Genomic DNA, 536279 nt, shown 5'->3' on the forward strand with positions numbered 1-536279 from the left:
TGTTTAGGTAATAAGAATGCATGAATGAATGTGACTTCTTTCATTTTCAAATACAACAAATAACATTTAAATTATACTGGTATGCAACGAAAATTGCCTTCGAATCTATAGTCCAAATAGCTGTGGCACGTCACGTTTTGGAGATATTTAAAAAGGTCAAAAACGTGACTTGATGTCAAACTACATCATCTATATATAACTATACTATAACGCAATATTTTATTTTCTAAAATAGCTCAATAAAATTAGCTTTTTTTTCAATCAAAAAAATTGTCGCAAGGTGATTTGTACATATATAATTCAAGTTAGCGTTGAGGTGGTTTGAAAACTTTTAAAAGTCCTGAAATTTTCCAGTATAAAAGGTATGAAAGAAAATGGAATTTTAAAATCATTTTTGAATTTGGGGTTTGTTTTGCCCCAAGGTTTTTGAACGTTTTTTACCAGTTTTTATTTTAATCTTTTGAATGAAATTTATGCTGTAGATAGATAAATAAGCAGGACTATATTTGTACAAAATTTCAATCAATTTCGTATTCACAATTTTGAGATAACGGTAAAATAATTTTTAACTTTACTGAGCATGCTGATAATATTACCTTCCACTTGATATGTATCACACATAACGGTACATTCACTGCAATATTAAATTGAAAAACTACAAAAATACCACAAAACAACTGCCGAGATCTGTTGCCGATGACCAGCCAACAGTGTAGGAAGTACCGTAATCTCAGTTTAAAACTTCCACATGGTTAGCTTTAAAAAATTCTTACTTTTTTTATTTATCGTACAGAAATGATTGAAGCATCATATAAAAGTTGAATTAATAAGCTTTTAGGTGATACAAAATTAACTACAGGTTGTCATATAAAAAAATGAACTTTAAGGTAATGGAAGAAAAACAATTTGATTTTTTTTTGCTTTTTTTGATGAAAATAATTGTTTCGTTTAAAAACGTCTATCTCTTTTTGTAGATTTCGTACGGACATGATTGATGTGAATATTTTAAACTGAAACAATGGGCTTTCAGATATAGTAGGTATACAACTTATTATAGGTTGTCATATAAAATAAAATGCACGACTGGGGTCGCACGTACTTGCTCTTGCAGTTCAAAGCACTTTTATGTTAGTCTACTTGTAGATTTAAAAAGCTGGATCTAAATTTAAAAACAAATTGATATTGGGGAAGAGCCGACATTTATAGCAAAATTTTGTTAAATGAAAAATTTTTTTTTTTGTTATTTAACTTTTTTAAGAAAAAATAAAAATGCAGTTTTATTGCCACTGCTTTAAATATTACGTATACAAAGTTTAATTAAAATCGTTAGAGCCGTTTTCGAGAAATTCGTAATATCGTATTTTTTCGTATGGGAGGTATACGTTCTAAACGAGATATAAAAAAACAAAAAAAAACCAACTTTCAGAATTCCATAAAAATCATCTGTACCAAATTTGAAGAAAATCCATCCACCCGTTTAGGCTGTGGAAATGTGTACAGATGGACGCACAGACGCACAGACGCACAGACGCACAGACGCACAGACGCACGGACGGAATAGCGGGACCCACTTTTTCGGAATTCTCCATTATCGTAATGTTGGTTTTGATTAAAACCTCAATTTTTTTTTTCGACACGAAACCAATACTTGCCCTATAGAGCAAGTAAAAATTGATTTTTGCGTGATGGAAGTGATTTTTTCACTTTTTTTCATATAAAAATTATTGTTTTCAAATAAGGTAATTTTTGTACCTAGCTTTTTTTTGCAAATTATGATTTTATCAAAAAAAAAAAGTTATCACGTTAAATAATAGTCCGTAAACCGAATTTACAGACAACCACTTTTTTGTTTTATTAGTTTTTTTTTTTTTACACAAAATCAATATTCTTTTTGTAAATTTGAATGAAGATGTTTATAGTTTCTTTTTTTTTTTAAATTTAGAATAAAACAACTCAAACCATTAGTGGAAAAAGCTTTTTTATTTCAATACTTCATCACTGTAAGCAAACTTTTGTAGATTACTGTAAAAATTAACAAGACTTTGGGAGAATACAGATAAAAAAAGACAAATTTCCGATACTTTCATGTCATCTATATAATATCGAATTGTACAATATCTATATGTATTTTCTTTTTTTTAACCTTAACTAAATAAGATGATAGCCCATAAAAAGGTGAAGATATAACAAGAGTCCTGATGCGCTGTGTGCATAAGTGGCAAGTAGCCATGTAAGGGTTAAAATTGCATAGCAAACATATTTGCTCCTTGCAAATATTTTACCACTCTTTGCTATTTGGCATTCCACACAGTTCCATGTTGTTTCAACATCTCGGGACTATTTTTTCTCCTTTTATTTTTGTTGTTGGTTGCATAATAAATGACCACCACCCAACACGACCATACCATCACACCGCCTAATAGGAGTGGATATACCATACCATACCTATACGTGCGATGCCACAACTTTACTGACTTTGGACCAAAGTATCTCTATAGGAAACAATGAAACCATCATGTTAATCAGGTGCACCCCATGTTTGTTAAATGCTCCTCGTCCTGCTGTACTTTCCACCTCCGCTTGTCTCTAGAGACTGGACAAATGATGATACAACTGATAGAATACTTAAACCAAGAATAAGATACATATACAATACAACAAATAAAAACCAATATACAATCTACACACTGTGCAAATAAGCAACAAGTGTGCTCCTCTTGCCAAGTATTGTATAGCTAAGACGGCTGATGCAGCAGCTCTACTGCTACTTTGGCGAGCGCTCTTCCTGGAAATCTCGACTTCGGCATTGCCATATAACAAATGTTTTAACTAAATTCCACGGGATTATATTATACAACACATCATGAAGCGCGTGAAGAGTCTAGCTCCAGACCATCACCATTCCCACCAGCTCCGCAATGGTCATCATCATCATGAAACCACCAGAAAAAAAAACTTATGCTCTTCCTTATGGGTGGCAGGCTCATTGAATGGTGGCGGCGATGGCGACACCACTTCGTGTATCACCAACTCTCTCGATGTGAATCTGCCTCGTTCCGGGATAGGAATATGATGGGCAGAAGACATATTTTGATCCTTCTGTGTGCCCATGATGAATGATGCAACATGGCGTGCACGCCAGTCGCGCTCACTTCAATGTGGCTGACACCGAAGCGTGTTCTTGGGGCGCAACAGCATCGGATACGGATTGTTCTCCCGCTCGCTCTAGCCAGACACTGGACATTGAAGACTGGGCTGCTGCTGCTGATGCTGTTACTAGTGTTGCAGTACTCTTGTAAATATTTGTCTTAGCATTTAGATACCAATGGAGAAATCCAGGAAGAGCGGCGCGGCCGGCGTTTAGCATTTAAGCACATGTGTGTGTGTTTGTGTGTGTGCGTGACAAGAGGTTATGTGCACTCTTGCGGGATGCTTTTGTTTAATTTATTAGATTGGTTTGGCTTTGGTCTGGGATACTCTTGTAAATCATACTTGACTTCGTTGGAATTGGTCTAATTGTGTTAATTGGAGCATCACATCACAGAGCCATGTGGTTTTCATATCAATTTGTCGTTGAAGATTTGAACTTGTTGTTCATGGTTATATCTGTTTTAATAAAAAATTTTAGAATTTTTAGAAAAAAACTATAGGCGTGTTTTTTTGGCATCGCTATCTGCAGCCAAATTCGATTCCCAAAAAAACGTATCCGCAGTTGCCCATCCGCAGCTGTCAGATAATAATACAAAAACAAAAAAATCGAATTTTTTTCAAGATTATTTTTGAGTAGTTTTTACGCATAATTAATGTATTTTTGAAACGTTTGAAATAAAACAGACCAAATTAAATTGCTAAAAATGGATTTTCCTGATTTTATATTTGTACATCCATCTGCATTTGTCCAAAGTTTGATTTTTTATTTTGGTTTTGCTTTCGGATAAGTTTTTGACATATTGGGGTATGTTCGTAGATTTGGGGCCAGTCGTCGTTCATGAAATTGAAGTTTTTATAGGTGGCCCGTTTATATGCAGTGTCGAAAGATCGAAATTAAAATTCGTATGTGAAATGTAGAAGACTTGTTTTAATTTTAACAATATTTGTAAAAATAACTTTGACTTAACTACAATGGCCATTTTTTGAAGAAAGTGGGAAATTTACATAATAAAATTTTCTTCTCTGCGTAGTGAAAAAGAACTAAAAAAATTTTTTTGACATCAAGAAACAAGTTTTCTGAATCATTGTTTTTAATTTAATATATAAATATTTAACTTATGTCGTTTTTCAATTATTGCTTTTGAAATTTGTGTGAAAAGTCTCAGATTTTTTCTGGTAAATAGTAGATGAAATCTAGTATTGTATCTAATTGTTTGCGAAATGTGTTTATATAAACTTAACTTTTTAAAATAAAACAATAACTGCACGGAGAAAAAATAAGGTATGAGCTACCTTATTTCTGGTATATTTAACTTTAATGTAAAGTTTAAATAGGGATGACTCCCCAATAAAATGGAATTCACCTTACTTTTCTAGTAAATTTATAGCTTAGGATTAACTTTACAGTAAAGCCTTTTTTTGTATGACTTTCTAATAGAAATTACTAGAAAGTTAGGTACATATTTTACCTTACTATAAGGCTGAAAATACTGATTTTTAAAGTAAATTGAACTTCTCTATGGAAGGTATATAATTTAGTTCCAGATTGGATCAAATAAAGTCAATTTCATTTTTATTGATGACATTTTTCTAAATAAAATTGTGTGCATTTATCTTACAAAAATTAAAATAAAAAAGTTGAATTTTGTAATTATTGAAAAGCATAACTAGGTAACACGTACTTAATCCTCAAAGCTATTTAGAAGTAAGTAACGTATGACCCTGTTATGTTTTTCAATAATTACATAAATTACCTAGTTTATTATAATTTTGTAAGGTGCAAACAAACAATTTTATTTAGGAAAATATCATCAATAAAAATGGAATTGACTTTATTTGATCCAATTTTTATCTAATTCTTCATGAATTAATTAGATTGAATGATGTTAATCCATATGGATACCTATATATTTTTCTAACACAAGAAAAAAATATGCTATCCGTAATTACGGAGCCAATAACAACGCCTAAAAGAACACAAAAAGTAATGAAAACATTACACTTCCAAAAGAAAAACACAAATGAGAAAATAATTTTTTTAGATTTTATTTCTTTATTAATTATTCCGCACCCGCACACCTAAAAGCTTTGACAAAAAAAAAATTTCCAAAACACATGGAAGACAAAATGGCAGACTTTTCAATGACAGCAATTAAGAGTTATTACTATGTATAGGGGAAAATTCCTAGAATTAGGTAATATTATTACCTTAGTGTAAGGTAAAACTTATTCACAGAATAGTTAAATTTGTAAAATATGTTTTACTAGAATCTTAAAGTGAAAAGAGTCATACACTTTTTTGGATGAAGGTTTATTTTACTCTACGTAAAGAAAATATTGCTACTCGTAAGGTATATACTACTTTATTTTGTTCACCATAATTTTCTTGTAAAAATTACTTTACGGAACCAAGAAATGTTCAATACGTAAGGTAAATTTTACTTAAAATCTAGGGCTTTTTACTTTAATTTCCTTACTAGTCATATGGAGTATAAAATACTAGATTCATTTTTCTCCGTGTGATGATCAGCAAATGTCAAACAGAGAAGTGTGTTTGAAGTGCTTGTACCTATGAGTGAATCTTGATAAAAATCGAGATTCAGATTTTTTAATTTCAAATCCATATTTTTGAATCTCAAGCCTCAAATAGATCATGAAATCTGAGATTTTCCACTTTTTCCTCACTTTACCACCTCTTTTAGCTGTCAGATTTACAAATTTGAAAAAAGTGAACATTTTCAAGCTCATTTTGTGTCAGTTTCTGCACACCAAAATTAAAAGCAATGATGCAGACAACTTATTTCTTGATGTCAAAAACACTTTTTTTTAGTTTTTTTCAAAAATAAATGGCGCTAGAAAAAAAAATTACTTTCCCACTTTTTGCAAAAAGTGGCAGTTGTAGTTATACCTTAAATCTCGAAAATAGAAAACGATATTACAGAAGAAAAATATTTAACACCGTACAACAATTATGTGCGACCTGTTCCTTGATTTTATTTCACTAAAAAGCATTTAAAGATTAGAGTAGGTTATGTTTCCATCAACGGTAAGTAGGTATATAAATGAAATGTAGAAATAATTTTATGTGTGCGTTCCAATATTAATTCAAAATAAACTTAAATAAAAGAACGCACTTTAAGTGCATTGCAGATTGCACTCTGCGAACATACTATAGCTTCGAGACTTGATTTATCCGATTATCCGAAATTTTCTCCGATCGAGTATCGATACTCGAAAAAATTTCAATTTCTTATCCGCAGCCAGTTTTAAGTTTTAGTTTTATCCGCAGCTGGGTGTTGTATTTGTAATACATGGAAGCTCCCACTGCAGATACGGATAGTTGTGCCAAAAAAACCCGCCTTATGATTTAATAAATACATACTTCAAGCTTTCAGGAATTTGTACTGGAATGTTGTATATGATATTGCCTCTTTGACAGAGTTACATTTTTTAGCTTCTTTAGGAGTCTGGCCACCCTGGAAGACTGAGAAATGCAATTTTTTGTTTTTAATTCATAAATCCAAAGCCTTGGGCCGGAATATTTTTATTTGTTAATTCAATATCAAGAATTTCAAGAGTAACCTGGTAATTTGGTTTGAAAATATTGATAAATGGTGCCGTTATAATGGTCGCCACGGAGGGCCTACACACGAAACGCGGTCCTGGACCTTAAGAAAAATTATATGAGGCGTCAAACATTTTTCAAGCAAAAACATTAATTAAAAACAAAATTAATCCAGCTATCAATAGGATCCTACGCTACATCATAGATATTATATTCAAGAATATTCAGTAAAAAATTTGAAAGCAATTGCATGAGTAGTTTCCGAGATCTTGAAGGTACCAGGTCAAAAAATTTAGTTTCGGGATATTCGCAAAAGAAAGTAAGTCAACCGACCGCAGTGGGTCAATCTTCCTTTTGATAACTGCCCGTAACTTGGCCAATTTTGAATGTTTCGATACGCAATTGGTCTTAATTTGTTCATTACAATAATAAAGGGGATAATTAAAAAAAATAAAAAAAAAAAATGAACAAATAAAATGTCAGGGATCAGGGTGGCGAAACATCTTAAACTGTGCAAAGAAATATATGCCCTACTTAGTTACCTTTGAAAATAAACATGGGAAAAAAAGAGATGGGTGGGCACATTTTTTTCATTAAAATGATTGTTTATGTTAAAAAAAAAGTGAGTTATCAATGTCACGGGTTGCGAAACTTTTTGACACATACGAATTGCTCCGTAAAAGAAGAACTTTTTAAAGTCTATTCGAAACAAAATCTAATAACCTCGTTAATGGTTCAGTTTTAAAAAATATTTTTTGATCATGGAGCGGCTGTGGTTCGGCTAAAAAGAAATTTTTTTTATCGTAGTACGGCTGTGAATCTTAGGTGGCTATCAAAAAGCTGTGCGATGGTGGTTTGGCGAGAATCCATTTTTAGCCGTGAAGTAGTCATCATTCCAGTGCAGTAGTAGGTAGGTAATTAGGTAGAGTTGGCGATCAAAGCAACCAAGCTTCAGGACATCTTCTTTTTGTTCTTAGTAGCTTTGATCTTAAACATTTTTATGACTTTTGCATTGGATCATGCCATGTAATTCCACATGCTAATTTTCTGAAATTCTTGTTGCCCATATCAAATATCGTAGCATTCTAAGTTTTCAAAATCAATCATTTTTTTCTGATTCTTATACTCCTTTCATTTGAGAATGATTTTCCCTTGATGGAAATACAATACCCGCTCAAAAACCTTCATGTTGTTTCACCATCAATTAATCGAATGGTAGTTTTCCCAATTTCGTTCTCCTTGCTGATTCAGAGAAGGTAACTTCTTCTCCACGTTCAATACTATCGAAGAAACACTTGGATATGAAAATCGTAAGCTATCTTTCTCAAAAAGTATTCTGTTTGAACCATTTGCTTTTTCATTCGTAGATTTTTTGTTTTTGTCAAATAGAATTTGTTTAATCCTATACAAAATATAATTTCACGTTATTATTTACCATCACACAACTTCTTTTCTTCCTCATCACCCATTGTTTTAAACAAAAATATAAACACTATCCTCAAATTGTCTATAAGCAGCATTTCTCAACCTCAGACACTATTGTGTCTTTGCAAGTAAGTCATCATCTACTCCGACAATTTTTACCTCTTACAAAGCAATGCCAACAACTTCAGACATAATTTCTCACAATATAATAAAACAATATAAAAATTACACACACAAAAAAAGAAGAAATTCTCTGAATATAGTTATTAGGTCTAAGCGAATTATAATATCTCCAGACTCATCCGACATAAAAGCCGGAAAAAAAGGTCCTTTTTCATTTTTTATTTGTTTGTGGGAATCATTAAATTACTTCTTTGGCACTGGACAGAGAAAAATAAAAGAATCTGCACACCATATTACAATGTTGAACGTCGTCATCGGTCGGTCGGTTAAAACACGAAAATGTTTAAACCACTTTGACTAGGACTGAGTTATTCCCTTTTTTTTACAACTCTGGTGAATGGATGAGGACGATGGTCCATTATTGCTTGGGCTTCTGTGGATATCTTGAGCTAATACTCTCTTGTGCTAGGGTTTTGTCGACAAGTTATGGACTCACTATACCAGACAACACTTTGTTGATGACGACGACGACCTCGTTTGTCATCCTTGTCGTACTTTGTCCTTGAAATAATTCTTTACCCTCTTAATTCATCATAATTCCATCTGCGTGATGAGTTGGACAACACAAACAAAAAATAAGATGAAAACGACAACAGCTAGCAGAAGCACTGTATAAGTGTATACTAACAAAAAAAAAAAGAGTTAAATGAACATGAAAAGAACGGAATTTTGCACAAGTGTCCACAAAGGACGACACAAAATTCAAAGACATGCATGCATACGTAATAAGTATCTTAAAGAACATTATTCTCGCTCCTCTGTGCTGGGCTCTCTATTTTTTTTTTTGTTCTTTGTGCATTGCAAATTGATGCACAACTGAGAAGAATCTGAGTGCGGGATGAAAGCAGATACAGTGAGTCTGATAAAATTTATATTTTATCTCAATGAAATTCTTAATTATTTTTTTTTAAATTAATTTCATCTTAAAGCTCAAAACACTTTCTGATCTCGTACTTGGTAATTTTTCTTTAAGTTACCAATTTTAAAAGTTATTTGAAAACCTGCAAAGTTAACAATCAAAATTTAATTGATACAAATTTAAAACCAAACTTTAGAACTTGGTACACTTTGGTGCCGTGAAATAACGCCGAGCGAAATAACGCCGAATTCCAATATTCGGCGTTATTTCACTTTACAAGAGCGAAATAACGCCGAATTTCAACATTCGGCTTTATTTCACAATGACAAAGTGAAATTACGCCGATTCGGCATTATTTTAATTTTTTAGTGGGGCAAATCCTGCTAAGTGGACAAATTTCAATGTAACCACGTGTAGTCAGTTTGGTATTGATATGCCATATTCTTGGCAAAGGGACATAAGGACCATGGACATAACAGCCGCTTTTTATTTGTGGGACTTAAGTCCGAATTGAGTAAGACATAAGTTCCAAATTAATTGTGGGCCTTATGTCAAAATCAGGTTGGACATAAGACCCACAAATAAAAGATGGGCGTTATGTCCCACTAACGAACAATTCACAAATTATAAAATTATCTCCCAACTGGATTTGGGATAGTTACAAAATTCGATTTTGCACTTATGTCCCACCCTATTGGCACATACGCCTATCCAATATTGTATCCAAAGCAGGACAGCATGTCCCCAGCCTCTAAACATACTTCACTGTTTATACGCCTAAGTCCTGGGTATTATTATTGTATTTATGTGTATACCAAACAACAAAGATATGTTTGTGTTATAATTTAGCAAACGCGAAGCGGAAAAAAATTTGCGCGAATTTTTATTTTCACACCTCAAAATTGATTCTCCCGTGGGCAAAATTTTTTTCCGCTTCGCGTTTGGGTTCTGAAAATTAAATAGATTCTCATGTAAGCAAATTTTTTTCCGCTTTGCCTTCCACCAATTAAAACAGGTGGGATTTATTTGTTTCTTATCTTTGTATTGTGATTAATTTGACCGCTCTATTCGTGAGATAATTTTTTTATGTCCCACTCAAGTGGGATTTAATTCTTAAATATAAATGCATAAATAAAAAGTGCGCGTTATGTCCTTGGGCCTTATGTCCCTGCGCCACGTTTTTATCACATCTTGAAACTAATCTAGAAAAAAGAATAATTAAGACGCACATAAGAGCCAAAACTTTTTGGGAACCTATACCTCGATGGGATGGACATAAGTCCCAAATTGGTATTGGAGCCATTGTGCCCTAATAAATTTGGGCCTTATATGCCTTTGAAAATAAGAAAAAGGGGAACATACCCTTTAACTTGCGTTTGCTTTTATGCTCACTTTTCTAACATTCGGCCTTATTTCTCAGTTGGGACTCGGCGTTATTTCACTTTGACTAAGTGCAATAAGGCCGAATGTTGAAATTCGGCGTTATTTCTCTTTTGTAAAGTGAAATAACGCCGAATTTTGGAATTCGGCGTTATTTCGCTCGGCGTTATTTCACGGCACCGTACACTTTTATATCTCAGTGCTATTTGTGCTTGCATATAAGCACAATTTCAACATGGGAGAACTTGTTTTTTTTTTAACAGTTTTGTTTTTATTGTGATTTCACTACTTTTTTTATGTATGTTTGTAACCTCATAACTTTGGACTGTGTGAATCAGTAATTCTTTTTGTATTGGAAAGCTGGTGCCTGCAGTGTGGTCCCATTTCAATTTCGATCAGTTCTGGCTATAGAAACTATATGAGAAAAACCATAAAACTCAGTTTTTATCCATGGAAGTCGGTTTTGATTTTTTGATAAAAATGATTATCTTTGAAAATCTCAAGTTTTCGATATTTTTTATGTTTTTAAGACAGTTGTGTAATCCTATTAGGTACCAGTCTTTTATATATTTCGAAAATCAAAGGGTAGGGGACACGTCCCCTGATTAGAGAATCTCTTATTTTAAAATATTTCTTCCTGCATAAGATTCTACCAAAGTTTCATGATTATATGATAATCAGAAGGGATCTTTAATATTTGATGATTATTCGGTGAAAATTGGCGGATACCCTGCACACTGGCTCAAATTCTAAAATTTTAAATTTTTTCCCTTGTATAAACTATACGTATATCAGCTCTACCCATCTGACAAGTTTAAAGATTTTACGATGATCAAAAGTGCTGTACAATAATTGATGATAATATGGTGAAAATAGGCGGCTTCCACGTCCCCTGAATTTCTATGTATGTAATAAACAAATTTTAGAAATGTTCACTCTTTTCTAAAAAAAATTTATAATAAAATCCGTTTAAATCCAGAAAAAAAAATTCCAGACTTCAAGAAAATGGTTCTATGGCAAAAATATTTTTTTTATTTAAAAAGTTACTTGTCGTATTGCATGTATTTTTGTTATCAAAATCGTTAGAGCCGTTTTTAGACAAACAACCTTTTCCATTTTGGTCATATGGCAAGTACCGTTAGTTTTGGTCCTAATAAAAATTTCAATTTCTCCTCTAGGGAATCACAAAAAATCCTTAACTACCAAGTTTGAAACAAATCGCCTCAGTGGTTTAATCTGTAACTTAAGATAGAGACAGACAGATAGAATTGCGGAACCATTTTTTTGTTTGCATTCTTGATCATCGTAATGTAAAGTCTGTTGTTATCTCTAGTTCGATTTTTTTTACGAATCTTTAACTTGGTTATCGTGATCGTTTTAAATCAAAACAAAAGAGTTGAAACTCACAAATTATTAAAATTCCCAACTAAACTTTTAATCATTTGGATTCATTAATAGAATAATTTTTGCCTCAATGTACATTGCAAATTTTTATTCATGTGCCCTACAATTCCTTTGTGTGTGTGTGTGTTTGAAAAAAAAAAATTCGCCTGGAAATGACAGGAAGAACTCTTACCCCTCAACTGTTCCACCTCTTCCATCATCTTTCCAAAAAAAAAAAGAAAAAAAAAACCCGAGCTCGATCCGTGGCATTTTGGGTTTTCTCTGTTGTGCACCCTATGGCATCGCGCACAAGAACCCAAAGAGGGCGGTGAAGTTGGTAGTGAATGAATTACGCACAAGTTCCTTGAATCTTAATTACAAAATAATCGTCGGACATGACATATAAGTTATGATCATACCTTACAGCCTCTCACCGAAAAATCGCCTCACAATACCCTTTGGTAAAATGTAATACTACTGAAAAGAACGAACATACAGAGTTTTATGCAGACAAACAAAAAAGAAATATGTTGAAAAAAAAATGACGGTTCATTCAATTTCCGTGGGAAATTTTCACGTTTAATTGTTTCATGGCTGAGTGTTGCTATATCGCAACAACTCACTTTTTCGTATATGTTTGCAGCGTTTAGAGAATATGCGGGCTGTTTTGTTTTTTTTTTTCTGTCAGACAGAAAGTTAAAATTTACCTTGTGTGTGCTAACGAATATTAAGTGCATTGCGTTCTTTTATAAATAGCCCAAGCCTAACAAACATCCACAGAAAGAGGACAATACTGGATTAAAAATAAGAAAAGGATGAAAGTACGGTACATGCGCTTGCGCTGATTAATACAATCGACTAAAAGTCCAGCTAGACATCAGACAGAGAAAACAAAATAAAGAGATAGAGAGAAAGAGAGAAAATTAATCTGCAACTGGTTAATGGCGTTGCAGAGATTCGGCTTCAATATTATGTTGAAGTCATTAATATCATGAATCAAGGAGGAGGAATTTAATTAGTTCCCTGTGCGTGGATTTATATTTTCGAAGAAAACAAATGGCTGCTGGATGTTGTGTCCTCACTCGAAGTTTTTTGTTTTTTTAATTTAATTTTTTTTTTAAGTGAAAGAAGGAGGCAAGCCAAGCGTGTGGCAACATTCCACACACTCTGGAATTCCATTAAAAGTAATTGCATATCAACATTATTAGCATGTGTTTCGAATAAATTAGAGAGGCTGACTCGCTGCACGCTGCGCTCAATGGAGAAGAAGAAAGCAGCACGAGTGCATGTATAGCAATTTGTCTTTTTGTGAAGAAACAGATTTACACAAAAAATGGGTCAACGGGGATAATATTTTCTCAGTTGTACAAAAACTTTCCATTATTTGGACGGGTTCTTGATGTTTGATTTTTTGAAATATATTTCCTGGATTTAAAATGGTTTAGTATAGGTATTTATTTCAAACGTATCTACGAGTAGGTATATCAAAATAAAAGAAAATTATTATGTCGATGAGATGATTCCTTGCATTTTTTCGAAAGCTTAAAGTAGAGCCCATTTTTTAATTTATGTCCAATTTGGCAGGACTGTTGAAACTAATACACTCCATTGTTTATTATGTGGCGATGAAGTACCGGTGGTATCTGTTGATAAAAAATGTTCCTTCTTCAACGGGAAGATCTAGTACCTATGTACGTTGCTGTGAAATCTACAGAGCACCTCTTGTAGAAATGTCTTTAAGATATCCATTTAAGATATCTTAAATGGAAACGGTGATATACTTGGCTAGTCTGTGAAAGAATCGTTTGGAACTCTTCAGTTTAAAAATTTTAAACTCTTAAAATTCAAGATAACTTTTTAAGAGAACGAAATCCATGCGTTTTGTGGGCTGCTGAAGTGCTGATGCTGAATATCTTGTATACTCTTAATTGGAGCACCTAGCCTGAGCAGTAAAAAAAGATTTTTCTGTAAAGTTGAAACTCGGAATAATTTATAGAAAAAAGTGAATGAGAAGAAGGAGATATTTCAAAAGAATTGACACCACCTCGCTATAAATGACTTATCAAAAATAACCACTATATGGGTACATAAGATGTTGGTGAGAAATTGTCACAATGGCTATCTATAATTGGTCAAGTGCGACCGTTTTAAGGATTATGTCCTACTAATTTTTAAGATCCTAACCACTTAATTAACATACCTAAAATTCAGTCATCAAACAAATCTATTTTTTTTTCTTATTTATTAACGCTCGTGCTATGCTCATCATATAATAAGCGCAGATTAATTCCTTGTATGCGCGTGCGCGCTTATTATATAAAAAAAAATTATTTCAGAAGAACATTGCCAAATTATGAAATGTTCGTCCTTTTGAAATGTTGTAAGACTCAAATTGGTGAACATGATCGAAATTTCTTTTTTTTTTCTTTCGATTGGCATTAATAAATTCTAATTCAAACTAATTCAAGATGTCTCATTTTAAAGTTCCCTGTTTATTCCCAAAAGCAGAATATTATACCTACCTGCTTGAATATTTATTGACTTCAATCACAAAACCGTTATAATTCCTGTGATGTTGTCCATGCCTCATTGGCAATTCGTCTTCACTGCAGATCAATCACCTTCCATAATGACCTTAAAGAATATATTCTGCACTGTCAGGCTTCATGCCAGAGCCAGTGTCAGATAGCGCCACAACGATTCCATGTCACAATCAATTACAATCCCATTTGGAAGGCATTTCCAGCCAACTATTCTGCCACCAACAACAACTACTGTGACATGGACACCTATAATTTAATTCATTTGCGCGCAATTAAAATCAAATTCATCTCTGCCCGGCGGAGAACACTCAATGAGGAGTCCCAGTTTTCAGTCCCAGTCCCAGGCGTTAGAAAGATACCTTGCCAATCCTCATCTTTCACTATTTATATGTTGGTACCTCTGTGTGTGCCAGAAGCTAGAAAAAGATGAGAGTGTTCATCATTGTACTTCAACCAAAGCAACTTCTTCCTTCTATACTTCTCTCTCTCTCTCTCTCTCTCTCTTTTACCTAGTATATGATCAGCTTGTTCCTCTCAGATACTTATTCAATTACGCGCAGCTGACTGAGCAAATCTATCGCCATGGATGGAGTGCTCTGTAGCTAAAGAACTCCAGAGATCTCCGAAAAGACACGATACGATAGATTCCATGTGACACGAGTTGGCAGCAATTTGTGGCCATGCCATGCCACAGCACAAACTCTGTTTCTCTATAGAAAGACACAAAAAAAAAAACGACAAAAACAAAAACAGGTGCAGGAATTATAATGTCATTGAAATGCACCAGCAGCATCAGCAGAAGATCATTGGTGAATGATGATGGTTCTTGTGGCAGGGAATCGAAATCAGAATCGGATTTGGATGCAGTGCACAGTGTCATAGTTAATCTATGTGCTAAACTGATGTGCAGAGAGTAGCGGTCTCATGTCTTATACACTGCACACATGACTTGAAACGTGGCGCAAACGTTTCAACACTCTTAGTCTTAAGTTGCTGCAATGTCAAAATGTAGATAATTGTTTGTGAAGATGTCATGACGAACTCGCAGCTGAATATGTATATACAAAAACAACAAAAGCAGAAAAAATCATGAAAATAGAACGGGCTGACTATTACTGGTTCAATGGGAACTTTGAATTGAAGTTATTTACTCTAGACTTTAGGTGAAGAGAAGTATTGGGCAAGTGCTGGCTGGGTACTCTGACAAAAAGAACAACAAAAAGTTGGCCTTTTCCGTTTGGCAGCTTGAGGCACTGAAGCAGATGGCATTTACAAAAATGCAGGTCAGGCTTTGAGACTTTTGATTGTTGTTCTAATAGTTTGAAAGTTACGGTTGCTTTTTATGCCGATAGATCATTTGACCGTTTGTTTGTGTTACTAAGAACAGAACTATGTATACGTTAAAAAAATATGAAATAGTTCGTTCAGGTGGCAAATATGCTTATCAATCACCATTAAACTGCAGTCTAGAATACATTGTTCAGTTCGCAATTTACACGAAAGATCATTATCTGCGAAATTAGTTCTTTTATGAATCAACGTGATCTTAACTTTACAAGTTTCATCTTTTACTTGTTTACAATTATTCCATCATACTCTTAAACAAATAAATCAAAATATTTTCGTATCCCTTTTCTACTTGTCCAGTTTAAACTTTGTAAAATAAGATTTTTGTATCGACATAAAATAAAACAAAGTAAAATATTTTTATCAATTTGCAATGTAACCACCTTAGACTATTTTACTTGGTGTTGCTCGTGGTTTTTTTTTAAAGACTTCTTGTATACTCTCCGATATTGTGCACCGAATCGATAAACGTCCATTCGGACGACATTAGTTTCGTGTTTTGGTAACTCGATATGACGCAAATAAGATCGTGTTACGGGACTTGTTTATAAGTTTTAGTTTTTTTTTTTTTTTTTTTTGTTTTTGTTGGACTTCTGTTGGTGGTTTAAATCTTTTTTTTTTCTGCTTGCAAGGTAAATGGATAATGTTGCAGAAGACTGGAAAGTTAAGCGATGTGCACTTCTGTACAAATTATGGCGTTTTGATCTGGAATCAAATTGCAAGTTCTTTTTTTTTTTTTTGTTCCTTTGAGATAAAGTTTCAATGACAAAATATTTCAAAACTTGTGAAAACCGTGGGAGAAATGGTGTTGTTTGTTTAGTTATTTTGTAATTTTTTATTGGAGAAAAAACAATATTAGGTCTAAAGACCTTTGATTTTTTTGATAGACTGTTAAAATTGCTTCTGTATATTTTTTAAAAATTATTCTCTCAGAATTAAAAATATCTAGCAGACTGTGAAGGATTTGGTTTCAATTTGACTAAGATTATACAAACTGTTGAGCTTTTTTCACATTAAATCATATGGGTGTTACCATACCACGCCAATTTCTTCGAAAATATCAGACTTTCGATAATTCCAATGTTTTTAAAGTTAAACGACGTGACTTTTTCTAATTTTTCAAAAAAGTTTTTATTGCTACAACCCTTCACATTTGAATCGACACTTTAAGCTGCTCACAATCTTTTCACCTATCGCAAATCAAGAATGTAAGTTTTAATTTTGTACCGTTTTCTGTGTCAATTTTTTCTAGAATCATGTTCCACAAGTTCCATCAGCATTGCTGCATTGCTAGCACTTTTATATGCAATAAATAAAATGCGCCGTTGTGTGATGAAATTCCTTTCAGCTAACATCGCGTCGCCTTTAAATAACAGAATAGACATGAAGGCACATTTAATGCTATAATTTACAAACCTAACGATTATGTATGAACTAATACCCGGTTTTGCATTTTCACCAGTGATCCTAATCACCATAAAACTGTCTTACATGAAAGTCGTTTATGACTTCCCTTCTTAACATATTTTACTCAAAAACTGTCTAATCACATTTTATTCAATCCCACACATATACCTTTGCTATACGCCATACTTTCATATAAAAAAATCTAGAGACAGCAACCTGTCCTGCTGTTTAGCGGCTCTTTGAAATACTTCAATTTTCAATGATATCCCAGAGCTGTCAACTACTAAGCTCTCGTCCACATCCTGATTCAAATCAGAGAGATCCAAATGAAGTCATTAACATAACACACACATACACAAATATATACAAGTATCCAAAGTATAGCGATACACCACAAAAAGCCCATAACGTATTATAAAATATCTCTTAGAATGACACATACGTCTCTTGCATATGCATCTACGCATACACCATCTACCGTCAGTATGCAGAACAGCAGCCATGTCAATGCATAAGCAGCATCACTGTGACTTTATTGGTGGCCACTCAATTTGTATATTGACCAAGAAGTAGGAGATGCCACATAAAATCTGGCCAAATGTTATTTTGGGATTTTTTTTTTTGCTTTTATTCTGTGCAAAGCCAAAGTGTGTCTGTATGATGTTGCTCGAGCGACTGCGGTGCGACCGCCTGTGAGGAGCATCAGTTAACCCTTCCACCGCTGATGTCGCTGCCAATATCTTGCCGGTTATGTCTGCATCCATAATGGCAATAATATAAACATTCAATATAAACATTGTTTTTAATTGGCCCATTAACATTGAAAACTAAGAATGCATTTTGAACGAAGTGCCACAAGGTAGAAAAGGAGGCCCCAACTCTTCTCTCTGTTCGTTCTCTGCTCTCTGAAAAGAAGCTTCCTGTTGATGTTGTTGTGTTAGTTGGGCCTGGGATTCTTTTTATAATTTTCTGATGATGCGTGGTCCTGGTGATAAGTTGTGGCTGTCGATTGAGCTGTTAGATTGTTTAAGGCGCTTGTTGTGGCGTGAAATTTTTTTCGTATTTCGTTTTTGTTCTTTGTAGTTTTTTATTTTTTTTTGAAAATTATTCCGTTTGGTATTTTTATGATAATTTACTCTAGAAAAATAAGAAAAAAAAAATCTGATATCAATAAGAATTAGAAGCAGAAGCAAGTTGATTGTGACGCAACATTTTTCGATGCGTAAACTATTTTTTTTATGCACAACAACACCAAAAAGATTCTGTTAGATAATTTTTTTTAATAAAATATTGTTAAATAGTGCGAATTGGTTTTTGCACTTAATTAATGGCCATGGTGATGATTGTTCGATGTGGTTGGTGATGCTATGGTATGGACACGAAGATGAGGACGAAAAAGAAAACCGAAGTCAAGAGGAGTGCATCACAGGGACACGGTCAATGTCTTAGTTTGTGGAACAACCGGATTTCGTAGGTGGGAATAACGAATTTGTGTATAGTGTTGCGGCGATCTGGCCAGCCGATGTGGTGGTGGTCTGGCTGACTAGCTGGCCGGTCGTGAGCTTGTGCTAATGAAATGTCGAATTGATTGGTTTTTCAAGAAAAGGAATTAAATAGTTTAAAGGAATGATTAAACAGAAATAGTTGAAAAGATGAAAACAGGGAAATAGTGCAAGGGGAATTCAGAAAAAAAACTAAGGAATTCGATAGAAACTAATGGAGACCACCTGAAATGAAGATATTTGCCTCTTCCTTTTTTTGCTTTAGACAGACGTGGACAGATCAAATAAATTTGTGGATTTGTTTGCGTTTGAACTAATCGAATAAAAGATGATGTGGAAATCTGCCAGCTTTATTCAAGAACCAGGAAATCAATGATGTGACTAGATAGCTTTGAAATATGTACATATATACCAAAGCAGCGTATTAAGATTCTTTCGCAAAGAAGGACTTAGTAAGTGGAATATTTTGGCAATTTTAATTTAGTAAGTTTAAGGTCTTGCATAAAATTTCTTTTATATTCTCTTACGTACACTGCCAAATTGTTATTTCATTTCGTCACACTCCCTGCATAATTATGTTTGACTATTTATTGATTTTCATTATGATTTTCCCGTGGAACAACTCTGCAAAATAGAAAAAGTTCTAGCTAGCAAATTAAGATTCAATAAAACAAAAGAGAGCAGCGAACTTTTTATCAATTTCATAGGTGTCTTGAAATAAGTAAAATCTGATCGAGAATTAACCTAAATTCTCTGCTGCTATAAAATATATCATTTTAGATACATGCGGCCTGTAACAAATAAACTGAAAGTTCGACTTAGAGGGAGTCGACTGTATATTCTGATTTCAAAACAAGATAATTTTCTCAAATTTTCTCAAATTAAATGTTTATATACCTACATACAAAATTTAAAACTTAGAGTATCGCCCAGTAAGAATAGACTTTTCCAAGGAAAACATTTGTAACAGGCTTGTTTTTGGTTTACACAGGTTGGCATTTAAATGGTTCACAACCTGTGAAAAGTCCTGAAAGTTCCTTTGTCCGCTAGAGCCGTTATAGTGGGTCAAATTAAAAAAAAATGGGTTTATCGTACCTATCTCAAAGACAGTACGATTTAGAAAAAAACATGTTCTACAAACATGTAGTTGAGTACATTTTACATAAGTTTTCTTTTATTACTTGCCGTGTAGAAATTACAGTACATTAAATGTTTGTATCTACCCCAAAAGTATGCAATTTTTTTTTAATTGGTTTAGATTCAGCACAAATTTTATATCAAAGCTAGTAAAATCAATGCTTTTTGAACTTTTATTATTTTTTGATTAGTTTTACATCTAGTTTTTTTTCACTGACTAATTTTTTTTATTTGTAGGTAATGAAAATGATTTTTTTGCTAGAATTAATTATATTTGTTGACTGGTTATAAAAGCTTATGTCATGTTTTCTATTGATCAGATATTCAAGACTTCAGACTCAGGAAGAATTACAGAGCACCAGTTTAAGTCATTTAACTCCAAACCATCTCTTGATTGTGAGAACCTTGATTTTTTTTTTTTAAATAAGAAATAATCATAAGTGCAATAGTACGCAATACAATAATATTAATTTTTCTTACTGAATTCCGCATAAAAATACCCCATTAGATTATTTCAGAAAAAAGAACTCCGTTTTAAAAAAAAGTCATTTCCAGTGAATTTTTAATTTGAAATATTTCAAAAATGGTCCTCTTATCCTTTCCACACACCATAAAAACCCGACCACAAGATATCTGTCACGGACAACCACGACGACGACGACGGCGCGACGGCGAAGATGCAAACAAAAATAATAGCATATAAAAGATTCCGCAATTAAAAAGAAATCAAAGCTACGCCAATCTTATACGTCGTCGCACATCTAAAGAACGCTCGCAGCACAACATAAATCTCATATATATCTTTCATGTCAGATGGACATCATTGCACATAGATAGATCGACAAAAGCGATCGATGACGCGACGAAGGCGAAGCAACGCACCGACTACGACAGATGGATGGGATGGGATGGATATCTGTGCAACACAATTCGCAGAATCTTTGATCCGCACTTGCAATCCTATGTGAGCTATGCCTATTTCGCACGAAACTTCATAGAACCTCGCAGCAATGCCCGGAATTTCATCATTGTCATATCGTTTATGCGAGACAAATATCCATCCGCTCCGATTGTCGACTGTCCAGTTCGAACGAAATGCGCCTGCTCCGCGATGCGACTATAGTGCTGATAGAAATGTAGCCGCCATTGTACAACTGCTACGATCATCATTATCGATGCGGTAGACTTATGTACATAGAGAGAAAATAGATGGGGGCATACAACAAGGAAGTTTTCTCACAAAGAACCTAACAAATTCCCCTAAGATGATGATGGCAATCATAAAACCAGATCCTTGCAGGTTGATCGTTAATCGTCTTTGTTCTTAAGATGGCAAGTTGATCTAGATACATTTTTGCGAGTAATCGCTTTACTTTTCATTATAATTTTTCTTCATTATTAATTCCTCGCTTTGGCTCGCATCTTGAGTTACGGCAAAAAAAAGGCAATCAAATTGTCGTGATGAAATCTATAGCCACAATGGTGAGACGGATGATGGAAGACATCATGTTAACTATGAAAATATTGTAAATTTGTATCTCACCTCAGAAAATAAGGATGCAACTGCAACTACTGCAATAGATGCTTGATTTTGTTGTCGGGAGTGACAAAAGTGTTTGAAATTTTTCGAATTAATTTTGCGATTTTAGTTATTATTGAGTAAAAAAAAAACAGGTTAAGAGATTTTTTGACATCTTGTTAGAAACGCTTCATTTGAATTTGAAACAAAAACTTTTATGAAAGCCATACTAGGGATCTAGGGGAGAGGTCTTAAAGGTCATGAACTTACGCTAGTCTTTGTGTGCAGGATATTGATTTCTTCCGACACATAATTTTAAATTTGTAAAATTTTTTTGTTCAAGCTAACATTTGCTTTCAAAGTTGTCAAGTTCTGCATACGTAAAAACACCAAAATTCAAATAGCAGTCAAACATAACACTACGATTTATCAGTTTAGAACGGTTCATAACTTATGGCTTTGTCCAAAACGACAAACTCAATTTCAAAAGACTTTTTTAAACTAAAGTTTTTATTGTTTTAATCAAAAATTAGATTTTTAGTAATTATTTTTTTTGGATTCAAACAATTTTTTTTTTAATATCAATTTTTCGAAAAGGGGACATTTGATTCTATTCAAATTTTGTATTTAGTGTTGATTAAATATAAATATGTGTTTTCAATTGCAACTGGACGAAAAAACGCAGTCGGACCTAAACAATTTACAAGTTAAATACAACAACACCTTAGCCCCTCGGTTTATATTTTGATTTTCAATTTCTAAAAAATCTACTCAAAAGATGTTGAAAATTTTCTTTTCTTAAAATGCTTCTCCCATAAAAATTTCTCTCGAAAATATATTTGATCTAATAATAATAAGATTTTGTAAAGCATTTTGTAAGGTAGCTAAAGTTAATCTTTTTACATAATGGACTTTAAACATAACAAAAATCATTTCTTGATAGTTTTCTCTTAATAAAAATATTATGTGCGTCTGACCATTTTTACGTTCATTTTGGGCAGCAAGTTTTGTGAATCCTGTGACCCTTCCAAACCGAATTCCTTGATCCGCTACTGAAATGGCACAGCTTTGGACACCATTGGGGCAGTTTTGAGCATGCAATAATATAATATTATATTGATTTTATAATTTTTAACTAACTTATTTTTACTTAACTATTCCATGACATAGGTAACTTCAAATAAGTCAAATTAAAGTGTCTTTTAGAATTAATTTTCTAGTTTTCAATCTTAATCGACAAATACTTAAAGTTCGACGTATATACATATGTATACAGACACACAGAAGTGCAGACAGGATTGCTGTACCCAGTTTTTGAGCATTCATTTAAAGTCATGTCTGGTTGGTATTTCGAGGTCTGTAAAATTACTGCAGTATCAAAAACAATTCGTTTTTACACTTTTTGCTCTGTCCCAACTCCCAACTGCTCTCCTCTTCCCTACTAAGTTGAGGATTCGTATATTAATATACCGATGCCATGATTACAATGAGCCATAATTAAAGACGCTGCCTAAGTTGCTACTAAGAAAGACTGGAGTTTATCCTATTCAAATAACATTGTATAAAGTATATCCAATTATAAGTTCATCCAATGTTATTTGAATAGGATAAACTCCAGTCTTTCTTTGTAGCAGCTTAGGCAGCGTCTTTGAATATGGCCCTTTTTTGTTGTTGGAACTTGCATCATGGTAATGCCATGTATGATTATTAGGGCATATTCATAGTCGTTTTTAGAACCCAGTTTATCTTAGACTGGGGTTTACCCGATACTCTACAGTCCGAATGTTTCTATCTAGAGCTACAACCCAAAACAATTAATCTGATCGGAAAATAGTACACGTTGTTTTTGTGTACACGTACACGATAAAAACCTGAAGTAAGATTTGCAAAAATGGTTGCGGTAAGTATTCTCCATAAAAATAAATGCTTGTGTTATCTGTTTATTAATACATTTTCTTACAACTGAATTTATTCTCGAGGCCCTAGTGACTTTTGGAGTAGAAGACTACATCAGAAGTTGGATTATTTCAATGCTAAAAGAGAGAAGAATTCAAGCAAGTTTAGGAAATTCAAACTGTTTTAAGTGCGTCAACAGGGGTACGCCTCAGGGTGGCGTTCTTTCCCCCCTTTTATGGCTCCTTGTTATGAACAATATCCTCGTGAAGCTTGAGAGAAGTGGAGTGAAGGCAGTGGATGATCTGGTTGTACTTGTACCTATCAGGAAAATTTTTACCCGTGATCAGCGAGATCACTGACACGGCTTTGAGAAAAGTTGCAACTGGGCTACAAGCTGTGGCCTAGGAGTTAATCAAAGTAAAACGGAACTGATGCTTTTTACAACTAAAACCAAAATCCCTGCCTTCCCTCTACCTCAGATTAACGGCCAAATCTTATCACTTTCTTCTAGCGCAAAATATTTAGGTGTAATTTTGGACACTAAACTGAGCTGGAAGCTAAATATAGAAGAGTGGGTTAAGAAGGCGAGCATTGCTTTCTATGCCTGCAGTAAAACCTTTGGGAAAAAATGGGGTCTTAAATCAAAAATGATTCTATGGACTTACACAGCGGTGGTACGACCCATTCTTACTTACGGCGCCATTGTTTGGTGGCCTGCACTGAATAAAGCATATAACATCAACAAACTTAAGAAAATCCAAAGAACAGCAAGCGTATAGGGACGACTGGAGCCCTCCGGTCGTGCCCTACTGAGGCTCTAAACGTTCTCTTGCACCTTTTACTCATAGACCTTCATATAAAATACCAGGTCTCTTGTAGCGTTTTAAGGCTAAAAGAAACAGGCTGTTGGAAGGCAAAACCTTTTGGTCACAGTGACACAGCAAATTTAATACCATCGGATATGCTTCTGACACTCACGGACTACTGCACTCCTATTTTGAATACTGTAATGAATTGCAAGGTCAGCTTCCCGTCTAGATCAGACTGGGAAGAGGGCATTGTGGCGACTCAAGTAGCACAAAAGTCTAAAATACACCAAAATATTTGGAGTATTTTTTGCACTTTCGTGATATGCATTTTGAATATAAAAAATATACCATTTTCTCGTATATAATAAACTCCGCTGGTTAAAAAATTAAACCGATTTTGGTATATAAATAGAGCTAGTGGTATAAAAAACGAACTGGTTTTTGGTGAAAAATTATTCCTTTGAAATTGAAAAATACACAATAAATCTATGGATAAAATACACCATTTAAATTATTCTGATTTATAATTTGAACCAAATTTTATTTTTTAACCTTAAATAATTTCATGAATTAAAATGTACACTATTTTTTATGAAATAAATGAAAATAAATTATTCTCTATCACAATACAATTAACTAATGATTAAGTATGAATTTGAGTGGCTAATTTAAGAACGAAACAAATTCCATCTACTGATTTTAGATACTACCCCGTCTAAAAATCGAGCGCCTCAAAAATTTCAATGAATCAATGATTTTTTTTTCGATTTTAAAAATCAGTTTTTCAAAAATAATAATTTTTTTGTTGTTTTCACATTTTTTTTAGAAGCGTTCTCTTATTATAATATAAACGAATCGAAAAGAGTAAGAATGCGGGATAATTAGGCCGATATAGTACTATTATAGTAAAATAATTAATCGCTATCTTCATTATTTAAATGGCGGCCATGGTAAAATATGACGTCTCCCACTTTTGCAGTCTGGTGAATTTTATGTCCAGAGGGTGTACTTCCTACACCAAAGAGAGTGTAAACAATATACCGTTTCGGTTCATTTGAGAATCGAATAATCTTATGCACCAATAATGGTGTATTATAAAAACAATTGAATATCGGCGTATTTTTTGCACGGAATCTTAAAAGAAATGTTGAAATTTTGCACAGAAAAGATGATGGTATAATTTTTATACCATCTTTTTTGATAAATACACCATTTTATTCAAATTTCTCAATTTTACACCAAAATTAATGAATTTACACTAATTTATACACCAGTGTGCTACTTAGGGAGAGACTTCGACACCTGCATTTTCACTGATGGCTCAAAAATGGATTGTGGGGTCCAGTGAGGGTGTCTACTATGAATCCCTCAATATCTCAAAATCTTTCGACTAACAAACTTTGCCAGTGTATTCCAAGCGGAATTGCTGGCAATTAAAGAAGCTTGCAAATTACTTAGCCTATATCCAAATCAAAACCAAAGCATAGCTAAGCTATACTAACAGATAGTCAGGCAGCTTTAAAAGCAATTGCTTCGGTCACGACATTCTCCAAATTAGTTCAGCAGTGCAGAGAGGAACTCTCATTTCTGAGTGGAAGCCTCACAATCACTCTCATCTGGATCCCAGGTCACAGTGGTTTTGAAGGCAATGAAAAGGCGGATGAACTGGCCAGGCAAGGATCGGCCCTTCATGAGTCACTAGCAGAAATAGTTAACATCCCCATGGGAGTCATGAAGGGCGATATCTTCTTAAAATACCTAACAAAAGCTAACAATAGGTGGCACAACTTGACTAGCTGCGTCATGTCCAGAAAAATCTGGCCCACCTATGATAAATCCAAAACATATGATCTAATCTCTAGACCCAGAAAATAAATTAGCAGGATCGTTGCGGTATGTACGGGGCATGGGCCGATAGTAACCCACGCAGCAAAGCTAGGTATACCTTACAACACCTTTTGTCGCAGTTGTTTGAATCAGCAGGAAAAAGAAACTGTATTCCACTTCCTATGCCAATGTCCTGCCCTTGCTAGAAGTAGAGTGCTCTCTCTGGGCAGTGAATTTTTCAACGATATAAATAACATCTCAGAATTAAAGATCAAAGACTTGATCTCATTCCTCAATGCAACGAAGTGGTTTTAGGCTAGCCTAAATACTCGTATGAATTGAAATCACATTATTCCAATTAATCCATTTATAACTCATAGGTTTCACAAGTTTTGGTATCAAAACGGCGCATTCTGCGCTAATTGGTTCATCAAGCTAGGCTGCTTATAACCTCCATCTCTACCTACCTACCTTCTTACAACTGATGCCATTTTCCACCCCCTTCTTATTTACTCCTATCCCAAAGATGCCAGAAATAATATTTGTAGAGCTAATCTTAAGTAACCAGTTCAGAAATTTTCAGCTTCTTAGAATGGGTAGATTCTGAGATAGGGCTTCAAAAATAACAAAAACCTCAAAGATCATCCCATAATCGAAGAAACTTGAAATTTTCACAGTGATTTACATATCTTGTAAAATAAACAAAGAGAAAAAAATCGAAAATATTTAAGAACACTTCTGATTTATTGTAAAGTCTTGAAACTTAGTCGAACGGTAGAACTGGTAGTTAGGATAGGGAAAAATTCCGAGACTTAAAATTTTCTTCCCAAGGGGAGTGGTAATACGCCCATTTTCGCTGAATTATTATTATTATCAAATAATGCAGGAATAAAGATTTCTTACTCAGGGGCGTGATTCCTCCCTTGATATATATGAAATATACATACAAAAAACCATTAGGATACTTGTGCCCTTAATTATGAAAGTGGACTAAGTCACTCCTAAAAATGGCCTCAAATCTGGCCTTAAAATAATTATTATTTAAGGGGTAAAGTTTATTTGAAAGCGAAATCGTAGTAAATAAACTTCTTTATTGCTCCTCTAGTGATTTCATAAAAGAAATATAATTAAATCGTTATAAGAAAATTATTATGTAAGTTTTTCTTTAAACGATGCAAAAAGTGACTTAGTCCACTTTCATAATCATGGGCACACTTAACAACTGCTTTAAAAAGCATAGGAAACATCGAAAAATTGAGATTGAGAGAATAACAACATACATAACTTATAGATAATCTAAAGTTGAAAAATTCTAAACTCGAAAATTCAAAGTTGAAAATGTCAAATTTTAGTGAATAACACTAAATTCCCAAATTGAAACTAAATATCCTTAAGTCAAACTAATTTTTGAGTGTAGTATAAAATCGGTATCCTTCAGTAGCTTCTCTTAAATTCAAGTTTGCTATTTAACGTTTGTTCAAACGAATCTTAAGAATTTAGGTAAGTTATGTATAATAAATTATGTTACAGTTAATGCAGAAAGTAGAGAACAAGAGTTTATGTTTAACTTGAATTTCAGCGAATGGACCTGAACATTAATGTTCAAAACTTCAACTTCGCTTTTCATAGAAATTTTTAATTATATTTGCCAACACCTACACTTCTGGGTCACATTCATTTGTCGTTTATTTTTTACAATTCTACTTCTATGTTACTTTTTTTTAACATTCAAAAATTTCTAAGTTTATTGTTTTAATTGGTACCTACATATATGGGTCTATGTCGGAAGATAATAAATCCGATACAAGTGCACAGTATGTAGTCCTATCTGGAGTGACTCCGTGATATTTATGGTCACACCCTTGCACCCCTTCTCTACTCCATGTAGCCTGTTATCTGACAAATAGTGTATGAGCTATAAATTTTACTACGGTAGAAGTGCGAGTATATAATCGAGCTTATAGGTCACACGTATATCAAAATGAAACTGACTTTTAAATCAGAACCAAAATCGCTATTGCAGACAATCGGGGAAGCCAACAGCAGCAGAAACAACAACATAACAGACAGACAGCTCAAGAGCAGCAATGAAACGTCCAACTCCTACCGACACATCTCAAAGCCAACACGCTGGCTTTGGTGTCGTGGTAAACACAATCTGTGTAAAAATCTGTAAAAATCAATTGAAAGCGGCTGAGAGAACGCGAACAGTAGACTTCAATTATCGATCACGATCTTATGGATGCGAGTTCTTTTTGCTTTTTGTATCTTTAGATTTTTTTGTCCGTTGATCAATTTTTTTCGTATTCAATCACGCTCGCGTAGAGATAATTTGGTCACTCCTCTGGGGCGCAAGCGCTCAAGCACCACAAAAAACTGACTGACTGGTCCGTCGCGGCCGCTGCTGCTTAAATTGATCAAGGCTGCTGCGGTATCCATTTACAAGATCGCTATGTCTGTAAGTTGAAAGTGCGTGCCATATTGTTTAAAGACCAACGAATGGTTGGCATAACACAAGTTTACGGTGCAAGCTTCATTGATAAAACGAAAAACTGATCACGAATTTGTTCCAACTAAAAGTGTAATTACTTCATCAGGCAGGCGCGCATCAGTGGTACGCGTGTGCACGCGTTTGCCATAATTTCAATTTATCCGCGCGCAGATATGATGGAATATCTCGCTCTCGATTTAAGATGAGGAGCTGTCGAGGTGAAAAATGGATAATGGGTGGCGTTTTGAATTTTGATTGAATAGGCGCAACCGAAACGAACAACGAATTTGGATTATGAATGAAAAGAAAATTAGGTAGGTACAATATTTTTTCTTTTCTACAGTATGAAACAAAATTGTTAAGAATGTTTCATTAATTTGGAAAAAGCCTGGTCTTTCAGATTCAGATTTTATTAATCAGTTGTTCAGTTAGATATTTAAGCTTTGTGGTAACGGTACTAGGAATATGTTATGCTTTTGTTCGAAAATCGAACTAAAAATTAAAATCAAATATCACATTGCGAAGAAAAACAATGTCTACCTGTAGGTGGATGGGTCGATTTATCGAGAATCTTAAATTGAAAACCTACTAAATCAACGTTTAAAAAAATAAAATTAACTGAAACTTAAAAAAAAAGTTTTTGGAATTTCATAAAAATCATAATCACCCTTATTGCAATTGTGAACTATCAATTGATGATTGATAAATACTGAAATTCCATGTCTTATAACTCAATTACTTAAAGTTTTGACATTCTTATTAATGCTTACCATCTAGAATTGAAATAAAATTGAAAAATATTTTTGAAAAGTTGACTGATTTAGAAACAAATAAGGTTTTAAGATAATGAATTTCAATATTTATCGACTATCAATTGATAGTTGACAATCGCAATAGGGGTGAATATTTTTTGGTTTTTGAAAGAGGTTAAATATTTGTTGAAATTTTGTTTATGTTCTAGAATAAATTTGTTTTTATATTTAAAATTTGATTTTATTAGAATATCATGATTAAACTTTTTGACTATTGCTGTCTCTATTTAATCAGTAGAAAAAGATGGGGACATATAGAGATCATACGTTAACCAACGTATGCCGTAGTTTGAACCCAGACTTGAAATAAAAAAATTGAAACTTCAAGGATTCGAGGCAAAGGAAGAAATCTAAGTAACTGGCAATACCGCCATCTACCTACACTGTTAAAAATTTTGGCGTAGATTGTATGAAAATTTGGGTTACATATGAGGCAACACCAAAATTTTATTTAAATTTAATACTTTGAATATATTACATTTTTAAGTTAGTAAGGTAAATTAGGCAATTAAAAATTGTTACACTCATGAAACTTGGCAAAAAGTTTGATTTTGGGATTTTTTTTTTTAAATATTCCCACGCCTCTTTCCCGCACTGATGAAATTCGGGTTGAAGGTCTTAGATAAAGCAAGGACAAAGGATTCAAAAATTTCTTAAAAATATTTTTTGGTGAAAGGGTGTTTTTTTGATAGCTTGAGTTATGTGCCAGAAACAGAAAGGTATCATAACAGCTGACTTAAATATTATTAATTTTTAAAACTTGGTAAAAAAGTTTTAGTTGGTATAAGAATTAAGAATCTATAAAGTGTACAAAATTATCTTATAAAGTGTATGAAATTCGGAATTAGTACCACAAAACTGGAAAAAAAATGTTATAAAAGTTTCATTTATAACAGAAACCAATAACCCAAACAGACTATACAAATATTTTAGGTGAAAGAGTGTTCTTTTTGGGAAATAGGGAAAATCCGCGATAACTCTGATAAATACAATGGTATAAAAGGTACCCTTACGAAATTCATTGAATATATTCTGTTTCCCATGGAAAAGAGTTTTCATAAAAAAATTTTTGGTGAAAGGGTGTTTTTTTCGAAGAAATTAAATAAAATCTGTAATTGGTCCCAAAAAGCCAATGATTCGTGTAAAACGTCTAAGAACCTAAGTATAAACGTTTAATTTGTCATCAAACCCAAAAATAAAAAGAATCATTGGCTTTTGGGACCAATTAAAAATCAAATTTTGTCAGTAATTCATACATTTTACTTCGAAAACACACAAAGTGCCTTTATATTAGTACGGATTCAAGAATTTTATTTTTTATCAGAAAAAATGCATTTTTCTGAACCAAAATAGTTTTATATAGAATATATAAAATCGCAATATTAATATTTTTTTTTTTTTGTATTGAAAAAGGCCTAATTCCAAATTCACCGGATCGAGAAATGTTAATATGTCAAAATACTTATTCCGACTATTGTATGTTGACTTAATCCAATCAATTTCCCCACATCTAATCTAAACTTGAAATCATTTTACCAAAATAAAAAGAAGAAAGTTTTGCAAAATCCATTTTTCAGTTTCTAACAGCTTTTCACTCGCGAAAGTCACACTTTTCCACTTGTCACTGTATTTCATGAATAACCAACACACTACAATCAACAGAGACTTTTTATTTTTGCGATCCAGTTTTGAACACACATATTTATTACAGGAATCCAGTTAACTAAATTCACATCTAGGAACTGCTCCGTGACTAAAAACTCACCAAACGGTTACCAATAGTTACCTTCACTCTGCAGATTTTCACTTAAATTAGCATTTTCCTTTGAACCCAAATCAGATGTGGAATGTTGTGAAGAGCAAAGTAGTTTATCTTCTTTGTTAAAAGAATTTCACTTAACCATCTCGATCTCCAAAGATTGCACACATATTTGAACTGGAATGAAAATTAACTGCAATTTGGGTTTGATTTCGACGCAAAATGTGTAAACAAAATTCAAAATGCAAATCGATTGGAAATTCAATAAACCGCCCACAAATAATGAAGTGGGCGTTAAATGATCACTTAATCATTGAAAATTCTCCTGATATGTAAAGTCACTTTGTAGTAGCAACAACAGCAGCAACACTAACTATCAACTTTCATGAGCAATTGAGATTACAATTTTTGAAAAATTTATCGAAAAATCATAAGCGCTCCATGCCACCATCGTAATCATCATCATCATCATACGCCACCGCACCAACCAACAAAACCAGAAGGCGATCGATGGAAAGGTGGTGGTGGTAGAGTAATCAGCAGCAACAACAAAAACAAAAACAGTAACCAACTAAGCAATCAATGGATCAATAAGCCCGAGGAGTCTAATTCTCTTTTTTTTGTTCGTTTCCATTAGAGAAATCCAGCTTCAATTTCGATACTCCTTTAAGGCATAAAAACGACTGGCCCAAGCCGATTGTGGTGGTGGTGGTGGTGGTGTTGATGGTGGTGGAAGCCGAGTCGGTGCGCGATGCAGTATTAGAGTAGGAGGTGATGAAGTTAAGCAGAATCTAGTGATGCAGAATTGCTGCTGTTGCTGCAGCAACCAACAACTCCACGCGGCCAATTTGAATGAAAGTAAATTAAGTTTGATTTAGAGCGCGAGAGGGTGATTGCTATGAACCGATTACCATATGGAAATGGAAGCAAATAGATATACAATACATAATACAAACAATCTATATCTACTAATCTTTGTAAGTCTTGTGGCACAATCAACTGAGAAGCAATTGTGCCGTAATGAATAGTAATTAGATTGAGTGAATAATATTTGTTAACTTTGTTGAGATATTAATTTTGTCAGTGGTTGTTGGTCCAATGGCTGTGGGCAGTTAGGTTCACTTTTGGTTTGCAAGTGACATGCGGTTTTGTGTGTCACTCGGCATAGTTTTGCTTCAAATTAGAAGGAATTCTGATGATAGCAGATCAACTGTCAAGTCATCTGTACAAACATTTTTTTCTTTGATTTTTTCTTAAAATGACGCATGTTTTTAATAATGTTAAGTCTTGTACGCATTGAGCACTTATCGATAATACCCCATTACACTCATCCATTCTGCAAAAGTAGCCTGTTACACCCATTGATGTTCTTTTATTTGTTGCTCTCATTGTTTTACCAATCAAAGTGTTCTTACAATGAAAATAATAAAATTTCGTAAAACTACGAAAATCGTTTCATACACTACATTTTCTTTGGCCCAACGAAATTTTCGTTGGCTCAACGAAAATATGTAATTTTTCGTAATATGAAAACCTTCATCAATTAATGAAAACGTTTCATACACTTTTTCTCCCTATCTAGTGCCAAAAAATCCAATTTAATGAAAAGATTCATCACTTAACGAAAAATTTCATACTCATTTTAAAGAATAAAAATAAGAATTTTTAGCTTACTTTATCAAAGTTTTAATTAAGTAACGAAAAAATTCATTAACTTATGAAATTCAACATTAACTAACGAAAATCTTCATAAGTTTATGAAAATAAATAATTGTCTTATGAAAATTCTTCATCGGCTTATGAAAAAATACATCAGTTAACGAAAAAAAATCGTTGCCTTACCAAAAAAAAAAAAAAAAAACGTAGGGTTCATTTCTGTTTTAATGATGAAAAACTTAATCTTGCTGGATATAGTTCACATTAGGTTTTTGTTTAAAAATATATGTAAGTTGAGCTGAATATTAACAATATTTGCGTATTTACAAGGTGTCTTACGATAAGTCAGTCAACTGATGAGTCCAAGTGAGTTCCACCGGGACCTACGCCAATTTTTTGTTTAGACTAAAGGCCATAAAAAGCTATATTAAATCAATGATTTAACAAGCCCAATTAAATATAAGAAGAAAAATGAATGAAAAAATTCGTAATTCTACGAAAAGAATGTAAGAATAATCTACTAAAAAAATAATTAATACAACAAAAAGTTTCGTTAGCTAACGAATATTTTTTGGTACTTTAATTAAAATATTCATAAAATTTACGAAAAACTTGTTTAGCTTACGAAAGTTTTAATTAAATTTTACGTTAATTGATGAAAAAATTTCGTAAAGTGATGTATAGGTAAATTCATTAATTCTCGATCAAAAATTTGTATGAAAAATTTCATTAAAATACGAAAGTTTTCGTTAATTGATGAAGTTCTTCATTAACGTATGAAAGCCATTTCGTTGAGCCAATTACATTTTTCATCAATTAATTAAATTTTCGTTGGCTCAACGAATTTTTTCGTTGTATTTACGTAAGGATTTGGTTCAGTGTAGATTAATTAATTTTCAAATGATTACCATAAGATTTAAGCAACAGACAAAAGTTTTTCCGTTTTAATTTATTTATAACATATTTAACAACTAATGTTTTATGGTTTAAAAATTCCTTTTATCTGATAAGCAAATATGAATTCTTCTCATTATAAACAATGAATACCAAGCAAATAATTAGTTTAATGATTAAAAAAAACTGAATGTAAAAGAAAGAAATTTAAAAAATCTTTATGTCATACTAAATGCAATAACATAAAATAATGCAAATCAACATGAGGAAACAATAATAACACTGGTCAACAAAGTTTTTGCCACAAGAACCAAAATATACTTTTCTAGTAGTTTTTAGGGTGCTGAATCCGAATCTGAAGTCAGAAAAATTTGATTGGCCTTTGTTTTTGAAATATTACCGTTAGAAAATGTCAAAAAACGTAATTTTGGCTGTTTTCGAGGTTATGTTTTTATGTAGAGTAATTAATTGTGAATAAATTTGTAACGGTGCCTATAAGAGCTTGTTTTATTCTTTCAAAAAATGTTTAAATCTTTCCGATATCTCTTTTATTGCCCGAGATATTTAAAATTAAAGTAGCGGTCTTTGAATCAGAAACAACACTGGCCAACCAAATTACACTTTTTTTGCCACAAGAATCAAAATATACTTTTCTGAAGGTTTTTGGGTTGCTGAACTCGAATCCACAATCAGAAAAATTTTATTAGCCTTCGTTCTTAAAATATTACCGTTATAAAATGCAAAAAAGGTTTTTTTTTATAACGGTTATATTTCAAGAACGGAGGCTAATAGAATTTTTTCGATTCAGCAACTCTAAAACCTTCAGAAAAGTAAATTTTGGTTCTTGTGGCAAAAATTCTGTGACCAGTGACTTAAACTTTAGATTAAGTTTAGTTTCTCTTTGACTTATTAAATGAAACTTAAGATATCTCGAGCAATAAAAGAGATATCGGGAAAATTTTAAAAGTTTTTGAAAGAAGAATATCTGTTCTTATAATAACCGTTACAAATTTGTTAATAATGAATTACCCCACATAAAAATAGAACCTCGAAAACAGCCAAAATTAGGTTTTTTTACTTTTTCTAACGGTAATAATTCAAAAACGAAGGCCAATCAAATTTTTCTGACTTCAGATTCGGATTCAGCACCCCAAAAACTACTAGAAAAGTATATTTTGGTTCTTGTGGCAAAAAAAAAAGTTAAATTTTGTTGACCAGTGTAATTAGATAAACGAGTTAATATGTACCTCTATCATCCTACTAAAAAAAAGTCGAACAAGTTATAAAATATTTATGATGTGATAAATGATGTCTTAAATAACAGTATCTCCCTAGCCATAAAGAATAAATACCAACACAAAAATAATTTAAATCCATTAAAATGTGAAATAAAACTAAAAAAAACAGATAAAAGTAGATTTACACACAATTTGGTATGGCATTGGTTCTTGAGGAACTAAATCAACAAACTTATGTATATAAATTAAGAAAAACTCATAAAACAATAGAATTTTTATGATGACCAGCTAATTTCAGATGCAGGAACATGAATTTGTATTGTTATTGTTAAAACCCTAAACAGATTGGTTAAAAATAAAAATTTTACTAGATCCGTGATAATTGCGAATGCAGGCGTCTCGCTTTAAACGGGTTGGGATTTTTTTTTATATATATTTCTCTTCAACATTAAATGAATTTCAATTTTGACAAAAAAAAACTGCCGACTAAAAACTTTTTTAGCATTTTTTATTTAATTCAATAAAAATATTGAAATTATGAAAAAAATAAATAAATAACAAAATAAAGAGAAGTTGATGCTTGAAGTCCTAGCATAAGGGTGAGCTTATATTGGTTTTCCAAAACTGTTCCGTTATTTTTTCTCAACAATATTAGTTCATCAGAATTGACATATTTTTCAAACTTCGAGTTCGCTGCTCAGCTCTTGCTTTTCTTCCGTTATCAAAAAAAAGCATAATATTGGATGAGTTTTTTTCGTATGGTATTTAGTAAATGAATTCACATATAGAGCAATGCGATGAATTCTATTTTTTCAAATCTTGTTAAATCACTTTTAAAATCATTTAAATGTAGAATCATGAGAGGTTAGCACTTCGAGTCTAAATTAAATTTTGTATTGCATATCGTTTTCTTATAAAAGCAAAACTGACAAACTGCAAAAACATAATTTGCTTAATTTGGTCACTTTTTTCTTTATTTCTTGTTCATGAAACCAAGTTAACCACAATTTTAACTAATCGTAGTTTGCATTTTTCTGCGCAAATTTTATAGAAAATACCCTTAAGAATTTGTTAAAGATGATTTATTGACCAATTTGGAGTTTATATTCGAATAGGTGGAGAAGATTAAAATCTTGTTTTCATTTGGTTTTTTTTTAATCTTACTCATACAATTTTGATAACAAAAACTTAAAAAGGTGTTTTCGTAATTTAGGGCCAATTTATTGAGCCTCCATTAAATTTTTAAATTTATCGCTTTAGTTAACGGCCTCGTTAAACTATTGTCGCCTTTAAGTATACATCATTAAAAATTCATTTAATTCACTCTTCTTTAGTTAAAGTCCTTACTTTTAGGCCCAATTTATTGACTCTCCATTAAACTTAAATCGCCATTAAAAAAAGGAATTTTAAAATTAAAAACCAATTTCGTTTAATTCAGTCTCTTTTAAGGATTTTTTTGAAGTTTGGCATCATTAACTAATTGAGCATTAAATTTAAAAGTAGTTTCAGTTAAAACACCAAATTCGACCTTTAAGAGGGATTTTTAGAGCTAATGGAGGTTTTAAACAGAATTTCTATTTATTCACTCTCCATTAGTGTCAAATGTCATTTCATTTATTTTTTTTATTTGAATTATTATTTTATTTGAAAAATGTCAAATGAGCTAAAGAATTATTAAAAAAACATCACAATTATGAAAAAAGTCCAGACTAGAATTTTTTGTAGGTATACACATATGCATTTGTACCATAAAAAAGAACAAAATTCAAAGAAATTAATGCATTTCTTGTCTACTTCGCACAGAAAATACTAGATCTACTAGATTATATTCTCCACTTCAAAACTAATCATTTTTGAGATGCTGCATAATACAAACATAACATACATAACATTGCAATTGAAGCCATGAGAAGAAGAGATATAAAGCTTACTTCTAAACCAATGACACGAGATGAATGCCGATAAATTTAAGTTGTTATTTGACACCGATGGAAAAAATTCAAAATTTCACTTAACTCCTTCTTCTTCTCATGGTTTCAATTGTAGGTTGTAGCATTCTTTGGTTACCACTGGTATATCGTTAATCTCTTGCATTTTCTGGCGTTTTCAGCTGCAAAATACTTACGGGTCATAGTTTTTTGGTTTTTCTTCCAATTCAAATCTATTTGATTTGACAAAATTGTAGCTTTTGACAGATTATTTTTCAAACAAAATAAAAAATCCCTAGGATATTTTTAACAGAGTTTTAAATTTAAAGTTTCCATTAAAAGTAATGACTTTAACTAAAGAAGAGTGAATTAAATGAATTTTTAATGATGTATACTTAAAGGCGACAATAGTTTAACGAGGCCGTTAACTAAAGCGATAAATTTCAAAATTTAATGGAGGCTCAATAAATTGGCCCTTAATGGAAACTTTAAATTTAAAACTCTGTTAAAAATATCCTAGGGATTTTTTATTTTGTTTGAAAAATAATCTGTCAAAAGCTACAATATTGTCAAATCAAATAGATTTGAATTGGAAGAAAAACCAAAAAACTATTACCCGTAAGTATTTTGCAGCTGAAAACGCCAGAAAATGCAAGAGAATAACGATATACCAGTGGTAACCAAAGAATGCTACAACCTACAATTGAAACCATGAGAAGAAGGAGTTAAGTGAAATTTTTAATTTTTTCCATCGGTGTCAATATAACAACTTAAATTTAAGTGTTATCGGCATTCATCTCGTGTCATTGGTTTAGAAGTAAGCTTTATATCTCTTCTTCTCATGGCTTCAATTGCAATGTTATGTATGTATTATGCAGCATCTCAAAAATGATTAGCTTTGAAGTTTAGAATATAATCTAGTAGATCTGGTATTATCTGTGCGAAGTAGACAAGAAATGCATTAATTTCTTTGAATGTTGTTCTTTTTTATGGTACAAATGCATGTGTGTATACCTACAAAAAATTCTAGTCTGGACTTTTTTCATAATTGTGATGTTTTTTTAATAATTCTTTAGCTCATTTGACATTTTTCAAATAAAATAATAATTCAAATAAAAAAAATAAATGAAATGACATTTGACACTAATGGAGAGTGAATAAATAGAAATTCTGTTTAAAACCTCCATGAGCTCTAAAAATCCCTCTTAGGTCCAATTTATTCACACTCCATTAAATTTAAAATCGCCATTAAAAAAGGGAAATTTTAAAATTTGTATGCGATTTGACAGTTTTATAATTTTTAATGGAGCCTTTAAAAATAATGGAGAGTGAATAAATTGGGCCTTAAAAGGGCGAATTTGGTGTTTTAACTAAAACTACTTTTAAATTTAATGCTCAATTAGTTAATGATGCCAAACTTCAAAAAAATCCTTAAAAGAGACTGAATTAAACGAAATTGGTTTTTAATTTTAAAATTCCCTTTTTTAATGGCGATTTAAGTTTAATGGAGAGTCAATAAATTGGGCCTTAATTAAGTAAAGTAGGTAATTTTTGTCAATAATTCTTAAGATTAGACTTTCAATTATTCAGTATTTTCACAATGTCCAACACATATAATACCCAGTAGCTAACAGAAAAAAAGTAGGGACAGAGTACAGTTATGAACAAAATATTGTTTGGATATAATAGGTACTAATAGTGGAATAACTAAAGCTAAAAAAATGGACATATTAGGGAACCCGGCCGAACAGCTCTGATTTTGATGATCTTTTTTTCAATCATCAGTAATTAAAAATACTTTAATCTCTATAAGTGAAAAATTGCCGATGTTGTCGTAGTGTTTTTTTAAATTTAATTGAAGATTTTTGGGAACAAAAAAATTTGTTCTCAAAAATTTACTCAAATTTCATAAATTAATTGATGCCAAAAGATTATCTAGAAAATAAAAGGAAAAAATGTATGGGAGTGAGTGAGAATCTTCCATCGTTTAAGAAGCGATAGATGCAATTTTCTCGCAAATTGTCTTCAAACACACAAAAAAAAATTTGAACAAAATTTGGAGTTTTTGAACACAACGGCAACACCTACAATATTTAAACATACATTTTTAAAAAGCTAGGTCTCTGTTTCTATTTTTGAAATTAAAATTAAGTTCATTAAATGCATTGTTTTTGAAAAACTAATCCTCAAACTCAGAATTTTGAAGAAAATGTATTGACAAAATTTTAACATGTCGTTATTGAAACTTTTCCGTAATAAGATGCATTTTATTTTTAAAAATTCAAATATAAAGAAAATATCAATATGTATCACAGTTTATGAAAAAAATTGAGAAGTATTTCACTTTCGAAAAACTTTTTTTTAATAGAAGTTTTTGAAAAAAAATTAATTTGTTTTTTTTTCACAGTTCAACATTTAAATATTAATTTATTTTAACTACATTCAATAACCCTTATTGTTGAAGATTAAATAGCAAAAGTGTTAACGTCTTCTTTGTCAAAGTCTTAGAAAACATCAATTATTTCGATACAGAAATTCAGTTTTTATCAAAAAAAATGCAATGAAATTGAATTAATTTTTAATTTTTGCTTCAAAACTGTTGTATATAGGTATTACCTTTTCATTTTCGGAATTTAAATAATAATATCTATGGCCAAAAAAATTTTATTACGAAACAGTTTGTCGTTTTAAATTTTTTTAATAACCTTTTTTTAAATTCTGAGTTTGAAGACCATATTTTCAAAACCTCTTCATTAAATTTAGTGAATTTATATTTTAGAGATAAAAATGATCTTCTGGCATTTTAAAAATGCATTTTTAAATATTGAAGGTGTTGCCGTTGTGTTCGAAATATTTTTGTTTTAGTATTTGAAGTCAGTTTGTGAGAAAATTGCACCTATCGCTTAAACGATTGAAGACTCTCCCTAACTTCCATTTACTTGTTTCCCTTAAATTACACAAAAATTACACAATACGACAACATCGGCAATTTTTAAACTAAAGAGGTTAAAGTAGTTTTAATTACCGACGCACATTTAAAAAAAAAAGATCATCGAAATCAGAGCTGTTCGGCCGGGCTTACTAATAATTTGCTTCGTTACTCCACTATAAGTTGTTTTGTAAATACAAATTCATTAATAAAATAATGCCAACTCTCTAATATTCACTCTGTATTCAAAATATATCGCAAATTTTAAATATGCTGGGTTCATCCAGTTGTCCTATTTGTACAACAGCCTGATATGATACTCTTCATGCAATGGTCCTATTATGGAGTTTTCTAAAGCGCTCATTACCCCAAATAACCTTTGTATACTTCGTAATTAAAGCAAAACAATGTAAACGCTTAGAATTTGACAGTCTACATAGAAATATACTTTTTAAATATAATTCATGACAAAAACAGAATCTAAAAAATATTTTATTTCTTTTCATTTCAGGTACGTAACAGATTATTTCATATTTCCAACTTCAAGAGAAATCATATCTTATTGTAAGTCTTATGAGAATTAATTAATTAAAAAAAAAAAACAATTGTAGGGGAAAGTGGCCTAAAATGGCACCCCAAGGTAAAATGGCCCCCTTGCTAGAAATCGTAGAATCGAAAATAGTTAGAAAGTTTTATGAACGCGATTCTTAAGTTTATCTGGCAAAACCAACATATACGAAATTTCAGCAACTTCAAGCCATTATTTGAAATTTGACAGGTGAAATTGTCTCTACCCACCTCAAAAAGTACACTCGTTAAAATTTTGTGAATTTTTTGTTTGCAAAAAAAAAGTATAAAAAACATTGTATTTTGGAAAAAGAAGTTAATGTATGTACGCATGAAGTATTTCTTATTAATATACTGAAAGAAGTTGGTTTAAAACGATTTTAAATTTTTTGGTGTAAAAATAAGATTGAAAAAACTCAAAATGGGCAAAATGGCCTACTTAGTGCTCGGGTAAAATGGCATACCTATTTCACATGTCATTTTAAATTTTTTTTTCACATTTTCATTTTTTTAAGTGAAAATAGTTGCTATTTATGAACGATGTACAGAGAGGAATATTTGGGTCACTGGGCGAGTGCTTAACAATCAGGCTGAAGTCCGATAATAATTTGTTTAAGTTGTTATAACTTTAACTTAAAGGTGTTTCGTGTAATTAATTTCATACAAGTGTCACAAAGTAGTCTTCTGTTTGACCCCATCTTACGATATAAAACCGTCTTTAACACTTAGTTTTTTTTAAAGACTCATTTTTATAATATAGCAACTCTGTTTGATGATACAGTCATTTCTAACCTCTATTTAATCACAAATAAAACAACAAGAGAAAATACATTCCCATAACTTCTTTAATGTCTTCTGCCGCTTGATGTACCTCAAGAACTGTCTCCTCGTATCTCGATTTAAATAAGTAATTTGTTTTTTTGTTTTTTTTGTTCTTTTCTTCTGACCAAATCAAAGAACAGAGAACGATAAGCCACTCTCTTCTTCACTCCAAAAAATAACACGATACTCAAGTTATTTAAAAATTATAAAATAAACAAAACAACAGTACCTATAATAGAATCATAAAATCAATAAATTTAAATAAATGCTGAATAAAAGGCCAATAATATCATTCCCAAGTGTGATATAAAATCCTCTTTTATCACCAAATTGAATCTTCAAATAACGAATAACGAACAAAACTTGAAAGAAAAAAAAATTAAGAAAGCCAATACAAAAAGAAAAATATAAAAAATACCGTCTGAATAAGAGATACGAATAAAAAGACTGCGAGAAAAGAGAAGACGATAGATAGTTAGAAGAAAAAAAAAGAAGGAAATTATGTACTTGAAAGAAGTTTACTCAGGATGAATTTGTTAGATTATTTTATCACACACTAGTGACTGAGAGAGCTAACAATAACAAGTTAAAATGATGCACTTAGTCTGCTTAAAGCTCACGATCGGAGTTTTTATTTCGAAAACTTGTTACTTGATGATGAGAGTAAACAGTATATTTAATGTTTTTTAATTGTTGTTCCTGTAAATTAAGGTTTATATCAAAAAATATTGACAAGAATCGTATCAAATAAATAACGAAACACTTTTGCCGGGTAGTCACACACGTAAATAAACCAGCTTTCCAGCGGAGGTTGCATAAAACATGTTTTCGATGCCTCTCTTGGGTTCTTTCATCTTACAGCAAGATTAATGTGGTTGAGAAGAAATTTGCACATTTAGGAGTTCCCACTTTAATTTAAGATTATTTGATTTAAATAAGTAGGCTTAAAAAAAAAGAGTCCTAAAATGTATGTATTTTTTGCAAAATATAAATTATTGCCGTTAAGTCAGAAATGCTTAACCTCTGGTTTGTTCTGTATAAGAATTAATCTGATTAATCTGGGGACTAATGTTTTTGAACTCATTATAAATAACACTTTTTTACAGCCAAAATGGACACCTAATATACCACTATTCGATATTTTCAAGAAAATTGTTCACAAAAACAATTTCTTACTGAAAGAAAAAATCAAAGTCTATCGAATCCTTGTGGTTTTAGATTTGTGTGTATTTTGTATAACTAGCAAAGATAACAAGATACTTTTTCCAAAATCTGAGGATAAGTTTTAAAGATATCGTGAGCACAAAGCCAAAACCACGAATCAGCAAAATTGAAGTTTTGAGAAAAACGGCTTTAAAGTTTTGGATACTTATGTATTCTTATGGAAGCTCGTGCAATGGAAATTGAAAGTTTAGGCTTCTAGGCAACAGATGGAGGATTGGGACCGACGCATTTAATAGAGGGACCGATAGCAAATAAAATGTCGCATTAAAGTGAAAATGTCCAAAAATGCAGATTCGTGGTTTTGGTGATGTGCCGACGATATGATCATTTTCATAATGATCAAAATTTTCGACTCTTTTTGTTACTTTACGAGTTTTTGTCTATAACTTGAAAAGCAAGCTAAATTTCTACTTTTGAAAAAAATAATTTTCTGACTGAATTTATTTAATTCATTTTTTTTCTGCTTCGTGGAATTAGTGTCTTTTCCACAAAATGTGCTTTTTTGTACCAAAGCTTAATTTACATTTGAAAATGTTCAAATTTTAATGGGATTCCATTTATACTGTCTGAATATCGTCGGTGACGCGCGCAAAGTGTGTAACTCCACTTTTTTTGTCGAAAATAATATTTTGATGGATCTGTTAGTTTTAAGCGAATACTACAATTTCTCAGACCAGAAATTTCCATTTAGTTCATAGTGAAAACTTAATTCATAATAAAAATTGTTCATGATTAAAATTTAAAAATTTTGTTTTTTCCTCTCCTGTAAAAATTGGTATAGCGAACGGGAGAACCGGTTCCATTGAATAATGGATATTCTATAAACACCAATTTTTATTGAGTTACAAAAATACTTTTTCTTAAATTTGTTTCAGCGATTTTGTGAGATATTTATCATGTACATATGACTTCGGAGAAAAATTTTTATTACAGAATGGCTTAAACTTCTTGGAAAAAATGCTCATTTTTATAAAAAATATCAATTAATGTCTGTAAACATCAAAATGTCTGTCCGGAAAATGTTTTTGTTCTATTGATCTTGATGAATTTCACTCACTCTCTTTTCTGTTGTTAATATGTTTTTTAGGAAATTTCTCTTTTAATCTATTATATTTTTGGTTTTAAATTACTTTTCCATCAGCACTTTCTAAAAAAAAAAAAAAAAATCAAGTTCGCACCTCAACTCTTTTGTTTTGCTTTTCTTTCCTAACAGCGCTAAGTGCACTTAAATGTATTTCAATTTGATACACCAACTCAAGTCATGTTCTGAAGTTAACGCCTTCAATACCGCTTGGCTCTTTTTTTTTTTTTTAATTAATAAACAATGTTCCCTTGCCAAAAAAGTTCCAATTTTTCTCCTCCTTCCCTCCAATCTTCTTTGAATTGAATATCAAAAGCACATTCACCTTTAAAACATCATACACAAAAAGCAGATACATTGAGTCTCTATACTGCACTAAATATATCAGAACAAAAAAAAGGAACCACCTTTTACCTCACTCAATACTCCGTTATCAACAATTTTTTGATTACTTTTAATTTCGTTCCGTTGTTCCTCCTTAAAAAAGGCAGGAGAAAAAAAACGAAAAGAAAATATTGTTCCAACACGAGATATCAAACTCTTATCTGAGTACCGACAGTTTTTCGTTGTGTGTAGACACTCTCAAATGAAATGTATACAAAAAATATGGAATGAACAAAAAATATAAAACACAAAAAAATATAATCGACAACAAGAGCAGTTAAAAAAAAAAAACTTTAAAAAAACATCGAAGAGATCATACCAAAACCGTTCAAGAGAGAAAAAAGACATACAACAGGTACCTTCCTCTCTTATAGGATATATAACTTGAAGCAATAAAAAAAAAAAACTGAAAAAACACACACAAAACAAAACAGAAGAAAATAACAACATAAGAAAGAAACATCATATAAAAAAAACATTAAAGGTTCGATTTTCCTTCTCTTCTTTACTTGAGAGATTTTGATTGCTGCAGGCCCATCAAGGCAAAGGCAAGTTTTTGGTTGAAGGTAACTTTTTCTCCTCAATTTTAATGTGGTACCTACCTGTATGCAGGAACAACATTAACCATTAAACAATCAAAAACATAACACCCTGGCAACCCATAACATCTAGTTTAGTGTGCTTAGTGTGTGTACCTGAGAAATGGTTAAAACTCTCTCCCTTTAGTCTTACATATGTGTCGAACGTGTGTTGACGTGAATTTTGTGTAATTTAAGCGTGCAATTCGTTTGGATCTCAATATAATAAAAAGATATAAATCAAATTGAATAATTTAATTTTATAAAAAATCTTTAATTTGGAGTTTTTATTGATCAATTTTTGAAAAAAATAAAAAAGTAAAAATAGTAATCTTTTCATATTCGTAAATCAAGTGTATTAGTGTAAAGAATATTTTTTTTTTTTCTGTTTTGCTATTTTTTTTGTTTTGTATTCTTTGTCGGCTACCATTTGTGGCTTTCCTTTGTGTGGTTATTTTTAGTTTTTAACTTGTTTTGGTTTGTTTGTTATTTTTTATTGTTAAACAAAAGAAACAAAACAATATAATTTTAGGGCTATTTCATAAAATTATGGTTTTTATTATTTTTTTGTCTAAAAAAAAAACAATTGAATATTTAATTGAGAGTTCATAATATAATTTATGTAAAAAATTAACTCAAAAATGTTTTTTGTAATATAAGTACTTATTCGAAAATAAAAAACGTTTAAGTTCATAATTTTTGAAAAGATGTTTTTTAGCGTATCAAAGCACTGTACACTCTTACTTGACCGTGCAAATATAAGTTTATAAGCTCAAATTTTAAGCTTTGACCATCGTTATCTCTGTTTAAAAAATAAAACTGATATTTCCTTGATTTTGTGCATTTTTCAAAAGAAATCTGTTAGAAAATGAAAGCAAATTTATGTCAAAAGATTAAAAGATTTGAGTTAATTTAAAGTAAGTTATTTTTCTGTAATTGAATTAAAACCCGTTTAGGAAGATTATTTAGAATTACTTCACAAACTCTAGTGCTAATTCATCTAATTTTTTTGCCAGGCCTAACTTTAATTTCGGACTCAACTACTAGACATATATCGATCAAGTAATTTAATACTTGCAATTAGAAAACAAAATTCAGTTTTGAAGGTTTTGACGTCAACTCTTTTGTTTCATATTTTCATTTTTTTCAACATTTAAGTATCGGCTTCAAATTTGTAAAAACGGTTCATAATCTCTTTAGAAAAAGGTTCATACTCTTGCCTACTAACTTGAATTTATTTATTAAACCATAAATCTTTTGTTTTCAACGAGGAAACTATAGCTTTTATATAAAGGCTTTATGATTAAGTCTTTGTTTATCATTTGATCTGCTTACTGTGGAACAATACAGTTGAGAAATAAATACTTAAAAGAACTCTGGCCTCAATTTTTTTTTCATATCGTATTTTCTAAAGACACATTTTAGTTAATCAAATCTTATTCAAAAATTCAAAATTTCAACTTAAATTCTATGAAATATTAATCCAGCAACAATCTTGAAATGGAAACATGTTTTAGATACATGTTGATTTTGATATTACAAATTGTTATATCATTATTACAAATTGTTCTGTGATAGATTCTCGTCTGTTAAAGCGATTCGCCAAAAAATTAAGTTTCGTGTCCAGATAATTTTGTAAAGTTCTTTCATTTTCAAATTTATAAAACAAAACTACCTTATTTCCTTTCCATTTATTTAAATATCGACAATTAAAATGATGAATCTTTCAAATCTCTTAAAAAATTTTTAAATTTCATTTTTCATACGAGTTTGGTTACGTATTTTTAAGAATGAGAAATTGAAAATCATTTATAAATGTAAAGTTTAAACAGTTCGCATTTAATGCGTTTATGTTATGTAAAATGTCATAGGTACATGTATAATTTGATTTTGGTGCTGTGATCATAAATCATGTTGTATTGATATCATAGTTTAATATATTTAAGTCAACAAAAAACACTGAAATAAACTCCTTAAAAACATAAATCTTTGAACGATATAAATTCATTTCAGAAGCAATGTGTACGTATCCATATAGAAGGTTCTTTTCCTCATACAAGTAGATTCTTGTCCAGTTTCACAAATATACCTGCAATAAATATATGTAATTCTCCTACACTACATATATCTACTACAAATTCCCTGCAACATTGAGCTGCATCATCAGCAAATAGCCCCTCCAACATGTACTGCGCACTTACTGCATCATTTTTTTTTCTTTTTTTTTTTTATTTCTGCCTTATATCTTATGCCGCTACCACACTGCTGTACTCTCTGCTTTACCCTGAGTCTACCACCATCTTCCTCTTACCATCGTCTTATTTTCAGTCGCAGTTTATTAAAAAGACACACAAAACTAAAGTTAAAATAAAAAAAAAATAAATAAATAAATAAAACACCACCAAACAAATAAAACTAAGCAAAAACCTCAACACAAAAATATTCGCGCATCCATCCAACAGAGCAACCAACAACTAACAATAAAATAAAAAATAAAAACAAAAATATAAAAATAAAATTATCTACAACAAACCACCTCGCACAGAGAGTTGTAGTTTATCCCACAGATTCTTCATCTTTTAAAACTTTAGTTTGGTGTGAGAGACTCCGTGGATTTAAGATTTTTGTTTTATTTATTTTTGTTTTTCTGTTATCTTTTATTTTTGCTTATTCTGTGTACAGTTTTATTTTTTTTTGTATTGCTGTTGCGCTGCTGCTGCTGCTGTTGATGCACTTCGATTTATTTTTGCGAAAAGTTGAGTTATTTTTGAGATCCTTGTGTGTTTTTCTTTGCCTTCTTATTATTTATATGCTCCCCATACATCTATGTTTGAATAACGAGACAACTGCAGGACGACTTTTGTTCCATGCTATAAAATTTAAAAATAATAAAAAAAAAAAACATTGCATACATAGCTCTGTATTTCTATATGTCTTATGACTCGGACTCGAGAGGGATATAACATACAAACGATCGTATGCTGCAGCATGAGGTTGGAGACTGTGTGTGCATAGAGTACCTAAAAGACTAACATTGGAACTATTTATACTTCAATGGATGTTGTTCATGCCTCCTGTTGCTTGGTAACTGCATTGCTGAATTGTCAGGGGTGGATTTTAAAACCATTGCCGCCCCCTGATTCAGGGGCGTATACAGGTTTTCTTCTTGGGTAGGCATAAACTTGAAAATGTGCTATTTAAATTAAAAATATTAAAATTTGTTTGTTTTGCATTTCGAATCGAACAGTTCCGAAGAGTTCTAAGAATAACCAAACAAAAACGTTGTGTGATTCGTTTGCTTTTATTTGTTTAGCCGTAAATCTTCACCAATTAAGACCATCCTGTCCTTAAAATACAGTGTAATGTACAAGTACTTCGATTGAATAATTTGCCTTTAAACAACTCTGCATTGTTTTCCGATAGTCCAGAATTATTTTACAAGTTTAAATAAAATCTTTTTAGTTTAATAACACTGATAACTTTCGAATTAATTGTCTTCCTAACCTCAGGCAAACGAATCGCAAGGTTTTGCAAAAAAAAAATTGCATTTGAAAATACATTTTTTTTTTTAATTTTGTTTTTTTTGTTTTCTTTTAAGACGATACAGGATTCAAGTACCTCTGTCAAAATAGTAAGGACAAAAAAATATTTTTGGCGTAACAGAAAATATTAAACAAAATTATGCTATACTCTGTCCGATAAAAATTGGCAGTACAGGGAAGGTAGGGCATTTGCATCTCACTCTGCTTCACGCCTTCTGGATATGTCTATCACATAAAAAAGCTCACTTAGCGATGCCGTATTATGAAAAAAAAAATGTTTCGAAAAGGTACCAGCGTTACCATTTTGTCAGTAAAATTTCACAAAAACGAAAAAAAAAATAAATTTTTCGTTTAACACCAAAATAACAAATAAAAAATTCACTCATTTAAGACGCAGGCCGACCCCACGCATGGGTACAAAATTTTGCCTGTTGAAATCTTAAAATGCATGTTAAAATGTTGACATTAACTGTTTTCCTACATACACAAAATAAAAATCAAATAGCCACCAACACCACGACAACACATATGCTTTTTTTCGTTCAAAAAGCTTGAAAAAAGCATTAATCCTGAAAGCTCTTTCAGAAAAATAATAGAAAAAGGAGTAGTTTATGAAGGAAGTTTACCAATGGTAACTCTTATGTATTGTGTATACTTTTAATAAACAGCTTTTATGATTGAGTTTCATTCTGCCACAGATCGTGAGGCAGATCGGTCATAGGAGGGTGTACTTCGCTTAATAAAGAAATAACAACAACAATGCCTTGGCACGTCTGTGGTGTTCTTGTATGTTTCAGGGGCATATTTTTCGTAAATTGCTTTTTAGCAATCGTTAGGTCCCATTGTTTTTGAAAAAGCTCTCCCATAAGGCCTGTACTGCCAATATTTATCGGACAGAGTATAGTTAAGATATTTTTTCGAAATTTCAAACGGCATTACTAATTAAAGAAATGCTTTAGATCACTTACGAAGGATTTCATAATATTCGGCTCTCATTTAATCAGCTTTCAGGTATTTATCAGCGGTTTAAAATATAAAACATATTCAGTTATATTTATTAGTTTTTCTTAAATCGATTTTCGAGATTATTTTAAGTGACCTAAGCTTGCTTAAATATTTAATTTGCCTTTAGAAGAGGTTTGCCTATATTCTTATCTATTCTCGGTTTAGTCAAAATTAAAAAAATTATTTGGATTTTAAATCCATACAAAGCTCTACAGCACAGCTTAACTTGTAGCCTATCAATGCCTTATATTATCAAACGAATCAAAATAATCCTAATCCAGCATAGCGTTCGCTAAAAATATGACCACATCCCCAGATATGGCAAAAATATTTGGTTGAATACCAACAAATTTTTTGACTTTTCATTTTCGTTCTTGTTCTAAAACTTCGACATTTTGAAAATCATCGTACTCAAAAGAATTTAGTAGAACACAACAATTTCTTGTTTAAGTTTTGAGTGCTTGGGGGGGGTCATGACCCCGTGACCCCCCCCCCCCCCCCCTGTATACGCCGTTGCCCTGATTGACGTATAATTTTAGAAATAATCCTATTTCATTTCAATAATCCTATTTCATTTACTAAAATATTTTCTTTTGAAGAGTTTCCAAAGTTTTTTAGACCCCAGGCATCCCAAAATTAGTGGTGCATCCTCAGTCTTCAAGTTCAAGAACAAAGTTAGTTTGGCAAAGCCCCTTTAACATTTCGTCTAAATTTCAATTAATAAAGCAGGGTGTATTAACTATTTCACAAAATTTCGTGAGGTATTCAAAATTGGTTACCAGTAAGTACAGCCAAGGTAATTCAAACCTAGTGCTAAAAACAAAAGTGATATAAAATAAAATACAAACAAAATACCTATGACTAAAATACTTTATTTTATATCGCAAGAAAACCATAATCCCATTCGAAACAAAGCCAAAACAAAACTTTATCAAGTTCGTTTATCAACTCTTTGGTTTAACTTTCCTAATAGAATTGAAAGCACTTACATGTATCTCAATTTGGCACTTCAACTCAAGTCAAGTGTTTTTGTTTCACGTATCTTATTGTTAAATACATTACTTATACGTTATTACACAGCTTCCTAGTTGCTCGATATTTTTAACAAGTTCAGTGCTTATATATTACTTGATATCCACATATTTTAACCACCTCTGCCGCCTCCTAAACTCTCCGCCTTAAGCAACACACCATGTTGCTCAATTGGATATTCCTCTTATGTGCAGCAGCACTGTGCAACAACTTTCCCGGTAAGTTTGTGTTTATAGTACTACGCGGGGATACAAATCGCTAGGGAGTTAGATAGGGTGATTTTTCCTAACTGAAACGACACTCAATTTTGTGGGTAATAAAACACATACTCATCGGCTTAGTAGTATAGTTTTATGTAACCAACCGAGTTTGTATCTTTTTTTGTGTTAGTTTCGTTTCGTTTTTTGTTTGTTTTTTTTTTTGTCTATTTATGTATTTAACCAAGGATACAAAACAAGCAAACTTAAAACATCGCACAACGCAAATCAAGTTGGCTAAAAGCCCCATCCAAAACATTGAAGACGGCTTACACTGCGAGGGTTGCAGAAAGAAGAACACAAATCTCTGGTGTTCTGGATTTAACATATTGTGCCGGTGTTGGTGGTGATGACGATAGTGGTAGTGGAAAATGAAGAAGGAGGAAGTAAAGTTCTGCAAATTTAATCCAATGCAGCAGGAGGTATCATTGGGCAACAGTTTTATACCAAAGACCGAAACAAAAACCTATAGAGTGGGTGCTAGTGGACAGTTTTAATGATCGACAATAAAAAAAAAATAGAAAACTTAAATTGAAATTGTGTAGTTAGAGGGCATTTTGTGAGAGCACACACGTTGCTCTCATGAACTCTTTGTGTTTGTTCCTAAAACCCAAAAAAATGTTGTAACTAATTTAAGAAAAAAAAAAGAGGACTACAGTACGGGTCGTTTGATTTGACATATTTATTATTTCTTTTTTATTGTTCAAGAATTCAGTGAGATGCGATATATTTTTAAATTAATTATTACTATTGTGTTATAATTGTATTTTGTTTCAACTTAGTTTTGTCACAAACGATTAAATTTCACATAATTTTTAGAAAGCATCCTATTTTAAATCGATTGTATATCTCTTTCAAATCTATTTCAAATCGATTGTATATCTCTTTCAAATCTGGACACCTTTTCACAATTCTTATAAATAGTCCTTATAAACAGCTCCAAATGAATTCGTAATTCTTCTGCAAAACTTATAAGTAAATGAATTTTCTAGATCTAGCAAATCATTTGAACCATTTGTAAGAAATTGTTTAGTGAAAAATCACGCTTTCAGTTTTCCTGTACAAACTATAAATTTTACAATTCGTAAATCTGCAAATGTTTGCTTGTTATTTCTTAAACACATTTTACAAAAAAAAACTGCCAAATTTGTTTGCGAATGGCTTGACGGCAATTGAAGTTGCGAGTCTGGTGATAAAAATCGCAAATCGTTTGAACGTGCGAGAATTTTCGAACATGTCAAAAAATATATATACATGTTTGCGAACTTCCTCTTCAGTTTTGGCATGGAGTTAACACTTTTGTAAGCCCTTTAAATATTTGTATATTACAAATTGTTAGCGGAATTTCGCAGGATTATTGGACTATGTAAACACCATTCACTCAATTTGGGAAAGGAGCTATATGAGGGTTTGCATGCAGAGTTTTTTGAAGTCCAAAGCATTAATAACATTGTAATGTTCAAAGATTCTTCAGTCACTTTCGATCTTAGGGCCGGTTTGTTCACACTCGGTTATCTTTTAATCTAGGATTATTCCATACAAAAATCCTTGATTAAAAGATAATCGAGTGTGAACAAATCGGGGCTTACTCTATAAGACTTTTGCAATTTACTGATATTGATATAAGAAGTTTAATAACATTCAAAATCAATCTTTAAACAAAAAATAAAACATTTATAATACATCATCTTCCTTCCCAGATTTTCGTGTCAGTAGCTATATACCTTCATTATACATTCAAATTCCAAACTTAAGACAAAAATCTTGTGATGCCACTTTTTCTTGACAATCCTTATCAAACTGGTTCTTAATTTGTTCTTATTTTATTTTTTAGCAAAAAACGAAAAAAAAAACCAAAAGCACTATCTTTCCAATATCTGAACCACTTTATATTGCTCTTGGTCCGCGGGTAGTACTTAAAACATACGTTCATTTATGGTGTAGTAGTCGGACCGTTTCTCATTTTAATAACACTCGCATGACTTGAAACCAATTTATAACCTACTTACTGGACACAAGGCATCACAGGCCTGTCGCTTCGATAAATTTATGTACATTGGTTCAAAAATTAAAAAAAAAAAAATAATAATAATAATACAAAAAAGTGCAACAAAAAAGAAATGAAGAAGACGAACACCACAAAACGTTCCCCAAAGGAGACAGTGCGCAAATATATTACTTATAATTGTTATCATAAAACTTCTGGGTACCCGGTTTTTTATTCTTCCATTTCCCGAAGAGTGTTTTTGGGTATTTTTTTTTTTTTGTTTGTTTGTTGTTTTTATGGAGCTTTGTTTCTTTGTTTTCAGGGAAGATGAACGGACAAAAAAAATCGGGTGTGGAATAAAGTAAGCAATTGCTTTATCGACCGTATTTTATATTAAAGTTTATGTACGTTAATTGACCTTAAACTGTTGCGGTATGTTATCCATCTTTGTACGGTTTTTTTTTTTGTGTGTTTGCTATGAAGAAAATCGAGTGTGATGTGGAAAGAAAATAAATTGATTCTAACACAATGGAAGTGTTTAGTTGGAAAAGAGATTGAGTGACATTTTCACTAACAAAAAAGGTCTTATATTTGGTTTTGTTTTAGCAGGAATAAAACAATAAAATAGAAAAAAAATATTTTGAAATGTTTTTTTTTTTTTTTGTAATTTCTTGTCTTCTTTGGATTCAATATATTACAAAATGCCCATAAGCCATAAAAACAATATCATATCAACAAATCCGAAACAAAAATGTTCAAGGATGTGAGTTACCTGAACTCGGTAAAAAGGCAGTTTGTACCGAAGATATGGCTTATTTTAAATATCCGGTCAGTAGTGAACTTTTCAGGTCTGGGGAATCATTGTCATGATCATGATCTACCCAAATAACAAATTAGTCTTTGCACTTTGTGCGAATGTCTCTAATGACTAATTTGTGATTTGGGTAGATCATAATGAGGTTCAATCACATTTTGTATAGATGAGATGAATGCTTTTCATCAGATCTTCTCCACTGTGCTTGAAAAGCTCTGCTTCACTTCAGCACAATCTTTGTTGGACTTGAGTATCGAATATACATATTTAATCTCATTTTGATAAGATGGTAGTGAAATTTTGGACTTAAGCACCATTTCGCAGCTACTGAAAAGTTTCATATAGTTTTTTAAGGTAGGATGTAGCTTCTCTTCAAATTGCAATTTTCAACATAGGTACATATATAATTTTCCTCGTAGGTTTTGTCTGTTTTAAATAATTCGTTGGAATTATTATAGCGATTTGAGTTATATGACCTGTATGTAGAGCCGAGGCTGCTATTGCTATAGCTGCTTTTAATAACTCTGCTCTTCCACTGAGTAGAGAGAGAACAATTGCGATTGCTCTTCAATATAACTGCTCACTGCTCGATCCTCAGCCTTACATAGATCTAATCCAATTCGCTGTATCATTTTTTTTTATATGGCCATGGACCTATCAAGTGAACAATGAAAATGTTCAATGCACTTAAAGACTGTTTTCATAATAAAAATGCTGTCTATTTTTTGTAACTTCGCTGCTTTTTTTCTCGGCTCTTTAAAAATTCATTACTTATTTGTTCGTCATATTTATAATGATTTGATAAACGATAAAAAAAGCAAACATGTAGGAAAATTTTAACTTGATGATGACGAAACAGAGAAGTGCTATTTGAATTATCATTGCTTCACTGCAGGCATTTAAGGAGTTATTTCTTATTACAAAATTCGAAAATGCTAACTTACTTCTTATTTATCTTTAATTCCATATTTTCAATCATATTTCAAGAAAATGTAAAGGGTAATTTGCGGCATTAACTTCTATTTAGAGAGTGATTTAATAGCAGCTATTAATCGCTGCTTTTTTGTATCCTGCTCACTCCTATCACTGCTCTTAAAAAATCGCTCTTTAACATATCCCTACCTATCCTCGATTTGGATGAAATTTCGAACATCATGAAATCTTGTACTCGCATGTTTTTTTTTTCCAAGAATCTTACTGAAAATATTTTAGAAAAACTCGTTTTCCTATGACATGCGTTCAAAATAGCATAAAAATTGGTGTTAGAAATATTTGTTGAATGCATTGTATAATGTTAAATCTGAAAAATAGTCCCCTGTACAAAAAAGTCTGTACATTTCAGGATAAAACCATCATTGTAAAACCTATTTTTGCATGTAGTTTTAAACATTGAGCTAATATTAAGAACTTCTTATTATGAAATTTAAGGAAATCTAGCCAAATTGTTGCCATATTTCCGATGGATTATTTTCAATTGAAAGTGCAGTATTGCATTCGATTGGAGTTCAAGTTTTTCTTTTTAAAGTCAATAACTAGAGGCGTTTAGTAAACATCCATTCGTCCATTCGTATACCTTCAATTTTCCAAGCAATACGAGTCAGCAAAAATAAAAATTAAAGAAAAAAACATCAATTCAATGCTCACTATCAAACTTATTTCAAGGCTCTATCCTCTATATGCATGTCAATCAAATAAGACATGAAAATCGCAGGTAATGCTGCATTGGCAGACCCATCTTACTTTATGGCTGAAGCAGATATTGCATTTTCTTATACCGTGTGACTTGCCGCCGCCGCCATGCCACTTATCGATAGTAATGACAGTTTAATTGAAAAGCGTATTTTAATCGCCATAAGCAGCTATGTGGCGCAGAGCACTTAAGTGCAAGAGCAGGCCTTATGGCATTTTGAATTGAGTTTTTTTTAGTTTCTTCTTAAGAACTCCTTGTTTTGCAATTCCACTTTCAATTAAGTTATTTAATTAGCTATTTAGGTTTATTCTTCTACTATACTAAGTTTTAACTTAAAGGATAAGAATAAAGTTAAGCTTACTTTTTGGTTTGCAGACACTACAAGGTCAAATGGCTAGACGAAGAGTAGGTACCTATTTTCAAACATTTTGTTTTTTTTTTTTGTTTAATTTGCCTTAAAAATGGTTAAAACTCTAGACTTAACATTTTTTTTTGATTTTTGAGGAAAAGAAATTGGATGTTAGCCGAAATTAATTAGTAGGGATGTCTACTAAGCTTCAATGGAGTCGAATTCAAATGCATTCAAACTCATGGGAGGTAGTCCCTTTTGAAGTCTGAATATAAGCTTTTATGTTAACTCAAATCTCATTAGAATAAAGATGCAAATCACTAGCTGAACATGATCATTCAGCTTGTTCCTAAACTTTTAAAAATAATGCACAATAAAAGGATTTTAATTTTTATTTAAATTCAACTTTACGAAAATCAATAAACAGCTGAGAAACTAAAAATACCCACAAAGAAATTTGTGAGTAAAAATTGTTCAAAATTTAAACTAAACTTTGAAAATTTATACTCGCAGCATCAAACAATAATTATTACAAAATCGTCAAAAGTTCTTGTTTGATTAAAAAGCACACTGAATATCTCAATGATGATGGTTTATCCAGAAGAGCCCTTTTGGGCATTACCCACCGTTCCAGGATTGTACGATGAAAGTGACTATCGTGGTAAGTTTTTTTTCTTTTTTTTTAAGTAACACCAGTTTGGAAAGTTTTTAAAAACAGAATATTGGAGAGTTAAGTATTTTTTTAGTCTGATCTTCTTACTAATGAAACATAAGTTCAAATGTCAAAAAAGTCAAAGAATTTTAGATCTTCTATACAGCTTATCTAATGTTCCATAAAAGCATCTTATTAGATTTTGTATCAAAGTAAGTTATCACAACATGCTTAAAACTATTAATTCAAATAAATAGGCTTATGCAAATTTTTAGATTTTAAGTACTTTCAGCATCACTGGAACAAAAACATTTTTGTAGGATGTTAGATTTTTGATATTTCAAAAACCTTACCAAAAAAATATGAGGAAAAATTAACGAAACCCAAACTAAAAACTGAAAAGATCTTTACACTTTTTAATTTTTATTTGTATAGTAATTAAAGCTCAAAAAATTGCAATATTAGTTAACCCGGCCGAACAGCTCTGATTCTAATGATCTTTTTTTTTTCAAACGTCGGTAATTATAAATAATTTAATTTCTATAGGTTAAAAATTGCTGGTGTTGTCGTATTTTTTTTATTTAATTGAAGATTTTTGTGAACAAACAAATTTTCTTTTTAAAAATTTCATAAATTAAATGAACAATCTTTTAATGTCTAGGCAATTTAAGAAAAAAATATATGAGAGTGAGGAACAATCTTCCATCGTTTAACTGATGGTTGCAATTTTCTCACAAATTGACTTCAAACACAAAGAAAAATATTTGAACACAATGGTAACACTTACAATATTTAAATATACATTTTTAAACAGCTAGAAGCTTATTACTATTTGTAGAATTAAAATTAAGTACATTAAATGAAGTGTTCTTGAAAAACTAGTCCTCAAACTCAGCGTTTTGAAAAAATAAATTATTGAAAACATTTTAACATTGATTTTTAAAAATTTTTTTGTCATAAAATATGCATTTATCTGTCAAAATTTTTAGCCATACATATTGTTATTATAATTCAAAAAAAAGGGAATGACAATATGTATTATAGTTTATATAAAAAATTAAAAAGTGTTACATTTTCAAAGAACTTTTTTTAATAGAAGTTTTTGAAAAAAATTTAACTTATTTTTTTTTTTCAAAGTTCAACATTTAAATAAAAAGTAATTTTTCGTCATTCAATTGCCTCTATTGTTGAAGGTTAAACAGAGAAAGTTTGAAGGTCTTGTTTGCCAAAGTCTTAGAGAAAATGAGTTATTTCAATACAAAAATTCAGTTTTTTTTTCAAAAAAAATCCAATGAAATTTAAGTAATTTAAAATTTATTGTTTCAAAACTGTGATTATACCTTTTCCTCTTCTGAATTCAACTTACAATATTTATGACCAAAAATTTGTTTAGGATCTATTCAAATTTTACTGCGAAAAAGTTTGAAAAAATTCATTTAAATTGTTTTTTATTAAATTTTTTTTCCAAAATTCTGACTTTGAGGGCCATTTTTTTCAAAAATTTTTTGATAAAATTTATTTGGTTTAAATTCAGCAGATAGGAATAAAATACTAGCCTTCTAAAAATGTGCGTTTTAATATTGTACGTGTTGCCACTGTGTTCAAAATATTTTGTTTTGTGTCAATTTATGAGAAAATTGCATCTATTGCTCAAACAATGGAAGATTGTCCCTAACTCCAATATATTTTTTTTTTTCATAAATTACCAGGGGTGGAATCGGCTAAAATGATATTTGACTATCATATTTTTTACTATCAAATTTGATAGTCAACTATTTTTTATCTGTGTAAGGTGATCGTCTTTAGATCATTTTTAATTTTGGTTTAGTTGGTATCACTTCGGTTTGACATCTGTCAAACGTCATTAAATTAAAAAAAAAAACAATGCAGAGTTTCAGTTTTTCACTTCCATAGCTACAATAATTGAGAAGACAATTATTAAAAACGTGAGTTAATATTTTTTAAAACGCTTAAAATAATAATTTATAACTTTAATATCTATCCAGCAAACACAACTCGAAAAGGATCGCTTGCAAAGAATCCCACAAAATATTGTGTAAACTTTGAATTCAGAAGGCAGATCCAAAATGTGTATTATACTCATAAAAAGTATCTTATGTTATTCGAAAATTTTGTACGAGTCTATAAAAAGCACTAAATATTATTTCAAATTATTTTTTTTTGTGTACAAAGGTGTGATTGCACATTACTTTGAGTCGGGGATGTAAAATATAATTTAATTTGTTCCTCAAGTCTGACTCTTCTATTTTCTATTTCATATTCAGTTACTTTATTTTAATTTTGTAGTCTTAAAATAATTGCACAGGCACAAAAATATTCATTTTTCCCAAACAAAGTAAAAACACCACGAAAACCATGAAAAAAATATGCTACAAATGTTAAATTGTATCAAATTGACACCTAAATAGGTGTCAGCTGAAAAAGTCAAAAAAATATGATAGTCACTTTTGACTATCATCTTACACAGACGAATTTTCTTGAATTTGACAGTCAACTATCAAAAATCATCTTACACGATTCCACCCCAGGACAATCTTTTGATATTATTGAATTTAAAATATTTAAACAAAAAAATAATTTTTGTTCACAAGAAACTTAAATTTCATTTAAAAACAAACAACACGGCAACATCGGCAATATTTAATGGTTAAAGTACTTTTTACTACCGACGTTACTAAACATTTAGTTAAATATTTGTAATACCTTTAGCGCAAGTAAAATGACAAAAGATTCCCTAGAGGCGAAATTGAATTTTTTTTCAGGATCAAAATCAACTGTAGGTACTTTCTATTTGACCTAACCAAAAATTATTTTTTTTTATCAAAAACGGCTTTAACAATTTTTGGTAAAAAAAATAAGTGCACTGCCAAAGGTATTACAGTGGGCCTACCATGCTGTCATACCTTACCAAGACGCAAAATTTTGGTCTTGGATTGTGATTTTAATATTTTAGGGGAATATTAACTTTTACAGTTTTGCATCTAAAAACATATACCCGTAGTCAGGCAATTTTATTTAAATTTTATTAAGGGATTTTTAGATATCTATTTCCAAAATTGTTTTTTTTTTTTAAGACCAAAAACATCTATGGAACAAAGGCACAAAAGCATTGCATTTTTTAAGTGAATTGACATGAATCCATTTAGGGAGTTTGAAAATTTGTTTCTGAATCTTTTCGGACCATTTTATTTATTTAATTTCGACATTAAGAGAACATTTTTATCAGAATGATTGGATTAAACATCTTAAAACAGAAAGGTGTCGGAAAATTCAAAACAAAAATAGTTAATATCTACTTAAAAATAAAACATAAATAGCAAAATTTTAATTTTAAATTCTCGCAAGAGACAGCTATATTATTTCCTCAAACATGTTTTAACATAGGTAGGTATATAAATATATCTCCGTATCGAAGTGCTTTTTTGTCTTGTAGTAAATGACTCAATTACAATCGCTGAGTAGTCGGTTGATTTGAGATAAAATTCTTGCAATTAGTTTATAAATTTTCCTGGTTTTGATGGAAATTTACAAAAACAAACCCATTGACTTGTTGAATAATCATGTTGGACAAAATTAAAATCTTGAACATGAACAACACATACGTACATTACATATACATAATTGTAACTGTTGCTAAGTATCCACCACAAAGTACGTAGTTTGAAACATATTGTGATATGTATTTAAATTTTGTGAATGACTTAATTTTTATTACTTAATTATAATCTCGAAGTTTTGTCTATAGATTAAAAGTCAGATTCATTAATTAATTTATGAGATCTTGTAAATATTGATGGAAAAATTATCTTCTACAAAAATCTTTAGTTTAAACCTGTATTTAACTTGAAAATTGTTAACGCACAAATTAGGCGTTCAAAAAAGTTAGCACTCAGTACCTAGAGTTGGCAGCTTCAAACGAAATTTATGATTATTTCTACTGACTAATAGATTGTGAAAAACAAGATACCAAGATAATTGGATTTTGATAATTTTTAGTATAGTATAGAAAACAAGCTAGCATGTCTTATGCAGAAATGTTTATTAAATGACTACTTACCATTTAGACAACATTGACTTCCCCGGGGGAATTATAAAGCTTCCAATTCAAGTTCAGCAAGGTTTCACAATGATTGCTACAAGCTCTCCCTTTCCATCAGTTCAAGGCTGGAAATGTAAGACCCCTTTAAAAATAAATATTGCAGTCACATTTTTTGTGCATGTTTTTATCCATAAACTAAAATTAGTAAAACAAACAATTGGAATATATTAACATCTATTCATTATCTTCAACAATTGGAAGAGTTGCATTTCCATCTGCCCATTCAGGATATTTCAGCAAATCAGGATAAATCAATAATGCCCAGCTTTGTGAAAAAATATAAATTGTTATTACTGACGCAATAGATGGTCCGATTCCAGCTAAAACCTACAAAAATCTATATATTAGAAAAGAAAAATTCAAAAAAAAAAGTAATTGTAAAACTTCTTACCATGTCACAGGGCTTAATATTGGCATATGCTGCCATTAATGCATTTGGAGCTGTTGCTGATGGCATTAAAAATGCCATGCTTCCAGCTAAACCAACGGGAAACATAAAGTACAAAGGATGAGCTTTTGACTCTGCAGCCTGTTTTCAATTTAAAAATATCTCTTTTTTTAATATTACTCACAAAAATTCCATATATTTACCAATTGTAAAACTCCTGGTGCGATTACACTAATCACTGCTGCATTAACTGTTAAGTTTGTACATATTTCCATAAATATGATTGCAATTAATAAGCTCAAAGGAGCTGGCAGATGTTTTAAGCATGAAAGTGAGTCTCCAAGAAGTGATTGAAATCCACTGGTTTTGCAGCCTTCAGCAATCGCTCCTCCGCAACCTTTGAAAATATTACTATTTCAGTTTTATTTCAATTTTATACAAAGAATATTACAAATTATACCAATGATAAAAACTAAATTCCAAGGAAGAACTGAATTCACAAATTTCCAATTCAACAATGCAGGTGTTGTTCCAACTGAGCTTACTAAAGGTAAATCGATTTTTTAAGATAAATTTGATGAATAAAAAAAGTTAAAAATGAAATTTTAACTTACCATCCCAACATTTCAGAAATGTTATCTTTGCTGGCAAACTGAATATCAAAAATATGATAATTGTGGTAACAGAGGCGTTTAAAACTTCTCTACAAAAAAAAGAAAGTTTTTATAATGAAAAATATTCAAAAGTAGGTACGAGTTTAAGAATAAAGAGACTAGTATTTTCGGTTACAAAATTAAATTGTTAGTCTTTTAAAAAATTGTATAGGTACCTATAAGCAAATTCAGAAATGTTTCTAAACAAAATTTTGTATGCGAGTAAATAAGAAATGCATATTAATCAATTAAAGCCTAGTACGTTGAAGCATGAATCAAATCCTTCGAGGTCATTTCTCTGTTGTCATTATTATTATCAGGTTTGTACCTCAACTCTTTTGTTTGAAATTAAAATTTCAACTAACACAAATTTCACAAATTCAGAATTCAATATAATACTCTGTTATATCTATTTGTTTTATTTTTACTTGCATTACATGAATGTGCGTTTCATTTCAATGAAATATTGCTCCAAAGTGTCATTTGGAACGAATATCTCAAATATTTGGAACAAATTGGAAAAAAAATTCGAATTTCCTTCGAAATAATACCTCTTATAAATTAATAATCAAATTTTATTCAGAAATGGTACTTACTTTCCGTTTACAAGTTCTCCCCATCCCTCAGAAAATTCAGGTTCCCTGGTAAAAATCATGCATATCATAGCAATGATAAGTGTTGCCGTAATGCACTGGCTCACATTAATGGAACCATTTTCTTCGTACTTATCATTTGCCATTCGTTGCGCAGCTAATTTTTCCTCACTACTAAACCGCAAAGCCATTGCTTCTGGGCTTTTGGATCTTTATGAAAAAATTAGTTTTCAAAACTTATTAAAAATTTAAATAAAAGCTAAGAAGAAAAACATTTATACCGAAACAGTCCCATGTGCGTAAATTCCATAACTAAATACATCAAACCTGTGTAAACAATCATTTGTGGCAAGGCATATGATAAAAAATTCCCAAAGTCAATGTCATCGGGGCTATCAGGGAATTTACTTAAATTGCAAATAGTCAAGTTAAAATACTTTTTATTTGAGTCAATAAAACACCTTACTCTTCATAAACTTCGATGAATTCGAGATTTGCTGGAGTTCCCATTAAATTTGCACTACCGCCCATTGAAGATGCATAAGCAACACTTAAATAAAAACAAATTGCTAATTTGGAAGGTTTTTTTCTAGAAATTAAATTTTGAAAAATTTGTTTTTTAGTCTTTCATAATAAAAAAGTTAAATTAGTAGCATACTCTGTTTTGGGGGTATCTGCGCTATCATCTTCATATAGTTTACACATTCCTTGCTGAAAAAATGAAGATATGTAAGTGATAGTTTAATATATAATGTCAGAACTTTTGTATTTCTTTTATTATGATAAAAGCAATTAAACTAATATCTGGTAGTGAAACTTTTGATTTCCAAACCTACACTTGAAAGTCTATCCAAAATAGCGTTCGTCAAAGGATACATCAAAGCTACACAGGCAGCATTTGGTATAAGCATTGAAAGAAAAGCTGTAACCACAACTAAAAGAAGGTGCAACCTGTAGAATATAGAAAATTTATGAATTTGTTTTTATTTTTTATTTTAAACTATTTATACCTCCTTGGACAAGACCCATAAAACTTAATGATATTAATAGCCAATCGAGTGTGTAGATTTGTAAATTCCATTGTTAAGGCTATCATAATACTTATTATAAACATTACCAAAGTTTCTTTGAAATATAATGAACATGTTTTATCGGAGCTCTAAAAATTAAAAAATAAAACAATATTTTGTCAGCATTTGTAATATTTTTTAAATTTAACCCACTAGTATGTTCATCAATGGAAATGCAACAATTGGGAACATTGCAGTTATTGCAAACGGAAATATTTCTGTCAACCAACAAATAAACATGGAAATTATGACATATAGACAGCGAAATGGCTAAAACAAGAAATAATAGAAATTATTTATTTGTTAAAGAAATACATACATATATTCAAATTTACCAGAGTATCATTGATAAACGTAGCGATTAAAAATATTAAAGGCAAGACAGATATGATGACGCCTCGCCAGTGAACTAGTAAACATTGCCTAATGCCCGGTTTATCATCTTGCGATCTTAAAGAGAAGAATCAATGTAAAGTTATTCAAGCAAATAAAAATGTTAAACTAACTCCATAATTGAAAGCTGAATTTCTATTAAAATTAAAATAAAAGTGAATCCGATTTGACAAGTATTTCGAAGCTTAAGTTTTATCTTCGAAAAAAAAACTTCAGTGAGTCAAATTTATAAAAGTGTTGAATCCATTTTTTTTTAAATATGACACTATGCGTTGCTATTCATTGAAGTTTGGCTTATTCCAGCAAAAAAATGAGATACTTTATATCAAACGATGTTAACAATTCAGACAAGTACCTACAATATACAGGGTGATTCAGGAGTAATGTGCCAAAAAGCTAGAGCGTGTAGGTTAGGTCGAGACAAGAAACAAATCGTATGGGATGGGGGGGGTCTATTCCCCCTCGTTTAACCGGGAGGGACAATTTAAAAAAAAAAAGACTTATTTTAGAAAAAAAATTATTAAAAATCAACGGTTGTACTAACAATAAAGTGCTATACCTTTTTGTAAAGCAAAAACCCTAGTCTCTTACAAATATTGTAAACAAAGCCATTTTATAGCACAGTTTTTGAAAAATTAATGTTTAAAATCAAAATTTTGAAAAAAAAATAAAAAAAAAATTTCAAACATTTTTTTTCAAAACTTTATGTAATTAAGTACTAATTTAGTTTTTAATATTCAATGCTCTTATTTATTTTTGAACAAAAACAGAAAACCAAATTCAAAAATATCTTGCCATTTTCGAGATATTAACAAAAAACCGAAACTACTTTTTTCTAAAAACCCTCTTTATTTTCTGTTTTTACGTGGCTGGACTTGTTGATAAATTAATTTATGAAACACTAACCATTCGCCAATTATTTTTTAAACATTCAGACTTAAATAAGGATACAATAAAATAATACAGTATACAGATATTAACCCTGAATTGATCAACTTTTTTCATTGATAACACCCGTAAACTTACCTGAGAATTTTTCTTACTATATCTGGGGTGCTCGCCGCCCATTGATTCTAGCTTTAAGGCAATATAGTCCGGTCAAATTAGACCAAAATAAGGGGGTGAGGTTACATTAATTCCCACCATGCTAAAAATTAGTAGTATTGTTGGAAACACCATCATAAACTAAATCTAAAAAGTCCTCATCGATCCGTGACCTGGAAAAAATTTTACTTGGGTTCAAAGGTCACAAAAAATGGTTTTTCACGATTTTCAGCAATTTTCACGATTTTCACGATTTTCAAAAAAATTTCAATGCAAGAATTGTAGACCAGGTTATTATATATAAAAAGTGTCATGACACTTTTTTTCCTAAGACCCACTGTTTCTTAGGTAGGTATAACGATTCAAAAAGTTGAAGTTGAGTTGTAATCGTCATAATCAGGCCTATTCTGAATAAAAAAACTCCCAACTGAAAATCTCTTGAAATTTCATTATTTTTTTAGTTTGAATTTTGTTCTTCAATGGTTAAGAATATGGGGAAAGCAAAAAAAAAAATGTATTTTAAATTGCCCCTCCCGGCTAAACGAGGGGGAATAGACCCCCCCCCCTCCCATACGATTTTTTTCTTGTCTGGAACTAACCTACACGCTCTACCTTTTTAGCACATTACTCCTGAATCACCCTGTATATCGTTTATTTGATACCAAAAAATCTAAGGGATTTGCATGTGCTTATTCCGAATCGAAGACAAATTTTCACATTTTTATTTTGAAAAGTAATATTTTATTTATTTTTAAAATTAATATTAAAATATATATTTAAGATCAAACATCAAAACAAAAAGCATTTCATTCAAAATTAGTTTTTGAGACTTTATGTCGAAAAAAGTGATTAGTAAAGCTCAAAAACTAAACGTGATGGAATAATTCTGTAAACAGTTTTGAAAGCAGCACACTCAAGTTAACTTAAATCACCTTATACAGTTCTTGTTCCCGACTTTTTTTTTTTTTGCCAACCAGTGTTATGTTTGATATTCAAAAATAAAAACATATAGGAATATCGGAATTTATATTAACTATGCATAACAATATAAAGGTATTCCTTCTTGGTCTCAATTAAATTAGACTGCGAATTTCTCTAAATCATTAAGATAATATTCTGGAATAAAATAGTAAGGTCGTTAGATATGTTAGATAGCAGATTAGATACTTGTACAATCTACAATTTTTTGCGTAGTTATTTCAAACCTACACAATTAATCCAATTCAGACAAGTAGACTTGTTTTAATCTAATCTGAAATCTTTGTAAAATTAATGAGGTTCCTTAGATCTTTAAAAATTAAGTTGTGCTACAACACTCTATTAGTTGTCTTTTTATTACTTCTATTTATGTAGAAAGAATACAGATGAGTAGGCTGAAATGAAGAAATGTAAAGTGGGAAAAGATTTTATGTATGCCATGCCTCCTCTTTTACATTCAGCGAACAGTTTTTCTTTCCCGATTTTGAATTGTTGTTGGCTAATCAGACAGCATTTTGGTCATGGCAATTTTACAGAGATTTAATCTGATATTTGGCTCAGAGGACATTCTAGACTTAATCGTGATTTATACATATAAACAAAAAAAAAAAAAAAAACGAACACAATTTTTGTCATAATTTTGATTGTTTTGAATTCAGAAAGAACAAGGTTGAAGTAACATAAAGAAAGCAAGTTTAGAGGTTATCAACAAGATTATTTATCTATTAATTTAATTTTTTTTTTCTCTAATTATGTGGCTGATGGGTTTGCCTTCACAAAGAATATCGTCATCATAATGTTAACAACAATTGTATCTTACTAAAATTAATTTCATTTCTTTCTTAATAACCCATCACCATTAATGTCATCTTTTTTGACATCACTATAATTCATACAAAAATGTGAAAAGGGCACAAAATCAAAATATTCACTAAATCAATATTAATAATCTTCTCATATTTCAAAATTTGAATTAATCTACCAATCAATATTAATATTGACCAAATCAAATAAACTTATAATGACATCATTTTAAAAGAAAACAAAAACAAAACAACAAACTTCGATTGGCCCTTTCGAGTATAAGAATATAAATAAAGTTATCATCTTGGATTTGCCCTATCACCTAATATTTTTGTTAATTTTCATACATAAATTCATTATTACCTTTAACCAAATGATTATTATTTAACTAATTAAACAATTTATATTCAAATCTAAACAAATATCGTCCCAAATTGAAATGAAATTCACATTTAAAATGAAATTTCTTAATAGAATTTTATTTAAGAAAAACATCCAGAAGCTGATACCTTCAAAACGCGCATCGTCTTCATCCTACACATTCTCACATTCGACAGCAATATTTTGTTTTATTTTTTTTTTTTTTAGTTCTGCTTAACTTGGTGATAATTTATATTTCCTGTTAACTATATTGGTGTCTTGAAATTGTACACTTGTGTGGTTCGGGTTAAAAGAAATGAAAGATCTTAATTAACTCCACCCACTAAACGGTATCCAATATCATTTATAAAACTATCAGTCATTCTATTTTCCCTTCAATGTTGCATGAATTTTGGAACTCGGAAACCATGTTGCTTCAATGTCAATATAATTATCTCAGTCTAAAAGAAGAGATTACGTAAGCGGAAGTGGTTTTTACTGTTGTTACAAAGAAATATCTTATTTGAATAGTTAATAAAGGTTGCTAACTGAATGCATAAACTAAACCCATAAACTACAACTATAAATATAAGATTGTTATGCCTTCTTGGATTTTTGTCAATAGTGGAGTAACTAATGTCCCTAAGATGGCATTATCTCGGAACTGGTTCAAAGAGATAAAAGAGATACGATTGTTTTTCTTTGTCTGCAGTAAAAATCACGGTTCTAAACGCTCAATTAAGAACCGAAATTTTGCAGAGAAACCCTCAAATTTTCCTCAAATTTGCGTAAAACTGTCATATTTACGAAATCTGAACCCTTGATTGAGGATAACGAAAATAGTGACTTTAGCGCCACCTAGTTCTCAGAATTGTAAAATCTTTATTTTTTGTTTGAATTAAAAATAAAATGCACGACTGGGTCGCACGAACTTGCTCTTAGAGTTAAAGTTGCTTAATTTTTTAAGACTTTTTATATAGAAATTTGGAAAAAAAAAATAAAATTCGTTTTTTAAAAAAATAAAATAAAATCTAAAATTGAATTGTCCTCCAAAACAAGTATGCAGTTTTGTTTGATATATTAACATGCATTTTTAGAAAAAAAAAATTTCAAAATCGTTAGAGCCGTTTTTAAAAAAACTAATTTTTTATAAATAATTTTTTGGAAAAAAAGTTTTAAAATAAAATTGGTATGCCATTTTGTAGAAATCTTTAATCAACATCTAAAAGCAAAATTTCAAAAAAATTCAATGTCCCGTTTTCGAAAATTTGATTTTTCAAAAACAAATTTTCAAAATTTTTTTAAAAATCCAAAAATTATTTTTTTGGAAATTTTATTTTTGGTTTATATTTAAATGATATAAATGCTTCTTCACAAAAAGTTTTGTTGAAATCGAAAAAGTAGTTTCGGAGATAATCGGATTTGAAAAAAAAACCGTTCTATGGCAGGTACCGTTAATAATGATTTTCAAAAAAAAATTTTTTTCATTGAAAGATAGGCCTTAGCTTAAAACTTACATTTGAATTTTTTAAACAAAATCGTTGGAGCCGTTTTTGAGACATTTCAATTTTACTAAAATCGGTATATGACATGTACCGTTTTTTTGGTCCAAAAAAATTAATTCCAAAAACCACTCTGGAGAGTCGCTAAATAACGCTACATACCAAGTTTGACATTAATCGGTCCATCAGTTTAGGCTGTAGCTCCTTATACAGACAGACAGACAGACAGACTGACAGACAGACAGACGGACTTCCGGGACCCACTTTTTTGGCATTCTCTACCATCGTAATGTCATGGAAAAATGTTATCTCAACTTTTTTTTTTGTACGAATGCATAACTTGATAATATAGTACCTATATCGCAAGTAAAAAGGTGGTTATGAGATAAAAAAAAATTTAAGGACCTCGATGGCTAAAATTTTTCAAAATTTCAGGAAAGAAAATAACCCATTGTGTTATTATTTCTAAAGATGTGAGGATGGAATGACGTTTTGGGGAACAATCTTATTATTTTAAGCATAAGAACTAGATTCGCAACTGCCGCGGTATCAGATGTGTCAATAATACGTGGCCTTCGAGACATAGATGTCCCGAGATATAGGGTTATCCTGGATATATACCTATAAATAATCGAAGATATAAAGGTCATTTAGTGTAAACAGAAAAAAAAACCAACGATAACAATACAAAATTTTAGAGACCCACATTTTTATTGTGTAGGCTTCATTTTTGTCCCTATTTTAAATTTAAAAGTCAGTCCCCAAAGCCCCTTAGCATGAACTAATGATTGACAGAGGTTAAGTTACTAAGCAATCTTTTGAATGGACTCCAAGAAATATGAAATCAAAATTCAAAAGGATAAAGTTGAATATTATGTCTTGAAAAATCTGCTAAACTTTTAAAAAGGACTGGACATATTCAAGCGACCGACATCGACAGTGTAATTTAGAAAAAAAAATATCGAACTCATATTTTTGAAAATTGAGTAGGTAGCCCCTAGATAGATATGCTAGAAGATACAATCCAATTGGCACAACCGTTGTTTTTAGCTAAAGAAAACTTACTAACAATCTACTTAGAATTTTTTATATGGAAAAAATGCGAGCATGATTCGATCGAATTCAACCAAAATTGAAAATTGCTTTTCCTTTTGCGAGTTACTTAAATATGGAACAATTTTTTAAAACTTAAAATTCTTTCATCAGGAGCTGCTTAAATCGATATCATGCGAGTAAGAAAAAAAAATACCAAAAACCTTAAAACTTTTAAACCATCATCTTTATTTCTTAAAAGTATGTTTTATTGTTTATTTTGTTTTCCAAAATTTTCTTCAACTGGCAACTATTCGAATGCACTATCTTTTGAAAAAAAAAAAAAACATGCTCACATATCAACGTTTTAGATATACCTACACTCGTATTACAGTTAGGATGCAAATTAAATCTAAAGATCAATTAAAAGTGAAAGAAAAGTTGAAAAGTGCCTTATACCTTAAAGTAGGTTAATTTGTGCGAATGAGTTGTATTTGTAATGTGGCTGATACTATTTTTCTCTTAAACAACGCTCCGCATCATTAGATTGTAGCATTATTTTTTTTTTTTTATTTTCGTGAAAGATGCTTTTAAGAAAACATTTCCTTTTTTGTAATTTGAAACATTTCTGAGATTATCAAATCGTTAAGAAATGAGTAAGTTATTTATCGAAGTAGATTTTGAAATAATCCTTTGTTAAAAACTTGTTGAGCTTAGTTTGCCAATGCGATATGTCATTTCTTTGTACAAAAATCATCTAATCATTGAAGTCTACCACCAGAGCCACAGGACCATTTCAGCATCTGTGGTTTTTAAAATTTATAAGCAAGTAAAGTGTCTTAAAATAAGTTCTTTCTTAATACCTAAAAGATTTTGTTTTGACATCGTAATTACAAGTTTTAAAAAACTGCAAAACAGCTACTATGTACTTTTAAAAAAATTGCACATCTCATACATGGCTATACAAAAATCTTTCCAAAAATACCAATCATTTTATTTTCTAAAACTTTGATTTTTGTATTTCTCAAGCTTCAGAAAACAAACATTAAGACCGTATTCATGTGAATTAGAGTGTTTATATCCTCAACGCCAATAAAACTGGTTCATTAATAGAAATTTGCATGGTTTAACAAATTTAATTCGTTTCACTCAATCTCGAAAATCTTTAGAGAAGCATCGAAGTGGGATTGGCGAGTATTGGAGGTTGGCTATTCATTATAACATTAGATGGGTTTTTCGCTGTGTGTTGTTGTCGTGGTCGTCCAACACTATTTCAAGTTCTAGCTTTACTAGATATGTAGCACAACATTGTATGTGAAGATTGTGTTGTGTATCTTGTGAATTTCATGTTTGAAGTTAATAAATTTAAAATAAAAAAAAGACGCATTTAAAATTCATTACATATGTTATGTATGTATGTTTGTATATGTACGTCCTAGAAGAGGGAACAACAGAGATTAAAGGTATAAAATTTATTGTTTAGCAATTTGACAAATTCTTTAATTTATTACACAAAATAAACATATGTAAGTGTTATGTGCTGGGAATATAATGGCCAGAGATACAATATGGACCTGTTAAGGTGTCAGTAACAATTAAAATTTATGATAACGAATAATGAGTGTTTAACCTACTTTTACCAGCACACATCACTAACCCATTCCTATAGTCAATGGTGATAGGAAGTGACGACTGAAGCCGTGCTGATGAAGTTATGGGTTAAAAATATGATTTAAAGTGTATGTAGAAATTCTAGTGTTTGAGATAATAACAGCCTTGGTTCTTTTTTTTCAGCTCATAAAAATATATTTTTAGTGATGGGAGTTAAAGAGTAACTGGCTGATTATACATTGTAGACATTGGTTTTTATAACTTGAGCAAGTTAAACCAAGAAATTACCTAATTCTGAATCTTTCTATATTTCCATAACTTTGCGTTTTTACAATGGTTGGAATATTTAGATTCACGGTTAAAAATCAGTCGTAGTTTTAAAGACAACCTTTGGAATTAGGCCTTTTTCAATACTAAACAAATTAGTTTTCAATATTTCGATTTCATAACACAGTTTTTAAATAAATGTTTAATTAATTTTAAATATTTTTGTATTTACAACCTTATTTTGAATACAAAAACATTAAAATGTAATCAAAATTAATAAAATAAAATCATTTTTAATTAAAAACTAATTCCTAGGCACCTTAATTACAACTTTATCTTGGTCTTCTTTTCATTTAATACAAGAATATTAAATTTAAATCAAACAGTATTGAAAACGTAAACGAAGAGGGGCACCATTTCAAAAAAGAGATTAAATTTCTTTTGTATGGATTCAAGGTTACCATAACCTGAAAAAAAAACCTTTGGTAATATTATTTTTCTGATGAAAAATATAAAATAAAAAAATCTAATTAAAAGGCGCTTTGTGGTTTTTCGAAGTAAAATATATGAATTTAAAAAAAAAAAATTTTTCTTCACATACCTAGTATGTGAAAAAAAATAATAAATCAATTATTATATCACATAATAGAGGCAACACCATTATTAAATTTATAAAAAATATTCACTTTGAGTACTGTTTTGTTTTATTTTAAGGAAAAAAAATACTTAAAATAACGGACATTCCATTTGCATTTTAGGACATTTTCACGCTTATTATTTAGTTTATCTCGTTGAAGAGGCAATATTTTTTCTTGAAACTTGGTGGGTCTTAAGGGCTCATGATAATAGTCCAAGCGGCGACCGTCGAGTTACTTAGCTCATAAGGTTAGAGGTTAAAATTGGTGTCAAATGAAAGATAAGTTGATACTGAAAATAAAAAAATAGGGTTGCCACTTCTAAAATGGGAACTTCCATGTGGCAACCCTATTTTAAAGGAAAAATTGTCACATAACTAATACATTCATATCTTTGTTATTTGGCCAGATAAATTTTTTTTTTAAATGCCAAACGAAAGTCAAAATATTAAAAAAAAATAATAAAATAATATAAAGAACGTAACCCTACAAATGTGGCAACCCCATTCAAATGAATACAACACTGACAAAAATCTTCTTTAAACAAAACAGTATAACTTTTTATGCACTAGAAAGCTAAACTATACGCCATATTTTAGATAATACTCCCTTCTATCTAAAAAATGTCGGGTGCCACCTCGCAAATGCAGGCAAGTACTCGGCAACCTTATCCAAATGCTAAAAAACGCAAAAATCACTTGTTTTTTGGCCAAAGTGTATAATATTTGATAGAGTTAAAGGCTATAAAATACATCCTGTTTAGCTTAGACTCTCTTCTATCTAAAAAATGTCGGGTGCCACCTCGCAAATGCAGACAAGTACTCGGCAACCCTATCCAAATGCTAAAAAACGCAAAAATCACTTGTTTTTTGGCATTTGGATAGGGTTGCCGAGTACTTGTCTGCATTTGCGAGGTGGCACCCGACATTTTTTAGATAGAAGGGAGTATTATCTAAAATATGGCGTATAGTTTAGCTTTCTAGTGCATAAAAAGTTATACTGTTTTGTTCAAAGAAGATTTTTGTCAGTGTTGTATTCATTTGAATGGGGTTGCCACATTTGTAGGGTTACGTTCTTTATATTATTTTATTATTTTTTTTTAATATTTTGACTTTCGTTTGGCATTTAAAAAAAAATTTTTATCTGGCCAAATAACAAAGATATGAATGTATTAGTTATGTAACAATTTTTCCTTTCAAATAGGGTTGCCACATGGAAGTTCCCATTTTAGAAGTGGCAACCCTATTTTTGTATTTTCAGTATCAACTTATCTTTCATTTGACACCAATTTTAACCTCTAACTTAATGAGCTAAGTAACTCGACGGTCGCCTCTCCGACTATAAAGTTGAAGTTCTATAAGTTTCAAAAAAAAAAAAACTAATTCAAAATAACTAAATTAATAACAGACAAAGACGGTAACGGAGAAGACTTTGTACGCGTCTTTTCCATTACCGCTTTGTCTGTGAATAAGTAATTCGTGAAACTTCTAGAACATCAACTTTATCATGAGCCCTTAAGACCTACCAAGTTTCAAGAAAAAAGATTGCTTCTTCAACGAGAAAAACATCATTAAAAACACTTCGATAAACATGGGGAAAATATAAAATAATACCATTAATTATGAAAAAAAAATTCAAAAACATTGCTAACGTTTGTGCAGTATGCCAATGAAACACTTTCAGAAGACTTCTGCATGCTTTCGGACACTTCTGAACGTCCAATCGGAAACGACATAAGTTCTTAGTGAGTTTGAAGTAATATTTGTAGTTAGGCTTTGCGCCAGCAAAATTGTTGAAATAAAATACCACGATAAATCATAACTTTAGCTAAAAAATACAAAAACTTTTTAAGTTGGGCATTTTATAAAATTTTTCATATAGAATCGTTACTATACATATATACCTAAGATAACACAATCTAGACGCCGAATTCTTATTTCAAATACCAATACAAATATCCATAAACTTTACCATGGCTTTAACTTTCGATTCGTCTTTCGTAACTAAATTTTAGTCATTGGTGCAAAGTAATTAAGGTCCAATCAACCCAATCCAAGTTGTATGCCATCAATTTGCTGTCAAATAATGTCTCCAAACCAAATAACATATTATACAACAAATACTATGACAATTTTGCGTTCAATTAGCTGCCACCTAGCCATAAATAATCAACTTTATTTCGCATAACTGCACTTAAGTCAAGCTCATAAAGTCAACAAATTTACTTCTCCAAAACTGGACCAGAACTTCATGCATTTTAATTGGTTTTCCATACAATTTTTCCACTCATTATTATGCAATTATTTTTGCGTTACATTTTGCAATTTTTATACAACTGTCATATACGAGTTGTATAGAGTTGTACTTTGTATAAAACTTGCTCTCAGATCGAATAGATTTTTCATGCAATTTCCCACTGTGGAGTCGGAGTGGTGTGTCGGTTAAATGTATTCGATACAAGACAAGATACCCATCCATATATGCAACAACAGTAGTTTGGACATCAACACTTTTCATTCTTTATTTCGCTTAGCATTCAAATTAAAGTCAAAAATGTCGCCGTAAATAAAATACATACTGTCCCACCTTCCCCACTTGGAACAGTTTAGGTTGAGATTGCGTGCGTTTTCGAACTCGAAAGTGTCAATGGAATTATTCTTAAATCATATTATGCTTTTCTTCCACCTGATGATGATAATGGTTTGTAGCAAATGACAACAGGAGGCGGTTGGGTACTTTATTACTAAAACAGAATAGATAGCCTCTGGCTTTTAATACTGAACTGTGTGTGTGTGTTAGTTAGCGTGCAAAAAACCATAATTTCATCGTTTGATCGACTTCAATTGATCTTTTGTTGTCCATAAATGAATAGATACAGAGTTGGTCATTTTCATATACGTATATAAGCAGATACGGAGGGTGGGGAAAACCAGGGGAAACTCAATAATCATGATACGAGTCAAGTGAACTCCCCTGAAGCTATTTGTCACTTTGTAGGGAGATTGTTTTTTTTTTGTATTGTTTTTTGTGAACATTATACCAATGGCGATTCCGTTGGTGTAATTTTGTTGATTGCGAATTTCTGGATATGTCGTTCAGAAAAATGATTTATTACAATTTAAAGTAGGGCTGTCCGGCCTTGTTTGTTGGATATCTATACCCTATGTTGCATGTAGATTTGTTTTGAGACGCTTAAGTTTGAAAAGTCGTGTTTTATAGACTTTGATTTGAATGACATTGGCTTTTAAGAATCGAATTACACAATATTAGCTTCAATATGGAAGGTAAAATGTTTCAATTTCTATTTTAAATTTATAAAATCATAAAACTCTAAAGTTCTGAGAGACCTGTACTTCAGACGCTGGCAACTTATTTTTTATATTATTTTCTATTAACTCTCACCACTGATAATAGTGTTTACATTCGGCAGGATCAAAAACGTTAGTAGAAAAAAATTAGTCAAGTTTAAGATATCTTTTTGGTTAGCTTTACATACAAATCTTTCCTTATAAATTTTACCAAACTTAAAAAGTGCAAACATGTTTTCTTTTGTAAAATTCAATTTAAAGTAGAAAAAACTATCGTTTAAGAAAACTATTCGAATAAAAAAACTATCGTTTAAGAAAACTATTCGAATGAAAAAACTATCGTTTAAGAAAACTATTCGAATAAAAAAACTATAGTTTAAAAAAACTATTCGAATAAAAAAACTATCGAATGAAAAAACTATTCGAATGAAAATAGTATCTAACTGAAAGAATGATTTAAAACTATCGAATGAATGAATATTTTACAACTATCGATAGTTTGATAGTTTTTATTCGATAGTTCCCATCACTCTCTCTACCCCAAGACGTATTATGATGAAAATGTATAAGACCACCAGTCAAGCCTATTTTCATTGACAAAATACTATAAGTCTAAACTAAATATATATGCATATATCAAAAAAAAAAAAATTGTTATAGAAAAAAAAAAAGATATGTTATTCAAAACTCAATAACTTCACTTTACTCCTAATTTCTAGAAACTTTTCTATTTTTACACAACGACGAGAGCAACGCGACACGTCACGTTGTATCTACTCCTCATTAATTTCATTTAAATGCCTACACTCTGTTTCAATCTTGTAATCTTCTCAAATGTTGGCCTAAATTAATGTTTATTTATTCAGGAAATAAATAAACAAAATGCATTTGGTGTGATGCTAAAAGCAGCGTAAATTCTAAGCAACAGGATTCGATGTTTTTTTTTTTTTTTTTTTTTGAACAAAAAAAAGGACAAACGATTTCAAATAATATAAACCGCTCATGAACTTCAAATGGCGGACAACTCGAACGATGAAGATAACCAAATTCTGATAGCGATTAAATGTGCGATCGTAAATTAATTTGCGTGCTTGCTGCACGGAAAAACTGTTTTAATTAACACAAACATCTACGAAGAATAAATTAAACAAACAAAAAAAAACAACAAAACAACAACAAAACAAAAACTAAAACTAAAGAAGGATACCTACCTACCTACCTTTTGAATCCAATAAACTATATTTCTGTCTTTAACCAGAGAGCCATGCACATGAATCTGAATCTGAATTGAACTGGACGCTTATGTTCTAATTAAATGGATGCGCGCAAACATCAAGGTACGAATACATATTCACGCCACGGCATCATCGACATAAAGGTTTAAAAACAACGGTCCTAGTGGTGCATAGTGTTAACTGGAAATTGCAGTTTGATTGATAAAATTTAAAGATAAAAGACGATGTTCAGTACACTCTAAGATGGTGGATGTGTGTGGATTTGTATATATCTTAAAAGGAAAAGAAATTCAAACCACGTTGAAACTAAATCACTGCTCAATTTTTTGTACTGAAATCTCTCTGGGTAAATGTTTAAGAAGGCGGTAAAGTCAGACCAATTGCTAGAAAATGAGATAAAAAAAGAATACTTTTATCTGGGTGAAGACGCAAAGTTGATAAGTGCGATTGTTCTTCGTGAATATTAAATTGAAGCTGGAATACCAGAAAGTTGTCAATTAGGACCTCTTTTTTACATTGATTTCACTATGAATGTTTAAAAAAAAAAAAACGTTTTCTTTAAGTCACGTTAAAAAGACAAATTAAGATATACATACATATGCCGGTAATAAGGCCTTCCTAAGGCAGATTTGAAACCTTTTTAAACTTTGGCAGGGTAATAGGCCTTAAGCTATTTAGAGAGCTCAGTCAATAATATTTATTGCAGAATTTATAAAATTGCCTCTTGTTAGCAATTTTATCTTTGTCACATTGCAACTGTTATAAGTCACCTGCTTGTTTTTAATACACTTTTACCTTTGCAAGTTGCCATCATTTAAAATTATGTAGGCCCTATTTACCACCGCACACAAAATTAGTGAGTAATCTTTAACGTTGCAACCATTTTGAATCGTAATTAACTGTGTATCTAAGTATCTATATAGAAGTCTGAACTCAAGCCCTTATGCGATCCTTTTAAATTGCATTACTGTAACCTTACTAAACTGAAAACTTTTAATTATTCCACAAATTAAAATCTTCAGCCTTAGCTAACAAATTTTTAATTTCTCTTATTTCAGTTAACGTGGTGGAAGCTCTTCAAGAGTTCTGGCAAATGAAGCAGGCACGTGGAGCTGATCTTAAAAATGGAGCTCTGGTAATCTATGAATCAGTTCCATCAAATAGTCAGCCATATGTCTGCTATGTAACCCTGCCCGGTGGAAGTTGTTTTGGAAGTTTTCAAGTAACGAAAAAAAAAACTTTGTCTAAAATAACAAAATCTAATTAAAATATTTCCAGAATTGTCCAACTAAAGCTGAAGCCCGTCGAAGTTCAGCGAAAATTGCTCTAATGAATTCGGTATTCAATGAACATCCATCAAGAAGAATAAGCGATGAATTCATTGAAAAAGCTGTACAAGAAGCTAGAGCATCATTTAAAGGTGATGCTCAAGAAGGTGATGGCCCCGATACTGGCATTGGTGCCTTTAGGTAGGTCCAATATTAAAAATAACCAGAAAATGATGATATTTATTTGTATTTATATGTTACAGATTCATGTTAGAGGCCAATAAAGGTCGAACAATGTTAGAATTTCAAGAACTTATGACAGTATTTCAACTATTACATTGGAATGGCTCTCTTAAAGCAATGCGTGAACGTCAATGCTCTCGGCAAGAGGTTGTTGCACATTATTCAAATCGCAGTTTAGACGATGATATGCGTGCCCAAATGGCTTTGGATTGGATTGCTCGTGAACAAGAAAATCCTGGCGTATTAGGTAGGGAGCTGGCACAAGCTGAGAGAGAATTAGAGACTGCACGTTTGGCTGGACGTGAGCTGAGATTTCCAAAGGAAAAGAAGGACATACTTATGTTGGCGCATACTCAATTAGGTGGAGGGAATGCTATGAATAGCTAAAGTTAAAAAAGTTTCAAAAACAAAACAAAATGTAGAAGAGAAAAACACATCAACGGTAACCCTGAATAATGAATTTATTAATTATATAATTTTTTTTACAGCAGTCTTATTGATTTTTAAAGGGTTAATTAATGTGTTTTTTTTTATTTATATATTATTCTTTCATTTACTTTTAAAGTGCCTAGAGACTTTTCCATAAAAAGATGATCTCATTGACAGATATTAACAGGCACGTGAGCCAAATTTTTGAATGTACGAATGGGAAGAAAAGGCTTAAAGATAATAACCTGTTTTCACGAGAGCCAAAAATTTTGCCAAAATATGTCATTTTGATTGTCAAATCGGTAATTATTTAATTTAAAATTCGAACTGACCTTATTTGCGAAATTATATCATTCAGGCTGCAGTAAAAACAGGCTTTTTTGTATTTTTTTTTTTTAATTGTTGACGCTTTTCCGCATTAGTGATAATCAAAGAAATTATGTCACAATAGACATAGGTAATGTCGAAATATCAAATTCCGTTATTTTTTTTCTTCTTTTTCAAAAGTGATTAGATATTCATCCTTTTTCTTACATGGAAGACAATGTCTGAATTTCCGGGTTTTATCTCTATCACAATTCACATACATATTCCATTGATTCAGCTGATTTCTACTGAATTGTCCCAAATTAATTATTTTGAACTTTATTGATAGTTCTTTTATTCTATCGCTGTGTTCTACTATCATTCAATCCCTTAGATAAGTTTTTGTAAGATTCAACAATCTATCAGTTTTTCTGAGCCAAATTATTATTATCTTGTATAATACAAGTTATAGCTGCTTAGAGTTGTTAATTTTTTTTTTTTCAAAATATGTATGTAAAATGATAGCCAAAACAAATTATCACCCCTGTTCTGATTTTCGCTCCGAATTGAATTCGTTACCGAAATTGATTTTCGCAGTGATATAAAAACGGTATACCAAAACCTAAACGAATTGAAAACATCAAAAAAATAAAATTTTAGGACCTCGATAGGCTTAAGAACACCATAGTTCGCAAGAATTAAAAACGAAATGAAATACTGGGAACACTTCTTTTTTAAAAACGCAAGTATTGCTTTCGTAAACTTCGTAAACGAAAATCAGAACAGGGGTTAACATCTTCTCTAACAGAAACTTCGTTTCAAAAAGCCCATTGGCAACTTTTCGTGCATGACAGAAATGTCTCAGATTTGACTTCATAAAGTTGAAAAAAAAAATAAATTAAACAGAAATGATTTTTTAATTATTCAAAGATTTATTGAAATCAATAAATTGTATATTTCAAAGTATAAAACAATTCAAAGTATTGCATTAATTCACAATTGAAGCTGAATTGAATGTTTCGATGACTTTTTGAAATTCTTCATCAGTTTTCGTTAGATCCTCGGTAGTTAATTCCAATCCCTCTTTATCGGTTTCTTTATTAAATAGCTCTTCAACTTCTTTATTTGGATTTTTCTGCTGGACGACAGTTTGAAGCAACATCTCATCTTCCATTGAGTCGGAGGACAGTCCAAAGTGTTTCTTTCTGTAGTTTGCTTGATATCTACGAACTACTTCCGGCACTTCTTCGTTATAATCCGTCCACGAATTAAATTCTTGGGGTATACTCCAATGATTTTGCACTCCGTCATCTGAGTTAAGACTTCTAGTTAAATCGGTTAATGAAACCGATAAATGTGAAATACACATCTCGAGCTGGGATATGCAGGAACAATCGCTTGAACAAGATGAAGAAGACGATGTACATGAACACTCGCTTGCTTCGTAATCGACCGAATTAAGTTCATCATTAGTCGAAGAAATTACTGAATGATTTGAGTGGTCAGTAAAAGTGGCAGTACTTTCCACATAGTCTTGTATATATGATTGTTTCTCCAAATCGGGGAGTAAAAAGTTTTTGACGAACTCCAATGCCATATTAACTTTGTTGTCAAAGAAAAATAATCAATTTTAATATATGTAAATATACAAGTAAATTCGTATCTTTCTTTTTAAATTATTTTAAATTAAACTAACGTTTTAACAATAGGAATTAATAGTCCACACTTGATGCTCGTTACAAACCGAGTGATGATTTGTTGAGTAATCGAAGGATATTTATTGCATTCGAAAAATTATTTACCTGGATTTAAGTGAACCTTTCACAGATCCAGTAGTAATTAGGATGATTTTAAGTAAATGGATTTAAGTGCTGCCAAAAATGGATTATTTCTTATACCTGGATATATTTATTTTGTACAATGGGAATTTGTGATCCATTTTTAGCTTGTGATTACATATTTCGGTCGAAAGCTGAATTTGTTTGCCTCCAGGTACCAGGATCGTATTGAGCTCTTGTGAAATGATAAAATGAACGAATTGCACATACTTAATTTCTGATTATGAAAACTTAAGACACAAAATCTAAGAATAAAACACTTGACTTTTAACTAAGAATTTCCTTCAAATCGAAAAAAAGAAGCAATCAAGGCAGGCAGTTTTGTGTGAAAATTCCTTTTTTACTCGTTTTGAGTATTACATTTTGCGGTGATAATGTGTATCGCAAAAAGAAAAGATTGTTTTTTTTTTCATTTAATTTTAACTTTGAATTTTGGCACCACTTTTTGAGGATTTGATTTAGTTTTATATATTGGGCACGAGTATTTCTAATAATTTAAGCTCCATTTACATTTCTGATGTTTCGATTCGCCTAACTTTAGACATTATTTCCTGCAATTTTAGAATCACTTCATTACCATAAAGCCTTCCCAAGTACACAAGAACCTTTGATGGATGAAATTATTTTGAAAATATTTCGTTTCTATAAATTTTTTCTTTTGATTAGTACATATCAGAATAAAAAAAAGCTACTTTAACAAAAAAAAAAGAGTTATCAAAATATTTGGCGAATATAAAATCGTAAATCTAAGACCTCCCGCACACTTAAGACTTTCTGTCGGCTGATAGTTTTTTTCGGGATGGGATGCTAGTTTGCGCACAGTCAGCCTACTAAAGAGTCGCCTCGGTAAGAAATATTTCAGTTTCAAGGCAATTATTGAGAAGCACAACAAACTTTTTTTTTCTACTGCTAAATTTTATAATCAGCGTTTACTTAATCGTTCTAGTGTTCTTACTTTCATAGATTTTTCTTTAATGAATTAGAAGAACTATCGGAACTCTCAGGCAATAGCCTACTGAACTTTGTTAAGTCCTCCAAATGGCTCGAACAACTATAGCATTCATAGGTTAACACTTTTTCATGAAGTTACAATACTTCAGGGTATCACAAGGGATCTACATTGATCTAAGTGTGACGGTAACAAATTCAACTGTCAGCCCATATAACCTAACCTAACCTACTTTCATAGATTAAAAGACCGACAAAACTTTCGGCCGATAAAAATTCTGTAGCATGCGGAGGATCTAATTTGTATTAAAATTAATTTTCAACACACAAGTTTTTTTATAATAAAATTTAAAATAAATATCTTAAGGGTGAACGAAGTTCACCTCAATTTAATATTTAATGTTTAGAATTAATTTTCTTAATTAAATAACATTATTCAGAAATAAAATTAATATGTTCATTAGGTTTTTTTTTCTTACATTATTTATAAGTAACACGAAGAGAATTTCAAGCTCAAGTGAATGTGATTTAATTTTTACAATTATATATTTTATAATAAAATAAAATACAAAAAAAAAATAGTTAAAATATTTCATAATTAGATGTAATACAAGAAAAAAAATAAAAATTGAAAAAATATACCCTATTTGCTTTTACTCATACATATATATAAAATAAACTAAAAAAAAATATTTTGATTCAGTTAAAATAAAATAAAGACAAACATTTTCTGGTGCAGGCAATTCAAAAGACACATCATCTTAATTTCTCCAATAGAATTCTTACATTTGTAAATTTATTTTATTTCCTAAATAATTAATCTTATGCAACAAAAAAATAAAACATATAATATAAAATATGATTTTTAGAACTAAGTTAAAACTATTATTAAGATGTTTTTCAATTTCCAAATCACTTTGCTACTGTCTTGAACTTCTTTTCATTTATTTTTTTTTTAAAGCTAAACCAAAATTTAAAATAAAACAAAATTGTTTATGTAAATTTTTTGTAACTTAATTATCTTGAGGCATTTTAACTTGTTTGTTTTTGTATGTATATTAAAAGACACAATGTTTTTTTGTTTTAGTTTTATTTAAGATCAAAATTTTGACCAATGCCATTGTTGATTTGTGATTCATCTGTTTCCTTATTTTTTAATTTTTTTTTTAAATTTTTTATTTTGTTAATTTTATTTAGGAAAATTGAAGAAAACAAAATTTTTATTGTACTGTTTTTAATAATACGTATAACAACTTTTAGAACAATTATATTTTTAGCTCGGTTGAAAAAGAAAGACGAGTTATGTTGAATTAATATAAATCAAGCATTTTTTAAGATTTTTCAATTTCATTTTATGTATGTTTTTTTTTCCATTAGTATTTCTGATTTATTTCCTTGTTTTATTTTATAAATATAACTAATTTGTACCATGCATTTAACAAATAAATATGAATTTGAAAACCTTTCAGCCTATGTAAAATATGTTAAAAATAAATCAAATATTTTCTTAAATTAAAAAAACAAATGGTATTTTTGTTTCTTTTGGAATATACAAATGTGATTATATATTTTTATGACGCAGAGGATTAAGCTTCAAGAATTTCAAGAAAACCTCCAGGTAAGCTAAAATTGTAAGGAAGATCACTTCAGGTGGCTGGTTTACAATCGTCAATAAAAATTATTGATTTAATCTGAATTATCGCGAAGGATAGCACTAATTTAATAAGTATACAAAATATAAACATAAGCATTACTCTTTTCGAGGTTCTTTCTTTAATCCCAAGCAGCAAAGTCTCGTAAAATTACCAAATCGGCTTTTTATAGAAAGATTTAGAATGGGGGCGTGAAGATGAAGAAATTGTTGTTTTTCTGTCATTGAAGTGAAAAATATATTTTGATACAATTTAAGCACATGATTTAAGAATATTTTTTTATGGAGGTTTTGGGTTCAATATTATAGTTGAAATAGTTAATGTTTGGTCAAATCTCCAAAATTGTAAGAAATTCGAAGAATATAAAAAAAAAGTATTTAATGCACATATTTTCCATTGAATTTTTTTTCAATGCTGAAAATTTTTTATTTGCAATACATTTTTTTTTTTGTATGCTTTTTTATTTGCAATAATAATTGTATGTTCAATGCAAATATTTTTCAGTTGCAATAAAATTTTTTTTAATGCAAATTGTTTTCAGTTGCAACAACTATTTTTTTTTAATGCCATTTTTTTTTATTTGCAATGAAATTTTTTTTTGTTTCAAGGGCATTTTTTTTTTCAATTGATAATTTTACTACCCTTAGAATTTATATTTCCCTGCGGTTTTGATTTAAATTTAATAATTATCAATTAGAATCTTATTGTCTAAAACCATTTCAGAGTGGATACTATTATTATTATTTTTTACTCGACCACTTATATTAAGTCCCTTTTATTAGAACTGTGACAGCTACTTTAGCTTAAAGAAGAACATTATCTGGGTCCTATTTCACCAACTTACAAATTTGTTATTACAATTAATTTTCACAATATTTGTGAAAAAACCGATAAATTTTGTTTCACCAGTTTCTTGTGATCACAAAATTGTACTTGTAATCTACAATTTTAAATTTGTGAAAAAATCCATTTTCTGTTTCACCGAAACTTGTATTTTACAAGTAACAAATTTATTAACTTTCAAGTTTCTTGTGGGTTTCTGTTTCACCAAACAAAAAAAATTACAAGTTTGTATTTAATTGGGAAAATTTTTGATACAAATTTGTATATACCGTGTTTAGAGTTTTTAAAGTGTTTAAAATAACCTAACGCAGAAGTCCATTATTATTAATATCAATTGAAAACAAAAAATACATTTGAAATAAAAAAAAAAAAACATTTACATTTAAAAAATATTTATTGCAATTGAAAACTAAATTGCATCAAAAAAAAATAAATTTGTATTGCAACTGAAAAATATTTGCACAAGAAAAAAAATATTTAATGCTCATAAAAAAAATGTAATTGCAGCTGAAAAGTATTTGCATTGAAAATAAAATTTTGATCGCAAATAAAAATGTTTGCATTAAAAAAGAAATGTATTGCATATTTTTTATTAATAACTTTAATAATTATAGCGATACAAAAAAAAGTTGTATGGCAGAGTTGTAGAAAATTTTAAGGTGAATAACCTTTTCTCGGAACGTTTTTTAATAATTTTGATAAAAAGTGCTCAAAACTTTAAAATTGTCATTTTTTTGTTTTTTTTTTTTTTACTTTTTTTGGCTTGTAACTTTTTTAATATTCAGAATATCAAAAAAGTGTTTCTAGCATAAAACACGCGAATTTCAATTGCCTACGTTTTCTGTATATAAAACTTTTATGTAGGATAAATAGAAATCGAGATATTCAACAAAAACTAAAATCCAAGATAGCGGCCGAAAGGTGAATTTCGCGAGTGCGAAAAATCAGGGTAATGATTTTCAGCCAATTCTCTATCGAATGAGCAAAAAAAATTTGGTTGTGGTACAAACTGCTGGGTCGCCCATATATGAACATAATAAATGCACTGGACTATATAAGGTTGGCATATTTGTAGTCCTTCATTCCTTATATTATTTTATTAATTTTTCTCAGTATTTAGAATTTTGTTTGGCAATTAAAAAAATTTCTTATTTGATCAAAATACAAAGATATCCCATTATTAGTTATTTGACAATTTTTCGTTTTAAATAGTTTTGTCATATAGGAGTTTCAGTTTTAAAAGTGGCAATCCTATTTTTATATTTTCAATATCAACTTTCTATCTTTTATTTGAAACTAATTTTAACCTCTATCCTTATGAGTTAAGTAACTTGACGGTCACCACTTACACTATATTTAAAGTTTGTGAGAAAAACTTGTTATTTACAAGAAAAAATATAATTGGTGAAACGGTAATTCTATAAACTTGTTGTTTCCAAAAGTTAGTTGTAGTTTTTTTTTTTGTTTCAATAATCACAAATTTGTGAATTACTTATTTGTAATTTGTGAAACAGAATTCCATTACACAAATTTGTACTTGTGTAGATCACAAGTTACAAATTTGTGCTTGTAACTTGTAGTTGGTGAAATAGGGCCCTGGAACCCCTTTAACTCTCTGCCAATATTGATTTTTTTTTTTTATTGTAGTTATTCATGTAGGTATTTAAATATATTTGAATTTTCTTCTTATTTTAAATGGCTTCAAAATTCTAGTTCGCATTTTTGTGCTTTGTTTACTTCATTTCAAGTTTAAAAAATGCAACAATATTATCAACCAAAAAAAAGATAAACAAAATTTGACAACTCAAATTCTGAAAACCGATTATTAAGAATTTTTTTTAAGAATAAAAAAGAAAAAAATTAGAAACAAAAGACAGTTCTTTCCAATAATTTACAATACAATACTTAGTATCGCCTCCTTTAACGCTCTTGCGCATATGATAAATTGAAGCCATCATTCCACGAATTGAGTTTTAGAGATCTTGTTGTAATACTCCGACTCTTCTTTCACTGCAGTTATCAGCTGGGAAATGGATTTCGGTCACGAACTTGTCTCTTCAGTATTTCTCTATTCAATTTAAATGCAGATTTCTAGATGGTCAAAGTTGGTCTTGAAGATATTCGGAAACCAGGCAGGTAGCCAGGGGGGGCTTGGGGGGCTGAAGCCCCCCCCCCCCCCAAATGATTTTCACTATACAATTTTTAATAAAAATGTTCTACGTAATTAAAGAACTAAAAATTACATTTAGCAATTTCGTTTAGAATTTTGTTTTAATAGGTGTGTTTTTTACTACGACTAAGCTAAATTGGACAAAAAACACAGTCAGGGCTATGCAATTTAAATTTTAAATACTTACAACAACGCCTTAGCCCCTCGGCCTTGTTTAAGCCGAGGGGCTAAGCTGGGCTTGACTTATCCCCTCCGCTAAGGTGTCCTTGTATTTAACAAGTAAATTGCTTAGCCCCGACTGCGTTTTTTGTCCAATTAAGCCCAGTCGTAATAAAAAATACACCTTACATATGTCTAAAACATTGCAGGTACAACTACAACTACCTAATATTACTTCATATAAGTTGGCAGGGGCTCGTTCCAAATTTCAATTTTTAAAAATTTATTTTGATACATTATGTAGTTAGTATACCTATATTTGGTTGGAAGCTAAAATTTATGTCAGTTGGAGCTGCTGTGGGGCTTTTAGAGAGAACAAATTTCAAAATAGATAGAAATAAGAAAACCAGCTAAAACCCGTATCATTTAGGCAGACCAAAGCTTTATTTGGCCTGAATTGTTTTTACCATTTTATTAAAGGAACTCGGAGAATTTTTTGTTCGTATATGTTTTCAACTTTATGAATTATGAGCCTATGGCACGGTAATGATTTGAAATGGTCTTTTATGTATTTTACTTACTTAAGGTATCCTATTTTAGAAACATTGGTGAAAACAAAACATATCCTAATGTTTATTTTTAATTTTGGTTTACCATTATACTAAGACTTTGCTTTTAATGTCTAAAAAATGGTTCTCTGAAAAGCATATATCTACTATTAATAAATGGCTAAAAAATTATTGACCAGTAGATTCTAAATTTTCCAAATATTTAAAGGGTGTCAAAAAAGAGCAAGAAATTTGGTTCACTTAATAAAGACAGAAGACAGTTTTAAAATTAATATAAAAAAAATAAAAAGAAATTCATTAAAAATGTTGGCTAAGAAAGTTCAGTTGAAATAGATTCATTGAGAAAACGAAACATTTTAACCGAAAAGGAAAAAAACGTTTACCAGTTCTGAAGGTCATTGCATGTGGGCTTGAGTGGTGTAAAATTTCTATTCTAAAATTATTTTACATATTCCCAAAGACAACAATACGAAGGCAGGATATTTCATAAAAATTTATCAAGTGAAATCCGTTAAATAATCATCCTTCGGGTTTCCAGCTGCGGCCAATCCCCAATACTTACCTAATTATTGTTTTAGCCTTTTTTCATGTGAACCGACTTTATTGCTTACAAAATTTAATTGTTTTACAAAATTTAGGAAAAAAAATATGAATATAAACTAATAAATAAAGTTGCTTATAAAAGAGAATGCCAAAAAAAAAAAACCGGCGATTAAAATGAGACCTATATATGGTTTGAAAGACCATCAATCGTAAATAACAAATGAAGAATTGAGAATGAAAGGCGTTAAATGTGAAAATGACAACTTAAATTTTGGTATTATTGCCTTTCATCTAGTGTCATTATCCTTAGTTTATAAGTTAGCTAAATCTCTCTCATTTTTCATATAAAAAATTATTAAATAAAAACTTCAAACGACGATTACCTACAACTCGAGGCTCGAAATGTTCCACTTAACTTCTCCTCATCGCCAACGCTTCAAATATTTAATTTTATTCCCATAAATCCATCTCAGGAAGTTGCAATGACAAATGTTTTTTCATGCAAAATTCTGTATTTGCAGGGAAGTTAAATTGTCTTGATTTTAGTTCCATCAGATTCAGCATCGACATTATAGCTACCCTACGATGATTTCCCACAACCTAAGATTATTTTTTAAATGCTTCAGTTTGCTTGTTTTTATACAAAATGAACATGATGGACTAAGGATCCACAGCCATTAGGTGGATCTATTGATAACATAAAATAATTGCCATTTTGGATGACCCAATTAGATTTGGATGAATAAGATGGGAAACTCTTGCAGAGCCATGTGTGCTAATTCCAAAATAAAGTGCACTAAAAATGTATTTTCTTAAATAAGGATGATACCTAGAAAAAATTGTTGCCACATGACAGATCTTCCTTAACTTTTACTAAAATTTCTGGTGTATGAATGTTTTTTCTGAATCCATCTTACCACAATATGCTTTTAAAGTATGAGTTTTCAAGTACATTTTACTTACAGAAGGCAATATTTAAACCGTTTTGAACATAACTTTTACGTATTGTGGAAGAAAATTAAATCAATATAATAATTCATATACCGCGTATTATGGTATCGTTTTACTTATCATCCTTATTTCGGAAAGGCATTGTTAATGCACTTTATTTTGGAATTAGTTGACTAGACTCTACAAGTATATCACATCTTATACTTACATCCAAATCAAAGAGCCATCCAAGATGGAAATTATTTTATGTTATCAACAGATCCCCATGTGTAATTAGTCCATTGAAATGTTACAAAATTTTGACCGAACCTTGCATTTTGGGTAGGACAAGATTTTTTTGTTTTGATGTGTAGAGGAGGTTAATGTGAGGTTGAAAGCCCCCCCATTTGGCCGTCATCTTGATAAAAGTGATGAAAACAGTTTTTTACCGATATCTTGCGAACCGTATGTCACACAAAAAAATTGTTAATATCGTTTTTGTAGATAATTTATTTTTCTACAATTTTGATTAAGGTACTTTTTTCTGTAAAACTGAAAATAAGAAAGTTATACTTGAAAATAGATGTACATTTTCAAGAAAAAAATCTTTAAGATGCTTTAACTTTTTTTCTACAACTTTTATTGAAAAAATACTCATGACAGTTTTTAAAGATCATTCAATTTGCAACAATTTGATGTGCTCATTTTGCTGATTGCGTTTATATAAAGCTGCTGCAATGGTTTCACAAAAAAAAGGGTAACAATTTTTTCGTACTTTTATACAGGGTGATTAAGGAGCAATGTGCCAAAAAGCTAGAGCGTTTAGGTTGGGTCGAGACAAGAAAATATCGTACGAGAGGGGGTACTATTCCCCTCCGTTTAGCGGGGAGGGGCAATTTAATTTTACATACATATTTTTACTATAAATGCTTGTATAGGTACTAAGTAATCCATAAGATTATTTTTTGGTGCCATGAAAAAGGTACGCCCAAGTGTAATAAGGAAGTCTTTCGAAAATTGGCATAATTTTAATTTTCAAAAGAGAAATAAAGCCATTTTTCAACATTTGGCTTTATTTCTTTTTCACGTCAATATATTTTCAGAAAAAAAAAACCAATGTGCCTCGTTTCGGTTTATTAAAGCGAAATAATACCAATATGATTTTTATATCATTCCAACTTTTCAAAGAATAAGTTTTATTTAAAATTTGTCTTACTTCAGTTCGATAAGGAAAAAAATAGAACTCAAACTTCAAAAACAATATTTTGTTTGTTCCAAAGATATGCTTGTGTTATAACTCGATAAACGCGAAGCGGAAAAAAATTTCTCACATTCGAATCTCTTTAATTTGCACAACCCAAACGCGAAGCGGAAAAAAATTTTGCCCACAGGAGAATCCATTTTGAGGTGTGGAAATAAAAATTCGCGCGAATTTTTATTTCCACACTGAAAAAAAAATTCGGGACTTATGTCCCGGGGACTTATGTCCCTGCGTCAATTATTTCAATGCGTGTGTTTCATTTTCTCGACTAAATGATAGTGCGACCAAAATCGCTTGTGCTCCTAGTCTAAATTTAATAAAAAAAAACTTTCACGGTATTATAACATGACATAATGCAACGCATTAAAATATGACAGCTATGACACATACTCACAGTGGATAGAGTTGACAGCGCCAATTGTTGCCAACTAAATTTTTTAATTGAAAATACAGTAGTCCCTCGATAATGTGAATTACCGATAATGCGAATTTCTCTAAAATGTGAATCGCCAAAAAATTTCATTGTCATCTCTGTAATGTGAATTTCGAAAATTTTTAGACTCTATAATGTGAATTTCCTTTCCAAAAGTTTGCATGTTTTTCTCGTTCGTGCACGCAATCTTTGTATAGGTTTGAAAAGTGGATAACTTTTATTTGTCTTGACATTTCTTAAGATATTGAATGCAGCTGCAGGCTGGAGATTTTTGTGCATCTTTTTATACGAAGTTTTTTAACGTTTTTTTTATGAAGAATTGATTTTAAGGATTCTTATGATGGATATGGATTCTTATTTTTTTTTTTTCAGTTTTTGAAATGGAGTTTACCTCTTATTACTTGTATTTTATTGATTTTTTTCTTTATTCAGTAAAGGCTTAAACTGAGATAAAAATAACTGTAATATTCATTGGTTTTAAGAATGTTTTAATCAGTTAAATGGCAATTGGAAAAAGTTCCAGTAATGTGAATCCCTCTAAAATCCGAAAACGCCTTGTTTTAATTAGTTCACATTATCGAGGGACTACTGTATATCGTAAAAATTATACAACTTTCTATATGTTTAAGGCTAGGAACACATATGCGATTTTGATCGCGCGATTATTCAGTCGCAAAAATGGATCATAAGAGTTTTAATAAATGTGAACACACATGCTTTCCGCGATTAAAAATTTGAAAACTGTGTCTACAGTCATTGAAATCGTTGTCATCTAATTTGCGAATAATCGCGCGACCAAAATCGCATATGTGTTTCTAGCCTAACTTACTATTCATCAAAAAATATCGGTTAAACTTAATATTAGAGCAAATAGTCCTATTCGGAACATTCTGCTTGTTCAAATTTTAGAATTCTTGAAAAATAATATTAACTTTAACATGACATAACTTTGGATAAAGTTTTTTTCCTCGACAATGGAATTTTCAATCAAAAAAAGGAAACAAGGACGAAGTTCTATACTAAAAGAACCTGTCTATCCTAAATGTTATTATTTCTTTCATCAAAAAATGAGAAAGAAGCCCCATTATGATTGCAGCACCACATTGTTTTCATTTCTTTCCATAACATGATAAAAGAACCAATCTGATGCAATACCAGGAAGCCTAATCTAAACCGAAAATCTTTCACATCGTGCGCAGTCTTGTGCAATGTCTTTGGAAAGAAGAAACTTAAAAAAATTCAAAAAATTATAATAAAAAAAGACGTCCCGAATCACACATATTTATGGATACGGTGTCAGGTTCGGTTTTCATTCTGGTTTGCTTCATGCATTTGTAAGATTTTGATTTGAGTTTATTTTTATTTTTTTGCTTTCTGTTATATTATTTGAAGCTATTTTGTTTTCGTTCTGTTTCTACCTTTGATGAGGTCGGGCACTCGACTGTTGAAAAAAAAAAAAACTCACTCTTCTGTACTCTCTTTCGTTTCCAATCGCGCTCTCTGTCCATCGCCATCGAAAATGTGCAACCAGCACAAATATTTTGTTATCATTTGACAAAAGACATAAATCATGCTGTGACACACAAGATCCTAAAATGGGACATACAAATAAAATCAAAAAGATGCGATGATGAAAATAAAATAAAGACTACCGTTGGGTTTGACGTACCTAGATGAATTGATATATTTTGCGGACCGCAGAATTCAAGTTCTTCGAGCCCTGAGCCAAACATTTTCATGGGGTAGCTTTTAACATTTTCCTTATATCGGGGCCCTATTTCACCAACTTTGTAATTACATGTAATTTTCACAATATTTGTGAAAAAATCGATAAATTTTCACCTATGAGGATGTTTATAACGATGCACAGAAAGCAATTTAAATGAAACTTTGTGAAATTTGTGATTATTAGATGGGTCATGTACATCATAGGTGGCCCAATATATGAGGGTTACATATTGTACTAACAATCCTATTAATTTGATCCTTTTATCACAAACTGCACAATTATTTTTCATACTTTTACTTTTGCACCTCACTACTTCAAAACATTAATTTTTATGAAAATTTAATAAAAAATAAAAGCAAGCAATTTAAGTTTTGCATGAAAATTCAATATTCCATGATAAGTATAATTCATTTTTTGATTATTTTTGATTCTCATACGATGTGTAAAATATATTTGCGGTTCAAAAAAATGCAAAAATTTTCCATGTGGTGCAATGGTACCATTTCAAAGTGTTCTTTCTCACTAAAAAAAACACCCTTTAACCCGAAATATTTTGATGAGCATATTTTATTATTTTGTCTATGGTATAGTTAACGTGCACACAAAATTTCATCAGCCTACCACTTACATATTTTCAAGGAGTACTTGGTAATATTTTGGCTCTTGTTCTTTAAGTAAATGACTATTTATAAAGAGTGCAATAACTTTTTACATGACGGTCCAGGCATATTGCTATTGGTTTTATTCGATCCGGCGATAAAAATTACCTCGAAATCATGTATTATATTAATAAAAAAGTTTCATTAGCTATACTATGTATGATATGAAACAATGCGGGTGCAACACAGAAAAGCCCTCCTGGATGGAATACAAGGTGGCCCAGTATCTCAAAACAACTCTTATATTGAGTACTACCAATGATATAAATTTCATTCTTTTATCACAAAGTGCACAATGGAGCTCTTTTTTAATGCTAAGTCGCCTCACTATGATACAAATTTGTAAAAACCGTATTTAGAATTATTAAAGTGTTTAAAATGGCCTTAAGCCGAAGGCCATTATTATTATTTTTAGAAAAGCTGTTATTATTATTATTCAAGGTTGTAAAAATACATTTAAAATTTTAAAAAAAGTCATTTATTGCAAGTTAAAAAAAATTTAATTAAAAAAAAGTTATAGGTATTGCAACTGAAAAAAAAAATTGCATTAAAAAAATTTTTTATTGCAACTGATAAATATTTTCATTAAAAAAAATATTTGTTGCAAATAAAAAAAAATTTGCTTTAAAAAAAATTTTATTGCAAATGAAAATAAAATTTTTATTGTAAATAAAAATATTTTGCATTTAAAAAAATTGTATTGCTAATAAAAAATTTCTGCATACAAATACAAATATGTAGATTCTTCGGAAATAGTCAAAATTGTAAGAAATTCGAGGAATTTTAAGAAAAAATATTTAATGCACACATTCTGCATTGATTTTTTTTTTTCTATAGAGAAAATTTTATATTTGCCATAGTTTTTTGTTAATGCAAAATATTTTAATTTTGCACTTGCAATAACATTTTTTTTAATGCAAATTTTTTTTTTTTTTTTTTCTTTTGCAATACCTAAATATTTTATTAAGGCAAATATTTTGCAGTTGCAATACTTTTTTTTTAATGCTAATTTTTTTCAGTTGCAATAAATATTTTCCTTAATGCAATATTTTTTATTTGAAACAAAATTTTGTTTTAAATTTGTAATGGAATACAAAAGCTTTAAAAATTGGAATAGCATTTGTGTTTCAGATCGAATTTAAACATCACAAAATATCTATTTACAAATTTTTCCTGCCACTTAAGTGTGTAAAAATTCGTTCTCTTTTGATCAAAGAAGCTTTAATAGTGTTTTTATTTATCACATTTGTAGTTCTTCATTCCTTATATTATTTTATTAATTTAATTAATTATTTTAAGTTTAATTGTAAACAGTTTTCTAAAATGCTAGCGCAAGCTTTAGATTGCCTCGTCACCCAGAGGCGTACGTTGAGTTGCTTTGATACTTAGGGCCCCTTTAATATAGAAAATAAAACCAAATAAAAAAAAAACGTATACGCCCTACTTTGTTTTTGGGGCCCATTATGCATTAACATTGTCTCTCTTGTGTCCGAACTGATTCATGTCAAATATCTTATCTTTTTGCTTACTTTTTTAATATGCTGCCTTCTCTGCATTTTCTCTAGACGGGCCCCTGCGTGTCGGGGGCCCCGGGGCATCGCCCCGCTTGCCCCAATGGTGTGCACGCCCCTGTCGGCACCACTGCCTTACAAACACGGTCAAGATAGTTTTTTTTTCGATAAAAAAAATAAAACAGTTCAGACTTAAGCCCATATGATACTTCTTTTGTTTATTTTTTTAATACAAAAAATATGACGTTTGTACGAAAAAGACAGAACGTTTTTTATCGAAACAGATACACTTGCGCACTCTTAAATTTCAATTTTTGAAAAACAAAACAACAGAAAAAATGTCAAAGAAAAAAAGCATGTTGGCTCTTACACAAATTTAGATTAGGTAACTTCTTTTTTTCTACGGCTAATGGATAACTCGTATTAATTCGTTCTTGAAATGAGCTGAACATTAAAATGTTTACAAATAAGTACTGTCATACATCGATCTTAAAAAATAGAACACCGTCAACCTCACCCTCACAAACATAATATCAGAAACATTATTTAAAATAATAAAAAGAATCAAAAAGGAAGAAATGAAAAATATAATAATATGAGATACTATATATTTTTTATTTGCATTTTTTTTTATGTCATTTTTTAGGTGGATAAATGTTAAACAAAATTCAATAACAATATTATAAACAAATCTTTTGTAGTTCGAGAAAAATAAATTTAAACGTTTAAAAACGGCAAAAATTTGAAATAAAAATATAAAAAAATTAAAAAGTTTTGATTTATACACAGATTTTTGAATGCAATATTTGAAAAGAATTAAAAACCAATAAAACTGCATCAAAAATTGTGTGATAGGAGGTGTACTTTGAGAATAATAAAATAAAATGTAAAAGCAAAAACTATGAAAACAGCTAATAATTTCAAAAACCGAAATAAAATATAAAAAAATGTTTAACGGGAAATTTTGAATGTGATATTTTAAAGTAACTGTTTTCCAACCAGAATTATCAAACATTTAAAAAAAAAAGATTATTTAACTCGAGAGAAAAAAAAATTATGTATGAGTTAAAAATTTCCCATACAAATTTGTATGGGGAAAGTATGACCCTAGAGGCACGGGTTAATGACCTCCATAAATTTTTTTTTGCTAAATTCAACTTAATTAGACCCTAAACTTTCGATCTAGGGGGTGTCTCTCCCGAAAACATCACTTTGGGAAATAACAGACACCTTAATGTATATGGTACGACTGTACTAAGAAATAAAATGCACGACTGGGTCGCACGAACTTGCTCTTGGAGTTAAAGTTGCTTAAATTTTTAAGACTTTTTATGTAGAAATTTGGAAAAAAAAATAAAATTCGTTTAAAAAAAAAATAAAATAAAATCTGAAATTAAATTGCCCTCCAAAACAAGTATGCAGTTTTGATTGATGTATTAACGTGGATTTTTAGAAAAAAAATTTTCAAAATCGTTAGAGCCGTTTTTTAAAAAAACAATTTTTTATAAATAATTTTTTGGAAAAAAAGTTTAAAAATAAAATTGTAATGCCATTTTGTAGAAATCACTAATCAACATCTAAAAACAAAATTTCAAAAAAATTCAATGTCCCGTTTTCGAAAATTTCATTTTTCAAAAAAAAATTTTCAAAATTTTTTTAAAAATCCAAAAATTATTTTTTTGGAAATTTTATTTTTGGTTTATATTTAAATTATATAAATGCTTCTTCACAAAAAGTTTCGTTGAAATCGAATAAGAAGTTTCGGAGATATTCGAATTTTAAAAAAACGGTTCTATGGCAGGTACCGTTAATAATGATTTTCAAATAAAAAATTTTTCATTGAAATATAGACCTTAGCGTAAAACTAACATTTGAATTTTTTAAACAAAATCGTTGGAGCCGTTTTCGAGCTATTTTAATTTTACTAAAATCGGTATATGACAAGTACCGTTATTTTTGGTCCAAAAAAATTAATTGCAAAAACCCCTCTGGAAAGTCGCCAAATAACGCTACATACCAAGTTTGACATTAATCGGTCCATCCGTTTAGGCTGTAGCTCCTTATACAGACAGACAGACAGACAGACTGACAGACTGACAGACAGACTGACAGACAGACAGACAGACAGACAGACGGACTTCCGGGACCCACTTTTTTGGCATTGTCTACCATCGTAATGTCATGGAAAAATGTTATCTCAACTTTTTTTTTTTGTACGAATGCATAACTTGATATATAGTACCTATATCGCAAGTAAAAATAACACATAAAAACAAGTGGATTCTACATTTAATAAAGCAGATTTTTGCTTGTTTTTTTGCCAAGATGACCTCCGTCTTAAATTAAGCGGACAAATCTTCTTAATTTCTTGAATGAGCAAATTTAAAAGAAATCCATTCATTTAAGTAGAAAATCATCTCATTTAATTAAAAAAAAAAAACTGACAGCCACTGGGGATCGAACCTACAACTATTGGGTCACTATAGACGAGTGCTGTACCATCAGCCTATCTCACTGTTGGAAATCTTTACCTTATAATTCGTCTAGAATTCGTTTCTGTCAAAAATTAACTAACTAAAAAAATGCACAAACAAACAGTAATGTGCGGAGATATTATTTTCACACGTAGAATTAAAATATTGTGTTTACTATAAAAATAACACTCATACGCCAGAGTGTACTTGAATTTAAATAATGGAATTAAGATACCTACTACATAGATTCATTTCTCAAGACATTAAACAATATTCAAAGCACATACATTAATTTATTTAGATAAGTAAATCATTTTACTCAAAAAACCCTCAGTAATATTGCCTGTCAAATTAGAGGATCGAGTTACGGTTAACATTTTCAACAAACCTTCTTAATTTACTTGCACCTTAAGCTATCCGCAGTAGGATTTCTCAACCCAAATATCAAAATTGAACAAAAATTGATGTATGAACGCACCAAGATAAATGAGAGAATAAACTAATATAATTTGTAAAAATTCTATTTTCAGCTGGATTTGGATTCTATTTTTATCGGCAGCTACGTGTTGTTTTTGTAATTCATGTAAACTTCAACTTTGGATATGGATAGCAATGCCAAAAAACACCTCTAATGTCTCTTCCCTATAACATAAGTAATTAACTGGATTAAACTGCATAGAGAATAGCAACGTCTGACTTAGTTTCAAGTTAGCAAATTCATTTTTTCAGACATTGAGAGATATGCATTAAAAGAAGAAAATGCGTTTAATCAAAAAAATTTTTAAATATGAACTTTTTCGATTCAAATTTTGTGCATAGGTATCAAAACTAGTTTATACTAATTTATTTCTTAATTAAAGCATTTACTATTTTTTATGCATATGGGCCATTGTGAAACGAACCCTAGAAAATCTGTTAAAAACAAGAGGTCATGTACTTTTGATGTTTAAAACCAATACAATCAATACAAAAAGGATAAATTAAAAATATATTTATATTTCGTTTTTTCTTGTAGAATGTTTATATAATTATTTTTATTTGTTTTTGTTGTGTTTGGTCGTTACTTCAAGAGTCTAAAAGAACAAGAAACTCTGAACTTTCGCAAGAGGTCATTATTCCTTATTCCTAATTCTTAAGTTAAAATAATAACGAGAATGACGATGATGAAGAATCCCGAATGTAAGACCAAACAAAAAAGAGAAGATTCCCCAAGACCCATTTCATTTTATCATCGCGTCGTTCTCGCTATGTGTGCAAGTACAGTTCAAGCTAACTTTATAAAAATACTGACGATTTTTTTTTTTAGATATAAGAATTATTTCTTCATTTGTCTCCATGGTCCCGTATGACTGGCCGTAGCTGGACATTATTATTCACGCACTGTAAATAAAATTTATTCAGTTGCAAGTTGAATACTTTTTCCACCTTTTTTTTTGTGTGTGGATATTTTGAAATTGCTTATAAAACGCGTTCAAAATTGTAGCAGCGAGAATTTTTTGGCAGCGACGTACGGACGTAAGTTGCGTTTTGTTGCATCGAAAACGAATGATAGAACTTTTGTGAATCTTTCCTGAAACCTTTTTTGACCCTTTTTGCTTGTTTTTTTTTTTTTTTTTTGTTTTCTTTCCTCGTCTTGAATTTATTTAAGCTTCGTTTGACAAAAAGAAGAGTGGTCATGCCCCTCACCTCGGTAGCTCGAGGTTTATGCAATGCAGGAATATAATTTGAAATGTATGGTGTGCACAACATTTTTTAATTTATCCGAATTTTTTTTCGCAACTTCTTTTCTTCAAAAAGAGACAATTTTTGTTTGGAGGCATTGCTCGGTGTCCTTTGATATACGTAAAGTCGTTTTTGGACGATTTGCAAAAGATGCTTTACGACGGTTATGTGCGTGGTAATTGTTTTTGTTTATAAAAGTATTCTTCCTCATTTGGTCAGAATGCATTTGTTATTTTTTGTTTGGCAATGTTGCACGTATGAATACTAATGGAAATGCCTCTTTCTTGTGTACATACGCCACGGTTTTCGATGACAATAATGAAGAATGACGAGTGAATTTGATGTAAATAGTTGCCGAAATAAATATTACAAGGAAATGATTTTTTTTAATACATGTTCTTTTTTTCAAAGAAATGCGTGTTTTTTTTTGTTAAAAAAGACGTTAAACTTACCGTAATTGGAAAAAGGAATTTTTAAATGGATGTTATATTCTGTAGGATACATATGGGGAAATATTTTTAAAAATATGGAAGCCAATTTTTTAATGCTGGCATTTGAAAACAAGATGATGCTCTTTTTAAATCATATCTACCTACTTAAAAAAAAAAACGGTTTCTAATACAAATGAAATACGTTTAAACTCCGTTGAAATCAATATGAATTCATAAGAATTTCGTTCTTAAAGAAAATATTTTTCAAAATTCCTAAAAGAAGTTTTTTAAGAAATAAGAAAACTTCCAAAAATAATATAAAATTTGGGTTTAAGTTAAATGTCTCTTCAAGTGGAAGTGCTCATGGCAAACCAAAAAAAATCAATGATTTTTACACTTAAAAAAATTGTTGTATTTTGTTGTTTTTAAGGTGAAATTAAAAAAATCAACAATGGTCAGAAAAAGTATTTTGACAAAATGAACATTTTTCTTACCGATGAGAAAAACTGTAACGGTTAAACATAAAATGAGGAAGTTGACGGTTATTGAAAGTTTAGTTCCGCCGTTTTGCCCAATTTTTTACAATTCGGAGCCTTAACAAGTCAGACAGTTTTATACGTGCTAGAAACACGTAAAATGCATCCCTTTACCTTACCAACGTTGAAAAAGAACGTTTGTCAAAATACTTTTTCCCTCAAAAATTAGTACTTTTAAGGGGTAATAACACCTTGTGAACCACGAAATCGAGCGTCATTTTCATCAGCGTATAAAACAAAGAAGAAATATTATTTTCTTTTGGTGTTTGTTTAGTTTAATTAAGTATATTAATAGGTAACAGAATAGGCTAATGTTAAATTTTGTAATGATGTGAAATTTTTTAAATGGCGGTGTAGTTCAGGATGATAGTAAAATCCTGTGCTCCCATCGGGCGACCAACTAACTCCTACAGTTCTTAACCGATTGGGCTGAACCAATTAACTCCTACAGTTTTTAACCGATCGGGCTGAAATTTTGTGTGGAGCTTAAAAATACTATTCTTTAGTGAAGTACGTAGGATTTTTTTGAAATATTAATATTTAACGATTTTATGGTCTTTTTTTCAACGAATTTTGTTTTTGGAATGAAATAATTTTTTCAAACTAATGCCATTTCTTTAAAAATTAATATTTCAAAAAAATCCTACGTACTTCACTAGAGAAAAGTATTTTCAATCTCCACACAAAATTTCAGCCCGATCGGTTAAAAACTGTAGGAGTTAATTGGTCGCCCGATGGGAGCAGAGGATTTTACTATCATCCTGAAATACACCGCCATTTAAAAAATGTCACATCATTAAAAAATTTAACATTAGCCTATTCTGTTACCTATTAATATACTTAATTAAACTAAACAAACACCAAAAGAAAATAATATTTCTTCTTTGTTTTATACGCTGATGAAAATGACGCTCGATTTCGTGGTTTACAAGGTGTTATTACCCCTTAATACAAAAAATGCAGCCTCGAAGCATAATACCAACTATATGACTGACATTGACCATCATGAGATTCACCATAATATATTTACTAAATAACCGTCAACTTCCTCATGTTATGTTTAACCGTTACAGATTATTCTCATCAGGAAGAAAAATGTTCATTTTGTCAAAATACTTTTTTCGACCATTGTAAGTTTCTTTACAGGAATGTTCTATGGACTACATTCAATCAAGTAAGAATTTTAAGTCAAATAAATAACATTTGAGGCGCAATGCCCACACCAGTGGATTTACTCTTTCTAAATTTGTAAATTAAAAAAGGTCACTGTGGTGTATGCGTACTATTTTTGAAGTTATACTTCTTATGGGAGGGTGGGTATGAAAATTTACTTTTTGACAAGAATGTCAAAGGGATTATGACGCGATCACCCTGGGTAGCAGGGCTGTCGTTTCACCTTTAGAGTAGGCAGTACTTTAGTATTTAAAAATGCAGTACGCCGCAGAACGGCAAACATAAAACACTCAACACGTTGCAAGTTACATGTTTCATGTGGCAAGTTGCATGTGGCAAGTTGCATGTGGCAAGTTGTATGTGGCAAACTGCATGTGGCAAGTTGCGTGTGGTAAGTTGCATGTGGCAAGTTGCGTGTGGCAAGTTGCATGTGGGAAGTTGCATGTGACAAGTTGCACGTGGTAATTTCCATGTGGCAAGTTGCCAGGGTTGCAAAAAGCTCACATTTCAGCTCAGCTCACAGCTCAGCTCAAATTTGAGCTAGCTCACTTTTGAGCTAGGTACCATAGCTCAGCTCATTTGAGCTGAGCTGAAAGTGAGCTGAGCTGAAAGTGAGCGCCCCCAACTTCCAACGCCTATATCTCGGAATTTTTAAGAAAATGAAAAAAAATTGTTTGATGCCAAAAGGTAGCGGGGACTCTAACCTACATTTGGGTACAACTCTCATCCCTGTAGGTCCACGCGTTCTCAAACCGGGAGAACTTAAAAGTAAAAAAAAAATAGGCACGATTCTGAAAAAATAGGCATGATGTGGCGGTTTAACATGGAAGGCGATTTTTTAAAAATCTGATAATGTGCAAAGCGTAGGCCCATGACACAAGCTATCATTTGGCATCATTTTCAAAAATTGCTCTCAAGCGGTTTAGCCTCTACGAGCGTGCAAAGATTCGGGGATTTTTCGAAAAAAAATTTAACCCCAACTTTCAAAGGCGATTTTCTCGGAATTTTGAAAAAAATCGAAAAACCGGATTATACCACTATCGGGTAGCTGAGAATATAAGCATTCATATGGCACCACTCGCCTGTCTCTAGATCAAAGCGTTCGAACGCCTATATCGCGGAATTTTGAAGAAAATGAAAACAATTTTTTTGATGCCAAAAGGTAGCGGGGACTCTAACCTACATTTTGGTACAACTCCCATCCCTGTAGGTCCACGCGTTCTCAAACCGGGAGAACTTAAAAGTAAAAAAAAATTAGGCACGATTCTGATAAAATAGGCATGATGTGGCGGTTTAACATGGAAGGCGATTTTTTAAAAATCTGATAATGTGCAAAGCGTAGGCCCATGACACAAGCTATCATTTGGCATCACTCCCAAAAATTGCTCTCAAGCGGTTTAGCTTCTAGGAGCGTTCAAAGATTCGGGGATTTTTCGAAAAAAAATTGTACCCCAACTTTCAAAGGCGATTTTCTCGGAATTTTGAAAAATATCGAAAAACCGGATTATACCACTATCGGGTAGCTGAGAATATAAGCATTCATATGGCACCACTCGCCTGTCTCTAGATCAAAGCGTTCGAACGCCTATATCGCGGAATTTTGAAGAAAATGAAAACAATTTTTTTGATGCCAAAAGGTAGCGGGGACTCTAACCTACATTTTGGTACAACTCCCATCCCTGTAGGTCCACGCGTTCTCAAACCGGGAGAACTTAAAAGTAAAAAAAAATTAGGCACGATTCTGATAAAATAGGCATGATGTGGCGGTTTAACATGGAAGGCGATTTTTTAAAAATCTGATAATGTGCAAAGCGTAGGCCCATGACACAAGCTATCATTTGGCATCACTCCCAAAAATTGCTCTCAAGCGGTTTAGCTTCTAGGAGCGTTCAAAGATTCGGGGATTTTTCGAAAAAAAATTGTACCCCAACTTTCAAAGGCGATTTTCTCGGAATTTTGAAAAATATCGAAAAACCGGATTATACCACTATCGGGTAGCTGAGAATATAAGCTTTCATATGGTACCACTCCCCTGTCGCTAGATGAAAGCTTTCAGCTTCCAGAAGTTTTTTCGCGCCCCCAACTTCCAACGCCTATATTGCGGAATTTTGAAGAAAATTAAAATACAATTTTTGATGACAAAAGGAAGCGGGGACTCTAACCTACATTTGGGTACAACTCCCATCTTTGTAGGTCCACGCGTTCTCAAACCGGGAGAACTTAAAAGTAAAAAAAAAATAGGTACGATTCTGAAAAAAAAGGCATGATGTGGCGGTTTAACATGGAAGGCGATTTTTTAAAAATCTGATAATGTGCAAAGAGTAGGCCCATGACACAAGCGATCATTTGGCATCACTCCCAAAAATTGCTCTCAAGCGGTTTAGCTTCCAGGAGCGTTCAAAGATTCGGGGATTTTTCGAAAAAAAAATTTTACCCCAACTTTCAAACGCGATTTTCTCGAAATTTTGAAAAAAGTCGAAAAACCGGATTGTACCGGAATTTTTTTTTATGATAAAAAAAGAAATATTTTACTAAAAAAATAGAAATATATTTACTATTAAAAAAACCAAGAAAAAAGATCACGAAAAATTATCTGTCTTATATATAAAAATATCCATGTGTTAAAATAATTCCATTAATAACTAGAACCAAACATCTTAAGCTATAGTGTTTTATAAAAGTTTAAAATATCTTCATATTTCATTATACTTTCCAAATAAAAATCAATGTATCCCCTCACCCATCACAGCTCAGCTCACTTTACTTTAGCTCACCCAACAGCTCAGCTCAACCATCAGCTCAGCTCACTTTCAGCTCAGCTCAAATGAGCTGAGCTATGGAACATAGCTCAAAAGTGAGCTAGCTCAAAATTTGAGCTGAGCTGTGAGCTGAGCTCAGCTAACTTTTGAGCTTTGTAGCAACCCTGCAAGTTCCATATTGCTACTACTAGTGCTGAAGCACACACAATTCTCATAAAATTACCATATCGCACATTTTATGCGCAATTCATTTACTTTCGTTAACCATATACCGTACGTTCTGAACCGCACAACATGAGTAAATTTCACAGAATAAATTGAAAACTACATGGACGCAAGGAGGATGAAAGAATTAATTTATTGTTCACTTGATAAAAATGTAAAAAAAAACTAAGTGTGGATTAATTACTTCATAATAGAAATTAAAAATATCAAATGAAATTCATTTACAATGAGAAGTATAACTTCAGTCGCGTGTACATGTGTACACACACTCTTTTTTTTGTGAGGTGAATAAAGAATAATGCTTCTATAATTTTTAACCTAAGGGTATGATAGCGAAAATAAAAGTTGTTCTATCCTGGGCTAGCATTGGGCAAACAAACCACGGTTTTAAACTAACGATTTTTTTACAGGAATAAAACACAATTTTTTTCGGTTTCTGATATGAAAAAAAATTTTTTGTTGTATCTTTTGAAAAAATAGTGGAATAAAGATAGAAATAAAGTTGGGCTATCCTGGGCTTACTTTGGGCAATCAAACAGGCAGGTTTGAAAAAAAAAATTAGCATTTGGGGGTGCCCATTTTATAGTATAAACGATTTTATTTTACCCCTGAATACAAATACAAATACAAATACAAATACAAATACAAATACACAAACACAAAAACTCCTTGGAAGACTTTAATTTTTAACTATTTTATTCAAAATAAACTATCTAAAACAATAAACTTATCACTTTACAAATGCTATTTATTAATTTATCTTGTAAAAAAAATTAATATCCAAAAGTGATGATTGCACCCGGATTCTAAGTAGTATAACTATAAATGTGTCACACTTAAAGAAAGCGACTATTTCCCCATTAACCTGACTTAAACCACAAGACGTTATTACGCTTTACGCATCATCACCACTTTTCATTTTTTTTAAATAGACTCAGGTCCAACAAAAATGCAAAACTCTCGCTTCTCATGCATTATGTATCTATGCAATACACATATTAGCGTACTCGTGTGTCGCTCGTGCTTGAAGCTTATTTAGGGCGTATACCCTACATAAACTGCATAAAAACCCGCCAATATACTTAATAATATTTAATTATGCATTAAATCAGAAACTATCCATCGTTAAGATTGTAGTTATAAAGATCAATCAATATGATGAGCCATAATTTTCCTATAAATAAACCCTGCGCAACAACTAAACGAAAATAGTACCAGAGCTTGGTTAAAGTTTCAGTGCGTTTGAGATCATGGTTTTTTGATTAAAACTAGTAGCAGTCTATAGTTTGATTTTGATTAAAATACAAAATATATACCTAAGTGAACCTTTTTGGTCACCTGTACTTGCCCTTAGAGATGGATGGTTAAAATAGTGTCAATGCTTTTGGCGATACAATTTTAAGTTGTAAACCTTAGTAAAAGATCTGACTTCAATACATTTCTAACTTTCGATTTAACATCAAAGTATCACATCAGCAAATAGAACACGTATTTTTATAAATTAGGTACCTACATATGTTTTTACTGAAAAAATCTTCTACATTCAATAATGTATTATTAATAAATACTTTCTTTACCTAATCGAAAATTGAGAAACTAAATTTTTGATCAAGATTTTTTTTCTTCACAGTTTAATGATCTACAACAATTGGATTTTGGAGCTTTTCAAAAATTTTAATTTTAATCTTGACTGAGAACTTGATTTTTTTTACGATAACACAATCATACCCTTGCGGAACCTTCTCAATGCCATGAAAATAATTTCGTTGGCAATCTATTGCAGAAGAGAACTGCATCAAGAATTGACTAAAAACATCATCATCATCACGGCTATGGCTTTTATGAAACATGTAAATTTTGTCGATGGCCAATCGATGAAGCAACAGCGACAAGTAGGTATCTATTTTGAACGACCCACAGGGGCAGGATGGTAATTCAAATTCTGAATGTAATTAGACCGGCTGAAGCTAAGTTGAGTCGTGCATTTCGCGTCGTAGGGGAGAGTGGGGCTAAATGTAACAGGGGTAAGAATTAACAGCTAAAAAAAGCGATGTTCCTTTCAATATTAAGAAACGCGTAAAGGAGAAAAATGCTCAATTTTTGCATATCTACCGGCACATTTTCTTCAGATGAAGATTAGACTACAGGGTGAGAAGTTACACTAGTGGTGCCCAAAAAATGCATGTTTGTAACTTTTTTTTTAAATTTTATTTTTGGTCTACCTCTTTACCCGAAAAAGATAGAGTGCTAAGTGTTTTTTTGTTATATGCAACTGTGTTTTGGCTCGAATTGCGTGTATATGTTATGTCTATATCAGTTTCGCTTTTTTTTTAAATTGATTTTATGTGCCAAATTTCATGCTGGGGCTAGTTGTAACATTTTTCCGGGGCAAGTTGTACCATGTAAAAACCTAGCTATACTGAAAAATTGTTTACCTAATATAATTAACAACCCTGAATATGAATGCTTGTAATAGAATTTGTATTTATTTTGAAATTGGAAACACATTTTTGAACCACCACTTGAATTCATAAAGCTTATAAAACAATTTATGAATTCGAATAACTTTTATTTAAGACTACTGTCAAATTTTCTCTGGAAATCTTGGATTTGCTCCACTTTTTACAAATTTGCACCAAAATTTCATGACTGAGGTTTGTTTTTATTGTTATTAATTAAAAATAAATAAATATAAACAAATAAAGATATTTTTCTCTTATTTTTAGTTCTTGGTACAACCTACCCCGGTATGTGTTACACTTTGCCCCGTATGTGGGGTAAGTTGAAACAACAAGATTTTTTTTTTGGAAGCTTTATTTTTCAACATTACCGTTATGTTTTGCTAAATTTTTATGATGAATCTTGGAGCTAAAACATGGGTCTTTAATTTAAAAAAGGTCTGGTTGACCCACTTTCAAATTTGTAGGAGAACCATCGATTTTAGAAAAAAGTGTTACATTTGGCCCCACTCTCCCCTACTTACTTTTATAGTAAAGTAATTATTATTATAATGTTTCAAGTAAAATGTCTTTAAACATTATATAAAACACTGGTGGAATGCGGTGATGGTGGTTATAGGATAAGTTGATGGTTCCCAGTGTATGACAGGTTTATGGTAGTGGGTTTTTGATGCAAAACAGACGTGAGAAGAAACTTTAAGTTAATACCTTTTTGTCACAGTAAAGATAATTAAAAACAGGATGTAAAGAAAAAATAGCTGGGATGAATTGGATTTAGAAAAACATGTTGTTACTGAGTTCACAAGATAACTTTCTTAAAATTTTTTTTAATATTAGTTCTAAAAATCATGTGATTAAGTTATAGACCAAAATGTTTTCATTGAAGATTTTGAATGAACAACAACAACTTGTGTGTGTTACCACTAAGTTCATAGGCTGGAGTTATAGCTATTTCACGGGGACCAACATGATCATCAGACTCCTTTCACTTGAGAATTCATAACCCCGAACAGGTTTTTCCAATTAACAAGTTTACTTGAACCGACTAGCATTTTTATTAACTCACACAAGTCTGTTGAAATCTGTTTTTTATTTGTATTAAAGCTCTAGTTAGTATAAAATTTCAATTCAATTTGGTTGAAATTGTAAAAAAAATCTTGTATGAAAAGATCATAAATAATAATTGTTATTGCAGAAAAAAAAACTTTTTTACTATTTTCGCCATGTGATAGATAGACCTTGTTTAAAAAAACATGGAACAAAAAACCACGTAACGGAAATTTGAGATACAGTTCAACATTGTAGGACCATAGGGACAGACTAACAGACTGACAGACTGACAGACTCACAGACTCACAGACTGACAGACTGACAGACTGACAGACTGACAGACTGACAGACTGACAGACTGACAGACTGACAGACTGACAGACTGACAGACTGACAGACTGACAGACTGACAGACTGACAGACTGACAGACTGACAGACTAACAGACTAACAGACTGACAGACTGACAGACTGACAGACTGACAGACTGACAGACTGACAGACTGACAGACTGACAGACTGACAGACTGACAGACTGACAGACTGACAGACTGACAGACTGACAGACTGACAGACTGACAGACTGACAGACTGACAGACTGACAGACTGACAGACTGACAGACTGACAGACTGACAGACTGACAGACTGACAGACTGACAGACTGACAGACTGACAGACTGACAGACTGACAGACTGACAGACTGACAGACTGACAGACTGACAGACTGACAGACTGACAGACTGACAGACTGACAGACTGACAGACTGACAGACTGACAGACTGACAGACTGACAGACTGACAGACTGACAGACTGACAGACTGACAGACTGACAGACTGACAGACTGACAGACTGACAGACTGACAGACTGACAGACTGACAGACTGACAGACTGACAGACTGACAGACTGACAGACTGACAGACTGACAGACTGACAGACTGACAGACTGACAGACTGACAGACTGACAGACTGACAGACTGACAGACTGACAGACTGACAGACTGACAGACTGACAGACTGACAGACTGACAGACTGACAGACTGACAGACTGACAGACTGACAGACTGACAGACTGACAGACTGACAGACTGACAGACTGACAGACTGACAGACTGACAGACTGACAGACTGACAGACTGACAGACTGACAGACTGACAGACTGACAGACTGACAGACTGACAGACTGACAGACTGACAGACTGACAGACTGACAGACTGACAGACTGACAGACTGACAGACTGACAGACTGACAGACTGACAGACTGACAGACTGACAGACTGACAGACTGACAGACTGACAGACTGACAGACTGACAGACTGACAGACTGACAGACTGACAGACTGACAGACTGACAGACTGACAGACTGACAGACTGACAGACTGACAGACTGACAGACTGACAGACTGACAGACTGACAGACTGACAGACTGACAGACTGACAGACTGACAGACTGACAGACTGACAGACTGACAGACTGACAGACTGACAGACTGACAGACTGACAGACTGACAGACTGACAGACTGACAGACTGACAGACTGACAGACTGACAGACTGACAGACTGACAGACTGACAGACTGACAGACTGACAGACTGACAGACTGACAGACTGACAGACTGACAGACTGACAGACTGACAGACTGACAGACTGACAGACTGACAGACTGACAGACTGACAGACTGACAGACTGACAGACTGACAGACTGACAGACTGACAGACTGACAGACTGACAGACTGACAGACTGACAGACTGACAGACTGACAGACTGACAGACTGACAGACTGACAGACTGACAGCCTGACAGCCTGACAGACTGACAGCCTGACAGCCTGACAGACTGACTGAAAAAAACCTATTAATTTAATAAATTATTTTATTATTAATTTAATACATTATTTTAACTGTATAATCTTAAGTTTTTTCACATTGTTGCGACAAATGCATGGATTTCATCAGTTTTATTGATCAGTCACATTTTAAAATAATTCTTCTAATACATTGCATTGCATTGTATCGCATTGCCCGTCGTACACTAAGCTCTTCAACGCATCAATTTCGATATCAACGCATTCAACTCTAGTGAACGGTGTTCTCAATTATATTCAACGATCGAGTTGGAGATCGTTGCTCAACGAGTTTCTCAGCAAGTATACGAATAGTGTACGAGCTCGAGTTGCTCGTTGGAAATCCTCAATCAACGCGTTGAGCAACATTTTCACGATAATGTGTTGCACATTGTTGTTTCAACTCGTTGGCCAACTTCAGGATTTTTTTACCGTTTGTTGTGGTAAATGCGGAACTATATGTTGTGCGTTGCGTTGGATGCGATGAAATTTGAGTGCGTTGTTCGAGTTGATCAATTCAAATCATACAAATCAAAGTTTTTGGACAGGTATTAAAGGTACCTACTTGCCATAGAACCATTTTCTTGATGTCTGACTTTCTCCTAAGCGACACCACCGATGTGAATGAAAATTTTTGTACAGAAAAGTTTAAGTAATTCTAATATTAAAAAAATAATTTTTTGAATTAAAAAAAAGTTCAATATTTATTTGAATTTAAAAAAAATTTAATTTTTTTTATCATTTTTACTATTCCAAGCAACTTTAAGCATTAGAGCAAGTACGTGCGACCCAGTTGTGCATTTTATTTATTTTTGAGAGGAAATACTTAAAGTATAATAAAATATATGTATATAGAAATCAGGTGCGTGGACGCAAAAAATGTGTACAACAGAACTATCGACACCGACTATATTCAACGCGTTGTCCAACAAGCAATTTTTGATTATGTGTACGAGGGTATAAACTCGTCTATCAACTCCTTCAGCAGCTACATCGAGAACGCAGTTGGTAAACTCGAGGAACGTGAGTTTGTGCACTAATGTACGAGGTTATAAAATTGTTTGGCCAATCGATGAGTTGAATAAGAAGTTGGTTGAACTAGTTGCGCACGTAGTGTACGACGGGCATAAAGCCTTCGAAGTAGCCACTAACCAGAGACACTCTTGCGTTCATTAACATTAATAAGAGTATCAAAAAAATTTTTTGCATACTCTTTATCCTTGAAATATTCAAGTTGAAAATCTCCATTACATTGAACTAGAACTGCCTTGCATTTCTTCTCTTTCAATTTCAAAGAATTTTTCACATTTTCATTTTGTTCAGCCTCCAACAACGAGTTCAATATAGTCTTCAAAAATTTTTTCCACAGATTTTTCTTCTAGTAAAATCTGAAGTGGATATTTCCAATTTGAGAAATTCGTTCCATCGAAAGGCTTTACGTTTTGCAAAATACTTGACATATTCTCTTTAATGAACAAAATCTTCTTTGGACTTTGATAGAGTTTAGCATCAAACTCTTCTTTCGAAAATGCGTGCTTTTGGCGTCGATGAATCTCTTCTTCGTTAGATTAAAAATTACCTTTCGAACCTTATTTCAATACAAGTCGTATTGGATGGATTCAAGTCTGAAACCCACAAAATAAATGCTGGTGTGCCACAGGGCTCCGTTCTGTCTCCGACACTCTTTCTCATTTTTATAAATGATATCCTGTCTGAAACTTCTAATCCACTCAACTGTTTTGCTGATGATAGTACCCTCAGTTTTTCATATTCGTTTCCTGATTCTCGCCCATGTTTTTCGGATGTGGATCTCGAACGGCTTAATATGATTAACTCATTAAATTCTGATCTTGATAGCATTGTCGAATGGGGAGTAAAAAATCGCGTAGAATTTAATACGTCAAAAACACAATGCTGTTTACTTTCATTAAAGCGAAACCTTCCTCCCATGCCACTTTCCATGAGAGGTACTTGCATCGAGGAAACCGACCAGCTCTCAGTTCTCGGTATCCCAACAAACATTATCCCTTCTATAAAGCTTTACACGAACTACATTTACACCTGTAAAGCTTTATAGGAGCAAATTTGTTAGTCGGGATGTGCATTACAATTTACAAACCACCTCCTGTGGAATGAACACATATTTGATACCGCTAAATCCGCTGCGAAATGCTTAGGTTTCCTCCGAAGATGCAAGAAATTTTTCTCCCCGTCTGATCTAGCTGTTATTTATAAGGCATATATCCGTCCAAAGCTAGATTATAACTTCCACATATGGGCAGGTGCTCCAATAACCTCGTTGAGTTTCTTGGATAGAATACAAAGTAGAGCTATAAAAATGATATATGATAGATCAATAACAGATACAATTACGTCTCTCGAGCACCGTCGTAACGTCTCATGTCTCACGTTGTTCTATCGTTATTTTTATAAGCAATGCTCAGAAGAAATAGCTAGTTGCATTCCTCCCCTCAAACAGTTCACCCGTGATACTCGCGCTTCAAGGAATGCTCATCAGTTTACCCTAGAGTCCAATTTCGGACGTACCGTCAAATACAGAGATTCTTTCTTCAGCCGCACTACACGAATGTGGAACGCATTACCCGCTTCTGTTTTTCCATCGCATTTCAAAACTCAGGACTTCAAAACTAATGTTCATCGGTATCTCCTTTCAAACCCCTCCCTATTTTCCTAATGCTCGTACTGTGTTCACCATATTAAGGGTAGACTAATCCCTTTAAAAAAAAAAAAAAAATTGAAATTGAAATTATTATCAAAGATCAAATAAATTTAAACATTACAGTATTAAAAAGCAAAGTGAATAAAACAAATTAGTATTCTATAACATACATGATGCTTTCTGGGTAAGGAACTGTTTTCTTTCCGTACAAAAAGATGTGACGGAAAAATCTGGCAGGAATGCAAGCTTTCACTTCAGCGAAGTTAAAATGATAAAAAAAAATCATTTAAAAAGTTCATTCTTGGGACACCCTATTCAATCGATTCAGATCAGAACTCTTTTATCTAGGCTTTTGGTATTTGTGTCATTCCACTATTCCATCCGTCAACACAAATGTCATAACAAAAAATTCATTCAGCCAGCCCCAGCTGAGAGCTGTGACGTGCCTTGCAAGTTGCAAAATAAATAAACAATTAGCCAACAGCCAGGCACATTTTGTGTTTTGTCAAGGCTTTTAATACCGGTAATTTGATTGATAAGTGCCAACTTCAACCTAAACCACCAAAATGTTACTTATTAATCCATTTAAACAATCATTTCGAAATCCTTCTACTCGATCCATCTTTAATCTACGCAAAAAAAAGTAAGTCATCATCTAGATTTCTTAAAACCTCCAACACTGCCCTTATTTTGTAGGGATTTTGGAATTTGCAATCCTGTCACTGTAGGCTGTGTTTCCCCTGAAAGACCAGTACCTGAATCCGTTCGAAAACCTCCTTACTACTTCAAATACATGCCACCAGGCAACACCATTGGAGAAGTTGAAATCAAATCCAGCGAACAAATCTATCGTCTTCGAGCCAGTTGCAAACTTGCCGCCAAAATCCTTCACTCTTGCGAAGACATCGTTAAGGTAAGTCTAATACTCGAGAAACTTATTCATTTAGCAGGGTATTTTAGGTAGGAAATACAACAGACGACATCGACGCCTTTGTCCATGAGAAAATCATTGCCGCTAATGCCTATCCATCGCCACTACGCTACGCTGGCTTCCCAAAATCCATATGCACATCGGTAAACAACGTCGCCTGCCATGGCATCCCCGACAATCGACCGCTCATGGACGGTGATATAGTCAATGTCGACATAACAACCTATTACAATGGTTACCACGGCGATTGCTCCAAGACATTCATGGTTGGGGATGTAGACGAGAGGGGCCGTTACTTAGTCGAATCCACCCAAGAATGTCTGATGGAATCGATCAAACTCTGCAGCCCTGGGAAACCATTCAATACAATTGGCAAATTCATAAGTACTTTTGTAAAAAAGAAAAACTTGGGATTGATTCCGGCCTTCATTGGTCATGGCATCGGGAGCTATTTCCATGGGCCACCTGAGATCCTTCATTATAAAAACAGTATGCCTGGAATCATGGAACCAGGTATGACGTTCACAATCGAACCGATTCTCACTCTTGGTGGCCCCGATATTGAAATCCAGGAAGATGGATGGACGGCCTTAAGTGTCGATGGTGCTAGAAGTGCTCAGTTCGAGCACACTGTACTCATCACCCAGAAAGGCTATGAGGTTCTAACCGCATTAGATTAAGAAAAAAAAACCAATAAAATTCCTGTGCAAATGTGCATTTTATTTTAAAAAAAACTTAAGTGATTCATTGTCCTAGATAAAATATAATCTTTCTCTTTTCTAAACTAAGGCCTGTTGAGTAACTGTCTTGGCGACAGGCTTTTGAATAGGCAGGAAGAGCTTGAATTCTGGTGGGAGCTCATCTTCAGAGTAGAGCCTGTCGGAAAAGTAGACTCTTCGAATGCGACAGTTGGCATGAATCTGCACTCGGAGGGTTTCTACATAATTAGTGCCATATGCGCGTCTGGTAAAGTCAGACAAGTTGAATTGAATTTGATTCCAGCCTTCATCCAATCGCATCGGCATTGTGCAAATGAAAGGCTTTACTCTCGTCGTTGATTGATAGTTACTTGCTCTGAATCTTCTTCTTACGTTCTTATCATCCAAGACCTATAAAAAACCCCTTAATCATTACCTCTTAAATTTGAATCTAAAGTTCTACCAACCTGTACTTCAAATGTGAAATACTTTTTCTGATTCTTGATGATCATTACCAGAAAGGGTAATTTTATGCCAAGCGTTGTCTTCGGATCAGCTGGACAGGTTATGAATGTTGTGCTTACATTTGTTCCAACAATTTCGAGAACTAAACTTTGGATGTCGTTGTCGGTGATTCGTTTGATGTGACCATTTCGGACTTTTTTGTCCCAAATTTGTAGTGGTTTACTGCCAATGCTGTAGAGAATCGAGAGGAATCCCGATTGAAAAGTGTTTTTGAACATTTGGTTTTTGAGCTTATTAACGACGACTAGAATTTTGAGGAGGATTTGTGATCAAATAACTTGAATTTTGGAGAAAAAATTCTAAACTATCTATAACCTAGAAGTGTTTTGTTTATGTCGATTGTTTTTCTGTTGCCAAAGTGATGGGTAATGGCTGATGTGGGAAATTTTTGTTGAAATGTCAAAAATAAAAGGGGAATTTTTTAAAGGCGTGTTGGTCGAATAGGCATGTTCCACAAAAGGCGTTTATCTTTTTTTAGATTAGAAAATATTTCTGAACAGAGTCCGATCCATATAGAGTACGTTTTTAATATTCTCTGAACAAGAGAGCCCGCTAACAATTATTTATCTATCGTCTTCGAGCCAGTTGCAAACCTGTCGCCAAAATCTTTCACTCTTGCGAAGACAATTTTAAGGTAAAGTCTGATACTTGAGAAACTTATAGCCTACAGCAGAAATGAGATAATTCGCAAATTAGGTCAGTTCAAATTTAATTTTTTTTTATCGATTTGACATTCGAAATGAGATAATTTGCGTAGTTATCTCATTTGGGCTTTAGTGAAAACAGGCTATTATTTATTTAATAGGGTATTTTAGGTAAGAAATAAGCAATAACTACTATGACCTAAAAAGTGTAATCGTGGGAATTTTGCAAAAGTAAAAAATTTGTATTTCTTTCTAGCGCTATTTGTTTTTGGAAAAAACTACAAAAAAGTTTTTTAAACCAAAAAATAAGCTTTTTGCATCATTATTTTTAATTTTGTGTTCAGAAAAACTGTCACAAAATAAGTTTGAAAACTTTCACTTTTTGACTTTTTGCAAAAAGTGGCCGTTGTAGTTATACCTAATATACCTATCCCTTCAAGCAAGAAAACTGAGTTCAACAAAGAAACTCCGACCTCAGACCGCGAAAATCGGGCTTGCACTCACACACTTGCAACTTTTTGTGTATGAACACAAAGTCGAACGAGAATCGAGGTGAAAAATGAGAAAAGGAAAAGAAAGACAAGGCCAACAAGAGCCAAAGCGTCATTTTGTTATTTTTTGTTGAAGTGTTTGGTCGCGTGTGTCTCGTGTCTCGTGTCGTTGTTTGTATAATGTTAGTTTATTAATTATAAACAATTTTATTAAATTATAAACAATATGGAAAACAAAAAAGGTATGTTTTATATATCGCTCAAAGTGTTTGGGTTAAAATGTTTTTTCTTCTTGTGTTGTAGATGTAATCTCTAATGATGAAGAAAAATCTAGAAGGTGAAACATGCGATTGGGTATCTAAAAAAACGCCAACAACAGCAGCAGCATCAAATGAAACAAAATGAAAAAAAAAATGTATTGTATTTATTGTGAAAATTTCGTTTGCCAAAATAAAATAAAAAATAAAACAGTTTCAGTGAAAAAAAAAATAAATCTTGTTCTTTTTTTGGTCGCAAATGCGAAATGTCATCCCTTTCTTATTCCTCTTTCTGGTAGGTTTTCGCTGCTCTGGCTCAGGTCCGCCTTCGGCTCCGTTTTCTCGGAATGGAGATTTTCACCACACCAATACATATGCAATCGACTTCGCGGTGATTATAATTTCCATACTAATTTGAGCCGCCTTCGGACCAGTTTCTGATCCGAAGTCGGACTCAGCTCCGCCTCAGGCGGAGTGGATTCGGACCGAGGTCGGACCTGTTTGCTTGAAGGGATACAACAGACGACATCGACGCCTTTGTCCACGAGAAAATCATTGCCAAATCGCCATTTTGAAGAGGACTAAAAACGGAATAATATAAAAGTTATTCTATAAAATACTGAAACAAAAGTTAAACTGATATTACATTGCCCAAACTCGATTTTGGACTTTTTTGCCAGTAATTTTGTGGTTTGATAGACTGCGTTTTACAATTATTACTTTTAGGAAAAAATGTATTTTGTTTGATTTTTCTTGTCGAACCAATGGTTTGAAAAATATCTATGCATTTTGCAAAAGATTTTATATATTCCTTCTTAATTTTGATCGACATTTAACTCAAGACAAAAATTTGGCCCAATAATTTCGTGAGTAACTGTATTAAGGACTCTATCACCTGTACTGGACCAAGTCACAAAAAGTGCATCCGGAGAAATGAAGAGTCAAAGTTAAAGCTTGAATTTAATTACAGTAGAAATGACTTTATACCTTTGTGGTTAGATATCTAAGAAATGGATCACTTTTTGATTCAGCTTTATGCTACTAGACTTGGAAAAAAAGTTTATTGACTTGTTCGATTGCAGCTTTTCTCCATATCGTCTGCGTAAAGCAAAATATTTCTAAATCAACTCTTTACCAAAAATGAGATAATAGGCGTGTTTTTTTGGCATCGCTATCTGCAGCCAAATTTGATTTCCCAAAAAAACGTATCCGCAGTTGCCCATCCGCAGCTGTCTAGCTGTCAGATAATAATACAAAAACAAAAAACTCGAATTTTTTTCAAGATTACTTTTTGAGTAGTTTTTACGCATAAATAATTTATTTTTGAAACGTTAGAAATAAAACAGACCAAAATAAATTGCTAAAAATGGAATTTCCTGATTTTCTATTTGTACATCTGCATTTGTTCAAAGTTTGATTTTTTATTTTGATTTTGCTTTCGGATAAGTTTTTGACATATTGGGGTATGTTCGTAGATTTGGGGCCAGTCGTCGTTCATGAAATTGAAGTTATATAAGTGGTCCGTTTATATGCAGGGTCGAAAGATCGAAATTGAAATTCGTATGTGAAATGTGGAAGACAATAACAATATTTGTATAAATAACTTTTACTTTTTTTTTTTACAAAAAGTGGGAAATTTTCAAAATACATTTTTTTTCTTTCTAGCGCCATTTATATGTGAAAAAAAAACTAAAATAGATCATGAACTCTGAGATTTTCCACTTTTTCCTCACTTTACCACCTCTTCTAGCTGTCAGATTCACAAATTTGAAAAAAGTGAACATTTTCAAGCTCATTTTGTGCCAGTTTCTACACACCAAAAATAAAAGCAATGATGCAGACAACCTTTTTCTTGATGTCAAAAACAATTTTTTTATTTTTTTTTTTTTTCAAATATAAATGGCGCTAGAAAGAAAAAAAATTACTTTTATAAATCTCACTTTTTGCAAAAAGTGGCCGTTGTAGTTATACCTTAAATCTCGCAAATAGAAAACGACATTACAGAAGAAAAATATTAAACACCGTACAACAATTATGTGCGACTTGTTCCTTGATTTTATTTCACTAAAAAGCATTTAAAGATTAGAGTAGGTTAAGTTTCCATCAACGGTAAATATGTATATAAATGAAATGTAGAAATAATTTTATTTGATTTGATTTGATTTGATTTGATTTGATTTGATTTGATTTGATTTGATTTGATTTGATTTGATTTGATTTGATTTGATTTGATTTGATTTGATTTGATTTGATTTGATTTGATTTGATTTGATTTGATTTGATTTGATTTGATTTGATTTGATTTGATTTGATTTGATTTGATTTGATTTGATTTGATTTGATTTGATTTGATTTGATTTGATTTGATTTGATTTGATTTGATTTGATTTGATTTGATTTGATTTGATTTGATTTGATTTGATTTGATTTGATTTGATTTGATTTGATTTGATTTGATTTGATTTGATTTGTTTATTTCATCAAGCAGAGTAACATCTCTTATAGACTAATTTTTAACAGATTAATGTAAATAATATTAAATAATATAAGTAAATAATGATAATATATACAACTATAAATATAATTTAAAATTTAAAAATACAAATACATACAATTATTAGAAAACTGAGGTGGAGTAGATAAATAACAATAAATATTACATTAATTTAAAGAAAACTATTGATAATATTGTAAGACCATCATCAAATTCTTTTTGAAAAATTCCCTGGATATGTTTCCAAAAATATCAATATTATCAATTGCAATTGGCGCCCAACTAATTGGAAGGTCTACCTACAAAAATCAAAGAAAAATCAGTTGAAAATGGCTACTTTCACCGATAGACAGCTTCAGACTTTTATCGAAGCAATGAAAACATCAACAATCATCAAAGGAAGTTTCAGCCACTGCACGGCTCGCTTCAAAGGTGTAAGAGATGCTAGTATCGTTGAAGGCTTCATCGCAACAATCACTGTTTACAAAGATGTCGAACGAATATCTGATGACGATGCAATTGCAGGATTTCCTTTACTGCTGGAAGAGGGTGCAAGCGTCTGGTGGCAAGGTGTCAAAGACGAGGCGTTCACTTTTAATGATATCGTATCAATGCTGCGTAATGCATACGCTCCATCCAAACCTAACTTTCGCATATATATGGAAATCTTCGAAAAAAAGCAAAAAGCAACTGAAACAACCGATGAGTTTGTTTGTGAAAAACGAGCACTTTTTTCAAAGCTCAAAGACACAAAGCTAAAGGAGAAATGGATGGTGGATATCGTCGGTGAAACCAGAAAAGTGTGTAACTCCATTTTAGCAAATTTTATAGGAGAGCAAAAAAACAAAATCGTTTTGAAGGCATTTGTATGAGTTTTCATTTTATAATTTGCTTATTAAATAAAAACTATGAACTTTAAGAGGATTCTGAGTTTAAGGAACGGTAGATATTAGGTTTGTCGAGCAGATGCCATTCAAATCTAATTTTCAGAAAATTTGGAGTTACACACTTTTCTGGTTTCACCGACGATATGGTGTTTTCACTAATGCACATTCGCATACGAGATAGTATCTCAACCGATAGCATCAAAAATTTCTCAGAATTATTGACCAAGGCTCGTGCTGTGGAAACATCTTTAGAAGAAAAGAGCAATCTGAAAGTAGTTAAAACAGAAGCTGCACCAATAAAAATCCGATGTAGTTTTTGCAAGCATGCTGGCCATACAGTGAGTGAATGTCGAAAGAAGGAAAAATACGATGCTAAAAAGAACCCCAACACATCCACAAATGACACCCAACTAACCGAAACGAAGATCCATTGCTATAAGTGCAAATTACCTGGAGTAGTGCGATCAACATGCCCTAACTGCAAAGAACTACCAAAAGGCCCATCGACCGTTTCTTTTAATTGTATAAGAACGACAATCGGAACAGAACTGCCTACAATCCCGATAGCAGCACATGGTGAAACAGGTATTGCATATTTAGATACAGCGGCACGAACAAGCGTTTGTGGAAGAGAACTTTGGATTCACCTCGTGAAGAACGGTACCAAATTCACCCAAGTTCCAGCCAACGTTACGCTTGCCGACGGTAACACGAATAAGGATGATATTTTTATGGGGGAAACCAATATTATAATTGGAAATCGTTTGAGGCCCATAAAGTTCATCGCTCTACCAAAAGCCGTCGATAATCGAACACTTATTGGAATCGATTTTATGGAAGAAAATGGAATGATCCTTGACCTAGGTCAACGGATGTGGTATTTTGCCGATCAGCCTGCGAAAAAGTTCGATTTCTAAGATACAAACCACACCCAGCTTGTAAAAAACAAGACTCCAATCTCAGCCAATGCTATTCAAAATTTAAATATTGATACTATCCCAGAATACGAGACAGCTATCAAAGAAGCAAATGCTTTCTTGAATTGGTTTGAAGCCATTGAAGTAGTTTCGCCATTAGCAGCAACTCCTAAGCCAGAAATAAACATTTTCAAACCACCAAATCGAGAAAAACAAGGAACAAGTAACTCAACTCACTCTGCAATGAAACGACAATTCGGAGCAGTGGCGAATGCAAGAAACGAATATTCACCCCACTCCATCCAAAACATTTTTAAAGATTCGTTGAGAAATGAAATAACTCCAGAACGAAAGCGTGGGAAAGAGTATTTATTCCCAGCGTTAATACGGACCGAAGAAGAGGTGTATTTTGAACCGATCTTCACCGAAATCCTTGCTTTTGACGTCCAACTACGTGATAATGAGGCTATTGAACTAAATGAAGTACACAAAAATAAGTTAAACGAGCTATTGCTAACTGCAGAATCATTATTCGACCCGCCAATGGAACCAACGCCATACACAGAACACAAAATCAATACAGACTCTCGCCTATCCGGAAGCAACAACTCAAGGAAGAGATGCATAAACTGCTTGAGGTAGGCATAATTGAGGAAAGTGAATCTCCTTGGGCAGCGCCAGTGGTATTGGTACCTAAAAAGGATAAGGGTGTACGTGTCTGCATAGATTACAGAAAGCTTAACAGCGTCACTGTCCCTGACAAATATCCCTTACCTAGGATAGACGATTTGCTTCACTCGACTTGGAAAACGAAGTTCATGAGCACACTTGATCTTCAAACGGGTTATTACCAAATACAAATAAATAAAAACGATGTTGAAAAGACGGCATTTATTACACCCTTTGGGCTTTACCAATTCACAAGAATGCCCTTCGGACTTCGAAATGCTCCTGCGACGTTTCAGAGGTTAATGGACAAATTCCGAAAAGGGATTCCTGGAACATCCATCCTCATTTATATTGACGACATAATCATATGCTCAGATAGCTTCGAAGAACATTATGAAGATTTGAAAAAAGTTTTCCAGCATCTAAGAATTTTCAATCTAAAAGTTAAAAGAGAGAAATCGAATTTTTGCTGTCCAAAAGTTGCATATCTTGGGCACATTATAACTTCTCAAGGCATTCAAGTCGATCCGGAAAAAGTATCACCAATTGCCAATCGACCAGAACCAAGAAATGTTAAACAAATTCTGTCATTCTTGCAAACATGCTCATGGTATCGCCGTTTTATCAAAAATTTTGCTGATATTTCTAAACCTTTGAGCAGTCTCACGAAAAAAGATGCCGTTTGGAAGTGGGATTCAGATGAAAAAACCGCCTTCAACACTTTGAAAACCCTACTAACCTCAGCACCTATACTTCAACAAGCACAGGAAGACCAACCCTTCACGTTAAAAACAGACGCCAGCAATTATGCTCTTGGAGCTGTTCTTTGCCAGGGGGAGAAGGAGAATGAGCATCCGATTGAATACGCATCGAGACTTCTCACCGACGCGGAAAGAAACTATTCAACAACAGAACGCGAAGCCTTAGCCATTGTATGGGCAGTCAACAAATTCCGAGGTTACATAGAAGGTGGTGATATAAACCTCAAAACAGATCACCAACCTCTCAAGTGGCTGATGAGCCTTAAATCACCCTCAGGACGACTTGCTCGATGGGCACTACAGCTCCAGCCTTATAATTTTCAAATTGAATACACTCCTGGAAAATTGAATTGTGTTGCCGATATGCTGTCTAGACCACCTTGCGAAAGCACTAATCATAATGATTCCGAATGCCGCATCTGCAGTTTCCAGATAGACATGCCAACACGAAATGCAAAAGAAATACGTGACGCTCAATTAGAAGATGCCGAGATCAAAACCATCACTGAATCATTTGAAAAGAATGATGAAAATGTGCCTAGATGGACATCCCGAGGATATCTTTTAAATGACGGTATCTTATACAGGTATTCTCCAGAATCTGATGCTGAAAATGCGCAGCTTGTTATCCCTGCCCAGGAACGAGAAGCGATTTTGAAGCATTACCATGATGAAACAACTCCCGGTCATTACGGCGTCGATCGCACGATAGCTCGCATCGCAACTCGCTACTATTGGCCCAGAATGAGGGAAACAATAACAAAATACATTGGGAACTGTCTCGCTTGCCAACGCTATAAACCTAGCAATATGAAACCGTGTGGGTTACTTCAAACTGTATCGAGCAACCAACGTTTCGAAGTTGTAGCAGCTGACCTGTTTGGACCATTGCCAATTACGAATGAAGGGTTCCAATGGATCTTAATAGCCGAAGACCTAGCAAGTAGATGGGTCGAAATTTTTCCTCTCAAGGAAGCAACAGCAGAAAACTGTGCCATGACCCTTCTCCGAGAAGTATTTTTCCGCTACGGAGTACCGAGACGCCTAGTGACAGACAATGGACCCCAGTTCATATCCGTTCTGATGCAGCAACTGGCTGATTTCTTTGGAATCCAACAGACTCTAACTCCTGTTTACCATCCAGAAGCCAATCCTGTGGAGCGAAAGAAAAGAGACCTAAAGACGCAACTAGGAATTATGGTAGGCAATAACCATACTTCCTGGTCCGATGACCTACCAGCAATAAGATTTGCAATGAACACTGCAAAATGTCAGAGCACCGGCCATTCAGCTTCATTTCTTACGTTCTGACGAGAACTGAGAACAATCGACGATGTAAATCACGATCTAAGGCCTATTGACACAGATAAAAATTTCACGCCACAAATCCTTCCAAGATTGCAGAATCTTTTACAAACAATTAAAAATGCTCAAGCAACCACTGAAAAAACACAAGACCGCAACAAAAACTATGTTGATAAGAAACGAATACAACAGCCTACGTTGAAGATAGGTGACCTTGTTCTTATCAAAACACATACACTTAGTAACGCCTCTAAGGGTATTTCTTCGAAATTTACACCGAAACGTGATGGTCCATATGTAATCATCAAGCAAATTGGTGCATCAACCTATCAAGTTGCATCAAGAGACGATCTCAGTATTCCATTGGGGACATACCATGTCTCTTCTATATCGAAGTACAGATCCGACATATCGCAACCTGATGAAGACCCTATACAGCCATTACGAAGACGAGGACGCCCTAAAAGAAAACCAACATCTAGTCCTGCCGCATCATCGAGACGATCTCAGCGCCAGAGGGGGAGACTGTAACACTTCAATCAACATTTAATTTATTTATTTTTTTTTTTTCAAATACAAAAGTAGCATGGGTGGTAACCATAAAACCAACATTTTATGTAAAAGAACTAGGGTGGCAACCATACAAAATTTTAAATTCAGCTGTGTATCCCACAGCCAAAAAAGTATAAAAGCCGAGCTTATTGGCATACAAAGTCATTCTTGTTTGGTGCTTAGCTGTCAATGGTCGGGTTTATTCCACTATTGTTTGAAAAACACCACACTGGAAGCTTGAGTTATTATAAATTAATTGCACAGTGCACACACGTCGGACGGGTTCTCCTCCGCCTTGTTTAGTAGCTGCCTTTGTTTTTTCTTTGAACAGTCGGGTAATAACCACTGTTATTTAAATTTTTTTTCTTAATTTCTTTTCTTTGCTTAATTTTTGAATTGTAATTTTTTTTTCTTTGAACAGTCGGGTAATAACCACTGTTATTTAATTTTTTTTTTTTTTTTCTTAATATTATTATTTTCTTTTCTTTGCTTAATTTATGAATTGTTATTATTTCTTTGAATAAATTTTTTAATTGAATATTGTTAATTTTTAACATTCAAAAACACGATATTTTATTTAATTTTTTTTTGACATTTGTTTTGTTGCCTGTTCAGCGTCTGTGGGAAGTTTTTTCGAACGACACAGGAGGCGGCAGAGAACCAAACAAAGCGGCGTTATATGTCATTTGAAGACAGATTTTATTTGTAACCTGTAAGATTTGGACCCCACTGAACCTACAACCCTGTGAGTTGATATCTCCCGCTACAATTGGCGCCCAACGTTTCTCTTATACATAATTGGTTCTGTAAAAATTTTCACAAAAATGAAAGTTAACTCGGAGATTTCTAGATGGAAAATAGAAATTTATACGCTCCAACAACTGAGGACAATTAGAATGGAAGTTGATTAAATCTTTGATAAACATTATGCAAAAATATTTTCTTCTTAAATCAAGCGTTTGAACATTGAAAAGCAAGCATCTTGTTGAATATGATGGTGTTTCAATATTCCAGTTCAATTTAAAGAACAATAAATTTGTAAGTCTTCGTTGGACTCTCTCAATTCTTAAAGAATGGGTTTCATAATAGGGATTCCAAATTACACAACAGTATTCTAGTAACGATCTTACGAGTGAGATATAAAGAGTTTTTATCGTGAATGGGTCTGAAAAATCAAGAGTATTTCTTCGAATAAACCCCAGCATTCTGTTAGCTTTATTAACTATGTAGTCAATATGATCGGCGAATGAGAAACGTACGTCCAAAAACACACCCAAATCTTTTTTGACCGTTACCCTTTCTAATATGATATAGTTGATATTGTATTCAAAAACTATTGGATTCAGTTTTCTGTGGCAAGTAAAACTTACACATTTTTTAACATTTAAAAGCAATTGATTCTCATTGCACCAATTAACAAGACTTTGAAGGTCTTGCTGAAGAAGAAGACAATCATTAGTTGATTCAATTGATCGAAAGATTTTAAGATCATCAGCATACATAAGATATTTAGAAAATCTGAAGTTGGAAGGGATATCATTTATAAAAAGAATGAAAAACAATGGACCTATATGGCTTCCTTGTGGGGCACCAGAGGTAACTGTTATTTTCTTTGATCTTAAGGACCCAATTTTTACAAACTGAGTTCGGTTACACAAATAGGAATAAATCCATTTGATAAAGCTAGAAAGAAATCCTAGCCTAGAAAGCTTAAAAATCAGGATTTCATGGTTAACTTTGTCAAAGGCCTTAGCAAAATCAGTGAAAATAATGTCCGTCTGCAAACCATCACTGAAACCATTTATGACGGAGTCGGACAACATAGCAAGATTTGTAGCGGTCGATCGACCCTTAACAAATCCATGTTGTGATTCAGATATTATATTTTTAATCATGAAATTTAATTTGTTACATACCAACATTTCGAACATTTTTGGAATCACCGAAAGCTTGCAAATTGGTCTATAATTTATCACATCCTGCTTTGATCCTGATTTATGTACCGGAGTTATATAAGAGATCTTCCAAGTATCTAAAAACTCACCGATATTAAGTGATTTGCTGAATATCAGAAAAAGAGGTAGAGCTAAGGAATCGGCACATTTATTTAATGCAATGGGAGGGATACCATCAGGACCACCACCTTTATTAATATCAAGCTTATTTAAGGCTTCAAAGATATCAGAAATATCCAAACTTATGCTTGATATATCCACAACTTCAACAGGAGAGAAATTTTATGTGTGCGTTCCAATATTAATTCAAAATAAACTTAAATAAAAGAACGCACTTTAAGTGCGTTGCAGATTGCACTCTGCGAATATAGCTTCGAGACTCTTGATTTATCCGATTATCCGAAATTTTCTCCGATCGAGTATCGATTGTTGCGAGGCAAGAGGAGCGGAGGAGGTGTAGGTAGGTCGGTAAGGTAGGAAATAGGATGAGGTAGGAAATAAGAAAAGGAAGTGCTTGGAAAGGAAAGGAAGGAATGCTAAGTTCCGGAGGACGTGGCCTGCTTGCGATGCACGGCATAAGCTCGCCGGATGGGGGGGATCTTGCCCCCGAAACTTAACCTCACCTGCAAACAAAAACATAAATCAGGCCGAGAACAAAAATCGAAAAAAAACCGTTTTTGAAAGATGTGACAGCAGACGGACTATCATCATCTCAAGGGCACTGCGGATGTTGGTGCAGTGTGGCCTATTCCCTCCCAACCATGGAAATCCGCGGCCATGTTTGGATTCCCCCAAGATGGTGGATGATCGGTTTCAGATCATACAATCTTCACCGAAACTCAGCTACCGTGGCACCCCTGAAAATTGTCTTCAATTAATCATGTTCTCACTCAGAGAACAGTGAAACAAACTCAAAATTTCTTTTTCTCATGGGCGTTTTCGAAGTTTATTATACTAAAAAAAAACATTTGGCAAGCAATGGAAACATTTAAATAGTAGAAAATTTATAAATTTGAATAACTTTAAAATTTAATAATGGAATAATTTAACAAAAAAAAAACAAAATGTAATAAATTAACGAAATAATAAATAAGAACAAAATCCATAAAAAAAAAACTGAAAAGAAAAATCAAAAGCTGACAGGGTGACCTAGAAACACTTTCACGGTGTCGATAAACTTAATAAAACAAAAAAGTTAGAATGACCAATCTTTGCGGGTCTTATTACACTGAAAACAAGGAAAAACGACGAAAAAGCAAAAGTTCTTCCTACCCCTATAGAGCTCTTTGGAGGTAGCTAAACACTAATGCACAAAAGAATCTTTTAAATATTCCGACGACACTGAGAAAAATTTCCTAATCACTCACAAACAATATTGAGAATAAAAAAAAATAACCAAATTTAATAACAAATATTTTTAAACTTCACGCCGTTTAACAAAATTTTATATAATTTATAGGACAAACACAAACACAAAAATCTCCTCCTTGTTCCTCGGATAGGGGTTGATTTTATTTTGACTCAAAAAAAATTTTCTTTCCAAAATCTTATTTTTAAAGACTCACTGTGACCTTTCTATTTATTTTTATTTTTCCCTTTCTTTCTAGGCGGATCCTTACTGGGGCTAATTGGCGGCAGCCAACCAGGACTATCTGAGATCGGGGTGCTCCGGTGGACGGGCGACTTCGATGGCTGTGTCCGACAACCGACCACTTTTGTTGGAGCTTCTAACCTCTCTTTTTTTTGTCGTCCAGATCCAGAAAGCGAGTAGATAAATTTGGGTGCAGGAGTCACGGTTCGGGCAGTATGGATTATCTCGTAAAAATAATCCTCAAAATTTGTATAATAAATAAAAACGTGCGGCGGCCCAGTTCTAAAACGGGTACCTGGGACCGCCGAAAATCGACCACTTTATTCCTATTATAATTTTTTTTTTTTTTTCCGTTAGGATTCTAATTCGTCGTGGAGACGAGTGATGAGAGTTCGGAGATACTTCACAATTATTTAAGAAAAATTTCCAATTTTCGTTTCTTTTTATATGGCGTTTTGCGCCTTTAAATTTTGAAAAAAAAATCACCACTTGTTATAGGGGTATTTTCTTTAAAAAAAATTATTTAAAATTTTCACCACTTGTGTCTTGGATATGTACTCCTATTCCATAGAATGACTTTCGATAAATGTCAAATGAACTGACTTTAATGATTTTACTCTTTTGAGAAAGTAAGAAAGAGACGAGTATGTTTGTATAAAAGCTATTTGCTAAGATAAAAAAAACATTAATCGTATGACTTCCTTAACTGCATAATATCATCCGATGTCCATATATTTCATTAAAACATACCTATACAATCATAAAAAAAATATATTCTAATTGCGATATATAACTGTCCCTCTCTGTTTTAATTTTAATATTTTTTTATATTCAGCGGGGGTGTGTTCAGAAATACTGGCAGTGTAGTTCAGACGCTGGGTTTGTTTTCACTCCCGAGTGAAGATGGCGTTGGGATCAAAAAATATTTTTTTCCACCAGTATTTTTGGTTAAATACAATTTACTGAGCCTAGAGATTAATAAAAACTAGGTATTCAACTATTTCTATCTTTACCGTGCGTAATTTTAAGATTTTCCAAAAACATTTAAAACACGATGGCACTTTGACATGAACCATAGTGGAGACTCGAAATTGCAATTATTATAAGAAAAACACCGAAAGAAACGTGAAAACACATAAAACGGAGTTATATTTAGGCTGACAATACAAAACGTCACGTGTAAACAGCAAAAATGACGCGTGTAAACGTAAAATGACTTGGACCGAATGATGAAATAGTTTACCAGAAGAACGATTTATATAAATAAACAAAACAAGACGTACAAAACCGGGTGAGCATAAAAGTTATAACAAAAAATGTAACACGTATAACAAACGAATTTCTGTTCCCATTCTATTGGTGTAAAAATGGTTTGTATGTAATGGTTGATGACAGAAATAGTTGTAACTTTTAATTTAAATATTAAATACTTTAACCATAGATTTCCTAACTCATTTTGCTCTAGTACAATTTTCACCGAGTTAGCTTTCCAACCAATCATATTCCAGTACTGGAAAGCCAATCTTCTCGGTTATTATTATCTATGGGTAACCAATCTATGTAATAAATTGTCAAAGGTCTATACATTCATGATTGACATTCTACATTCTGAAAACAACACGAAGAAGGAGAACAAGATGGCAGCAACTTGGTGAGTATTAAATTTATTTAATCTTTTCAAGGTATTTCCTTTTTTTTTTTTTCTTTTATATTTTTTTTTCAGGTACTTCTAACAGAATAACCGGATTCTTTATTTGAGGTAAGTTTGTTCAGTTTCGCTGTATATTATTTGCATTTTATTAAGGTTTGTTTACATTTTTTTTCAGCATCAACAGGCGTCCGCAACAAATTTTCTTATGAGAATATTCCCCGGAATATTCGAGTAAGAAACAAAAAGGTCGCCTGTGGTTGTATTTCTACTAAATCTTTGAACCAGTGGGAAGGATGGAGTTTTCTATAGCTTAAGGTAAATAAAATTCAAATGAATATTCCATCGATTAACCTTATTTTATTTTCAGGCATAGAATGATGACATGGATGGGCCACACGATTTCCGGTACACGTGTTTGAATTTTGCAACATGAAACCAGCAAGAACCATCATTTAGTTGCTGAAAGATGTCGGTGTTCAAACTGAGCACCGACTTCTAAATGTTCTTGCCTGGTGAAAATGGGAATTCTTGCCTGGTGAAAAATGATTTTCACTAAAATGAAATTCCAACCCAGGCGGAATAGTTTTGGTGCCAAAAAAAAATTGTTTAGCTACCATTTTGATCTTGGTTGCACTAAGTTTTTGTCCGTGGGGAGCAACCCATGTTAAAAGCCGGGCTTAACTTAGGCTTGGTAGTTTCATTCATGAAAAAAACTCATTTGACGCAGACCTAACTGTTCAGGTAAGTGTTATTATTTCTTTCTATTGGCTTTCATTATAATAATTTTTCTATTTGCAGACAACTTTATACAGGATCCAGAATTCAATGGCAACTTATTTCAACGTTAGACAACATAATTCCAGAACATACAACTACTTCCTATCTATGTCGCAGAAGTGGAGAGGAAACCCGGTGAGTGATTAATAATAAGTTTTATTTTAAGTAATTATACGAACTGGCCTGGCATTTAAAGGTCATGTATTTGATACATAATTTAAGGTTCCAAAGTAGCTAACTAAAAAAAATTAAAAACAATTAACACAAATCATGCTCAAATACAATGGTACCAGAAAATAAATAATAAAACACAGTGGACTTGTACCATAGTTAAAAAAAAACAAATAAATTAAATAAATAAGTAAAAATCAATAAATTAACTAAAAGTAAATATCACAGATTATACTTTTTGTAAAACTATTAAAATAAATTATACTAATTAAGATAAAAAATAAAAAAAATATCACAGTATGTAAGTTAGTACCTAAGCTATCAGTCAATTATAAAAAAAAATTTAAAAATATCACAGGGCAAGTGGTTAGTAACTTATCTCTAGAAATCACAGATGCTCATACTAATTACTATTACTAAGCTAATATCACAGTTAGTTAAAAATAAGTTAAAAGTTAATAAATAAATAACATTCAACAGTAAACATAAAATAACACATAACATATAAAATAATTTAAAGGCATGCAATAAACATATTAATTTAATACCACAAACATTTTTTTAATCTTTTATATCAACATCGTTGGGAAATTATTTCGACACAGGGTGTTTCCAACATGAGGTTTATTTTGTTTTGTTTTATTTTGTTTTTTCCTCACTTATTACAAAATTGTCTACGAATCGTGAAAACTTTTTCGAGTATTTTAAACGGCATTTTCGGATAAATATATAAAATTTGTTTATTGTTTGAGGTCTTTCGCGTGGAATATACCGATTCGTTTACCATTAAGATTTTCAAGTTCGTACATGTGATTGCCAACTTGTTTTACTACTCGGCACTTTATGTATTTTGGTGACAGTTTCGCCGAAAGATATTTTGATGAGTCACTTAGTACAAAATTCCTCCGGTACACCTCTTGTCCAGGGATATAACGAACATTCTTAGTTCGGACATTATATGTTCTCGCGGATTTGTCATTAGCCTTCATAATGTTTTCTCGAATCTGATTCCTTATGCACTGCAATCGATTTTGTCGGGGAAGAGTTAACAACTCATTGTCGTCCATCGCGTTCAACTTTCTAGCAAGCTCATAACTACTACCGTGCATCATCATATTAGTACCAAATAAAGCATAATAAGGTGATACACCAATAGAGCTATGAACTGCACTCCTTAATGCACAAGCAATATCTCCAAGGTGGGAATCCCAATCTTTTTGATCACTTTTGAGGTATGATCGGATAGCTGCTAGCAATGAGCGGTTAACCCTCTCTGACGCATTCGATTGCGGTGCATAGTTCGCAGTTCTGAAGTGTCTAATGCCATATTTTGAAACAAAATTTTGAAACTCTTTGGCCGCAAATTGTTTCCCGTTATCAGAGTGTATTATGTTTGGAACCCCAAACATATTAATCACATCTTCTTTTAAAAATTTCAACACACTCATAGTGTCTGCTTTACGGAACGCTTTCAACAAAACAAATTTGGACAAATGGTCTAAAACAACAAACACATATACATTTCCTAATTTTGACCTCGGATAAGGTCCTAAAAAGTCTATATATAGTTTTTCAAATGGACGATTACTACAATAAGAAGTCACAATAGGGGGACGAGATAATTGGTTAGACGCTTTACATTGTTTACACACACTACAATTAGAAACATAATCACGCACATGCACAGTCATATTAGGCCAGAAGAAAAACTGCCTAATACGATTCAAAGTTTTCGAAATCCCACCATGCGCAGATTTCGGTGGATCATGTGCCCTATACAAGATCCCTTCAGTCAATTCGGTTGGAACCCAAAGCAACCACGAATGCTCTACCATTTCTTCTTCACCGAACCTTCTAAACGCTTTCTTGTAGACATATCCGTCTTGAATTTTTAAATCGGGAAGTTCATTTTTACGCTCGTTTATAGTAGCAATTAGCTTCAAATATTCTTCCGACTGAAATTCTTCGGACTCTAAGTCGATCCACGGAGCAACATCTTCCAAGTCCAGAGAATCCACGTGTACCCGAGAAAGAGTATCCGGTACTACATTCTGGCTACCTTTACGGTGCTGTATGTCGAAGACATAGGTCTGCAATGACAAACTCCACCTTGCGAGTTTTCCACTCAAATCCTTCATGCTCATCAGCCATTGAAGGCTGGAGTGGTCAGTAATGACAGTGAAGTCCATGCCCTCGACATACGGCCTGAATTTCTTCACAGCCATCACAGCGGCCATGCACTCCTTCTCGGTCACACTGTAGTTTCTCTGGCTTTTATTAAATTTTTGAGACATGTAAGCTATAGGGACTTCACCGTCCTCCTCGTCTCTTTGGAACAATACGGCTCCGATCCCCGCATCCGAAGCATCACATTGGATATAAAATCTTTTTGTGAAGTCCGGGTGCGAAAGAACTGGAGCAGAAGTCAAAGCACTTTTCAATTCCTCAAACGCCTTCAGTGCTTCCTCCGTCATTTTGAATTTTACGTTTTTCTTGCCCAGCAGATCCGTCAGGGGTGCAGTCAGGCTAGAGAAATTCTTTATGAATTTCCGATACCAGCCTGCTAAACCAAGTAACCGCCGAACCTGTTTTTGGGTTTTGGGAAGTGGAAAATCCACTATCGCCTCCACCTTGCCAGGGTCGGTTTTAAGCCGTCCACCACCAACTATGAAGCCCAAGTATTTCAACTCCTTGAAGCAAAACTTGGATTTCTTCATGTTGATGGTTAGATTCGCTTTGCGTAAGCAGTCGGCTACTTCGCTTAACAGGGCGATATGCGTCTCGAAATCCGGCGCCATGATAAGCAAATCGTCCAGATACACGAATACACGATCCCTAAGTCGTGCAGGAATCACCTTGTCCATCAACTGGCATAATCTTTGGGCTGCATTGCACAATCCAAAGGGCATAACAGTAAATTGATACAAGGGTCTTCCCGGTACCGCAAAGGCAGTCTTTTCTCTACTCTGTTTCTCCAAAGGTATTTGCCAGAATGCTTCCTTTAGATCAATACTACTAATGTAGTATGTATCCGGTAGTCGGCTGAGAAGTCCCTCGATATGTGGAAGTGGATTAGCATTTTTCTTCGTCAGTGAGTTCACCTTACGAGAATCCAGGCAAAGTCTATTTTTGCCTGGTTTCCGCAAGAGAACTACTGGCGAACACCATGGGCTTTCACTCACTTCTATAACGCCGAGACTCAACATCCGATCTAACTCTTCATACAAAATGGCTTGTATCGCTGGAGAGACAGGGTAGTGACGCTGCTTCACAGGGAGCGCATCACCCGTATCTATGACGTGCTCCATCAACGTCGTCTTTCCAAGACCATCCCGGTCGAAACATAAAAACTTCTGCCTGACTGTATCCAATCTGGCCTGCTGATCGATACTTAACTGGTGAGCGTTCAGCACTTCCGAATTTTCTTCTAGAGAAACACTACTAACTATTCCTGGTGCTAACTTGAACGCTTTCCAAAAGTCAACACCTAGGTAGATCTCTTGATCCAAGTTAGGAACGAGGAAAAACGTGAGCTCCTCTTCTTGGTCATTATGACGAACTTTAATCTCAATTTTGCCCTCTATCGACTGACTTTTACCGTCAGCCGTTTTTACCCCGGATTTAAATGGAGTTACTCGACATCCTAGCTCTTCGACTAGCAGCATACAATTTTTTCCTAATATGCTGACGCTGGCTCCACTGTCGAGCAAACCAAAAACTTCTTTTTCTCCCAATTTAATCCGGGCATAGGGTCGAGGATCTGAGGATAAATTTAAAATCGAAGACATTTTTATTTTATTTGCTCTTCGCGCTCGGTATCTTTCCCTACATTTAAAAATTTCTTTAGATGGTATACTAATCTCACTATTAAAAATTCTCTCTTTCGCGCGTTCGTATTCTTGGAGACGGATATGTAACGGCCTTATTTGGAATAAGTTCTTCTCTTTTTCTTCAAAATCTACATTTTTACATTTAACTTCACGTTTTAAAATTTTAATTTTTTTGCTCTTCCCCCGGTGGAAGAGTTTTTAAACAAGATTCTTTTTCATTGCTATTTACTATCGGGGGTTCTATTTTTGGGTCGAACGCGATTCCCCCGAAGCCTTCGCGTCCCTCACTCTGTTTTCCGAAAGACATCTCGTACAATTAGTCGTATAGAAACCTTCTAGACCACAGTTATAGCAATGGACTCGTCTTTCGGAAGGGCAGTTGAACCAAGTGTGGCCCGGCTCCTTGCAGTTCCAACACTCAAGAGTGGAAGCATCAGCCTGTTTCCGAGGAAGGTTTTTCGAACGTGTCTGACCAAACTGATAAGCCGCTAGTCGTTCCTCCGAAGGCTGGTATTCATCTTCATACTCCATCTCGTTCACACCATACCTAGCTGAAGGCCTACCAGTTGGCTTCGGCAGTTCACTATCCTTTTTCGGAAACGCAGCTTCTACTTCCTTGCAAACATGTCTCAGCTGATCAAGGGAAAAGATTGCTTGAGGGAAAACCAAATTTCTTAATTTGTCGTTGAGGTTTCGTTTTAATACCTTTACTATATCAGCTTCTGGAATTGCCATTCGCAACTGGTACCTCATTTTATTTATCGCTACGAAGAATTCCTCACTACTTTCGTTCGGATTTTGTTTCCGTTTTATAATATTCCGTACGATTTCTATATCAGTAAGGGGGTTTTGGTATCGGCTTAGCAAAGCTTCTTTTAAGGTTGGCCAATCTAAATCTTTGTCTCCTTGGTACTGCCAGAACCAATCTAATGCCGGACCCGAGAGCAATTGGTGGAAGTCTCTCAGTACCTCCTTCCACGGAGACGCATGCCGCTTCTGCTGCTGCTCTACCCTAACCACGAAGTTTTCGACTGTCAGGTGGTCTGACAGGCCGTCGAACTTCCCTATACCCCACTTATCTAACCTTGTTGGAGCTCGATATCCAGAAGTCATAAATGGACTTATAACTGGAGGTGGATAAGGGAAAGGTGTAAATGGAGTTTGATAACTCCCAAAAACTGGAGGATTGTACTGCGGTTGGAAAGGTATTTCCGGCGCAGTCGACTGAATTGGATTATTTATAACTTGACGCCCTACTGGTACAAACGCACTTCTACCTTGATCAGCTAAAGGATTTGCATACACTGGTGGTGGCCCTGCAGGAGCAGGGTTATAACTAGCAATCGGTGGTGGAACTACATGTACTTGATTGGACGTTGGAGGTTGTACAGTGGTAACTGGTGGTTGACTGGGAGTCGGAACACTAACTGGTGGAACTGGCATCGCCAAAGTTAGCTGTTCTAGAAAACCACTTAATTGACTCTGTATACCTTCGCTAATGGCTCTCTCCACATTCTGCTGCAACACTTCCTGACAGGTAGATATGCTTCTTGCTATTTGTGTTTCTATAAACGAAGTAACATTATTTGGTAAAACTTTCTTTTGTCTTGTTTTCTGCAGGGTTTGACTAATGCTATCGAGGATACCTCTCGAACCTTCGTTGTTATGGATACCTGGAGCCCTATCAATATCTACTTGACCTTGAGCTTGCCTGACAGTGTTGTCTGCCCCCGCCCCACTAAGATCACTGTAAGTTGGGGTGGTTATCGAGTTAGTATTACGACTAACATTTGGATTGTTGGTACTTTGACCACTTGGATTCGTACCATTACTATTAAGTACGTTGGGATTTGGAACATTTGGAACTACACCGCCAGCACTGCCTATGTTTTGAGAGGAGGACCTAGTTTGCCTATCAGTAGGTGGAGGTGAGTGTAGGACTTTGGGCCTCGCACCTGTGTTATTATTTTGCATAACTGATCTTGTAATTCTCCTCTCTTCTCTTTCAGCCTCTTGGAGCATTCGCTGTATGCGTTCCTCTTCTTCTTTATTAGCGTGTGCCATTTTGGATTTTTATTTCAACGGACTCAACAAGGATATCGAAATTCAAAAGTGAAAGTGGTGAGTTTTTGAAACTAATTAATCCTAATTTTACCTTGTATTATTTTATTATTTTCAAAAACCAAGAAAAAAACGAATGTATTATAATAAATAAATCTAAATAAGATATTGTAACAAAAAAATAAATTAATTAACAAAAACTGTAACCTTTTACCAAAAAAAAATAAAAAAATGTTCTTACTGTTCAAAAAAACAAACTCTAAATTTTGAAAAATGAACAAAAAAATTAAATTTATGTAACTGTAACAAGAAAATAATTACCAAAAAAAATGAATATGTAATAAATTAACAAAAAAAACGAAAAATGTTTGAATAAACGAAATAATGAATAAATAACGAAAAAAAATTGTGAAAATAATAAATATTGAAAACCAAGTAATGATTTTTTTAAGAATTTGTTTTAATAACTGAAGAAAGATTTTAAAAAATCAACTGAACAAAAAAAAATGATTAAATAATGAAAAAAAACTTAAACTACAAAAAAAATTAAAGTATTTTCAAAACCAAAAATGAAATTTGAAAAAAAAATCAAAGAAAACGAAATTTTTAAATAAATAAATAAGTATTTTCAAAAAAACTTGAAAAACAAACAGAAAATTGTACCTAAAACTAAACGAAAAATAAATAACAATTATTTTCTAAATTTTATGTTTTTAAATCTTAAAGTACCTTTTCCTTACAAAAAGGCTTAAGTTCGCTAAACTAATTAGAAAATTTTAATTTCTTCAATTCCAAAATTTTATCATAAAAAAAATTGAATTGAAGATTTCGAAACAAAAGTAACTTGAAAAATGAAAACAAAACTTAACTAACAAAACAAAAAAAATCAACAAAACTAAACTATTAGAAAGTTTTTTCCAAAAATTTCTATTTTCAAAAAAAAATTCAAAATTTCTCTTTTTTTCAAAAAAAAACAAAAAAAGAAAACGATTTCAATTAGAAATGAACGAAAAACATGAAATTTTCTTAATATTAGTTTAAAATTCTTTTCTATTTTCAAAAAAAATTTAAACTATTAAGAATTTTTTTCTAACAAAACGAAAATCGGTACTTGAAAGAAAAACGAAAAACAGTAACGAATATCTTATTCAAAATTTTGTAATTTTTGAAAACTAGATTTATATTTTTGTATAAGGTATTGTATTATTGTATACTTTGTGTTTTTATTACTTATTATTAAGGATCTTTTGTATTTTTGTATATTTGTATATTTTGTGTTTGTGTATGTACTAGTAGTTCTAGGTTTAATTCACCGTAGACACTTATTATTTTTTTCTTCAAAGTATTTTTACTTTAAAAAAACGATATTCCTTGACGAGGTTATAATTTTCAAAAATAACTTTTTAAGTTTTAGTACTTTTCAAAAAAAATTATTAGTTTGTAGGGTTTGTTTCTTACGAATACGGGGTGCTTCAGGTAGCTTTGTAGCGAATCCGATGATACGATCCTACTTACGACCATACTAAAAAAAAAGACTTCAGACAGACGAACTAAACTCCCTTGAGATGACAATAATATGGGACCAGAACTCTATCAGAAACACTAACAAATCACATTACAAAGTTTTCCTAATCGTTCCCGCAATCCTAGACTGTCTCAGGGACCTTGTCTAGAAGACATGAAACGACTAGTAAAACTCGACAAACAATGTTGAAAGGATGACGTCAGACTAAAATTCAAAACAATCATCACTTTCAAGTAGGAATTCACAAGACTATAGGATAAGAAAATTGAAAATTAGAAATTGAAAAGTAAAATGTATTAGGATAGGATTAGGGAAAAACGATACAAAATTACGTTATCTGTTGCTACTGCAAGTTCATGAAAAACAACGCCGCGATACACCTAGGTACATCTCTGGGATCTTCCTGGTGCAGACTTGCGTGTTTTCAGAGACTTTACAGTAACAAGAGATAAACGCAAACAAACACTAACCGCAGTCACTGTGAATTTTCAAGTACTCGTCGCGATACACCTAGGTATGTCTCTGGGACTTTCCTGGTGCAGACTTACGAGCTTAAAAATTCACAGTAAGTTTGGTTGAAACTTCACGACATAAACGAACTGAAACTAAGACTACAAATTGCAAAACGTTGGGCGCCATTTTGTTGCGAGGCAAGAGGAGCGGAGGAGGTGTAGGTAGGTCGGTAAGGTAGGAAATAGGATGAGGTAGGAAATAAGAAAAGGAAGTGCTTGGAAAGGAAAGGAAGGAATGCTAAGTTCCGGAGGACGTGGCCTGCTTGCGATGCACGGCATAAGCTCGCCGGATGGGGGGGATCTTGCCCCCGAAACTTAACCTCACCTGCAAACAAAAACATAAATCAGGCCGAGAACAAAAATCGAAAAAAAACCGTTTTTGAAAGATGTGACAGCAGACGGACTATCATCATCTCAAGGGCACTGCGGATGTTGGTGCAGTGTGGCCTATTCCCTCCCAACCATGGAAATCCGCGGCCATGTTTGGATTCCCCCAAGATGGTGGATGATCGGTTTCAGATCATACAATCTTCACCGAAACTCAGCTACCGTGGCACCCCTGAAAATTGTCTTCAATTAATCATGTTCTCACTCAGAGAACAGTGAAACAAACTCAAAATTTCTTTTTCTCATGGGCGTTTTCGAAGTTTATTATACTAAAAAAAAACATTTGGCAAGCAATGGAAACATTTAAATAGTAGAAAATTTATAAATTTGAATAACTTTAAAATTTAATAATGGAATAATTTAACAAAAAAAAAACAAAATGTAATAAATTAACGAAATAATAAATAAGAACAAAATCCATAAAAAAAAAACTGAAAAGAAAAATCAAAAGCTGACAGGGTGACCTAGAAACACTTTCACGGTGTCGATAAACTTAATAAAACAAAAAAGTTAGAATGACCAATCTTTGCGGGTCTTATTACACTGAAAACAAGGAAAAACGACGAAAAAGCAAAAGTTCTTCCTACCCCTATAGAGCTCTTTGGAGGTAGCTAAACACTAATGCACAAAAGAATCTTTTAAATATTCCGACGACACTGAGAAAAATTTCCTAATCACTCACAAACAATATTGAGAATAAAAAAAAATAACCAAATTTAATAACAAATATTTTTAAACTTCACGCCGTTTAACAAAATTTTATATAATTTATAGGACAAACACAAACACAAAAATCTCCTCCTTGTTCCTCGGATAGGGGTTGATTTTATTTTGACTCAAAAAAAATTTTCTTTCCAAAATCTTATTTTTAAAGACTCACTGTGACCTTTCTATTTATTTTTATTTTTCCCTTTCTTTCTAGGCGGATCCTTACTGGGGCTAATTGGCGGCAGCCAACCAGGACTATCTGAGATCGGGGTGCTCCGGTGGACGGGCGACTTCGATGGCTGTGTCCGACAACCGACCACTTTTGTTGGAGCTTCTAACCTCTCTTTTTTTTGTCGTCCAGATCCAGAAAGCGAGTAGATAAATTTGGGTGCAGGAGTCACGGTTCGGGCAGTATGGATTATCTCGTAAAAATAATCCTCAAAATTTGTATAATAAATAAAAACGTGCGGCGGCCCAGTTCTAAAACGGGTACCTGGGACCGCCGAAAATCGACCACTTTATTCCTATTATAATTTTTTTTTTTTTTTTCCGTTAGGATTCTAATTCGTCGTGGAGACGAGTGATGAGAGTTCGGAGATACTTCACAATTATTTAAGAAAAATTTCCAATTTTCGTTTCTTTTTATATGGCGTTTTGCGCCTTTAAATTTTGAAAAAAAAATCACCACTTGTTATAGGGGTATTTTCTTTAAAAAAAATTATTTAAAATTTTCACCACTTGTGTCTTGGATATGTACTCCTATTCCATAGAATGACTTTCGATAAATGTCAAATGAACTGACTTTAATGATTTTACTCTTTTGAGAAAGTAAGAAAGAGACGAGTATGTTTGTATAAAAGCTATTTGCTAAGATAAAAAAAACATTAATCGTATGACTTCCTTAACTGCATAATATCATCCGATGTCCATATATTTCATTAAAACATACCTATACAATCATAAAAAAAATATATTCTAATTGCGATATATAACTGTCCCTCTCTGTTTTAATTTTAATATTTTTTTATATTCAGCGGGGGTGTGTTCAGAAATACTGGCAGTGTAGTTCAGACGCTGGGTTTGTTTTCACTCCCGAGTGAAGATGGCGTTGGGATCAAAAAATATTTTTTTCCACCAGTATTTTTGGTTAAATACAATTTACTGAGCCTAGAGATTAATAAAAACTAGGTATTCAACTATTTCTATCTTTACCGTGCGTAATTTTAAGATTTTCCAAAAACATTTAAAACACGATGGCACTTTGACATGAACCATAGTGGAGACTCGAAATTGCAATTATTATAAGAAAAAACACCGAAAGAAACGTGAAAACACATAAAACGGAGTTATATTTAGGCTGACAATACAAAACGTCACGTGTAAACAGCAAAAATGACGCGTGTAAACGTAAAATGACTTGGACCGAATGATGAAATAGTTTACCAGAAGAACGATTTATATAAATAAACAAAACAAGACGTACAAAACCGGGTGAGCATAAAAGTTATAACAAAAAATGTAACACGTATAACAAACGAATTTCTGTTCCCATTCTATTGGTGTAAAAATGGTTTGTATGTAATGGTTGATGACAGAAATAGTTGTAACTTTTAATTTAAATATTGATTCTACTTTAACCATAGATTTCCTAACGCATTTTGCTCTAGTACAATTTTCACCGAGTTAGCTTTCCAACCAATCATATTCCAGTACTGGAAAGCCAATCTTCTCGGTTATTATTATCTATGGGTAACCAATCTATGTAATAAATTGTCAAAGGTCTATACATTCATGATTGACATTCTACATTCTGAAAACAACACGAAGAAGGAGAACAAGATGGCAGCAACTTGGTGAGTATTAAATTTATTTAATCTTTTCAAGGTATTTCCTTTTTTTTTTTTTCTTTTATATTTTTTTTTCAGGTACTTCTAACAGAATAACCGGATTCTTTATTTGAGGTAAGTTTGTTCAGTTTCGCTGTATATTATTTGCATTTTATTAAGGTTTGTTTACATTTTTTTTCAGCATCAACAGGCGTCCGCAACACGATACTCGAAAAAAATGTCAATTTCTTACCCGCAGCCAGATTTAAGTTTTAGTTTTATCCGCAGCTGGGTGTTGTATTTGTAATACATGGAAGCTCCCACTGCAGATACGGATAGTTGTGCCAAAAAAACACGCCTAATACTTTCTTCAAGGAAATGAGCCATTTTTGTTGTGACACACACACAATTACAAATACAAAATTACTCTCATTTATGTTCCTTCGCTCCACAAAAAGGAGTAAATCGGGAGTATACTCCAAGTGGAGTGAATGAAAACCACATATGTTTTTCCAAAATTCAGATACCGTTATTTTTAGTCATAAAAAAGCGAAAAAGGTTAAGTACAAAGTTTGATGTAAATCGTCCATCCGTTAAGGCTGTATCTTCTTATCCAGATAGACTGATGAAATTGCACGGCCCTTTTATGTTCTATGTATACCTAATAAAGAGACTTACACTACGTTTCCACCTACCCTAAATCCGAGATTTAGCTAAGTAGATTTAGCATAAATCTCGAGTTTTATTCTAAATCTCGGATTGAAAGTAGGTGAAAATCTTAGATTTAGGGTAGCTGAACCCAAATCTGAGATTTAGCGAAGTAGATTAAAAATAAATCTCGAGATTTATTCTAAATCTACTTAGCTAAATCTCGGATTTAGCGTAGGTGGAAACATAGTATTAAATCAAAATAAGAAGCCTATTTCCTTAATTATGAAAGTGGACTAAGGCCCAATTTATTCACTTACCATTACATTTAAAGTCTCCATTAAAAATAAAATATCTGTCATAGATTTTTTTTTCTACTTTGAATTAAAAAAAAAGTTAAATTATTTTTTTATAGCCATTGTTCAACGGTTATAACACTTTTTTTTTAGTAGTTATGTGTAAGAAGAGTTATTGTAAAATATGACTGATTAAAAAAACTGATGGAATCCATGCATTTGAGGCAGCAATGTGAAAAACTTAAGATTTTACAGTTAAAATAATTTATTAAATTAATAGGCTTTTTTTGCACTTTGGTACCAATAACTTCCTAGTAACTCTAGATTTGATAAAAACTTTTACCATTCTGCAATCCCCTTTGGACGCGCATATTTTTAAAAAAGTTGGCCACCTACGTTCCTATGGATTTTTTTTTATACTACAGGTGTTTGAAAATTTTCATAAAATATTTTTTTTACATTTTGCATCGAAAAACTAATTTCAAAATTTTTTTAAAGAAAAGATGCAACAGTTGTAAAAACTTTTAACTTCTTATGTAGTGAGCCAATTATTGTAGAAAATTATAAAAATAAGAAATTTAAAAAATTCATTCATTCGTGGTTGTTGTTAAAGAAAACGTAAGATGATGTACACTGAACGAAAAAAAGCTAATATTTTCTAAACTGGTTGCGATAGAAACTTTTTCTATTCGGTTTCAGAACAGTCAAAAGTGCACCTATCAGCCATTTTAAACTTATCCATTTTCTACCGGACACCCTGTATATTAAATTGTACGAACTAATTTTTTGTATAAAGCATAAGAATGGTTCAAATTTATTTCTTCAAAAAAATGTCTTCCTCGCTAACGCTCGCAATTTATATCAAACAACTTAACTTATCACTCTTTGTATCAATTTAAACTGCCGCCGAATATTCGGCCAATTTATATTCAGTACATTTATAAATTCTACGGTAAGCAGAGCTATTTTAAGCTTTTGACTTGGAATTTCTTTCCTAAAAAATACTTAAAAAGGAAATTGGCAAGTTTTCGCTTCGACACAGTTGTAATGACCATTTGCTTTAGCGGAATTAAGAATCGACTGCAGTTACATATAGTTGATAAAAAAGTTTTATAGTTATGGGCGCATATGTATTTTCATATACTTTTTCTAAAATATTCCATAAAATAAAATGCCACGTATTTAAGTAATTTCCACATTTTGAACATGATTTAAATTTTTAAAAACTAAAACGACCACAAAAAAAAACTATTATTAGTATAACCAAACAAATGACGACACTACCCCCAATCTCGTCTGTACCTAATCTACATAGGCCAACGACCTTAAAAATGATTTCGAACAGAAGATTTAAAAACAAAATTCAACTCCTTTCTCATTAAGTTTATTTTATTGGTATTTTATCGCTAAGATTTTAATATTATAACTTCTTTTATTACAAATGGTTTTTCGGTTTCTGTTTATTTTTTTGTTTTATCCTTAGATCTTCTTTAATATAATTTTTCAGTTCCACCAAAGGGAATCTCAAAATTCTTAAATAAAAAAAGAACTTTAAAAATATTTTATGAAACAAATAGGTTTTTTTTTTTTAAATAAAAATACAAATTACAGCACAAAAGAGAGAAGAAAGAGGATGCAAATATCATCATCATCATTGAATTCAATCTTAAGTCTGCCCCTCTACCATAAGAAGCGGCAAAAAAAGAAAAAAAAAACCTAACCATGTCCTCGGGAGTCTTAAATATTAGTTTGTGAGGTTTTTTTTCATTTTTTTTTCAAGATTATTTATATATATACTGCTTCGGCAGAGGGAAAGAGATTAAATTGTGAAACAGATACATAGAACTACTAATATAATTACGAACAATTACAAATGGGATGCGCGCGCTCGCTCTCCTCCTCCAGCTCCAGTTGTAGGTAAGATAGAACTCGTAACTTAGGCTTTTTAGGCAGGAAGTTGAAGTTTTTTGCCCTTCAACACTTTGGTGATATACAAATAGAAGAAGTCGCAATACAAAATCGTCTGCACGACACCAGCAAAGATTGGAATCAAATCATAATGCGTCTCGATGACGTACCGATAAACCCAGTTGAGCAAATACAAGGCCCGATACGATCCCAGTGCAAACAAGTAATGACTGGTGATGGATTCTGCTTCGCCAGTCTTACTCACCAGGAAGAGTTGCGGCAGAATAGCCACCGACTCGAGGTAAATCGAAAATGTCCACAACACCTCCATAAAAGTGAATTCATGATTGAGGACCAGTGACAGCAGGGCACACGGAATCAGAAGAAACTCAATACGGAAGGAGTCGTGATTGGTGTCGTTGGTGGCTTTGAATTTGACATACATAAAGTAGATCGTCGCTCCGGAGGCTCCAATAAAGACAACCTTCATGACGGAGTTGTAGAGTGACACATAGGTGGTGAAGAAGTCCAGATACCGGGTGATATAAACGATACAGAAGAGAATTTGTGACTTGCCAGATATACCCGCGCACGAACGCGTCTTCCAGATCTTCAGCAGCAGAATGATTATCGCAAGTAAATGGGACAAGTCCCCGGCCAATCGAAAGATATTCATGGTTGAGTGTGTGATATACTCTTTGGATTCAAGTTGTCAAAACTATGTGAATAGAAAAATTGAGAAAAAACGCATTAATTGTGGAGAATTTTACGGAAGAATAATTAAAAATTAAATAGAATTGATGGACCGCATACACGATTCGCTCCTTCTCAAATGACGTGGCCGACGTGGCTGGGTAAGATGGTTCTCTCGTTCGCACTTGTTCTATTTGAATGGTATTGTCGAAATAAAAGAGGGTCAGGTTCTTGTGTGTTCTTTTGTTAATTAATTTTTTTGACAGATTGCAGAATTTTGTGTTTTGACGACGACGCCGGATTTGCGTTTATAAAGATATAATTTTAATCGGTTATCAACTGTAAATGGGAAATTGATGATTATTTGATGATAAGGTGAAGGAATTTATTTACTTTGGTGAGGCGGCGAATTCTTTTGTCTCAAAAAATAATTCTTGTATTGAGAAAAATTTTTTATTGTTGGTCGATAAGCACACAAACACAAACGTCGACGTCGAAAAATCTGACACTTGGAATTGGGGAAAAAAAATGGAAGCTCACATTCGAGTGAAGTTGGCTAGGGTTGGTCGTAAGAGTTGCCAGCAGGGATAATTTTTTGCTGTTGACGTTCATGTGTGAAAAGTTTTAAGGAAAGACCACACCGGGAAGTATGCGTAAGCGGCACAAGTATATAATTTTCCGTTACCGCGGTTACAACTTTAAAGGCTTGGCCACACCGGAGGGTACGCGGTAGCGGTACGGGTAACGGTACGGGTATTTGTATGGAAAAAATTCCAAACTGACACATCAACGTTCGGGTGTGGAATTTTTTTAATACAAATATCGTTGCCGCTACCCGTACCGCTACCGCGTACCCTCCGGTGTGGCCAAGCCTTAAAATAAAATAATCAGTAAAATTCGTATTAAAGGCTTGGCCACACTGGAGGGTATGCGGTAGCGGTACGGGTAGCGGTGAGGGTACTTGTATGAAAAAAATTCCAAACTGACACATCAACGTTCAGGTGTGAAATTTTTTTAGTACAAATATCGTTACCGCTATACCGCATACCCTCCGGTGTGGCCAAGCCTTAAGGCTTGGCCACACCGGAGGGTATGCGGTAGCGGTACGGGTAGAGGTAACGGTACTTGTATGAAAAAAATTCCAAACTGACATATCAACGTTCAGATGTGGAATTTTTTTCATACAAATATCTTTACCGCTACCCGTACCTCGACCGCATACCCTCCGGTGTGGCCAAGCCTTTAAAATTCATATTAAAGCCTTGGCCACACCGGAGGGTACATGCGGTAGCGGTACGGGTAATTGTATGAACAAAATTCCAAACTGACACATCAACGTTCAGATGTGGAATTTTTTTCATACAATTACCCGTACCGCTACCGCATGTACCCTCCGGTGTGGCCAAGCCTTAAGGCTTGGCCACACCGGAGGGTATGCGGTATAGCGGTAACGATATTTGTACTAAAAAAATTAAACACCTGAACGTTGATGTGTCAGTTTGGAATTTTGTTCATACAAGTACCCTCACCGCTACCCGTACCGCTACCGCATACCCTCCAGTGTGGCCAAGCCTTTACTTTTAAAGTTTTGACCACACCAGAAGTTATGCGGTACCGGTGCTGGTATGAACAAAATTCCAAACTGACACATCAACGTTCAGATGTGGAATTTTTTTAAAGGCTTGACCACACCCAAGGGTACATGCGGTAGCGGTACGGGTAATTGTATGAACAAAATTCTACATCTGAACGTTGATGTGTCAGTTTGGAATTTTTTTCATACAAGTACCTGTACCGCTACCGCATATGTACAATTCGGTGTGGTGATAATCTATTGATTCACATATGTTGAAGCTTGGCCACACCGGAGGGTATGCGGTAGAGGTACGGGTAGCGGTAACGATATTTGTATGAAAAAATTTCCACATCTGAACGTTGATATTTTAGTTTGGAATTTTTTTGATACAAGTACCGTTACCTCTACCCGTACCGCTACTGCATACCCTCCGGTGTGGCCAAGCCTTTAATATTTCTTTTTTGATGTTGAATCTTTTTAATTAACTTTTTTCTGTTTTGACATAGAACATTTGTTCTATGTTCGACATGCAACATTACCCGGTCCGGTGATCTATATGGATCAAGTGGGATAATAAAAAACGTCCATTATAGTAATGAGTACGGTATATGAAAAGAACCAGTTTACAGTCAAGACAAAGTAATTACTTTAAAAAAGTCATAATCGAACTGCAACATAGCTATATGCTGGATTGTAACCGTTTTAGGCCCAGGTGTACAAATATTTGATTCGTGGATCAGCAACTTTTATTTTCTGAATTCAGTGGTAAAATTGATTTTTAGCACTGGTTCTAGGTCCATATAGGTTGAAATAGCTAAATCCACCCTTGAACCAAAGTTGATCCACTGCTAATCCGCCGAAATCGGTGGGTTAAATTCCTGATCCGAGGCTGAACCACGTTTGTACAACTGGCACTTAGTATTGTATCTAATAATTGTATCTTTTATAAATATGAAGGCATTTAGTTTGAAAAGATTCGATACAAATCGAATTTTGTATCCATGTTGCAGTCGCTACTGCAACCATGTTGTAGTCGACAGTGAAACAATGTCCCTTCAAGCAAGAAAACTGAGTTCAGAAAAGACACTCCGGCCTCAAAACGAGAAAAACGGGGTTGCACTCACACACTTGCAACTTTTTGTGTATGAACACAAAGTCGAAGGAGAAATCGTGGTGAAAAAAACAATATATAAAATCGGCTCCGCGGTGATTATAATTTCCATACTAATTTGAGCCGGAGCGGATTCGGACCGAGGTCGGACTTGTTTGCTTGAAGGGGTAGCAATAAATATGCAACCATGTTGCTATATGTGAAGTTGCTGCAACAACTGTTGCGACAAATGCCGAAAGAGAAGGTTGCTACGCTCAGGTCCAATGACTTTCGGTAAAAGCTTTCTTTTATTTGAAAAATTTTGAACGCTATCTTACGGTAGGACAAAATCATTCGACAACTTACCGTCATTGCGTTCGTTTTAAGTAATTCTTGAGTGCAAAAAGAAAGAAAGTCTATAATTATTACCTATAAGATAGTCAAACTATACTTTTTTTGAAATAGTTGTGAACTTACATTTTAAGGTAAACTTATTGACCCTTAGTTGTGATTTGTTTGTTAATTAATTTTTTTTAATTATAGGCGATTCTTGAATATAAGAGCCGTCACATCTGTACTGCCCCGGTACTAAACGGGAAAATTCAATTTGGAAAATTGCTTCCGGAAAACTAATAAAAGTAACACCATCATATATCCCTAGAAATACCAGGCCAACAGGAAATTCAGTCGTGGTCTTAAAAAGAAATTAAACTAAAATCAACTAAATTTAAGGCGACTGAACAATATACCTGTCGACTAAAAATAGTCCAGCAATCCTTCAGAGGGTACATAGTTTAGAGGTCTAACGCTTCGATATATGGGAACTAGCTTGTAGGGTTCGACGTTCAAATCCCAAACCGAACTAATTCAAAGAATATTTTTTTAATTTTTTTATATATTTTTTTATTTTTTTTAAATAAGATTTTTTTTTGTTAAATAAGTGTTTCTGTTAATTTTGCCATAATTTTGCTCACCGCGTTGCTTCGACAAAAAAAAGTGTTAGAACAATTTTATTGGTACGCAATTCGTAGGTACTTAAAGTAATGTAACTCACGAAATTAGAAGTGTTATATATATAGTATTAAAAGTTAAAATCTGTGAGTCGACGAGAGTTGAAGTCCTCAAAAAAAATCAACACTTACCATACTTCAGCAGTGGCCACTAAAGAAGGATATAAAGGGTGAGTTGTCTTTGTAAAATTGTTATTTACTTATATATACATACTTATCATATTAATTGCGAGAGTTAAAGGGGTATTTTTAGTGGGGATCAATGTTAAATTAATCATTATTAAAATTGAATTAAAGAGGATTTTGTATCCCAAACCTTACAAATAAATCGAAGACGTATCAATAAATTTGCGAAGATACATTATTTTAAGAAAGTAATTCAGAGACTAAATAAGGCAAATTAATACATAAAAATACTTAAACTTAACATTCTAATTATATACTAAAAATCTTAAATTAATTGTTTTTTTTTACTATAAGTAATAATTTGTAGTTGAATTTTTAAACAAATTAAAAACATAATACTTAAAACATAAACTTAAAGAATAAAGTATAAAAACACTAAGTAATAAAGATATTGCAGTTTAAAACCAACATGAATTTAGTATCTTTAATTTCATGAAGATTTTAATGATCTCACTATGAGAAGTGAATAAATTATTTTTATAAAGAGATGAGGAGGGCAGTATGAAGGAATGAGGTTCTGAGAGTGAGAAGATACCTAGTTAAGGGATCGTCTAAGCTAGTATGACGACAAAGGTAGGGAGGGCAGGAAAGATTCTAGCGCATCTTTGAACACCTATGGATGCATAAGTCTGATATGATTTTTTTTTTTTGTAATGTTTAATAAGGTCAAATGACCCACCCCACCGACGAGCTAAAAATGGGTACCAGCATATCAGCACTGACCTATAGCCTAAAAATTACGTTACAGGATTTACATACGTCTGCATGCAGAAAAGTAAAGGGGATAGATACAATACGAGCAATCCGTACGTATGAAGGAGAGGCATTGATGAAGACGAACACGTTCGTCTTAGCCATAATCTTCCTATAATCTGCATTTGTGAAGATGTCTGTATTTTCATCTACTCTCTCTATCCAACATCTGTGGTTCTTAAACGCTGTGTCTCCTTTCAATGCACATCTGGAAATGCAGACGTATGTAAATCCAGCATTAAAGGATTTTATTTTGGGATTTGGCAGCCTGTTTTAAAAATGTAAAATGTTCTATGTAACTTAAAAGTAGGCGTTTTTATATGGAATTTGAATGAGGCATATAATAATAATAAGGAGAAAAAAGGGGTAAATCTCGGAATGAATGTTAGTAGAATTTTTTTTGCTCAATATCTTCCTTTTGCCATTCTATTTAAAATCTGCACCTTATTTTCAAACCAAGAAAATTAGGACTTGCGGACATGAGATTTTTTTAGATTTTTGAGGGTAGTTAAAGAATATCCAAACAAAGATTAAAATGAAAAAATTAGCCTATTAGCACTTATTCCTAAGATGAACAAGAATCTTCTTTAGTGCATATCCTAAAATTTGCCCCTCCATCAAAAAATACCATTATTTCGTAGGTATATATATTTTTTGTAATGGATTGTTTTGATTTTTAATAATGATGGATTCTAAAATCTTCATGCAAAATTTGGTTCATCTACCATAACTTTTAAGGGTTTTTCGGCAGTAAGTTTGCAACTGTTATAATAATATGAGTTGACAGATGAAAAACAGGTATAACTCTTTTCAGAGACGTCAGATTGTCTTGATTTTAGATTTTTTGGAATCAGCATTAAAAAATACCTTGAAATCATGTATCATATGTGTATATAATACCATAGCCTATTTTTGCTAATTTTGAAAATCTCCATTTCACGATTTGACCTTGAAATCGCGACAAGCGGACATGAGATTTTTCTAGACTTTTGAGATATGTTATAGAATGGCAAAAGGAAGATATTGAGCAAAAAAAATTTCTACTAACATTCATTCAGAGGTTAAACCCTTATTTGACTGGATTAATATTGTTCTATGGCAACTTAGAACTGTATATTTAATTTTTTTTTTCAGGTGAGCAACTTATAAGAGAACGCCAATACTTACCCGCCCGCGGTAATATTTATTAAAGTATTGTTTTCATATTTTAGAAATTTGTGAAAAGAATTTCTTTTTTGAGGAGAATCCTAGCTCTGAAATGAAATGAGATTATTTTGATATACTTAGGGCTTGTTTGTTTACAGTCGATTATCTTTTAATCAAGGATTATTCCATAGAAAAATCCTTGATTAAAAGATAATCGAGTGTGAATTAACCGGCCCTTACTAGCACACGAACTTTCAAAAATAAACTTACATCTACTAGAGTCATAATTTACAGTGCAGTGCAATAACACGCACGATAATATTTAACCATTGCAGGGGTTATCAGCCAAACTAATGAAGAAAACCTAGACGGGCTTTCTTTCCTTTTAAAAGTGAGAGAGACAACGACTCTAAAGAGGCATTTTACCATGATTTAATTATTATATACAAAAAATCAATTATATTTTTGTTCTAACAAAAACAAAAAAGAAAATACGGGGAAAATAGTATCTCAATTTCTATTTGATAAAAAAAAAATCGTTTCGCTGCGTCGATTGAAAGGAAAAACTCGCTAACTACATTAGGTTTAAATAGCAGTTTGTGAGTTTTTCCACAGCTATATCAAAGACTTCCAAAGAGTCCGTCCCATTGGATTTCACTGAAAACATTTAAGCATTTCTGAATTATTTCAACCAAAACCAACGTTTCCCTAGATTCAACGAGGCTTATCTATTGGTTTTGGGTTTCGTTGGTATGGTAAATGTTGCTGATGTAGCGTAAGCATGACAATTACGAATTATACAAAATCTCTTGGCAATATCCATTTGACACGAGAGTTCATTGGATCTGATACAAAAATCCCTGCTTCCAACGGAAATTAACATAAATATCAGATGTTTTTAACTAATTATGTTATGATCTATGATATTGTGATCTTCATGTCGAGATTATAACTCGCCCATGTATCTGCTTCATACAAATGATACCTAACGTAATGGTATGTATATATGATATTGCTTTTAGAAGGGATTATCATGGTATTTCCTTTGCACACAAAAATACTAAGTGCTCTATCTGTAGGTTTTCTCGGATCTTCGTTATTCTAATTCAACAAAGTTATCCTACAAATGTGGTGAAGTATGTAAACTTTTAACACCGGAAGCACTACTCCGTTATGATGGCTCGTTAACAAAGTTACTTTCGGTTTAGATACAGGGGCCCTATTTTGTAAAACGATTATCGTTGAAACTACTTCGTTTTCTTTGCAATGCGACTAGGTATTACGATAATCGTTTTACTTCAACGATAATCGCTAATCTTTACGACTGCCATTTACCTATCATTTAACTTTCGTTTTTGTTTAGCTGTCATAATATTATTGCGTTTGCTGGTAGAATTCATGAGAGCCTCAAAAAAAATATTTGTTTGGGTTTAGTTTGGCCAAACGAATTTCTCGTATTACATAATCGCTCTTTGTCGTGAATATCGTTTACTTCATTATCGTCGACTTGCCGTTCGTTTCGTATTACGTAATAGACCCCTAGATCAGAAATACAGGGAGTTTGAGGATTTTTTTTAACATACCTCCACACGAGGGTTATATAAGGGTTTCAAAATAATATTTTAAGTTGACCCAGTTGGCATCGAGACCCTACCACCAAGGCCAACAAACTTTATTAAACAAAACAAAGACGTTTATTTATTTAAAAATAAATAAAATGTTAGTTTTTTTTATTGCTTTCGAGATGCTTATTATATTTTGTTCAATTTAAAATTAACTCGCACCTTTTTATGGTTTATTCTGCCAACACTTTTGTGTAACAAAGTGCCTCTGTCGATATAATTTCCATGTTATGGGTGGGTTTTTGCTTGGTAAAGTATATTTTGTATTGGTTGTGATGCCTCAAAAGTTTTATTAATTGGTTTTTACTTAATCTATTTTGGTTTTATCTTAAAATAATAGCGGACATATAATCAAAACTTCAAACCAACGATTGAAGCTAAGGCTTACGATTGCGAAAATCATCTGATTCATCAAATAACACAGACTCACCATAAGCAATGTTACGATCGGATTTTGTTGACTGAAAGGAAAAACTAGCAGAACAATTCGTTTAGTTAATTCAATTGAAAATAGGTACCTCTCTAAATTTATGCAGATACAACGACAATGGCTCAACATAGTTGTCAAAGCCCAAGGTGGCAAAAGCGTAGATCAAATCGTCTCCATTGACAGTCTTACGATTCTCCGAGATACTCCTTTCGATGGCTTCGGAAGTGATGAATGATATGAACTCGGAAACACATTCCTGAATGCATTCGCGTGCATCTTTAGCGATTTTTCCATTCGATGGGACGGGCATTTTCATGATTTTGATGATGTTACAAATTGGAAGAAACCTATCTTGCTCACGGAGCATAAAGGGGTTTGAATGTTTTCCAGAGTCATCTTGAAATTAAATTAATTAAAAATAATTAACAAACTAATTATTATCAAGTATATTTTACCAGATCCATCTTCATCTTCATCCTTGACCATATAATCCCCGATGTAGGGTACATTGTTCAATGAGTCTCCACTTGTGCTCATTGCTTTTGTTTAATTGAAATGATATTTTTTTAAATGAATCTAACTGAAAATATGGCCGGCGTTTAAAAATTTCTTTTTTAATTTCGAAACAATTTGTTATCCAAAGATAAATACGAAATTAAAACACAAGTGAAAATTATATTTTTCTTGATTCTTTTTTGTGTGTGTTTTTTTCTCTTTTTAAACGTCAGAGTGTTTCAATTCAAAATTAAATTTTTTTGAGTGGAGTGGAACAGAGGAATTGGAGAATGAATTTTGATTAGATGTGTCCCACAAAGAAAAAAATATCTGAGAGCAAAATAAGGCCGTGTGTGAATTGGGTTAAATATAAAGCCGAGGATACATTTTTGACACCCTTAGAGCATGGTATAAAAAGAGAAGGTATGATTATTAGAAAAAACTCAGTATCAAGAACTGTCAAAACTTATGGCTACTTAAGGTTTTGACAGCCCAGCCCATTGAAATTGTTGTTGTAAACAAATTTGTCTTGGAAGTTGTTGTTGCTTTTGACTTTGCCAAATGCCAAACGTCAAAACCTTATTACCCCATTTTGTAAGATGGCGGCTCTAATGATCATACCTTGTCTTTTTATACCATGCCCTTAGAGGATATAATAGGTGTGTTTTTTTGTTTATCTATATAGATTTTGTGCAAAAAAACGACGTCGAGATTTTTGAAATCGAAACAATTTACGTGTTAAAAACAACAAAAACTTTATCTGTATAGATTTTTGAAAAATCCAGATAATTATCCAGATTTTACTTTCTCTCGATAAAAACAGTAGTGCCAAGGTAGTTTAATTGTTGTGTTCATACAGAAATATCTGAAAATATTAACAAAAAAAAAAAAAAAAAAGCGGAGAAAACGAGGTTTGAAAAAAACTATCATAGAAGAAAATAATCAAAAATTTGTTTGACATGGTTGCATTGAAATGTTAATATCTCGAGATATACGCAATGCACTTTTCAGATAAAAGTCTTAAATGGATCCTGACAAGATTGTTGAACAGACATGTATATAAAATTACATATGTATATAAAATTAAAAAATTAGAAATAAAAATAACACATTTGATTTTTAAAAAATCGAAAAAAAATTCAATATGGCTACCTTCAAACGCTTATAACACAAGAACGACGCAACTAATGTGCCTGGCTACACAGTGATTTTTCAATCGACTGAAAAATCACATGCGGTGGCTACACACTGTTGTGCCTAGTCACGTTCCACTTTTACATTTTCTAGGAACAAACGTCAAAAAGAGGAAAAAATTAGCAATGGAACTGTACTGCCCTCAGAAAATTCAGTTCCCTTCGTGAGCATCTTCCCCCTTCACTCCTCATCCCTCTTGCCAACAAACTCACTGCTTAAACGATTGAAAAATCACCGTGTAGCCAGGCACAATGTTAATGGTCATGGTTTTAAAATGTAGCTAAGAATATACAGATCATTTTTGGTTTTTTGTGAAAAAAAAATTTTTTTGAATCCAACATGGATGCCATGGCCATATGAAAATTTTTGTTTGCATCCAACATGGATGTAATGGCCTTTCCACTTCGGAGTTAAAATAAAAAAAAAAACAAAAGCAACATTTTTGACAGACAGCTGCCAAAGTATATGTACAGTGGTGCCAAATGTTTGCATGGATTTCAAAAATCTCGATGACGTTCTTTTGCAAAAAATCTATATAAGTAAAAAAAACACAGCTAATATATGGAGTGCTTGTGCTGTTAGTTCCGTGAAGCTTTTATAGAGGGCTCTAGTTTCTTAAAGTTTTTCGATGAGTGCATGCCTCCATTTTATTTTCATTTGATGGCTGTCATCAACAAGCGTGTTTATTTACAGCTGTGGAACCGGACTCGCACTGAAAAAACGAAGGCAGCGACCCCTATCCATGCATATGGCGTTACAATGTATTAGGTATAGGAACAAGCACTCCATATATTATATCCTCTAAGATCCCACCTGATCCATATAGATCATTAACAGGGCAAGGATTTTTATTTATACTTAAAAAACCAAAATATGTGCATAAAATATGCACCTTAAATCTGAAAATATACTATGTTTCCACCTACGCTAAATCCGAGATTTAGCAAAGTAGATTTAAAATAAATTCCGAGATTTATTCTAAATCTACTTAGCTAAATCTAGGCACAGTGCCTATGTTCTGTAACTTAGTCGAGAACTTCTCGCATCGAAAAATTTTGAAACAAGCATTCAATACGTTTCTCTATTTGGAAAAATATCCTGTGTCTGTATCTCGATGTGAGAAGCAACCCTGTACATTTTTTATTCCATTGGAATTATTGGAAACTGTAAAAAAAAGGGAAAATATTTGTACCTTTGGCCATCAAAGGTCATGGTATAAAAAGAGAAGGTATGATCATTAGAAAAAACTTAGTATCAAGAACTGTCAAAACTTATGGCTACTTAAGGTTTTGACAGCCCAGCCCATTGAAATTGTTGTTGTAAACAAATTTGTCTTGGAAGGTGTTGTTGCTTTTGACTTTGCCAAATGCCAAACGTCAAAACCTTATTACCCCATTTTGTAAGATGGCGGCTCTAATGATCATACCTTGTCTTTTTATACCATGATCAAAGGTCATATAGACATAGTTTTACAATAAATATTCTAAGGCTCGGTAGTCCGAAGGTAAAGCAGTCGGTCAGCGAGTGGAGGGTACCGAGTTCAAGTCACAGTTGTGGCATGTAATTTTTTCTTTTTTTTTTCTTTAATATTCTTTTTTTTTATTTTAAAAATTTAAGTGATACAAAAATAAATTACCGTGAACACTATTTCAGAAGTAACATATTTTATTTAATGTAAGATTATCAAATTTTTTTCAAATATCTTACTTTCTCGCATCCTTTTTGATTGTGAGTAATTTTGGCAGTTCAATCGAGAAATTATCTCGATATTTTTCTTACAGACAAAGTTTTATTCACATTTTTCCAGTCTGTCAAGCATTTTGATTCAGAAATGTTTCAAGGCGAGAAAATTTTGTTTATAGAAACAAACGAATGTGAGAAAATGATTTTTGTGTCGATTCACATTATTTTTGTTCCGATTTGCGTGTTTCATGCGAGAAATTTCTCGATGCGAGAGTTACAGAACGTTGGCACTGATTTAGATATAAACAAATATTATTATCATTTTACAATAATAAAATTGATACTCCTTCATATAAAATTAATTCGTAAAATAAATGTTTTTCGAGGTATTTTTTGTTTTTTTCTTATGGAAACTACATTGAACGGCAAATCGGAAAATAATCTATATCACTTTGAGGTTTTGGCGCTATCCACCAGTTGCCGTGATTCCAAGTGTCAATAGGGGGGTTCACATTGACCAACTTACCGGACAGACCCATTGTCATTTGGCCTGATGGCTGAATTATATTTTTCGTTCACACTCATCAGACAATTTTCATCAAAACCCATTTTTCATCTTATTTTTAATGTATCTTTCACCTATTCTGCTCTCAAATTCAAGAGAATGGATTATCACTGTCTGCCGGACAGACATGTCGTTCAATTGACTAACATGTCCGTCCGACCACCAAAAAATCAAAATTTTTTGAAAACCATCCGGCAAACCGGACAGGTCGTCGGATGGGTGTTCACACTATCAAAACAGCATCAGATCAGACCAAACGGCGGCTGGTCTGTCCGGTAAGTTAGTCAATGTGAACCCCCCTAATACGGCACTTTTCCTCAAAATTGAAATGTCAAATGTTATTCTTTCTTCTACACTGACGTTTGGCTTAAAAGCCCAATTCCCACCCCACCCTGTACCTAAAATCTCATTTTCATCCATTCCGCAAAAGCATTTTAAAAATGAACAATTTTTCACATCCATTTCATTTCATTTAAAATTAAAAATTCATCCGATGTTTTGTGTCAAAAAACTGGAATTGGATCCTATCCATTAAAAAAACCGTGTGGTTTTTCTCCTCCATTATTTGTGCAACATTTCATTTCAATTTTTTATATGTGAATTTATTTACTCCAAATAAAATAAAACGCAAATTAAAAATCAAAATTTATTAAAATGTCTGCCGTAGAAACGAAAATTGAAGAACCCGTTGCCGCTGTGCCAGAAACAGCCCCAGCCGATGGTGAAGTAAAAAAACAAAAGAAACCCAAACCCAATAACAAGAAACTTCGACAAGGTACGTTTTGGGGTTGGGGGTTTGCGATGCGAATCTTTCATTTATTAGGGTTGCTTTTGTACAAAATTGAGGTCGTCTTTCTTAGTTTTTTTGTCTGCTTTTAAATATTTTCCACGGAGGATGGTTATCTATATTGTTGACATCTTGCTTTGCTAATAGAAAGCACAAATAATTCTTTCAAGTGTAAATAAAATTCTCAGGTTATGTTGAATTGCAAATCTAGAATGTGGCCATTTGGTGCAGTCATCCGCTTCACGTGAACTGCATTCTTTCCCAATCACGTGTCACTAATTTATTTAAGTTGATGCAATCTCTTCTCCAATTAACTTAAAAATCTTATTTCATTTAGCTGAAGCAGCTGCAAAAGCAGCGGAAGGTGGAGCAGATAACGAAGAAACGCCCAAGCAGCAAAATGGCAATGCTGCCAGCGAAGAAGGCGATGCCGACAAGAAGAAGAAAAAGAAGCAAAACAAAGCCAAACCCAAAGGAGCACCCATGACTCCTATCGCCGAACAATTCCCCGACGGAAACTTCCCTGAGGGAGAAGTTGTCAAACATCCCATTCCCAAGGATGTCGATGAGCGAACAGCCAAAGATCGCTTCACCAACGAGGAGAAGCGTGCTCTCGATCGCATGCACACAGACATTTACAACGAGCTTCGTCATGCAGCTGAAGCCCATCGCCAGACTCGGCAGTACATGCAGAGCTACATCAAACCCGGAATGAGTATGATTCAGATTTGTGAGGAGTTGGAGACTACTGCCAGAAGGTTGATTGGAGAAAATGGTCTCGAAGCTGGGTTGGCCTTTCCGACGGGATGTTCTCTAAATCACTGTGCCGCACATTACACACCGAATGCTGGGGACACCACAGTCTTGGGTTATGATGATGTGTGCAAGATCGATTTTGGAACTCATATCAAGGGACGCATCATTGATTGCGCTTTTACTTTGGCATTTAACAACAAATACGACAAATTGTTGGAGGCGGTAAAAGATGCTACAAACACTGGCATCAGAGAGGCTGGTATCGATGTCAGGTTGTGCGATATCGGAGCAGCCATCCAAGAAGTTATGGAATCGTATGAGATCGAGTTGGATGGAAAGACTTACCAGGTGAAGAGCATTCGGAATTTGAATGGGCACTCGATCAGCCCATATCGTAAGTATTTTTCTCATTGAATATCATTATTTATAGTTACATTTATATTGTTGAAAATGACGATACATATACTGTTGGAAATGTCAAAAAAAAAATCCTGTAAAAGTTACAGCTCTTAATATTAATATTAAGTACTGCCGCATCGCAAATGTCTATTTCCCATATGATTTACATGGGAAAGATTGTGTTTTTGACTTTGGAATTTTAAAACTTTTTAATGGTTCATCAAAAAACTAGATTTAAGCATCTTCTTGTATAAAATTGAACGCTCTATAAAAAAGATTCAATTTGTTTTGATAAACCGCCCCGTTTCGAAGTTATTCAACTTTAAAATATAAAATATAAACTCCTGCTCAAAATTAGCGCACACTTTTTTCTTCTTTAGATATAGCCCTGCATCTTATTTCAAATGGCTTTAAAATTCTTTGGTGTATTTTTTTTTTGTGTTTGCTTATTGTTTAGCAAGTCTAAAAAATGGTAAACTGCAACAGTATTATCAATCAAAAAAAAGATATATCAATTTTAAGGATTCAAGGTCTGAAAACTGATTTTAAATACAGTTGAAACTCGATTATCCGGGATTCGATTAACCGGGACGCTCTATTATCCGTGATGAAAATATTTGAAATTTGTTCTCGCAAATAAAGACAACGTATTAATTTAAACTCTGTTAACCGTAATAAACTCTACTATCCGTAATATATGAAAAGCACCTAACAAATTCCTTCACTTCAAATCAGTCCTATGCAAAAAGAAGTTGCGGGATATGTGTAGTATTTTGTTTTTTTACGAGTATCTTATTTTTGTTTTCGTTTTTTTTCATAAGTTTTTTAATAAATACTTAAATATATATAACTTTTTGTTTGAGAAAACAAAGTTCTATTATTCGGGATTTTCGATTATCCGTAATGGGCTCGGTCCCGACCATCCCGGTTAATCGAGTTTCAACTGTAATAATTTTTGTTGTTTAAGAAAACAAAATTTTTAAATTAAAGCAGGTTACAGTTCTTTCCAATAATTTTATGCAATCTTTGTATTGTCTTCTCTAGCGCATATGACAACTTGGAGTCTTGTTCATTCCACGAACTAACTTTTGAAGGTTTTGTTGTAACTCTTCTTTCACTGCAGTTTTCAGTTGATCAAGACTGCTTGGAGGTGGATTTCGGTAGCGAATGCATTTCTGTGATATTTCCTAGACGTCTTCTATTGAATTTAAACCCGGACTTCTGTGTGATAAATCCGAAGCTGGCATATTTAAATCTCGAAAATATTCTCAAATCACTCTAGCATGTATTATCGTTCATCAGAGTAAACTGTGGACAAAATCTAGAGGTGATTGGAAGTGCATGCTGTTCGAGGATATCAGTCAAGTATCTTTGGTACTTAACGTAGGTCTAGGAGAGCTCATCCATTCCCATTACTCCATAAAAATTTATAACTCTTCTCTAAAAGATTCGCGGGTTGACAGATAGACTTCAGCAAATCTCTCCCCACATCTTCCCACAAACTTTTTTTTCCATACCTTGAAAATAAGATCATTCCTGTGTCATTTGAGAAAATTACCATGACTGTGACATAAAGTAAAAATAGGACTTTTCAGAAAAATTAATAGGATGTTCGTTAAATTTGAGCAGGAGTTTAATTTTTTCTTCATTTTTTTTTTCCAATTTTTGACGAAATTATTAGGTTTTTCAAAAAATTTGGCAAACTTTTCGAATTTTGTATGGTCTATGTTTAGTCTAGGAGTCGGCAGCAGATTTCTTGCGCGAGAGATAATCGATTTATATTAATAGAGCAAGGAGGTGCATTTATAGCGATAACAAACATGTAAGTCTGCCGACTGCAGTTTTTTTATGATTAAATGATTATGGAACCAAAAAAAGAAAAGTTTCGAATTACAACAGATTATAATTCCCTAAAACCAAAAAAATTGGTTAAAGTGAGAATACACATTACCTTCTGTCCGAAAAATGCAATTGAAATGTAAAAATTCAAGAGAATTTAAATGCATATTGTGGGCAGACTGATTCGTTTAAACTCTGATAAATTATATTTTTGGTATCACGTATGCTTGAGCTATTAGAGAGACAGTAATTTTGTTGGTATCATAACATATCAGAAACGTTAGGGACTAAATATTTAGGTAATTTCTCGGTCTCTGATTGGTCAACTGTCAAAAAAAATCCTTCCAATTTATGTAATTTTATTCGAAAGCTGACTGGAAAGTTAGGCAAGAAAATTTTCCCTAAAAATTTAGGAAAGTTTTTTTTGTCAACATGACAACAGATTGTTTTTAATTAAAGAATTAATTTAGCAAAATTAAATTTATTTGTGTGAAAACAACTAAAAAGTGCATTATCGGTTATAATTAATTTAATTTATTCATTACAGTTAAGTGAAATTTGGTGTCTTACCCATGCGACCGGTAAAATTCTTAAATAAATTTCGAAATTTGACAATAGCATCACATCCAAACTAATTAAGTCAATTTACTCAAATTTCCGTTCAGAAAATTACGTTGCCTAAATATCTAGTTCCTAATATTTCCTGAACGTTTCCGTTGAAAAGCTTACTGGAAAGTTAGGCAAGAAATTTTTGCCTAAACATTTAGGAAAGTTTTTTTTGTCAACATGACAGCTGATTGTTTTAAATTATTGAATTTCGTTAACTGAATTAAATTTATTTGTGTGAAAAACTAGTAAAATGTGCATTATCGGTTATAATTAATGTTCTTTATTTATTAAAATGAAGTGAAATTTGCCATGCGATCTATAAATTGTTAAGTAGATTTCGAAAGTTGACAATAACATCACATCCAAACTAATTTAGGGAATTTACTCAAATTTCCGTTCAGAAAATGACGTTGCCTAAATATCTAATCCCTAATATTTCCTGAACGTGCCCATTTTTATTAATTTTCGCGTCGTTTTTTTTTTAATTTTATAAAAGCATTTTTGTAGAGCGTTGAATTTTATACAAGAAAATGACTTTTTGATAAACCATTAAAAAGTTATAAAATTCCAAAGTCAAAAACGCAATCTTTCCCATGTAAATCATATAGAAAATAGAAATTTGCGATGCGGCAGTACTTAATATTAATATTAAGGGCTGGAAGTTTTACAGGTTTTTTTTTCGTCATTTCCAACAATATTTTCGATATAACTATGAACAAAAAAAAATTTTTTTTTTAATCAAACTAATATCATAGTTAATATTATTTTTGAATATCAACTCGTCTTTTAGGTATTCATTCGGGTAAGACAGTGCCCATCGTCAAAGGTGGAGAATCCACTCGCATGGAAGAGAATGAATTTTATGCTATCGAAACTTTCGGTTCGACTGGACGTGGTTTGGTCCATGATGACATGGATTGCTCGCATTACATGAAGAACTTTGATGCTCCTTACGTCCCGTTGCGTCTGCAATCATCTAAACAATTGCTAGGAACTATCAACAAGCATTTCAGTACTTTGGCTTTCTGTAAGAGATGGCTGGATCGTGCTGGAGCTACCAAGTATCAAATGGCATTGAAGGATCTGTGTGACAAGGGTGTTGTTGAAGCTTACCCTCCACTTTGTGACATCAAGGGATGCTATACGGCTCAGTATGAACACACAATCATGCTGCGACCGACTTGTAAGGAGATTGTATCCCGTGGATCGGATTATTGATTGTCCGAGTTATATAAGATAACAGGCTGGACCGATGGGACTCTTCGACGATTGACAACATTGTTTCTTATTTCTATATTTTGTTCTGCTTTCAAATTTTATTGTGTTTGGAATTGGAAATAATTGCATATTATTGGATTTTGTTGAAGAGGAAGAAATACATCTGAGATGAAATTAAAGTTTAGAAATGATCAGTCGATCATTTATACAAATAATAATCTTGGGAGTAATTTTTTTTTTAAATGTTTTCTACAGATCATACCTTCCAATGTGTTCGATGTTCAGTGTATAAAACAAAATCTATGATTAGGTTAGGAGTTTGCACTGCTTGACAAACCGAGTAATTCAAAAATATCATTTTTGACCTCTGGCTAAAGCCTTAAGTACATTGGCCTATTTTTGCAAAAGTACAAAAGTAAAATTTTTTTTTTCCTACTAGCGCTGTTAGTTTGTAAAAATGAGTACATAAATTGATTTTTAGAGCAAAAAAAACAAGCTTTCTGCATCATTTGTTTTAATTTTCCTTTTGAAAAACTATATAAAAATGAGTTTGAAAATTTTAACATAAGTACTTTTTCACTTTTCGAGCCAATGTAGTTAAGGCTTAATTCGGTGATATTTGATTTTCTGATTATTGACCCAGTTGATTGAATATTGGGCCCCTAGCATTTAACTGCATACGATCGAGTGATCTGTCTCTCTACAATCGAGTGTCGGCTACATTTGTTTTGGTTCATTTGAAGGTTTTTAAAAGAGAACGCGTGATTTAACCAAATTAGATACTGCCACTACAGTCGAGTTACCTCAATTGTGACAAGATACGTGATGACATCTACATAATGCCGGCCTAGTGTAACACAGAACATCAAAATTTTGGATGATGTACCTTTAGTTGAATGAGATAAAATCGGTGGATGTTTATTATCAATTTGGCTTGCTCTTATTTTTATCTGAAATTTTCAAGAAAAGCTACTGGTTTATTTTTAATTTTTTTTTACCACGATTTTAATATTTCTTCATCGAGTCTTTCAAGTGAACCGGATAGTTGATAAGTCTGAAAAGGCGCATTTAGGTATACCAAAACCGAACTATCGGCCGCGGATCGGAGCTGTTTGGCCGAATGTCTCTACTTCAGAGACGCGAAACTTGACTAAATGTTTAGTCCTTAACTTTTCTGAACAATTGAGGTATATGTACATGTACGTGAGCTATTACGTCGACGAGTAAATTGATTTGTAAAGATACATCAGTTTGAGTAGGAATAACCTCAAGATATTTACAGGTTTCGGGTGCTTTCATAAATGCATGGTTGCGCAAGTCTAACGAATGCAAAGCTTTCATTAATGCAAATGACAAATGTCAGGTGTTCATAAATGTAAAACGCAAATATTTGCAACGCAAAAAAAGTTTTTTTTTTCTTCTTAAAGAAGATATGTTTGTTTTGGAGAAGAGGGTGAATTGAAACTTAAAAATTTTTCCAAATGACGCAAATCAGAAAAAGTGTTCATAAATTCAAAGTAAAATACATGCGCAAATAGTTTTTCTGACATTAGTCTGATCGCAAATGACCGCATGTAAACAAAGCAACCATGCAATTATGAAAGCACCCTTCATGGTCTACTGCAAACTAAGAAGGTAGCGTGGGCTATAAAATAATTAAAAATAGGTCAAACTACTTGGTGAGCACTTAACATGGGTTACTCCGAATATAATAGAATATAAAAGGGTACAGAAGGAGGACATTTACTATAAGCCAACAAAATGCAAAGATCAATCCAAGAATCCCTCTTACTAACTGCTGGATCAATGGTCTCAGAAGGCATTTAATAACCAAAGAAACACTGTACAAGAGCTTCACTATCCCATACCTGATGTATGGGACAGATGACACTGGTCAACAAGGTTTTTGCCACAAGAACCAAAATATACTTTTCTAGTAGTTTTCGGGGTGCTGAATCCGAATCTGAAGTCAGAAAAATTTGATTTGCCTTCGTTTTTGAACGGTGCCAATAAGAGCTAGTTTTATTCATTCAAAAAATGTTTAAATCTTTCCGATATCTCTTTTATTGCCCGAGATATTTAAAATTTAAGTAGCGGTATTTGAATCAGAAACAACACTGGCCAACCAAATTACACTTTTTTTGCCACAAGAATCAAAATATACTTTTCTGAATTCTATTAGCCTTCGTTCTTAAAATCTTACCGTTATAATATGCAAAAAAGGGTTTTTTTTTATAATGGTTATATTTCAAGAATGGAGGCTAATAGAATTTTTCCGATTGCGATCAGCAACTCAAAAACCTTCAGAAAAGTATATTTTGGTTCTTGTGGCAAAAATTCTGTGGCCAGTGACTTAAACTTTAGATTGAGTTTAGTTTCTCTTTGACTTATTAAATGAAACTAAAGATATCTCGAGCAATAAAAGAGATATCCGGAAAATTTAAACAGTTTATGAAAGAAGAATATCTGTTCTTTTAATAACCATTTCAAATTTGTTTATAATGAATTACCTCACATAAAAACAGAACCCCGAAAACAGCCAAAATTACGTTTTTTGACATTTTCTAACGGTAATATTTCAAAAACGAAAGCCAATCAAATTTTTCTGACTTCAGATTCGGATTCAGTACCCCAAAAACTACTAGAAAAGTATATTTGGGTTCTTGTGGCAAAAAAAAAGTTAAATTTTGTTGACCAGTGTGATTGGAGGGAAGGATTAAACGACGAGCTATAAAGAATTCCATCGACATCGACTTGGTGAGAAAGCCAAAATAAAGCGTCTAAGATGACTGAGACAGGTGAGGCGTATGTACTTAGACTTGGTGTGTTCGTTCTCCACTTGAGCACACGGGGACAACCTTAACTTGATGATGAGCTGACTGGATTCTTCGATGATGGTGAAACATGAGTGCATTTAGCTTGCATACAGAACGAAGAATTAAGATGATGCTGAAATGCCAAGTATAAAACTGGAAAAGCTATAGGTATTATAAAACAGTATACTCTCGCTAACTTGAACATACGAAAACTTGAACATGTTGTTTTCTTGAACTATTTTATTGCTGACTCCATAAGTTGAATAATTAAAGTATTTGAAGCTCTATAACTTGAACAAATAAATTGTATTTCAACAGAAGTTTGAATTTCCTAAATATAGGTTACTACACGTTTGTAATTGGGTTTTGTGTCAATTACATTAATTTACAATAACAAATTGAATTCATGCGAAAACTTTTTTTTATGTTCCAGTAACTTGAACAATCCAATAACTTGAACAGGCCTGGTTTCGTATCTTTTCAAGTTAGCGAGATTCCACTGTATTTGATGAGTTGAAATTGTTTCACAACCTTAGATAAAGGAATGAAACTTAACTTTTTCTTCTAAATATTTTTTTGTTTTTCAACTAAATATTAATTACAATAAAAAAGATTGCATCTTACTTAATAGTCAATGTGTAAAAAATAAACTTTATTTGTGGACGGAATATTTTATCTTATTTTCTATATAATTGATTTGTATATAATTATTTACCAAAAGCTATCTTACTTTCCATTATGGCATAAGAAGTTCAATATTTGGATTTTGATACTTCAAAAAGATTTGATACTGCGAGAATACGCAAAGCCAGCAGTAACCCTGAAATAGTATTTTATTATGTATTTAGTAAATTTCTTAATAAATAAAATTTCAATCTTACGTTATAGAACATCCAAACAAAGTTGAATAAAGCTGATAAGGTTTGTTCAAGCTGTAGAAAAAATGGTCAAAAAGTTTCGTAAGAAGATAAAACTTTATAAGAAAATTGTTTAATTTACATATATATAGTATCCTGCAATAAGCCAAATCCCAAACAGCAGTTGATAGACGATTCCAAGTCCAGCAAGAACTAGCCAAGGGATCAGCCATCCGCGTGTGCTAGACAGATTTAGAAATAAACATGAGTTTATGGATTTCTTCCCACTAAAATTTAACTTACTTGATTTTAATTGCAACATAAATTAAATATGATGCAATGATAAACAGGCAAAAGTAAAATATATACAATCCTCCATAAACTAGCATTGAATGTCTTATATCGGTTTCGAAGAGCGGCGAATACAATTGTGAAGATTCTCCGCCCAGAAGCATATATGCAATCTAAAAGCATTCGTAGTTGCATTTATATTTGTATGTTGATTTTGTTTGGAATTTAAGGAACCTTACCAATGTGATGCTGACGATGGACAATGCAGCTGTATAAACGGCCACAGCCAAGCTACCGGATTTAACATTATTGGACCAAATGAATGGTGACCAGCATGAACTTAATACCACCATCGCTAGAAAGTACTAATTAATGAGTCGTTGTTTGTTTTCTTGAGAGTGTTTAAGCTAGTACACGCCCAATGATTCAGTAGTCAAAATGCCACGATTATTGAATGATGGTTAATATATTTTTCTATGTTTTTATAATGTATGCGAAGGGCAATTAAATACGGAAATAAAAATTTTAAAATAATAACTAATTTTATTAAAAAAGTTGTAAACAAAAAAGGGCTTGGTCTTCAACCAACTAGTAGTTTCTTTTTTTTTTTAAATAAAAAATAAAGCAAGCAAATTGACATTACGAGGTTTACACCATCAAAATTAAACTAGCAAACATGCGGTTTGATACCGCGAACATTCCACATTTGTCAGACATGTTGATTATTTCCTTAGGGCACCTACACACCATGAATGTTTGATGGCACAGTACCACAGATCCATGGTATAGCCTGGTACGCTGCTCGCGCTAAAATTTAGCTGAGATAAAATTCCCATACAAGTTATCGATAACTTGTATGGGATCCATTTTATCTCGGCTAAAAATTTTCGATAATTTGTATGGGAGCTAAAATTTAGCGCGAGCAGCGTACCAGGCTTATAAGAAGACAAGAGGTGTGTTTTTTATTACCACCGGTCTTAACTGGACAAAAAAAAAACACAGTCGGGGCTAAGAAATTTACATGTTAAAGCCTGGTACGCTGCTCGCGCTAAATTTTAGCTGAGATAAAATTCCCATACAAGTTATCGATAACTTGTATGGGATCCATTTTATCTCGGCTAAAAATTTTCGATAATTTGTATGGGAGCTAAAATTTACCGCGAGCAGCGTACCAGGCTTAAGCCTGGTACGCTGCTCGCGCTAAATTTTAGCCAAGATAAAATTCCCATACAAGTTATCGATAATTTGTATGGGATCCATTTTAGCTCAGATAAAAATTTTCGATAATTTGTATGGGAGCTAAAATTTAGCGCGAGCAGCGTACCAGGCTTTAATTGTTAAATACAACAACACTTTAGCCCCTTGGGCTTAGTTGTTTAGCATAGAGAATTCTCTGGGCTTAACTTTTTCAACAGATTTAAATCTGTGCTACCAAATCAACCTGTTCGTAAATTGTTTAGAATTTGTTTAAAAACATCAAAACTAATGTTTGGAATGACAATTATTATTTTAAATATTTATATAATAGTTAGTTAAACTTTTTTTTTTCAAAAACACACAAAAAAACCGAAAAGCGAAAAATATTACAACTTTATATTTTTTTTGTGTCAGCTGATTTCGGAACATTTAATATGCAGTGCTGCCAATTTTTCTCGGTAAGCCCCGAGGCGTTTTTTTTATCCAGTTAAGACCGGTGGTAATAAAAAACACACCTATTGTATACAGTAGACTGATTCAAAAAAATTTTTTTTTTCTTTTGTTCAAAGCATTGTTGAAAATATTGTTGGAAATGACGAAAAAAAAATACTGTAAAAGTTTCAGCCCTTAATGTTAACATTTAGTACCGCCGCATCGCAAATTTCTATTTCCCATACGATTTGTATGGGAAAGATTGTGTATTTGTGTTTAGAATTTTTTATCTTTTTAATGGGTCATCAAAAAGGCTAGATTTAATCATTTTCTTGTATAAAATTGAACGCTCTACAAAATTGCATTTATGAAATTTAAAAAAAACGGACGCGAAAAATTAATTAAAATAATTTTTAGTTGAAAAAATGAATAATTCGAATTTATTGAAGAAATCTAAAATGGTAGTATTAGGGGTTTGAGAGTTATATAAAAGGATCTGTGAAACCAAAACACAACATAGAATACAAATATTCGAAAATTTTGCCAAATTTTTTGAAAAACCTAATAATTTCGTCAAAAAATCGGAAAAAAATGAGAAAAAATTACTTTTTATATTTTAAAGTTGAATAACTTCGAAACGCGGGGGTTAATCGAAAAAATTATTAAGAGCTTTTTTGTAGAGCGGACAATTTTATAAAAGAAAATGATTTTGCCAAGCCTTTCAGATGAACCATTAAAAAGATAAAAAATTCTAAACACAAATACACAATCTTTCCCATACAAATCGTATGGGAAATAGAAATTTGCGATGCGGCGGTACTAAATGTTAACATTAAGGGCTGAAACTTTTACAGTATTTTTTTTCGTCATTTCCAATAATATTTTCAACAATGCTTTGAACAAAAAAAAAATTTTTTTTTTGAATCAGTCTAGTATACAGGGTGTCCCAAAAGTTAACGTCGAAACGAAAACGGTAGATAGGGTAGGTGGTGACAGTGTTATCAGAAAAATAATAAAAAAAATCGCAGCCATATATTTTGGGAGTTATGGGCATTTGAAAAAAAGTAGAAAAAATGGTCACCCTGTCACTACAAATCTTAATTTGTCTCACTTTTTTCTGTTGTTACGGAACCTTGAATAACCCTACTATCAAATGCATTTAAAAATTTTAACTCAGCTGCATCAGTTTTAAAGAAAATATTACATTTTAGCCCAACTTAGTACTAAAAAATTTTACATGACTCTAATTCAATGAGCCATAGTGTAAAAAAAAATGCACTACGATGTTTCGGCAAGTTACCTTAAAAGTTGGTGTGTTCAATTCTCTTTTCAAAATGGTATAACATTGTTGAGAAATGAGAATATTCCATAAATAACCGAGATAAAATTTTGTTTCTTAAGAAATCCGACTTTTTTATGAGGTAATTTTTCCATATTATTCAAGTTTTGTACCCTTCCAGAACCTTTCAGAATACAAAAACTTAAATAATATGGAAATTACTTAAAAAAAAGTCGGATTTCTTAAGAAAAAAAATTTTATCTCGGTTATTTATAGAATATTCTCAACAATGTTATACCATTTTGAAAAGAGAATTGAACACACCAACTTTTAAGGCAACTTGCCGAAACATCGTAGTGCATTTTTTTTACACTACGGCTCATTGAATTAGAGTCATGTAAAATTTTTTAGTACTAAGTTGGGTAAAAAAGTAATATTTTCTTTAAAACTGATGCAGCTGAGTTGAAATTTTTAAATGCATTTGATAGCAGGGTTATTCAAGGTTCCGTAACAACAGAAAAAACTGAGAAAAATTAAGATTTGTAGTCACGGCGCATGAAAAACCGTCACAGGGTGATCATTTTTTCTACTTTTTTTCAAATGCCCATAACTCCCAAAATATATGGCTGCTATTTTTTTTATTATTTTTCCGATAACTGTCACCACCTACCCTATCTACCGTTTTCGTTTCGACGTTAACTTTTGGGACACCCTGTATATATTTCTATACTTTTACTTTTACAAAAGTTATATAAATAACGAAGTCTTTCCAATAGATGTTTTATTTATTTTTACTTTCACAAAGGCGCCCCAATTTTTTTCTATTTTACATTTTCAACAGCGCTCGTAGATATTGTTTGTCATAAACTTTTTGAAGAATGAAGGCACCCCCCCAATTTTGGGTTAATTTGTTTGGATTCCGGAAGGACAATGGTGTCCAAAATCTTCGTTCATCTTTGAAGAACAAGGCACCCCAATTTCTTTTAAAAGACTAAAGCAATCTTAATATTCCTCCAACCAATTTAATTTTTGCAAAGGCGCCCCTATATATAAACAACTGTACCAACTCTTTAAATGTGTTTAAACAAAAAAGTCAGAGATAAAGGTAAACTTGTCAATTGAGACTAAATGACATGAATATTTAATTTTTTTAAGTTAACCTTATGTACTTTAATAAACTGCAGATTGTTAATAATTGCATTAACAAGTATATGAGAAATAAGACATAATCTGCTATTGCTTTTCTTCGTGATTTTAAAAAATTGTTTTAAAATGAATTTTTTTTTTGAGAGGCGCCACTTGCAATCTTGCCCAGGGGCGCCGCCGGTAGTGCTTAAACCGGCACTGTTTAAACGTGCTAGTCTAATGAAGCGAAATCCCACACGAAATTCACTCCATCGGGGTCATGACCCCGTGACCCCCCTTGTATACGCCGTTGATTTACATGTTAAACTTGCCAACTTTTCCAGAAAGTGGAAAAAACACAAAAGGAAAGACATCTTACACCATACGAAAATTGATAAAAGTTTATATAGAAGACCTGACCTAAATCTAACAAATTTTTGGTTAGTGTTGCGAAAACGCAACGTTGTGAAGCTTAAAACATGTTTAGTTTTTATAACGTTAAAATAGATTCTTGTAATAAAAGTGATTATAGAATCGATCTATTTTCTTAAATATCTGAAATTTTTTCCAAAAAACTGAAATTATGAAAAACCATGAAGTCGAATTTAGTATTAGTTCGAGTCACCGAGTTACCACCAGAGTTCCTGAGATCGTTTCACTTCATGATAGTACTATGGAAACTAATATACAATGATGATCATTAGAGTCGTCATTTTACAAAATGGAGTAATAAATTTGACGTTTAATTTGGCAAAGTCAAAAGCAACAACAATTTCCATTGTTGTTAACAAATGGGGCAGCTGTCAAAAACTTAGGGCCAGTTGTACAAACGTGGTTCAGCCTCGGATCAGGAATTTAACCCACCGATTTCGGCGGATTAGCTGCGGGTCAACATCGGCGTCGGTTTAAGCATGAATGTGGCTATTTCTACATAATATTAACCTTGAACCAGTGCTAAACTTCAGAATTGCTACCGATTTCAGAAAATAAAAGTTGCTGATCCACGGATTAAACATTTGTACAACTGGCCCTTAGGAAGCCATCTTTTTTCTTTCACCTGACAGTTTTCGATACCTTCTCTTTTTATACCATGCCACAGATCAGAAAAACTCAACTAATGGTTATTCCAAAGCAGTGAAGCTTTTTTTTTATTAGAGTGAATTGAATAGATGTCAGTCAGATTGTTAATTCCAGGGGTTTGTTTAAGTCTTGAAGCTGCGAAACGAAATTTTCCATACAATATACAAAAATAGCATAACGAAATCTTGAACGAAAAATTTCATTTTGCTTTTCGTTTTTCAGTATACGCAGCTCTAGCGAAAAATTTGAGAGTTCTCACTCATTTGTCACTGTCGATGATAGTTTTTCTTGTGCCCCCCCCAGAACTGGCTCATACTTAAAGCAAATCAAATTATAAGAGTTGTTAAAATATATGAATAATAACACAAAGAACTTGAGTGAAACTCTTGTCTATTTCTGGCTGAAAATGCGAATTTTATTGTTTGTTGCTCCACCTCACAGATAAATAAACCACTATTTGTTGGGTAAACACGAATTTTTTTTCCATTTAAAAAAAGTGAATTTTCTAAGTGTTTTTTTTAACTTCAAAGTGATTTTGTTGAAAAATTTTGATATGGACATTGACAATTCAGGTATAAATTGTATTCTAAAAAAAAATTTTAGTGTATAAGTATGCAACTCTATTTTTTCATACGGCGAGGGGTTGAAATACACACTTAAAAAATTTGCACTTTTTTCGTTATTTTTTTCTTACATTAGTGTTTTTAAAATAGCGCAACCCGCCACAACATTGCATAACCTATATATTATTGAACTGCTGGATATGTAGAACAATCTTGCATTTCAAGAGTTTGCCCAAGTTTGCACCCCTGAAAATAAAGACCCCTTGAAAAAAAAGCGACCCCTACTTATAGACTTTTATAAATATTATGTTATTAAGAAAATTTCTCCAGGGATACCTTTAAAAATATGTAAAGAAATAGTAGGTGTGTTTTTTATTACCACCGGTCTTAACTGGACAAAAAAAACGCCTCGGGGCTTAACCTGAAATCTTGGCAGCACTGTATATTGAATGTTCCGAAAACAGCAGACACAACAAAAATTTAGAGTTGTCACATTTTTCACTTTAGTCATTTTCTTGTATTTTTCATGTATGTTTTACAAAGAGATACAAAAATGTATGCTAGCAAAACTATTTTAATACAACTTGTCCTTCCAAACGTGAGTTTTCACGTTTTTTAACAAATTCTAAACAATTTATGAAAAAATTAGTTTGGTAGCACAGATTTAAAACTCTTCAAAAAGTTAAGCCCAGAGAAATCTCCGGGCTAAACAACTAAGCCCAAGGGGCTAAGGTGTTGTTGTATTTAACATGTAAATTGCTTAGCCCAGACTGCGTTTTTTTTGTCCAGTTAAGACCGGTTGTAATAAAAAACACACCTAGTGTTTCAAATTTCAAAAGAATCGGTGCAGTAGTTTTGAAGTTATGAGGGGCACCGGCTTGAAAACATTAGTTGTGGGGAGAACGATTTAAAGTTTTGAACCCTGGACTAAAACGTATTAAAATACTGATAACTTAATGAATTTGGCTCCAATAGACGTACAATTTGAAAACAATATTCTTGAGATATAAAAAATTTTTATTGCAAATAAAAACAACAAAACTGGGTTTCCCAGGAAAAATGTACCTATGTTTCAGTTATTTTTTACTCTTAGGAACTTCAATATTTTTTATTAGAATGAAGTCTTTAGTATTTGACTAAAAACTACGAGGTCATTAAAAAATGGTACAAATATGTCCATAATATTGCAAAATTTTATACAAAATCAATTAAAAAACGAAAACATTTTTTTTCTACATTTCATCTTTAAAACTTAATTTCTCAAAAACTGTTTAATGAAACAACTTGACTCAAAAATAAAATAAATAACTAAGTTTAAGAAAAGTTATAGCACAGGGTTGTACGTGCATTTTATGATTTTTAATATTTTTTCTCTCCCGTCTAATCGGGAGGTGAGTGGGTAAGCACTTAAGTGGCTTTTACTGTACCAAGAAAAATTTTCCTTCCGAATAACTTTTTTGTCATTTGGTACCTATTTGATGTGGAAAATGTGCCCAAATATTTTTGGCCAGGTTTTAGACTAAAATACCGCACTCTGCGTCGTTAAAATTCGCTGCTTATCAGTCAATCGTATGATACTTCACTTTATTTCTAACTCTTATTGCTGATGTTTTTGCCAATCCGTCCCTTGTGCCCCCCCAGAAAAAAATCCTGGATCCGCCCATGAGAGGGATGATAATACAGTTTACCCGATGGATAGCAGAATGGCAAGGTAGCGTTAAAGTGAATCGAATTTGATAATCGGATCTTTGATTCACGTGAACATCAGAATAGGGCTGTTGATAATTTTTCGTTTTGCTTCAGCTGGTACGCCTATCCTAGGCCTTAGTAGATACGCAGATCGGGAAAAAAACAAATTTTATCTCTACAATTTTAATCTCTACAAAACATTTTTTATTATTTTTTTCCTTCTCACAATTTTGGCGGCAGAATAATGCTGCGAATATTATTTGTCCGCGCAAAATTAATTGGATACTTTTTCTTAACAGTGCTGCAGTAGCTTCGTGTAGACAATTCAACGTAGACAATTCTACATGTCAATGTCGACAATGTATACAATCAATTTTATTTTAACTTTTCAACTTTTTTTTGCATTCTAAACACTCACAGATTCAGTTGCTGTAGGTCATTGGGATGGTTTGCAGGCATTCCTATTGAATCATAAAGTATATGTGACCAACTAAAATGAATTTATAGTTTATTTAATACATTTTTTAATTTGACCTGTGGCTGCAGCCGTCTGCGCGGCAACATAAAATTGTTGTTGCACATGGTAATTTATTTTTGAGCCAATCAGACATATTTGAACAACAAAGGACTGAATTATATCTACCTATATTGAACTTAACACATGTTTTATTAAATGAAATAAACCACGCGAAATAACCATCAGATTGGAACGAATTGTCTTCATTGTCTACATTTTCGACATCATTGTTTACATTGTCGACATTCTCCACACAATTGTCTACTTAAAAATGTAGACAATCAAAGTCGACGCGTAGAGGAACAACACTGCTTATGAGGTCATTTTTTAAGATACAGCTTTGAAGGAAAGACGTTTGATGAGGTTCTTGTCTTCATTAAACAAACATCGTTTTCAAAAAGGTACACCCAGGGAAATAAATAGTTATTTTGTAACTATTTGCCTAGTCACTTTATAGAAATCAATAAAATTTAGCAAATAACTATTTTTTGACAGAAAATAGTTACAAAATTGTTAAAAATGACTTTATTATAATAGTCACATGCCATAACAAAATAGTTAAAAATAACTACTAAAATAGTTAAAATTGACTATTCTGTAGTAGTTACGTAACTATTAAAATACTCATTTTTAACTATACGTTGATAGTTATAGAAATAACTATAATTATAATAGTTACACGACACAGCAAAATAGTTAAAAGAAACTATTTTGTATAGTTACTAATAACTATTTTGTAGAAGCAAATCTGTCAGTGCGAGCACAAGTTTGAAGTCGTGTAGTACAAAAATGGAGTGTTTTGTTAAAAAAGAATAAAACTGTATTTTTTATAATTTCCTCTCCCGCATTTCAGCCAATCTAAAGTTAAGCTGAGATTTTTATATACTATCAAATTTAGGTAAATTCACAGATACAATTTTGTAAATTCAATAGGGGTATTCAGGGCACATTTTTCATCTCAGAAATGTAGGATAAAAAATTCTAGTATTCTTCAAAAATGTTTTAGGTATGTCAGAATCTAGCTAAGATTTAAGCTAATGTTAAGAGAGAAAAGGTTCAGCTAAAATTAAGCACGATCTGCTTCAATTGAAAATAAAAACACACTTTTTATTTAGAATGGAATAAATTATATATATTTTAATCTTCGTTTTGGGTTCTTTTTTTTCTGAATTTTATTAGTTTTATATGTATTTATTATATAATTCCTTTTATAAATTTTACATAATTCATTTTATTTAAAATTTTTCTATTTTTTTGTCTTTCTTTGAGTTTTTATTCTTTTAAGTCAACAAAACAACACACAGTCTAAGTTTTTTTTTTTTAAGTTGATCTTTATTTATCATTCTTAATCAAGTTATAAAGATAACTATTATTTTATTTCAATAAGCAAACAAATCGAATTCTTTTTGTTGTTTGAATTTCTGTTGTCTTAAATAAAATATCATACTTAATTGGTTGTTGGTTGTTGGTTGTTGTTTGTTTTTTTTTTCTTTTTTTAATTTATTAATTTGTTTTTCAAAAACTCTCTTCTTCCTTCTAATCAAGCTTGATTTTTTATTTTTGTTTTATTTTCTTATAACTTTTAACTGTTTTGGTTTACTTTATTTGCTTGTTTAAGCTGCTAATTAGTTGTTCTCAGTTAATTTTGTTTGTTATTCGTTATAATAATCGTAATAATAATAATTTAATAATTAATAATAATAATAAATATTATTTAACTGACCTACATAACTAGTTAACATTATAATATAATTCTTCTTCATTTTTTGTTCCGTTTTGTTTTTTATCTTCATTTTCTCTATATATATATTTTTTTTAGTTTTAATATTATTTTTCTTTTTATAATGTATAATATGATTTTTTTGTGGGATTATAATTCAGCTTTTATATGTATGTAAATTTTTTTTCTTTCATAAAAAACCATGATTTCGATTTATATATATTATATATGTATGCTTGTTTTTAATTTAATTCGAAAATTAAATAAAATAAAGTAAAACAAAAATTACCTAGTTCTTTTTTTTTTGTTTTTATTGAATCGTTGTTTTGCTTTTTAATTATTCTGGTATGTAAAAACGGGTTCATTTAATAAAAATTAAAATGATAAAAAAGCTGAATCAAACTCTAGCCACAAAAGATTAAAAATGAAAATGCTATAACTGAAATAATTAATTAAATTATTATAAACTAAATAACAAACAATTTCATTAATTATAATATAATATACGAACATGAAAACGATTTCTACATCAAAACTTCTATAAAACTATAGTTTAACATTTTTGTTTATTATTTTGTTTTGCGAATGAATAAATGCAATAAAGTTTTTCTGTTTTTAATTATAGTTTATTGTTTTATGTAATTTTATTTAAGTTTTTTTTTATTAACATTCCGTCTAAATATTTTTTAAATGTTTTATTCTTTATAAATTTTAATAGAAGCGTGAACTTTTTTATTATGTATATAATATATGAAGTAATTTTTTTTTTGTTTCTATAAACTTAATTCTTAAGTGTTTTATGTCTTTTTTATTTAAATGTATTTATTATTATTTCAATAACTAATAACTCCTAATTGTGTGTTTCATTTTGTTTTGAATTTATACAGTCCTTATGAAGTAAAAGCGTATTTTATTACTTATACACAATTGTGTAATAATATATAACTATATGTATTTCTCCTTTTTTTAATTAACTATGTTGTCTTTATAATTTATTTTTATCTCTTCATATAAACTATTTTTTGTTCAGGTTACAAACAGAGATATGATTTAATTAAAAACAATAAAATAATCATAAGAAGTAAGATTCGTTTAATTCAAAAAAACTTAAGACTTTTGTGGTAAGCTATTAGAATCAAAAACGAGAAAAATTAAACATGGTTATTATATGAGTTTACCAGAAATGTGCTATTTTTGTATAAATAGAACTTTTTAAAGTTATACCTCTTTTGGTGCGTTATGTACCCACGAGTAAAACTCATTTTCCCGAGCGGCCGTTTTGGCCATTTATATTCGGATTTTATTTTGACGCCGAGCTCTATTTATTTATAGGAATCCTCATCTTTTTTGTCAATTGTAGTTGTAGTAGCAGTAGTGTTACTGTACATGAGTACACACTATTTTTTAATTCTATTTCAAGTCGATGCGAGAAGTCAAAATAGGGGTTGAGAAGAGCTTAGCTCAACTCAACTCAACTCAACTCACCTCGGAACAGGTCACCTCAACGAACTCGACCCGAAACTAGTTTTTTTAATCTGGAATATCAACTTTGTCTCAGAATCCTTTGGGCTGTTGGGGACAGTAATGTTACTAGGAATGGTTGTCCCCACATCAGTTGTTATCCCAAATGTTTTCCTTTTGTGAATCATGACTCTAGATTAAAAAATCGTGGTACGAATGTCAGCTATAAGTTGTTGATAAAAATTAAGGCTGAAATTTGCTATTTTTAAATCTACATAATTTATTAAAAATTGATCAACCTTGAAATAGATTTTTTAAAAACTTTGTTCCTCCCGATTAAAAAGGATTGGCATGTTTTTATATTTTCAAAACATTTTTTTAACTAATTAATAAGATATCAAATTAAAATTTTTATCATTTCATAGCTGACTATCGCAATATTTGCACTTAATGTACGTTTTGTTTATATATGTACATTTTTTTTTCTCTAATGACTGCTAAAATATACATAAATATATCAAAGTAACAATTAAATCTTAAATAGTATACCAAGAAAAATTATATTTAAAAATAAAAAGTTAATTCATCACAATGAGTAAGTACATAGAAAAATAAAATTTCAATGCAATTTGATATGTTGAAGATATGTTATACGAAAATTTTTCAAGAAATTTCTTTTCTTCTTCAAAGATCCTACCACAAAAATTTTAAGTTTTAAAAAAACGCTTCACTAAGAAACATAAAGTAAAAATTAAAATAAATCAAGGGAAAAATTCTAATACTATTCGGAGGAACATATTATTATTATTTTTTATTTATATTTTATTTGTTGAATATTTTTTTTTTTTAATCTACAATGTTAACTATTTTTTTCTCTTCCTCCGCTGTATTGATTTTTGTATAATCGAATAAAAAAAATGTTTTTTTTTCTTTTATCTTTAAATAAATAAATGAAAGTAAAAACAAACAAAATATCCCATTTTGTATTCAATTTTTAAATATTTCTTTTTATGCCTTTGTTTTATTTTTTAAAAATATAAATATATATGTTTACTTTTTATAACAACATTTATTTATGTTGTTTATTGTATTTTATTTTATATAATTTCATTTTATAAAAAAGGCTTTCATTGTTGTCTTGTATTTATTTAAAAATTCATGTATGTAGGTATAGTAAAACTCAAGAACCAAATTAAAAATAAAATTAATTTATATTAACTCCTTATGGTAGAAGTCATGACTGAATTTATTTTTTCGCGGCCTTGAATAATGAAACTCTTTTTTTCTCTTTTTCTTTAATATAATAACTGCATACAACACCTTTTTTAACATTAAGGACGCAATGGATTGATTTTTTTTGTCAATTTTTTTTACCGCATTAATTTTAAAATTTGTTTGAAATTTTTTAATATTTTGATTTTATAAAGAATTTGTTGAAGTGAGAAAATTTGGTTGCCTAAGCAAAATTATGTATGGAGTAAAAGGCAAATATACATACATATGTATAAAGAAATTTACTTTTAAGTTTGGTTTAGAGTGTATACATTAATTAAAGAACATTCTTTAATATTAAAGCTGAAGTGTTTTATATTTGTGTATGTGTGTTACGAAATGCTTGTTAGATCAGATTTAAAGATTGAGTATTTTTGTATTAATACGAGATGGTTTTTATGCTGAGGAAGTTTATTCAGCAAAAAAAAAAAAAAAAAAATAATAAGTCAAAATTTAAAGACATTTTTGGAGTTTTTCAAACAATTCATTTAAATGTTCATAAGATTTTTTTTCTTACAAAAAAACTTTTTCTTTACTACAAGAAGTTACTGCCCATTTTGTTCACTATGCAAATGTCTTGTAATGCAGCAAAGTACATTTAGTCTTGAAAGTATATTTATTTTAAACTAGATTTCATGTTCCGATCTTAACTTTAATCCGGTATAATTTGTTTTCAATCAATTCCAATGGATCGATAGAAATAAATGCTTCGATTGCTATAGAGCACAATAAATACGATTACATATGCAAAATTACTATTTCACCTTTAGAGTAGGTACCTACATTATAATCCAAGCAGTAATTTCTATGAAAACGAGCTTTAGAATACCTACGTACAAAATTCAAGGCAACACTTAAGAAACCGGACATATTTTTGAAGATCGTAATAGGAATCGATGATTTACCTATAATATTGAAGTTCAGTTGCCTTCCTTATTAAAGTTGCATTAAAGCATTTCAATAGGCCTTTTAGTATGCAGAAATATATAACAAAAAAACTCTCTACTTTGCTGAGTCTGATACATTTTTTCATTTTACAATTTACAATTGATTAAAAGTCCGTATTTCATTTACTTAACATCTATCACCTTCATCTATGTAATGGTTTTTAATTTTATCATTGACGGTTTCAAAAATTTCCCATATTGAAACATCTTGATTTTTACGAGACATGAAAAATACTTTAAGTGAGTTGGTTTCACCAAAAAATCATATCTTGTTTTTATAGATTTTTTTCCCGCGATATAAATTGAAATTATTGAACCGTATAAAGATACAGTCCAACTGATGCTTTATCGATTTCATGTGAAGGAAAATAAATCACCTAGTCTGAAAATAACTTTCAACGACATTCCTATACTCCCTCTACACTTTTGTTGTACCGATAGACAAAATCTCTGTGTAAAATATCTGACTTTCCGAGGAAAATTTAGTTTACATACTCCTGCCAAACTCGAATTTCCATCATTTGTTCTTGTCTTTCTATATAATTTGATTCTCAACTGACCCCGAAAACAATAACATAAATGCCATGATGCTAACACCTATCCGTCACACGTTGCATGGAGTAATTGCTCCTATGGTTCTGAAAGTGCGAAAATAGCTCTGCAGTAAGGCTAGGCGCACACATGCGATTTTGATCGCGCGATTATTCAGTCGCAAAGTAGATGACAACAATTTCAATGACTGTAGACACGATTTTCAAATTTTTAATCGCGGGAAACATGTGTGTTCATAGGCATTGAAATCCTTGTGATCCATTTTTGCGACTGAATAATCGCTCTACTAAAATCGCATGTTTGCGCCTAGCCTAATAGAAAAACATGAACATGCCTATAAAAAGCATTTGGGACTATTGTGTCTTGTGTGATTTTAATGCGTTTTTCTTTGAACTTTGACAGATAATCAAGAAATTATCCCCGACAAAATGAAGCTCTTAGAAATTCATCAATGCCTTTTATTTCTTCGAATGACATTATATAGATGTCATAATCTCAACTCTAAGGTCTAAGTCATCCTCATCACTCTAAGTACGGAGCACAATCGATTTAACAGTATGTCAAACAACCTAACCTTACCTCAACTAGATCTGATGAAAATGTTCTATAGAAAGAATCCTTACTGCAGAATCAACATATAACTTCAGTGCAGTTTTTCCGTTTCTTAATTGTAGGAATGAAAAAAACTTAGAAGATAATTTTGTTGAAAAAATCCCCATTATAAGATAATGTTAAGTATAACTTTAATAAAACAAAATTCATTTTTAAACTCAAAATAATAAGTAAACTTTAATTGCTGTTTAGTTATGAAAACATATGAAAGGATTAAATATTTCAGGAGAGCAATATTTTTGTTTAAAACTTTAACAATTTCAATTTATTTTTAGTTTAATAAGAATTTTTAGTTAAATTTTTATATCATTAAATTATTTAATTTTATTATATTTTTTGGGTGCATAAACTTCGCATTATAATAAACCTATATATATTTTTTTAAATGTTTTGTATATAGGATAAATAAATTAATCTTTTATTTTTTAAATATAGTTTAAAGCAAGTTGTTTTTTTTTTGTTTAAAAAGATATGTTTTCATTGCTTGAAAGACATATTAAGAAATGAAATTAAAACAAAAATTAAAATAAATAGGAAAAAGTGTAACATTTTTACCAATTTATACCTACGATTTAGTACATTCTATATGTTTATTTATTTTTTTTTTTATATTTTTTTTTCGTTTATTTTGTTCTTAAAAAAACTCCAAATAACTTGTTTCTTTCTTTTTTTTTTATATATATAATTTATGTAAACACTTTATAATTAATTATTGCTTTCATATTATAAAATATGTATTTTCTTTGTATTTTCCGTATTTTTCTTGTTTTATATATATATTTTGCTTTGAAGTTAATTTTTTTTTATGTTTGATTTTATTTGTTGTTTGTGTTTTTGCGTTGAAAGTACTATGTTTCATTATAGAAAAATTGGCAGAGAAGTATTTTATTTTCGTATTTTTATTTAATATTTTTTGCAAGAAAACTGCAGATTTTTACTGGTTATTTTTTTTTTTTTTTTGTTTAATTTATAATATTGCAAACTTGAAAGAGTTTTCAAATATTGTTGTTGTTTTTTTTTAAGAGAGAAGATATTGAAAGTAAAATAAATAAAGGGATTTAAATATAAAATAGTAAATGCTCGAATTTATGGTTTTGGGTGAACAAAATCTAATTTGTCACAAACGGTTCAGAGAGAAGAAAAGGATTTATCACAATTTATATTTATTTAAAACAAAATTTCTTTCTATCTTTCGTATCCTAGAAAAATCTGAGTAAATGAGAATAGAGCAACCACAAAACAAGATAAATGAAGTTAAAACATTTTGACAATATTCATATTAGTTAATCTGCTAGAGAAAATAAAAATTTAAGCGCATTTAAAATGAGGCTGTAAGTTAAAAAGTTGATTTAAGTTAAAATCCTATTCAAATTTTCTTTTTTTTAAAGTTTAGTGTGAAGTAGAGTATATTTAATGATTTTTGTCTTTATAAATTTTATCTATACATAGTTGAGGCATTGTTATCTTTTTAAAGTTATGATAAATTTTACTATATAGATTTTTGTTAAGCTTAAAAATAATTCAGATTTTATATTATTAAAATTAACAAATGTAAATTTAGAAAAATTGGATTCAATAATTTTTGGAAAAACAAATATAATAAATTAAAATGTTTATACATAATTTTGGTTTGAAATATTTATAGGAACAAAAAAAAAATAATAATAATTATAATAACCGTATCTTGTGCTGGTTGATATTGATTTTAAGTTCTAATTTACTTTCTTTCATATGAAAATTTTATATTTTCTTCTTCTATTTTTTGCTTTTTATTGTTTTCGTTTCAATGAAAAATTGTGCTGTTTCTTTTTTTTGTATATATATATTTTTTATTTAATTTTTTTTTCTGTTCATATTGAAAATAAACTAAAATATGAATCGATTTGAAATGTTTGTTTTAGTATATAACAGTAATAATCTATATATATATACATATATATAATATTTAAATCTCTTATCTATATAAATTACTTAAAATAAAATTTTTAAAAGTCAATCAATAAAACGATGGTATTGTTCATTTTTTTTGTTAAGAAGATAATTGTTGTTTTTTTTTTAAATTTTTTTCTGATAAGATTTTTTGTATTTATATATACATAATATATATGTATACATACACAAATATATATATAAATAAAATTAATCTTTAACATTAATATAATCAATATAATTAATGAGTGAAGTAATTTAACAAACAAAAAATTAAACTCACCTAACATGAGAAATATATATGTATATAAATAGTTTAATGTAAGAGGAAATTAGTGTTTTTTTGTTTTAATTTTAGGATTTTTCGTTTAATTTTTTTAATTTAAAATTTTATTTTGGGTTGGGTTTTTATACATATGTATATATATAAATATTTAAATAGATATATATTTATATATATAAATATATATTTGAAAGTGTCTGTGTGTATATATCCTATATATATTTATATATAAATGTTGCTTTTTTTTTGTTTTTTTTTTTTTTTTGTTATAAGTAAAGAGTAGAATAATGCCTTTTACACTGGACATACTATAATATTATATTCGAACATCAGTGAAACAGCTACGAATACGAAATATAACAAAAACATGGTAAAGCCGAGACCTTTATTCATTTTCCAGCGGAAACACGCAATTGACATTACTACAAATAATAACATCATGAAGAGTATGGTAATAGAACAGACCATTCCAACTGAATTTACTTCGACAGGTGCATCGTAAATGATGCCATAGAGAAGCCAGGGTATTGGTAATCTGAAATGAAAGGAAAGCAAACAAATTAATACAAATAAATTAGTTTTTTAAATAATATTTTTATTTAATCTGATGTTTGTTTATATTTAAATCAAGGGCGTTTGCGGAATTTCGATCAGGGAGGGCCAAACTCATCCGAGAAAAAAATTCGATTAATTTTTGAAGTTATACCTACTTTTTTTGCGGTTTTGTGGTATGAGCATTTTATTTTTGAAAAGAAATGTCAGAGGGGTAAGCACTTAATTTAATACGAAAATCTTCTTATTTGTATGATAGTAAAAAGATTGTCATCCTAAGTCGATTTCCGCTTAATTTAAGATGGAAGTCATCTTTGGATAAAAATCATGCAGAAATCCGCTTAATTTTAGGTGGTCCCTACTAAGGGATTTTGGATATCATAGTGCAACAGCACTGCAATTTCTTAAATAAATAATACAAAAATAAATAGCTGGTAGCAAGATATTTCTTCATTCGAAAATATCAAAAGTTTTTGAGAACTCATATTATGAGTGCATTGGATATTGCGGGCTGTTGAATCCATAAAATATGCATATTACAGACTTTTTGGTATAAGACAAGGACGTGCCAACCACGTTTTTTTGGTATTATAATTGTTGAATATGCATTATTAACTGGAATTAACTTAATCACTGCTGAATACATTCATTAGTACTAATTAAACTGACTTACAAGTTGTTACAATTATATACAAGTTTTAACCTCAACTCTTTTATATTAAACGCTTTAACTGATTAGGTGTTTTATTTTATCAATAATAATATTCTAAATAACTTTCAAACGCTCCTGCAAGAACTGCACCAATCATTTTTACCAATATTTTTGGCTAAAATATGCATTTAACTAGTGTTATGTACAAGAGAACTTAATAAAAAAAAATGTAAAAATTGGAGTGAATAGGAAAAAAGTGAAGTTTTTCATCACAGAGGAATAGAGTAGAAAAAAAGGAATAGAATTCTGTATGGAGAGTTTTTGACACACCAATAAGGTACCTCTATTTGTTATGAACACAAAATATTTTAGTTTTATTAGAACAAAATAATTTAAAACTTATTTTTTGCTAAAGAAACTCTTAATAAGTTCATCAAGCTCTTCAAATTATCTCCCCCACTGCAAAATACTAACCCATAGGAAATACCATTTACGAAAGTTGTCTCAAATGAAGATGGTGTAATTAAAACAAAGTTTTCCTCCTCGTTTAGACTTGAACCACTATTTACTTTTATTTTTTTAATTTATTGTTTTAAAAACGATCAAGTAGAAGAAAAGAAAAAGTAAAACGCAAAAACAGAGCGTTAATTAATAGGTTTCGCTTGTGAAGTTGACGAATTGAAAATATATCAAATTGGAGTAATAACATTTTTTTTTTCATTTTATAAGTTTTTAAATTTTTTTCGTATGCTTGAATTGAAGTGATGATTCAGACCTTGACTTCCTTGCAATCCTATGGTTGCAAGTGAACTGACTAGCACTTCAACAGGGGAAGAGTCGTCCTGTTTGGCCAGTGGCACCTATGTAAATAAAAAATCGACTTGCAGAATTTAAGCTGTAGTAAAATGTTCATTTTTATTTCATGCAACGAATGTTGTAAAATTTATCTCACTTTGGGTTGAATTTATGGAAATAAAATTCCAACTTGACTATATTAAGGATTATAACTCTTTGTACAGATGTTTTATTATGAAATAATAAAAACAAAAAAATATGTTTCTCATGTTCTTATAGGTCGATTGAAACATGTTTTTTTGTTGAAGAAAGGTGTTTTTAAGCTCTCAATAAATAAAGTAAAGATACATATAAGAGTCTCTTATTTTTTTACAATTCATTTTAATTTTTATTATTTACTCGTATGTGAGAACAAACTTGTAGCAGCTAAATATTTAGTGAAAATAACTACTGCAGGTAAAACTTCTTGGATAATTTTAGTGACTTTTCTTATATGTTAGTGTGGTCATGACGTTTCGCAGGCTCTTCGCTTCAGCATATAGTATGTACAAAATTATTGCTCTGAACACAGCAAGAATTTAGTTCGATTATATCTTAGTATCTAAGACTTACTCGGTGGATATTTAAAAAAATTTTAATGAAGGAAAACATTATTTTATGTATGTATTTATGAGATTATTCGCCTTAATTATTTTCCTGCATTTATAAAAATATTTACAAAAATTTAGCATTTTACACTTTATTGACTATTTAACACCAGAGTTGCCACGAAAATTAAAAAAAATTAAAATATTAAATTTTGTTTTGTTTTAAAAAACCAATTTTTTTAAAACGGGTTGATGAATTTTTTCTAAACTTCGTTCTTAAGTGTTGATAAATATTTTCTAAAAAGTGGCATACAAACTTTCTTTTTTTTTGAAAAATGTTTGAAAATATTTATATACATATACCTATAGAAAGTTTTTTTTTAAGAATTTCTTTTTATACAAGTTGTTAAATCATATACGTTTCGTGGTCAGTATCTTTTAAAGTAATTATAAAAACAGATTTTATATTTTTTACACCAATTATGAAATTAATTCAAAAAAATAAATTCTTTGCCGTCTTAAGTCACAAAATAACATACTTGGATTTTTGATTGATTAAGAATAAGCTCTTTATTCTTATAAATTTTGCATCAAAAACGCAACTCTAAGACAACTGCTACATATAGAAATAAGCGGGTCAATACTCAAAATGTTACACTCAGAAAAAAAAAAAATCGTTGTTAAACCAAGAATTTTGCGTTGTTGAATGATTGTTGGCTACAAATTGTTAGAACAACAAAAAGTTGTTGCCACAACAACGAGTTTTTATCCTTTTAACAAATAAATTATTATCTTCAGAAAGAAATTGTTGAAATTAAATGCATGATATTCTTAAACTTTTTCAAAATCGAAAAATTGTTAGTGCAACAATTATTATATTCTTGTCTTAATTATTTTTCAAGACAGTTGAACCTATCAACAACTAACTTTTTTCATTTAACAATTTATTCTTAAGGTATCAAATATGAAAATTGTTGACTTAAGAAACTAAAATTATATTTTTGTTGTTGTTGGGTCGTGTGACGTTAACGTTTAACAACTTAATTCTTAAAATAAGACAAAGCTAACTGTTAATCTGTTGCTTTGCACAAATTGAAGTTTTTATCATTATTTTAATGTTGCCAGCAGTTGCAACGTGATTATATCGATATATCGATTTGCATGCATTTCTCAAACTTCAATCTCATTTTCTGAAAAACTGCAATTTGTGACTTGAGAGTTGAGACCTTTTAGCCTAACGCCAAGGAATTATTCCTTTACTATTATTCTCGTTTTCGATCTGTTTACTTAGTTGACTTAAATCCTAGAGACCGCGATTAATCTATTGAGTTCCGAGAGTGAGGTGATTTGGTTTGTCATTGGAGTTTCAGTTTGACAATCTTCGTCATTTTACGAAGCAACAAAATAAATATTTACTAGATATGATTTCCAGATATACAATGCAAAAATGGAGCTCTGCAAATAAACTATCTTAAGATCTAGTCTCTTTTTAATGTAGGCTTAAAATTTACATTAAAAAGACATTGTTTTAAATATAAGAAAAGTCACTGAAACACAAGATTCTATCTTGAGATCTAATGCATATTTGTATGAATGAAAACTATTGTCATAATATGCCATCTCTTATCTCCAATCTTTTTTAAGTAAAAACATCTGTCAGGTGCTACATCCTCTCAAAAACAGGTAGAAGGAGCATAGTTATTCTATATGGACAATGGACATTATACAGACATTAAAAAAAAAAAGAACTTTTAAATTAAATTTGGTTTCTTTTATAAACAAGAACTAAAAAATAAAGCAACTCGAAATGAAATACCGCATTTACCTTCTCGCCGTTCATCTATGTGATTTTCTATTGAACTCAATCGAGTCAATAGTTTTTATATGATGTTCAAAAAAAAAAAAAATGTAGGTACAAACGAATGGTTTGTTATGTCAATATGATGCTGTCATTGTCATTATAGTCAGACGACACTGCAGCAGACTCATATAAAAGTCATCGAATGCATAACCGTAAAAAAGGACACAAAAAATGAAATAATCTCATCACACCCAATCTTCCGGGAACGTGGAATCCTCACTCTAATCCTGTTCTTTTTTTTTTTTGTTCTTGTTCATAAAATATTTATCAAGTATTCAATCCTTTTTTGGTTAGAATAGCCTAGTCATGGACGCTTTGGGACTAGGACACACAACATATCGTACCGTATAGTACCATAGAAACATCCTTATGAAAAAAAAAGAAAATAGAATGATGTGGACGGATGAGAATTTAAATTGAAAATACATTTTTGCACATTGCAAAGGGAAAAATTCGACAAAACATAAAAGAAACCTGAAAATAGAATTTAGAAGACTTAAGTGTCTGTCGGGTGTATTGATTTTTAAGGAAAAAAATAAATAAAATCTCTGCAAATAGTGACCAATCATAATAAAGTGACCTAGAATTTTTAAGAGAAGAGACTTTCAACACATCATGTTGAAAATGAAATAAATCCGAGTTTTGAGATTTCAACATCACAGAAGAGTAGTTATTATTGTAGTTAAAGCTGAGGAGAAGATTTTTTTAAAATTAAATTTATAATTTATCATTTGTACATAGAGAAATGAATATGTTTGTTTTCTCTAGATATTCGTATTCCTTTGAAATAAAAAAAAAAACTAAATAATAGGCTGCGTTGTTTATTTCAGCACTGGCTCTAAAAAGTATGTGGGCCAAAATACTTTTGATGCCTAGTTAGGGCAGTGAATTTTGAAAAAAAAATATGGAAATTTTTATCAATATATTTTCATATATTTTAGTTGACATAGAATGGTTATAATTTAATCTATTATAAAATAACATTTGCACCGATGTTTTGAACGAAATTTCTATATTTATGACAGTGTTTAAACACAAACTGATCAAAACCAAACAACTGCGTTACTTTACTGCAAATTTCAGTTTTATTTGTAAAATCATACAATAAACCTCTCTGATATTCCTATTTTAAACTATAGGAACAACGTTAGTCTTCTATGAAGTTAAATCACAGAAAAATTAATTTCAATTAAATATTCTTAATAGTTTATTATCAAAAGTCAGCTTTAAAACTTTAAATACCACTGCGTTACCAAGATAAACCACAATGTTACCGTGATTTGTAAGCAATTTGATCCAAATTTGTGTTTCAAACTTGTAAATGTAAAGAATGTTAATTTTATAACTCAATATAGTTTTTCTACTAATTTGTAATTTTCTTCAAGAAAAATGAAATTCAACAAAGGGACAACTTTTTAGGCACTGAATAGTATTTTGGCCCATGTACCTACATAATTACGTGTAAAAAATGCAAATTGTATTTTAGGTAAAATGAAAGACAATCCTATTGACAGTAACTAGGTACATAAAACTAAGTTCGATTCTACCTCTTCTGAAATTTAATCCAAAAGATCTTTTTGAAACGTATAAAGAGCAAAGGCGTCGTTTTAGAAAATAGCACAATGGCAAATAACACCAACTTGATCTAAAGAAGTTCATTTATGAATGAGTTTTTCAAACGTGAGAATTAAAATTCTAGAACTTCGGTCTTTAGGCTATCGCCAAGGAATAAAAACGATTCTATTATTCTATTCTCCTATACAAATAAGAAATTGCATTTTGCATTTGCTTGCAATTTGAAAAAAAGGTATTTTTGCGAATTTTCCATACCATTTGGCACAATATGCGTCAGTCCACTTTGATGTTAAAATTTCCACCTGTGACGCAAAATCATTCCCAAAAATAATTAAATAATAAAAAAACAACATGGTTTAACCTTTTTTTCTCAACTATCCCTAAGCGCAATTACGTTTCTTTCGATTTAAATAAAATACAATTACATATTATTTGGTTTTTCATATTTGAGTATTAATAAAGAGATCGTAAAATTGAAAAACTCAGTTTAAACAAAAATGTATGGTTTTTTCAGAATTTTGAGTTTGAAAATTTAACTTTTCGGTGGCTATTAGTAATGTCGTTTTTGATTAGTTTTACTTAAGAATTAACTCATTCTAAAATCCAATGAAACAGTTTAAATCGCTTCCACCCAATTCTGAGATTTGTCTGTGTTGGTGAATAATAATCAAACACAAATTATTCGCTTTTGCATCTGGAAACTTTGTCTGACGTTTATTAGTAATTTCGTTTGACGTATTAATGATTTTGAGTGGATTCTTTCTGTTCCTTGTAGGAACTTGTTTCGAAAAAACAATCACCTACCTTTTTGACGCATCTTTTAAAATCACCTTGTTTAAAATGATCTATAATAATCGAAGTTGGTCACTGTGGCGTATGCGTAACATTTGTTTTTATTGAAAAGGTAAAATTTCTACTGGTGATTAATTGAAAAAAAAAGATGCAATATGTGTGCATTAAATATTTTTTTAATATATCGGTAATCTACGAATTGTTTACAGTTTTGACGATTTGACCATACATTAGCTATAACAACTATAATATTGATCCTGATATAATTCAAACTAGCCGACCCCGCCCTCGAAATTCGAGTGCCAATTTCTTTATTTTTTTTTATTTGCAACAATTTTGAACACAATTACACCAAAATAGTTTCTTTATTTTTTATAGTATTTGTTGTTGTTTTCTTGCGATTAACTACACTTTCTGAAGACAAAATACCCAGGTATATATTATATACCTACTTTTTGATATATTTTAAACCTGGTTTAGATATTGTTGAACTACGTTTTAACTGCGCTCAACTACGTAAAAAAAGTATCGAAAAAGAAAATGCAAAGTGTAATCGCCTTATTGCATTGTGTTTGCACCTTGCATTTTGCGATTCAATTAACCTGTTTCATGTTCCATTCGTTCAAATTCCATCGTTCAATCATTCAACCTCCACCAACTTCACTCAAATTTGTCATTCACACCATTGTATGTCTTTGTAGGTTCTCGTCTTAGCTTGTAGAAGTTTAAATTTCCGGAAGGGAGAGGGCGTTAATTATGGCACTTCAAGTTGGAATGATATTTGTGAAATAACTACAATGACCTAAAAAGTGAAACAGTGGGAAATTTACAAAATTAAATTTTTTTATTTCTTTCTAGCGCTATTTGTTTTTGAAAAATTTTTGGAAAAAACTACAAAAATTGTTTTTGAAACCAAAAAATAGACTTTCTGCATCATTATTTTTAATTTTGTGGTTTAAAAAACTGTCACAAAATGAGTTTGAAAATTTTCACATTTTGACTTTTAGCAAAAAGTGGTCGTTATAGTTATACCTTTAAAGCCTTAACTACAATGACCTAAAAAGTAAAAAAGTGGGGAATTTACATGAGTAAAAATTTTTATTTCTTTCTAGCAATATTTGTTTTTGGAAAAAAACTACAAACATTTTCTTAGAAACCAAAAAATAAGCTTTTTTGCATCATTCTTTTTTATTTTGTCATCGTAAAAACTGTCACAAAATGAGTTTGAAATCTATCACTTTTTGACTTTTTGCAAAAAATGGCCGTTGTAGTTATACCTTTAAAGTCTTAACTACATTGGCTAAAAAAGTGAAAAAGTACAAAAGTGAACATTTTCAAACGCATTTTTGTATGGTTTTTCGGGCTAGAAAATTAAAACAAAAAATGCGGAAAGCTTATTTTATTTTGTATAAAAAACAATTTGTTAACTCTTTTTTTAAATTACGCTAGCGAGAAAAAAAAAGTGAAAATTTTCAAACTCATTTTTTGACAGTTTTTCTTACCTTAAAATCAAAAAATAACGATGCAGAAAGCTTATTTTTTGCTTTAATAAACAATTTTTGTAGTTTTTCTAAAAACAAATATTGCTAGAAAGAAATAAAAATTTTTAGGTACTTACATATACATATGTAAGAAATAGAAAAAAATTAATTTTGTAAATTTCCCACTTTGGCCTATTTATTCAAATTTACACTTTAATTACTCAAAAAACGTAAGATTTCATGTAACACTGATAAATCTTACGTTTTTTGAGTAATTAAAGTGTAAATTTGAATAAATAGGCCAAAATTGTAAACAATGATACAAAATTTTTTTCGAATACAAGCTTTTTTCATTTTTTTAATTTTACAAGAACACGTTCTATAGTATACTAATGTTAATTTTTTTTTACACCATCAGAAAATAGACATTTTAACGAACGAAATGCCCACCGACTTTTTGAAAAAAGCTGATATTTTGACACGTGAATTTTCGATTGAAAATTAGGGTGTTTTTTTGGTATTAAGTCAAAATAAGGTAAACAAATTAATATTTTAAATCAAATAAATTACAGTGTATTTGGGACATAATAAGGTAAGTTTTCACTAAATTTCGTAGAAAAATTTTTGTTTTTCAAAAATATAAAAATAAAAAACCAAAAACTCGGTTTTTTGAATTTTTCACATAAATTTTGAGGTTATGTGAAAAAATTGTTGATACGAAAGTTGTAGATATTTTTATTACCTACAACTTTGCCATACAACTTTTTTCTATAGGATTTGTAGTTTTGCCGGAAATCGAGATATACCATTTTTTACCATTAAAAACTCAACCCACCCACTTCCCGAACTCGGCTCGCCCGTAATTTATTTTTCCTTTAATTTTCATCATATTCACCTCCTTTTCCAATGGGTTTCATTCTACTATGATTTTTTTTAGTTTCAAAAATTATCGACCCTGGTCTAATTCGTAATTTTGTAAAATGATTTTTTTATAGGTACCAAAAACAATATTGAAGAATCTATTCGATTTCGAAAAACATATACAATACTTGTAAAGCAATATTTTATAAAATGTAAGGGCCACGGAGATGGTAGATGGTTTTCCCAAAAAGAAATTCTTCAGTTATTTTCCATTTATGCATGCATGCATATGCATATGTATGCAAGCATATGTATGCATATGGATACAAATTCTTTCAACTGCTTCATTTTATTTCTTAAACAAATCATAAAAATTCCGTGATGTTAAGTATTAAACTCTCAAACATATCATTGAATAATGAATAAACATACAAAATCACAAATCACATTGCACATTTATCATTCAAGAAAAATTAAATAAATAAAAACTCATCGTGTAAAAAGCAATGTGTGGGAGTCCTTAGTAAATTGAATTCCACAGAACAAAATGTTATTAAAGAATGTTGTCCCAATTCAGGTTGGCAACAAAATTTACAACCACCTGGTCGATGTGTACCACCTTACTCATATAGTGCTATCCAAAGTTACAGAGGATAAAAAAAATCATATAAAACCCAAGTACTTTGTACAATAAGCACTGACACTGACAATATTGTGGTAATAAATTCTTTCTGGAATTTCGGCTTACACCGGATGCATAGTTGAAGCCTGATGTTGGTGACTGAACGAGGCAGTGTCGTGCAGAGGTACCTTTTGTGCAAGGATGTTTTAGGACATTTTTTTGTGACCAATAAAAGAAAGAAAAATGTACATATATTTTTTTCTGGTTGCAGGTGCTTTAGACATGACTACTTTGCAATTGTGCTCAACGGTTTGTCCTCAGGAACTTGAAAATGTATTTTCAGTGTTTTATTTAAGTTCATTTTATTTTATTTTAATTTTGTTTCATTTTATTTAACTTCATTTTATTTGCATTTTCTTTCAATTGAAAGATGGCCCAATTTCTATAAAAGTACCTTATTAAGAATTTCACACAACACTGATGCACACAGTAAACATCTTATCAACCTGAGACAATCACAAGGCGCGAACTTAAGAACACTTCGTAGATTTACAAAAACCTCGTTTTTCCAGCAAACTTTGTACATATACGTGTATAAAAACCCACAACGAATCATGTTCTAATTATTTGTCAGGCATGGAGAGAAATAGAGACAAAGTATTTTATTTTTTGTTCTGAATCAAAAAGATGAACCAAGGTTGCTGAGTACATATACCTAGTACCTAAAGCATCAGGAAGTAATCCTTTAGAAGCATGTGACAGAAAAGAAATATGTATACAAAATGGAGCCAAGGATATGCTTCTTCCGTTCTTCTCATCAGTGTCGACATTCAAGACGATACCCTATCATCATCATCATCAGCTTCAGCAGCATCACCCTCAAAAAGCTCATCTAGAATGGAGTGCCCCATCAACTAAAACCTGAATTTCTTTGCAATTCTTAAGTAACCTTCACCCCGGTCGATGTGGAAAAAATAAAGAAAACATGTAGGTACAGAATATCACTAGATGAAGACATCACATACTTTTATACAAAAGTGGGGAATTAAACTTAAACATCAGCCTTCAGGGAGAGGAGCTTCATCAAGCGGATATATTTCTAACCTCAATCTTCTATTCAAACAGTTTTCAATGTACACATGTGTGTTTTGAGCTACTTTTTGCCGAAAGGCAAAGGCGCTATTGTAAATTAATTCAGGCGTGATTGTGTCTTAGTTGCACATGGACGGATTGTGTTTTATATTTAGGTTGAATTTAAATTTCCAAACGACATTATCTTTAATGGTTAACACCTAAAAATGCTTTACAAAATTCTGCTTTTCAAAATTCTGTTTTTCAAAATTTTTCTATTCAAAAAAATTCTGCATTTCATAATTCTGTTTTTCAAAATTCTGCAAAAATGTTAAAAAACGCGTTAACGTAAAATATGCAAAAAACTAACTTATAAGAATTGGAAATTTGTATGTGCTTTCGTATAATTATTTTATTATTATCGCTGAAATCATTGAAACCTCTAAAGCGAAAAGATTTTTATTGACAAAACAATAATTTCCATTAAGTCATTTTGTAAATGTAAAAAAATTGTACTAAGAAATCTCAATTTGATAAAATCTCCACAAAATTTAAGACCCTTGAACGGAATCCCCAGGAGAAAAGGCGACCAATGAACGAACTCCCCAATACATAATTTTTTCACACACTATCTGAAAATCGTAAAATCCACTTAGAAAAATTTTACTAGGTATCTAAAAACAATAATATTTTCTCAATGAGATGTTTTTCTAATATTATAAGGAAGCTTGTAAAAGTGAAATGAATTTTTAAGAAGAAAATCTTCTTTAAAAATAAATAATATTTAATAATTTCAATTTTTAATTTTTTTGAATAAAAGCAAATAGGTATTTTAACATTTAAAAAAATAAATAGTTTTTTTAATTACACTGGTTTACAAGGGTTTTGTTGCCGAAACAAAAATATACTTATCTGAAGGTTTTCGGTGTGCTGAACTCGAATCAGAAGTCAGAAAGAACTAATCAGCTCCCGTTTTTGAGATATTACCGTTAGAAAATGCAAAAAACGTTTTTTTGAGTTCTTCGGACCTTATTATTTTGTATACCTAAGGAAAATTGTTTGAGCATATTTAGTAACGGTTTCTATAGGAACTGTTTTCAATCTTTCGATACCTGTTTAAATCTTTTCAATATCTTTTGTATTGCCCGAGATATCTTAAAGTGAAGTAAGTGGGTTTCATATATCATAAAGAAGATAATGACTTTATAAAATTTATAAAAATACTAAAGAACTGAGGATATCTCTGGCAGTAAGAAAGATATCGCAAAGATTTAAACAGATTTAAAAAGGTGGAAAATAGTTCTTATAAAAAACGTTACCAAATATGCTCAAACAATTTTCCTTATATAAAAGAATAAGGTCCGAAGTACTGCACTTTCTAACGGTAATATTTCAAAAACGGGAGCTGATTTTCTGACACCGAAAACCTTCAGAAAAGTATATTTTTGTTTCAGCAACAAAAAAAAAGTTTAATTTTGTTAACCAGTGTTATTTATTATTAACTACAAATTGGTCAGTAAAATCATCTTTAATCAAAACTTTTTGATGAAAAACAAACACATTTTCTTTTCCTAAGATGATGTTGCTCTAGTTGTGTATCAAGCAATCAAACCGCGCGCCTGATATATTTTTTAATCAATTTAACTGGATTTTTTTTAATAAGCACTTATTGCTTCATCAATTGTTTATCATTTAAATACAAATTTAATTCCAAAGAAGCCGCCTGTCGCAGAATGTCTGTTTCTATCTTTAGCTACAGACAAAACAACTGAAGCGATTTAGTTCTTAATTTCTTTTGGGACATTCCCCAAAAGGGAAATTGAGTTTTTGTAGAACCAACACTAACGGTACTTGCTACGCAAACAAAAGGTTGTGTTTCTCAAAAATGGCTCTAACGATTTTGATTTAAAAAATACATGTAATATGGCAAGTAAGGTTCTAATTTTGACATTAAAAAACATTTTTGAACCGTAATTAATGGTACCTGTCATAGAACCGTTTTCTTAATTCTGACTTTTTCCTAAAGAACTTATAACCGATTTAGACTGAAATTTGTATACAACAACAATTACACGGTGCGAAACTGAAAATACAACCGACAAATAACATAGTGTAGGCTGTTCGTATGGTCGAATAATGCATACAAATATTTTTGTTATTTTTGTTACATTATGTTACTTGTCGGGTGTATTTAATTTTTTTTATTTTGTAGCACAGTGTTATTAAAATGTATTCCAATGTTCAAAATCTTCAGTGTTTAATTTTTTTTTGAAATATTTCAAAATTTTCTTTGAAAATTCATTTTCTTTTAAAAACAGGTCGATAATATTTTTACTTGAGATATACATAGGTACTAACTATAGGGCAAGTTTAGGATTTGGAAAAAAAATCGAACTCGAAATAACAATCAGACATGATGGAGACTGCCAAAAAAGTGGGTCCCGCAATTCTGTCTGTCTGTCTGTCTTAATATCTGACTGTATGTACCTCGATCTACAGCAGGCATGTCAAACTCGCGGCCCGCGGGCCGCATGCGGCCCACAACGAATAACTTTGCGGCCCTCGACATTTTTAATAATTTTGGGCTTAAGGTTATGATTTATATTTTCTGTTGAACGCACATTCACATATTTTTTTAATGAACAAATAAATAATATAAATATGAAAATAATAAATATAAAATATAAAATGCAACTTAGCTTTTTGGGATACCAGAAAGGCAAGTGCCCTTCATTTTCTTTGATTTTTTCCATTAAAATAGAATAATGCCGAATGATATGGAAATTGAGGAATGCGATTTCTAGTGTGACTCTGAAGTAATTTCAAAATTTCTGTGAAGTGGATATGACCGAATTTTATAAGTATTTTTTAGTCAGATTTGGGACAGAACCTGTCGATGCGAGAATATGTTTTCCAAAACAAAAAATGTAGCTTAAAACGGTTTCCGAACTCTAAAAAACTGTGAAAAAATGTTGTGCTTTAATATTCAGTCCATAAAATCTAGGTACACCCAATTAGGTGCTTGAGCATAATAAAAAAATATTTTCAAAAAGAACAAGTACTATTCTGTTTAGAACTGTAAAACAATCTGAAATTGACCGAAAAATGGCTGAGTAAAAAATCGTTGAAATCTGAAAACATTAAAAAACGGTTTTTTGACGATAACTTGAAATTTTGAGGGTCTACCAAAAATTTTAAGAGCCGAAATATGATGACCTGTCCTGCGAGCACATGTTTTGATTATAGCTGCGTTCCTTTGGAAATATTTATCTACTTTTTAGTACTTAAAGCTGCTTTGAACTACTTTTTCAGTATAGCAAAAGCAGTTCAAAGTAGTTTAAAGTACTAAAAAGTAGATAAATATTTCCAAAGGAACGCAGCTAATGTATAAAGAGGAATAAGTCACTTAGATCCAGCCTAACTTACAGTTTGGTTTTTAGAAAAAATGGTAGTAGAGAAGAGATTGCAGGTATTCAGGAAGAAAACATTAATGTTACCATTGTTCTTATTTTTATAAATCTGTTTTAAAAAAATTTGGTTTAACTTTTTTTTGCGGCCCATAAAAATTAACATCTCGCTGTTTTGGCCCCTAGTAACCATTGAGTTTGACATGCCTGATCTACAGCCTAAACCTGTTAAGCGATTTTCTTCAAGCTTGATAGTTAACAGTTTTATGTGATTCCCTAGAGGGCAAATTAACTAACGCTACGTGCCATATAATATACATATAGTAGGGTGGGTCAAAAAAATTGAAATTTTTTTTTTTGATTTGGTACTCCGAAAAATCGATTTCTAGACACCTCTAGAATATACACACCAAATATGAGCTCTTAATATTAATGGGAAGGTCCTCCGCTTCGCAATTTTCCATTTTTACATCAAGCTTCTACTAAAAAAAAATCATTTTTTTTAAATCGATTTTTTTGCAAATTTCTTTACAAATTCTTGTATGAAATTGAGCGCTCTACAAAAAAGGTCCTGTACATTTTTTTTTGTTAATCTAACCGTTTAATAGATATTTGAGGTCAAAAAATCGAGAAAATCTTTAAAAATTCGTTTTTTGTTCTTAATTTTGTAACAAATTGAAAAATTATAATAATCAAACGCGCAAGGAAATAGATTAAAGCAATCAATAGTTAAAGCAATCAATTTGATTGCAAGGAATTTTTTATAGAACGTTTAAGCCTCTACAAGAATATATCTTGCTAATTTGAAAATAATGAATTTCCAGTGAATTAGAAAATTTTGAAAAGTAACAAATGTTTTTATAATTTTTTTTAACTTTGACCTCGAATATCTTTAGAATGTTTAGATTAATGAAAAAAGTTAATAAGAGGTTTTTTGTGGAACAATCTTTTTCCTACAAGAATATGTCTTACGCATTTGTTTATTATAATTTTTCAAGTTGTTACAAAATTAAGAACAAAAAACGAATTTTTAAAGATTTTCTCGATTTTTGGACCTCAAATATCTATTAAACGGTTAGATTAACAAAAAAAAGTGTACATGGCCTTTTTTGTAGAGCGCTCAATTTCATACAAGAATATGTAAAGAAATTTGCTAAAAAATCGATTTAAAAAAAATGATTTTTTTTTAGTAGCAGCTCGATGTAAAAATGGAAAATTGCGAAGCGGAGGACCTTCCCATTAATATTAAGAGCTCATATTTGGTGTGTATATTCTAGTGGTGTCTAGCAATCGATTTTTCGGAGTACCAAATCAAAAAAAAAAGAATTTTTGATTTTATATATATATACATTTGTTTTTAAACGGCTCTAACGATTTTAATTAAAATTTTTGTGTGTAGTGCTACAAATAAAACCCAACTTTTGAAATAAAAAAATATTTTTTGAACCGTTATTAACAGTACCTGCCATAGAATCGGTTTTTTGGTTTCTGAATATAAACGTTATATGAAAATTTACTTCCTCATCGATCAAACACATCAGTTTCAAAACCTTATTTCACACAGACGACTAGGGAACGTAGTAAGGTCACCTTATTTTCCGTCACAGGATTTATTACAGAAACCCATTGGAAGTATTCCGGATATTTGATTTCTATTTCTACACTAAAAACCACTAATATAAATTCAACCCAGACTGTCTTCGATTTCTTATGCAGAATCTTAGGAATGGAAATTTTTAGAAAAAAAAATAGGAACAAAAAAATAAACATTAGCACCCTAATCGTCACACAGTTCGATATCGACCCTCATAGTCGGAATTAATAGTAGGTATACGTGTTACGTATGGGTGGGTGTTTTATTCTTCTTGTATCTCAAGTGTGAACCCCTATAGCGTTCGATATCAAAGAAAAAGAGGATTCCAAGAGCAAGCACACACACACATCCTCTCAAATGAACTTACACACATGCTTATAAAAGCACCTTGACATGATGATGACGATGATGATGAGTGACATCGTTTTCTAGAATGACATGTAAATCCATTTCAAGAGAGAGTCTTACATGTGCTATGCGGCATTAGTAAAGTGCATTCTTTAGAAAATTGTTGCTCGAGATGCTTACAATGCCGAAGAAGACGAACAACGTCAATGTTTTATAATTGAGGTAGAACATGATACGATACCTACGTAATATAAAAATAGAAGAAGGACGAAGGAAGATCATTGGCGGTTGGCGCAGTCGAAAGTCGATGGTTGAAGGTAAGATATACTTGCATAGGTAATTCGAACATAGTGAGTGACTTTTAAGTTGAAGTTGACATTATGCTAAGCGGAATTTTTTAAGGCGATGTCATTTTAAATATTTAGGGCACATTTTCCTTTATTAGATGTTTGTGTGTGTGTGTTGATTATGTGTAAAGTGGAAACAAATGTTTCAAGTCAGAGAGCTTAGAAAAAAGTGCACAATCGAAGAAATACAAAGAATGTTTGTAATTGTAATTGACTTAATTTGCTTTGTTAAAAATTAGTGAATTTAATAAATTGATCTGCTAGGTATTCGATTTAAGGTGTTTGTTTATCTAGTGTAGTTAGACTTACTTATACAATTTAAAACAGAGACTAATGGGTGGTAAAATTCTCTTTTACTTCAAACAGATAAGAAAACTTACTACCTACCTGTCCAGTGTTGCCGGAGAGAAATATTAGAAGGTAGTACGGCAGAAAAAAAAGGGGAGTATTTTGAACAAAATAGGAGTACAGAAATTTTTTTGTCTTGAAATTTTTTTTTAGTTTTATTTTAAAAAAAATATATTAAGTTAAACATAAAAAACAAAACATAAATAAATAAATTATTAATTCAAATAACAAAAGTAATAAAATATCTGTCTTATGGTAGATAGCTTAATTTATAGTAATATTATTTTTTTAGAATAAAAATTAGGAACTTAGATATTGTAATCACAAGATATGTATTAAATACATTAAATAGAAGTGGTTTTGCAAAAATCAAGGTGTTTTGATTATATGGTAAGTATAAAATGATATAAGAAAAAAACAAATATTATTTTTTATACGCTTTTAAAAGTTGTTTTGAAGGATTCCATTTGTGTCAATCAACTCTATTTAACAATTCCTTGCAACTCATAATTGAATTTATTGTATTTACTTCCAATCTGTTTCGTTTTTTGATGATAAAGAGTTGGGAAAAAACTCGTTCTGCCTAGAGATGAGCTAAGTCGTGATTTTTCAATTACAGGTATACCTGTGACTGTGATTTTTAATTCACGGTGATTCTAACCTGTGATTTTTAACCGTGATTTCAATTTTTTTTTTATGAAAATCCCAAAAAAAAAAAAAAAAAAAAAACGCAGCATTTTTAACGTTTGTATTTTCGTACGAAACTTACGTACGAAGTACTATTCTGCCCATAATCTCGTAAAGGCCCTAATTACAAAATTTTCGATTTTGATTTTTTTGCATATTTGGAGTTAGGGCATTGTCTCTGATTTATCCTCATTTATTTTTTTAGCCTAGGTCTTCAAATACGTCAGAAAATTCAAAATCTACTTTTGATTTTTTTCATTTTTATATGAAAATTGCGATATTACATTTACTGTTTCTCTCTATAACTCAGAACTAAGAAAAGTGTAGTTAGGGCCTTTACGAGATTATGGGCAGTATTGAAGCTCAAATACGAGTATATTTGAAACAATGGAGCTGATTTTACAAGGAAAACTGGTTTAAGCAAACAGATCCGAGATTTACCAAAGCCATTAGTGATTATACTGGGGAAAACATTATTTTGTCTAGGCGACTCTTAATTTTACGGAAGAAATTTATTATTTCACGGGAAAAGTAACTTTTAAACCCCTTAAAAGTAATTTTCAATGCATCTGCGTGAATTCCGGCTAAAATAATTCACTTTTACACTGTTGCAAATAGTTGTTTTGGCCAAAATAAAAGTCATTTTCAATGCATTTTCGAACTCTGCTTATAATAATTCACCTATACACTTGACCTGTTGCAAAAGTTGTTTTGGGAAAAATCACAGGTTTGAAATAATTTCAAAGCATTTGTGAAGTGAATTCCTGTCAAACCAATTCACGTTTACAAAAGAACTATTGCAAAAGTTGTTTTGGGAAAAATCACAGGTTAAAAATAATTCCAAAGCATTTCTGAAGTGAATTCAAGTTTACACAAGAACAAGAACTGTTGAAAAGTTGTTTTGGGAAAAATCACAGGTTAAAAATAATTCCAAAGCATTTGTGAAGTGAATTCCTGTCAAACCAATTCACGTTTACATAAGAACTATTGAAAAGTTGTTTTGGTAAAAATCACAGGTTATAATTGCCAATGCACTTGTGTAAATTCCGGTAAAAACAATTCACGTTTACACAGTAACTGTTGCGAAAACGCATTGAAAATGACTTTTGACCTGTAATTTTGGAAAAAATAACTTTTTGCTACAGGTCAAGTGTAAACGTGAATTATTTTCCGCGGAATTCACGAAAACGCATTGAAAATGACTTTTGACCTGTGATTTTGAAAAAAATAACTTTTTGCTACAGGTCAAGTGTAAACGTGAATTATTTTCCGCGGAATTCACGAAAACGCATTGAAAATGACTTTTGACCTGTTATATTTACTTTTGACAAACATTTTTGCCTCACTTCTAGTGTAAAGTGTAAACTTAAAACATAGAGATCTTTTTTATGATTGATCTATGAGATCACGCCATATCCTAAACGAACTTGTCGAAAATGACATTCGGGGTAAATGCTCTATTTGAGCGAAATGCGAACTGTAAAGTGAAAAGTAAATACCCAATTCACGGTTAAGGTAATCACAGGTTATTTGAGAACTGTTCACAGGTAGTGATTGTGATTTGTCAATCACAGGTTAAAAATCACAGGTCGTGATTTTTTGCTCATCTCTAGTTCTGCCGCTGAGCTGCTGTGCGGAAGACTTAATAAAGCACTAACAAAATCCTTTGTCAGAGGGAAAAGAGTTTCATTAAGAGCATTTAAAAAAAAAAAAAATATTTCTGACCAAAATTCGAAACCATAGTTTGGCTAAGTAGTGTTCGCCATTCCATGTCGAGGTTTTCAATTTCATTTTCGCTAATCAAATCGGGAATGGAAGAAATTATTGAAGTTGCACTTTCTGCTAAATTTAAAGGGTCAATACCTTGAATATGTTTCAGAATTTCGTCATCAAAATCGATTCGCTGTGAATTTTGAGCACATTCTTATAATATTCTCGGCAAACACCTTTAAACTCAATTATTTCATTTATTTCAATTTTGTTTGTTTTAATAAAAAGTTCAGCTTTAGCCCCAACGTATACAGAGTTAATATTTTTTAAATAAATGTCAGAAAAATTCGGATTAGAGAGAATCTCTTCGCTTAACACATCCGATTTGATAAAATTTTGTAAAATAGTTTTATAGAACGTTTTTACGTATGGCAAAAATTTATGAATCCGGACGGACTGAGATTGAAGTTCTAAGTTTAGCTGCTTAGTCAACTGGAGAACATAGGATAGAAATAATAAATACAATTTTGTGGTATCATTTAGTTCTTCTTGAATCTTGTGAACAAGATCTAGATTGTTGTCAGAAGATTCAAAAGAATTCTCCAAAAAATAATGTAACTATGCAGGCCACTGTTCTAGGGTTCTTGCCACAACCTGTTCAAGAGCTAGACACCTAGTAAAAATTCCCTTTGAAGGTAAAAGTGCTGCCAAATTTGCATTAAATTTAAAGTAAATTAAATTTATTTAGTCTGACATTACACTTTGCTACAAGTGTAAAATATTTTATGTCATTAAAAAAAATAGGAGTACGAATGTGAAAGGAGGAGTACGGGAGTACGGAGGTGCTGAAAGTAGCACAACACTCCTATGGGAGTACTTTCGGCAACACTGTACCTGTCTAATAAGAAAATTATGTCGTTTTCGATTGGCCGGCCAGAAGCGTCTGGGAGAATTCAGAAGCCTTCTGAAAGTGTTTTATTCGCACGAATATGCGAAGAAGAGAAATTCTCTTCTTGATTTCAATTCAGAATTCTGAGTGAAATAGCATTTGAGGTGGAACTATTTCCGACAAAAATGATTTATGGCGCAAAATGTAAGTGAGACCTTCCTTATCAACATATCCAAAATCGACATTCATACTGTTGGGACAAATATGTTTTGTTTTGACCATAATGGTCTGAAAAACGACCAAATTTAAAAATAATCATAATATAGCAATATGGGTATCAATACGATAGGTATTTTTGCACTGAATCAATTTTTTGTGTTCACAATTGACAAGATGGCGGCCAAAAACCGCCATATTAAAAAAATAAACTATTAAAGAAGAACACACCATATACTCAATAGTCAGTATTAATGTCAAATGAAAGGTATGTTCTTATTGAGGAAGAATATGTATACAAATTTTAATTCTTTTTTGAAATTTGGGAAGGTCATCGAAACTTTATTTTAAAATTCAACCTAATTTTGCCTAGGAGGATATATATGGGCCTTCTCATAATAACAAATTTTACATAAATTCATTTAACTTGCTTTCTGTGCATCGTTATAAACACCCTTCTAGCTAAACTTTTAAGTGGCCCAATATCTTTAAATGGAGGTTATTTGTATAGTTTTAACAGTCCTATTATTTTGATCTCTTTATCACAAACTGCACAATTATTTTTCATACTTTTACTTATGCACCTCACTACTTCAAAACTTTAATTTGTATTTGTATGAAAATTCAATGAAAAATAAAAGCAAGCTTTAAGTTTGTCATACAAATTAAATATTCCATGGTATGTAAATATAAATATAAATAATTAAAGGATGTTTTATTTTTGATTCCCATAGTGTGTATGTGCAATGGTACCACTTCAAAAGTGTTCTTTCACCCTTTAAGCCAAAATATTTGTATGGGCATATTTTATTATTTTTTTGTATGTTATATGAAACGTCTATACAAAATTTCATCAGCCTAGCACTTATTTTCAATGAGTAATTGGTAATATTCTGACTCTAGCTCCTTAAGTAAAAGACTATTCATTAAGACTCCAATTACTTTTTACGTGATGGTCGAGTCATTTTGGTGTTAGTTTTATTAAAAATATCTCATATCTCATCTCGAAATCATGTATCATATTAATAAAAATGTTTTATTACCTATATGTAACAAAGCGAGTGCAACACAGAAAAACTCTTATATCTACCCTTCCAAGGTGACCCAATACCTCAAAATAACTTTTATATTGAGTACTACCAACGATGTAAATTTCATGCTTTTATCACAAAGTGCACAATTGATCTGTTTTTTAATGCTTAGCCGCCCGACTATTGAGTGAAAGCGATTCAAACTGTTTTATTAGATTTCGGAATGAGTCAATTCTTGAGTGAAACCAATCGAAAACAACATAAGAATTTATCTTTAAGTAATAAAAAGCAACATGAGCACAAATGGGTAAGGAACTCTTGGAGCATTAAAACCTTTTTTACCTTACCCTGGGCCTCCACATGAAATAAGTCATGTAGCCAGTATTTCTTGTAGAGTGTCCCCTTATGTCTTGATTTTTGTTATTTTCAGACATAAATGTCTGTATTTATTTCTTCTTCTGGAAATAAATAAATAGAGAAATAAATTTTGAAGTTTCATGAGACTCCTATTACACTGGACACAAATTTCTCTCAAGACGTCGAGATTGAACACAAATTTGAACATTTTTATGTTTCAGGTCTAAAAAGTATTCGACCTGAAGATGGAGTAGCAGCTCCGAAACGCGTCGTCGCGTCGCACAGTGCGTTGATTGTATGGAGATGTTGGAAAAAAATCAAATTTTTAAAAAAAAGTTGAGTTTGGAAAAAAAATTGTTTTTAAATGTAATAACAACACGTTTTACAAACTTTAGCGATATTTCCACGCCCCCTGCCACGCCCACTTCTGAGTGTGTATATTTATATCTAGAAAACGGCTTGCACAATTTGAATAAAATTGAAGAAATTTGATTATCTAGGCGAGTTCAAAAGTACAAAATAGTGTCGACCCTATTCGCCCCCTGCCACGCCTACTTTTGTATACATGATTCGATCCGGGAACTTGTATGTATAGGAATTCGGGAAAAAAATAAAAAAACAAGTGTTTTGCTAAGATTTTTTGATTTTCAGGCTCTAAATTTGATTGCATATTTAGTTTTGACTTCATTAACTGCAAAACACCACGCAATCGGGCTGTTGGGTTGGAAAAACAAACATCAAAAAGCTCCCTAGCTGAACACATTATGTAAAAAATACTCGTAAACAAACACTTGTTGCAAGAGAAAGCGCAAGTTTCTGCAGACAAAACTTACTTTTTTTAAAAGATATAATTGTTTTCTTTCTTTAAATAAAAACACTTTTTTCCCATCTGACCCCTCTCAAAATATATGGCTTATCAAAGTTAGTACTTACCACGAACAAAGAAGCTTTGATTTGGACTCTCAAAAAAAATTTAAATTTACATGTAGAAAAAAAAAAATATGCAGTTAGAATAATTATATTTTCTCTCCTGAATGTGAACCTAGCAAAAAAAATATCATATGTTCCTTTTTTCTTCAGTAAATGGTCTTTTAACCGGTAACTACAAATCTTACTCTTATTGTTTTTTTTTTTTATTGATCTTCTGAGGATCTCTGACAACAAAAAATTGAACTTTATCATAAATTAACTGTCGATTTATTCATTCAGACTTATTACCTTGAATTTGGCATACTTGCTTCACATTTTTGGCAAATTCTTTTTTTTTGATTTTTTTTCACTAGTCGCCGCACTGTGCGTCGTAACAAAAATATAAAAAGTTGTAAATTTTTAAAATAAAACTTAAAATAAATAAATATTTATTTATATAAAAATAATTGTGTGACTGTTTATTCTATTTTATTAAAACAAATAAAGAGTACTATACAACTTGGAGACAAAAAACCCAAATCATGCATTTTTATGTTAAATTGCTATTTTTCCTTTACAATTTCATGTTCTGACTTCGTAGAAGAATTATGCCCTGTGAATATCTCTGACTCATTTTCTGCAGTTTTAAGTGATGTTGTGTTTTGTTTTGGTGCTCGGGGCAAAAATTAAAAAAAATTGTTATTAAATATTTTTTAACTAGATATACGTGATCTGCTTGGGAAAATTATGGCGAGCAATAAAATTTCACATAGGTAAAGAAATATGAGCTCCAGAAATAATACCAGACATAATGTGTGAAATAAATATTTCTAATTAAGGCCCTCATTTCAAGAACCAAGGATCTGAAGATGGGAATGTTTGTGTGTCAAGTAGTTTTAGTGACAACCAATCAAATAGTGCTACGACTTGATAGTCGAGTTGCTAATAAAGAAAGAAGTTGCCAGAAACTCTATCTAAGACCCAGAGTGGCCGTAACCGACATCATTTTCAATGAAGGGCTTGACTTCATCTTCTATGACATACCAGGATCAGTAGAAGTTTGGAAAACATTGGAAAACCTTATTTATAGGTAAACAAAAATGAAATAAAATGGTCAAGCCATAAATTCAGAGCAAAACTAGCTTTGCTAACATTGACATAAGCTGTTTGTATTATTAAACCTAACCAAAAACAGATTGTCAGCAAAATTTATGAAAATCATGTGTTTCATTAACTTTTTATTAAAATAAATTAAACAGATACTTACCCTACAGTAACATCAAATATATTGCTGCCAACTGAACTAGACACAGCCATATCGCCGAATCCTTTTCGAGCAACAATCACTGAGGTAATTAGATCAGGTATTGATGTTCCAGCTGCGAGGAATGTTAAACCCATAACCTATAAATAACCACAAACACAATAATATAAAATCAATAAACAAATTATCATCGATATTTTTCGATACACATAGGTATGTTAAAAAATAATAATAACAAAACAATACTAGACAAAATAAACCAACCTCAGGTGGTATTCGTGCAGTATCGCCGGCTACATTAGCCCACCACACCATAAGATATGAATAAGCGGCTATCCACAATATCGAGCCAATAAATGTCACCGGATAAAATTGTTTGCCTCTTGGGGTTCTTGTATCTGGTAACGTTAGCCACAGTGGGAACAGAAGAGGAGCCACCAGGACATAGGTTAATCGTTTTCGTGCAGTTGATGGCCAAGCCATACTTAAGGCTTCTGGTGGTTCTTCGATTTCGTTGCCCTGCTTAAGGTCCACATTAATGGGGAACAATTTTTTTTAATAAAAAAAAATTATATCGAATTATTAAATTGTCACACTCAAATATTAAAATATTTTACTATTGGATTATTGCTTTTTTGTATAACTACAAATGATTTGGAAATAATATTAAAAAAAAATGAATATAAGAATTAAATATAATTTGAATTGAAAATGTAAAAATATATTTTGATTTAATTTTTAACTGAGGGAGAAAATTATGTTTTATTTTTACATTAGGTAAAATAATTTGTGAATAAAATTATTGTTTTTTTTTTTTTGGAATTTGCAAATAAAATAAAAGCCAAACGCAATGAAATGGAAATGGAATTGCAAAATGGTGTAGCAAGCAAAAAGTATGCGCTAAATGAGTGCTATTTGTGTAAACTTTTGTTTGTCGAAATTGATAGAAAACTAAAAAAATATACATAAGTTGCATAAAAGTTTTTGCAAGCAATTACATTTTTTTATAATAAAAAAATACATACATGGGTTTTGTTGTTTTTGAAAAATTGGAACTTGTGTTTTGGAAATAAGATTTATTTTAAGTATTACATAGTAAAGTTATTGAGTATACGAGTATATAGCTTTCCGTTTTTAATGTGATGAAAAATCTGCATTTGAAATTAATTTGCAATATCCAAATGGCTTTTGGTTTTTTTTTGTTGGATATAGAAAAATAATCCTCCGGGAAGTACCTACTTGAAGGTTTCATTTTTTTGTCTACAAATTACATCAAAATTTAAACAAAATGTATAAAAAATGTTACTTTACACCTATTTCAAAGCGTATTGTACTTTTAAATTTAATCTCTAACAATTGACAAGAAAATAATTTTAATATTAATTTGTCCCAAAAATAGTGTTCCCGGAATAAAGCTCACAAAAATGCCAATATTATTACCATTATTAGATCTCTCTCCATGGGTAAATATTGTCAATGTTACCGTATTGTTTTTGAAGTGAAAACTTCTTTAGTATCGTAGTGATTTGAAACAAGATGAAACGAAAAAGCGACAGGAAAAATTAATTAATTGTAACTTTTTTGTTTTAATAGATAGATTAATGAAATTTATACTGTAGATAGGTAATAGAATAAACTATAATTTCATATTCAATATCCTGAGATAACGGTTAAAAGATGTTCTTTTTCAAAACACGTTATATCTTTTGATCTAGAGCAGACAAACATTTTATTTGATTTAATATGCATGCTGTTAATATTGCCTTGCATTTGATATATCACACATAACGGTAAGTGCTCTACAAGTTACACAATCTTAAATTGAAAAACTTGAAAAATAACTCAAACCACCTTTGGATATCTGTTGCCGATGACCAGCCATTAGTCAGTGTAGTAGTACCGTAATCTCAGTTTGTAATTTCGACATAATTGGCTTTAAAAAATTCTTACTTTTTTTGTAGGCATGGTAGAAATATGATTGATACGTCATATAAAAGGTGAAATAAGCTTTCAGATGATATAAAATTTATCATTGGTTGTAGTTTAAAAGAATACATTTAATGGTGTTAGAGGTGAAAAAAATTGATTTTTTTGCTTTTTTGATTAAAAGTGATTTGGTTCACAAAAATTTAGCTCTCTTTTTAGATGTTGTATCGACATGGTCGATATAAATATTTTGAGCTGAAACAATAAGCTTTGAGATGATATAAAACTTATATAGGTATAGGTTTTCATATAAAAAACATGGATTTAAATGTGATAGAATAAAAATAAGGTAGATTTTTTCTATTTTTTTACAAAAAAATTATTCTTTAAGGTTTCACTTCTACCACGTGTGAATTACACCCATGATTTTTTTTTTTTTTTTAATTAATATTAATTTTTTTTTCAATAAAATTGTTGAAATTTTATAAAATATAAGCAGTGAGCATCTAACCAATGACTGTCGTTTGCAGACACATTAACCATGTTAATGTGTATTTGGCAGCATTATTTCCAGTTTTTAAGTTATTGAAGTGTCATTGGAACGCTTTTTGTAAAATAGATGGAATAACCAAAAAATATCATCAAGAAAACCCTTAATTAACTTTATTTTGAAACTCCGTTTGAAAAATAACTCATTTTCGCTACAGATATTTTTCAACAGGGTGTCCCAGAATAATATAATGAAAAATAATTAATAATTTTACTAAGGATGATTCGCAATTAAATCTAAAAAAACTGACCCTAAAATGCATACAAAATCAATAAACCCCCATAAAATATTTGCATAAATGTGCTTTAAATAAAAAATTAACTTATAAAAAAAAAATTTATTCTGTATTCGAAGCCTTTGAAAACTAAAGCCAAGAAACACATTTTTTTAGATTTTACCTGGTGCATGTTATCATAAAATGTATGAATTTTCTGGTAATCTTGTGAATGACTTTTTTGCTTTAGGTATTATTGTTTTTTTCTAATTAGAATAAATTAATAAAACACTACGTTTTTCTTGTATTTCTTGAAGAAATTTGACTTCAAAGTAAAAATTATCAGAGGCAAGAAAAAGTGAACACTTTTAAAAATAAATATTTGAGCAACCAAAAAAAAATATCAAAAATTTTTAAACTCATTTACAAAGAACATTTCTACTAAAAATAAAGACCTTTAATAAGTTTCTACTATTATATCAAAAGATACATTAGCATTAACACAAACAAAGGCAGACCAAAGTAAGGGTTTTTTTTTTGTATAATCATCGCTAAATGGTATCAACTTTGCAGATAGATTGTTAATGTGGAAAATTTTTTTAAGAATCACCCCTTTGATTTTCCTTATCTTATTCCGGGACACCTTGTACGTTTTTGATAACACTTGTTTACAGAATCCTCAAGCTATGTAATCAATGTTATCAATGCAGTACTTAACACTCATCAAGTGATTTAAATATTTTTCGAAGACTTAAAAATAATCGATATTTACGTTCTCCATCAAATGTGTTAAATCATTTCCATTAGTGCCTCTTTTTTCATTTATTTTATTTTATATCGAAAGCGAAAACGTCCAATCAGAATTTCAAACAAAAACAAAAAATAGAGGAAAAATCCATTTAAAGACAATTTTTTTTCCTCATCATGGATTTTTCACAATTTTACTGAACGAAAGACAAATGAACGAAGAAAAAAAATGGTGCACGCACGTATAAATTGCACAAAGGAAACTAATCAAAGTTGACAAATCGTGATTGAGTCTAATTTTTCTATGAAGAAATATTGATAAGCAAAAAAAATGATTTTAGTTGGAGAATGAGTAATGCTATTTTTAATATATCATACAAATAAAAAACAAATAACAAAAAAAGGACATCGATGTGGTGGATTCCTGGAGATATCAAAGAACGAATAATAATAAGCCAATAAAGTTTCACACATCCGACAGGACTTCTATTACCTATTTAACGGAGTTTAATATCCTAGGAAATAAATCTAGGCACTTCGAAACTTAGAAAACAAAACCAAAAGCACAAACGAGAATCATTTATTCGAATGTAGTCTTTGTGATGAAAAGAACAATGAGAAACTTAGCAACTTCCAGAAAACAAATAATATGAGAAACTTTTCAAAAACTTTTTCAAACCTATAACATTGTGGTTGTAAACCCCTTTAAACTTATTAGATAACTAGTACATTTTTGTACAGAGGCCACTTTTAATTTTTTTGGACAAAAGGAATTCAAATAAACCCTAAATAGTTTTAAAACGTTCTGATTGATGCAATATCGAAAGAAATGAATTGAAGAATTTCGTAATCAATTTTCCATTGGGAAAGAAATTCAAGTTGCATTTCAATAAACTTCCCAAGCAACTGTGTTTCCCAAAGCATATGTTTTTCTCATTTTTTTTTTGGCAAAAAAAAATCTCCCTTTTTCGTACACATAGCCGTTATACACATCATTCAAAAGTGATTCGCAACCAGCTTTAGGTACCTATCTATATCCATATCAAGTTTATCCTTGGATCAAAACTCAAATTCACCTGGCATGGTTCCGTTTTTATATATCACTTAAGAGTGCTGCTTCTACAGTGGAAGGAAGTTGAATCCTCTGAGTTAAAAATAATCGATTGGAAAAGCAGTAAAGATGGATTGATTGCATGCTATATGGGTAGCTACCATCATTTTTTTTTTCTAAATTGATGAAAAAAATAGGCCTAGTCAGAATGAACATACAAACGAACACATACGTAAAAGGCCCATGACGATGACGTGGGAAGACTATATGTGGAGAGGGTCTTGTTTGCACAGAGATATTTGCATCCAATTAAGGACTGAAAAATAAGCGTTTTGATTTATTTTGTTTCCTTTTGGTTTGATAGCAATTTTATTGAACTATTTGGCTATATCTCTATGAAAGAATTAAACAAAAAAAATAAAATAAAAAGTTTCTTTCGAAAAATACTTAATGAATAATTGATGATGACATAAAGATTTAGTTAGGAAAAAATTAAGTGCGAATTTTGAGAGATAATTCCGTTTGTCAATTAGGTTTAGTAATTAGCAGAGGATAAATTTTTGACATTTATTTTGAAATATTATTTTTATTCTAATGATTTTTTGAATGCTCTATTCAGCAAGTATTGGTTACATGTCCAATAAATGAAAAGGTTCAATGAAAAAAACATTACGATGAAGGAGAAATCCAATCCACAGGCTTCTCGCTTTGCGTCGGAGCCTGTGGTAATTATCAGAAAAAAGGAGGCAATCTACACACTTTTCTACTTTTTTATCATATATTGATTGCAAAATGTCGATGTTAGTATTTTTTTTCAGTTTTCAACCAATCAAAAGTAACAATTGAAATGCTTTGAGATGAAGGTGCTAAGTAACATTTTCAAAATTTGAGTAATCAGTGTTTAAAAGCTTTTTGATACTTTCCTTCACAAATTTTATTTAAAAATTTTGTATTAAAAAATATGTCAATAATTTTTATTTACGTCTTATACTGCTTTATGTTCCCATCAATGAATTAAAATTTTGTGTCTTAAAATTATCCTTAAAAGAATTTGTTGTTAGTGTTTAATATACAAAAATATTTATTGTCTTTTAAAAGTGATATAAATTAACTGAATATTCGTGTTTCAAGTTTTGTCTTTTAATTAATTTTACGTGCCATGCAAAAAATAAAAATACACTAACAACTTAAAACTTATAACAATTAAAGGTAAGCAATAGTTGATCATAGTACACACATCTAGATTTCAGAAGGCATATGGGAGGCACATTTTAAAGGCACTGATTTATTTATATAATTGCCTGCCCTTAAAAAGCTTATTTAATTTTATTAAAAAAGAGGTAGGTATTTTGATTAGGTATTATTTGATTTACTTATAACAAAAATTTAAAGCTCTGAATTTCTCCGAAATAAATGTTCTTTATATCATAAGAAGCCAATAAATCTAAACAAAAAAGTTAACTTTACTTTTTTGAAGCACTTTTCTGCAAGTTCTAAACAAAAATATTCCAAGCTACTATATATTTTGAAAACTCAACTAAAATTTGGATCAAAATTATGCAAATAAATACAAAAAAAAAATATTTATAAGGTACTCAATTCAATTTATTGTATATATATTTATCAACAAAAAAAAAAGAACTAACGCAATTATTTTAGGTATATTTAAAAAAAAAAAACATATTTAAGTATTTTTAAAAATTTTTATTTTTTCTTGAAAAAATTGATAAAAACTAACTTTGGTACTAAATCTTCGTGTCTGAATTTTGACCCTCTGTTCAATCCAGCTAGGACGACGAGCACTCAACGATGGCTTTATTATTGTGTATCATATTAAATTTAAGTATTTTTAATTTTAGTTTGTGTTTAATTTTGTATATTCGATATTTTTATATACGATTTTTTAAATTTAGATTTTATTTTAAATATAAAATATATATAAGAAATATATTATATTTAGTTAAACTTTTAAGAAAATTTAAATTTTATTTGAAATATTTAAATAGGAAATGAAAGATAGGACAGAGAAAATTATTCAGATAGATAGAAAGAGATAGAAAGAAGAAGAAACAGGCAGACTTCGGGCCAACTCGGAATATATTGGCAATTGCTTACTTAATTAAAAAAAAAATAAAGACTATATCAACGCAAATACATATATATTCCTGAAATTATTTTATTTAAATTTCAAATTTAAAAGCCAAAAACAACAAAGACCATATTAAATATATATTTTCCATTACTAGAATGCATTTATAATGAACGTTATCAACACAACGATAAGTATTTTTTTGTTTGTGTGTGATTTACAATATAAGCAAAGCCAAATAATACACAAAAATTATGATTTTAAATTTTTAAAATCTTTTATTTAAATTTATTTTCCGAATCAGCTCTGAATAGAATGGGAAAACTAAGTTTAAAATATTAAAATAAAAATGAAATGTGAAAAAAAGAAAAACAAGAAAAATCTAAAAGTCACACATTACCAATGAGTTTCAAATAAAAAACCAAAATTCATTAGCTGAAGAGATTATTTGAAAATTTGTAGTGGTCTTTTTCTGTGGTACCTACTTAAAGACTATCTAACCAAAAATTATGTAATTCTATTTTTTTGTATTCTTTACTCTCTACGTTAACTAAACATACTAAATTAAGTTAAGGAAAAAAAAGTTATTGGCTCTTAAAAACGGAAACTATATCTTGTTATTTGCAATTTTGGAATGACATGAAAATAATAACAACATATTTAGAAAAAAAAGTAAATAAATTTAAAAAAAGTATTCCAGGTTAATATAATATTGCTTCCCGTTCGCATAATTCTTACTTCTTCAAAAAATGCTAAAGTGTTTCTTCAAAGACTTTGGAATACAAACTTGTTTTCCGAATTTTGGAATCAGAAGTGCGCACATATGCAACATAGTACTTTCTATTTGCTTTGTTAAGAACGTAGTAGTCTAATTTTTCATGCAAAGATGCAATTTGTGATTCCTGATGATGTGTTTTTTAATATTCATTTAACTGGTGTGGTGTCAATTGATTAAAGAATAATTTAAATACAAATAAAATAGTTTAAATAAAAAATAAAAAAAGTATGTGATACTGTTGTATTATCTTATATTAATACGAATTCACGTTATATTATAAACACAAATCCCCATGATGTCGTTTGACTTAGTATACCTGGTTAATATCTAATAAATTTATGGGATTAAAATTGAACTTTTTTCAAAATTTGCAAATCACGAGTAGGTATAATCAGCATTTTGTACAAAACAGAAAAATGGAATTTTGTTTAGACTTTCTCTTATATAAAGCTCTTTTTAAGCATCTGGAAGCTTTCCTTTGAGTATCAATACTCAACGAAATTGGCTTTACCATATGAAATGTCCAGGGGAAAAATGGCACAAGACCACTTTTTGTCAAAAATAAACTAATGATGACGTCTTGTAGTATTTACTGAGCACTTTCTGATGGGATCCTTACTTTTATAAAACAAATTTAAGCCTTGCTGTAAAAAAAAAATAAATTGTGTGCTTTTATACTAAGTTGTATGGAGAACAAAATTTTAAAATGCGTTTTTCTCGAAATGAGTTGGAATGGACTTGTGCTGTTTTCCCCTGGACCCTTCATCTGGCCCTTGCCACAGGGTTATTGCTGAAGATGAGTCTGAGAACTTTGTATGCAGGACATTGCAATCTTTTTCTTCTATAGTTTTATCGTTCATAAAACAATGTGATTCTTCTTATAAGAGCTTGCTTTTTTGCTTGAATTGCAATAAAATCGTGATGTTAGTTGAAGAAGAAGAATTTTGGCAATGGTCGCACATGCTCTAATAGTTAAAATAAAAAAGTTGGCAATTTAGGGGAAGAATGTTATATGAGTCATTTTTTTTTCTCTTGTAATTATAATGATGCAATAATCGATCATCGTACTATCATTCAAAGGATTTAAAATTTTTTAAAACAAGTAATAAATAGCTCCTGCATTCAAATTGCATCAACCTATATAAACATATAAAGAGTAGGTATAATTTATGCATAAACAAGTCACATAAATTTTCTTAATTAATTGGAGCATTTTCCCCCATTAGGTGTTTAGGTACTATTCCCCCTCTCTAGGGGTTTAATTGCCTTTAAACATTATTCTTGACAAATATTCATCGATGTAACTTTTTTGAAAAAATCTTCTGGGTTTTAGTTAGATAGGTATATTTATTTATCATCTATAAAAGTTCGTGAATTAATGAGAAAAGCCAAACGCAAAAAACTCAGAGGTATTTTTTTTTAATTTATACAAATTATAACATCGTTTTGACTAAAATCGGAAGTCAGTATGCAAAAAAAAATGTGCATTATGCCGTTTGCCTTGAATGATGATTTGATTTATTCGGTTGTTGTTTTCTTTATACATAGGTATATATTTAATAATGCAGCATAAGTCATTTTAACTGACATATGTATACCTGCTCGGTGATTATTGAGAAATTTTTCAGAATTATCGATGCGACAAAATTATTAAAAATAATAAAATTCATCACAAAAATCATCAAATTATAAGGCCAATAATTAAAATTCAATATGCAGATACATATTCATATGTACTTTTTCGAGTGGTACACTGAGAAAAAAGACCTCCTAAAGGCGGATTTCGAATTAAATTTCAGCATGGTTTTTGCCAAGATGACTTACGTCTCAAATTAAGCAGATAAAACTTCTTAATTTCCTTAAAGTGTTAATTTAAAAGAAAACCATTTAATTTAAGCGGAAAATCATTTTATTTTCATGTGAAAACATTTTAATTACAACAAAAAAAAAAACTGGTAGACACTGGGGATCGATCCTACAATTGTTGGGTCAATAGGCAAGTGCTTTATCATCATCCTATCTAACTCTTGGAAGTAAGAATGATAAACTGCAAGTAAGGCTGAGGCTGACGATAATTTAAAATTTTGTATTTTTTGTCGGTTTTTTTAACTTGAAAATTCACAATTAAATGAAGTTCACCTGAAATTTAACAGAATTTAAGCGGATTCAATTTATTTTAAGCGGGCATCATTTTATTTTTAGGTGCCATTTTTTTCTCCGTGTATTTATAAACATATGCATACTTGAATATATAATTTGTACCATTATACACAATGAGTGCTTATGAACATAATAAGATTAATTTTCATAAAAGGAATTATCTTATTCATTATTAGCAGATGCATAAATGCATAACTGGTCATGGTTATGATGTTTGAAAAAAAAAAAAAATCCATGTTGAAAATATATTAATTAAAAAGATATTTTGCATATTAATTTTTCAAATTAATTACAAAAACAAAACCAAGATTTAAATTGCAGAAAAGTTTGAAATTGAGTTTAAATAATGGTAGACACAAGACATATACAAAATGGAATGTTATACGTTAGGTTATACCATATCAAACTTTTTGCATGAAAAAAAAACAAGGACTATGACTATGACTTTTGAACGACTCTTCTAAACACCAGAAAAATAAAGTATAGCAACACAATTAAATACAACTAACCTATGATCGGATTATTTGAGCGACTTATATCAATAAATACAAATAATTCAGTTAAAATTAATTTATCGAATTGAATTGATTTTAAAAATTTAAATAAATATGTATGTAAATACAAAAAAATATGTACATATGTAAATCCAAAATTGCAAATCTCCAAATCTGTATATCACTCTATTGAGCGTTCTCTAAATTGAAGTTTAAGACTAATCTAAGTAAAAACTCAATATTAAAGTTTTGTATTGCTTAAGACTTCCTCTTTATTAAATATGCTCAAAATATTAAATGATATATGATTTTGGAATATAATACTAATCAATAATAAATGTCCAACTATAATTTGTATTAAAAAAAAAAATAGTACGCATACGCCACAGTGTACCACATTTTGTTAATTTTATTTATTGAAATTTTCAACAACAATGTTGAACTAAAATACACCACACCCAGAAACTAAACCTAAAATTCTATTGATACATTAATGCACGAAGTCCCATACGAACTGTTACATTCATTTTTTTAGAGAAAATAGATAGAAAAAGGCATTCAATAAAAAAAAAAACATAATGTTTATATTTTCATTATTTTTTTTAAAGAAAATAAATACACACGATATTCCGAGCATTTCATTTGTTTGTTTTTTTTTTTTTTTCAATAAATTTCAATTTACGTTCCCCAAACGATACATACTAATTTAGTTTTCATTTTAATAATACACGCAATCTCAATAGAAAATAAAAGATTTTAAATTCATTTCGAAAATGACTAAAGAACATATAAATAAAACGAACGATGATTGTGTGACGATTAATGCTATTCCATAACATGTTTTCAAAATAAAACAAATAAAAAATCAATAAATTAAAATACATACACCGTGAAGTGAATTTTTTTATATTGGATTATGTGTGACAGGACTATAGTTTATTGAGTTTATACTTTTTATTTCAAATCAAATTTCAAAAAATAAAAAAAAAACAATAAATATACATATGTTTCTAATAATTACTTAAATTTCACAGAAAAAAAAACGAATTGACTCACCGATTCTAACGTGGTATCGATGTTTCCATTCGGTCGATCAGCCAAAGTGGTTTCTTTTAGATTGATTTTTACATGATTCGCTGCGGAAGTTGTGGCACCACCACGCTGTGGCTTTGTCGCATCAAGGAGAACTTTCAGGGATGCAATCGCATGGAGTTGTGTTGCTTTTTCGTCCACCTTGCCTGGAACATCATCTTTGATATGTCATTGTGAAAAAAGCCCAAAGAAAATGAAGAATGGTTAAAAATTAAAAGGAATTTTGAAAATGTATCTCAGTTGGAATTGTTTTTTTTTTTTTTTTTTTTTTTTTAATTAGACAGACATTAAAGTTTCTGTTAATTTTTTGTATTGTTATTATTTTTGTCAGCACAGCAAATCGAATGCAAAGAATGAAAACACTAAATTTAACATTATGATATTTTTTTCCAAATATTTAAACACCAAAAACTATTTTTTAAGTTAATATTTTACAAATGTGTGTGTATGATTTTTAATGTAATTGTAATTTTTATTTTTGTTTGAGAATTTAACTAATATAACTGTGGTGTATGTGTGTGTGTGTGTGTGTATGATATAATTTGATATTAGTTTGGTTATTATTGTAGGTGTAAAGCAATTATATTAACTGTAGCTGCAGTTGTTTTTTGTTTCTTACTTTTTTTTTTTTATTATTTGGTATTTAAACACAAACACAATGAAACTGCAATTAAATAAGCAAAAGCTACACTTCGGTAAAAATGGTTAGCATTTTTAATGGTTTCTAAGTAAAGCGGGCTCAAAATTTTGTAACACAGTTTATTATTATTATTATTTTTTTTTCAAGAATTATTTTTTTTTTCTGATTGAGAATTCCAAATATTATACATTTTTCAAAATAAACAAAATAAAAAGATGAAATAAAAACTTAAAAAAAAAGAGAAAAAAAAATAAATAAGAGAATATAAAAGAGATATCCATCCATTCAAGAGCCATACAAATTAAATTGAGTAAATATACTTGCAACATCGAATTATTATTATTGTTAAGAATTTAAAAATAAACTTACCACAATATTTAAAAACGCATTTAAAAAAAATAAATACATATTACAAATAAGTTTTTAACCCTTTAATCTTTAAAAAATATTTTCTTCTATTTGAAACTTAAATTTTTTTAAAAATTAATTACATTTAAAACTGAATTTTTTTTTGAATTAATTTCATTATGGTGACAAAAATTCATAAGAGAGTGGTGTATGAATAGAGTTAATTCATATTTTGACAAGAATAACTCATAACTGTATGTAAATGCGAAAGAATTGGAAATTAAAATTACACCTTTTTATTTAGTGTAAGAAACAATTTTCTTGGACTTTGAAGTTGTGTATTTCAAAAATTCAGTGAAAAGCCACACCTTTTTCATTTTTCTTTCATCATTTAAAGAATTTTGGAAAATAGAACTTTTAAACTTTTTTCAGAGCTGCTTGTAGTGAAAAAGCCATAAGTCGTCTAAAATGAGGCATTAATTACACTAGTTTACGACTATAGTTTACAAGATACTTTTCTTAAAGAGGTAAGTTATAAAGATATGACAGTTTTTTGACGACTCTTTTGGTAACTTTTCGAGTCTATAACTTGAAAAGCAAGGTGAAATTGAATATTCGTATGAAGTAACTTTTAATAGAGAATTTAATTTTCTATCGATAGGAATTCTTTTAAATTAATTAAAATAATTTTGCATCAAACACAATTTTCTTCGTTTTTTAAGTTGTTTTTTCACTTTCATATCATTTAAGTCAAAAAAACACGTTAATGAGTATTACTTTTTTGTGCTTTTTATTAAAGCCCAGTTTATTTTCATAAAAAAAACAAGTTTTATTTCATAAAAAAAGGCTACTCTAAGTAATTAAAAAAAAAATAAACAAACTGAGTGAATTAAAAAAAATAATTTTTAAATACAAAATTAATTTAAATGAATTAAAACTTTTTATGAGCTTTATCTATTTGTTCTTTTCTTAACCACAATAGCTCAGAAAAAGTTTTTAGTTCATTTAAATTAATTTTTATTTAAAAGTTATTTCTTTTTTTTTTAATTCACTCAGTTTGTTTATTTTTTTAAATTGCTTTTAGTAGCCTTTTTTATGAAATAAAACTTATTTTTTGTATGAAAATAAACTGGGCTTTAATAAAAAGCACAAAAAATTAATACTCATTAACGTGTTTTTTTGACTTAAATGATATGAAAGTGTAAAAAACAACTTAAAAAACGAAGAAAATTGTGTTTGATGCAAAATTGCGGAGAAACGGTTGTCCGGAGAAAAAAAAATGTAGACAAACTAAAACTGTAATAAATTCTTGATTGGTTGTAAAAAAAATCAAGAGAGCAAAAATCATAAAAACCGTGGTAACTCGAAAACGGGACGAAAACGAGAAAATTACCTCATAAGTTTTTCGACTTAAAATTACCTCAGGAATCCATGGTTTTTGTTTGGGGCGGTGACTGTGGGACACCCTGTATATATTGAATATGTTATGGAAAAAAGAAGAAACGTTATCTTTCATCATGATAGTCACACAAATTGAATCCAACTTGATTTGGATAAAATACATTTTGACTTTCAAAGTCTACTGTTTTTTGGTCTTTTGATCTTGATCAAATAGAAGAAGAGTAAAACCAAACTTCATCATCGTATGAAGGTCAAACAATAAGTCAAAGTTTGTCGCATTCTTCAAAAATAGCTTGCGCGGCTCGTACAGGAATAAGCAAAGAACTTTCTAAGAATGGCCTTTATTTTTGGAAACTTTGAAACGGAGAAAAAGCTCTCTTAATGAGAGGTTTAAGAAAATAGAAAGATGTTAGAAGCTAAAAACCTTTTAATGAAATTCATTCACTATAACCTCTTCATTACGTTATGATCATCGACACGTACGAAACAATTCGTAGCCTCTCCCGTCAAGCCGATGATAAAATGGACCACCATTTTTACATCTAAATAACTGCAATTGGCCAAAAGAAAGTATTAACCCTGACCCATGGGAAACAGAATTCTGCGTTGACATGGCTAGAATACGTGACTGTAACTTTAGAGAACTGTGGGATCTGAAGATTTTTGTCTAGGGTCTTAAAGTCTTCCTTCTGGCTATAAAGAAATGAATCATAAAGATATAGATAGAATCAGAGAGTCGATGCCTATGCCTTCTTTTTGATAGCTTATGGAATTCAAAAACTAAGGGTTACAAATTACAAAATTAGATGCTATTAATTTCCTAGGAAGTATGATAAGGTTTCTTATTTAGTTTTGTTATTCTCGCTAACAGCTCTCAAGATTAAACCTACCTAATCCTTATAATACATGCTTAAGCCTTGTTCAAATTCTTTGTTAACCCTCCACATGTGTTACCCGGAAGTGGTTGACCACAATCATCATCGTCATCGGTTCTTCCACCTCACTGGGTCACTTGCCTTTTTGAAAGCTCACGAAATACCTATTAATGCTCGTCTTCAATAACATTATACAAAAAATACCTACATTCTCCTTTTTTCTTCCGTAGCTAAAACAATTTAAAAATAAATTCAAAGTCACCCGTTTGACATAACACATGTTCTTATATTATACAAATGATATACAGACACACTCATAAGACATAACCTACCTTCTTAGAAAAAAAGTGAAAAGCCTGCACAAACATCATTCTGCACGTGCCTTTAAAGACACAAACTGTTTCTAAGCCATTTTGATAACGTTATACAAAAAAAGAAGAAAAACAATTATAGACATACATATGCACATGCATACATAGAATAATATGCCAGGTTAAGAAAATCGATTAAAAAAGAAATAATAAACGTCAAAGACCACAGAAAAGTTGATATTTCATGTTAAATAAATAGAAAAAAAAAATCTATTGATAGAATTCTGTGTGTGGAGCTTAAGAAAATTCCATTGCCACCGGTCAACCACTTTGATATGCTAAACAGTTTTCTTTTTTTTTTTTTCTTTTTAGAATTTTTTCGCCTTGACTTTCAAATGCTTAAAGAAATAAAAAAAAAAAAATTAAAAAAACTATTGTACTCAAAGCCTTTGCGACAGGTTCGTATGTCTGTGAATCAACGAGTCATTTGAACCAGGAATTCATTTTCTTTCATTTGTTGCAACATTTCTATGTATTTAATCTTGGAAAATTTTATTCAAAGTGTTTTAACTTTTTTCACACTGAAAACATTTATTGAATATAACACGGTGGTGTTAGGAAACTGAGAGTTAATAAAAATGTTTATCTTTTGGAATATTCTGAAAAAAAAAACTATTGATATAATATTAAATTGACAACTAGGCTAAGTCAAAATCTGAAAAACCATTGTGACAGAAAACACACCAATATTTTTGAAAATATTGCGAAGAAACTTTTTTGCTAATATGGTAAAAAGTTTTGTAAATATTTTCGTTTTGACATTCCCACAAACCTCAAAAAATTGCATATTTCTTGTTCCAAAACCTCTAATTTTAATTTTCAACCAGTAGGTGCCGGCTCATAAAATTTAGGCAAAATATTTTGGGGTATTTAAGGCATGTGACACCTAATCTTAATTCCTAAACATCGCATTAAGAAGCAAGGCCTAGTCTCTTATCTATTCTGGTGTTCGTGAAATTAATTTGCATAGAGACTTACAGCCGCCGCCGCCGGCCGAGTCCTAACGGCTAAACAGAGGCACCTTTTCATGAAAATGAGATTCCTTTAGTCTATGTCCATTTTTCGCAAGTAAAGGTACCTCTAAAAAGAATGATTTTAGGTGGTGGAAGCTGGGATTCGAACCCAGACCTCTGGTTCCATAGTCAATCGAACTAACCATTGCAATAAGAGGTACCTAGATTTCTAGGTAAATAAAAAAAATAGAGAACTAACTCCAAATCAACTCACCAATTTTATGAGTTAACTACTTGTTAACTCAAGGTTAAAATTGGCCTAAAATAGTTTTCCGATGTATAGGTACGAGTTAAAATGATTTTCCAGCCTCACGTTGTAATTATACACTCCTGCTCAAAATTAACGCACACTTTTTTCTTCTTTAGTCATGCCCTTACATCTTATTTAAAATGGCTTTTAAATTATTTGTTGTATTTTTTTGTGTTTGGTTATTATTAAGCAAGTCAGAAAAATGCTAAACTGCAACAGTATTATCAACCAAAAAAAAGATGAACCAAATTTAGCAATTTAAGGTCTGAAAACTGATATTAAAATAATTTTTGTTTTTTAAGAAAAAAATTTTTTTTAAATGGAAGCACGTGACAGTTCTTTCCAATAATTTTATTCAATACTTGGCATTGTCTACTCTAGCGCTTATGACAACTTGGAGTCATCTATTCATTCCACGAATTAACATTTGAAGGTTTTATTGTAACTTTTCTTTCACTCCAATTTTCTGTGGATCAAGAATGCTTGGAGGTGGATTTCGCCCGCAAATGCACTTTTTTCAACATTTCCTAGACATGTTCTATTGAATTCAAATCCGAATATCTGTGTGGTCAATTCAAGGGTGGCATATTTTAATCTTGAAGATATTTTCAAACCACTCTAGCATGCATTATCGTGCATCAGACTGAACTGTGGACCAAATCTAGGGGTGATTGGAACCGCATGGTGTTCGAGGATATCAGTCAAGTATTTTTGGGTATTTAAAGTAGGTCTAGGAGAGCTCACTAACTCCGTAGGTGTTGTAAAGCAGAGTTTACTTCATGAAAATTTATGACTCATCTCTAAAAGGTTAGCGGGTTGACAGATAGACTTCAGCATATCTCTCCAAATCTTCCCCACAAACATTTTACTCCATACCTTCAATTTAAGATCACTCCTGTCTTATTTGAGAAAATAACCACGATACTGTGAGACAAAGTAATAGTAGGAATTTTCTGTAAAATAAATATGATGTGCGTTAAATTTGAGCAGGAGTGTAGATTGATAATCGTACTGACATTAGCTAAATTCCTATATTCCTTCTCTCTTTAAATAATGGATATTTTTTTATAATCTTGTGAAAACTGCTTTTCGTCTAACACAGTGAAGGACGCTACCTCAAGTCTTAGGAACCCAATTTATATTAATTCAATAGACTATTATCTCATTCTATCCTCTTTAAAAAAAAAGAAAACTGAAACCACTAGTCTTTCTTCCCAAATCCCCTAAAACTTTCTGTATATAAATCTTTCATTGCTTAAGATATTAATTTTGTGAGATTTCTTTTTAACAAAAAAAAAAAAAAAAACAAAACAAAACAAAGCAAAGCAAGAAATCCCTCAAGAGAGATCCACAAAACAAGCAATTCAACTGTCAAATGTTTAAAGAAGTTTTGCTTTTTTTTGTTTTATTTTTCTTTGACAATGACACGGTTTGCACAAAAAAAAAAAACAAGATTTCTTTTCTTGACAAAGAATAAATCACACTTCCTTAAAAGAACATACAAAAAGAATTTTATTTTAATTCGTTGTGATCCTTTGAAATATTTGAATTACCTACTATTTTTATTTTTCTTGAATAATTTACTATATGAGTATAGTATTCTTTTCTTTAGAAACTAAACTAAAAACTATTTCAAACGACAAGAGGATTTAAACATTTATATTGTATGACTTCCCAAAACTTAGTTCAGTAGAGAATTCATTTTCGACCCAATCCGCCTCAACCTCAATCTTTTATTCTCCAATATTTTAATAGAAAATTTTCCATTTTCTTTTGTTTATATTTCCAATGCGAAGGAGACATGAGAAAAAGTCTAAGTAAGAATCATAGAGAAGAAATCAAATGGAAGACTTGGCCGCACAAATGTGCTCAGTAAAAATCGATGAAAAAATAAAGTTTTCTAACGTCCTTTCTTGGAAGATTTTTGATTTTTTCACAAACCTATAGCATCTTTGATGTAGCTTTTATCTGAGTTGATTTATTCTCAGAACTTCAACAAAAAACTCTTTTTAAAACTTTATAGTTTTCTATTTTATTCACGAAACCAATACTTGCCCATCAGAGTAAAATGATGAATGATAGTAAGCACTTTGCTTTTAAACACCAAAAGAGGGCTCACAGGAATTTTCTCGCAGGACAGCATCGAGAATACGAGATAGTATAAAACGATATATACGGCGACTAATGGTGCAGAGGGTTATAGGAAATTCCTTCATGACGGGACGCTTTTTGAGTGTGAGATATTGCCAAGTTAGATGGCTAGAATTGGATCAATATACTTATATGCTGGTAGTTGTCTATACCAAAGCAAAAGAATCACTGTGTGTGTGCAAATGATGAAAGTTTAGATCAAAAATGCTCTTAAGTGGGTATTACCAGAGAGAATTGATGGAGCAACTCCTGTTTAATGACTAAATTGGGTCAGAAACTTAGTTGAAAAACGAAGAAGCTTTACGATAGATTGTTGTAGAATGTCTGGAGAAGGATGAAATGTGTAAATAGTAATTAGAGGCGAGATTTTGTAAAATAAATATTAAGTGGTTTCTGGCATAAGCTTTGATAAATAGAAAAAATTAGGTATGTTATATAAAAATCCACATAACTGTTACTAGTCTTAGAAAAAGAAGAAAGAAACTCAGATTTTTACTTCAGGGTAATTGTTTTTTGAGAAACAAGAATTTTTGAGTACCAGCGCCTATGCATTGTGAGTTTGGTCCTCAACCAAATATGATATCAAACCAGCTCTATCAATTGCCTGCCAGATGAATGCCAAGTTCATTGAGATCCCCTTTCATTCATTTATTTGAATGCGTCAACTAAAGTAAGGTCTTTCTCTATTGCGAAGCGCCACGCCGTCTCTATGGGAGGCATTTGAAAACTGTTCGGTCAATGCATTGTTATTCATACGCTCCAAATGAACAAGCTATCTCAGCATCCCAACATTGGCTACTACAAGGCAGTGGTCCAAAATAATGTTGGCTCCTTGGAACGTTTGAAAAAATACATAATATTAGAAGAATGCCTTTGAATTGGAGTTGATTTGAAATTCTTACAGACCATAGAGAAGAAATTCCAAATTAAATTACTTAACTGATTAGGCCTAACAATTACTTATGCCCCTTCCTAGCAAGTCAATAAAAACTTTAATGTTAAAAACTCTTAACGGTGCTAGATGCAAAAACGTGCTGTTACACTCAAAAACACTTTCACATATTAGGTCAAGGGTTTAACTAAGACAAAAAAAAATTACTAAGGTATTTTTTTTTTGTAGTTTTCCGACAACAGATACTTATACCTTCTTCAAGTATTTTCAACTTAAAAACTGTTTTCCTCTTCATAATTGCTAGCCAAAATCGATAATTTAAACTTTTTCACCATTCGTTTCTTCATTCATCTTTTCGAGTTAAAAAAATAAATAAATTGAAATTGTTTCATGTTCAAAACAATTTACCAAAGCAAAAATTCCACAGCACTTTTGAAAAAGAGAAGAAAAAAAAAAACTAAACTTTTCTTGCTCTGCCACATGAAGTGAATTTCTCGTAATTGAAAACCGATTACTGCGCCACTTCAACTTTGACTGCATTTTCGTTTGAAATCCATTCCATGATATTCGACCATTCAAAGTAACTCAATTTAGAGAAATTTTTATCCCCCGAAATGATATAATTGGATAGCTGCCATTTTTTTCTTGGGTCAAAAAGAAAAGAATATGACGAAGAAGAAAAATAAATACAACTCGCTCGTTCATTTCACACAAAGCGATGAAATCCTTCTTCTTTCATATTTTTTTCAACCATTATGTTTGCATACCTCTTTCCCGAACAAATTTAGTTTTGACTTTAAAGCTCTTCATCTTTATGCAAATATGCAAACCAAACATAGTCTCTCATTTAGAGTCCTTCACTGTGCTACACAACAAGCAAATTCATATCCTTTATGCCCGCAGAGTTGTTCTTCCGTTATTGTTTACTTTGTTCTAGGAAAAAAAAAGAACAGAGAAAAAGGATTTTCTACTTGGTTCTTTGGCAAAGGACCCGCACACAAAAACTTCATGGTCTTGCAAATCACACACACTCTGATGCACTCAATAAAAAATCCTTGCCAGTAACATTTTCTTCTGCTTCTTAGCAGTTTGTTCTCCATGAATCCCATAAGCTTAAATTCAATTCTTCAATAACAAAAACTTTCTCCCAGCAGTTGTCTCAAACTGAAAGCCTGCAATCGATTTACTTGTTTTTAATTAATGGCTCTATCGAAGTGGGAAGGGTTGTTGTCGTTGACACAAGAACCCATAATTCTGTTTGAATTTGGAAGGTAAGATTTATGACACAGTTTTTGGCAAAATGTCACTCGAATAAGGATTTTTTGTTCTCTTCGAACTCCTCCATAAATCCCTAAATGATTGTAATTTTAATGGAATCAATAAAATGTATAAGGGAAGAAGAAATAAAAGTGAGTGAAGGCAAAGAAGTTCCCAAGACACAAACAACTAACGATTGTCATTTCAAGGAATTTCCAATAAATCGACCAAATGTCATGACAAGTGTCACCCAGAAAGCTACAAGACATGTAATTCTTTTTTTTCTTCTTCTATTCTCAAACCTTCATTTAATGTACATACCTACATATCTACACTTTATGGAAAGGAACTGGAACTATACTTCATTTTGTGTTGAAAGAAACAAAATGGGGATTTGATTTCTTTCATGTTTACTTGAATTTAATAAACCACAAAATTTTATCGTCCTTGTGTCTGACAGATTGAGGTGGAGACATTTTCATAAAATTTTGAGTATCAATTTAGGAACTGACATTTTATCAATATATAGTTTCTTCCTTCAATATGAATGAAAATAGTTGCCAGTAGTTGACATCGCCATCATCATATAGAAGCAGATGCATTTTTATGTAAATATATAGTATAGGCTTAAATAAGAATATGGAATTTGTGTTGATGGAGCCAGCTTGGATATTCTTCTGCATTTCGAAATGCAAATTGTGTTTTGGAGAATGTCTGTCAAAAACAAACAAAAAGTGTGTGTGTTTGTCGGGGTGAAATGTGTTGAATTTATATTGTCAACTACTTTGCAATATTATTTGAGGATGGTAAATAAAATCTATGCATTTTTTTTAAAATAAATCGAAGCGCAACTAAATTGTTTGCAAAGCACAAAATGTACATAAGTTTTTAGGTTAAAAATAAAAATGTATTCGAAGGAAATATATGTAGTATTTTTGGATGAAAGTTTTTAGAAAATGCAAGTGTATTCAGAAAAAACTATCTCTGGAATGAACTTATGTATAAGAATTATTTAAGCAACAAAATTGGAAATGAGACTCATAACAGTCGCTTATCTTTGGTAATAGCTTTAAAATAATAAACTTCGTAGCAAGAAAAAATGACTTTAGAATATTTAACGATATCGCCCGATAAATCAATATTGAAAAACAAAAATAGAAGACAATTTTTACACAGAAAAAAACGAAGGTAAAATCAGGTAAAAAAATTATGTATTTTAAAATAACGATTTTCAACTTTTGTAATTTTTTTTTCAAAGCAGTCTGTTATGGTTTCGTTTCCAAATGAAATATATTTGTATTTGAAGAATGTAAGAACAAGATGTTCCAGTTTTGATTCAGCATGAAACACATTATTCAGATTTAAATCAAAACGTTTTCATTTTTGGATCAATTTTTTCTTCGGCAAAAAATAAATTTGAAAACAAAAGCAAAATTTAGACAGCCACCCTCATTATGCCTTTTGTGGACTAGGATAACAACAGAGTTATCAAATTAAGCTTTATGATCAACTTTATTTCTTATAGCTTAATTTGATAACAAATTTTTGAACTTATTATCAAATAATAAAAAAGTTTTTATATTTTGAAATTTCGTTATACATACATATAAAACGTTTTTTTTTTTCAAGACATAATTATTGAAGTTTTGAAATATGTAAAACCAAAAAAAAAAATTACAAGAAATTGATTGAGAATCATAAGAAACCTCTTAAGATTAAAAAAAGTTTAAGATAAGTAGTTTTAATTGTATAAAAGTCTATTAGGATTTTTTAGTACTATTTGAAGGCTTGAAGAAGCTTTCTTTCTAGGATTTAACATTTTATTCAATTCTGCCAAAGTCGCTGCAAAAAGTTTATACTTAGGTACGTTTCACAATCAAGTTGTCATCTAATACAATTATCAAAGCTGTGAAATTAGTACGGTGCTTTGAGCTACGACAGATTTTGCAATAGAATACTACCAATATTCCATTATATTCGAAGCGGTTTTGATAACATATAATTAACTTAACTAAAAGAAACCGCATTTGAATTGATTTATTAACATCGTTTACACGTAAAATTTCGAAAAATCACCAGAATGGTTCACAAAAGTCAACTGGTTTCAGTATTTTCTTAACAAAAGACTTTTTTCTTTAAAAAAAAAATGTTACTCATACACCCCAATGACCGTTTAAGGCCTAGTATACAGATGTCTCTCAAATTTAGCTGAAATGTTTTTCTTCGTCTTTCTTGACTTATTTTTCGTCTGCTTAATTGTGACAGATAACTAATTTTTATTTTCACACCTCAAAATTGATTCTCCGTTTGGGTTCAGAAAATTTGCGAGATAGTTCTCCAAACGACCCGCGCCGCGCCCATCATGCGAGGTTAGGTGTATTCAAAGTTTCTTTTGCATTAAAAGAGCCTGGAAGAAAATGTGAATACAATATAACAAAAATTATTGCACAGTATTTTTTTATATATCGAAAAATGTGGGGCTTATGTCTCAGTTTAATAAAAAAATATGTGGGGCTTATGTCCCTCTCAAGTGAGATATAATTCTTAAATTAAATGTTGGCCCTCTCAAGTGAAACATACTAAAAATAAAAAGTGGGGGTTATGTGCCTGGGTCTTATGTCCCTGCGCCAAAAATGTATCACTTCTTGAAACATATTTAGGTTAATGAATAATAATTGGGCACATGAGACCCAAAACTTTTTTTTAGAACCTATTCCTTGATGGGATGGACATAAGTTCTAAATTAATTTTCGAGCCATTGTTCCCTGGCCTTTGAAAGTAAAAAAAATAGGTTAACGTGGTTTTATTATCACTTTTCTAAAGTGCAATAAGGCCGAATGTTGAAATTAGGCGTTATATCGCTTTTGTAAAGTAAAATAACGCCGAATTTCGGAAATCGGCTGTATTTGGCTCCTCGTTATTTCACGGCACCCATACAAGTAGTTCGATTTGTCTGTACCTAAACATGATACGCTTTCATTAAAAAATCCGAATTTCTTTTCAAAATCCTTTAACGCATTTTTCTACAACATATTTGAAGTGAATTTTATACTAATTCTGTAAAAATATTATTAAATTAAAACCTGTTATTTTCCAGCTTTAATCTCCAATCTATATTCTCCTCCTCAATAAATTTTCATTAAAGTAAACTATACCAATTTTGATGAAAATCTGTTCACTTCAGTATTGGTTGGGTTTAATCTGATGATGGATTACCATTAAAACCGACATACGTTTTGAGTAATGAAAAATTTATTAAATTGAAAACATGGTTAAAAAAAATGTTTCTCAGTTTTCCGCATTCAAAATGAAAATACCCAACTCAAATTTGAAGAGCTCAAAAAGAATTTAATTACACACATGAACGACGGACGGGATACGTTTGCAAACATTTTTTTTTCAACACTTTATAGACTTCTACATAATTAAATTGAAAAATAAATCTTCCAAAAACATACAAAAAAAACCAAAACAAACTTGAGGTGATTTTTGTGTGTTTTGTACGATAGAAACATTTTGTTTCCACTTTTGCAACCAGGGAAAAATATTTTCACAGCTAGAGTAGATTTTCTGCTACATGGTATTTATTTGTTTGTTTCCTCACCGCAGGCCGCTGCAGTCCACCATCCGAGCCGTGTCCGTGTGTGTGGTTTTGATTGTTTAATCCTCAACAATTTATCTCTTGTGCAAAAAAAAACTCTCTAGAGATTTGTGTAGGTAAATAAAAAAAAAAAAAATTAAACAAAATTCTAAGTATTCAGGGGCAATTCATAACATTAGAAAAGTTTTTTATTTTTTGCTCTCATAGTCTATAGATATATCTCTGTGTTGAGATACTTTTTTTTCAACACCCATGTATCTATAAATTCATCTAAAATGAAAAACTTTTTTTTGCCCATAGATAAATAAATAACATACATATAGATATGTATGGAATGATAAACCATTAAATAACACCATACTCAAGCTATACGATGGGAATATAAAATGCAACGAAAAATCGGGTCCGGTTGAGAAAGGTTGGTTGGATAGTAAGGTCGGCAATGGTTGTTGCGAATGTGCGATGAGCACGTTCAGAGCAAGCTAACGAATGATTGGGCCAAAAATACTAGATAAATGTGGGTCAACATACAAATGAGCACGGTGTGGTATTGATCCTTTTGTGCATCCTTTAGCTACGCTATACACTTCGTTTCGCTTGATTGAACAGTTATATTTTTCAATAACTTTTTCCCAAAACTAAAAGTTTAAAGAAGACGATTTTATTTTCAATTTAAATGGATACGGAAATGTGCAAAAAACAGCCAGTCTTGTTTATCCAACAATTTCTTACATATTTGTATAAATAAAACGTCATTTTGTTAAATCTGATAAACAAACGTAAATTAAATGTAATTTAAAGATTGAAATACAATATTTTCTTACTTTGAATTCTTAATCCAAACTAATCTTCAAATGCAACGCAAAAATCTTTAACAAATTTTAAGCCTAATTATGTGACTCAGAGTGTATTTGTAGAATTTAATAGAAATGTTGTGTTTGTGTTTAAACAAATGTGTGTGGTTGTTTTATTGGCTCCAAAGCCAATAACGATTCACGAAGCTATACATCTCTAATAGGAAAAACAAGTATAAAAAAAAAACTTCTCAAAAAACTGCACAGACGTTTTGAAACGCGCACTTAAATGAAACAAAATCCCAACTTTGCTACTTAGCCTAATTAAAACTTTTGGGCGGGGTCATCATGGACAATATGTTTGTGTTTGTTTTGTTGAATCAAAGCAAATACAAAATAAATCAATCAAAGAGTGGTTAAAGTACAGTATGGAATGCTGCAACCGAATGAGAGTTTTGTTTGTGGTACTTCGATGACCGTGCTCTGCAGTGATTTTAAAATCGAATTACATTCATTTTTTTAAGTCAATAATTAACGATGCGACATTAAGATGTTTTGATTGATTTGATGAAAATGTGTTGCAAAAAGAAATTGAAATACATGTTTAAAATTGTTTTAATTTGATTATTAATATTTTGTCTATGTATTATTATTTTTAAAACAGCTTTTTGGATTCTGGTTAAATAGGTTTAAGTCATGTAATCTTTGCCATTTGAAAATAATTAATTTTTCAATACTTTCAAAGATTTTTTGGTAGAGTTGATCCAAACTTCAAGGCACTACGGCTGCACTCCTTTACTAACGACCTATTTCATAAATATATTAATCAATGTGGACTTTAGCCACAAGAACCAGTATTTCATATATGTATAACATTTTAATAGGAAAAGAAATTTTTGTTGTATTTTTAATGACAGCTTGTTTTTCTCAAAAAATATTTTTTTTTGTCGCAAAAAAGGTCCTAAGCGCCTTAACTGATTTCAACGAAAATTTTTGCTTAAAAATTTTTAGTAACGTAAATACCTATACTCAAATTCACGAAAAGAAAACAAAATTAAAAATTAAATTTTTCGAAAATGGACCAATGAATTTGTTTGAAAAATTGTTTTTTTTTTTGTATCAATTACACTGGCCAAAAAAATATATATACTTTTCTTGAGGTCTTTTTGTAGTTTTAAAAACAAGTTTTTCACAAATTTCTAAAACTAAAAATACTCTAGGTATTATGATATTTTACTTAAATAACTTTAAAATTTTACTATAAGAGCAAATACGTTTAACTTAGAAGAGCATTTTGTAAATTTAATTTTTAATTTAATGAATCACCAATTTTTAGTTTTATTTTTTAAATATTTAATATTTTTTTGTTTATTTTAGGAAATCATACAAACGTACATTATCTACATATAGAAGATAATTAAAAGAAAAAAAAATGTGTTCGTCAAATCGACGAAGGTTACATCTGTTGGGTTAATTGTCAGAAAATTTTCTACAAAGGTCAACTTGCTTTTTGTTTAGAAAACGAATTTTTTACTTAAATAATATAAGTTTATTACACATATAGGTACGCCCCCGTGACCGTATGTATACATTTAAAGAACTTTACAAAATTGATACAAAATTTATTTTGTATCAATTTATTTATTTATTTTATTAAATTGAAGCCAATTTGACTTAATTGAGTGTTCTGTGATGACTTTTCTGATCTAGAGATCATTCTACTAAAAATGCATCTAATGTTCAAATAAATTTTGTTACCTTAACTAAATTATATGCACGACTGGATCGCACGTACTTGTTCTTTTTATTCAAAGTATCTAAGGGTAACTATTACAAAATAGAGTATTTCTTGAAATTTCTTCTTCAATTTCAGGAGAACGCTAACAACAAATTACAAGTGCCTGGTTGCTTTATATAGCACTTTCAAAAAACTTCCAAAAGTAACTTTTTATGAACGTTTCATGCTTCTTATAACAGAAACTAAAGTTGTTCTAATAAAACACCATCAGAACTAGTCCATCAATATATTATAAAAATAATTTGGAAAACAAATTTGATAGCAAAAATTAATCAGATATATCTGTGAAAAAACTTCCTATGTTTTCTTTGTTAAATATTTTCTTTAAATTCAAAAAAAAAAAAAAAAAAATTGCTATTCAACTTTTGTTCTTCCTTGACAACAACTCATAAAAGTTGCAAGGCTTGAAATCTTTAGAAAACACACATCTTTTGAATTTTTAATTATACGACATTTCCTGTTGTGAAAGTCTTCAAATTTTACTGCAGAGAAAAGTGGAAACAAAAGTCTCCTTTTTTTCTTCCTTAAAAGCCTTGAAAGGAAGTGAAACTATGTAACTATAACACTGTTAAGAGCTTTGTATTTTTTTTTTCAAAAAGGCTTTATAAAAATGTTGTTGTTGTTTTTCAAAATGAAATTTTTCATTTGATGATTTTGTTTTTTTTTCTATAAATTTATAATCGCATGCTCGCATAGTTTAATGAACATAAATCTTTTTCTTGTCGATTTAACTTTCTACGAAAAGATTAGTGTCCCCATTTGACGTTGACAGAATGCGACAGCCTTATGATATTAATGAAGATCTGATGACATAGTTTCTTTGTATAATGAATTTTAATGTGTGTTCTTTTCTTATTCAATTGAAATTCCCAAATGTTTCATCGCGACCGACGACAACGGAAAAAAGGATGCAGTTGAATTTTCTTACACCATTCAAAATCATTCATCATTGAAAAGTCATCCCTTTTCACTTCAAAAAAACACAAGTGACTATATACGGAAAAGTAAATGCTCTAAACTTAAACAAAGGACCAAGACAGACACTTGGAAGCTTATTTTTGAATTATTTGCATTCAAAATCTTGGTTATGAGATAAGCAGTGGCGGCGCGGCGGCGTCGACGCTATTGGTGAGAAAAGATAAGTGGCAAAAAAGTTATCCTTAGCTCCTTCGCCTCCGGTTGCGTCGCTTTTTGGTCCTTTTAGCAATTTGTTTGTGTTGGTGCAAAAAGTTATAGATCATCTGGCAGGGAGGAGGGATAGAATTAGCTTTGGCTGATGCTGATGGTAGCTGGTCCTTAAGGAACATAAAATTCAAATTCTATTCATCTCGAACAGCCTTGAGAGTTTCGTTTCCTTATCTAATTTGAAATTATGACAGTGACTGGAATGAGATGCGCGAATTGGAAATATTATGCTTTTCTTTTCTTCTTCCTTTTGGTTTGAGTTTTCTAGCTATTCCTGGTATAAGGAATTTGATTTTTGGACGGTAAACAAAAAAAAAAAAAAAAAATTGAAAAGATATAAGAATCTGCAGCGAAGTGAAAACTTTCCACTCACTATGGTTGAAGGAAACCCATAGATTTATTTAACTGAAAAATAGATAAGATTAAGAAGAAAGATGTGGACGTTTTCTTTGTATGAAAGAGGGTTTGGTTTGGAGATAGGGAGGAAGTTTTATTTCGTGTTAGCGGAAAACTTTTGTGTGTGTTTTTTTTTTGTCTTCTTTCTTTTGAGCATTTTTCGATTGCGCTAAAAAAGGTTTGTGCTTTCGTTAATGTTTTATAAGTGGGGGCTTTTTGGCAATGCAATGAATTAAGTTACATACTGCTGAGACCAAAATTAGTGAAGTCATGCAACCGTAAGCTTCATGATTAAATGGTAATTATCTCTCTAGAGGTGTTCATTACGTTTTATATCTTTCTTTTCTTTATCTGTGGCTAAGTATAACTGGGTTTTAATGAAAATAATTTAATTTGGGAAATGGAGAGATACACGAAGGTATTTTTAGTTCAGTTTTTTTTTTTTTTTTTTTGTGGGGTGGTGGATTTTTTTCTCTCTCTAAATACCACGAAACCAAAAGACGTCATACTTATTTAGGATGTTAATATTACGTAGGAAAAATATGCTTGTGTCAGGTACGAGGTACACCTCCAATAGCAATCTGTTTAATTGTATCTTGCCTTTTAACAGCCATTTTTTAAGTTGGATATGATTCTAATTTGGTACATATGACGTTAGCGAGATTTAATCATAGCATCACGTTGGAATGTATAAATAGAAACGCCACTGTAGGTATACACAAACCTACATATTTTTTTTTTTCAAAGAAAAACAGGAGAATCGATTTTTATGACGGTCTAGTTTTTTTTAAGAATTTATGACGTCAGTGAGATCTTTTAGAATACTTATTTTTTCTTAGAATACTCTCTCTTCAATTCCTTGTAGATAAATATTTAGTTCTGGTAACTTTATAGTGCAAACCTGTACAAAATTTGCACCAGTCTAAAAATTGATTCAGATTTTTGGTTCGTAATAAAAAATAATAAAAAAACGTATTGTCATCAAAAAGTAGTTTGTATAGCATTCAGAGTTATTATAATTTCCTACAAAAAAGATTGCAACACTATGATCAAACGCTTAGAAAATTTTGAAAAAAAACGCAAATTGTAAAATGTCTATCTTGAAATACCTTTTAGGGATTTGTAAAATATATTTTCTTATGTTTTTTTTTATGAACATACTGGACACAAATATGAAAAACCGCAAAAAAGGGGAGGGACCGGAAGAGGAAGACTGATACACAAAAAATTTTAATGAAACATGATTTTAAGAACTTTTTCTGTATTGAAGTGAAACCAAATTAAGACAATCTAATTATTTTCAGTAAAAACAGCTATTTTAATATTGCCGAAAAGTAAAAATATTTAGCATAAATATTTCATTTAATATGAAGTTTGCCAATCAAAAGAGTAAGAGTTCATACAAATATTTATGATTAAAGAATTTTAGGGGATTGTTATCTTAAACCCTGAAAAACACACACTTCTACCTTAAATATTTCTTATTAATCCATTTTATCTTGATTTGATGAATGAACCACATTCAATTTTACCAAATTTACAAGTTGTTTGTTTAAATATTTTGAAAATACTTTTCTTTAATATAAGTAAGTCATTCTTAAAAACGTAAAGTTTAGATAGTTTAGAAAATCCGTTAGGTTTGTATCAAGGCTTTCTTAAAAATACTTCATATAATTAAATATATTATATATCTTCAATCGATAACAATTACTTTTTAAAGTTCTAATTTGTATACGCAAATACATACTCTCAGAAATTTCAAATAAAAGGTTCTTATATACATTTGTATACATTCTGACAAAATATCTCTTGAATTTGCGTGTAGAACATAACCCTTAATGACACGTTCAAGCGTCAGTCCTCCTTAATGTCTTCATGTTCATGTCCCAGTGACTGGACTGACTAAAAACATGCAATCCAATCTCCGATGTGTCAACTTCCAGCCTTGTGTTAATTTTTCAAAAGCTTTCTACTCTACACCTTTTAGAAGATATACCTTTCCCATACCCTTTTAGTTAACTTGCATTCTACTATAAACATAAACTCGTACAAAAGAAATTTCAATCTGCAAAACCGCGTTTTTATATTCAACATGCATTTTATACGTACCATAGCAAACCTTAATTTTATGAATATGTAGAGGTTTGTTTGTTATCTTGCTTTATTTTTATATGCGCCTAATTGCATGGCAACGTTCGACACTATAAGGCTCTTCTCAGATATCCCCAACCAGCCATCATTCCTAATTCCCTTGCAACACACAAAACATATGAGTTTCTAGTAAAATGATTTTATTTGCAAACAAACCTTTATTGATGTGTAGGGCAATATAGGGTCTAACAGCGCTGGCTGGCTCTGTTGTACAAGACAACCACGGATGAGGACGAGAATGAGAACGACCGACAGCAGGGCCTGAGTCTGAGCCTGTGCTGTCGATGTAAATTACTGCAATTTGACACCCTCAGGGGAGCTTTGTAATCGGTTATGAATTTTGCAAACAATCAATGCACACCACCATCCTCCACCACCACGACCAATGTCGAGAGGAAGGAGAAGGACATGTACTGTAGTGTCCTGTTTGTTTGAAGTGAGAACGTATATGCATAGAAATAGTTAATAAATGCACGTGTGTGTGGATTGGTGTCGAAATGCATTTATAGGGTTTTAATGTGATTTTTCACTTTCTATTGTGTGTTGGAGAGTGTGGGGAAAGAGGTGGACTATATGCTTGTGAATAAGTTCCGATTTTATAGTTTCTAGGTTTAATTGCCCGTTTTGAAACGGATTGTTACTAGTTAATTAGGCCAATTGTGCGGCATGGTTAGGAAATTGAAAGATTCTTTCTAGAGGTGCAGTGTATACAGTACACTGATAGCTTCGGGTAGTTGCTTTTGATTAGCCTATTGCATGGCTTAGCAAAGTGAACAGTTTCGGTTTTTAATAAATTGTACTTTTTGCGGTTGGTTATGCATAATTAGATATGTATGTTTGTATCAATGCATTATAAAAGTACATGCTTGGTTATTTGGAGCATAAAGTAAGTTCGTCCGACCCATTCATGCATTTTATTTTTCATCGCAAAACGTTTCCAAATGAAATGATTTTTATTCAGCTTAATTTAAGTAAGGCGACTAGAAGAGTAGAGTATTAAAATTTATCTTAGAATTATACCAGCCCTTTTGGGCAGCGAGATTTGTATTTTATTAAATGTAAAAAAAAGAACTTTTAAAAATGCCAAAATACATACCTACTATGAACCTATGATTATATGTTATAAGCAGTTTCAACCCCGGTGTATTTGTATAGCTGGCTTGGCCTAAATTGGAAAGGTTTATTTTACATTAATTTTCCTGACACAGTGAAAAAGTAGATACAAATATACAACCATTTATCTTTCATTTATACCAAACTAAAATTAGGAAATAATTTCTTAAAATATTATGTGAAAATAAAAATAAAAGGAAAAGAGGAAATAACATAACAAGCAAGCGAACTCGTTATGTCAAACAATTTCAAGTTTCCTATACAATGATAATTGTGAATGTTAACACGTCTGACAAATGCGTTCCCAACGCAATATTTAAAATGCAAAAATACACAAAGAATTCCAACCCTCTACATACGATGAATGTCCTTCGCTAAAGCTGTTTTCATCTGTCGTATTTAACATTCTTGCATCTATTCACTTCATACGCACATATCCTTTGAATATTTGCTTGCTAGTTTTCTCTAGGTATATTTTTTTCTTTTTTTTTCAAGTATTTATGATGCATTTTTTATTTCTAACACAAAAGGCGTCAAGGGATTAAAAAACTATTATAACAATAATGCAATAGAAAACTAAAAAAAAAAATAGAATGCCAAATGATATCAAGGACATCCAACCATGACTTGGTGTATATATATGTTATATATATATAATGTTTCGTATTATTCGTGCATCCTTGCACTTTTGCTGAGTAAGGATAATATTTTGTTTTTGAACACTTTTTGTTTTCTTTTTTTCGTTTGTGTTTTTTTTTTAAATTTGCAGTTTTTTCACAAAACATCAAAGATATGCAAAAGATTGTAAATGTGTTTCCGTAGAAAAAAATAATAATAATAAAAAAAAACAAAACAAAGACTAAAGGATAACTAACATTTCTGTGAAACTGAAAACCAATGCTTTCTGGTTGAGTAGTTCTACTCTACTCAGAAAGTGTTGTTGTTTGTATTTTTTTGTCAGAAATGCAATGATATGGATATACCAAGGATATATATGGGTTTTTCATTTGTTGTGATGCCCTGAAGTTTTTATTCGCTTGTTATTCTTTTCTTTTTTTTGCAATCTTATTGGATGATAAAGTCATTTTTCTAGTTTTCTTTTGTGGTTGTTCGAAGTTTTTTTTCGTGCTGTTGTTTGTTTTAGAAGACAAATGGGTTTTACTGAGTTCCAATGTCCACGAGATTTCAAAGTAATTTGATGCTATTTCGTGAAGAATTTATTTGTCAAGAATTTAAATTGGATAAATCATTTCCGAAAATTGAAACATTGCAAGAAAAAAAAGAGGATTATCTCTTACTTTGGTTCAGTTTTTGTGTTTGTTCAGCAAGTTGTGCCAGAAGAAGTGTTTCCTTTTAGTGAAATATTATTAAGGAAAGTACACGAAACTTTAGTTAACTACCATTTCTTTCGATCTTGAAATTCAGTTTTATTGATTTATCACAAATTTAAATTTTGATTGCTCTCCTCGAAGACAGTATTGTACTTAAACAGTTTCTAGAAGGGTTATATTCCAAACGTAGTAAAACTTCCCGAGAGCATTATCAACATAGGACCTTTTTTATCACCAACCATCTATATACGCTGAGGAAAGCAATCTTTGTAGTTCATCGCGTTAAGTACCATTTTGATGAAAAAAAGAACCACACTAAGCCAGCAACTAAGCTTTCTCATCCATACCTTGTAAATCTATCATTAACCTTGTAAATTAAAAAAAAAAAAAAGGGTACATTTTCAGCCAAAGCTGGGGAATCTTAGAAGAACTCGAATATTTTATGGAGCATTAATTATTAATTTTACCGAAACTGTTCAGTTAAAGGTTGACCAAAAAGATCTCAACCAAAAATAGTAAATCAGTTAAAGAGAAGAATTTTAGCTTAGAACAGTTAGTTTCATAAGTTTTGTTTCAACTGGATTCCTAAACAAAACCAGGATCTTGGTTTGTAAAATATCAACACCCACGTTTGAGCCAGTCAGTGTGCAAATTCTATATGAATTCTTTTTTTAAGCTTTTGAAAAACAAAAGATTAAAATAAACAAGGAAAATATAGAAGAAAATACCACAATGTTTTTTAATACATTACGAATGCTCATTGCCGAACTTATACCTGATCGAATCCCAATGAATATGTCCACATTTTTTTTTTTTTAATTCCACTTGATTTGGGATAGACAGCTAGCTTTCTACGTAAATTAAATATTTAATAATTTTTGTTCCTTTTGTGCAAAAGTAAATTGAAATTTTAGCTTTGAAGATCTAAACAGACATTTGATACGAATTATTTTGTTCTATCATAATTTAGCCCAACATCCTTAGCATCACTCAATAATTTCAGTTTATCGATTTGAAAATAAACTTGAACGTAAGCCGATTGAGAAAATTGAAGAATTTTGTATACCTATTTGTGTGCATAGACTTTCAATTTATTATCAAATTATTTCAAATTCATTAATCCTTTAAGAGAGAGAAATCCATTATCAAGTCTATTTTGATTCACTACATTTCACATCTAGCTGGATGATGGGAATATGTAAAACTTCCTTTGTTTTGTTAATAGGTATAACCAGCAAGGGCACAAACAACGAAAAAAGGATTAATCAACACATTAGACGATTACTTTGCACATCATTAGTTTTTCTCAATGCCTGAGAAAATCTAATGTAATTTGGTGGTTAAGTTTACCCTCGAAAATCTTTCTAAATCCTGTCTCCATTGAAATTAACAAGTCAATCAGTCAATGTTAAATACATTTTTAAATAGATACGCTACCTATCTCTAGAAGTTACAAAATTTAAAATAAAGATAAAGGATCCCTCAGCTATTACCATTACACATTTGCTAATTACACAATTAATTAATTATAAAACTAAATAACAATTAAATTTAAGGACCTTTGTCTCTTATAATCTGCACAGTCCATTAATTAAGCACTTAAAATCATAAAATTACAATTAAACTGGGGCAGTTTTTCTCCCTAATGACAAATTCGATTAATACTGCGAAAAAAAAATCATTCTTAAGATTAAGAGCTTTGAAAGCTGTCGAATGGCATTTTCCATATAAAGGTTTTCAATCTAGTGATGACTTACACCCTATATAAAATCATTAATAATGCTCCCTCTTTCGGAGCATTATTCCCTTGCAGCTAATTTAAATTGAAAAAAGATTGCCACAGAATGATTTTAATATTATAATTGAAGTAAAACTTGAAATGATGAAGAGAAACATCTAGGTTTGTGGAAAAAGACGAAAGTTTTGTAAATTCGGCATCAATGTTTCATTTCTTTCTCACAGTCTGACTTTGAAAATCAAAGCTCAAGAAATTATGTGTTAATTTTTATTGGCAAAAAAACAGAAAAAAAGAACAAAATTTAAGAGTCATTTTCATTTTAAAATAAAATGCACGACTGATGGGTCACCGTACTTTTCTTTTCATGTAAAAGTTAAAGAATGTTTAAAGTTTAAAAAAGAATAATAAAATAATAAAAAGAAAATACTGTTAAATTTGTTTTTAAAATTGAAATTTTTTTTTGTATTTTTAATGGGCTTGATCTTTAAAACTTTTAAGAAGTCCTACAGCGCCAGCAGCAATTATCAAGGGGCACGGTAGTGCCCAGCCAAGTTTTCTAGCAACTTTGGCACTACACCCTTATTTACAGGAAACAACTCAGCTCAGGCCATTTTCGACCCCCCTCTAACTTCCATACCAAAGATGTCAGAAATTTCAAACTCGCTTAATTTTTTAAAGCTTTTGGCTTTAAATTGGTATAAATAGATTTTTGATTGTTTTCTTGACAATTTTTCAAATAGCTTTAAAAATCGGTAATTTAAAAAAAAATTGTCAAGAGAACAATCAAAATTCTATTTATACAAATTTAAAGCTAAGCTTTAGAACTTGCTACACTTTTATATTTCAGTACTTTTTGTGCCAGCATAATTTCAACATAGGAGAACTTGGATATTTTTTTTTAACAGTAATGTTTTTGTTGTGATAGAGAACTTACAAGAAACTCTTCGATGATGAATGCTGGCAACCACATGCAACTAAACAGAAAACTTATAAAGCAGCTCTGCAGAGAAGGACCAGAGGTCCAGAGTTGACAATGAGCTCAACAAACAAAAAGAACGGAGGTAACACGAGAAAGAAGCAAGGCAAACCTCGAGGTGGACTCTATAAAGACGAATAAGGGAACATGATATTGCTGTCGCAATCTATTTTGAAGATTTGGAAGAATTATTTCTGAAATCTCTAGAATGGCGATGGAAAACAAACCCCAACCAAACGCGCTCATAGCTAAAATTTCCGTTCCACCGACCTGGCTAAGTAAAGGAATTCATATCCAAACGCAAAGAATTCATATCAAAACTACTGAATCCGTACACCTGTTCTGGCATCTGGCGAGTAACATTTTTGAATGTCTATAAAAATAATTTTCTTCCATAAATAAAGCAGAAATTCTCTCAAATTGAGCATACATAAGTGAGTTAAGAAAATATAATTATGAACGAAGCTCATTTTAATGTGATGGGTAAAAATGGATTCATACATTTTATCGCCAGTGTTAAAGAAGTTGTAGAAGGCGATGACACTGGTAGGGAGTATGCACCAAATTATTTGCCGAATTTGTTCATAAGAAAGCATTTTTGCTTTAGCTTTGAGCCCAGAAAACTCGAAAATCTTATCTTAAAAAAATATTTATGGATAGGTTGTCGAGATATGATTTTTCAAAGTTTCTTGTCGTTGTTTTTTTCCAGCATACTTAGTATTCGGGCTATATCTTGAGTAATAAAAGACTAATCTGAATAGAAAAACCGGCACCTGAAAGCAGAGTAAATAAACAAGAAGCACTAGAATAACTTTTCTGTATCACTCCAAATGTATCTATAAGTGCAATGTATTAAAACATTTTTAAGAAATCGATTTATTAAAGGAAAATCAAAATCTTTCGAATCCACATAGTTTAAAATTTTTCGTGTGTAGTACACTTTCTGCCAAAGATTAAAAAATAATTTTTTTTCAAAACCTATGGATAATCTATAAAGATATGACCATTTTTGTAACGATAAGTATTTTTGACTTTTTCTGTTACTTTTTGATTTTTTGACTGTAACTTGAAAAGCAAGGCGAATTTAAAAATTTTTATTAAGTATTTTCGATAAGCATCCTGTTAAAAAAATTTAAAACTAACATTTGTTGTAAAAAACTTAAGAAAAATTATTCAAAAAAGAGAAAAAATGACATTTTTGATGTTTTTACTAAATGGTCTATTTTTATCCTTTGAGCATCATAGATCATAGATATTGAATATGTAAAGAAGAAAAGAAGATACTTTATCTTTCAACATAATGGTCACACAAATTGAATACGGCTAAAATTGAATAAAATATGATCTTTCAAAATCTACTGTTTTTGGTCTTTTTGAGCCATTTTCCTTTACACATTTTAAAAGTTGTAATTAGAAGATTGGTCGTTTATTACTCAAGATATAGCCCGAATACTAAGTATGCTGGGAAAAATAACGACAAATAACTTGGAAGAATCATATCTCGAAAACGTATCCATCGTACTTTTCTTTGAAAATTTTGATCGAAATCGTTTGAGCAGCTTTTAAAAAAGAAGTTTTTTTATTTTGACTTAATCAATATTTTTTTTTCTTGAATAATAGTAGCAAAAAATGAAGAACTGATACCTTGGTTATTTCATACCATTTTACTTTTCAATTAAATGTATCACTAAAAATTTTAAATTTAAACAACAAAATCAACTACACCGAACGAGGGTGTATACTGGCTCTTCAGAATAATTACTCAATTCAATTAAAGCACTTTTAATGCCCAGTGACATGTGTGTGAAGTTTATTCCATTTATACTGAACCTGCCAACAATGAATCCTTTTAATTTTATCCAAGTGCTCGCACCTTCCGTTCCAGCAGAGTGAAACATCTAAGTAAAAAAAAAAACAACAACAAATATCCAACCTAGATTATTTTCCATCACAGATCCACAGGTCAGAAGTAGATATAGAGTCTATGATTGGCTTTAAAGTGTCACTGTGTATCTGTGTAGATTCCATATAATTGACTGTCGTTGCTTCGACATCAGAACATATCTGGTGGCCATTTGCAAAAAAAAAAAGAAAAACCATTCACTATACCATAGGCGTTCTGTCGGTGTTGGTGGCGTTGGTGTAGAATGTAGAGTAGGGTGGTCCACTTTTTTGGTTTTTACATTTCCGTTGTTCCCCACTCAAAAATTGGTTGCATATGTGTTTTTTATTACACACGTGAAATTTCAGCTTTTTAGGTGAAGTGTAAGTGGGCGCTCAACAGGCTCAAAGGAACATGCGTGTTTATCATGTTTAATCCAAATTGCAACCTCAAGCCAAGTCCTAATACGATATAATCAGATATTAAGGGTAAGGTAAGGGTAACAAAGTCTAATATTCCAAAGCTGATGAGCGCCCTCTTCCTTTTAGTTTTGAAGGCTAAAACTTTCAGCATATGTTGGTATTGATGTCTGTAGCAAAATAATGGGTGGGGAACTAATGAATTATATGGTTTATTTTTTTGTCTTATAACGTGGACCACACTAATGTAGAGAGTTGAAACGTTTTACCATTTACTACCCTCAGCCAATGCCGTCTTTACCATAAGGGCACACGGGGCCCGTGCCCAGGGCCCCCATTCTCAGGGGGGCCCCGAAGGAACGAATATTATATTCTCAAAACATTTTTGTCGGTCAGACCATCTACCAAAAAATTTTAGTTTTTATATGGCAACCAAACAATCAAATAAATTTTTTTCTACACCTATACGGAAAATATATGTTTTCAAAAAGAAAACAAACTATGTGGCGTTGTATGCGGACAAAATTTTAAATCCAAACCACCAAACCCAAATTCAATTTTCAAAAAAAAAATAAGACAATAATATTTTCAAAAAACAAGAAAAATACCTTTTTTTCCACTGTAGGTAAGATTATTTATTATTTATTAATAAAAACAACGAATTCTCTTCCATTATCTTTTTCCTTAAATAATACCTAATTTCGTTTGAAGTTTGCAAAACTGTCAAATTTGTAGTGCGTGTTAAAATCAGTGTAAAAATATGAGTAATTCGTATTAAAACACGAAAAAGAATCAATTCGTCGGCAAAAAAACATCAATACATTTTCCGTTGGAAAATGTTTACGAAAAAACTATTGTCGGCTCGTCGACGGTACATCAATGTTTTGGTTCAATGGAAAACGCCATGGTACAATGGTTTTAATTTGAATTGCGAATTGCTCTCGTATTTAAAGATTGACACATAAAATTCATTAAATAACTTTTAAAAAAATTGTTTTTCAAAAAAAAAAAAAAAATTTATTTTTTAAATCCAAAAATAACACCGGCACACAAAAAAAAGTGTCATGTACCAGGAACCAGACCTATCTTTCTATATGTTCTATGAATTGGAATTTCAAGTCTGTTTGGCCCTGTCACCCTCCAGTTTTGAGTAAAATGCAAAAAACTCAAAAAAAGGAAGTTTTTTTTACCTTTTTTGGGGTCATTGTTGCATTTTTCTCAAAACTGGAGGGTGACCGAGAAAAACGTACTTGAAATTCGGATTCAGCGGGTCCAAGCACTAGAAAGATAGGTCTGGTTCCTAGTACATACAACTTTTTTTTTGTGTGCTGGCACTGTCGCGACATGTTGCTGTCATCCCCGGCACACAAAAAAAAAATTTCCAAAATAATTTTTTTTTTTAAGTTTTCTTAGTTTTAATATCAGTATAAACCTTTTTATGTAAAAATTTTCATTAAAATCGGTTGTGTCGTTTTCATTAAGAAATCGTTCTATGGCAAGTAGGTACCGTTAATAACGGTCCAAAAAATATTTTTCTTCTTTCCAAAGTGCGGCCTTATTTGCAGCAAAACATATTTTTTTTTCAAAGCAAAATCGTTATCCGTTTTTGAGAAAATTGCAATATCTCGAAAACTTTATATTGGAGATATCCGTTGAAAAAGAGACATTAAAATAAAAAGGCAAAAAATAAAAAAACGGCTCTTGAAAATTACGTAGAAATCGTATGTACCGAGTTTTTAGCAAATCTATCAATCCGTTTGAGCTCCTTTTTCCAATTCTTCAAACTGAAACTTATAACGGATACAGGGTACAATTATTGGTAGTGGCAACGATTGATGTCTCGATGCACGTATTATTGGCAGCCCCTTTACTTTATATGAAACGATATATTGGCACCCCTTTTTAACCATAACCATTGCCTTTAAGGTTTAAGCCAACCATTGTACTTATTTTACTTACCAAAAGGGCCCCAAATTCATGTGTGCCCAAGGGCCCCAGGATAGTTAAAGACGGCCCTGCCCTCAGCAACAATATTATTTCCTTTAGATGGTTTCTTTGCTTCCCATTGAAAAAGCAAGCTTACAAACAAAATATAGTTGAGTTGCTTAAATTGATTTTGATATACAGTTTAGACAGTTTCAATGGAATTTTGTGTGATAGGTATAAGAAGCGAAATAAATACTGGCTCTTTTATTACCAAGAATGGAGTTAAAATTTGGCTCTTAAAAACTGTTTCATTTTTTAAAAAAACCTAATAAAATAAACTTGGCTTCAATTAAATGATTCGGAGTGTATTTTAAAGATATATTTCAAATAACCCTGGTAGATAAAAGCCTCTGTCGTCATTTTGCCTTCATTGTGATATTCCCAAATTCGTGCGTTCTTCCGTATGAGCAAAACATTGCGTTGTCCATAATGTAGATGTTTTATTGTAGAAGGAAGACACTATGCTCTGGGTGGCTTAGAGATTTCAAAATAACATAACTTGTAACAATATAAGGATGTGTAGTGCAGTGCAGGAAATGAAAGAGGGATTGCATACACTCTCCTCTGAAACATAAAATCCAACAGCACCTATGATGGCTAGCAAAACATGGAATCATTGTATATGATGGGTATAATGTGAACAGAGCTTGTTAACGGGGATTTGAGATTAGACAAATTGGAAACCTGAACATATCACAACACACAGCAACACAGAGACAGAGAAAACTCTATACATGAGTTTGGACATGTATTAAATCAATTTTTGAAACGATTCTGCATAAATATTTGCTTTGGTTTTTGGTCAAAGTGACAAACAAAGATTTGTTGTTATTATCGTTTAGGCAAATTACCTTGATTTAATTTTGTTGCAAAATGTATGATGAAGGTGGTTTTAAAGAGTTTAAAGAAGACTTTTTTAATTGAATTATTATTTTCTGGGACAAATTATGTAAATCAATATTTGCAAGAAATATTTTCAAAGTTTTTACATGTTGGTTAATTTTAGCAAATTAAAATAACAACGAATAAGCAAAAAATAATTCTGTTAGTTTAACGGGATCTGCCAACGAACATTAAAGTTTAATTCTAAGATAGGACATTTGCCTGAAGTCCAAAATATTAAATTTTTTTTATGAAACATAAATAGAAGAAAAAATGTCAAAATAGTGCCAATATGTGCCAACTTAAAAAAATCCATATAATAGCGTAGTAAGAGGTCTAAACGTGGGTTGTACCTATTTTGCACTTTTTGGTATTTGTTTTCAAAATTTTTGATTTTTGTATGGAATATGAATCTATTAATCCTAAATCTAAGATCTAACACTTTCTTGTTATGAATTTAGCCAAATTTCTCATAATTACGAAAGTAGACAAAGTCACTGCTAAAAAATCAATTCAAACTAAATACATTTTAACGATTAAACCTCATTTCAAAGTAAAATTGCGTTAAATAGACTTGTTTATTGATCCTTCAATTGTTTCAAGAAAGAAATTTTATTAAACCGTTATAATAGTCCGGTCAAATTGGACTAAAAAAAGCGGTGAGGTTACATAAATTCCCAGCAAGCTGAAAATTGGTAGGATTGTTGGAAACACCATCATAAATGAAATCTAAAAAGTCCTCATCGATCCGACCCCTGGAAAAAAATTTACTTGGGGTCAATAAAGTTATTAGGAAGTTTTCATAGTTGTTTTTGTAGTAGCCTAAAATACACTTTTTATATGTGTGGATCAGAATCAAAACCCATTTTATCCACTTTTTTTTATTTCGAGTAAATTGAGAAAAACTTGTATCTCGTAAACGAAACATTTTTTAGTACTTTTTTAAATGCAGGATTGATTCAATTAGGATTCCCTATAGTTTAAGTCCAGAAATCGTGATCTGAGGGTTTTAGTTTTAGAGTTATACCCAAAACAAATATGGATAGAATGGATTTTGAGAATCACCTCTAAATTTCAGACCAAAATAAGAAAATATGGCATTAAAAAAACTCAATTAAAAACGAGAAAACTTTATTTCCTTTTTTTTTAACTACGCCTACTTTCTTGAACAAATAAATTCAATCCTAAATGCCGAGAATTTTTTTTTCAAAAATCCGTATAAATTTTCGGATATTCCCATCTAATCTCATCCCATGTTTTTGAATTTCAAATTTATTTTAGAAATAATATTTTGAATGGATATAATGGATTTTGATGCGAATAAAATTGTTTGGATATAATGAGTTTTGAAACAAAAACTCAAGTGGATAAAATGGGTTTTGAAATTAACCTCTAACTTTGTGGTCTGATTTCTATGCCAAAAAATGTAATTAGAGACTCAAACTTGGGCGCAACGTATGTATTTGAATAATAGAAACAAAACCTCATACCTAAATCATTTTTTTTGAAAAGTGGATATAATGGGTTTTGATTCTGATCCACACATATAATGTAATTCACATTCACACAAACATTTATTGAAAAAATTAAATATATAGATCTTATTTTTAAATAAATATAATGAAATTAAGAAGGTATTGAGAGAAAACAATAAACTAAAATATAGTTACGTACGTAGTTAAAGCGAAAAATTCCCAATCTTTCAAAATTGTAACATAACAGCGAACGAGCAAATGCCATTCACTTTTCTTTTTTTTTGTATATAAATAATTGTTTGGATATATTTATATAACTTTACACACCAAATTTGAAAAAGGCAAATACTCGTAGTTAGAACAAAACTATCAAAAACATTTTTCTCAAAATATGGTTTAAAAATAATTTGATCATTTAACAAATTGGGAAGTTGTATTTTTTTTATTATTATAAAAGAATTCAAAGTCTTTGCCTCTTTTTTAAATAAAATTACACAACACTCAAATAACATTTTAAACGGACACGGTTACCAAATATTGTAACTAAAATATACACTGTTAAGCATATTTTTTTTTTTTTTTTTTCAGAAAACAAACATAAAAACATAATATATATATATATTTATATTTTTTTTTTTAATAAAATTCAAACACAAACAATCAAAAACCAAACACAAACTAAACAAAAAAAAAAAAATGAAATTTTGTTTGTAATTTTTGTTGGCCAAGATGGATCGTCGTGTGCATTTTGAATGAACTCACCATCATGAAGCGGATCTATTGTGTGAATCATAAGCTGCAATAGGCCATGACGAAATTTTGCACCAGTCTGTGTAGTTCCACTACTGCTATTACCTGTCGCTCCACTACTCGAGCCAGCTGGCCCAGATCGGGTTTCCGATGCTGCCCGCGACGTCACCGAACCACCCGGTTGTGTTGCCATTGACGTTTCCGATGAATTCGCCGCATTGCCCTGAGAGGGGAAATAGAAATTCATAATATTAAGATTTTGAGGGGAAAATTTGTGATTGATAAAAAAAAATAAGAAAAACTAGATTTTTGTTTTTTATTTAAGTTTCGTTTTTTGAATTTTGTAAAAAAAAAATAATAAAATAAAGAACAAATAATTAATTTTTATTTAAAAATAATATAAAATTAAAACTAATAATACAAATTGTTTACTTTTAATTAAATTTTGTGATTTATTAGTTAATTATTTTTGTGAAACGCAAATAGTGTCAAATTGTTATTTAAAAAAAGCGTTGCCAGATAGATACAAAGCATAAATACAAGTTTAAATTTTATTTTAAAATGTTTAAAAAAATAAATTAACAACTAAACTTAAAAATAAAATAATCAATAAAATTCATATTATTTCTTATTATTTTTTTTTAATAAAATATGTTCTTATTAATAAATATTTATTTTTCTTTTCTTTTTCTTTAATCATTTTAATCAATTAAGCGCAGTGGGAAGTTTTTAGTAAAATAAAATAAATCAAATAACGAACAGTTAATTTTTTTTTTCATTAAATATAAATAAAATCTCTAGAATCAGGAATGTTGATGAGAAGATATAATAGAAAATAGTATTTTAAGTTTTTGTTTTTAATTATGTTAATGGATAAAATTTGTAATTTTTTGAAATAAAAACAACTCAAATGTTTGGAAAAGATAATTCAAATTTATTTAATTTTTTTTTTATTAATTTATTATTTTTTTTTTTTAAAGATGGGAATGATGCAACATCAAATTATATTCATTTAATAAAATTCATGCTTTTTAAATAATAATAATACAGAATATAACTTAAAGAAACATTTTATTTAACTCTGTTAAAAAATAACCTGTCTTTACTTAGTGTCCTCTTGTATTTGTTGTGTCCTCTCCGTTAAGTGATTTTAACAAAATGAGAATATTAAGTTCTTAGAAATGTTAGTTTCTCCTTGAAATTAATATTTTTTTATTTTTTGTTGTTGTTTCGGTAGGAGAAAGCGTTAGAAAGATTGAGATATTTATTTAAGTGTTCATTGTGCATGGTTATAAAATTGATATAATTGTGTATAAGTTGTAAAATATTTATATATAAATTAATAATAATTATAAATAATAAAAGTTTATTAGTAATAAAATAAAATAGCAGCACTTAGGCTGAAAGCTTGCAGCAAATGGTGCAACAAATATTGTGCAGTTTACAGAGTGCAGTTAAAAAATGTGATTTGTATAAATGATTCTTATAGATAAAGATAACAAAATACGTAAATAATGGCGGTATACTTTGAACCTTATTGTATTCGAATATTAGCAATATTATTAAGTCAAAATATTCAAACTTTAGAGAGTTGATAAGAAATTTGACAAAATTGTTGCACTACTGTGCGTTAGGGCAGAAAAAAAAATGATATTGACAGTATCACCAAAATACTATAAGAAATGGAAGTTTAAGTGTCACCCAAGGCTCAAAAAGGTCCTAAAACACATTGATAGACTCTTGCAATACTAATACAGTTCGTACAATAGAGATTTAAGTCAACTTGAAGTACAAAAAAGGAGAATTAAGTTATCCTTATTGATCTAAAAACTTAAACCATACACGACCGACTTACTACCTTCGATATGCGCATTCATGCCAGTTATTATTTCTGATGATAGGTAAGTAGGTATGTTTGAAAGTCAATTTTTTTTATTTAATTGTTAAATCGCTGATTTTTATGCTTTAGGGGTTCCTGGGTGTTAATTATCAAGAAAATTCCATAGCCAAAGGAATAGATTTTAAACAACTTCTGTAAACTCATATGGCAAAATTCTTATATTCTATCGAACGACTAACCAATTATTATTTATTCTTTGAATAAACTTGTATGAGTCAAACTAAATTACACCGAATAAAAGTAAAAAATAAAAATCATAAATTTTCAAAACTTTTTTTCTTTACATTAGAACCAAAATATCTTCTGCCCCAAGAAACAATAATCCTCTGCTTTCTTTCCTCATCATAATATTATTAATTTGCAAAAAAAAGTCTTCAGTAGTGTAAGAATAAGGAACCTCATTTATTTCATATTTTTACATATTTCGTTTTTTTTTTTTTTTTTATTTATTTTCAAATTGAGAAAACTTTTCTCTCCACCATCTGTTACGTTTTCTGTGCTATTTTCCATTTATTTAATTTAAAGATGGAAAGAATATTTTAAGCGAAAGAATAAATAAGAAAAGAAGCAAAGAAATATACTAGTAAATAAAAACCCAAGAAAATGCAGCAAACCATGTAAAAATAAAAAAAAAAAAGAAAAAAACCTACCTACTCTGAAAATGGAAAATCTAGTAGAAAATTGAAACTGAATTGAATTCCAAAAGGATGTGAATTAAAAGTTCCATTTATATAAATTTTTTGAAGTAAGTTACTGAAGAAAAATAAAATAATCATGAAATCCTTCGTTATAATTTTACGTACATATAGTTCTTATAAGACAGAATAAAAGGTGCAGGGAAATAATTCCACGGGAATCTGCTCCACATGGGAATTTATTCCACCTCATGTGGGAATCTGTTCCACTTTTTGAAGTGGAATAAATTCCCGCCTCGAGTGAGAATTTATTACACTTTTTATTGGGAAATAACTTCACCTTCAAATTTGATAATTTATTCCTTTTCACGTTGGAGAATGATTTTACTTTATATTTGTATTGTATGTGCAATCTGGAGAAAAACTGGATTTTGCGGAAAAAGAAAGTATCTTCAGTTTATAAGGTACAAATATCGTATGTAATTTTGAATGAAAATTATAAGCTTAATTGATTTTTCACCTTAGAAAATTGTTTCAAATAGTCAGAAATTTATAAACCATTTTCATGCCTAGAAAAGTAGAGCTCTTTCCAATTCGATCTGGGAAAATATTATATATTTCATAGCAAAACAATAGTTTACTGAAAAGAGGAAGAAGATTTCTTTCAAGTCTCATAGATTTCAGTTCGCGTGATTTGAATAAATATCTTACAAACAAAGCGAACAAATAATGAGAACTTAATGATCAAAAACATATCAATCCTTCTTGTAATAATTGGTTGAAAGCGAAGCGGAAAAAAATTTGCTCACATGAGAATCTACTCAAATTTCACAACCGAAACGCGAAGCGGAACAAATTTTGACCACGGGAGAATCAATTTTGTGGTGTGAAAATAAAAATTCGCGCGAATTTTTATTTTCACACCTCAAAATTGATTCTCCCGTGGTCAAAATTTGTTCCGCTTCGCGTTTCGGTTGTGAAATTTGAGTAGATTCTCATGTGAGCAAATTTTTTTCCGATTCGCGTTTGCCGGATTATATGACATATACAATATACATAAATGTACATTTGTGTTTCTATTAAATATCAGTATGTATGTTATTAGACACATATAAACTCAAATGTCCCGGCAAATTTATGTCCAAATGTCAAACTTAAATAAGACCAACTTGAAAGAAACCGTATTTTTTGAAGAATTGGAATTATATAAACATTTGTGAATATTTCAGTTGAAGGAAAAACTATTTAATCGTTTGTTTTGAAAAAGAATACAACGTCGTTTTTTAAAAACAAAATATTTTGGTAAAACTAAACCTTCTATTTCCGTATACATAAAGTATTGATTAACATGAATTAAAATATGGCTCTCAAAATTTTCAGAAATTTATCTATTTTTCAGATTTTTGGTGGGTAATAATTCCACAAAAAAATAGGTGTAATAAATTCCCTTATACGGTGAGAATTTATTCCACTTCAAAAAATGTATTAGATTCCCACTTGAAGTGGAATAAATTCCCATGTGGAGCAGATTCCCGTGGAATTATTTCCCTGCACCAGAATAAAATACCGAAAAAATATGATGACAAAGTAGGACAATAATTATACAGCAAAGTGTGAAGTTAAAGTTTGTAGATAGGTAGGTACATTTTTGGTGCACACTTTTGTTTCATTTGGTTACCTTAGATGGTAACTTTTAGATGCATTGAGGGGAAATTTCTTGTTTGCATGTACATATTTTCACGGAAATCTTAATAAATTTAGAATGGACAACAATTATGAAAGGGTTGGAGAATTGAATGCAAATTTTATTTTCTAGTTGTATGTGCATGGTTGATAGTTTTTAAAATACAAGTATTTTTGATACTATGGACTAATTTAGATTCTATCCGGAAAAGTTTTTTTTTTTTTATTTTTCATGTCGTGCATTTGTACTATTTTCTGAAACAAAAAACCCTTAACCTAAAGCATTTTGATGCTCATACTCTAGTATTATTTTCTATAGAGTATGAAACTTACATATCATTTCAATATTTTCAAAGAGTAATAGGTTATATAGAAACAACACTCAAGTTCTGAGAGTATTATACAACTCGCTATTGAAGAAAGCTTTTTTCTATTTAAGATTGTATGTTACTAGTCGTTCTCTATCAACAACTTTGTTTATTATACTCATTGCATTATACAACGTGTTATGCAATGAGCATATAGCACTTTTAAGGATTTTGCTAATTCTATTTATTAATTGATTAATAAATTAGAATCGCAAATTTGTACTAACTAGGTAGCCATTTATTTTCTCTCCACTAAGGTCAAAATTAAAAACAAGGGAAATATACCAATCAACTTTATTTCATAATAAAAAAATGTATCTATGCTAAAATTATCGGTTAAGTCGAAAATTTCCATATTACTGCAAGATTCATATTTTAATTTATTTAAGAAACACGTTATATGTAGTATATTTCGTTTCTGTATGCCCATTTTTGAAGTTAATCTTCTTCTTCCTTTGTACGGCACTATTATGATGTAATGTCGAAGAGATCTAACTCTTCCACCTAGCTGTTTCAAAAAAGTGATGAAAATCATTTAAGCTCAAAATTCTTGTTACGATACCCTCTTCCCTGAACAAAAATCTCAAGTTTTAAACTTTTACCTTTATAGAAGAAAGTGGCCTTAAACGGAAACCCAAGGTAAAAGACCCCTTTGCAAAAAATTGTAGAATCGAACAGAAGTAGAAAGTTTTGTGAAGACAATTCATTAGTTTATCTGGCAGCACCGACACATACGAAATTTTAGCAACTTCAGCCCATTATTTTAAATTTGACAGGTAAAACTGTGCAAAATATTTTGACAAAAAAAAATCTATAAAAAACATTGAATTTGGAGAAAGTGAATTACTGAAATATTTCTTATTAATTTACTGAAATAAGTTGAACTAGAACTATTCAGTTTATTCGGTATTAAAACTTAAATAAAAGAACGCCAAACAGGTAAAATGGCATACTTAGAACTCGGGGAAAATGGCAATTTGATCAGTGAAATTCAACGACGTTTTGAAAATTAAATACTTTATATATTGGAACTTTTTTGCAAAAATTGTGAGAGTAATTATTGAGATCGATCATGTCTGTAAGTAAAGTATAAGCAAGTTCGGTTGAAACCCAGAAAAGTTACTGTTTATTCTATTTTTTAGAAAGAAACGGTTTTACAACCAAAATAGTTTGATAGGCCAGTCATGCCCCATTTCGGAATTTTTTGTCTAATGGTTTTTCAGCACGTATTATGTTTTGTTCAGTATTTTTATTTTTGAAGTTATACTTCTTATGCGGCGTTGGAGCAAAAATTTACTTTTTGACAAGAAATGTCAAAGGGATTATAACGCGCCCACCATCTCCAAAATTAACATTTGGGCAGCAGGGCTTTCGTTTCACCTTTAGAGTTATCAGTACCTACATACATTAGTATTTAAAAATGCAGTTCGCCGCAGTACGGCAAAACAAACACGCAACACCTGGCAAGCTGCATGTGTCATGTCGTAAGTTGCATGTGGCATTTACCATGTTACATGCAACATGGTGCAAGTGCATGTTTCATGTGGCAAGTAACACGAGACATGTTGCATTCAGCATGCAACATATGTGGAAGTGCATATGCCAAGTTTCATGGTAAGTTGCATGTGGCAAGTTGAATGTGGCAAGTTGCATGTGGAAAGTTGAATGTGGCAAGTTGCATGAGGCAAGTTGAATGTGGCAAGTTGCATGTGGCAAGTTGAATGTGGCAAGTTGCATGTGGCAAGTTACATGTGGCAATTTACATGTGGCAAATGCATTAAGGATGTGAGTAAGAAGTATAACTTCAATCGCGTGTACATAGTACACACACGCTTTTTTTTATAGTAACGAGAGTTCCTCCAAAAAACATTCAACTTAATAAATTAAGAATATATTTTTAAAAAAGCTATTTTATATTGGTTTTCATGACAGTCAAACACTAAAGAGGTGGTCTTGCCCACAATTTCCCTATATAAAAAAGTTTTAAAAATTTAAGCTACTTAAACTCTTTTTTACAAATTCTCTATCAAAAGCAATACTCTGAAAACTAAATCGATGAAAACTTAACTTGCATCAAAAAAAATACGTACAAACTTCTTTAAAAAAAACAGCCTTCAGTATCTTCAATTTGCAGTCTTCTTTAAAACCCGCCACACATAATGGTAGGCAATCCGAGTAGCATCCCAATTTCGTTTCATATACATAATAATGTTCGTTGGAGTAAAGCAGCCAGTACATTGAGGCATTTTGGTTTTTTTTTCCTTTTTTTTTTTTGTTTATGCTTGAAATCGTTCTGTTTTCTTTTGCAAAAAGCTAGTGGAAATCTTTTTGCCCACTTAAAGTGTGCAACTTAAACACTTGAAATGCCCTCTCATTCCCTCGTTTACTTAAATACACATCCCTTAAGAGGTCTTCCTAATATCCTTGGAGACGCATTCCGAATGCATATATATGTTTATACCTCTAAAACACATACTGCATAGGATTTTGTGAGATGTGTTTGTTATGTTTAGGGAAAGAGCTATAGATGTTTTTTAAAGAAGGATCTTTATACCCAAGGCAAGGCAGTAAGGCAAGCAAGCAGGCATCTTCTTCTCTGCAAAAGATTATGATTTTTTTTTTTGTTCATCCTGATTTTATTCTTCTGCGTCTAGCTAAGTTTGTTTTTATTTTTTTTTTTTTTTTGAGCATACATATACTCGAAGATGGAAAGTTTTCTTTCTTGGAGAAAATCCTTTTCGAGGCTATGTTCGTTTCTGGGAATGTGAAATGAACGTTTCTTTCACCCTTGGGCGTATAAATTTCTTACAGAATTTTCTCATAGATTTTTTTTTCCATTTTTCCTTTGCGTTATCAAAATGAGAACACTATAAGATCATTAGATAAATTGTTGTAATGGGATAGGGTTGGTACATATACTATTATAGAGATAGTTTAGTAATTTGTTCTAGAATAATAAATTAAAAAGTGGATCACGTTGAAATTATTTTTTCTGAATTCTTTATTTTTGTTCTATATATTTTGAGGTGAAGCGAAAAATGAAATCATTTATCATTTTAAAGTGTAAATACTCTGACACTGATAAAGTTATTTGGATTTTATTATTCAATAAGTACAGTTAAAAATTAAACAAGTACAACTTTTTGATGAACAATAAGAGAATCAAAAATCCATAATTTTCTAATTTTCTTTCTATATTAGCTTTCAATTCTTCCCTTCCTTCCAAGAGAATAATGTGTTTGATGGATATACATATATATTCTTTTGTGTTATCATAACTTCTAAGCTACTTATCATACTAGGGTAAAAGCAGGTGAGATGGAATACCTTTTTTGTTTTTGCCATATTTTTTAAAATAAACAACATTTAGTATTTCTAACTAAGCAAATATGTTCTATATTCAATATCCAACGTATTATTTGTTTGACAGAATTTTATAATTTTAATTTATATTTTAAAATTAAAATAGCAAAAAAGTTTACAAAAAACCATCTCCCCCTATAGGGTGGGTGAGATTGCATACCCTGGTAGGTGAGAATATGCATGAGTTTGTTTTATTTTTCTATTGTCAAATTCATTGTACAAATGGTTGAACGATGTGCAGGAGTCAAGCACCAAAGCATGTCATATAATAATAGACTAGTCGTTTTTTTTTTATAAAAATTTTGGAGTAAAAATTTGCTTTTCCTTTAAATTTGAACCTTGGCTGAATAACTTTCTACTTCGATTTAAAATATTTAAAGAAAGCTAAAATTATTTTTCATTTATTTTTGGAGCAATAAATGTACAAGATATTTAAGGTGCGCCATCTCACCCGCTTTTACCCTACGGAAAATAAGGTATCGTTTGAATTGAATTCCTTCTTCGCTGGTTAAAGGCTATGTAACACTGCATTTCACGGAAACATGAAAACAGTAGGTACCTGTCATATACTTATTTCGGAAAAGCTTAATTTTCTCGAAAACGGCTCCAACGATTTTGTTAAAAAAATCAAATGTTAGTTTTTAAACAAGGTCTATCTTTTGACGAAAATTTTTTTTTGAAAATCATTACTAAGGGTACCTGCCATAGAAACGCTTTTTTCATTTCTGATTTTCTGCCAAACTGCTAATTGTATTTCAACGACAAAAAAATACAAAAGCATTTATATAATTTTTATAAAAATCAGAAAGAAAATTTTGAAAAAAATAGTTTTTGGACTAAAAAAAAATTTGAAATTTTTTTTTTTTTTAAATCTAATTTTTGAAAACGGGACATTAAATTTTTTTTAAATTTTGGATTTAGAAGTTGATTAGTGATTTCTACAAAATGGCATAGGTACCAATTTTATTTTGAAACTTTTTTTCCGAAAAAATTATTTATAAAAAATTAGTTTATGTAAAAAAACGGCTCTAGGGTAATTCCATGAAAAAGTGGACACGAATTTTGAACGAATTATGCAGTTTTTTTTACTTTTTGTAATAGCAAATTACTATTTACAAACGGTAACACTTTATGCAAGTTGCAAGAAAAGATTCTTTGTTGTATTCCCTTATGGATAGAAATTAAATTCAAGGAGAATAAATAATCTTAAGGCATTTTTAAAGCATAAGCTGCCAACTACAAAAGAATTTCACATGAAAATGACGGAAAAACAAGCCCACAGAAAATTGGATGAATCTAATAGTGACCATGACAATATGCCCTCGTGATTGCTAAAATAAATTAACATTTAAGCAAGCTTCGTTACACAATATTCGATTAAAAAAAAACTTGAGTGAAAATGCATCTTTTCTTTACTTTTGGAACCACAAATCGCAGGTAACATGAGTTACCAAAATAATGTAGCGTGAGTTACCTAAACATTTTAAAATTTTTCCTCGAAATATCGAATAAATGTTTGGTTTTGTCACTAATATTAAAAGTTTGTAATTTTTTATGTATGGAATCTTCATTTAAAACAAATTAAGATTCTTAATTTCGCAGAAAAACTTCATACTGTGGGACTCTTAAATCTCGTGTCCGATTTTTGTAACGTGAGTTACCATCATACTTTTATTTATCCCAAGCAAATACTAAAATTAAAGAAAAATTTTTTTGTTAATTATTAAAGTAATGGTTATGCTCCGTTCATGGATAGTAAATTCGTATCAATTTATATTAAAATTAACAAAAAAAAAATTATTTATGTATCGGAAATTTTTGTGAATGTAACGTGAGTTACCATGGAATTGCCCTCTAACGATTTTGAATTTTTTTCTCAAAAAATGCATCTTAATATATCAAATAAAACTGCATACATGTTTTGGAGGGCAATTTGATTTCAGATATTGTTTTATTGCTTTGAAAAAAAGAGTTTTATGTTTTTTTAAAATGTTGTCTTAAAAATTTAAGCAATTTGAGCTCTAGGAGCAAGTTCGTGCTACCCAGTCGTGCATTTTATTTCATATTGTAGGTATAAGTACAAAGTACATGTCTTGAAAATTATGTATAAATGTATTAAAAAATAACACTTTAACATGAAAGGCAAACATACAAGCTAATGTTATTTTATTACATTTTTATGAATCCTACATTTTAAAAAATAACACCATGGTACATTAAGAGGAAAATCTCTGCAATCTATAAATTATCGAACACTATCATTATGGTGTGTGGGTGTCCTATTAAACGTATTGCCCAGTTGACAATTATCCCACTACACCAAAAGCTAACCTAAACAATAACCTCAAATTCTGAAACACTCTGACCTCCTATATAGACTTAATTATTTAAATAGTTTATAGTCTGTCATTTTAATCTCTCCGGCAGCAGCAGCGTCAGTGTAGTTATCAACTCGACATATTTAAACTTTCCCCCTCCTTATACTACCACTTAGGATGCCTGGAAAACTTCAACACAACTCTCTCGCTCTATATCTCTTTATATACTGCAACCCTGCAGGAGTTCATTTTAATTAAGGACTTCTCAACGATAAATTGTGTCCTTCAAGTTTAAAACTTAACTTCATTTCGCTTTGCTTCGTCTGACTTTCGGATTTAAGTCATCAATTTTACAGCAAAGCCTTTGTGCTTTCCACAAATTTATTGACTCTTCCTTTTGCTCTGTTAAGATTGATGTTATGCTTGATTGTTTGGTTGAAATCGCTGGCTATAGGTTTGCCTTCGGTCATTCTTCTCTCCTCTGTCCCGGAATTGTAAACGTTGATTTGTGATTTTAATTTACAATCAAAAATTTGTCGCTCATTCGGTATCTTTTAAAACGGTCGCATATTTACCGTTATCACTGGTTTACAGTTGAATAAAATTTCCATTTTCCTCGCAGTTCCAACCACAACAATAATAATAACGGTGAAGGTCCTTTTGGGGGAAAATTATATACATACACTGACCTGGCCGACCATTTTGTGTCGTTATCAGTTTCCGATGGGGGGCCACACAATGCACAAATGCACATGGTGTCTCCATTGTGGCCGTTGTTTGAATAAATTCCTGGCCTTGTGGGTGTGCCAAGTGGACACTATATACACAGTGGCCTTTTTGTTTTGAAAGTTTGTGCTTTAGAAAGTATTCGTTGAGGGTTGCATTTGCATCAAGGAAACTTTTTGAAGGTGACTTAATTAAAACATTGATTTTCGAAGGACTTTTCTTCCGCCACCAATGCCGCGCCTACCCATCACCATCACCATTCGCTGACTGTTGAGGAGTAAAGTTTCATTTCGTTTTGTCGCACGAGCTGAGAAAGTTTTGCTTACGTTACTTATGAAAAGGTGTTCATATTCCACGTACCACACCGACACACGTTATCATCTCAACAACCTCGTTATACTTGACGTATTCAGACCTCGAACTCTGGAGAGCGCGCAAGTAAGGTACACATTTAAATTTAAATGAAGCAGGCATGCATGTTGAATATGTTGATCCCTCTTAAAGGATGATGGTGATAAATTCCAATTTATCTAGAATGCACCTTCTATCTTCTATATTCATATGTATTCTGCTGTTCTATAGTGTTCTGTGTGCTTGTGCAGCAATGTTGAATAATTACTTGGATCTGACATCCCAGGAGCTTCTCTCATTCTATGTGATTTGTGATTGGGAGGTTGTTTCTAGAGTTGGTCTGTGAATGATTTGTAGGTTGGCACCTACTAACCTTACCTATACCAAACTCTCATATAGCAAACGCTCTACCTCTACCTCTGATGCTAGTGATTTAATTTGGGGAATTACCACGGGCATATATACTATACAGGAGTTTATTGAATATTCATAGCGATTCTTAGATCCTTACCTACATAACGGCTCTATAGAAATGTGGTCAAGAATGATAGGCAGATTAATTATTTATGCACAAGAATAGTGCATGATACTCTCTCTCTCTCTCTAGGTGCCCCTTGAAAATTTCAACAAGGTATTTAATTTACTGGATTTTCAAAAAAATTATATGAAATTAATTGCTGTGAAGTACTCTTATTTTTTCTGTTTATGTATTTATGTTTACGTTTATCTTGGGGTTGCAAATAAATGATTGGTAATCGATTATTGCCTATAAAACACAAGAAGTAATTCATCTAAGAGCTTAATTGAGCAAGAAAATGTTTGTAAATCAAGAACATTAAATGCACACTTATTTTAATAGAAAAAGAAAAAAGGATTTGTATGGATATTTGATGATTGATCGTCTGTTTCTGAGTCTGATTGTCAGTGCGTCCAGATTTTATGTAGATGATTTTTAAGTAATTTTATTTAATAACACATACAGAAGTATTCCAATTATCTGGAAAACGGCTTTAACGAAAAAAAAATTACTGATTTTTGTTGAAATTTATTTTTGAAAACTTTCATTTTCTTTGAATAGCTGACGTATAGAGCGCTTTATTAGTCTAACGGCGACACGAACAATTTAAACGGATAGGAGGCGGGTATAATACCTTTTTTATACTACATCTGGCTACCAGTGAGATTAGTTTTCATTCTTTAATAAACCCTGAACTGTAACGAACCTTGGCAGACCTTTTACTTATCGAAACACTCAAAGTTGGCCAAGTTACAGACATTTTTCTAAAGGAAAGTTAAGCTACTGCTGGCGGTTGACTGGATTGGAATTGAAAATTACTTAGCAGAATTTTAATTGTATGTAGGGGAAAGTGGCCTAAAATGGCACCCCAAGGTAAAATGGCCCCCTTGCTAGAAATCGTAGAATCGAAAATAATTAGAAAGTTTTATAAACGCGATTCTTTAGTTTATCTGGCAAAACCAACATATACGAAATTTCAGGAACTTCAAGCCATTTTTTTAAATTTGACAGGTCAAACTGTCTCTATCTACATCAAAAACTACACTCGTTAAATTTTGTGAAATTTTGTTTGCAAAAAAAAGTATAAAAAACATTGTATTTTGGAAAAAGAAGTTAATGTGTGTACGCATGAAGTATTTCTTATTAATTTACTGAAATAAGTTGGTTTAAAACGATTTTAAATTTTTTGGTGTAAAAATTAAATTGAAAAAACTCAAAATGGGCAAAATGGCCTGCTTAGTGCTCGGGTAAAATGGCATACCTATTTCACATGTCATTTTAAATTTTTTTTCACATTTTCATTTTTTTAAAGTAAAAATAGTTGCTATTTATGAACGATGTACAGAGAGGAAGTCCTGGACTGAGGAAAGCCCATGATTCCGTCAAAAACCTGGAAAAAAGCATCCAAAACACTCAAAGTTGCAAAAAGTACAAAAACGAGACGACCAACAAACATGAACTGGGTTTTGAATGACTCGATGAAAGATCCGGGGGGATTAAGTACCACTTGTTCCAAGAAAATGGAAAAGAAGCCCTTTGACTCAATTTTGCATTTAAAATCACGTATGTTTGGACAGTGTGCCATTTTACCCGGGTAAATTTGATCAGTGAAATTTGTAGACGTCTTGAAAATTAAAAAAAATTAAATACTTTTTGGAACTTTTTCAACTCGCAAATGAAAAAAATGTGAGAGTAATATATTAAACTTTGAAAAGTATATAGCATTTAAGTTTGAATACTACTGTTTTTCGAGATATAGGACATTTTCCTTAGGGGGGCCATTTTAGGCCACCTTCCCCTAATAAAACTATAATCTCGAAAAACCACTGACATTAATTCGGCGATTCTTAAGAAACAGATCACCATGACGTCGCCCATAAGATCTTCTCTGTCGTAATATGTTTGGTCTGGGCCCAGGAAAGTGTGCCAAAGATTTTCTTATAAAATTAAATTTATTTAATTTAATTAGAGTATTATTAATTTTAAAATAATTTTCTTACTTTCATTCATAGAACATAAATTAATTGTGAAAATGATAGAACAGCTTTTTTGATTTATACATCTCGACAACGAAATAGCCGATTTCAACCAGATTCTTATAAAGAAACGCAGAAAATCGTTGTATAAAAAATTACAAAGTTTTCAAAAAAACACATTTTTCGTATTTAAAAATATTTCAATTCTTTCTTTTTTAAATCAATTTCTTGAAAATGGGTTGATGAATTTTATCGATCGAAATTTCGTTTTTATTGTGTTGAATAATATTTTCTTAAAAGTGGCGTACCTTTTTTTTGTGAAAAACGTTAGAAAATTTTGTACATACGAAAATTGAGGCTTTTGTTCAAAGAGATAAACAACACTTCGAAAAAAAGGGTTTATTTTTTTGTTTGCTCTGAAAAACCTTGTTTTAATGAATTCAAATTGAAATATTTTTCGATCTTACTTCAACTGGAAACTTTTATACTTTTTTGAAAACTGCAATATCGGGAAAAGTTTTTAAAATAATATAAACCAAAGTCACACCATACAAAATTTTTTTCGCGGTGTTACTCTGAAATAAAAGTAGGAAATTGAGTTTTTATTAAACCTGGAATTGTTCATTTATTTTCAGCAAAATGGCGTATGAAATAAAAAATATTTTGATTAATTAATTATTCCTAGTTATTAGACAATGTTTGAGCGAAAGAATTGTAAATAATCATTTTTATCAAAAAAAAAAAAAAAACAACAAAACCGACTTCCATGGATCAAAACTGAGTTTCTATAGCCAGAACTGAACGAAATTGAAATAGGACCACACTGCAGGCACCAGCTTTCCGATACAAAAATAATTATTAAAATTGGTTCACTCAGTCCAAAGTTATGACGTAACAGACATACAAAAAAAAAAAAAAAATACAGATAAATTGAATACCTCCTCCTTTTTGGAAGTCGGTAGAAACAAAAGTCAATAAATTATGGGTGAAGGAAGCAAAAGGCTGTTTCGAAGTAGGGATTTTAAGAAATTTCACAAGAACTGCCCTAGGAGCCCTTAAGTGGGCCTGTCACAATATTTCGTTTGATCCATTACTTTTGAGACACTTGTATTAAAAATTATTTCTTAACGATTTTAGATTTTTTTTTTTCATAAAATTTCTTTCCATACAAGAATTTAAAAAAGATCATTTAAAACGGTGTTTAATTACATTATTATAAAAACAAATTTGAATTTTTTTTTAAATTATGTGAAATCAAATTATATTATTTTCTTATTTTGTTCAATAAAAAGTAACGTTAGACTTATTTTTACCATAATAGCATAATACGGTCGACCCAGTCGAGCATTTTATTTTTTATCAATTTTACATTATTACAAATGTTTTATTTTTTTGTTTTTAATAATGAATTCAAGTGCCCACTCTCACACCGTTGTCCTCTAGATCTGGCTATAAACATCCTTACGTGCTTGCAGCTTGCCCGCCCATGTATTGAAAATTGAGTGCAAGAAAGATTAAGGCCGGGTAAAGGCAGAGTTACGACCAAACAATATCACATACGAAGGTTGTATTTCTAGAGAAATCTACTTACGAAGAAGCCCAAGTGCCGAGTGCATTTGCATATCAGAATTGTAGTGCATATCCTGCCAAAGAGTTTCGGGGGCGGAAGGAGGTGGCATCGAAGCAGTGGATGTTGCAGAACGAACGGGATGTGGACAGAATGAAATTTATATTCTATGAAGACGATTTCATGCATGAGTGAATTTTTTTCGAGCGTTCATACATAAATGAGTGCGAAACGATGATGATGATGATGATCATCGTCGTCGCAGTAAGAAGGAGAAAGGAATTATGGATGTGTTGCTCAGGATAAGTGCTTTGTATATGTAACCGGAAAAGTTGTGACCAGGTTTTTTTTTTATTTTTTATTTTTCAAACCCAACTGCATCATGGTTCTTATAAGTGAACCATAACTCTGTAATGTATGCGGCACTCTAAACGAATTTATTTAGCAAAATGAGTGCTTATTGAAGTGCAGGAGCATTTAAAATGCCAGAGAAGTTATTTCATGCATATAAAAGCACGAAGAAAAAGTTTTTTTTTCAAATTTAAGAAGGATTTGCCAAAGATTATTGTCGGAAAATGATTTTCTTTATTATATTCCTAACAACAGCTGATCGGGATGAAGAAGTTGTATGCATTTTTGATGAGATTGAAAGAAGAGTATAAGTTCTTTTGGTTTTTCGGATGAAGACATTTTTTCAATGATGGAAATGGGGTTTCAAAAATTTATTTCAAGAATAAGAATAAGGTCTGTCAAGACTGAATTTTAAAAAAGATATTTCTGGAAGTGTATTTGCATAACCATTTTTATGTAATCCGTCAGTGAATTTCGAATTTTAGGAATATTTAAAGCAAAGGACTTGAATTTCTATGAAGAACGCCAAGGTTTTCTCTATGATCACTTAAAGTTAAAATAATTGGAATTTCACATGAAGCTTCAAAATAACTATGTAGAACGAAACTAATTCTACAAATCATATATTTTCTCAGGAAAAACCGAATAAATCTTCTTCAAAATAGAAAGCTTTAACTTTATTATAACTATCCCGAGATTAACGCCAATAATCGCTTTTAATATTATAATCTTTGCACCACAATCAAACTAATTATTCCTTGTCACATCCACAGTAGTTAGGTACCACCATCCTCATAAATATATATCAAATATTCCTTTTCTCTATATTTACCCGCCAAAAATAGGTACACATATCTCCATTCCAAGTCCTCGCAAATATATGATAAGAGATGCATTTCCTCTTGACTATTTAAGAAGATTGAAATTTTGGCAATCAGCCGAGAGATTCCGCAAATGAATTTCGTATGCAAATTACCTTTAAACCAAAACGGCTTTTGCTGTGGTGATAATTCTCTCGCAAAATTAATGGTTGGTGTGTGTGAGAAATTCATAAAGCAATATTATGGGTTTGGTTTTAGCGCATAATATTGTTGAATCTTATACACTGAAAATAATAAATTTCGTAAAATTACGAAAATCGTTTCATACACTACATTTTCGTTGGCCCAACGAAACTTTCGTTGGCTCAAGGAAAATATGTAATTTTTCGTAATATGAAAACCTTCATCAATTAATGAAAACGTTTCATACACTTTTTCTCCCTCTTTAGTGCCAAAAAATCCAATTCAATGAAAAGATTCATCAATTAACGAAAAATTTCATACTCATTTTAAAGAATAAAAATAAGAATTTTTTCCTTACTTTATTAAAGTTTTAATTAAGTAACGAAAAAATTCATTAACTTATGAAATTCAACATTAACTAACGAAAATCTTCATAAGCTTATGAAAATTCTTCATATACTAATGAAATATTACATTGGCTTATGAAAAAATACATCAGTTAACGAAAAAAATCGTTGCCTTACAAAAAAAAACGTAGACTTGGGTACATTTCTTTTTTAATGATTAAAAATTGAATCTTGCTTTATATAGTTCACATTAGGTTTTTGTTTAAAAATCTATGTAAGCTGAGCTGAATATAAAAAATATTTGCGTATTGACAAGGTGTCTCACGATAAGTCGGACTCATCAGTTGACTTAAGTGAGCTCCACCGGGTCGAAACGCCAATTTTTGGTTTGGACTATATTAAATTAATAATTTAACAAGTCCAATAAAAAAATACAATAAATACTAGGGATGGGCTTAACTGCTACTTTTGGATAACTGTTACTACCTGTTATTGCTACTTTCCAATAGCAGGTATAAATACCTGTTACTGAAATAACAGTTAGTAATACAATTTTCACTAAAGAACGAGAGTACAATCTCATTATTATTTAATAAGAGCAGAAAATTATCTTTAATTGTGGCAATTTAAGTAGTTATAAAATGCGTATCTTTTGCAAAATATAACTAAAACCTGAAGTTATTTTTTTTTTCTGTAATTATAATGAAACCATTAATTATGGATGTCCAAAATTACAGGTATAGAAATATTTCTTACAATAACAGGTATTGGGGAAAACGACGAAATTTTGGTATTAATTTTACATTTTCTCATTTTTCGTATGTAAAATTATACCAAAAATAACAGGTATAGAAATATTTCTTACAGTAACAGGTATTGGGGAAAACGACGAAATTTTGGTATAAATTTTACATTTTCTCATTTTTCGTATGTAAAATTATACCAAAAATAACAGGTATAGAAATATTTCTTATAGTAACAGGTATTGGGGAAAACGACGAAATTTTGGTATTAATTTTACATTTTCTCATTTTTCGTATGTAAAATTATACCAAAAATAACAGGTATAGAAATATTTCTTACAGTAACAGGTATTGGGGAAAACGACGAAATTTTGGTATAAATTTTACATTTTCTCATTTTTCGTTTGTGTTTTTAACAGATTATTTGCCTGAACTAAAAGTATCAAAGATATGAATTTTATCAAAAGTAACAGGTATTATAAATTCCTTGATAATTTTGAGTAAGGAGATAATTTTGATCCCAATAACAGGTATTATAGGAGCGTTTGTGTTTTTAACAGATTATTTGCCTGAACTGAAAGTATCAAAGATGAATTTTATCAAAAGTAACAGGTATTATAAATTCCTTGATAATTTTGAGTAAGGAGATAATTTTGATCCGAGTAACAGGTATTATAGGAGCGTTTGTGTTTTTAACAGATTATTCGCCTGAACTGAAAGTATCAAAGATGAATTTTATCAAAAGTAACAGGTATTATAAATTCCTTGATAATTTTGACTAAGCAGATAATTTTGATCCGAGTAACAGGTATTACAGATTATTACCGATAAAAATAATTTTTTGTGTAGGATAAGAGAAAGTTGTTTAGATAATTAGTAGGTATTTTTCATTGTATTAACAATCTTATTACCGAAAATTTTCTTGGATTGCAAAAAAAAATAATATAATTTAAATTTATTTAAGATACTGAAAATATTAACTGTTATTTCAGTAACAGGTATTTTCCCTGATGAGTAGCAAGTTGTTATTGCTACTCTCCAATACCTGTTATTCAATACCTGTTACTGAAATATCGGCCCATTCCTAATAAATACAACGAAAAGTTTCGTTAGCTAACAAATATTTTTTCGTAATTTAATAAAAATGTTCATTAAATTTACGAAAAAATTCGTTAGCTAACGAAAGTTCTTTCATAAATTAATCAAAAAATACATTGACTAACGAAAAATATCACCGTGGTTAATTAAATTTTACGTTAATCGATGAAAAATTTCGTAAAGTGATGTAAAAATTCATTAACTCTCGATCAAAAATTTTTATGAAAAATTTCATTAAAATACTACAGTTTTCGTTGATTGATGAAGTTCTTCATTAACGTATGAAAGCCATTTCTTTGAGCCAATTAAATTTTTCATCGGCTGAAAATTAATTAAATTTTCGTTGGCTCAACGAATTTTTTCGTTGTATTTACGTAAGGATTAGGTTCAGTGTATATTTGTTTCTCTTATTGGAATATTGCCATTTGCCACCATCTGTTTCTCTGCTTAGACCTACTTAAAGATGAAATATTTAGTTTTTGTGAAATTTTTTAATGACATTACTTGCCAACCGCTAAGGCTATTCGTTTTAATTAAACTTTCCTTTATTAAATAAGAGTATTATATTTCTTCAAGGAGCAAATTATTATTTTTTATGACTTAAGAAATGTTTATACTTATTAGAATCAAATTTTAGAATAGGATTAGAGATTGCACAAGTTGAGCATGATACAGAAAAATAGACCAATGGTTTCAAAAGTGGGATCGTTTTATTACAGAACTCAAAACACATGCTTCAATACTCATGATTTTCTTGTTTTTTAATTAAATCCCAAACAAAAGCTAAAATACTGAAAACTATTGAAGATCAGAGATTCCGTACACTGCTGCAGAATTTTCCTGTTCCAACTTTAACATCCATATCACTCTGGATTATTGCTATTTTTACTTGCTTTAGGTAATACAGGGCAAGTTAAGAATTCGGAAATAAATCAAACTCGAGATAACAGTCAGAATCAGACATAACATTACAATGATATAGAATGCCAAAAAATGTGTCACGCAATTCCGTCGTCCTGTTTGTCTATCTCTATCTCAAGCTGCAATCCAAACCACTCAAGGGATTTACTTGAAACTCGTTTAGAGCCTATGCTGATTCTCTGGAAGAAAATTTATTTTTTTTGGAACCGAAATTAACGAAATTAAGAACCGAAAAGGTTATTTTTCTCGAAATCGGCTTTAACGATTTTGATTCACTAAATACATACATGCATGCACCTATGCCTACAATTGAATTTCTTTGTTTTTGAAAAATCAATTTTTCGAAAATGTTAACCTTTCAAGAAACTATTTTTTTAAACAGGATTTTAAATTTTTTTTGTTTTTAAAAATTGTGTGATGTATAAGAAATTCAATGGCATACTTCGTTTTTTTAACCAAAATTGTCTAATTCGTTTGTCCACCGTTTGTCTATGTTTGTCCACCCAAAATTTCCGTTTGTCCACCCTTCAAACAAATTTTAGAGCACATTCTTTTTTATATAGGAAGTCTGAAAAATCGTCTAAAACGCTCAAAGTTTGAGATAGACGTATGAAACCACCTAGCCCACCTCGAGTTCTATGTACATGTACATATCAAATATTATCGTTTTTCCACCCCCCCCGTTTAGGAGCAACTCAAAAAAACAAATTTTGCACAGAAAAATTGAAATTCCCCTAAAATCCCCAAAAATCAATTTTTTTGAAAATGTCCACATCGAGAAATGGATACATACCAAAAATCATCGTTTGTCCACTTTACGTTTAGGAGATATTCAAAAAAACGATGGACAAACGATGATTTTATGATTGTATCCATTTCTCGAGGTGGACAAACGATTGCCGTTTGAATTTTTGAAAAAAGTAATTTTTGGGGTTTTTAGGGACTTTGAAATTTTCAGTAGGTACCACTGTGTACCAAAAACAGAAGTACGTGTGATCATTTTAATTTATTTTTAATTATTGTTGGGCAACGTAAAAGGAGGTTAACGTAGATGTGGAAGGTTTTGGACCGATTTTTCGTCATGTACCTACCGTCCGTCGGTATGTGCGGGTGCGTCTGTACTTCCATGTCTACATCGAGCTAGGGCCTAAACGGATGGATTGATTTGTTTCAAGCTTGGTACAGATGATTTTTGCGTAGTTTCAAAGAGTTTTTAAACATTTTTTTTTTAATATCTCCTTTCAAACGTATACCTCTCATATAGCGCTTTCGAGTTATTTGTAATTTTTTCGAAAACAGCCCAAACGGTTTTTATTTAATTTGGCTTCGTAATGACATAAATGATTCTTACAAAACAGCCTTTTTATTTTACTCAAAAAAAATATGCGGAAATATGGTATTTTTGAAAAAACTGTCTCGTTCGAAATATTGTCTATTTTTTATCTGTGGAAGTGATCATTCATTCATTCATTAAATCATTCTTATTTGAAAACCTATTTTCATATCAGGTTTTAGGGTTTTATTTCAAAATATTAACACGGAGCTCAAACCACGGTAGATCCATATTTTTCTGATTGCCATAAAATTCCATAAAAAACATGTCACTTAATCTTTGGAGTGCAAATTTAAAATATCTTCGCAAAACGAAAGTATCACTATTGTTTGTTTTGCTTCTCATTGAAATGATATGCTCAATCCTCGTAGGCACATTGCTTATCCTAGTTTATGCTCTTTTATTTAGTTTACCGACAAAAAAAACTGTGTAGGTACACATTTTGGCCTCCACAAAAATTACCCTCAAGATAAAACATAAACTATAAAGATGTTTCTCGTTACCGTATGCAAATAATTTTTATTTTAATTCGTTTTCATACTCAAAGGAAGTGAATATAAACAACATATAAACACATACACACACCAAACAAAATAAACATATAAAATATGAGAGCAAACATAGTATATAACGTATAGAACAAAAAAAAAAAAAAAAAAAAAAAAAATGAAAAATAAAACCCCCTTGGAGCCTTTTGCTTTTTCCACATTCAAAAACAAGGAAAAAAGTTAAATTAGAAAAACACAAACACAAAAAAAAATAATAAAAAAAAAACAAATTCGCATCCCTATCCTTAACTAAAAAAAAAATAAAATCCTAAAATATGCACATATAATAAGAAACAAACAACTGTTATTTTTTTTGGCTTCTTCTTTGTATAGGTATGTATGAAAGTATTTTGTAAATTGCAAGTTAACTTAACGAATAATCTCTGCTTGGTTTTGTTTTGTTTTTTTTATAAAGACAAATGTGAAAACTTCTCAATTAGTAATGTTGTCCTCTGAATCAACAAACCAACAAAAAATAAACTAAGAAAAAACCCCTCATCCGATGAGGACATTGCAAAGCAAACGAAATCCTTATTCAAGCCATTTGGGATTCATTCGAGCAATACAAACACCCTCAGCCAGATGTATACAGAAACAAACAATGGCCAAAAAGAGGATATAGGAAGGATAACAATTAGACCTAGGGAGGAAAAAAGCTGAAACTATTTAAAATCCAATTCAGGACATGTAGCCGCAAAAAAAAAATGTGGAGGTAGATGAAACAAGATGACACAATTTAATTTTTTTTTTTACATTTTGTATCACCTGCACCTGATGTGGTTGGTGGTTTTTGTGTATGAATTTCTCTTCACTCCAAAAAAAAAAAAAAAATCAAAGGAAAATTTGTAAAATTTATGAAATAAAATTATCATTTTGCTTTTGGAATTAAGGGATTTACAAATTATTTCAATTCATATTTTTTTTTTCTTAGGAAAATGTGTTTTTCTCTTTTGATTTAATGAAGAAACAATTATTATCATAGTCAAAAGAAAAATAAATTTCAAATCCCTTTGAAACTATGTAAAATACGATTTGTTAAATTTAATATTTTTTGACATTCAATAAAACAGATAGAATTTAAAGGTTTCAGTCTAAGAACTTGACTAGATTGGGAATTTTCCAAAAGAAACAGTTTCGATTTACTTTTTTCTGCAGCACTATGGACTTTAAGAGCAACAAAGAAATCACTAATATTGCACAATATTGGAACAAAATGTATGATGCAAAATGTGCAAATACAATACCCAGTAATCGAACCCGATCTCAAGACTCAAAACATATAAAGCTGCTGGTACGGGTGGCCGAACTTTTTCGAGCCAGCTGGAGATTCATGCCTATCACCCTTTCAGGTGAAAAAAATGTAAAGATTTATTTTATTCGTAATTCCCATGGTAAAAACAACATTTTTAATAAATTATGTCAGCTGTTACAATAATCAATCAATCAATCAATAATCAAAAAAACACCCTTTCACCAAAAATATTTTTAGAAATTTTATGAATCCTTTGTCCCTGCTATCTAAAACCTTCATTCCGAATTTCATCAATGTATCTTGTTTTGTTTACCTGTTGAAGTCAAAAAACAAGCACCCTTGTTTATAATCGGCAATAACTTTTCTTAGAGCAATTGTATTGACTTTATTTTTATGTCATTAGATTCAGCATCAAGAAATACCTTAGAAACAAGTGTCATATGATGATATTCCACAAATGATCAATACCTTTTTGTAAACGATCAATACCTTTTTGTAAAGCCAAAAACCTCGTTTTTTTTATTAAAATTTTTAGTAAAACCATTTTATAGAATAGTTTTTGAAAAATTAATTCTCAAAATCAAGTATAAAATATGAGAAAATTATTGCAAATCAACCTAAAACTAGAAGTTCTTTAGTTATAAATGGTGTTTTTTTTTTAACAATAAATTATAATTAAATATGTTAAAAATACCTTTTAAGATGATTTGTTTATTTGGGGTATTGTAATTGTTAACAAAATATATATCACATTCAATCCAAGTGAAAAAAAGCATAGTGCAAAAAATGTTTGCACTATAAAAATAGATCAAATTTAACTTATGTTTAAGTTCGAAAAACATGTCCATGAAAAAAAAACTTTCTTTCAATTTAAATTCTTTTTAATAGTTTCTACACTGAGGGAAAAGCCACCACAAAACAACGTAAAATCAATGAAAACCACATTGATTAAACTATTATTCGGAATGATTTTGGGTTGAAGATGAACAAGAACATTTTAAAATCAACGTGGAAAAAAGGTTATTTTCTGATGGTTTCGTATCTTAAAGTCACATAAATCAAAGTAGTTCAACTTTTCAACAAAGACGTTTCAACTTCAATTTATTTTTTCCCTCAGTGTATAGATAGGTACTTATAATGAGTTCTAACCAAAAAATCACAAAACCACAACCTTTTTTCAGTTGCAAATTAATTAATTATAAATCTAACAATAAACATATTCTTCTCCGACATAAGTGTGTTAAACTTAAACTTCTTCCCTGCAAGCAACAATATTGTGTTTTCCTGCATTGTCTTCAATAAGCACCTGAAAGTTTTTCAACCTAATTCTAACTATGGACCAAACAATTACAAAAGTACTTTTTTGCTTTATAAAAAAAAATCTGAAATAAAAATAAAAGACATAAAACGTGTTAGAGTAAGTATTTCACAAAGTGCTACTTAACATTTTGTTTTGTACAATGATTTTCCTCACAATTAACTAAAACTCAAGCACATTCATATTATATGCAAGTGAGTATGTGTACATATTTACAAGTCAAATACGTTTTCACATTCCTACATTAACAACAACAACAAAACCAACAAAAATAGGGAGAATATAAGGACTTTAAAAAAAGTTCTTGTTTACGTCGTTCGTTTGTTCGTTATTGTTCGTTCCTTCAGCATTGCATATGTGTATAATGTTAATGAAAATACAGGAGAGTTTCTTTAATCCGTATCGTTCAAAATGAGAATAGTTTTTTATTAACTAACAATAATTTATTAAATTATTTCCCAAACTTTCTGATAAAATGATTTTTTTTTGCAAAGTTTTTTAGCTATATTCATCACTATTTTCGACATAAAGTCTCAAAAACTATTTTTCAATTTAGTTCTTTTTGATGTTTAGTCAAAAATATATATATACGCAAACTGAAATTTGGTTCAAAAAAACCATTTATTACTTTGAAAAAACTTATCAAGATTTTGAGATCAAAGATATTTCTTTTTTAAATATCTTTGAGAAAAAAAAAATAATTTGGAAAAAAGTAAATACCTTTAAGTAGTTTTAATATGACGTTTTGAGATTGCATAAGTAGTTTTGCAAAATAAAATTTAACGGTGATGTAATTCGACATTAAATGACCTGTTTATACTCAAGTATTTAAAAAACGTGACGTGCCAGCAAAATTTTGATTTCGGATTTGGACCCAGCACAAAAAAGTAGGTTTTTGTTCAAGCTCTATTTTCGTTGCCGTCCAGTGTTATTAAAATCAACCAAAACTCGTAACTTTTATCGACAGAAGCTCTGAAAGACAACCTGCATGTTGCCAATTCAGGTCGAACAAAACGACAGTTGAAGAATGAATATTGTTCAATGTCACGTGCTAATGGGTCTTGACTGTGCATGTTCTACATACAAAAATGAAAATTTATTTCATAAAGTAATGGGTATTTCATTAAAAATTTTGTGTGTTTATTTTTTTGTTTTTACTTATTTTCTTCGCCCTCTTATTTTCTCATTTAATTATTGTTAATTCTGTTTGCAGAGAAAAATTAAAAAAAAAAATAAACATGATGAAAACTTATAATTTTCCCAAAAAGAATTTGCTTTGTGATTTAAAGTGGAAGGATTTTATTATTTTTTGAAATTTTTTCTTTAATTGTCTTAACTATTGTTCTTTAAATATTAATTTGAACTTTAAAAACCACATATCCACATAAGGAAATTATATAGGTATACTACCAATATTTGCTTTTGGCGCATGATAATGAAAGGATATATCAGTAGGTAGATACGAATATTTTAATATCATTTTTTATGGATTATAGTCACGTTTTATTTGACATATATTTGTGCAAATACATGAATGATTTGTATTTGTTTTGTGAAAATAGAATTAAATGTTAGTAACTTAGATAAATATTGATATAAAATGTATTTTTGTTTGTATAAAGGATATAATAAAAGTGCAGGAGATATTCGCAAAAACTAATTGAATGGTAGAACTAATTTTTAAAGAAACAAAGTTGGAATTTCGATTTTGTTATGGAACTCTTTCGGACACAATAAAGTACTTATAAACACTACCTAGTTTTAATAGTGCTGGTATGTCAGCGTCATGTTCCGGATGATGTTTGAATCAGATACATTAGTCGGACAGTTATGATCTATGGGTTTGAGCTTATAAAACCACCGAATAAGGAAGAAGAATATACAACCTTCCCACGTATAAGTCGCTTAGTTCGTATCAGTCTCTGTCAATCTTCATTAAAATCATAACATCAATTTTTTAACGAAAGCATAACACATAATAACTAGGTAACCTTTTACTTTTACTAAACCTAACCTTATCGAAAAAGTCAATTTGCTGCCACTTCGTAAAAGTTCAAAATTCCACCACTTCAGAATCTGCAATACTGCAATTCTTGAAAAAGCTTATTATTTCTTTTCAAAAACATTCTCTTGTCTCATCCCCTCTAAAATGAAATAAAAATACATTCAAGTAGACAGACGTTTGCTTAGCAGGATATAAAGAACAAAAATAAAAAAAAAAAAACAGATATAAATACCTTTAATCTTTTGCTTTTAAATTGTTTTCGAGTATTGCAGATAATGGTACAATTTGTAAGACCGCATTGCAAAGAAACTTAAAAAAATGTACTTTGAATAAACCATATATCTACAAAAAATATAGTGAATACCTATAGAATATCCTCATCAAATATAAGAAAAAAAAAAAAAATCCCCCAAAGATATCAGAGCTCAGAGGGTAGAACTGTAAACATTCTGCATATAGAAAAAGTAGATACACATATAGACAACCAAGGATAAGAGAATATACTTTTTATTTGAGCACTTTAGATGAGTAAGAATCCCCTCAGGGTGAATTAAACGGAAACATCATAGAAAGAGTGTCTTTCGAAATACAATAGATTTGTGTACTGAATAAAGATTGAATAATACAATTTTATATGTCTTTTACTATAGAAATTTTTGCATCATTTCAGTAGCTGCATGGTTTCTTCTAAATTGTTTTATATGAGAATTTTTACAGAAAAACTAACTGTCCATGAAATAGTTAATTTAAAACCAAGATTTCTCAGTTTGACCAATCAAGGGAAACAAGGAATGAAGTAAACTTATTAAATTAAAAATAAGTACTATTCTAGTTTTACTTGTTTGCTGCGAAGCTGATAGGAGGATTATGATTTTGATGAATTTGTATTTCATCTGTTCCCTTATAACTTTTAAACTAATTATTATCATAAATTGAGAAATGAGATATCGTTCGAAATATCTTGCTTGTTTTTTGGTTATAGACTCTATGTGATATCAAATTCAATTTAATATGGCGCCCTCAAAAGTATGTGCGTTAAAAAAAAAATAATAATAATAATAATGCGGCCTCAACTATCTATCACATTTGAAAAAATATATGACTTTGGTTGAATACACGATGCATCCGATAGTTGGAAATGCCCCACAACATACCTCGCTCCGTGAAGCCAGAACTGCGACCTCAAAATTTTTGAACCAAACTTGTCTAATTCGTTTGTCCATGTTTTATCCACCCAAAATTTTTGTTTGTCCACCCTTCAAAAAAATTTTAGAGCAAATTCTTTTTTTATATAGGTGGTCTGAAAAATGAAAAATCGCCTAAAACGCTTAAATTTTGAGATAGGCATATAAAACAAACTGCAATTTCCGTTTGTCCACTTCGAGTTCTATATACTATACATACCAAATTTTATCGTTTTTCAACCCTCCGTTTAGGAGATATTCAAAAAACTAATTTTGCACTGAAAAATTGAAATCCCCCTAAAATCCCCAAAAATAATTTTTTTTTTTCAAAAATTCAAACTGCTTTTGGTTGTTCATCTCGGGTTCTTTACGTAATCATCGTTTGTCCACCCTCCGTTTAGGAGATATCAAAAACAAATTTTCAAAATTCCCATAAAAAAAAGCATACACCACAGTGTACCTGCTGAAAATTTCAAAGTCCTTAAAATCCCCAAAAATTACTTTTTTTTCAAAAATTTAAACGGCAATCGTTTGTCCATCTTGAGAAATGGATACAAACAAAAAATCATAGTTTGTTAAGCTTTATGAGATATTTAAAAAAACAAATTTTGTACTGAAAAATTAAAAGTTCCCTAAAATCCCAAAAAAAAACTTTTTTATAGCAACTCTCAAATTCAAATTTCTGTCGTTTGTCCACCCAAAAATCGTCGTTTGTCCACCTTACGTTTAGAAGATATTTAAAAAAAACAAAGAAGACTTGGTACTTTTGTATGGGACGTGGCCCATTGGTGTTACACATTGAGACATACATCAAATGAAAGGTTTCGATGAGTGTATTATTTTTTTATATGGGCAAAAGTCTGTATCTCGTGCAGGGGAAGTGCAGTGATGCATTTTATGTTCAAAAATGTCTTCTTCTTCTTTCTTTTTCTCGGCGCTGTTATGATCTCAATGTCGAGGGGATCACAACCTTCCCACGTTACTGCTTCACACTAGTGATCCGCCTGTGGGGTTCGCCGGGTTGACCTCAGAAATCGGCGGCAAGCCTCCCGGTTTTGTATTGTTCCGTTTCTGAGGCCAACTGAATGCTGGTGTTTTTGCATTTGCTTGTACCAGGAGTTTTTAGGCCTACCTTTCTTTTTATTTCGTGTTGGAACGTTATATGATATTGCTTTTTTGACGGGGTTCTCAGGATCTCTCCTTTGAACATGGCAATACCAACTGAGTCGGTCGTGTTCAATTTTTTGGGAGATGATATTTTTAACATGAAGGCTTCCTCGGATCATTGTACTTCTAATTCTATCAAGCTTTGTTACTCCTGCTGTCATGCGAAGCATCTTCATCTCAGCTGCCGTTAACTTACTCTCATACTTTTTGTACATTGTCCAACATTGTGAACCGTATGTGAGTACTGGACGCACAACTGCGGTGTAGAGCTTTCCTTTCAGCTTAGGGGGCATTTTTCGATCACAGAAGATATTCAAAAATGTATATAATTAAATTCAGAAAAGTATACATTTTGACATCTAATCAATTTAAGTCCTCTAAAATTGTACCTATGTATGTTAACTACTGAGGAGAAATCAATTTCAAGAACATAAGTCCTGAAACATAATAAATTCGCAGAAAGGTAAATCGCCTGTAGATACAATCGACTGGAAAAATTGGAAAAAAAACATAGGGATATGATTTTTGTATGAAACGAGCTTTACATCCCAAACGATGTGCTTTATCTTAAACCTATTCGAAAAGCCAACAAAAGACTTGAGATTCAACCCATAAATTGGCATCCACCTTCTAATGTTTTGTCGTAAACTTAGCCTTATCATGGAAACCATTCATTTCAGCCAAGTATAAAATATTCCAAATGTTCTCCTGATCCCTTTAACAAACTGACGAAAATAGTTTCTTACATTTTTTTTTCCAAATATTTCAAAACAAATAACAATAACACAAAAACTCATCACGCATGTTAAGCTTCATTTGTAATTAATTTCCAAAAAGCTATATTCTCCTAGAAAACCATTCAGAGTTGCCTTGGTCTTCTAATAAACCAAAGCAATATCGAAAGACATTTTCACCAGCAACTCCATTATTTCGAATATCCCAACATTCGTGTGATTATCTTCTTTGTAGTATATATCCCATGCATCTTAACACGCACGCATCACCGTATCAGCCAATTTCGCTTACAGCAAAAATACATACATATACCTACACAGAGACGAAAGGGATTAATAAATAAAGTAAAATGCATAATTAAACCATTAACTCCAGCCCCCATAAGGAACAAAACGGAAAGTCAAAGTCGTTGTTGTTGTTGTTCATGTTTCTTTAACAAAACAAAAAAACAGAAAAGAAGAAGGAAAATACTAAAAGCATGTAACAAAGAATAAATTCGAAACATGCACGATGACGACGACGACGACGATGTGCTCATTAAAGCCTTGCACAGCCAGCGACAGCCATCACATACACTAACCAAAACCATAGCTAAAAGGATAAAACGACAAGAGGCTCATGGCCCCAGCCCATAGAATCCGTTGCGTCCGTTCCGTCAATCCATCCGTTGAAGTTGAAGTTTGGGACAGAAAGGGGTGACCCATAGAATACGTCGTACGACGGATTGCTTTTTGACAGCTCACTTCAAATTCCGAGGTGTGTTCGATATTTTATCGCTGAATGTGCACTAAGGAAGTTCTGATGAAAGAAATTTTTAACTATTATTGTTGTTCTTTTTTTTAATAAAATAAAATGCGCGACTAGATTTCATGTAGGTACTTGCTCTTCAGTTAAAAACAATTTTTAATAACAGATTATCATTTGTAGATATGACTTTGGCATAGTAAAATTGAACTCTACAACAGAATTTGAGTATTTAATTGATATAATTTATAAGATACATCATTAAATGTTACTTTTATTACAATTAATTTACTAATGAATACTGAAATTTCACAACTCATAAAATCGGAGAAGAAAAGAACGCAGTTCATTTAGTTCTGAAATTCCCCGGTGTGCACTCTCAAACAGAAAAATGAACAGATCTATTGTTGACAACCAATGTCAAACCATACGACGGATGAAAAAGTAGAAAGTTGGGCAACTTCTTCCGTCGAAACCGTCCGTCTCCGTCCGATCCGTCGCTTATGGGTCGCTTCCCATAAGAACGTGTGTATTTTATCGAGCTGTCAGTCAAAAACTTCGACGGAACGGACGCAACGGATTCTATGGGCTGGGGCCTTCAGGGAACACAATATCCAGTGAACCATTTCAATCCACTTATGTAAGTAATACTTCGTACATTACTTTTTTTTGCTGCTGCTACCGATCAATATCACAGGGAAACGTGGTGGAATGATGGTTAAAAATAGAGCAAAAGTTTATGTTTGGTGTCCTTAAAAATTATTTTTTTTTTCAGCCACTTAGTACAACAACTTGTCCCAGTTCTTTAGTTTTTTTTATTTCTATCTCTGTCTTTTCATTTGCTGTCTCTTTTTCTCTCTCTTTTTCAGTGGAAAAATACTTTGGTCCTTATTTAAGCACATCCTCGTACTCGTCGTTGGCAAGGCAACTACCACTTATATTTCCTGTGCTAAATGATTTTATACTGAAGCAATTTTCATGCCAAACTAAATATTGTAGTGGAGATAGGTCTACTAGGGCGGATCTGGGTTATTAAAGAGGAGCAAACGATTCAAAAACAAATTACAAACTTTTATGTTGGATAGACAATAGTTGAAATATTATTAATTTTATAAAATTTAACCCTTTTTGTGGCTTTTTGTTGAGTAATGAAACCAAAAAACATTGCTTTTGGTAAAATACAAACGAGCACCTGTATGTAACGTTCGAAATACAATTACGTCCGAAAAACATTGTGCAACATCCGAAACGATTTTATGACGGTATGAGTTTTCTTCTACAGTTTCTTAAGTCTATGGAGGATATATTTTATTTAAATATTTAATATTTGCAATAAAATCCAAAAAAACAGACTCTATCAAGCATACAAAATCAAAGAACACACTATAAACAACTGTTGTAACTAGATCTGTTGCTGGTTTTCCAATATATCATAAAATCTACGAGTTTTCTTGCAAACTTTTCAATGACTTTTTTGTTCATTATTGTTTTCTTCAGAAGAATAAATTTATTAAACAATATGTTTATTATACATTTATCGAAGAGAATCGGCCCCAAAGTCAAAAATTATCATGGGTAAGAAAAAAATAATTCCCTTTAAAAATTAATATCTGAGCAATAAAAAAAGATGTAAACATTTTTTAAATTCAGTGGCAAAGAATGGCATTTCTTCTAAATATCAAGAAATTACTGAAGTTTTTATCATAAGTATTAATGGAGAAATTAACATTAACATGAGTAAAGACATACCAAAGTAAGCGTTTTCTTAAATAATCGCTAAAGGCTATCAAATTTGCAGATAGAGAGTTACTGCAGGAACATTTTTTTCTTAGAATATACCCAAGAAACATCCCCCAAAATGTCCTTATCTGATTCCGGGGCACCCTGTATATGTATGTATGTAGATATTTATATGGATTCACTATCTCCCAAAAATTCAAAAGAGAGCAATTTTTTCAATGACCATCAAGCGATAGCGAAATCAGTCGCAGCATCTCATGGTTATGATAATTGCAAATAATTACCAATACAAAGTTTTCAGCATTAAAATACCTGAACTACACGGTGGATTAAAAACCTTGAAATGTTTAACCTATTTTAAAGTTTGGACTTATAACTTCTAAAAAATGTATCCTATGGAAGGAAAAATTCTACAGTTAAACAGCATGAAAACTACAGCTCTGAAGGCCCAATGAAAATTTAAGAAAAAAATTCGTAGAAAATCGGTTTTTTAAAGCAATGCAAAATAATCAAATGCAACAAATAGTGATATATTTTTTTCAACAATATTTTATCAATATTATATACAAACTTGCATTTTAGCACTCTTTGGCATTGACCTCCTGCATACACTGAGGGAAAAAATAAATTAAATTTGAAACGTCGTTGTTTCAAAGATGAACTACCTACTTAGATTTATGTGACTTTAAGATACGAAACCATCAAAAATTAACAATTTTTCCACGTTGATTTTAAAATGTTCATCTTCAAAGCAAAATCATTCCCAATAATCGTTAAATCAATGTGGTTTTCATTGATTCAACGTTGTTTTATGGTGGCTTTTCTCTCAGTGTAGGCACCTGGCACCTACGTTTCCAAAAACTTCATCAGGTTCAAGCTGGTTGCTTGGTTGAGGTCATAGGTTTTAGACTTATGATGACTCTTGACTGTTTTTCTATCCGAACCTATTCTACACCAGGCTGTAAGTCCTTTAAGAATAATTATGGTTTAACGCCGATTAAATGAAAAAACTTGCTTTCAAAGCAGTTCACACGAAAATCGAAACTATTGCCATTGAACGAAGCAGTCGCTAGCTTGGAAACCTTAGAAGTATTAAATTAACACTCCAGCAGCTTCTTCGACAAGTCATCGTTCACAGCTTTCCGACGACAGCCATGAAGGCGCTACAAATGTTTGAGAGTGGGAAAGCGACCTAACAATGAAACAAAAATCACAATAAACAAAAATCATAACCCCAACGGAAAAGAAAACACAGCGCATAACCCGATTATGTAAAATGCTTGAAAAATCTAAATCGGAGAAGGGTAGAAGAAAAGTTTTATTATTCTTATTAAAAGGAAGTTTTTTAACTATAAAATTATGGCCCATTTGTCCTATCAAACGTTAATCCAGCCCTGTATATTCGATTATGATGTTTTCGTTTTCAGAATTTCAGTACAGTAAAGTGTCATAAATGCAGTCAATAAGAGTGGTGTTGCTTAAGCTTTATGTTTTTAAATATACAAAATGCATATGTAATGCACATCCGGAACGTAATTGCCACAGAATTCAGAAGAAGCACACACAAGAGGTTTCTTCTTTTTCTCTGTGTCATTTAACGTAGGTGGTCGGAATTGATGATTGAGTTTTTAACTGAATCCCAAAAGAAGCAATATGAAAATTCTCTTGCGAATACAACGCTACCTCTGATCTTATCACCATAAAAAACTCCATAACAACAATGTACTTTCATACAATGAGTCCAGTGTTGGATTAAGCCTTTTTGGAATCTTTTACTTACTGAAAATTTATCTTAAAAGAGTTTTAACGCACAGAATCTATTCGACTAGCAATATTGTTTATAGTCTGCGCTGGATTAAAGTCAATATTGGAAGTAAAAATGCACTTGATAGTGCTCCGGATTGTCATTAGTAATCTATCATATGATTTTGTTTGTATATAAAAAAGTATCTCTAAGCTCAGAGCGTCAGAGCCTAGCGTATAGCTTTATTATCCTTATCTTTGAATCCGGCACTGAATATGCAACGACAAATATATGCAGCAAAATATAGCATTTATTTGATAGGTACATGCATACGTAGGAAAGGAAGTCATGTAAGGATATTTATTATGAGAAAAAAAAGTAGGTTCACAATAAAAGATATCACTGACTGATAAAACTTGTCGTCCTGATGGCAACGAGCAGAGTACTGCTTCACTTTCCATGGTTGAAGCACACCTATGAATGTGTACACTGCCTTCTGAATGGTTTTAATGGCTTCCTCTCGTTTTATTTTATATTTACACATATACAATTTTCGTGACGCGTCTCTTGGGTTTCGGGTGAGAAGGACTTCAACGGGGAATTAAAAAAAATATAAAGCCGTACAAATCTGTGCACAAACAAGGATAGCGACACAAACAAAAAAGGAGAACATATGCAAATTCATGAAATTATGATATAAATTTTGAATGCAAGTCAGAACTTTATGCTGATTATGGCTAATTGAAATGTGAATGGTGGTAAAAAAAAGCAACACAAAAACACCAAACCAATGGATATAAACTGTTTTTTGTGCTGCCTTCTCATAGGTCATCTGGTCAAAGCTTTTGGGTATAATTTGGAATAAAAAAAATCGTAATATGTTTTAATTTCTGTTTATTTAAGCTTTAAAATATTTATTTTTTTAAATTAACCAGAAAACAAAATTGTTTGTGGGTAAAAAAGCTTTGACCTGAATTCAATTTGGAATTGAACAAAAAATATTGCAATAATCGAATTAAATTTAATTTGAAATCTATTTCGTAATTCAAAACTAAACTTTTTTATTTTTTTTTATGTGGAGTTTTTATTTTTATTGTTGTTAAAGGCTTATGTCTTTTTTTTTTGTTCTTTTGAAATATTTTAATTGAATTATTTGTTCAATTTCAGTTATGAATGTTTGGACTCAAGGGGATGCGGTTGTGTGTATTGTGTGAAAACATTTTCATAAAATTAATGTGTTTTTGTTTTTTTTTATTCACAGGATTAACTTAATGAATTCAATTAAAAATGTACTTATTACTTTGGTTAAATCATATCTTGTTTTCGTTGGATTGATTAAATTATTTTTTTTTTGCAAAAGGATTGCATTAAAGGGATATTTAAATAGGAAGAGAAATTATGACTTTAAAGATAAATTTAATGTTTTCATTGGTGTATGATTGTAAAGCGTATGTTGAATTTTTGATATGGTAAAATTAACAGACTTTTGATTTATCAATTGGGAAAATGAAAGGATAACACGTGGTCACTTGTTCTTATTTTAAAAGTTGCTAAGAAATTAAAGATACTTATGTAAAAATGCATTTAAGAATATTTTTAATTTAATTTATTTGGAATTTAAGAAAACTAGAAAAATTATGTAAAATTTGGTTTTAAAAGTAGAGAAAAATCCTGTTAACAGGTTCTGACCTCCACACAAAATTTTGCATTTAGTTTATTGCATATTTTTACAAATAAATTTTTTTAAATCGTTCAAAACATTTTTCTTAGAAATTAAAAAAAAAAGATTAAACCAAAAAATAGGCTTTCAAAAAAAAAAAAAAATACCTATTTATTTTTAATTTTAACATTGAGGTTACAAAACGGATTTTTTTTACAAACAAAATACGTTGAAATCAGTTTACTCGTTACAAGAAGGTCATAAAAATAACAGGAATTTACCAATAACAAAGGTTCTAAAAGTAGTTTACTATCAAAGTATGACCTTTTTTGCAACTGTATGGGAGGTGTGGCAAAACCGTTTATGTATCACATAGTTTTATAAAAAAAAAAAATAAAATTGGCAACACGTCTAAATCTAAAATAATACATCCCATTTTCAAATCTATAAAAGTTGGTGTCGTGAAGTCTAATGCCTAAAGAACAATAAATTGTAAGTCTACGTTTATCCCATATTCTAAAAAAATGTTTTTCTCAAGATCAAGATCCATTCTATTGTCACGGGAAACTTTCAATGAATTAACTGTTTCCTTTCAAATTACACGCATAATTGTACAAAATAATTCATAATACCACGAGTAAAATTTTTTAATTAAATTAATTTATACCAACTTAATTATTTTTTAACCCTAGAAAGATAGTTAACATCTGCGAGACATATGGAGTGGAAAGATTTGTTATATCTTTTTTTTAATTATAAACTGCAGGCGCAGGGCATTCTTTAATTCTAAATTTCTACAATATTTTAGAATCATACGTCCCGTCTAAATATGATTAGGTATCTTTCTAGGAAGAAATGATTTTAAGTACCTATTTTCTTAGAGATTATCTGTATGTTTATTTAATTCGTTCTGCTCAAAATATTCGTAGCTCTTAATACAAGAAGAAGAATATATTATGCAAATTGCTCTGACTGAAAAAGTTTTTTTTAATTTTTTAACGATAATGTTTTTCAAACGAGAGCGGATCGAATATTTCTGACTTTTCTGACTTTTCTGACCAGTTTCAGCACACCGAAACCTTTAGAGAAGTATAATTTGGTTTCGGTAACAAAAATCTTGTTAAGTAATGTAAAACCAAACCAATTGGTTGAAAATATGAAGTTTTACATGCTTAATATTTCCAAAATGTTTGCACAATTTTAACGATGTTCACTTTCTTATGGAATGTTTCACATGTAAAAATTAGAATTAATTAAATTATATTTCCTCGTTCAAAAATTGCAGTTACAATTGTGTATACATATACAAGGAAAAAAATACAAACTTTGACCTGCTAACTGCGTCCCAATAAATTGGTCCAAGGCTTATGTAAACAAATGATAAAATTTTTTTTTTTTATTGGAATAATTTATCTTCAGGTCAAAAGTAGTAACAAAAAATGTTAAGATACTAAGTTAAACTCATAATAATATTTACGACTTCAATTTTGTTTTTAATTTTTAGATTCGTTTCACATGCTCATTTAAACTGATCACCAAAACGAAATTTAGATTCATTGAAAAAATTATAAATTGCGGAAACCAATCTTATAATATAATGAAAACAAAACTGCAAAGTAACAGAAATTTGAGAGATCGAAATCAAAATTACTTATTCGTCTTTAATTAATGCAAGCGACGACATTTGATAAGAAATTATTCATAACTCCATTTTTTTATAAAAAAATAATAATTTCTCTACGAAACTACGTCTTACTCATACAATTTAAAATATATTGGGGTATACCAACTCAAGTCAAATAAAATGCACGACTGGGGTCGCACGTACTTGCTCTTGCAGTTCAAAGCACTTTTATGTTAGTTTACTTGTAGATCTTACGAGCTGCCTCTAAAATAAATTTTAAAGAAATTTTGTTGAGGTTGGGGAAGAGCCGACATTTAGACTAAATTTTTTTCATATAAATTTTTTTTTTGTATTTGACTTTTTTGAGAAAAAAAAATGCAATTTTATTGCCATTGCTTTAAATATTACGTATACAAAGTTTAATCAAAATCGTTAGAGCCGTTTTCGAGAAATTCGCAATATCGTATTTTTTTGTATGGGAGGTATACGTTCTAAACGAGATAAAAAAAAAACAAAAAAAAATCAACTTTCAGAATTCCATAAAAATCATCTGTACCAAATTTGAAGAAAATCCATCCACGCGTTTAGGCTGTGGAAATGTGTACAGATGGACGTGTATGGATGGACGCACAGACGCACGGACGGATTTGCGAGACCCACTTTTTTGGAATTCTCCATCATCGTAATGTTGGTTTTGATTAAAACCTCAAATTTTTTTTTCGACACGAAACCAATACTTGCCCTATAGAGCAAGTAAAAAGTATACATATATGTATATTGTAGCTATATCTAAATCAAACATACACATCATTTTTCATATTTAACAAAAACAAACCCACGCCAGTAGATAAAAAAAAAAAACAATTGTTAAACAATTTCTATACATCTTAGTCATATATTAATCATTGTCGAGCTTAGTAATGCAGCGATTGCGACTTCAGAAACATTCTCGTTCGATTATTTCGTGGGTGTGAGCTTAGTTAAGAAGATCTATACAACAAAGTGAGAAGCAATTTGATCTAAAATATTTAACAAATTTTTCCAAAGTAAATTATACATAAAAGTGCAAAATGAAATTTTTTGGAAAGTCAAACAAAAAGCCTACAACTAACTCCAAGACGGAAAAACCTGATATAAAAACTATTGCAGACCAGTTTTTGGATCATGAGAGAACACATATGGAATCGGTTATGCCAATGTTATGCCGTGAAGTTGATGTTTGCTTAGTAAATAACTCAGTTAATAATTCAGAAAATAAGCTAAACAATAATTGTGTGAACTCAATAAATTTATTTTTCGATGGCAATAAAGATTTTACGCTTGTTCAATAAAATTTTGTGTGTGGTTTTTGTTTATTAACTGTTTAAGTTAATCTCATATATTTTTTTTTCTCATTGGGAGATTGACAAGGTCTTACCGTCTTCTAACAATTTAATTAGTCGTTTGAAAATACATGAATCAGCTTCAAACTGATTGGAATGATTGTTGTGATTTTTTTAAATTTTTTTTTGCAAAATTAAAAAAAAAAAAATAATTAAAAAAAATGATCTTAGGCAGTAATTAGTTAAATGTTAATTTTCTAAAATCACCTTGGAATCTTTTTGAAGTATATGTACTTAATATTAAATTCAAAGATCATATTTTACTTCTGCCGATATCATATCCACGAAATGAGGTATGTGTTTTATGACATCATAACTATTCAATATTCGAATGCAAATGGTAAAAAATCTTCGGACAAGGCCAACAATTTAATCTTAGAAAAGGCAAACCAAACATGAAATTAATGTTTATCAACTTGGAATAATAACAAAGTAAGACGCAAACTTTAAAAATAAATTCAAGGTCAGTAAAGCTGTGATCTTGATTCTAAATACAAAATTATACCCACAATTTTATTTCACATTCTTCGTTTAAGCTGAAATGATTGTTAAAGTAGAATAAGAATAACTGAAATATCGGAAAGAAACTACTTTGACTTTGTTGATTTTCTTCTTGTCATAAAGGAAATGTACGCACGGCTTCAAACGGATAAGAACACGACAATACCATGATAGAGAATGCGAAAAATATTGGGTCTTGGTCTTGTAAATTTGTAATTCGTCGGTATGTCTATATCAAAGTCCAGAGCCTAATCGTATGCACCGATTTAATTAAATATAGAATTCTTATAAAATTTTGACTCTTTTCTTCGACAAGAGACAAATTATTTAAAAAAAAGTTCTAGGTAACGATTTTTAATTTTTAAAAATTTAGTTAAAAAAAAAACCTACTTAGTATGGAGTTCCAATCAATTTATAGAAGTTTCTTAAGTGGATTAGATTAGTATTAAAATCATAAAGTTTTTAATAGTTTAATTGTAAAGTATGTTTTTAAAGAAGCACTCCTGGAGAAAAAAATAGGAACTACATTTGCATTTAATTGGCCTCATACATGACACTACTCATCACCGGGAGCCCTGCCGACAACGTTTGCTTAGGAAACTCTACAGAGCCTTGAGGCGAGGGAGTAAAGTGGGAGACTTGTCCATTCCAGATCAGCCGTCGCCAGTCATCGATACTAAAGAAGAAGATTATATTCTTGAAACTATTTTATCACCATCGGGATATATAATTTCTATTAATACCCCAGAGTTTAAATGGAATTCCGCTGAAGCACCATCATAGGGCTTTCTGACTTGTGAGCGCCGAACCAACCACCACGCACTGGTGCAAAAAATTATACTTGTTTGCCGAACAACAGCTGATTCTCAGCCGCACGTAGCATGCCAATCAGCTGTGGTTCGACAGGCGAAGAAAGATTATTCTTTAAAAATCAAATTTTCATTTTTACCCAGGCCCTTGCCGGACCTGGCCCATGAAGGGAATTTATATCCATTAAAACATTGACGCCTATCGCCTGATTGCAAATCTACGAACAAAACATTCGGATTTTGGGCATTTGTGAAATAATGAAAAATTATTAGTTTTCTAGCACACTAAGTTTTATATTGGTTCACATTTTTTTAAATGAGCGCTGGATTTTTCCAACATACTCATACTTTCACACAAAAAGTGAAACAATCATTTGTTCTTGTTTTTTTTTATACAATTAAAATATTTTCTTGATACATTTTTTTTTTCTTTTTGAGGTTATATATGAAACATATCTAAGTGTTAATTACCAAAATTATACATATTTCATATCACAACTAACAAAAACAAAAAAAAAAATAAAACATTTTTATCAGTGTTTAAGAATTTGAAAGAAAATATTACAATTTCATATCAGTTCAATGTCTGACTTTAAAGAAACTATAGAAAACCGCGAATGATATTATATTTGTTTTTGACAAAATGTTACAAAAAGTTGTTTTAATTATATCTTGCATATATTGGCTTTTAATTTTTCCAATTTTCGGATTTGTCTTAAAACCAATATTCATATATAGTTTGATAATATTTTTTGTTTCTACAATTTTAGTGTACGTAATATTGATTTGTTTAATTTGTTTCATTTTCAATAAGTTGAATGCGAAAGTTAATACTACGTCACTCAAACGACAGTCAAATATAAGACGACCAAATAATAATACAATTCCAACGGATGTATCACATGAATTTAATACCAGTTATGATGAGAGCTCTTGTAATGTTCATCTTGAAGAACCACAAAAGAAGAAAATAGATATCAACTTAGAATCAGAGACAGAAGAAAAACCACAACCAAATTCAAGTAATAGTCTAGAATTTGATTTGAAAATACCATCCGGTCAAAGATTATTGAAAATGACAAATATTCTTCAGCCTTATGAAGGGACTCCTACAAGTCGTATTTTTGGAAACTTAAAAGCGAATTCGAAGTATGATAAAGCCATTACAGCGAAGTTTATTTCTGAAGAACAGAAGCATACAAGTGAAGTGCTAAATCGTTAAACGTGTCTTGTTAGAATGTAATAGAAAACTTTAATTTTATTATATGAAAATGATACAAGGAAACAGAAGAAACAAAATAAAAATATTTAAATATATTACACAAAGTTTTTTTTTCGAAGAACGAAACTGAAGAATTTTATAAATTGTGTTGTATAGGTAAAATTTGATTTTTTATATAAATCGAATACCTCGTAACGTAATCATCTCTAATTTTGAACTCCTGGAGCGATTATTGTGTTCGTAATATCTGAGCCATCAACAACAAAAAAAACTAAGATCTGAAAAGCTATCGTTCGTTAACAAAAATTCAAAGCTGACTAATTTAGGTCTAGAAAAAAGATAGGTTCAAATGTCTGAACTTCGGATATTTAATTTAATTAAAAAATTTGTTTACTTGAAAAAAATTAATCATATTTTTTGTACTTGAAGCAATGCATATCTCAACAAGAATGGAAGGGATTTACCAAAATTTTACCGCGGTATCCGATGCAGAGATTTACTTTTTCATTACAATAATACCTACTCTTCGATAAAAGATAAAAAAGATGTCCGGGCAGTCCAGGTGATGAAAACTGGATTTGAACACAGACTTCTTATTCTAAATTCGACGTTGGGAAAAAATAATAACCTTATTTGCTCTTTTTTTTTGTGAAATAGTTAATAGCTGGTATATTTAATTGAAGCACTATTTTATTCAATTGCAGGAGGATAAAGTAGTTGCTAAGCAATTTTATTAATTTTTCTTTTTTAATTAAGAGTCTATTATGTCAATAAGCTCGAATTTCACTCTGTAGTAGTAGTTATAAATTGCTAGTTTTTTTTTTTAAGAAGACAGCACTGATCTTTTAGAATAAACGATGAAATTTTTGCGTCACGATTAATGCTGACAAATTTTTATTGTAACTGATTCTCAATAACAGGTGCAAACCAACATATTCATTACCCAATTTATTATTTGCGATATTGTATAGAATAACTTAAAAGGTCGACACACATTCTTTATCTTGAAGTCACTCAGTAACGAAGAATAACTAAGATTACCTATTTTACAAATAAACAAAATATGATTCACACTCAGTAAGCTCACAAGGTGAAACACCACTTCGAACAAACGAAACACACTCATCAGCAGGTATTATTCATCAGTAGACTTCGAGTTTATAAAAATAAGTCCGTTACCAGCAGATCTCAATGTGAAAAACATGCTAAGTGATCTTTACCTAGTCTATGATCAAACATATAATTTCATAGGAATAATGAATTCAACTCAATTAACTTTTAAGTGCTAAGTACATTGCAGCACCTTTAACAGCATATTCCACCTAATATCGCCAGTGTCTTGAAAAAAAAAACTTTTTATTTTTAAAAAAACCTGTGTCATGATTTTCAATGCTTAGTATACGTTTCTATGTCTCTTAAGTCATCGAATATAATTTCTCCACACGTCTGCATATTACGCACTCAAAGAAACTAAAAAAATATATATATCATGCAATTCAATTATGTAGAGAAGAAGAAAAAATTACAAAGTCTTTTAGTCTCAGCGCGATGTCACCCTCACTTTCTCAACAATCGATGTTCCCATAATAATTATGATTGCGTATGTCTGGAAAGCTTGAATAGAACATGCAATAAGTAGGCAAAAAAAACAAGGTCATCTGCCCAAACCTCATTGCTCAGACAATATTCACCACCGAAAGAAGGAAGGAGGAGTATTATAATGAGCCTGAGCATATAATAAGACTTTTACGTATTTCATATGCCAGAGGATTACCATGCATAACAGGTGCACATTAAATATTAAAATAGGCAATAAATCTGATGTACAAAAAAAAAAAAAGAACATAAAAGACGTCAAATTAAATGCAAAATACAGAGACAAATTTTATATATAGTATAGATACATACACATCATATGATGACCTAATTGCCAAACGGCACAATTTTACTCTTAAACGTGCGCTCACTCCGCTCCACGCTCCCTCAATCCGAGGAAAAATAACAAAAATATACGAAATACTAAAAAATGAGAGAAATCTGACAAGCCAACACAAACACACATAATGACGCACGTCAAAATAATCCGACGATGTACAAGGACACAATGGAAGGATACGACGACGTGTATCCTGCGTAGAAAAAAAAACACACACATACACAGAACTAAACAGAAATTCAGCTTTATGGATAGGAGAAGAAATAAGTATGCCAAACCCCTGATGGCGTTTAAGCCATTCAGTCATAGTAGTAATAAATATAACACAGTAGAGCAAACATACTAAATGAATGACAAAAAAAGGATAATTATCCAGATCCTTGGGGCGTTAAAAATGTGACTATGTCCTTCTTTTTGTGTCTCTTGTTTTTCTTTTCTTTTCTATCTGAGCTGCTGAGTACAGCAAAGCCTCGTTCGCTTAATTACGTACGGCAATGTTGAACTTTGTAAATATAGTGCGACAAGGATAATACTCGCAGGACATGCTCCAACAACCTAACCAACAACGAAACGAAGAATGAAAGAACGACACTATGAAGTACCTACAGTAATGTCTACAATGACAGAACTCACAACATATATAAAGCAAGAAGAAAGTTAAGGATGCTCGAAAGAAACAAACTTATCCTTAGTTTGTTTACATAGAGCATTGGGGCTTAGCAAGGGTTCGGGGTGGAAGGTCCTTAAATGTCATTATCATTTAAGTGTACGTATAGTGACACTTTACATATTACTTTATGTGAACTATAAGTTTAATGTACATATTTTCATATACACAAACAACAAAATCTCATCGTCTTGAAGTACGGATGTTCCATTTACATTTTCATATCCTTTTTTTTGCATCCTTGAGAGAGAAAAAAAGATTTCTTTCCTCTATCGCAATGCACAATACTTTATGCTGCATTTTAATGGCTGCCAACTTCCGACACCTTCGTGAGAAAAAAAAAATATTAAACCAGACCATTATGACCAAAAGAGTTCACTGATTGTTGTTGTTCTCAATGTTTGCAGCCAAACCAACATATCTACGTGATTTCTTCAAGGATATTTTGGCACAATCAAAGCTGTCTATGAGTCGTGGTCGACAATGAGAGACAGAATCCTAGTTGCATTTCTATTCAGAAATTCTTTTGTAAATTCATTTAATGAATAGCAACCATGGACGTGGACATGGACATGGCATGACGGTGTGGAGTCGTAAAGAACCAATTTTAAGTTATAAAGAGGGTAAAACCACACAAACAGTCAACATTTTACTACATTTCGAATGTAAATTTTATAGTTTAAGTGGAATTTGGTATAAGTAATAGCGATGCAACAGTGGTGTTCTTGTTTTCATCATTAAAAAGAGGAATAAAATCGTTTTATAGTTTTTCAAAGATTCCTTTAGTGGCTAATAAAATGGAGTAGTTACAATGTTTAAAAGTTATTGCACTCTATTTGATACACCCCACATCACTTGATTTCGACCAAAAAATAATTATTCCATCAGCAAACGTGTTGAAGTGTTTTCCTAATCAGTGTTATGGATTAACACAGCTTTAGATTTCCTGAATTTTAAAATACAGAATTCTTAATTTTGAGACACAGAATAATAGAAAAGCCACCATTTTTGAGAGTACAGAATATCGAGCCCTTAGATACGAAAAAAAAGAAGGGGGTGAGGTTGGTAACAAGATAACCATAAAAAACCAAATCATAGGGGGAGTATCTCTTACTGTTCAAACGGGAGAGAAAGTTTTCTAAAATTAGATCGAATAGTTTTTATAATTTTTGTATATTTTTCCTAAGTTCTTTCAACATTAATGTTAGTTTTTGTATTACATTCTACGTTGCGGTTTTCCCTCAGTATACTTAATAACATAAGATTAAAGAAATTTTGTTCGGTTTAAGCAATTTTTGTTTTAACTTTTGAATTGATTTATTTTTTAAAATATATTCATGAGACAATTCGATTAGAGGTCCAAGGTTCGAATCCCAAGACAGCCCTATACTTTTTTTTACAGTGATAACCTTTTTTCTTTTTACGTTATCAAGTAAAATTACCATCCGTATACCGGCTTTACAAAAAACCAACATTGTTTTTGTAGTTTTCAAAAAATAAAATGTTACTAAATTTAACCTTTTGAAAAGCAAACTCTTCCAATAACTGAACTTTAACTTTACATAAACAATCTAACTACCTTTTAGTTAGCTTTTGACATTCTTTTCCAGTAAAAAAAAATCTTATTAAACATCACTTCTTCCATTAACTAATAATGTCAGATGTTACCGAAATCCGGAAGAAAGAATTTTTCCACCTTTTTAATTTGGCAGTACTCTTTATTGCTTGTCATTCTTACCATCTACAGGAAATAAAGTTAAAAAAGGAAAAGCCAAAACTTAAAAAAAAAAAGAAAAGTCGTTATCCCCATTGTTTGTCTGTCACATACATCTACACTTCCATTAAATGTAGCTTTAACCTTTTTTATGGACAATTCAAATGTCAACTGATAGTTTTGAAAATTTTTTTTTTTTGTTTTCTATAGTATGGGTAAATGTGTGTCTGTGTAGCTACAAAAAAGAAAAGTATAAAAAGTCTTGTTCGAAACGAAAATTCGTGAAATTAATTCCCTTTCCCAAATTTTTTTATTGGAATTTTTTTCAGTAGATATTTTGATGCTTAAATGGAGGAGAAAGGAAAAAGAAAAAAAAGGAAGAGCTTTTGGTAACAAAAGGGGTGATTTTGGTGTACCCAGTTTTAGAGTTTTTTTTTTTTTTATACTTTTGGTTCCTCTTTATTTCTTCTTATTTTCTTGACTAGCAAAATTCAAATAAAGTTTTTGAAGGTATTTTTCTTTCTTCGCGTAAGTAGGTATGTACATAAGATTGTTTTTTCTATTTTTTTTTTAAATTTTATCTAGATTTTCGTACCGGTAAAATAAGCATAAACGAAAAATAAGGTTGTAAGACTGAACAATCATGATAATGGTTATTCATTTTATTTTATAAAAGTTAAAATAATAATTTCAACCATCAACCATCATTAATTGAGTTTTTGTTAAAAAAAAACCTAATTCTTACTGAAAAACAAATTTTTTAAAGACTCTTAGAATACATATCAGAAGTATTTTGAAATAGGTCAGTAACAAATATGTTATAGCTAATCTATTACTATTTTTGTTGTTAAAATTTGAGTAAGAAATTGTAGATCCTTTCCTTTTAATAACACGCACAGAAGAATGGTTGAAGGTTTTTATAGTCATTACAAAAATGACTGTATTTGGCCTTGAACTAAATTTGGTAATGGTAATGGTAAATTATACCGGTCGGCAAAAAAACAAACAAAAAGTCGGGAGAAAGGTCTTTGTAAAGTGATTTTAATTGATTTTGCAAAACTTTAGTGTGCTGAATTCAAAACTGTTTACAGATTTATTTATTCTATCACGTCAAGTTTTTGAGCTATACTCATCACTTATTTCGCTGTAAAGTCCCAAAATATACAATTTTCCGTAATATTTTGCTTTTTTTAAGCTCAAATCAGAAGACGTAAACTGTTTAAAAAAAACATTCATTACTTTGAAAAAAAAAACAAGCAAAATTTGGAGATATTTACCATAAATTTCTTTTTTCAATATCTTTGAGAAAAAAAAAAATTAATTTTGGAAAAAAATAAGTACCTTTAGGAAGTTTTAATATGGCGTTTTGGGATTTTATAAGTGTAGTTTTCCAAAAAAAAATATCAAACGGTGATGTGATTCGACGTCGAATGTACTAAAAAAACGCGTTTTTGACCTGTTTATATCCAAGTATTACAAAAACGTGACTTGCCAGTGAATTTTTGATTTCGGATTCTGAGTGAGCATATCCTTAGTAGGGTTTGGATCAGAAAAACAATTATTTTCGAGACGAAAGGTTGGTATCATAAATGAGAATCACTTATTTCTTGTAAACTGTAAATCGGTTAGTATAAGACTATTGTATAAAAAATGTGGGTTATTTTGTGTCCTGATATACGACATATAATCAGTTTGTGTTAGGGATATTTTATTATTTAACAGAGATAAAATTGACAAAAAATTAAGCCATGGCAAAGTACAAATATTATACTATTTTAAATGCTAGCTTAACAAATGTATACGAAACAAATTTTAGAAAAATAATGAAGAACCAAGCCTAATGAGAAAATGGTTAAACTTCCCTCAATGTCAATTCGAGAAAGAAAAAATCATTTGTAGATTTATCACAGATTGTTTTATGATGATATAAGAGTATCATACTACTTTGGTACCGAATACTTACTGGTGATTGTATTTTCATAAGTTCCACCTGCAGAAAGAAAAAACATAAGTTTTAATAAATTTATTTTCTAACTTTCGCAAAGGGCTTTGTTGTAATTAGCAGACAAAATTTAACTTTTGGAAAAGGTTTTTTAGTAAAATAATCAGCAACTTATTAAAGCACACGAATTGTTATTTTTAATAAGCAAATTTTACTCTAATTAATTAATTGGGAAAATTGAAAGAAACTGTTTATGGTGTTGTTTAAAATGATTTATCTTATGGCCTATTGCAATTGTAATGGATTAACCCCAGCGTCTATCAGTTTTTTTTTTTATCAAAACCAACATCTATCTGCGAACTCCTACTTTGGCATTCACTACTTGACGTATCTCAACCTATTTAACAGGTAAAACCCCAGTGAAAAGTTGTGGGTTTCTGAAGAGAGAGGGGGAGAATAAGTGTTTCCACTAAAAGTGGAATCCAGACAGCAGCGGAAAAACTTCCGTTCGGCATTGTAAATACGGACGTACCTTATGTATATACAAAATAATGCCGCTTACAAAACACCTCGCCGCAAAGAAGAACCACAAGTTTAATGAGGCATCATGAGAAAGCAGCCGTTGCGGTCGTGCAAATACTTGGATGCTACTGCAGGATTAAGGCTCTGCAGTTTTTCTCCGAAACCCCAAACTGTAGCCGGCAAAGACGAACGACGAAACATTGCAGTGAAATTGCAAGTTATTATAAGGATTTGGAAAAATTACTCCTGTAGGTAATCTCTAAAATGGCTTTGAAGAATTTAGATTCAACTTGGACGACGGAGGCAAACAAAACCGTATTAACGCTGGACAAAAATGTACATGCACGCACCTACGGAAAGGGAAACGTAAACTTATACACTTCTTCAAAATTCTATCCGCAGGCGCAGCTTGTTTTAGCTTTTATTAATTTCGGCAGCTGCGTAACACATGTAAACGCCAACTGCGGATACGGATAGTAATGTCAAAAAAACACAGCTAGTATAATATAGTATATATTCAAGGCCCAAACCCCGAAAACCGCCAATGGCCGAGAACACCTAAATTATTGTTAGGTATTATAAAAAAGAACGGAACATAAAAAGAGAGTTAAAATATTGAGAGCCCGCGATGCAAGCCACCTGCATTGGGAAACCGACGAAGTTACGAATACCAGAGTTACAGGCGACAGAGTTACGAGCGTCAAAGTTACGCGAAACCGAAGTTACGAAAAACTAGAGTTACGAATTCTAAAGATATGTTAAGCTATGACATGTGATTTTTGGGTTGGCAACAATTGCGAGGAACGACATGGAATTATGGAAATACAAACAAGAAATCAACATTTTTCTCATTGGTCAGAACTAAATGAGTAAAGCGAAAATGGGTGTTATTTAATCTTGTAAAATTTTGATTGGATAGGTATAGATATACATATGTATATGGTTTTGTTTTTGTGAGAAGATTGCAAAAACGTTGAAATAGAAAAAAAAACATGAGTATACTTATGTATGACATAATTGAATTTAACTTCTTATTTGTCCAACTAATATTGCAAATACGTATTTTTTTTTTCTATCAATCAATATATTTATTCATAGCGTATTTTGTAATACCCACTTTGTTATTATTTATATTAAAATAATAACCAAACCACCCCTTTTTTTACAGACGTTATTTTGGTGTGGTGAACTGTTGTTGCTATTGTTGCCAACCCAAAAATCACATGTCATAGCTTAACATATCTTTAGAATTCGTAACTCTAGTTTTTCGTAACTTCGGTTTCGCGTAACTTTGACGGCCGTAACTCTGTCGCGCGTAACTCTGTTTTTCGTAACTCCGTTACCATTTCACCTGCAATATTGCTTGTATATCGAAGATTTTTTCTTTTACTTGAAAGATATTTTTTCCAAATTGGGAAAAATCATAACTCATCTCCTTAAAATTAAATTTAATTATTAGAATAAAAATAATTAAGTATATTAACTATATATTTTAATAAAATTGATAAATAAACTACCTAATTGGTAAAATAATTTAATTAATTCTATAAAAATTATTATAATTTTAATAAAATATTAAGTCACTTGTGTTTCCCTCACACACCCACAGGAGACTATTCGATTTTATAGGGGGCAATTTGATTAAATTATTATTCTGTATTACACTTCTCTTTTGAAAAATCTGTAACTCTTGTGTTTCCTCATAACTTTTAAAAATACTAGGTATTCAGTATTATTCCCCACTTTACTGCGAAACTGCGTGACTATTTAAATTTTGCATTAGGTACAAAAAAATGTTTCAACTTTTCCTTGAACTGAGCTCATCATCATTCACTCCAAAAGTGCGCAATTCAAGAATTAAGAAAAAATGAAAACATGAAGTTGACATTATTTATCAAATTTCCTCCGTTTTTGGAATTAGACTCAACTCAATCATCTACTAAAATAGAAAAAAAAAGAAGAAACTTCCAATCCTCCTTTCTACTTTATGTGCTTTGTTGGTGTTTCAATAATCTCTTCCGAGTTTTTTTTTTCATTCATTCTTGCTTTAAACTACAATACAACGAAAAGTACATAAATTATTCGTAAGGTCTTTTCAGCGTTCAACTTTGACATGACAGCTGCTGTCAACTTTGAGTTGAATGAATGACATAATGCGCGTTCATTGCATACCAATCATATTGTAAGGACAATGCGCGAGTGTATTTGTGTCAAAAGTAAAAAATAAAATCCTTTAAGTTTATGAACTTTTCATTTTTTTTTGTAGCTTTTTCATAAATACTCTTAAAAGTATTAAATATGTCCTGCGATCAGTACAACCGACCAAAACCTAGTTGTTTTTTTATTTCATTTTTACTCTGTACCTTCTTGTTGAAGCTGACAGCTGACGGTTTTTCGTTTGTGGGCTGAGAGGTTGATGTTGTAGAGTGAGTTGGTTTTGGTTTGGCTTTTCCAAGGAATTTCCCACGTTTTCACACTCACTCACATTCAGATGATTAAAAACTTTTCAATACATCCCAGCCTTCAATTGCGGGGTGTGAATTTTTTTTTTGGGGGTGTGGTGTTTGTATTCAGTGAAAGGACAAAAATTTACAACAAAGCTAACACAGAAAATATAATAAATATCCCAACTGTCAACCGAAGAATGTCTGCTGCTCTATATACCAAAAGCTTGGTTGTAAATTATCGCAGATTGAAAAGACCACAACGTATTTTCGTGATATTTTTGAAAAAAAAAAAATGTCAGTCTGGGAGGAGTAGAGTAGAGGATGATTTTAACGAATAAACGAACCCTTTAAAAATGGTCAGGAAAAAAGGCAAAACGGTTCGGCTCAGCTTGGAACTTTTAGAGAAACTTATTTCTGTTGAATTATGACTTGAATGGGCTACGGGGGACAGCAATTTTTGCTTGGTTAGCGCTTCGAAGTGAAACAATAAATGAATGAAGTGCAATGTTTAACCACAGCAAAGTTATAATTTATATTGGTCACATGACTGTTGGAAATAATGTGACGCAACTGGAGAAGAGATTGGCTTATTGGCAGAGGATAAAGTTACAACTTTATGATTATATTATAAATTAACTTGTTCAAAATAAATAAAAATAAAATTATGGCTTGAGTATATTCTTCAGAAACTCTGGCCGATGGTAAATGAATGAAAAGATCTCATAGATGTTGATAGATGACTGCTTTTAAAATGGAATATAGGTACTACTGAAATAAACTTTTCTTCTTGGTTTGAAAATTTAAGAATATGTTTTTAAAATATCGTGTTATTTAAAAAAAAAAACTAATTATGGAATTCTGTTTCTCACATTGATCGGCTTAATTTAACCAGGTAAAATAAAGTGAACAAATAATAAACCCTTCAAACTGGGATTGGAAAATATGTGGAATTTCGATTTTTCGTTTCTGGAATTTGGTTTTTTACTTTCTGAGAAATGACAAAAAGTCTTTCCATTTAAAGTTATCCCAAACCAAAGGCGAAGGCCAACAAAAAAAAAAAAACGCCGACAATTGTTTTGTATGAAAAACGCCAACAGTGCTTCTTGGTTTAATGTAACTAAAATTTCACACCTGAACATCGACAAAAAACAATGTCATTGACAGAGGAGAGAAATTTCACAACTGAACGTCGACGAAAAAAACGTTGTCGTCGTAAGTTTGGGAGAGCCTTAAATCTCCAACTCTTAAATGCAGATATCCAGAATTAAACTTTATTTTCAAAATTTTCAGCGACTTAAAGTATATAAGCAATTTCGTGCGACTCTGTCATGTATTTTAATTTACTTTATTTTTAAACCTTTTTGACAAGAGCCTCTTTTTTTTCTTGAAATACTCCTTTTTGACCTCTTTTTTTTTAATTTACGAAAGTAGCCCTACTTCAAAATTATAGGGAATTTTTTTCTGAAATTAAATTAGCATAGTTTTGAGTTTTGTATGTGTATGGGCTAGGGAGAAAACTCTAATTTGTATTTTTATACTTTTAACTGTTTACAATTTTTGTGATGTCAAATTCTAATTTGCCTAAACTCTATGTTTTGTTTTGTTCTGAGAATTATATCAACCACAGCAACAAGAAAGAACTCTTTAAAATATTTGAAACCTCTGTTCTTGATGAATTTGAGAATAAATATATGAAAATAAATGATTCTTTAACTTTTGAAATTGATGGACTCTTATCTCCCATAAACATGTGTATATGTGAATGTCAAAAAAAAGCTTCAAGAGTTTTTCAATCAGTATCTAAACTTTAAATGTCTGACATCAACCTTCACATTGGATTATTTTTCCATCCTATTCTATTCTATTCCATTCATTTTGTTTTTCTGTCATAAAAAAACAAACATTTTCAAAAATAATATTTATATGTAATAATGTGATTTATCCTTTTTGCAATCCTTTAAAGTTTGAAAATTTTAAAATATTTAACTTTGATAACCATTAGTTTTTCTACATCATCGCAACACGAAATTAGGACTTCTAAATCTGTACACTTTTTTTATTTAAATTATAACCTATATTGAAAAGAAAAAAAAACGATTATTTCATTATTCATCTTTAATAATTTTATTCGAATACAAGGACAATCTTTGTGGGTTAATAAATTAAACTGAAGAAAGGCTATATTTAGGTAGCTGGGTATCAAAGGAAAAATCAATACATTTCTCATTATTTGTCTCCGTGGTAGAAAAGGTTCGATTTTTTTTTTCGTTGTGGTTATATTTATTTGTAGGTACATTTATATACTACCTACCCTATCGATGGATTTTGTTGTTTTCCGAAAACACATTCACAATCATTTATTATTCTGCCTTCGATGTGCATTTAAAATGTAGATCCACAATAGCACAAAATATAGCCTACAAATTAGATAAATCAAATAAAAATTTCAAACATAAAATTTTGCTATTTATACCATATGCGCCGAATAGGGTAAGTGGTTTGATGTTTGGCATTGATATGGTTGAAATATAAAAAAAAGTTTAAGAGTTTTTTCATCCAACAATTTTGCTAATTCTACCTTGCAAATAAAAATAAAAATCTTTTTACACTCCTTCGTCTTAAGTTTATGAATTAAGAGATTAGTTTTCACCCTAGTTTTTCTAGACTTTTTGCATTTTTATTAAAAGAAAACCCTAAACTTCTGTTGAGAAGATATTAAATGCGTTTTCAAAATTAGGAACAATCAGAAAATGTTCATAGGAGTATGTATATGTTTTTTTTAATGATTTGGTTCTATATATTAGTCAATATCTATCAAATCAAAAATAAATATAGTGTACTTACTACATAGTACATACTTCTAGACAGATTTGAGACATTTTCTTTGTAGCATATCTTCAGTTCTTCTACCAATCTCCATCTTCATGTCTAGAGAATAAATTATTCATTGCTTTTCCCCAATTACTCGAACCCAAGAAATTGCAAAACAACAAATACTAGCTTATTCTAGATACATCACGTTTCTGTATTATATGTATACAGAAAAGATATAATACAAAAAATATTTATATATTCCTGATCCTATAGATAAAAAAGGAAAACTAATAAATATGTAGACGATGATGTATAATATACATGCGTGTGCATAGAAAAATATTGCCCTTGGTATTTTTCTTTTAATGTTTCTTTGTTTTTTTTTTTCTTCGTTTATATTCTTATAACTTTGTACCTTTCCTTTTTTTTATTATTATCTATATAAATATGTGTGAATTTTCATCAGATACAAATACTAACAGCAAAAAGCTTTATTAGTTTTTTTTTTGTGGCTTTTACTGGGGGTTTCTCTTAAAAAATAGATTTTTTTTTGGGATTTTCCAATAAAGGGAATTTTCATAAAAAGACAATATTTCATTCAAGTTTGATGGGATTTATTGAGCTTTGCATAAACATTTTTTTATATGGCATAAAATAAGTTTATGAGCTTTAAGAAATCTTTCTACAAGCATATGGGACGAAGAGAATGAAGGTCAAGTATGGTGTTTTTAAAACACTTTCTTATTATGTACTCCGAAGAAAAAAATTATAATTTTTTTTTATGGAATGCAACTACAGCATTCTTGAAACATAAAGCTTTTCTAAAAAAATATTTAAATCACTTAATTTAGGAATCATTTTATAATTTTGATACCTATGCTAAATGAATTAAATATAGAGAAAACGGAAGCAATCAGTTTTGGACTCCTTAAAAAGCATTAATACGCACTAAAACAACAGCATCACTAACATTTCATGTTTGGTAATAACGTTAACTGGCACTTAAGGACTGTCAACAATTATTGCATTCTATCATTCTGAAAAGATATAATACCTCCAAATTAACTATATTCTTATTTTTTATTAAATTGATTTTGACCAAAAACTTTTTTTTTGGTATTTCAGAAATTGAATATGATGAAATTTAAAACTGTGAACATGGAATAAAATTAAAATATAACTTTTCAGAGGAACTCAAATGTCATTATAATCAAATTTGACGATTATTTAACCTTTATTTTAAAGTATGCGTGGCAATGGACAAAATTCTTACACATGATGAAACCTAGTAACGTTTTTTATGATAGTTCAAAGTTTCATAAAAATCCGTTGGCTGGTTCAGACTTTATAGCTTCATATTGATTGATGTAACCCATCGTACACTGTGGTGTATGCGTACTATTTTTTACATAAAAAGAGAATATTTGCTGCTACCTCCAAAAAAAAAAACATGAACAAAAAATTAAACTTGAAAATTGTAAGAAAATATCCGTTTTGATATCACTATATCAAATTTGGCAATTAGATGACTCTTACATTTGATGATACCTGTTAACTTTCTTTTTGATAGCTGAAAGTTTTTCACAATTCCGTTGGGTGGTTTGGATAGATATATTGATTGATATTGATTGATGTAATCCATCGTACACTGTGGTGTATACGTACCTACTATTTTTTTTATATAAAAAAAAAGAATATTTTCTGTACTTTTTGATCTTTTGAAAGTGAAAATGCACTTTAAGTCTAGAAAAATCTCATGCCTGCAAGTCGCGATTGTCAAGCTAAAACCATGAAATAAAGATTTATAAAATTAACAAAAGTGGACTTAAATAAATTTAAGAGAAATTGATGTTACTTTTAATTTTAAGGGAATTTTATGCAAACCCAAAAACGTTGCCTTTTCTAACCTTCACTTGTTCCTATTAATTCGATGTTTTTTCTAATTTCAAAAGTAATTTTTTTCCGATTTTAGGATTTTAAAAATAATAACAATGTACTTATTGAAACATTCAACTAAACTTGAAATTTTATTTTGATTAAGGTCATAGAAAACCTTTTTTTAATCAAACAAAACGAATGTTGAGAAATCTGGTACGTTCTTAGTAATAACGCGTTGGTGCGAGCATTAATTTCGATAGAAATTTCTACCTTCTCTATCTGTTTTGGAAAAAAATTTGACTTCAATTCCGGCAGTACAAAAAACAAAATAACAATCAAAGCCAACAACAACCTTATATTGCATGTTGAAAATAATTAAATCAGCCGACTTACAACAAAAAACATTAAGCGATGAAAAAACAGAAAAAAGATTTATAAATAAAAACAACTCTTCCTCGCACGATTTCAATTAATTTTCCTTTCAACCCTACTCGCGCTCGGTGATGGTAGTTCATAGTAATTTCAAAACTCTGTTTATACCCCTTTACATCTTAACCGCCATATTTCATGCTTTACTTCAACCAGGTACGCAAAAATTAAAGAAAACAAAAAATAATAAACAAACTTTTCTTCACTCTTAGAGGGCGCTAAAGCAACCAAACCACCTCCGAGCTCAGATCCAAGTGTGTTTTTCAGCGCCCCTAACCCCTCAAGTCCGCACTTCGCAAATTATTGCGAGCCAACCAAGCACCGGGAGCAGTGTTTCGCTGGATTTCCAGGACAACGAGGACGTCGATGTGGAGTTAACGCGCGCGGCAACTTAATTTATTATAATTTAAGTCAAGGTAACTCGCTCCCAGCTTTTGTGTGTAGTGTTGTGATACAAAATTCAACCACAACACTACTACAACCTCTAAATCTAGGACATGTGGAACGACCGTTGTTGTTTATATACATTCTCCTCAGGTGTTTTGGGGGTTGTTCTACATCCACGAGTATAGTTTTCTAAAATACTATGTCTGAGTAGTTTGTGTGAGTTTATCGTGTTGCGATGGTTTTGGTTGTGCAGAAGTCAGTCCTTGGAACAAATTTCTCTGATTAGCATAGGGGTGGTGGGTGGGGTATTGGTCGGTTGGCTATGGTTGAGAGCTATAAAGCTGGGGTTAATATTTGTACGTGTTGCGATTTCATATGCGAACAAGCAGCAGGAGATGGAGAAACTTTATCGAAATAATTATTATCGATTACAACTGGTACTATAAGTTGGTGATTGAAACAAATAGTTTCGTGTTAATTGTAGGCATATACTTAAGAGTGCAACCTTTTGAGACGTTTGGAAGTAATTAACGTGAGTTTGGCCGATTAAATCATTTGTGGGGGGTGATGGTAGGTGATTGGAGAAACCCATTGCAATGGAGTTATTCGTTGGTTTTCAAATGTTTTGTGGGTAGTTGACTTTGGATTGTGGAACAACATTAATTATCAAATAAGAAATAGTTAATGAACATAATTTGACAATGTTATGGGCAGATCTTATTAAGTTAAGACTTGGAAAATTATTATTATTTGTCTTTTATGTGTAACCAAATGTAACAGTGGTTTCAAAGCGTATTGTTTAGTCTTATAAAGAAATAGTGCAATTTAAGGCTTCAAAGTAATTTTTTTTTTTTTTTTGTTATTTCAGAAATTGAAAATGATGAAACTTAAAAATACTTTCTATAAGAGGGCATCAAAAAAATTGTTATTCAAAGTATAGTAAAAAATATCCAAACTGTAACTCAATTGTCGTTATATCAAATTTGACGATTACACGACTTTTGTTAAATTGTGGGAGTGGCAGTGGACAAAAGATTTACTTTTTATTATGCCTAGTACTGTTCCTTATGATGGCTTAAAATTTTATATAAATCGGTTGGCTGGTTCGGGATTTATAGCTTAACACAAATTTATGCTGACCCACCGTACACTGTGGTGTATGCGCACTATTTTTTTCTAACGAAATAAAACATTTTCTGGATTTTGTTTTTGATTATTCATCTGTATTAATACAGTCAAATAAGGTGAAAAAAGGGGTAAACCTCGGAATGAATGCTAATAGAAATTTTTTTTCTGAATATCTTCGTTTTGGCATTCTATAACATACCTCAAAAGTCTAGAAAAATCTCATGTCCGCAAGTCACGACCTTGAAAGGTCAAAGTGCGAAATGGAGATTTTCAAAATTAGCAATAATAGACAATGGTATTATATATCTACACATATGATGCATGACTTCGAGGTATTTTGTAGTGCTGATGCCAAAAAATATAAAATCTAGACAATCTGACGTCTCTGAAAAAAGTTATACCTGATTTTCATCTGTCAATCCATATTATTATAAAAGTTGCGAACTTACTCCCGAAAAACTCTTAAAAGTTATGGTAGAGGAACTAAATTTTGTGTGAAGGTTTTCATATCCATTATTATTAGAAAAAATGGAATGAAAAAAAAAAGCATATCTATGAAAAATTGGTACTTTTGAGAAAAGGTGATATTTTGGGATACGCACTAAAAAACATCCTATTACAATCTTGAAATTAGTGCTAATTGGCTAATTTTGTTTCTATCTTTGTTTGGATATTCTATAACTTATGTCAAAAATCTAAAAAAATCTCATGTCCGCAAGTCCTAATTTTGCAGGTTAAACTAAGTTAGGTGCAGACTAAAAAAAATTAATAAGAAAAGTTTAAATTTGTGTATATATATGTACATAAGCGACATGATTTAAAGGTATTTTTTAACACTTATTCCAACAAAACTCACAAAAAAGTCACCCTGACCATCCCTGAAAAGTAATGCACCTTATTCATGTTGATCTGACACAAATATCTGAAGTGTTGTTTTTCAATTTTTTTAAATCTGCGCCTTATCTACAAACTAAGAAAATAAAGACTTGCGGACATAAGATTTTTTTAGATTTTTAACATAAGTTATAGAATATCCAAACAAAGATAAGAACAAAAAAAAATAGCCTATTCGCACCAATTCTAAGATTGTAATAGGATGTTTTTAGTTGTTTTTAGTGCATGTCCCAAAATTTCCCCTTTTATCAAAAAACACCAATTTTTCATAGGTATGAATGTGTTTTTCATTGCATTGTTTTGATTCTTAATGATAATGGATATGAAAACCTTCATGCAAAATTTGGTCCCTCTACCATAATTTTTAAGGGTTTTTTGGTAGTAAGTTTTGCAACTTTTATAATAATATGGATTGACAGATGAAAAACAGGTATAACTTTTTTCAGAGACGTCAGATTGTCTAGATTTTATATTTTTTGGCATCAGCACTAAAAAATACCTCGAAGTCATGCATCATATGTTTATATAATACCATTGTCTATTATTGCTAATTTTGAAAATCTCCATTTCGCACTTTGACCTTGAAAATCGTGACTTGCGGACATGAGATTTTTCTAGACTTTTGAGGTATGTTGTAGAATGCCAAAACGAAGATATTGAGCAAAAAAAATTTCTATTGGCATTCATTCCGAGGTGAAACCCTTATTTGACTGGATTATTATATCTACAGTTTAAATTATTTTAAATTATTTTGTTTTTTTTGTTATCAAACTAGCTGACCTGACAAATTGCTCTGTCCGAATTTCAATAATTTGAATAGACACATCATGTGGATTTACTATTTGACAAGTGTTCTGGACAGGTGGACCCCTTCTTATGGTTTCAAATGGGGACATATAAAAAAAATTATTATTAAATAATGCTTGGCGATAGATCCTCTAAATATGTATGGATGTGAAGCTGCAAACTTTAGCGAACAGGTCTCTACGAAATATCAACATTTTCGGGTCACTTTGGTGAACTTTATAGAAAAAACTAAGGCACAAATATAGACATGGTCCGAGGAGGCAATTCAAGTAAAAATAATGGATCACAACCCATTTACACTCAGAGAAAACCTTCAGACAAAAAAGTAAGAACGTTCAGTTCATGAAATCTCAAGTAAACATTTCACTCTATTCTTTTACACAAATTACATTTAGTTTTACCCACCCTTCACCTGATTTCCGATTATAGAAATTTCCTTTGCAGAATATTGCAATGTAGACAGAGAAATCTGTTTGTTGTAATAAAGCAATAATTTTAACATGATCATCAGGATCACTAGTATTTATTTTTCAAATGGTCTTGTAGATTTCATAGAAGCATGTTGATTCATTAGCGGTCTTGTGTTTGTTTAAACATGGTTCGCAGTTTTAATTTAATAAAATATTCAATTTTTTAATGTTCATAATATTAAAGTTAAAATCATGTCCAAATATCTATTCTGGTTTGAACGTTCGAAGAAAAACTACATGATATTTGGCGTATTTTTAATTTTCTCTGATTAAAAAACAGTAGACTAGCCGAAAAGTACATGGCGTAGCCATGTAGTAGAAAAAAAAATCGCACAAAGTAAATAGAGACGTAAATGGGATTTTGAATATTTCAAAATCATTTTAATTCAAATCTAAAACTAGTATATCACTATTGAAACAAATTAATAACAACAAACACAACTTACATAGTACTACATATCAAATTGTAAGTAAATCGATTTTTCTTTTATTTCAGAGTAGTTAATTTTTATTTTGATTTCATGAAAATATTTATTTTAATTATGTCAAGAGTCTATATAAATATATGTGGTGTAAGATAGTAAAATAAAAAAAGTGTTGGGGTTTTACTAAAAAAATACCTAAGGAAATTATTGCAAACACGATTCTTAATCCAAACAAGCAAATCTTAATCCATATATGAATACACAAAAAAATACAATATATAAAATTAAAAAAAAAAAAAATAATAATAAACAACAACTTGAAGCCTTACTCGTTTTTAAGCCATTTGTGTGATTTTATTATGCCAAAAGCCATTTGCAGGCATGTGAGGTATTTTTAATAGCTGCTGTTGGTGATAAATTTAATTATAGTTTAAAAAAAAATAAATAAATAAAACAGAAAAAAATTACACATGAAAAGTAAATAAAGTGAATTGAAATTATTGACATCCATATAACGGTGATTTATTTTTATTTATTTATCGTGCACCTCCATCATATGTATTCTATATGTCCTCCTTTTTCTGTATCTCTATACACTCTCATTTGCATAAAAAAAATAAAAAAAACTTTTTAATAAATTCTATAATTTTGTTTGATTTACGACACTTAATTTCAGATCTTCCTACTTTCGTTTTGAAATTTTCCAAATTTATATATTTTGAATATGAAGATTGAAGATGAAAAAATAATCAATCTCTATGTTTTCTCTTGAAGGTGTATGAAATTCAATACATGCACAAGTATCTGTGTGTCATTAAGGATAAATTGAAAATAATAAAGTTATCGATGGTTGGCGGTGTGCGATAAGTGTATACTCAACTCATGTACGTTTTAACCGTGTAAACATCCATAAAAATGCAAATTTCCAATTGCCATAATAATAATAAAATTCTATAGACAGTATAATATTTCATAATTCAAGTGTAGGTACCTATATGAGTTTGAATGAATTTACAAGCATTGTTTTTTTTTTCAATTCCATTCAAATGATAAGGAAAATGTAATATGAAAAACATTGATTTTATCTTTATTTGAAGATCGAAGCTTTGGAATTAGACATTATTTTATGTTTTAATATGGGTTGGTTTTTGATGTTTTTTTGATAGAATCGAAATGCCTTTTGTTGAAGGGAAATACATAATATTTAAAATGGTCTTATTATAAAAGTTTTGGTTCATTATTTTGATGGTGTTTTAGAAGGAACGACAGTGATTACGGTTATATACGTGTGATGAGTTGATTTTATGTCTTGTTAAAAGTTTAATTATCTTAAAAAAATGTTTTTTAATGCATAGGCTTAAAGTAATTTTTATTTTTATTTTTTTTTTAATTTATATTTTTGTGAACTAAGTTTCGAGTATGTTTGTCCTCATCATCAAGCAAATATTAACAATTTTTGTTGAAATACACATATGGAAATGAGCGTCAAAGAATAAAAATAAAATGAAAATGACTTTAAGCCATAATACTCATAAAACATAAATTTTTAAAAAAACTTTGTTTTAAATATAAGAAAAATTACTAAAATTATAAAAAAAAGGTATTATTATTTTTTTTTTTTAATTTTGATCTATTCTTATGTTTCTATAAGATTTATAATCTAATAACATTTAGAATTTTGTCTCTTTAAATAACCTAGCGGCAACGGATTTTCATAATTTTTGTTGGTTTTGCAACAATAAAATTTTTGTATCCACCTCTTAATAAGTAAAAAGATTTATGCGTATCACGAAGAAATCTTTGATCATAGGGTGACACAGGTAGTTATATGTTTTTTTTAGAAAATATCCAATCTATAACTTTTGATGAACGTGGGTGTGGCTTTTCACGAAAAGTGGGCGTGGCAGTAGAAGAACTTTTATTTGTAATTATACCTATTCCTGTTCTACATGATGTCTCACAATTTCATGCAATTTAGATTACTAGTTCGGATTTTATAGCTTCATACAATTTAATTATGAACATTTGTACACTATGGTGTATGCGTACTATTTTTTTTCTATACAAATAAAATACTTGATTTTTTAGGTACCTACTTAAAATTTTTGCTGTGCGATTTTTTTTTTGAAGTTTAAAATATTCAAAATAATTGCAACTAACATTGCCCTCTACAGATTTAAATAATTTGGAATTTGCTTTTATCAGTGATCGTATTTTGATCGTTTTTTTTTTATTTTTGCTCACGAAAAATAACACTCAACTATTCAGTGACTCACTTTGATTTTTAATGTGTAGTAAGTCTGAAAAATTAAACCCAAATTCGTGCCGCGTAGTTAGGTGTTATATGTGTTTCTGTTGTTCTTTCTATTCTTTGTCTTTCTCTGTTGTATAAATGTCTTGTGCTGTATCAGCCAAATGAACTTATTTTCCGAAGCTGCAGTGTGTCTAGCCCGTAGATTTATCTTCGGATTAGATTAATATGTAATGTAATGTAATGTAATGTAAACCTAAATTCTCCTCCTATCTGGTACAAAAATCAAAATCACAAAAATCCAAAATTATTTCGTCCGGCAGTAGTACTTAAGCTGAAGTTGATCACCATCTCAACAGTTTCAGTATCTTATGTTCAACAATTTTAAAGAATTAGCTTGTTTGTATGACAATACTTTTTTTACGTGATTTTGGATTTTTCTTAGAGAAACAGTACTTAATAAGTCAAAATCAATTTCATTAAATATTAAAATAAATTCAATCAAATATAATCTTACTATGCCAGTTTGAGTTGAAATTTTTTTTGGCTCGTTAGTTTTTTAACAATTAAACGTAATTTTGAGTCAGTACCAACAAATCTTAAACATATACAACCACTAGATTTAAGGTACTCAAATTAATTTTTTAATAACAAAAAAACCTTTAATATCTTTTTATTTTGTAAATGTTTAATAATTAAAAAGATATGTATCATTTAAACTCAGAAGCGTTTTTGAAGGTCCTCGCAAAAAAACCACATTTTTATTATTTTGGAAAAATTCTTCTCCACCCAAACTTTGTTTTTTTTTTTTGTATTTGTCATCATAAAAAATATTCAGTCCGATACTGCAAAAACTGTGTTTTTAAGACGATTTTATCAACATTTCATCCTAATTTAACCCGCATAAATTTTATACTGTTAAAATAGTAGAGATGCACGATTGTCCAATGTAATGAATGTTTGTGAAATTTTATTTTTTGGTTCTATAGCAAATACGCTATGCTAGTGAAGAGTGACATTTAGAACAGAAAAATCTATATTTGATGGAAATGACATTCACTTTGAAAATTCTACATGCTGTATAAGTAAGAAACAAAAAATGTTTGAAAAAGAGTTTGGAAATCATGAAAAATAAATGAAAAAAAAAAACATAAATTAAAATAAAATTAAAAGAAAAAAAACTCAAAAACGAAGGCACAATAAAAACTTCCCAACTACTTACTGCAGGCATTAGTTGATCAGTGCTTCGAACGCGAGTCACCTTATTTTTCGTTATGACTTTCTTAACGCATCTCTCCACTTGTTGGTTCCATTTCATGAATCCCACGTAGCACATATATATGCTAAAGAGTATCAGCGCCTCCCACCAGTAAATTAAATTATCCCGAAAAAAATAAATCAAAATCAACAGACTTAAACTGTAGAATGAGCAATCGCGAAACAGCGGCCACCACGTCAGCGTAAGGATGGTTTTCGAGAACAGCGCACACATACCGATCACGAACAGGATATTGAATACGGCCGAGCCGACAATTGTACCGATACCAACATCGTCGAACGACACGAATACACCAATAACGGATGTGAAAAGCTCGGGCGCGCTTCCGCCAGCGGCCATGAACGTAGCACCGGCTACATCATCGGTAATACCTAGTTTTTCGATGATCACATCCAAGGAAGGCACGAAAAACTCGTCGCACACAATCGCTAATGCGACAAACATATAAATAACACCAATTATATGACATATAACAGCACCATTTTCTAACTGTTCCTTTGTAAATAGATCCGGGGGAAATAGAGGGGTTTTTGTGACTGTTATGTTAGGACCCGTTGCTGAAATGAAAAATAAGAAAAAAGAGAAAGAGATAAAAAAAGGAAATTAGTGGTTTTGTATTTTCTTTAAAGTATTTATGTATATTTTGCTTTGAAAAAATTAACAAACAAAAAAATGATAACAGAAAATTAAATAACAACAAAGCTGAGGGGATAAGAAAGAGAGAATAGAGAGTGAGTGGAAAGTGCTGTTGAGAAAGAGAAGAAGTTGTGTGTTTTCCTGTTCTATTTCGCTAACTGAGAGATTTGGGTTAACCAATTTGATTCTTTCCTTTTTTTTGATTAGGTACTTTTTCATACTTCCTTGGCTTTAACAACTTATCTCAATACCTTAAAAAAAAAATCTACGGAATCATTGTCTAAAATGTTTAATACTTTTTCAACACACCCTTTTTCTATGTATGTTATTAATAAGTTGAGCCAGATCTGTCCTGGGGCAATTTTGTTTTTAAACTCTAATACAAAAAATATCATTTTTCCCAAAATAACATCTTCTTACCAGTTTTGCTACCTATACACACTTTATTAAAAACAAATTTTTATAAGGAGTTTTTTTTTAATTAAATAATGTAAATAGCAAAATACGGTTTTCCTAAGTGGGTTCTTACTTGTATTAAATCTTATTTATTGTCGCATTTTTGAGAAAAATGTATCTCTTATCAAGTGCTCCACAAGGCAGCCATATTGGACCACTTTTTTTTTTTTTTAGTATGAATGGTACTTCTATAAGAAAATTTCTTATTGTAAAATTTTTAAATAAACTAATGACTTCAAACATTTTAACGAATTTGCGAACATATGGACTGGAACTTAGCAGAAAAAAATACAAAATGATGTCCAATTCCAGGAGCAGGAACCCGTATTTGTCTTTTTATTTTTCAGAAGAATACAAAGTCTTTAAGATACAGCAAGTTTAACCAAACATAATGTTTAATGCAAGTTATCGAAGCTTAAATTTAAAAATGAGCGAAAACAGGTCTTTATACAAAATGTTGTGTATCAAGCAATCAAATCACTCGGGCAATGTGATTGCTTGATACAAAACTTGCGCATCTGAAATTTGGGGATTTCCTCTCGGACTTTAATGGACCTCTGAACATCATTTGCAACAACTTTAAATATTATTTTCAAAGCTTTGATTTTAATTTATCAAAAAATATTGAAAAACAAAACTCTTGAATTGTTAATTATAATTGTTTAAACTTTATATGACATTAAAAAATCTATTTTTGTATAATAACTATTGTTACAGTTTATTTGAACAACTTATACAATAACAGTAATATTTATGAGATTTTTGTCTGCCTAGATACCTACTGTTAAACTTTTTTCAAATTGTGGGGAAATATACCTATTTAATTTAATTAAAATAAATATCATCACATTATTCAAGATTAAAAAAATCTATTCTTGTAAAGTTTGGCAACTATAAGACAACAACAAATACCTTAGGATTTTGAACACATTTTCCAAATTTGAGTAATTTTTTAAAGATAAACAACATCTAAAATTAATAGCCTAAGTCTGCAATTGATAAATAAAACAGCGACAGACAAACAACGTAAAATCAATAAATAGCCCGATCATCCTAGACGAAATTTCACTATATATCAAAGTTAATTTAAGTACAAGATTTTTTGATGCAGTTAGGTTCCTTTGATGGAGTAGAATATGAAACCATAGTTTTACACCAAAATTTGATATGGCGTATCCCCGAAAATGACCTCTGAACCCTAGGAAGTTCGAAAAAGTGATTTCAGTCGAATTTAACAGAAATTTTATCAAAGTTAATGGAAGTACACGATTTTTTGATGCAGTTAGGTTCCTTTGATGGAGGAGAATATGAAATCACAGTTTTACACCAAAATTTGATATGGCGTATCCCCGAAAATGACCTCTGCAGGATAAAAGCTTTGCATACTTATTGGTGAAAACATTGCATACTTGAGAGATTAAAACATTGCATACTTACAAGAACCTCTTGAAACAGGTCTTATGAAAGCCTTCGACTGAAATCACTTTTTTCGAACTTCCTAGGGTCAGAGGTCATTTTCGGGAACACGCCATATCAAATTTTGGTGTGAAACTGTGATTTCATATTCTCCTCCATCAAAGGAACCTAACTGCATCAAAAAATCGTGAAATCACTTTTTCCGTACTACCTAGGGGTCAGGGGTCATTTTCGGGGATACGCCATATCATATTTTGGTGTAAAACTGTGGTTTTATATTCTCCTCCATCAAAGGAACCTAACTGCATCAAAAAATCTTGTACTTAAATTAACTTTGATAAAATGTCTAGATTGATCGGGCTAAAAAACCACTTGCACAAAAATATTGTCAGAAGAGGTTCGTGTATAGCTTTCATACTTGCAGGGCAGCTGCTTGTGTAAAAATATTGTCGTTTGGTGGTTTTTCATTTGTAAGCAACAATAATTAATTTAGTTCATCTTTGAAACTAAAACGTTTTAATTTCAATCTATTTTTCCCCACAGTGTAAATTCCCATTTATTGAGTTTTTATTTACCAAGAAAATTTTCACAAGTAAATAAAAGGAGTTAACTGAACGAAACCATTTAAGCACTGATTGCATACCATAAGCTTTTTTAACAATTTTTTTTAAATTTCCTGTTAATGAATAGGCAAATTTTTCATTCCAATTAAAAATATGTTAATACATTACATTTTTACACAAATAAACTTTGACTAGACACATTTAGTTTCCAAATAAAAACCATTTTAAATTTGGTAGTTTCAAAAAACATTAATTCAGCAGCAACACCAACCACTAGAAACACTATATAAACCTTGCCACCCTTCAACATTTAAACAACAAAAACAACAAGAACCAAAGGACCTACTACATAATGAGTGACAATTAAAATGCATAAAACAACCCGATGCTTGTGCTTCGTGTGCAACTAAATGCCTCCACTTAATATTGTGGAGCATACATTTGTAGGAAACGACTACAGCAGCGGTGGTAGAGGATGGCATGCAACGTGCAATTGAAATTCAGGAACCAAACAAAGAGTGCGAGACTTCAGTAGTATACGCTGCTGTACAATCATGTAAAACTTTTTTTTTTATGTTTTTGATAATTAATTAAAAATCACGATGCACCTCCTAGTCCTCCTGCACATAATAATAATAATAATTACGTGCCAGTTGTTCATGATGGAACTGAAGCCTCTACTTGTCAGCTATAAATCTATTTTTACATTAACAATTACATTGCCAAAAAGTTGAATTACTGTGTGACTCTATTGATTACCTCATCAAATTCTGAGTGAGAAAGGAGAGAACAATAAAATATGCCAACTGGTATTTTGCCAGTGCCAGAACAATGTTATGTACGTTTTAACGCCTGGGCCCTATTTCACCAACTTACAAATTTGTAATTACAAGTAATTTTCACAATATTTGTGAAAAAATCGATTAATTTTGTTTCACCAGTTTCTTGTGATCACAAAATTGTACTTGTAATCTACAATTTTAAATTTGTGAAAAAATCCATTTCCTGTTTCACCAAAACTTGTATTTTACAAGTAACAAATTTGTGAGCTTTCAAGTTTCTTGTGGGTTTCTGTTTCACCAAAAAAAAAAGTTACAAGTTTCTATTTATTTGTGAAAAATTTTTACAAGAGTCAAGACGTATGTCATTTTTGTTACAAGTTTGTAAAAACCATATTTAGAGTGATTAAAGTGTTTAAAATGGCCTTACGCCGAAGGCCATTATTATTATTTTTAGAAAAGCTATGTTATTATTATTCAGGGTTGTAAAAATGCATTTGAATTAAAAAAAATCATTTATTGCAAGCAAAAAAATTTCATAATGAAAAAAAATTGCATTAAAAAAATTTTTTTATATTATCTTTGCACTAAAAAAAATATTTATTGCAAATAAAAAAATTTGCTTTAAAAAAAATATTATTGCAACTGAAAAATATTTGCATTGAATATTATATTTTTATTGAAAATAATATTTTTATTGCAAATAAATATATTTTGCATTACAAAAAAATTATATTACAAATACCTAAAACATTTTCTGTATTAAAAAAAATAGATGCAAAATGTATGTACTAAATATTTTTTTTAATATTCGTCGAATCCCTTACAGTTTTGACTTTTTGGCCCAAGATAAGGTTCAATAGTATAGGTAGTTGAAATAACTAATGTAGGTATGGTCAGATACCCAAAATTGTAAGAAATTCACCGAATATTAAGAAAATGTATTTAATGCACACACATTTTGCCTTGATTTTTTTCTATTAAGAAAATTTTTTATTTGCGATACAATTTGTTTTTAGTATACATATTTTAATTTGCAATAAAATTTTTTTTTTTCAATCCAAATATTTTTCAGCTGCAATTTTTTTTAATGCTAAATTTTTTTTTGCAATAAAGCATCAAATATTTTTTTTTAAGGCAAGTATTTTTAAGTTGCAATATTTTTTTTAAATGCAATTTATTTCAGTTGCAATCAATATTTTTTTAATGCATTTTTTTTTATTTGTAATAAATATTTGTTTTTTTTTTAAATTTGTAATGGAAAACAAATGCTTTAAAAATTGGTATAGCATTTGTGTTTCAAATCGAATAAAAACATCACAAAATATCTGTTGAAAAAATTTTCCTGATTGCTATAACCTACCTCTTAAGTATGAAAAAATTCATTCTCTTTTGATCAAAGAGGCTTGTTTTTATTTCTCATATTTGTAGTTCTTCATTATTTAAATTATTTTATTAATTTTCCTCACTACATATTTACAATATTTTTATTTTACCTTTTATTTTACTTCTATAAATCCATGCATATATAGAAATATACCTAAAAATAATCCAGCAATACAAAAATCTTAATATATATTTACAATTTTGTTTGTCATGTCAAAAAAATTTTCTGATTTGATTAAACTATTAAGATATGACAGTATTAGTTATTTGACAATTTTCCGTTTAAAATAGGGTTGTCAAATAAGAGCTCAAGTTTTAAAAATGGCAATCCTATTTTTTCATATTCGTTATCAACGTTATCAACGGTCACCGCTAAGACTACAACGAGCTTTACAAGTTTGTGAGATAAACTTGTTGTTTACAAGAAAAAAATATATATGGTGAAACGGTAATTCTACAAACTTGTGGTTTTCTAAAGTTAGTTGTAATTTTTTTTTTCGATAATCACAAATTTGTGAATTACTTATTTGTACTTTGTGAAACAGAATTCCACTGTACAAATTTGTACTTGTGATCTACAAGTTACAAATTTGTGCTTGTAACTTGTAGTTGGTGAAATAGGGCCCTGATGTAGTATAATATCTATGTATGTTATGGGAACGTTATAAGTTGTGTTTTGGTCCGTTCAAAATATATTAAATTTCTGATTGTTTGTTTTTAATTACGTATTGCGGTTTCGGTTTATGTTTATTGTTGTTGAATAGTTTGCTGAATAATTTTCGAATGATATGATTTATTTCTACTTGATATTGTGTTAATACTCGTCACGTACGGTGTAGATTCAGTTTCGTTAGAATTTAGTGAAAATTATGTATTTATTCATTTTAAACTTACGGGTAAAAAAGGTATTAAATACGAAAAAATTGGTCACCCTCATGAAATCTAGCAAAAAATGTTTCATTTGAAATGAGAATACACCACGAAGAGAGTCCATGCCCTAAGGGATTCGATGCTGCATGACTTTTTATAAAGTTTTGAGCTCAAAACATATTTATCGTACCTATAATTTTATAAAAATATCACGACGTACCTACAAATATTTTTTATAACATTCGCTGACCTAGAGTCAATTACATTTTTACTTGATTTCAGATTATTCAGAAATTTTTGTGCTGTTTAATTATTATGTTTACTGTTCTTTTATAGATTTTTTTTTATTTTAATGATAAGCCTTTGTTTGCAAATTTATTTTTATTTGAAAATGAGTGTTAATGTTAACTTACTCGTATTCTAAAAAGATTCTTCACAGAGTAAATGCAACTACCTCAAATTTAAGGTGAACTTCATTTTATTTAAATATGAATTTTCATTAAAAAAAAACCGACAAAAAATAAAAATTTTAAGATTATAGTCAGACTTTAGCTTAAGTTGCAGTTTATCATACATATTTCCAACAGCGCAATGGTAAGGCACCCAACAGTTGTAGGTTCGATCCCCATTGGCTGTCAGTTTTTTTTTTTACTAAACTTGCTGCCAGAATTTAAACTTTATTCGTCCTCAAGAATCATATTATAGCTTATACAAATTTGATAAACAACGAACTGATATTGACAAAATTTAACTGATTACGTTCATTGAACGTCTTGAGTCCTCTGCTCTTTATTACCGTTCTTGATTACCTGCTCGAAGGCAAAGTGACGGACCCAAAAGTGCATCAGTTATTCTTTGCTGACGATGGAGCCATCATCGCAACGAGCACTTGATGTATGGGTGGATGTTCTAGAAGGTAGTGGGTACCGCATAAGCGCGAAAAAGACAGAATACCTATGCTGCCCATTTTCTGATCCACACAGGCCTATTCCTGACATTTATTTGAATGGTGTAGTGCTTCCCAAGTGTGAAAAGTTTAAATATCTGGGGTCTATGATAAATAACGAAGGTACTTGTGATGACGATATCAATCATCGCGTAAGCGTAGGGTGGATGAAGTGGCGGGAAAATTCTGCTATCTTCTGTGATCGAAAAATGCCCCCTAAGCTGAAAGGAAGGCTCTACACCGCAGTTGTGCGTCCAGCACTCACATACGGTTCACAATGTTGGACAATGTACAAAAAGTAGGAGAGTAAGTTAACGGCAGCTGAGATGAAGATGCTTCGCATGACAGCAGGAGTAACAAAGCTTGATAGAATTAGAAGTACAAAGATCCGAGGAAGCCTTCATGTTAAAAATACCATCTCCCAAAAAATTGAACACGACCGACTCAGTTGGTATTGCCATGTTCAAAGGAGAGATCCTGAGAACCCCGTCAAAAAAGCAATATCATATAACGTTCCAACACGAAATAAAAAGAAAGGTAGGCCTAACTCCTGGTACAAGCAAATGCAAAAACACCAGCATTCAGTTGGCCTCAGAAACGGAACAATACAAAACCGGGAGGCTTGCCGCCGATTTCTGAGGTCAACCCGGCGAACCCCACAGGCGGATCACTAGTGTGAATCAGTAACGTGAGAAGGTTAAGATCCCTTCGACATCGAGATCATAACAGCGCCGAGAAAAAGGAAGAAGAAGACGTTCATTGAACTTCTTTTGTTGTCTGGCGATCAGATAACGAAAACTCTGAAAGTTTATCAGACTCTCAAAAAGGAAGGCCAACGTTTGCAGCGACTACATTTATATCACTATAGTATAGAGATACAAAAAAATATCTTCAGTTATCAGGTTCGATAACAGAGAAACTCAAAGGGATCGGCGTTTGCAAGACAAATTTGCTCCTATTCATGAACTCTGGAATAATTGAGTGGAGAAGTGGAGATATTATGGAAGCTTTACAACACGTGCAGAGGAAAATCTTCTTTCCGAAAATACAAAATCAAGTTTTTTATACTTGCAACGTGCAACGAGCTTTGTTTGGAATATTCAACCTTATACAAGCAATGGTCTCGGAAATACACCTAAAAGAAACCAAGAATTCGATTTTTGAAATACATAGAAGCTACTTAAAGACACTCGGTAAGAACTTAGTATACCTAAAATTCACTTCCTTTTTGTCCCATCCGTGACAGAAATAAGACTTTATTTTAAAAAGAGAATAAAGTAAGCATACTTTTTTTTGCACAGTTTATTGCATTACACACCATAGCCACACAAAAACAAAGTTCTGACCTGGGGATGTTTATCATATGGTTCTTGGGTCGCTGAAAACAAATCCAAAGTCCATTTTGTTCCATCTCGTCAGGTTTTCGAGAAAACCGTAATAAAGCAAAATTTACAAAGACTTATGTCCGATTTCATAAACATTTAATAGGCTTTTAAAATTTTAAATCTTGATTTTATGAAAGTCTTTGTAAATTTTGCCTTATTACGGGTAGAAGAGAGTGACAATAAATTCATTTCATTGAACATATTTTGTCCTATTTTGACGATGGAATCTCTATATCAGACTATAAAGCATGTTAGCACTTATTAATCAAATATGAAATATGACCGTATGAAGGTGAAGTAAAGATTCAAAACGATTTCATTGCCAATGTTTTACTTCTTCAACTAAAACAAATAGTTCTTTAAGCTCTGATTTTCCAACCATCAGTGACACTAACATAAGAATAAAAAGAAATTTTCAATAAAATAGAAAATATTTTTCAATCTTTTTGTATTCTTAAATCAACTTGAATTTCGCCCCCAACAGATCTGGGAAATATTTTTTTTTTAATTCTTGTTTTCTTACCAATACTTCTTTAACTCAAAATTAATCAACTAACCTTCTATTATTAGGTATGACATTATAAATTTACTTATTCCACTTTTTCAAACGAAAAATAAAGAAATTTTGTTTAAAAAAATATTTTAAGTTATCAATTCGCGCACCATTTAGATGAATTTATTAAGCTTGACTGACAATTTCTAAATTAAACAAAACAAACATCACACTTTTCTTTTTTTTCTTTGTGTTTTTAGATCAGGTCTAATGACTTTAATTAATTTTTATATGTATATGTTCACTTCATATGCATTATGCATATTTCATGTTTTATTGAAATTTGAAACTAATAAGTCGTGTTGTTTATTGTTATTGGGTGTTCACTGAAACGAATTAAATTTTATAAGCAGGGGCGTAATAACATTGGGGCAACCGGGGCAGTGCCCCGGGGCCCCTGATGGATACCAGGGCCCCACAGCAGATAATATGAGGAAGAAACTTGTTAATATAAACAAAATAACAAAGCAAAAAGATATAATTTTTGATCTAGTTCCCATTCACCTTATATACTTATCTAAAGGACATGATTCAATAGGAACATAAGAAATACAAGGTAAGGGCCTTTTCGCGTACTGCATTGTTGGCTAACCACACAATAGTTGGGTTCCATACCTTTATTGAGTTCTGACAAAAATATATGTTTTGGGCCCCCAAAAAACTTAAATACATCAATTTCAAATCCAATTCAAGACTTTGCCAATAGGTAGTTCTAGCTTTTCAAAAAATTTTGCGCAAAACTTAATTTTTTTACTTAGAACTCTTTAAAATATTTAAGGTTCTGTTTAAAAAAGTCAGCTGAAAGCTACAATCGCACAGTGTGTCGAGCCCATACAAAAGTTTATCATAAATACTTGCAGCTAAGTTTTTGGAGTTTTAATATCTTTTTTTGTGTTTTTATGGCAGGAATAGAAAAAAAATTACAAATTAACAAATTAAACAACCTATTACTTTTTTTTTAGTATAATTTATGAAATTAACATTTATTGAAGAAGCCACTTGTGAGCAAAATTATTTTCTTTTTGGTATATAAACAAAAATATACTTTTCGTAAGGTTTGGTGTGCTGAACTCGAATCCGAAGTCAAAAAAATTCTATCATATCACGTTTTTGAAATATTCCCGTTAGAAAATCTGATATGTCGTTTTTTTAACAGTTTTTGAGGTTATGTTCTTGAACGTGGTGATTTATTTTAAATAAATTTGTGACAGTTTCTAAAAGAACTAAATGTTTTCTTTTAAAGCCCGTTTAAATCTTTTCAATATCTTTTTTCTACTTTGAGAAATCTCAAGTTGAAGTCAACTTGTTTTGTTTATCTTCTCTATACAAAAAAAAATCGTAGGTTAATAATAATAACACGGTGTAACACTCAAAATATACGCGGGCGGAGACCTATCAGGTTTTGTAGAGCTAGTCGCACTGAATACGAAACGGTATTTGAAAATCCCCTAACACCCCCAAAATCTGAAGTTACGGGCAAAAAACGGTTTTTTGGACCTTCACCCATTGAAAAAATTCTAGCTTCGACAATTTTTTACCCATTTTCGATTTTTTTACAGTTTCTGATAGAAGATAAATATACCTTTTCAACAATGTATAAAACATGTAACTCGGTTAAGCCACTTAGAATTTATAAGCTGTCAAAGTTCAAAAATTCCATTTTTTTCGTCATTTGCCCAACTTCGGCATCAATTTAAAGTATATGTTTTCAAAACAACATGCTCTTTAAAAAATATATTCATAAACTATATCTATTTTCCAATCAATCGAAGTATTTTTTATGAAAATCACTCTAAAATTGGCTTAGAAAAAAAAATTTTACGATTTCAACCCAGATACAGAAATTCGAACTTTTAGGTATAGAACAAAAATGTTGTTTCGGCACGTAGTAGGATAACCTTGGCGCCAGGATTTGATAACGGGTTTTTATAGAGGAGCTCAGTACAAACATTTTTTTCTTTGGAAGGGGGGTCTATCTCCCCCCGTTTAGGTGGGAGGGGCAGTTTTCTAAAAAAAAATTATCAAAATAAAAAAAAATTATTAAAAAACAACGGCAACACTTACAGTAATAAATGATACCATTTCCGAAAGGAAAAATTGTACATTTGATTCTAATTTTTAAATCAATATAACATAAACAATAGTTTTTGAAATAATCGATTTCAAAAATAAAAATAGGAGAAAAAAATTTTTTTTAAACTCATTTTATACTATTTTTGTCCAGACTGTGAATTTTAGTAAAAAAATTACTCACACAGAAACTGCCTTCATTGATTCCTTATCGAACAGTGAAAACTATATGGGGTGTTGGGGGTGTTAGGGGATTTTCAAATACCGTTTCGTATTCAGTGCGACTAGCTCTACAAAACCTGATAGGTCTCCGCCCGCGTATATTTTGAAACCTCATTTTTGTAACACCGTGTAATTTTTGAATAATTTTTTGTCAATCGCTTTCGGCGAGGTTGGTAAATACAGCTATAAAATACACAGTAGAGCGTGGCCGGGTCAAGTAATTATATTAAAAATTTAGTATGCAGAAAAATATAATTTTTTTCGTGTTGAAAAAAATACTTAAAATATTTTTAATTACATAAACAGCTTTTTGTTACTTGTGTATGGTTAAATATTATTAAATACATCGATTTTTTTCATTTTTGTGATCCCCTTGAAGCTGTTTTTCAAAAAATGAATTATTTTGCGTACTTGACTCGTAGCACATATAAATGTGAATATCTCTGGTAATCGTAAATAGAAGCAGACCAAACTTTGCTAATATTAAGTATAGGCAAAATAATATAAAAAAATTATCGATATGATTTTATATGTTTTTTTTTAAATTAAGTTTAAAAATTAATTTTTATCTTTTTTGGCCATTTATCAAAGAAATTTTAATAACTCATATATAATTTTATAAATTTAATTTTTTTTTTGTTATACGTTTTACAACAACACTCAAATAAACAAAATAACATTAACAAAATTTTTCAAACATTCACCAAACGTGAAATATACACTCTCAAAGATTCGCATAAATTCCTCAAAATATTTTCGATTTCCGCGGTACTCATGTTTCGGAGCTTATTTTGAATACATAACCTGGGTTATTTTCTTAGATAAATATGTTTTCATATGAGTTGACACTTCTAAATTATATTTTAATAGCAAAAATATTAATTTTTAACAAAAAAAAAGTGATTTATCATAAGGGGACGACACACTGTGAATCGCTTTAAAAAAAAGTTTCATCGGACACTTTTCAAAGCTCAAATTGAAAATAAAAACTGACCGATAGGGACTATAAAGTGTTGAATAAGGTTAACAAAAAAAAAAAAAGAGAATAGAGCTCCCAAACTTAGTCATGCCGGGGGCCCCAGCAGCTCAACGTACGCCTCTGTTTGTAAGTATATGAAACATTTTCCGTTAAGTGGAACAATAAAAACTTAGAGATAGTAAATTTTTGTTTGCATTTTCTCTAAATAGATAGGTACCTACATATTTTTTTCATGAACTTTGCGTTACTTTGCTTAAAACTAAGTTTTTCAACTTAATAAGCTGTCGATATAATTAAATTGTGCATGAATGGTTTTTCAATTCTAATCGCAATAGATGGCCAGAAGGTTTGATATTTTTAATATTAAAAACTTCTATTGGATCACTTATAAATAGGTAAGAAATTTTTATCAAAATATCTTAGTCATAGTGTAAAACTTTTTTTTAATAAAATATTAAATTTAAATCAAAAATTACTCCCCTGTTACAATTGTATTTAAATGTTAATGAGTAAATAAATTGGTTTTTGTGTTTAGTAAGATTCAATAACATCCATTTGTGTATTTGGTTCTGTGGTTATGGCGAATGGATTTCCATAATGGAATTTATTTGTTGACCAATTGGTATGTTAGGTATTTAGTTTATTGAGTTTGATACCTAGTAATTTCTGTTATTGGACTAAATGTATTTAAAAGGACTTTTTTTTACAGTTCATTGGTTTTAGCTGTACAGTAAATAAACAGTTAGAAAAGGTTAAATGGCAATGTCTAAGTAAAAACAACAACTAAACCATTTTGTTTGCATTGACAATAAAGAGTCTGTAAATTTGAAATTATTTACATTAATTATAGCTTACAAATTGAATGTGCAAACATATTTTTTATAAAAAATAAATGCACAAATTGCTCTTGCAGTTTACAGTTTCTATGATTATGTTGGAGTATCCTTTATTTTGAATATTAATGCTCATACGGGCTCAAGTCTTTATAAAAACAAAATAAAAAGTCTAAGTCTAAGGGACTTATTTTACAAGTTTCCATGCAAAAAAATCGGCAATGTTCTTAAAGTTTGTAAAAACCAAAAACCATCAAACTTGGCAAAAATATTAAGGACTGAGAGGATTGAGGACGATAAAAAAAAGTTTAATTTGCTGCAGTGTAGGTACACAAAATTAACATTTCCTGATTTTGTTTATTAAATAGATTTTTTGCCAAGATCCAGAGAAAATAACAGTAAGTGTTCAACTTTTACAACTTTCCAACCCCAATTCCACAAATAAAACTTAAAACAAAAATCACCAAACATCCAAGAATACTCTTGAGCAACATCGTAAAAATTAAACTATCCTTCCAAAGCAAAACGGAAATAAAATAATTCCTCCCTCGGACATTTCAAACAGATTCTTCCACAGAAACCAGCGGCGGGAGTGGATATATTCCACCTATTTTTCCTTCCTCATCTCAATGACTATAAACAGATGATTTTAAACCAAAACCGCACTAACCTAAGAGTATTTTATCCATAAAAAGAAAATACCTCCTTTTCCAATATAAAAGTAGACCATCAAACTATAATACCATCATCATCATCATCATGAACATCTTCATGTAGACGCCATCAACAAACAGCGAAGGTTGCTCGTCATGACTGTGATGATGGCAGCAGAGTTGCTCTAAGTTACTTACTCATCATTTGCAATTCCTAAGCTATCTTTATCGCTGACGCGAGCCGTTTATGAGCAAAGCTCCTTCTGGCGAATGGCTTGTCAACTATATCTCCTTTTTTTTTGTTATTAAATTCCAGTTTTCCCTTCTTAAAGAGTCCCCGTTTATGTCAAAAAAAAAAACAACAAAATAATCTGCTAAAAGTTATAAACACATTTAAGCACACAACCCACACTTGCACACGAACAACAACTGCAACCCGCACTACCTCCCGATATTGGTGTCGTCTATCGTTCTAGGACCGACACGATTTTCTAGGAGAGGAAGCATTGCGGTCTTTCGATTCTGGAACACGAGAAGGTGTCACTCCAACAGTTCGTGGTTATTCTATATTCTATTCACGTCGGAGTTGTCTGCTCGGAATATGTATGTATTTTCGTTTTTTTTTTTTTTTGCGCTATTTAATATAAATTTTCTTTTCCGTTGCAAATAAAAGTGGATCATGCCAGAATGAAAAAAGGAACAAAAAATAATGTAGAACATCATTTGAGAGAAAGGATATTTTCATCTATGCAAAAGATGAATATAATGTGGCATCGTCTCCTTGATAAACACAAAAAAATAAAAGGTACCGCATCTGCAATGCAACAAATTTGGCCTGTGTTCCTGATATTAAAAAAAAATCAGTCTACGTTTTGAGCTAATTTCGATATTAAGATTAGAATAGTTGAAATATGTTGAGGTTGTGGGTTTCTTTTGTGCCCTTTGACGAAATAAAACTACATAATGAATATAGATAACATAACAAGGAATTATGCTAAAAAAAATGTGTCGAGTGTTTTGCTGTCACACATTCAAATGAAATTAGATGGAATGCAAAGACTTGACCTTCTCTCCTGTATGGCTGATTTTAGAAAACTCTCAATTAGCATAAATTGTAAATATTGTTCGTTTCGAAAACAGTACACATGAGTCATCCAGTATACAGGGTGTCCCAAAAGTAATGGATCAAACGAAATATGCTGATAGGCCAACTTAAGGGCTCTCAGAATTTGGTAACTTGTTCATCCCAAATCTTTACGGTTTTCGATTTAATGCAGTTTTTGTGAAATTTCGAAAAATCCCGACTTTGCATCAGTATTTTGCTTTCTCCGCTCATAATTGATTTTTGTGTTTTACAATTCTTCCACTAAAACATTGCCTAATAATAGGAAATAATTAATTAATCAAAATATTTTTTATTTCATACGCCATTTTGCTGCAAATTAATTAACAGTTTCATGTTTTATAAAAACTCAATTTCTTACTTTTATTTCAGAGCAGCATCCCGAAAAAAATTTGTATAGTGTGATACTGGTTTATTATGTTAAAAACTTGCCGTGTTATTGCAGTTTTCAAAAATGTATAAAAATTTCCAAAGTTGAAATTAGAACGAAAGATATTACAATTTAAATGCAACAAAACAGGGCTTTTCAGAGAAAAATAACAAACAAAAATAAACACATTTTCTCGACTGTTGTTTGTTTATTTCTTTTTGAATAAAAGTCTCGATTTTTGTTTGTTATTTTTCTCTGAAAAGCCCTGTTTTGTTGCATTTAAATTGTAATATCTTTCGTTCTAATTTCAACTTTGGAAATTTTTATACATTTTTGAAAACTGCAATAACACGGCAAGTTTTTAACATAATAAACCAGTATCACACCATACAAATTTTTTTCGGGATGCTGCTCTGAAATAAAAGTAAGAAATTGAGTTTTTATAAAACATGACACTGTTAATTAATTTGCAGCAAAATGGCGTATGAAATAAAAAATATTTTGATTAATTAATTATTTCCTATTATTAGGCAATGTTTTAGTGGAAGAATTGTAAAAAACAAAAATCAATTATGAGCGGAGGAAGCAAAATACTGATGCAAAGTCGGGATTTTTCGAAATTTCACAAAAACTGCATTAAATCGAAAACCGTAAAGATTTGGGATGAACAAGTTACCAAATTCTGAGAGCCCTTAAGTTGGCCTATCAGCATATTTCGTTTGATCCATTACTTTTGGGACACCCTGTATACTTTGCAGAAGTGAATAAAAACTTTATCATTCCTAAATAAAATGAGTTTTAAATATTTTTTTAACTTGAATACAGTTTTGGAATCTAACTTTTATATAATATTCAGCTCAAAAACAATTTTTTTAAACTAATTTTATTTCTGATTTCTGTGATTGAAACAGTTTTTAATAAATTATTAATTAATTATTATAATTACTATGTGATTAACGAGGTTTTTGAAAAGGCCGATTCAATTACAAAAAACATTCTTTTTAATGGTTTTAACTTCTTAATAAAGTATAATGCCATTCAAATTTGAATATAGGGCGAGTTTAGGATTTGTAAGAAAATCGAAATCGAGATAACAATCAGATATGGCATTACGATGATAGAGAATGCAAACAAAGTGTGTCCTGCAATTATATTTGATTCACAGCCTTAACTATTGGAGCGATTTTTGTTTCAAACTTTATTTTTAAGGGCCAAAATGAACGGTACTTGCCATTGTTAGCAGTAAACTATTGAATAAATATAGCCTTAAAAATTAATAATAAAATTAAAAAAAGTCAATTTCGGATTTTTTTAAAATATTTCAAAATGTTTGAAAAAAACATTTTCTCAAAATGAATCAAAATGGATACAATTTAAATTTTGTGGAATGTGAAAAAACAATGTCTTCAAAATGGCAAGCCAAATTTTTTTTTAAGTTTTCGAAGATTGTTGTAAATTTTCAAAAAGAAAATTTTAAAAATTTGTTAAAACTATTTAAAAAGGTGGTTTCGTAATTTTATATTTCTTCTAAAATTAGTGATAATTTTTTTTTTCTTTTTGAAAGTTAAAAAAAAAGATTCTTCAATTTTTGAATTGTATCTATGCTATATCTAGCATCCAAAATTTCTATGGGTTAATACTTGACAAATATTTTACAAAAAATATATTTAAATAATCTTTTCCCTGCTGCACACCAGGGTTGTGCTATTCATTGCAATAACAACTTCCTTGCTTAAGCAAAAAAAAAAAAAAAAAAAAAACAGTTTTCCTTGTAAAATATTCAACATCAATAAACTTCAATACAATCTGGGTCAGCTTGATAAGTAATTTACCCCAACAAACTTTGCTACTACAATTTACTTACTTTTCCTTTCAATTGTGTTCAACGAACATGTAAAATAAGAGTTACTCCCTATTGTTTGCATGCAACTAACTATACAACTATTTTTCGTAAAAAAACATTACAGCAACAACAATAAAAAAAACTCTTTCAATAATTCACTCAACCATTCTCGTAAACTTTCTTTTTCGGTTTAAGCAGAAGAAAAAAAATTGAATTTTCCTTAAAAAATGGCAAAAGAAAAACTTAAAAATAAAAAAAAAAACTCACTACAAAAACTTTGTGTGACCGGAAAGCAACCCTTCGGTTAGGTTCAAATAGAACAAAAATATAAGCTCCTTAGTCCTTACTTAAATTTTGTAGTTCTTTTTACGTCCGCCAGATTTTCTTTCTTCTTATTGGAATTTCCTGTTTTTTTTTCTTTATATTTTGTAGTTTTTTTTTTGTAGTAACGACCACAAAATAGTCCCTTCCAGCCAATAAAAAAAAAAGTAGTAAAAACCAGTGTAGTTACCCACCCTCCTTTTACCTCAGCCCCTCACAAGTGAACCCCTTAAGCGAGTTATAGTTACAACTTGCTACTAGCATAAATATTGTAACTTATCTTAGTTACGAGGAAGAAGGTGGTCCTTTTTTGCTTTTTTTGTGATATCCTTAATAGTCTGAATATTCTCCCGGTTGGGAATTATATCGAGTATAGAAATGCCTTTAGGGGATAATAATCCTGATCATGATAGATACAGAAACAAGAAAAGAAAAACTAAACTACAATGGATTTCGATGTTTTAATGCCATCCACCATTGTCACCGTATTGAACCAAACCGAGCAACACAAAAATCAAGGAACAAGGACACGCTTTTTTTATTTTATAGTAAGTGGAGGATATACACCTAAACACACACATACACAATGTCGTTCGTTTTCGGAAGAAAAAAAAATTAGATCGACTATTTCATTTATCATTTGCGATATCCTGGGAATGAAGTGAGTTATATTTCGGAGGAGGCACTTAGTTTGTTTTGGGACAAAACAAATTGACCAACAACAACAAAAAATAAAGCAAATCATCTTGGTTCATTTTCTTTTGTCGCTACAAAAAAAAAGAAACATTTTCCTTAGTGGCTCTTTCTTGCACATGGAAAAAGTCGTTCTTATCTTATTTTTTTTTTCTATATGTATGTGGTATAGAGTTGCCAATTTAATGACAGTATTTGGAAAAACTTTAAGGGCGATTGTAATAAAACCCTTTCAAAGGAATGAGTGAAAATAATTTTTTTTCTGTCAATCAGCAAACTTAGAGACATAGTCAGTTACACACAATCAAGCTTAAATGGGAGGATTTATACAGATAAATCATGAATTTTGGAAATATTAAGAAAAATGAAAGTGAGATAAAAACAATGTATTTTTTTAGTGTTGACCTTCAGACTCTATAGGTTTTACTCATCGAACAACTCGAAACAAAAATCATGATTTTCAAAGTTAAAGCCCATTTAATTTCTCAAAAAGACCTCAAAGTCAGTAGGTACTTATGGAGATACGGAGGGTATAAATACAAAAACTAAAAAAATACATCTTGCATTGAAAGTCATTAAAATTTAAACGCGTTTTTTCTCAAATTAGTACCTTTTAAGTTTGGGGTGCGAGTATTCAAAAACTAATGATCTTATTGAAAAACTCAAACTCAGAATTTCGCAAAAAAAAAAAAAAATGTATTAAAAAAATTTAAAATTACTTTTTTCAAACGTTTTGGTATGTGTTTTTAAATTATTTTTTGCCATAGACATTATTAGTTAAGTAACTAAGAGGAAAAGGTAAATAATGCACATATATTACAGTTTTGAAAAAAACATTTTTGTATCGAAATAATTAATTTTCTCCAAGACTTTTACAAATAAGACAAACTTTCGCTATTTAACCTCCAACAATAAGGGCTGTTGAATCAAGAAAAAATAACTTAATATTTAAATGTTGACCTTTGAAAAAAAAAAAATATATTAAATTTTTTTTCAAAATCTTTTAAAACAGTCCTTAAAAAATGAAATACTTTTTATTTTATTTTATAAACTGTAATACATATTGACAATTTTTTTTTCTGAGTTCAAATAACAATAAATATGGCCAAAAAAATTTGAAAAATAAATCCATATTGTATAACAAAAAAGTTTTCATAAAGTCAATTTGTGAGGAAATTGCATTTCTCGCTTAAACAATGGAAGATTGTCCGTAGCTCCCGAATATTTTGTTCCCTTAAATTATCTAAAGAATCTTTTGGTATCATTTAGAAATTTAAACAAAAATATTGGTTTTGTTAAAAAAAAATTAATTTTAATTCAAAAAAAAAACAGTACGGCAACATAGGCAATTTTTAACCTATAGAGGTTGAAGTATTTTTAATTACCAATGTTTGAAAAAAATAATTTGCTTATGTTACTCCACTATAAGTTTCAATTCAATAAGATCATAAGTTTTTGAATACTAGCACCCAAAACTTAAAAAGGTACTGTTTTGAGAAGGACGCGTTTAAATTTTAATTACTTTTAATGCTAAATGTATTTTTTAAGTTTTTGTATTTATACCGTCCGCATCTCCATAAGTACATACTGACTAAGAGGTCTTTTTGAGATCGCTTAAACGATGAAAGATTGTCCCTCACTCCCATATATTTTTTTTCTTTTAATTTTCTACACAATCTTCTGGCATCAATTGGGGTAAAAGCGGGTGAGATGGCATACCTTTTTTGTTTTCGTCATATTTTTCAAAGTAAACCACATTTCACATTTCTAACAATGAAAAAATGTTCTGTATTCAATATCCAACGTATTGTTTGTTTTACAGAATTTTATATTTTAAATTTATATTTTTAAATTAATATAGAAAAAAAGTAAAAAAAAAAAGATGGCGCATAAGTTTGTTTTAGGTTTCTATTGCCAAATTCATTGCACAAATGGTTGAACGATGTGAAGGAGTCAAGCACCAATGCATGCCATATAATAGATTGCAACTAGTCGTCTTTTTTATAAAATTTTAACTTGGCTGAATTACTTAAAAAAAAATATTTTGAGGGCGATATGGCACATGCTAACACTATACTCAATTAAAAAATTCTAGTACGGAATGCGCCATTTCACCCGCAAAAAACTGCGCCATCTCACCTTTCTTCGCATAATTCCTATTCGTAAGCACCCATAAAAATCAGATAGAACTAGAGCTCAGATTTCACATGCAATGCATAACTTATGCTCTCTTGTATGTATTGGTGTATCAAGGGCATCTAAGATCCCAACGACTCACAAAATATCGGAACAAAAAAAAAAAGAGCGAAAAAAAATTCAAAAAATATCATCACATGATTTGCTTTCAAATTTTTTTTTATTTTTTGTATCACAGCCAAAGAAACGAATACTGGCTACTTCGATTTTAAATATTTAAAGAAAGCTAAAAATATTTTTCATACATTTTTAGAGCAATAAATGTGCAAGATATTTAAAGTGCGCCATCTCCCCCGCCGCGCCATCTCACCCGCTTTTACCCTAATTTATGAAATTTAAGCAAATTTTTTTAAAACACAAATTTTTTGTTCCCAAAAATCTTCAATTAAATTTAAAAATCAATACGGCAATAGCGGGCGGCAATTTTTAACCTCTGGAGGTTAAAGTATTTTTAATTACTGATGATTTAAAAAAAAAGATCATCAAAATCGGAGCTGTTCGGCAGGGTTCCCTAATATTGCCATTTTTTGAGCTTTAGTTACTCCACTGTTACAGCATTTTTTGTTTTTAATTTTTCAAATAAATATTTCGATTTTTTAAAAACCACATTGAAAGCACAAACGAAAATCAAATGGCGTTTGTTTAAAATAAGATAAAATATTTCCTATGCGCACACTAGGAGCCCTACCCGACTAAAATAGCTTGGTTCCTATTTCACTCTATAAAATCCAAATAAAAGTTTTCAAAACAAAACTAAGTAGTATCTAGTCATTTAAATAAGACAAAAATTATATAAAACACTAAAATTTTGAGTTAACATACATACATGTAAAATAACAGTTTTTTACACAAGTTGATTTTCAAAAGTCATGCCTTTAGCTAAATTTTGTGTAACCTTTTATCCTTACACCATAGAAATTGCCTACACAAATGTGACCTCGTTTGAAGCTTAACTAAGACAGTTAAAACGAACGAAAAAAAAACTCAACCTATTGTTTGATGTTGTTTCGTATAGAAATTCAGCTACAATTTGGTTCACCCATACTCTTACTTTTCACCATTTACCGTGTAACACTCTAACCATCACTCCAAACCCCCTTTCTACACTACATCAGCTTACATTAAATGTCCTTCTCTTCAAGAAATTCATCGAAGGAGAAAACTAAGCAAATGCGAAACATAAATGTTGTTAGATGCCTAGAAAATTTATGGGTGAGTAGAACGACTGCAACTAATGAGCATTGATGGGCCAAGAACCAAGACTGCCAAGTTCAGTGCCTGCTTGCCCGAATCGTCCTACTTATGCAAGGACGACGACGACGATTACTTCGATAGAGAGAGTGTGAGGTGTATTCAAGATTTCATAGGACACATTAAATTTCACACATTAGGTGCCTTTTGCTTGAGTAGTTTTGTGAATTTGTGAACCGAAAGCCACCAAAAACCAAAGGACGATATCCACGCTTGTATTTGTATTCTTTAACTTCGTGTGAGTGCGTCAAAGAATTTTTACAACAGTGAAAGCTTTTTTCACTGGGAAAGCTTTCTTTTTTCTCATGTTTGCGGTGGTGTAGAGTGTGGATGTAGAACCCCTTTCAATTGCAACAACAACAACAAACCCAACTTTATTCTCATTTTGAAAAAGTGATTGCGATTAGTTGAGTTTGCTTTTGAATTATAAACATAGAAAACTGCTTCGGTAAATTACTGAACACGCAGGATAACACAAACACACTCATACCAAATTTATAACACAGGATGTGATTTGTTTCATTCCGTTTTTAGTTTTTAGTTTTTTTGTTTTGTTTTTTTTTTTTGTTACTTTTTGGTTGTTTGACACGCTATTTAATGAGATTTTAATAATTTTGGGTTTTCTTGTCAGTGTAAATGTATTTTTTTTTATGTTGAGCTGGTTAAGGAGTGGTGAGCCATTAGTGCAAAATTGAAAAAAAAAACATTCATTTGAGTAAAAAAAAAGATTAGGTAGGTGTATACCTTCACTTTTTTGTTTTGTGTGTAAATTATGTCTAGGTCATTAGGTCAGAGGCTTTACACTTAATAAGATAAAGCTGGAAACTTTTTGTTCTTAACAATTTTATCGTTACTAAGTTACATCAAACGGAAAACCTTTTCAGGAATTATCAGTGGTAGTTCTGTTTTGATTAGGATTAAAATAAAAAATGGTTCTGGTTTCACGATGTATTCATCTCAGGAGGTATAGGTATTCCTAAAAAGCTACAATTGAATAAAACTCACAGAGAGATTTTTTGGTCGAAGATATTTTCTATAACAAAGCGCCCTCTATGTTAAAGTAAATTTAAATTAAATAAATTCAAATAAAATAAAAAAATTACAATTTTGAGCATTAACAATCTTCTCAGATAAAACTGTTTGTTATTATCTTTATCTACATTAGGGTGTCCGTTATTTCCCAAAGTGATGTTTTCGGGGATGACACCCCCCAGATCGAAAGTTTAGGGCCTAAATACGGGGAATTTAGCAAGGTCATTAACCCGTGCCTCTAAGGTCATACTTTCCCCATACAAATTTGTATGGGAAATTTTTAACTCATACATAAAATTTTTTTTCTCTCGAGTTAAATCATCTATTTTTAAAATGTTTGTTGATTCTGGTTGGAAAATAGTTCCTTTAAAAGATTACATTCAAAATTTCCCGTTAAAAAATTTTTTTATATTTTATTTCGGTTTTTGAAATTATTAGCTGTTTTCGTAGTTTTTGCTTTCACCTATCACATAATTTTAAATGCAGTTTTATTGGTTTTTAATTCTTTTCAAATATTGCATTCAAAAATTTGTGTATAAATCAAAAATTTTAATTTTTTTAAATTTTTTTTGAAATTTTTGCCGGGCATAAATATGTACTATGGTCTTATTTGGACCATCAGATTTTCTCTACACACACAAATGCAAAAGGAGTAAAATTAAGTGTGGTGATTATGTTTTTTTTTTAAGTATTTTTATTTTCTTCGGCAACATTCCATTTGTTATTTAGAAAATTCTTTTTTCAAACAAAAAAAAAATTAATATGTTATTTTAATTACACAGCAAGACATTTATTCAACGCATTACCGTTTCCTTTTTAAATAATTTTATTTTTAAACATTGCATCGTACAGGCGGAAATATGGACCACCATGGGCTTTATGGATTACACAGGTCAACACGAAATTTGTGCTTGGGTTGCGACTTTGAAATTATGATAGATATATTGATACTCATCTTGAAAGTATTTTTAAATTTTCTTTTGAGGTCAGCATAGCAATTTCCAGCTTTCAAGTAAATCTGTCTTTTACAAAAATTGTCGTGCGTAATTTTGGCAAAAACTCGAGAACGTCTTAACCGATTTGGCTGATTTTGGTTTTGTTTTCTTGATTTTAATGCTGTTTTCATATTCATATTCAGAAAAATAAAAAAAAGGGAAATTTAAGAAGAAAAATGAAAAATAAAATCGAAATTTTCGTTTTGTTCGATTTTTTATCAAATGGGAGATTGATGCATCATTTGATACCTTCTATTTTCATGGTAAAAGTAATTCACTATTATGTTATTTTTACTATACAAAAATAACTGCTTACACAAATAACTGTATCCAAATTGTAGTCAAACTAGTTCATATTGAAATTCTGTATTTATTGAAAAGTTAAATTAACTTGCTTGCATAGTTTTTTTTTATTATTTTGTTGCATATACAGGGTGTCTAAAAAGTAATGGATTAAATGAAATGGGCTGATAGGCTAACTTAAGATCTATCAGAATTTGGTTACTTGTTCATCCCAATTACTTACAGTTCTTGTGAAATTTCGAAAAATCCCTACTTTGCAACAGTATTTTGCTTCCTCTGCCCATAATTGATTTTTGTTTTTTACAATTCTTTCACTTAAACATTGCCTAACAATAAGAAACAATTAATTAAAAAAAAAAGAGTGTGTGTACACATGTACACGCGACTGAAGTTATACTTCTCATTCGGTATATGTAAATGAATTTCATTTGATATTTTTAACTTCTATTATTAAATTAATTAATCCACAATTCGTTTTTTTTACATTTTTATCAAGTGAACAATAAATTAATTCTTTCATCCTCCTTGCGTCCATGTAGTTTTCAATTTATTCTGTGAAATTTACTCATGTTGTGCGGTTTAGAACGTACGGTATATGGTTAACGAAAGTAAATGAATTGCTCATAAAATGTGCGGTATGGTAATTTTATGAGAATTGTGTGTGCTTCAGCACTAGTAGTAGCAATATGGAACTTGCAGGGTTGCCACAAAGCTCAAAAGTTAGCTGAGCTCAGCTCACAGCTCAGCTCAAATTTTGAGCTAGCTCACTTTTGAGCTTTGTACCATAGCTCAGCTCATTTGAGCTGAGCTGATGGTTGAGCTGAGCCGTTGGGTGAGCTGAGCTGTCGGTGAGCTGAGCTGAGCTGTTGGGTGAGCTAAGGTAAAGTGAGCTGAGCTGAGCTGTGATGGGTGAGAGGATACATTGATTTTTATTTGGAAAGTACAATGAAATATGAAGATATTTTAAACTTTTATAAAACACCATAGCTTAAGATGTTTGGTTCTAGTTATTAATGGAATTATTTTAACACATGGATATTTTTATAAATAAGACAGATAATTTTTCGTGATCTTTTCTCTTGGTTTTTTTAATGGTAAATATATTTCTATTTTTTTTAGTAAAATATTTCTTTTTTTATCATAAAAAAAATTCCGGTACAATCCGGTTTTTCGATTTTTTTCAAAATTCCGAGAAAATCGCGTTTGAAAGTTGGGGTAAAATTTTTTTTCGAAAAATCCCCGTATCTTTGAACGCTCCTGGAAGCTAAACCTCTTCAGAGCAATTTTTAGGAGTGATGATAAATGATAGCTTGTGTCATGGGCCTACGCTTTGCACATTGTCAGATTTTTAAAAAATCCCCTTCCATGTTAAACCGCCACATCATGCCTATTTTTTCAGAATCGTGCCTATTTTTTTTTTACTTTTAAGTTCTCCCGGTTTGAGAACGCGTGGACCTACAGGGATGGGAGTTGTACCCAAATGTAGGTTTGAGTCCCCGCTACCTTTTGGCATCAAAAATTTTATTTTCATTTTCTTCAAAATTCCGCGATATAGGCGTTGGAACGCTTTGATCTAGAGACAGGGGAGTGGTGCCATATGAAAGGTTATATTCTCAGCTACCCGATAGTGGTATAGTCCGGTTTTTCGATTTTTTTCAAAATTCCGAGAAAATCGCGTTTGAAAGTTGGGGTAAAATTTTTTTTCGAAAAATCCCCGAATCTTTGAACGCTCCTGGAAGCTAAACGGCTTGAGAGCAATTTTTGGGAGTGATGCCAAATGATAGCTTTTGTCATGGGCCTACGCTTTGCACACTTTCAGATTTTTAAAAAATCGCCTTCCATGTTAAACCGCCACATCATGCCTATTTTTTCAGAATCGTGCATATTTTTTTTTTACTTTTAAGTTCTCCCGGTTTGAGAACGCGTGGACCTACAGGGATGGGAGTTGTACCCAAATGTAGGTTTGAGTCCCCGCTACCTTTTGGCATCAAAAATTTTATTTTCATTTTCTTCAAAATTCCGCGATATAGGCGTTGGAACGCTTTGATCTAGAGACAGGGGAGTGGTGCCATATGAAAGGTTATATTCTCAGCTACCCGATAGTGGTAAAATCCGGTTTTTCGATTTTTTTCAAAATTCCGAGAAAATCGCGTTTGAAAGTTGGGGTAAAATTTTTTTTCGAAAAATCCCCGAATCTTTGAACTCTCCTGGAAGCTAAACGGCTTGAGAGCAATTTTTGGGAGTGATGCTTAATGATAGCTTGTGTCATGGGCCTACGCTTTGCACATTGTCAGATTTTTAAAAAATCGCCTTCCATGTTAAACCGCCACATCATGCCTATTTTTTCAGAATCGTGAGTATTTTTTTTTTGTTACTTTTAAGTTCTCCCGGTTTGAGAACGCGTGGACCTACAGGGATGAGAGTTGTACCCAAATGTAGGTTAGAGTCCCCGCTACCTTTTGGCATCAAAAATTTTTTTTTCATTTTCTTCAAAATTCCGAGATATAGGCGTTGGAAGTTGGGGCACTCACTTTCAGCTCAGCTCAAATGAGCTAAGCTATGGTACCTAGCTCAAATTTGAGCTGAGCTGTGAGCTGAGCTGAAATGTGAGCTTTTTGCAACCCTGGCAACTTGCCACATGTACATTACCACATGCAACTTGCCACATGCAACTTGCCACATGTAACTTGCCACATGCAACTTGCCACATGCAACTTGCCACAGGCAACTTGCCACAGGCAACTTGCCACAGGCAACTTGCCACAGGCAACTTGCCAAAGGCAACTTGCCACATACAACTTGCCACACGCAACTTGCCACATGCAACTTGCCACATACAACTTGCCACATGCAACTTGCCACATGAAACATGTTACTTGCAACGTGTTGTGTGTTTTATGTTTGCCGTACTGCGGCGTACTGCATTTTTAAATACTAAAGTACTGCCTACTCCAAAGGTAAAACGACAGCCCTGCTACCCAGGGTGATCGCGTCATAATCCCTTTGACATTCTTGTCAAAAAGTAAATTTTCATACCCACCCTCCCATAAGAAGTATAACTTCAAAAATATTTTTTATTTCATACGCCATTTTTCTGCAAAGTAATTAACAGTTCCGAGTTTCATAAAAACTCAATTTCTTACTTTTATTTCAGAGCAACAAGAAGACAGAAATTTGTATTGTGTGACTATGGTTTATTATTTTTAAACAAGTTAGAAAAAAATATTACAGTTTGAACTCAACAAAACAGGGTTTTTCGGAGCAAAAAACACTTGTATTCATCATAACTTTTTTCTTATAATTTAAGTCGAATAAAGTGCTTTAGCAAAAATGTAGAACTTTAAATTGTCTACATTTTATACCATAACAGTTTTTTTGTACAATGCACGGTTCTGGCACTATAGCTCATAAGACTCGAGTTACCGTCGACCTGTGTTATTATATTAGTTCATATTACCGCAATTATATTAAAAACCATATTTTCTATTTTACTTCACGCACACGGTGGTCTTGAAAACGCGGCAGGTTTTACAAAAATGGACCCTAAAAGTAATGATGCAGATTTGTTCGAAATGATCTCAGGATTCCAAATTTTTTAAATTTCAAAATCGTACCTGATTCCTTTTTGAGTTACAGGCATTATACATATATATACATTTGACTTAGAATGGGAAAACAAAATTAAACAAAAAACAAAAGTACATTATAATGTCCTATACCTTTTTGAAAAGCTAAAATATACTCCTTGAATTTGATGTTCATTTGAAGTTGATTGAGCAAATAGTTTTTGAGAAATTTAATTTCAAAGTCAAAATTTAAAAAAAAAATAATTTTTTGTTTTAAGTTCATTTTTTTTAATTTGAATTACAAGGTACAAGCTTTTTTCAAAATTGAAAGCTCAAGGTATTCAGTTCTTAGTCAAATCCTTAAAAAAAATGCAAAAAAACTATTCTAGTTTTTCAAAAATGGAAAAAAAAGATAAGCACTTTTTTTTTGTTCCTAGGAAAAATTTGTGTAATGGTTATTCAATCAACTGATTTGTTAGTTCTAATCACACTTAGCGTGACTCAGAGTATTTTAGGGTATTGAATTTTTTTTTTAATTTTTATATTTTTTTTAAGTTATTTTTATTACGTTCTAAATATTTCAGGACTATTTTTGAAATGTAAGAGTTATAATGTTACGTATAACGGAAAAACATCCCATATTACATAGAATAGATACATCTTTCCTTGAATCTCAAAAACTAAGATACTTTTAAACATGCGGTTTTTTTGTTTTTGACTTAAAATCAATGAGAGCATTGATTTGTGTAAAAAAATTTTAACCTTTATTAAAAACAATTGAATAAAATAAACTTAAAGAAAAAACAATATTTTTTTCTAAAATGATTACTATAAAATTAATGGCGTTTTCGATTGGCAGTCCGGAAGCGTCCGGAATCATTCTGAAAAATTTTTATTCACACAAAACTGTCAGTTTTGTACGAATAAAACGCTTTCAGAATGATTTCGGACGCTTCCGGACTGCCAATCGAAAACGCCATAAATTTCTCAAAAACTATTTACTTAATGAACTTCAAATTGAAGGAGTATATTTTAGCTTTCCAAAAAGGTATAGGACATTATAGTGTGCATTTGTTTTTACTTTAATTTTTGTTTCCTATTCTAAGTCAAATGTGTGTATATATATAATATGTATATATGTATAATGCCTGTAACTGAAAAAAGGGAACAGGTACGATTTTGAAATTTACAAATTTGGAATCCTGAGATCATTTCGAACAAATCTGCATTATTACTTTTGGGGTCCATTTTGTCCATGAGTTTGAAAACAAAAGAAAATATCCTTGGGATCCGGAGGCTATGGAAAGAGCGATTGGGATAGTTATGTAGGCGCAAATTTGGTGACTTTTTAAAAGCAAAAACTACGTTCATAAGATTATACAAAATTGAAAACTCCGATACTGGAAGTATATTTGAGAAAAAAAAAATATATCTGGTCCAAATTACCCACTACTTTTTATTTTTAACGTTTTTGAGTTTCTTCAATATTTATTTTTTGTAATTTTATAAATTGAATTGTTATTTGCGTTGTTAATTATTCATTAGAATAAACTATTGTTTTGTTTTAAATAAAAATAAATACCTATGGAATAACATTAAATTTATCAGTTTTACTAGCAAAGCTATGACTGGTGGGGTGGTCCATATTCACCGACCTTACTCTAACATTTGGGCCGAATCTTAACCATTCCTCCTATAAGACTCGTTTCAGGTACCTTATCATTTGCCTGCTTTGTAACTTTTGGTACAAAATAATGCCATAAATGCTCAATAGCATTAAAATTAGAAGACTAGAGATATTAACCGTGGAAATGGCTCGGTTAGCCGGATTGTGGGAACACAATTTTATGGACATCTTCACACGAACAAACTGAAAACAAATGTAAAAAAAAAACGGTTAAACGGGCCATTTTGACGGTTCCCAGCTTCGTGTGCAATAGGCCTTATGATTCATAAAGCCAAAATATTAATATTAGTAATTGGGCACCGTGCAACGAATGAATGAATTTTACTTATTTTTACTGAAGAAATGCCTATTATAAAGTATTCCATTTTTTGTTCAATTCTTTAAAGAGTGTTTTTTATTATAAAATAAATAAAAATATATACAAAAAAAAAAACACTTAATAACCATACCAGTTTTAACAATGTTCTATGTATAAATAATTTTTCAGAATGAGTTAGTTAAGTGATCCAATCACATTTTACAACCATTCAAACAAAAATATATAACTATTGTACATATTCAAACTGAAATCGATTTCAAATGAACTATAAATTCCGCAATAACAGCAAAAGCATTAGATACGCGAATAGTGCACTCAGTCTGATGCCTGCAAAAAAAAAAACATTCGATAGGAAGAAGTCAAGCACCAGTGGCGTACGTTGAGTCGCCGGGGCCCCGGGGTAAGACTAAATTTTGGGGCCCCTTTGATATTTGGGGGCCCCTTAGTTAAAAAAAAAATTACGTATACGCCATACGTTTTTTTTTGTATGGCTTATTTATTTTTAGGTTTATTTTAATGTTTTAATATGTTCGTAATGCACTTTGCTATACTTACTTAAAATGTCTCTCATAAAAGTAGTTAACACTTGTACTAGGGGCCCCCAAAATTAAATATTTAGAGACCCCTAAAATAAAATTTTTTTAGCTAAGAATTGATAGTTCTTGGGGCCTCTGTTCTGAAGTAGTAAATACATATTTTATTCTCCATCATCAGACATAATTTTTTTTATTTTGGGGCCTCTGATAAATTATTTTTAGAGCCTCAAAATTAAGTGCTTAGAGTCCCCTAAAATATAATATAATTTTTTTGGAGCCAAGAATTAATAGGTAGGTATTGGGGCCTCTGTTCTGAAGTAATATTCGGAATGCCACCAATAACGTAATGTTTTTATTTTGGGCCCTGATGTATTTATGTTGGGGCCCCTGAATTTATATTTAATTTTCCATTTGATTGTTTTGAACCACTTTTGAGGATCCTCAAATAATATTTTATCGCTTTTTTGGGGCCCCTAATGTATTATTTGTGGTGGCAAAGATTTTTCAAGTAATATTTTTTGGGGCCCTAAGATAAAATTATAATTTTTCTTTTAAAAAAGCAGTTTATTTTTTTTTGGGGCCCCTGGGGTAACCTTTTTTTAAAATCAATATACATACATATATTGTGTGGCTACCAATGCATTATACATTACACTGCATGACATAATTTGTCTCCCTGGTTACTTCGTAACTCAATTTATGCTAACAGTTTCCTTCTCTGTATTGTCTCCAGTGGGGGCCCTGGGGTCGGTCGGGGGCCCCGGGGCACCGCCCCGCTTGCCCCAAGGGAGTGTACGCCCCTGTCAAGCACCAAACATGTAGACATACCTACGAATCCAAATTTTCGGAATTAGATAAAGGATATTTTATAAGTTTAAGCAAATTCAAAGTTCAAAATGCCAGAGGCAAATAGCCTCAAACAAAAATACTTTTAGTTTTGAATTTTCCAAACTCTCTTCAAGTATGTTCAATGTTCATTGTTCATACATATATTTTCATGCAGATAACTATCCGTGTATAGGTATAGGGTAAAGCTATTCAACGAAACAATGAGCATTGCAAAAGTTTTCCTTGGAAAATCAAATAAATATTCAAACTCATTGAACACACAAGTCTCTCTATAGGTAATGATCGTAAATAGCAAAATTACATCACCATTTTTGCACTTTTCAAAACTACCGTTTTCAACCTTCTATTTCAGTTATATATGATATCAACTTCGCCTCAATCCATAAATGGTAAAGTTCAACACATTAAACTTCAAGTTAAAATCCTTTTAAAAACAAACCAAGGAAGAAGTTACTATTCCTTTCAAGTGGATGTTGTGACAAACAAAGCGGAAGAATGAACAACAAGGGGAGGATGTAGTAAAATTACAACAGCAACATTTATAACAAAAACAACAACAACATCAACTAGATCTTCAACTTCAAGTTGCATCCATACTCACAATATACACAGATAAGTGATATAAGTACATGAATATGTGCGTGTGTGTGTGTTTGGTTGAAAAAGGAGAGGACCCCCTTGTTGAGAGTGTTTATGAGATGATTATACGTATGTGTGTCGACATGGATGATGTGTATCTAAGGAACCGGAAATCACATAAACTTTGTTGTCATAGTTGAAGTTGATGGGATATGACATAGTAACTGGAACTTATATAAATGACGGCAAGGATAACATCACTACTCATAAAACTCAAACCCAGAAGGATGAAGTTTTCATTTTCTATATATTTCTCATAATATACTATATTCTCTTTCGTCCTTCTTCCTTTATAATAAACACAAAAAAAAAAAATAATAACGAAAAACATACTAAACAAACATAAAAATCTTAATTATAGACTTGCTGTAAGATTTAATAGACAAAACTAATTGCTGCTGCTGGTACTGCTTGCTTGTCTCTGCCTCTGCATGTTTGCGCTTGTCTTTGCAAGGACACTCACTACTCTTCACAAATAATTATAACGGAAAAGAGTTTGTCATGATGACAGTTCATTTTGTGACACTTTTTGTGTAAAGAGGATAAAATCGAGGACACCAACAACAACATATCAAGAGGGAGAGCATGAAACGGGCCGATGCGATGATTAATTTTTAATTTGGCATTCAGTTCGATTGCTGGTAATTGATCTGGTGCTAAGGGCAGAGAACAATTCGGATGAAATTACAGGCTTGAAAAAAATTAAATACAGGAGTGGGTCTTTCGTACCTGTATAGAAATAGGTATCTACATTTTATTTTTAAATCAATACAACTTGGGAAAATTGTACAAAAGAAATTGTGTCTTTTAAAAATTTGTTGGAAGTAAATTTAAATGTTCTTTACAGAAAACGAAATTCCTTAATCGATTCGAAGTTTATACTCCTGTTTATGGGTTTTCAGAAAAAAAAAGTTCCCTATTAAAATGATCAGCTAGTAAACTGCTAAATATTTTGCAAATTTTTAACTAGTAATATGCTGACCTCTTAACAATGACTTGTTTAAAATGTTGCGCCATTAATTTATACTTTAGCTCCTCCCTTTGGTTCCAATGCATTGGAAGTAAGTATAAAGAGGCTTTCGAGCTGCCTTTCCCTAATTTTACATTTTTGTTATCTCAAAACCTTTTAGTTTTTCTCTTTGGTAGGTTTTGTTTAAGAAATTTAATGAAATTTTTGGAGCTAGACAGACATATTTTTAATTCTTAAAGCAGAGGCTTACAAAAGATTGCCAGAGATAAAGAAAAGTTTGTTGTGTTTAACTGATAACTTTTTTGTTTAACTTATACATTTTTGACACTTCAACCGTTTGTTCGTTGTTCTCGAATTTAAAAGATTTTCAAAATTGAAAAGATCAGGTAAGTATAAATAGCGGACAGTCCAAAAAAACAGCGTTAGCTTAACATTGTTTAGATAAAGGACAGACCAGATTACAATAAAGTAGACATTTTACAGACAGAAAAACACTATAGTAAGGGAACGTTGCAAGAAATGTTGCATATTTTATATACAGATAATACTTTATACAGGAGATCAGATTGTGAGGGACTTAGAAATATTTATAGTAAGTTTTTCCAAAGAAATATCTTAGATTAAATGTTATCTCTTTTTTGAATAGAATTTTAGGTAAGATTCGATTTTGTATTTATAAAAAAATTTGAGTTTCTTGTCAAATAGAAATTATTAAACTTCATTATTTTGAAATTTTGATAAAACGGGATTAGAACTCACGTGTCTAGAGAACGTTGAATTAGTAACACAACGCCTTATCCACTCGGCCACACCTCAAAGTTCGCACAGGTTGGCAGTTTTTTGTTTTCTTTTCTTTGGAATTCTGCTTTATCTATAAAAATTGACAATTTTAAAGTTCGAAGCTATTTGGAAGTTTTCAAAATCGATCGAAATGTAGAACATGCAATTTCATTTCACGTGAAATTGAAAAGTGATTTCAATTCACTTTCTATTGAATTGCAGAACACGGACGAAAAACAAGCAATTTTCCAAAAAGTTAGAAACCTTAGAGGATCAAATATATTTATAGGTCCATTTTCTTCACTCAAGACAACACGGTTTTGTAAACCCCGACTCAGATAGCCCGATTCAATCCTCAACCCGACTTTCCGTAGTCCAACTCACGACAACTCGACTCATTTTTTTATTGATTAGTGGTTGGAGTGTGTTTATTAGATTTTTGAGAAGAGTAAAGAGTAGAAAAAATAATGTGTGAGGACAATTTGGTTAGTTTTGCTGGTTTGGGTTTTTTTTAGTCAACTGGGAAAGAGAAAGTGTAAGCGATCTTTGGTAACCAAAAAGTTACAAGCCTACCTGGGTCGAGTTGCCTACCTGGACTTTGCCCTTTTAATTTTAAAGCAAGTTGTAAAACCCTAAGTATTATTTATTTCATAATTAAAACTTCAAATTTTCATTTAATTGGCAATATTGAATTATAAACAATAATTGTGTGCTGCTATTTTAAAATAAAGGCCTAGTAAAATTGATTTTCTATATTGCAAATTAAAGCTTTTGAACCAAACCATACTTTTCTAAAGGATTTTGTTAAATCAGAGTTGCTTTAGCCTGTCAAGTTTTTGAAGTAAAGGTGCCTATCAATGCCGAAAAGTCAACAACGCCCTTTTTGGATTCTTTTCACGTCGAATTAAATCACCACGAAACATTTCTTTTCAAATTAATAATGCAATCGAAGTCAGTTTTTTATATCTATTGGAAATTGAGCCTTTTGAATATTTACCTGTTAAAAGCAATATTCAAAGGAATTCATACTTATTTCTAAATTATAGTAGCAAGTGGATTAAGTTGTAAAAACAAAAACATTTCGAAAAATATTCCTGCACTTTGGTTAAAAATATAAAAAGGATTTTCACCGGAGACTAGTTTTTGAGACGAAATATTTAATAGCGTGCCTCGTTTTTTAATTAGAACTTCATTCTTTTATTTAGACTTTGTTTGTATGAATTTTTCAAATTACTAACTTGTTAAACAACACGACTTGAATGAGTTCATAAATTGATATCGTGTGAGCCGAATCAGCTCGACATTTTTATTGTTCACTTCGTCTTAAATGCCTCTATTCAAAAAACAAAAGAATCATTGTTTTTTGGAATCATTTTTAAAAATATCAATGTGATAGAGTTTCACTTATGGGGACTTTTCACGAGTCGATTTTTGCCGTGCGGCGAAGCTTTTCGACTCGTGTGAACGTAAGTCGCAGGCGACTAAAGTGATAATCCCTATAGAAAACTCCTAGTCGAACGACATATCGTGCGGCTAAAATCGACTCGTGAAATCTGTTCTGTAAAATCCAAGCAAATGTAAAATCTACCGCCTTGAGAATATGAAACAAAGCCAAAATCTATCCAATGAAAGCGTTGCTAATAAGACCAATTGGATCTATCAAAGTCAAAAAAGTCCAAAGGTATAAATTTGGCCTTTTTTAACTTAAAAAACAAATTTTTTTCAATGGATTTTTAAAAAGCAATTTCCGACTTTTACGCGATGGAAATTTAGATTTTTCACCCAACAATTTTTCCGCGTGCAAAATTAAATTGAAAAAAAAAGTGTTGCCAAAAGATATTTCGGCATTCATCGATTGCCAATAAAAATTGGTAAAAATAATTCTTTTTTTTTTGTAATTCAACGAAAATGTATAATCTTCGTAAATTTAAGGCACTTACATAGTTCAAATTCAATCTCAGAATTTATCAAGTACGAAACAGAACATGTAGTTTTTATTGAATCTTCTAGTGCTCTTTAATTAATTAATAGCTAAGTACAGGGGCGGACTGGCCCACCGGGCATTCTGGATTTTTCCCGGTAGGCCCTCGGGCAAGAAAACATTTCTGAATGGAATGAGGACACTTGAAATTCAATTTTTAAATTCACTCACGTCATGCTTTAAATCGGTTTCTGGCCTTTTTAGTCAGTATAAATCTATTGTGCCCCTTATGGATCTTTCGAGACATATAGAATTATGTTTGTGAGCCCCCTATGTATGTTTCGAGGCCCACAGAATTATGTTGCGGCATTTAAGTCAACGTAGGCCTCCTATGGATCTTAATGGGCCTACCGAATTCTGTTTGTGGGCCCCCTATGGATTTTCAAAGGGCCCCATATTGATATTTCGAGGCCCACAGAATCATGTTTATGGCGTTTAAGTCAATGAAGGCCTCCTATGGATCTTTAGGGGCCTACCTAATTCTGTTTGTGGGTCCCCTATGGATTTTCAGGGGGCCCCATATGGATCTTTCGAGGCCCACAGAATTATCTTTGTGGCCTTTAAGTCAATGAAGGCCTCCTATGGATCTTTAGAGGCCTACCGAATTCTGTTTGTGGGCCCCCTATGGATTTTCAGGGGGCCCCATATGGATCTTTCGAGGCCCACAGAATCATGTTTATGGAAGGCCTCCTATGGATCTTTCGAGGCCCACAGAATTATCTTTATGGCCTTTCAGTCAATGAAGGCCTCCTATGGATCTTTGGAGGCCTACCGAATTCTGTTTGGGGGCCCTATATGAATCTTTCGAGGCAAAAAACAAAAAACAACAAAAACCTTATCTGTATAGATTTTTGAAAAATCCAGACAATTATCCAGATTTTACATTCTCTCGATAAAAACAGTGGTGCCAAGGTACTTTATTTGTTGTGTTAAGCCTGAACTACATCAAAACACAAAGTCAAAAAAGTACAAAAAAGTAAACACGATGTTTTTCTTCTTCCCCCTAGTAGCTTGTTTGTATATCTCTCTTTCATTTTAAAAAAGTATTCGGTTCAAAAAGCTTGAACAAGACCAAGCTTTCGATTTTCACAAAGGTTTAAAAACAAATACACTGAAACAATATTTTATATCCTTTCCGTAAGGTAGCTCTTCGATCACATAGTTCCTGTCATTTTCCGAAAAAAAAGCTCTTTTGACAAACAATTGAAATTTCAAATACATTCGATTCCCTATAAGTCGTACTGTATCACTAACGATTCTCGAGCTACTTGTATTGTTTCAACCGTCCTTTGCTTCAACAGTACCTAATCTCCCCTAATTAGAGATTAAGGTGACAAAATATGAAATAAAAGTAACAAATTGAGTTTTTAAAAAATATTGAACTCTTAATTGATTTGCAGCAAAAAATATTTTGATTTATTAATTATTTCTTACTATTAAGAAATGTTCTAGTGAAAGAATTGTAAAAAACAAAAATCTATTATGAGCGGAGAGAGCAAAATACAGTTGCAAAGTTGGGACTTTTCGAAATTTCGCAAAAACTGCATTAAATCGAAAACCGTAAGAATTTGAGATGAACAAGTTACCAAGTTCTGAGAGTCCTAAAGATAGCCTATCAGCATATTTCGTTTGATCCATTACTTTTGGGAAACCCTGTGTATACAAAATATTTAACAAATTTTTAGCATACACGAGTTGTGGTATAATTACGGTGACCATATTTCTGGGAGCAAAACCCGGGACAAAAAACATTATAAAATCGTAAATAGTTGCTTAGAATATCAAAGCTTTTTATGTACCTGATAACTCACAAAAATATTTTTAATTTAATTTTATAAGAATTTTAATATCAATTTAAAAAATGATATAAAATTTAATTAATTTATCGAAGTACCTAATTTACCGGTTCAGTAAAAGGTACTGTTAGTAACTGTTAAAAATATTATTTTTTTTTTGTGAAAATCGTGAAGTGTTGTTTTTTAACATTATCATTTTATTTTAAAAGATTTTGAAATTGTGAAATCTTAAACTTTAATTTAACTTTTAACTTGTAATTAAAAGTTTTGAAATTTTAAAGGGTTCATTATTCAAAAAACTTTTCCTTGTGAAGCTTTAACATGACAAACAAAAGCACTGGATAAATTCACGAAAACTTTTAAAAACAAATGCTTTTATTTGAAAAAATAAATGATTTTTAGCATTTACATTTTCCAAACTTGGTCAATTAATTAAAAGTAGGTACAATTAATAATAATCATTTTTATCAAAAAAACAAAACCGACTTCCATGTTTCAAAACGGGGTTTTATGGTTTTTCTAATAGTTCCTATGGCTTAAACTGAACGAAATTGAAATGGGACCACATTGCAGCCACTTTCCAATACAAAAAGAATTATCAAAATTGATTCACTCTGTCCAAAGTTATGCGGTAACAAACATAAAAAAAAAAAAAAAAAAAAATACAGACGAATTGAATACCTCCTCCTTTTTGGAAGTCGGTAAAAAAGGACTATCACCGACTAATTTCTATAAGTCGGTTAATGTGGTTGCAGTCCTCGTAAAATGCTACATGTTCCGAAAAAATAGATAAAACGTCCTTAACAATTATTCCTGACAGACCAACCCCTTATATTTTCGAAAAAGAAGATGCAATAAAGACGAGATCGTTAATAAAACATCAAGCTCTTCAAATGTCTCTGTAAAAAATATTTCTAATATTTTTTATTTATATTAAGAACACACATACATTTTGAAAAAAAGAGCTTGTTTCTAATTATTTTTCGACCACTGTATATAAAAAAACAATTTCTGCATATCAACTTTTATTTTTAAATATTTCGAGTAAGTTAATAATTATGTAAGTATTTTGTGGCCCTTTTCCTAAAAGTCCCGGAAGGCCCTTTGACTCCCAGTCCGCCCCTGGCTAAGTATCGAAAATTAAATTAAGTGCTTCCCAACTTTAAAAAAAGAATTATTTTTAAACAAATTATCAGTGCAGTAGAAAGAAAATGAATCAAATTATAATTATGAGTACAAAATCAGGTTTTGTATAGTATTAAGATGCTAATTAAGTGCTCTAAAAATTTTAAAAAAAAATTTTTTTTTAATTTTTTAAGAAAAAACGAAATTCAAGATGGATTTGTATGGAAAATGAGTAGGTACTTTTCTTTTTTAGGAAAATATCAGAAAATGTGTTATATACTTAAATCAAATAAGTTGAGCACTTATGTCGTTTTCAATTGACGAATCTCAGAATGAGAATTGTGAATCTGACAGCTGAAAGGGGGGGGTGAAGAGGGGAAATAGTGGAAAAATCTCAGATTTCATGATCTATTTGCGTCTTGAGATTCAAAAAAATGACAAAAAAATGAATCTGAGAATCAGAAATCTGGATCTGGATTTTTATCAAGATTCACGCATACAAACCCACGCACTTTCACACACACTCCTCTGTTTGACATCTGTCTGAACATTTGTTCTTGTTTTATTTTTTTTTATACGCTCAGATTTCGTACACAATTACAAAACTAGATTTCATATTCTATTTGCAGTGGAAAATCTGAGAATTTTACACAATAAAAAAAGACATTCATTTCATAATTTTACAAACCAAGAAAAATATTTTAGCGACGTAAATAAAAAAAAAATTGAATTTGAATTTTTTTTTAATTCGTAAAGCACTTAATAAGCTCCTAAGTATTATACCAAACCCACATTAATTTTTCCCAAAAATAATGAAGCACTCAATTTTATTTTGAGGTACTTAACCAGCACTTGAAGATTTATAATAACAAGACTCATATTTCGCTCAATTTGGTCAGCTTACTTGGGGACATAGTTCCGCGACGTTTTTTCTCCCCAGATTCGAATTCAGTGCAGAAAAGTAAGTTTTTGTTTTTTTTTTTTTCTAAAAATAATGCTGACCTTTGGATTGGGTCCATAAGACTTAATGATTTTCAAAGCAAATTAGACAGTTTGACAAAAAAAAAGTTTATTGTTCAGGGGACCTAACACATTTTGTTGGACAAAACAATATAATAAATTTTTTAGTTCTTTAAATACAATGCCAAATTCCAGGCATTTATTTAAAAATAGATAAACTACTTGCAGTCGTCAAATTAAGCGAAAAGAATGATAGATCTCGGAATGAGTGCTAAATGGCTTAAAGTTTGCTGAATGTCTTTGTTAGACATTTTATAATTTACCTCAAAAGTCTAGAAAAATGTATTGTATCCGCTCAGATTTTTACATACTTTTGAGGTAAGTTATAAAATATCAAAACAAAAGCATTTACAAAACAAACTTTTGGCCTATTAACATTCATTCAGAGACAGACTCTTTATTTGGCTGCACTATTGGCTAAATATTAATTTACATATATAAATGAAATTTATTTTATTAGAAGTAGAAAGATTTAACATAGCTACTTATTCCTGTAGTTGTTACTTAAAATTGAGGAAGGAAAAATATTTTTCAATTGGAATTTTGTTTCCAATTGAAAAAAGTCAAAACAAAATAATGCTCTTTAGTTTATAAAGTTATTCAAATATTTATTTCTTTGGAAAGGTTTTTCTAAGCCAAAATCGTTTAGGAATTTATGAAGTTAGAATTTTTGCAATGAGTGAAATTCCAAAAAAAAAATGGTTTTTGGGGTCTTAATCCAGATTTGTGAAGGTATAAGGAGATTTGTGCATACGAAAGTTCTCCTATTATACAGTGTTATTATAAAAAGCAGTATCAATTTTTCTAGCTCGACAGTGAAAGTTTGGCATTTCGAGATCTTAATATTCAAAATTCTGGAATTTTCAGGACCTTAACATTTATAAGAAATCTAGAGAATTTTAAAACCTTAAGTTTTTCAAAGAAGAATAGACTCAAAAAATTCTCTTCAAACGAACAGCAATATTTATTAGTCATTGTCAGAAATTACCTAAAAAAAAAATATCTTGCCACTTTTTTTTTTTTTTTATTAAACTCACCGTTATTAGTAGAAGTTTCGGCGTTTGTATATAATGAATTTTTATCATCATCATCGAAATTCTCATCCGATTGTGATGACTGATATATAAATTCCGTTTCCGATGATGCTGATGAACCGCCACCAATACCGTCGCCACCGCCACCACCTTCGCCGTCCGCTAATAACGGTGGTAATGGTGTTAATACAGCTGCTCCTGATGATGCTGATGATAAATGTCCTTCTCCATTATGACCGCCATGATCATTATGTTTTAAATTATTATTATTGTGATTTGTATGTTTTTGTGAATTTGAAAATGGTTTAGCTGCATTAACTAAATTTAATGGAAGTATTGTTGTGGCAACACATAAACCAATTAAAAATATATAATTTTTTACATTTATCTTATTGTTATAATTATTTAATTTATAATTTATTTTTAACTTTAATTTTAAATTTAAGTTATTTTTATTATTATTAATATTGGCTGCTAGTCGACGACGTTTATTGTTTGTATTTGTTGTTGTATTGTTGATTATAATATTTACATAACGATAAAATTTCGATAACGATGTGATAACTAATAACAACAACATCAACGATAACGTGGTGAATTTTGTTAGCATATCATTTATTTTTATAAATAAATTTAATTTATTTTCATTTTGTTGTTGCTGTTGTTGTTGGTGTTGTTGATTTTGAATTTGGTTTTGGGTTGTTTGTTGTTGGTGTTTTTCTTCTTCTTGAATATTATTACGCAGCGAAGTCTTTCTAAAATTATTATCTAAATTTATTATTGTGAATGCGGTATTGTTGTTATTATTATTATTAATTGTAGTGTCATTATTATTTTCTGTTGTTGTTGTAACTGTTGTTGTCAGGGAATGATCTGAATGATTGGCTTGTTGAAGCCTTAGCCTGCCTCTTCGCCGCCGACGGGTATAGTTGTTCTTCACATCTCCCTCGAGTGCCGTAGTTTTCAAAAATGGCTGCTCTTCGAAATACACTGTATGTTCTTGTTCTTGTTGTTTTTCTGGTTCTTCTTCTTGATTTTCTGTCGTTGTTGTTTGAAGGATATTGGTGTTGTTGATATTTTTTATAAATATTGTTGATAATGGTTGAGTTGTATCTACAACTTTAATTGCTGCAGAAGGCAACATTTTCCACATCAACAATGTCGGATTGGATCTTCTATCTGAATCTACAACATCATCATCATTGTAGGTTAGGTAGTTTGTGTTATTGTTGATATTTTTAATTTTTTGTTCTTCATTTTTGAATTTTTCCCAGTTACAAATTTCATTTTTGGTAGTTATTAATTTACTTTGTTGATGATTATCGGTATTCCATTTAGTATTTATTTTATTTAGTTGTTCTGGCAACATTGGACCCATAATACGCTCGCTTCTAGATCGTTGTTGATTTTTTTTTTGTTTTAATTTTTCCTTTATTTGTATAATATTTTTTAAAGCGAAACAAGACACTATAATAGAATTTTAGAGAAATAGTTTTTGTTTTAAAAGTATTTCATTAGAGCTTAAAAATATTAAAGGTAGTAAGGTAGTAGTAGAAGTAGGTAAGATGATAGTATAAATAAAGAAAGAAGATTTCTACAGAGAAGAAAAAATCGCACGTTAGTTTTATATATTATTCTACGCACTAATTAATATTTTTTTACACTTTTTGAATAACACTTTTTATATGTATTATATTTTTTTCAAATGAAAAAAAGTTAAAAAAAAAAAATTAAAAAATAGAAAACACTTTTTTTTATTTTTAGTGTTGAATTTATTATGATTTTGGGATTTTATGTATGTTTTTGGAGGAAGAAAAAATGGTAAAAAAAAGTATTTTACACCATTTTTATCTTCTCTTGCCACTTTTACACATTTTCTTCTCTTTCGGTTTAATTTTTCTTTTTATTTTATTTTTTCGATTGTAAACTTCATCGCAGAAGTTGTTTCAATCAAATAGATTCAATTCAATTATACTAGGGATCCATTATAGTTTTTTTTTTTTAATTTGTTTTTGACTACAGAATAGTTTTAATACTTTTTTACACGGTTATGAGAGAGAAATAACGTTGTTAGTCCGCGAAACGCGAACAACTATTATACGGTAATTTTCATCGGGTAGTTAGTTTTCAAATCAGGTAAGAAAACTTTCTCTGTATCTCTTTGGTTATAAAAAGCAATTGCTGTAGCCATTTTTTCTGTCTCTCTTTTGCTCAGTTGGCTGATTTTTCGCTGAGTTTTAACTTTTGCGCGCAATAGCTCTTCCGGACTCGTGCGTAGTTATTACAACCACCGCCTGATGGTTCTCTTTCATAGGAAAGCTTTTTACCTAGCCAGTTATAGGGTAGGATTTGTTGATATTACCCGAAGACGTTTTCACATTTGTGTGTGTATTTTTCGCTCAGTTATTGTATAGCACCTAAATTAGGTACAAAAAACACTTGCTTGCGTATGTGTGTACAAACACACATATAAATACTATACATACTTTATTGGTGCATTTGTAGGTATCTTACTTATGATGAGAGGTATGTGTAGAGCACGAAGAACAAACTTAACGGGAGAAGAAAAAATATATAGGTTCTTTCGATTTTCCGGACTTTTTTGTATGTGCCGTTTTTCTCCAAATGATTTTTTTTTTTCACCAAAATTTTGAGGATTTTTTTTTTTTTTTTTTAAATAAAACTTGCACTCTTCTTCACGATTGGATTGCGTAACAGACAAATATTAGCAAACAAAAATTTTGTTTGACTTAGACATTAACTATGTTTATTTTTTGTTATCTTATTTTTTTTTTTTGTATTTTTCTTAATGAAAATGATTATGTAATCTTTTTAATTGCAACCTTATCCTAGTCAAATATTTATATGTAAAACTTTTTATAAACAAGTAACACTTTTTCTTCATATATGTATGTATATATTTTTAATTTATTTTCTTATATTTAACACTTATATTAAGTTTTGTTTAATATTTTAAATAACACAAACACTCATTTATAAATAAAAGAAAAAAATCTACTTTTTTGTTTCCTTTTTACATCCTTGATTTTGATGTGTATAGATTTTTTTGTAGTTTTAATCACACACCCTTCTTATGACTATGATTATATAAAAATATTCTTTTTATTCGGCCTCTTATTTCATAAAAAAAGGACAATGAGAAGTTGCTTTTTAAGATTTTTAAATCTATACCCGCATAGTTTTATGAAAACATTTCCGTTTTTTTCAAACGTTTTTGGGAAAAGTCAAATATCCTTTTTTTATTAGATAACCAACACAAACACTGAGTTGTTTTATATTTTTCTTGAATGTTTTTTTTTTTCTTCTGTTTTTAAGGAGAGTGTTGTGTGTCGTGTATTGTCGGTCCTTTAATCAGAATGGACGCGCACAAACTGGTTGTATTGAGAAAAGTGACGGCGTGTCCTTATTGAAGGCGAAAAAAGAGAGAGGATATTATGGTATCAGGAAAAGCTTTTTTCGTATTTGATTTACGAGTACGTTTGTATATATGGGCTGGTTTGTGCAGAAACTATGGTATAGACAGAAAAAAAAACTTTTTCGCGAAGCCTAGTGAACGAGAAATAAATTTTCGCCGAGTTTAATGTGTGTGTCCTTTTTCTCGTGTCGTCGTTGTCGTTGGAGAATATAGGGAAGTAGGCAATTGGAAATAAAAATCTACGTTAAACCGGTGCTAGATGATTTCGCTCAGTTATTATTTTTTTAATCTTTCTATTTTTGCGCTTAGTATTTCGCTCAGAAAGAGGGTTTCTTTGTTTTTGTTAGAGGCATATACTATACTAAGAGAAAGAGTATAGAGTTTTTGCGCATGGAACAAGACTAGGTCATAGTAGAATAGAACAAAAAAAAAAAAACAGATACGCGTGTAAAGTAGCAGTTGAAAAAGTAGGAGCTCGTTTTTCGCCTTTGTCGTCCTAAATACAAAGCAGGGGCAACAAAAAAAAAAGTCCTATCCAAAACGATAAAAATGAATAAATAAAATAAAAAAGGAAAGGAAAGAAATTCGATTTGTAAATAGTAAATCAAAATTGTGTGTGAACGGTTTGGTGAAAAAAGCTGTGAAACGAATAATGTTCGCCGTTCCGGAATCGAGAACTTTGTTGATTTTTTGATTCAGGTTTTTTAACTTACCGAAGAAGTAGTCTGATAAGGAGAAGGTAGATGAATTATCTGGAATGAGAATTCAAATAAAATCGTTAGTTAGACGTAATAAACTATTGAGACTACAGAAATGTTTTTTTTTATTTTGCTTATGATAGTTTGATTTTTGATTCATAGTTTTAAATAATAGATGGAAAGTGAATAATGTTATAATATGGTTGTTTTTTTAAGTAGGTAAGCCTTTTATTCAATTAACGATTTTTTCTTTGAACAAAAATATACACAATTTGTTTAACTTAACTTAACTTAACTTATAATAGGTAGTCTGTCAGTCTGTCAGTCTGTCAGTCTGTCAGTCTGTCAGTCTGTCAGTCTGTCAGTCTGTCAGTCTGTCAGTCTGTCAGTCTGTCAGTCTGTCAGTCTGTCAGTCTGTCAGTCTGTCAGTCTGTCAGTCTGTCAGTCTGTCAGTCTGTCAGTCTGTCAGTCTGTCAGTCTGTCAGTCTGTCAGTCTGTCAGTCTGTCAGTCTGTCAGTCTGTCAGTCTGTCAGTCTGTCAGTCTGTCAGTCTGTCAGTCTGTCAGTCTGTCAGTCTGTCAGTCTGTCAGTCTGTCAGTCTGTCTGTCTAAGGAGCTACAGCCTAAATGGATGGACCGATTAATGTCAAACTTGGTATGTAGCGTTATTTGGCAACTCTCCAGAGGGGTTTTTGGAATTAATTTTTTTGGACCAAAAATAACGGTACTTGTCATATACCGATTTTAGTAAAATTGAAATATCTCGAAACGGCTCCAACGATTTTATTTAAAAAATTCAAATGTTACTTTTAAGCTAAGGTCTATATTTCAATGAAAAATTTTTTTTTGAAAATCATTATTAACGGTACCTGCCATAGAACCGTTTTTTTTTTCAAATTCGAATATCTCCGAAACTTCTTATTCGATTTCAACGAAACTTTTTGTGAAAAAGCATTTATATAATTTAAATATAAACCAAAAATAAAATTTCCAAAAAAATAATTTTTCGATTTTTAAAAATATTTTGAAAATTTTTTTTTGAAAAATCAAATTTTCGAAAACGGGACATTGGAATTTTTTTGAAATTTTGTTTTTAGATGTTGATTAGTGATTTCTACAAAATGGCGTTACAATTTTATTTTAAAACTTTTTTTCCAAAAAATTATTTATAAAAAATTGTTTTTTTAAAAAACGGCTGTAACTATTTTTTTTTTTTTTTTTTTTTGACGGGAGGAAATCTTCAAAAGACACTTGGCAGTATTCGACACCAAGTAGTGTGGGACTCTTAACCACTAAAACCACCTCTTTACCAGGACCAATCTTGAGAGATCGACATCAGATTTTTCTTTCTTAACTTTGTAAAATCACTTTGGGGGAAGTTTAAACTTTTAATACTTTCCCATATTTTTTAGACCACAAGCTCATGAGGCTTGGTTCTTCTTAATCTCCGAACATGGTTTCTGGTATTAAAGACGGACACCATTTCAGAATTGGTATGACTTTGCAGTCTCTGATTATGCGATACAGCGTATTTTTTAACAACTTCTGTAACCGTTTCTATTTGTAAGTCACGATGTAGATCGCTATTTCTTATGTACCAAGGTGCATTAACTATTCCACGAAGGACTTTGTTTTGGAATTTTTGGATGATTTCGGTATTTGTTTTCTTTGTACAGCCCCATAATTGGATACCATAGGTCCAAACAGGCTTTAGTACTTGATTATACAGCATTATTTTGTTTTGGGTTGATAAATCAGAGTTGTTACCAAGTAACCAGTACATTTTTCTATATTTCAAGTTTAGTTCTTCTCTTTTCTTTTTGATGTGCTCTTTCCACTTTAGCTTTGCATCCAAAGTCATTCCAAGGTATTTGGCCGTATTGGCGTAAGGTACAGCTTGATTATTAATGAATATTGGAATATTGTTTATCTTTTTATTTGTAAAGTTTATATGTGAAGATTTTGTTTCATTGAGTTTGATACGCTATTTTTCGGTCCAATCTCTGACTGTGTCGACGGCATATTGCAGCTTTACTGCTCCCCTAGAGACACATTTGTCGGGTACCAAAATTGCGGTATCATTTGCAAAAGTAGCCATTATGGTGTGATTCCCAACTGGGATATCCCTTGTGTATAGTAAATACAGGGTAGGACCTAGGACACTTCCTTGTGGTACACCGGCTTCTATTTTCTTCAATTCCGAATATTCTTGATCGTACCTTACTCTAAACAATCGGTCTGAGATGTACGATTTTAATATTTCATAGTACTGTCTGGGAAGATCCCTTTGCAGTTGTAACTAACTATTTTGAAAATTTTTTTTCCAAATATGCACGTTAATATATCAATCAAAACTGCATACTTGTTTTGGAGGGCAATTTAATTTCAGATTTTATTTTATTTTTTTTTAAACGAATTTTATTTTTTTTTTCCAAATTTCTATATAAAAAGTCTTAAAAATTTAAGCAACTTTAACTCCAAGAGCAAGTTCGTGCGACCCAGTCGTGCATTTTATTTAAATATCAAATTAACATTTTTTAAATATCAGTCAAAAATGCTCTATAAAATGTGTTTTATGATATTTAGGGCCAATTTTTCAATAGTCAGTTAAACAGTCAGTTAGTACTTATTCTTAAGGATAGAGAAAAAATCAATTTTTCAACAGGCAGATATAGCTTATTCCTAAGAATAAAACTATCTGCTTCTTTCAGAGACGAATAAAAATTATTCTAAGGAATAATCTCAACAAAAATATTGGGCACGTTCAGGAAATATTAGGGGCTATAATGCACTTTTTACTCGTTTTTTACACAAATAGATTGAATTCTGTTGTAATTAAAAACAATCAGCTGTCATGTTGACAAAAAAAACTTTCCTAAACTTTTAGGGAAAATTTTCTTGCCTAACTTTCCAGTCAGCTTTCCAATAAATTTACCTAAATTGGAAGGATTTTTTTTGACAGTTGACCAATCAGAGAACGAGAATTTACCTAAATATTTAGTCCCTAACGTTTCTGAACCTGCCCATTGTGTCAGTTGTCAAAGCTGTTTTGAAAGAATTAAAAAAAAAGTACAGTGGAATACAAGAAAACAAAAACAATCATGAATAAAAATGACGTTTAATTTTAAATATTTTTGAATTTGACAATTTTTTTTTTTGTTATTCTGTAGAATAAATTATTCTTGATTGAAAAATTCAATGTTTTTATCTGATTGTTTATAAGCCTAATAACTTTATTCGTCGAACAGTTAACTGACTGTTTATTAGAAGATTGAAAAATTGGCTCTTAAAATGTTAAAACAACATTTTTATTATCATAATGATATTTAAATGTCACATTTTGGAATTTTTTTTTGATGTTTTATTATCATTTCTTCATATCAATTTCTCATTCCAAATTATTGAAAAATATTAAATAAAAAATTCTTAATGTGTACTAATTTAAAGGCGCTTTGTGTTTTTTCGAAGTAAAATGTATGATTTACTGAGAAAATTTGATCGGCACTAAGATTTTACTTCACATAGTTTGGGAGAAAATAACAAAACAATTATATCACCTATAATAGAAAAAATAATATCACCATTATTTTGTAAAGAATTTTCCCTTTCAGTAAAGTTTTGAAAAAAGAAAGAAAATTCTTAAGATAATAAAAATGAAAAGGAAAGAAATAGGTTTCATTGTAATAAACTAAAACGTATAATCTAGTCAACATTGATATTTTAATTGTCAAAGTGAAATTTTCACTATCCACTTAAACTTAAAAAAATGTCAAAATGATATTTCAATTGTCAAGGTGAAATTTTCACTATCCCACCTGAAATTAAAAAATGTCAAAATTATATGATAAAATATCAAAATTGATATTTTAATTGTTGGACGACTTTTGTCACTGAAAAATGTTAATTTGATAGCTGTTATTATCAAATTTTTTATTCGGTGTATTGTCATTGTTTTTAACTAAATTTCTATGAAATTGTCTATGTGTACCTACTGTTTTTGTTTTTAGAATTTTCTGGTAGCTTTTCGTGTCGGGTTGTTCAGGTCCGGTTGTCATTTGTGGTGAAGTAGTACCTATATATTATTGTGGGAAAGAGACAATTTCAGCTACTGTAGTCTGCTACATTGTATATGTATTAGGGTGGGTCAAAAAAATGAAAATTCGTTTTTTTGATTTTGTACTCAGAAAATACGATTGCTAGACACCTTTAGAATATACTCACCAAATATGAGCTCTTTATCTTAATCGGAAGGTCCTCCGCTTTGCAATTTTTCATTTATACATCAATCTTCTACAAAAAAAAATTATTTTTTTATGTATCGACTTTTAAGGAAATTTCTTTACATATTCTTGTAGGAAATGGAACGCTCTACAAAATGGCCTTGAACACTTTTTTCGTTTATCTAACTGTATAAAAGATATTAGAGTTCCAAAAATTGAGAAAATCTTTAAAAATTCGTTTTTTGTTCTTAATTTTGTAACAAATTGAAAAAGTATAGTAATCAAATGGGCAGGACATATTCTTGTAGGAAACAGATTGCTTCACAAACTTTTATTAACTTTTTTTATTAATCTAACCATTTGAAAGATATTCGAGGTCAAAGTTAAAAAAAAAAATATAAAAACTTTTTTTACTTTTCAAAATTTTCTAATTCACTGAAAAGTCATTATTATCAAATTAACAAGATAAATTCTTGTAGGGGCTTAAATGTTCTACAAAAAAGTTGTTGACATCAAATTGATTGCTTTAACCGTTTAGAAGATATTCGTATCCAAACCAATGCCCACTGATTTCAATAGTTTTCTTAGGATCCGCATGCATTGCGATTTTGATACGAATATCTTCTAAACGGTTATAGCAATCAATTTGATGTCAAAGACTGTGTTCAAAGAAAGTGTTCAAAGCCTTTTTTGTAGAGCGTTCCATTTCCTACAAGAATATGTAAAGAAATTTCCTTAAAAGTCGATACATAAAAAAATAATTTTTTTTTTGTAGAAGATTGATGTAAAAATGAAAAATTGCAAAGCGCAGGACCTTCCGATTAAGATAAAGAGCTCATATTTGGTGAGTATATTCTAGAGGTGTCCAGCAATCGTATTTTCTGAGTACAAAATAAAAAAATACGAATTTTCATTTTTATTTTACCCAACCTAATACATATGTATATATTTTCATAGTACTATCGTGAGAAGAAACGATCTTAGAACTCTTGTATCGACGTATACGGGTTGGGGTCGAAATTCTGTATGTTGCAAAATTCTGTATTCAAAACACTGTATGCCAAAATACTGTATGTCAAAATTCTGTATGTGCAAAATGCTGTAGGAACAAAATTCTGAAAGTCAAAATTCTGTATAGCAAAATTCTGGTTGGTCAAAATACTGTATTTCAAAATTCTGTACATCAAAATTCTGTAAATCAAAATTCTGTAAAAATGCTGTAAAAAAATATCGTTTTGATAATGTAAAAAAGTGCGCGCGCACTTTTTTACATTATCAAAACGATATCTTTTTACAGCATTTTTACAGAATTTTGATATGAATGCTGTAAAAAAATATCGTTTTGATAATGTAAAATAGTGCGCGCGCACTTTTTTACATTATCAAAACGATATTTTTTTACAGCATTTTTACAGAATTTTGATATACAGTATTTTGCCGTACAGAATTTTAGAAAACAGAATTTTGCATGTCAGTATTTTGTTGATACAGTATTTTGACGTACAGAATTTTGTATTTACAGTATAATGACGTACAGAATTATGGTATTACAGTATTTTGACCCTACAGAATTTTGTCGTACAGAATTTTGACAAGCAGAATTATGACCCGCTCCCGACGTTATACAATGAGCGCAATCTCGAAAAAGTGGTGAAATGCACTAATACTACATAGGTTCGCCGCCACGATAGTGTATACCTATTATAGAAATATATAATATATCGTCGGTGAAACCAGAAAACTGTGTAACTCCATTTTAGCAAATTTTATAGGAGAGCAAAAAAACCAAATCGTTTTGAAGGCATTTGTATGAGTTTTCATTTTCTAATTTGCTAATAAAATAAAAGCTATGAATGTTAAGGGGATTCTGAGTTTAAGGAAGGTAGATATTAGGTTTGTCTAACAGATGGTATTCAAATCTAATTTTCAGAAAATTTGGAGTTACACACTTTTCTGGTTTCACCGACGATATGTATATACGATGGTCTGCTGTCCAGAAATTTAGGAAAATTGATATCAAAAAGGTGTCTGATCTTGAATTCGGGTATAACTGTTCATATTAAATTCAAAAAATTCAAACAATTGATAAAAAAACGTTCACTCTCTCATATTCTTAGAGCTATTAATATTGGATTTTTTTTCTCTCTAAATAAGCAACACTGTTTAACTCTCTCTTACTAATTTAATTTTGAGGTATAACAACTTCAAAATGTATTATTACACCGGCACAAAACAAAAAAAATTGGCATGTACTTGGGACCAGACCTATCTTTCAATATGTTTTTGGACCCGCTGAATTTTTAATCCGTTTGGCCCGATCACCTTCCAGTTTTGAGCTGTGACTGCATTTTGTTTGAATTTTTAAGACCTTTATGGGGTTGAATTTTGCTCAAAACAGGAGGGTGACCGGTCGAAACGGAGTTGAGATTTGGACTCAGCGGGTCCAAAAACATATAGAAACATAGGTCTGGTCCCAAGTGCATGAGACTTTTTTTTTGGGTTGGGGTCGAAATTCTGTATGTGCCAATATCGGATTCCAAAATTCTGTATTTTAAAATTCTGTTAATTCAAAATTTTGTAAATTCAAAATTCTGTATTTTAAAATTCTGTAAATACAAAATTCTGTATTCCTAAATTCTGTAAATGATAAAAGAAAAATTGTTTTGATAATGAAAAAAAGTGCGCACTTTTTTTCATTACCAAAACAATTTTTCTTTTATCATTTACAGAATTTTGGAGTACAGATTTTTGGTATTTTCTTTGAAGAAAATGTTGAAGTAAAGTACCTCCTTAATTTGCATATGACTTACAGCTATTGGATTGAATTTGAATAACATATCTTAAATACCAAAATACTAGTAATATTTAGCCAAGAAACTTCATACCTACATATTTCACCATTTTGTATTTTTTTTTTTTTGTTATTTTTTATTTGTTTTTGTCTTTTTTTGTAAGGTCTGAAACGAAACTTAAATATTTATGTATGTAGAACATAATCTCTTATTCCCTAATTTTTCCTCTGCGAAAACTGTCACATTAGGTTTTATGTAGAACATAAATCCTTAACTTGCGTTTTACCAAACGGCTCTTATACACAGTTATACTTAATTTGTTAATTGAATACAAATTGTTTAATAGAAAAGACAAAAAGGTATAGGTGTGGAATACACAGAATTCCAAAAAGCAGAATAATGGATTTCCAGAATTTTGAAAACTGAATTTTGAAATACAGAATAATATAAAAGCAGAATAATGGAATACCAGAATTATGTTCATACAGAATTTTTTATTGAAATACAGAATCAAAGTTTATTCGTTAAATACTAACGATATACATAAGTACATTTTCTTAAAAATTAAGATTACATATATAGGTATTATATTATTACAAAACTAAAAGAAAAACTTACATATAATGTACATTATGGGTTATTTTGAATAAAGAATATTTTTTTAAAGTTAAGTGATTTTATATTTTCAATGCTGGAGTTATTTATATTTGAATTTTTATTGTAAATATTGATTAAAAGATTTAAAGGGCTATTAGCACCGTAGTTTGATCTACTGAAAATGTTAGAAATTGGCAACTGCCTTCTCAAGCTATACTGACTAGCAATGAAATTTAATCGACAGAGGATCGATGGAGCTGAAATCGATCCATTTATTATCCCGACCATAAAACAAAATTGTAGATACGCTCTGTGACTGGTAAGAAATGGAAGATTTATTAGATTAATACGTTGAGCGTAAGGTGGCAAGTTAATTCGATTTGACCATGGTAGAAATCTTAAGCAAAATCTCATAAATCTTCTTTGAACGGACTCCAATCTATTTATATGAACCGCATAATATGGCGCCCATATAACGCAACCATATTCTAAAATGGATCTTACGAATGAGACATAAAGAGTTTTTAAAACGTAAGGGTCACGAAATTCCCGAGCAAATCTTTTGATAAAACCAAGAGTCATGTTAGCTTTTTTAATAATGTAGTCAAAATGGTCAGTAAAAGTTAATTTTGAGTCCAATACTATCCCAAGGTCAGTGAAACTAGACAAATTAGTTAGTGGTGATAGATTAATCGCATAATTATAGACAATCACATTTTTTTTGCGTGTAAAACACATTGTTTTACACTTGTCAATATTTAAAACTAAACCATTAATATTGCACCATTCCCAAAAACGTTGAAGGTCTCTTTGTAAAAGATCACAGTCATTTGCAGAGTTGACTGTACGAAACATTTTTACATCATCAGCATATATAAGAGACAAAGAATTTACTAGGACAGACGGAAGATCATTAATAAATAGTACAAATAATAACGGGCCAAGATGGCTACCCTGAGGTACACCAGAGTTAACAGTAAAACATTTAGAACGTTCACTCTTAAAAACAACACTATATAACCTATCTTTTAGATATGAAGATACCCATAAAACAAATCTGTCGTTAAGACCCATATTTTGCAGTTTTTTTAAAAGTATATTGTGGCTTAGTTTGTCAAATGCTTTGCTGAAGTCAGTGAAAATACAGTCAACTTGTTGTTTTTTTTCAAACGCGTCAATACAGTATGTAGTAAACTGTAACAAATTTGTAATAGTGGATCTCTTTTTAACAAAGCCATGTTGGTTGTCACATAAAACGGAGGAACAATGAAAAGACAAAACATCACAAATAATAGATTCAAACATTTTGGGTATAGCAGATAGTTTAGCTATTGGCCTATAATTTAGAACTAAATTTTTTTTACCTTTCTTATGAGTTGGAATAAGGAATGCATTTTTCCAAAGTGTCGGGAATTTACAGGTAATTATAGACTGGTTAAAAAGTAAAAACAACGGATACGACATATATATTGCACATTTTTTTAACATAAAAGCGGGGAAACCATCAGGACCAGGATTTAAACAATCGTCTAATTTTTTAATATATTCTAAGATAGTTGCCTCAGAAATAGAAAAGTTAATATTACTAAGATGTGAAAACTCATTAACAGTAGAGGTATTGTAAGTATCACAAGAAGAAGATTTTTCAAAAGCAGACTGGAAATATTCGGCAAACATATTTGCAATGTCCTCTGGGTAATGACTTTCTGCATTTTGGTAGCTCATATTAGTTGGGTAACCATCACATTTTCTTTTACGATTTACATATTTCCAAAAATTTTGTGGATTAGATTTAAGATTATCTTCAGTTCTAAGTATAAAGTCCGAATAAAGAAAATTGGAGTAGTTGATAAATTCATCTTTAAGTCTAGTATATTCATTTTGAGCTTCAATACTCCAGGATCGATTTAACTTCACCCACGCTTTGTTTCTTTTATTTTTAATAGTTTTAATATGTTGATCAAACCACGGTGGAGTATTACTTAAATTTCTTATTTTTCGTAACGGAATGGTCTCTAAAAAACAATCAAACATGATTTTATAAAAACGAAAGACCATTTCATCGAAACTAATATTTAAAAACAAGATGTTCCAATTAATACCATCCAATAAGCGGAAGAGTTCAGAAAAATTACATTTTTTAAAGTTGAATTCATGCATATTCTTACAATGATAACTTACATTATTAATATTTAAGTTTAACGAAATAGATAATGCAGGATGATGTCGATCTTCATCAATGAGCTTCGTATCGGCGAGTAATGTAGTTCCATCAGAATTATTAAGGTCAGAAAAGTATACCAGGTCTAAAATTTTACCAAATCGGTTTTTGACATTGTTTAATTGATTTAGTCCGAATGAAGTCATTCCATCGATTAAAAGAACTTCGTTGTTGCTCGATGCATTGATGGCATGATAAGATTCATGTTCCGATGATATAGCCCATTCAAGATTTTGGCCATACAGAATTTAGGAAACAGAATAACGACCCGTTTCCCATTTTTTATTGTTTGCCGGTGTTATTATCGAAACGGAACGGCATAGAGTATCTTTGACTTGGGGTTCGAATTCAGATTATCAAAATCTTATAATAGCTCTTAAAGTATTTTTCTTACCGATTTGGGACATTTGGAGTCAGATTGAACATTGTGTTCAAAATTAATTTGGAATGAAATTGCCATGCAATTGAAATTTGACGCATCATAATATTGCGATTTTAGAATTCATCGGGGGGCGGTCTCCTGAGACATAGTAATACAAATTCTCAAGCAAGTTTTTAAGTCAGTTTTTAAACATTTTTACATCTGGTTTTCTGTTCTTTTTACAAACCATTAAATTTCAATTCTCGTATATTTCCATAATTCTGCTGTTTTCCGTCAAAATCATTCTAATCTTTGAATTTTTAATTCTTTCCCGCCAATTTGCATTCGAAAATCGACTATTTTGATGTTAAATTGTAGCCAACTATGTTAGTTAGCATTTAATTTTTCGTTGAAGCAAAAGATTTGATATTCTGAATTTTGAATCCGAAATGTATGGCATCACGTTTTTGAGATTTAACAGCTCCAAACTGCGTTTCATTTCTTCGAAAAGTGACGTCATAGATTTTATTTGATCTCGGATTCGAATTGAAAATATCAAAATCTAATAATAACTCTAACAGTATTTTTTACCAATTTGGGACATTGAACATTTTTTTCAAAATTGATATGAAATGAAATGGCCATGCATCTGATTTTTTGACGCCAAAAAGCAGCAGTTCTTATATGATGATTTAATTTTTCCTTTTAAATATTTCTTTTAAAAAATATGACCAAAAAATTGCTTTAAATGGGTTTGTTGAGAATTATTTTAAGTAAAAAACTTCAACACCATTTTTTAAAAGGATTTACAAAAAATAGTTTTAAACAAAAAGTCAAATTAGGGAAAAGCGTTGGGAAATTGACAGGTTGCAGCGAAAGTAGTCAATCTGAAATTCTATTAAATTAGCTTAATTATGTAACGCGTTTTCAATAAAGTTTTTAACCACTTCTAGGTGTGGCGTATTCCCACCAATGCTATAAGACAATTTAGTATTTTTGATACTGAATTACATACAGTTCCGTGCATTCCACGGAAGAACAGAGGACTGTACATTACAATTAACATTTTTATAGTTGTGCCTGCAGGGTGTCCAAAAAGTAATGGATCAAACTAAAACGCTGAAGGACCATTTTATTTGTTATTAGAATTTGGTTATTTTATAATTAAAAATCTTAACACGTTTTCGATTAAATTCAGTTCTTGTGAATTTTCGAAAAACCTCCAATTCAAAACAGTTAGCTTTTTTTACTGTTGATTTTTTTTTCTAATTTCACAAGAATTTTCAGTAACCAAGTACATCCCTATAAAAAAATAGAACAAAAACAATATTTAGACAACAATAAAAACTCATTCAGTTTCCTATTTGTTTCCTAAAGGCGTTTCGTCTTTTTTTCTAGTCTTGTGACCTTAATATTCCACCAACTTCAGATTAAATATTCAGCTTTGCGTAAAAGAACATAAAGAATCTGAGATATCTTCTATAATTATGTACTTTAATTTCAAATGTTCACCATCCATCCTCCAGCTTAACAAGGGCTTAGATACAAACCAGGACTCCAGAATACCTTATAAAAAAGTGGGTTTTCATATTTTTTTTATGGCTCCTTGAAAATCTCGAGCCATTAGCCCTCTTCACTTCTTGGTGACTCTCAGTTTGGTAAAAAAAATTTTATTTCTAGATGAACATCTTTCCGCCCAAGGACATAGCTATAGCAACTTTGCATGTTCTTTTGACTCGTTTTTTTTTTGCTTTGTTTTTGTTTTGTTTTTATTATAAACTTGATTTACCAAACTCATTGTGTGTCTTAATCACTTCCTCATTTATGTTGACCTTCTTATTTTTAGTGCTTGTGCCAGTACTCAGACCTTCATTTTGTCTTGCTATTCATTATGAGCTCTAATAACAATAACGAACAGAAAATTCCTTCACGACTTCACTTTGTATTCAGATCAAGCACACATAACAATCTATGATGTCTATCCTAAGCCCATTAAAGTCAACTCGAAATCATGCCAACCAAGTTGTGGAACAAAACAAAAAATAAATTTAAAAAAAAAAAAAAATCCCTGTTTGACAACCAACGATGACGTTCCATATTCCACTGTAGTTCACATGTGACCTTTTATGTTGTGGACCCATAGAGCACTTACAAGTTCACCGTGTCTTTATCGCTAAACAACATCCCACAATTTGAATGACCGACATTAATTTCAGTGCCCATTTTCTTTTCAATTTAATGAACCCCCACACGTCCCCATACCCTTACTTGCTGGAACTTTTTGGGACTAGGCGTTGAGACGACGAGAACAATAGAGACTTTTCTACCGCCGCGGCCGCCACCTCAACCGCCACCACACACCCATTGGGGAAAAGTTTTGGCCCAAATTTTAGTCCGGGTTAGCCGATATCTTGCACACCATCTAATTCTGCTTTTGTTTCGTGTGTAGTGAGTTTTTATTTTTTTTTTTTTTCTTGAATTTCATGCCAAATTCATACAAAAGTCGAAATACCAAAGTTCCAAAGGCTACAGAGAGAGAGTGAAGTATAAGAAAATCCAATGTTAATGAAATATCCTTATTTCGCACGAAAAGGAAATGTTTTTCCGTTATAGTGTGTGTGTGTGTGTGTGTTCATATATATTTTTTTTTTTTAGTTCAGTGTAGAGTTCTTTTCATATTTCGTTTAAGAGGCTTTTTAGAACTCTCGTCTTGGGTTTTATATTATTTTACGATTTTTAATGGGCGAAATATACCTACACAAATATATGCGAGAGGCAACTATACATATGATTAAGTGCGTTCTACATCCTTAATTTCGACATTTGAACTATGCCAAAACCTGAGCTTGTTGATTTTTATACGAATCAATACAGTTGTGATTGCAAATATTCAGTTACTTTTTGAAATTTATTTTACCGGAAATGACATTAGTTTTTTTTTTATTTTCTATTGAAAAAAAGAGGAAAGAAGCAATACGTTTTCGATTAACCACTGCATTATGTTGAAAATGTTCAAATAGTTAAAATTTTAACTTGTTACTTTATTTGTGCCATTTATACCACTGTACTGGGGTCAATTTCCGATCTGTGAAGTGATAAAAAATTTATCATTTCAATTTTCATATGAAAAATTTTTGAAGTTTGTTTTGTTACATTTTTGAAGTTTCTTTTAAATTTTTTATAAAGCCAGAATCGAATTTATTATGAAAACGTGATAAAACTTATCACTTCACACTTTCACAGATCGGGAATTGAACCCCTGGAGTTCCAAAAAACTTCTTCAATAAAAAAGGCAGCCGTGGATGATTTTCTATTTTGCAATTAGAAAAGTTACTGAGAGTAGGTAACTGGGCCATGAGTTGTAGGTTGAGTCTCTTTCTAGATAGACCATCCAAAATATGAGCAATAGTTTTATTTAGTATTTTTTTTTTAGATATTCTGGCTACCATATGTAACTCGAGGCAAGGTATCAAACAAGCGCGAACCATTTCTACTTACTAACCTTCTTAATTCACTTAGCAAAAGGAAAAATTTTGTTTACTATCAAAAAATTATGTAAAAAAAATGTTACGCATACACCACAGTGAACACTTACTTTAGAATTATTAGAAAGATTATTGAATGTTCTTTGGTCTCTTAAGTGAGAAAATGATATTTGTGGCTCCATTATAAGAGTTCAAGTAGATAACTGTAATTTAACTTCATTAATACTTACAATAAAATGTGGAAAGTCGAACTATCAGTTAAGGATTGTTGAACTAAAAAACTGTATTCAACTATGAAATATCTACATAAATGACTTATTCTTTCAGCACTGTGGAATGGTACGTAGTTTGTATGTATATCACAGACTTATACAAAATAGCCCAAATTTTAAGTCTAAGATTTTTCGCTGAGATTTTTGGAGATATTTAAGGAAATGCCAGCAATGTGCTTGTACTAATACATCATAAATAATAATGTAAAAAAAAAATTCAGTTGCTACATAATTTTTAAAATAATAAAATCGTCTTAGAGTAACAGAAAATAAGTTCAATGTATCTCCTTAGTAAGACAATTTTCATTTTTTTTCTACTTGGAGGGGTGCACAATTTAAGCCAAATCATGTACTTGATTCATCCGAGTTCCACACAATAGTCTGCTGCATATTATTCAAAAACCTGCAATCAACTAAAGGGTTGAGTATGAACTTAATTTTTTCTAGATACTGATTCTTACTTATTGTTGATATACCAACAGTTCAGTATAGTTAGCGATTTCTTTAAAACTGTTCTACACTTAGGAGCAAAAAAATGGAATCAAACTTTTGCGTTTTTTTAAAACGTTAATTGGCCAGGATGTAATTGACATACATGAATGTTAATTGCACCATTAAAAAGCTTGAAACAAAGGCTTTAAATCAATACTAGGAACTTTAAAACCCGTTCACTTTATAAGGATCCAATCAACATAAATGAAGCATGTAAGCAAAAAAAGACTGAAACTGAAACAGAGAGTATCTGTAAAATTTAACATTTTAAAAAAATTAAGTGCAATTTATTGACAGATAACGTCAATAGTAACGGTAGGAAAAAAAACTGAAATTGAAGCAGAGAATATCAAGAAAATTTAACATTTAGAAAAAAATGAAGTGCAATTTATTGACAGATAGCTATGATACTATCGTATGCATTTTGAAGTTTTTACCAACAATTAAAAGTAAAAAATTCAAGCTTTTAAATGAGAACATAAAACTTGAAGAAACATTATTTAATCCATTGCAATTTTTGTTTTAAATAAAAATTATCTTTTTTGATTCCGTTTTTTTGCTCTTAAGTGTATTAATCGACAATAATGACACACTGCGAGTAACGTTTGGAAAGCCGACTTTTCATGATAAGAACAAAAATGCAACTAAACAAAGTATTTTTTGAAGTGAAAACATCTTTAGTATCGTAGTGATTTGAAACAAGATGAAACGAAAAAGCGACACGAAAAATTAATTGATCATAACTTTTTTTTTTAATAGATAGAATGAATTAAATTTATACAGTAGATAGGTAATTAGATAAATTATGATTGTGCAAAATGTCAATTAATTTCATATTCAAAATTCTGAGATAACGGTGAAAAGATGTTCTTTTTCTAAACACGTTATACCTTTGACATAGAGCACATAACAAATGTATTTAATACGCATGATGATAATATTACCTTTCATTTAATATATCACACATAACGGTACGTGCTCTAGTTTGAAATTTCGACATGGTTGGCTTAAAAAAATTCTTACTTTTTTTGTAGGCATGGTAGAAATATGATTGAAGCTTCATATAAAAGGTGAAATAATAATGATATAAAATCTATTATAGGTTGTCTTTAAAAAAAAAATGGATTTAACGGCGTTAGAAGAGAAAAATGTTTTACTTTTTTTATGGAAACTATAATTGGGTTAAATCTAGCTCTTTCTTTAGATGTTGTATAGACATGGTCTATATAAATATTTTGAGCTGAAACAATAAGCTTTCAGATGGTATAAAATGTATTGTAGGTTGTCATATAAAAAAAGTGATGGAATAAAAAAAATTATATTTTTTCGATTTTTTTCAAATGATTTTTAAGGTTTCACTTCAACCACGTGTATGAATTGCACACATGATTTTTTTTTTTTTACTTCAAAATAAAAACACATTTCTGTCAATCTAGGTAGTAAGTAAATATTATCAACAAAAAAAAAAACTAAAAACGCCAAATTATACACAAAATTTGATGCTCTGAAAAAGATATTTTCGCTTTGGGTCCCATCTTACAGTAGTTGGCCAGGCGATTATGACCGATGGAAATTTTCACTTATTTGTTTCTAATTCTTTAACTTCAATCCTCCAACATAATTTAACTAAATTTTTCTATACAGAAATTATTATAACTGTTGCGTAAAGAATTATGTCTTTACACAATTTATTTAAAAAGCTTGTAATGATTCAGCCACTTAGCACTAAGCCTTTTCCACCAGTTGGTATAAAGAATTCTGCAGCTTTTCGCTTAAGAGTCTCAAAAGTGCGTTATTTGTTGAAATCATCACCGGAAAATTACCAGCTCTATGTTTAATCATTAATTTATCTTACTAAAGAAGGACGTAACAATCTAAGAGCCTTGGCAGGAAGAGGTGTACCTTCACATAAACGGCTCAACGTTTATAAATTGGTGGATAACTTTCACATTTGTAAATAGCTCAGGGAAATTAGTCAAAATATGGGCATGAAATCGCATTTTTCGCGGGACAAAATTTTTTTCATGGAATGTGTTCGGGTGGTTGTCCTTATCATAAAAGTCAATTTGTTGGGAAAATTGGAGGTTGGGAACAGCCGCCATCTTGGAAAAGAGATTGGTTTCGTTTTCATTGAATAGCTCCATTGTTATTCATTTTAACAGAAAATGACAAAGGTAAGACATATTAACAATAAAATTATCTAAACAATGATATACAAAACAATTCCGTGAGTTGATTAAATAAAATTTTATAGTTGGTTAAAGTGCGGGTTTGTATCGCAAGGTTGGGACAAAATGACATTTTTTCATATATCTGACGAACTTTTGATTTGTTTGGATAATTCTTCAAGAATGAATTATAGTACTTATAATTACCTATAAAATGAGCCCACAATCGTTATTGTAACCATCGTATTGTAGAAGTAATCTAACTCCGAAACTGTCCATGTGCTAGTCAAAAGTGAGATAAAAGCTAGTTTTTTGCTAGTAGGCCGAGAAAATTTTGGGAGTAGAGGTATAACCAAAATATAAGTACGCAGTTTTGCTGCCATACTCGTGTTAATGTCGATTTCAAAGGTCTGACAACTCTAATTTTAGGCTTTATACGGTTTTTGGGGGGTTAAATAACGTAAGTTTTCCAGTTAACGTGAATGGGCTAAATTTATACTATTTGAAATTATAAATATGCAAGCTGATGCTCTATTATTTTTCCTAAATCTGGACACATCAATCTCGGCTATGGGGTTAATAGAACTCACGATATAAGCTTTTTTAACTAACCATATCAGGCTTTTCAATTCCAATAAACAAACAAAAATCGAAACAAAAAGCCTCTAAAACATAATCGTATAAACGGCTTATATCTTGAGTTCTACTGGTCACATCCTCAAGATTGGGGTGTCTAGATTTAGGAAAAATAATAGAGCATCAGCTTGTATATTTCTTATTTCAAATAGTATAAATTTAGCCCATTCACGTTAACTGGAAAACTTACGTTATTTAACCCCCCAAAAACCGTATAAAGCCTAAAATTAGAGTTGTCAGACCTTTGAAATCGACATTAACACGAGTATGGCAGCAAAACTGCGTACTTATATTTTGGTTATACCTCTACTCCCAAAATTTTCTCGGCCTACTAGCAAAAAACTAGCTTTTATCTCACTTTTGACTAGCACATGGACAGTTTCGGAGTTAGATTACTTCTACAATACGATGGTTACAATAACGATTGTGGGCTCATTTTATAGGTAATTATAAGTACTATAATTCATTCTTGAAGAATTATCCAAACAAATCAAAAGTTCGTCAGATATATGAAAAAATGTCATTTTGTCCCAACCTTGCGATACAAACCCGCACTTTAACCAACTATAAAATTTTATTTAATCAACTCACGGAATTGTTTTGTATATCATTGTTTAGATAATTTTATTGTTAATATGTCTTACCTTTGTCATTTTCTGTTAAAATGAATAACAATGGAGCTATTCAATGAAAACGAAACCAATCTCTTTTCCAAGATGGCGGCTGTTCCCAACCTCCAATTTTCCCAACAAATTGACTTTTATGATAAGGACAACCACCCGAACACATTCCATGAAAAAAATTTTGTCCCGCGAAAAATGCGATTTAAATTACTAATTTCCCTGGGCTAAAAGATAATCGAATAAAATAAATTTTGTTGTTTAGTTAATAAACAAGGCTTAAAACCTTTGATCTTATAGTTTCTAAATTTGAGCAAATATTATTAAGAGAGCAAAGCGATAATTTTGGTCGTTGTTTTGGTACGACCTATTTATTTTGTGTTTGTTTCTTAGTCAGACTAAAAATTTTAATTTTTTAAACTCTTTTTTGAATTGAGATTGAATCAAACCAAGGAGTAAAGCTATTTTGAAAAACAAAACTTTGTTTTTTTATAGAAAAAAATAAATCGGCACTTATGCTTTTTTTCTTGGACTTGCATTGTTTGAACAGGTGTGACTTCTGCAGTTATCAATAATTAACCGAAATAAAAAGAAATAAGAAGCTCAACTCAAATATTAATATCTTGATTTTTTTCAACGTATTTTATAATTATTAGTTTATATACTATTTTCAAAAGTTTATATGCTATTTAAAGTTGTATAGTTTACACAACCTCAAAGTTGTTATCCATTTGTCCAGGCAGGCTTAAGTACCTGCTTTTAAACTAATAAAGTAAGGGTACGACAGATCTAATAAATTTGTTTTCAATGCTTAGCTTAGAATGGTGTCCGAGTAACATCTTAGTACAGGCCTATACAGTATACATCTCTTTTTTTTTGGGTCTCTTCGAGTGGACTCATTTAAATTCCTTATTATAGATATTCACCATGTTTTTGTCCATTCATTGGCATTATTAAAGGCGTTTTGAAATTTAATGTTGGAATCGTTAATCATATTTCAAGTATTGCGTTTTCGTGTTTTTTGTTTGAGATATATCGCTTGTAAGCGAAAGATACGAAATGGGACCTAGAATACTACCTTGCGGTATCCCAGGCACGATTTCCCTAAAGTCTGAATAATTATTTTCGTGTCTAACGCCAAAGATTCTGTTCTCTTAGAATTCTCTATGAATTGTAATTGTAAGAATTTTCTTAGAGTTATGAAGTATCCTTCAGGCAGAACTTTTTCCTTTCTTCATTTCCAGATCTCTTTTAATGACGTCGCGTCGGTTATTAAATGTACTTGATAAATCGTCGAGTGCTTATTTCTTAAACTGAATTGTTGTTCAGGTATACTCGTAAGAAGACGCTGACCAATTTTCTCTCATAAAAAATCGATATTAAGGCCGTGTGCGAATTGCATTAAAATGTTGGTTAAAATTTGACGTTTGGTTAAATTTTGACACTAGCGTGGTGAATAAAATGGGTTAAAATTTACCCAGCTGCGGAGCATGGTAAAATTTGACACTAGTGGTTAAAATTTGACGTTTCTCAAGATATAAAGATCAAGATAGATTTGAAATTATTTTTGTTATAATGCGTTGATATTTTAAGAAATGTAAAAGTATTAATACAAAGTACTTCCTCAAATTATTATTTATCTTGAAAAATTGAAAATGTACGAATTGTTTGTTTGTTTTTTATTTATTATGTTTCTATTTTGTTGGCAGCTGGTGAACTATGAATTAGTGTTCGAGGACTGAACTAATAATTTCTTTTTGATCGTAATGAAGTGGAAATTGTATATCGATACAAATAAAATAAGTGTGTGAAATTGAGAATTTGTTACATTTTCATAATAAAAAAAAATAATAAAATAATAAAATAATTAAATGAATAGAAGAAAAACCATATCAAAGAAGTGCAAAAAAAAAGTCCCATTTAACACATTTTACCCAATTCGCACAGCAAAAAAATAAATTTGATCCCTTTTTTAACCAACCGTCAAATTTAATCGTGGTAGAAAATTTAACCAACATTTTAACGCAATTCGCACACGGCCTAAAAGAAGAAACGAAGCATTGTGTAGTTTAAGTAATACACTAATTTTATTTTTTTAATTATAATCATGGATGGGACTCCGACCCAATTTTGTCTTCATCAACTTACCATACAAATACAAACTCTCAACATCCAGTGTCATTCAAAAACACTCTTTACCAAAACCTACCTAACCTACTTATCTAAACTGTACAATCGCATACAAAAAAAAAAAAAAACATGTGTTATTCCTAATTTGAAATGCAAAATACAGCAAAATTTAACCATTTGCCACAAGCAAAATTTCCCCGTTCTGTTCCTCTTCTTTTTGGAGAAATAAAAAAAAATTATATTCACACAGCAAAGAGCAGAAAATTAAAGAATCCTGGACGCTGAAAAGAAAACAACTTAAAAAAACATCGCTATACGAGCCAGGTACAATCACCAATATAATCCTTGTTAAAGTTAAAGCCCCCACACGCAGACCAAAAAAAATAATACAAAATGTATATAAAGTAACCATAACCAGTCGTATAAACTATTTGAGGCACCTAGTTTCGTCGTTTATTTTTCTTTTTCGGGGGAGCTCTGGTTTTCCTGATTCTCTCGGGGGGTGATACATTTTTTTTGTTTTTTAGTTTCGCCAAAAAGGCTTCTCCAATATGGAGGTAGAGCACATAGAACAAATCTGTGCACTGTCCGTACCAATTCTAATATAAATACAAAAAAGCATACAACCACGGAAATTTAATGTCCTTGAACTAGTTGCACGGTTTTGCTCTAGTATCAGTAAAAAATTTTTTTTGGTTCTCGATGTTCTCTAGGACGAGAACATCGAGAACCAAAAAAAATGTGAAAAGCATATTAGTTTTCAAAAATACTTGGTTCCACGACGGCGATTTAAAAAATGAGACATCACTAAAGCCACACTTTGGTGAATTTTGCACATTCACCCTGCACCACCCTTAAACCCTAACTATATCAATTATGATCTGGAACTAAGGCCACTCGAGAATGTTAGGTTAAGTAAGTTCTGAGATTGTGCTTGTTCTTGTCTCGAGACCACCTACACAGACCACTTGCAGGTACGAGTGTGGTCCACTCTTAGATATTCGGGCCACCCTCTACTTTGGTTCCACATCCTGTTGCTGAATTTTCAGCCTTCTATCTTATATAGAAGGAGGTGCTGATCGATACTGTAAAATTGTAATTTTTTGGAAAAACATAAAGTTAAAAATTGCTTGAAAGTTGTTTTTGTTGTATCTATTTTGAAATAATATCAAAATAATAATTTCTGGCGCCTTTTGCAAGGAAATTTAGTCAACATTTAGTACACAGACTTTTTTTGCACTTTTTGTTTATTAATTATTATTATTTATTATCGCTGACATTTTTTTCGAAAAAAAAAAAATATTTTATATGGTTTATAAAGACAAGTAAAACTTAAATAAAATATTTAATTTAAAAAAAAAATAAAAAAAAAATCAAGATTAATTAAAGGACAATGGTAATTTTGGCCCTGAGACCAATAACGATGTGTCATATGTCATTGGAAAGGTATTTTTGCGTAGATCAATTGTTTATATGACGCCAAGACTCAATTCGCTGTGGGAAAAAAGTTATAGCTATAAATGTAGAATAGGGTAAAAATAGTTTAAAAGACGTATAGGCGACCGTCAAACGACTTAGCTTATACCGATAGAGGGTAAAACAGGTGTCAAATGGAAGATAAGTTGATGGAGAAAATGAAAAAAATAGGGTTGAAACTTTTAAAATGGGAACTTCTATGTGGCAACCCTATTTTAAAAGAAAAAATGGTTTATTACATATATTTGTAGCATGATCAAGTAAGACAATTTTTGAAATGTCAAATGAAAGCTTAAATAAGGAAAAAATTAAAAATATAAAATAAGGAATGTTGGGATATGGCAACCCTACTTAAATTGAAAAAAAAAACAAATAAAATAATCTTTTTGGAACAACAGAGTACCTACAATTTTTATATGGACTAAAAAGATAAACTCTGCTCTCATCTTTTGCTGTCAAAAATACGGGCAAGTACTCGGCAACCCTACGCAAATGCTTAGAAAAACTAAAAATATTATTTTTACTGGCCAAAATGTGTAATATCATATGTTATATTTGACCTTTAACTCTATCAAATTCCATACATTTTTGTAAAAAAAAAAAAAGTTTTTCTGTGTTTCTTAGCATTCATGTAGGGTTGCCGAGTACTTGCTCATATTTTAGAGGTGGCACCCGACAGGTTTAAGATAGAAGAGAATATCCCAAAGGTTTGTACCTAATCTTTTAAATAAAAAAGCTCTTTTGGTGTGTTTTTTTCGCTCGTTTTAATAGGGTTGCCATATTTGTAGGCCAACATTCCTTATATTATTTTATTAATTTTTTTCACTATTTTAGCTTTCATTTGGCATTTCAAAAATGTTCTTATTTGATTCTACTACAAAGATATGTAATATACCATTTTTTCTTTTAAAACAGGGTTGCCACATAGAAGTTCCCATTTTAAAAACGGTAACCCTATTTTTTCATTTTCTCTATCAACTTATCTTTCATTTGACACCAATTTTACCCTCTATCCGTATGAGCTAAGTCGCTCGACGGTCGTCTCTCCGTCTATTAAACTTTTTTAACCCTGTTCTACATTTATGGCTATAACTTTTTTCCCACAGCGAATTGAGTCTTGGCGCCATATAAACAATTGATCTACGCAAAAATACCTTTCCAATGACATATGACTCATCGTTATTGGTCCCAGGGCCAGCTCCCATACAAAAATTACCATTGTCCTTTAGTGGCCCGACCAAAAATCGAAAAAAAAAATATTTTTTGGTCCACTCTAAGGTACGCTTTAGTCTTTTTCCAATTCCGGGAATTCTTGAAAAAATAGCGGTGTTCCATTGGAGGTGGTAGCTGACTCGTGAGTGGAAATATATATTACAACAACTACACATTCCTATTTCCTCGAGTTAGAAGATCATGTGTTATTATTTGTAGTACTAGATCTACTTATGGGTAAACTACCACCTACAATGGAATAGGGCTAATGTAAATTTTGATTGGAAACTCCCGTTATTAAACCCTTCGAAAATTTTAATTAAAATCACTAATTAAAGCTGACAGACTATTGAATTCGATATCAGGCAGCTTCTGCGTATTCAGATTCAACTCAGTTGAAATATGAAAACAATAACGAAGAAAAAATTACAAAAATATAATAAAAAATTATTATTAAAATTATTTTTATTTTAAGTGGAGCGATTGAATATAATTCAATTTTAAAGTTCAAGTGACCTCAACTCCAAATTTATAAAGCGTTTCGCCCAAACATACATTTTCTAAGTGTCTGAATTTAAACAAATTCAATTAGAATATTAAAATTCACAGTATATTCATGCTGTGAGTTTTATATAGTGTCGGTAAACATCGACCAAAATATGGCGTCTTAGTAAGGGTACGACAGATCTAACTGATGAGCCCACTGTCATACCTGAGCGGAACGCTTTATAAATTTGGAGTTGAGGTCACTTGAACTTCAAATATGAAAACTTTAATATATACTTTTTTCGAAACTACAATGACAAGACATGTTTTCAGAAAAATAAAGCGTGTTATTTTTCAGCGTATGCATGCATGCTACTCTTAAATGTACACATTAAAAAATGTTTAAGCTAAATGGTTTTAAATATTAATCAATGTTAAATTGAAAGAATTGAAAAGGAAAAACAAAAATTGTTGAATTTTTGATCATATGATTGAAATTTAAATTTTTTTGGTTTTATTTGGGCTTTAATGATCTTTATTTTTGGATGCAATTAATGAAACATGCTCCGTATGAATCTAATTTGTATTTGTAATTGTATTTTTGGTTATATTAGTCAAATAAAAATCCCCTGAGGAAGCTGGAAAAAAACCGGCGAAACGTAGGGTAACAAAAAGATGAATTAGTGTTTCATTAATTGCATCCAAAAATTAAGATCATTAAAGCCCAAATAAAACCTAAAAATTTAAATTGTTGAGGATTGTGAAAAGCACATTTGTGCTTTGAAAACGAAAAAAGTAATAAATAGAGATACTCTAATAAAAAAAGAAAACCATTTGTATGAATGATCTCGTAGTCGATCCATAAACGGGATGTGGGATTTTATCAAGAAGTCGAGCTACACGGCAAGCCTACTTGGTTCGATTGCCCACCCTTAGTTCTGAAATTATAGTAGAATAATTATTTATTTTTTTTTTCACCTCAAAAATCACAAAAAATAATTTTTTTTATTCAGTGTAAAAATGGTTGGCTTTGAACTGTGGTTAGATTACGACAAGTAAGAATTCTAAGTCAAATAAATAACCTTTGAGTCGCAGTGCAAACACCAGTGGATTTACTTTTTCTAAATTATAAATCAAAAAGGTCACTATGGTGTATGCGTACTATTTTTTTTTTTTTTTGTAGGTGATAGCTGATAGGATAGCCAAAATAAAAGTTGGGAAATCCTGGGCAAATAAACCACGGTTTTAAACTTTTTTCGGTTATTTTTTGTGATTTTATAATTTTAGAACTAACGAAAAAAAAATATCGGGTAATTGAACAAGGCAGGTTTGAAAACCAAAATTCGCATTCGGAATGCTAATTTTTCATAGCCCAGTATGTGAAATTGTAGTAGTCGATCTACACGGGATCTGTGATGTGGGATGTTATATTGGACATTTCAACAAACGAAGCAAAATACTGGTAGAAGTTTTTCAAAATTTCACAAAAACCGCATTTGTTTTCGTTTTTATTTAATAGCTCCATTTTTACTCATTTTAACCAAAAAGGACCAGGGACAGACTTACCTATTAACAATACAGTTATCTACAAAATACAAACAAATTCAGTGAGTGACATTTTTCCATACATCTGACGAATTTTGTATTTGTTTTTGTAATTCTTAAAGAACGAACTATAGAACATATACTTCTAAATATCTACAAAATGAGCCATCAATCCAATTTCAAGTCGGTAAACTAAATTACCGACTTGAAATTGATCAGTTATAATATTTTAGTATAATATTGAGCAGATAATATTGTTCAGGCTTAGGAAAAATGCTGGTAGGTATCAGTTCTCATATTAAGAATGTGAAATAGTGTCAATTTAGCCTATTCTAATTCATTTTTAAAACTTACGTTATTCAACCCCCCCGAAAACCATATAAAGTTCAAAATTGAAGTTGCCAGACTTTTGAATTTTACATTAGACCGCATAGATTATTAGAAGTAGGTACCTACTATAATAATTCATTCGCAAATACCCAAACAAATGAACCCCACCTAGCGAGAAAAACCTGGACTTTGGCCAATTATAAAATTGAATTCAATCGATTCACGGAATTCGTTTCGATATCATTTTTTAAATAATTTTATTGGTAATAGGTATGTTCTCAGTCGTTTTTGGATAAAATAAGACCTCTTTTCCAAGATTGCGGCTGCTCTTATTAGCCCAACAAATTGAATTTTATGATAGGCTATACAATTATACATTTGTCCCACAAAAATGCAATTTCATAACCATATTTTGAAAAAGGATTCTTGAGTTACTAAATTCTGAGAGCTCATACGATGGTCCTCCACAATATTCCTTTGGATCAGTACTTTTGGATCACCCTGCATTATATAACCACAATTTTTGGACAAATTCTGTTGAAGTCCTAATAAAATATTCGAAAAACAAAAATATCACAATTAAAAAAAAAAAGATTTTATAGACATTTATTTGATTTTCGGCAAGTTTCAGCTGAAAAAAAAGCGAATATTGTTAGAACAATAGAGCTAATTTAAATGGAATTCATAATGATCAATCAAAATGGCAGAGTTTTAGCCGCTGCCAGTTTAAAAAACCGCTTTCCTGAATATCAAACAAAAGCTTTTTGTTAAAAGTCAACCTAAATTTTAGAGAATTTTTTTAAAAAGTTTAAAATTTAATAAAATCTCAAGTTTTTCTTTTACGAATTCACAACTCTTCCTAATATAATACGTACCTACCTTTATTAACAAAAAAAAATAGGAAGCTTTTATAAGCTTAAATATCCACAAAAGGACTTTTTGTATTGTCAATGTTAGCAATTTCTGCAATTACCTCCTATCCTGTGAGAGAAAGCTACAAAAATACTCAATTGTACAAAATAGTCTTATATATGGTACTGGTACCAGTACCAGTACGACCACGAGTAAACGTTGTAGCTGTAGAGATAGTATGTGAGGACTGAGGGCGAGAAGAGTATCCTGTTCGTAGTTCTTGTCCATCCACCCATCGTCCCTCATTTCTATAACCTGTGTCCTGTCCTGTGTATATTGTCATTCATTTGTTTTGTATTGTTTCTTTAAGGTTGCCCTCTAAGTAGGTGAAAGTGGGGAAGAATGGGGTAGCAAAAATTGAGGGTGGGGGTGGACGTCGACAAATAGATAAACAATCTGTGTGCACTTTAATTAGAGGGATTTTTAAGTTTGGAGAAGGATTGCAATCCTTTTCTTTTGATTTTTTGGATTTTTTATTTTTCGTTTTCTTTTTTTAACTGTGCAATGGTATAAGACGATGACGGAAGGATTTGTTTTTTTTTTTTTGCATAGTTCGAAAAGGATATACATATGAAAGTAGATTTCAGGGACATGCATGCATGGTGGAGGAGGATTTGTGGGTTCTTTTTTTATTCAGTTTCAATTGCAGTATTAGTAAAAAGGACGAACGCTGACAACGGCACACGATAAAAACACCAGAAGCACGTGGTAAAGGGTTTGCAATTTGAATTGTTTCTTTTCAAGTTGTTTTTTTTTTTTATTTTTTGTTATATTTTTTTTTTTGTCGTCCTGAAAGGATGTGTGATGAACTTAAAAAGTTGAATGTGTGATAGTTACGTAAATCCGTGTACTTGTAACCGTGATCCGTTTCAAGGGTATTACACATGCGAGAGGAGAATAATGTAGGTAAATGTAAATTGCAAGCCGAGTTGTGTAGTGTGGCTTGATTGTGGATTGTAAAGGTCCTTTTTTTTTTAGTTCACTAACATCTGTTCAAATGCAGTCAAGAACGTATAGGTACTATATCCATGGGAGGTATGGAAGTATTTACTGAATATAAAATTTTACACATTTTTTATTTTATTTATTCATTTTCGTTTTTATTTTATTTTTGTTTGGCGATGCAATAAAAGGTTTTTCCCCCATCACTCACGGTCGTAGGAAAATATTCTTCTGAGTAGGTATAGTAAGTGCAATATTTGAGTTGTTATGTATGTGACCATGGACGGGTGGAATTTTGTATTGTTTACTTTTTTGTGATTGATGGTGGAAATGTTGTCGTTTTATTTTTGTTTTTTTTTTTTTATTTTTATTGTAAAATATTTGTGTCTCAAGGTTTTGGCCAGAACTGATAGGGATGGCAGAAAGCCACCTTTTATTATATTGTATAGGAATTGTTAATGTTTTTTTCGTATTGTTTATTATATTCAAGAATTGTGCAAGGGATAGTTATCTACGATTTGTGCATTTTGATACGAATTTAGGTTATTAGGTAAATTTGATATTACTTTGCGATGCTTTAAGAAAACCATTACTTTGGCATACTTGACTAACGAAAATTTTTCTCTTAATACTAATGGTAGGTATTTAATTCGCTTAGGTCTAGGAAGCCTGTTATCCTTTCAAACTATACATTTAAATATTGTTCATATATTTTTTCTCATGATCAGTTATTAATTTTTGAACGCTGTTCCAAATTTCTTGCCTGTCATAATTGTTTGATTTTGAGGTCAATTTACTTTCAAAAATGTGTAAATTAAACCTAGTCGGTCGATTTGAACGACCTGAACGACCGAAAGATTCTTATGTTTACTAAATGTTTCTCCACGAGTTCTTGAAAAGTCAAAGGTGCCTGCTCTTGTCCTACCGAAATATCATGGTACCGTCGATCAAATTGGTACAGTGCACATTTTTTTCGAACTTAACACAAAAAATACTCGTTTTTCACACAAAATGAGTAATTTTCTATGGCGTATGAGCTTACTAAAACATTTTAGCTTAGAATCCTATTTATTTAAACATATCGGCTTTAAATTAACAAAAACACACATTTTTCAGACGTGGTTTTGAGAATTGTAAAAACTGTCAATTGGTTTTGTTGTTGTTCTCTTTTCTGTTTTACATTTTTTGCATAGAAACGATAAATTTTCATATTCCGAGTATTCTGTCAAATTCAAATTAAAAATGTTATTAAATAAAAAAAGAACAACCGGAAATACTTAAAAAAAAAAAATTAAAACAAATCAACCTTTAAGAAACCGTCAACAATAGTTTTTTGCACAAGAAAAATTATCACGACAAAATTTAAGTGACAAATGCGTATAAACTCTTCAAATAATCTGGAATTTCATTCAAGACCTGTGTACTAAAAAAAACGAAAGCATACCGAAATGTTTCCCTCGCTTCAATAGGGTACTAAAGTACAATACAATGTAAATGTCACTTATCATCAAATATTGATCATTTCTTTGCATTGTTTTGTTTTTCCTAGTATCAGACATTCAATGTGTACATATCACGAAAAAGGTTGTGAAACACTTTCCTAAACTCTTATAAAAAGTAAGCCAAAACTTTCGTATAAAAGCTGAATTTTATGTGTTATACTTGGTTGAACTATCAAAAGATTTTTCCTCAGTAATTAGAGAGTTTCATGGATTTTTTAGTGTTGTCAAACACTTTGAATAATTTCTGGACACCAGAGGCAAGAAAATGGATCTATTTTCAAAAATGTAGGGGAAGGTGGCCTAAAATGGCCCCCCTAAGGAAAATGTCCTGTATCTCGAAAAACAGTAGCATTCAAACTTAAATGCTATATACTTTTCAAAGTTTAATATATTACTCTCACATTTTTTTCATTAGCGAGTTAAAAAAGTTCCAAAAAGTATTTAATTTTTTTTAATTTTCAAGACGTCTACAAATTTCACTGATCAAATTTACCAGGGTAAAATGGCACACTGTCCAAACATACGTTATTTTAAATGCGAAATTGAGTCAATGGGCTCCTTTTCCATTTTCTTGGAACAAGTGGTGCTTAATCCCCCCAGATCTTTCATCCAGTCATTTAAAACCCAGTTCATGTTGGTTGCTCGTCTCGTTTTTGTAGTTTTTGCAACTTTGAATGTTTTGGATGCTTTTTTCCAGGTTTTTTGACGGAATCAAGGGCTTTCCTCAGTCCAGGACTCCTCTCTGTACATCCTTCATAAATAGCAACTATTTTCACTTTAAAAAATGAAAATGTGAAAAAAATTTAAAATGGCATGTGAAATAGGTATGCCATTTTACCCGAGCACTAAGTAGGCCATTTTGCCCATTTTGAGTTTTTTCAATTTAATTTTTACACCAAAAAATTTAAAATCGTTTTAAACCAACTTATTTCAGTAAAATAATAAGAAATGCTTCATGCGTACATACATTAACTTCTTTTTCCAAAATACAATGTTTTTTATACTTTTTTTTTGCAAAAAAAATTTCACAAAATTATAACGAGTGTACTTTTTGAGGTGGATAGAGACAGTTTGACCTGTCAAATTTCAAATAATGGCTTGAAGTTGCTGAAATTTCGTATATGTTGGTTTTGTAAGATAAACTAAAGAATCGCGTTCATAAAACTTTCTAATTATTTTCGATTCTACAATTTCTAGCCAGGGGGCCATTTTACCTTGGGGTGCCATTTTAGGCCACTTTCCACTATATCTGGTCAATCAAAGAATATATCAACATAAAGTAAGCGCAGTTGCGAGGGAAAACAAATTTTTATTTATAGAAAATGAGTTAAGAAAATCTCAGTTTTACATAATGGTAAACCTTAGTAGGGAAATATGGGTTATGAACAGGGAAAGGATTTTCCTAACTTTGCCTTTTTTTGCGTTATCGTAAGAAAGTATAGACTTTATACAAACACGATTCATGTCCCTGATTCATAATAGGTATATGTTTTTAATTTTGCCTTTTTTTTGCCTTTTTTACTCATCAGTGCATTTTGTGTATATTTTTGGCAATTTTGCTTTTTTTGTATAACTTTTTTAAGTACATATTGATTTTTTAAATCGAAAAAAGTATTGAAACTAAATTTCTATAAACCATAATAGTTTGAAATTTTGTTTACCTCAGTTGAGATTATTTCGCTTAAAAATATGGCCGTCTTATAATTTTAAGAAAACAAAACTTGTACTGAACACATTCGAAAAAGAAAGTAGGAAGATTGAATAGGTAGCTAATTTTCTTTTCAACGAAATTGAAGTATTGAAAATTAACTATACTGTTTTCAACTTAAATTAGTTGTATTCAACTAAACAGTACTGTTTTCAACATAAAATTGTTGAACACATAAATTATTTAATTAATGGCGACATCTACTCCAGACATCCCGAAAACATTGAAGTGAATAACTTCGACAGTTTTAAATCGGGTCTACTCGTTCATTTAAGACGCTTCTTAGAGTGGTTCATTTAAGACGCGGAAGAAGCATTTTTTTTGAAAACTTTAAAAAGGGGTTGGTATTCCAAAACCTACTTTCATAATTAAAAATCAAGCTGTTTTTAATAAATGTCTTTTTTTGCCTTTTATTTGATTTTTATTTGCCTTTTTTGATTTTTGTAGGTCATAAAAATCCTTTCCCTAGTTATGAGCAATTAGAAGTAGACTAACGTGATTTTAAGACTTGAATGTCCGAAATATTAGGAATTTATCTACCTCAGAGTAGACATAATACATGTTTGTTTGAATTTTTAATCACAAATTAAATTAAAGAGGTTGTTCGGAACATTGTAAAAAAATATCAAAGGATAAAATTTCTCCTAAAAATTAAGACCTCAGCGAAATTTCATCTTGAATCAGTTGATAAAATCTACAAAAGTATCACATTCATTAAATTGTCAAATTCTTTGAAAATCTTGCAGTTTTGTAAATCTCCATTTCATTGCGGTATTAACCCATATTACCCTTCTGAGGCTTACTACTATAATGCAAAACATAGATTTACTTTACAATTTTCGATAAATTAATTTTTTTTTTCTCAAAATGTCATTTTCAAAGATATCGAAAAACTTTTGTAGATAATAAATCTACAAGACTTGAGACTCATTTTCCAACAAAACTATCACCACTCAATAGAACAAAATAAAACCCAAAGCCATATCCAGGATTATACACATTTGAAAGAAAAACTGCTTCATCTCCTCTCCCTTATCCAATCGTTAACCTAACCAAAATGCCTATCCAATTTGCCAAATCTCCATTATTGTATTTTGATCATTTTTGTTCCATTTATCCTCCGATATGCAATTAATTCCAATCTTATATACCGCGAGCTTCGCTTCAAAAGAACCTCAACCACATGAAGCAATATTATACACAAACAACAAATAAAATTTATATACATATATAATATAAGTATGTGTGTATTATAGTCGTCGTCATCTCTTGAGTGTTATAAATGACTTCATTCCAATCCACTAGAGTACAAGGATAAAAGAATTCCACTATAAATACGTTAGGACGTATTGCAGAAATTCCTCTTTATTCTCTCTCTCTCTCTCACTCACTTTATCTTTCTTTCTTTCTCACTCAATGACGTATCCTACACAATGAAATTTATCATAAAAAAAAATTATACATTAAATGTAGGTTCTACACCACCTCACTTCTCAAACCACCCCCACATCGCATATCTTATCCTTCGCCAAATCAAGTTCCGAAAAGTCCTTGTCCTCCTCTCATTCAGAACATGTTGGGATAACCTAAAATAGAATTTCAGCCGACTGCACAATAAGAATATAATCGACACACAGAGATGAAACTCCTTAATTTCAAGCCTAAGGACTTTCAACTACCTTCCTGATAGAGAACACTGAATATAACTAAAAGTACGACAAGCTGCAAAACAACAAAAGCAGATTTAACAAAAAAAAAAAAAAAATAGAAAAGAAAAAAATCCATTCCAACCAGCAATGCCGGAAAAAGGACACAAAACTTTGACAAAAATGTTTGACACATAAAAACCCAATTTTGTATCTAGGATACACAAGTAAAACGCCGGCGCATTAGTTGAGTTCTTATAATTTGAATTAAGAAAGAAGAAGAAAAAAAAAACACGAACCAAAAAGAACACATAAAATAGTTTATAAACAGGAGTGCCTTGTTTTCCAAGAGGATTTTCGAAGGATTTCCCTTAAAGTTAAAGTAGGAAGAAAGTTTTTTTTTTTGTTGAATATGGAATTCGATGTGATAACGTGCTTATCAAATATGAGCTTCTGCGATGACATTTTGAAAGTACTAAAAGCTTAGATAGAACGGTATTGATGCATTTAGGTATACCTAGGTATATGTCATTGTTATCATCAATTTGGGGATAAGAGAAACCGTGAGAATATTTGAAAATTGAGATTCTCAAATCATCGTTTAAAAAGCTTTAATTATTTAAGCTTTGATGAGCTTCTTTAAATGCAATTGCTAGAGTTACCATTTTCCATACTGTTTACGTGTTCTCATTTATTCCTCTAGCAACTTTCTCTCAATCTCAAAAGAGTTAAAGCTTAATTTTAAATTTATTTCATTTGCCTTATTATTATTATTTAACTATAACTTGCATGCAGACAAATATTAAACAAGATTATTATATTTTTGGCGAAGTACTTGGAAACTTTTCAATTTTTCAACTTTTCCATAAAAGTCTACTTTGGTGATCTTATTTCGTTGATTTTTCTTTTATCAAAAAATATAACTATATAGGTTCTTGTAATTGAGTTTCTATAGAAATAAACGAGTCCTTGAAAACGATGTAAAGGTGACGGATATCGTTTTGATGTTCCTGGTTTCTTTCCAATATTTGCCGTAGAGTGAATAACTAACTGATGGTAGGATAGTGGATTTAAGGCCAATGTTATAGAAATCAATCAGTTTTTTTACGAACGACTGCAGACGTGCATAACAAGGTTTGGAGTATCTTAAAAGAAGACTAATGTCTGTGTAGCAGTGTTGGCAAAAAAAGTAATCTGACTAACTATTACTGATTACTAATTACAAAATGTAATCAGTAATCGATTAATGATTACAGTTATCATTTTTTGATTACATTTGTTTTTTTTTTTGTAATATTTTGGGGAACCACAAATAAATAAAAATATTTAAAAAAAAATATTTAAAAACTCATGTTAATGATAATTTCTCTGTTAGTAAAAATGATAGGAACTTGGTAAAGCTTTTTATATTTAGAGGAAATATTATTCTTTGTAGGTGCTTTTACAAAATATTGATATCTTTTTTTAGTTGGTCAGATATACTTTTCTGTTAATTTTTTCTTGCCCATGATAATTTTTTAATTTGACACCAATTTTCTTCGAGAAATGTGTGATTACTGCCAAAACTGCTCTGAAGTTGGCGCATTTAACAAGGTATTCTTCATAAGGATCGGGGAAACAAGGCAGAGGTTCCAATAAGTGGGAATCTTCTGATTAGTTTCGCAAATGAGTTGGACGTACTACCAACTAGGTGATCTCCAACTGCTGGGAGGGCTCGGCAACAAGACTGAATCATTACCTGTGAGTGAAATTCTGTATGAAAAAAAAAAGAACAGAAACTAATACTAACAGAACGTTGAAGAGCAAGCAATCTGTCGGATATATGAGTGTAAATATACAAAAGCTCTACCAAATGATTAAAATTTAAAAGATCCATTCAAGGATAGACCCTTTATACCTACATGATAAGATTGTCAAACTCGTCTGTTTTGTTTGTTCATGAACGAGTTTCGCTGTTCCGCCAAAGACCACCAAAGTGTTTGCTTTCAAGAAAGTTTTAAAAGTAGACCTGCCATCCGCTTGAATTAGTTGTCCGAAACTTAAATGGAATCGACAAAATATTTTTATGAACTCTTTTGATCCTTCCTTTTTTTTTGCAATTAATACGTTTTTTTCTTAGTAAGTTAGGTAAATGAAAATTGATATTTTTTTATTTATTTTATCTCAAGGTTCTAAAGGCTTAATTTTGAAGCGTATTGGGAACAATAGGTATTCTAAAGGAGAAGGATTCTGCCTGAAATACCGGTGGGTGGATAATTGTTTGTTATTTTATAATATGTTTAAATTCATGCGATGGTTTTCCCAGTTTAAAGGTACATACTTAATATTCTTCAAGTCAAAATACTCTTTAAATAAGAGTTCCTAAGAGTTCTAAGAGAATTTATATGAGTTTTAAAAGCTCTTCATTCGATTTTTGAGCTTTTACACAAAATTGAACTCGGGTTTGAATAAGAGTTGTATTTTATAACAATTTATTAAAATAGATAGATATTTTCTTTTAAAAAGCTTGTTTTATCAAAGGAAGAGAAAAAAGAGAATACAAGAAAAAATGTTCTCTTTTATGCCTTAAGGCAATGAAAAACATGCCTGAACTCATAGATATGTACTTTTTTGAGGTGGTTATTCTTATCAGCAACACTAATATCGGTTTAATTGCGAGGAAAAGGATTAATTTTTTTTTTTGTGTGAGCTTTACCTCCACTACGTTTCTCTCTCTCACATTTATTTTGATACAGCCAAGGAAATCAATTCGATTAAAGGGGAGAGATATTATTATGGCTGGTATGTGGTTTAGTGATACATACACGCATATATACATACAATTCTTACATTTGACTTACAGACAAAAAAGAGAGTGTCCTTGGTTAACATTGAAATTGAAATAAACAAAAATTTTATATATAGGAGAAAGGCAAACAAACTACTCTAGAGGAATGTCCAAAACAGATTCAGAAAACCATCAATGCGTAGCGAATCCTTATCCCATAGCTATAGGACTGAATGTTAAACTGGTCTATGACATTAAGGATTAATTTTTGTCGGATAAAACCATTATGCTTTCATATTCATTAGTCATTGAGTGTCCTTCCTAGTCTATAGACCGGGATATCTCTACTACAATATCGAAGCTTAATTCATTCCTTTTTATTGTTTAGGATTTTCATTTTGTTGGTTTGGTTTGATGATGATGATGATGGTTGGTGGGTGTTTGTTTCGTTGGTTTCGTTTCGGCCAAGAGAACGTGGATGAAAGCCTTTTGTTGTGTGTGCCGAGTTTTTGGTAATATAAGTACGATATATACTATATATATTATTTTTTTTTTTGTTTCTCTGTTCTGATGTTGACGTACTTTATGGTGTTCGTTATCAGAGAAGAGATGATGATGATAATATTTACGCTAAGGGTGTGATAAATTGCTTAAAGAGGACAGAAGTGCTTGGTATTATTTCGCATTAATGTTTTATATTAAACATTAAAGTCTTTAAGGTGATCTACAGGCTGAAGAGCTGATGGTAGGTATATCATCTGTATTAGAAGTAACACACTTTGTGGTGAGAATTTTGTGTGAATGATTAATAATTCAAAGATATCATGTAGCAAATTGTTTAATGGGTGGGTTTTGAGGTCTTTTGTATGCTATTTTTGGAAGTAATTTTTTTCATAATGGCTATAAAGGAGATCAATAAAATATTCGAAATATGGATACCTATAATTTTTTGTTGGTCACTGTTACAGCTTGAGAGTTGTGTTTTTGTGAGTATTTATTAAACCGGCAACTAGACATCTTTACTGAAGAAGACTTGATTTTTGGAACAGAATAACGTATGGGTACATTGCTGCCCAAAAGAGAAACTTTAAATTCATTAATTTTTATGGATTTGTGCTACTCTACTCCGATTCCTAAAAAAAATAAAATTCAAACTATTTTTTTTTTCCTAATTTTATTTAACTAAGTATTTTTTTAGTTTTCAAAATTCAATTCATTAATTTTTATTTAAACAAAAAACAGAAAACCGGATCCAAAAATGTCTTGTCGTTTTCGATAAATTAAAAAACAAAAACCAATACTTCTATATTTTTTTTTTTTTATTAATTTTTCAAAAACTAGTCCATTTAACTGCTTCATTTAAAAACACGATTCAAGATCCAGTTTTTGGCTTTAATTTGTTTCCAAATTAAGTCAATTTTTTAGAAAAAAAAATTGTTTCTCCCGGCTAAAGAGGGCATGGACCCCACCCTTGCATACGACTTTTTTCTTGTCTCGAACCAACCTACACGCTCTAGCTTTTTGGTATATTTTTTTTCGCTAGCCCACCCTTAGTTCTAAAAATTATAACGGAAAAAATCACAAAATTCAGGGTAAAAACTGTTGGTTTTGCACCGTGGTTCGTTTTTCCAATGTTACCATAGAGTAGCCCAACTTTTATTTTCGCTATCACATCCTTATTTTAAAAATTATAAAAGCATAATTTTACTCACCTCAAAACAAAAAATAAATAGTACGCATACATACGGTGACCATCCGTTCCGGTTTACCCGGGACTTGCCCGTGTTTCTATAGCTTGTACAGGGTTTTTATTTAAGAAACCCGGGACGTATAAGTGTCAAGTATTTTGAAATTTGTCCCGTGATTGTCCTGTATTTTCAAATTCCCTTGATTTTTGTATTCAAAATTTTAGTTACTTTGTAAGGAAAAAAAGAAAACAGTGGTTGGAAAATAAAAGTTTTTCTTATTTTCTGGATAAAAGCATTAACCCATTCGGTACCAGCGTTACTCTTATGTATAACATTTCGTAAAAAACTCGTAAAAAATATTCCATTCAATTATTTTTTAGGTTTCGATGGCTTAATTGAAAGATAATAATACCCAGTTGCTGGATTAGTACGAAAAGTTAGTCAAATATAATACTTTTAATTTTTTTTTATCGAAAAAGGGACTGAAATCCACATTTTATATATGGTCATAATTTTGAAAAAAAGATATATAAAATGTTAATCCAGAAAGTGTTTTGTGTTTTTGCTAAGAAGAAGTAGCATACATTATTGTTCTATAAAAAGTTATTTTCTCAGTTGTCCGACTTTTTTGTTGGTCATAGGCAGTGTTTGTTACTTACATGTAACATGAGAAGGGAACGGGTCGTTATTCTGTATGACCAAAATTCTGTATTTGAAGAAAAAATTCTGTATGAACATAATTCTGTATTCCATTATTCTGCTTTTCTATTATTGTATTTCAAAATTCTGTAAATCCAAAATTCTGTTTTTCATAATTCTGCAAATCCATTATTCTGCTTTTAGAAATTCTGTAATTCCAAATCTCTACATTAAAAAATGTCCCTTAGAGTAAGTAGAGGGGCAGAACACAAGTTTTGTTATTGGATCTTTTAGTGCTAATTAAGTAACAAAGCTTGATAGAATTAGAAGTACGAAAATCCGAGGAAGCCTTCATGTTAAAAACACCATCTCCCAAAAAATTGAACACGACCGACTCAGTTGGTATTGCCATGTTCAAAGGAGAGATCCTGAGAACCCCGTCAAAAAAGCAATATGATACAACGTTCCAACACGAAATAATAAGAAAGGTAGGCCTAAAAACTCCTGGTACAAGCAAATGCAAAAACAACAGGATTCAGTTGGCCTTAGAAATGGAACAATACAAAACCGGGAGGCTTGCCGCCGATTTCTGAGGTCAACCCGGCGAACCCCACAAGCGGATCACTAGTGTGAAGCAGTAACGTGGGATAGTTATGATCCCCTCGACATCGAGATCATAACAGCGCCGAGAAAAAGGAAGAAGAAGTGCTAATTAAGTACTCCAAAATTAAATTAAGTGCTCCCCTACTTTTGGAAAAACTTAATGCAATTACCAGAAAATGCCTTAAACTGTTAGTATAAAACTCGGGTTTGGTATAATATTAAGGTGCTATTTAAGTGCAAAAAAAATTCCAAAAATAATTTTTTTTCTGTTGCTTAAAAAAAAAAATTTTTTTTTCTTTTTCAAATTATCTTGAATAATTAAGTGCTTACCTAGTTTAAGTTAAGTACCCTATTTTCGGAAGAATTTTCCGAGATTTTTCAATTAAAAATATGTTTTCATTTTCCATGCAAATTCATGTTCTGCTAACTTAAATTTGTTTTTTTTCCACTTTTCCGAAAAACTTAAATGATTAAGGCCCAATTTATTCACTCTCCATTAATTTTAAAGGCTCTATTAAAAATTATAAAACTGTCAAATCGCATACAAATTTTAAAATTTCCCTTTTTTAATGGCGACTTTAAATTTAATGGAGTGTGAATAAATTGGACCTAAGTGCTAGACTAATTTGAGTTAAATACCCCATTATCCGAAGAATTTTCCGAGATTTTCCATTAAAAAAAATACATATTTTCATTTTCCATGTTTTTTTCTTAGTTCCTCTTTCGTTATAGAGCATATAACTATCGATACAAATTTATCATTTCTTTTATTAGATTTTAATAATTTAGTATTAACCATTTTTTCTGAATTCACTTTATATCACGATTAACTCATTAAACTCAAGCTGTCGAACGCAAAATGTGTTATCAAGGTGTTTTTCATTATCAAAACAATTTTTATTTCATCATTTACAGAATTTTTGAGTACAGAATTTTGGAATAAAGAATTTTGAAATTCAGAATTTTGCATTCACAGAATTTAAGAATACAGAATTTTGCATTTACAGAATTTTAAAATACAGAATTTTGAATTTACAGAATTTTAAAATACAGAATTTTGGAATACAGAATTTTGGAATCCGAATTTCGGCCCATACAGAATTTTGACCCCAACCCACATGAGAATAACACATTAGTTTTGCTATTTATTATTTTGAAACATAACTTTTTGCTATTCATATTTCTTAGTTGTGATGTTTTTGACACGATAATACTGGAAAAACATTTTTTAATATTGATTTTCATAGCTTGGGTTCCTTATAAACGTTTAAATGATTTAACCGAAAATTTTTCATAAAAGTCGTTAAAGAAATCTAGACCTCAAAAAAGGAAAAAGTTATGAAAAGTCATTTAAAAAGAAATTAATTTTTTTTTTTTGAAAAAATCGAGATTTTCAAAACGATCCAACGAATTTTTAACTGTCCCGGGTTTTGCTCTTGGAAATATGGTCACCGAACGCATACACCACGGTGACAATTTTTAATTTATAATTTAGAAAAAGTAAATCTACTTAAATCTACTGCTGTGGGCACTGCGCCTCAAATGTTGTTTATTTTACTTAGAATTCTTACTTGATTGAATGTTGTCCATATAACATACCTGTTAAGAAGCTTAAGGGCCAATTTTTCAACAGTCAGATAAACCTCAGATAGAGCTTATTCCTAGGAATAAAAGTTTTTTTTTTATATTGACATTTATTCGGGTTGGGGTCGAAATTCTGTATGTTGCAAAATTCTGTATTCAAAATACTGTATGCCAAAATACTGTATGTCAAAATTCTGTATGTGCAAAATGCTGTACGAACAAAATTCTGAAAGTCAAAATTCTGTATAGCAAAATTCTGGTTGGTCAAAATACTGTATTTCAAAATTCTGTACATCAAAATTCTGTATATCAAAATTCTGTAATTTTTACATTATCAAAACGATATTTTTTACAGCATTTTTACAGAATTTTGAAATACAGATATATTTAAAAGAGGGTTTACTATGAATTTGTAAGAGATAAGTGCGCGCGCACTTTTTTACATTATCAAAACGATATTTTTTACAGCATTTTTACAGAATTTTGAAATACAGATATATTTAAAAGAGGGTTTACTATGAATTTGTAAGAGATCAACTTAATAAAGAGGCAAGTTTCTAATGCTGATTAATCTAGGTATTTTATTAGGAGCTACGGAAAAAAGAGAGAGAAAACAAAACTACACTCATTTAAAAAAAAACAATCTGAATTAAACCACGTTGCATACCTTAAACAGATTGAAAAAAAAAATTAAATTTATATTGATTTTGACATTTTTTTGTAAAATGTATTTTGTATGTTTAAGAAAAGTTTGATTTGTGTTCCTAGAAATGATTTACTTTTTTACTTTAATAATTATGTTTGTATAAAATTACAACTTTACTGTCAATAATTATATTTAAAGCTAGTATTTAGTGTTTTTTTATCAAAGGAAATTTCTTTAAAAATACTGTATTGAAAATACAGTATTTTGCCGTACAGAATTTTACAAAACAGAATTTTGCGAGTCAGTATTTTGTTCATACAGTATTTTGACGTACAGAATTTTGTATTTACAGTATAATGACGTACAGAATTATGGTCTTACAGTATTTTGACCCCACAGAATTTTGTCGTACAGAATTTTGACAAGCAGAATTAAGACCCGCTCCCCATTTATTCTTCTGATAGTCTAACTGACTGAAAAATCAGGACTAAGTTGATTTGTTTTATTTCACGTTAAAAACCACAAAATACAAATATTTTTCAAGTGTAAAAATCATTGAGCTACAACATGCTTATTATAACACTGGTCAGCAAAAAACAAAACAAAATGGGGAGCAAGAACTTTTTTAAGTGATTTTAGTTGAATTCAAAACTGTTTACAGATTTATTCTACCACGTCTTTGAAAAAACCAATCAAGATTTTGAGATTATATATCATAAATTTTAAATATATCTATTTGAGAAAAAAAATAATTTTCAAAAAAAAAGTAAATACCTTTAGGACGTTTTAACATGGCGTTTTGAGATTGCATAAGTAATAATATTAATAATAATAATTTTAACTATATGCCTATAAGACCTAAGGTAGTTTTGCAAAAAAAAAAAATTAACTGTGATGTAATTCGACATCAAATACTACAAAAAAAAGCGTTTTTGACCTGTTTATACTCAAGTATTTCAAAAACGTGACTGACCAGTGAAATTTTGACTTCGGATTCGGGCTCAGTACACAAAAATCCTAAAGAAAAGAAGGTTTTGGTTCAAGCTCTATTTTCGTTGCTGACCAGTATAATCTATTCGGCAGCCCAGACAAATTTTTGGTTTTTAAGGTGAAATAAAAAAAATTAACTTAATCTTCTTAACAAGAATGTAATATGGAATAAATTCAATTAAGGAAGAATTCTAAGTAAAATAAACACTATTTAAGGCACAGTGACCACACCAGTGAATTTACTTCTTCTAAATTATAAATTAAAAAAAGGTCACTGTGGTGTATGTGTACTATTTTTTTTAGGTTAATTAAAAATAATGCTTCTATCAATTTTTAAACTAAACTTTTGGGCTATCCTTGAGCAAACAAACCACGGTTTTAAACTAACGATTTTTCACAGGACAAAAATCATAATTTTTTCAGTTTCTGATATAATAACAAGTTTTTTATTGTATCTTTTGAATAAATAGTGGAATAAAGAACCACAGTGCAAACCAACAATTTTTACACTGATTTTTAAAGTGAAAAAAAAAAAAATATTTCGTTATAATTTTTGGAACTAAGTGTGGGCTAGACAAAAAAAAGTTTGGGTTGTCCTGGGCTAACCTTGGGAAATCAAACTTGTTTTTTTTTTTTTTGCAGATTCTATATTCCACTTCGAGGCTTGACTTTTGATCTGTGTTATGAGAGGGGAACTCGACCAAACATTTTTAACACAATAACAGCTTAATCTTCACTATTTAACCACCAGGTTTCTTAGGCTTTTTGATTGTGTCCTTTTTGAAAACCCTAACAGGATGTCGTTACTGTCTCCATAAAAAAATTTGTCCCCAGGAGGACATGTCTCATTATTATTAAAAAAAACAACGCAATACGCAATCAACTCTCTGCAATTAAATTTCGAAAAGATTACATAGCCATCAAATCAAACTGTGTATTTTGGGGTCAAATGGTTTTGTTTTTTTTTTTTCGTATTTCTCAACTTTAACACGAATCCCTACCAAATTTCATCTCGATAACCGCTCTCGGTCTATATAGTATAAATCGCATTAAATAGGTCTGATGAATCGATATCAAAATATGTCGAAAACAATCGTGTGTTTGCTGCTGTGGCACACTACACACACACACATAGCAATGAAACTGCATGCATCTGGAACCATGATGATGGTAAAACCGAAACCGCTATTGATAACCGAGATTGTGCAGTTACGGGACTATCATGGGGTACGAACCAAAGGTACCTCCTCCACAATTCAAGGACTATACTAGCTGAAAGTGTATACCTATACTCTCATGTCGTAATAAACGAGCAGCGGTTTTCCGGTCTTTTCCTCTGCCGAAATTGAGTCAAGTCTTTTTCTAATGGGAGACTCGGGGGGGTTACACACAGCAGTCGTAGCAGCAAGCAGCAGCATACAATGGGTGTTATGCTGGAGGTACGCGAGTATCCCTAGAAAATAAATATATCGAAACCCCATATAATCATCATCATCAACAATGTTGCCCCCTCGTCGCGCGAAGGAGTCTTTTCTTTTTTTTTTGTTATTGCCATTGAGGTTTCATTTGGTGCACGAGTAGAGAGACGACACAACCCAAAACATGGCCAACATCTAATTTTGATTCTATGCTCCCGAAAGAGGATGACTTCTTTATTTTTTTTTTTTTTTTTTTTCAATCGATTTCTGGTAACTGAAAGGACGAGTATGCGAGTAATGGATGATTGGTACCGAAGCGAAGGACTAGTGTAGTGGGGGCGAGTTTATACTTCGGGAATTGAAATCTGAAAGTTGAAGGATGCTGAGGAATATACCCAAGGTGCATATATAGCAGTTTCACAAAAAGGCAGATCAAAATGATAAATCGAACCAGAAACAGAAACAGGTACTCATATACAAGTAGGTACCTATGTATGACTATGATGACTACGACCTGCACCACGTGAATGAGGTTAGATGATGTAGTTGTAAAAATTGACAAAGACATTTTCTAAAAGAAAAAAATAACAAAAAAAAAAAAAAAGAAAAACCAGAAGTATGACGGGAACATGAAAGAAATGAAATGGTTTTGAATATCAATTTCGGGGACGTCATGTTGCGAATAGAGCTATCTGTTTAATCTATTCATATGGCAGTGTTTGACAATGTAATCGATTCGTTTCGGATGTTTGATGATGTTTCAAATCGAACTAACAATTCAGAAATTCAAATCGATACAACTTTTATTAAATTTAGAGATTTGAGATAAATTTTAATTGTTAAAAAGATATAATTAGTTGAGTTTATGACAAGCACTTTTTTAATAAAATGTTCATGCATTATTTAAGATATTATTTATCTGCCTTTGACAGATAAAAGGTCATTCACATACAATAGACAAATGAATACTTTTGAGTATGTTCCAATTTCGTCTTTAAGGGTTTTAATATAAAATATTTAAACCAGAAAACGCTGTTACTTTAAATTTAGCCTTGGTTTTTATGAGACAGTTGCAGTAATACTGTTCAAGTTCTGTCAACATTGGACCCAAATATTTTGATATTTAAGTATTTGACCCAAAAAGGTAATCAAAAAGGAAATCAAAAAGATCTTAAAAATGTGTAATTAATAAATACAAAAATTACTGTAAACACGGTCGAAACGTCGGAGACAAGATAGAAAAAATTATAAACCAGACCTAAAGCCCACTTAGGATTGAATTTGTATTCAAAAATAAGGTCACGAAAATAGGAATTATTATTACTTACCATATTTTACAATTTGTATTAACCAATAAGACATTTCAATATAAAAAAGTTACTGATACACCACAGTGGTCCGCAGTTAGGACGCAAACAAAATAATTAAAACAAAAATTACTAACTCCAGTTAACTTTTTTTGACCATTCAATAGTCAAACTTTTACATATGATATGCTAAGATTTCGGAGTCATTAATATTGCAAACAAAATGGTTAATGGTTCCCCCGGAGTAACTTTTTTTTAAATTTTTTTTTCACGAAAAGTTACAAAAATCTTAAGAAAAAGTTTTGATATTTTCTAATTACACACCAAAACGAAAAAATAATGATCGAACTAGTAATTACATTGTATAAGGAATGTTTTCAGCTGAGAGTACAAAAGTTGAAGTCCATTTTTTAGTAAAAAAAATTAACAGATAAAAATGCGCGTGCAAACCAATGTGTTTTACCAAAAAGTCTTATTAAACTAGTATTTAGATTGGAAAAGCAAATTTTCTGATGAAAAACATGTTTACATATTCCATACATTGAAGAACCATTATAATCATTCTCTTTCAGTGTTACCGTTATTTAATTTTATAGCTCTAAGCTTAAGACTACTTGAAAAATTGAGAAAACCCTGACAAATCCTGCATTTTTTTAACTAAATATTAACTTTAACTTACTTGATAGGAAAAAGTATAGCCAAAATTATATAGTTCTAAGTTTTTAGGTACCAAGAACTACTATATTACTTTTTTGTTAATTTTTCTTTTTCAGCTTTCAAGATAAAAACACTTTCAACCCTCATTTTAAATAATCAAAATTAAAAAAGAAACTTGTATAATTGAAACAAAAAATGCTTTAAAATAAATTGCACGACTGGGGTCGCACGTACTTGCTCTTAGAGTTGAAGTTGCTTAAATTTTAAAGACTTTTTATATAGAAATTTGGAAAATCTAAATATATGGGAAAAAAAAAAGGAAATTCGTTTTTTAAAAAAATAATATAAAATCTGAAATCAAATTGCCCCCCAAAACAAGAATGCAGTTTTGACTGATATACTAACATACATTTTTAGAAAAAAAAAATTCAAAATCGTTAGAGCCGTTTTTTAAAAAACTAATTTTTTATAAATAATTTCTTGGAAAAAAAGTTTTAAAATAAAATTGGTATGCCATTTTGTAGAAATCACTGATCAACATCTAAACACAAAATTTCAAAAAAATTTAATGTCCCGTTTTCGAAAATTGGATTTTTCAAAAAAAAATTTTCAAAATTTTTTTAAAAATCCAAAAAGTATTTTTTTTCAAAATTTTGCTTTTGGCTTATATTTAAATTATATAAATTCATTAGAAGATAGACCTTGTCTTAAAACTTACATTTGAATTTTTTAAACAAAATCGTTGGAGCCGTTTTTGAGCAATTTCAACTTTACTAAAATCGGTATATGACAAGTACCGTTATTTTTGGTCCAAAAAAATTAATTCCAAAAACCCCTCTGGAGAGTCGCCAAATAACGCTACACACCAAGTTTGACATTAATCGGTCCATCCGTTTAGGCTGTAGCTCCTTATACAGACAGACAGACAGACAGACTGACAGACAGACAGACAGACAGACGGACTTCCGGGACCCACTTTTTTGGCATTCTCTACCATCGTAATGTTATGGAAAAATGTTATCTCAACTTTTTTTTTTTGTACGAGTACATAACTTGATATATAGTACCTATATCGCAAGTAAAAAGTTAATACCTATATATTTAAAGGCAAAAAAACGCAGGAAATCGACCTTATACAAAAACACCTTTAAGTAATTGATCGAAATAAATAAAATAAAAAAAATTTGCTTGTGCACCAAAATTTTTTGCTAAGTGTATGAGAAACGGTTAAAATCTCATCAATGATGAAGCAATTAGATGTCACTTGCAATGCCTTAAGGTGCGAACGTTAGAGACAGTTGACAGGAGATTGTGCTAGCTGAATGAAGCTACTCAATGTGGCCTTTGCCTTTTATCTATACCGTATATCAAAAGTAATTGCATAGTCTGCATCTGCCTGCATGCCAGGATCGAACGCTATACAAACCTACTTGAGACCGAACAAAAACTCTTCGCGGTTCAGTTTTCTATACCAAATTTATACCGAAGCTTCTCAATAAAAATGTAATGATTCTTTTTTTACTTGCGATATAAGTACTAAAGGGCAAGTTTAGGATTCGTTAAAAAAATCGAACTCGAGATAGCAATCAAACATGACAAGCCCATGATGGAGAATGCGAAAAAAGTGGGTCCCGCAATTCTCTCTGTCTGATTCTATCGCGAGCTACACCCCAAACCACTAAAGTGATTTACGAAGATTCCCTGGGGGGAAATTGAAAATTTTTTGTAGGACCAAAATTAATGGTACACGGATAAAAATTCTGGAGTATTTTTTACAGCTCAAATCAATTTTCAATACAAAAAATATAACATTTTAATATACTTTCAAAATACTAAAATTATTTTTAATCTTTTTTATATTAAATTTCAATATTTAAGTTTAGAACGTATTTGTAATACAAAAATTATTAGAAAATAACCTCTGCGGGTTAAATTCTAATCTTGTATTGAATTTTAATACGGCTGTATTAGATTTTAACATTTTTGTATTACATTTTAATATATTGTATTACATTTTAATATAATTCTATTACATTTTAATATAACTGTATTAATAAAATATAATACAAATTTATTAAAACCTAATATAAAAAGTATTAAATAGTAATACAAGGATATTAAATTTTAATCAAACGACAGCAGCAGCCATTTTAAAAAAGAAAAAAATTCATTGTTTGAGGTACTTTAAAAAAAAAAATTAAATCAAAAATTGTAAAATTGCACTAATTTGAAGGCGCTTTGTTTTTTCGAAGCAAAATGCATACATTGCAGATGAATTTTAATCGGCAGTAAGATTTTGGATGCCACAGTTAGTGAAACAGGTAAAAGAAAAAGACAATAATATCACCATTATTATATTATTTATGATATTATCTCTTAATAAAATTCTTATTATAAATTAATATAAAAAGATTAAATTTTAATATACAATACTTGAAATTTAATACATTTGGTATTAAATTCTGTATTATTTTTTAATACAACTATATTAAATTTTAATACATTTTGTATTAAATACAAAATTTTAATATTTGTCATGTATTAAATTTTAATAAATTTCTGGTGTATACCTTCATATACATATGTATGTATGTAACCCAAAAAGTATTAAAAAATACTCCAGAAATTTTAACCGTGTACTCATCATCAGGGTTATAAAAAATCAGTTTTTGTAATGCATTTGTTTTCCGTTGCAAATTTAAAAAAATATTAATTGCAAATAAAAAGTTTTTGCACTAAAAAAAATATTAATTGCAACTGAAAAAAAAAATTTGCATTAACAAAAATGAAAAATATTTGTCCATACATTAGCTATTTCGACGTGTATAAAAAAAAAATATTATATGCACAGATACATTTTGCATTGATTTTTTTGTCAACGCAGAATAATTTTTATTTAAAATACAAATTTTATATTCAACATTCTTCAGTTGCAATGAAGTATTTTTTTTTAACAATTTTTGTTTTTTCAGATGCATTAATTTTTTTAATGTAGTTTTTTTTTTATTTCAAATCCATTTTTTCTCAATTGATATTTTTATAACCCTGCTCACCATATAACAAAAATTAAAAAAGTAGTTTTTCTCAAAAACGACTCTAACGATTTTGATTAAAAAAAATACATGCAATATGTCAAAAAGGTCCTATAAACTTTTGATATAAAAAAATATGTTATTAATGGAAGGTACCTGTCATAATATTAAAGCAGCCGTAATATTAAAAATTTGAAAACTCTCATTATTTAATTTTTTTTAACTTACTGTTTTTATGTAATTCTTTGATATACAATAAATTAGATTACATACAAAGTTTGGAGATTAAGATATTTTAAAAAAAAGGTGTTTTCGCTATTAAAAAAAAAAAAAAAAACAATTCCTTTTTAATTTTTTTTATAAAATAAATGATGAAATTTTAGTTTCAATAATTCTTTAAAAAGTTTAACATTCTAAGCACCTTTTACAATAAAGGCAAGTACATGCGACTCAGTCGTGTGTTTTATTTTGTTTAAATTACTTCCTAATATTAAAATCATAAAATTGTAAAAGAAATAAATGTCACGTCAACAATTATTTTATGCTTTGAAATCATTTTTTTCTGTCTTCATAACTAGGTGAAGAGCAAAATTTCAAGGTCACATCCTTTCAGGTTCTCTATGTATTTTTTTCCATCATGATTTGAAGATGAAAAATCTATAATCACTATAAAAATACCTACACCACCTCAACCCTGATGTATACGCCCCAAAATCACCCTCGTGGGCAAACACAAAAAAAAAAAAGGCAAAAATAATAATAAAAGGAGAGCAATATAGAAGAAAAAAGATAGGTACACGTGATAAAATTGAAAATAGAAGCCAAAGCATAGAACGACGATTAAAATTGGAACACTCAATGGCCGCAGACAAGGCTAACAACACACAGTGTGCCTTTAAAAAGAGAATCCTCTTAAAGCATTCACCGCCTCTATTCACCACCAGAATGGATTTCCCTCCTGGGTTTTTATGTTTTATCCACTTTTTTTTTCTTATACGGACAATTCAAGCCAACGAACGTATACCAATCTACATCCTCATCATCACAACATTTTTATTATTTAAAAAAAAACGAAAAAAAAACGAACAAAATCATGCAAATAAGTTAAAAGAAAACTATTCGTCATTTTAACAAGGGCGTTGTCGGCAGGTGAATAAATGGAGTCGAAGTTACTCCTCAAATTTTAGAATTAATTTGGAAATATGTACAACTATAATATTAAAATTCAAAAAAAAAAAATACCATCAAAGTCCAGGAGTCTTCTAAAAGTGTTTCATTGAAACGAAAATAACAAATAGAACGCTTCTCAGAAGAAAAATTCGCTTCTCGATTTCAAGACAAAATCCACTCAAAGCCACTAATACATTATACATATATACAAACAAAAGTTCCTGGTGCAAAAGCAAATAATTTTTATTTGTTTATTCACCAATACATATATAAAAGTTCTTGAGTGAAATTAATTGAAAAAGACATTTGTTTCTTAAAGCTCCCTCTCATTTTTTTTTTGACTACGTCCTTGGCTGTAGCAAGCAATATGGGATGAAATGTATAAGAGAAAAATGTTTTGATTGACAGACTTGTCGTTGGGTGGAAAATTTCACAGATAAAGAATTCGCTCGCAGGCGGTGGAGAGATTGAAGCCTAGCTATGTTGCTTAACACGCAAAGCGAATTATTTCGCCAACAGTCGAACAATCGTTTGTGCAAGGCTGTTTCTTGTTTTGTCTTATTTTCCACCAGCAAGCACGGTGGCTCTGTGTATTGGTTCAACAAATGTACAGTACATGCATATATGTGTGTGTGGTGCATTTTTATCTTAAGCGAATATTTAGCTTTAATATTAGTTTTCTTTTAAGTTTGTTCAAACAAAAGAAATGCAAATATTAAGGATACAAATTTAAAGTCTTAAGAGCCTTCTTCATTTTTTTTTTTTTTTTGAAACATTGATAAAAGCATTATACATTTACCTACGGTTGCAATAGTTTTCCATCTGCCTGTTCCTATTTGTAGGTAGGAAAAAATACATTATAAGAGCCTTAGGTACCAATGATCAAATTTAAAGCTCACTTAGGGCCAATTTTTCAATAGTCAGATATACCTCAGATAGAGCTTATTCCTAGGAATAAAATTTTTTTTTTATATTGACATTTATTGGACTAACTGACGATTGAAAAATCAGGGCTTAAATATTTAACTGAGCTCTAAGTTTCCCATCTCCTTCTGGGTATCTCTGCGCTCTGCAACACACGGTTTGCACTGCCATTTTGACAGCACACACCACACAAGTCAAAAGTGTTGTTTATTAAAAAAAATGGTATTCCTATTTTTTACTTTAATTAATATCTGCAAGCTTCAAGCTTCAACGTTTAACGTTTACAACGTTTTTTATAGGCCTATAATATTTTTTTTTTCTGAAATATTGGCATTCAATCCATCCATTTTCTTAAAAAAAAAAAACAATAACACAAAATAAATTATATGATTACTCAATAAATTTTGTAAAATATGCAATTCTCTTTATTGTTCCTTTTCAAAATACTTGACAAAACAACTGAACACTGTGAAAATGAGTTTTGCAGCTGGATTAATTAAGTTAAACAGACCTCCAGAAAACAGTTTAAATTTATTTGGATTTAATAAGCTTGGATTTAAAAAATTGGAATATTATGGGAGCGGGTCATAAATCTGCTTGTCAAAATTCTGTATGACAGAATTCTGTGAGGTCAAAACACTGTTAGACCATAATTCTGTACATATGTCATTATACTGTAAATACAAAATTCTGTTTGTCAAAATACTGTATGAGCAAAATACTGACTTACAAAATTATGTTTTGTAATTTTCGCTCACCTTTTCCACAAGCACCTAATAAGGTACCTACATATATTAATGATCATTAGAAGCTTGCCTCTTTATTAAGTTGATCTTTCAAAAAGTTATAATAAAACTTCTATTAAATAAATCTGTATTTCAAAGCTCTGTGAAAATGCTGTAAAAAAATATAAAGTGCGCGCGCACTTTTTTACATTATCAAAACGATATTTTTTTACAGCATTTTTACAGAATTTTGACCATCCAGAATTTTGCTATACAGAATTTTGCTCGTACAGCATTTTGCACATAAAGAATTTTGACATACAGTATTTTAAATACAGAATTTTGCAACATACAGAATTTCGACCCCAACCCGAGTATTATGGATCTGGATTTATTTTTTGTATCTAACGGCCATACTATTCACTAGTTTAAAAATACATCGGGATGTAAAGAAATGTCAAAAATAAATTCAAATCCATAGTATTCACTACATAAATTCAATCTTGAATCCAATTTTTTAAATCCAATCTCGTTTAATCCAAATAAATTTAAACTGCTCTCTGGAAGTCTGTTTAACTTTTTAAATCCAGATGTAAAATTAATTTTCCAGGCGTTTAATTGTTTTTTCAAGCATTTTGAAAAGGAAAAATCAAAATAAATGCAAATTATACAAAATTTATTGAATAATCACACAATTTTTGTTTAGTGAATAATATGAAGAAAAAAATAAATCCTTGGATTTACTTAATTCAGATTAAAGTGATTGGATTTAAAATTAACTTTAATCCAAACAAAATCCAGAGTTTATAATATGGCCGTAAATTTCTTTACATCCAGATGTATTTTTAAACTAGTGAATAATATGGCTGTTAGATTTGTTTCACACGTATTCGGTTTCGTTCGGTTTGCTTTTCAAATTCGTGTAGGTATTCTTGTTGTACTGAAATAAGAACCCAACTGAATGGAACCCAATTAGGAATAAGATGTTATACGAGTAGCGGAGCCAGCGTTACCGCTGTGCCACTTTAGTGTCACAATGCCAACTTTTTCAGCCTGTGCTACCGAGCCACTACCTTTTAGTCTGTGCCACTTTTTTAGAATTCCATTCAATTAAAACAAAAACATGAAATTCTCCAAACAAAGTCGTTCCACACATACATCGAAAGTATTGAATTGTTTTGGTTTAAAGTGGGTAGTATTAAAAATAGTCTGAATGAATCCTATTTTCTGATTTGTATGAATTCGTTGCAAACATATTATCTTTGCCACATAGCAGTGCCTGCGCTGAGAGAGTATTTTCAAAGTTTACTTTAATGAAAAATAAACTCACCAACCGACTAAAAACTGAAACTTGCGAAAATATGTTGGCTTCTTTAAATTGAATAAGTAACTGTGATCTTACTGAGTGGAGCCTAAATGAGCACAAATTCGTAACTTTTGAAGAATGGTTTATTATTTTAAAGAGTTGCCCTGTTATTGTAGTTTTCAAAAATGTATAAAAGTTTCCAAAGTTGCAGTTAGATCGCAAAATATTACAATTTGAATTCAACAAAACAGGGTTTTTCAGAGCAAAATTACAAACAAAAATAGAGGCTTTTGTTCAAAGAAAAATAAACAAATAACAGTTCGAGAAAATTTGTTTATTTTTGGTTGTTTTTTATTCTGAAAAACCCTGTTTTGTTGAATTCAAATTGTAATATTTTGCGATCTGACTGCAACTTTGGAAACTTTTATACATTTTTCAAAACTACAATAACAGGGCAACTCTTTAAAATAATAAACCATTCTCACACCGTACAAATTTTTTTAGCGGTGTTGATTTCAAATAAAAGTTAGAAATTTATTGTTTATAAAACTTGAAACTGTTAGTTAATTTGCAGCGAAATGGCGTATGGAATAAAAAATATTTTGATTAATTAATTGTTCCTAATTATTTGGCAATGTTTTTGTAAAAGAATTTTAAAAAACAAAAATCAATAATGGGCGCAGGAAGCAAAATACTGTTGCTAAGTAGGGATTTTTCGAAATTTCACAAGAATTGCATTAAATCAAAAACCGTAAGGATTTGCGATGAACAAGTTACAAAATTCTGAAAGCCCTTAAGTAGGCCAATCAGCATATTTCGTTTGATTAATTACTTTTGGGACACACTGTATATGTATGTATAGTATAAAATATAAAATGAAGTGTTAAGTTTTAAGTTTTTAAGTTTGCGTTACAATAGGGTTGCCATGCGTCCGGGTTTTCCCGGACATGTACTCTTTTTTGGCTGTGTGGGGGACGTCCGGGATAGTTTCTATCAATTGTCCGGGATTGTACTCTTTTTCTAGCCTTTAAGTATCTCAGTACTTGTATGCTAATCTAAATTCATTTAGCCCTGATTTTTCAATAGTCAGTTAGACCATCATAGGAACAAATGTCAATATTAAAAAAACTTTTATTCCTAGGAATACGCTCTAACTGAGGTTTATCTGACTATTGAAAAATTGGCCCTTATTATTCAAAAAAACTAATCGAGTTCATTAAAAGCGAGGCGTTTTTATTTTGGTTTATTATCTGCTCAATTCTGTTTTGTATTCTGTTCCAATATAATCAAAACTCAAAAATATAGAATATAACAAAATTTTAAACGATTAAGGAAAATCTAAAGCCACTTAAGTAAGTTGCTAATTCAAAAAGACCATTTCTTAACTTAGTAACTTACTAAAAATTCTATTTGCATTTAACTAAATCGTTAAAAATTTTGCGCAATTGGTTTTCAATGGAATTTTAAAATTTTTTTAACTGGAATTGCATTACAACTTTTGTAGTATTATAGCTCGAATGTTTATTATAATACTAAAAATGTGATTTTTAATTAAATTTTAATAGGATTGTTCGGTTTTTTTTTTATAAAATTATGCATTTTTTTGTCCTAGTTTTGTACTCTTTTTTTTTGTCCTTATTTGTCCGGGAAAGTCCGGGATTTTGCATCTCGATTACTAGTTTCGTCAAAATATATCTGGCAACCCTACGTTACAATAAATCATAAAAATATGTTCGTTTAAATTGTGTGTTTTCTTTAAATGCTATGATTTTGGTGAGATGTTTTTTCTCTGAAGACAATTTTCATACAAATATGGTGTTCCTTTATTATTATTTTGATGCGCCACCTTTTTTCTTCGAGTGCCACCTTTTTTGCCACTTTTCAAAAATATACTGCGGTAACACTGAGCGGAGCTACTCGCCAACGTTAAAAATAAACGTAGATACTTCAGCGTTGCGTAGTACTCAGAGGCCACACAGAAATGGCAAAAACAAAAAATGTTAAATGGTGGATCGATTTCTCATATATCCACTAATCAAGCCTAGTAAGTTGCAGATCGAGCTGAAATTTAGCACCCGTAAAAAATTCCCTCCAAAATTTAGTAGTACCTACATACCTCCAGAGAACCAAACGAGTCAAGTATTGTTTACGAACATCGAGTACTTACTCGAAAAAAAATGATCGCGAACAAACAGAATCAACACAACTCAAATATGTTCGAGCTTTCCTGTTTACGAGTATGATGACTCGTAAGTAACCCTACATTTCAAACGAGTTCAAACGATCATTTTTCTGTTCAAGTAAAATCGAGTAAAATGATCGTGAACAAAATGTTCATGATCAATGTGATCGAATTTACTCGAACTGGAAAGGAAATGTTCATAGTGTTCGAGGGTGGTTTTTCTTGTAGCATAAATAAAAAGAGAATCAGTTTAGTACACAAAAGCAAGTCACATTTGTTTTATTAAAATTAATTTATTTGAAAAGATAATGAAATGAAGAAAAACATTAGAATAAAAATAAATAAAATACAGAAAAAAAAAAAAGAAAAATTAATAAAACTTAATGTTAGATACAAAAAATTGAATAAATTAAATTAAGTTAAAAATTATGACACTTTTCATTCATATCATTCTGTTTTAACTATTTCCACTAATTAGTCTTTAATATTTTTTATATTGTTGCTTATGGTTGTTCCAGTGGGAAGCATGTCTTTCACGTTAACATGTTCTCCGTATTTACCACCGATTTTTATACACTCTTTAACAAATGCCTGCATTCCAGAGCCTTCTACAGTAACCCTTTCATGCAGATTTGTAATTTCCTCAATATACCTACCCGAAAAAATAGTAATTTGTTTTAAAAACAATCATCCCAAATCGCATTTTTGCATATTTTTTAAGGATATGATTCTATTACGCACCTACCTGCACAAATTAACTGGGCATTCCCGACTACCACATTTGTATTGTTACCTAACGACTAATTACTTTTTTTATTTACTCAGTCAATGATAAACCCTTTCTGAAACCACAATTGTAAAATTAAAATAACCTGCTTTAATTGCAGTTGTACCGCAAACAACCAACCATCAAAACCTAAATAAAAAAAAAAAATATGCAACGGCGGGCGTAGAAATTGGAGGTGGTTGTTTTCATTGTTCAAATTGTTCATGATTTTTCGATCACGTTCGATCACTTTCGATCATTTCGAGTAAAGCCTAGTGTTTATGAACAGTCGATCTGTTTACGAGTAATTTTGTCCGTGGGTATTGAGGATCGAGAGTTCAAACAATTTGTATGGTTTTGTTTCTGAGTATTTTTGTTTATGAGTAAGATGATTTACGAGTATAGACAGAAAACGATCGAGCACGAACGATCATTTTAAAAAATTGAAATTGTTCGAACAGGTTCGAACATACTCATTTGGATCTCTGGTACCTACTTAATTAAGCTGCTCAAACTGAAACAAATTTTTCCATACAAAACCAGCAAAAAGAAAACTTGAACGAAAAATTTCTTTATGCTTTTCGTTTTTCAGTAGGTACTAGTATGGAGTGACCGCAACTCCCATAGAAAAAAAATGTTGTCGAATTTGTTTCGGGGGAACCGTCTTTGCCGATTTTTAGATAGCCAAATTTCAGCTTGATTGTATAAGTCTAAATGGTGCCGACACTCGCTCAAACTATCAAAAATCTCTGTTTTTTCACTGTTTTTCGCAGAAAATTAGCTCTAGCTCCCAAACAGATGGGGTTATTTTCACTTTGTATATATTAAATTAAAGGTAGTGTTGTTACACATAACTCAGATGTTAAATTTGTTTAGTTTTACTAAAAAAAAAACATTGTCATCAAATAACCCCATCTGTTTGGGAGCTAGATCTAATTTTCTGCGAAAAACAGTGAAAAAACAGAGATTTTTGATACTTTGAGCGAGTGTCGGCACCATTTAGATTAATTCAATCGATCTGAAATTTTGGATATCTAAAAATCTGCAAAGGCGGAACATTTTATGGGGTTCCCCTGACCAAATTTCGAAAATCGATTTCTTGCGGTCACTCTAGTGAGTAGGTACGCATAAAAAATTGGAGAATTTTTCTCATTTCACCTTAGAGAATATACATATACAGGGTGTCTCACAGTCAACGCCCCAAACGAAAACCATGGATTCCTGAGGTCATTTTAAGCCGAAAAACTTAAGAGGTAATTTTCTCGTTTTCGTCCCGTTTTCGAGTTATGACGGTTTTTATAATTTTGCTCCCCTTTCCTTTAACTCGCTTTATCTTTCTCAAACTACGTCTGATTTGAAAGATTTTATTACAGTTTACCTATGTTTGTTCCAAAACTTTTTTTTTCTGCGAACAACCGTTTCTCCGCAATTTTGCATCAAACCCAATTTTATTTCTTTTTTCAGTTGTTTTTTTTTTCACTTTCATATCATTTTATTAAAAAAAAAAACACGTAAATGAGTATTAATTTTGTTCACTTATTATTAAAGCCCAGTTTATTTTCTTAAAATAAATAACTTTTTTTTCATAAAAAAGACTACTGAAAGTAATTTAAAAAAAAAAAAAAACAAACTGAGTGAATTTAAAAAAAAAATTATTTTTAAATAGGTACAAAATTAATTTAAATGAACTAAAACTTTTTCTGAGCTTTATTTTTTTGTTCGTTTCTAAACCACAATAGCTCAGAAAAGGGTTTTAATTCATTTGAATTAATTTTTTATTTAAAAATAATTTTTCAGAATTTTGATATTAAAAATTAATTTTTCAAAAACTGTGCAATAAAATGGCTTTGTTTAAAATTTTTGTAAAAGACTAGGGTTTTGGCCTTACAAAAAGGTATAGCACGTTATTGTAAGTGTAACCGTGGATTTTTAATAATTTTTTTCCAAAATAAGTAACTTTTTTTTTTTTTAATTGCCCCTCCCCGCTAAACGAGTGGGAATAGACCCCCCCCCCCCCTTAGATACGATTTTTTTTCTTGTCTCGACCTTACGTACACGCTCTAGCTTTTTGGCACATTACTCCTGAATCACCCTGTAGAGGGTGAGGTTTCGCAGCTGAAACGGACCAAGCCAAAAAAAATAAAAAAAATCCAAATCTAGTGCCAAAATCTGCACAAGGTTTACCTCTGTTAAGGTCTTTCATTAGTTTGATCAAATAGTACCTATTTCGATTCAAATTGTCATTTGTTCGAAAAAAAATATTCCCCATTTCGATTTGAAAATTTGATAAATTTATCTCGACTCTATAGTGCTATCATGGAGAACAACAGTGCCACAAAAATTTAATCCATCTAAACGCCATCGCGACCACTCAGCTAACGAACAAACTTCAATATTTAACTTCATGATAGTTCTATAGATTCTACAGTGATATTTGTTAGATTTTTGTCCACTTAAACACTGCTTAACTTTTTTCAAATTATGGGAAATACCTAGGTTTTATTAAATAAAAATAAATATCACACTATTCAAAGTAAAGACTATCTTTACTTAGACACAAGTTTGACAGCTATAAGTCAACCACAAACATGGTTTTTGAACACAATCCAAATTTAAGCAAAGTTAAACAACGTTTATAAATAATAGCCTTTACAAAAATATTCTTGCCCAAACTGCGTACTGTAAAACAAAAAGCATAGCAAAATTTTCATTTACGATTTTGTTGTGCCTGGTTTTGTATGAAAATTTTCGTCTCGCTTCTACATAAATACTTTTTCTTTCACTTATTTCACGGTTTAATTTTTATACTTAAATATTTAATTTATCGAAAAAAAATTATTTCAGTGTATGTAAAACAACAAACAAAAACCTCTCAGCCATCCCTGGTTCACACAAATCAATCTGTCAAAACCAACACAACAAAATGAATAGACACAAAATTTTTTAAGTGTACACTGTTACTGTATCTACATTTTTTCTTCATTCCGACGAAATTTTTAATAAATTTATTTTTTACAGTGCGGTTTGTTTACAAATATAAATAAAAACTCCTGTGCGAATACTTGAGCAGCTAATAAACAAACTTTTCATTTCATTGAGTTTAGAAAAGTTATGAATGAAAAACAATTTTATGGTCTGCAAAACGAGGCCCCTGAATGAAAATCGGCAATTTTGATGCAAATAAGTGCTAAAAATGAGTGAAGCTCCAATGGAATACAAAAAGGAGACAGACGGTACTTATAGAATTCTTTTTAATTGTTTTTTTGTGAAACATAAATATAAGTTGGAAAAAGATTTCATAAAATATGAATTTAATTGGATTTTTCATGTTAATAATTCTCATTGGCTTCTTTTTTCAAGGGTTTGTTGAGAGGGAGGAAGGAGGTGTTCTTTTATTTTTCTTTCTGTGACATTTCTTCTATTTTTTTTTAATGGTCAACAGCAGAGATACCCAAAGGAGATGGGAAACTTTCGTACGTTTTACCCCCCAAAACCCATTTGTTTATTTCGTGTTGTTGTAATCTCTTTTGTATTCGTGAATAAATGTGAAAAACACTCATAGTGTAGCCACGGTGTTTTTCCGCACACCTAAGCAAAAATGTCAATTTTTCACGCATACTTCGCCAAAAATGTATATTTTTTCACGCATACTTATCCAAAAATGTCTAAAGCAGCTTGTAGGCAAACCGCGTATGACGTCAGAAGTTTCTCATCTCTTTTGGGTATCTCTGGTCAACAGGCAACTGAGTGACATTTTGGATTTTGGAGAGTTCAAGTGGAGAATTTGAAATAATAATTTTCCTGGGGTGGAAACACAAGGTTTTCATTTGTTCAATGGTTCAATTATTTTTTTTCAAAAATATTCATCAGTTGATGAAAATATCAATTTGGTACTAACAATACACAAAATAAAGATAATAGCTGCGTTCCTTTGGAAATATTTATCTACTGCTTAGTACTTAAAACTACTTTGAACTACTTTTGCTATACTGAAAAAGTAGTTCAAAGCAGCTTTAAGTACTAAGCAGTAGATAAATAATATTTCCAAAGGAACGCAGCTAGTATAGGCAGGTACTAGGTCGTTCATAAGCATTTTGTAGCGATCTGTTTAATAAAAGAGATGATAGTTCTCTCAGAAAGAGAAAAACAAAGCTTAACAAACGCTCTGTATCCATTTGAATGAAGTACCTATTTTTTTAGTGAACTTTAAAAAAAAACAGACTCACTATAAATGTTGTCATCAGAACTATTCTGCAATACATTTGAGAATTTCTCTTGAATTTTCACTATTCATCCATTCATTCGAAGTGAGTGTGTATTTAAGTCGATTTTTACAATCGACGCCATTGTCATCAAGTTTTAAAGATAAAATTTAGAAAAAAAAATCGTTTTATAATATGTAATTGATTTTATATAAAATTTTGCAATATTTAGGACATTTTTTTATTATTTTTTGTCAAATACTAAAAACCTCATTCTAATAAATATCATAGTTTCGAAAAAATAAAAAAAAAAACTGAATTCAATAAATAAATTGAAAAAAAAAAAAAATCTGAACGTTCTCCCCACAACCAACGTTTTCAAAGTCGGTGCTCCTCATAACTTCAAAACTACTTCACTCGCACTGATTCTTTTGAAATTTGGAACACTATTTCTGTATATTATTTACAATAAAAATCCATTAGTATGGGTCGTTTTTAAAAAGTTTTTTTTTTTAAAGCTCTATTTTTTCTTAGGGGCAAACTTTTGAAATGCAAGATTGTTCTACATTAAAAACACTAATGTTAAAAAAAACAACGAAATTTTGTGTGTACTTAAACTTCTCGGTATGAAAAAACAGAGTTGCATATATGTACAAATAAATGTTTGCTTAAAATACTATACATATCTTGATTGTCGATATCCAAATAAAATTTTTTCACCAAAATCACTTTTAACTCTTTCAGTCACACTTTTAAGTGAATGATAAAATTTACAATTTTTGTTCATAACTATATTTGTTATGTCTATTTGATTAAAAAAGTACATATAATTTTTTTTTAAACCGTTATATTATTAAAGAAAAATGGTAGATAAAACCTTAGTTATAATTTGACTTGAAAATCACACAAATCATGTTAATTTTTTTTATTTTTATACAATTCAGAACTTAGAAATGAATTTAAATAAAAGAAATACCTTCATAAAAAAAAGTTTAAGTTTTTTTTACTACCAAATAGTGCGAACTGCTTCTCTTTTAGTACTGCATGTGCAAAAATAAAAAAGGTACATGAAGTAAAGTGAAAAGCATACTTACGGGATATTCAAAAAAGAGATCCTCCAGATGGCTTTTAAAAAACTTACAACATTTTGAAAAATTGGTTTGATAACTAACCACCAAGACTGAAAGAGTTAAAATAGAAAAAAATCCAAATGCACTTTACGCGGTTATCTGCCTGTTAGGGGACACAAGATTAATCCTGGAAAGGAAAGTTGAGAAAATTGCGTATGGCTAGGTCAACATACCACACTGTGCGACGGTACCATAGTCTTTGGGCAGGATATTGTTGGAAAATTGTTCTTGAATGCAGTGTGGTTCCACGTATTGCCAATAGAAATAATTGCCCAAGAAATGAAAGAAAATCTTTTTACAAAAGAATAAGGATTTAATTTAAAACGACTTACTTGAGCAAATATTGAGTAAAGAAAAATATTATAAATTTTATACAAATGAAAAACGAACTAAAAACTTGATCAGTTAAAATATAAAAATCAAAGTATTTAAACGTAAAGTGTAAATGTTAATTACAATAGATATGACACAAGCAACGCTGATTTTTCAGGATAATTTCATGAAAAAAACTCGTTCAGTCTTTCAGGAGATCAGAATTGCCCGTACCCTCCGACATTTCCTCTCATCGAGCTTGAACCTAGTTGCCTTCCTCAATTTTTTAGAACGTATTTTCTTGAAAAAATCACATAACGGAAATATGGCGTTTTCGTTTTTTGCGATAATTAACATGTAGTATGTACATTAGGGTGTCCGTTATTTCCCAAAGTGATGTTTTCGGGGGAGACACCCCCAGATCGAAAGTTTAGGGCCTAAATAAGGGGAATTTAGCAAAAAAAAATTTTTTGGAGGTCATTAACCCGTGCCTCTAAGGTCATACTTTCCCCATACAAATTTGTATGGGAAATTTTTAACTCATACATAAATTTAATTTTCTCTCGAGTTAAATCATCTATTTTTAAAATGTTTGTTGATTCTGGTTGGAAAATAGTTACTTTAAAAGATTACATTCAAAATTTCCCGTTAAACATTTTTTTTATATTTTATTTTGGTTTTTGAAATTATTAGCTGTTTTCGTAGTTTTTGCTTTCACCTATCACATATGTATGTTTAAATGCAGTTTTATTGGTTTTTAATTCTTTTCAAATATTGCATTCAAAAATTTGTGTATAATGACCTCCAAAAAATTTTTTTTGCTAAATTCCCCTTTTTTAGGCCCTAAACTTTCGATCTGGGGGGTGTCTCCCCCGAAAACATCACTTTGGGAAATAACGGACACCCTAATGTACATACATTGCATATAATGTATGTTGGTTCTTCGCATATACCTCGTTGAAAGCTGAGCCTTTTGTTATGTGGATTCCTATTTTTTTTGTTTTAATTTACAGGAATTTAACAATTCTTTTGTAAAAACTTCTATTAATAGATATTTATTGAATTGATGTGTTTTTAATCTTTGAAACTTCATAGCTCCCAGCGTCTCAAACACCATGATGGTTCAAATAACAACCGATAAGACTGGCCCAAAATTAGTTTGTCCTGTGTGCGATAAGGCTCTAGTCTCACTCAATGGTTATGTAAAGCACATGAAAAAACACGAGCCCCCTGGTGGTTACTTATGCAATTACTGTGATGAACGTTTTTGTCTTGAAGATCACCTCAAAAAACATAAAGACGAAAAACATAAGGTCCTTGCATGCCAAATATGTCATGCGACATTTGATTCAGCTCAAGAATATCGCATTCACATTAATGAAGTTCATCAAGGAGTCGATCGGAGAATGATCAAATGTGAAAAATGTGGCATGGAATTCAAAACTGCCCAAGCCGCCAAAAGGCACACGGAAACGCAATGCGGTCAAATAAAACCCCATCCATGTGATCAATGTGATATGGCATTTTATACGAAATACAATCTGGCCGAACACAAAAAGATTCACACTGGAGAGAAAAAGTTCTGCTGCAGTTATTGTGGTAAGAGTTTTTTGAGTAACGGACGATTGGTTATACACGAGAGGAGTCACACCGGTGAAAAGCCATATAAGTGTGATGTGAGTTTATAATAATTTTATTTGAATAGTTATTTTTAATAAAAATAATAAAACTTTCCTTAGGTCTGTGGAAAATGCTTTGCTCATCGTGAGAGCATTGTCACCCATTCTTCAATACACACCGGTGTTAAATTGGTTGTTTGTAAGTGCTGTGGCTCAAGATTCTCTTGCCATTCGAATCTTATCAAACACAGACGAACACGTCCCGATTCATGTGGTTTGCCGATTTATAACTCCACCAAAGAGACAAAACGAAATGGAAATTCAAGAAGTATGGCTATAAACGTTAATACCTAGAATATATATTCAAGAAATCATTTTTTGTATTGCTTTTCAGTTCCTCCTGGATTGATGTCTTCTGAAATAAGAATTGTTCGAGCAAGCAAAGTCATAAAACCCAATGAAGGGCATAAAAAACCCAAGGCTGCTAATATCAATGAAGGTCAAAAGAAACCAAAAGTTACCAAGTCTAGAGCAAAGGCTAAAAAAGTGAAATCCGATTCAGAAACGGATGATAGCAATGATGATGAAGTAATAATAGAACGACCAAAGCGAAGTACTCGACCAAAAGAACACCTTCCTGCGGAAGAAACTGATACGAAACCCCCACAATCACCATCAAAAGACTTTGATTCCGATAATTATAGTGATGATCCACTATTTGATAGTCCAATGCACTCAGTTGATTCCTCTGATAGTGAAAAACCAATAATAGTTAAACCAGAGCCATTGGAGAAAAATCAATTTGAAGTGGTAACCGCTCCAGTTAAAACAGAAGAAGAACCCGAAGATTTTTTCAATGACCATGATAATATTTTGGAACAATTTCTATCTGAATCTGCACTTGATGTGAAATTTGAGCCTTTGGTCGATATTAAAGTCGAAGAAGACATTAAAAAAGATGAGTGTTCACTCTTAAAGCCTATGGAAGAGGTTTTTGAAGATGCAAATGAAAAAAAGACTCCAACCAAACGAACTAGGAGAAAAAAATCAGATTCTGTTCCTGGAAATCAAATTATTGAAAAAGAAGAACTAGATCTGGATGAGTCAGTTCCAAAAAAGAGACGTTCACGTGGAGCGTTGCGGAAAAAACTCAAATTCTTCAAAAAAGATCGAGTGTATGAATGCAAATTTTGTGCTAAGGTTTATCATATTAAAAAACCGTACGAGAAACACCTGCGAACATTGCATAAACAAACCGATGAAGAGCTTCGAGAGTTGTTTAAGGACGAAGACAAAGACATTCCAGATGAATATGTACACCGTTGTCCTATTTGTTCGAAGATCTATCTTATGGCTAAACGACTGACTACTCACTTGACTTTTCATGGTAAGAAGCCACTTTTAATTCACTCATTTTTGTCGATTTTTAAAAAACATTTTTTTTTAACAAAAGGTCCCGATGGAAGTCTTATTCACAAATGCCCAGGCTATTGTAAAATGTATTTCCGAACAAAAGAAGAAGCCATGGATCATGCTAAGGAAATGCATAAGGAATGTTTTCATTGTAACATTTGCGATAAGTATTCACAGTCACCAGATGCCCTAAAAATTCATAAACGAACTCATTTCGAGCAAAGAAGACAAGCCAATCGCAATTTGATTTGTGATAAGTGTGCCAAGTCTTTTGCAAGTCGGACATCGCTTAATGATCATACAAGATCAAATTGCGGAAAAGATCCACTCTATAGGTGTGAGATTTGTGATAAGAAATTCAGCACAGCTGGCATTTTGAAGACACATTCTTTGCTTCATAAGGATGAGACACCTTATGCGTGTGATAAATGTGGAAAGACATTTAAAATTAAAGCACAATACAAGACGCACATTAAGATGAAGCACACTGATTATAAACCTTTCAAGTGTGAGGTAAGATTTCAAAGCTTTTTTTTAACTTTAAACTTTCATTGTAAAATAATTTTGTTTTTCCGTTTCAGCTCTGTCCAAAAGCATATCCTTACCGAGAAAGTCTTTTAACACACATGACTGTTCATACAGGACTCAAACGTTATGCATGCAATGGATGCAGCAAGCGATTCACTTGTATTTCAAATCTGCAAGCTCATCGTAAAGTCTATGCCGATACTTGTGGATTACAGCCGTTAAATTCAAAGCCAAGCACTTATTTAGGTGTGCAAAAGGGCATGCTCCTAATGGGAACAAAACCTTCTTATTAGAAAAGACTAAAATTAAATTAATATAAGATTTTTGATTTTCTTAAAAAGATAAATGCTTTGCAATACAAACAAAAAAATATTTTAAGTTCATTTAAAAATATAAAAAAGCTATTAAGTACGATATTCAAATTTTGAAATGAGTTTTCTATTGCGGTTTTATTATGATGTTAACGAGAAAATTTAACGAAACGTTAAAAAAAAACACATAAAATGATGTGACTTACATGGAAAGAAAAAAATTGCAACTTAATTACAAAACTTTCTGAATCACTGATCAATTTCTATTCGCTTGTTTGCCAAAACAATAAACAAATTGTATAAAGACAACCATTTCTCTATTCTCCTATATCTTGAACTGGATTAGATTAGTTGCATTATAGAAGGATGTCCCCATTCGTCAATAAATGTTTTCTTCTACCTCTGTTTGTAATTTGGTTGTATAAATCAAACAAGTGCCGACTTATTACCTAATCAACTCCATTTGGTTTAAGTTTGAAGACTATTATTTACATTTAATAAAACAAACAATAATTGCGATAGCAAAAGTCGTATCGGGATAACACACGAAAGACCTACCACCAAAATTTTCTAAATCGGACAGAGGAAACAATTCTTGCTATACCTGATTCCATATGTACAAGCAACTTCAAGCGTTTCGATAGTAAATTTTGTCTGCCGGGTATCAGAAGACAGCATACCAACTTTATTTTAATACTTTTTTCCAAAAAATTATTTATAAGAAATTATTTTTTTTCTAAACGGTTCAAGAAATAAAAAAATTTAGCCGAGTTAAGATTAATTCAAAAATTTCAGCCCAAATTTGGTCAGCTCCAGCTTAATGATATTGTTGTTTCCAAGCGCAAATTTTTTAATCACAATGTAGCGCATGAAAAAATGGAAGGAAAATGGAAAAAAAATGTCAGCTAAAATTTAGCACCTGCGTCCTAGCCTTTAAGGTTAAATCACAAGCAGATTATACTCCACATTCTTTCCAATTCGCTTGGAATTATCACAGAAACCCAGGTGGAGATGGAGGAGGTCGAAACAGTGCTCAACTCTATTTAATGCTAGAAAAGGCCCACTTCGACACTTAGACGGAGATATAATATGTAAGCCCAGAAATTCTCCGTGAGAAAGTAAGTTCCAGTTAGTGTGTGGTGCAATTTTTTGACACTGTTTTCGTTTTAATTTGGCTGTCACATAACAAAATCGAAAGATACCTTCCAATTCTATGTGCTTTCAACAATATAAGACAAATTCACACATAAGCATGCCTATTGGCATAGGTGCAACGCAATTTTGCCAGTAAAATAATAAACAAACTACATTTTTCGTCAGCTCTTAGGTCCCTAGACTTAATTGCACCTTAGCAGGAAGCTTTCAAAACCTGACCAACAAGTTTAAATAAAATAAAACAATCAATTCAACGAATCATTCAAGCAATTCCTCTTTCGACTTTTTAGGCAATTATGATTTTGTTAAGATACCGAATATTCATCAATCAGCGGGTTGACGATTAAAGCTTCATAATTTAAAAAAAAAAATAAACGAAATAATACTTAAATTATCTTTATTTTCTAAAATAAAAAAAAAAATATATGATCTACAAAAAAAGTTAATTGAATTTCTTAATGTAGCAATATTCATCAGCCACCCTGTGTTACAGACGAAAGTCATTGGTTCCTTAGGTACGTAAGCTGTTAAGGTCTTTTTTCCTTTAAATAACTCTGCAAAATCAAGGTTTACAACTACAACGGTTTTCCTGCAAATTGTTAGCAAACATGATTGTTTATGTTAATCATTTTTAATAGCGTTTTCGTTTGGTCGTCCGGGACTCTCTGGAATTCTTCCAAACGATTCTGAAACTGTTCGTTTGGCACTCAATGACTGTTCTAATTCTGGAAAGAAGAGAAAATCGATTCTGAATTTCGAGGCAGAATCAAAACGAGAATCACGCACACATGTTCACACTTAAGACGTCAAAGTAATGAAATGTTATTGTTTATTGTTCATTTCTGAAAATTGAGATTTTTTACTATGCCAAACTTTAAATTATATTAAAATAAAGTGAAAAAAAAAAAACAAAAATAAAAGATATCTTTTTATGAAATAAACAAAAAAAAACAAAACTTTCATCAGTCGTTCGCATTATTTGCATTTCACAAATACAAAAAAACCCAAACTTCAGAATCAAAAAGAAGAATCGAAGTTTGTTCGTTTGGCATCCCGAATCGGACAGTCCCGGACCGTTCTAAGAATTACCAAACGAAAACGCTATAAGTGTTTTACTTTGACATCACTCTCTTTTTACTATTAAAGGCCAGTTTACTATTATAAAGGTCGCCCTCTGGATCTCACTGGATCCAAATCTAAAAAAAAAAATGTTTCTTTATTTTTCCGACTTCTTTACCGAGATCATTTGAACATTTTGGAACGTTTCACTGCAAAAAAAAAAACATCCAAAAGTTTCTTCATTGAACTTATCACAGCAAAAGAATATCGATATATCTTTTTGATAACCTTTTTTTTACCCTATTGATGACACATTTAGTTTAAGAAGAATAAAAACGCAAACAAGTTAGAAACATTTGTAAATATTTATTAGAAAACAACAAACTTCAACGAACAAATGTTTTGTATGAAAAGATGAAAAAAAAATGTAATATATTATTTCTGAAAATAAGTAAATAAACGAAAATTAACTCCAATGATAAAAAGCTTAATAAAAAAAAAGGGACCATTCCAGACTATTCCAACTAACGATTTGGATCAGCCATTCTATGAATTCGTATAAAGTCCTTCGATTGCAATGCCATATCCTGTGGCGTAAGGAATGTATACTGTCTTTGTGGTTTTGTTTCAGCTTCATTCAACAGCATCAATGTCATAACTTCACGATTAACTTCATCTGTAAATACATCATATTCGTCCAAGAAATAAAACGGATGATCTACACATGACCATAGCGAAAGCAAGAAAGCTACAGTTGAAAAAGATCTTTCACCACCAGATAGAGACTTTGTATTAGATGTTGAACCTTCTATATTAGGATCTCGCGGAAACACAGCCAATGTAAGCTTACGCTCGTCATGATCAATTGATATATCGCCAGTAAACTGACGATAACTTAACAAACCCTGAAAAGTAAACATCACCTTCATTGCCATGTGACGTTTTAAATGTTTTATAAATCGAAATCTTTTTATGCGAGATTCATTCAACATTTCCAGTGTTTCTTTTACAGATGAAAAGAGTTCTTGGTTTTTAGCCAATGTTTGTGACTTACTATCTATTAACTGTTGCAAGTCCGCAGGAGTTTCATTTCTTTGACTACGATGTTTGATTTTACTCTTCAACTTTCTTATTAATTCATTTATATCTGATTCCGATCTTTCCGAATCGATACGTGGACCCAATTTTTCTGCATCAGTTCGAAGTTCACTTAAAGCCTGAATCTTTGTTTGTTTATCTTCCTCGAATCGTTGAATACCAGCATCAATTTCTTGAACTTTAGACTCATTCGCTCGTACGCTATTCATAAAGCTAGTCAAGTTAACACGTATATCATCTGATTTGTTTTTTATTTGATTCATTTCATCTTCGATCGCCTTCAAGGCGACTTTTTGCTCTGTAAGGTCTTCGGTGATCTTTCTTTGTTCAATCTTTGTTTCGGAAATCTCTTTTGCCTTCTCTTCAAGTTGTTTCTCAACTTGCGAGAGCTTAGATTTGCACTCCTCCAATTCATTAGCCAAAAGATCCATTTCATTGCTATCCGGATACTCAAAACTTTCCAACTCATTAATTTTCTGACTTATGCCTCTTAATGAATATTCGTGTTTCTCAACTAAAGATCGATTCTTTTTAATATTTTGAGCTATTTGTTGCAATTGTGGACTTGTATCTTGCAACATTAACTCACATCTATCAATTTCTTCTTTATTCGATTTCATTTCCATCTCCATTTGGTATATTCGCTCGCGAATATCAACTTGAATAAATCGAGCAGGTCGGATTTTCAGTGAATACATTCGATAGGATGGCTCAGGGCAATATTCAAGGCCAGGTTTGATAAGAATAATTTTCCTTAGATTCTCTGGCACATTTTCTATCTGTGAGCTAAATTTTTCAGCCACCTCTTTACTTTCTGTAAGGAGAATAGTTTCAATAGAGCCGCGATCAATCAAGCAGTTTAAGACCACATGATCTGAGCAGCGTATTTGGTCCATTAGGAGATAGGTGCCATTCGGTGGACGAACTTTACCCCTCGATACATCATATACTTTATTCATAAACTTGGTGGTTATGATTGTTGGATTAAAATTTGGATATTTCTTAAGAATACCTTCTAAAATCTTATAATCTTTGTTGTTACTCACAACAAAACTATTTATCAAGCCACCCAATTGATTTTCCACAGCATCGCGGAATCTAGCGTCGACAACTTCAATATATCGACCCAGAGGACCGCGTGGCATCTCACTGAATTGTCGTTCCTGATAAAGTTTATTAATAGTTGCTACAATACGACTTACATTTTCCCCATAAATCGACAGAGCATCTTTGGAATTGGCGCTAATGTTGTGTATTTGCGATTGAATATGTCGCGCTTCTTCCTGTAGACGATGCTTGTTCCTCCTGAGATCTTCAATTTTCTGATCAATCTGACCTTTGTTTCCAATCAAATTTTGGGCATCGTGTTTGGTTCTTTCCAGCATTGCCGTGACTTCTTGCTTTTGCTGATTCAGTTCGCTTAATTCTCTTTCATGTTTTATGCGAAGATCTTGAACACTCACTCGATTATTCGAGACCTTCTGGGCAATATAGTCTTTTAATTTAGCAATTTGAGATTTTATAAAATCAGACTTCTTCTTAAGGTTTTCCACAGAAGAGTCAATTTCGCTACAACGATCATTCATTTCAACCAGTTTACCTTTTAAAGCATTGAACTTAAGGTTTTCTTGGCTATATAAAGTTCGCTTTTCCTCCAAGTTGGTATCAATTGCACTTAAGGCATTGCCACAATCTTGTTCAAATTGATCTTTGTTAATCATCATGCTTTCGAATTCTCTTTTATTTGTTAAAAGTTCTTCGATTGACATGTTAACAGCTTGTATTTGCTTCTCTTGCTCAATGACAAATATCCAAAGCCGTTCTAGCTCACATTTTTGTAAAAGTTTCTTTACTCGCTCGATGGAATCGAGTTCAGCAAGACTTTGCTTAAGTTCATCGATTTCTTCTTTGGCTTGGGTTATAGTCTGTCCCAAGCAACTTAATTGCAATGTTTGATGTTTAGATGCACGAAGGCAATCATTCAACTTCTCGGCAACCATTTCAATTTGTGTGGCTTTGATAAAAAGTTCATAGTTTTTGGCTGGATCAAGATCTTTAAGAAATATTCTAGCATTTTCTTGATTCAAAACAAAGACAGGATTTTCTACTTGTATATTGTGGTAGAGCATGATTTTATGCAAATCATCGGCTTTTTTGGAAACAACATTACCTTGGGCATTCTTGATGCGATAGTAGGAAGCGTTTTGTGTTATATGACGGACAATGATTATTTTGTCGCCATAGATTTCATGATTGAAAGCATCGCTTCCTGAATTGGCAATTTCGATTTGAATATTTGTAAATGATTCATCGGTTTTTATGAATTTTTTCATACTTTGTGAACGATTTGTAGCGCTAGCTTTTGCACCGAGTCCTAGGACAAGTGCGGCAAGAATTGCACTCTTGCCACTGCCATTATTGCCAACTAGAAAATTAACTCTGTCGCTAAAGTTAACAACAAGATTTGAATGGCACATAAAGTTGGTCAAATGCATGCGAATGACTTTGCCACAACGAAATTGATTGTCGTCGGGCTGCGACGACGACGGAATAACATTTTGTGAGATATTGCGCCGCTTGGAAGTAGACGCTTCGTTTGTAAATGATTTGGGTGGCGGTCGTTTTTTTATGGGCGCCATTGGATAGCTGTAAAATTAAGATGCGTTTGCGGTTATTATTATAAATTAAAACAAACAATTAATTTTAGTACCAGAAAAGACGCTCACAACAGAAATTTTTAATTGTATTTTCAAGTTTTAAAAGTATTTATTATTCTGTTTCAATTTTCAAATTGTTCTCGCTTTGCATTTGGGCAATTCCAATTAATGTCAGTTGCCGGCTGGACGCTGGAGTGGAGAGAACAGTTATTTTAAATTATTTTTCACCACGGTCTCCACTTTATGCCACTGCTGTAGAATATGCTACAATAGTAGTATTTTGGTAAATTTTAAAACTAAATGCTATATGAATAATGATCCTTAAGTGCCTGGCTACACGGTGATTTTTCAATCGCCTAAGCAGTGAGTTTGTAGGTAAGAGGGAGTAGGATTGAAGGAGGAAGATGCTCACGAAGCGAACTGAATTTTCTGAGGGTAGTACAGTTCCATTCCTAAATCTTTCCTCTTTTTGACGTTTGTTCCTAGAAAATGTAAAAGTGGAACGCGATTGGGCACAACAGTGTGTAGCCACCTCATGTGATTTTTCAATCGATTGAAAAAATCACAGGCACTAAGGGCCTGTTGAAATACGACACTTAATATAAATCTACTGTGTGTTTTTGAATCTAAGTTAGCAATTTATTATTTTGTTTTTCTTGTCAATAATTTTCTATTTAAATTTTCACTTCTTGTTAAACTGCGAATTCAGTTGGATTGTTTCTTTATATTAAATAAACTTAATTATATTTATTGTTATTATCTGGAATTGGTTTTAATTCAATAAGAGAAGTCAACAGGTTATGGGCCCAGATATGGAAGACAATAAATATAGAGTTCATCTGTTCGATGGTACCAATTTCAATAATTGGAAATTTCGGTTGTTGGCATTGCTAGAAGAGCATGGCCTTGAAGATTTTATTTTCAAAAAAATTATCTGATGTCTTAGAAGCCGAGCCCGATGCAGCAAAGAAGGAAGTCTTAGTCAAGAAAGAAAAGAAATGCAAGTCTCTCATAATTCATCGCATTGCAGACAGCCACCTCGAGTACGTCAAGGATCAAAAAACGGCAAAAGAAATTTTTGATAGCCTTGTGGGTACTTTTGAGAGAAAAAGTATTGCGTCACAACTTTTTTTAAGAAAAAGCATTTTGACTCTCAAGTGCCCGGAAGGAGGAGACATGGAAGAGCATCTTTTGAGGTTCGACAAATTGGTTCGGGATTTGCAATCATCAGGTGTTACCATGGAAAAAGTTGATGTTATTTGTCATCTTTTATTAACAATGCCCCCTTCTTTTGAGGCGTTGGTAACTACCTTAGAAACTATGGATGTTGAAAAACTGACTATAGAGTTCGTTAAAAGCCGAATCCTTGATGAAGCGAAAAAGAAGACAAATTCAGAAGTTCAGCATAGCGATTCCGTAGCAATGTATTCGAAAACCAAACTCAAATGCTATAAGTGTGGAAAACTTGGGCACAAGCGCTCTGAATGCAAGAGTAGCAGATGGCAAAACCAAAATGAACATGTTGCCAAAGCAAAAGTGAGTACCACTGATGACGAAAAGTTTATATTCATTGCACATTCAGGAATGGGTCTAAAAGCTGAGTCTAAAAACTGTTTAAATTTCTATCTGGATTCTGGAGCTACAGATCATATGGTAAACGATGAAAGCTATTTGACTAAATGTAAAGTTTTAGACAGTCCGATTCAAATATCAGTTGCAAAGAACGGTTTTTACTTGATGGTATCGAAAGTTGTTATTATGGAAAAGGCCAGGACAATCCTATTAGATGCGAAAGTCGAAAAATACTTATGGGGAGAAGCTGTTGTAATGTCTGTGTTCTTGTCGAATAGAAGCTGTACGCAAGCATTTCAAAACAGGGAAGAGAAGAATGTCACACCTGCAGATTTATGGTACGGTAGAAGACCAAACTTGAGAAATTTACGTATATTTGGAAGTGCAGCATACGTTCACATTCCTGGTCAGCATCGTACTAAACTTGATTCAAAATCATTTAAATGCATTATGGTGGGATATGCGCCAAATGGTTATCGGTTGTGGAACCCAGTTTCCAAGAAAATAGTGATAGCAAGAGATGTAATTTTTAATGAAAAGCCTTTGAAATCTGACCAAATTAAACCGATTGTTTGGGAACAATCAAGCATATCTCATGAAGATGAAACCGAACTCGAAGTTATATCCGAAGCAGGAGGAGAAAGTCAAGAATGTGATTCGAACTATGAAGAATGTTTGGAAACCCAAGATGTAAGAGAACCCGATGAGATTGAGAAACCAAATGATGAAAATGAACGTCTTAAGCGAACTATTAAACCGTCAAGTAGATTCAATGACTTTGACATGACAACTAACATCACGTGTGCCTTGAGTGCTGAAAGTTTTGTTGAAAATGTGAAAACATCATTTGACGATGGAAATAAGACCCCCGGTAAGAATCAATGGAAATTTGTAATTGAGGAGGAGTTGCCATCTTTAAAAGAAGCTTATACCTGGATTGCAACAAAACTACCCCAATCAAAGAAATTCAAAGTCTCTCTTGTTGCTAAAAGATTTTCAAAAAGAAAGGGTCAACTGGAGAAAGTAAAATTTCGTTTTTATCTTCGAAAAATCAGGTAGCTGATGTTATGACAAGAGCTTTGTCGAAATTCCAATTCATTGAACTTAGAAAACAACTAGGGATTTATCATCAAGCTGAGGAGGAGTGTTGAAATACGACACTTAATATAAATCTACTGTGTGTTTTTGAATCTAAGTTAGCAATTTATTATTTTGTTTTTCTTGTCAATAATTTTCTATTTAAATTTTCACTTCTTGTTAAACTGCGAATTCAGTTGGATTGTTTCTTTATATTAAATAAACTTAATTATATTTATTGTTATTATCTGGAATTGGTTTTAATTCAATAAGAGAAGTCAACAGGGCCTGGCTACACAGTGTTGTGCCCAATCACGTTCCAATTCACATTTTCTAGGAACAAACGTCAAAAAGAAGAAAATCCTCACCCCTCTTACCTACAAACTGACTGGTTAGGCGCTAAAAGAAAAAGAAAATATTTTTTTGTTGTTTTTACAAATAACTCATACTTTGTAGTAGCAATTTAAAAATACATATTTTTTGAACTAGGTATGTAATCTTATGTTTTCGAAGTTGCTCTTTTCAAATCTGCTATCCTTTTTTTTCTATCTTTTTTCGTTGCTGAGATATTCACTATTGTTTTGACAAAAACAAGAAATTTTGGCATTTACCTCAAATTTTTCATGCAATGTGAGAAAATTTTGAGAATTGTTTTGACGTACGTTATGTTTTTTTTTTGACGTACGTGTATATGAATAAATGAAACTTCTAAATTTCATGGCGTATACGGCAAACTCATTTTGGACAAAAATTTAAATATTTTGAAAACTAAACGAATGCAGATGTCCAATAACATGTATATAAAATACACATTTTAATTATATATCATACTAAAATATAAAGTAAAAATAATAAAAATACAAATCAAAAAATTCAAGAAAAAACATCAGAAAATAAGTATTAAAGCAAAAATAAAACAACATTAATTTCGTTAACGAAATTTTTTATGGAAAATTTCGTTTCGCTTCAGCTGCGCACTAGGCTTTAAGCTGCAAAACAAAAGAATTAATGTGCCTGGCTACACGGTGATTTTTCAATCGCCTAAGCAGTGAGTTTGTAGGCAAGAGGGATGAGGAGTGAAGGGGGAAGATGCTCACGAAGCGAACTGAATTTTCTGAGGGTAGTACAGTTCCATTTCTAAATTTTTCCTCTTTTTGACGTTTGTTCCAAGAAAATGTAAAAGTGGAACGTGATTGCGCACAACAGTGTGTAGCCACCGCATGTGATTTTTCAATCGATTGAAAAATCACTGTGTAGCCAGGCACAATTGTGTTAAAAACTTTTATAAATCTTAAGTGCCTGGCTACACGGTGATTTTTCAATCGCCTAAGCAGTGAGTTTGTTGGCAAGAGGGATGAGGAGTAAAGGGGGAAGATGCTCACGAAGGGAACTGAATTTTCTGAGGGTAGTACAGTTCCATTACTAAATCTTTCCTCTTTTTGACGTTTGTTCCTAGAAAATGTAAATGAATGAATGAACTTTATTGAGACTTCAAGAAATTACATTGGTGTTTTACATTCGCTTAAGTATAGGTATTTTATTTCGACCGACTTAGAATTGGTCTGGTCTAAGGGTATTAATTATTATTTACACTTTTAAAGGCTTGGCCACACCGGAGGGTATGCGGTAGAGGTACGGGTAGCGGTAACGATATTTGTATGAAAAAAATTCCACATCTGAACGTTGATATGTCAGTTTGGAATTTTTTTCATACAAGTACCGTTACCTCTACCCGTACCGCTACCGCATACCCTCCGGTGTGGCCAAGCCTTAATATGTGTATTAACATTAAATAAACTAGTTAACAAAACAAAGATAAATTTTTATATTTCGTGTTGCTCAAGGCACGATGGCAATTTTGTACGTTTAGTGAGATACTTAAAACCATAAACAAAAAATACCAAGACTGGAAAATTTCGTACGTCTTTCCCCGCAAAACCCTTTTGTGTACAGTGCTGTCTGTGAATATATGTGAAAGCCACCACGTTGGTAAATGACGTTAACACGCACACATTTATAGATTCACGACATTCACCACACAGCGCACACGAACACAACGATAGGTTCACGACATTCACCATACCTCGCAGCTTGTAGGCATACGTCAGTTGACCGCCGAGTTTCCAGTCTTGGTATTTTTTGTTTATGCTTAAAACTAAAAAACAATAACAAAGGTTGGAAAGAGAAGGTAGCAGCATAAACTCACAGTACACTGTATGTGTACTGGTGGCATAAACTACTCCTTCCATTTAGCAAAAGTGCTGCCAGTATACATTGTTTACAAGATATATTTATTTTAGTACTAAAGTACTATTTGTACTTTTCTTTATCACAATTTTTCAAGACTTCATTTTCTTTCTTTCTTTTTTTTTTTATAAAGTATTTCTTTAACATTTTTTTTTTAGTAACATATTACTTTCTATAAAAATGTATTGACTAAAACTATAAAAACAATAAATAGGTACTTATTAGTAAACTTATTAACTGCGATCAAGTCTTTTTTAGTTCATTATTATTACAGTCTCATATTGTACGTTTAAAAAAAAGTAGCTATTTATACATTTATTTATTATTATAGATTGTGTTTTTTTTTTAATTTTTTTTTTTTTTTTTTGTACTTTTAATTCACAATAAAAGTGAATCTAAAATTGTATTTCAATAGTAGTATACATTTTTTTTTTCTTTTCTTTATTATTATTTTTTTTTTTTGTCTCTTTTATTTTTTGCTTATACCTTTTTTTCGAAAACAGAGGCTATCCTCTGAGGTTTGAAGGGCTTGCTTTGGCATAGAAATGTGGGAGATGGGAAGGGTCATCATCAATATCAAAAAGTTGTAATGAGGTTTGATTAATTAAACTTATCGGGGAATTGTAGTATCTGCTTTGTATTGGCACTAATATATTTTCATCATAGATATTTTTTACCAAAGGATTTTCATGGAATTCTAGTTTTTTCAGTCTTTTAGTGGCTAAATCTGTGAGGTAAGACAATAGCGGTGTTATATTGGAATCGCTATAAAGCGTTGCATTGTGAAACCATTTCCCAGAAGGTCGTCTGAATTTTGATAGGCATTTACGAATGATGACTCTTTCGTATCTCTGCATTTCTTTCGCCACAGTTGGTGAGATATAGAACCAGGATGAAAACCCGTACGCAAGTACCGGTCTTATTAGGGTCTTATACATAAGGATTTTTGTTTTGACGTTTAGTTCACGGGAATTCAGTAGCCTTTTTAGCATTGCTGACGCTGCTTTACCTTTCTTTAAAGTTTGCCTGGCATGTATATTAGTTTTAAGCTTTTCGTTTAACGTGATCCCTAAGTATTTAATGTTGTTTTTAACTGGAATGTTAGTTCCTTGGATAGCTAAGGTTAATTGCTTGCTCTCTCTTACAGCCAAATGGTGCCCTCTAGGGGACGCATTCCTAAAGCATATAAGTTCACATTTACTGCTATTTATATCTACTGCCCAGTTTTTGAAATAGTCTAAAACAAGTTCCAGGTGAATTTTTACTTTAGCAAGCGCTTCAAACGGTCGTTCGTGATTGGCCAAGATCAGCGTATCGTCAGCGTACTGAATTGTCAAAGAGCTATTTTCTTCGACAGCTGGAAAGTCATGTAAGTATATATTGAAAAGCAACGGGCCAAGAATTGATCCTTGCGGGACACTCGATTCGACTCTAAATTCTCTTGAGAGTGAGGAATTTAATAAAACTTTTGACGTGCGATTCGAAAGAAAATTGTTAATTATAAATATTAAATTTGTTGGAAAATGCAAAGAAATTAGTTTTGCGATCAAGCCCTTGTGCCACACTGAGTCAAATGCCTTTCTAAGATCTATTGAGCATGCAACTGTGCACTGCTTATTTCTTAAATTTTTTAAAATGTTGTCCTGGAGATATAAAAGTGCATGCTCCGTGGAATGAGCTTTTCTGAATCCGAACTGGGAATTCGGGATGATGTTATTATCAGAGACAAAGATTAGTTTTTTTTCTAATAGGACTTTTTCAAGGATCTTTCCCAGGTTCGACAGCAGCGAGATTGGTCTTAAATCTTCCACATCAAATGAATTTGTTTTCTTTTTCAACGGTATCAGTTTTCCATGTTTCCAAGCAGTCGGAAAATAACTATTGTTGATGCAGTTATTTATTACTAGTGTGAGCGGAATAGTGATCGTAGACCGAACTTTCTTAATAAGAAAATTTGAAATGCCGTCAGGGCCTGAAGATTTTTACTTGCGATATAGGTACTATAGGGCAAGTTTAGGATTCGTAAAAAAAATCGAACTCGAGATAACAATTTTACATGACATTACGATGATGGAGAATGCCAAAAAAGTGGGTCCGGCAATTCTGTCTGTCTGTCTGTCTGTCTGTGTGTCTGTCTCTATCTGGAGCTGCAGCCTAAACGAGTGAAGTGATTTTCTTCAAACTTGGTAGTTAGCAGTTTTTGGTGATTCCCTAGAGGGGAAATTGAAATTTTTTTTTATGACCAAAACTAACGGTACCTGCCATATAACGGAAATAGAAAAGTTAATTTTTTTCAAAAACGGCTCTAATGATTTTGATTAAAATTTTTGTGTGTAGTACTACACATAAGAGCCAACTTTTTAAATAAAAAAAATATTTTTTGTACCGTTATTAACGGTACCTGTCATAGAACGGTTTTTTTCGTTTCTGAATATCTCGTACAACATTAACCCGATTTAAATGAAAATTTTTATACAAAAGTGTGTAAGTAAAGATAATATTAAAAATTTAGAAAATTTTCAAAAAACGCATTTTTGGTTTTTTAAAAAATATTTCAAAATTTTTTTTTGAAAAATCAATTTTTTGAAAACGGTTCAATGAAAAATTTTGAAATTTAGTTTTTATGTGTAAATTAATTATTTCTTCAATATGGCATACCAACTTTTTTTTTGAAAAATGTTAAAAAATTTTTATATATAAAAAACTATTTTTTTAAAAAACGGCTCCTACAATTTTCGAAAATTTTTTTCTAAAAATACCTTTTTATACGAGAAATAAAATGGCATATTTGTTTTTTTTTTTAAGATAATTTAAAACGGAGTTTTATTAATTATAAAAACAGATTTAATTTTTTTATACTACTTATGAAATTTCTTCAAAATATCAAATTTTAAATTTTTTGAATAAAAAGCTTTAACATTATAGTTACATTAAGCATAAGAGCAAGTACGTGCGACCCCAGTCGTGCAATTTATTTATTGTTGAGATTATTCAGTATAGTTTCGATTGAAGTCAAGGTAGCGAAATGGTTTGGCGTTGCGAGGTGGGAAGGAGTCGCCTCTGAAAACATGCAGATCGGATTGTTGGCTGTCCAAGAGAAATAGGAGTTCGTTAATGTGCTTACGCTTAATTCAGAAAAATCGTCAATAGGTGACCTGGGAGTGTACAAGTTTGAGTAAAATTGAGAAATTGCATTAAGCTAGCTAAAGCGAGCTCAATGCTTGGTTTTATTAAACGTTGGGCAAAGGAATTTGATGATCCATTTGTTACTCTATCTTTGTACAACTGCTACGTTCGACCCCATCTTGAGTACGCTTCTCAAGTATGGAGTCCTTTTTATGAAGTTCATAAAAACCGAATCGAATCTATTCAACACAATTTTGTACGCTTCGCTCTAAAAGGTCTTCCTTGGACCGACCCTTTCAACTTGCCACCTTATGAACATCGCATTCAACTTCTTCAGATACAAACTTTAGCACAGAGACGTGTAAATAATGATTTAATCTTTCTTCATCAGCTTATTAATTCCCAAATTGACGCCCCTGATATATTAGCTTGTATTGGTATAAATTATCCGGGTGGATCTCACCTCCTACGAAGATTTGAACCTTTGCATATCGACTTTCATAGAACAAACTATGGTATTAATGAGCCTCTTAGTCGCATGAGTAAACTTTTTAACTTGAACCATTCATCCTTAGACTTTAATTTGACGAAAATGGGTTTAAAAACATTGTTTCGAACCAGTGCTCCACAATCGTGACTGTTAATCAATGTTTTAAATAAATGTTGGATTTTTTGTACTTATAATTTTATAACTTGTAAATTTGTTTGTAATTATTTTGTTTTTATATTGTGCATGTGGGAGGTTGTATTTTTTGTCTACTAACCACTAACATGCACTTATGATGAGCCTCTGATTGTAGTTAAAAGCTTGTTCTAAGCTTACTACATCAAAGAATCTGAAGTGAAAAAAAAAAATAAAAAAGCTTTTCTTCATCCGTGTTGTAAGACACACCTTCATAGATCAGGGTGTCATAAGGATTTAATATACAATTTTTTTTTCTACCTGTTATTGAATTTATTTCTTTAAAGACATTATGAGATGGGATGATTTTGCGTAACCTAGCTTTGAAATTGTTATTTAAGTCTATCCTTACAGAATCTTTGATTATTTTGCTAAGACACGAAATCCTGGATGAAAGAGCCATATATTCCTGGCATGTTCTATTTCCAGCTCTATGAAAAATTCTTTTTAATTTTGATTTCCAAACCTTTATCGTTCTGAACAACTCAAGGGTGCCAGCAGAAATACGCACCTGATACGTTTTTGCCGTAAACTGGTCTGTATGCTCATTTACGCATTCATCGATGTTAGAATTTATTAAGCTTATGTAATTGTCAATTTCGTTATTAGAAAGATTTCTGTCATTAGGAATGCCGATTTCTGCCAACTTCCTTGAGAGGTCGGCGTTCAGATGGCGCCAGTTGGTGTTTGTAAATGATTGAGTAAGGTTTGGAACAGCTGTAAGAAAATTAATTCCTCCAATATCCATGGTCAGGAAAACTGAATGATGATCAGAGATCAAATCTAGTGTTACGCAAGCATAGTTTCTAGGAACTTGCGGTGGACTTGTAAGATTGTTAGACGCTATAAAGAAATCAATATAAGATGCGGACCTAGGAAAAGATGGTCCGTCTGTGCGAATTAAATCCATATCAAGAAAGTGGCCATCTGAGAACCAATTAAATAAGTGCGCTCCATTTGAGTTTGTTTTACTGTCACTCCAAAACGGGTGTCTCGAATTAAAGTCGCCACCTTTTATGAAAAATTCGGGAAAATTTAAAGCTGAGAAAAGCGAATTAATAATATGAGGGATTCTAGGGCCCAGATTCCCTGGGAGATAAAGCAAAACGACTACTAATGATTTTTGAACCGATCCGATCCAAAAAGGCACTGATATTGCTGTTGCAGTAAAGAGCAAAGATCTAATTTGTAAGTTGCTGAAAGAAATTAAATTTTTTACTAATATTCCCGTTCCCACTTCACTATCATTTCGTATAAAATTGTAATCCTTTAATTGTCTGTTGTATCTGGCCGATAGACGAGTTTCTTGTAATAATAGAAAGTGTGGTTGAATGTCTTCGAGAAGGAGACCCAGTTCAACTACCTTGTCATTGCTAATTAAAGAGTTTATATTTGTGGTTATTAGGTGTACTGACATATTCATTTATTTGCAGAGGTTGAAAACGAACTTCAGATACTCTGAAGATTTGTGATCTGGACTTAGTTTGGTATACCAAGGCCAAAAAGCTCTAACTTTCGTTATCAATTCTGTAAGAGGAATTCCAAATAGGATGTTAGATTCGTTAAGAAAATCTTCAAATTCATTTTTATTTGCAGTTTTATTTGCAGTCTTGCTGCTATGGTTCTCAAAAGAACCGGTGTTTACATTAGGAATATTCCTTCGTGCCATATCTGCATAAGATCTACCAGCTAACTTCTGGCTATTTCTAAGTAAGATTGTTTTTTCCCTATATTCACAGCCAGAAAAATTCGCCGGATGACCCTCTTTTCCACAGTTGACGCACGCTGTCTTTTCTCTTCCCATGTCTGGTGTCACCTTACATTGCCCGAAATCATGTTTTTCCCGGCATTTAACGCACCTTGCGACGTTAACACAATACTGGCTTGAGTGCCCAATCCTTTGGCATCTGTAGCACTGTAAAGGACCTTTTCTTTCAAATTTCTCCCACCTGATCCTATGGTGAAGCAAAAATCTTATTTGTTTGAGTTTATTTAAGCTTTCTTTGTCTTCTAATAGACAAGTAAACGTATCTAAGCAGATATTATTCTTCCGGGACCAACCGGTAGTAAATTCTTTAACCTCAAATATTTTTATCGACGGATCAATTCGTACGATTTCCTGTCCCACGTCCGCACTCCTAAAACCAGACAAGCCCTTCAATAAGATAGCTTCCTTTTTCAAAGCTTTCGGTTTAAATGAAAAATCTTCAACATCTGACGATCTAAATATTTCAATAAAATGCTTATGAAGCTCAATATCTGCAACATAAAGCCAAACTCTTCCATAGCCCCTGTTTTCGAAACTTACAACATCTTTTTTATCTGGGAATTTTTTATCTAAATACTCAGAAATTGTGCTTGACTGTATACCTTGCAGTTTTATTACAGGACATAAATCAGATTTTTTTAAGTTAGACTTATCAATACTATTATTTACATTATTGTTACTTTCTAGTTGGTTAAAAATGTCAAACCTGTTATTTCTATTAATATGTACATCCGAGAGTTTTTGTTGAGATCCGTCCGGTAAGTTCATGGAAATTCTCTTCCTGCTGGATGATGTTGCTGCATCTTCATTTGCGGTTGAATTTCTCTTTCTGTATACTACTTTTTTAAATAATTCGACATCTCTGTTTAATAAGTTTTCCAAGTTTCCATTTGGTGCACTTGGTATCACTTTTTCGAATGAATCTGAATGATCCATTGCCATATTATTTGTACGTGATGATGATGGTGTTGGTGATAGTGGTAAATCACCGTTTGTCGGCGACAAGCTGACGTTTTCCGTTATAATTGGGGATTTTAAAAAATCATGAACATGATTATTATAATTGTTTTCAACGTTGTGGTAAATACTTTGGAAATCATTCTTAGTGATTAATTGTGAAGGGAGTGTAATTCCACCTTCTGATTCTTTCACATTTATTTCCACAGTCCCGTTATCATTGTTATCGGGTGGCTTTTTCTGCCGCCAGCCACTTTCACTCATCTTTCGATGAGTTTTTTTTTTATTATCCTGCTTAGGCACTTTAGTTTATAACACAGTTCTATTTAAAACACTTTAATATATTTTAAACCACTGCTTATCTTTTTTTTTTTTTTTATTTAGTCACAAATGAATACGTCTTGTCACTACGAGAGCAAAACCATCAATCCCTAGAAAATGTAAAAGTGGAACGTGATTGGGCACAACAGTGTGTAGCCACCGCATGTGATTTTTCAATCGATTGAAAAATCACTGTGTAGCCAGGCACAAAAGCGTGATTCTGTGAATTTTATTTTTGGTTCTCATAGTGCCTAGCTACACAGTGATTTTTCAATCGATTGAAAAATCACATGAGGTGGCTACACACTGTTGTGCCCAATCGCGTTCCACTTTTACATTTTCTAGGAACAAACGTCAAAAAGAGGAAAAATTTAGGAATGGAACTGTACTACCCTCAGAAAATTCAGTTCGCTTCGTGAGCATCTTCCCCCTTCAATCCTACTCCCTCTTACCTACAAACTCACTGCTTAGGCGATTGAAAAATCACCGTGTAGCCAGGCACATACACTTCCAATTTTTTTCATTATCAATAAAGTGAAATATATCAAAGAATAAAATTTTTCCCTTGATATAGTGCCTGGCTACACAGTGATTTTTCAATCGATTGAAAAATCACATGCGGTGGCTACACACTGTTGTGACCAATCACGTTCCACTTTTACATTTTCTAGGAACAAACGTCAAAAAGGGGAAAAATTTAGCAATGGAACTGTCTGCCCTCAGAAAATTCAGTTCCCTTCGTGAGTATCTTCCCCCTTCACTCCTCATCCCTCTTGCCTACAAAGTCACTGCTTAGGCGATTGAAAAATCACCGTGTAGCCAGGCACATACAGAAACACTCATAATGTTGGTTTTCTTTTTCAATTTCTATTCTTTGTTTTCAATTTTTGATTATTTATTAAAAAAATTGATAAATCTTTCTGTGAAAAATAAAAAATTTAACCAGGTCCCAGAGCAGGTTAAATTTTTAACAGCTGAAAAACTTTTTATTCACCTCAATAGGGTCAAAAATTTAACCTCGGGTTAATATTTAACCTAATTCACACACGGCATTAACAAAAAAAAAATACAATTCAGAAATCATTAAATATGTTTCAAAATTCAGTAGATGAAACAAAAATGGAAAAAATATAATTTAAAAATTTAAAGTAGGTTTTGGTAGGTTTTTAATGTGTAGAGTACAGTGTAGAGGCACCTTAAATTTAATAAATTATTCGTCAAAAAAAAAACTTACCCGTCCCATTCCCATATTCATCCGCCATAATCCCCATCAAATAATCCGGAATCTCCATCGTTTTAAAAATTTCCCTTCGTTGATGAGTACTACTTTTTGTTTTTACTTGCAGTTATTTTTGGAAAAGTATTTTTGGAACATTCCATAACACATTTTTGTCAATATTCACTCCGACCACCTGACATACTGAATTTAACATATTTTTATGACGCAGTTAAATTTAAATAATTTCTTTCTAGACACCTTGAAAGTACAAAATTGTTTTTAATCGATTTATAGCACCACAAAATAATCTTTTTCTTTTTAAGCCTGGTACGCTGCTCGCGCTAAATTTTAGCTTCCATACAAATTATCGAAAATTTTTAGCCGAGATAAAATGGATCCCATACAAGTTATCGATAACTTGTATGGGAATTTTATCTCAGCTAAATTTTAGCGCGAGCAGCGTACCAGGCTTTACAGCAATAAACGGTAATTAGTTGATACTGGACATGATCTGTCGCGTCGTTCGATCAAAGCAAAATTTGATTTCACATGAGAAAGCAAACAAAACTCCCCTCGATACAACCATCTCACCACATAACAGAAAAAATATATGTAGAGTGTAGACTTTTGTTCCGTTCCGGTTTTTTCATTTTTCTCCATATTCTCGTTTGACAGCTGTAGCTAGACTGCTTTTTTTTTGCGTGAAATCTCGGCTTGTCAGTTGTTCTCTGTTCAAAGAGATCACAAAAAACATTTTTTTTACATTTTAGTTTTTAGTTATTTTATTAAGCAAAAATTTATAAAATTTATTATTTATTTTAATTGTTAAATATTCATTCTATATATTACATATATATTTCAAAAAATACATCTTGATATATTGTATAAATCGATTAAAAGAAACACCTCACTGACAGAAAAATCCATGAAGATGGAGGCGGTTGAAATAAAAACTGAACCGTTGGATGAATATTTCAATCAAATTCCTCAAGAAGAAGTCATAATTAAATGTAAGTAAACTTAATTTTCGTATTAACAAAAACAGTTTAATCAAATTTTATCTGAATGAATGAAAATATATTCGGCCATTGACGATTTTTATTTGTAAAAGAATGCTTTGCATTGACAGTAATTTCGTTAACAGTATATCGTGTTTTTACACTTGTCAGTTTCATTTTGTGAATGGAATTGCTTCCTAAAAATTAATATTCTATGAAAACTCTGGAAAAAATTTATTTATGGTAAATTAGTTTTATCAAATAAAGATTTATTTTTTTTTGTATTTTAATAAAAATAAGAAAACAACCCTAGATGACGTCTGTCTGCTTTAGAAGACCTTTGTATTGGAAACTTGTGGATGTCACAATTTGGCATTGATGCATTATTGCATTATTTGGTTTTGACTTCGGATAATGAAGGAGTTGTTCTCTTTCAATGATGAGTAGAGTAGAACTTTTCGCAAATCCTTAAGATTGTTTGCGAGTTTAGGAGTAAAACTATCGCTGCTCTAATATTTCCCAGCAGCATAGCTTTAACTCATGAATATACTTCTTTTGAGGGTTGTGCTGAATTTCTGTAATCACGCCAACATTATTTTTTGCCATAACTAATTTCTTCTGAATCTTATTTTAATTTTATTGTGGACAAAAAAGATTTGTTTGCCCCAAAGCACACTATTTTCAACAGAGATTTTGATCACCAAATGTATTGAAAAGATTAGGAACTTCCTCCCTTGCTAAGACTTTACGTTCACGTGCTTCTATTGATGATATTCGTGTTGATTCTAATATCATAAATGAAGTACCTATTTTAAAATAACTTTTCCCACAACATGCTGATAATAAATTAAGGAAATAGGATGTTAATGTAGTAACGTTGTGACGAAATGGTTAGAGGTTCGAGATTATATATGCAGGAGGTTGCCCTCAGAGAGGGGTTCTATCAACCTTGCTGTGGAGTATTGTTGTAGATGACCTACTAGAAAGTCTAACTTCCCCAGGAACTCGCATACGCTGTGTCGGTTTTGCCGATGACAGAGTAATAACAGCCAGTGGGAAGTTTGAAGGAACTCTGCCATATTATTCAAGGAGCATTGAAAAGCATTAGGAAATGGTGTCTATCGGCTGGACTAAACATCAATCCTACCAAAATAACGATAATACCATTTACAAAAAAAAAGACTTCTTCCCCGTATGAAGCCTTTAAGCTGGAGAAGTCTACGAAGACTTAATGATATGCAAAAGATTAGCAAGCAATTCATGGAACTGCAAACCTACACATATATGTACATTCCAAGATGGATGTACACCATGAAAGAGGATATTCTAAATCTAACTCCACTCAAAATAGCAATTGAAAATGCTACTATGGAAGCAATCATGAGATTTGCCAAAGAAGGGAATGGAGCTGGAAAATGCGTAGGCAACAGAGAAAGAGACTTCCTCTCCAGATCTTTAGAAGAAAACTTCTTTGACTTTCCAAGTACTAATGGATCAAGTAAGTTTCAGAATGAAGTTAATGCCATTGTAAAATGTGCAGAAATAAACATCGAATTAAATAACCGGAACAAAAACATTGCCATTATGTCTGATAGTCAAGCTGCCCTATGAAATCAAATCCAAGCTAGCATTGAAGTGTATAGAAAAACTTAACGAACGAACCTCAGGTTAATCACTAGTCTCCTCACAGGCCACTGTAAACTAAAAAGACACCTAAATATTTTGAGCCTAGTAAAAAGTGCAACATGTAGTTGCAATTCACTAGTACACCAAAGATTCAAACACCTGGGTTGCTACCACACCGAAGAGGAGCGATAATTACACTTTTTGAAAAAATAAGGAGCTGTAACATGAGGAACAAACTTAGGTAGCTTAAAAGAGAGGCACAATAGAACATATAGGTCGTGTGTGCATCGCACACCCCAAATATCAATCAATCAGTGGTATTTCTTCTTATGAGGAATTGAAAAGATTTTTAATTGCGTGCCTGTGTTGCATCATTGTCTTCACTTTGCGTCAAGTTACTTCATTGAAAAGGAAAAATGAATTTTTAAGCCTGACAGAGTATATGATACAAATTCAACTAGATTACTATCCTCACACCTAATTTTCAGAAAACTTTGTCTAGGGAATATGAGGGACTTGTTGCGAAGTAAATAGTTCCAGAAACCATTAAAAATATCTGAGAATTTGATGATTGGATGATTATTTTGCGATGGCATGGACTTTTTTTTTGAAAGGCCGTTACAAAAGACGAATTCCTATTGAATTTTATTTAAAAAAAAAATAAACGATTTTTTTTTTTTTTTTTTTTTTGAGATGGATAAGGAACAGATTGAAGAGTATTTTTTAGAAGTCCATATATGTAGGTAGAAAAACATCAGGGCTAGAAAGGAATTCATCATTAAGTTGAGACTTTTCATTAGACAAGGAGAAGAAGATTTATGCTAGGGACACATGCAATTTTTCAGTCGCAGAAATGGATCACAATGATTTCAATGCCTGTGAACACACATGCTTCTCGCGATTAAAAATTTGAAAACTGTCCCCATTGTCCAGAAAAGCAAACAAATTGGCAATTTTTTGGGTTTAATTTGAATTCTCGTTATTAAAAAAGTGAGAGGTTAAATAGCCCCCTGAATACAATGGTGTAGCTGTGGCTGTAGCGCAATATGAAAAATTCCCAACTTTTTGCTCAGCTGCCGCCAACTTTTGTTGTTGTTTCCCTCAGTAAAATTTTGACAATACTACAAGCCACAGCTACACCATTGTATTCAGCCAGTAACCATCGAAATTTCGTTCATATGAAAAAAAAAGACTGGATCATTTAGTATGTACATACATATATGATTGATTTCAGTTTCAATAAAATAGAGTAGTTGGTAAAGGAACTTGCAAAGTTCCTTAAATTTTAGAAGAGAACCGAAATATTCTGTCTGCGGAAGATCCTGACTGAAATAAATTTTCAAACATTCTACAACTTTAGTTGTGCAGAGTGCAGAGGAAATTAAGTCTTGAGTCGAAAACACGCAAAAAAGAAGGGCATGGAGATAAAGAGAAAGCCTGAGTAAATATTGCTATATTTACCGAATATTAAAAAAAATAGATATTTTTGGGGAAAGTGCAAATACCATGTTTAATCGAAAAAACGACAGAGTGTGTGGTTGAAGTAAAATTAAAATGTATTGTATGAGTATAAAGATGCCTTTCTAAGGATTGTACTTTATATTATATGAACAAAAAAAAAATAGAAAAGAAAATCGCATGCCAAGCTGTTAAACGTTTGTGGTTGCTTTCGACAGAAACTTAATATTTACCTAAAATGTATATATAATTACATAATTGAAGATTAATTTTATTATATTCACATAATATGTTTGACTTAAAACTCGGCCAGCAAATAATATATTTCAACGTTAAAGTTTTAAAATAATTTTAAAATAATTTATTCAACAGCTGAAAATGAAATGGATTATAATTGCCCATTAGACATACATTGCAGGGAACCTGAAGTACAAATAAATGAAGGATTGGTAAGTTTTTTTTTTTATTTGGTGAGTTTTTCCCATAACAAAAAAAATCAATCCTTATTTCTTTACTTCCAGCTGGATATAAAAGTTGAAATCACAAAAGAACCAGAAGAACCAACCACACCAAAGCGATCTCCAAAAGAAGATTGGCTCCGCGAAGAAACAAACTCTGACATTGATTGTAATCATTGTAAATTTTGTAATATGTTCTTTAAAAGTCGCACAACTCTCAAACTCCATGAAAGAAATTGCCCTCAAAAAAATGATTGTAGATTATGTGGTCAGAAATTTATAACATCTTATGCACTTAATACGCATTTGAATAAAGTCCATAACCGGGATGCTGACTATGTTTCTCCACAAAAAGATATAAAAAGATGCAAATTAGGTCGACCTCCTAATATCGACAGTGGTAATCAGAATTACATATGTGATGTAAGTTCTTCAATTGATTTATTATTTTCATTCATTATTATATTACTGTTTGTTTGGTTTTAGATATGTAATTTAAAATTTGCAAATTCAAGAGACCTGAATAATCATATAAAAAAGCATAATACCTGCCAGCAATGCGGAGAACATTTTAAATCATATGATGATGTTAAGCAGCATATTTGTGAAAATGCTCCCGTAAAAGAAGAAGGTGTGCAGAAAATTCGTATATTATTTTGTTGTAATATAATTTTAGCTGAACATTTTGTGTTATATTTTTTTCAGTTCAAAGTGATACTGAGACTCCAACAAAAAAAATATTTAAAGCAACAAAGAGCATGGGTAATTTTAGAGTTAACTTTAAAAAAGGAAAATATTATAATTATAACTTGACTTTTTCAGTTGTAATTCCAGGCGAGCAAGCTCATACTCCGGTTAAGTTGAGCGCCAAAGCTAAAAATGGTAAGTTTTTCAACTTACTGAACTTGAAGTTAATAATGCAATATTTGTTGGGAAAAAGCTATGTTTTTCAATTAAAAATTCCTACGCTTTAAATCATCTCATCTATTGGGGAAGAGTTCGAGGCTTCTTCCACAATTACGCTTCAAAGCAAATTGTAGCATGACCCAGTCTATAAACTAGGCCGAACCATTTTTTCTATTTATTTTTTTTCAATGCCTTGTATGTTAATATAATTTAATAGAACTTATTTCTTATCTTTCAGCGAGACCAAAAAAACGGAAATCGCGAGTGTTATCCCAGAAAAATTCAATTGAAGCTTCTTGTAAGTCTGCATTCACAAAATAAAATTGAAAAAACATATCATTCTTAAATAATACTTAATTTGTACAGCTGACACCGAAAATGGAAATATTTCATCGTATAATTCAAGTCCTAAAAGTGGTTTTTCAGTCGTAACAAAAGATACTGATTTTGAAGCATTCGCCCAACAAATGATGAAGGGACTTACAGATATTCCTGAATGTAATATAATCAAATAATTTATTTTGTTGTGAAATATTTTAAATGATTTTCTTTCTACAGCTTCGCCCAAATTTAAAAAATCTGAACCAATATCAGACCGGATTTTAAGAAAATTGCAAATTTCGACTGAAGGAGGTAAATGAAGAAGTGATTATTTTTTTTTCAATCATTAGTTTGATTTCTTATTTCCAGATAATAAAAGTAATGATTGTGTACAAAGTGAACTTACTACAAAAGCCGAATCAAATACAAATACAGGTAAGAGCACAAATAAAAAATTAATATTTACTTTATTTAAGTTAACTATTGTATCGAAATTTTAGTTAAACATTTTTTAATTCGCATACCATTTTTTACCTTAAGCTAGGCATCGCAAATTTTAACATTTGCTTTAATATTATTTATTCTCTTTGTAGCTGATAATGTTATTGTAGATTCCGAGGGAAACGTTTACACAATTTTAAAAGAAAATTTTGTAAGTGAAACACCATTTATCAAAGAAGAACCCATCGATGATTTCTCCGGACCAGATGAAGAACCAGCCGAACCAAAAATGCCTTCCCCATTACCTTACATAAAAGATGAGCCGCCAGATGAACCAGTTACTGCTGCAGATTCTACTGATTTACTATTAGAAGAACTATTTGATCGAAAGGTCAAATCAATTGCAAAAGTACGCCAAACTAAATTTCCACTCAATCCATCCTTCGAAACCAACGGTTTAGGTTTCAAAGTAAAAAAAGAAATCACCGCTCAAAAGCCTTCTGATTTCGAAAGCAAAACACAAAAATTAAATTTCGATTCGCCAAAAGGCAAAAAACGTTCCTTTAAAAATAAATGTGCACGAAATGTAATCATAAAAAAGAAAAGCCTTGTTCACCTATCCCCGCATGTTTCCAGAAGGAAAGCACTTCCTCATAAAATTAAAGAAGAGATTTTGGAAAATATTATACCAGCTTCAGAAAATAGCAATCAAAATAAGGGTAGAAATCGGGTATCAAAACAACAATCACGTAAAAAATTATTCCCCCCAAAGGTGTCACCTAAAAAGGATTCACCTAAAAGAATTCTACCTACATTGAAAGATAAAAATTCCGGCGAAATTTTTGCATCTAAAAAAGAACTTTTACAACATCGACGCAAACAAACACTTTCAGCATTGAAAGTAGCTCAAAAAGAAATAAAAAAAGAATTGCTACCCATAAATGGCGATGGGGCTGAATTTTTAAAATTTTTAAACGCTAATGCAATTCTAGCCGATGTGAACTCTTCTGCATGTAAGATTAATGCTGCGGGCGATGGAACTTGCCTCTCTACCGATATAAAATGTTCAACAGTTGTAACTGCTTCAAATCAAGAAAATATAAACATAGGAGGCGATGTTTCTCTAAAACATGATGATGACAATGAAACCGCTGACGCAGAGTTAAAGATCTTAATAAAAGAAGAAATCGTCGACAATATTTCATCAAAACCTGACGATTCTAATCAGCCACCAATTACAATGCCTGACATTCCTTTAGATGGTGATTTTGATTTTGAAGAAATAATACAGTCAAATAAGCTTCCAAATTTCAACAACGTCAACCAAGTTATCCAAACTCTCACAGAAGAATATAAGAAAGCAGAAAATGTTATACTAAAAGAGCCAGCTCCTCCTCCAGTTAATGAAGCAAGTGAGGTTGTTGAGAGTCAGCCCTCAATACAATCTGCTGAAATTCTTGATGAACGAAATAGACCTGGTTCATTATTTTTTCCAATGCTGGATGATACTCAAATCTATAGTATGGTAGCTAACTCGTTAAATGAAAAATACCGTTACGTATGGATTTGCCCCCTGTGTCCAAGGCAGTATTATCAAGTGCGCCCATTCAAAAAACACCTTTTGACTATCCATTACCGAACTACAGAGGAACTTGAGGGAAAAACTTTTGAATTAAGACCTGAATTGGTTTTTGAATCTGCTCCTGGTAAGAGTTTTTTTTTAAATAGTTATTTTGCAATTAATTTAGTTTTTCCATATTTAGATGAAACATTTTGTCACTTATGTCATGTTACACTCGCCGACAATGCCTCCCTAATAAAACATAAAATAGAACTCCACCAAGAAGAAGATCTCACTCAAACGCAGAAGAAAAAATCAATGCTACATAAATGTTACATTTGCAGTAAAGTGTGTTCGACGCGAGGCTTATTAGCAGAACATATGAAATCGGATTGTGGCAAGAATCCACAACACGCGTGTAATGTATGCGACAAAAAATTCCATACAAAAAGTACTTTAACTTTACACAAAACTATGCACACTGGAGAATTGCCACATTCGTGTGGATATTGTCAGAAAAGATTCCGTACAAGAGGTCAGCTAACAGTGCATACGCGGACGCATACTGGAGAAAAACCATTTCCCTGTAAAGTGAGTTGCGATAAAATTTTCATTTTATTTCGATTATTGCAAAAAATTTTTGTATCAACACTAATTTTTCTTCGTAGTTAAACAGTCGATTTCTTCATCGAGTGTTATCGCTAACACCAGTACTATTAGTAACGTTAGTACTAAAATCGTATCAACTCATTTCTTAACCAAGTACTAAGCCCTAGTACTGTAGAACTAGGTACTATATAGCTAATCAAAATCAACTAGTGCCTGTTTATTATACAAATTACATACTAAAGTAACGGCCAATTTCTTCACAAAAATTCTAAGCAAGCTAAGTACCCGGCCCAACTAGATCAGGTACTACCACTAGTACTCATTCCTAAGGATAAGTTAGTGTCCGAGCATTTCTTCACATATATATAGGATCCGCTTTAAATTCGCAAGAGGGTACTTAGAACTAGTACATACATATAAAATTGGTCTGACAATATTTTGATGTGTGACATATTTTATTTTGATACGTATTTAGGGGGACAGTAAAACAAAAATAGAAAAAATATTAAAAAATAAAAAGACTAAAAAAAAATAAAAAAAAAGGTCATGAAACTCAACAAGAAGCAGACAAGCAAAAGAAATTCGATGAGTTTTGTCAAGAACGAATTCATGAGTGCTTTTAAATTGGTAAATGTAGACAAGACTGAGTAACAGGGGTCAGGTTTAAAAACTTAGAGATCCATTGCAAGTAGCCTGTTTAAGGTCCATATGTGCCCTTAATTATGAAAGTGGACTAAGTCACTCCTAAAAATGGCATCAAATCTAGCCTAAAAATAATTATTATTTAAAAGGTAAAGTTTATTTGAAAGCGAAATTGCAGTAAGTAAACTTCTTTATTGCTCCTCTAGCGATTTCATAAAAGAAATATAATTGAATCGTTATAAGAAAATTATTATGTAAGTTTTCTTTTCAAACAATGCAAAAAGTGACTTAGTCCACTTTCATAATCATGGGCACATATATCCAAACAAAATTTCTGGTCCAGTTTTCGTTTGCTAAGCTCGTTAAGATCTGTCATCCTTATCTGAGGCTTATCGTTGGTCCATAACTAGAAGTCTTACTCCTACATTGGCAGCAGCTGCCAACTTAGCGACTTTCTTATGGCGTTTTCGATTGGCAGTCCGGAAGCGTCCGGAATCATTCTGAAAAAATTTTATTCACACAAAACTGTCAGTTTTGTACGAATAAAACGTTTTCAGAATGATTCCGGACGCTTCCGGACTGCCAATCGAAAACGCCATTAATTAACTCTAAGGACAGCATCTCAGCTTAACCGCTCTGAATTTGTCTGAGTTATCCATATCATTTGCTCTCTAACAGTCATATTATTGACTAATTTGAATGTTAGAAGTTGAGAATTTTCACAAACTTGGCATTATTATCGAGAGATTTGACATCTAGAAGATAAAATCTTAAATAAAATTTTGATTTTAATTACCAATTGGTCGAGGTACTTCAAAGTTTTGATATAAAACTTGTTTTGAAATTTGTCAATAATATGGGCGTAAGTTATTCTACCTAACTGGAACTAGTCAGATAGAATGAATTCTTCTACTACCTACGTTTGTTGGGAGTATCCTGGTGTTCCAAACTCCTTGATTGGGGCGGTAGTTGGTAGCACAAACCTAATTTGCTTGACCTGTAGTTCAAGAAAAGTCTTTGCGAAAGAAAGGGCCGCTATCGAATAGCTCTCTTAAAAAAAAAACATCTAACACTAGACCCCTCCCCCTTGTATACAGTAATCAGACCGATTCTAACATACGGTGTGTCAGTATGGTGAACTGCTCTAGAAATTAATGCTTATTGTGTTAAACTAAGCAAAGTCCAACGTTCAGCCTGTCTGTGCATAGGAAAAGCACTTCGCACAACCCCTTCTAGACTAAATTTGTCACACGAGGACCTCGTTCGCCAAGTTTTCTCTGTAAATCTTCTCGCACTTCGTCCACAGGTAACTCCCGCTCAGCTAGCTCATCCAAAACCTCACGCAAATTCACTTTAACTTGATTAATGCGAGCTGAATTAATTGCTGAAATCGGAATGACTCGTTCAAAATTGATGATTCGATCCATTTTTACACGGAAGGATCAGAAACTGAAGATGTAGTTGATGGAGGTGTATACTCAGATAGACTAAATTTAAGTCTCTCCTTTCGTCTTCCTAATCACTGTAGCGTGTTCAAGGCGGAACTTTTGGCGATAAAAGAAGTCCTTAAATTAAAGAAAACGTGGTATCAAACAAAGATATCCGTATCTTCTCGGCCTTTAAATTTCTTGATTCTGTCTACCAATTCAATAACTGCCTTTGACTGTCGATCATCTCTGATGGAGATGGCACAGCAGTTTAACATTCACCTTTGCTGGGAGCCGGGTCATAGAGACAGTTCAGGAAATTGGAATCGATTCCACACCTTCTCTGTGAATGTTCTGCGTTATCTCAAAGACGTAGGAAGAAAAAATCTCAAAGATTCATTGTGGTATCACAACGGACCAATCATGGTCTAAGTGTATCAGCTCTCCTGCTGATAGCCACGTTAACCTAACCTAACCTATACCCCTCCGATTTCATTCAAACCATGTTAGTTCCTATTTTTATTCTTCTTTATATTACAGGTTTGTGGTCAACGTTTTACTCATCGTGAAACTCTCATTGCGCATCTCTCTCGTCACATTGACATGAAACGCTACAAATGTTATGGCTGCGATCAATTCTTTTCCTGCATTTCTGGCCTTAAAACGCACAGAGCGACGCGTCCAGAGACCTGTGGACGCGTCGAACTCAATGCACGTGCAGTTGGACCGCGAGTTCGAGTTATCAAAGGTAATGTTATCTTCGAACCGCAACCCATATACAATGCAAGACTGGCAAAAACTCCGAGGCCCTTTCAGGAATCATATATCCTGGATCATAATTATCATCTTAAAGATCCTAGTCAGACAAAAAAAGTCTCCAAACAGACTGTAAAAAGTGAAGCTATTGTTGTGGCGCCCTAGAATTGGGGAAAGTGTTTTTTTTTTTTCATATTCTTTTTTTTTTATTTCATCGAAAAATGTTTGTTTTTTTTTTCTACAGAAATTGTATATTTTTAATTAGTTTTTAAGCGAAAATTGTTTTAAAATTCCAAAAAAAAAACATTGCATCATTTTATATACTCAACTAAATATATACAAGAATCATTTGTTTTCTATTTCTATGAAAAACTAACTTTGTTTTATTTTTATTAAAAACCAATTTATAATTATTAACGACAAAAATTATTCCTAGAATTTGTTCTTTATGTCACACGAGGACCTCGTTCGCCAAGTTTTCTCTGTAAATCTTCTCGCACTTCGTCCACAGGTAACTCCCGCTCAGCTAGCTCATCCAAAACCTCACGCAAATTCACTTTAACTTGATTAATGCGAGCTGAATTAATTGCTGAAATCGGAATGACTCGTTCAAAATTGATCAGTTTGGTTGGACGAATTTCTTCAGGACATTCCTTTAGACCTTTTTCTAGATTAACAATAGTTGGATGGTAATCTTCGAGGGCTTTAGTCGCACCATCCATATCCATTTTGTTTACAAGCAACACGCAAGGTTTTTGAAGAAGTGTTTCATCATACAGTTCTAGTTCTTTATTGAGCGCATAGATATTTTCTAAGAAATTGCGTTTTTTGTGTGAAGTACTTAGCTGAAAGCCGAATATATCTACAATCATGAGAAGCAAACGAGTACGTTCGATGTGCTTGAGAAATTTATGACCCATGCCAAAGTTAGCATGAGCACCTTCAATCAACCCAGGCAAATCTGCAATGGAGATTGAACGTAAATCTGGATACTCCACAATACCTAATTGTGGACGAATAGTTGTGACTGCAATGAAATACAAATAAGAAAAGTCTATGGAATACCTAAAAAATCAAATCTTACAAGGATAAGAAGCAATTTTGGGTTTTGCATTGGAAATTGCTTTCAACAATGTACTTTTCCCGGCATTTGGGAATCCAACCAAGCCCACATCAGCAATTAACTTTAAATCTAAATTTACAACTCTACTTTGACCAGGCTTGCCAATGAACCCCGTCCCTGTACATCCTCCAATACCTCCGCCGGCTGCAATGCAAGTGGATCCTTCTTCATTTAAATCAGCAAGAACTTTTCCTTTGTCATCGATAACTTGCACTCCAACTGGAACTTCGATTTTTTCGTCCATGCCTCGTCTTCCTAGGATTCGTATCTTACTGCTGTCCTCTCCGGAACTGGCTTTGATCTTTTTTTCTCGTAAATTTCTCGAAAGGCCTTTGAGTGTTACACCTTCTTTGGCAATGAAATAAACACAACCACCTTGTCCTCCAATGCCTCCGTATTTGGGTACTCCATGACCTCCATGTCCACCATGGACAGTGAGACGTAGACTATCAATGAAGGTACCGCGAAGGTGAGACCGAATTGCCTGAGAAATAAGGAGTAACAGGAAAAAGGTGGACTAAAGAATTTTATGAAATTTGGGTAAGTGTACCTTTTTAGGAGTTTTTAAGAGGAAACTGAAGAGTTTCACCATCGTTATTGTGGAATATAAACACTTTTAATCTAGGATTTTTGATATAGGTATAGTTGCAGCCGCGATGCTTGAAATGGGAGCAGCTGTTTATAAATGTCATTTGTTTTGTTTTGATTACTTCTACGAATGTCATATAAAAAGGGGGACAAAGTGGAAACAAAATCCAACTTTTTTTAAATATTAAGGGCTACTCCACACTCAAGATATATTTGGGTGCGTTTACGTTTCTATCTTCTTATTTCGTTTTCTATTTGCTTTTGAATGTGTAATGGGGACTTTTCCCCATAGAAAAATCCTAGTCGACCGACATATCAGGTGTGTTTTTTATTACAACCGGTCTTAACTGGACAAAAAAAACGCAGTCTGGGGTAAGCAATTTACATGTTAAATGCAACAACACAGCCCGGAGATTTCTCTGGGCTTAACTTTTTGAACAGTTTTAAATCGGTGCTACCAAACTAACTATTTCATAAATTGTTTAGAATTTACTTACAAACGTGAAAACTGACGTTTGGAATGATAAAATGTATGTATTAAACTATTTTTGCTAGCATTCATTGTTGTATATCTTTGTAAAACATACACGAAAAATACAAGAAAAACGTGAAAGCGAAAAATATGACAACTCTAAAATTGTGTTGTGTCTGCTGTTTTCGGAACATTCAATATACAGTGCTGCCAAAATTTCAGGTTAAACCCCGAGGCGTTTTTTTTTGTCCATTTAAGACCGGTGGTAATAAAAAACACACCTATCGTGCGGCTAAAATCGACTCGTGAAAAGTATAACAATCTTAAATTTTTCCTGGCAAAAAAAAGACTAAATCTAGTTTTGTAATTATATATTACGAAGCCTGTTCATATAAAAAATCCTTTTTAAAATAAAACAACAACAAATGCTCAGACAAATGTCAAACAGAGAAGTGTATGTGAAAGTGCATGTGCTTGTATGTGTGAGTCTTGATAAAAATCGAGATTCTGGGGTCGAACTACGGCATACGTTCGTTAACGTATTGAAGCTTTATGTCTCTATCATTTTCTTCTGATTAAATAGAAAGAGAAATAGTCAAAAGTGATATTCTAGCAAAACGATGTTTATTGTTTGATAGTTCGAAATCGAGTGAGGAAAATTTTATTTGAATAAATATTTAAATATAAACAAATTGAAATTATTATCAAAGACAAAACTAAAATAAAACTAAACAATACAGTATTAAAAAGCAAAGTGAATAAAACAAATTAGTATTCTAACACCGCCTCTTAATTTGTGCTATTAACATTTCAAATTCAAATTATTAAAATAATTAAAAAACAAAACAAAAATGAACTAAATAATATTTAAATTTGAAATATTATTGTCTCGAGGACTTTTGTCATAATGTCCGCAACTTGATCGTTGATTGAGATGTATCAAGTTCTGCATTTTGTTTGTATTTAACATTTTTAAACAAGGATGAATACTCATCGTCAATAAGCTTATTCCAGTTAGGCCAATCAGCACGTTTTCTAGCATCTCTCATCGCAACTGGGTCTTCTTGCACAAAAGTGTAAGCTGAAAGTGCAAAATTTGCAGTCAAATCTTCAGAGTCATATCCATATAGATCTGTCTTATTCCTAGTTTGTTCACTTTGACGAACTTCTTTAGTGGTACTTGATTCATTATGATCAATGTCATTGACCACAGTTGACAAATCATTTAAGTCTTCTTCAGCATCAGTGGAACAAATTGAAATTTCATCTTGGATGTCTTCTTTTTCGATGTTACCGATGCTTTCCATATTAGCACCGTGGACTTTTTGTTCATTTTCATTATCATCGCTTACCGCCTCTGAATCAAACACGTTGGTGTAATTCATATCGAATATTGATTTTTCGTTAAAAATAACATTACGCCCCATCACAAGCTTGTCACTTTCGATGTCCCACAGTCGGTAGGTATATGATGATGAACCATATCCAAGCATGTAACATTTTCTTGGTCTTGCGTTTATTTTAGTTCTATTTTCTTTTGGCACATAGTTGTAGCAAACAGAACCAAAGATACGAAGGTGAGATAAATCTGGTTTCTTGCCATACCAAATTTCTGCTGGAGTTTTGTTCTCAAATTGTTTACCAAAGGCACTTGTTGGTGAACGATTCTTAACGTAGTTCGCATTCATAACTGCTTCAGTCCAAAAACGACTACTTAAGCCACTAGATAAAAGCATTGTTCTTGCCTTTTCCACTACAGTGCGATTGAATCGTTCAGAAACAGCATTCATTTCGGGATTGTATGGTACAGTATAATTCAATCGAATACCTTTGGATGCACAGAAAGATTTAAACTCTTTAGAGGTATACTCACCACTATTATCTAACTGCAACCTCAGAACTTTTTGACCATGTATATTTTCAACCATAGCTAGATATTGTTGAAATTTTTCCAATACTTCACTCTTCTGTTTCATACCATATACCATAGATGCACGAGAAAAGTCATCAGTGAATGACACAAAATATCGGGACCCATCATGACCAGCCTCGCTCATTGGACCACTTACTTCTGTATGCACTAACTCCAAGATTCGTCCAGATCGTATATTCTTTCTTGGTGGATATGATAATCGTTTTTGTTTCCTAAAAACGCACGGCTCACAAAACTTGGTCTGGATATTGAAATTTAATTTGCTCAGCCCTATGGCCATATTTCGGTACATCATCTTCTTCATGTCGTTAGCATTCAAATGAGCTAAACGATGATGCCATTCTATTTGCGATGCTTCGGTTAATTTATCGTCACTAGCAATCCCAGCAAACAAACTTCGTTCGCGATAGAAAGTGATTTCATACAGTTGACCTTTTCGATGAGCAGCAAATATGTTTTTACCATTCTTGGATATCAACGCATCAACGCCATTAAAGATGATTTTGTAACCTTTTTCTGTTAGTTGACGAATAGACAAAAGATTACACTTCAAATTTTCAACGCATAAAACATTTTTAATGGTTTTGGTTGAATTATCTCCATCGAAAAAAGTCTTGATTGAAATGTCACCTCGCTGCTTAGCCACCAATGATGCACCAGATTTTGCTGTAGATATATCAATCGGATCAATTCTTTGAATGTTATTGAACAACTCTTCATTATTAATAATATGATGTGTTGCACCAGAATCAAGAATAAAACTTATTTCTTCAAAATTATTACTTGATTTCTTCGATGTTCTTGAACACATGCAACAAGGCACAACATTATCGTTCGATGCATTATTCAAATCCTGTTCTTGACACAACAGAAATTCAGGACCATGATAATCATCAACACAATTATTAGCGCCAGCATTTTTATGATTGTAGGTTTCATTTTTCTTCCACAAATTAGCTCGACATTTAGATTTCACATGACCTGGCTTCTTGCATCTGTGGCAAATAATCTTCGACCAATCCGCTTGCATAGCCATTGTTTCACTAGATCCAATGCTCTGTTCATGGCCATTAGCACGCTTCGCACATTCGTCCAAAAGACGACTCTTGACAAATTCCATCGTCAATTTAGAAGGGTCCATCGTCTCTATAGCCGTTACCAAACTATTAAAACTTTTTGGTAAAGTAAAAAGAAATTTACAAACGACATCTAGCTCTTCTAAGTTGGCACCAGTCGATCTCAGCTCACGCACTTTATGATCAAATTCAAGAAAATATTCATGAATGTCTTCGCCATCCTTGTATCGCATTGCTAACACTTGCCTTCGAAGTAGCAACCGACCAGAGACACTCTTGCGTTCATAAACATTAATAAGAGTATCATAAATTTCTTTTGCATACTCTTTATCCTTGATATATTCAAGTTGAGAATCTCCAATACATTGGACTAGAACTGCCTTGCATTTCTTCTCATTCAATTTCAAAGAATTTTTCACATTTATATCTTGTTCAGCCTCCAACAACGAGTTCAACGGAGTCTTCAAAAATTTTTCCAGAGATTTTTCTTCTAGTAAAATCTGAACTCGATATTTCCAGTTTGAGAAATTCGTTCCATCGAAAGGCTTTACTTTTTGCAAAATATTTTCCATATTCGCTTTAATGAACAAAATCTTCTTTGGACTCGATTTGAAAATTAAAAAAAAAAAAAAAAAAAAAAAAAAAAAAAAAAAAAAACTTATATAACCCAATTAGATGCCTGGGCCCATAACCTGATATTCTAGCAAAACGATGTTTATTGTTTGATAGTTCGAAATCGGGTGAGGAAAATTTTATTTGAATAAATATTTAAATATAAACAAATTGAAATTATTATCAAAGACAAAACTAAAATAAAACTAAACAATACAGTATTAAAAAGCAAAGTGAATAAAACAAATTAGTATTCTAACAAAAAGGGCAACGAACGTATGCCGTAGTTTGACCCCAGATTTTTGCATCTCGAAACCATTTTTTTGAATCTGGGTCCTTGTTCTGTAAGTGCCTGGCTACACAGTGATTTTTCAATCGATTGAAAAATCACATGCGGTGGCTACACACTGTTGTGCCCAATCACGTTCCACTTTTACTTTTCTAGGAACAAATGTCAAAAAGAGGAAAATTTTAGCAATGGAACTGTACTGCCCTCAGAAAATTCAGTTCCCTTCATGAGCACCTTCACTCTTCATCCCTCTTGCCTACAAACTCACTGCTTAGGCGATTGAAAAATCACCGTGTAGCCAGGCACTAAAGCCTTACCTAACTACAATGACCTAAAAAGTGAAAAAGTGTGAATTTTACATAAGTACATTTTTTTTATTTCTTTCTAGGTTTTGGAAAAAAACTACAAAAAATGTTTTTTAAGCCAAATAATAAGCTTTCTGCATCATTATTTTTAATTTTGTGTTCGGAAAAACTATCACAAAATGAGTTTGAAAATGTTCACTTTTTGACTTTTTAGCCTGGTACGCTGCTCGCGCTAAATTTTAGTTGAGATAAAATTCCTATACAAGTTATCGATAACTTGTATGGGATCCATTTTATCTCGGCTAAAAATTTTCGATAATTTGTATGGGAGCTAAAATTAAGCGCGAGCTGCGTACCAGGCTTTTGCAAAAAGTGGCCGTTGTAGTAATACCTTTAAAATAGTTATTTTTTTCTCTGTGTATCCTAAACTTACGTGAACGCACCCAATAAAAATAAGCACAAGTTTATACATACCTTCAATATTTTTTCCTTCCTTTTTATCCTTACCCACGTGTTCAGCTGTCAAGTGTCAAAACATCAAAATCAGCTGTTTCTTTTTGCGGTCGGCCGTATTTTTTAGCCTTTTTCTGCTTGAATTTTATTTATTAACAAATATTCAATTTCTTGTTATAAAAAAATGGATCCTGGAATTTGTTATATTAAACCAGAGTAACTCCTTATTTTATACACTATATGAATCAATAATTAAATTGCTATTTACACTTCCTATAAAGATTCCTTATCCCTGAAGTGCAAATAACCTCATCAGATGGCAACACAGAGAAAGGTACAAATAAAAGAATGCTCGAAGAGTCAGTCCCCGAGGCAGAAGAATCCAATAAATCAAAGAAGATAAATCATGGTGGCAAAAAGGATCGTAAACGTGGACAAAATAAGGTTACCCATCAAAAACACAATAAAATTATAATACAACAAAAAAGTAACTCATTTTCAGCATCGTCCAGTTTACAAGGAAGACCGAACATTACACTTGTGTCATTCTCTGGTGAATGGTCCTTCTGGAGATAAGTGTACATATCCAAATTGTCGATATGTTCACGATCTAGATAAGTATCTAGAATCTAAACCAAAAGACATTGGAGACACTTGCCAAATATTCAATGTCAAAGGATTTTGTCCAAGAGGTGTAACCTGTAGATTCGCCAGCGCTCATATGGATGAGAACAGAAACAACATCAAAGCAGATTCTTATGATCCCAATACTCCATTGTCGACATGCAATGGAATCTCAACAGGTAAGAGAAGACTTTTAATAGAAACGAATGATGAAATGTAGTAGTTGCTTATTGAAATGTATAAAAAAAACAGTAAAGTTAATCTTCTTTGTTGGCTATAGGTCTTGATTTGAGTCTATCTTTTCTTCTGTGTCGACGTTTCACGTGTGCTTACACGCTTCTTCAGGACTAAGAAAAATAATTCTAGAAATCTCTAAAAACGTATTGAATAAATACTTATCTTGAATCCTCTAATGATCCCCAATTGATTGCAGTTGATTAAAGTTTAGGTTTTTTTATCAAGCTTATATATTTTGAAAATCAATAAAAATGTCTTGAAAAAGACGTTTTTAATTATCAAAACTTCAAAAACTTCACGGAATAAGGAAGTATTTAAAAAAACAGTATTTAAATAATTATACAGCAAGCTCCTTTTGTTGATTTACTATGGTCTCTCAAACAAAGTGGTGACGCACTGGAATATGTTTGGTGCGTTGACGATATGCTTCATTGAAGGCAAGATCAGCTGTTACGGTTGTCGCAAAAAATTTCTGTAGCTTGAATATTCTTCTTGACCCTCTATAGGTGATAGGCACACGGGTGCGAATTAGATTTATACTTTTTCATATCGATGTCGCTAAAACTTGTCTCAATATTTTATAGAGGATCATTATATGAAATTGATGTAGAATTTTCCGAAGAACTTGAATATTGCATTCAAAATTCCAAAAAAAAAAATATTTTCACCAGAGACCGCTTTTTTGAAAAATCGTAATTTTTTTTATTTTTGTCCTGCCAAATTCGCACTCGTTTGCCGACAGAGGGTTAAATATCACTTCTTCAAGTAATTTAAGCCACAGCTTCTCAACTCTTGATACGGGATCTTGTTCATTTCTGTCTTCTCTCTTTTATTTGATGGACAATGTTTTTTACTCAGCTTCGCATTACAATCCATATGCGTACTTATAGGATTGCAGGATGTGATACCAAAACGATCCAGCATTTTTAAATTATACTGCTTTTGATTAATAGATAAGCTCCGTTTGCAATCATATTCTTAATGTAGACCAAAAAAGATTTTGCTGTTTTTTAATATTGAAATTTTTCTTTAAATGGCCCACCAATCCATTTCTTTGAAAAAAATTTTTCCCAAAAATGAATACGTCATCAACCAGCCCTATCGTGAGTTTCACGTGAACAAGATTCCACCCGGAAAAATTGAATTTTACTATTTCCCTATTGTGAGTTCCGGGGGAAAAGTAGTTCACATTCGGACCACTCCCTGTATTTTCAACTTTTTTTCAGGTAATTTGCGAGGTATTCGACAGCTCTTCTCTCACTTAAATTTTTTTTGCCGAACAACAAACAAGTTTAGCAGAAAATGTAAGTTCCCTTCGGGTGAAACCCATAATAGCTTTTAAAATTCCGGGCGGAAAACATTCCACGTGAAACTCACGATAGGGCTGAACACAAACCGTTAAAATCTAAAATTCTTCAAAATTATCATTTAAAACATAAATTCACTGATTTGTCTTCCCGAAAACCTTAAGTACCTCACTTAGTTTCTTGTTCCAAATTCTTTATGATTGCTTAAGTCCATTATTAGGTTTGTGCAATTTTAAGACTTTGCCACTTGAAATATCAAAACCACCTGGAGCCTGTAATTAAAATTTCTTCTTCAAAATCCTGTAAAAAAGCTGTTACCGCATCTAAATGGTCAATTCGCAAAGCCAAACTCAATGTCAGTAATAAAAGATATCGCATAAAATTGTACCGGATTACTGTTGAATAGGTTTAGGATAATCTTCGCTGTGCAAATCCTTGTGCAACAAGCCTTGCCTTGCAACGACATCCTGAACCTAGATACCTTTATGCCTTGGATATTCTGGATGAGCACAAAATCCCAAACGACAACGAGGAAGTAGTTTACTTTTACGCCGATACGCAGTCGGCCTACTACCGCGGCTAAATGGTAATGCCATACCACCCGACCCACTATAATCAATACCACAACTGGACAACCGGGACGGAACACCCCGAGGATAACTAGTCAGCAGACTTATAAAATTAAGCCGTTTCATGTACTATATTTATTTATATTTTATCTTTTTACCATTGTATAAGGTTAGGCCCCATTGTGCCAACAAATTTTTATATCAATCAATGTATTTTATTAGAAATAAGTTTAGCTTAAGTCAATTGTAAATAGTATGTTCAATAAAACAAAATTGAATTGAATTGAAGTTTTGGCTTGTATCTTGATATTTCATCGTTTTCATTTCGCTTAGTCTTAAAAACCCATTTTTTGTAGTTAGTGCCTTTCTATCTCTGGGCAAATCTGCTACTGTCCATGTATTGTTTTCATCTAAATTCTTCTTTTGTAGCATTTTTCCAATTTACAGAGTTCGGAACATTAATATCTTGGAAATAGTTCTCTAGATCATCATTATTACTATTAATATCAGCAAAATAAGAAATATAATCACTCATATCAGGCGGTTTTCGAATTCTTGTTGATCGACGCATGTAGGAATTTTCTCTTCTTCTGCTTCGGAAAAATCATCTACTGAATTATTACCTGCCTTTGTTTTTTTATGACGATAAATTTATCTTTTGTTGACTTCCTTCTGATTCAGATGTTAAAGATTCAATATTTCTTTCAGAAATAATGGTCAGAATTTTCTTCATCATGATCAAAATTTTCAAAAATTTTAAGAATATTATCTTTAGTAAGAAACCCCATACAACAACATTGTTTTTTTCTAGAGCTTCAGGTTAAGCTTCGTAAACGAGAATACGACTTCTCTAAAAGCAAAAAAATCTTACAACAGTGTGATCGCCGAAAAGATGAACAAAAAAAAAAACAGAGCAATGAACAAAAACCAAAAGACGAGGAAGATGTCTCAACCAAGATGCAGGTAGACAAAGATGAGTCTAAAGAAAATGAAACCGAAATTCCAGAAGTTAAACAGACGACTGAAACCTCCAGAGAAGAAGATACTGAAACAAAAAAAGATACTTTGGAAGCAAATGGCAATGGCATTCCAATTGAAAAACTCATTGGATCCGCTATAGATGAAGAAACACCCGGACGTGATGTGCTCAAAAAAAATGTTGATTTTTTCAACAAATTAGTCCTAAGCCCACTGACCACTGTCGGAAATCTTCCATTCCGAAGGATTTGTAAAGAATTTGGAGCCGATATTACCTGTGGTGAGATGGCTTGTGTGGTTCCTTTGGTAAAAGGCCTCACCCAAGAGTGGGCTCTAACCAAACGACACGAAAGTGAAGATATATTTGGTGTACAATTGTGTGGAAACAATCCGCAACTAATTGCTCAAGCTGCACAATTACTTCAAGAAAATGCAAAAGTAGACTACATGGATCTGAATATTGGTTGTCCAATCGATTTGATCTATCAACAAGGAGGAGGCAGTGCACTAATGCGAAGAACCAACATCCTCGAAGCGACTGTCAGAAGTTGTTCAACGTTGCTAGGAACAACACCATTTACTGTGAAGATGAGAACTGGAGTATATGCTGACAAAAGTGTAGCTCATGAACTCTTGCCAAAAGTGGAGGAATGGGGTGGAAGTGCAGTCACTGTAAGTTTTCCACTTGCTTTGGAATAAATTTAAGTTTCTAATTTTTTTTTCCATTATTTTTTGTTTAGCTCCATGGACGTTCAAAAGAACAAAGATACACGAAGAATGCTAATTGGGAGTATATCGAAGAATGTGCAGCGAAAGCTAAAAATATGGCTGTCATAGGAAACGGAGATATTCTTAGCTTTGAAGATTATAACGAGAAAATGGTAAGTTTCTTCGCAACTTAAAATCAATCTTTTTATTTCAATAATTTAGATTTTTCTTCTATAAAGAAACTTTCTCCTCATGTATCATCTGTGATGATTGGTCGTGGTGCCCTTATCAAACCTTGGATCTTCAAAGAAATCAAGGAGCAAAAAACCTGGGATCCTACCAGCAGCGAACGTATGGATCTACTGAGAAAATATGTTCACTATGGCCTGGAACACTGGGGTTCAGACACAAAAGGTGTCGAAAATACCCGTCGATTTCTACTCGAATGGCAATCATTTCTCTATCGTTATATCCCAGCTGGAGTTCTTGAGAATCCACCACAAAAAATAAACCAAAGACCTCAAAAATACCGTGGCCGTGATGAAATGGAAACACTTTTATCTTCTCCCAATTCTTCTGATTGGATTAAAATTAGTGAAATGCTTCTGGGACCAGTTCCCGAAGGTTTTACATTTTTACCAAAACACAAAGCGAATTCTTATTAAAATAAATTTATTACAAAAGAAAACAAAACAAAAGTAAATTTTAACAAACGGTCTATTTATTAAGATAACTTAGTACCTCCTCGACATCTTTCTTCGAACCCAAGAATACCGGTTGTCTTTCGTGAATCTTTGTTGGAACCACATCAAGTATGTTGATTTTACCGTTGCTTGCCAAGCCTCCAGCTTGAGTAATCAAGTATGCCATTGGATTGCACTCGTAAAGCAGACGAAGTTTGCCATTTGGAGAACTTTTAGTGGCGGGATAGAGGAAGATTCCTCCATACTTGATGGTTCTATGGACATCGGCTACCATGCTGCCAACATAACGAGCACCATACGGGGTTCCTTTGGTTGGATCTTTCTTTGCTTCAACATAATCTCGAACACCTTGTTCCCAAGTTGAACTGTAACCTTCATTAATGGAGTATATCTTGCCTTGTTCCGGGACTCGCATATTTGCTTCAGTGAGTATGAACTCTCCAATTGATGGATCGTATGTAAAGCAATTGACTCCATTGCCTAAACTGAGAACAATTGCCGTTGCAGATCCATAGAGGGCATATCCAGCTGCGACAATTTTATTCCCCGGTTGAAGTGCATCGGCAATAGTTGGAGCACCTTTGCTCTGTTTTCGGAAAATAGCAAATATCGAACCAATCGAAACCAAACAATCGATGTTGGATGAACCATCCAATGGGTCAAATGTCACAATGTATTTGCCTTGTTTTTCAGTCTCAACTTCAATAAAATTCTCATTCTCTTCAGAAACCATTAGACAAGTTGTGTAAGAGGCTTTTAACATATTGATGAACAATTCATTGGACAAGACGTCAAGTTTTTTTTGTTCTTCACCCTGAACATTGACATCGCCAGCGATCCCATGAAGTTTGGCTATGCCAGCCTTGCGAACGGCTGAAGCAATGGCTTTGATGGAAGTTTGGATGCAATTTAGTAGTTGAGAGAGATCACCGGTGGCATGTTTGAATTTCCTTTGCTCTTGCAGCACAAATCGGGTTAGAGTCATGCAGTTGGAATCAAATGCAGGTCCTTGTTGAGACATTTTGTCGTCTATGGGAAGAAACAATTTTCATGAATTAGAAGACAATCGAAATAAAAACAAAAAAGTTAGTTAGAACACTCGTTTCTAGCTGCGTTCCTTTGGAAATATTTATTTACTTTTTAGTATTTAAAACTACTTTGAACTACTTTTGCTATATTGAAAAAGTAGTTCAAAGCAGCTTTAAGTACTAAAAAGTAGATAAATATTTCCAAAGGAACGCAGCTTCTGTTCGAGAATCTGTTAAAATTTTAAGTTTGCTATGAATCCCGAAAATACTTTCCCTGAATTTGTGTAAGTTCAAATCGTAAAGGAGTTTTCGAGATTCTAAGCTGATCAATCGGGAGATATTTTGGTATAGAGAATTAGTTTTGACAAGGTTTTCAAAGGAGCTACAAAGAACTAGAAGAGCATTTGAAATAGTGCAGAAGTTGAAAATGAACACAATTGGAAGAAAAGAGGACTGCACACTTTTAGAACTTACTGTTGCTTGAATTGGCCATCGTTTTGTCTTTTACTTGAATCAACCCTATCAACAAAAAATAAATTAAAACAACAATATAATTTCTATGAAAAAAAAGTTAAAAATGCATTTACAAACAAGTGCAATAAACATTTAAGTTTTGTAAACAAGTGGGGCTGATAAGATTTACTACAAATTTCCAAGATAAGATCTGATGAAACAAAATTAAGGTATGTATGTTTGAAATGTTTGTAAATAATTAAAATATTAAAATAATTATACATTCGACCCGACTTAGAAGAAAACCTTATTTTATGCCCTTTATTTGAATTGCAGATGTAACGACAACAGTATTTGAGATAAAAACCGGTAAGTGATCAAGTTATATTTGAATAATATTGAAACTTATGGCGATATAGAAGCAGCTCTCTAGATTCAGTCCAGTAATATTTTATAGTAGCTGGTAATTTTCGCTGATGTTGGTTGGATATGGCTTAAGTTTCCGACCTCAACAGAGTCGAGAGTATCTAACATTCTCACAAATCCACAAAATTTCAACGAAATCGATTACTTGTTTAAAAGTTTTCTACAAAATTAAAAAGTCATTTCCATTTCGTGGTTCTATTTTTTAGCTTTTTTTTATCGAATTTCATTGAAGGAGAAATTTTTCAGTCAGGGAAGTGTGAAAAATATTAAAAGATAATTTAAATATAGCATTAGAAAATTAAACATTTCTGTTATTCAATAAAACTTACTTTAATTTAGTTTGCAATTATTCGTTTTAAATATTAAAAAAAAATCGTTTTTTATAGAAGGTTAGGTCGGACTGGTAAAGACTTTCAATTAACTTTGTTTAAAATGCTCGTTGTGTTTTATTCTTAAATATTAAGTTTTATTTTATTTCAATACCTTTGTTAAAAAAAATCAAAAATAATCTAGTTAAATTATTTAATACATACATGACCTTGACATTTGAATTAGTTTGCTTACATACTAAATTGTTGATAAGTACAGAACTCTAAACATTTGCATACAGTCAATATATAATAGATAAGAAAATATTTACAATGTCAAAAGAAAACCGAATATTTTTCCGTGCGAAATGGAAGATATATGTATATGTAAATATATTACACTCATTCAGTTGTACTTTTATCAGTGGTTGGGTCATTCAAATTAGTTTAATCAGAATAGAATAAATAGTACAGAGGTCAATTAGTATGAATAATAGGGGAGAATTATAAAGTTTTGGTAGTTTTTAATGATAAATTTATAGTTTTTAAATTGTATTTTTTTTAAAGTTTTCTTTACTTTGGAGATAGAGATTTAGCGTAGAACTTTGTTTTTTCCTTAGAATATACCCAAGAACCAACATTTAAATTTCCCTTACCTTATTGCCTAAAATCTTGCCTGTATGACAAAACTAAATTATTTATTTAATTATTATACTTTGAATACCTATAATACATTTTTTACTATAAGCAAGGTTGTTAGAGTATCAATTAACAAAAAAGAATGTGAAAATAAAAAGAAAAAATTTACCGCAACTGAAAAAAACTTTGAAAAAAAAAATTGTTTTGCAACTGAATAATAATCATTTTTAGCAAAAAACAAAACCGACTTCCATGGATCAAAACTGGGTTTTATGGTTTTTAAAATAGTTACTATGGCTTAAAGTTAACGAAATTGAAATGGGACCACACTGCAGCCACCAGCTTTCCAATACAAAAAGAATTACCAAAATTGGTTCACTCAGTCCAAAGTTATGCGGTAACAAACATAAAAAAAAAAAAAAAAAAAAAAAAAAAAAAAATACAGACGAATTGAATACCTCCTCCTTTTTGGAAGTCGGTAAAAAATATTTGCATTACAAAAAGAAGTTTTTGCCAATTAAAACCATTAAAACTAGCATATAACTTATTGGGCGACATTCATAGACACTGTCTAAACCGCTTCTAAGAATGACTGGAGTTTATCCTATTCAAATAACATTGGATAAACCCCAGTCTAAGATAAACTGGTGTCTAAACATGACAACGAACTTACTTCATTATAGTTATGAACACATTTATTGCAACTAAAAATATTTTACATTAAAAAAAATTTAATTGCAACTGAAAAATATTTGCATTGAAAATAAAACTTTTATTATGCAAATAAAAATATTTTGGCATTTAAGAAATGAATTGCAAATAAAAACTTTCTGTATTGAAAAAAAAAAAAATTCAATGCAAAATGTATACATTAAATATTTTTTTTAAATATTCGTCGTTTTTTTTACAATTTTGATTATTGCAATAAATAATTTTTTTTAATTTTTTTTAATTTTTTTATTGTACAGTCAAATAAGGAGAAAAAAGGGGTAAATCTCGGAATGAATGTTAGTAGAAATTTTTTTTGCTCAATATCTTCCTTTTGCCATTCTATAACATATCTCAAAAGTCTAGAAAAATCTCATGTCCGCTTGTCGCGATTTCAAGGTCAAATCGCGAAATGGAGATTTTCAAAATGCTTGTTTTGAATAAAGCAATATTACAAAATCCTAGTTAAGATTTTCGGTTCCCCGATATGTCAATTCATTTCAATTTAATTCAATTTATTATAAATTAATTGGTACATTAAGATAAAATATCTTTTATAGTACTCAGATATCTTTACATTAGTTTTTATAACATTAATGACTTTGTTTAACAAAAATAAAAAAAAAACTTAAAGATAAAATATTATACATATACAGGGTGTCCCAAAATACAACGTCGAAACGAAAACAATTGATAGGGTAGGTGGTGACAGTTATCATGAAAATAATAAAATTAATTGTAGCAATATATTTTGTGAGTTATGGGCATTAAAAAAAAAAAACGAAAAAGTGGTCAAATAAAGTTAAAAATACGGTTTGGTTTAGTAAATTATTCTAATATAGAACTCCAAAGCTTCTACATCTACAGATTACAGATATGTATTGCATAACTTTCTGATATCTTTTTTTCTGTTTTGTTATTTTGGTCATACAAAGGTCTACACACATGTACGGAACTTTTGCATTTAAAGCCTAGTAGGTACGCAGATCGAGCTAAATTTTAGCTGACATTATTTTTATCTTCAATTCTTCACTAATTTCTGCGCGATAAATTGTTACAGATAAAAAATGTACAATTGCAAACGAATGTGTGATTTTCAAGCTGAATCTGTGCACAACCGGCTGAAATGTTTACTTAAACTTTTAGGTCGGCTAAATTTTTGTATGGGAGCTAAAATTAAGTTCGATCTGCTTACAAGTCTTAAATCTCAAAAATGAATTTTTGGTTCTTATTTATACAGTTCTTACCCTACACTCACCGATTCAATTATAGTTAAAAATAATAATTTTTTTTATTAAATACACCAGCCTTATTGGAAAAATAACAAACAAACAATATGGAAAGGTTTCTTGTGGAGTCTATAAAAAACAAATATTGTTTCAATATTTTAAATCTATGCCTTTCCGATAACTGAAAGCTGTTACGCGACCTTTCGTCAAAATTAAACAAAAATTATTGCCTCTTATCAGTGTTGTTGTCTTGTCCGCGTCTACACAGATGATCTTGAAACTTTTGTACCCGATGTTAAAGGTCCATCAAGAGTAGAAGATAATTTTCACAGCAAGAAATTAACAAATATAATATATCTTCGTATTCAAATCGAAAAAAATTCCACACTCAACATAGGCTGAACATAAAAATAACAAACAAAAAAAGTAAAATTCCAAATTCGCTTTCATGGCCTTGAACTTCTATGATTTAACTGCAAGGTGAATGGCCATAATTTCCACTTAAATAAAATAAGGAATTTTCAGTGATAACAAGTAACTAACATAAATGGACTTACCTTTATGTTTAACTTATAATATTAACAAAGAAAAAATAGCAGAACAAATATAATTTATAGTATGTATTATATCTATAAATAATTTAACTATCTAACAGGAGTATATTCTGAAATAAAAAAATCAATCTAAGTAGATTGAATATACTCAACAGACTAAATGTTGAATGAACTCAATATTATTTTGGTGACTTTTCGAAAAATGTGGAAATGGAAACAAGAAAACTATATGCCCAACCAACGAACGGTACACTAGCAAAATTGTTGTTTTTTTCTTTATTTTGTTTTTATTTTTTAGCGTTTATTCTGGTTTGAAATAGTGTTTTTTTTTTTTGTTAATCGAAATTGAAAATACAGGGTGATTTGAAGAAAATGTGACTAGTGGTTATTAAAATGATGGAGTTACACTTGAAGCTGAAGAGCTTCTCGAAAATATTATCTAAAAAAATATTTATGGATAGGTTTTCGAGATATGATTTTTCAAAGGTTTGTTTTAATTGTTTTTTTCCAGCCTACTTAGTATTCGGGCTATATCTTGACTCTTGAGTAATAAACGACTAATCTGAACAGAAAATCCGGCGCCTGAAAGCTGAGTAAATAAGCAACAAATACTAGAACAACTTTTCTGGATGTTTAAGTGCAAAAAAACTTTATTACTGAAAGAAAAAATCAGTTTTAAATTTTTTATTATTTTATTTCATTTTATTTTATTTATTTTTTATGTATAGTACACTTCCTGGCAAAGATAAAAAGATAATTTTCTTCAAAATTTATGAATAAATTATAAAGATATGATCATTTTTGTAACGACCAATATTTTCGACTTTTTCTGTTACTTTTTGAGTTTTTGTCTATATAACTTGAAAAGCAAACCGAATTTGAAAATTTTTATTAAGTAATTTTTTGTAGATACCTTATTAAATTTCCTATCGATATGTATCCTTTTAAAAAAATTTAAAATTGAAATATTGTAAAAAACTTAAGAAAAACTATTCATTTTTACTAAATGATCTGTTTTTATCGTTTGAGCATTTGTAGATATTGAACATGTATAGGAGAAAAGAAGATACTTAATCTTTGAAAATAATGGTCACAAAACTTGAAGACGGCTAAAATTGGATAAAATATGGACTTTTCTTTTTGTACCATTTTTCTTTAAAATGAAATAAATGAATAAACGATATAGCCCAAATACTAAGCTATAACCGCTTTTAAAGACCGAAAACTTGTCTCCCGTGAACGGTCTTTATAACGAATTCTATCTACTGTATTTGAAAAATTTGAAAAATTGTGAATTTAATCGAGTCACCCTGTATGCGGAGTTGTAGAAAGATAATAATACATACATACATACATAACAGATGATAAGACAGATATTTACTATAGGAAATTGTAGGTATACGCAAATTATATATTTAGCTTGTGCTATTGTTAATCTTCTGTCTGCTAGCTTCATTTGGCCAACTGGTTGACAAAATTTTACCTAGGTACTAAAGACAAACAAAAGTGAAGATACGTAGGAGTATGTATCCATTAAAAATAACTTGCCGGTATCTTTGTCAGGTTTAAGTCAATTTATTGTTAAATAAAAAAAAATACTTACATCTAGCTGATAATAGAGTGAGTTTTGTTTGATTTAAAACAAGTAATTAAAAATAGATAAGAATCATTTTTCTCACACCAACAAGAATTCAATTTGTTTAGATTAAGTTATTGTTATTGTACCAATAATGTTAACGAGGCGAGCCCCTCTTGAGAAAACTTATTGACGTAGGTATAAAAATATATGCCTGTATGTGTGATTTCTATTAGGTTCAGTGAGAAGTAGCACATTTACAAAATATGTGCTAATTTGTTTAAGTTGCCAAAAAATTCCAAGAGTTCAGAAGCAAAAATACATCTGCTAGAGACAAACCCAGAAACGTAGTAAATACCGATTTAACTGCTGAAAACAATACTAAGAATGAACCGCCTAAAAAAGCTGTTCAAAGTAAAAGCGATGAAAATAAAGCCTATTCTCAGATTCTAAAAAATGTGCGGAAGAATGAAGAGACTTCCATAAAAGAAATGCTACACCTCATTCTTCAAAGAATTGATAAACAGGATTTGAATATCAAACAGTTAAGCGAAAAAGTCGCTCTTAAAAAACAATGATGGACAGAACACTTAAAATCGCTACATGGAATGCAAACGGTCTTTTACAACACTTATCCGAATTAAAAATCTTTTTAGATCTAGAACATATAGATATTTGCCTGGTGTCCGAAACTCACTTCTCCAATGGACAAAGTCTAGATAATGTAATAGAAAACTATTCATGTTACCACGCTCCACATCCAGCTGACAAGGCAAGAGGTGGATCGGCGATTCTTATAAAAGAAAGCTTAAAACATTATGAAGAAACCAAGCTTACTAATGAAAATATGCAAGTAACAACTATTAGTATTGGTATGAAAAAGAAAGAGTTTAAGATAGCAGCTATATACTGCCCACCAAGGCGCTCCCCGACAGAAGATGACTATACAGATCTATTAAATCTTCTTGGGCATAACTTTCTTGTTGGTGGAGACTTCAATGCGAAACACACCCATTGGGGTTCAAGACTTATATCAACTAAAGGCAAAAGACTTTTCCAAGCAGGCCGTAAATACAATTGCGAATTCTATTCCTCCAGGTCGCCTACTTACTGGCCTTCCGATACTAACAAAATACCAGACCTTATTGACTTTTTCGTAGCTAAAGGAATCAAACGAAATCACATTAGTGTCGAAGGTAATTATGACTTGTCATCAGATCATACTCCAGTGATTCTATCACTAAGTGAATCGGAAGTAATAGAAAAAAGTAATCCAAAGCTTGTAAATAAGAAAACAAACTGGAGTGATTTTAGAGAAAGGCTTTTAAGTTTTATAAATTTAAGATCTCCTATGGATACAATCGAGCAAATTGACCATGAAGTGGAACAATTTATTGCTGATGTGCAACAGGCCGCTGAAGAAAGTACTCCAACATTTTCTAATAGAAGACAAAATGAAATAAAATATCCTTTAGAGATAAGTAGAGATGAGCTAAGTCGTGATTTTTCAATCACAGGTATACCTGTGACTGTGATTTTTAATTCACGGTGATTCTAACCTGTGATTTTTAACCGTGATTTCAATTTTTTTTTATGAAAATCCCCAAAAAAAAAAAAAAAAAACGTAGCATTTTTAACGTTTGTATTTTCGTACGATACTTACGTAGGAAGTACTATTGAAGCTCAAATACGAGTATATTTGAAACAATGGAGCTGATTTTACAAGGAAAACTGGTTTAAGCAAACAGATCCGCGATTTACCAAAGCCATTAGTGATTATACTGGGGAAAACATTATTTTGTCTAGGCGACTCTTGATTTTACGGAAGAAATTTATTATTTCACGGGAAAAGTAACTTTTAAACCCCTTATTCTAATCAGGGCAACCTGCGATTTCACAGCAAATATTCGGGTGCAAACCGTGATTCTTCTGGAGCCATACGTTATTGTAAGGGGTTAACAAAACAATTATTTTACCGAACGTGCGTGAATTTCGGTAAAAACAATTCACGTTGCAAAAAATTGTTTTATCCAAAATCACAGGTTAAAAGTAATTTTCAATGCATCTGCGTGAATTCCGGCTAAAATAATTCACTTTTACACTGTTGCAAATAGTTGTTTTGGCCAAAATAAAAGTCATTTTCAATGCATTTTCGAACTCTGCTTAAAATAATTCACCTATACACTTGACCTGTTGCAAAAGTTGTTTTGGGAAAAATCACAGGTTTGAAATAATTTCAAAGCATTTGTGAAGTGAATTCCTGTCAAACCAATTCACGTTTACAAAAGAACTATTGCAAAAGTTGTTTTGGGAAAAATCACAGGTTAAAAATAATTCCAAAGCATTTGTGAAGTGAATTCACGTTTACACAAGAACAAGAACTATTGAAAAGTTGTTTTGGTAAAAATCACAGTTTATAATTTCCAATTAACTTGTGTAAATTCCGATAAAAACAGTTCACGTTTGCACAAGAACTGTTGCAAAAGTTATTTTTTCCAATCAAAGGTCAAAAGTAATTTTCAATGCATTTTCGTGAATTCCGCTTTAAATAACTAACGTTTACATAAGAATTGGTGCAAAAATTACTTTGAACAAAATCACGGGTTTAAAAAAATCCTAAACATTTGCGTGAATTCCGGTCAAAACATTCACGTTCACAAAAGAACTATTGCAAAAGTTGTTTTGGGAAAATCACAGGTTAAAAATAATTCCAAAGCATTTGTGAAGTGAATTCACGTTTACACAAGAACAAGAACTGTTTAAAAGTTGGTTTGGGAAAAATCACAGGTTATAATTGTCAATGCACTTGTGTAAATTCCGGTAAAAACAATTCACGTTTACACAGTAACTGTTGGGAAAACGCATTGAAAATGACTTTTGACCTGTGATTTTGGAAAAAATAACTTTTTGCTACATGTCAAGTGCAAACGTGAATTATTTTCCGCGGAATTCACGAAAACGCTTTGAAAATGACTTTTGACCTGTGATTTTGGAAAAAATAACTTTTTGCTACAGGTCAAGTGTAAACGTGAATTATTTTCCGCGGAATTCACGAAAACGCTTTGAAAATGACTTTTGACCTGTGATTTTGGAAAAAATTACTTTTTGCTACAGGTCAAGTGTAAACGTGAATTATTTTCCGCGGAATTCACGAAAACGCATTGAAAATGACTTTTGACCTGTGACATTTACTTTTGACAAACATTTTTGCCTCACTTCTAGTGTAAAGTGTAAACTTAAAACATAGAGATCTTTTTTATGATTGATCTATGAGATCACGCCATATCATAAACGAACTTGTCGAAAATGACATTCGGGGTAAATGCTCTATTTGAGCGAAATGCGAACTGTAAAGTGAAAAGTAAATACATACCCAATTCACGGTTAAGGTAATCACAGGTTATTTGAGAACTGTTCACAGGTTGTGATTGTGATTTGTCAATCACAGGCTAAAAATCACAGGTCGTGATTTTTTGCTCATCTCTAGAGATAAGAGAGTTGATAATAGAGAAAAGAAGAGCTCGAAGAAAATGGCAAAATACTAGATTTCCAGATGATAAAACAACGTTTAACCGTATAAGCAACAATCTTAAAAAACAAATTTATAAATTCAAAAATGATTCACTCAGTACATTCCTAAAGAATTTAACGACTGATGCTTCAACCGATTTTTCGCTATGGAAAGCAGCCAAGCGCCTGAAAAGACCGCAGTTACTAAACTCTCCCTTGAAATCTCAAGATGGGAAATGGATCGGTAACGCAAAAGAAAAAGCTACAAACGCGGCTGAAAATAGCTTACAGCTTGTTGATAAGATAGATGAAAGTGAAATACCAATTGTAAGATTAAAAGAAGTAAAAAGTATGTGTTTACATCAACTATGAAATAAAAAATCACCAGGTTACGATCTTATTACTGCTCAGGTTATGAAAGAAATGCCTTTGAAAGCCTTCATAAAACTCCAATATATAATAAATGCATGCCTTAAGCAACGGTATGTCCCACACCATTGGAAAATTGCTGAAGTTATTGTCATACCCAAGCAAGGTAAGCCACCTACAGAAGTGACGTCTTACAGACCAATATCGCTTATACCAATTATGGCAAAAGTTTTTGAAAAACTGCTTCTGAAGAGACTTAGCAAAATTATAGAAGAAAGAAGGTTAATCCCAAATCATCAGTTTGGCTTTAGAAATAAACATTCCACGATAGACCAAGTTCATAGAATAACGGATGTAATAGAAAAAGCATTAGAAGAAAAACAAGTCTGTTCAGCTATTTTCTTAGATGTTGCTCAAGCCTTTGACAAGGTTTGGCATGAGGGACTTGAGTACAAACTGCAAAGGGATCTTCCCAGACAGTACTATGAAATATTAAAATCGTACATCTCAGACCGATTGTTTAGAGTAAGGTACGATCAAGAATATTCGGAATTGAAGAAAATAGAAGCCGGTGTACCACAAGGAAGTGTCCTAGGTCCTACCCTGTATTTACTATACACAAGGGATATCCCAGTTGGGAATCACACCATAATGGCTACTTTTGCAGATGATACCGCAATTTTGGTACCCGACAAATGTGTCTCTAGGGGAGCAGTTGCAATATGCCGTCGACACAGTCAGAGATTGGACCGAAAAATGGCGTATCAAACTCAATGAAACAAAATCTTCACATATAAACTTTACAAATAAAAAGATAAACAATATTCCAATATTCATTAATAATCAAGCTGTACCTTACGCCAATACGGCCAAATACCTTGGAATGACTTTGGATGCAAAGCTAAAGTGGAAAGAGCACATCAAAAAGAAAAGAGAAGAACTAAACTTGAAATATAGAAAAATGTACTGGTTACTTGGTAACAACTCTGATTTATCAACCCAAAACAAAATAATGCTGTATAATCAAGTACTAAAGCCTGTTTGGACCTATGGTATCCAATTATGGGGCTGTACAAAGAAAACAAATACCGAAATCATCCAAAAATTCCAAAACAAAGTCCTTCGTGGAATAGTTAATGCACCCTGGTACATAAGAAATAGCGATCTACATCGTGACTTACAAATAGAAACGGTTACAGAAGTTGTTAAAAAATACGCTGTATCCCATAATCAGAGACTGCAATGTCATACCAATTCTGAAATGGTGTCCGTCTTGAATACAAGAAACCATGTTCGGAGATTAAGAAGAACCAAGCCTCATGAGCTTATGGTCTAAAAAAACATGGGAAAGTATTAAAAGTTTAAACTTCCCCCAAAGTGATTTTACAAAGTTAAGAAAGAAAAATCTGATGTCGATCTCTCAAGATTGGTCCTGATAAAGAGGTCGTTTTAGTGGTTAAGAGTCCCACACTACTTGGTGTCGAATACTGCCAAGTGTCTTTTGAAGATTTCCTCCCGTCAAAAAAAAAAAAAAAAAAAAAAAATTTGTTTAAGTTTCATTACATAAACGTTATTCAATACATAAATTATTAAATTTAAACCCCAGTTTTTTCTTCAACTCAGTACCTATACTTATTTTTTCAAATTTTAATAATTAAAACAAAACCAAAAATACTTACTTGAAAAATAATTTGTTTTTGATGTTTTGCGTTTAAAACGAAAATGTGTTATTGCTAAGTTGAAGTAAAATATTTGGCATTAATTTGTACGGTCACTGAGGTGTATGTGTAACATTTTTTTAACATTTTTTTTTTTGGTTTTTCTAACCATAAATAGTCAGTCAAAATTTGACATAAAAAATATCCTTGCGAACTTTCAGAGATAGGGCTTGAGCATAGTATGTTTTAGTTTGGTTTTATTTTATCTGTATGGCATCAACACTACCTTGTGGATATTTAAATACGGTTCTTGCCTTTATCAAAGTCTACATGGCTGAATTTGTTTTCAACTTTGTAATTATGATAGATTGGTATTAAACTCGCCAAGAATACTAAGACTTTAACAAATTTTGTCAATATCATACTAATCCTTCCTCGCTCCTAAAATTTCAATACTAATTTAAGAGCTTTTTTAAGTTTTAATTTTTCGGACTTACAGCGATGCATTTCGTTTATATAACAAATTAAATCGCGGTAAGTCCGAAAAATTAAAACTTACAAATGTGTAATAATCGTGAAGAAAAAAGTATAAAATCTAATTTAAAAGCCTTCATATTTTTTGTTTTATCCATGTTATAATCTTTTTCAATACCTGAATTTTTCAGTCTTTGTTGATTAACTGTTAAGGACAAGTTTCCCACACAAACGGTGTAGCTAACATAATTTCTAATAATTTGAGCCAAAACGGTGCGAGCTGGTTTCCATATTTTCTCTTAAATAATCTCAATTTTTGCAATAGTGAATCTTTTGTTGCCTTAACAACTGTAGATTCGTTCCAATTTTTGTATTTCCGCTCTCGTACTGCAAATTTTAGAACTTAGGATGTTCATTAGACCACAGCAACAGCTATAGACAACTCTGCCAAAAATCGGAGCAATCTTATTTAATGCATGTTCAAACGTTGTCAAAATTTGGTTGTAACAAATGGGCACCAATCTGTCAGGTTGGCCTTTAATTTTTATATTTCAATCGCAGTAAACAGGAAATTTGTTTTTTCTTTAATTTATAAAATGTCATTTGAAAAAATTATAAATTAAAAAAATAACAAATTTTCTTCGTGTTTTTTCGCAGAAAATGGTGAATAATTGTTAAAAAATTAGTAGTGTGTGTGGTTTTTCGGTTTTTGCGCGTTTTTCGTCAGTAAATAAAAAAAAATAAGAATTTCGGTAGCTGACATTGGTCGCCAAATTGTCATGTTTTGACAATTTAGCGACCAATGTCAGTTTGGAAGATATTACCTTTTTATGTGTACTGTGGTATTGTACATACTTGACTACACTCCAAAAATGTAGAGTTGTTTGGAAAATTTTAGTTATTTTCAGTTAAATTCGAAACCACAAATCGATTTTATTTTCATAAATCAATTTCATTCTTTTACATATTCCATTCCCATTCCCTTATTATTTATTAAAGATATTACATATGTTAACTTCTATATTTTCATTTCTATTTCATTGAGCTTTTCATAAATTTTTTTTCACATTTTAACTACACATATGTATAAACGAACAAAACGTACCAAAGATAATTGAATTATTGAAACCAATAACGAACAATTTATTATAAAATTACAACCACTCAATAGGGCTACAAATTGCGACAACATGTCTCACAAAATCAAAAAATCATGTCGTTTAGTAATTGTTTGCCTTTTCATTTCATAGTGGGTTTTCGTCCCACAGAGAGTAAAGTTGTGAGAGTATAAAAGATTTTTTTTAACTAAAAAAATAACTTTGAACTAAATTCAATATTATATTACACTGTGTAACACTCAAAATATACGCGAGCGGAGACCTATCACGTTTTGTAGAGCTATTCGCAATGATTACGAAACGGTATTTTAAAGGTCCCTAACACCCCCAAAATCTGTAGTTAGGGGCAAAAACGGTTTTTTGGACCTTCACCCATTGAAAAAATTCTAGCTTCGTCAAATTTTTGGGTTGGGTTCGATATCCCGCTTTTTTTATTCCCGTTTTTATAATCCCGCTTTTAAAATCCCGTTTTTCATAATCCCGCTTTTTATAATACCGTTTCTTATAATCCCGAGTTTTATAATCCCGTTTTTTACTATCCCGATTTTGCAATCAAAACTAGTTGTTTTATTTTAAAAAATCGCGCGATTTTTTAAAACAAAACAACTAGTTTTGATTGCAAAATCGGGATAGTGAAAAATTAAAACAAATTAAAAATGAGAGATTTTTCTAAACGCATTTAGCTAATTATAACCTTTAACAAAAAATTATAATATTAAAAAAAACAAAATGTGAAAAAGTAAACAATGTAATATTAAAAAGAAATCAATTTACAAACTAATATTTAGGTACTTTAAAGTTTCAGAAGAACAATCAAATCGTGATAATCTCATAGATTTATAATAACTTAAAACGATTACTTTACCTTAAATTAAGTACACACTACACAATCAAAAGAAATTTCATTTAATTATATTCCAACATTTGGATACATTTCAACAGTTTTGATATTTAATTAAGGGCCAATTTTTCAACAGTCAGTTAAACAGTCAGTTAGTACTTATTCTCCTGATAGAGAAAAAATCATTTTTTCAACAGGCAGATACAGCTTATTCCTATGAATAAAACTATCTGCTTCTTTCAGAGACGAATAAAAATTATTCTAAGGAATAATATCAATAAAAATACTGTGTCAATTGTCAGAGCTGCTTTGAAATAATTTTGACAAAGAATACAGAGGAACACAAGAAAACAAAAACAATTATAAATAAAAAAGACGTTTAGTTTTGAATATTATTGAATTTGACAATTTTTTTTTGTTATTCTGTAGAATAAATTATTTTTGATTGAAAAATTCAATGTTGTTATCCGATTGTTTATGAGCCTAATAAATGTATTCGTCGAACAGTTAACTGACTGTTTATTAGAAGATGGAAAAATCGGCTCTAAATAAAATTTCTTTTACTCAATTTAATGGCGTTTTCGATTGGCAGTCCGGAAGCGTCCGGAATCATTCTGAAAGCGTTTTATTCGTACAAAACTGACAGTTTTGTGTGAATAAAAATTTTTCAGAATGATTCCGGACGCTTCCGGACTGCCAATCGAAAACGCCATAAGATTTTAATCATTTTATGTTTTTTTGTAAAAGAAATACCGTTTTCATAATGTGTTGTAGGTACATTCTGTGGGCTTTACGACGCAAAAATTAGTTTTACTAATTTTTTGTCTATTTCTTATGATTTTTTTAATTTATGTATTAAGCATGTATTTTGTAAAAAAACGGGATTTTCGGGATTTGACGGGATTTTAAAATGCGGTATTTTGGAAGACGGGATTTAAAAAATCGGTATTTTAATAGACGGTATTTTGAAACTTTTTTTTCGGGATTTTCGAAAAACTGGATTTTAAAAAGCGGGATTCCGAAACGCTCCCCAAATTTTTACCTATTTTTGATTTTTTGAAAAATTATTTTATCAGATTTTTCTTTTTTCAAATAAATTTTTTTTTTAAATTTGACGATTTGACGGTGTTAAGGACTTTTTAAATACCGTTTCGTAATCAGTACGACAAGCTCTACAAAACGTGATGGGTCTCCGACCGCGTATATTTTGAAACATGATTTTTGTAACACAGTATTATTATCCATATTTTGTGACTCTAAATCAAAGAAAGAGACAGGTGATATCTGATATAATCACGTCAAGTTCAGTTTGTAGACATAATTTGGTTAAGGACACACACAGAAATATTGCAATTAGTAATGAAACAAAAGCTGGTCATGATCATTTGATTTAATATTAGGTAGGTACATATATTTCGAGAATAAGTACAGCTTTTCTGTGGAACTAACAATAATTTTGACTAAATGGGATTAACTCAGGCTCTGTGTTGCATTTTTTTTTCAAACCTGCCTGGTTCGATTGCACAAGGTTAGCCCAGGTTAGCCCAACTTTTGTTTTCGTTAGTTCTTCCCTCCTTCACTGATTTGGTCTGTCCTTCTTAGGCTACGGCCACGTCCTGAGCGGCTGAGCGTCTGAGCGGCTGAGCGTCAGTCCTGAGCGACGAGGTGGCCACGTCCTGAGCGGCGACCCTGAGCGGCAATCAAAACCCTACAAGTGCAAAAAAAAATTCGATGAGTACTCGGCTCGCACGCGGGAGTCCCAGGTTCGATTCCTAGAAGTGCCTATTTTTTTTATTTTATAATTATAAATAAAATAAAGTTGGTATGCCATATTGTAGTAAATATAGATCAACACCTAAAACCAAAATTTCAAAAGAATCTAATGACCTGTTTTCGAAAATTTGATTTAAAAAAAATCAACATTTTTTCAAAAATCCAAAAATGCATTTCTTCAAAATTTTATTTTTGATTTATACTAAGACTACATAAATGCTTTTGTATAAAAAATGCTGATAAAATTTAATAAGTCGTTTGAGAGAAATTCAGAATTTAAACAAACGGTTCTATGACAGGTACCGTTAATAACGACTTTCGAAAAAATCTTTTTTTGTAAAAAGATAGGCCTTGTCCAAAAACCCATTTTTTATTTTAATCGTTAAAAGAGTTTTTGAGAAAATTATACTTTTCTAGGATTGGTGCATCACAGGTATGGTTAGATAAGGTTCTAAAAAAATTAATTCCATACAATCATCTGCACAATCCCAAAAAACTGCTACATACCAAGTTTGAAGAGAATTGATCCATCCGTTTAGGCCATAGCTCCTTAGACAGACAAAGATTCGATTCCTGTCGGGGCCTATTTTTTTTTTTTTTATTTTTACGAAAAAAATTAATATTACTAACATGTTCATGGCAATTAAGAATATAATGTAGTTCGTCGCTCAGGATTTCAAAATAAAAAGAACAGAGTTGAGCGGCTGAGCGACGTCGCTCAGACGCTCAGGATTGACGCTCAGCCGCTCAGGGTGTATGTGCCCACCCCCATACATTTTCATACGTTCTAATTTAGTTTTGACGCTCAGGATTGACGCTCAGCCGCTCAGGACGTGGCCGTACCCTTAGTTTAAAAATTATATCTCAAAAACCTATTTCAAAATACATATGTAAATAGGAGTAAAACATATTATTTCAATTAGCCAAGTAAAGCTCAGTGAAGCCAGAAAGAACTGCCACGGCCAGTGTTGCCAATAGTGCAGATTTATCTGCATTTTGCAGATTTTTAACCCATTCCCAGACTTTTGAGAACCATAAATCTGCAGTGCAGATTTTATTTGCAGCTGAAACTTAACCTTTCAAAGATGAAAAAGGATTACATTCCAAAAACTCCAGTAAAATGTCAAGCCAAGGACGAACTAAACATCATTTATTTGGCCAAAAACTACAATTTTTCCTATTATTTAAGTTTAGTCTTCAAATCACCTGGAATATTTTTCATAACGTTAAATTTTTTTTCTTTCTTGACTTCTTGATTTCATGATTTCTTAATTTCTAAAATGCAAATTATAAGAAAACTCAGTACCTACATTTTTGATTTTATATTGGAAAAAGCCCAACTGAACATAAAGCCAAACTTCCAGGGAAGAAACAATTGATAAAAAACAATTTCAGCGAGGAAAATTGCTCTCGAACCTTGAAGTAATTTTTTTATTTGAAATCAGTTCGCAAACTTTCTCCTAAATTTTAAGAAATCTGCATTACTGATTTTTTTCTTCGTTTTTGCAGATTTTTCCAAATATTTTCATGGCAACACTTGCCACCTCAAAATTTTTGAACCTCACTAGTCTGATTCGTTTTTCCCGCTGTTTTCCATGTTTGTCCACCCAAAATGTTCATTATTCTTCACCGTCACCCTTCAAAAAAATTTTAGAGCAATTTTAATCCGCTTATACGAAGTCTGAAAAATGAAAAATTGCCTAAAAAGTTCATATTTTGAGATGGACTTATCAACTCGAGATGGACAAACGGATGGAATATAATCGTTTGATTTATTTTTTTTTATAAAGGAGATACCTACTCAAAAAAGAAATGTTGCACTGAAAAATTCAAAGTCCCCTAAAACTCCCAAAACTCTACAACCGTAAAATTTTCAGTCAAAATTTTGACTCTACAACCGTATAATTTTCAGTTATTAAATGGCTTAAAAATTTCAGATGTATTTACAATTTAGTCAGTGATTAAATTAGAGGAAACTAAGAAAGTCCCTGTGGTGTCATGCGTAAATTTTGTTGGCAATCTTGGGGGCTTTTGAATTGTCTAGTGCAAATTTTGTATTTTGAACATTTATTATGATTTTGGGAATATATCAAGAGCTCGAACTGGACAAAAGATTGCAATTTAAAATTTCGAAAAAAAATAATTTTAATTTAAATCGAAATTCGCATAACAATAGCCAGGCGCGGGGCAGTAGAAAAAATACTGGCAAGTTGCCAGTCGTGTAAATCCGACATAAGTACCTAAATAAGTAAGCGTTTCCATAATAAATGTGAAAATATGGGTTGGGTGGGGTCAAAATTCAGCGGGGTCAAAATTCTTTTTGCAAAATTCTGCTTTATAAAATTCTGTTTTCCTAAATTATGTTTTTGGTTTTTCAAAATTCTGCTTTTCATAACTCAGTTTGACAAAATTCTGCCAAAAATTAAAAAATGGTTTGGAAAAGTTTAAAAAGCGCGCGCTTTTGACCCGCTCCTTGAAAATGTTTATGAGCGAATGAGATAGAGCCAAAGCGTAGATATAGATATTCTTTTCCTTTTTTATTGGTATCAGAAAAGACATTCAAGAAAGAAAGTAAAAGTCTTTTATAAAGAAAAGAGGACTCAATACGCTTCCCTGATAAGCATCAACTTTGTTTTGGAACTTTTCGGTGACATCTCGTTGGAAATTCTATCCTTGTGCTTTGACTTTCTTATAAATAACCACGGAACTACACATTGCCTAAGGCTTTGCTTTGTTATTGCGAGGAAGGCAAATGAATGTTCACAACTGACTTTGCTGTGTTCAGTATATCGTTTTTAACCATTTTCAAAAACCGTAAAATTGATAAAAAATTTTGAAAAGTTTCGGGTAGAATATATCCGGCTTGGTCCACCTACTATTTCCAGCCATAATATATAATTGAATAGCAGGTACCTACAGTTTCAAAAGAAAAAAACACTGGCTGAACATTTTAAAAAACAAATTTTAAAATTTCGTAAAAAAACCTCTGATAATTTCATGAATCTTATTTTTTTTAATGTTGTTTTATTCAAAAGTTTTCTTTGTTGTTTAAAAAAAATTAACGCAATGAAATTAAAAAGAAAATCAAATTCCAACGACAGAAGAAAATAATGCTATTCAAACAATCACAGTGGACATTACAGAAAGGATTACAATTCATCAAACACTTGACCTGGTAAAAATATTCCTGCTTTCTTTTAACACCTCTAATGAGTATTTTTATTTGAACAACAATTCACGCTGTGACTTTTATTAAATCCTATCTAGCAACAATACCCAGACAAACAAAAGAATGTCAGAGAAAGATTTTCTTTACAATGAGAGAGTGCGGGTGGGATAAAAGGATGTAGGTATATTAATATCCCATCGCTTTTCACACAAATCACCTGGTAACCGAATATTATTGAAATTTTCCCTTGGCTTACGATTAGCTTTGTTTGATGTGTAAACTATTGAAATAGACTGTTAAGCGAACAACAGTCCCCATTTCATCATCCTTCCCTAAATCACAGCATGAAAAATCTTTTACAAATTACTATCAATTAACCCTCCAAAACCCATAATAATGAAATTATCCCTCAATCAAATAGTCCGCTATTCGCATTTATCGACTTGAAATTTCTTAACGCTGCTGCTGCAAACGCTGAATAAAGTGGCAAATTACGTGTACCAACTTTAAAAGCTACAATTCGTTTATTTCAACCCTCTTTCGAGTTTGATGTTGTTATTTGCAGAGAAAGAGCCGAATTATGTACCCTTCATCACTTTATGTATGTACTTTATGTTTTTATTAAGTTCATCAATCCAACCATTTTATTAGTCAGATGGGATTGTCAAACAACGCCCACCTCATCAGTCGATGTTTATCAGAGTTAATTTGAGAAGTGTGTCTCCTGTTTGTTTGATTTGTTTTGTGTTGCGATAGAAGAGTAAAGGTTAGGTACTCTCACGATTGTTTTTGATGGAAACGAAAGATATGAATTTCGTAGTAGATACTCCAGTCAAAGCGTCGGAAAAAAGGGCCTCACCTTGCGATGAGAGGCACTGTCAGTTTTTATTTCATGGATCGATAGAGATATATTTAAAAGGCTTAAACCCAATTTCTCACCACCTGATCATTCTTTTTAGCGGAGTTATTCACAAAAATGCATTTTTTGGGATATTTTACTTCTAAGCTAATATCTTTGCTCCAGATTATTGTAGACCAAAAAATAAACATACATTCTCTTCCTTATAATATTTTCTATCGTTGTATGTAATTCCATTGTATTTGAGCGAGTAAATATAAAATGGCAGCCATTTAAAGTCAAATTCCTGTTAATAAAAAACACATTTTTGTCATTATTTCGAAAAAAGCTTATATCATAATTGACATTTTTCTAACCTATTTTGTAGCCCTGTTCATGTCCTGAATTTTACAGAAAAAATGAGCTCTTTATCACCAAAGATGGCCGAGCTATTGATAAATGAACGCATGCAAAATCGGTGCGAAAAGACCCAAAAATATCGTTTTTTGGGAATAACTCGACTTCAGAATGTCCTACGGCAAAAAATAAAGCAATGAATTGTTCGTTACAATATTTTCTATCAATTTAGTGCACAGTGTTTTTGTTGAAACAAATAAAAAATAAGTAATATTAAGTCAAAGTCGTTTTTTTGTTTAGCAAACTCTTGCCTTATTATTTTGCAAACGGTGCGAGTATTGGCTAAGAAAATAAAATATTATTGTAGTCCTTTAAATTATCTACAATTTAAAAAAAAAATTAGCTCTCTACGACCCACGGGAGCCGAGCTATTATAATTTTAAGAAAACATTAATCCGTACGAAAATTCAAAAAAATTTCCCTTGTTTATGATTCGAATACTAGTTCTCAGTGAGAGGGGTTGTTTTCATTGTTTCTTGTTATAAGAGAATTTGTCTTATGTTTTTTCGTTGGTCATTTGGACCTTTTTTAAAAAATTAATTACTCGGCTCGTGTGGGTCGTAGAGAGCTAATTTTTTTTTTAAATTGTAGATGATTTAAAGGACTACAATAATATTTTATTTTCTTAGCCAATACTCGCACCGTTTGCAAAATAATAAGGCAAGAGTTTGCTAAACAAAAAAACGACTTTGACTTAATATTACTTATTTTTTATTTGTTTCAACAAAAACACTGTGCACTAAATTGATAGAAAATATTGTAACGAACAATTCATTGCTTTATTTTTTGCCGTAGGACATTCTGAAGTCGAGTTATTCCCAAAAAACGATATTTTTGGGTCTTTTCGCACCGATTTTGCATGCGTTCATTTATCAATAGCTCGGCCATCTTTGGTGATAAAGAGCTCATTTTTTCTGTAAAATTCAGGACATGAACAGGGCTACAAAATAGGTTAGAAAAATGTCAATCATGATATAAGCTTTTTTCGAAATAATGACAAAAATGTGTTTTTTATTAACAGGAATTTGACTTTAAATGGCTGCCATTTTATATTTACTCACTCAAATACAATGGAATTACATACAACGATAGAAAATATTATAAGGAAGAGAATGTATGTTTATTTTTTGGTCTACGATAATCTGGAGCAAAGATATTAGCTTAGAAGTAAAATATCCCAAAAAATGCATTTTTGTGAATAACTCCGCTAAAAAGAATGATCAGGTGGTGAGAAATTGGGTTTAAGCCTTTTAAATATACCCCCATCGATCCATGAAATAAAAACAGACAGTGCCTCTCATCGCAAGGTCAAATGACGCTTTGACTGGAGTAAGATGCACGTTGTATTTAGGACTAAAAAATGGAACTCAGATGAAAGCAAAAAGTGCAGTATTATTATTAGATTTTCCTTCATTCAGACGACACGAAGTGGTATTTGTACTGCAGTACAGCGGATTTTGAAAGCAGTTTTTTAAAACTTTTTTCATTTCGTTAGTCGTTTTTGGTGGTTTTAAAATTGACAAATTGAAAAAGCAAATTGAAAGATTTTAACAAGCCGCATGGAACAATAACCCTTAGGAGGAAGTGGTCACCCTTCGTACAGTTTTTACTTATTTATTTTTAGTTATTTATTTACTCACTCCATCTTCGCTTTCAGAATGATTCCGGACGCTTCCGGACTGCCAATCGAAAACGCCATTATTAATTTATTAATTAATTGAACTTGACTCAGAAAAAAACAAAAACAAATAAAAAACTCAATTTTTCACGATTCGACGATTCTGAAACAAATTATTATTTACATATATAAAAATACCAACCTTAATTTACTATAGAATGCGAAAAACTTATTATAGAGGTTTAAATTTCATTTCAATAAAACTGTAACTCCGTGTTTTGATTGTTATCTGATCAAGAAAATTTACTGGCGGGCATACGTATGCGTACGAATGTGCCCCATGTTTGACTGTACGAATGCTCCCCAAGCTGTACATAATGCAGAAAAATCGATTTTTGAAAAAATGTACTGAGATTTTGCAATATTTATAATTAAAACACAAATTTAACACTTTAAACAACAATTCTTCATTACTGTTTAGCCAAAAACATACTTAACTCAAACACAACATGACATCAAATGTACATAAAAAAATTACTCAGAGCACTAAAAAACACTAAGGGCCTTACCAATAATGAATCGCTAAACACACGTTTAAGTATCGTCGGGTTAAATTTTACCGTCGCGTTAAATTGGGTGTATACTAGTATACTAATAATCAAAATAAACACGCGTTTAACTAATTGTGCTTCTATTACCAGATCTATTACATTTGTTGTCAAAATGACATCATTGAAGTGACATTTTATGCATGTAATGTAATATTGAACACAAACATAACTACAAAATACCTACATATCTTCATATATTTTTATTTTGGTTGTAAAAGTTAAAAAATGGAGCCCAAGCAAGGAAGCCAAAAGTGCTTTAAAAAAAGTTCTTCTATCGTGTCGTGAAGTACGACGATGAAAATTTGCAGTTCTATTTCTTTTTAACTTGCTGAATACAATGGTGTAGCTGTGGCTTGTAGTACTGCCAAAATTTTACTGAGGGAAACAACAATGGCGTCAGCTGAGCAAAAAGTTGAGAATTCTTGAACTTGCGCTACAAGCTACAGCCACAGCTACACCATTGTACTCAGGGGGTTAGTTTTCTTTTTCAGCCTTTTCTGAAAGTAATGAATATTTATTAATAAAAATATAAATATTTATAAAGAATACATTTTTCCATTTTCTTATTTAATAAATTGCCGCCAATGTTATTAATTTTTCTCAACAACTCGTGACTTGACAAATGTTTTTTTTTTGCTGTCAAATGACAGTGCAAACCGTGCGTTTACATTTAACCGTGCGTTTATAGTTCAGTTTCCCAACTATAAAATTAACGTGGCGTTAACCCTTAACCTGACTATTAAATTGGTTATTGGTATGGAGAAATATTTAAAGCTCAGTTAAATATTTAACTGAGCTTTAAATTTGATTATTGGTAAGGCCCTAAAAGTCTTGTGGCGACCGAATCCGTTCCACTTAGGATTCAAAATTTATCTAGCAGCTCGGCGCCTACTATGTCTATGCACAGTAGTAAGCACGTGTTTGAATACCGTTTAGTTTTTGTTTTAAGCTCACTGTACGAAGGGTGACCACTTCCACCTACTAAACAGAAATGCCACACTATACCTACAGACGTGAAATATCCAAGGAAATAAAAACGTTGGAAAAATAAAAATAAAAATCGCGCAGATAATGGTAAATCTATGACGTCACGTTTTCGAGATATAAGAACTTCAAAATTTTCATCTACGAAAAGTGACTTCATAGATTTTTTTCGTATTCGGATTTAAATTAAGAATTTAATAAAAACAAGAACTCAAGCCCATACCACTTAGGATTGAATTTGAATATTAAAATCAATTAGAAAAGTATATTTTGGTATACCGAACTAGGGCTGTAAAAGTAACGACAAAATGAGTACCCGCATGTATACGTTACTTTTGATATACTAGTATCAATAATATCGTTACTCGTTACTTTCGTATGTTTCGCATATTTCGTATGTTTCGTGTGTTTCGCATGTTTCGTTACTTTCGTTACTTTCGCATGCTTTGTGTGTTTCGTACATTTCGTATATTTCATGTATTTGATACGTTTCGTATGTTTGGTATTTTAAGTATGTTTCGTACATTGGTATAAGGGTGTAAAATTTTTGTTTTTTTTAAAAAAACCAAAAACAATTTCTATAATCTAAGCTACATTTTAAGGTCATAAACATTAAAATTAGTTGCGGCATTCTCATGTAATAAGAGTTTAAAGGTAGCTATATTGAATTTTTTTTCGTTTTTTTTTTAATCAAACGTGTAAACTTTTTTGATTTTTTTTCCAAATTTTTAGATAAAACTTTGGTAATTTTTTGTTTATATTCTTTCAGTAATCTTAACACAATTCTTTAGAGACCTTTATTTCAAAAGTGCAACGCGCAGATCTCGAAATATTAACACTTCAATACAACCATGTCGAACAATTTTTCATTTATTTTTTCTATTGAGAGTGATTTTCAAACCTCGTTTTCTCTGCTTCTTTTTGTGTTGAAAATTTTGAACCGAAAATAAACTAATTTTTTGAAAAACCAAAAAACTTTTGTACATTCTTAAGCTAAATATCAATACCATTAACACCAAGGCCATAAACAGATTGGTTGCGTCGTGGATATTCATATTTCGGCCAAATAGAGAAAATACAAGAACATCTCTTTTGATATTTCTGTATAAATTATCGATAACACAATGATTACACTGGTTTACAAAATTAAACTTTTTTTTTTGTTGCCGGAACCAAAATATACTTTTCTGAAGGTTTTCGGTGTGTTGAACTCGAATCCGAAGTCAAAAAAATTCTAGCAGCTCGCGTTTTTGAAATATTACCGTTAGAAAATGCAAAAAAACGTTTTTTTGACTACTTCGGACGTTTTTTTTTTCATGTAAGAAAATTTTTTAAAATTAAAATTGTAACGGTTTCTAAAAGACCTGTTTTTCTTCTTTCATCCTCTATGATTTTTGAGCAAAACACACTTACTTCATCTTAAGATATCTCGACCTATACGAAAGATATCGGAAAGATTTAACAGAAGAAAAACAGGTCTTTTAGAAACCGTTACAATTTCCGAAGTAGTAGAAAACACTTTTTTGCATTTTCTAACGGTAATATTTCAAAAACGCGAGCTGCTAGAATTTTTTTGACTTCGGATTCGAGTTCAGCACACTGAAAACCTTCAGAAAAGTATATTTTAGTTCCGGCAACAGAACCCTTGTTAACCAGTGTTATTGAACCTTTGCACTACTGTTTTAATCGAGACAAAAGGAAACTCCAGATAATTATCTGCAGTTGGCATTCTGACTATGGTTACGATACCCACACGAGATGCGAAATGCGACAAATTGAGTGTATCACTTCATTTCGTATCTCTTACATCGGATTTAGTATTGAAACTGGAATCGCGTCGTTACTCGTATGTTTCGTATCTCGTAAGTTTCGTATGTTTCGTTACTTCAGTACCCAGTAACGAAACATACGAGTAACGATACTGTTTACAAAGTAACGTTTTGTTACTCGTTACTGAAGTGAATACCCGCATTTTAGTAACGAATACATACGATTTGCTACAGCTCTATACCGAACACAACATTATATCATGCTTTCTAATTTTTTCTTTGAAACGTAGTTGGCAACCATATAACCCCAAAATATGGCAGTTTTTTCGTATTCTCCTTCTTCAATGTAAAAAAATGTCATGATATTTCGTCAAGAAATGCCCTTGCAAATTAATTTTGACGCCAAAAAGCACCAAAAGAAGCAACAATGTTTCGAAATCTTTATCTACATTCTTTCAATCGAACTTTTTTTAGTCGTTTTTCTGTTAACTCCAGTCTAAGCGTCGGAAAAAAGGACTTAACCTAGCGTGTCCTGCCTTTATTTATTTCTAAGCGAAAATCGACGCTCCAGTATGTTATAGAGAAAAAAAAATGCAAAAAAGGTGCAAATAGTTTTTTTCCCAGCACAAAATGAACCCAGTTAACTCCAATTGTTTTGGAAACTTGTTAATTAGCTTCGACAGGTGCATGTATTATGTATTATACGCCACTGAAGGATAGTTATTACTTCAAACTTCGTAGTTAAGGGTTTTTTGGTCGGAAATTAACTGTACTTGCAATAATCAAAATGAAAACGTTCTCAAAGAGATTATTATAAACGACATGACCGATTTTAATAACAAATTTAATTACTCTAATGTAAAAGTTCAATACTTTTTTTAAAAATAATTTTTTTTGAAAATAAATCGATTTTTATTTCTTTTTTATATAAGAAAACTATTTTAACGATTTGCCATTTTTTTTTAATTATTCTTTTTTATGCAAGAAATTATGGCATACTTCGTTTAGAAATCGAAACTAAGCAAATGTTTTAGTAACTTTAAAATAACTTTGTATTTCTTTTTTATTTCTAAAATATTTTTTAAAAAGCTTATATAATTTCATGGTACTTGTAAATATGTAAGAGCAAGTAGGTACGAGCGATTAAGCCTTGCAATTTATTTATCCATACGTGCCGATTTTTGATTATTTTGTTTTCTTTGATAAAGTTAACATTTGAAAAAGGTATCGCAAACTAAAAATGGTCAGTGGTGTCGATTTTTACGCCGGACTACAAAGTTTTATTGGGGAACCTGAGTTGTTGTTCAATCTTTGTGAAGATAAAAAATTATCTACTGAAAGATTTTCAAAAACCCAACTTATGCGATGTTCTGCAAAATGCAGACAAGTTTTTCCCAACAACGAAACTTACACATCATAATTGTCTTTCTTTAATGTGCGACACCAGATCGGTTGAAAGAACTATAAGCGCAATGAGGACTGCAAAAAGTGGCTAAGATCAACTATGATCGAAGATCTTTTGAATCTTAAATATTATAATAGAATTATCTCAAAATTTCATGCACTGTGGTTCGTTTGCCCAACGTCAGCCCAGGATAGCCCAACTTTTTTGAAGTTATACTTCTTATGGGAGGGTGGGTATGAAAATTTACTTTTTGACAAAAATGTCAAAGGGATTATGACGCGATCACCATGGGTAGCAGGGCTGTCGTTTCACCTCTAGAGTAGGCAGTACTTTAGTATTTGAAAATGCAGTACGCCGCAATACGGCAATTAAAAAACACACAGCACGTTGCAAGTTACATGTTTCATGTGGCAAGTTGCATGTGGCATGAAACATGGTGCCAATTCATGTTGCGTGTGGCAAGTAGCACAAGGCATGTGGCATTCAGTATCCAATATGTGGAAGTGTATGTGGCATTTGGCAAGTTACATGTGGCAAGTTGCATGTGGCAAGTTGAATGTGACAAGTTGCATGTGGCAGTTGCATGTGGCAAATTGTATGTGGGAAGTTGAGTGTGGCAAGTTGCATGTGGCAAGCTCATTTGAGCTGAGCTGAAAGTGAGCTGAAAGTGAGCTGAGCTGAAAGTGAGCGCCCCTAACTTCCAACGCCTATATATCTCAGAATTTTGAAGAAAATGAAAAAAAAGGCAGCGGGGACTCTAACCTACATTTGGGTACAACTCCCATCCCTGTAGGTCCATGCGTTCTCAAGCCGGGAGAACTTAAAAGTAAAAAAAAAATTGGCACGATTCTGAAAAAATAGGCATGATGTGGCGGTTTAACATGGAAGTCGATTTTTTAAAAATCTGACAATGTGCGAAGCGTAGGCCCATGACACAAGCTATCATTTGGCATCACTCTCAAAAATTGTTCTCAAGCGGTTTAGCTTCCAGGAGCGTTCAAAGATTCGGGGATTTTTCAATAAAAAATTTTACCCCAACTTTCAAACGCGATTTTCTAGGAATTTTGAAAAAATCGAAAAACCGGATTATACCACTATTGGGTAGCTGAGACTATAACACTGAATGAGAAGTATAACTTCAGTCGCGTGTACATGTGTACACACACTCTTTTTATTTTTTCATTTTTCCACTATTTTTTCGAAAGATACAACAAAAAACTCTTTTTCATTTCAGAATATGAAAAAAATTGTTATTTTTTTCCTGAGAAAAAATCGTTAGCTTAAAACCGTGGTTTGTTTGTCCAAGGTTAGTCCAGGATAGAAGAATTAGTTTTTATTCGCCACACCAAAAAAAAAATACGCATATACAGGGTGTCCCAAAAGTTAACGTCGAAACGAAAACGGTAGATAGGGTAGGTGGTGACAGTTATCAGAAAAATAATAAAAAAAATCGCAGCCATATATTTTGGGAGTTATGGGCATTTGAAAAAAAGTCGAAAAAATGGTCACCCTGTGACGGTTTTTCATGTGCCGTGACTACAAATCTTAATTTTTCTAATTTTTTTCTTTTGTTACGGTATCTTGAATAACCCTGCTATCAAATGCATTCAAAAATTTTAACTCAGCTGCATCAGTTTTAAAGAAAATATTACTTTTTTACCTAACTTAGTACTAAAAAATTTTACATGACTCTAATTCAATGAGCCGTAGTGTAAAAAAAATGCACTACGATGTTTCGGCAAGTTGCCTTAAAAGTTGGTTTGTTCAATTCTCTTTTCAAAATGGTACAACATTGTTGGGAATATTCCATAAATAACCGAGATAAAAATTTTTTTCTTAAGAAATCCGACTTTTTTTTAGGTAATTTTTCCATATTATTTAAGTTTTTGTATTCTGAAAGGTTCTGAAAGGGTACAAAACTTGAATAATATGGAAAAATTACCTCAAAAAAAAGTCGGATTTCTTAAGAAAAAAAAATGTATCTTGGTTATTTATGGAATATTCCCAACAATGTTGTACCATTTTGAAAAGAGAATTGAACAAACCAACTTTTAAGGCAACTTGCCGAAACATCTTAGTGCATTTTTTTTAAACTCATTAAATTAGAGTCATGTAAAATTTTTTTAGTACTAAGTTGGGTAAAAAAGTAATACATATTTTCTTTAAAACTGATGCAGCTGAGTTAAAATTTTTGAATGCATTTGATAGCAGGGTTATTCAAGGTTCCGTAACAAAAGAAAAAAATTAGAAAAATTAAGATTTGTAGTCACGGCACATGAAAAACCGTCACAGGGTGACCATTTTTTCGACTTTTTTTCAAATGCCCATAACTCCCAAAATATATGGCTGCGATTTTTTTTATTATTTTTCTGATAACTATCACCACCTACTCTATCTACCGTTTTCGTTTCGACGTTAACTTTTGGGACACCCTGTATAAATGGTCCCACTTCAATTTTGTCCAGTTCTGGCAATAGAAACTATGAGAAAAAACATAAAACCCAGTTTCGATACATGGAAGTCGGTTTTGTTTTTTTTTTTTTTAATAAAAATGATTATTAATTTATACTAAAGAACAATTAAATCCCCTGGTGTTTGCATTGCGCCTCAAATGTTATTTATTTGACTTGAAACTTTTACTTGATTCAATGTAGTCCATATAACATTCCTATTTAGAAGCTAAACAAATATTTTTCAAGTGTAAAAATCAACCTCTTAAAAATCAAAATTGGTTTTTTTCAGTGTAAAAATTGTTCTTTTTCCACCTTTTTTCAATTACAAATTACATAACTTTTTTTCGTAAGCCCACCCTAAGTTCAAAAGTTATAACAAACTTTTTTCAAATTACCAACCTCTTAAAGTTTTCTTGTTATAACTTTTGAACTAATGGTTAATTGAGAACAAGTTTAAAAAGAACAATTTTTACACTGAAAAACACTAATTTTGATCTTTAAGAGGTTGGTTATTTGAAAAAAAGTTTTTTTCGTGTACTGAAAAAGAAATCACTTCACACCATTTTATATTTATTGTTACTTTTGAAAAATGTTTGGATGTATGTATTTAACTAAGCATGATGCTTTTCTAGGTGCTTATATGGCAAACCGAAAAAATCAATGATTTTTACACTTGAAAAATATTTGTATCTTGAGGTTTTAAAGGTTAAATGTCAACTTAAGCTTCTTAACAGGAATGTTATATGGACAACATTCAATCAACTAAAAGTTTTAAGTCAAATAAATAACATTTGAGGTGCAATGCAAACACCAGCGGATTTAATCGTTCCTAACTATAAATTTAAATAAAATGCACGACTGGGTCGCACGAACTTGATCTTAGAGTTAAAGTTGCTTAAATTTTTAAGACTTTTTATATAGAAATTTGGAAAAAAAAAATAAAATTAGTTTTTTAAAAAAATAAAATAAAATCTGAAATCAAATTGCCCTCCAAAAAAAGTATGCAGTTTTGATTGATATGTTAAGATGCATTTTTAGAAAAAAAAATTTCAAAATCGTTAGAACCGTTTTTAAAAAAAATAATTTTTTGGAAAAATATTTCAAAATAAAATTGGTATGCCATTTTGTATAAATCACTAATCAACATCTAAAAACAAAATTTCAAAAAAATTCAATGTCCCGTTTTCGAAAATTTGATTTTTCAAAAAAAATTTTTTTTTTTTTTTTAATCCAAAAATTATTTTTTTGGAAATTTTATTTTTGGTTTATATTTAAATTGTATAAATGCTTCCTCACAAAAAGTTTTGTTGAAATCGAATAAGCAGTTTCGGAGATAATCGGATTTGAAAAAAACGGTTCTATGGTAGGTACCGTTAATAATGATTTTCTAATGAAGACTGACAGACTGACAGACTGACAGACTGACAGACTGACAGACTGACAGACTGACAGACTGACAGACGGACTTCCGGGACCCACTTTTTTGGCATTCTCTACCATCGTAATGTCATGGAAAAATGTTATCTCAACTTTTTTTTTTGTACGAATGCATAGCTTGATATATAGTACCTATATCGCAAGTAAAAAACGTCACTGTGGTGTATGCGTACTTTTTTTTGTGGCGAATAAAAACTAATTCTTCTATAATTTTGAAATAAGAGTTGGGCTATCCTGGACTTACCTTGGGCAAACGAACCACAGTGCAGAACCAACAGTTTTTACACTGAATAAAAAAATTATTTTTTGTGATTTTTGCGGTGAAAAAAAAAATAATTCCGTTATAATTTTAGAAATAAAGGTGGGCTAGCGAAAAAAAATCTTGGGCTATCCTGGGCTAACCTTGGGCAATCGAATCAAGCAGGTTTAAAAAAAAATTAGCATTTAGAGGTGCCAACATCACATAGCCTATAAATTGCTAGTTTGTAAATATAAAAAAAAAACAAGAATTTTGGTACTTTTGTTCTCGAATGCGTTGGCCTCTCCCTGATCAAAATACTGCGTACGGCTTGGCAAAAAGGATCACAAATTTATTGATCCAACAATGAATATTCGATTCCAAAGATGGCATTGGTCAGTTATTTCTATTGTTTCTTACAATAACTGTCCCTCAAATAAGAAACTCAGATATTCGCTTCAATTTACCATTTATTATTAATTTTTTTCAATGTTTTCGTTGAACTTTCTTACACAAGATACGTTTAGGTTAAATACGTTTTAAATTTGAAATTATTTTCTTTTATTTCTATAACTACGTTCTGACTAGATCCACACTCTCAATTTCTTAAAGACTTTATAAATAATTTATTTACAAAATTTCAATAAATAATATTTTAACATAATTTTATATATATACATCTTGATTATTGTTCTTGAAAACTATACTATTATGTCATATACATCTTTGTATCACCAACTATATCCACATCACTGCCATCATCATCCGAATTGTCATCACTTGTCAAGTCCTGGTCTGGGTGTCCACTCATCAACAGACTATCACCCGACGAGGCTGATATTGTCCTCAACATTTTCAAATGATGATGATGCTGCGAACGTTGATGGTGATGGCCAGCTGCAGTACTTGATGACGACGTCGTCGTATTCGAGCCATAACCTGGGTAACCTTTTTCCAAATCACAAGACAAATTCGAAGATGCTGCTGTTGTCGTGGTTGCATGAGAGGAGTTGTTGCCGTTGCTAGTCTTTTCGGTCGTTTCCGAACGTGAAAAGTCAACGGGTTCTGGAATTATATAATAAAATTCGAACAAATTAATTTAAAATGTCGTCTTGGCCTTTTGTTGTCAGGACAATGAAATGCATAAAATGCATTAAAATCATAGAAAGAGAGGGTTTTCTTCAAAGTAAACTTTTCTTAATTGAATTTGGAAATTTATGAAATACATAGGCAACTCAAAGGCCAAGAAAATTTGAAGTAACTTTCAAGAAATTCCCTCTCCATTTTCAATTAGAAAGTTCTACTAAGAAAATATAAAGTTTTGAGTATCCATTACCATTATTGGCATCCCTGCGACGCAATTGCTTTTTGTGTTTCATTCGGCGATTTTGAAACCACGTCTTGACTTGCGTTTCACTCAAACCTAGCGCAGTGGCAAGTTCTACTCGTTCGGGTGTCGAAAGATATCTTTGGGCTTCGAAACGTTTTTCCAAACCTGACAATTGTGGGTCACTGAATACTGTACGTGCCTTACGTCTACGGCAGTGTCTAAGTGCATTCACACCCATTCCAATGCCAAGTGCCAGTTCTGGGACACCACATCCTGCACCACCGAAAAGATGACCACCTCCAAAAAGACCTGCTAAATGATAGATGAATGGAAAATAAATTAAATGGATGCGATGGTTAGAGAAAAAGTTATTGTGTGTGTTTCAATTAAAAACCAACAAAAAGGCAAAACTTTTCGATAAATCGATTAAATTATGGTTGTAACGCCCCCCGTGATGGTGAATATTTTGTTTTGAAAATACTTTTTAACTTAATTAACACTAAAAAGGATGTTTAATGTGTTTGGACGTTCAATAAAAGATTTTAGTAGAAAAAAGAAAAGTCGTTCCCTGGATACATGGGAATCGTAGTTTTTAAAAGTTAAGTGTGCTTGAAAAGAAGTGTTAAAGGTGCTCTTAATATCCTTTGTGTAACTACCAAATTGAAACTTTTTTATCAAACATCTAAACAGATTTTGTTTTTAAAATCATTCGACAAGTTCTATATTTACCTTGAGAAAGAAAGTATGGATCCACAGACTTATAAGCTCCCGAAGATGGTGACAGATAGCCAAGTGTCATTTGAAGGAACCCATGATCACTGTATGGTGAATTTGGATATAAAATTCCAGAACTAGGCGGATGATTGCCATTGAAGTTGGATGGTTGAATGTTAGATGGCAGTTGGGTTTGTTGTTGCTGTTGAGATGGGGGTGGTGGAAGACGGTCGGAGATTTTAAATCTGAAATTAAATATATTTAATTAAACATTTGAATTAGGTTACCTAGGAATAATAAGTTATACATTTTGTTTTTAAAACAGTTTACGACGGAAAACCCATTTTCCACTGGAACTGGAATAAGTTTATTTTTTCTTAAAAAAACCATATACCCGAAACTTGCTATTAAGTACCTACAATTTTTAATTCCAAATTATAAAGTGTTAAGTTTTAGACAAAACTATTTCCAGTTTTTTTTTTTTGAGAAAATTTTCCCAAACAACACTTATGCACAATATATAGATTTTTTTTGTTTTAATGCAGAAATTTTTTAGTGCAAAATATTTTAATTTGCAATGCAAAATTTTATTTTCAATGCAAATCTTTTTCAGTTTTATTTTTTAAATTTTTTAATTGCAATGAGTATTTTTTTAATGCTAATATTTTTCAGTTGCAATAAAATTTTTGATTTAATGCAAATTTTTTTCGGTTGCAATAAATATTTTTTTTAATGCAACTTTTTTTATTTGCAACAAATATTTTTTTTGTTTAATAGATATTTTTACAACCCTGAATAAAAAACTGTGTAGATTCTTGATCCATTCTTACAATACGAAAATAATTATGTAGTGCAGATAGTTTAATAAGTTTAATTTATTAAAAAGGCAATTTATATGAATTTAATTAAAAAGTATATTTTTATAATTTTTTTATAGCCTGTGGTGAACAGCTCAAATTTCGCAAATAAGCTCATTTCGATTGTCCAATGCAAGAAATTCCTATACGATTTGATATTCGAAATGAGAAAATATGAACAATTATCTCATTTGGGCTGTTGTGGAAACAGCAGTTGCATCTATGCCAGTTTTACATATCAAACATTTACAAATATAGTTCAGAAAAACTGAGGAGTTTATGCTAAGGCCAAAAACTGGACTGGATTAAAAGTCTGAAATAAATAAAATGCAAGACTGGGTCGCACGAACTTGTTCAAGTTGCTTAAATTTATAAGATTTTTTATAGAAATTTGGGAAATGTAGGTACCTATATAAAAGCAAAAAAAAACAAAAAAAATTAAAAAAAAAAACATAAAATTAGTTTTTTAAGGGAATAAAACTAGATAAATCTGAAATCAAATTGTATGCAGTTTTTTTTGATATATTAAGATGCATTTTTAGAAAAAAAAGTTCAAAATAGTTACAGCCGTTTTTTAAAAAAACTAATTTCTTATAAACAATTTTTAGGAAAAAAAGTTTTAAAATAAAATTAGTATGCCATTTTGTAGAAATCACTAAACCACATATTACCTAAACCAAAATTAAAAAAAAATTAATGTCCCGTTTTCTAAAATTTGATTAACAAAAAAAAAATCAAAATTTAAAATATCAATTTTGATATTTTATCATATCCTTTTGACATTTTTTAATTTCAGGTCAATAATGAAAATTTCACTTTCACAGTTAAAATATCATTTTGACATTTTTTTAAGTTAAGGTGGATAGTGAAAATTTCACTTTGACAATTAAAATATCAATGTTGACTAGATTTTACGTTTTAGTTTATTATAATGAAACCTATTTCTTTCTTTTTCTTTTTATTATTTTAAGCATTTTCTTTCTTTTTTCAAAACATTAGGTACTGAAAGTGAATATTCTTTACAAAATAGTGGTGATATTATTTTTTGTATTATAGGTGAAATATAGTCAATTGTTTTGTTATTTTCTCCCAAACTATGTGAAGTAAAATCTTATTGCCGATCAAATTTTCTCAGTAAATCATACATTTTACTTCGAAAAAACACAAAGCGCCTTTAAATTAGTACACATTAAACATTTTTTATTTAATATTTTTCAATAATTTGGAATGAGAAATTAATATAAAATTTCCAAAATGTGACATTTAAATATCATCCTGATAATAAAAATATTGTTTTAACATTTTAAATATCATAAAACACATTTTATAGAGCATTTTTGGCTGATATTTAAAAAATGTTAATTTGATATTTAAAAAATGTTAAATTGATATTGTTTTTTTTTCGGAAAATCAATTTTTAAGAAAATCATTGGAGCCGTTTTCGAAGAAATTAATTATTCCGAAATAAGTATATGAAAGGTACCGTTATTTTTGGTGTAAAACAATTAATTCTAAAAACACTCTGGAGAGTCTCCATAAAATGCCACATACCAAGTTTGAAGTCAATCGGTCCAACCGTTTCAGCTGTAGCTCCTTATAGAGACAAACAGACTGACAGACGGACTTCCGGGACCCACTTTTTTTACATTCTCTATCATCGTATAACATGGAAAAATGTTATCTCAACTTTCTTTTTACGAATGCATAACTTGTTATATTGTACCTACATATCGCCGGCGAAAAGCAAAATTGTTCTACTATTAACAATAAAAGCAGGGAAGTAGCCTTTTTAAAATGAGCCCGAGTATTCTTGATTGGGCTAAAAACCCAAAATTTTAAATTTAAAAATTTTTTAAAATAGTTTGTATGTATGCACAAGTACATATGTATTTACTAATGAAGAAAGTTCGTATAGTTTCTTCAAAAGGAAAGAACAAACTTTATAAAGAACATATCCTGAATTACCGACGAGCAAAAAAATATCACTTTCAATCAATTTGAAACTTAAAAATCGTCCGCTGTAAAATTTGCTTTTTGTGACTTAGAACAATTGCTTTCCGCCGACGATATCGCAATTCAAAATGAAGCATAATATGAAAGTTAAACCGTTATGTCAAAGATAAATAGGCACTGCATCAATGAACAACATGTCAATCCGTCACTTTTATTCTAAGTAAAAAGTTAGTGCTTGCTTACTTTTTTTTGTGCGATTTTGTTTAAAGGTGTTTTTTTATAAGGTGGATTTTCTGTGTTTTTTTTTTATTTTGAAGAGTGTAATAACTTTATTTAAAGCAAATATGTTCTTCAATTAAACAAGTTTCTTTTTTTTAATTTTGATGATTTAAGGTGAGAGTTCAAAAAGTCTTCACGAAAGCTGAAAAAGAAAAATTAACAAAACGGTAACATTAGCCCTGGGCCTGGGTACCTAAAAACTTAGTACTACATTATTTTCGCAGTAGTTGTTTCTATCAGGTAAGAAAATAAAAAGTTCCGTCAACTTCCGCCATTTTGTTTTATCATTTGTTTTCTGCATGGGTTAGTGGGTAAAAAATACTTTGCCCTTTTTCGTTTCATACTTACTTAATGGCTCCAAAATCTAAGCATCCCTTAAATTATGTAAAATTTTGACATTTATTGAATGCTTAACAAAGGTGAACTGGTATAATTGTTTAGTCAGCTTTAAATTTGTTTTAATGATTATTTTTGCGTCCTAACTGAGGGTCACTGTTCCGTATGTGTAATTTTTGTTACCATACATAACAAAAATACCTCAAAATAATTTTGATCACCTTTTTGTGTCAAATACCCCTATATTCGTCGGCAGTGTAGTATTGAGAGAGATGACAAACATATATGTATGACATTGCACGAATATCTCAGGCAGGTAAGAGGAACCTTCGTAGAGGGGAGCTGATTTTTGTGGCTGCTGGTGGTCGTTTAGGAAATTTAACTTAGGATAGGTAACATCTCGGATGTTCTGGTGAAACATTTTATTTCTTCTACACGGTATATTGTTAAAAAATTCGTTTTAATGCACGGTAGCGCTCGATGCCACTTCCGGATTCCTTAGCAAAGTTGATATTGACACGATCGCTATGGATTGGCCAGCAAGCAGCGCTTGGCCCATATACGAGTAAGTACATGGGAAAAGCTTAAGCAAAAGGTTAGAGTCAGAAATTCAGCTTCATCAACAGTAAATGAACCTAAAACTGTAGTAGTTAACAAATAGGAAGGAATCTTCAATAACATATGTTGGTACAGTTCGGAAACTCATAAAGTCAATAAAAAAAGGATTAAGAAGCTGTAAAAGTTATACAAAATACTAGTTCCATAAAATGCACTTGATTTTGTCTTGAATATTTTTCAGTTAGATCTTAGTTTCCTTCGATCAACAAATTACGACAATAGTAGCTATAAGTTTTTCTACACCATCTTAAGGAAAAAGCTTAAAAAATGCTGTTTTAAAATTTTTAAAAACTCAAACATTTTTATATTTTTTTTTTACTAAAATTAGGCCATTTGTTCAAAAATAAAATTACATCGAAAAAATATAATTTTGCTCTAAACGGAATTTAAGCTTCATTGAAACTCAGAAACCATTTTTGTTAATAATAAAAAATTAACAAATTTGTTTTTTTGTATGAGCTCTTACAACTTTCAAAGACTTCATTTAATTTCGAATTCTAACAAAACTGGGTTATATGTAACGCAGTCATAGGGTTGCCGCTTTTAGCTATAGTTCATATTATGATAATTCAGTTACTATCGTAAATCTCGTGAAAGGCTCAACTCATTTTATTCAAAATTTATTTACCTCTTATTACTTACAACCTTATTAAATTAAAATTAAAAAAATGGAAAAAACTAATATTTCTTTCGTAACCAAAAGTTCATTTTATTTTTCGTGGCTACGCATTGACTGCGGAAATTGTAATTTTATGTACTCTTCTTCCGAATATATATATTTTTTTTTTGAATAGAAAACAATATTAAGGCTCGAGAAGAAAACTTCCGACGGGAGAACAACGCACTATTTCGATAAGGAAACTTTTTATTGTTTCATTGGATTTCCAAATTTCGGGATTAAGTTACACAATATGTATGTTATCTTTTCTCTCCAACAAGTATTACTTACAAGTACTCTGAATTAAGAAACTAGTCTTAGAGCGAATTGCTCAATTCTGAGAACGGAGATTTTTGAAACTGCGATTTTGGTATAGGTACCTACTTCTAAACCAAAAATAAGCAATTGAATCTTGGACTATAAAAAAAGTAATTTTGTCCCCAAAATAAATTAATATGCCTTTGGTAAGTTAAATCTCTTACGTATTTGGAGTAAACTAAAAAAATAATAAATAAAAAAGCAAAATAGACAGACAAAGACAATAACTTCAAGTTTGTGGGTCATAACTCGTCGATGAAACATAAAAAGTTTCTCTTAATTCTAAGAAAAACTAAAAAATACCTATGATTTTGTATTATCCTTTGGTATTCCTCTTCTTCCCGATGGTGATGATGGTGCTGATGATGTCCTGAGCCCGCCACTGACGCCGCTGTTGGCGTAGATTCCTTAGGTTTCTCATTTTCACCAATTTTCCCACTCAAAATAGCCGCCGCTGCAACCGAAGTTTTTAAACCGATTTTTTCCACACTAGCAGCACTTTTTGTATCACAATTAACGGTATTATTATTATTATTTAAATTATTTTGACACAAAATATGTTCGATTGAAAATGGTGTTTTAGCAACTAAAGTCCCTTGTTTATTGTTACTATGATCACTTAATTGTATCGACATTATTAATTTATTTTCAATAGAATATTAAGAACAACGATATTTGTTTATGCCGATTTCAATATAGAAGACAAAAACCGTAAAAACTCAAACCGACTATCGACTTTGCGACACCACACTCGTTGACGGTTGAAATGAGTTTGAATTTACCCATCAACATCATCATCAGGCAGGAAAATTATTTCATAATCGTCATCATCATCAGCATCGTCATCGTCCTTAGATGAGGAGAAACAGTCATTTCTCATCCCTTGTATATGTCGTTCAGCTTCATTTTAGCATCCCTTATTGCTGAAGCTTTTGCTATGGAAACAATCCGGCCCACATCGCTGGGGGTTGCAAAATTTCTGAGAATTCTGAACACACCCCTTGGATTTCTTATGTACTTTCAAAAGTGGGTCTTTGTTTTTTTTGCCCCTCTCTCACTGCCTCTCCTTTTCTTCTCGAGGATATAAGGATTCGGATTGATGGTAGAGCGAATACGAAGAAATTTACTTGGTAAAACCAACCGAAATGACTTAAGTGGGTTTTCAACAAATTCATTTAAGAGATTTTACATGAATTATGTTGTCATATAAATTTTATAGCGCAAGAGGATCCTGATGAAAAGAAACAAAAAAATAACATGATGGTGTGTTGGTGCTGCATCCCTTGAAGAGTTTGAGAGAAAATGCATTTATATTTATGTAAATATTCTCTTTATTTATACATAAATACATGCACTGAATTAAAATTCCATTTAATGTTGCAATCATAAAGTTAACTCTACAAACAGGAAGGAAAATTAACATGATTTTCATGAACCACACCAGCGCAGTTTTTATAATAACAAAAGCAACGCTGTTGTGTGTTCAACCAGAAAACCACATAAGTGCGCGCATATTCTCGAAAATATGGGTCTCTTTCGAAGTGTACAAGTTTTTGCCAACGGGGGTTCTGACTAATTTAAATAATTTTAATACCACAATAATTAATATTGTAATTAATTTATTGTTCGACGAGCACGCTAATTGGTAAAAGCTTAAAATACCTTTGCTTTTGAAGAGAGGTTATATGCTGGGATATCGATTGGAAATTGGAATACCTACTTATCGTGGTAGTTATGTATATAATGGAAACTTGAACTTTTAAGCTGAACACAATGTGGAAATTAATTCTATAGAAACTGAATTGTAATTAAAGAATTTTCATACAAACTTTGTATATATTGTGCAGGAATTCTTGTCAAAATATACTTGTTTTGTGTAATGAAAGATAGAAAGACATTTGAAGGTCTAATTTTTTGGAATGCCATGACACAGGAAAATATGGTATCTTGTAAAACTCTAATCGGGCTTAAAATATTTAAGAAAGAGCCGAAGGAAGAGAAAAGTTCTCAACCACCAAATATCGAATATGTTCAAATCTTTACTTGAAATATCTCCAAAAGTAGTTATTGAGCAAATCAAAGATTTATCAAAGTGTTCACAGCTTTTCAAAAACAAGCATTTCACGTCTTCAATAAAATAATGATTTTTTTATGTAACCTCAATCTCGTTAACGAAAGTCAGTTACGATAATATGGCGGGAATTGTGAAATTAACTTTTTTTTGTTTAATTACAAAAATATCTTTTAAATGATTTCAGTATTAAAAGCTCTAAATTAAAAATTCTATTTTCTTTCATATTAAACAAAGAATTTTTAGTTATTTTTAAAATCAATGAAGCCTTTTTTTTAAGTTTTCTTTAATGTTTCATGAATAAAAACAAAATTTCAAAAAAAATCATTCTATATATTTTTGGATTATTTGAACTTTCAACCCGGTAAACGAATTTTTTTGGAATATTACTTTTATGTGTCCATAAATAATTTCTTACCAATGGCATTCTATTTTTTTAATAATGAAAAGTGTTTAAAAAAACCTATTTAACCAGTCTTAAGAAAAATCTTTTCTATTCTTTGATATACGAAAAATAAATTGGCGTACCTGCTTCATTTGGAACTCAAAATGATTTAGAATATAAAATAGATTTGAAATACATACAAAGACTCAACATTCTAAGCAAATTTTAGCATAGGAGAAAGTACCTATACTAATAACCAAATGTGCATTTTATTTTACTTTGATATCATAGAATTTAAAAAAAAATTTTCTTCTGATTTTTGAATGAATATTTAATTTTCCTCATTTTTTTCACAAAATTGAATTTCTTCTTTAGGTACAATTAATTAATGGTCGTGTTTTAACACTTTTTCGATTGAAATACATATTTCCGATTATTTAAAAAAATATTCAAGCAACAAAAATAATTTAAATTTTTATAAGAAAAAAATATGCTTCACAATAAGGCATTTTTTTTTTATATAAATGCCAAAGTTAAAAAAATAAAAGAAAGTAGGTACTTAAAAATGATATAAATCATGTGTGCTAGTAAAACACGAAAAAGAAAAGGTTATAAACCAAATAATATGAACGATATCTGCAAAAAAAGTTACGTAGCTGTGCCCTGCAAGTTTTGCATTGACGTTTTTCTAATAAAAAAAAAAACAACTATTCAACGAAAAGGATTTTTGTGCGTTTTCCATAGTAATAATTTCTCAGCATGTCATGTCTTTACAATGAATTAAAACACTTTTACAATCATTTAAGATGAGCACTAAGGAGTATTTGGACAAAAAATTTTAAGAGGTTGTGTTTTTTATCAGAAACTAATAAAAACAAATGCTCAAATTTAGGAAGTACATTTTTGAAAAAAAAAAAAATGTAAATAATAAATAAGTAATGAAAAGTCTGGCATTGCTTTTTTTCAAAATTTTTCATATATGTTTTGTTTGGAATTAAAAAAAAATTGTAAATCAGATAAATTAGCTAGAATAAAGAAAATAAGAGAAAATGTTAAACCTTTTTTTTATAATTGGCCCAAACATGTGTTTTTTTAATTCGCAAATATGTACCTATAAGCCCTATAGTTAACTAACACACAAAATTATCAGCCAGACCTTGCCCAGAACTGTTACAAAAACACCAATTTATTAAGAACACACACACCTAAAAATTATACTTTTTTCCCGTAGGTACACCATACTTTTGGCATAATAAAACATTGAAATAATCAAAGAACTCAAAGTAACATAATGCTAAATAAATACCTTGTACTTCAGCATTTTTATAACTTAATTCCACAACAAAATAGATTACTTTAAAAGTCAGCCAAATAATCCGTTTTCAAGAAGTTAATTTCCGTATCAAATAAAGTCTAACTTTGCACTGCCTTTCCTTGGCGGGGTAGCTCAGTTATGCAAGTAAAAATATAAAATAAAATTTGTAATTAGGACTTTTGACCGGTTTGTGCGAAATTGCTTATTTTCCTTGTTAAAAATCGTTATCAATCAATATTGATACCGGCAATGTTTTTTTGGGTCCAGGCCAGCCTTATGTATTTTAATAATAATAAACGTTTATTTGCAAAAAAATCCGAAGAAATAAAAAAAGATAACATCAAAATCACACAGATATATTTTTTGTAAAATGACACTGGGGCGTACGTACTATTTAATTTATTTTTTTAATTTGATAATGTAACCAGCAGTTTAGAAATAACGTTTATAATGTAGATTGACTGTCAAAAGGTTATAAATGTATAAATTAATTTTGCTTATTTTAACAGGGAAATCTTGGTATGGCTGAAACCCGTCTACCAAACTGATACACTTTGTATTCAGATTTAAATATTGATTATATTTAACAAATTTATACATTTTACTTTTGGAAATTTTCGTTTAGATACAATGCAATTTTGATACTTTAATGTTTTATTGTGAAATTATAAGGCACTTTCCAGCTTCTCCATCCTTTTAAGATTTTTGGGGCTACCCCTCATCTAATGACAGAACTCCAAAATTCTTTTAAGATTGGATGAAAAACATGTATGTTATGACTTATGAGAAATATTCTCTCTTTCTTTACGATTGCATAATGTACAAAGAATAGGTAACTCTGGGCGGTGTGGTATAAAATTAATTTTAATTAGCTCTCCTCGTAAACAGAAGATTGTGCTTATTTATTCACTTGAATTATTAGATAAAAAAGAGTGTGTGTACACATTAGACTGATTCAAAAAAAACATTTTTTTTCAAAGTAATACCGAAAATTATGTTGGAAATGACGAAAAAAAAATACTGTTAAAGTTTCAGTAATTAATATTAACATTAAGTACCGCCGCATCGCAAATTTCTATTTCCCATAAGATTTACATGGGAAAGATTGTGTTTTTGAGTTTGGAATTTTATAACTTTTTAAAGGTTCATCAAAAAGCCTAGATTTAAACATTTTCTTGTATAAAATTGAACGCTCTACAAAAAAGTTTTTATTAGTTTTTTTTTGATAAACTTCCCCGTTTCGAAGTTATTAAACTTTAAAATATAAAATGTAATTTTTCCTTCATTTTTTTTCAATTTTTTGACGAAACTATTAGGTTTTTCAAAAAATTTGGCAAACAGTTCGAATATTTGTATTCTATGTTGTGTTTTCACAGATCCTTTTATATAACTCTCAAACCCCTAATACTATCATATTACATTTCTTCAATTAATTCGAATTATTCATTTTTTCAACTAAAAATTATTTTAATTTAATTTTCGCGTCGGTTTTTTTTTTAATTTTTTAAATGCAGTTTTGTAGAGCGTTAAATTTTATACAAATATAGCCTTTTTATTTAAAAATAGCCTTTTTGATGAACCATTAAAAAGTTATAAAGTTCCAATTTTTTCTATTGATTTGAAAGTCATAATAGGGGTCATAATCTGTACTTTGAACTATGTGGTTCCCGTTTTCTTCAACAATTCATCAAGTTTTAGTTTTAATGTATAACATAAAGTTTATTCCACACTTTGATGCCAGTTTCTTCCACTCATGGACACTTTACTCAACACTAGGCAGTAAGTACAAAAGTATTCTTTTCGGTATTCTCTACTTTTACATTGCAGGAACACAGTTTGTAGTTGAAATGAAGACCCTAGGAAGAATACCGGTGTCTAATTGTAAGATTTAGTTTTGTGAGCTAGTGGGTATTTAAAAAAACTTATTATGGAATATCTCAGAAATTTCTCTGTTGTTTCATAGGGTCAATATCAACAAGCTTTTGTGCCTCATAAAGAAAACTGGTAGTTGCATATGCATGTAATAATGATTGTTTTGATTCATTCATCATCATCGTTTTAAGTTGCGACCCCTACAATTACCCCTACAAAACAGAATCTCCGAAATTATAACAGATCAAAATCTGAAAAAATCCACATGTACAACCAAAAGGTTAGAGCTTATAAAATTTCAAATTTTGGTTGGTTGAAACTTAAAATTAACCGGACAAGGTCCGAAATCTCATGTTATTCCCATATGAAATTTCAACCGCTCTAACATGTGCCGGCCGGTTACAATTTAGTTAGAGACTTGAAATTTCACTAATATTTTTTTTAAGCCTACAAATTCCAATTTTTTTTTAAATAACTACATACCACCATACTGAACATTAACAGGGAAGGTGTTTCTACCATGTAACATGTAACAGATATCATTTTATATCGCTGAGTCTTATGTTATGAGACATTGCTCATTAAAAGAGACCTACTAAGGAGACAATATGCAATCTGCTTAGTGAAAAAAACATTTCGACCATTTGAGATCTAGCCAAGTATTAATACTTGAATGACTGATGTTTGTTTTCTCTATAAATTCCTTTTTTAGCATCACTTTAGCTGTAGCGATAAGTAAAATTATACCAATGTTCACTTTGTCAGCTATAGCTGGTGTGTTGGCACCAATACCGGCGAGTTATTTTACTTCACAGTTCCAAAAACGGTATTGTTGAACTGTTGGATATTCTGCCATCTCCATAAGTGGTGGTATTAGCTTTTTTTAAATTGATAGATTCGTGGTTCAAGAATTCGTCATCATCTCAGGTGGATCCAGATGAGATGTGACTGTGAAATTATTTCCAAAATCTTACTCAAGGACATACATATGTCTTCTACTACCCTACAAAATGAGGTTAAAATCAAAAATAACAACTTCACATATTGAAACTCAAGTTTTTTGCTCAACACCTACAACTCTAACAAACCCTTAGTAAAACCCCAATCCATTGCATCATACCTACTTCCTCTTCCACCTCCATTACCACCAACCATACCATTCACCATGAACATCCGTTTTTAATGATTCCCATTATTATATATTTTGCTCCCATAATTCCTTGAATTGCTTGTAATTCAATTGATGTATGAAATTGGGTGGCATCGTATAAAACCTGATGGCCGTGTGTACAAAAAAAAGACACAAAAAAAAAATGACTACAAAAAGGGTGACTTTATCCTTCCCAGTACATTATTTACCTGGGGTATCTCAGAGAAAAATCTTTTCTAGCAGGTTGATGAATGATTGAAGGGGCGGTCCTGCGCATCTGGATGTTGACCAATCAAAATTAAGCTACATATTACAGGGGATGGTTTTCCCTCTCAGTCTTTTCATATCTGCTGACTGTTCTAATTTTTCCATAGCAAAAGAAGAGGAGAATATACAAATTTGCGGAAAATGGCAGGAAGTTGAATGAGTTTTTGTGGGTGAAGCGAAGAAGGGAAGAAGAGAGTCCAATTTACTCGTTTAAGCTCGATGTATCCTTTATGGGGGGATTAAGTTTTGCTATTTGCTGCTGTTAACTCACTCGCTCTTTCTTTCTCTTTCTACCTCATACTCTAGTTTGAGTGCGGGTGCGGGTAGATTTAACAAATTACACCTTATTCATGCCAACACTCTTCCAGAAAACGTTTTAACATTTTATGTGGTTATTTTCCGCTCATTTATGTAATATTCATTTATTTTTCTTGATTTTGTTGTTGTTGGCATTTTTGTTAATGTTTCTGTGTAACCAGCTTTGTACGACCTGGATATAGGTACCTATATTTATATGTACCTATATGAAAAGAGCTTACACTTTGTTGGGCCCCCGCCCCCGCTTCACACCCCAGTGTACTTCGTTTCTTGCTTTTCAACGGAATCCAGGACACTTATCTTTTAGATAAGGGCGTAGTAGATACATAGTGGGGATGGAAATTTAATAAACGAAGATTTTGAACATTCATAAAGACTGTTTTGGAGGGTTCACTTCTGTGGAGCTTTTGATAGAGCAATTTTGAGGATGATGGTGAACGTATTTAGGTAGGTACCACCACAAATTATTCGGTTACCTAGTTTCCTTAGAAAATTATGAATGAATTATTATAACTTTTGTTTTATTGAGTTAAATTTATATTTAGAATATTGTTTGTTTCCAAAGTAGTGCACCCAAATATTAGTGTACTACGAGTACGAGTACACAATAAAAACTTTCATAAAAACTTTATTAAATTGAATATTATTCATCAAGTCCACAAAACATAAAAATTATGAATTGATTTTCATTATTTTAGTTTTCTTTCTTATTATACTTAGCAATAGGTATATCGGTGACGTAAAATAATGTCCTACGAAATAAGGCCCCATTTAAAATGCTGCTTTATTTCCATGGAAAAACTGAAATAACTAACGACGGGTCTTATTTCACTTGAGTGGCACTTTTTTTCTTTAAAAAAAAATTAAAATGGGAAATCACGGCTCTTCACAAAATTCTTGCACTCTTGATGTAATAGTAACTTTTATATGAAAAAAAAAACAAGAATACATTTCAGAAATTCAAATTGAGTTGAGTTATAGAAGTAGTTTCAAGTTAATCCCATAAGTTCAAATGGGAAGTGGAAATTTTTGTTTAAGTCCCAAAGTTCTTTATTTAAAAGTTTTTTATTTAAGCCCATCAAAATTGATTTCTCCAAACTATCAACATCGCTTGTATCTCAACTACAATGTTTCCTTGTTTGTCTCTTTTTCCTCCCGAGTCCTGAGAAGCAAATGATCCTCCGTGCTTTTTCGTTTGTAGAGCTCATTGGCATCTCTGGTCCTTATGTACAGCCTCGTTCTGTATATGCTTTCTGTTTTACATGTATTCGCCGTCATTCATCATCATTAATCATTATATAAGTTTTTGGTGAACGGGCTTCAGGTCAAATGAAACAAATATTTTCTTTTTGTCACAACGTTTCGTCCATGTATATGGACATCATCAGGTGAACAATGGTTTCTATTTAAGCATTGATAAATATTTTAAGAAACTTATTACAAACAATTATTGTTACATTTAAATTAAATAATAAACTTCTTACAACTACACAGTATAAAGTTTAACTGACAAGTATCATGTCCTACAAACATAAATGTAACAATAATTGTTTGTAAGTTTTACTGTATTGTTAATAATTTGTAAACATTTCTTAAAATATTTATCAATGCTTAAATAGAAACCATTGTTCACCTGATGATGTCCATATACATGGACGAAACGTTGTGACAAAAAGAAAATATTTGTTTCATTTGACCTGAAGCCCGTTCACCAAAAACTTATATAAGTAGGTACAAAAAGGTCACCAATATCAATAGATTAATCATTATAGACCTGTGATTTTGCATATTTGCATATTTTTGAAGGATTAAGATATGTAAATTCTGATGAAACAAAAATTCGTTTCATAGAACACAAAGTTGAAAACGATATGATATTTGAATTTGTTTGCATATTTGCATGAAATGCATACCTGATATATTGAAATTATGCACTTATACCTGATATATTGAAATTATGTACTTATATGCTAAATACGTCAAAATTTCCTACGTTAAACAAATCAATAAATAATATATTCAGATTTTATTAATTATATTCTCTTTTTTATTAAAGTAGACGAAATGAATAGATATATAAATATAATTTGTATAGATTTCAGAATTATTCAAAATAATTTAAAACCAATAATAAATCCAAAAACCTCAAGTTAGCAAGCAAAGTGAGCATCAGAACATACATTTTGTTATTGCATTCTTAAGTGTTATAGTAGAAGAGCTGGCACCAATTTTTGGGTAGGTATTTGAGGCAAGCTGAAAACAAAAGCTTGTCAGATAGTTCTTCTACTCCTGCCCAACACGAAACTGTAGACCTGGCTGCGGGGTAGCGGGCCTAATAGTCCAGTGCATTTATAATTTGACCCAGCAGTTTGTACCACCCCCAAATTTTTTTTGCTCATTCGATAGAGCATTGACTGAATATCATTACCCTGATTACCATCTTAGATTTTAGTTTTTGTTGAATATATCGATTTCTATTTATCCTACATAAAAGTTGTGTATACAAGAAACGCAGGCAATTAAATTTCGCGTATTTTATGTTCAAAACACTCGTTCGATATTCTGAATATTAAAAAAGTTACAAGCCAACAAAGTAAAAAAAACAGAAAAAAGTGACAATTTTAAAGTTTTCAGCACTTTTTATCAAAATTATGAAATCCAATTTGCTCCGAAACTGCTTATTCGATTTCAACGAAACTTTTTTTGAAGTAGCATTTATATAGTCTTAATATAAGCCAAAAATAAAATTTCGAACAAAATAATTTTTGGATTTTTAAAAAAGTTTTGAAAATTGTTTTTTGAAAAATCAAATTTTCGAAAACGGAACATTGAATTTTTTCTGAAATTTTGTTTTTAGGTGTTGATTAGTGATTTCTACAAACCTTTATTTCCGAAAAATTATTTGTAAAAAATTAGTTTTTTTAAAAAACGGCTCTAACGATTTTGAAATTTTTTTTTCTAAAAATGCACCTTAATATATCAAATAAAACTACACACTTTTTTTGGAGGGCAATTCGATTTCAGATTTTGTTTTATTTAAAAAAAAAATGAATTTTTTATTTTTTTTCCAATTTTTTTTTGTTTTTTTATATGTAAGTACTTACATTTCCCAAATTTCTAGATAAAAAGTCTTAAAAATTTAAGCAACTTGAACTCTAAGAGCAAGTTCGTGCGACCCAGTCGTGCATTTTATTTCTAGGAGCTCTATTTTTTGAAATATTTTAGTTTACCACATTTTGGGGGTAATTTCGTACTTTTAAAGTTATGCTTATTTTAACTGTTTGTTAACATTTTCCAGAAATTTTCTTATCGAACCTAATGCATTTGGGTTTACTAAGCCTTTAAATTCATACTGGTTGCTTTCTAGGAGCTCTATTTTTTTTAGATATTTAAATTTTTCAAATTGTTTGGGTAATTTCATACTATTTTTTTTAGATTTTATTATTACAAGCGTTTTTAAAGTTTTGTTGGAACAATTTGTTTCGAATGTAATGTATTTCGATTCAGTAAGTAAAATAAAAATACAAAAAAAAAAAAAAATTTAAATACAAAAAAATTTAACGGAAAAAAAAAATACAAAACTTTAAGTCCTTTTACATTAATTCCGAGGTTTACCTTTGTTTTCGCCTAATTTGACTGACCAAATTAGAAAACAAAAAACTTTTACCGAGAAACAAACTTCGAATAATTAGAAAGAATAACAAAGGAATGTATGGTGCAGGATTTTTGTATTATTCGTTTTCAAATTTCAAGAGGCATGAAAATTACGTATGGTCTAGTCTAGGCAAGTGTTCTCCCTTAAAAAGTTAATTTACAAAAATAACACACCCATATCACACACTTAAAGAATATTAACCATAATAATGCGAGTTAAATTTTAAATCATTAATATTTCGAAACGACAACTTCTGTCAACCTTATTAAAAAGAATAAAAAGGACTAATTTTTCATAGCTAAATTAAATATATTTTCTTGTTGATTTCAATCAAAGAGTAATTGAAGGCACGTGTCATATCACTGTCATCTCGCAAATCACAAGTAGGTATTCATCAAACAAGAAGACGACACTATGCGATGGTCGTTGCGAAGTACCTTGCTTACCCGTTTGCCGCATAACGTGCGGTGTTTACAACATCAGTTTTTATGTTTACTAAACAATTTGTTTTGTGATTAACCGGGTGATGTATGCAATGTTGGAAAATGGAATGAGGGGATGTGATGATGAAGTGGTGAGACAATTTATTTCCATAATAGGGGTTGTTGTTCGCATTATTAAGGTGACTGAAAATTGGCATGGAAATTTGCAACTCATAAAGAATGCATGGCGTGACCAAGTGTCTGGGAAGTAACAATTTTGATTTAACTAAAAAAGAAACAATATAGAAAGGTATCAGTACCTACTTTCAGTTCCAGGATAATTACGTTGATTTCAAATGTGGGAAATTTTGTTGAGATTTCTGGATCAACTATATTGGCTCTTCAGGTGTGTCTACCAGCATGAAGCATTTAACAAGAAGTGGATTATCAATTGGGAACGTGACAATGTGGTGAGTTCCTGAGGTTAGATGTATTCAGTTGAGAACTTGTTCACAAACTTGTTTCGAATGTTCGACTCGCGATTATAACTGCCAGGCGTTATAATTTCTCCTGGGCAGTCTCCACATTTATCGATTACTGATTACGAAACGGTATTTGAAAACCCCTAACACCCCCAAAATCTGGAGTTACGGGCAAAAACGGTTTTTGGGACCTTTACCCATTGAACAAATTCTAGCTTCGTCAATTGTTTACCCATTTTTGATTTTTTTATAGTTTCTAATAGAAGATAAATATACCTTTTAAACAATGCATAAAACATTGAACTCGGTTAAACCACTTTGAAATTATAAGCTGTCAAAGTTCAAAAATTCCATTTTTTTCGTCATTTGCCCAACTTCGGCATCAATTTAAAGCATATGTTTTCAAAACAACATGCTATTTAAAAAATATATTCTAAAACTATATCTATTTCCTAATCAATCGAGGTATTTTTTATGAAAATCACTTTAAAATTGGCTTAGAAAAAAAACATTTTTCGATTTCAACCCAGATACAGAAATTCGAACTTTTAGGTATAGAACAAAAATGTTTTTTCGGCACGTAGTAGGATAACTTGGGCGCCAGGATTTGGTTAGTGAAAAATTTTCTTACCCATAAACTTACCAAAAAACTTAAAGGAATGCAAATATTTTTTGCAATTTGCCATGAAACCCAAACGAACATAAGATTTTTTTTCATAGAATATATTCACCAAACATGTTGAATTGATTTTAGGATTTCTCGGAGAAGAAAAGCGATATAGAAATGATTATAACGGATTTTAAAAGAAGGAACTTAGTTCTTTAAGAAACCGCTACAAATGTAATTATAAAAAATTATCACGCAAGATGACATAACCTCAAAAACTGTTAAAAAAGGGTATTTTTGATTTTCTAACGGTAATATCTCAAAAACTTGATGTGATGGAATTTTAGAAAAGTATACCCTGACTTCTATAAAAAACTTTTTGATTAGTGAAATCGAAAAAATGAACGGACTTAGATTCGAATATCTGAAGATCTAAAAATGCCACTAATTTGATTGAAATGCCGTTAAAAAGAAGCATATTTCTTCTAAAAATAAAGCCATTATTTGAGTTTCTACCATTATTATTAACAGAGTTATTAACAAAAACGTGTGAAAAAGTACGTAAAAGTAAGTTTTTTCATAACTTATTAAGCTCATAAAAAACGAATAGCTCGATAGAAAATTTTAAAAAAGCTTTTTTCTTACTATTTAGACCCCAAGGAACATTTCTGCATCAAAACATATGGAGTGCAAGACACTTCGAGTAGTGTCGCGTTCAAACGACCCGTGCATAACAAGTGCCAGATACAAGTGGAGAACGCCTCACGCATGCAAAAGAGTAAAATACAATCTCACCGTCATCATACGAAAAGCACAGGACAACAGGAAATTAAGGAGAGAAATGTAGTACGTGGGTGATGCTGGTGGGTGAACGATATACAACACAAGACAATGATGTTTGTTGCTTATACCACCTAACGCCTACGCAATTCCTCTGATTTCATAATGCTTTGTTCTAATTAATGTTTCAATGGATGCCGTCCAATTAGGGTTGATCATCTTAAAGTCATTTGCTTAGTATTATGCCAAAGACCATGGCCTAATCAGCAAAACAATAATGGTGGACCTGATCAAGGATGACTTATGCGTTATGCAATATTATTTCTTGCCTCGTGGCAATGTCAATGATTAGAATTAAATATGTCAAGTTAATTTTGTAATAAAAATGAATGTACGACTGGGGAACACGTACATACTTGCTCTTATATTAAAAGTAGCTTCAAATATTAAAGCTTTTTAAGAATTCATTAAGTTTTTTTTAAGAAAAAAAAAAAACTTAAGAAATAATAATAATAAATAAAAAAACATCTCCTTAAATTGTTTTGAGTTCAAAGCAAAGTTTTTCATTATTAAAAATGATTGGCAAATAAAAAGATAAAAAGTTTCAATGAAATTCATTTTTCAGAAAACCATTTTGAAAATCCAAAATTATCTTTTTTTTTAATTTTTCTAAACGTTAATATTGAGACTACAACAAGGTTTTTGTACAAATTTTGTTTATCTAAATCGGTTAACTCATTCATTATAAAGTCAGAAATCAAGAAAACGGTTCCATGGCAAGTACGGTAACGGGTAAAAATTTGTCAATGTTATAACAAGTCATAAGATATTTTTTCCTTATTTTCTCCTAGCATTTTGACTTTTTTTCAATTTTCTCAAAAATTAGTAGGCATATGAACATAATGGTTTTCAGTGTTTTTGATAAAAAAAATTCATTGAGACAATTTACTTCATCCATCCATTTCGTATTAAAATCCACAATCTTGACAAAAATAGAATTCAATGTATTTTCTTAAACTTGTTTTTCCCAAATGTCCACTTTGAAATCGATTATTTCGAAGAGAATTGATTGAAATAACTTAATTTAAAAATTAAAATAAAATGCATTAATGTATCTTTTGAATGTAAGTATTTTGCCATTGTTTTTTAATAATATTTTTTAATTTTTTTTGAAAATTCCCCTCCCGTCTAAATTGGGAGGGGCATAGACCCCCTCAATCCCAAACAAAAAATGATTGACATAAACATATCTACGAAAAACCGTTATCAATTCTCGGCCCCTAACCTATCGTACTTGTGACTTACGTTGATATGAATTTTTCGCGAAAAAAACACGTTTGCGGGAATATCTCGAACAAAATCTAATTCGAATTTGGTAAAAACGGATTATTGTTGCTGAGACCCTCAGGAACAAAGCCTCATTTTTAGTTTTTGGTAAAGGTAAAGCTTGTTTTTCTCAAAACGGCTATAACGATTTTTATTAAAAAAATCTGTGTAGGTACTTTGGCAAATAAACTAATAGGTATCTACTGTTGAAATAAAATAAAAAATTATGAATAAAATAACTACCAAGTTTTTAAAAAAAATTTGTATATTTGAAAAATTATTATAAGAAAATGGTTCCAACAATTCAAAAAAAATCTAAAAATTCCTTATTATTTTGTTAAAAAAAGATGTAAAAGGTGTTTTCGTGATTTTAAAAACAACTTTTTTTTATTTTTTACATTTCTTATAAAATTAACAGTAAAATTAAACCTAAATTATTTCAGTGAATGTTAATATAAAAAGCTATAAAACTCTATGTAACTTTAACCGTAAGAGCAAGTTCGTGCGACTCTGTTGTGCATTTTCTTTTATACTGGCCGTTCCTTGTATTTGTACCCTGTAAACGAATTTTTTTCACTAAAACGAACCGTTTTCTTTAAATGTCTAAAGTTGATTATTTAGCTGATGTAATTTGCTGAGAAACAGGCCTCTGTTCTCATAAATGAAACAATAATTGAAGCGGGCCGCACCGCTCACTATATAATTGCTACAACAGCAACTTTAATTTAATAACATGTTCAAATCAAGTCCTCCCCATCAGAACATACCCTTTCATTCTGATGCTAAACTATCGATAAAATATAATATTAATGCATTTATATACCCGAACGACATCATCAAAAGCGATGTTATCAGTGCGGTACTCCTAACAGCATCAGCATCCCATCTCCATCAATCGTACCATGGTGCACATTCCAAAAGCGCGTAATTGATCGAGTTAAATGCTGTCATTGACTTAATTAAAGGACACGATTCCCACCAACAACGAACGTTACAAATATAATGGAAAACTAAATGAAATAGTTGCACTGGTCGGGTACCTGTAATCTACCAACCAAGGCACCCTTCCCTTCTAATATATATGGCAAACAATATTCAGTAATTTTCTAAAATTCAATCTGGGAGATTGAAATTCCCAGTCCAACTGCATCTCCTCTCGAACACAAACAAGAAGGGTCGAAGGATGGTAACCTAATATGTGGCACACGTCGAAACAGCAGTCCATGATTTAATTTCATTTTCGTCCTCGCAATCGATGTCGATTCAACTCCAGCCCGCCGCCGACAAGGAATTAAGTGGGAAGTTTACCTTTAAAATTATTGTACGAACCTAGTGGAGGCGGATTTAGTCGCACTTTGAGTATGTGAAACGTTTTTTATTCCTTCTCAACAAGAACAAGAAAATCCGCGTCAGTCAAACCTCTTAATCCAAATTGAAGTAATGATTCTCTTGTGTATTACCTTGGAGTAAATAGAGAAGGATAATCAAACGACAACGTTCGACCGATGTGGTGCTTTTGCTGGATGGCATTAAGAGATCCATCATCCTGGATGAACTTGTTAGAAGAAAGACTGTGGTTTTTTAACGATGCGCCGCACTCTTATAAAAAACAACAGAGTATCGAATTTCCATATGCTCAAGTCTGAATGCCTGCTTCCTGCTTATAATCCGCAATAAATTGAAACCAAACCAACATCCTGATGCAAATACCTGAAAATTATCCTCGAAAATTGATGAATGAAACCAATGAGAGATGCGATTACAAATTCACCTTAAAAAACACTCAGAACAAAAATTGTTTTGCTTGAACTTTATTGTCGCCCTTTTAATGTAGGTGGAGTTGCTTTTTATTATATAACTTCCTTTAGCTATTGTCTTGAAGTAATCATATTGTTTGTGACTGGGGTATAACAAAATGTAAGTAAGGATCATGAATCGATGTATTCGTGGAATATTGTAAAAAGCGGTGTATCGAATTTTCAAAGCAAAAAAAAAGAAGAGACACTTGAAAGTTCGAGTGATAGTCGGAACTGGTGATTGGAGGTTGTTGAAGTAGTCCTTATGATAAATTGTTTCCGATAAACCTATATGAAGGTATCGATTATGGAACGACTTGATATTGTGCCCTTTGCCCAGTTTTTGTAGCATACAAAAAGTAAAAAAGATCGAAAATTACTATGCTCTCTGTCTTGCTTCTTCATTATATCACCCCTATCGAAATTCGGCTTGCATATTCATATAATATGTATAAAAGATGAAGGTGAGATAGTCAACAAAACCATAAATAGTCGGTTTAAAGTAAATAATTTTGAATTAATTCTTCATTGACCGACTATAAACATATTTTTTTTAATGATTTATCTGCAAATTTATAGGGATCATTGAAATTCATATTCATAACAAATCGGCCCTAAGTGTGTACCACGTCAAAAACGGCTCAACTTTTACAAATTGGTGGATAACTTTCACATTTCTAGTGATAATCGAATGAATTTATTTAAGACTTAAAATGTTAGATCTTATAATTTCTAAATTTGAGGAATTGTAATTTTTAGAGAGTACAAAACACGACAATTGTGGGCGTTGTTTTGGTACGACCTAAAAGTTATTCCCATTTGATGCTATTTTTCTTGACCTTGCAATGTTTGAATCATAAATGTAATTTATCGAAATAAAAAGAAATAAGTATAGTTCAACTCAAATATTAATATCTTGGTCTTTTCCAAGAAAAATATTAACTTTTGAGGTCATACTCATAAACAAAGAATAAGTAAAATATAGAAGAGAATTTTACTGAAAATAAAATGCACGACTGGGGTCGCACGTACTTGCTCTTATGCTTAAAGTTACTCTAATGTTAAAGATTTTTATTCAAGAAAATTAAGAAAATTAAAAATTTGATATTTTCAAGAAATTAAAAAAAATAAAATCTGTTTTTATAATTAATTAAATACCATTTTAAATGACCTTTCACAAAAAACCAAGTATACATGTTTACTTCTTATATAAAAAGGAATTTTTAGAAATAAATTTTCGAAAATCGTTAGAGCCGTTTTTTAAAAAAATAATTTTTTATATATAAAAATTTTCTAACATTTTTCAAAAAAAAAGTTGGTATGCCATTTTGAAGAAATAATTTATTTACGCATAAAAACGAAATTTCAAAATTTTTCATAAACCCGTTTTCAAAAAATTGATTTTTCAAAAAAAAATTTTGAAATATTTTTTAAAAATCCAAAAATGAGTTTTTTGAAATTTTTCTAAAATTTCAATATCACCTTCACCTAAACGCTTTTGTATAAAAATTTTCGTTGAAATCGGGGTGGTCTTCAACGAGATATTCATAAATCAAAAAAACCGTTCTATGACAGGTACCGTTAATAAAGGTAAAAAAAATATTTTTTTTATTTCGAAAGTTGGCTCTTATGTGTAATACTACACTCAAAAATTTTAATCAAAATCGTTAGAGCCGTTTTTGAAAAAAATTAACTTTTCTATTTCCGTTATATGACAGGTACCGTTAGTTTTGGTCCTAAAAAAAAAATTCGAATTTGTCCTCTAGGGAATCACTCAAAACTGTTAACTACCAAGTTTGAACAAAATCACTCGAATAGTTTAGGCTGTAGCTCGAGGTACATACATACAGACAGACAGACAGACAGACAGACAGACAGACAGACAGACAGACAGACAGACAGACAGACAGACAGACAGACAGACAGACAGACAGACAGACAGACAGACAGACAGACAGACAGACAGACAGACAGACAGACAGACAGACAGACAGACAGACAGACAGACAGACAGACAGACAGACAGACAGACAGACAGACAGACAGACAGACAGACAGACAGACAGACAGACAGACAGACAGACAGACAGACAGACAGACAGACAGACAGACAGACAGACAGACAGACAGACAGACAGACAGACAGACAGACAGACAGACAGACAGACAGACAGACAGACAGACAGACAGACAGACAGACAGACAGACAGACAGACAGACAGACAGACAGACAGACAGACAGACAGACAGACAGACAGACAGACAGACAGACAGACAGACAGACAGACAGACAGACAGACAGACAGACAGACAGACAGACAGACAGACAGACAGACAGACAGACAGACAGACAGACAGACAGACAGACAGACAGACAGACAGACAGACAGACAGACAGACAGACAGACAGACAGACAGACAGACAGACAGACAGACAGACAGACAGACAGACAGACAGACAGACAGACAGACAGACAGACAGACAGACAGACAGACAGACAGACAGACAGACAGACAGACAGACAGACAGACAGACAGACAGACAGACAGACAGACAGACAGACAGACAGACAGACAGACAGACAGACAGACAGACAGACGGACAGACAGACAGAATTGCCGGACCCACTTTTTTGGCATTCTCCATCATCGTAATGTCATGTAAAATTGTTATCTCGAGTTCGATTTTTTTTACGAATCCTAAACTTGCCCTATAGTTACGGTGACCATCCGTCCCGGTTTACCCGGGACTGTCCCGTATTTCTACAGCTTGTCCCGGGTTTTTATTTAAGAAACCCGGGACGTATAAGTGTCCCGTATTTTGTAATTTGTCCCGTGATTGTCCCGTATTTGCACATTCTCTGATTTTTGTATTTAATATTTTAAATACTTTGTACGGAAAACAAGAAAACAGTGGTTGGAAATTAAAATTTTTCTAGTACGCTGCTGAAGCAAAACGAAAAATTTTTTAAGTCTCCAAGCTGCGTACTGTGCAACGAAAAGCAAAATTTTCGTTTACGATTTCGTTGTGCTGGTTTTGTATGAAAATTTTCGTTTTTCCTCTAAACTAGGCTTTAGTTTTTTTTAAATGTTCGTCAATTATTTAGTTCCAGCTTCTGTTTGTCAGGTTGCTACACCAGGAAAAATGTTTTCGAATAAAGAACAACATATGGAAGAGTAAAGAACCCAGATAAGTTTCAAAACTTTTAAGGACATGTTAAAAATTGTGTTAAGGTTCTTACAATTTCAAAACCATTTAAATAAAAATGTTAAAAAACAGCTCTCCCGAATTTGATTAAAAAAATATTTTTTTAGAAGTTATTAACAGACAATATAAAAAAACCATTTTCTTGATTTCTGATTTCGTAAAAGACTTAAATGATTTCAACAAAAACGCTGCAATAAAATCGTTTAGGAAATCTTAATATCAAAAAAAGGAAGAATTATGAAAACTCATTTAAAAAAATTTTTAATTTTTTTTTTTTAAATCAATATTTTCAAAACGATCCAACGAATTTTTTATCCGTCCCGGGTTTGGCTTCCAGAAATATGGTCACCTATAGTACCTATATCGCAAGTAAAAAAAGAATTAAATTATTATTCCTGAAAAAGTTAAAAAAAAAATTACTTCTTAAACATTTGTTTTTATTTAATACTAAAAACTTACAGCCCTATTTATAAACTCATCATAGACAGTGCATAGCATTATGTACTCTTTATAATGTCTTTAACCCTTTCGGACCCAGCGTTACTCTCATGTAACATTTTTTTAAAAATTCGTAAAAATTAAACAATTTTTTTGGTAACAATGTCTTATTTGAAAGATAATAATGCCTAGTTACTGGATTATTACAAAAAGTAAAACAAATATCATACTTTTAATTTTTTTTTTATCGAGAAAGGGACTGAAATTCACATTTTTTTTTTTTTTTTTGCAAAAAAATTTTTCTTATAGATGGTCATAATTTTGAAAAAAAAAAGATATAAAAAATGTTAATGCAGAAAGTGTTTTGTTTTTTTGCTTAGAAGAAGTAGCATACATTAAAGTTTCATAAAAAGTTATTATCTCAGTTCTCCGACTTTTTTTGGTGGTCATAGGTAGTGCATGTTGCTTACATGTAACATGAGAAAAACACATTAGTTTTGCTATTTATTATTTTGGAAAATAACTTTTTGCTATTCATATTTCTTAGTTGTGATGTTTTTGACCCGATAATACCAAAAAACATTTTTTAATATTGATTTTCATAGCTTGGGTTCGAAAGGGTTAAACAGAAAATTGTTATTTATAAACTTTATGCAACGTTTAATAGAGGTTGTATAAGCTAAACGCGTTTTTAGAGCCTGAATTAGAATATATTTTGCTTAAATGTCATTTGAACTTCACATAATTTTCAGAAAAAGAAAACATAGCAATGATTTGTATATTTTTTTTCATTGAAGAATTTATTTTTTGAATTACATTTGCAATTAAGTGAACAATTTGAAATCAACTAAAACAAAAAATAAGAAATGTGGAGATTTTTTCCTGATATAATTTGCTGATTTATTATGTATGTATGTTATGTATATTATGACATCGAGAACTATCGCTCACGTTTTTTTTTTTGTTTATTGTCGAAACAGACAGAGTTATTTTATCGACAGATTGAGTTGTTTGTCGTGATTAAAAGTAATAATTTTCCATTTTTTACCGACTTACACTGAACCAAATCCTTACGTAAATACAACGAAAAAATTCGTTGAGCCAACGAAAATTTAATTAATTTTCAGCCGATGAAAAATTTAATTGGCTCAACGAAATGGCTTTCATACGTTAATGAAGAACTTCATCAATCAATGAAAACTATAGTATTTTAATGAAATTTTTCATAAAAATTTTTGATCGAGAATTAATGAATTTTTACATCACCTTCATCAATTAACGTTAAATTTAATTAAAACTTTCGTAAGCTAACGAAGTTTTTCGTAAATTTTATGAATATTTTAATTAAATTACGAAAAAATATTCGTTAGCTAACGAAACTTTTCGTTGTATTAATTATTTTTTTAGTAGATTATTCTCACATTCTTTTCGTAGAATAACGAATTTTTTCGTTAACCTACGAATTTTTTCATTCATTTTTCTTTTTATAAATATTTAATTGGACCTGTTAAATCATTGATGTCCAAACAACAAATTGGCGTTTATCCCGGTGGAACTCACTTGGACTCATCAGTTGACTGACTTATCGTGAGACACCTTGTCAATACGCAAATATTGTACGCAAATATTGTTTATATTCAGCTCAACTTACATAGATTTTTAAACAAAAACCTAATGTGAACTATATCCAGCAAGATTAAGTTTTTCATCATTACAACAGAAATGCACCCAAGTCTAGGTTTTTTTTTTTTTTTTTTGTAAGGCAACGATTTTTTTTCGTTAACTGATGTATGTTTTCATAAGCCAATATAATATTTCATTAGTATATGAAGAATTTTCATAAGCTTATGAAGATTTTCGTTAGTTAATGTTGAATTTCATAAGTTAATGAATTTTTTCGTTACTTAATTAAAACTTTGATCAAGTAAGGACAAAATTCTTATTTTTATTGTTTAAAATGAGTATGAAATTTTGGGATCGGGTCAATATTCTGGCTTCAAAATTCTGCTTTTCAAAATTCTGCTTTTTTAACGAAAATTCTGTTTTTCAAAATTCTGCTTTTTTTCTATTCTGCTTTTCAAAATTATGCCAGTTTATACTTAAACAAAAAAATTCTGCCAATTCTGTTTTTTTTATAGCTTATTAAAATTTTTGAATATTCATCTTCATTTGACAAATTAAAAAATTTTAAATTATTTTCGGAAATGTTTAGTATTAAAAACCTTTTCTTAATATTTTCAAATTTATTCATTTATAAAACAAAAATTAATATGCATTCAAAGAATGACAAATTATTTAGGTAAGTAATCAAATAAGCAGATAATTTTTCAAGAAGATGATTTTACAGAATTTTGCAAAAAATTAAAAAAAGCCATTAACATTTTCCAAACCCTTTTTTAATTTTTTGCAGAATTTTGAAAAACAGAATTATGAAAAGCAGAATTTTGAAAAACAGAATTTTGAAAAATAGAATTTTGAAAAGCAGAATTTTGAAAGCAGAATTTTGTAAAGCAGAATTTTGAAAGCAGAATTTTGACCCCGGCAGAATTTTGACCCCAACCCTGAAATTTTTCGTTAAGTGATGAATCTTTTCATTAAGTTGGATTTTTTGGCACTAGGTAGGGAGAAAAAGTGTATGAAACGTTTTCATTAATTGATGAAGGTTTTCATATTACGAAAAATTACATATTTTCGTTGAGCCAACGAAAGTTTCGTTGGGTCAACGAAAATGTAGTGTATGAAACGATTTTCGTAATTTTACGAAATTTATTATTTTCAGTGCATAAACTTTCTTCTTGCAAAAACTGTTTGAATATTTCTGATATCTCTTTTACTGCCCGAGATATTTTGAATTTAAGTAGGTACCTTTGTCTTTGGCTCAGACAAATTTAACTTTTTTTGCCACAAGAACCAAAATATACTTTTCTAAAAGTTTAAGGCTTGCTGAACTCGAATTTGGAGTCAAAAATATTCAATTAGCGTCCGTTCTTGAAATATTACCGTTATGAAATGCAAAAAAAGTTTTTTTTTATAACTGTTATATTTTAAAAACGGAGGCCAATAGACTTCGGATTCGAGTTCAGTAACCCTAAAACCTTTTGAAAAGTATATTTTGGTTTTTGTAGCAAAAATTTTGTAGCCACTGACGTTACCTTTAGATTAAGTTAAGTTTATCTTTGGCTTACTAACTGAAATTTTCGGATATCTCGACCAATAAAAGAGATATCGGAAAGATTCAAAAAGTTTGTGAAAGAAGAAAATCTGTTCTTATAGATATTTTTACAAAATTTATTATAATGAATTACCTCACTTAAAAACATAGCCTGGAAAACAGCCAAAATGACGTTTTTTTGGCATTTTATAACGGTAATATTTCGAAAACGGAAGCAAATCAAATTTGTTTGACTTTAAATTCGAGTTCAGCACCCCAAAAACATCTAGAAAAGTATATCCTGGTTCTTGTGGCAAAAAAAAGTTCAATTTTGTTGACCAGTGAATTCTTAATTTTATTCAAATTATTCATTTAAGAATGCAATAAAAAGCTTCAGTTAATTTTAAGATAGATTTACCAAAAGAGCAATTATCTATGTAGTCGTGCATTTTATTTTATTTTTTTTTTTTTCTGAAAATAGGTACGAGGTAGGTAGGTACCTACCTACCTACATCAATGATCAAATGAATCAATGAAATCATGTTGTGCGCTTTTTTAATTAATAAAAATCAAACGGGTTTTAATTATCATCTTTCACTAATATCGAGCAAATGGAACTTGTATTACTATCGGTAACTTAGCAAATATATCCCATATGGTCTAGTGGCTAGGATATCTGGCTTTCACCCAGAAGGCCCGGGTTCGATTCCCGGTATGGGAAACTTTTTGTCTTTTTTTTTATTTTAACAGTTTGGTACAGTAATGTATTCTTCCATTCAATCTATTTCTATTTTTTTAATATTCACTTTGTTTTTTTTTCTGGCAAATTGGTTTGTGTCCTTGGTTAACATAGGTGTTCCGAATCGATAGAGTCTCTCAAACTGTTGACTTCCAGTTGGAAATTCATACCTATAAATAATTTTGATTGACTTAAGCGACATCTTGTGGTGAATAAAAAAAATAACTTTGAATTTTGCATTGTATATATATTTCTAAAAATATATATACAATGAATTTTGCATTGTATATATTTTTGTTTTATAAAATAAAAATTAGTACTGGGTTGTGGGAACTTGCTGTTATGTTTAAAAATTAAATTAAACACCACAGCGTTTAAGATAAATGTCATATAGTTATTTCAGAAATGACAGTGTGATCATTGTATATTATATTCCCATTGTATATTTATTCCTATTATAGTACTATAATAGTACTCTTATGAAGTAGAACTTTCTGTTTTGCGTGGCCACCGACCGGTGGGATCGCTAGTTTATTTTATATTTTAAACTTATGCAGGAAATTGAAATGCAGATCTACCAAAAAATGTCGTTAAAGTATTTTCTTCGATTGATAGTACTATAGTCGGTGGCTACGCAAAACAGAAAATTCTACTTCATGAGAGTACTATAATAATATATAATATATACAATGACAATGGTGTGATGTGCATAGTGAAATTTTAATTTTTTTGCTACGATAAACTATAAATCAAATCACAGACAAAACAGAACAATCATTTTCAGCGAATAAAATCCCTGAAGCTAAAATCATTGTATATATATTCTTATTTTTATTCTTAGAAATATATATACAATGCTAAAATTTCCAATTCCATTATTAAGGCCGGTATTCTTCAAGCGCTCATAAATTGAGATGTCGGAGTTATTCGGAATCAGCGATCAAAACTTAAGAATGGTCATAAGTTCTCATAAGTTTTTTTTTATAGTTTCTCAGAAGAGGATTTGAATGCATTTTAGTTATTTGAGCCAAAAACAGCATGAAAAAAAACATGGTCTATTAGCAATACTTCTGTTTCTTTTTGTTAATTTCTATCGGGTTAAAGATGTAAGATACTGGCCATATTCCTAAATGCAGTGTTGATAAGAAAAATTTATAAGCCGCAACCCCATTTTTTTTCAGGAGTTGTGCCTCTTGCGAGGAATTGACAAAGTCATCAAGAATATCATTGGTATGAAAAAGTGCATCTCTGCCACTAGGCCTTGCCCCCTCATGGTGTGTGGTTCCACAAATTAGATATTGTAACGATGAATTACCGAACTACTTTTAAGATAAAAGTCTGAACACACTACCTGCTACAGTAAAGGTAGAAATGTGAACGGACCTTTAGTAATTAAGAAACTACCCTCTGAACGCATCCAAAGAAATTCCCTCGACTGCTGAATATCCCAAAATATCCCACTGGACTGGAAGTATGAAGCGCCCCCTCTTGGAAAGGAAGCTTCGAGAAGCAAAGACGAGAACCTTCGAAGACATTCTCGAATTCCGAATTTCAGGTATAAAAGGGCAGCGTGGACACCGACCGGATACAGTTTAATCTTGAATGTGAAAGAGTACAGTACAAAGTGAAATAAAGTGTTGGAAATTGTTAGTAGTAAATAAAGTGATTGAAAAGTGTGTTTGTTTGAGCGAATAATAAAAGTAAATTGATTTGAAATAAAGTGTGTTCTTATTTGAACGGAAAGATAAGTGGAAGTTAAAATAAACGAAATAAGTTTTATTGTGAACCCGGAATAAAACATTACATTGGTGTCAGAAAAGTGGAATAAAACTTATTTATTTGTGCGAATCAGATAATTTCGCGAATAAAATAAAAAGTGCGCGTGTGTTTTAACAATAAACAAAGTGTAAAACATTTTGAAATAAGTAAAAGTGCTCGCGTTTTGAAAAGTTAAAATGGGTAAGACATTGAATCAGTTAAGTTTGACTGAGCTGAAGGCGGAATTAACTAAACGAGGTCTTCCTACTGCTGGATCGAAAAATGACCTCATTATTCGCCTGCAGGATTATTTAACCCAGAAAAACGAAGATTTGGATACATTTCAATTCGAAGTTGAAATGGTAGAAGAACGAGTAAGTACTAGTTCCGATATGTCATCCATGATGGCTGTTCTCCTTGCAAAATTTGAAGAACAGAAAGATCAAATGGAACAGCAACGTAAAGAACAAAAGGATGAACAGAAAAATCTTCTTGAACAAATTGAGACACAACGCAATGAACAAAGAGAACAAATGGAACAACAACGAACAGAGCAAAAGAGTGAACAACAGAATCTTCTCGAAAAAATTGAGAAACAACGTACCGAGCAAAAGAGTGAACAACAGAATCTTCTCGAAAAAATGGAGAAACATCTAGAAGAACATCGCGATGAGCAAAAGAATCTTCTAGAAGAACAGAAAAATCTTTTAGAGGGAAAGCTTGGTGATTTCGAGAAGAAGTTCACTGCTCTTGACGAGCGTGTTGAAGAAAACAAAGAAAAGCTGTTGGCAATGGACACAAAGTTCGAAGAGAAATTCCAAGACATTACTAAAGAGTTGGACAAGGTTCGAAAAATTAAGGCCCGAGAAAGTTCTGGTGAGTATACAAAGAAGAAGGAAATGCATCCACCAACCTTTGATGGACAAAGTTCTTGGTCGATCTACAAGAAACAGTTTGAGGCAGCTGCCACAACAAATGGCTGGGATGACGAAGACAAATGTATAGCGCTGACTCTTGCTCTTAGAGGTCCTGCTGCTGAGTTGTTACAAACTTTACCACCAGAAAAGAATGGTAACTTTAACGCTCTTGTCCAGGTCATTGAAAAACGCTTTGGAGATGGCCATATGCAGGAAGTCTTCCGCGTCCAACTCAATACAAGAGTCCAGAAAAGAGGAGAAACTCTGCAACAACTCCAAGCAGATATTGAAAGGTTAGCTCATCTGGCATATCCGACAGCAGGAGACGACATTATCAATCAGTTTGCGACAGAAGCCTTTGTACGTGCTGTATCTGATATAAATCTTCAGCGAGCAATTCGAACAGCTGGAAAACGTTCCCTTCCTGAAGCATTAGCGTTTGCACTCACTATGGAAGCAGCAGAACAGGCTTCTCAAGGCGTTCATCGGGTAAGAGAAGTTACAGTGGAGGAATGCTCTTGTCAAAAACTCGCATTCCAAAGAAACCAGCGAGACGGAGCTGCTCGATGCTGGAACTGTAACAAGACAGGACATTTCCAGCGGCAGTGCAGATTGCCACCAAGAAGAAATGCTTGCCAGCACTGTGGAAACAGGAATATTGCCCAACAACAGGTAAGCGATACAACCAACACTCATCCTCAACTTGATTCCCATTCGGGAAACGAGTAAGAACCAACTTCGAGGGGCAGAAGCTGGTTTCTGGTATCGATGGCCCCAGAACCACAATTCAAGTCTCACAAACTAAACGAGACAACAAAAGTCTGACAGTAGAGGCAACCATAAACAATAACCAACACGTGGCTACAATTGACACCGGTGCCACCGCCTCTATTGTACGAAGAGACTTGGTAAAGATGACGTGGCTACATAACATCAACAGCTATCGTCTGAAGACCGCCACAGGAGAAGCAGCAAGAGTGTACGGAGAAGTTCGTCTTGAGATCCGTATAGCAGAACTAAAGTTTTTACATGTGTTTTTGGTGGCAGATATATGTGACGAGTGCATCATTGGAATCGACTTTATGAAGGAGCATGGAATCATTTTGGATATCGGTAATCAAGTCCTGAAATACAGAAATGTAGAGATTCCAATGGTCTATGGCAGCGAAAACTCAACAACAATTAGAACTGTCATCAAAGAAGACATGTGCCTGCCTCCTTCTTCAGAAGTTTTTGTGTGGACGAAGTTAAAGGGGAACTGTGGAAACCATCGATACCTCATGGTCGAACCAGAAGTTGAGCAGAGTTCCGAAAACATCATCATCGGGAAGACTCTTGTGGCACCAAAGAACAACATGGTACCTGTACGGATACTTAACATCAAACCGTACCCAATCAAGCTTAAGAAAGGAGAAGTTGTTGGGCAATGTGAATCTGTGTCCGCAATAACTAAGATCAACGAGATGGACACACAGATGACTATGAACTCTGAGAAACTAAAGACTCAAATTCTCAAATCAGACAACTTGAGTCAACATCAGCTTAATGTGGCTTCTTCATGAATATGCTGATATCTTCTCTTCACCCAGCGGGCAATACGGCCGAACACAACTGGTGCAGCATCGAATCGATACAGGAGACGCTAGGCCGATTCGTCAACCAGCAAGACGTCTCCCCTTGGCCAAACAAAGTGAAGTTGAAGAAATGATATCGACAATGAAGAAAGACGGGCTGATCGAAAATTCCAAAAGCCCTTGGGCATCACCGGTAGTTCTCGTCAAAAAGAAGGATGGAAGCACTCGATTTTGTGTCGACTACCGCAGGCTGAATGATGTGACGAAGAAAGACAGCTACCCACTGCCAAGAATCAGCGATACTCTAGATGCAATGGAAGGAGCACAATGGTTTTCGACTTTGGATTTGAAGAGTGGCTACTGGCAGGTAGAAATCCATCCAGAAGATCGAGAAAAGACGGCTTTCTCCACAGGAAATGGTCTGTGGCAGTTCAATGTCATGCCGTTTGGGCTATGTAATGCCCCAGCTACTTTTGAGCGCTTAATGGAGTGCGTTTTAAATGGATTAACCTGGAAATCTTGCCTAGTCTATTTGGATGATGTCATCGTTTACGGGAAAACATTTGATGACCACTGTGAAAACCTAAAGGCTGTATTCCAGAGGCTACGAGAAGCACATCTTAAGTTAAATCCAAAGAAATGTGCACTTTTCAAGACCGAGGTTAAATATTTGGGGCATATCATCTCATCCCAAGGAGTAATGACTGATCCAGAAAAAGTTGACACTGTGAAGAATTGGCCAACCCCTCAGGACAAGCATCAACTTCGGAGTTTCCTCGGTCTGGCAACGTACTATCGACGGTTCGTGAAGGATTTTGCGAGAATCGCCAAAAGCTTGCACCAGCTTACGGAGAAGGGTAAACCCTTTAAATGGTCAGGTGAGTGTGAGAAAAGCTTTCAGGAACTGAAGCTACGGTTATGTGAAGCTCCTGTGTTGGCCTATCCGACTCCAGGCAAACAATTCATCATTGACGCAGATGCAAGTAATGTTGGAGTTGGTGCTGTTTTATCGCAAGTTCATGACGGAGAAGAAAAGGTCGTTGCCTATTTCAGCAAGGTACTCTCGAAACAAGAAAGAAACTATTGCGTGACCAGAAGGGAACTTCTAGCTCTGGTATTGGCAACAAAGCACTTCCATAAGTACATCTATGGACAGAAGTTCCTTCTTCGCACAGATCATGGTGCATTAAATTGGCTTTTGAACTTCAAAAATCCAGAGGGTCAAGTAGCAAGATGGATCGAGATACTCCAGACGTATCAATGTCAGATTCAACATCGAAGAGGAAAGCTACATTCAAATGCAGACGCATTATCTCGGCGGCCGTGCAAGCAAGACTGCAAGCATTGCACACGGCTAGAGGAAAAGGAAGTTGTCGCTGTAAGAAGAACGAGAGCTGATCCCATTTGCGGCTGGAGTAATGAAGAACTCAGGATGGCCCAACAGGAAGATTCGGACATCGAACCCATCCTTGCATGGAAGGAACATGAAGAGAAACCAGAATGGGCCGACATCTCCGACCGAAGCCCCAATCTCAAAGCATATTGGGCACAATGGGACTCACTTCATGTGCAAGAAGGGTTACTCAGGCGTAAGTGGGAATCCGCAGATGGTAAATCTTATGTAATGCAACTAATCGTACCTCAGTCAAAGGTTAATGATGTTCTCCGAGAGATGCACGAGGGAACTTCTGGAGGCCATTTAGGCATCAACAAGACGCTGGAAAAGGTACGCCAGCAATTCTACTGGTTACGTATGAGAGAAGACGTTGAAAAGTGGTGCCGAAAATGTGATACTTGTGCCGCTAGCAAAGGACCAGCTAGAAAAATGCAAAGCACGATGCATCAGTACAATGTGGGCACACCTTTTGAGAGGATTGCAATAGACGTGGCAGGTCCTTTTCCCGAAACCAACAAAGGAAACCGGTATATCCTCGTAGTGATGGATTACTTCAGCAAGTGGCCTGAGGCATTTGCCATCCCAAACCAGGAAACCAAAACAGTTGTGGATAAGATTGTCTTTCATTGGGTGAGCAGGTTCGGAGTACCCATGGAACTTCATTCCGACCAAGGAAGGAACTTCGAATCTAAGATTTTTCAAGAGGTTTGCTCACTCCTTGGCATCAAGAAGACGCGAACAACACCGCTTCATCCACAATCTGATGGGATGGTTGAGCGATTTAACAGGACACTTAAAGAACACCTGTCAAAAGTAGTCAACGATAATCAACGAGACTGGGATCGACATATTCCATTATTCTTGATGGCTTATAGAAGTGCAACACATAGTTCCACTGGACATACACCATCGGAAGTCCTTTTTGGTTCTACAATACGGCTGCCAAGTGAGATAAAATTCGGATGTGTTCCAAATGAGCCACAGGAAATAGATGAGTATGTTGATAACCTGAAAGAAACACTGGCTGACATTCACCAACGGACAAGGACAAATATAAAAGCGTCTAGTGACAGGATGAAAACAAGATATGACGCGCGAGCGACAGCAACAGGGTTTCAAGAAGGAGAACTTGTGTGGTTTTACAATCCCCACCGACAAAAGGGACTATCACCGAAGCTACAACAAAACTGGGAAGGCCCTTACACAGTAATAACCAGAATCAACGACGTGGTTTACCGTATACAGAGAGGGGTAAGAGGCAAATTAAAGGTAGTTCATTGTGACCGTTTACATCGTTATAATGGTGAAAGTAGCAATGGAGTTGTTCGGGACGAACAATCCTAAGAGGGGGGCAATGTAACGATGAATTACCGAACTACTTTTAAGATAAAAGTCTGAACACACTACCTGCTACAGTAAAGGTAGAAATGTGAACGGACCTTTAGTAATTAAGAAACTACCCTCTGAACGCATCCAAAGAAATTCCCTCGACTGCTGAATATCCCAAAATATCCCACTGGACTGGAAGTATGAAGCGCCCCCTCTTGGAAAGGAAGCTTCGAGAAGCAAAGACGAGAACCTTCGAAGACATTCTCGAATTCCGAATTTCAGGTATAAAAGGGCAGCGTGGACACCGACCGGATACAGTTTAATCTTGAATGTGAAAGAGTACAGTACAAAGTGAAATAAAGTGTTGGAAATTGTTAGTAGTAAATAAAGTGATTGAAAAGTGTGTTTGTTTGAGCGAATAATAAAAGTAAATTGATTTGAAATAAAGTGTGTTCTTATTTGAACGGAAAGATAAGTGGAAGTTAAAATAAACGAAATAAGTTTTATTGTGAACCCGGAATAAAACATTACAATATTATTAGTATTGTTAATCACTATCTACCATGTTTTCGACCAAGATTTAATTCTATTTTTTTTCTAGGTTACTACATAAAGATTACAGGCTAAAGTTCTTGTCAACTCAAAGGCACAAATGCTCATAAAAAGAAGAACAAGTGCAACGGAGCTCAGGGTCGGACTGGCCATATAACCTATATTGCGATTGCCACCCGCCCTCAGCTATCCCATAGTTACAACGTACGCCTCTTGGGGCCCTGCTCCTATACTCTATTTATTTATTTTTAAGATGTAATTTCTAAAAATAGAAAGAAGCACCAAAAATCTTAATAAAAGTTATTTTTCTTTTCCGAGTAGGTATTATAATTTTTGTTTGAGTTCCGTGGATCAAGCAGCGGCGGCGGGCAACTTTTATCATTTTGCCACCCGGGCCTCTTTGCCCCAGTCCGACCCTGACGGAGATACAGGCTTGGAAGAAAGGCACATGTGGGTACTGTATACTCTGAAATTATTACTCCTAGAGAAAAATGATGTACTACAGAAAGAAAGATATGTAAATTTCTGTCCTACCAGTCGTTCTCGAGATATTGAAACTAATGCGTTTTTCAAAATGGCGGACGCCCCACAAGACCAAACAATACGCAAATTGAGATTTGTACTCAGGGGGGTCATTCCGTATCTCGATTATCGCCAGACGTTAACGTTTGGACGATAGAGTTGCGTAAAATTGAAAACTTCAATCGTTTGGGCGATCACGCTTTCGCTATATTTTTTTTGCTTCACGGAAGACGAAAATCGTCTAAACGTACCCGCAAAAACGTTGACGATTGGACGATAGCTCACGTTTTCCATACGTTCATACTCATTTAATGTTCTTTTTATTATTAAAAGTTTGTGATCAACTTCACATGGTGGTTAATTTTTGGTTACTCTAAAAAAATTAAAAACACGATTTTGTCCTTTCAAACGAATGTATTACAGTGGTGGTCAAAAAAATAGCAGTGCATCGAAAAATATTTTAAATCAAATATAAAACATAAAAAGAGTTTCGATGTTGGATTTATTTTTTAGTAAAACTATTTTAGATACATTCTAGATTAATTTTTAGTATGAATGAAATTTAATTTATTGCTAATAGCTAAGCAATAATCCAAAACCAAATTAAACCTAAAAATTAAGCGGTCAAAATAATAGCAGTGATTTTCTTTTTCTAGTAAATTTAAATAAAACAAAGGCACAAAAAGTTCAAATAAACGGTATTTTACTTGGCAAAAGCTAGCATTTGCTCCCTTGACCTTTGTTTTTAATTAAAGCTTGGCAAAAACCTTTTATGGGGCCGACAAGTCGCTGAGATCTGTGAGGTGTTTTAGCTCACCAAACCTGCTCAACAACGGTCCATAACTGCCGTTATGTTTGGGTTTTGCTTTATAAACTTCTTCTTTTATATCCTCGCAATGATTCTAGAAAAGATCGAGGTCCAAAGACTAAGCAGTCCACTCCATAAGCCAAATCTTAATGTTTTGAAACCATTGTTTGGCTGCTCTCCTGAAGTATTTTGCGTTATTATCTTGTTGGAAGACTCATTTAAGCGGTATTTTGAAGTCGACGTATAGCAGCATACTGTCTTACCAGATATCCAGGTACTACTGCTGGTTTATTTTAGTTTTAATCTAATATAATAGACCAAGTCCGTAGTAGGACAAGTTCCCCCAAACCATTGTACTGGATCCTCCGTGTTTAATAGTTTTTTTGCTTTACCTAGGGTTATATTTCGTGTTTGGTAGTACTACCGAGACCCTTTGCCACCATGCGGAATCAATTTGCTCTCATCAGTTCAGAGAATATTCTAGGGTCTAGTATAAGAATTTGAAGCGATTATTCAGCTTGAAAATAAAATAAATTTGCAAGAATTAAAGTTAAATCGATTTTACAAGAACTATGCAACAATAAAAAACAAGGAATTTGCTCAAAAGAAAAAATTTTCTCTCTTTAATATTTACATATTTTTTTGTAGCTGCTTTGGCAAGCTATCTGGATAGCTTTTCGTTCAAAGAGATATTCCAGATACGGGTATCCCAGATAGCCTATCCGATAGGTCTTTGAACGTGCCCAATAACGAAAATAAATTTACTTTTATTTGTTGGCGTATTAATTTAAGGTTTGCTTCCAAAACAGATGTTACTTTTTGTATGATGTGCGTCTTTGAACTTCAGTGGTTAGCTCTTCCAACACGTACTTAAAGACACTTTTATCTTCAAAGAAAAAAGATATATATATGGGTTAGGCGCTTGGAAGGAATCAGTTTTTACTTTGAACTTTCCAGCTCGAATTGATTTTATGAATCCATTATCCTTCTCCTTCATATCTGCTCTTCGCCGCACTCTTCACTTCCCATAAAAAAAACAATTGCCATTTATTGAAAATTTAAACTTAAAATTCTAACAAAAGAAAAATACCGGCAATTGATTTTAATTGTTTTTTGTTTTTGTTCAGAACTGAAAAGTGTGACCAGGTGTGTAATAAGTAAAGCGAAACTTTGAAGTTGCATTCTTTTTTTTTTTATCACACTAAAATTGACATGAATGTTCAAAAAAACTAGTACTCATCTATTCAAAACTTTTGAATTTATTTTGTTACTTTTTCATGTCAATAAACTTGTCCATCCGCTTTCCAAATTTAAATTTTTTTTAAATTATTTAAGTTATTTTTGTCTTCAAATAATTAAATTTACAAGCACTTTAACACAATATTATTTATATTATTATCTTTTTTTCTAATAAAGTATTTATTTTCCAACCCACCTTTTAACAAAAATAAAATTCTTTGAAAAAATTAGTTTTGTCACACTAACCCTAATATAAATGTCAAAAACAGCTGATTTCGAAAATGAAATTCATTAAGGTTCATTTTATGAAACATTCGAAAATGAACATTATTCGTTCGAATGTCCAAATATACTAATTTCATTCGAATGAATAGATCCATTCTATCGAATTAGCTATTCGTTCGAGTCTCAAAATAAGGCTGATTCATATAGGTAAAAAACGATAATCCGATATCGACCTTTGTTTAAAATGGAATTTTTTCTAATCGAATGGAATGAAACCTATATATTAACTCAATTTGGAGAAAAAATCATAAAGAGGATAGTTAAAACACAGCAATTTACGACTTTTGACCATTTTATACCGTGACGTCAAATCAACATACTTACTCCCTTGAAATTAAATTTTTTTTTGCTTTTTAAGTCCGAAATATTAAAAGCCTCTTTTGTTAATAAACTTTATAATGTATAATTTTATTATTATTTTTCTTTTTTTAATTAACTTATTGCATAATATCCAAAATGTATGTTAACATTAAAACTTATTAAATGCTTGTGTTTTCAATTTTTTTTTGTTAAAAATGTTATATAAATACTTTCATTCTATTGCCATAATTTTGCTAAATATTTTTAAATTACAATGTTCCCAATACAAAAAAAAAAATGTTTGTATAAATATTATAAATATTTGACTTTTTAAATAAATGTGCCCTTGATTATGAAAGTTGACTTAGGTCCATTTTCTTCACTCGGAGTTGAACAAAACTTGAGAATTTTTATATTAAAAATTCTCAAGTTATGTTCAACTCCGAGTGAAGAAAATGGACCTTAGTCAGTTTTTGCATTGGTTAAAGAAAAACTTACATAATAATTTTCTTATAACGATTTAACTGTATTTCTTTTATAATCACTGAAGGAGCAATAAAGAAATTTATTTACTGCAATTTCGCGTTCAAATATACTTTACCCCTTAAATAATAATTATTTTTAGGCTAGATTTGATGCCATTTTTAGGAGTGACTTAGTCCACTTTCATAATAAAGGGCACAAATATGCATTTAATAAAACTTTATATTTGAATTAAAATTTTTCTTCTAACTATAAAAATAAAAAACAAAATTGAATTAAAATAAATTTATAAAAAGTAAAGATATATTGCAATTAAAATGTAAAAAAATTGTTAATATTTATTTATAATATGCTTTTTGTTTGAATTTAAATTAAGCAAGCAATATTTTATATTTATTGGGCAAAAATGGCTATAAATAATTTTTATTTTTTTCTTGTTTCTTATTTATTTTGTGTCCAATACAACTCATTGAATATTTATTATTCAATTTGAAACTTTTTTAATTAAATTCAAAAATACGTATTTTTTCAAAGCAACAGCTATGTAATCATTTTTTTTTATTTTTTGCAGTTTTAGCTAACATGAAAAGCTAAAATACTGTGTCAACATCTTGTAACTCATTTTTTTTTTGTTTTAATACAAAATTGTTTTTTGTTTTTTATTTATTTACTTTAACAATCTAATTAAAATATTTTTTTTTTTCAATTATTTTCTTCTTTTAAATGTATCAAATGTATAAATAAGTCCGCGCATGATTTCGAATATGGATTGTCTTAGAATATAAGTACATTCCATGGGAAGCATATTCTTTTTAAAGAAATTCTATTAAATTCTGGTTGGAATTTGAAAATATATTTAGGTATGTATGTATATGTATTTAGTTTCTATTTATATTAAAGTTTGGCCAATGATAGTTTTTTGTTAGTTTTTAATTTGTGGAAAATTTAAGTTTAATTTAAAAATTCTTACTTACCAATCGTGTTGAGATTAACTGGGTCTTTTTCGGTGTTATGTATGAATTGTCAACAAACAACTCCAAAAATTGTTCAATTCTAAAATAAAGCTTATGAGATAAATTAATTGGCCAGCGATAAAAAAAATGTTCAACAAAAAAAAGTTACACATACGTCACAGTGACCGTCTTCATTTCTAACGATTATTTAGACTATTATTTACCCTGTGCTCTGATCTGCAAACTTTAAGTTGTAGCTAAATCTTACAGACATATCGCGCATTGAGACGAATGGTGTCACAGCTAAAAAAACAGTGTCACAACAAAAAACGATCGATTTTTCAGAATAAGAAAAATAATTAAAAAAAGTTTAATAACTGAATTTACACAGAAACAGATGAATTTGATAACAACACTTCTGCTTTCAAGCGGCGAGTTTTGCAGATAGTCCCGCCTTTTGGTACGAATGTTGTAGACTTGCGAACTGACTTAAAATCTGGTCCCTGACTTATTTTCAAATTTCTTATTTGCAAATTTCATGCCCAGTCGAAGTACCCGTCGGTCGTAGCGTAAAATTCCCCGATTTCATACGAATCTTGCTTCATACGAATCTTGCTTCTGACAAGCAAAAACTCTTCAAATGAAATCGGACTAATTGCCAAAACGACGGATATCTCGATAGGTCAGAATATTACTTATACCGAATGGGTAATTGCCATTTGTAGAACTCCTCAATTGTCGCAAACTAATTACAAGCACAAAGTAGTTAATCAGAATTGTAAATTAATATATACCTTAGTTCTTTGGGAACTCGCTGTGCAACAAATTGTTGTCTGAGATGGAATGTATCTATTTTTAAAATCCTACTCGTTTTTGATGTTTGGAAATAAATTGAAAAATAATCAATTTTGTCCTCCGCTCGTTAATGAATTAGTAAATGGTAAACATGAAATATTCATTATAGAACAAATTTCTACACACTGCACCTCCATCTAATATGCAAAAGAAAAGAAAAATATAAAAAAAAAAACAATAAAAAACAACAAATATTGCATAATGCCATAAAAATCATATATTACATTAAAAAAATTATAATATCAAATTAACAAAACGAGATTTTATTAATTTTTTTATAATAAGAACTCAAGTAGTTTAAGAACAAAAAAATAAACAAATTATTGCAAAAATATAAATTGCTTAAAAGATTATTATTTCTTAAAAAAGGAAAAGTTGTATCCTTTTGTTAAAGGATAATTAAATTTCCTTTTTTTTTAAACTAAGAATTATCTTAAACTTAAGAGATAAAATAATGAAAATAATTTAACAAACAAATATAATTTTATCTAAATGTTTTTTTTTTTTACATTAAGAACTAAAATCTTGTATTAATTTTTCAAATATTTTCAATGTCAATTCAATCATATATCATGCAAATCCAAGGTTTATATAATTTTAAATAATAATTTTTTTCCCCAAACAAACAACACATTCTCCAAGTTTTATTTTTTAATTTAAATTCATGCTCACTTTTTCTTATTAGTTTTATCTTTTGTTATTGATTAGTTTATAATTTTTGATAATACAAAAAATTGTAAAACTTTGCAATAAAATAGAAAAATGTATGGAATATTTTTTTTAAATGTATTTGGCGCGGGTTTAAATGCGCATGCGTACTTAAGTCAATTTTTTTCTTTATTTTTGTTTTAAATTTAAAGCTTTTTATCGTAATGT

The 536279-nt window shown here is 31.3% G+C and overlaps 16 protein-coding genes, 3 long non-coding RNA genes and 1 other non-coding gene across 40 annotated transcripts; 9 read left to right on the top strand and 11 right to left on the bottom strand.

The window, feature by feature from the left end:
• Positions 1-18025: 18025 nt before the first annotated feature.
• LOC129913067 (protein I'm not dead yet-like) lies at positions 18026-63077 on the bottom strand. 4 transcript variants are annotated; one of them, XR_008771973.1, is made up of 16 exons: positions 62954-63077; positions 62783-62897; positions 62601-62717; positions 62388-62536; positions 62214-62328; positions 62036-62088; positions 61844-61966; positions 61659-61784; positions 61381-61587; positions 60746-60834; positions 60592-60675; positions 60335-60528; positions 60135-60272; positions 59899-60070; positions 59702-59827; positions 18026-18379 (listed from the first exon to the last, which is right to left on the bottom strand). XR_008771973.1 is itself a non-coding variant. In XM_055991483.1 (14 exons), the coding sequence occupies exons 1-14, from the start codon at positions 62956-62958 to the stop codon at positions 59918-59920; spliced, it is 1668 nt and encodes a 555-aa protein (XP_055847458.1). In that variant the 5' UTR covers positions 62959-63077; the 3' UTR covers positions 59847-59917. The 4 variants fall into 4 exon arrangements, 2 of the variants coding, with proteins under 2 accessions (XP_055847458.1, XP_055847459.1); XR_008771974.1 differs by having other exon boundaries at positions 59899-60080; XM_055991483.1 differs by lacking the exons at positions 18026-18379; positions 59702-59827 and having other exon boundaries at positions 59847-60070.
• On the top strand, positions 27321-78787 carry LOC129913068 (protein limb expression 1 homolog). 4 transcript variants are annotated; one of them, XM_055991488.1, is made up of 5 exons: positions 44320-44658; positions 55485-55632; positions 76675-76838; positions 76895-77085; positions 77148-78787. In XM_055991488.1, the coding sequence occupies exons 2-5, from the start codon at positions 55554-55556 to the stop codon at positions 77512-77514; spliced, it is 801 nt and encodes a 266-aa protein (XP_055847463.1). In that variant the 5' UTR covers positions 44320-44658; positions 55485-55553; the 3' UTR covers positions 77515-78787. The 4 variants fall into 4 exon arrangements, with proteins under 4 accessions (XP_055847464.1, XP_055847463.1, XP_055847460.1 ...); XM_055991485.1 differs by having other exon boundaries at positions 44320-44613; XM_055991489.1 differs by lacking the exons at positions 44320-44658; positions 55485-55632 and adding an exon at positions 27321-27432.
• A 32089-nt stretch (positions 78788-110876) lies between these two features.
• Positions 110877-112137, top strand: LOC129915902 (methionine aminopeptidase 1D, mitochondrial). Its single transcript, XM_055995603.1, has 3 exons — positions 110877-111120; positions 111174-111390; positions 111438-112137. The coding sequence occupies exons 1-3, from the start codon at positions 111044-111046 to the stop codon at positions 112086-112088; spliced, it is 945 nt and encodes a 314-aa protein (XP_055851578.1). The 5' UTR covers positions 110877-111043; the 3' UTR covers positions 112089-112137.
• On the bottom strand, positions 112108-112986 carry LOC129915903 (cilia- and flagella-associated protein 20). The gene is made up of 2 exons (XM_055995604.1): positions 112574-112986; positions 112108-112517 (listed from the first exon to the last, which is right to left on the bottom strand). Exons 1-2 carry the CDS (start codon positions 112847-112849, stop codon positions 112188-112190), a joined length of 606 nt encoding a protein of 201 aa, XP_055851579.1. The 5' UTR covers positions 112850-112986; the 3' UTR covers positions 112108-112187.
• A 13644-nt stretch (positions 112987-126630) lies between these two features.
• LOC129914691 (uncharacterized) lies at positions 126631-127934 on the top strand. The gene is made up of 4 exons (XR_008772230.1): positions 126631-126913; positions 126981-127120; positions 127173-127546; positions 127604-127934. It is a non-coding gene; the product is annotated as an uncharacterized LOC129914691 (long non-coding RNA).
• A 12974-nt stretch (positions 127935-140908) lies between these two features.
• LOC129915896 (ER lumen protein-retaining receptor) lies at positions 140909-142675 on the bottom strand. Its single transcript, XM_055995595.1, has 3 exons — positions 142541-142675; positions 142268-142486; positions 140909-142172 (listed from the first exon to the last, which is right to left on the bottom strand). Exon 3 carries the CDS (start codon positions 142128-142130, stop codon positions 141492-141494), a length of 639 nt encoding a protein of 212 aa, XP_055851570.1. The 5' UTR covers positions 142131-142172; positions 142268-142486; positions 142541-142675; the 3' UTR covers positions 140909-141491.
• A 4955-nt stretch (positions 142676-147630) lies between these two features.
• On the bottom strand, positions 147631-150682 carry LOC129916241 (nuclear transcription factor Y subunit beta). The gene is made up of 3 exons (XM_055996081.1): positions 150416-150682; positions 150049-150356; positions 147631-149991 (listed from the first exon to the last, which is right to left on the bottom strand). Exons 1-3 carry the CDS (start codon positions 150495-150497, stop codon positions 149908-149910), a joined length of 474 nt encoding a protein of 157 aa, XP_055852056.1. The 5' UTR covers positions 150498-150682; the 3' UTR covers positions 147631-149907.
• Positions 150683-154402: 3720 nt separating this feature from the next.
• Positions 154403-159723, top strand: LOC129914668 (methionine aminopeptidase 2). The gene is made up of 3 exons (XM_055993999.1): positions 154403-154672; positions 155022-155834; positions 159078-159723. Exons 1-3 carry the CDS (start codon positions 154552-154554, stop codon positions 159503-159505), a joined length of 1362 nt encoding a protein of 453 aa, XP_055849974.1. The 5' UTR covers positions 154403-154551; the 3' UTR covers positions 159506-159723.
• Positions 159724-162941: 3218 nt separating this feature from the next.
• On the bottom strand, positions 162942-164119 carry LOC129914470 (uncharacterized). The gene is made up of 5 exons (XM_055993740.1): positions 163709-164119; positions 163482-163642; positions 163321-163420; positions 163203-163253; positions 162942-163141 (listed from the first exon to the last, which is right to left on the bottom strand). Exons 1-5 carry the CDS (start codon positions 163820-163822, stop codon positions 163058-163060), a joined length of 510 nt encoding a protein of 169 aa, XP_055849715.1. The 5' UTR covers positions 163823-164119; the 3' UTR covers positions 162942-163057.
• An 8679-nt stretch (positions 164120-172798) lies between these two features.
• LOC129914179 (sodium/potassium/calcium exchanger Nckx30C) lies at positions 172799-436851 on the bottom strand. 11 transcript variants are annotated; one of them, XM_055993307.1, is made up of 10 exons: positions 436619-436851; positions 354011-354049; positions 309629-310242; positions 293976-294002; positions 246872-247082; positions 215149-215342; positions 210310-210384; positions 204348-204629; positions 204087-204223; positions 172799-180662 (listed from the first exon to the last, which is right to left on the bottom strand). In XM_055993307.1, exons 1-10 carry the CDS (start codon positions 436674-436676, stop codon positions 180422-180424), a joined length of 1878 nt encoding a protein of 625 aa, XP_055849282.1. In that variant the 5' UTR covers positions 436677-436851; the 3' UTR covers positions 172799-180421. The 11 variants fall into 11 exon arrangements, with proteins under 11 accessions (XP_055849282.1, XP_055849272.1, XP_055849271.1 ...); XM_055993297.1 differs by lacking the exons at positions 354011-354049; positions 436619-436851 and adding an exon at positions 349865-353275 and having other exon boundaries at positions 215149-215330; XM_055993296.1 differs by lacking the exons at positions 354011-354049; positions 436619-436851 and adding an exon at positions 349865-353275.
• Positions 293305-303647, top strand: LOC129914188 (uncharacterized). The gene is made up of 2 exons (XR_008772144.1): positions 293305-293588; positions 303300-303647. It is a non-coding gene; the product is annotated as an uncharacterized LOC129914188 (long non-coding RNA).
• On the top strand, positions 411075-417776 carry LOC129914181 (zinc finger protein 665). Its single transcript, XM_055993308.1, has 6 exons — positions 411075-411383; positions 414890-415470; positions 415534-415741; positions 415808-416800; positions 416867-417339; positions 417408-417776. Exons 1-6 carry the CDS (start codon positions 411344-411346, stop codon positions 417645-417647), a joined length of 2535 nt encoding a protein of 844 aa, XP_055849283.1. The 5' UTR covers positions 411075-411343; the 3' UTR covers positions 417648-417776.
• On the bottom strand, positions 420226-423811 carry LOC129914178 (structural maintenance of chromosomes protein 6). The gene is made up of 2 exons (XM_055993295.1): positions 423688-423811; positions 420226-423623 (listed from the first exon to the last, which is right to left on the bottom strand). The coding sequence occupies exon 2, from the start codon at positions 423614-423616 to the stop codon at positions 420404-420406; it is 3213 nt and encodes a 1070-aa protein (XP_055849270.1). The 5' UTR covers positions 423617-423623; positions 423688-423811; the 3' UTR covers positions 420226-420403.
• A 222-nt stretch (positions 436852-437073) lies between the features above and the next one.
• Positions 437074-437557, bottom strand: LOC129914187 (uncharacterized). The gene is made up of 2 exons (XR_008772143.1): positions 437453-437557; positions 437074-437331 (listed from the first exon to the last, which is right to left on the bottom strand). It is a non-coding gene; the product is annotated as an uncharacterized LOC129914187 (long non-coding RNA).
• Positions 437300-448144, top strand: LOC129914177 (uncharacterized). The gene is made up of 13 exons (XM_055993294.1): positions 437300-437613; positions 441058-441134; positions 441207-441566; positions 441630-441774; positions 441849-441905; positions 441966-442025; positions 442288-442347; positions 442416-442547; positions 442608-442682; positions 442740-442805; positions 442964-444517; positions 444575-444963; positions 447591-448144. The coding sequence occupies exons 1-13, from the start codon at positions 437529-437531 to the stop codon at positions 447969-447971; spliced, it is 3441 nt and encodes a 1146-aa protein (XP_055849269.1). The 5' UTR covers positions 437300-437528; the 3' UTR covers positions 447972-448144.
• On the bottom strand, positions 448117-449621 carry LOC129914184 (GTP-binding protein 10 homolog). Its single transcript, XM_055993312.1, has 3 exons — positions 449480-449621; positions 448891-449413; positions 448117-448833 (listed from the first exon to the last, which is right to left on the bottom strand). The coding sequence occupies exons 1-3, from the start codon at positions 449519-449521 to the stop codon at positions 448253-448255; spliced, it is 1146 nt and encodes a 381-aa protein (XP_055849287.1). The 5' UTR covers positions 449522-449621; the 3' UTR covers positions 448117-448252.
• A 5108-nt stretch (positions 449622-454729) lies between these two features.
• LOC129914182 (tRNA-dihydrouridine(47) synthase [NAD(P)(+)]-like) lies at positions 454730-459783 on the top strand. Its single transcript, XM_055993309.1, has 6 exons — positions 454730-454873; positions 454939-455101; positions 455160-455460; positions 458206-459044; positions 459113-459253; positions 459320-459783. The coding sequence occupies exons 1-6, from the start codon at positions 454842-454844 to the stop codon at positions 459743-459745; spliced, it is 1902 nt and encodes a 633-aa protein (XP_055849284.1). The 5' UTR covers positions 454730-454841; the 3' UTR covers positions 459746-459783.
• LOC129914185 (fructose-1,6-bisphosphatase 1) lies at positions 459736-465278 on the bottom strand. 4 transcript variants are annotated; one of them, XM_055993313.1, is made up of 3 exons: positions 465133-465269; positions 461287-461331; positions 459736-460813 (listed from the first exon to the last, which is right to left on the bottom strand). In XM_055993313.1, exons 2-3 carry the CDS (start codon positions 461303-461305, stop codon positions 459798-459800), a joined length of 1035 nt encoding a protein of 344 aa, XP_055849288.1. In that variant the 5' UTR covers positions 461306-461331; positions 465133-465269; the 3' UTR covers positions 459736-459797. The 4 variants fall into 4 exon arrangements, with proteins under 4 accessions (XP_055849288.1, XP_055849289.1, XP_055849290.1 ...); XM_055993314.1 differs by lacking the exon at positions 461287-461331 and having other exon boundaries at positions 465133-465278; XM_055993315.1 differs by lacking the exons at positions 461287-461331; positions 465133-465269 and adding an exon at positions 464605-464718.
• Positions 465279-491849: 26571 nt separating this feature from the next.
• On the bottom strand, positions 491850-499230 carry LOC129914183 (brain-specific homeobox protein). 2 transcript variants are annotated; one of them, XM_055993311.1, is made up of 4 exons: positions 498754-499230; positions 493447-493676; positions 492724-493026; positions 491850-492452 (listed from the first exon to the last, which is right to left on the bottom strand). In XM_055993311.1, exons 1-4 carry the CDS (start codon positions 499083-499085, stop codon positions 492097-492099), a joined length of 1221 nt encoding a protein of 406 aa, XP_055849286.1. In that variant the 5' UTR covers positions 499086-499230; the 3' UTR covers positions 491850-492096. The 2 variants fall into 2 exon arrangements, with proteins under 2 accessions (XP_055849286.1, XP_055849285.1); XM_055993310.1 differs by having other exon boundaries at positions 492724-493029.
• Positions 499231-522342: 23112 nt separating this feature from the next.
• On the top strand, positions 522343-522414 carry Trnae-uuc (transfer RNA glutamic acid (anticodon UUC)). Its single transcript has one exon. It is a non-coding gene; the product is annotated as a tRNA-Glu (tRNA).
• The last annotated feature ends 13865 nt before the right edge of the window (positions 522415-536279 follow it).

Source organism: Episyrphus balteatus, chromosome 3 (assembly GCF_945859705.1).
Source record: "Episyrphus balteatus chromosome 3, idEpiBalt1.1, whole genome shotgun sequence".
In the NCBI taxonomy this organism is placed as follows: domain Eukaryota; kingdom Metazoa; phylum Arthropoda; class Insecta; order Diptera; family Syrphidae; genus Episyrphus; species Episyrphus balteatus.

Bases quoted from the DNA above. Each gene is read 5' to 3' on its own strand.
- LOC129914183 (XM_055993310.1), bottom strand. From the start codon at position 499,085: ATGTCGATACAATTAAGTGATCATAGTAACAATAAACAAGGGACTTTA. The intron at 493,677-498,753 runs GTATTTTTTAGT...ATTTAATTTCAG, and splicing joins AGGATAATACAAAATCATAG to ATTTAAAATCTCCGACCGTC. The intron at 492,453-492,723 runs GTAATGGATACT...ATATAATTCCAG, and splicing joins TCGCAGGGATGCCAATAATG to AACCCGTTGACTTTTCACGT.
- LOC129914668 (XM_055993999.1), top strand. From the start codon at position 154,552: ATGTCTGCCGTAGAAACGAAAATTGAAGAACCCGTTGCCGCTGTGCCA. The intron at 154,673-155,021 runs GTACGTTTTGGG...TATTTCATTTAG, and splicing joins TAACAAGAAACTTCGACAAG to CTGAAGCAGCTGCAAAAGCA. The intron at 155,835-159,077 runs GTAAGTATTTTT...CTCGTCTTTTAG, and splicing joins GCACTCGATCAGCCCATATC to GTATTCATTCGGGTAAGACA.
- LOC129914178 (XM_055993295.1), bottom strand. From the start codon at position 423,616: ATGGCGCCCATAAAAAAACGACCGCCACCCAAATCATTTACAAACGAA.
- LOC129916241 (XM_055996081.1), bottom strand. From the start codon at position 150,497: ATGAGCACAAGTGGAGACTCATTGAACAATGTACCCTACATCGGGGAT. The intron at 150,357-150,415 runs GTAAAATATACT...TTTAATTTCAAG, and splicing joins TGAAGATGAAGATGGATCTG to ATGACTCTGGAAAACATTCA. The intron at 149,992-150,048 runs GTACCTATTTTC...TTTTCCTTTCAG, and splicing joins ATCTGCATAAATTTAGAGAG to TCAACAAAATCCGATCGTAA.
- LOC129913067 (XM_055991483.1), bottom strand. The intron at 62,718-62,782 runs GTAAATTTGAAT...TTCTTGTTTTAG, and splicing joins CGTTTATCAATGATACTCTG to CCATTTCGCTGTCTATATGT. The intron at 61,967-62,035 runs GTATGCTACTAA...TTTAATTTCTAG, and splicing joins GCAGATACCCCCAAAACAGA to AAAAAAACCTTCCAAATTAG.
- LOC129915903 (XM_055995604.1), bottom strand. From the start codon at position 112,849: ATGTTCAAAAACACTTTTCAATCGGGATTCCTCTCGATTCTCTACAGC. The intron at 112,518-112,573 runs GTTGGTAGAACT...GGTTTTTTATAG, and splicing joins ATTTCACATTTGAAGTACAG to GTCTTGGATGATAAGAACGT.
- LOC129913068 (XM_055991488.1), top strand. From the start codon at position 55,554: ATGATGATGGTTTATCCAGAAGAGCCCTTTTGGGCATTACCCACCGTT. The intron at 55,633-76,674 runs GTAAGTTTTTTT...CTCTTATTTCAG, and splicing joins CGATGAAAGTGACTATCGTG to TTAACGTGGTGGAAGCTCTT. The intron at 77,086-77,147 runs GTAGGTCCAATA...TATATGTTACAG, and splicing joins ACTGGCATTGGTGCCTTTAG to ATTCATGTTAGAGGCCAATA.
- LOC129914177 (XM_055993294.1), top strand. From the start codon at position 437,529: ATGAAGATGGAGGCGGTTGAAATAAAAACTGAACCGTTGGATGAATAT. The intron at 441,567-441,629 runs GTAAGTTCTTCA...GTTTGGTTTTAG, and splicing joins ATCAGAATTACATATGTGAT to ATATGTAATTTAAAATTTGC. The intron at 442,348-442,415 runs GTAAGTCTGCAT...TAATTTGTACAG, and splicing joins AAATTCAATTGAAGCTTCTT to CTGACACCGAAAATGGAAAT.
- LOC129914182 (XM_055993309.1), top strand. From the start codon at position 454,842: ATGGATCCTGGAATTTGTTATATTAAACCAGA. The intron at 455,461-458,205 runs GTAAGAGAAGAC...GTTTTTTTCTAG, and splicing joins ATGCAATGGAATCTCAACAG to AGCTTCAGGTTAAGCTTCGT. The intron at 459,254-459,319 runs GTAAGTTTCTTC...TCTTCTATAAAG, and splicing joins AAGATTATAACGAGAAAATG to AAACTTTCTCCTCATGTATC.
- LOC129915896 (XM_055995595.1), bottom strand. From the start codon at position 142,130: ATGAATATCTTTCGATTGGCCGGGGACTTGTCCCATTTACTTGCGATA.
- LOC129914470 (XM_055993740.1), bottom strand. From the start codon at position 163,822: ATGGTGGTATTAAGTTCATGCTGGTCACCATTCATTTGGTCCAATAAT. The intron at 163,643-163,708 runs GTAAGGTTCCTT...GAATGCTTTTAG, and splicing joins CCATCGTCAGCATCACATTG to ATTGCATATATGCTTCTGGG. The intron at 163,142-163,202 runs GTAAGATTGAAA...ATACTATTTCAG, and splicing joins TTGTTTGGATGTTCTATAAC to GGTTACTGCTGGCTTTGCGT.
- LOC129914181 (XM_055993308.1), top strand. From the start codon at position 411,344: ATGAGTGAAGCTCCAATGGAATACAAAAAGGAGACAGACG. The intron at 415,471-415,533 runs GTGAGTTTATAA...AACTTTCCTTAG, and splicing joins AAAAGCCATATAAGTGTGAT to GTCTGTGGAAAATGCTTTGC. The intron at 415,742-415,807 runs GTATGGCTATAA...ATTGCTTTTCAG, and splicing joins ACGAAATGGAAATTCAAGAA to TTCCTCCTGGATTGATGTCT.
- LOC129914179 (XM_055993296.1), bottom strand. From the start codon at position 351,239: ATGGGTCCAATGTTGCCAGAACAACTAAATAAAATAAATACTAAATGG. The intron at 310,243-349,864 runs GTGAGTTTAATA...TTTTCATTTCAG, and splicing joins CGAAACTTCTACTAATAACG to CAACGGGTCCTAACATAACA. The intron at 204,630-210,309 runs GTTAGTTTTTAT...TAAAAAAAATTG, and splicing joins CACGAAGATTTAGTACCAAA to TTCCCCATTAATGTGGACCT.
- LOC129914184 (XM_055993312.1), bottom strand. From the start codon at position 449,521: ATGGTGAAACTCTTCAGTTTCCTCTTAAAAACTCCTAAAAAG. The intron at 449,414-449,479 runs GTACACTTACCC...CTTATTTCTCAG, and splicing joins TCTTAAAAACTCCTAAAAAG to GCAATTCGGTCTCACCTTCG. The intron at 448,834-448,890 runs GTAAGATTTGAT...ATTTCATTGCAG, and splicing joins CAAAATTGCTTCTTATCCTT to TCACAACTATTCGTCCACAA.
- LOC129915902 (XM_055995603.1), top strand. From the start codon at position 111,044: ATGTTACTTATTAATCCATTTAAACAATCATTTCGAAATCCTTCTACT. The intron at 111,121-111,173 runs GTAAGTCATCAT...CTTATTTTGTAG, and splicing joins TTTAATCTACGCAAAAAAAA to GGATTTTGGAATTTGCAATC. The intron at 111,391-111,437 runs GTAAGTCTAATA...AGGGTATTTTAG, and splicing joins CTTGCGAAGACATCGTTAAG to GTAGGAAATACAACAGACGA.